This window comes from Trichosurus vulpecula, chromosome 1 (genome assembly GCF_011100635.1).
Source record: "Trichosurus vulpecula isolate mTriVul1 chromosome 1, mTriVul1.pri, whole genome shotgun sequence".
Taxonomy (NCBI): domain Eukaryota; kingdom Metazoa; phylum Chordata; class Mammalia; order Diprotodontia; family Phalangeridae; genus Trichosurus; species Trichosurus vulpecula.
The window spans coordinates 216,321,791-216,898,506 of NC_050573.1; the positions used below are offsets into that span (position 1 = coordinate 216,321,791).

Below are 576,716 nucleotides of genomic sequence, written 5' to 3' on the forward strand. Positions count from 1 at the left end.
TATGAGGGGAAAGTACACTGGTTTTTTGAGCTTTAATAAACAAGGCATAGATGGATGATATGGAATTTTAAAGGCAGAAAATATACTAGTGACACATTTTGGGAACTGGGACTTGGAGAATCAAGGAATATTGGTGGGAGTGGGGGGGGGAATGTGAATTCCATAGTATAATTTAGACTTAGGGAAACTGGAACAATACTTAAAGGAGATTTATAATTAAAAGTAAAAGTTTAATTTTTGAAAATTTGCTATCACAAAGGCTTTTAGAGAACATGAAATTATTCTTCTGATAAAAGATGATTTTTAAAAGAAATCTTTTTAGTTTGTTGATGTGCACAAACCGTTTGAGGCATTATATAGACTAAAGGTAAATTTTAGCTGGAATAGCAATGCATACCAGATATTTCCCAACCTGCTTTCACTTTTACTGTGTAGAGCTGATTTTAAATTATATATCAACCATTTTGTAGTCCTTTATCCAAGAAAATTACTGACACACACTTTCTGAAGATATCAAATGAACACAGAAAGGAGAAATGCCACAGAAACAATGAAGATAAATGGTTCAATTTATTGCCAGCAACTACAAAGGAGTAAACTATACTAAAATAACAAACTGCAACCCATGGCTGCAAGGATATCAGGCATAGCATATAGGCATAGCAACTCTGCTATGTTATTACTTATTGGTAGTGTCACTTTTCGAACTGCTGACAAAGTGATCACTGATATACTGTTAACACTTCTTATATGTAACATTTTCACATATACGTAACAAACTTTTTTTTCACAGCAATGTGATGCCCATGAGGGGGAAATTTGCATTGGTTGGACGTAATATTCAGGCTTTTTTGGAAAGCCATAGTATGTCCTGGACCTTTTTTTAAGAACATATGGCTAGCAGGCCAATTGTTAATGACACTTCTGAATTGGGATAAGGTCTCTCACTTAACTCATCATTCTCCCCAAATTACCACAGGTTTTTATGCCATTTATTGTTAAAGTGTGGAGGCTCTGGTTACTACTTCAAGAATCTATCTTATGAACAAAGAAAAAAATGTAAAAGTATTCTTTTTGAAGGTTTTTTTCTACCTTAAGTTTTGTCTCCTAAATGTAATGGGGCAGACTTGAAGGTCATATTTGAAAAATTTTATTCTACCATATCACTATTTCCATTATTTGTAATGTTCAAAAGGAGATAAGTGTTATAGGAAAAATTACGTACATCAAAAATTTTAGCAGTTCCACCAGCAAAATATACTTCTAACAAATTGATATTTGATGTCTGTGCTGTACAGACCCTTGGATCTTGAGTAATGTGGTATTTGAGATTTAATGGTGATTTCATATTACAATGATTTAAAGGCATTTTATCTAATATGAAATAACCTTAATGGGACCTCCACAAAAACAACCCGGAGTTGATAGCCCTAGAGTCAGGAGTTCAAATCTAACCTCAGATACTTATTAGCTATATGAATCTGGCCAAGCCATTAAACTGTTTGCCTCCGTTTCCTGATCTGTAAAATGAGCTAGAAAAGGAAATGGCAAACCAATCTAGTACTTTTGTCAAGAAAACCCCAAACAGGGTAATGAAGAGCTAGATGCAAATGGAAAAAAAAAATAAGCTGAACAACAACAAATTCAATGTAATTGTACAGCCAGAGATAGCACTGGTGCAATGGCAAGTGTTCTTGATTTGAGTTTTGAGATATAAATTTAAATGTTGGCTCTCTAAATTACTATCTGCAAGACTTCAGAAAAGTAATTGTATGTTTCTAGGCCTAACTTTCATCGCCTATAACATGAAGAAGGAGTGGACTTTGTGACTCCTGAGGTTCCCTTTAGCTCAACCTAGGATTTTATGTAATATTAAAGATCTAGTTATCTCTTTCTGCTCATATTTGTAGCACCAGTGCTTAGTTTAGTGCCTGGCAAATATTAAGTACTTAAGTGCTCATTTACTTGAATCACCTTTTTAGTAATGCCCAATATATAACTTTTTAGTAATAAGGCTGGGATTCATTTAAGAGATGAATAAAACAAGGTAATTTATCTACTCTTAAGCATACTACTATACTACTACTACTAGTACTGACAATAATAATCACTAGCATATAAATAATGCTTTATCATGTATTTTTTTCATTTAATCCTCACAGCTCCCCTGAGATGTAAGTGTTATTATTATCTCCAATTTACAAGTGGAAAACTGAGGCTGAGAGAGGTTAGTTCACCTACCCAGTATCACACAGCTAGCATGTATCTGAAATATCTTGAAGGATACAAACTCAGATCTTCCTGACTATAATTCTTTTGCTCAATTCACTATGCCACCTAGCCAAACGATAAGGAAACAAACTGATTGTGGTCTTTCCCTTTGAAGATAAGCAAATCATGAGAATAAAAAATAAATAGTTCTTGTCCCTAATGGGCTTACACTCTGGAAGATATCACATTCTACTGCTAATTTCTTTCTCTTTTATGAAAATCTTTTTTTTCAATTAAAATATTACCTTCAGACAAGAGATAACTCCAAAAGAGTCCAAACTTCTCAACTAGATTATGTAATCAATTGGCCTCTCATATTTCAGTTGCTAATATGTTCATTATGGAAGCATTGTACAAATCATAGAAATTAAAATTTGAAAGGGAAAATATAATTTATATGTGAATGCTAAATATTCTTGGATGCCTCTGGGAATGAGTAGCAATTTACCTTAAAAGAAAACCTATTCTGAATTCTCTCCCCACATAAGATGGTCTTAGTTTATCTCTATTCTCTTAAGCATCAAAACCTATGAGGTTAGATATCAATTGTAAAGGGTTGAAACATATAATCCAAATTGAATTCGATTTTTTTGGAAATGGGATATTTATCAGGATAATGTTGAAACTTGCCTCACCTTTTTAAGACATGGATCTTCAAGAAGTTCTTTGAAAATGGCAGCCTGGGTTAGAATAAGGCATTTCATAATACGGAGACTGAGAGAATTTTGACTAAATTAGAGAGAAGGCATTGTGTTTGAGCAAACAAGATTTTGTATTTGACATCTGAGAGAATGGCTGTGTCTATCAAGACCAATATACTTTTGTGATGTGAAAAGAACAAGCAAAGCACAAAGTATAAAAAAAAGAAAGATATATATGGGCTAATCCTGGGAGCCAAGATGGTGGACTAAAAAGTAAATTGCTGTAGCTCTCCCATATTTACTTCCATAAAACCGCAAAATAGCACCACTCAACAAACCTTTAAACAATAAAGCCAGTGCAAAGATGGGGTAGAAAAATTTATTAGCCTGGAGACTTAGAGGATCAACAAGAAAGGTCCACCTCACTTGTGCAACAGGGCAGTTCATTCCAGGACAAGAAGGGGCCTGGTAAGCCAGCACAAGCCCCACCTCAGAAAACCAGTTGGAGATCCTGAGCCCTAGTGTAGTGGAGCAAGCAAACACCAATACGAGAACACTCCACTTGCATTATCATATCCAAGGGAATTGGTAGACTCCAGCTTAAAAAACCAGCAGTTCCTTCAGCACACCCCCAGGTGGATAGTCATCCTCCAACAGCCAGACCTCAACATGCTTCACTGTAGCCCTGGGTAAACATAGAAAAACCCCATCTGGCCTCAGCACATACCAGACAGCACCACTAGGACCCCCATCAGCACCAGGTAAGCAGCAAAAATCCTACAAGTTCCAGCTGTCAGCATCTGAGGGCCAGTATACAAGGCCAGTGCCAAGGCCCTTGGCCTGCAGCATGAGAAGCTTGGGACAGGGCCCATGCACTCCAACATTAAAAGCCCTAAAATAGTAAAAAAGAAAAAAAAGAAAAAAAAAGAAAAAGAGCAAGAAGCAAAAATGAATACTCACCATAGAAAGTTACCATGGTAACAGGAAGGATCAAAACACAAACTAAGAAGAAGACAACATTGTCAATATACCAACACAAAAACCTCAAAGAGAAATAAGAGTTTGTCTCAAGCCCAAAAAGCCATCTTGGAAGAGTTCAATAAAGATTTTAAAAGTCAAAGAAGAGAGGTAGAAGAAAAAATGAGAAAAGAAATGAGAGGTATGCAAGTAAGAGTCAAAGCTTTGGAAAAGGAAGGACAAAAAAATTGAGAAAAGAAAACAATTCATTAAAGATACAATTTGCCAAATGAAAAAAAATCCACTGAAGAAAACAACACCTTAAAAAGTAGGATTGACGAAACTGAAAAGGAGGAACAAAAGCTAATGAATAAAATAATTCCTTAAAAATTAGAATTCAGCAACTGGAATCAAATAACTCTATGAGACATCAAGAATCAGTCAAACCAAATCAAAATAATGAAAAAAATGGAAGAAAATGTCAAACGTCTCATTGGAAAAACAATCGACATGGAAAATAGATCCAGGAGAGAAAATTTAAGGATTTTTGGACTACCTGACAGCCATGATCAACAGAAAAAGAGCCTGGACAAGATCTTTCAAGAAATTATCAAGAAAAAAGTGCACCAATATCCAAGAACTGGATGGTAAAATAGTAATTGAAAGAATCCATCAATCACGTCTCGAAAAAGATCCCAAAATGAAAACTCAAAAATATATCACAGCCAAATTCCATAATTATCAGGTCAAGGAGAAAAAACTGCAAGCATCCAGAAGGAAACAACTAAAATATCAAGAAGCTACAGTTAGGACCACACAGAATTTAGCAGCTTCTAAATTAAAGGACTGGAGGGCTGTGAATATGATTTTCTAGAAGGCAAAGGAGCATGATTGCAACCAAGAATCAACTACACAGCAAAATTCTGCATAACCATTCAGGGGAGCAGATGGACAATCAATGAAATAAGGGACTTTCAATCATTCCTCATGAAAAAAAAAGCTGAACAGAAAAGTCAATATTCAGATGCAAGATTCAAAAGAAGCATAAAAAGGTAAACAGGAATGAAAAAAAATATACGTTATTCAATGAAGTTACTTTTTAAAACCTTATATTGGAAAATGATACCTATAACTGTTGAGAAGGGTATCTTTATTAAGAAATTTAGAAGGGGTATACATTGACAAAGAATGTGAGGATGGGTTCACTTTGATGTGGTGATAGAAATAATTAAGGGGTGAAAAAAACTTTTGTACTAGGAGGAGAGGTAAAGGGAAGACAAAATCAAGTATATTACGTCACATGAAGAGATGCAAAGATCTATTACCACAGAGGGAAAAAAGGGAGGGGGTGAGCATTGTTTGAACCTTACTTTTCAATGGATTTGGGTTAAAGAGGAAATAACGTACCTATTCAGTTGGTTATAGAAATCTGTCTTATGCTCTACAGAAGTAGGAGGAGAAAAGGGAAAGAAAACCGATGGGGCCTGATAGAAGGGAGGGCAGATTGAGGGAAGTGGTGGTCAGAAGCAAAACACTGGTGAGGAGAGAAAAGATGAAAAGAGAGAGAAAAGTATAAAAATGGAAGGAAATGTTATGGAGAGAAAGAAAAATTAGTAATCATGACTTTGAATGTGAATGGGATGAACTATCCCATAAAACAGAAGCAGATAGCAGAGTGGAATAAAAAAAAACACAATCTACAACGTGTTGTTTAAACAAATATGTTTTAAGCAGAGAGACAAGGCCAGAACAGACTGGTGGAGCAGGCCTCAGGGCACTGAATCACCAAGCTGTGAATGTTTTCACACTTCTCAACCCACAAATGCCAAAGACAACCTAGTAAGTCAATGGGAAAACTCTGTTGGACCTTGATGAAAGAAGGGCATAGTCCAGCCCCAGCCTCAGGGTGGTGAAGGTAGCTGTAGCAGAAGAGGTGGCAGCAGCAACAGTAGCTGCTGCTTCCAGAGCTCCAGGCCCACAGATGGTTGGGGCAATCAAGTGGCTGATCAGAGCAGGAGTGCAGGGAGCTATTTGCTGTCACTGAGGTAAGATTCTCTTGCTTTGCCCAGCTTGGATCTGGGTCACAGTCCAGGCTGTCAATCCTGGGGTAAGGAGGAGTACTGGTGTGGCAGAGCTTGTGGTGGGTGTGGACAGGGAGTCCTCCTAGCTTTTCCAAAAAAGAAAAAAGTGCTTGAGGTCACTCACAGACCAGAGCACAGGCCAGTAGAGTAAATACCTCTCCTTGGATCATACCACCTCAGAAGGGAGAGAGAGAATTGTGTAAATTATCTCACATAAAAGACACAAGAAAAAGCTGTTATAATGGAAGGGAAGAGTGGAGAGGTGAAAGGGAAAGGGAAAGAACCTTACTCTCATCAGATTGGGCTTAAGGAAGGCATAACATACACACTCAATTGGGTATCTTACCCTACAGGAAAAGTATGATGGAAGGGGAAAAGTGAGGGGGGGATGATAGAAGGGAGGACAGATTGGGGGAGGGGGTAGTTAGAAGTAAACTCTTTTGAGAAGAGACAGGGTCAAAGGAGAAAACTGAATAAATGAGAGACAGGATAGGATGGAGGGAAATATAGTTAGTCTTTCACAACATGACTATTATGGAAGTGTTTAGTATAATTACACATGTATAACCTATATGGAATTGCTTGCCTTCTGGTGGTGGGAGGAGGGAAGAAGGGAGAGCATTCGAAATTCAAAATTCGAAAAACAAATCTTAAACAGTGTTTTTACATGTAACTGGGAAATAAGGTATACAGGCAATGGGATATAGAAATCTACCTTGCCCTACAAGACAGTAAGGGGAAAGGGCATAAGGAGGGAAGAGTGGGGTGATAAAAGGGAGGGCAGAATGGGGAAAGAGGCAATCAGAATACATGCTGTCTTGGGATGGGGGGGGGGAGGGGAGAGATGGGGACAAATTTGTAACTCAAAATCTTGTGTAAATGAATGTTGAAAGTTAAACATAAATAAATTAATCTTTTTAAAAAAAGAAAATAACTGTGGACAATATAAACTATTTGGGAGTCTACCTACTGTGACAAACCCAGGAATTATGTGAACACAATTGCAAAATGCTTTTCATACAAATAAAGTCATATCTAAATAATTGAAAAAAAAATAAGTTGCTAATGGGTAGGCCAACTCAATATAATAAAAGTGATGATTCTACATAAATCAATTTACATATTCAATGCCATGCTAATCAAACTACCAAAGATTATAATATAAAGCTAGAAAAAGAATAATAAAATTCATCTGGAAAAACAAATGGTCTAGAATATAAAAAGAATAATTGAAAAGAAATACAAGGGAAGGTAACCTAGTTGTACCAGAACTTAAATTGTATTATAAAGTAGCAGTCATCAAAACTACTTGGTACTGGCCAAAATAGAGTGATGAATCAATGAAATAGGTTAGATACACAAGACACACTAGTTAATAACTATGGTAATCTATAATCAATAATATATAATCTATAATGTAATCTGTATAGTAAAGCCAAAGGCTCCAGCTCTGGGATAAGAACTCAGTATTAAAAAAACACTGCTAGTAAAACTGGAAAACAGTATGGCAGAAACTAGGTATAGAATAACATCTTATACCTTATAGCAACATAAGTCAAAATGGTTACACAATAAAGGCCAATATTATAAGAAGCAAGGAGAGCAAAGAGTAGTTTACCTGTCAGATTTATGGAGAAGAGTATTTATGACCAAACAAGACATAAAGACATTATGAAATGTAAAATAAATTATTTTGATTACATCAAATTGGAAAGATTTTTTTTCCTACAAATAAAACCAATGTAACTAAGACAAGAAGGGAGGCAGAAAGCTAGGAAACAATTTTTATAACCAGTGTCTCTGATAATGGCCTTGCTTCTAAAATATATAGAGAATTGAGTGAAATGTATAAGAAAATAAATCATTCCCCCATTGATAAATGGTCAAAGGATATGAACAGGCAGTTTTCAGAGGAAAGAAATAAAGCTATCTATCATCATATGAAAAAATACTTTAAATCACTATCAATTAGAGAAATGCAAATCAAAACAAATCTGAGGTACCACCTCCCTCCACCTCACCCCATAAAATTGGCTAACATGACAAAACAGGAAAATGATGCCTGTTGTAGAAAATGTGGGAAAATTGGACCACTATTGCATTGTTGGTGGAGTTGTGAACAGATTACACCATTCTGGAGGGCAAGTTGGAACTATGCCCAAGGAGTTATATAAATGTCCATACCCTTTGAATCAACAATACCACTTCTAGGTTTATTTCCAAAAGATAATCATAAAAATAAAAAAGGACCCATAGGTAAAAAAATTATAGCAGCACTTTTTTTTGGAAAAGAATTGGAAATTGAGGGGGATGCCCACCAACTGGGGAATAGGAGAACAAGTTGTGGTATATAAATGTATTGGAGTACTATTGTACTATAAGAAATGATGAAAAACCTGGAAAGACTTCATGAACTGATGCTGACCGAAGTGAGCAGAATCAGGAGAACATTGTACAACATAACAGCAACAGGGTGAGAGGACTAACTTTGATAGACTTATCTCTTCTCAGCAATGCAAGGAATTCAGGCAATTCCAAAAGACTCTTGATGGAAAATGCTATCCACATTCAAAAAAAGCATTATGGGGTCTGAATGCAGACCAAAGCATACTATTTGCTGTCTTGTTCCTCCCACTAGTTCTAATTCTTCTTTACAACATGAGTAATATGAAAATATGTCTAATATGAATGTATATTTTAAGGCTATATGAGATTGTATGCCATCTTGGATAGGGAGGGGATGGGGAGAAAATGGAGAACTGGAAATCTTATGGAAGTGAATGCCGAAAACTAAAAATTAATTAATTAATCAAAAAAGGAAAACAGTTACATCAAAACCCTGAAGCTTGGAATATTCATCCCTCCACCAGGAAGCATAGCCCCACCTTAACAAAGAGTTAAAAGTCAAGTAATTCATTGGAAAAAAATGAGCAAATAATAGGAAGTTACGATGGTGAAAAAGAAGATCAAAACACAAATTCAGAAGACAGTAAAGTCAAAACTCCTGCATCCAAACTCTCAAAGAAAAATATGTATTGGTCTCAATCTATGGAAGTTCTTAAAAAGGATTTTAAAAATCAAGTAATAGAGGTAAAGGGGAAATTGGGAATAGAAATGAGAGTGATTCAAGAAAATCATGAAAAAGAAAGTCAACAGCTTGGTAAGGGAGGCTCAAACAATTCTGAAGAAAATAATACCTTAAGAAGCAGAATATATCAAATGTTAAAAGAAGTACAAAAATCCAATAAGAAGAAAGGATAAAGATGCCTTGAAAAGAAGAATTTTCAAAATGGAAAAATATATACACAAATCCACTGAAGTGAAACACTACTTAAAAAGAAGGATTGGTCAAACAGAAAAAGAAGCACAAAAATCCACTGAAGAAAATAATTCCTTAAAAATTATAATTGAGCAAATAGAAGGTAATTACACTATGAGACATAAAGCAATAGTAAAACAAAACCAGAAGAATTAAAATATAGAAGGCAAAGTGAAATAACTCATTAGAAAAACAGATCCAGGAGAGATGATTTTAAAATTATTGGACTTTTTGAAAGCCATGATCAAAAAGAGCCTAGATATAATCTTTCAACACATTATCAATGATAAGTGCCCTGATATTCTAGAAACAGAAAGTAAAATAGAAATTGAAAGAATTCACTGATCACCTCCTAAACAAGATCCCAAAATGAAAACTGCCAGGAATATTCTAGCCAAATTCCATGCTTTCCAAGACAAGGAGAAAATATTGCAAGCAGCCAGGGGGAAAAATTAAATTGTGTTAGAGCAACATATGATTTAGCAACTTCCACATTAAAGGATCAGAGGGCTTTTTATATGATACTTCATTGGGCAAAGGAGTTAGGATTACAATCAAGAACCACCTATGCAGTAAAACTGAATATAATTCTTCAGGGGAAAAAAGATGGATAGTCAATGAAATAGAGGACTTTCAACCATTCTTCATGAAAGGATGAGAGCTGAATAAGAAATTTGACTTTCAAATGGAAGACTCAATAGAAGCATATAGAGGTAATTAGGAAAGAGAAATCACATGAGACTTAATAAGGTTGAACCAATTACATTCATGTATAGGAAGATGATAACTGTAACTCAGAAGTCCTCTCTCATTGTTAAGAGAGTTAGAAGGAGGATTTAGAGACAGAAAGCACAGGTGTGAGTTGAATAGAATGGGGTGATATCTTAAAATAAAATTAAATGTTGAGAAAGGGGAATACACTGGGACAAGGGGGAAAGAGAGTGGTAGAATAGGGCAAATTATCTCACATAAAAGAGGCAAAAGAGAGCATTGAGAGTGGAGGGCAAGATGCGGGAGGTAGCAAGGAACACACGAACCTTACTCTCATTGGAATTGGCTCAAAGAGGGAATAACTTGCACACTCTACTGGGTATAGAAATCTATCTTATCTTCCAGGAAAGTAAGAGATGAGGTGGATGAGAGAAGGGGGTGCTCATAGGAGACAAGGTGGATTAGGGTAGGCAGTAGACAGAAGAAAAACACTGTTGAGGGACAGGATGAAAGGAGATAGAAAATAGAATAAACAGGGGAAATAAGATGGAGGGAAATACTGTTAACAATCATTATTGTGAAAAAAAATGATGCAAGTTTCTCTGATAAAGTCCTCATCTTTCCGATATATAAAGAATTTAGTCAAATTAAAAAAAAAAAATAAGAGCCGTTTCTCAATTGAAAAATGATCAAAAAGTATGAACAGTCAGTTTTCAATGAAGTAATCAAAACTATCTATAGCCATATGAAAAAGTGTTCTCAATCACTTTTGACTGGAAAGATGCAAATTAAAATAATTCCGATTTACTACTTCACATCTATTAGATTGACTAACAGGACAGAAGAGGAAGGGAAAATTTTGGAAGGAATGTGGGAAAATTGAGACACTGATGCATGGTTGGTAGAGTTGTGAACTGATTGAACAATTATGTATAATAATTTGGAATTATGCATGAATATTTAAATTAGATTTTCCTGGTGGCAAAGAATTGGAAATTAAGGGGATGACCATCAGTTGGACAATCGCTGAGCAATTTGTGGCATATGATTGTGATTTCCTGCTATTGTGCTATAAGAAATGATGAACTAGATCCTCTCAGAAAAACCTGGAAAGACTTACATGAAGTGATGCAAAGAGCAATTAGTAGAACAAGGAGAATATTGCACATAGTAAATATATCATAAGATGATCAACTGTGAATGGCTTCACTATTCTCAGCAATACAATGATTCAGGACAATTCTGAAGGACTTATGATGAAAAATGCCATCCGTACCCAGAGAAAGAATGGATGGTGTTTGAATACAGATCAAATCATACTATTTAAAACTTTATTTTTCTTGAGTTTTTATTTTGATTTTTTTTCTCTTGCACCATGACTAATATGGAAATATGTTTTGTGTGATTATATATCTATAACCTATTTCAGGTTACTTGTCTTCTCAACAAGGGGCATAGGGAGGGAGGGAGAGAATTTGGAACTCAATTTTAAAAATGAATATTAAAATTCTTTTTACATGTAATGGGGGAAATAAAATACAAATTAAAAAATAAAATAAAATCACACCGCTAAAATATAGAATAAATGAATATACTTTTCAAAAGTTCACATGAGGTAATGTCTCATTAGATACAAGACAGAATAAATAATAAAAATAGAGGATTTCTGCTATATAAAATTTTAAATATTTTCACACAAAAATTCAATGTAGCTGAAATGAGAATAAAAATTGAGGCAAAAACTTCTGCATAAAATATTTTTATAAATATCTGACATTCAAAATTTATAGGAATTGACAACTCCTTAAGATTAAGAATAATTAACTGCAGTTTTATGATCCCTTGATGGCTATTTTTTTGGACCAAAGACCTATAGTATATCTCAACTACCCAGTGCTGAAAGAGGCACATTGATTAATGGTAAAGAAATGATCTTGCAGAGATGAACTTAACACTTCCATAGAATGCTCAACAGAGTTTCATCAATCAATATGGAAAGCATTGACTGTATACCTGAGGTTGAAGTCAGTCCCTCTCTACCTGAATATCCAATTGAAGAAGATGTTTTGAGTGTCATTATGCTCCTTTTGTGAGGCAAAGCACATCATGATGATTCTATTCCAGCTGAAATTTTCAAGACAGTGCTTTCACTGCTCATACAAAAGCTGACTGAAATCTTCTGGGTTATATGGTGAGAAGAGGTTATCCCCCAGTATTTCAAGGATGCCTCCATTGTCCATCTCTATAAAGAAAGAGAAATAAGTTGTCCTGTGACAATCACAGGGGTGTCTCTCTCTTAGCCATTGCTGGCAAGATTATTGCCAGAATCCTTCTTAATAGGCTGATTCTTCACCTGGAAAATGGTCACCAACCTGAAAGACAGTGTACTTCAAAAAGGATTGAGGGATGGTTGATATGGTATTTGCTGCCCAACAACTCTAAAAGAAATGTCAGGAGCAGAACACAGGTCTATACACATTACTCATCTGTCCGACCAAGGCCTTTGATACTGCCAATCATGAGGGCTTTGGAAGATTATGGCAAATTTTGATTGTCTGGAGAAATCAGTAGTCGACAACTGAGTGATGGCATCCTTTTAAAAATGTTTTTAGGTTTGTTTGGTTTGTTTTAAAAAAAATACAGAATAGAGAAAAGAAACAAAAACATATCATAAACTTAAATAGTGGAACTGTATCAGTAAGGCAAGGTTCATGACCCCAAGGATGACCATAAACATGCCTGTATGGTTCAAAAATGCAAAAATTCTCTAAGTAGAAGGCAGAGAAAGTATAACATTTATTTAGACACCAGAGTATCAAATCCCAGGACCAATAACTCCAATTTGATATATCAGTAATTATATTCCAAAACAAGTAAGCCCACCTCAATGTAACAACAAGAAAATTATAAACAGAGTGTTATAGCAAGGAACCAAGCCATCCTGTAACCTTCCCCCCTGCTAGGGCCTTCCATAAACAATCACTCATGAATCCTAACTGTCTGCTTGCCTGCATCCTCTCCTGCAGTTCTGAAAACCCTTGCAGTTCTCAGAGTCCTTGTAGTCTCCTGGATTCTCTGGATTCTCAGTTCCCCAATCTCTAGATGCTGTACATGATTTCTGCAGCTCTCTTGTCTGCACTCTCAGTTCGGCAGTCTCTCTCACTGCTGGCTCTCTCAATGTCTGCTGCCTCAGTGTCTTCTTGATGTCTGCTTCTCAATTATGCTTCTCAACTCTGCTTCTCTTACATTCTGGGCTCTCTTTATGTACAGTCCTAGCCAGCATTTGATTAGCTAGAACTCAGGTCTCTGATTGGCTGAATTCATGCACATCTGATTGGCTAGAACTCAGTGCACACACAATTGGCTCTGGTCTTAGCACCTCTCCTTAAGTCCCTGAGGGCTTCATACCTCTTGTGACCTAATTAGCAAAAGGCTGTGGGCGTGGACCCTCATGCCTGGTTAGTGAATGGGTGTGGGACTGGGGTTTCAGCACCTAGTAAGTAAAGGGTATAGGTAAAGGCCCTATTGAATGGGCAGGGAAGATCTTTAATCACATTAACACCACAGGAACTTCAATACAAAGTAAGAAAGGGAGGGAAGCAGGTCATGTGCATAGCAGAACATAAGAGAGGATTCAAAATATGTAACAGCAAATTTTCACTTCAAGAAATCCTGTATGATAAATACTATATGTCGTGTAGAAAACCATCTTTTTTTTTTGCTTCCTTGTAAGTTTTCTTTTGTTCTCTGCTCTGCAATTTTTTACTTTGTTCTCCTCCAGCAACAAAGGCAACAATTAATTGTGGACATATTTCTCTATACCTACAGATATATACATATACATATATAGACATATACTTTCCCAAATAAATTCTACTCCTGATATGTTTTTATGTTTGTGCATATATCTTGTTTTCTATCCCTCCTGCCTCCTCTAGTTTACTTCTACTTAATACCTTGCCCTCCTATTACTTTCTTATCCCCCTCCAAGGATCCCTCCCATTCCCATCGATCTAAACACCATTCTATACCCCACTTTTACCTATTCCCTCACCCTCCCCTCAAAAGATCCCCTCTTTGTCTTTACTCCCTTCTTATCCCCTTACCATTTAATTTCTTCTCAATTTAGAAGACCTTTATACTCTTCTAAGTATATAAGTATCATTCTCTCTTAAACCCATTCCTGATGAAAGGAGGTTACCAGAACTACCAGCCCTCCTCCCTCATCTAATTCCTCTGTATCAATTCTTCCTCTTATACCTCATTTGTATAAAACAATTACTCTTGGGGGGTGGAGCCAAGATGGCCGAATGAAGGCAGCATCTTACCGGAGCTCTCTCACAAGGTCTGTCAGATTCCTATAAAGAAGTGAATTTGAGCAGATTTGAGAGAGGCAGAAACCACAAGCAATCTGCGTGGGGCGAATTTCCAAGCCGGGAGAGTCTGAAGGGCCGAAGGCACGAATCCGTAGGCTCAGAGAGGGCTCGGCTTTCGGAGCTGCTCCAGACCAAAGCGGAAGCAGCCAGCCAGAAATCCACGTGGGCGACAGGCTGGGAGAAAGCTGGGTACCCAAAACAGGCAGAGATCCCTGGGCCTGCCAATACAGGACAGCAGTCTGTGGAAGCGAGGAGAGGCAGCGCAACGCCACCGGCCAGGAAACACCGAACCCTGCGGCTTGCAGCCTGAAGGAATTGATCGTGGCTTCTTGAGCTTCCGGGAGACATAATGTCCAGGGAACTGAGCCAAATATGTAGGAATACAAGCCATTCCCCAATTGAGAAATGGTCAAAGGATATGAACAGGCAGTTTTCAGAGGAAGAAATTAAAGCTATCTATAGCCATATGAAAAAATGCTCTAAATCACTACTGATTAGAGAAATGCAAATCAAAACAACTCTTAGATACCACATCTCTCCTGTCAGATTGGCTAAAACAACAAAACAGGAAAATGATAAATGCTGGAGAGGATGTGGGAAAATTGGAACATTGTTACATTGCTGGTGGAGTTGTGAGATGATCCAGCCATTTGGGAGAGTAATTTGGAACTATGCCCAAAGGGCCATAGGAATGTTCATACCCTTTGACCCAGCAATACCACTTCTAGGGTTGTATCCCAAATAAATCACACAAGAGGGAAAAGGACCCATATGTACAAGGATATTTATAGTGACTCTTTTTGTGGTAGCCAAGAATTGGAAATTAAAGGGATGCCCATCAATTGGGGAATGGCTGAACAAGCTGTGGTATATGAAGGTAATGGAATACTATTGTGCCATAAGAAATGGGGATGATACGGACTTTGTAACAACCTGGAAAAACCTACACAACATAATGCTGAGTGAGTGGAGCAGAGCCAGGAGAACATTATACACAACCACAGATATATGGATTCTGTGAGGACCAACCCTGACAGACTTCGCTCTTCTCAGCAACTCCAAGGGACTCATGATGGAGAATGCTATCTACATCCAGAGAAAGAACTGTGAAGTTTGAATGCAGATTGAGGCACACTACATGCTCGCGTTTTTTTCTTCTCTTTTGTTTTTTTTTTGTTTTGTTTTGTTTTTTTGGTTCTGTTTCTTCTTTCTCATGATTCATTCCATTGGTCATAATTCTTCTCCACAACTTGAGTAGTGTATAAATTAATTCAATGCGAAGTTATACATGGTAGTTATATGAGATTCCATGCCATCTTGGGGAGGGAGGGGGTAGAGAGGGGAGAAAATCTGGAACTCAAAATTATGTAGAACCGTCTGTTGTAAACTAAAAATAAAAAAATATTAAAAAAAATAAAATAAAATAATTACTCTTTTTAGCTGTTCCTAAATAGTTTTACTGTTTAAATTCATATCATTCTCAGCCTTACCCCAGTCTTTCTTATGAGCTACCCAATTATTAATAAGAATCTTGGACATATATTTTGCCTTTTACATATATAAAAAGTAAACAATCTTTCCTTCTTGAATCCCTTGTAATCAGTCTTTGGTATGGACCTTGTGTTTCTCTTGGATCTTGTATGCCAAATCTTCTATTAAGTTCAGGTTTTTTTTACAAAGTCTTTACGTTCTGACAGTTGATCAAATCTCCTTTTTTCATGCAGGATTATGCTTAACTTTGCTGAGTATATTATTGGCCAGAGCCTTGGTTCTTTGCTTTTTGACATATAGCATTTCAAGACCTACGATCTTTTAATTTCTCCATTGCTAGGTCTTGTGTTATTCTAATTGTGACACCATCATATTTAAATGCTTTTATTCTTGTTGCTTTTAATAGCTTATCCTTGAGCTGGGGGATTCAGACTTTGACTATAATATTCCTTTGAGTTTTCCTCAGAGGATCTCTTCTAAGTAGTGATTTATGGATTTTTTTTTCTATTTCTACTTTCCCACCTTGTTATAATGCATCAAGACAATTTAATTATTTCTTGTATTATTGTATCAAGATTCTTTTCTTGATCATAGCTTTCAGGTAGTCTTATTATTTTTATGTTTTCTCTTCTTGATATATTCTCCAGATCTGTTGCTTTTCTTACAAGATATCTCACTTTCTCTTCCATTTTTTATTATTCATATTTTGTTTAATAATTTCTTGATCTCTTTAGTATTGCTGGCTTCACCTTGCCCAATTCTCATATTCCAGGTGTCATTTTCTTCCTCAAGGTTCTGTATTTCCTTTTCTAGCTGGTTGACTTTCCCTTCATAATCTTCTTGTTTTTCTTGGATTATTTTTTTAGTTTTTCCTCCATCTTTGTCATTTGATTTTTAAAATCTTTTTTAAGATCGACTATGAATTATTTTTGGGCAGGTGAACATTTAATTTTACTCTTTGGAGGAGAAGGGGGATTCTTGACTTCAATATCCTCCTCTGAAGATGAATTCCAGTCTTCTTTGTTCCCATAATAGCTTTCTATAGTTGAATTCTTTCTCCCTTTCCTGTGCATTTTTGTGGTAATAGCTTAATTTTTGTAATCACTTCTTTCCCTGGGGTATGGGGGATGGTAGGTCTTGTCCCAGATAATCAGTTCTCTCCTCTAGCCTGGAACCATAGCCGGCAATTGGTGGATTCTTTCAATTTCTATTTTGCCCTGTGGCTCTAGAATATCAGGGCAGTTCTCCTTGATAATTTCTTGAAAGATGATATCCAGGCTCTTTTTTTGATCATGATTGCCAGGTTGTCCAATATTTTTAAATTATCTCTCCTGGATCAATTTTCCAGATCACTGGTTTTTCCAATGAGATATTTCACATTGTTTTCCACTTTTTCATTCCTTTCATTCTGTTTTATAATATCTTGATTTCTCATCAAGTCACTAGCTTCCACTTGCTCCAATCTGATTTTTAAAGTAGTATTTTCTTCAGTGGTCTTTTGGACCTCATTTTCCATTTGGCTAGTTCTGCTTTTCAAGGCATTCTTCTCCTCATTGGCTTTTTGGAGCTCTTTTGCCCTTTGAGTTAGTGTATTTTTAAGGTGCTGTTTTCTTCAGTATTTTTTTCACTATTTTTCTGGATCTCCTTTAGCAAGTCATTGACTTGTTTTTCATGGTTTTCTCCTATTATTCTCATTTCTCTTCCCAATTTTTCTTCTACTTCTCTAACTCACTTTTCCAAATCCTTTTTGAGCTCTTCCATGGCCTAAGAACAGTTCATGTTTTTCCTGGAGGCTTTTGATGTAGGCTCTTTGACTTTGGTGACTTCTTCTGGCTGTATGTTTTGGTCTCTTTTCTCACCAAAGAAAGATTCCAAAATCTGAGACTCAATCTGAGTCCATTTTCATTGCCTGGCCATGTTCCCAGCCAACTTACTTTACCCTTGAGTTTTTTGTGGGGGTATGATGGCTTGTAGAATAAAGAGTAATTTGGTCCAAGCTTGAGGGAATGTGCTGTTGTTTTCAGAGCTATTTCTATACAGCCAGCTCTGCCACACCAGCACTCCTCCTCCCCCCAAGTACCACCAACCTGGACCTGACCCAGATCTTAAGCAGGCTTTGCACTCCCACTCTGATCTGCCACTTAATTCCTCCCACCAGTTGGTCCTGAGGCTGGAAGCAAATGCAGCTGTAGTTCTGTAGCTGCACTGCCCCCACCACCCCCATGGCGGTGGCCAAACTGCAAACTCCTTTCACTCTGCCCCTGCAGCTTTTCTCACTAACCTTTTTTGTTGTCTTTGGTGTTTGTGGGTTGAGAAGTCTGGTAACTGTCACAGCTCACTGATTCAGGGTGCTAGGGACTGTACTGACTGGCTCCCAGTCTGGTTGGTCCTGCTGCCACCCATGCTGGCCTCCACTCCCCTCTGCTCCCAGCTCCATGCACAATAGACCTCATCCAGTGACCATCCAGACCTTCTATTCTTTGCACTTAAAAAAAATCCTCTCAGTGCCATTACCTCTTTTTTGTCTTTTGTACACATCAGGGTTGTTGTGAGGATCATATGAATTAAAATTTTCAAATGTTTAGCACAATGTTTGGATATAAGTACATGCTTAAAATAAATAATCAATTCTCTCCTCTCCCTTCCTCTCTCCTTTCCTCTCCTCTCCTCTCCTCCCCTCTACTCCCTCTGCTCCCCTCTCCTCCCTTCCCCTCTCTTTCCCTCCCCTTTCCCTCGCTTCCCTCTTTCTTCCAGTATTAGAGGAAAAGAAGGTCACATACCTTAACAAGTCCAATACATTAAATGCTGCCTTTGATCATCATGTTTTTCATATCATCCAGAAGCTTGGCCTATAGATCATTTGGAACTTTCATATCTTTAATCCCTCTCTCTCCATTGCTTCTTTCCAAAGTGCATATAAACTTATAAGTTTTCCTCATCCTAAATGATTTCATGTTGACCCTGATATCTCTCAACCTGTTATCCCGTATCATTAGAGAAGTATCCAATAGTGGATAGAGCACTGGATTTGGAACAAGGAGATGAATGTTTAAACTCAGATTCAAACATCTACTAACTTTGAGTCTATCCTTTTTAGCCCTCAGTTTCTTATATACATACATACACCTTAAATAGAAAATTAGAAAAGAAAAAATTAAACATCAAAATTAAAATGAGAAAAAAAATAAGAAAAAATCATTTGCAGCACACAGCAGAAAGTGATAATTCAAAATATACAACAATAAATTTGCATTTAAAAAGCCTATATAATAAATGCTATGCATTGTGTTGGGAGCGGCCCATCCTTTATTTGCTTCCTTGCAAGAATGCCCAGCATTGTGAACTATCAGAGGAAATGGCAGGAGTGGGAACTATAGTTGTTTTGTTTGAGGAACAGCAAAGAAGGCAGTGTTGTTGTATCACAAAGTACCTGGGCATAAGTAAGGTGTTAGAAGACTGGAGAACAGTAAAATCTTCTCCCTTTACACCTAGTATTCTAACACTGAGATATGTGAATAGATGGAGAGATAGATACATATAGATATACATTCACGCATACAAATATACATATGCATATGTGGCAATACAAATATTTGTACATATGTGTGCATACATGTGTATATGTGCATTGAATATGTAATAACTGTATTGCAATATAATCAGTTTCCTTTTAATCCCATTTGTTCATTAAAAAATGTTCTGAAAATAGGTCGATCAGCTCCATTAGAATATAAAAGGTATCAATGACACAATAAAAGAATAAAATCCTCTGCTCTGTACTCTCTCCTTTCCTGGTTCCCTACATCCCCTTATCTTCAATTATTATTGATAGACACATGGGTTTCAATTCTATATAACAATTAATAAGAATATTTATTAAAAATAAATTTGATTTGAGCAAATTTGAATTAATGGGTAATGGAGAAAAATAATTTCATTAATTAAACTTTTAAAATTATACAGACTAAAACAAAAAGGAATGGAGAAGAGAGAATAAAAATAGAGAGAAATATTATTACCACTTTTCAAAATATATACTTTTAGAATATTTATGTGAAAATTCATTTTTACCTTGCTCTTTGCATGTTGAAATGCTTGTTTTTCTTGATGTTTTTTTGTAAATCCACAATGAATTATTACACATACCTTCATACTTGTATATATGTGTATATGTATATATAGCCATGTTACAGGGTGGATAGAGCACCAGGCCTTGAATCAGAAAAACCTGAGTTCAAATAGCCATCAAACAGTCACTAGCTATGTGACCCTGGGCAAATAACTTAACCCTCATCTGCAAAATGAGTTGGAAAAGGAAATTACAACCCACTCTAGTACCTTTGCCAAGAAAACCCCAAGTGTGGTCGCAAAGGGTGAGATAACTATGAAATGACTGAACATCTACAAGAATCTGACTTCTTCCCCTAACAGTCAGTCTCATGTCTCCAACAGCTTGTTTGGCATTTCAGCCTTCAAGTCCCAGTGTCACGTCAAAGTCAGCAACCCATCTGGCAATGTCTCTCTTCACCAAGGTAGGCTCTTTCTCAAAGAGCAAACATATAGTTATCTATGAGAACTGGCCTGGAACACTTTACACCTTGACAGTACCTGCTAGAACTTTTTATTTTGTCTTATAGCAACAACTTTGATGAAATCAAGTTCAAATCCACAATCTAGCAATACTCTGAAGAGGACTTTTGTGTAGATTATCTACTGAAATACTTGGTAAAATGTATTTAGCACTCATTTTCTTCCTTGGGTGTTAGGTAGTACCAATGTGAAAATGCAGTTAATATCACCAATGCTATAATGGAGAAGGGATACCATTAGACAGAACTTTGACCAAAACCTAGTGCTCTAATGGGTAAATTTTTGACCTAAAAAATAGAACTCAGTTGTTGGCAATAGAAAACAGTATTAATTTCTCAATTAATTGGTCAGTCAATATTTAGAATCACAAAATTATAGGGATTGTCAAGATGGGAAAGGACATCAGAGACAATTTCTTCTAACTTGTACCTGAATGAGAAATCTATCTACATTTTTCCTATTAAGCAGCCACTCAGTTTTCATCTAAAGACATGCAGTAAGGGGGAACTTGTTACCTCATGAGCTTATATATTCTTATCAAAATAGATGTAATTTTTGGGAGGAAATGGAACTTTGTTTGTTGGTATTAATGTACCCAGCCTAAATCTTCATTTCCATAACTTTTACTTTTGCTTTTATTTCTATCTTCTTAGAAAAAGAAAAGAATTGTAATTCCTTATCCACATGTTAGTCTTTTAATTATATAAATGTAATCATTGTGCCTCTAGGCAAGTCTTCCCTTCTTCCTACTAAGCATTCCATTTCTTTCAACTGTTCCTCTTATGATGTGACATCTAGGTTTTTCATTCCTGCTTGCCCTTGTCAGGAAACTAGTTTATCAGTATTCTTCCCAGATGAGGGATGAAGAATTAAATGCTATATTCTGAATAAAGTTATAATCACTTCCCTTTTCCTAGATACTATGCCCAAGAACAGTCTGGCATTGTTAACCATCATGTAATATGGTCAATGTGAGAGTATATAATTGATTAAACTCTCAGATCCTTCTTAGATATTGTTTTTGTTTTGCAAAAAAAGTAGACATATTGATTACATATTATTAGATTCAGGTCAATGTTCTAGTCTACTGAGATGTTTTTGGATCTTGAATCAGTGATCCAACAAGTTAACTATATCTTAATATTTTATATTGTTTTACAATTCAATAATCATATGCTTTAAGTCATGGGTAAGAATGTTAAAAAGGTGTGGGGTGGAAAGAAGAGATTCACTTTCATATGGATCCATTAGCAATTAATTTTTGAGGCCTGCATTATGAGAGTGGAAATGCAAGAGTAGAAAATTGGATGTTGTAACAAAAATGCTGTTTGCCACTACTGTGGCTGTGTAATGCCAACAATACCAGCACACAGGAGGACTACAAGTTCAGGTTCTTTGATCTGCTTTTCTAAGGAAAGCAACTTTAAGGGGTTTACAATCTCACTTTAATTAAACATATATATATATATATATATATATATATATATATATATACACACACACATATGTATGTGTGTGTATGTATGTGTGTGTATATATATATATATATATATATATATATTATCATTCCTTCACTTATTTCAGGGGGAAAAGCCAGAACCCTGAACTTCAGAGAGTAAACAAAGAGAAATTACAAGCATACAGAACAAAAATAAATCAGTAGACAAGCTTCTATCTGTCCATAGCAATACACAGTTACCAGAGAGAGAAGTACCAACATCTTAGTTTCAAAACCTGGGGGGCAAACCTGGGGGGCTCGTACAGCTACTCATCTGGCCAAATCACTAACACTCTTCCAATGAGTGTGTCCCCAAAGACAAAGCACAAACCTCTGAGTGTGTGTGTGTGTGTGTGTGTGTGTGTATACACACACCACACACATATATACACACACACTTCTGGGTCAAAGGGTGTCACAACCATTTGACTCAAACCCATGTTAACTGGGCCTTTCTTGGACATAAGCAGGTCATCAAAGACTCCTGATTCAAAGAAGCACTCCAAAACAAAGACAAGGAAAGTTCTCACTCTACCTGCCCTCTTAAAACAAAGGCAAGACTGATTAAAGGCACTTGACTGCCTTAGCATTCCAAAAGACAACAAAAAGATCACACCCTAAATACCCATAACAAGTGCACACATGAAATATCATGAAAATAAATACAACAGCCTTGGCAAAAGATTAGATATGTGGGTGAGAGAAAGTGAGCCATTAAGGATTATATCTAAGTTGCTAGCCTGGGTTATTGAGAGGATGGTGGTACCTTTGACAATAATACAGAAGTCTGGAAGGTGGGGGGGAGAAAGATAATTATTTAGTTTTGGATAAGTTGAGCTTAAGATGTTTTGAGACTGTCCAATTAGAGATACAAGGCCAGGGGTCATCTGAGAGTGTAGGACTAGATGAGTAGATTTTAGAGTCACCATTATAGATATGATAACTATATCAAATCAGATGAGAATGCAAATTTAAATTGCATAAAGGGAGAAGAAAAGGCAGCTCAGGATAAAGACTTGTGGGACATCCGTGTTTAGTAGAAGTGACCTGATTGAAGATCCAGAAAAGGAAACAGAAAAAAATAATCACATATGAAGAAGAGCCAAAAGGAATATTAACATAAAGATGAGAAATAAGAGATTATAAGGGGAAAGACAGTGATAGATGGTGCAGGGTGGTAAGAATGATGATAAAAGGACATTAGATTTGGCAATTAAGAGATTTTTGGTAAGTTTAGAGAAAGTAATTTCAGTTAAATGAAGAGATCAGAAGCCAGACTATAGAGAGGTTAGAAGGGAATCAGAGGAAAGAAATGGAAACATATATTATAGATGGCCTTCAAAAGGAACTAAGCCAACAAAGTCAGGTGATATAGGACATGGTATACACATACAATGAACCCTTGTCTCCAAGGCATATATGTAGCTAGGGCAACACATATCCAATGCTGAAGGGATGTTAGTGTTCTCTAGAGAGTACATCTGACTGCTCTCTGCTAGTCATTGAATCTCTGTTCTCCTTCTGGGTATTATTACAATGGTCCCATGGCCACTCTGTGTGTTTACACAAGAGTGGGCAGATATTCATATTCTATTTCTACAAGATTACAGGCTTCATTTTTAAGGGAAACATGTTTACCATCTTGACTCCTGTCTGCACATTCTAACTAGAAATCCTCTCCTGGATAAGAGCAGCTGATACCTCTTTAATCAAAGTAGCATCTTTGAACCAACAAACCTAACTAAAGTACAAATGAACAAAAGCCAAACAGAGAGACCTTGGGTGCAGGGAGGAGGGTTTTATTTTTCATTCCCTCTGTCAGAAGCTGAATTGAAACCTCTATTTCACATAACTCACTTGACTATGTTTTAGAAATGCATTGAGGCCACCAAATCTTTTTTGGGGGACTCTGCCAAAGAAGAGTTACAGAAACTATATGTTGGCTTAAGGAGCAAAACCAATATTGATTCCAAGATACTCCCTAGACTAGAATGTAAATTAATTTAGTCCAGGACAAAGGGTAAGTAAATAAAAGTCAAGATCATGTCATCTAGTTTCCATTTTTATATTTCATACTTTTATTACATAACTCTATCAACAGAAACAAGCAAATCTGACTTTGGTGCTATATTCTGACCAGTGTTATAGGGACCATAGACTTAGGGTTGTGTAGGTATTCTTGTAAATCTTCAAATTCATCTGTTACCTTGCCATAACAAATGAGGCCCAGAGATATTTGATAAGGGTCATACAGCTAATAAGTAATGAGGCAGGGATTTGAACATACATCTTCCTCATTCTGAATTCAGAACTTTATCCATTGAACCATGAAAGACTCAAAGTTAAGGTAGCTGGTAGGTGACAACTGAATTTGAAAGAGGGGCTTTTCATTTTTAGTCAAATATTTTACCTCTGAGCTACACCCTGTGGTATTTCCTTAAAAATACTTCCTAGATGTTTTCCAGTGCAATCTATTGTTCTTGAGGAAAACAAAGTTCAGCTAAAGAGGTCACTTTCACAACAGAAGACTCAGATTTCATTCTTTCAGACAAGTCCTATCTCTAACCAAAGGACTTTGCATTGAAAGGAGCCTTCCCTTTGTGTGGGTCAGAGACCACTACTCACATTAAAAATATACAGAGACTGTTCTTGAGAAAAGGCAAAAAGGAGTTTATTACTTTCTCATGAGAAAGGACACACCCCAGAAAGTGTGTGTGTGTGTGTGCGTGCGTGTGTGTGTGTGTGTGTATGTGTGTGTGTGTACGTGTGTGTGTTTGTGTCTGGCATACAGCTCAAAGGAAGTTATATAGACCCTAACACAGAGTTCACCCACCCCTACTGGCTCATCTTCCCATTGACTGGGTTTGGAACTCACATTCTAAACGAAGAATCTTTTCCCAGCAACAGAGGACAAAGAACAAAAAGACAGGCATGAAAACAGGGACTAGCATTCAGCAAAAAGGGAGTAAAAGCTAGATAAACAGAACCTTGCAGGTGTCTGTATACAGATTTAATTTCTTACCTCTACTTTCTCAGCAGAGCAGTTTCTAAAAATATAGAAGGGGTGGAAGGTGGGGGTGGATGGTTGGAGAGGTAAGGTCTTGTCCTACCCTGAGGGGCCTTCACTATTTCAACATTCCACTCACCTACCCTCTGAGGTTCTTTCCTCAGGCTCTTGTGTCTTATCAGTCACACTGTAGACCTAACTGCAGATTCATTAATTCCAGGCAAAGAAAAGCTTCTAGGGCAAGTTATACTCAGCCTTTTCTGAATTTTATGCTATTATACAAATCATAAATAAAAACAAAACAAAAACAATATAATAATATGACTGTTTAGTTCCCAAGCCAGATGAAACTCTTTACGCACTTGAAGAGAGAAACATCCCTCCAGTCTAGTTAACTTCTCAACTAGCCACTGTCACCTCATTTCCCATATACTCTCTCTGTATTAAAATAAAGAAAAAAAAGGATTTATCTCTCTTAATCTGGGGAAAGCCAAATTGAATATACTACTAAAAATGTGAAGATGATTATAAAAAATGGAGTCAATGTTTAAATGTCTATCTCATATTTTCCATGATCTTTCAAATATCAATGATGGTGCTTTAGCAATCACATTTCTTTTCAGTTTCTATAACACCCTTTTGTGTAATTTATTCAGGTCTATTCACTGGAATATATTTAGGGAAGCTTGAAACTATTATTATTTCCTCATTTGTTTGTTGTTTCAACTTTTTATTAATCAATTTTACAATTTCTTTTCCATTACAAATAGCATTCTTGCATACTTGCAAAATTTTACCATTCTATTTTTGAGAATTCAGTTTTCCCCAAAATACCTTTATAAAAGAATTTTTGAGATATGAGGCAAAATAGTGGAGTAGGAAGAAACAAAAGAATCTAGTTTCCTCTCCTACCAACCTCTGCAGATAAATATATGACTATTCTACAAAGACCTAGAAAATATAACAGACCTAAAAGTAATCATCCCAGATCAGCATAGAGAGACAGACAAAAGTCTGCAGACAAAGGGTATAGGGTCAGTTCAAGAGGGTTTTGCAGGCCATCCAGTATAGGGACAATTGTGAATGTGAATGAGTTGAACTCACCCAAAAATAAAAAGCTGAAAAGAGAAAAATGGATTAGAAAGGAGAATCCAACAACATATTATTTACATCAAAAATACTTGAAACATAAAGCTGTAAACAGTTAAAATAAGAGGCTATAAGGAAGATCTATCTTCCCTTAACTAAAATGTAAGGAAGGCTTGGAGAGCAATCATGATCCCAGATAAGAAAACAGAAAAACAAAATAGAAAAATAACATTAGCAAGGAAATCATATTATGCTAAAATGTACATCAGAAAATGAATTAATATGATATTAAACATTTTTCAGGGCATTTAAATATTAAAAGAAAAGTGAAATAAGTTAAGTGGAAAATTAGTCATTAAATGTTAACAGAGGAGGTCCTTAATATATACCCCTTTCAGTCCAAGAAAATTCTAACAAAAAAAAGAAAGAAGACAAATACCCAAGAAATGATAAATCACTGGTAATTATTGAATGATGACAGAAAGAATTGTATATACTTCTTAGATGTACATGGAACCTTTATTAAAAATGACCACAATGTGCTAGGGGAATAAAATCATGAAAAATGGACATAATTAGACATTTTAAAGCAACTTTTATGGACAATAATGAAATTAAATAAAATTATTTTTATTCAATGAAGGATAAAACTGAATTTGTTTTTAAAAAATAATTGGAGACTAAGTAACTCAATCCTAATGAATGGGTAAGTCAAAAGTAGATCATAAAAACCAGATAGTTTTACTAAATAGAAAACAAATGAAGATATTAAATATCAATAACTTTTTTAAAAACTCAGTTAAAGAAGTATTTAGGCAAATAAATATTCATATCACAAAAAACAACAGAACCAGCTGAATTTATAAGCAAATTCTAACTAGCATTCAAATAAAATTAGATTCATATGTTATATAAAATATTTTAAAAATCAGAAAAGGAGTTTAACTTGCAAATTCTTTCCATCATGCAAATATGATGTTGATCTGCAAACCAGCAAGAGTCAAAACAGAGGAAGAAAATTGTAAAGGAATATCTCTTATGTTGTTGTACGAGAGATTTGGCAATCAGCTTCACCAGGGTTTACTGAAATATCCTTTCAGAGAAACTTACTGAAAATATTTTTCCAGTTGTTTACCTTTTTTTTAGCTTTAGCAAATTTATTTATGCAAAAAATAAATTTTATTTGATAAAAAAAAATATTTACTTAATCTACTATGAAGCTATGTAATTGATTGGTAATGATTTTTTCCTCCTATCTATGTAACTGATCAATAACTTTTTTCCATCTTCCACTCATTTGTTTATGAGAAAATTTTTACATCTATATCACATTTCATCTGATGCTTCTATTTGTATAAGCTGTGAGATTTTGGTCTAATCTAATTTCTTTTTCACTGTTATTCAAATTTCACAGATTTTTTAGTCAAATATTGACTCCTTATCCCAGTAGCTTAGTTGTAGGTATCAAGTATTCCAGTACTAGATTTATTTCTTTCATTATGTTGCATACTTAATCTGCTCCACTTATTGATCTCTATTTCTTATACAGTAAAAAACTGTTTTTGTTTTATTTTTAAATAATAATATCTGCTTTGTTTTATAGTTTGAGGTCTGACAATACTGGAATCTATTTCTCCTCATCTATTTGCATTATTTCTCCCAAGACTTTTGACCTATTTTTCCTCCATATGAATTTCATTATTATTTTGTAGCTCTATGAAGCAATCTTTTGGAAGTTTAATTAGTATGATATTGAATAAGTAAATTAATTTGGGTAGTATTATTATATTTGTTATGTTACTTTGTGATATACACAAGAAATTATCATTTTCCCAGGTATTTAGATCCATCATGATTTCTATAAACGTCTCATATTCAAGATATATAAGGAATTAATACAAATGGATAAGAAAAAGAGCCTTTTTCCAACTGATGAATAATTGTGTTAAAATAGTACCTTGTACTGATTCCCCTTGATCACCTCCCATCCTGCATGGACCCTAAATTTTCTGTGTCTAATTGAAGTGTGATTGCCACCCCATTTCCTGCTTCCATTCATGATCTTTTACAATGAGTTTCTAAAGATCTGGATATGCCTGTCTCTATATCCTAATTTTATAAATTATCAGTTCAATAGTTTAAGGATATGAACAACAGCTGTCAAGGGAAGAATATACATATCCAGGATAGCTATATCCACATGAAAAAATGCCCCCCAAATCCTTACTAGAGTATTTCAAATTTCATCAATTCGGAGATTCTACTTCATATCATCTGAATGGCAAAGATAATTGAAAAAATATAAAATATTTTAGAAGGGCTGTAGGAAAATAAGCCAATTGATGTACTTTTGGTAAACTTATGATTACGTACAATCATTCTGGAAAGCAATTTGTAATCATACACTAAAAATTTAGCAGTTAATAACTTTAAACCCAACAATATCACCAGTTGGCCTATGCCATAAAGAGATAAAAATATTTATAGAATTTTTTTGTTATAGTAGAAAGAAAGAAACTAATGAGATACACACAATAGAAGAATGATAGTATAAGTTCTGTATATGAATGAGATGGAGAAGTATTATGCTGTAAGAAATGTATAAATAAATTATTTCAAAAAGACACAGATTTATATGAACCAATGCAAGATGAGTAAGTAGCAATTTATTGTAATCAATATTATAAAATGAACAATTATGAGTAATTTTGTATCAGAAGAAGAATGAAAGGGGCATAAAAAGAGAAAAAATTGTATAATAAAAACTCAGTGAAAACAAAAAACTATAAAAAATCTAAACAATGATAAATACAAGGACACATCATGATCCCAGAGGACTGAGGATGAAACATTACAGAAAAATAAGAGATTTATAGTAAGGAATGAAATATATATGTAAATGCATATCACATAAACATGGCCAAGAAATAATAAAACAAAATACAAACAATGAAAAAAAATAGAAGAGAATGTGAAAAAATAGAAGAGAAAAATAACTCATCTAGAGGACAGATCAAGAAGAAAAAAAAACATAAGAGTAGTTGGACTACCTGAAAGCTATGATCAAGAAAAGAATGTTGATACAATAATACAAGAAATAATTAAAGAAAATTGTCCTGCAGTATTAGAACAAGAAGGGAAAGTAAATATAGGAAAAAATATCCACCAATCACCACCTGAAAGAGATCCTACAGGGATATCATAATCAAAATCTGAAATGCCCAGGTCAAGTTGAAAATATTACAAGCAACAAGAAAAAAAAAAACAATTCAAATGTGGTGGAATAATAATTAGAATCACACAAAACCCAGCAGTGGCAACACTAAAAGATCACAGCTCTTGGAGCACTATATATTGAAGAGCAAAAGAACTAAAGTTGTAGCTGAAAATATCATACCCATCAAAGTTAAGCATAATCCTGAAGGAATTTTTTAAAATGACATTCAATGAATTGCCAGACTTTCAAGATTTTGTAGCAAAAAAAAAAACTCTGAACTTAATAGAAAATTTGACATACAAGAACCAAGAGAAATATAAGGTACACATCAATGACTAATGATAAGGAACCCAACAAGGACAAACTGTTTACTTTTTATATGAGGAAATGTAAAATATATATCTAAGATTATAATTAGGAATTGGGTAGTTTGAAAGAAATATTGAGGTAAACTTTAATATGATGTGATTCTAAAAAATAAAACTGTTTAGGAAAAAGGAAAAAAGAGTAATTATCTTATGCAAATGAGGTGCAAAAGGAAGAAGAGACACAGAAGAAATAGGTGGAGAAGAGGGCTGGTAGTTTGGGAAACCTACTCCCTTGGGGAACGCATTAAAGAGGGAATAATACATACATACATACACATACGTACATACATCCATGCATATGTATATATGTCTTCTAAATTATAAAGAAATAATAGGGCTAGGGAATAAGATAACAGGAGGAATGGAAGGGTGTCTAGATTAACAGGAATGAGATAAAGAGGGAATAAAATATGCATTTGAAAGGTTGTAAAAGTCTTCTAAATTAAGAAAGAAACAATAGGGTAAAGGAAAGGGAGGGGAGGAGGATGAAGGAGGGATCTTTGGAGGGAAGTGGATTAAGTCATAGGAGGGAAAGGTAGCAGGTAGATGTAAAGTAGAGAAGTCAGGAGGGATAAGAATAAGAGATACACACAAACATAAAATAAATATCAGAACTAGAATTTATTATAAAAAAGCTGGGGTAATAATCATGATCTCAGACAAAGTTAAAGCTAAAATAGATTTAATCAGAAGAGAAAATAGGTAAACAACACTATATGTCAGCCATATTAATATTGTTTCAGGATATTTAAAATAACTAGACAGTATAAGGTCAGAATATTGGTGTGGTATAGGAAATGATGAGTTGGCAGATTTAGAAAAATATGGAAAGAATTAGACTTATGAAGGATAATGTCATTCACCCTCAGAGAGACAGAGAACAAACAAGTATAACACAGTCTTACATAGAAGCATATGAATGTATATGCCTATTTACAAATATTATTATATATATCTAAGCATATGTATGTATATGTAAGTATTTGTATGCATGTATGCATATATGCTTATGTGTATATGTGGGTATATACATATATGTGTGTATATTTATGTTTGTCTGAGTGTGTGTATGTATTTATATCCAGCCTTAATTGTAAAAAGCACACAGCAGAGAACAAAAGAAAACTTACAAGAAAGCAAAGATAGCTCTGAACACAATATGAAATATTTATTATATAGTCTTTCTTGAAATGGAAATTTATTACTGTATAATTTAAATCCTTTCTTACGTTTTGCTATCCACATGGCAATACTTTTTTTCTTATTTTATATTTAATTTTATAATGTTTCATTTTCTTCATTTATTTTATATTTAAGTTTTAGTTTTTCAGTTTAAAATAAATTGAAATAAAACAACAGAATGATTAATTTATTCCAATTCTATTTACCCTTCTTACATCCAGTGCAGCATTTTTGCCTTTTAAGTATTTTGAAATCCTGATAAAAGGTTAATTTTTGTTTTTCTTTCTTTGATTGATGAGGAGATAATCCCTCCACTAACGTCTTATTCTAATATACAATTGGCTATGGTGGTGACTCTAGTTTCATTAAAATTGTGTAGGAGCTCTGTGAATATCTAAGCAATTCTTTGATTATGATTGAGGAGACATACTCTGTCACTCTCCTCTGAGTCTGGTATAATTAAGTTTAAGCACTAGAGAAGCCATGTACAATATGATCATCTATCTATCTATCTGTCTATCTATCTATCTAAATAAGATGCACAGGATGGGCCCATGGACCTCTCCCTGGCCAGGAGGGATGGGGGAATCTCCACTGGGATGACAGTCATGGCTGTGCAGTTTGATGGGTGTGTGATCCTTGGAGTTGACTCCAGGACAACCACTGGTCATACATTGCCAACCAATTTACAAACAAGTTGACCCCTCTCCATGACCAGATCTTCTGCTGCCATTCTGGTTCAGCAACTGACACCCAGGCTATGGCCAATGCAGCTATCAACTAAGCTTCCACAGCATTGAACTGAATGAACCTCCCCTGGTCCACAGAGCTGCTACCTCTTCAAGGAGATGTATTATCATTACTGAGAGGATCTCATGGCTGGGATCATTGTCACTGGGTGGAATTCCTATGATGGGGCGGGGGGGCAGGCATATTCAGTAGCCATGGGAGGTATGATGGTTCAGCAGCCTTTTTCCATCTGGGGTTCAGGTAGCTCCTACATTTATGGCTATGTTGATGCCTCCTATTAAGAGGGTATGAATGAAAAGCAGTGCCTTCAGTTCACTGCCAATGTATTTGATTTGGCCATGGAGCGAGATGGCTCAAGTGGTTGCATAATCTGGTTGGCAGCAATTACAGAGAAAGGAGTGGAATGGCAAGTGACTATGGGGGACCAGCTTCCCTGTTTCCCTGTTACTACCTATCCTTCAGCTTGAGCTCTACTACCTCCTCAGTGTTCTTTCTGTACTAACCCCTTCCCCTAGCCATAAGCCAACCTCAAATATAACAAAGATTCAATCAACTATGGGTCAGGGAGGAAAAAGAAATAAGATGCAAACCTACATCATATGTACATGGACTCTTAAATCTTTTACTAAGGCATTGAGAGATACAACAGTCTATGTCAGCTGGTAAGTACCAACAACAATGAAGTCACCTAGCTTTTGAGATATTAAGGAAATAGAAAAACTGAAGACATTATTGTTAAAGTAACCTAATGTTAAAATTCTTGGAATCTGCCTTGCAGATTTACTTCTCAAACTCTAGGTGTTGCTGGTATTATGACATTTCAGAGAAGCTATATATCAATCAGTAATTCAATTTCTCAGACTCTAAATCTCATTCAACTTGAAAAATTCTACAAGCAAAAGATTTGTTTTTTGTAAATGGTAGCAAGATGTCTTACAGATTTGCCAATCACCTAGAAATACATTGTCCTTATGCTATTTACTCCAAAGACAAAGGGATGTGAGCAGTATTATACAGAAACTCATTGAAAGCAAATTGTTCATTCAAAGAAAGGCAAATAAATACTCCCTGATGTTTATTCAATGAATATACAGAATCACTCTTACTGCTTTCTTCTTGATGAGACAATTGAAGAAAAGGAGGCATGAATTGACATATTTCATATTATATTTTATATACCTATTAATTACATCCTACTATATATGACTTGCATTATACTGTAAAGTTTTAACCAATAGTTCTTAGATATTATCCATAATAATATCCTAGGAAGTATGAAAATCAAACTTGTTTCTACTGCTTCTAATCTTTAAAAACCTGCAAATGACTCACTTGTTAATAAATTTCATTAAATTCTTGGGGGTGAATGTATTCATTTTGTATTCTTAGTCCTTCTTGGAAAACTATTCAAGGTGTTACAATCTTATATCTCTCCCATTCATTTTTCTTTTTATTTTCAAAATATCCTCGCTGCTTCACTACTAGACTTATTTCAAAAAGAATATTGAAAAAGACTTATAAACACTAACATCTTCATAAGAGAAGTACCTGTGAAAATACAAAGCTGGAAATAAAGAATACAACTGGAGAATGGTTGAACAAATGATATTATATACATGTAATGGGATATTCTTATACCACAAGGGATGACAAAATATAAAAAAAGAAAGTCTTTGAAAATTATATTTAGTGATTCAGAGGAAGAAAGTGAAGGGAAGCCAATAAACCAGGTACTGTGCTGAGCACTTTTATAGCTATTATCTCATTTAATATACACAATTACTGTAAAAATGTAAATACAGTCAACGTAAAAACATGGTAGTACTCAGCTTGAATAAATCAATGTTAAAAACACATTGCCAAAGTTAAAGGACACATCTTCCTTATTACTAAACAGTTGACAACTCTCTCTCTCTCTCTCTCTCTCTCTCTCTCTCTCTCTCTCTCTCTCTCTCTCCCCTTCTCTGTCTCTCTCTCTTCTTTCTGTATCTGCCTCTCTTTTCTTTATCTGCCTTTCTGTCTCTTTCCTCTCTCTCTGTCTCTCTCTGTGTCTTCCTCTTTCTCTTTTTCAGGCTTTTAATGGTGAGTTGGAGGAGAGGAAAACCCATTTCCATCTTAGCACTTAATAGCTAAAAACATTTTTAAAAATATATGGAAATAAGTTTAATATTCTGGCTCATCTTAAACTTTAGAGAGCTGTCCAATTTAATTTTTTTTATAAAAATCCTGTCAATTCATTCACACCTTTATAAAGTACATTTATTGATGAAACTGGAGAATCAGCATGATGTTTTTCACCAAACCTTGTGTAGGTGATTATTTAAAGTGTGATTTGCCATAAAATAATTCTATAAAGACATACATTAAAATTTGAAGGAAAGTGAAAGAAAATGACTTAAACAATAAATGTTGGAAGGGATATGGAATAATTGGTGCACTAATTCATTGTTAATGGAGTTGTGAACTGATCTAACCATTTTGGAGTGCAATCTGGGATTGCGCCTGAAAGAGTTATTACCTTTTAATCAATCAATACAACTACTAGTTCTATTTCCAAAGATGATTAAGGAAAAAGGGAAAAAACTATATGTTCTAAAGTATTTTATAGCAGCTCTTGTTGTGTTGGAAAAGAACAAGAAAATGTGGGGGTGCCCATCAATTGTGGAATAGCTGAACAAGTTGTGGTATGCCATCATGATGAAATGCTACTGTGCTATAAAATGATGACCTCATTAATTCTAGAAAAATTTCAAAATTTTAGAGAAAAACCTTGAATACACTTGCACAAAATAATGAAGAGTAAAATGAGCAGAACCAAGAGAACATTGCATATAGGAATAGTAACAATGTTGTAAGAACAACTTTAAATGACTAGATCATTTTGACTATTATAAATACCCAAATTAACTACAAAAGTCCTATGAAGGAGGATGCTGTATCCATCCAGAGAAAGAACTGATAAATAGAAGTATATATAGGATTACTTTATATAATGTGTGTGCACATTTTTTCTAGGTGTACACACACACACACACACACACACACACACACACAAATTTATACCCACATACATATTTGTGTCTAATGGTAGCCATCGGGGGGGGGGGATAAAAGAAATTTACATGATAGCTCTCCAATATATTTAAAAGGAATATCAACTTGCACATAATAGATTTGCAGCTCCATGTGCAATCATCTTTAAAAAAAATTCTGCAGAAGACAGTGAAGTAAAAGCAGGCACTCACTTGAGCTCTCCCCCAACCCCCCCGAACACCTGTAAAAAATGACTAAATAAATTCTGGAGCTACACAACCCACAAAATGACAGAGTGAAACAAGTCTCCAGCACAAGACAGCCTGGATGGTCACTGGGAAAGGTCTATCACAGCAGGCTGGGATTGTGCTAGTGCAGACCAGCCTGGAGCAGACCTGGCAGAGCAGGCCTCAGGGTACTGAATCACTGAGTTGTGGTAGTTTCCAGATTTCTCAACCCACAAACTCCAAAGACAATTTAGCAGGTCAGTGGGAAAACTCTGTTGGAACTAAGTGAGGGAAGAAGCAGGCCAGCCCTAGATGCAGGGTGGTAGATGTGGCTGCATCTGAGGTGGTGGCAGTGGCAGCAGCTGCTGCAGCTGCTGCAGCTTCCAGAACTCCAGGCCCACAGACATTTTAGGGAATCAGGCAGGTAATCAGAGTGGGAGTACAGGGATCTCTTTGCTGGCACTGAGGCAGGATTCTCTTGCTTTGCCCTGCTTGGATCTGGGTCACAGTCCTAGTTGGCAATACTGGGGTGAAGAGGAGCACTGTGGTGGCTGTGGAGAGAGAGTCCTCATAGCAGTTCCAAGGCAGAAAAGAGTGCTTGAGGTCACTCACAAACCAGAGCATAGGCCAGTAGAGAAGTAAACACCTCTCCTGGGATCATACCATTTCAGAAGAATGGAAAATATAAACATGCCTTTAAGTAGTTCATAAACAGCAGCAAAAAACCTCTGAAGCTTGGGATAGAGCACTATCCACTCTGGAAGCAGAGTCATACCTTGACAAAGAGCTCAAAAGTCAAGTAATTGGCTGGGAACATGAGCAAGCAGCAAAAAAAAAAAAAAAAAAAAAAAAAAAAAAAAAAAAAAAAAAAAAACCTTTCACTATAGAATCTTACTTTGGTGACAAAGAAGATCAAAACATACAGCCAAAAGAAGACAACAAAGTTGTAGATCCTACATCAAAAGCCTCCAAGAAAAATATGAATTGTTTTCAAGCCATGAAAGAGCTCAAAAAGGATTTAGAAAACCAAGTAAGAGAAGTAGAGGAAAACTTATGAAAAGCAATGAGAGAGATGCAAGAAAACCATGAAAAATGAGTCAACTGCTTGCTAAAGGAGACCCCAAAAATACAGAAGAAAATAACATTTTAAAAATAGAATAACCCAAATGGCAAAAGGGCTCCACAAAGCCAATGAGAAGAAGAATGCCTTTAAAAGCAGAATTGGCCAAATGGAAAAGGAGGTCCAAAAACTTACTGAAGAAAATATTTCCTTAAAAATTAGAATGGAGCAAAGTGGAAGCTAATGACTTTATGAGAAATCAAGAAATTATAAAACAGAACCAAAGGAATGAAAAAAAAATGGAAGACAATGTGAAATGTCTCATTGGAAAAACCACTGACCTAGAAAATAGATCCAGGAGAGATAATTTAAAAGTTATTGGACTGCCTGAAAACTATGATCAAAAAAAAGCCTAGACATCATCTTTCAAGAAATTACCACAGTAAACTGCCCTGATATTCTAGAACCAGAGTGTAAAAGAGAAATTGAAAAAATCCACCAATCACCTCTTGAAAAAGATCCAAAAAGGAAAACTCCTAGGAATATTGTAGCCAAATCCCAGTGTTCCCAGGTCAAAGAGAAAATATTGAAAGCAGCTAGAAAGAAACAATGTGAGTATCATAGAAAAAATCAGAATGACACAAGATCTAACAGCTTCTAGATTAGGGGATCAAAGGGCTTGGGATATGATATTCTGGAGGTCAAAGGAGCTAGGATTAAAATCAAGAATAATTTACTCTGTAAAATTGAACATAAAACCCAAGGGAAAATGTGGATTTTCAATAAAATACAGGACTTTCAAGCATTCTTGAAAAGACCATACCTGAATAGAAAATTTGACTTTAAAATATAAGAATCAAGAGAAGCATGAAAAAGGTAAAAAGGAAAGAGAAATCATAAGTGCCTTACTAAAGTTGAACTGTTTTGTTTATATTCCTACATGGAAAGATGATATGTATAACTCATGAGACCTTTCTCAGTATTTGGGTAATTGAAGGGAATATACATATATATAGATGGAGGGCACAGGGTGATTGAATATGAAGTGATGATATCTAAAACATAAAAATATGGGGGGAGAGAGGAATATACTGGGAGAAGGAGAAAGAGAGAGATAGAATGAAGTAAATTATCTCACATAAAAGAGGCAAGAAAAAGCTGTCATAATGGAAGGGCAGAAGGAGGAGGTGAAAGGGAGTAAGTGAACTTTACTCTTATCAGATTTGGCTTAAGGGGGGAATAACATACACAGCCAAATGGGTATCTTACCCTACAGGAAAGTAGGAGGGAAAGGGATGGGGGGGCAGGGATCATAGAAAGGAGGATAGATTGGGGGAGGGGGTAGTCAGAAACAAACATGTTTGAAAAGGCACAGTATCAAAGGAGAAAATTGAATAAATGGGGGACAGGAATGGATGGAGGGAAATATAGTTAGTCTTTCACAACATGACTATCATGGAAATATTTTAAATAATGGTATATGTATTATTTATATTGACTTTCTTGCCTTCTCAAGGAGGAGGGGTGGGGAGAGAAGAATGGAGAGAATTTGGAATTCAAAGTTATAAAAACAAATGTTAAAAACCATTTTTACATGCAACTAGAAAATAAGATATATAGGCAATGAGGTATAGAAATCCATCTTGCCCTATAAGAAAGTAAGGGGAAAGGGAATGGGGGAGGGGAGTGGGGTGATAGGAGGGAAGACAGACTGGGGAAAGGGGCAATAAGAATACATGCTATCTTGGGATGGGGGGGAGGAGAGAGATGGGGAGAAAATTTGTAACTCAAAATCTTGTGGAAATGAATGTTGAAAACTAAAAATAAATAAATTAATCTTTTAAAAAATCTGCTGTTATGGAAATGCTTGTTTTATTTCATACATTAAAAATAAAATAAGCATTTTTTAAAAAAGAGTGCAATTACTATTCAATAAAAACATATGGAAAGGAGGTAAAAATAAGCAAACACTTACTGAATCTGGCTGTCTTTTTTCACTGGTTTATAAAAAATTTGGAGGTTGAGAGTGGGTAATATGATCATTTTAACATATTTTTTCACACTGACCATCACATGCATTGAATCATGCTCTACTTCTTGATAGTAGGCAGGAATTAGAGAAAATAAGCTGTTTTTTCAATTTTCAAACATATTTTGAAGACTCATTTTTATTGAGTAACATATAGGGACTGTTTCCCAGAATAGCGGCTTATGGAATACTACAAAAGGAGAGTTCATAGACAACTTATGATGTTCCGCAGAGGAAGGAGTACTCATATCAGTGAGATTATCAATCCACTGAAGTATGGAAGAGAAATTAAATTCCAGACAACATAGCATTTCTATGGAATAAAATTCCACAAAGAATGATTGTGGACAATGGCTTTTCATTTCAGATACCCCTGGAAACTCCTCAAACATTACATTAGTACATTAGTTTTCAGGGGTAGTTTAGGCATGGGGTAACAACAAAACAAAACTGGCAGAGGCAAATTCGGTATTTTGCATAAAGAAGGTAAAGAATAGGCAGACAGGAATAGCATGCTCTGGAGGAAAAAAAAAACAAAGCAAAAGCAACAAAAACAAAAATAAGTAGGAAGCAAAGAATTGTTTGAGCATGTATGCTGTAGCTTCTCTCTAATAACCAAGAAGGCTATATTGACCCCAACAGTTTCAGAGCAGTGCCCTAAGGGATCTGAAGGTCTTTTTTAAACTGTCATCAACTTTAGTCCCCAGCCCTCAAACAGCTTTGTTTGAGTAGTTTGGCTTTGGAGTAGAAACTGGTTACATTTAACCACTTAATAAATACTGATTCTTTTTTTTCTGAAAACTGCCTGCTCATATCATTTGATTATATATCAATTGGGGAATGGCTCTTATTTATACAAATTTAGGTAAGTCACATATATATACATACATATATGTATATATATATATATATGTGTGTGCGTGTATATATATAAAATATACATATATATATATATATGAAGTGAGAACTTTATCAGAGAAACTTGCTATATTTCCCCAGTTTCTGCTTTTCTTCTAACTTTACATTTGTTTTTTGCTCACGAAAAGAAAATAATTTAATGTAATGAAAATTTCATTTCCAATGATGCCTTCTATCTCTTGTTTGGTCATGAACTCTTCCCTTATCCATCTTTTGACAGGTAATTTTTTTCCATGTTCCTCTGATTCGCTTGTGATATCACTACTTATTTCTAAACTACACATCCATTTTCATCTTACTGTGGTAGGTGGTATAAGATGTTTTTCTGTGCTTGGTTTCTGTCAGACTACTTTCCAATTTTCCCAGGTTTTTTTTAATCAAATGGTGAGTTCTTGTCCCAATAACTAGGATCTTTGGATTTCTTAAGCATCTTTGGATTTCTTAAACTAGGATTTTTTGGATTTCTTAGGTTACTGTTCCCATTTGTGCCTGTATATTGTGTACCTAATCTATTCCTTTTCCAATGTCAAGTTGTTTTGATGATTACCACTTTGTTGTATAATTTAAGATCTGGTACTGCTAGGCTCCCTTCACATTTTTTTTCATAGTTCCCATATTTTTGACCTTTTGTTCCTCCAGATTAATTTTGTGATTATTTCTTTTAGGTCTATAAAATATTTTTTTTAGCATCTAGCTTGGCAAATCACTGAATAATTAAATTAGTATTGTCATTTTTATATTTTTGGGCCTATCCATGACACAATTAATATTTCTCTAACTGTTTAGACCTCTCTTTATTTGTGTGAAGTGTTATGTAATTAGGTTCATATAGTTCCTTTGGTTGTCTAGGAGGATAGATTTCCAAGTATTGTTTTTTACTGTCTGCTGATATTTTAAATGAAATTTCTCTTTCTATCAGAGAATGTTATATTTGATCCTTGAGTTAATGGGAACCCACAGAGTTTATTGTCTGACATGGTGAGCCTTTTTCTTTGTTTTTTTTTTTTGTTTGTTTTTGGCAGGGCAATTGGGGTTAAGTGACTTGTCCAAAGTCACACAGCTAGTACATGTGTCTAGTGTCTGCGACCAGATTTGAACTGAAGTCGTCCTGACTCCAGAGCTGGTGCTCTATTCAGGGTGCCACCTAGCTGCCCCCCTTATTCTTTATATACATCAATTTGATAGCTAAATGAATGGGGAATAGACTGGACTTGGAAGAAACTTTAAACAGGATAATCAACCAGAAGCCTATTGCAATAGTCTAAGCATAAAGTAACAAGGGCCTACACCAAGGTAGTGATAATGTCAAAGAAAATAAGGTCTATGCAAATGAAATTAGGAAAATGAAATTGTTATCTACTTGACAACATAGGTGACTTTGGGATTACCTCTTTAGATCTCAGTTTCTTTGTCTCTAAAATTAGAAACATTGTACTGATGATATCATCCCAGCTATCATAATAGAGCTATCATATTAGAAAAGGTGAAACCATTATTTTTGAAGAAATTGCAATCTTGCTCTTTTGCCTGAGCTTTTACCCATAACCTGAATTACCTTGTGTCCCATCAGAGAATCAGAGAATCAATAAATTTGAAAGTTGAAATGGACACCATGAAGCCCAAAGCACATACAAGAGGATTCACTCAGTATAACATACTATTTAAATTATTATACTACCTCTGCTTGAAGAACTCTTAATATCAAGTTTGTATTCGATTTTTTTTTAATTTTTGCCCATTGCTCATGGTTCAGCTCACTGAAGTCAGATAAAATAATTTGAACACATCCATCACATGATAGCTTTGAAATGCCTTAAGATAGCTACCATGATCCCCTAAATCTGCAGTTCTTTTAAGCAATTCTTATACCATGGACACTAGGTTCTTCACTATCCTGTTGCCTCCCCCTTGACACTTTCCAGTTCACCAACATTTTAATGATGGAGTCTAAAACTATACACCATACTAAAAATGAGGTCTGAAAAGCACAGAGTAAGATGAAACTATCTCCTCTCTATTTTTGGAAGCATACCATTTTAATTAAATTCAAGGTCATACTTAATTTTTCTTTTCCTGTTACATCACACTGAGTTATATTGAGCTTTCAGGCCACTAAAATGACCAGCTGTTTTTCCCCAGAAAAACAGCTATCTAAATGTACTTCTCTTACCTTATGTAAGTCAAGTTCATATGTGTATGTGTGTGTGTGTGTGTGTGTGTGTGTGTGTGTGTGTGTGTGTATTCAAGGTCAAGAATTTGTATTTATCATTATTGAATAGAAATAGAATAGAGTGCTGGCCCTGGAGTCAGGAAGATTCATCATTCTCAGTTCAAATCTGGTCTCAGACACTTACTAGCTGTGTGACCCTATCTGCCTTAGTTCCTCATCTGTAAAATGAGCTGGAAAAGGAAATGGTAAACCACTGCAATATCTTTGCCAAGAAAATTCCAAATGGGGTCATGAACAACAACAAGTACTACTATTGAATTTTATCTCATTAAATTCAGCCCTGTGCTCTAGCTTGTTGAGATCCTATGGGGTCTTCCATTATCCATTTTATTAGCTAAGCTTCCAAGCTCTGTGTCACCAGAAATTCTGATGAACATACCATCTATGCCTTAAATCATGTAATTAATAGAGATGTTAAATAGAATGCAACAAAATACAGATGCTTAGAGTACAGCAATGGAGACTTCCTTCCCTATTGACATCAAATCAATGTTAACTACTCAGCTCAGCCATCCAACCAGGTCTGAATCAATCCAATATGTTATCAACTTACTTATACCTCCCCATCTTCTCCAAAAGACTAGCATGATATAATTTATTTTTTAAAAATTGCCAAAAAAAAGGTAAAATATATCCATAGCATTATTCTGCTGAGTGCAGAAAGAAATCAAATTCATATATAGAGGGAGAAAAGATATCTTAAATCAAGATAAAGAGGGTCAAGAGCCTGAAACACTTCCCATGTATCTGAATACATGAGTATCAACAGAGAAAACCTACATAAAGGTTTTATGTATTCAAAAGGAAAAAAGTGGGGAGTAGGGTGCAGAGTCGTATGAGGAGTAAAGTCTGGTCATTAGTTTCCAGCTGTTTCTGGTGATCTAATTAAAAAAACTCACTTCATTCTGGTTGTTTTCTGCTTCATGATCCAAGGTGCTCCAAACCTTAATGAGAGGGGAAGGGCAGTTGAGTCACTTTCAGTAGCTGAGATTAGTTCAAGTTTGTTCTGGTTTATAGAGTAAACAGAACTCAAATTCCCAGTTTGGATTCCAGCACAACCTAATGGAGTGCAAATTGCCTTAAGAGCAGAAATGCAATGACATCCCTAGGACTATCTAGGTCTTCTCTGTAAGCTACTGTCTGGATGGTCTTTCGACAGAATATTACAATTGTTAGAAATTTTCATTTTATTTGATGGAATATTACATTTGATATGAATAATACTAAAATTAATTTTCTTGTTACTTCTCATCTACTAGCATTGTGATCTTGTCTGAAAAAAATGACAGTAATTTGATTTGCCTTATTCTTGACGAAACTATGTTGGCACTATTATAATCACCATTTTCCTTTCTAAAGGGTCACTATTTCTTGAATGTTCATTTTCTGAAATTTTCCCTGGCTTTTACACACACATACTCTCTCCCTCTCTCTCTGTCTCTCTCTCTGTCTCTGTCTCTGTCTCTCTCTCTCTCTCTCTCTCTCTCTCTCTCTCTCTCTCTCTCCCTCTCTCTCTCCCTCTCTCCCTCTCTTTCTCTACTGGGATAATATTTGCCCATCTGTAATCTTTGATACCATTTTTCTGTTCCATGTTATTTCTAATATCACAAACAATGGCTTAGACATCTTTTTCCAGTTACTTTTGGATACTTGTTCTCTTCTCTCCTCTTTCTACCATCCTGCTTCACATATGGCTAGGCACCCCATTACAAATATGCTGCTGCTGTTGTCCTCTGAGAATCAAGGTCAAGGCTGCCTCTGCTAGTCCTGTGTCCCTGTGACACAAAGCAGCATCACCAGCTGCTACTTTTCTAAGAGTGGCATAAAGGTGGGGTTAGGCCATCACCTCTGTTGCTCTTTATAAGAACAATTTAATATTCCATATAGTTAGAAAGTAGGAAATTTGGCTGGTGAACAGCTTTCAGAGGAATCTTTTCAACCCATCTACTAGCATGCTGGTTAGAAATTGTCATGTAGGATTAGGAGAGCACTTTCACAATTCTCTATCCTGTGAATTGTAGACGGCAATTCTCCTTATTTCTGCATTGCAAGTTTGGTACAATATGAAATAAAAATTCAAAAATAAAGTATGTCTTCTTACTTTTGTTAAGTAAGGTATGAAATAACTAAAGATATTCAGAAAATTAGGGGAGAATTATCCAGATCATTTTCCCCTTAATTGTTAAAATAAGGAAAGCTGTTTGAGAGACTGGAAAATTTGCAATCTGTAAGGGGCAAGTAATAGACAAAGAAATGTTCATCCTATTCAGACTGCATTTGTGCTTTGCAAAGATGAGTCCCTTTTAGATTTTAAGTGAATCATTTCATACCTTGAAAAGGGTCTTAAATTTGTAGTGGGTGTATTTGCATATGAAAAGGGCAGGAAATCAATTGGAAATAAGAAGAGACAATGAACACGCCTCAGGGCAAAATGAGTCTAACTTTTGCAATTTTTGCACTTACTAATAGGAGAGATTTTGGTGCAATTTTGTGGAAAGCAGGTAACCTAAATCCCAGAGATTTTTGGTGATTTTGATGCCAATAACCTGTGGTGGGACACCAGTTTTCGGGCATGGCTTCCCTTTCTCCATCCTCCCTGTTTTCTTGGGTTCCCTTTTCCCTATTAGCTTCTTTTCACTCATGAAACCTGACTGGTCTTGGCTTCTCTGAAGTAGCTTCCTGGCCTAGGGCCAATAAAAAACCCAAGCCATGTGGGCTCCATGCCTCTCAAACTTGGTGGGTACCCAATAAAATGTGAGCTGTTTTATTCTCTGATGACTTACTGACCATATGCCTTTTCAGATGGAGACACACAGATGGAGGGAGACCACAACCAGAGAAGCCAAACACTGCAGTTAATTTGCTGTACCACTTTGTTGTATATCTTTGCAATGTTAGGGCAAAGTTTACATTTGAAATAATAAATGGGCTAGGAAGGAAAGACCTGGGAAAGGCTTCCTATCTAAGATGACAATTTTCCAGGGACTTGAAGGAGATCAAAGAAGTCAGGAGATAGAGATGAAGAGGGGAAGTGTTCTAGACATCCAGTACAGCCAATAAAAATACAGAAGTGGGAGATGTCTTTTTTTTGAGGAACCCAAGAAGGCCAATGTTACCAGATGTTGTAGAGTAGAATTTGGTGTGGGGTGAAAGAAGTTATGAAGGGCTTTGATTGATGGAGGATTTTATATTTAATTCTCAACGTGGTAGAGTGTCATTAAATTTATTGCATAGTAAGTGAATGTTATAGTCAGATCTATGTTTGGTTCTTCTCATTTCACATTACATCAGTTCATATAAGTCTGAAGTCAGGAGGTCTTAGAAAAACGTAGAGGATATTTTCTTCTACATTTTTTGTGGGCTTCCTGAAATTCTTTGGCATACCACAAGCATCCTGGGCAGGCCCTGCTTGTGGTGCGATTATAGGCCACTTACAATCCACAGGTCACAGGTGGTGCTCTTATTTGTGTTTATTTGCTTTGGTCCCCAATATATTTGAGAAATGAGACTCTTATCAGAGAAATTATGTACCTCCCGCATTTGCTGTTTTCCTCCTATTTTTGACTGCTCTGGTTTTGTTTATGCAAAAAACTAGTTTCATGTAATCAAAATATCTTTTTTTTACCTCTTGTGATAGTCTCTCTTGTTTGGTCATGAATTCTTCCCCTATAGATAGTCTGACAAGCAATGCTCCTTTAGTTTACTTATGATTTATGTTTAAATTATGTTTAAATAATGTGCAAATTCAGGGCTTATAATGGCATGTGGTACAAAATGTTGATCTATACCTTATTTCTGTAAGACTACTTTCCAGCTTTCACAGAAGGTTGTTTTTTTTCTTGGTTTTGTTTTTGTTTCTGTTTTTTGTTTTGTTGTCAAATAGTGAGTTCTTGCCCCAGTAGCTAGGATCCTTGGATTTATCAGATATGATCTCACTGTGTTCATTTGATTCTGTATATTGTGTACCTAAACTATCATATCTAATATCAAGTTATTTTGATGATTACCACTTTTTAATATAGTTTAAGATCTATTTACTACTAGATACTCTTCCATCACATTTTTTCTACTGTATTATTAAATAATAATGATGATAGTGGACATCCTTGCTTCAACCCTTATCTTAGTGGAAATACTTTTTTTTTATTTGGATTTTTTTTTTATTTTTAGTGTACAACACTAAGTTCCACATGATTCTGAGTTCCAGATTTTCTTCCCTCCTTCTCCCCCTCCCTCCCCAAGACAATATGGAATTTGATATATCTTCTACATATTACTTATATACACAATAGTCAAGTTGCAAAGAAGAATTATCAGCAATGGAATAAATAATGAGAAAGAAAAAACAAAAACAAAAGAGAAAAAAAGAAAAGAATAAAAAATGAGAGCAAAGAGTTTGCTTCAATCTGCATTCAGTCTCCATAGTTCTTTCTCTGAATGTAGACAGCTCAGTCCATCATGAGTCCTTTGGGGTTGTCTTTGAACTTTGTATTACTGAGAAGAGAGAAGGCTATCAAGCTTAGTCATCACAGAATCCATGTATCTGTGGTTGTGTATAATGTTCTCCTAGGTCTGCTCTGCTCACTCAGCGTTACATCATGTAGGTTTTTCCAGGTTATCATGTAGTTCATATCTTCCTCATTTCTCATAGCACAATAGTATTTCATTACATTCATATACCACAACTCGCTCAGCCATTCCCCAATTGATGTGCATCCCCTTGATTTCTAATTCTTTGCTACTACAAAAAGAGCCACTATAAATATTTTTGTACATATGGGTCCTTTTCCCACTTGTCTGATCTCTTTGGGATACAACCCTAGAAGTGGTATTGCTGGGTCAAAGGGTATGAACATTTTTATAGCCCTTTGGGCATAGTTCCAAATAGCTCTCCAGAATGGCTGCATCAGTTCACAACTCCACCAGCAATGTAACAGTGTTCCAATTTTCCCACATCCTCTCCAGCATTTATCATTTTCCTGTTTTGTCATTTTAGCCAATCCAATAGGAGAGATGTGGTACCTAAGAGTTGTTCTGATTTGCATTTCTCTAATCAGTAGTGATTTAGAGCACTTTTTAATATGCCTATAGATATCTTTATTTTCTTCCTCTGAAAACTGCTTGTTCATATCCTTTGACCATTTCTCAGTTGGGGAAAGGCTTGGATTCCTCCAAATTTGGTTCAGTTCCCTGTATATTTTAGAGATGAGGCCTTTATCAGAGACACTAGTTGTAAAGATTTTCTATCAATTTTCTGCTTCCTTCCTAATCTTTGTTGCATTAGCTTTGTTTATACAAAACTTTTCCATTTAATGTAATCAAAATTATCCACTTGCATTTTGTAATCTCTCTATCTCTTGTGTTATGAATTCTTTTTTTTTCCATAAACCTGATAGGTAAACTATTCCTTGATCTCCCAAATTGCTTGTAGTATCAGCCTTTATTCCTAAATCATGAACACATTTTGACTTTATTTTGGTATATGGTGCAAGATATTGGTCTATGCCCAGTTTCTGCCCTACCATTTCCCAATTTTCAAGGCAGTTTTTGTGAAATAGTGAATTCTTAGCCCAGAAGCTGGATTTTTTGGGTTTACCAAAGAGTAGATTGCTATAGTCATTGTCTACTGTGTTTTGTGCACCTAACCTATTCCACTGATCCATGACTTTGTTTCTTAGACAGTACCAGGTAGTTTTGATGACTGCTGCTTTATAGTACAGTTTAATATCTGGTATGGCTAGTCCACCTTCCCTAGCATTTCTTTTCATTAGTTCACTACATATTCTAGACCTCTTGTTCTTCCAGATGAATTTTGTTATTATTTTATCCAGCTCTGTTAAATATTTTTTTTAGTTTGATGGCCATGGCACTGAATAAATAAATTCATTTAGGGAAAATTATCATTTTTATTATATTAGCTCAGCCTAACCATGAGTAACCGATATTTTTCAATTTATTTAGATCTGACTTTGTTTGTGTGAAGTGTTTCCTAATTATGTTCATATAGGCCCTGGGTTTGTCTTGACAGATAGACTCCCAAATATTTTATAGTGTCTACAGTAACTTTAAATGGAATTTCTATCTCTTGGCTGCTGGATTGTGTTAGTAATGTATAGGAATCCTGACGATTTATGTGGGTTTATTTTATCTCCTGCAACTTTGCTAAAGTTGTTTATTATTTCAAGTAGTTTTTTACTTGATTCTTTAGGATTCTGTAAGTAAATCATCATATCATCTGCAAAAATTGATAATTTAGTTTCTTCTTTTCCTAGTCTAATACCTTCAATTCCTTTTTCTCCTCTTATTGCTACAGCTAATATTTCTAGTACCAAATTGAATAATAGGGGTGATAGTGGGCATCCTTGTTTCACCCCTGATCTTATTGGGTAAGCATCTAACTTATCCCCATTACAAATAATACTTCTTGATGGTTTTAGGTAGATGCTATTTATAGTTTTAAGGAAAGCTCCATTTATTGCTATGTTTTTTAGTGTTTTTTAATAGGAATGGGTGTTGTATTGTGTCAAAGTCTTTTTCTGCATCTATTGAGATGATCACATGGCTTCTGCTAGTTTTGTTGTTGATATGATATATTATGCTGATACTTTTCCTAATATTGAACCAGCCTTGCATTCCTGGAATTAATCCTACTTGGTCCTAGTGTATTATTCACATAAGCTCCTGAAATCTTTTCGCTAATATATTGTTTAAAATTTTTGCATCAATATTCATGATGGAAATTGCTCTATAATTTTCTTTCTCTGTTTTGACTTTCCTGGTTTGGGTATTAGTACCATATTTGTGTCAGAAAAAGAATTTGGTAGGACTCCTTGTTTACCTATTTTCCCAAATAGTCTATACAGTATAAGAATTAATTATTCTTTGAATATTTCATAGAATTCACATGTAAAACCATCTGGCTCTGGAGACTGTTTTCTAGGGAGTTCTTTGATGGATTGCTCAATTTCTTTTTTTTTGAGATGGGGTTATTTAGGTATTTTACTTCCTCTTCTGTTAACCTGAGCAATTTATACTTTTGTAGATATTCATCCATATCCCTAAGGTTGTCAAATATATGAGCATACAATTGGGCAAAATAATTCTTAATTATTGTTTTAATTTCTTCTTCATTCGAGGTGAATTCACCCTTTCCATTTTTGATACTGCAAATTTGATTCTCTTCTTTTCTTTAAACAAATTGACAAAAGATTTATCAATTTCATTGGGTTTTTTCACAAAACCAGCTCTTGGTTGCATTTACAAATTTAATAGCTTTATTGATTTCAATGTTATTAATCTCTCCTTGATTTTCAGTATTTCTAATTTGGTATTTAATTGGGGATTTTCAATTTGTTATTTTTCTAGCTTTTTCAGTTGCATGCCCAATTTATTGATCTCCTTTTTCTCTATTTTATTCATGTAAGCATTTAGAGATATAAAACTTCCCCTAAGAACTGCTTTTACTGCATCCCATAAGTTTTGGTATGTTGTCTCGTTATTATCTTTCTCTTGAATGAAGTTATTAATTGTTGGTATGGTTTGTTCTTTGGCCCACTCATTCTATAGAATTAGATTATTTAGTTTCCAATTAATTTTTAGCTTATTTTTCCATTACAAATAAGTTTTATTGCATCATGATCTGCTGTGACTACTTCTGCCTTTCTGCACTGGATTGTGGGGTTTTTATGCCCTAGTACATGGTCAATTTTTGAGTATGTGCCATGTACTGCTGGAAAAAACAAACATATATTTCTTTTTATCCCCATTCAGTTTTCTCCAGAGGTCTATCATATCTGCCTTTTTAAAAATTCTATTCATCTCCTTAACTTCTTTCTTCTTTATTTTGAAGTTAGATTTATCAAGTTCAGAGAGGGGGAATTTGAGGTCCATCATTAGTATGGTTTTGCTGTCTATTTCTTCCTGTAACTCCTTTAACACCTCCTCTAAGAAGATGCCTGCTATACCACTTGGTGCATATATGTTAAATAATGATATTGCTTCATTGTTTATTGTGTCTTTTAGCAGGATATAGTGTCCTTCTTTATCTCTTTTAATTAGATCTATTTTTGCTTTTCCTTTGTCTGAGATTAGCATTGCTACCTGTGCTTTTTTTTTTTTGCTTTATCTGAAGCACAATATATTCTGCCCCAGCCTTTGACCTTTACTCTGTGTGTATTCCCCTGTTTCAAATGAGTTTCTTGTAAACAGCATATTGTAGGATTATGATTTTTAATCCTTCTGCTATCTCCTTCCGTTTTATGGGAGAGTTTATCCCACTCACATCTACAGTTATGATTACTCTCTGTGTCTTTTTCTCCATCCTATTTCCCCCCGTTTATGCTTTTATTTCTCCCTTGCCCCTTCCACTCCTCAACAGAGTTTTCCTTTGGATTGCTGCCTCCCTCAGTTTACCCTCCCTCTTAATTCCCCTTCCTTATCTTACCATTTTCCCGCTGCTACTTCTTCCCTCTCTTCTGACCATACCCCTCCCTTTTCTTTCCCACTTTCTCCTCCTACTGCCTGTAGCACAAGTTAGATTTCTGTACTTATCAGGGTATATTATTCCCTTCTTGAACCAAATCAGATGAGAGTGAGGCTCAAATACTGCTCTTCTCCCTCCCTTATTTCCCTCTACTACAACATGTCTTTGTTCATCTTCAGGTAATGTAATTTACCCTTTTCAACTACCTCCTTACCTCTTCTCCCAGCACCATCCTTTTATATTTCTTAACTATATTTTTTATCATTATATCGCTTATTTTATACTGATACCTACAATCTATGAATATGCCTTTCAATTGTCATAATAAGTATACTACTCTTAAGATCGACATATATACATATATATATATATATAAACATATATAAAACAAAATAATCCTATATAAGGATGTAACTAATTACCTTTACTGATTAACTAGGAGTTCCCTGCTCCCTCCACTTACCTTTTTATATCTCTCTTGTGTATTGTATTTAGAGATCAAATTTTCCTTTGCGCTCTAGCCTTTTGATCAGGAAGGTCTGGAGTTCCTTTATTTCATTGAATGTCCATCAACTTGCCTGGAAAACTATGCTCAATTTTGCTGGGTAGTTGATTCTTGGTTGTAGTCCAAGTTCCTTTGCCTTTTGGAATATCATATCATATTCCCATCTCTCCTGTCATTTAATGTTGAAGCTGAAAGATTCTGCGTGTTCCAGACTGTAGTTCCGTGATATTTGAATTGTTTCTTTCTACCTGCTTGCGGTATTTTCTCCTTGACCTGGTAGTTCTGGAATTTGGCTATAACACTTCTTGGAGTTTTGAATTTAGGATCTTTTTCAAGGGGTGATCAATGGATTCTTTCAACGACAATTTTACGCTCTGGTTATAGGACCTCTGGGCAATTTTCCTTGAGGATTTCATGGAAGTTACTGTTCAGGCTCTTTTTTCATCATAGCTTTTAGGTAGACCAATAATTCTTAGATTGTCTCTCCTGGATCTATTTTCCAGGTCAGTTGTTTTTCCAAACAGATAGTTCACATCTTCTTCTATTTTTTTTTTCATTCTTTAGATTTTTTTTGACTGATTCTTGATGTCTCATAGAGTCATTAGGTTCTACTTGCCCAATTCTAATTTTCAATACTTTGTTTTCTTCCTTTATCTTCTCTATCTCCTTTTCCATTTTGTTGATTTTACTTTTCAATGAGACATTTTCTCCATTTATATTCTGACTTTCCTTAATAATTTCACTGATTTGACCTTTTAAAGATTTTTTTCATTGATTTTTTTGCATTTTTTTCTTTTTTTTTAATTTATTTAGTATATCTAGTTTTCAGCATTGATTTTCACAAGAGTTTGAATTACAAATTTTCTCCCCACTTATACCCTCCCACCCACTCCAAGATGGCATATATTCTAGTTGCCCTGTTCCCCAGTCAGCACATATACACACATACACACACACACACACACATTACCTCCCTAATTTGGTTTTTAAAGTCCTCCTTGAGTTCTCCCAGGAATGCTTTTTGGTCTGGAGACCAGTTCACTTTCCCTTTTGAGGTTTTAGATGTGGGTGTAGTGTCCACACTGTCCTCTTCTGAATTGGTATTTTGATGTTCCCTGTCTCCATAATACGAATCAATTATCTTTGACATTTTAGGGTGTTTTTTTCATGGTGTGTGTGTGTTTTTTTTTTTTTCCCTCCTGGCTTCTAAAGTGGATCTCTGCTTCTGAGGCTCAGTGGGTTCTGTCCCAAGTTTCTTGTGTTGGAATCTGTGTGCCTTGCTCAGTTGCTTTATGTTCTATGGCCTCTGTTTTGTGAGGTGTGGCAGAGGGGTGATCTGGCTGCTGGGGGTCTCCTCTTCCCCAGAACTGCTCTACAGTATGGGTGGTCTCTTGTCTATGCTGGTGTCTGCCACTTCCCCTCACTGTGCAAAGCCATGTCTGTGGTCCTGGCATTGACATTAGTTAGCTTCACCCCCTGGGGCTCAGTTATTCTCGTTCTGCTGAGGTGAAGGCTGCTGGGACGCCTCTCTCCCTGCACTAGTCTCCCCCACTTCTCTCACTACTGAAGCCCCCCTTCTGGCTCTTCTGTTTCTCCTGAGGTATTGTTCTCTTGGTTAATTCAAGGGAGGGAAGAGAGCAGTTTTACCTGCACATCATGGCTCCCAGAAGTTCAAGAAGGAGAGTTTCAAACCTTTAGACTATTGATTGGAGGCCTCTGGACTAGCTGCTCCTGCAGCTGCAGGCTCTGTGCTCTGACAGACTCTGGCCCTGTGCTAAGAGCCCTGCGGCCAGTACTTCTGCCCTGGGCCTGTTCCTTCTCTGGCATTTCTCTCACCCAGTGCTCTCCCAGATCCCCACACTGGTTGGATTCCTCTGCTGTTCCCAGTTGGTTTGGTCTGGTGCTGTTCCGCATGCCTGGTGCTCCTACCCCTCTCAGCCTACTAGTGGCTTCTCTCTCATATCTGCTCAGATTCACTTTTTTAGATGTATCTGACAGAATTTGTGAGAGAGTTCTGGTAGTTCCTTTCTTTCACAGAACCATTCTTGGCTCCACCCCTGGAAATACATTTTTATCCCCATTACAGATAATGCTAACATGTGGTTTTAGATAAATACTTCTCTTTTTTAAAATGTTCCATTTGTTCCTTTGCTTTCTGCTGATTTTAAGGGCAATGGATGTATTTCATCAAAGGCTTTTTCTGTATCTGTTTATATGACCCTATGATTTTTATTGTTTTTGTGATCGATATGATTTTCCTAATATTGAATCAGCCCTGCATTCCAATACAAATCTAGCCTGGGCATAGTACATGATTTTTGTGTTAAATTGCTATAGAATCCTTATTTTATTTAAAATCTTTGAATGTTGATATATTCATTAGGGAAACTGGCAGACATACATACATATGAACATACATATAGATATAATCTTTTCTGTTCTCCCTGATTTAGGCATCAAAATCAAATATGAGTCATGGAAGAAATTTGGTAAGATTCTACCTATTTTTCAAACAAATTATGCAGTTTTTGAATTAGTTGTGATTTAAATGTTAGGTAGAATTTGTTTGCAAATCTATCTGGTCCTGGGTTTTTTCTTCCCTTAGGGAGCTCATTTACAGTCTGTCAAATTTATTTTTTCTTTTTTTTCGTGCCACAAGGACATTTATTCCCGACTTTGTCTGTACAAACTGCGTCCTCCCCACTCCCCCACCCCACACCCTCCCCACACATCCAAACAGGAATCAGTCCCCTTACCCCATGTCTCTCCCAACCCACTTCCCCCTCCCCTTTCCAGCCAGATTCCAAGATGGTGGTGGTGGTAGTGGTGATCAGGGTGGGTGGGAATGAGCCTCATTTCCTACAGGTTCAGGCGTGGATGGGGGGTGGGATGGGGGGATTACAAAGGGGCAGATGGAGAGGGAGTCTGGTGTTAGGGGGGTCCTAGAGTTCCCAGGATGTGGGGGAGGCAGGGGAGAGAGAAGTGAAGGATAAAGTCCATCCCTCATGATGGGAGTGGCCAGATCCCTATGGAGTGAAGCCTCCCTACCAGGCTTTGGGAAAAGAGTGGGGGGGTTGGCAGATGGAGAGCCCCCCTCCAAGCTCTTGGTGAAGCCTGGGAGCAGGAGGAAGCACGGTGCTGACCGCCTCTAGCCTATCCCCATCAGGACTCCTTGGCCCCAGCAGTGGCAGCCTCCAGCCTCTAGGCCTTGTGGATCAAGCGGTGCTTCTTAAGGCCGTATGTGTTGGAGAAACCCTCCCCACAGGCCGAGCAGCTGAAGGGCCGGCCACCCTGGTGAGCAGCCAGGTGCTTGCGGAAGTAGCCTGTGTCTTTAAAGACCTTGAGGCAGGCTGGGCAGCGCAGCTCGGGCCATGTGGGCCCATGGACCCGCTGGTGTCGCAGCACTGAGCTCAGGTAGAAGAAGGCTTTGCCGCAGTGCTCACAGCGGTAGGCACGCTCACCCAGGTGCAGACGTTGGTGCTACAGCAAGTTGGAGCGGAAGGTCTTGCCGCATGTGCCCCAGCGCTGGGGCCTGGCCACAGCATGCAAGCGGCGGTGTTCGGCCAGACTAGAGGACTGGGCAAAACGCTTGGCGCACACGGCACACTTGAAGGCGCGCTCACTCGTGTGCACCACACAGTGCTGCCGCAGGTACCAGGAGCGCAAGAACCCATGCCCACAGCCGCTGCAACTGTAGGGCCGCTGCTCCGTGTGGCAGCGCTGGTGGTGCATCAGCGGTGCTGCCTTCCAGAAGCATTTGCCACACACAGGGCAACTGAAGCCGCGTTTCTGGCGATGGCTGCGGCGGTGGAGGAGCAGGTCGTAGGCCCCAGCGAAGCTCTGCCCGCACAGGCCGCAGCCCGGCATCTGTCGCAACAGGTGCACGTATTTGTGGGTCACCAGCCCCAGGAAGTGCTTGAACCTCTGTCCACAGGTGGCACAGCTAAAGCGCTCAGGACCCCCAGGGCCAGGCCCTGCTCCTGCCCCAGCTCCCGCACCTGCCTCTTCCAGGGCAGCCCCAGCCGCAAGGGCTGCTACAGCTGCCCCCACCTCCCCAGCCAGCCCATTGTCCAGGCCAGCGCCTGGGGTGTCTGGGCCTGGCCCTCAGGGGCCGGAGGAGGCAGGAGGCGCTCAGGGGCTGCCTGGTGGACCAGCTTGTGCCACATGAGAGTCTCAATGAAGCCAAAAGCCTTGCCACAGGCTTCACAGTCAGAAGGCTTCTCGTCCACGTGCGCCTCCCTGTGGCTCATGACGTGGAAGAGGTCGGGGAAGTGCTCACCACAGTCAGAGCAAGCACAGCTGAGGCCCTCAGGAGGGGTAGCCCCGGTGGCAGCCGAGGCCTGGTTGGCCCCGGGGCCAGAGGCTGGGGCACGGCCAGCAGGGGCAGCCAGGGCACAAGGCAGCTGCAGCCTGTGTACTTGGCAATGGCGCATGAGGCTCTGCGGGTAGCCAAAGACCTTGCCACAGAGCTCACACTTGTAGGGCTGCTCTCGTGTGTGCACCACATGGTGCTTGCTCAGGTGGAAGGACTCTCGGAAGCGCTTCCCACACACGCGGCACTGGTGGGGCTTCTCTCCCGTGTGGATCCGCTCCTGGCGCTTCAGTGTCTCACATCGCCCAAAGCCCCGCCCGCAGATTCCACAGCAGGTCTTTCCTGGGGCTGGCCCCACAGCCCCACTGCCCCAGCCTCCTGTAGGGCCTCCCGCACCCCCAAGGAGCAGCGGGTGGGCCCCCAGCAGTAGAACTGAGACAGCCCCGTAGATCACAGGTGTCACCGCCGCAGCAACCTTATCTCCACCATCACCTGGAGGTTTTGGGGGCAGGAGGTAGGGCCCCGTAGGAAAGATGGGCGGTGGGGCTGGGGTCGCTCCATCCTTGGGGATTTCAGGGGCTGCAGTGGCAGGGCCGTGGGCTGCCTTGTGGCACAGCGGGCTTTGCGGGGCGGAGTAGGACTTGCCACACAAGTTGCATGGGTACCCGGGGAGGGGCCCCGGTAGCAGCATGGGCTGCCTGGTGCTTGAGGAGGTAAGCCTCATCCCGGAAGGCCTTCCCACACACGCCACAGGGGAGCGGCAGCAGGTCGGCGGGCCGAGTGGGTCTTCACGTGGCGTTTGAGTCTCTCCCGGTGGTTAAAGCTCTTGTTGCACACGGTGCAGGAGAAAGGCTTCTCCCCAGTGTGGATGATCTGGTGCTGGTGGAGGTGACTGGGCTTCTTGAACACTTTCCAGCAGAGGGGGCAGGTGAAGGGGCCCTCTCCCCCAGGGCCTGGGGCCACCGGGGCCATCCCGGGAGGAGGGGGCCCACTGTCCACCCCGGCAGAGGCAGCAGGGGCCAGAGGGGGCAGCGGCGGTGGCGGTGGGGCCTACAGAGCTCCAGGCAGGTGAGATGCATCCTTGTGGCATCATCAGTGGCGGATGAGGCTGGAGACGTGGTTGTAGGTGCGCCCACAGACGCCACACTCGTAGGGCCGCTCCTCAGAGTGCACTAGCATGTGCCGGACCAGGTGGGAGGATTGCTTGAAGGACTTCTGGCAGACCCCGCAGGGGAAGCGCCGCTCCATTAGGTACTTCAGCGGCGGAAGTAGCCCTTGTCATCCTTGGCAGCAGCGCCCAGGTCAGGAGCCACAGGAGTCCCTGGGGGCCCAGGGCTTGGGCAGGGCAAAGGCCCTGGCATGGCCGGGCCGGCCCCGGCCCACCTGCCGTCCCAGGCCTCTTGAGGTTCTCAAAAAGGTGCTGGTGCCCGGAGAGGTCCACAATCCCCCACTGCGGAGCAGGGAAGGCAGCATCAAAAAGGGGCGGAGGAGGGGGTGGAGGCGCCCCAAAGCCTGGGGGCAGAGCAGGCTCTGGCTTCTTCGCCTAGGATGTGGAGGAGGAGGAAGATGATGAAGAGGAAGAGGAAGAAGAGGAAGAGGAGGACAATGACGACGAAAAGGGTGTCTCAGCTTTGGGCTTGAAGGCCGGCAGTGGTGGCAGGTAGTCATACTGGGGAGGTGGGGGCTGTGACGGGGCCTGGGGAGGGGGCCCAGGGGGGCAGGGCAGAGCGGCCACGGACTTGGCATGCTCCCCATACAGCTCCATGGGCTCAAAGCGCTGATGGTTGAGGAACTCGAGGAAGTCAAAGGGATAACTCTGGAAATGGACGCCGTCCTCGCCCCCCCACGCCACTCTCACCCCTGCCGCAGCTGCCAGGGTTGGCCACCATCGCGGGCAGCGGGGAGAGCAGCCCTCTCCCAAGTCTGCTCCATGCCCCGCTCAGGCCCGCCCCGGGTGTCTGGTCAGATTCTCCCCTTATCTCCCAGTGCTGGGTGGCAGTGAGGGGGTTCTCCCTGGGTCGGGGCCGGGGATGGGGGGGGGAGTGGGCGGGAGAAGGAGGTGCCGCAGTTCCGGGGAGATCCGAAGACCCGACCGGAAGTTCCACCCCGCGGCCCCCGCCCCCTCCCGCGTGGATCGCCGGGTCGGCCACCCCAAATTTACTTTTTCTAAGATAGAGATGTAAGAATACTTAAATATTTAAGTATTTTTTTTCCTCTTCTCTTAATCTGGGTAATTTATATTTTTGTAAGTACTCATCCATTCCTATAAGATTGTCAGTTATATTGATACATAGTTGGACAAAATAATCTAATTGTTTTAATTTCATCTTTATTAGTTGTGTATCCACCTTTTTCTTTTTTGATATGACAATTTGATATGATATGATTTTTTAAAGTCAAAATAATCACTGATTTGGTCAATTTTATTGTTTTGTAAAAAAGAAAGCCCCTAGTCAATAAAAATTCATTAGTTCAATTAAAAAGAAAACTTTTGATTGTGTTAATCTTTCCTTTGATTTTTTAAATTTCAATTTTGGTGTTTAGGTTCTTTGATTATCCCTTCTAATTAGTTCATTTTTTTGTTTTTGTGTTGTCTGAGATTATTATTATTACCCATTTGTTTGTTTTTTTACTTCAGCTGAACTATAATAGATATCTTCCTTATTTTAAATGTGTGTGGATCTTTCAGTTTCAAATGTGCCTCTTATAAACAACATATTGTCAGATTCTGATTTCAAATCCATTCTGCTATCTTCTTCCCTTTTATGGGTGAGTATGTCCCATTCAAATTTACAGTCATGATTACTGTTTATTTCCATTCATTGATTTATTTTTCCATTTATCATCCCTTTTTTAAAAACTTTATACTCTCCTCAAATGTCTGCTTTAGATGTGAAGTAGCAGCAGTGGCAGAGGCAGTGGAGAAGCCTTGGGAGGAGGGAGTGTGCACCATGACAGAGGGGTAGCGTCACTCACTAAGGCAGGTCACTCGCATGACAGCACTACTGCTTCTGCCACCCCAGGGCCACATGGATGAGCATGACCACATATACCACAATAAAGAAGAAAGTGTTTTATGGAATAATACTGTTGGATCATACTATAGTCTACAGGAGACACATAAATACTTCTAACTTGGTTTCTGTGTGCAATTGAAGCATGCCATGAAACACTGGGAGAAGCACTTCAAGGAGAGGAGTTGGAGTTTAGTGGCCTTAATAAAAAAAAAATTAAAGAAGACAACATATGGACCAACTACTATGAAACTGACTTAGACAAAGCAAAGAGAGGTACTTTTGTAAATGTTATCAAGAATCACTACTGGAACCAGATATACATTAATGATTTACCAATATGGAGTGTTGTTGTTGAAGCAGATCAAAATGGGGAAGATTACTATCTTTGGACCTACAAAAGGCTGGAAATAGCTTTCAACGGAAATTAAATTGTGGATGTCAACTTACCTAGTGAAGGAAAGGTGAAACTGACAAAAAATATCAAAATCTCAATGACACATTCAATGAAATGGGAAGAAAAAGATACAATATTTGAAAATCAAAAGATTATAGAAGATGGCAGAAGCCAGGAAGTTGCCTGAGCTCTACTAAGTTTCCCATGGAAACAATGTTAAATCAAATCTCTTAATGGATTCTGGAGTGCCAGAACCCACAAAAATATGGAGTGAAACCATTTTCCAGCGTAAGATATCTTAGCAGGACTTCATCAATGGTCTGCCTCACTTGGGTAAAAGTGGAGCACAGCCCAGCGCAGACTGCATCTGGGCAAGCCAGTGGGAGGTTCTTGCCCATAATATAGTTCAGCAACTAAGGCTTCACCATCCTGGCTCAACTGGGTTATGGCACAGCAGGCCAGCTATGAGGCCTCCAGACCAAGCACTGGAGGCAAATTGCCTCTCCCAGAATCCTGGCAAAACAGGAGTAACCAGGCTAGGCTACCACAGCTCAGTAGGCAAGTCACAAGCACCTGAAGCCCTGGCAGAGAAAGCCAGAGACTTTGGCTCCAGCACAAAAAGATTAGAATAGTGCCTCTTATGCTCCATGAGCAGAGCTCAACTTTAAATATATATATATATAATATATATATATATATATATATATATATACTATATATATATATATATATATATATATATATATATTTGTTTTTAGTTTTCAACGTTCACTTTTATAAGATTTTGACTTCTGAATTTCTCCCCCCCTTTTTCTGCTCCCTCCTCTCCAAGACAGTGTGCATTCTGATACAGGCTATACATGTACAATCATGTTAAATATATGTACAATTAATCATGTTATGAAGAAGAATTCTAACCAAAGGGAAAGATGATGAGAAAGAAGAAACCGAGAGAGAGAGAAAGAACGAGAGAGGAGAAAGAGACAGACAGAGAGAGAGAGAGAGAGAGAGAGAGAGAACAAACGAGAGAGAGATTGAGAGAAAGAGAGAATAGTATGCTTCAATCTGCATTCAGACTCCATAGTTGATGGACCATTATAGAGTCTGTATGCAGATTGAGTCATACAATTTTCACTTTTTATCTTTCTATTTTTTCACTTTTATGCTGATTCTTCTCTAACAACATGATTAATGTGGAAATATGTTTAACATGATTGTACATGTATAACGTATATCAGATTTCATGCTGTCTTAGGGAGGGAGGGAGAGGAGAAAAATTTGAAACTCAAAATCCTACAAAACTGAATGTTGAAAAATTTATTTACATGTAATTGGAAAAAAAAATACTATTGAGTGCAAAAAAAGTACTGGACTACCTGAAAGTCATGATGACAAAAAAGAGAGATTAGGCATAATTTTTCAAGAAATTATCAAGGGAAACTGACCTGATATCCTAGAACCAGAAGGCAAAATAGAATTTGAAAGGATCCATCAATCACGTCCTAAAAAGAATCCCAAAATAAAAACTCCCAAGCATATTTAAGCCAAATTCCAGAGCTCCAAGGTCAAGGAGAAAATACTGAAAGAAGCAAGAATGAAACAACTCAAATATCATGGAAGCACAGTCAGGATAGTACAAGATTTCACTAAATGTACATTAAAAGATCAGAGGGTTTAGAATAGGAAGGGAAGGAGCTGGATTACAACAAAGAATTGCCTACTAAGGAAACTGAGTATTTTCTTTCAAAAAACTGTTTTTTAAAAGAATAGTGGAAGGGCAGCTAGGTGGCGCAGTGAGTAGAGCACCGGCCCTGGAGTCAGGAGGACCTGAGTTCAAATCCAGCCTCAGACATTTGACACACTTACTAGCTGTGTGACCTTGGGCAAGTCACTTAACCCCAATTGCCCTGCCAAGAAAGCAAAAGAAAAAAAAAGTGGATTTTCAAGTATTTCTGAGGAAAAGACCAGAACTGAACAAAAAATATGATTTTCACACACAAGACTCAAGAAAAGCATAAAAAGGTAGAAAGAGAAAACTTAATGGACTCAATAAGGTTAAAATATTTGCATTCCTACTTGGGAAAACGATACTTCTAAGTCTTAAGAACTTCATCTGTATTAGGGAAGTTTTTAGAAGTATTTATTGACAGTGATTTTGGATTTTGATGGGATGATAGAAAAAGTGGAGAGAGAACGACATATATATATATGTATATATACAGAGAGAGAGGGAGAGAGAGAGAGAGAGAGAGAAAAGGGGGATAGCATGCAGGGAAATACATGATAATCATAATGGAATATGAATGAAAATGAAAAAAAATGGAAGCAGATAGCAGAGTGAATTAAAAAACAGAATCCTAAAATATGTTGTTTGCAAAAAACATATTTGCTTCAGAGATACATACACTGAATAAAAGAAAGGGGCTGGATCAGTCTATGATGCTTTAGCTCAATTAAAAAATAGCAGTAAAGATCATGATCTCAGACAAAGTAAAAGTAAATATATAATTAAAAGAGATAAGCAGGGAAACTACATTTTGCTGAAAGCTATCATACACACATATGCACCAAGTGGCAAAGCATCTAAATTTTTAAAGAAAAAGTTATATTAGTTACAGTAGGAAATAGTAAAACTATGCTAGTAAGGGGCCTCAACTTTCTCCTCTGAGGAATAGATAAGTCTAACAGCTCCCTCCCCCCCAAAAAAGAAATAGAAAAGAAAGAATTTAAGTAGGTCAATAGAACTATAGAAACATTAGATATGATAGGTATATTGGAAAAAAATAAATGAGAATGCAAATGAATTTATCTTTCACTCAGTAGTCTATCTCTTGTACAATAAAATTGATTGTGTATTAGGGCATAAAACCCTCACAACCAAATGTGGAGAGGAAGAAATATTAAATATATCCTTTTCAGATCATAATGCAATAAAATTAATTCTTATGAAGGACAATGGAAACATATGTTAATAATTAATGAGAGACTAAATAATCTGGTCATAAAGAATGAATGGGTCAAAGAATGAGTTATCATTACATTGAAACAATTTCATTAAAGAGAATGACAATAATAAGAAAACATACTGAAATTAATGGGATCCAGCCAAAGCAGTTCTTAGGGAAAATTTCATATCTTTCAATGCTTAGTTCAATAAAACAGAGAAAAAGAAGATTAATGAATTGGGCATACAACTAAACATATCAAGTAAGTAGATGAATTAAATATCCCTAAATAAATTTCAAACTGGAAATCCTGAAAATCAAAGGAGAAATTAACAATACTGAAAGTAAGAAAATGATTGAACTAATAAATGAAAGTACATAGTGGTTTTATGGAGAAAAACAAATTAGATAAACCATTGTTAATTTGATTTAAAAAAAGAAATAAGAAAAGCAAATTACAATATCAAAAATGAAAAGGGAGAATTTGGCAAAAGTGAAGAAGAAATTAAAGTAATTACAAGGAGATGTCTTGCCCAATTATATGTCAATAAATCGAATAATCTAGGTAAAATGAATAAAGACTTACAAAAATATAAATTGCCCAGCTTAATAGAAGGGGAAATAAAGCGCTTATTCCTATCTTAGAAAAATAAATTCAACAAGTCATCCATGAACTTCCTAACAAAAAGATCCCAAGGCCAAATGAATTCAAAGAAGTAGCAAAGAGATTACAGAAATATTTCATACACTCTGACTATTTGGGATTTTTTTTTTGCCAGGAACTAGGACTGAAATTATCTCTCCTGGATCTATTCTCCAGGCCAGTGGTTTTTCCAATGAGATATTTGAAAAAGGTACCAAAAAGAATACTCCTAGGAATATTGCCACCAAATTCCAGAGTTCCCAGGTCAAGGAGAAAATACTACAAGCAGCCAGAAAGAAAAAAAATTGGGTATTGTGGAAACACAATCAGGATAATACTAGTTCTAGCAGCTTCTACTTTAAGGGATCAAATGGCTTGGAATATCATATTCCAGAGGTCAAAGGAGCTAGAATCACCTACCCAGCAAAACTGAGTATAATGTTCCAAGGCAAAATATGGATTTTCAACAAAATAGAGGACTTTCGAGCTTTCTCAATGAAAAGGCCAGAGCTGAATAGAAAATTTGACTTTCAAACACAAGAATCAAGAGAAAGATGAAAAGGTAAACAAGAAGGAGAAATCATAAGGGACTTACTAAAGTTGAACTGTTTTGCTTACATTCCTACATGGAAAGATGATGTGTATAATTCATGAGACCTCAGTATTAGGGTAGCTGAATGGAATATATATTATCTATATCTATATCTATCTATCTATCTATCTATATGTATATATATTATCTATATCTGTGTGTATATATGTATATGTATATATAAACATATATATATATATATATATATATATATATATATAGAGAGAGAGAGAGAGAGAGAGAGAGAGAGAGAGAGAGAGAGCGCAGGGTGAGTTGAATATGAAGGGATGGTATCTAAAAAAAATAAAATAAAGGGGTGAGAAATATATTGAGAGAGGGAGAAAGGGAAAGATAGAATGGGGTAAATTATCTCACATAAAAGAGGCAATATAAAGCAGTTCTGTTGGAAGGGAAGAGGGGGCATGTGAGGGGGAATGAGAGAATCTTGCTCTCTTTGCCTTTGATTTGATGAGGGAATAACATACACACTCAATTGGGTATCTTATCCCACAGAAAAGTAAGGGGAAGGGGATAAAAAAGTGAGGGTGACAGGAGGGAGGCTAAATAGGGGGAGGAGGTAATCAAAAGCAAACACTTTTGAAAAAGGACAGGGTCAAGGGAGAGAATTGAATAAAGGGGAACAAGATAGGATGGAGGGAACTATAATTAGTCTTTCACAACATGATTATTGTGGAAGTGTTTTACATAATGATACATGTGCTTGCCTTCTTAGGGAGGGTGGGTGGGAAGGGAAGAGGGGAGAGAATTTGGAACTCAAAGCTTTAAAAGTGGATGCTCAAAAAATTGTTTTTTCATGCAACTGGAAAATAAGATATACAGGCAATGGGGCATAGAAATCTATCCTGCTCTATAAGAAAGTAAGGGGAAAGGGGTAGGGGGAGTTGGTGGTGACAGAAGGGAGGGCTGACTGGGGAATGGGGCAATGAGAATATATGCCAACATGGAGTGGGGGGAGGGTAGAAATGGGGAGAAAATTTGTAACTCAAAATCTTGTGAAAATCAATGTTGAAAACTAAAAATATTAAATAATAAACTATGAAACTTAAAAAAAGAAGGCAAAAAGATAATTGTCCATATCTATAAGAAAACAAATAGAAATCATATGATTATCTTAATAGATGCAGAAAATTTTTTTGACAAAATAAAACATCCTTTTCTCTTAAACAAAGAAAACACTAGAGAGCATTAGAGATCCAGAAGAAATATGAACAAATCATTAATGACTAATTATAAGGCACAGATAATGGTTAACCTTTCTACTTATGATTTATAAAATGCTATCTTACTATAATAAACATTTATATCATATTCTTAAAATGTATTACTAATGTAGTTTGAAAGAAACTACATTAGTAGTTTGCTTAGTGTGGCTGAGTTGTATATGATGGAATGACTATAAAAAAGTTGTCAAGGAAATGTAAAAAGGAACAATTATCTCATAAAATGAAAGTAAGAATTAATACAGAGGAAACAGGTCAAGGTAGAGGGCTAGTAATGTTGGAACCTTACTCTCATCTAGGTTGAAGACAAAACAAAGTGTACTTCTGAAGTTTAGAAGTCTGAACTTCTAGAGAGGTGAAAAACTGGTGGATTAGGTGGGTGATGGAGTTTTATGAGGGCCTATAGAATAAGATTGGGAGGTGAAAGGGAGAAGATAAGGGAGAGAGTTTTAGAGGTAAAATAAGGAATAACAGAGTAAGTGGAAAAGATAAGTTAATGGGGATAGGGTATAAAGAGAGGCTGAGAAGGAAAATAATGAGTAAAAATAAGATAGAGTGAAATTCAGAAATAGAAATTAGAACTTTGTTAAGTCATAAAATGAGTGATTCCTTAATTGATAAATGGTCAAAGGATATGAACAGGAAGTTTTCTGATGAAGGAATCTAATCAATTTATGATAATATAAAATGCTCCAAGTCATTATTGATTAGAGAAATGAAGATAAAAACAACATTGAGATATCATTATACACCTAGCCGACTGGCTAAAATGATAGTAGGGGAAAGTGACAAATGTTAGAGATAATGTGGGAAAATTGGGACACTAATTCATTGTTGGTGGAATTTTAAAATGATCCATCTGTTTTGGAGAGCAATCTCGAATTAGGCCCAAATAGTTATTAAGCTACCTTGTAACAACAATGCTGCTTGCAGCTGCTGTGGAGGTATAAGGCCAATAACACCAGCATGCAGGAGGGCTGCTAGCACAAATTCTTTGATCTGCTTTTTCTAAGGAAAGCAACTTTAAGGGGTTAACAATCTTACTTTAATTAAACATACATATATAATTCCCTTCCTTCAGGGGAAAAAGTCATCACCCTGAACTTCAGAGCAAATACAAACAGAAATTACAAACAGAAAAAATAACACAAATCAACAGACAAGCTTCTGTCTGACCAAAGCAATACCTACATTGTTACCAGAGAGAGAAGCACAAACATCTGGGTTTTCAAAGCCGGGGGACACCTTAATGGCTACTTTGAGTCTCGTCTGGCCAAATTACATAAACAGTCTTCCAATGAGTGAGCCCCCAAAGTACAACGCTAACCTCACTTCAGGGTCAGAGGGTGTCACAACCATGTGACTCAAACTCATGTGACTTACACTTTTTTGTGACTTAAGAAGGACATCAAAGACGCTTGATTCAATCAAAGACTCTTGATTGAAACAAAGGCAAGACTCAATCAAAAGCACTTCATTGCCTTAGTGCTGAGAAACATTCCAAAAGAAAAAAAAAAACAGGAAAAAGTCCCACTTTGCTTGCCATACGTACCTACACCCTTTGACCCAGCAATACCTCTACTTGGTCTATTTCCAAGGATGATTTGGGAAAAAGGAAAAGAACCTATATGTTCCAAAATATTTATAGCAACTCTTTTTATGGTGCAAAGAACTGGGAAATTGTGTGGATGCCCATCAATTGGAGAATGGCTGTAGAAGTCATGTTATATGATTGTGATAGAATACTACTGTGCTATAAGAAATGATTAACTAAATGATTTTCAAAAAAAAATATATAAAGACTTGCATTAAATAATGAAGAGTGAAATAAGCAGAACCAAGAGAACATTACATGCAGTAGCAACAATATTATTTTAAGAATGACTTTGAGGGAATAAGTTATTTTGTCTATTACAAGAACTGAAATTAACTACAAAGGACATATGAAGAAAGACACTATCTTCATCCAGAAAAAAAAAAAACTGATGAGTAGAAGTATGTATAAAATAATTTTATGCATACACACACACATGCATGCTTGCACATACGTACACACACACATACACAAACATACATACCCTTATCTGTGTCTAATGGTAGTGATCTATAGGGCAGGAGAGGTATCATGTAAAAAATTACATGATAATTTTGCTGTATATTTGAAAAATAGCAAGTTGTACATAGTAGATTTGCAGTTTCAAGTGCAATCATTATTTACAATGTTATGGAAAGGTTGGTTTTATTCCATAAAAACACAGACACAGAAACACACACACATGCACAACACTGGAGAGCATAGGAATAAATGTGACTTTCCTTAAAATGATCAGTAGTATCTATGTAAATGCAACATCAAACATTATTTGTAATGGACATAAGTTAGAAGCCTTCCCAATAACATCAGAGGTGAAGCAAGAATATGCATTACCACCAGTATTATTCAAAATTGTTATAGAATAGCTATAGCAACAAAAATAGGTACAGCAACAAAAGAAGGAAAAAAATTGAAATAATTCAAATAGGCAGTAGGAACAAAACTATCATTCTTTATGGATGATATCATGGTATGCTTCAAAAATGTTAGAGAATCAGCCAAAATAGTTGAAATGAGTAATAACTTTGTCTGAATTACAGTATATAAAGTAAACTCTCATAAATCATTATGAATTCTATAGTTTACCAATAAAGCCCAAAAGCAAGATTTAGAAAGGAGAATTCCATTTCAAATAACTGTGGATGATATAAAACATTTGGGAGTCTACCTGCCAAGACAAACTGAGGAACTATATGAAAAGAGTTACAAAATAGTTTTCACACAAATAAAGCCAGATCTAAGCAAATAGAAAAACATTAAATGCTCAAGGTTAGGCTAAGTCAATATTATAAAAATGGTGATACACTTTAATTCAGTGACACACCAATCAAATTACCAAAAAATTTTAATAGATTTTAAAATTAAAAAAATTCATATGAAAGAACAAAAGGAATTAATGGGGAAAAAAGTGAAGGAAGATAACCTAGCACACCAGATCTCAAATTGTATTATCAAGTGCTAATCATCAAAGCAGTGTGGTACAAGGTAAGGAACAGAGTAGTGCATCAGTGGAAAAGATTAGGTACACAACACTATGTAGTAAATGACCATAGTCATCTAGTGTTTGATAATCCCAAAGACACCAACTTCTGGGAGAACTTACTATTTAATGAAAATTTCTGGGAAAACCTGAAAAGAGTTTGGCAGAAATTAGGCAGGGACCAACCATGAACAGTGTATGCCAAGATAAAGTCAAAATGGGTACATGATTTAGACATAAAATGTGACACCATAAGCAAATTAGGAAAGCATGAAATAGTTTACTTGTCAGATCTATGGAGAAGGGAGAATTTATGACCAAACAAGAGATTGAGAACATTACTAGATAATAAAAAGGATAATTTTGATTATATTAAATTTTGTTTTTCAAGAAACAAAACCAATACCATCAAAATTAGAAGTAAAGTAGAAGGTTGAGGGGAAAGTTATACAGTAAATTTCTCTGATAAAGGCCACATTTCTCAAATATCTAGAGAACTGAGTTAAATTTATAAGAATAGATGTTATTCCCCAATTGATTAATGGTCAAAGGTTATGTAAATTGGTTTTCAGACCAAAAAATCAAAGATATCTACAGTCATATGAAGAAGTGCTGACTTTTGATTAAGGAAATCCAAATTTTTTTGAGGTACCACCCTTCCAGTTGGCTAATATGACAGAAAAGGAAAATGATAGATTTTGAAGGGATGTGGAAAAATTGGGACAATAATGCACTGTTGGTAGAATTGTGAACTGATCCAACCATTGTGGAAAGTAATTTGGAGCTATGGCCAGAGGTCTACAAAAACATGTGTATGACGCTGTCATACCACTACAAGATCTATATCCCAAAGAGATAGAAAAGAGGGGTAGGGACCGATCAAGTGGCATATGATTGCAAGGGAATAGTATTGTACTATGAGAAATAAGAAGCAGGACAATTTCAGAAGAAACAAACCTGGAAAGACTTCCATCATCTGATGCAAAGTGAAATGAGCAGAATCAGGAAAACATTCTATACAGTAAAAGCAATATTGTATGATTTGAATGACTTAACTATCCTCAGAAATATAAAGATTCAGACAATTCCAAAGGATTCATGATGAAAAATGTTATCTACCTCCAGAGAAAGAACTGTAATCTAAGTGAAAATGAAAGCGTAATATTTCTCGCTTTATTTTGTGTTATTTTGGGGGTCTGTGTTTTCTTTCACATGATTGATATGGAAATATATTTTGTATGACTGCATATCTATAACAACATAAAATATTTTCTCATGGAGAGGAGGTAGAGAATTTTAAACTCAAAATTTAAAAAAAATGTTAAAATTGCTTTTGCATGAAATTAGGAAAAATAAAACATTACTTAAATAATTAAAATGCTTATTTCCTTCCTTTTTCTTCATTTCTTTAACAAAGATTTGTTGAGTGCCTCCTGTATATAACATTCCATGTTCTTACAAAGTGTATTCAGAATGCAGGTGACATAAGTAATTTTAATACTAACCAAATCTGAAAACTTGTACATTTGAAACTGAATGTATATATTTTTATGGAAATCCTGAAATGATAGTATTAAATTAAGTTGTAATTATTTTTAATTCTCTCTATGTGAATTCATCAATCTTGTCATAAGAATTGTGCTACAAAAACACATTGTTGGAATGTAGCACTTAAGAAGGAGAAATAATCTGACACAAACACTGATGAATTTGTTGGCTGTTCTATTTTACATCCACTGAAGGGAGTATACATAATAGAAGAGGACTGCTGTGATTGTTTTTTCACTGTCTACTCATGTGGCTTACTATATTTGTCTCCACGATGTATGCAACCCACTCATTTCAGGAAAATGAGAGATAGCATTTCTAAGGTAGGGAAATTAATAATGTCACATTTCATTTGTCCTCTTATTATTATGTGGTTTAAGAAAACTCTGCTTTTCTAATAGCAATATATTGTATTAGAATGTTCTACTGAAGATTCTAATTTGGAGATAGGAAAAAGTAATAGGCAGAAAAGTAACATATTTACAAATAGCTGTTCTTTGGTGGTAGTGCAGAGGAGAATACATCATTTTAAGAGCTTCATTTTATTGAGAATTTGGCCTTATGTTCATTACATGCAATATACTCCCAGGAAGTCCTGGCTGAGAAAAGATTATTATACAGTGAATGGGGTCCCTAAGGAACAAAGAGGAAAGCACAGTCAGCAACCAACTATCTGACTGCAGATAAACAATGAGACTTAAAGTTTCTAGCCAAGACATTTCCTTGTCCACTGATTGATGCTACCAACAGACATTTTTCACTAACATCTCAACATCTCCTTTCATCTCCCAATAGGACTGGGTTGACAAAGTAGTGATGTGAAAAATATCCCAAGGGATATAGGGTAGAGAAAATGGACTTGATGAATAATGAAATAGAAAAAAAATGTTTTGGATGGGCTTCAGGGGAAGACATTAAATAATGGCAGTTGTCATGACAAGGTATTATTTTTAGTAAGTTTTAGTTTAATTTTGAGGTTCAAATTCTCTACCTCCTTCCAGGAGAAGGCAAACAATTTTATGTTGGTTATACATATGGAATCATGCAAAATATATTTCTGTATTAATTATATGAAAGAAAACACAGACCTCCCAAAACAACATAACAAGAAAGGAGGCAGGATTAGATCCGTCACATTTCTGTGATAAATGTATGCGTTCTCTTGTTGTTGTTGCTGTGGTTGTTGAGTGTATGTTTGCTTAAGAATGTGCCCCTTCCATTCATATGGATAATTAGAAGTAAATTGCAACTAATAAACTCCATTTCCCCTTTGGGTGTGAGCCAAATGGATACTTGTAAGACACAAGAAGGGAACCTCATATGATGACAAGAAAAAGAAATGCAGTCTCTGGGACAGTGCAGCACAATGAAAAAATACACTGGTTCTTGAGACAAAGGATCTAGGTTTGAATCTTGACTTCTTTTGACTGAATGACCTAAGCCTAGCCATTTATCCTTCCTGGACTTTAGTTTCCTAATCTATTAAATGGTTTTTGATTAAATGGCTTCTGACATCCAACCAAGCTCAAATATGTGATCATAGGAATCATGCCTGCAGTTCTATCCATTACTTAGGAATGGCTTCATTATGCAGTGCTAATGGTAGAGCTCAGAAAGAACCAGTAAGGTCTTTGTTGACCACAAGTCCTTGCTTTTGGATCTCTCTGTCAGACAACTGCTAGATTTCACCTGGAGTAAATCTGTAATTCTCCTTGTATTAAGCAAAAACAAAACCCCAAACTAAATATATATTGTATATGTATTTCCTATCAACTTCTCCCTAGGGAAACTAAAAACAAAGGATAGGCTTCTACAAGTGGAACAGGACTCAAAAGAGCTCAGAATCAGGGCACATGGGTTCTTTTTATGCCATTAAAGGCTTAAACTTAACCTCTCCTTAACAACTTTATTGGTAAAATAAAGATGTCAATCTACATGAACCCTCAAGTTCCTTCAAGCTCTAAAGAGTATTAGATTTCTTGTGTTGTGATGTTTTAGCTTTTCAAAAAAACAAACAAACAAACCCTTTTTCAGAGGTAAAAACCTACAATGTCTTTGACCAGTCTTCATATGACACCAACTTGAGGCAGTCAAGTCTTCTCGTTGCTATTTTCCAGGAAATTTTCAAATTTGTGCACTTCCTAAAAATGTGCCACTGATTTGAACATAATACTACTGACCAAGCTATACCTTGCATATTTACTTCCTTATTTCTTGGCACTGTGACTCTGAATGCAGCTTAAAATCTCATTAGTTTTGTTGTTGTTATTGTTTGGGCAACCACATCAGTGTACTGAAATCCCTGTATCTCTTTCCAGAAAAAAATGAAGCCATAACATCCACATTTCATACTTGTGAAGCTGACTTTTTTTAACCCAAGCTCAAGACAGTTTTATCTCTTGTTACTTTGGTCTTCTAACATTCCCATCCAGAAATTTCTCAATTAAGGTATATGATGTAGCCGGAGTAAGAATGTCACCTATCACTCCATAGAAAACATAAAATATTTTGAGTAAATGTAAACTAAAAGATGCTCCAACTATCCCATAAGAAAAATTGCATGTAGCCTTTGGCCATCCTTGACAGAAAGCCTTCTCTTTTTTTCTATATAATATCTCACCTGGCATAGGGTTGGTGTGAGGATCTACCATTCTGTCCTCTTGCCACCAAAGACTGGCTGTCATGAGTAAATTCCCCCAATTAATCTAACAACTCCTAATACATCTCCACTTATACAACCATCTGCATGTGCCCCTCTTTCTTAACTATAGCAGTACTGTCTCTGAGGTTCTGTGTTCCTATAATTGACATATCAGGGCAGAACAAATCAACTTTCTTACAATTAGTATAACTGGAAGGACAGTCTGTCCCCAACAAATCTCATGTCTTTACCAAAGAAAAGAGCTTGAGAAGAGAGCCTTCGTCCTGGGACAAACTTGGGGTTGGTCACCCACATCCCTAGAGGAAGGTTTGCCCTGCATACTAGATGCCTGCCTTGGGCACATGAAATTGACTTCGGTGGGAGGGGAAAAATCCCTATGTAGGTCTCACAGGTGGAGGTGTGTCTGATTACCAGTCTGGGAACACCCAGACAAATACTAATTGCCTGATATTTAAAAAAATGTATTTATTTTTGTTACATTTAAAGTTTTGAATCGACTCCTTCCATTCCTTCCCGCCCCACACTAGAGAAGGCCACCATTTAACACGGATTTATAAATATATGTAAAACCATACCATACATACCGCTATTCATCAGGTCTTTCTCTGGAAATGGATAGCATCTTTTCTCATAAGTCTTTTGTAACTGATTTGAATATTTATAATATTTAGAATAATCTAGTTGTTCACAACTATTCTTCAAACAATATTGTTGTTACCGTATACGATGTTCTCTTGGTTCTGCTCATTTTACTTTTCATTATTTCATGCAAGTCTTTCCATGTTTTTTCTAAAATCAACCAGTTTATTTCTTATGCTGGGGTAGTATTCCTTCACAATCATATACCACAATTTAGCGAATTTATAGGTGTGAGATGTTATCTCAAAGTTGTTTTAATTTGCATTTTCTAATCAATAATGACTTGGACAATTTTTCATATGACTATATACTGATTTCTTCATCAAAAAACTCCTTGTTCTTATTTTTTGACCATTTGTCAGTTGAAGAATGACTCATTATCTTATAAATTTTACAAAGTTCTATATATATTTGAGATGAGACCATTATCTGAGAAACTGTTTTTATAAATTTTCCCCAACTTTACTTCCTATTCAAATTCAATATCTAACTTATATCCTAGTTAATTAATAATTTTTAAGTGCTTACTATTGCTAGGCATTGTGCTAAACTCTGGAAAAAAAAGATAAAATTATGATCCTTCACCTCAAGGAGCTTATATTCTTTTGTATATATTTATTTTGTATATAATTATATAAATATATGTGTACATCTTGTGTCTCACAGCAGAATGTAAACTCCTTGAAGGCAGAAAGTTTCATTTATGTCTTTATATCCTCAGAACCAGGCACATAGTAAGTGCTTATTATATGATGGTTGATTGATTAGCATAACAAATCTCTAGGCTTCAGGGCCTAGACTGTCATTTATATCTCTGTTGTGATTCAGGAAAAAGAAGTCCAGACTTAGAGTTAAGCTTCAAACAGTTCCACAATGCAGACCAAAGCAGTTTAAAAAGTAATTGGGAAAAAGTTAACAAAATGAATAAAAATACCATAGAATATAGCTAATATTAATATGTGGTTTTGTAAGTCATTATGTGGCCAGCAGGAATAGTTTTGCTGTTCAGTTATGTCTGAATCTTTGTAACCCATTTGAGATTTTCTTGGCAGTGATATTATAATGGTTTGCCTTTTCCTTTTCCAGATCCTTTTATAGATGAGGAAAATGAAGCAAACAGGGTTAAGTGACTTGCCCAGGGTCACTCAGCTGGTAAGTATCTGAGGCCAGGTTGCAACTCACAAAGAATAGTCTTCCTGATTCCAGGTCTAGCCCTCTATCCAATGTGCCACGTAGTTGCCAATTATGAACAGTTAGTAATACCAATTTCTATTGAGTTTGATGTCATTGGAATATGACTGACTTATGATCTTCTTTTCTTTAGGCCAATGATTTTGAAAATATGACCCTTCTGAAACATGATATGGTGGGAAAGCACTAGATTTGGCATAAAGAATCTTGTGTAAAGTCCTAGCTCTGCCATTCACCAATCACATGACCTTGGACAAATCACTTAAACTCAATAAAACTGATTTTTTTCATCTATTACATAGGAATAACAGTTCTTGTACTGTCAATATCATGGGATTATCATTGAAAGAGTGGTTCTTTAATTGTAAAGTTTTATACAAATGTGTGATTGTTATTTTTGAAATTTGACAAAGATTTATTAAGCACCTACTATTGCAAAAGTCTGTATAAAATCATGTAAGACAGGCTCCCAAGACTAAGGAATACCCCACCATACCTGGATGCTGAGTTGGGTCTGATAGAGAAAGTGGTCTTAGAATAACTAATCCAGTTCTCTATTTGCCATGATTGAGAAGTCATCTAGGAGGCTGAGTTCATTCATTATATAGCTCTCATCGGTCATTATTTGTTGTAACTACAAACATCCACCATAACAAAAGTTACTATAATACCAGCATAAAGATATTTTTCCTGTCAAACCACTTTATTACACCTTAAATAACATTACATTTTAATATAGAATCTATCTTGCATCCAGCTTCCTTGCAGTACATTGATTTCAAAATTAAAGACAATAGGTGGAAAGCGGCACAGGGTGTGGAGAGCTCTCTTAGGGATATCATGGAGAGAGAACAGGGGCTGGGGGCAGGGGACAAAGAAAGATTTCTTTTTTTTTCTTTTTGCCAAGTCCAGGCCTAACCCATGATTACAGCACATTTTTGTAAAGAATGATGCAGAAAAAACAGAATGGAGAGAAGCCATTATAGCTGCTAAGGAGGAACAGTTCTGGATACATGAGAAGGGAAGAGACTTAACAGAACAATCTACTGTCCAGATGCTGCTTCATAATATTTTATTTGAAAAGAAAACCAGGAAAGCCTGGTCATTATGAAAAGGACCATTCACTGACAAGGAATCATTCTACCAGAGAGCAGGGCTGTGAAGGACTAACTGATAGAGGACTGTCCTCAGGAACCTCTGCCAGCAACTGTCTGGATGGATTGAAAAATGAGGGTGGGAGTGGGCTAGCTGGAGGGATTAATGACTATTCCACAGAGCCATCCCCTAGGGGCTTATGCATAGAGGAGCAACAAGAGGTAAGCAGAGCTTACAAATTTAAACAGGTTATTTATGAAAAATAAAAACAAACAAACCTATGGCCTTAGTCCTGTATGCATTTTTTTGTTTGTTTTTAGCATTTCTACAGAATGCAATTTTAAGAGAAAACCCACCCAAAATGGCAATCAAAAATTTGTTTTAACTTAGAATGTTAAAGATCATTATTTTTAAAACATTGATTTGTACATCATTTCAAACACAAAGAATTGACTGACTAAGCACAGAACAAGCATCTCTCTTGAAAATCGAGGTCCTTGATAGTTGGGGGTGCTGGGAAATGTTCTTGAAACAAGCATTCAATACTATTAACAGTATGTGAGTGCTTGGTTATCTTACTTCTCTATATGCCATATTTTGTGCAGCAATAATTATCTGAGACACCAGACAAAAAATAATAAAAAAAAATAGGGACTAAATTTACATCATTGACAATTCCAGAGAGGCTGGGCAGGATAACCGTAATCTATTTTAAAAAGGAAAAAGAATGTTTTCAAAACCCTGCTGCAAATATGACTTTAAATTTTGAAATTGTTATGAGATAAAACAAAGTCCTCAACATGGTGTGTTCACAAAACAGGACCACTCGTCTAAAATGTAAATAAAAGACAGGGAAAATCAGCTGTGGGCCTGTTTCATAATTACTCAGGCTTACTTTCTGGTGAACATTTTTATTATAGTGTTTCCTTTTTATATTCGTGCAAGACAAAAAAAAAAAAAAAAGAAGAATGACAATGGTCCCAAAGGAATGCATAATTTGTTTATTTACAACAACAGAGATTTTTCTTGTAGAAGGAATCTTCGTTTCAGCAACAGGTAAGGGGAAAAAGATTTTGCCCTTTTGAAGTTCAGAGGGAGACATGGGCATGTCCAAGTTAGTAAGGCTGGGCTGGATATGTCATCATGGTGACTCCTCCAAGGTCGGAATGGTCTTCCAGTCATGGTGGAGTCTATCTATTATCTAGCTGCTAGTTGCATATCTTGAGGAAACTATCCCAGGATCCCGTGGCTACTGCCATGCCATCATCAGTCACCCCAGGAGGAGACGAAATTACCACACCCAGCCAAAACATCTGCTCTGTCCACTTTGAGTGCGGGAGAGACCTGGCTGGGCAAGCGTAGCGAGGCCGCCGCTGCTGCTCCCCAAACCTGAATCGAGCCACTGCCCCGCCCTTGTCCCTCCTGCTCCCACTCATGCTCTCCCTCTTGCTCTCCGCTCCTTCTCTGGTGTCCACCTTCACCACCCTGGACTGGCTCCCCGGGCCTGGCTCCCACCGCCTCCGTCCTCCCCTCATGTCCCTCCAGCCATCGGCGATATATAAAAATTTATTTAAAAAAATATATTTACATTGGATTTGAGGTCTTGTCAATGTGGGCACTATCTGCAATGGTACAGCGGATAACCTATTCATCACTTCTTATGCTCTGAGATGCTTGCCGATGTCCGATGTCCTCCCAGCAATCTTCTATAAAGAATCTTCCCAGTGACCTAGGGGCTTTTTCTCTAAGTTTTTCTTTTTAAGCAGATGGTACCATCTGGACTCAGGAAGCTCATATTCAAATGCAAAGAAGAACATGAAAATAATAGCATATATATAAGATGCAAACAATGCCATAATGTCAGAGTGAAGACTAGCAAAGGGTGTCATACCCTCCCATCCTTGTGATTCTTGACTTCCAAATGTGTTTATTTAAGTCCTATTTAAAATACCCCACTACCTGCTCCATTATTCCCACACCCCACAGCCTAGAGCGCAACTGAGGGTAGTCCTCCAAGAAGCCTCTATAATTAGATTTCTTTTCCACTTTTATTTCACTGCTTCTACTGGCACATTTTCCCCCCAGTTGAAAATTAATTAATTCTGATCTCTTCCCTCCACTATTTTCTTTTCCTTGTAACAACAATGTTGCTACAGCTGCTGCTAAGGTACAAGACCCAACAAGAGCAGCAACAAGAACTGCCAGCACAGATTTTTTGATCTGCTTTTCTAAGGAAAGCAACTGTAAGGGGTTAACAATCTCACTTTAATCAAACATACATTTATCATTTACTTAGCTCAGGGTGAAAAGCCAGCACCCTGAACTTCAGAGCAAATAACAAATAGAAATTACAAACAGGAACAATAGCAACAGAGCAAACAACACAAACCGGTATATCCATAGCAATACATAGATACCAGGGAAGGATCAACATCTGGGTTTCTTCAAAGCCAGGGAGGCTCTTAACAATGACTACCCAGAGTCTCCACACCAACACTGTTCCATTGAGTGAGAGCCCCAAAGGCAAAACCCCAACCTCTGATTTTATATAACCTATTCGGGGTCAAAGGGCATTACAACATGGGACTCGAACCCACATGAACTAAAAGCTTCTGGTGTCACAAACATAGGACTCAAACCCATGTAAACTAGACTTTCCCTTGAGGTAAGCAGGTCATCAAACACTCCTGATTTAATCAAAGAAACAAAGGTGGGATTCATCAAGGGTACTTGATTAAATAAGTGCTCCAAAACAGAAAACAGCAAAAAGTCCCACCTTGATTACTGATACAGTCCTCCAAGCTCCACAGAACTCTGTAGTCACTCCTTACTGTTCTAGTCAAGATGCAGGCATATATTAATTACAGGCATTAAAATACCCCTGAGAGTGGAGTTCTCCTTGGATCACTGACACAAGCTTAATTCTCAAAATCTAATATTAAAAGCTTAGGCTCTCAGGGAGGTCATTGAACTGCTTCTTATTAGCTGTCGGGTTATGGTCTTTTGGTGGAGGAGTAGCTGCATGAGAACCTGGATTGGCTCTTCTACCACCAGCCCTAGGAATGAGAAATTTCTGGATAAACTGCCACAGAACTAAGGAAAAAAAAACAAGCACTTAACTTTGCAACAGCCATGAAGGTTGGCAAAAAACAAGCTATGGGATTTGGGGGAGCAAGTCTGGGAGCAATAAGGTGACACAAAATTTTGGATGGTCTAGTGAATTAATTAATTGTTGTTTCTTTACTTTTGCTGGGTGGGCAGGACTACATTACCTATGACTTACTTTCTCTCTTGTATGTTTGTTGACTCTGACTCCATGAACCTAGCTAAATTTCCTACTTATCATGCCATTTTATTTGATGTAGTTGACAGTCACCATAGAGAGGCTCAGAGGCTTAATGGCTTAAGACTCTGCAGGTGGAAAACAGCTGACTAGATTTATATGAACAGAGACCTTTATCAACTTAGTGAAAGAAGGTAGATTTTCCTCCCTAACACTTGCCTTCTTAAGGAGAATGGCGAGATAGAAAACATATTCATCAGAACATAACATACTCTTTTTTTGATGCCGCAGTATTCTTACAATGGATATTTTGTTATTGTCCATCATTCTTGAAGAGGACAAAAATGGCATCATTCTGCTAGAATCAAGTTTCAATGATTCTGACTGTGGCCCATCAGACATATATAAACTCGGAATGCTCTACCACAGGTCGGGCATAAATAGTCCACATGAACATTTGGGGTGGATTCTCTAAATTTGTGCATCCAGAATTTCCTTTGAGCTGTTTCAATTCTACTTTGCTCATACAGCACACCTTCTCTGATGTGGATATGCAAAGCTGAGTAGTCGTGTGCCAGTGGCTCCCATGTCACACAATCCATTCCAAACTTCTTGAGAGACCTTGTGAGTGTTTTTGTATTGCTACTTCTCACCATCATGTGAATGCTTGCCCTGTGTGAGGTCTCCATAAAATATTCTTTTTAGCAAGCATATGTTTTGTAGTCAAACAATGCGGTCAGCCAATCAGAGTTGCACCTTCTGAAGCAGAGTTTGAATACTTGGCAGTTTAGCTCCAGTAAGGACCTCCGTGTCTGGTACCTTATCCTGCCATGTGATCTTCAGAATCTTCCTAAGACAGTTTAAATGGAAGCCATTCAGTTTCCTAGCATGGCGCTGGTATACTGTCCAGGTTTCACAGACATAAAACAATGAGGTCAGCACAATGGCTCTGTAGATCTTCAGTTTGGTAGTCAGTTTAATAACTCTTCTCTCCCATATATTCCTTTGGAGCATCCCAAACACTGAACTAGCTCTGGCAATGTGTTTGTCAACCTCATTATCACTGTGTACATCCCTGGAAAGTACACTACCAAGGAAAGTGAACTTATCCACAGCATTCAAAACTGCACCATTTGCTGTAACCAATAGACTGTTCCATGCATGGATGATATCATGTTGGCTAATGGAACACCTGTGTTTTCTTGGTGATAATTGTTAAAATTAGAACAAGCAGCAGCGAATTTATCCATACTTCATTGCATCTCAGCTGAAGAAGCTGCATTGAGCACACAATCATCTGCAAACAAAAATTCATGCATCAATTCTCCCTCCACTTTGGTCTTGGTGTGTAGCCTTTTCAAGTTGAAAAATTTACCATCAGTATAGTGGTTGACCTTGATGCTGTATACATTCTCATTGGAAGCATTTGACAACATGGCTGAAAACATCATACTAAAAAGCATGGGAACAAGCACATAGCCCTGCTTCACTACATTTGTGACTAGGAAAGCATGAGAGCACCTGGTCAAATATGCTGTCATGAAATGGCCGTACAATGCTGATGAACGTCTCTGGGCAACCAAATTTTGACATAATTTTCCATAAGCCCTCATGGCCGACAGTATCAAAGCCCATGGTCAGATTTTAAGATGTTATGTACAGGCCTCTGTTCTGCACCTGGCATTTCTCCTTGAGTTGTTGGGCAGCAAACACCATATCGATCATTCCCCTGCCCTTTCTGAAGCCACACTGACTCTCAGGTAGAGACACTTCCAGGTGAAGGATCAGCCTATTAAAGAGGACTCTGCAGTGGATATGGATGATGTGGAAAGACAGAGAAGAGAAGCGAAGCGAGGAAAGGAGAGGACAAGAGAGGAGAGGAGAGGAGAGGAGGGGAGGGGAGGAGAGGGGAGAGAGAGAGAGAGTGGCGGGGGGGGGGGGTGTTCTACTTCCACTGTAGGGAGAAATATGAATGTGATTCTACTTTGGATAAAACAAAAACAAAATCTGATACACTCCTCTTTTGAAATTCACCTATGGTTTTATAGCATGTTCAAGTGTTATAGGCTTTATGGAAGTGAAACATATGCCAGTTTTTACCACCTGATAAAAAGTTTCTAAGACTGTGATTCCGGGACCACATGGAAAAAAAAGTTTAGAATGGTGCTAGAGTGGGGAGAATGCATAGAAAAATTTATAATGCAGATGAAAGCATGCTGGACATTGGAAGAATTGGTCTGGTTGAACTGCTGCTTCACAATCTTGTGACTGCCACAAGCCTTGGACAACCATTATGTAACCTAGATGACTACAATCCAAAGTTACCTGGGAGCTAGAAGATCCATCTGGTCTTTCATGTATCACATTTGAAACCAGTCTTCTTTGCCAAGTTCCAGAGATGACAGTGTGAGATTTTGGCCCCAGGCCAAGGCAGGTGGATAGCAGAAATTCAGTTATGATTGCTGAAATTGTGTTCATTTCAACTGCTACCTCTACTTAAAAGAGTTAACCTGAAGCTATATTTATCAGTACTGGGAACCTCTCTGAATTTTGTAATATAATATGCTACATTTGTTGGCTTGTTTAGAGAGATTTTTGAAGAATAAGAACTCTGTGAGATTCTATAACTACGATGTTCCTATAGAAGCTTATTTTCCAGGAATTTTTTCCTACTGTTGTTGCTATACAGGCCTGTAGAACATGCAGCCTATGGACCACTTGCAGCCTGCCAAATTATTTTGAGTGGCCTGTGGAAACTGCAGAGGCTATAAAAGAAAGTAACCAGTGTTTTATCTGTGCCCTGCCTTACCCACCTTCCACAAGTCACTAGTGTGCCTGTCATGTAACTTGGCCAGTGGGCTGCCACTCACACTCCTTGTCACATGACCCGTGGTAACCAATCATCATCTGTCTGTCTCTAGTCTGAGAGGAGTCAGAGTTATATCTTTTCACTGTGTTGTTGGTCATTACTGGTGTTGAACAGGGACAAAATGAGTGCAGCCACACTCCAATGAAGCTGATGCCCACTATACAATGGGTAGCATTAACAGAAGGGCTTCTTCCCCCTCTCTCTATGCGGCCACCTTCCAAGTTGAATGAGTGTCAAACACTCAGTTCAGTATTTCTTTGTATGTGAGCAGTTGCTGTGAAAATTTTTTGGTTCTAACATGAAAGTTTTTAGGGTAATTTTGTAAAATGGGTGATTACAAGAAATGGACTACTGAATCAAAATGTAGTGTTTAATCCAGCATGGACAAAAAGATACTTGTTTACTTATTCGAGAGACGTAATATTGTGCCTTGTTTGCCAATAAGTGATAGCATTCTGAAGGAATACAATCTTCATCACCATTTAGAATAAAAATATCCTAACTTAAGCAAATTGAACACCAATGAAAAACAAATTAAAGCATCCAGATTGCTGAAAAATCTCAGTGGGGAACACTGGTTTTTCAAGAAAGTAAACTCAGAAAATGAGATGACTACTAAAGTTAGTTTTCAGATTTCTAAAGAAATTGCTGCTGCTTGGAAGTCTTTTATTGAAGGTGACTTCATAAAAAGTGTTTGCTGATTGCAAGTTCTGGATTATCACTCCCTTAGCAAGGTAATTTTTTTTTAACATTATGTGATTTCATGATGAATAAAAGTCTTAATAAGTATAATTAATTGATATTAATTGAAATTTCCTTTTTTAAACATTTCTAATTGTTTTATTATTTCCAACTTTTTTTTGTTTTCAGCATTGATTTCCACAAGATTTTAAGTTACAAATTTTCTCCCCATTTCCACCCTTCCCCCTACCCCAAGATGGCATATATTCTGATTTCCCCTTTCCCCAGTCTACCCTCCCTTCTGCCACCCCACTCCACCCATTCTCTATCTCCTTACTTTCTTGTCGGGCAAGATAGATTTCTATACCCCATTGCTTTTAGATTTTATTTCCCAGTTGCATGTAAAAAAAAAAAACAAACAAACTTCTTTTTGAGCATTTGTTTTTAGAACTTTGAGTTCCAAATTCTCCCCCTTCTTCCCTCCCCACCCACCCTCCTTGAGAAAGGAAGCAATTCAACATAGGCTGCACATATATCATTATGCAAAACACTTCCATAACAGTCATGTTGTGAAAGACTAACTGTCCTCCATCCTATCCTGTCCGCTTTTATTCAGTTTTCTCCATTGACCCTGTCTCTTTCCAAAAGTTTTTGCTTTTGATTATCTCCTCCTCCCAATCTGCCCTCCCTTCTATTATCCCCCCTCCCTTATCCCCTTCCCCCCTACTTTTCTGTAGGGTAAGCTACATATTTTACCTTCTGGTTCTAGAATATCAGGGCAGTTCTCCTTGATAATTTCTTGAAAGATGATATCTTTGCTCTTTTTTTGATCATGGCTTTTGGGTAGTCCAATAATTTTTAAATTATCTCTCCTGGATCTATGTCTAGGTCAGTGGTTTTCCAATGAGGTATTTCACATTGTCTTCCATTTTTTCATTCCTTTGGTTCTGTTTTATAATTTCTTGATTTCTCATTCCAGCAGGGCAAAGCAAAAGAACCCTGCCTCTGCAACAGCAAAGTGCTCCCTCCACTCCTGTTCTGATCCACTGCTTGATTCCTCCCATTCTGGGGGCCTGGGCCCAGAAGCAGCCACACCTGGAGCTCTGGAAGCACCCTCCAGAGTTTCCTGCTGCTGCTGCACCACCCGGAGCAAAATTTCCTTTTTTATTATGATTTATTTGCAAAGTAGTTTAGTCATTAACTACCTCTCTACTTGGAAAGTGAACCACTAAAAACCTAGCTGTGGCTCAAAGAAATTTAGCCTATTTTAATTTTGACTCTTATCTACTGCCAAGTTGTGCAGATCTGTTGCTATGGCTATGCCATGTAAAGAGAAGAAGTAAAGGTAATGCAAATGTCCAGGTACAAGAGACAGTAGGCTTATGTGCCAGGTATTCTTAATTTATTTTTTTTAACATCATGAAACTCAGTGGCATATTAGAGAAGCCTCTAAGGACCTCTTCTCTGGATACTGTTTTTATTTATTTTTATTTTTTGGAGGGAGGAAGGAGGGTAATTGGAGTCAAGTGACTTGCCCAAGGTCACACAGCAAGTAAGTGTGTCAAGTGTCTGAGGCCAGATTTGAACTGAGGTCCTCCTGACTCTAGGGCCAGTGCTCTACTCACTAGGCCACCTACCTGCTCCTTTAGGATACTGTTTTGAAATTAATAAAATAGAATTTATATGGTTACAGAAGAAACAAAAGATATTGATAAACATTTTAAAAGTTCTTACATCAAAGGTAAAGATCCACAGATTTTAGAATCTTGCCCTTTTGTATATGAAAGCTACTTATTTATATATAGAGTTCAATCCCTACAGAATAAAGAGAATAGAGAATAGAGAAAAATCTCAAAAGGAAGTCACTGCAATTAAGGAGGACTGATAAAGTCTTCAGGCAGGATATGGCAGTTTATTGAGGTCTTGAAGAAAACCAGTAAAGCCAGGAGAAAAGCAGTAAGAACCAGTGAAAATTTCTGGACTGAGAGATGAGTGTTATGTGTAAAGAAGACCAATGAGGCCAGTGTTGTTGGAGTGGAGTAAGGTTTGAGAAAACTGGAAAGGTAAGAAAGGACCAGGTAATTAAAGACTTTAAAAGCCAAATTATAGAATTTATTTGATCCTTGAGATAAATAGGAAGCCTCTGAAGCTTATTGAATATAGGAGTGACATGGTCAGACCTGTGCTTTAGGAAGATCAATTTGACAGCTTATTGCAGGATAGACTGAGAGGAGACAGGCAGGAAGAATAACCTGAAAGTATTGCAATAGTCCCGACATGAGGAGATAGAGGCTCTATTAGAGTGGTTGAAGTGTCAAAGGAAAGAAGGAGACATACGAGTGATATTACAAAGTTAGAAACCACACAATTTGATTTCTCAACAAATTTGTTATGAAGGTGAAAGTGAAGAGTAAAGAAAAAACACTTGGTTTGCAAGCCAGGGTGACTCAGAGAATAATTATTTCCTCAAGAATACTAGGGGTGGTAGAAAGAAAACCGGGTTTAGGAGGAAAGCTAATGAATCTAATTTTGAAAATGTTAAGTTCAAGGTGTATATAGGACATGCAGTTTGAAATATCTAATAGACAGCTGGAGATGTATGACTGGAGGTCAGGAAGGAGGTTAGGGTTAGAGAATCCTGAGACTCATCTACATAAGGATGAAAATTAAATGAATAAGGGATGACAAGTTCACCAGTTGAAATAGTTTAGAAGAAGACCAATGGGCCCAGGACAAAGCTCTGATTGACACCAATCATTATTGGGAACAACCTGAATGAAGATACATCAAAGGAGTCTGAGAAGGAGTGGTCAGACAAGTAGTTGGAGAACAAACAGACAAGGATGCCATTAAAACCCAGAAAGAAGAGTGTATGGAGGAGAAAAAGTGTTAGCTAGTGTTGAAGGCTGCAGAGAGATCAAGATAAATGAAGGGTGGGAAATGGAAATTAGATGTGACAATTAAGAGATCATTGATAACTTTAAAGGGCTTAGGTCCATTTGACTGAAGATGTTAGAAACTAGCCCCAGAGTTTGGAAGGATGAGAAGATAAGAATTGAAGGCACCAATTGTAGATAGCCTTCTGAAAGAGCTTATCAAAAAACCAAACAAAACAAAAGGCAGGAGGGACTTAGGGCCAGTACCTCTAAAAGTTGAGTCCTTGTTTCATATCCATGTGTAATGTTCCCTCCCCACCTCCTCTGCCAAACATACATACCTGACTCTGCCCACCATAGGCACTATTATTAAAAGAAAAAAAAATGAAATATTCCAAAGAAAAAATATGAATGACTTCCACAACCAAGTTAGTGTTACTATGTTGTGTGAGATATATTGTATAGTATGAAGAAACTTTGAAATATACCTAAATTAAACCAGTCAGTTATCCTGGATTATATGCTGTGGAGGTGGTACAAAGGAGGAAATGTCTGTGCCTGAGGCAAGCTCAGCTCCACAGTAGAAAACAAATCAAACAAAAAAAAATTTGCCCAATGATCCACAAAAAATAAGGATAGTACAGGACTAAAGGTAATGAGGCGTGTGTTTTTTAAAAATTGGGAAGTCTTGAGTGTATTTATAGGCAGTGGGGTAAGAGTCATTAGAAAGGAGAGATTGAAGATTAGTAAGAGAATAGGGATAAAAATTAGTGCAATCTGCTGAAGAGAAGAGATGAAATAGGATCTCTTGTGCAAGGAGAGCTATTTGCCTTGGCAAGAAAAAAGATTTACTTCTTCATGTGAAACAGGAGTGAAGAGGGAGATAGTAGTAGAAAGAATCTAAGGAATGTGAGATGAGGAGGGGGTGAGCTCATGGCTAATTGCCTCAGTTTCTCAGTGAAATATGAAGCAGTTTTCAGCTGAGAGTGTGATGAAAGGGGATGCCTTTAAACATTCAAGAAGGGATTAAATGATTTGGAAATGCAACATTATCAGCAACAGTATATTTAAAGGAGCCACTGTGCTGTCCTCCTATATTTTCCCTACAACATAGGGTCCTGTTGTTCTTCCAGAACTCTTCAGTCTCCTGAGCTGAAAGACTCCTGGCAAGGCCTGGATTTGGGCCTTTAGTCACAGCCCGTGTGTTGATCATAAATACATATCCTATTACTTACCCTGTGTCTGTTTTAATTTGTCATTATATGTAAATTTAAAAAAAAAAAGAAAGAAAAAGTTTTGTTATGGTTTTCAGAGAATTTGATCACCTTTAAATTCTTACCTTGAATATTTTTCCAAGGCATTGCATCATAAGATATCTTATATTTGCATTATATCTTTCTTTTTCCAATTTTGAGTCTTTTAAAATTTTATTCTGATATTTCTCTCTGTCTCGTGGAATCATTGATTTCTGATTTCTCAGTTTTGATTTTAAGGGATTCCATTTCTTGGACAAGGCTTGACACTTTCTGTTCAAAACTACTTATTCTTCTGATTCTTTTTATGATATTTTTAATTTCATTTCTAAAAATCTCTTGCTTCATTTAATTTCTATGTGGTTCTCATGGGAAAAAAACCTTTTTTTTTTCCTTTGAATCTATGCCAGTTATTGTTATGGAATCAGCAATTAGATTCGAATTAGTTTTTGAAATTGGATGGGCTTTGATTTACTTATCTCTCCTTCTTTAGTTCCTGAACTGAGTCTTTGTGTGAAGGTCAAGCTACTTGACAACACTTTGTTTTGAACTTTGGTGGGGTGGTTAGTCCTGCTTTTTCATGACCTCAGGCATTTGGGTTAGATTTCCATGCATTTTGTGGTTCAAAATGCTAAATCTTTAAAGATCTCTTTGGCAATTTAGGACAGAATGGTAGGGCATGGTATTTCGTGCCAGCCTGGAATAGATGTAGTCCCTCAATAGTTTCTAATTGGATTTATTAATCAATACTTGGTCTTCTGAAAACTCCAGGTTATTGCTAGAGTAGCTCTTTTTCTGGAGTATGGCAATGACTCTCTCCCCACTCCCTGAGTCTACTATCAAGAGGAGAAATTGAAACCCAAGGAAGACTATAGTACCACTTCAAAATAAGATTAAATTCTAGCAATAGAGATCAAACAAGCAAAGCAAGAATTTCTTGAAAGAAGTGATGATTGAGTATATGAACTGTCAAAGTTGCCTCATAAATTACCAACCCAAAGAAGGTTTATTGGCAGTCTAGGATTCAGGTGTCCTAAGCATAAGTGACTTAACCTCTTAGTACCTTTTGCAATACTATTTAAGGCTACATTGGGGAGAAGATGCCAACCTACTCTTGAAAGAATATCATTTTCTGGATTTCTCTATAATACTAAAATCATAGATCCAAATTCTATTCTTAGGAAACTATTTTTAGACATTTTACACACACAATTCCTTTGGAGACCATTCTATTCTGTGATTTTGTGATTAAACTTTTTAAAGATTGATCCCAATGGGAAAAAATGTGAAGGTCTATCTATGACATCAAATATTAACTTTTCTCTGCCAATGCTTTTATAGAATTAATAGATAAACCATAGTTCAAGTTTCTCCTTTAGTTTCTCCTAAGCCTATCATGTAACCAGGTGAAATTTGTTCTTTCATTTCCAAATGTCCCACCTTTTTTTACTGTTTACAATAGCTTTTCTTGTAGATTATTCTTGGATAAACCAACCCTAAATTATAGCTGAAAAAAGGACATTTTTATCAGACATTATTACAATGGCTTTTCCTTCTTTATAACCTAAGAAATCAGATAAAAATCCCTGAAGTATGACTAAAAATAATTTGCAAACATATGTGGAAGATTAAAAATCTTTGGTCACTTTTAATCTTTAACTCTAGGAGGTTACTCAGGAGATAATTGCTACTTTTACGTCAGACAAGAATGAAGCATCTTATTTTCTCGGCTGGATGTTAATGATCGTTTTTGAAGGTAGATTTGGTTGATGAACACACACTGCCACCAAGTCACTAAATTTTTTATTTTCTGAATCACAGATCATTTTAATCATACAATAATATTTTTAAAATTCTATTCAATAACCCTTAGAAACTGAATAGGGAGCTGATGGTAATGTCTGAGATTCAGTTTATTTTCATCTACTACAAGAATCCTCAAAAACTTTAAAAAATAATTGAAAAAAACATGATCAGACAATGGCCAATGCATATACATACATACATATACAAATCAAAACAACTCTGAGGTACCATCTCACACCTAACCTATTGACTAACAGTACAAAACAGGAAAATGATAAATATTGGAGAAGATGTGGGAAAATTGGAACACACGTGACCTTCCATGCCCTTGGATGAAGCCTTTTGATGAAGTCTAAGTTTTACAGAATACATTTTTTCATTAAGGGGATTTGTTCTGTGAAGTTTGTATTCAATTAAAGGGCTACCCTTGAGGACCCTAGAGGGGCACTTGTGGCTTTGAGGCCACAGGTTCCCCATCCATGCAAGATTAGTCTTTCTAGACTGGAAGTTCTTTGAACAAATGTTCTAGACTAGAACAAATATATGTTGTTCACCCCAGAAAGCTTGACTACCACAAGATGACAAAAGGGAAAGTATCTTATACAGCGTAAAAGCCCTAGGAAAAAAGAAAGTTATTATTACCTATTATCTGTATAGTATAATGATCATATCCAGGAATGACTAGTTCATAGGTTAGATGAAAATCTTGCCAAGAAAATCGAGACATCATTCTCAATTATACTTAAAAGATGGTGTCGAGAAGAAAAGATCAAAGTTCAGTCTTCAGCTACATTAAAAAATGTATCACAAATAAGGGAGATGTTTATGAAAAGTGATGATGAAGGTAGTTTTTGAGTGTAAAAAGGAATTGAAAGATTAGTGGTTTGTTTTTAATATGAAATCACATTGGAGAAAGTACTATTAGCTTCTTCAACAAGTAGTTTACGCATGATTGTGAAATGCTAGATAACCTTGGGGCAAAATGGAATATTAGAAAAAACAAGTTAGAGAAAACGAAATGACACTATTATTTTGGGGGAAAAAAGGTGATGCATGAATAAAAACTATTTTCAAGAGAAAGATTTCAGAAATATGGTACTTTTCCCTCAAGTATAATCTTCTGATACATGAAGATTTCCACATATTAATTCTTACATTTCAGAGAGAAAAAAGCTTTTCAATGAAGATCAGATTCACATATATTTTTGCAACTTTCATATTATAGAATTTAAATCTTTACCTTTATCCTCTTTAGTGGCAGAAAGGGGGAAAAGAATAGTCAAAATTCAAATCAATTGGATATTAAAAGTCTCTGGGAAATATTGTTTTTAAATTATACATGTGTCTTTGAAAATAAGGTTAAATATACCCATTTTATTCTTCTTCCACACACATACATACACACACAGACACACAAAAAGACACACACACATACACACACACATATATATACATATATATATACATATATATATATATATATATATATATATATATATATATATATATATATATACACATGTATATATGTATACTCATTACTCCAGGATAAATATTTACATCCTGACATAAAAATGGAACAAATCATGCCTCTGTTCATAAAAACAAGCAAACAAGCAAACAAACAAACAAAAACAACCTCAACCTTGAGGAGTTCAAATTATTTTGGTTAAATTTGCTTATTGTATACCTGGGTATTTTGGATCACACTGTATAAACACATTCCCCTTTCTTCATTAGGGTGTCTCATTTCTTGATAATTAATTGACTGAATTAGGCAAAGTTAATAGAGCAAGTTATTGTTCACCACTTTCAGCTGCTTTATTAATCACTACTTTTCAAGTTTGACTGAAAGCTAACTTTCTGGTTTGTTGAGCTTGAGTCTCCTTGTCGGGTAGGGGTTATTTTAGACTACATAGTCTCAGTGTTAAAGATGGAATGACAAGTTTTCTACTATCCTATATTATTACCTCAAGGTCTTATACAGGTGGCATATGGCTTGACTATTTGTATCAGACAGAAGGAGAAATAAACAGATATCTATGAATAGTTCTAGGGGAAAAAATAACCACAAACTATCACAGAAAGAAGCCACTCATGACTATTTAAGCAATCTTGAATGTTAACAAAAAAAAAATACCAGAATTGTGTTTTGTTGATTTTCCTGAACATTCCTTTCTAGATAGAATCCCAGATATTACCATATAAATGAAAGTAACTCCATCAATATTTTGGATTAGAGGAAGAGTTTTCCCTAACTAGGTAATGTGGGACTATACAGCAATTGTTGACTTTCTCATGTGAAGGAAACTAGAGCCTGGATTGGTCCATGGCTTCATACTGGTGGAAATTCATGATTATATAAATAGTTTTCATCCTGTTCTCAAATCCCATGTCCCTTTTCATCTCTTAAGAGAAATATAAGATATTGTGAATGGAAGTACCTTAGAAGTCATTTATTTCAGGGATTCATCATTTGTATTGGCAAATCCAGTGAAGCCCATGGATCCCTTCTCAGAATAATAGTTTATTGCTTACATTTATAATTGAATCAAATACTAAATTTCAGTTAGAGGTAAGTGAAATAAGATACATATGTTTTTTGGAGGGGGAAGGCAGGGCAATTAGGGTTAAGTAACTTGCCCAAGGTCACACAGCCAGTATGTCAAGTGTCTGAGGCTGGATTTGAAGTAAGGTCCTCCTGACTGCAGGGCCAGTTCTGTACTCACTGCACCACCTAGCTGCCCCAAGACACATATATGTAATATATGAATATATGTAATGTATGTATATGTGTGTGTCCTCCTGTCAAAGTTAAAGACTACCTAAAAAGTATCAGTAATGGTTTACCTCAGCCCTTTTATTTTAAAAATTAGTAAACTGAGACCCTTAGATGAATATTAGAAGCAATTGGACCCCTCCAAAAAGACTCTAAAGAAATTTGGTTTTAAATATTTTCTCTTTTTTACTGATGACATATTGTCTTTTTTCTTATCTTACCTTGGCAAAGTTACATTTAAAAATATCCCTATTGGAAAATAACAATACAATATTTTCATTTTCCTACTTGTAAATTGAAGGGATAAATTTTCTTAGTATTATAGTAGTCAAAATAACCAAAAAAGATGATATAATAGTCTAAAAAGTCCTGGGCAGGTTGGTCATTATTTCCATTTGACAGCAAAAGAAAATGTAAGAAAAATTAGGCAAATGGCTTTCTCAAAATCTTCCATTGTCTTTACATGATGAAACAAATAACTGAAGCAATTGTTTGTATGTTTACTTGTTCTGAATTATCCTTTTACATTCTTTGCCTCAATCTTCCATTTTACATGATTCTTTAAAGAACACAACCTGAGAGAATCAGAAGGAAAATTAGAATTTCTTCTATGCAAACATATTTGCTACACAGAAAAATTGTACCATTTTAATTGAGATAATTTTTTAATCTCTAGGTAATTTTATTAAAGCTAAAAATGAAATAAATTATAAATTTATTATACTCATATCACAATTGTAAATACACATGCACATATTCTTACATACATATATACACATGTCCTTACTTTAACAGGTTATAGAATCTGGAGAACTGACATTCTCAAAAAACTATAAACAATGATGCATTCAGAAAAAGTGAAAAGATAGAAAGAAGATAAAGAAAATTTGTTTTCTGAGAGAACTGTTTTGATTCTTCTATTGTCTTGAAGAAGCATTTTTAAGAGACTTTCCTGAGGAGTCTGAGAGAGCTGGAGAGTTCTAACTGTCATTTTGGAACATTATCTTTTAAGACCAGAGAAGGACAATATAGGGACTGACAACTGGTGCTTTGCTTAATGAAAAAAGCAGTTGCAACTTTTGCAATTAATAAGGAAATATCCAAGCATAACCTTGGATTACCTTGCAGAACAATATGATGAGGGAATATGGTAACAATTCAAGTAGCAGTTTGAGTAGAGATGGCACCATCTAAGCTTTCACATTAGACTGGGACACCTCACCCCTCGCAATTAGGGATGCAATTATGCATAAAACTACAGTTTCACAAGGTAATTGTAAACAATTTTCATTTTTATGGACAGACAAAATCCTGTAGCCTATCTAGAATCAGTTTTTTTCATCAGTAAAATGAGAACTAGTCTTTAAATTTCATTTCAGCACTAAAGGTATGAAGCATAGACACATACACAATGCATCAATACACATGAAGACACATATATATTCAGCATTGTCTACCCAAAGAATACAAACTATTAAAAATGTAGAGAACTGAGTTGAATTTATAAGAATACAAGTCATTCCCCAATTGCTAAATGGTCAAAGGATATGAACAGTCAGGGAGAAATTAAAGTTATCTACAGCCATATGAAAAAATTCCCTAAATCACTGTTGATTAGAGAAATGAAAATCCAAAAGACTCTGAGATACCACATTACACCTATCTGCTAGGCTAACGTGACAAAATAGGAAAATGATAAATATTGGAGAAGATGTGGGAAAATTGGAACACTAATACATTGTTGGTGGAGTTGTGAACTGTTCCAACCATTCTGGAGAGCAATCTGAAACTATGCCCAAAGGGCTATAAAATTGTGAATAGCCTTTGACACAGCAATACCACTTCTAGGGCTGTATCCCAAAGAGGTCATAAAAATGGGTAAAGGACCCACATGTACACAAAGATTTATAGCAGCTCTTTTTGTGGTGGCAAAGAATTGGAAATCAAGGGGATGCCCATCAATTGGGAAATGGCTGAACAAGTTGTGGTACATGAATGTAATGGAATACTATTGTGCTATAAGAAATGATGAGCAGGAAGACTTCAGAAAACCCTGGAAAGACTTGTATGAACTGATGCTAAGTGAAATTAGCAGAACCAGGAGTACATTGTGCACAGTAACAGCCACATTGTGTAGTGACTGACCTTGATAGATTTACCTCTTCTTAGCAATGTAAGGATCTAAGAAAACTCCAAAAGACTAATGATGGAAAATGCTATCCACATACAGAGAAAGAACTTGGGAGTCTGAATGCAGATGGAAGCATACTATGTGCTCTCTTTTTCTTTTGTTGTTTTGTTTCTTTTTTCTTTGGTTCATCCTACTGGTTCTAATTCTTCTTTACATCATGACAATTGTGAAAATATGTTTAATATAATGTATAAGTAAAGCCTATATCAGATTGCATGCCATCTTGGGGAGTGGGGAGGACAGGATGGGAGAGAAAATTCAAAACTCAAAATCTTATGGAAGTGAATATCGAAAACTAAAAATAAATAATTATATATATTTTTAAAAGGAATGTAAACTTTTCATGGAAAATCATTTTACTTTTTTAGATGTTCGACATAGGGCCTAGTTCCCAGAGGTTTTCAATGAATGTAAATGAGAATAGTTTTTTATTTAATTAACATTTCCCCCTTATAATGTATAAATCCTGTATATTTTATCTGGACATGATATTTCTTGATAATTATTTTGATCATAGCTGAATGGAAGTCGCATTTCACTAGAAAAAAAATCTGTTGCCATCCCCATCCTCTCCAGTAACTGAAACAGCATATGTTAAAGCAATGAGGCATGGAGCACCCTCTGGGCTTTCATATGCCAGTAGAAGGAGAATGAATTTTAATGCCAAAAAGAAGCCTAGTAAAAATGCAGATGTTCTGGGAGAATATCCTTCACTACTTCATGGTTCCAGGTTGTCATCTGATGTTTATTGGACAACTCAAAAGTGAATAATGAGTATGATTTGCCTTGGGATTTTGTAAAGTAGACATCTTTGGCAAAGAACAGGAAGATCTACAAGCCTGACTTTGTTAGAAGGATGTTCGTGTATGATTCAGAGACAGGGCATCATTATGTAAAATAGAGAAGTGTGTGTGTTGAGTTAGATATTTTTATAATGTTTTCATATGCATTAGTCATTTCTATTTGATTTTTCTTTCATTGTGTTGATCCTACTATATGTTTATGCTGAACACACTAATTCTAATGATACTCTGCAGAGACAAAAATTACTGGAATGGATAATTTAGTTTTACCCTATCTATCAAAGAAGATACAGCACTAGGATATTTGTAGAAAATGAAGAGTTACTTTGGTAATGAATAGATATGAATAATTTATATATATATATATATGTACATATATACCCACATATATAAACATACATACATATATATGTACATATGTATGTACATTTATATATCACATAGAAAGAAATAGATTTTGAGTTTACTATCTATATAAGTGATACCTTGGCTAATTATGAAGTAAAATGATTAGATATTACAATATGTTAACTCTGCATGTGCTGGCCTGCTTGTTTGTCACAGGTGGGTAAAGGAAACAGCATAAGGACTACATGGCATGAGTTTTAAAAATAAAGTAAACTTCACTAGAACATAAAAATGCAGTCAGTAGAGGATATGCAATTAATTCTTGGGATATTTTCTTTGTTTAAAAAATTGAAAAATACAAGAAAATATGCTTATGATAGAGATCAAATGTGTGTAATCACCATCAAGTCTTAATTAACGGATGATCCCCCACAGCTACTCCTCTCATCCACAGATCATTATCAAAGCACCCTGTCAAAATGTAACTCAGAATGATGACTTTTGAACCAGATTCTATTGTAAGGATTTAGATATGACCCTCATTGTCATTTACGTGGGGGGAACCTGCACCTCCTTATTCCCCTCCTGCTTGCACTCATTTTAGACCACTATTACTTCTCTGACAGCACTATTTTGGATTTCTTTGACATCTACATCAAACATTCCCCAAGGTGGGTACCTTCTTTCTTCCCTCTCTTTTCCTCTCCACTGTCACATTCCTCTTTACCCTGGCTTTTCAGCTTTATTTTATGTGTCACTTTCCCCCATCAGACTACAAACTTTTTGAGGGCAAAGACTTTCTTTTTTATATTTTTATTCCTAGCAAATAGAACCATGGTTGAAACACAGTAGGTACTTAATGAATGTTTATTAACAATTTTCACAAAAAGGCTGTGATCTTCCATTTCATGGAAAACACTGTTCTATCCTTTCTGCCCTAGGAAAAGGGGAGAAATGGACCCATCAATTAGGAATAAAGAGTTACACAGCACCCCATATGAATCACATGCATATATGAATATATGTGGAAACATATATTCCTATCTGTATGTATGTAAAATGGAAAAGTACTACTTTCATTAATTTCCTCTCTTGATTTCTATGTCAACTTAGAAAATGTATAATAAAGCCTGTTGTTAACTCTCTCTCTCTCTCTCTCTCTCTCTCTCTCTCTCTATATATATATATATATATATATATATATATATATATGTATATATATATATATATATATGTATACATATGTATATATATACACACACACACACACACACATACATATATATATGATATAAATATAGGTTATCAAAAGGAAACTGTTGTCTAATGAAATCAATAATCTTTGGATCAGCTGATTTCTCCACATTTTTGGTTTCATGCAGGGATTTAATTTGAAGATTTAAGTGTTAGTCTGTTGTCCCATTCATATTTGAGTGATGGTGATTTTCCTAGTTTATTATTTCAAGTAACTTTTTACTTGATTCTCTAGGATTCTCTAAGTAAATCATCATATCATCTGCAAAGAGTGATAACTTAGCTTCTTCTTTGCCTTTTCTAATTCTTTCAATTTCTTTTTAATCTCTTATTGCTAAAGCTAATATTTCTGGTAACAGATTGAATGATAGGGGTGATAATGGAAACCCTTGTTTCACCCCCGACCTTATTGAAAATATGTCTAGCATATACCCATTACATGTAATGCTTGCTGATGGTTTCAGGTGGATGCTACTTATCATATTAAGGAAAACTCCATTTATGCCTTTGCTTTCTCATGTTTTAATAGGAATAGATGTTGTATTTCGTCATAAGCTTTACCTGCATCTACTGAGATAATCATATGGTTTCTTCTAGTTTTGTGGTTGATATGATCAATTATGCTGATAGTTTTCCTAATATTGAACCAGTCTTACATTCTTTGAATAAAACCTACCTAGCTGTAGTGTATTATTCTCCTGAGGAGTTGCTGCAACCTTTTTGCTAATATTTTATTTAAAATTTTTGCATCAATATTCATTAGGGAAATTGGTCTATAATTTTCTTTCTCTGTTTTGACTCTTCCTGGTTTAGGTATTAGTACCACATTTGTGTCATAAAAAGAATTTGGCAGGACTCCTTTGCCTATTTCTTAAATAGTCTCTAAAGTATTGGAATTAATTGTTCTTTAAATATATGATAGAATTCGTTTGTAAATCCATCTGGCCCTGGGGATTTTTTCCTAGTGAGTTCATTGATGGATTGCTCACCTTCTTTTTCTGAAACTGGGGTTACTAAAATATTTTACTTCTTCTTCTCTTAATCTGGGCAATTTATATTTTTTGTAAATATTCATCCATTTCCCTAAGATTATCAAATTTGTAGGCATGCAATTGGACAAAATAATTCCTAATTATTGTTTTAATTTTCTCTTCTTTGGAAGTGAATTTACTCATTTCATTTTTGATACTGGTAATTTGGTTTTCCTTTTTTTAACCAAATTGACCAAAGGCTTATCAATGTTATTGTATTTTTTCATAAAACCAGCTCTTAGTTTCATTTGTTAGTTCAATAGTTTTTTTGGATTTCAATATTAATAATCTCTCCTTTGGTTTTCAGCATTTCTAACTTGGTATTTAATTGGGGATTTTCAATTTGTTCTTTTTCTAATTTTTTCATTGTATGCCCAATTCATTGAGTTCCTTTTTCTCTATTTTATTCAGGTAAGTATTGAGAGATATAAAACTTCCCCTAAGAACTGCTTTCACTGCATCTCAAAGTTTTGGTATGTTGTCTCATTATTGTCATTCTCTTGAATGAAGTTATTATTGTTTCTATGATTTGTTGTTTGACATATTCATTCTTTAGGATTAGATTATTTAGTTTCCAATTAATCCTCAGTCTATTTTTTGACGGTCCTTCATTACAAATAATTTTTATTGCATCATGTCTGAAAAGGATGCATTGACTATTTCTGCCTTTATGCCCTGGATTTCAAGGTTTTTGTGCCCTGGTACAGGGTCAATTTTTACATATGTGCCACATACCACTGAGAAAAAAGCATATTCCTTTCTATACCCATTCTGTTTCCTCCAGAGATCTATCATATCCACCTTTTCTAAAATTCTATTCACCTCCTTAACTTCTTTCTTGCTTATTTTGAGGTTAGATTGATCAAGTTCTGAGAGGGGGAAATTGAGGTTCCCCACTAGTATGATTTTTCTGTGTATTTCTTCCTGTAACTCCATTAACTTCTCCTCTAAGAATTTTGATACCACACTACTTGGTGAATATATGCTAAGTAATGATATTGCTTCATTGTCTATGGTGCCTTTTAGTAGGATATAGTTTCCTTTCTTATCTCCTTTAATTATTTCTATCTTTGCTTTTGCTTTGTGTGAGATTAGGAGTATTGCCCTTGCTTGTTTTACTTCAGCTGAAGCATAATATATTTTACTCCAGCCTTTTACCTTTACCCTGTGTGTATACCCCCGTTTCAAATGTGTTTCTTGTAAACAATGTATTGTAAGATTATGATTTTTAATCCATTCTGCTATCTGCCCCCATTTTACAGGAGAGTTCATCCCATTCACACTGCCAGTTATGATTACTATCTGTGTCTTTTTCTCCACCCTATCCCCCCCCATTATGCTTTTATTTTTCCTTTCTCCCTTCCCCTCCTCAAAAGAGTTTTCCTTTGAACAACCACCTCCATCATTTTTCTATGCCTATCAGCCTACCTCCCTTATCTTGCCCTTTCCCTTACTATTTCTTCCCTCTCTTCCAACCACCTCCTCCTCTTCTTCCCCCTTTCCCCTCCTACTGCCTGTAGGACAAGTTAGATTTCTAAACTCATCAGGGTATGTTATTCCCCTCTTGAACCATATCCAATGACAGTAAAGTTCAAATACTGCTCTTCTCACGCCCTTCTTTCCCTCTACTATAATATGTTTTGTGCCTCTTCATGTGATATAGTTTACCCTTTTCTGCCTCCCCCTTACCTCTTCTCCCATTACAATCTCTTTGCACCCCTTAATTATAATTTTTATCATCACATCAGTTAATTTATATCCACATGCTCTATATATATCCCTTTTAAATGTTGTAGCAACTAAACCATTCTCAAGATTAACAAATATCATCCTCCCATATAAGGATTTAAAGAATTTGCCTTCATTGAATAACAAGTTGTATTTTTTCCTGTTTATCTTTTTATGCCTCTCTTGAGTCTTGTATTTGAAGATCAGATTTTCCATTGAGTTCTAGCTTTTTCATCAGGAAGATCTGGAATTCCCTTATTTTATGAAATGTCCATTGCCTTGCCTGAAAGATTATTCTCAGTTTTACTGGGTAGTTGATCCTTGGTTGTAGTCCAAGTTCCTTTGCCTTTCAGAATATCATATTCCAGTTCTTCCTTTCTATTAATGTAGAAGTTTCAAGTTCCTGTGTGATCCTGACTGTAGTTCCATGATATTTGAGTTGTTTCTTTCTGGCTTCTTGCAGCATTTTCTCCTTGACCTGATAATTCTGGAATTTGGCTACAATATTCCTTGGAGTTTTCAATTTGAGGTCTCTTTCAGGGGGCAATCAGTGGATTCTTTCAGTGACTATTTTACCCTCAGGTTCTAGGATGTCAGAGAAATTTTCCTTGCTGATTTCTTGGAAGATATTGTCCAGGCTTTCTTTTTCATCACGGTTTTCTGGTAGACCAATAATTCTTAGCTTATCTCTCCTGGATCTATTCTCCAGGTCATTTGTTTTTTTTTTTTTCCAATGAGATATTTTAAATTTTCTTCTATTTTTTCATTCTTTGGGTTTTGTTTGACTGATTGTTGATGCCTCATAGAGTCATTAGTTTCTACTTGCCTAATTCTAATTTTTAACAAATTATTTTCTTCAGTTAGCTTCTGTACCTCTCTTTCCATTTGGCTAATTTTACTTTTCAAGGAGTTATTTTCTCCTGTTAGGTCCTGTGCCTCCTGTCACATTTTACTTTTTAAAGATTTGTACTCATAAGTGATTTTTTTTTTCATTTGGACCATTGTATTTTTTTTAAAAGAAATGATCAATTTTGCTTTAACCTCCCTAATTTGGCATCTAAAATCCTCCTTGAGCTCTTCCAGGAATACCTTTGGGGCTTGAGACCAGTTCATATTCCCTTTTGAGCTTTCAGATGAGGGTATAGTATCAGTGCTGTCCTCTTCTGAATTCATATGTTGATCTTCACTGTCTCTATATTAAGATTCTATACTCTTTGCTGTTCTAGTTTCCTTCTTCATACTGGTTCCTTTTTTCCTGGCTGTTAAAGTGGATCTCTGCTTCTGGGGCACAAGGGGCTCTGTCCCAACATTCTTTTGCTGGGTACTGGGGGCCTGGTTATTGGTTTTGTGTGCTGTAGCCTCTGGTTTTATCAGCTAGAATTTATATAATGCTGCAGCTCACCTGGTGCTGAGCTCAAGCTGGCTGGTATGTGGCAAGGATCAAGTCCAGGTGAAGTCTTTCTGAGTTTCCCTGGGGTTACACTGAAGCTCACAGCATGAGGTGTGGGGGAGGCATGGTCTGACTGTTGGAAGTTTCTTCTTTCTCTAGGGCTGTGCTATAGCATGGGGGCGGGGCTCAGCTGTCATCTGTGCTGGTGTCTGCCAATTCCTCTATCTGCATGAAGGCATGCTTGGGGTCCTAGTACTGACACTCACTGGCTGCACCCCGCCACCAGGGCTCAGGAATTCCCACTGGTATGCTGAGTTGGGGGTTGCTGGGATGCCTTCTGCCCTTCACTGGTCCCCTTCAACCACAGTGAGAGGGATCCTTCTCCATAGCTTCAAGAACTAAAACACTGCTGTACCCCTATTTCTGGCTTCTCTATTCCAGAGTTTTTCCTAGGGCAGTATTCCCTGGGATATTCAAGTTCAACAAGAGAGGGATGAGAGTACTTATAGTTTACTCCATCATCATGGTTCCAGGAAGTTCAAGAAAGGACTTTTGAACATTTAGTCTGTGGGCTGATTGCCCCAGGAGCAGCTGCTGCAGCTGCCTGCAGGCTTTGAGCTTCTAATGGGGTCTGCTCCTGCTCTGCTATGGTAGGGTATAGGCCTGTGCACAACTCTGTGCTCTCCCAGCCTGGTGCAACAGATCCTTCCCATTGATCTTCTGCTCTCTCCTGGACTGGCAATCTGCCACACTCTGTCTTCTAGTGGATTCTACCTCTCACAAATTTGTTCAGATTCACTTTTTTAGAGTTATCTGTAAGAATTTATGAGACAGCTCTGGTACTTCCCTGCTTTCACTCTGCCATCTTTGTTCCACCCCCCACCCCCATCATGCATCTTTTGGATTTGTTTGAGATCCTTTCATTGCTGAAAAGAGCTAAGTCTATCAGTTAGTCTTCTTACCATTTTGCTGTTATGGTGTATAATGTTCTCCTGGTTTCTCTCACTTCACTAAGCAACAATTCTTGAAAGACTTTCCAGGTTTATCTGAAATCTGTCTGCTCATCATTTCTTATGGAACAATAGTATTCCATTACATTTATATACCATAACTTATTCAGCCACTCCCCAGTTGATGGACATTCCTTCAATTTCCAATTCTTTGCTAGCACACAAAGAGTTGTTATAATTTTTTTTTTACTTGTTGGTCCTTTTCCCCTTTTCATAATCTCTTTGGGATACAGACCTAGTAGTGATATTGCTGTATCAAAGTGTATGTACAGTTTGGTTGCCCTGTGGGTATTATTCCAAATTGTTCTCCAGAATTGTTGGATCAATTCACCACTCCAATTTTCCCACATCTTCTCAAACATTAATAGTTTTCCTTTTCTGTCATATTAGCCAATTAGATAAATGTGAGGTGGTACCTCAGAGTTATTTTAATTTGCATTTCTCTAATCAATACTGATTTAGAGGATTTTTTCATATGACTATAGATAGTTTTAATTTCTTCATCTGAAAACTGCCTGTTCATATCCTTTGACCATTTATCCATTGGAGAATGACTTGTATTCTTGTAAATTTCACTCAATTCTTGATGTATTTTAGAAATGAGTCCTTTATCAGACAGTGTAAAGATTATTTCCAAGTTTCTATTTTCCTTCTAATCTTGGTTGCATTGGTTTTGATTGTACAAAAACTTTTTAATTAATGTAATCAAAATTATCCATTTTGCATTTCATAATGTTATCTATCTTTTGTTTGGTCATAAATGCTTCCCTTCTCCATAGATCTGACAGGTAAAGTATTCCTCATTATCCTAATTTGCTCATGGTATTATGCTTATATGTCTAAGTCATGTATTCATTTTCACTTAATCTTCATATATGATGTGAGATTTTGCTCAATGCCTAGTTTTTACCTTACTATTTTCCAGTTTTCCCAGCAGTTTTTGTCAGTTAGTGAGTTCTTGTCACAGAAACTGGAGTATTTAGGTTTATCCATTGTTGATCAATACAGTCATTTTCTAATATGTCCATATAAATTAACTATTCCACTGATCCACCACTCTATTTCTTAGCCAATACCAAACAGTTTTCATGGTTGCCACTTTATAATATAGTTTTAGATCTGGTATGGCTAGGCCACATTTCTTTGATTTTTTCATTAATTCCCTTGATATTTTTGTCCTTTTCTTCAAGATAAATTTTATTATTTTTTCTAACTTTATAACTTTTAGTAGATTCGTTGGTATGGCACTGAATATGAAAATTCAGTTAGATTGCATTGTCATGTTTTATTATATTAGCTTAACCTACCCATGACCAATTGGTATTTTTTCCATTTGTTCAGATCTGGCTTTATTTGTGTGAAAAATGTGCTGTGATTGTCTTCATATAGTTCCTGTGTTTCATACAGCAAGTAGAATTACAAATACTTTATATTGTTGCAATGGCAAGCAAAGAGGGACTTTTTGTTGTCTTTTTTTTTTTTTGGAGTGCTTCTCAGCACTAAGACAATCAAGTGCCTTTGATTGAGTCTTTCCTTTGCTTGTAGGAAGGCCCACACCCTTTTGCTGGTTAGGTCACCAGAGGTGTGAAAACCTCAAACGGTGTGAAACCCCGGAGAGGTGTGAAGTGTCCTGACCCTGAAGAAGTGTATATATACTCTGAGGTTAGCATTTTGTTTGGGGCTCACTTATTGGAAGAGTGTTGGTGTGGAGACTGTGGGTAGCTGTTAAAGAACCCCCTGGCTTTGAAAACACAGATGTTGGTGCTTCTCTCTCTGGCAGCTATGTATATAATGTCTTGGTCAGACAGCTAGAAGCCCTGTCTGTTGATTTGTGTTATTTGTTCTATTTATATAATTGCTGCTTGTAATTTCTGTTTGTACTTGCTCTGAAGTTCAGGGTGCTGACTTTTTCTCCCTGAACTAAGTGAATAGTATATGTATATTTAATTAAAGTGAGATTGTAAACCCCTTAAAGTTGTTTTCTTTAGCAAAGCAGATCAAAGAACCTGTGCTAGCAGCTCTTCTGTGAGCTCTTGTCATTGGTTTTTCACCTCCACAGCAGCTGCTAGCAACATTATTGTGACAATTGTCTATAGTTATTTTAAATGGGATTAATTCCATTTAAAATTACTGGGGATAATATAAAATACTTGCAAGTCTACCTGCTAAGACAAACTTAGCAACTTTATGAACACCATTACAAAAGAGTTTTCACATAGATAATGTGAAATCTAGAAAATGGAAAAAAATATTCAGGGGTAGCTTGAGCTAATATATTAAAAATGACAATTATAACAAAATTTATTTATAGCCATATCATACTACCAAATTATTTTATAGAGCAAGAAAAACAATCAGGAAGAACAAAAGTTCAAGAATATTAAGGAAATTAGTGAAAAAAAATTATAAAAAGATGCTTTAGCAGTACCAGTTATCAAACTACAGAGTAAATTGTTGATCATCCACACAATCTGGAAGTGGTTAAGAAATATAATGTTGTATCACTAGAATACATCAGGTACACAGTCTATAGTACCAAATTACCAAAGTAATCTACTGTTTGATAACTGCAAAGATCCAATTTTTGGGCACAAGAACCCACAGTTTGCTGGGAAAATTGTAAAACAGTTTTGTGGAAAAGTAGATATAGACCAAACTCTCACATTGCACACTAAGAAAATGTCAAAATGGGTACATGATTTTGACACAAAGTATGATACCATAAGCAAATCAGGACAACATGGAATAGTTTACCTGTCCAATCTGTTGGTAATGGAAGATTTATGAACAAAGAAGAGATAGCATTATGAGATGTAAAATGAATGATTTTAATTATATTAAATAAAAAAATATTTTGCACAAAATGAACCAATGCAACCATAATTAGAAGAAAAGCAGAAGACAGAAAAAAATTGTAGTATGTCTCTCATAAAGTCCTCGTTACTCAAATGTCTACAGAAATTAGTCAAATTTCTAAAAAAAATTAAGTAATTGCCCCATTGATAAATATTCAAAAATATGAATAGCTAGTTTTCATGTAAAGAAAAAATGTCTATGTATATTCTTATGAAAAATGCCCCAAATCACTATTGATTTGAGAAATACAAATTAAAATGACTCTGAGGTATCACCTTATACTCATCAGAGTGATTAATTTTACAGAAAAGGAAAATGATAAATGCTAAAGGTGATATGAGTTGTGAACTGATCTGATCATTCTGGAGAGTAATTTGGAACTATGAGCAAAGGCTATAAATAGTGCATACCCTTTGACAAATAAATATCACAAATAGGTCTGTAGTCCAAATAGATTTTTAAAAGGAAAAAAAATGTACAAAAATATTTAGAGCAGCTCTTTCACAGTGGTAAGTAATTGAAAATTGAGAAGATGTCAATCAATTTGTGAATGGTTAAACAAGTTGTGGTATGATTTTAATTTTTAAATATAATTTTATTTTATCCAATTACATGTGGAGATAATTTTCAACATTCATTTTAACAAGATTTTAAGTTCCAAGATAACAAAAAATTTGATATACATTTTACATGTGTAATCACTATAAACATATTTCCAAATTAGTTATGTTGGGAAAAAAGAAACAGAATAAAAGAGAAAAACCAGGAAGAAAAAAAAAAAAGAGAAAACTGTTTTCTTCTGTCTGCATTCAGACTTCATAGTTCTTTTGCTGGATGTGGATATTATTTTCAATCATAAATCTTTTGGTATGATTTCATATGATTGTAGTGCTGAGAAGAGCTAAGGTTGTAGTTGATCATTACACAACGTTGCTGTTTCTTTGTACAGTGTTCCCCTGGTTCTGCTCACTTCACTCAGCATCAATTCACGTAAATCTTTTCAGGATTTCTGAAGTCTAGCCCCTCATCATTTCTTATTGAACAGTAGGATTCTATCAAATTCATATACCATAACTTGTTCAGCCATTCCCCAATTGATGGTCATTGGACAGTTTCCAATTCCTTGCCATGGCAAAAAGAGCCACTAAAAATAATTTTGTACTTGTGGGTTCTTTTCCATTTCTTATGATCTCTTTGGGAGTAGTGGTATTGCTGGATCAAAGTGTATACAGTTTTGTAGCCCTTTTGGCATGGTTTCAAATTGGTGTCCAGACTGGTTACATCAGTTCACAAATGTTCCAGCAATGATTCAGAGTGCAAATTTTCCCACATCTTCTACAATAATCATTTTCCTTTTCTTTCATATTAGCCAATCAGACAGGTGTGAGGTGGTACCTCAAAGGTATCTTATTTTGCATTTCCCTAATCAATAGTTATTTAAAACATATTTTATATGACTATAGATATAATTTCTTCATCTGAAAATTGTCTGTTCATATTCTTTGATCCTTATCAATTGGGGAATGACTAGTATTCTTGTAAATTTGACTAAATCCTCCATATACTTGAGAAATGAGGCCTTTATCAGAGATACTCTCTATAAAAAATTGTTTCCCCGATTTCTGCTTTCCTTCTAATCTTGGTTGCAGTGTTTTTTGTGTGTGTGTGTGAAAAAAAAAACTTTTTAATTCAATGCAATCAAAATTATCTGCCACCTGCAGAAGTGGCATTGTCCCTCTAAGGGTGCCAGAGAGAGTGAAAGAAAAACACAGGCCAGGCGGAAGAGTATTGGACAACTGTTTATTGAGCAGAAGTGGTGACCTTCTACATTCTATAAAATCAGATAAGTGGACCAAGCATTGCACTGCTTTGTTACCTTACTGGGACTGCTTTGATACTTTACTGGGACATCCTGCCATGTGTCTCACATAGCCCATGTAGCTTAGATACACCATGCTTACTATATTGAAACATTCCTTATCATTCCCATGCAGATACCCATTTCTGTTCTTACCCATGTGGATCACAGCTATGAGGGCAGTTTCTTACCACGTCCTCTTATCTTGGTACAGTCTCACCTTGCACAGGCCTAGGAGGCTTAAACAAGATATAGCTGAATCTCCACATGCCATTTTGCACATTCCCAAGGATAGCTAGAACAGGCTCAGGCTTAAAGGAAAACCTTTCTCACCACAGACTATCTCAGAGCTGGCCCTCTACATATCCTTTTTGATTTTGTAATTTTAAGTGGCTTATCCTAAGGACACAAAGTAGACAAAAATGATTATGACCAAACATAGTATATAAAGTAGTATATGGAAAATAGTCAAGAATACATTATTAAATGGGTATTTTTTTTGAAAATATCAATAACTGTTTTTGCCACCTCCTCTGGATCAATACGAAGAAGGGTGTTTCACTACTTCAGTATTCCAATCAATCCTCCCCTTTTCTCTTGCAGACACCTCACCATTATAGATACATGTGAATTCTTCCCTTTAACCATCATCCATGTAAGTAAATATGGGAAGGATTGATTGACGCATTGACAAATCAAAGGGGGCAGTCCCCTGTATGAATATAGATACGGAGACTCAAAAAGAAATAAAAATGCAATTGTCTTTTTAAGATTCAAAAAGTCTTTTTGCATGCAGCTGTCTGGCAGAGGACATCATCAATGAAATCTTCTGGTCCTTGGTATCTGTTCCAGTCATCTCCAGCACAGCATCTTCTCCTTCTTGTCTTCTTCTAGGAATCAGCTTTCTGTCCATTCTCCTACAAGAGTAATCTTAGCACAATTTTAATTTACCATTTCTAATCTGTAGAACCCTGATCATTTTTACAAACTCAAAATTTGAACCATGGCCAATTGCAATATTTGAGGAATTCACATCAGAAACCATTGTCTACACTTTATATTCATCCATTATTAATTTCCTCATCAGGAGAATGAGAAGTCACTTAAAAATTAGTAACAGGCTTCAGTACATACATAAATACATTAAATGGTCAATTTTTAAAACAATGGATATAAAATATTAACCTTTTAGCCATGCCATGTTTCTTTGATGACATGTACAAAATAAACCACAAAACATTCTTCCTTTTAGCATCATTAATTGTACCAAAACTTTACACAAGCGTGATATTAATCAAATAACAAAATGACATTCTCACTTTGCTTAAGGAACTTTACAAAGAGAGCCCTAAGTGTCTTGTATGAATTTCTACCCTTATTCATAAAGCTTCACTAAGTTGATGCAAAAGTCCATAAGTAACACTAATTCAAAAGCATCATAACAAACAAAGTTTCTAGTTATTGCAGAATTCATAGATATCACAAAGTTTCATAGTCAAAAAGGTGTTGTAATGGAATTTCACATTGGTAGCAGTAAGAGAGTGATCATAGGAAAATACTACTGCTCTTAGAATCCTTTTTAAACAAGGGAATATCTTAAAGTGACTCTTAAGCAGGTTGTATAAATTTCTGCACATGTTCTAGCTCTAGATAAAAATATTGCTAGATCTGATCACAAAAAATTTGCTATAAAAGGAAAAAGCAGGGACAGATGTGACATAACCAATATGACAGGATAAAACATCCTTGCTTTGTTTAAATTCAGATATAATTACAGTTCTTCAATATCTGTTCCACCTCATTGCTAAACTCAGAAATAGTTAGGTGGGAAACTTTCCTTTCCAAAGGAACACAGGGGGAAACTGAAGTAGGAGGATCCCATCCTATATTGAGACTAAGATTGTCCCCTCAGCTTTTTCCCAAATGCAGACCTCTACCTGTTAACAGTACAGGATCACATTCCCTCTGAATAGCTTGTGACATTTCTCTCAGATGCTGATTTAGTGCAGACAACTATACCCAAACTCAAACATAAAACAAAATCAGTTGTGGTCCCAAATGCCTTTTGCCCTAAACAGCAAGTCTCACCAATCATAGCTTAGAGTCAAATACAGTTGCTTTCATGTAGCTACAATAGGCAATAAAGATTTACCAGGACTCACATACATAAGAGATTCCATTAAACATATTTTCTTCTTAAATTTTAACTTATCCTGGTATAAGAGCCAAATATTAGAATTTTTTCTATCTACTGTACATAAACTTGCAATTTCTCAGCAAGCCAAGTTCATTGTTTACAATTCACATAACTCAAACAAACTCTTTTTCCCAGCACTGGTGACCTTGCCCATGCAGATAGTTTCCAGGGGTCTTGGCAATTTTACAAAATAGGGAGAAATAACATGGATCCTAGGAAGGGTTTAACACTGGTGCCCTTTGCCTGCTGCCCTCCATGCATAGAGGAGGACTCTTCTGAATGGGCAGAACCAAAGACTTTACACAATTCCTTCTACATATGGTAATCAATTAACAGTTTTTGGTTTTAGCATTAAAACAGTAACCTCAAATAATTTAGTTAACAACTTTGCAAGTTTCATAAGTGATAGCCAAATTGTTTTTAGCTGTAACTTTCTCTTTAACTACAGGTAAAGCTAGAAATACCTGGATTTCTAAATCACACTTATAAAACATTATAACACAGGGTTAGCAAGATAAAGTAACATAACTGGCTTTACACAATTTTTTCCATCTTTTATTTTCTACTAAAATCATTTCTGATTCACAATGGTCACTCAAGTTTTTGCTTTTGCTTTTTCTGACACCAGCATTGCTGGCCCTGCTTTTTCTTTTTTACTTCAGCTGAAGCATAATATATTCTACTACTACCTTTTCCTTTTACTCTGTGTTTCTTTCTCTCCTTCAAATGTGTTCCTTGTAAACAGCATATTCTAGGGTTACTTTTTTTAATCTCTCTGCTATCCACTTCCAATTCATAGGGTATTATCTCATTCATACTCACAGTTATGATTACAAACTATGTATTTCCTTCCATCCTATTTTCCACCTCTTTTTATTTTTTTCTCTTTCTCCCCTCCCCCTTCCCTCCTCACCAGTGTTTTGCTTCTGATAACTGCTTCCCTCAATCTGTGCTTCGTTTGATCAGCCTCCCATGCCCACTTTTCTTTTCATTTTCCCTTCCAACTTCTGTATAAGGTAAGATGGATTTCTTAACCCAACTGAGTATGTATATTTCTTCTTTGAGCCAATTCTGGTGAGAGTAAGGTTCAAATAATCCTTACCCACTCCCTTTTTCCCTCAACTATAATAGTTTTTACATGCCCCTTTATATGGTACAATTAACCCCATTCTGCCTCCCTCTTTCCTCTTTTCTAAGTACCATACTTTTATTTCAACCCTCAAATTTATATATCATCACATCAAGGTCTACTTATGTCCACCCCCTACATCTATGTGTACTCCTTCTAACTATCCTAATATAGAGTTCTTAAGAATTTTAAGTATCATCTTCCAGTGTAGGGATCTAAACAGCTTAACCTTATTGAATACCACTTTTTCCCCATTCATCTTGTTATGCTTCTCTTGAGTCTTGTATTTAAAGATCAAATTATCTGTTCAGGTATTGTCTTTTTATCAGGAAAGTTTGAAAGTCTCCTATTTCATTTAATGTCTATCTTTTGGCCTGCATGTGTTCATAATTGTGTGTGTGTTATTATCAAAGTCCAGCAGCAAGAGATGAAAAGAGAAATTCTATTTAAAATAACTGTAGATACTGTTAAAAAATTGGGAGTCTACCTGGCAAGACAAACCCAGAAACCATATGAACACAATTATAAAATACTTTTTAAGCAAATAAATCTAAACTGAAAAAATATTAATTGATCACAGATATTCTCAGTCAATAAAATAAAAATTACAGTTCTACTGAAATTAATTTAGTTATTTGGTGCCATGTTAATAAAACTACCCAAAATCATTTTATAGAGCTAGAAAAAATAATAATAAAATTCTTCTGGAAGAATAAAAAGCCAAGATTGTCAAGGGAAACAATGAAAAAATGTGAAGGAGTTTATCAAATCTCAAATTGTATTATAAAGTGGTAATCATCCAAACTAGATAAAAAAATAGAATGGTGGATCAATGGAATAGGTAAGGATGTTACCTACATTATACACAGTATTAAATGACCATAGTAATCTAGTGTTTGACAAACCTAAGTTCCAAACTTTTGTGACAAGGATTTACTATTTGACAAAACTGCTAGAAAAACTGGAAAATAGGCAGAAACTAAGTATAGACCAACCTCTCACATCATATACCAAGATAAGGTCAAAATGGGAACATGTCCTGGTTTTTTTCATTTTACTTTGCATCAGTTCATGTAAATCTTTACAGTTATTTTTTTCAGAAATCACACTGCTATCATATCTTCTAGCACAACAGAATTCCATGAAAATCATATATAACAATTTGTTAAGCCATTTCTGAGGTAATGGATATTCCTAAATTTGCAACACTTTACTGCCACAAAAAGAGCTGCTATTAATATGTTTGTACATATAGATTGTCTTCCTTTTAAAAAAGGTTTCTTTGGGATATAGACCTTGTAGTGCTATTGATGGGTCAAAGGGTAAGTTTAGTTTTACAGTCTTTTAAGAATAGTTCCAAATTGCTCTCCAGAATGGTTGAATCAGTTGAAAACTCCACTGAAAGTTTCTTAATGTCTCAATTTTCCCACATCCCTTTAACATTTGTCATTTTCCTTTTCTATCATGTCTGCCAATTTGGTAGTCATGAGATAGTAGCTCTGAGTTGTTTTAATACTTGTTCCTCAAAGTGATGTTTTATATGAATATCGACAGCTCTGATTTCTTTATCTAAAATCTCTCTCTTCATATCCTTTGACCATTCATCTATTGGGAAATGACTTGTATTCTTACAAATTTGACACAGTTTTCTATATATTCAAGAAATGAAGCCATTATCCAAGAAAGTCACTGTAAATATGTCCCTGCTACACACAATTTTCTGTTTCCTTCTAATTTTGACTGCATTGGTTTGTTTGTGGAAAACTCTTTAAATTTAATCTAATCAGAATTACTATTTTACATCCTGTAGTGCTCTATTTTTCTTATTGGGTTAGAAATCCTTCCTTTATCTATAGATCTTACAGATAAACTATTCTGTGCTCTCCTAATATGGCTATGGCATCACTTTTTTGTCTAAATAATGCACTCATTTTGACCTTTATTTTGATATGCAGTGTAAGAAGTGAATTTCTCCTAGCAGATCTGCTTGTCTGGTTCCAAGTCATTTGTAGAAATTCTCTAGATAATTTTTGCTAAGACCTGTGAGTAATAAGACTCAATTAAATTTAGTACAAACTCCTAAATTAGATTTTCCAGCATCTAGTTAATATGGTGAAAACCAGATCAAATGTTACGTATCTAGTCCTATTAATGACATATAAGAAGAGCATAAAATTAGGAATTTATAATTCACTTGAAAGTTCATAGAATTTCAGTTTATATGTAGCACTTGCTCTTTCTTTCTTCACTTGACATCAACAGAGTGAAGAATTGTTGAAAAAAAAGATCCATGAGGTTCTGACTTTAAAATGAACCCTTCTGTCTCTTAATATTATCAGGCAGAGACTTCAAGATAGGAAGAAAAAGATTATTTAAAATTAAATTTAGGGGCAGCTAGGTGGTGCAGTGAGTAGAGCACTGACCCTGGAGTCAGGAGGACCTGAGTTCCAATCCAGTCTCAGACACTTGACACACTTACTAGCTGTGTGACCTTGAGCAAGTCACTTAATCCCAATTGCCCTGCCTTCCCCCCGCAAAAAAAGAACAAAAGAACAAAGAAATTATATTTAAAGCTATTAATGCAATTATATATTGTTGTTATTATTGTTGTTGATTCATTTTTCAGTTGTGTCTGACCCCATTTTGGGTTTTCTTGGAAGAGATCCTTGAGTGGTTTGCCATTACCTTCTCTAGCTCATTTTATAGATAAAGAAACTCATGCAAACAAGTTTAAGTGATTTTCGTAGTGACACAGCTAGTACACATCTTAGGCCAGATTTGAATTCAGAAAGATGAGTCTTCCTGACTCCAGGCCTGTACTCTGTCCACTGTACCGCTTAGCTGCCTTACAAATTTGTATGTATAAAGCTTATTTTAATTTTGACAACTTTGTACTGAAACATACTTAAAGCTTTTATTTCCTATTAGAAACATCTGGAAGCCAATCAAACATAGATAAGTGGATAGTGAGATAGAGAGATAGATAGATGGATAGATAGATAGACATCAGGCATACACAGCATGTGGCCCACGCATTTTCTATGGTAACTTTCAGCAGGACATAGTTTCCTCCATTATCCCTTTTAATCAGTTCTATTTACCTTTTGCTTTGTCTGAGATCAGGACAGCTGTCCCTGTTTTATTTCCCCTCTTAGGCTGAAGCATAATGTATTCTACTCCATCCATTTAACTTTACTCTGTCTTATCTCTTTGCTTCAAATGTGTTTCTTGTAAGCAACATATTATAGGATTGTGGTTTTTAATGCACTCTACTATCCAATTCCATTTATGTGTGAGTTCATTCCACTCACATTCACAGTTATGATAACTTACCGCTTGTTTTCCTCTCTGTCCTATTTCTCCCTGACTATGCATTTCTCTCTCCTTTCTGCCTTTCTCATGTCAACAGTGCTTTGCTTCTGACCACTGCCTCCCTCAATCTGCCCTCACTTCTATCAGCCCCTTCCCTTTTATCCCCTTTCCCCTCCTACTTCCCATAGGGTCAAATAGATTTCTATACCCAACTGAATGTGTATGTTATTCCCTCTTTGAGCCAAAGTCCATAAGAGTAAGGTTCAAATAATGCTCCCCTCCCTCCCTTCTTTCCCTCTAATGTAGTAGATCTTTGCAGCTCTTCATGTAATGTAATTTGGCCTTTTTGCTTCCTCCTTTCCTATTCTCCTGGTACAATGCCCTTTTTAAACTCCCTAATTATTTTTTTATTGTCACATCAAAGTTAATGTATACTCACACTCTCTGTCTGTTTATACCCTTCTAAATGTCATAATAAACATACAGGTCTCAAGAGTTACAAGTATCATCTTCCCATTTAGGGATGTAAACAATTTGATCTTACTGAATCACATGGCTTCTTTTGTCTTTCCTGTTTACCTTTTTGTGCCTCTCTTGAGTCTTGTATTTGAAGATCACATTTTCTATTCAGTTCTGTATTTTTCATCAGGAAATAGTAGCATGTGAATGTCTATCTCCTCCCTTGAAAGGTTATGTTCAGTTTTACTGGGAAGATGATTTTTGGTTTTAATTCAAGCTCCTTTGCCTTCTGGAATGTCATATTCCAAGACCTCAAATCCTTTAAGTAGAAATTGCTATGTCTCGTATAATCCTAACTGTGGTTTCTTGATATGTATATTGTTTCTTTCTGACTGCTTGCAGTTTTCTCTCCTTGACTTGAAAATTCTGGAATTTAGCTACAGTATTCCTTGAGGTTTTCATTTTGGTATCTCTTTCCATAGGTGATCTTTGAATTCTTTCAATGACCATTTTATCCTCTACCTCTAGGATATCAGAACAGTTTTCCTTGATGATTTCTTGAAAGATGCTGTCCAGGCTTTTTTTTTGATCAATGCCTAAAGGTAGATCAATGATTCTTAAATTATTTCTCCTGGATCTAATTTCCAGGTGATTAGTTTTTCCAATGAGGTACTTTATATTTTCTTCTCTTTTATTATTCTTTTGGTTTCGTTTGACTAATTTTTGATGTCTCATAGAGTCATTAACTTACCCTTCCCAAATTCCAATTTTTAAGAAATGGTGTTCTTCAGTTAGCGTTTGTATCTGCTTTTCCATTCAGCCAATTCTATGTTTTAAGGAGTTCTTCTTTTCAGTGAATTTTTGTATCTTCTTTGCAATTTTGCCAATTCTACTTTGTAAGGACTGGTTTAGGATTTTTCCCCATTCAGCTAATTGTATTTTTTAAGGAATTCTTCAGTCAATTTTTGTCCTTCCTTTTCCGAGCTGTTGACTCTCTCTTCCATACCTCTCATTTATTTTCCCAGTTTTTCTTCTACCACCTTTATTTGACTTTTAAAATCCTTCTTGAGTTCTATAGCAGTAAGCCAAGATTAAGTACCTGGAAGATGACCATGAACATGCCTGAATGGTTCAGAATCATAAAATATACGAAATTCTCTAGATAGAAGGCAGAGGAAGTATAACATTGTTTAGACTCCAGAGGAAAAAAATCCCAGCACCAATAATTCAAATTCTGTATAGTAGTAATTATATTCCAAAACCAGTAGGCCCACCTCAATGTAGCAATAAGGAAATTATAACAAAGTATTATAGCAAGGAGCCAAGCCATACTGTAACCTACCTCCTGCTGGGCCTTCTTGTAAATAATCACTTATAAGGGCAGCTAAGTAGAAGAGTGAGTAGAGCACCTCCTTGGGAGTCAGAAGGACCTGAGTTCAAATCCGGCCTCAGACACTTGACACACTTACTCGCTGTGTTACCTTGGGCAAGTCACTTAACCCCAATTGCCCTGCCTTCCCCCCTCCAAAACAAATAAACAAACAACAAAAAAATCACTCACGAATCCTAACTCTCTGCTCAGCACTCTCTCCTGCAGCTCTGCTGACTCCTAGTTCCTTGATCTTCACAACTCTCTCATGTTCTGTAGTTTGCTCGAAGTTATGCTTCTCCCAGTTCTGGGCTCTCTTTTTATACCATCCTAGCCAGCATCTGATTGGCTAGAACTCAGTATACCTACCATTAGCTCTGGTCTTAGCAACTGGCCTTAGGGCCCTGAAGGCTTCACACCCACATAGGTTTAGCACCTAGTAAGTAGGAACTTTAGGCCTACTTACAAATATAGACAAAATCAGGCTTTCCCACCTAGGCCCACCCGAGCCCTGTTGCATGGGTGGGGAAGATCTTTGATCACATTAATACTACAACCTCTTCCAAGAATGATTTTTGGGCTTGAGACAAATTCATATTGTCTTTTGAGGTTTCAGATGTAGGTATATTGATGAAGTTGTCCTCTTCTGAGTTTGCGTTTTGATCTTCCCTGTCAGCAAAGTAATTCTCTATTGTCAATTCTTGTTCTTGCTTTTTACTCATCTTAGTTGCCTATCTACTTGCTTGTGTCTTAATTAGATCTAGTGTTGCTTTTGCTTTGTGTGAGATGAGGATTGCTATTCCTGCTTTCTTAGAAAAGTTAAGTGAGTGACAGGAAGAAATAAACAGCACAACTATATCACTGAGGGACCTTAAACTCCCCATCTCAAAACTAGATAAATCTAATCATAAAATAAACAAGTAGGTAAGAAGGTGAAAAGAAGTTTAGAGGGGGGCTGAGCCAAGATGGCAGCTGGAAAGCAGGGACTTGCTTAAAGCTATCCCCCAGGATCCTCCAAACACCTATAAAAAATGGCTCTGAACAAATTCTAGAACTGCACACCCATGAAATAACAGAGGGAAACAGGGCTCCAGCCCAGGACAGCCTGGATGGTCGCTGTGTAAGGCCTATCACAAGGAGCTGGGAATGGAGCAGAGCAGAGCCCAGCATGGGCTACGCCAGGACAAACCAGACCAGGCATTGGGTGGAACAGGCCTTAGCGCCCTGAATCAGTGAGCTAGGGCAGTTACTAGACTTCTCAACCCACAAATGTGAAAGACAACAGAGAAGGTTAGTGGGAAAAAATGCAGGGGACAGAGGGAAAGGAGCTCAGTCTTTGGCCAGCACCCAGGGGCAGCAGAGGTGGTGCAGCTACAGAACTACAGCTGCAGCTGCTTCTGGCCCAGGCCAGAATTAAGGAATCAAGTGGCAGATCAGAGCAGGAGTGCAGAGCCTGCTCAGATGTGAGTCGCAGTTCGGGCTGGCTGTTCTTGGCACAGGAGGAGCACTGGTGTGGCAGAGCTTGCTGTATAGAAATAGCTCTGAAAACAACAACGCATCCCCTCAAGCTTGGAAGAAAGTACTCTCTACTCTACAAAAAGTCATACCCTGGTGAAAAAGTCAAGTGTCAAGTAGTTAGCTGGGAACATGGCCAGGCAGCAAAAATGGACTCAGATCCAGACTCAGACTTTTGAATCTTTCTTTGGTGACAAAGAAGACCAAAACATACAGCCAGAAGAAGTCAACAAAGTCACAAAGAGCCTATATCAAAAGCCTCCAAGAAAAACATAAACTGGTCTCAGGCCATGGAAGAGCTCAAAAAGGATTTGGAAAAGCAAGTTAGAGAAGTAGAGGAAAAATTGTGAAGAGAAATGAGGGTGATGCAAGAAAACCATGAAAAAACAAGTCAATGACTTGCTGAAGGAGACCCAAAAAAATGCTGGAGAAAGCAACACCTTAAAAATAGACTAGCCCAAATGGCAAAAGAGCTCCAAAAAGCCAACGAGGAGAAGAATGCCTTGAAAGGCAGAATTAGCCAAATGGAAAAGGAGGTCCAAAAGGCCACTGAAGAAAATACTACTTTAAAAATTAGATTGGAGCAAGTGGAAGCTAGGGACTTGATGAGAAATCAAGATATTACAAAACAGAACCAAAGGAATGAAACAATGGAAAACAATATGAAATATCTCATTGGAAAAATCACTGACTTGGAAAATAGATCCAGGAGGGAGAATTTAAAAATTATTGGACTACCTGAAAGCCATGATCAAAAAAAGAGCCTAGATATCATCTTTCAAGAAATTATCAAGGAGAACTGCCCTGATATTCTAGAGCCACAGGGCAAAATAGAAATTGAAAGAATCCACCATTCACCTCCTGAAAAAGATCCCCAAAAGAAAACTCCTAGGAATATTGTCACCAAATTCCAGATCTCCCAGAAAGAAACAATTTGAGCATTGTGGAAACACAGTCAGAATAACACAAGATCTAGCAGCTTCTACGTTAAAGGATCAAAGGGCTAGGAATACAATATTCCAGAGGTCAATGGAGCTAGGATTAAAACCAAGAATCACCTACCCAGCAAAACTGAGTATCATGCTCCAAGGCAAACTATGGATTTTCAATAAAATAGAGGACTTTCAAGCTTTCTCAGTGAAAAGACCAGAGCTGAATAGAAAATTTGACTTTCAAACACAAGAATCAAGAGAAGAAAGAAAAGGAAAACAAGAAAGAGAAATAACAAGGGACTTTCTAAATTTGAACTGGGTGAATTAAGTATGAAGGAGTGGCATCTAAAAAAATCAAATTAAGGGATGATAGAGGACTATATTGATAGAGGGGAAAAGGGAGAGATAGAATGGGGTAAATTATCTCACATTAAAAGTGGCAAGAAAAAGCAGTTCTGTAGGAAGGGAAGAGGGAACAGATGAGGGGGTATGAGTGAATCTTTCTCTCATTGGATTTGACCTGAGAAGGGAATAACATACACACTCAATCGGTTATCTTACACCACAGGAAAAAAGAAGAAGGAGATAAAAAACGGGAGATGATAGAAGGGAGGGCAGATAGAGGTGGGAGGCAATAAAAAGCAAAAACCTTCAAAAAGGGACATGGTCAGTGGAGAAAACTGAATAAAGGGGGATAGGATGGGAAGGAGCAAAATATAGTTAGTCTTTCACAACATGAGTATTGTGGAAGGGTTTACATAATGATACACGTGTGGCCTATGTTGAATTGCTTGCTTTCTTAGGGAGGGTGGGTGCAGAGGGAAGAGGGGAGAGAATTTGGAACTCAAAGTTTTAAAAGCATATGTTCAAAAAAAAAGTTTTTGCATGCAACTAGGAAATAAGATATACAGGCAATGGGGCATAGAAATCTATCTTGCCCTACAAGAAAGTAAGGGAAAAGGAGATGGCGGGGGAGTGGGGTTACAAAAGGGAGGACTGATGAAGGAACAGGGCAATCAGAATATATGCCATCTTGGAGTGTGGGGAGGGTAGAAATGAAGAAAAACTTTGTAATTCTAACTCTTGCGGAAATCAATGCTGAAAACTAAAAATATTAAATAAATTTAAAAAAGAAAAAAAAAGAATTTTAGAAAAGTTACACAATAGACCTGGAGAGAAAACAGAATGGGGATAGAAAGGAATGTACCTTTTTCTCAGCAGTACATAGCATGTACACAAAAGCTGACCCTTTACTAGGGCAGAAAAGCCTCACAATCAAATGAAGAAAGGCACAAATATTAGTGAATTCTTTTAAGATGGCAATGCAATAAAATTAGGTATAATATAGGGCCATGGAAAGATAGACTAGAAATTAATTGGAAACTAAACAATGTAATGTTAAGGAATGAGTGAGTAAAACAACAAATTACAGAAACAACAAATAATTTCTTTTTGTTTGTTTGTTTTATAATTAAAACTTTTTTTTATCTTTAGTTTACAACACTCAGTTCCACATAATTTTTAGTGCCAGATTTTCTTCCCCTCTTCCCCCTCTACCTCCCCAAGATGGCATGGAACCTGATATATCTTCTAAATATAACTTCACAGTGACCTTATTTACACAATAGTCAAGTTGTAAAGAAGAATTACGACCAATGGAATGAATCATGAGAAAGAAGAAACAAAACAAAACAAAAAACAAAAGAGAAAAAAAAACAAAGGAAAGAAAAAAGGAGAGCATACAGTGTGCCTCCATCTGCATTCAGACTCCATAGTTCTTTCTCTGGATGTAGATAGGTCTCTCAATCATGAGTCTCTTGGTGTTGTCTTTGCACCTTGTATTGCTGAGAAGAGTGAAGTCTATCAGGGTGAGTCATCACAGAAAACATATATCTATGGTTGTACATAATGTTCTCCTGGTTCTGCTCCGCTCACTCAGAATTATCTCATGTTGGTTTTTCCAGGTTATCATAAGGCTTTATCTTCCCCATTTCTCAAATTCCATTACCTTCAAATACCACTACCTGTTCAGCCATTCCCCAATTGAGGGACATCCCCTTGATTTCCAATTCTTTGCTACAACAAAAAGAACTGCTATAAATGTTTTTGTACATATGGGTCCTTTTCCCACTTGTCTGATCTCTTTGGGATACAACCCTAGAAGTTGTATTGCTGGGTCAAAGGGTATGAATGTTTTTATAGCCCTTTGGGCATACTTCCAAATAGCTCTCCAGAATGGCTCGATCAGTTCACAACTCCACCAGCAATGTAACGGTGTTCCAATTTTCCCACATCCCCTCCAGTATTTATCGTTTTCCTGTTTTGTCATTTTAGCCAATCTGATGGGAGAGATATGGTACCTGAGTTGTTTTGATTTACATTTCTCTAATCAATACTGATTTAGAGCATATTTTATATGCCTATAGATATCTTTAATTTCTTCCTCTGAAAACTGCCTGTTCATATCCTTTGACCATTTCTCAATTAGGGAATGATTGTATTCCTATAAATTTGGCTCAATTCCTTGTATTTTTTAGAGATGAAGTCTTTATCAGAAGGAATAGTTGTAAAGATATTCTCCCAATTTTCTGCTTCCCTCCTAATCTTTGTTGCATTGGCTTTTTTATACAAAGACATTTCAACTTAACATAATCAAAATTATCCATTTTGCATTTTGTAGTGCCCTCTATCTCTTGTTGTGTCATGAATTCTTTTCTTTTTCATAAATCTGATAGGTAAACTATTCCTTGCTCTCCCAAATTGCTTATAGTATCAGGCTTTACTCCTAAATCATGAATCCATTTTGACTTTATTTTGGTATGTGGTATAAGATATTGGTCTATGCCCAGTTTCTGTCCTACCATTTTCCAATTTTCCGAGCAGTTTTTTTGAAATACTGAATTCTTAGATCAGAAGCTGGATTTTTTGGGTTTATCAAAGAGTAGATTGCTATAGTCATTGATTACTGCATCTTGTGTACCTAACCTATTCCACTGATCCACCCTTTGTTTCTTAGGCAGTACCAGATAGTTTTGATGACTGCTGCTTTATAGTACAGTTTAATATCTTGTATGGCAAGGCCACCTTCCCTACCATTTCTTTTTATTAATTCCCTAGATATTCTAGACCTCTTGTTCTTCCAGATGAATTTTGTTATTATTTTATCCAGCTCTGTTAAATAATTTTTTGGTAGTTCAATTGGTATGATACTGAATAGATAAATTAACATAGGTAAAATTGTCATTTTTATAATTAGATCTGCTTAACCATGGGCAACCGATATTTTTTCCATTTATTTAGATCTGATTTTATTAGCGTGAAAAGTGTTTCATAATTATGTTCATATAGGCCCTGGGTTTGTCTTGGCGGATAGACTTGCAAATATTGTATACTGTCTACAGTAACATTGAATGGAATTTTTCTTTCTATCTCTTGCTGTTGGGCTTTGTTAGTAATGTACAGGAATGCTGAGGATTTATGTGGGTTTATTTTATATCCTGCAACTATGACAAAGTTGTTTATTATTTCAAGTAGTTATTACTTGATTCTCTAGGATTCTCTAAGTAAGCCATCATATCATCTGCAAAAAGTGATAATTTAGTTTATTCTTTGCCTATTGTAATTCCTTCAATTTCTTTTTTCTTCTCTTATTGCAACAGCTAACATTTCTAGTACCAAATTGAATAGTAGGGGTGATAATGGACATCCTTATTTCACCCCTGATCTTATTAGGGATGCATCTAGCTTATCCCCATTACAAATAATACTTCTTAATGGTTTTAGGTAGATGCTATTTTTAATTTTAAGGAAAGCTAAATTTATTCCTATGCTGTCTAGCATTTTTAATAGGAATGGGAATTGTATTTTGTCAAAGGCTTTTTCTGAATCTATTGAAAGTATCATATGGTTTCTGCTAGGTTTGTTCTTGATATGTTCAATTATGCTGGGCATTTTCCTAATATTGAACCAGCCTTGCATTCCTGGAATAAATCCCGCCTGGTCATCATGTATTATTCTCTTCATAAGTTGCTGCAATCATTTTGCTAATATTTTATTTGAAATGTTTGCATCAATATTCATTAGGAAATTGGTCTATTACTTTCTTTCTCTGTTTTGACTCTACCTGGTTTGGGTATTAGTACCATATTTGTGTCATAAAAAGAATTTGGTAGGACTCCTTCACCTATTTTCCCAAATAATCTAAAAAGTGTACGAATTAATTGTTCTTTAAATGTTTATAAAATTCGCATGTAAAACCATCTGGCCTGGAGATTTTTTCCTATGGAGTTCTTTGATGGCTTCATCAATTTTTTTTTTTTTCTGAGATGGGGTTACTTAGAAATTTTACTTCTTCTTCTGTCTACCTGGGCAATTTATATTTTTGTAGATATTCATCCATATCCTTAAGCTTGTCAAATTTATGGGCATACAATTGGGCAAAATAATTCCTAGTTATTGTTTTAATTTCCTCTTCATTTGAGGTCAATTCACCCTTTTATTTTTGATACTGGTAACTTGATTTTCTTTTTTCTTTTAATCATATCGACCAAAGATTTATCAATTTTATTGGTTTTTTCATAAAATCAGCTTTTTGTTTTATTTATCAAATCAATAGTTTTCTTGATTTCAGTTTTATTAATCTCTCCTTTGATTTTCAGTATTTCTAATTTGTTATTTATTTGGGGATTTTCAATGTGTTTCTTTTCTAGCTTTTTTGCCCAATTCATTGATCTCCTTTTTCTCTATTTTGTTCATGTACGCATTTAGAGATATAAAACCTTGCCTCAGAACTGCTTTTGCTGCATCCCATACATTTCAGTATGTTGTCTCATTATTGTCATTCTCCTGAATTAAGTTATTAATTGTTTCTATGATTTATACTTAGGCCCACTCATTCTTTAGAATTAGATTATTTAGTTTCCCATTAATTTTTAGCTTATTTATCCATAGTTCTTTATTACAAATAATTTTAATTGCATTGTGATCTGAAAAGGATGTTTTGACTACCTCTGCCTTTCTGCACTGTACTGTGAGGTTTTTATGTCCTAGTACATGGTCAGTTTTTGAGTATGTGCCATATACTGCTGAGAAAAAAGTATATTCCATTTTATCCTCATTCAGTTTTCCCAGAGGTCTATTATATCTGCCTTTTCCAAAATTCTCTTCAGGTCCTTAACTCCTTTCTTGTTTCTTTGAGATTAGATTTATCAAGTTCAGAGAGGGGGAGGTTGAGGTCTCCCATTATTATAGTTTTGCTGTCTATTTCTTCCTGTAACTCCCTTAGCCTTTCCTCTAAGAAACTGCATGCCATACCTCTTGGTGCATATATGTTAAACAATCATATTGCTTCATTGCTTAGGGTGCCTTTTAGCATGATATACTGTCCTTACTTATCTCTTTTAATTAAATCTATCTTTACTTTTGCTTTGTCTGAGATTAGGATTGCTACACCTGCTTTTTTTTACTTTAGCTGAAGCACAATATATTCTACTCCAGCCTTTTTCCTTTGCCCTGTGTGTATCCCCCTGTTTCAAATGTCTTTCTTGGAAACAGCATATTATAGGATTGTGGATTTTAATCCATTCTGCTATCCACTTCTGTTTTATGGGAGAGTTCATCCCATTCGCATTCCCATTTATGATTACTATCTGTGTCTTTTTCTCCATCCTATTTCCCCCCTGTTTATGCTTTTATTTCTCCCTTTCCCCTTCCACTCCTCAACAAAGTTTTCCTTTTGACCACCACCTCTCTCAGTTGACCCTCCCTCTTGATTCCCCTACCTTATCTTCCACTTCTTACTTCTTCCCTCCCTTTTGACTGATCCCTCCATTGTTTTCCCTTTCCCCTCCTGCTGCCTGTAGAGCAAGTTAGATTTCTATTCTTATCAAGGTATATTATTCCCTTCTTGAACCAAATCTGATGAAAGTAAAGCTCAAATACTGCTCTTCTCCCTCCCTTCTTTCCCTCTCCTACAATATGTTTTTGTGCCTCTTCATGTCATGTAATTTACCCATTTCTAATAGCTACTTACCTCTTCTCCCAGAACCATCTCTTTATATCTCATAATTATATTTTTACCATTATATCAGTCATTTTTTACTGATCTCTACAGTCTCTGAATAACCCTTTCAATTGTCATAATGAATGTACTATTCTCAAGATTGACATATATACATACATACATATGCATCTATATATATATAACATATAGACACATAAAACATATATAAAACAAAATAACCCTATATAAGGATATAATTAATTAGCCTTATTGATTAACCAGGGGTTCCCCCCCCCCATTTACCTTTTAATGTCTCTCTTGAGTTTTGTATTTGGAGATCAAATTTTCCATTGAGCTCTGGCCTTTTCATCAGGAAGGTCTGGAATTCCCTTATTTCATTGAATGTTCATCTCCTTGCCTGGAAAATTAAGCTCAGTTTTGCTGGGTAGTTGATCTTTGGTTGTAGTCCAAGCTAACTTTGCCTTTTATAATATCATATTCCAATTTCTTCTTTCATTTAAGGTAGAAGCTGAAAGATCCTGTGTGATCCTGACTGTAGTTCCATGATATATGAATATTTTCTTTCTAGCTGCTTGCAGGATTTCCTCCTTGACCTGGTAGTTCTAGAATTTGGCTGTAATATTTCTTGGAGTTTTCTATTTGGGATCATTTTCGGAGGGTGATCGATAGATTCAGTTGGTGACAATTTTACCATCTGGTTCTAGGACCTCTGGGCAATTTTCCTTAAAGATTTCAAGGAAGATATTGTCCAGGCTCCTTTTTTCATCATAGCTTTCATGTAGACCAATAATTCTTAGATTGTCTCTCCTGGAACTATTTTCCAGGTTGGTTGTTTTTTCCAATCAGATAGCTCACATTTTCTTCTATTTCTTCATTTTTCAGATTTTGTTTGATTGATTCTTGATGCCTCTTAGAGTCATTAGCTTCTACTTGCCCAATTCTAATTTTTATTGTTTTGTTTTCTTCCTTTATCTTCTCTATCTCCTTTTCCACTTGGTTGATTTTACTTTTCAGTGAGACATTTTTTCCAATTATATTCTGACTTTCCTTAACCAACTCACTGATTTTACCTTTTAAAGATTCATTTTCCTCATTGAAGTTTTTTCCATTTTTTCTTTTACCTACCTAATTTGGTTTTTAAAGTCCTCCTTGAGTTCTTCCAGCAATGCTTTTTGGCCCGGAGACCAGTTCACTTTCCCTTTTGAGGTTTCAGATGTGGGTGTAGTGTCCATGCTGTCCTTTTCTGAATTGATATGTTGATCTTCCCTGTCTCCATAATATGAATCAATCATCTTTGAAGGCTTCTTGCTATTCTTTTTCATGGTGATTTTATTCCCAGTTTCTGAAGTGGATCTCTGCTTCTGGGGCTTAGGAGGCTCTGTCCCAAGTTTCTTGTGTTGTGATCTAGCTTTATGTGCTACGGCCTCTGGTTTCGTGAGGTGTGGCGAAGGGGTGGTCTGGCTGCTGGGAGTCTCTTCTTCCCCAGCACTGTTCTACAGCATGTGTGGTCTCATCCTGTGTCTGTGTTGGTGTCTGCCACTTCCCCTGGCTGTGCAAAGCTAAGTCTGGGGTCCTGGAGTTGATGTTAGTTAACTCCACCCCCTGGGGCTCAGTTACTGTCATTGTTTTGCTGAGGTGAGGGCAGCTGGGACACCACTCTTGCTCCTATAGACTCCCATCCTGGGCTGAGAGGCCTGGGGCTTGATCACTGCTGGAGTGGATACTTCTGCCTGGGCCTGTTGCTGCTCTGGCATTTTGCTCACCTACCACTCTCCCAGACCCACAGGCTGGCTGGATTCTTCTGCTGTTCTTGTTTGATTTGGTCTGGTGCCAATCCTTGTGCCCAGCGCTCCTACCCCTCTCAGTCTACTAGTGGCTTCTAACTCTCTCAAATTTTCTCAGATTCACTTTTTTAGATGTATCTGACAGAATTTGTGAGAGAGCTCCAATGATTCCTTCCTTTCACAGTGCCATCTTGGCTCTGCCCTGGGTTTCCAACAATAAATAATTTCATCAGAAGAATGACAAAAATGAGAAAATATACCAACCTTATGGGATGTAGCCAAAGCAGTTCTCAGGGGAAGTTTTATGTCTCTAAATCTTTACATGAATAAAATAGAGAATGAGGAGATCAATGAATTATACATTCAACTAGAAAGGTAGAAAAAAGAACAAATTAAAAATCCCCAAATAAATACCAAATGAGAAATTCTGAAAATCAAAGGAGAGATTAATAAAATTGAAAAAAAAATGAACTAATAAATAAAACTAAGAGCTGGTTTAATGGGGAAAAAACCCAGTAAATTAGATAAACCTTTGATTAATTTGATTTTAAAGAAAGAAGGAAACCAAATTACTGGTCTCAAAAATGAAAAGGATGAATTCACCACAAATGAAGAGAAAAATTAAAACAATAATTAGGAACTATTTTGCCCAACTATGTGCCAATAAATTTGACGATCTATGTGAAATGGATGAATATTAACAAAAACATATAAATTGCCAATAGTAAAAGAAGAGGATATAAAATAAGCAACCTCATTTCAGGAAAAGAAATTAAACCATCAATGAACTCCCTAAGAAAAAATCCCCAGGACCAGATGAATTTTTATGTGAATGCCACCAAACATTTAAAGAACAACTAATTCCAGCACTATACAAAAAATTTGGAAAAAATAGATGCAGTCCTACCATTTTTTATGATATAAATATGGTGGTGATACCTAAACCAAGAAGAGCAAAAACAGAGAAAGGAAGTTTTAAAATGATTTCATTAATGAATATTGATGTAAAATTTTAAGTAGAATATTAGCAAAGCGATTGAAGCAATTTATCATTGGGATAATACACTAGGATGAGGTGGGATTTATAATAAGAATGCTAGCCTGGTTCAATATTAGGAAAACTATCAGTATAATGGAACATATTAATACTAAAACTAACAGAAAACATGACTATCTCAATGAATGCAAAAAAAGTTTTTGACAAAAACACAGCTCCAATTTCTTTTTAAAAAACAAAGGATGAATATAGGAATAGATGGATTTTTCATTAAAATGTTAAGTGGCATCTATCTAAAACCATCAGCAAGAATTATATTTAATGGGGATAAGTGAGAAGTTTTTCCAGTTAGATTAGGTGTAAAACAATGATGTCCTTTATCACCACTGTTATTAAATGTTATTCTAGAAATATTAGCTTTTTCAATAATAGAAGAAAAAGAAATGAAGTAATTAGAAAGGCAATTAGGAAACAAAGTTATCACTCTTTGCAGATGATATGAAGGTTTACTTAAAGAATCCTAGAGAATCAACTAAAAAACTACTTGAAATAATTAACAACTTCAGCAAAGTTGCAGGATATAAAAGAAACACTCATAAATCATTGGCATATACATATATGTATGTATTTATGCATATGTAAATACACACATATATGCATGTACATATATACATACATGCACAATATATGTGTGTATATGTACATGGGCATATATCTATCTCTATATATGTGTGTGTGTGTGCATATATATGTATACACATGCACACACATATATATGTATGCACACACACATAAACACAGCCCAGCAACAAGTAATAGAAAGAGAAATTCCTTTTAAAATAACTATAGACAATATAAAATATTTGGAAGACTACCTGTCGGGCTAGCGGCCTTCCGGTCCCTGTTCGGGCACCAGCTGTCGGGGGTGACCCCGACCACCGCCTCTACTTACCCTGCCCTCGGGTCTTCAGATGTCTCAGGCTCCTCTCGGGGGAAACGAGAGGAGAAACACCAGGCAGAACACCGGAGGAGTAGACAAACAGCTTTATTGCATGGCTTGATAGAAGTTCCCCCCCACCTCCTCTGGGGCGCGCCTTATATACCCTATCGGGGTGTTCCGGGTTGGCTCCTTCCCAGTTCCTCCCCGAGGGTGGAGCTCCTCCAGTAAGAGCCCCCCCAGTGCTGAGGTGGCGAAAGCCACACAGGCATTGCCATGTCAGCAGGTCCAGACTCCCTGGCGTCTCACTACCCTCTTGGGGGGCCTGGGTCCAGAGCGCCCCTAACAACTACCTGTCAAAACAAACCCAGGAAATATATAAACACAATTACAAAACACTTTTCACACAAATAAAATTAGATCTAAATAACTGGAAAAAATATCAATTGCTTATGAGTAGGCTGAGCTAATATAATAAAAGCAACAATTCTACCTAAATTAATTTACTTATTCAGTGCCATACCAATTAAAGTATCAGACAATTATTTTATGGAGCTAGAAAAAATAACAAAATTCATCTAGAAGAACAAAATGTCAATAATATTAAGGTAATTATCAAAAAATGCAATGAAGGTGGCCTATTTGTCCCACATTTAAAACTATTATAAAGTAGCAATCATCAAAATTGTGTGATAATGTCTAAGAAACAGAGTAGTGGATCAGTGAAATAGGTTAATTTATATTATAGTAATATAATGTTTGATAAATCCAAAGACTCAAGCTCCCAGGATAATAACTCACTGTTTGACAAAATTGCTCAGAAAACTAGAATATAATGTGACAGAAACTAGACATAGACCAAAATCTTACACCATATACCAAGATAAAGTGAAAGAAGGTAAATGATTTAAACATATAAGGTGATACCATAAGGGAAATTATGTCAAGGTATAGTTTACCTGTCATATATATGGAGAAGGGAAGATTTTTTTGACCAAACAAGAGAGAGCATTATGAGATACAAAATTGATAATTTTTCTATATTACATTAAAAAAAGGTTTTGCACACAGCCAACACAAGCAAGATTAAGAGGAAATCAGAAAAGTGGGAAATAATTTTACCACCAGTTTTTCTGATAAAGAATTCATTTGTAAAATATATAGACAACTGAGTCAAATTTATAAGAACAAAAGTCATTCTCCAATTGATAAATGGTCAAAGAATGTGAAAAGGCAGTTTTCAGATGAAGAAATTAAAGCTATCTGTAGTCATATGAGGAAAAATGCTCTAAATCACTATTGATTAGAGAAATTCAAATTAAAACAACTCTGAGGTACCACCTCTTACCAATCAGATTCACTAATATGGCAAAAAAAAAATAGGAAAATGATAAATGTTGGAGAAGATCGGGGAAATGGGAACACTAATTTATTGTTGGTAGAGTTGTGAACTAACCATTCTGGAGATCACTTTGGAACTGTGCTCAAAGGGCTATAAAACTGTGCATACTCTTTGATCCAGATATACCACTACTAGGTCTATATCCCAAAGAGATCAGAAAAGAGGGAAAAGCACCTGTATGTACAAACATATTTATAGCAGCTATTTTTGTGGTGAGTTGGGAGAGTGCGTGCACCTCACTTTCATTGGAACTACCTCATGAAGAGGATAACATACACATTCAGTGTGATGTAGAAATCTATCTTACAATATTGGAAATTAAGAGGGGGAGGGGATAAAAAGTCAGAAGCAAAATACTTTTGAACATGGATAGGGAGAAAGGATAGAGAAATTAGGATAAATGAGGAAATTAAGATGGAGGGAAATACAGTCATCATCATTGTGAAAAAAATTACAGCAAGTTTCTTTCATAAAGACCTCATTCCTCAAATATGTGGAAAACTATATCAAATTTATAAAAAATAAGATTCATGCCTCAATTGATAAATGGTGAAAGGATATGAATAAGCAATTTTCAGATGATGTAATCAAAACTATCTATGGTTATATTAAAAAAAACTACTCTAAATAAGAATTGATTAGAGAAATGCAAACTAAAACCACTTTCAGCTACCACCCCACAACTCTCAGATTGGCTAATATGACAGAAAAAGAAAATGACCAATGTTGTAGGTTATGTAGAAAAATTAAGACACTAATGCACTGTTGGTGGAGTTGTGCATTTATTCAATCATCCTATAGAACAATTAGGTAGTATGCCCAAAGGTCTATAAAACCATGCATACCTTTTGACCCAGCAATACCTCTCCTATGTTTGTATCACAGAGAGATCATACAAATGGGGAAAAGGACCCACATGACAAAAATATTTACAGCAGTTCTTTTTGTGTCGGCAAAGAATTGGAAATGGAGGGGACATCCATCAATTAAGGAATGGCTGAACAAGTTGTGCTATATAAATGTCAAATTTCTTGCTTGTCATATTCACTCTCTGGCCCCTACCTGCCTCCTAGCCATATTTTCCATTACTACACAGAAAACACATCATTATAGCTAAGCTGACCTACTCAGTTTTGCTTTTTTAATACTATTTAAAATTTCCCATATCCTTGCTTGTGCTCATGCTTTCTGCCTCCAGTATTCATTCTACCTATTGCAACCTATCAAAATCCTACAGTCCTTCAGCTCTCAGCTCCAGTATCAGCTTTTCTGCTGAGCCTTTCCTGATCACTAGCCCCGCTAAAGGTGATCTCATTGCCCATAGTCTCCTGTAAGACTTATTGCCTGTACCACTCATGTGACTTTCCACATTGATTTCCTTGTGTTATAGCTTCTTATGTATGTGTCTTATCTCTTCTACCAGACTGCAAGTTCCTGGAAAAGAAGACTGTGTTCTTTTGTATCCTTCACTGTACCTTAACAAGTCTCATAACTTTTACATGCTTCACAAATTTTTTCCAACTTGGTTTTATTTTTCTTGCATCTGAAGATTAAAATTCAGCAAACTTTGAAGGTTATTGATTTAAACAACTTTGTGTTACGTCAGTTGGCATACAAGTACACACACATATACACTCAGGGATTCCCTAGAGGAGGAAAAGTGATTTTTTTTTCTTCACCTTTTCTACTAAACATGATCCTGTTAAGTATCCCTTGAGATTAGAACCAGTTCTTACAGAAAGTGTTGGCCTCAGAGGCCAGGGTCTACAAACAGACAGATCATCACAACTTAGTATTTCAGCTGATTACATTGCTTTAACTCCTAACTTCCTCTGGATTTGAGTTAGAAAAAATTCAAAGCAGGAATAGGACAGGTTTATATTATTTTAACATGCTGTCACATTTTGTCAAAAATTGTATCACAATACTCCCAGTTCTTAAAAAGAAAAAAAAAAGATTTCATTTCTCAGAGTTAGTAGCAACATATTTTCTTTTCCTTTTCTATTATCTGGTTTTGGTAAGCTACTATTTGTTTCAGCATATGTGTTCAGGCAAATTTTAAATTAAATACCTCTCATGTGACTTTTCACATTGACAGAACTGTTCTGCCCATGAAATAGAACAAGTGCCAGTCCTATTCAAGACAAGATGTTTAAGGTATATATCGAACAAGCAAACATGCTCTGCTAATTATTCCAGCAAATAGCTAGACAATCAATAAATGTTCATCAAGGAATAATAAGAGCTACCAAAGGTTGCAAAGCACTTTACAAATATTATCACATTTAATCTCCTTGTTACTGTTACCCTCATTTTACAGATGAAGAAACTGAGGTAACAGAGAAACTAAATGCCTTGTCCAGGGTCATAAAGCTGGTTCATTTCTGAAGCAGGATTTGAATTCAAATACTTCTGACTCCTAGTCCAATGTTCTGTCCACTGCAGCACCCAGTTTCTCCTGTACTCTATTAGTGTCAAACACTGTGCTTAGAGATATTAAAAAATAGGGAAAAACAGTTTCTGCCCTCAAGGAATGTCCATTTTAAAGGAGGAAAAAATAATGAATTAATGTAATCAAAAATATAATGTGAAAATGAATACCTGGTTTTGCTTGCACCCCCAATTATCCAGGTAACCAGAAGATCTATGTGAAGACTGACTACATTGGCTTAACATACCAACAATCTTTTGTGGTGATCAAGTAAACAAACCTGGAGTTGCAGGAAATCAGGAACTCTGAAGCCAGTTAAACTCATGCCAGTTTTGAAGAAGATCCTGAGTCATTTGAGAGTAGAGTCATCCTTATTTGCAGAGACTCCCTGCTTTACCCCCTCCCATCTTATTGTTTGTACATCAGCCTTGAGCATCAGTCTAATTTGTATCTGATATCTGGAATTCCCCTTCCTTGGCAATGAGGACTATTTCCCACCTTTCTCCCCAAATTCCCTGCCTTCCTTTTTTGAAAAGCATAAATATCTCAGTCTTTCCAACTGGGCCTTGAATGTGTCAGAACAGACAATGTTCCAGCTTGCATCTATGTAAACTGTGATAGGGCTCTGGTTCATTTCAGGTTCCCCTTTTTGAGCCTGTTTTGTTTTCCTTTTAATAGTTCACAGGAGTTTTTCTTTAACATTACTCATGGTATGATTAGTATACCTATACCACAATTTTTCGGGTAATTATATATAGCCTCATACCATCATTTTAAAGTCATGTTGTATTTAACTTTCAGGTTAATATAACTAGTCTCTCCATATAGAATATAAGCTCCTTGTCATAAACATTTCTGTGCCTCCTTAGCAAGTCAGATAATCATGGTGTAAGAAGGGATATTATGGCATCTTGTTTTGCTCCCACAGAAGTTATTTGTAGATAATAGCTGTGAGGAAGATCACTTACTAAGACAATAGCCATCCTGGCTAGACTGGGATAAACCAGTTGGACCAGAAAGACTAGGCTGGGACAACCAGTTCAAGCCTGAGAGGTCATGCTCTGGTCAATTACCCTCACTACCATGCCTATGTAATCTGCATAATCTGCATAAATTAAGAAGGGAATGTAGGGAAATGAAGAATGTAAATTGATCTTAGCTCTGGCAAGGAGGGTAGAACTGGTAAACCTCACTCCTATTTCTGTATCCTCATTACCATGCATATGTAAACTACATAAGTTAAGAAAGGAATGTAGGGAAACGAAGAATGTAAATTAACCATAACTCAGATCAGGAAGGTAAAATTGGTTAACCTCACTCCTGCCTCTTTATTGGTGTGGGTGTTCTTAGTGAGCACCATGCTGCTCTCTCATGAGAAATGTAATAAATGCCTTTCTCTACCCAGTCTGTTTCTGAATTCTTTGGGTGAGAATGTGCTATCACATAGTTCTTCCTAAGGTTACGCAACCAGGAGAGCAATGAGTAGAGGAAGCATGTCTTAGGCTTACTTCCTGACCTTGCCTAGGGAGTCCTGTGATCCCCACAAATTAAGGGGTTATCACTTGGGTCTTCCTCAGGGTCTGATCTTGGGTAGGGAGTCCTGTGATCCCCACATCTGTGCTTCTCACAATGGAAACCCCAGGTTGAAAGCATGCCCAAGGTAATTTAGTCTCACTGTATTTGAATCAAAACAATTTGATTAGTAGAATAAATTTGAATGACTCATGAATTCATTATGTCTGCTTAGTGCTATTATTCTGTCTTTGAATTCCATTTGAATATGGGAAATATTCATTGAGAAATTCAGAAGTAAGTTTTATTACATTTGCCATCACCTGTTTCTTGAAGAGTAGGGAAACACCAAAAACAAACAAACAAAAACTCTCCCACTTACTATCTGTATGATCACAGTTTAGTTATTAATGTTTCTGGGTTAGTTTCCTTATCTGTAAAATGAAGGAGTTGATTTCTCTGACCTCCAAGTTGCCTTTCAGCTTTAAATCTAGTTACCTATGATCCTAAGATTGAAGTACAGTACAATATATGTACACACAATCTAATTAATATTTAGGTGAATAGGAAATTATATATATATATATATATATATATATATATATGTATATATATATATAATGTATACACACATGCACATTGAATTCATAAAATTGTTGCTACATGGGTGGAAGAAACTGGTGGTAATGGCTAGTCAGAGGCAGAGAAGGCTCAAGAAAAACAATAGGTTTCTTAAAATTTTTGAGTTGATGCCATTTGGAAGAAGGATTAGAATTTTTCTCTGTTGCCTCAGGAAAATGAAGCAGGACCAATGAGTAAAAGTTGCAGAGTGTTACATATAGGCTCATTTTCAGAGAAAACAATTAAATTTCACAATACTTAGAGGGGTACAAATTTGGATCAGGCCATATTGGAAGGTGTTGCATTCCTACTTCCCTTAAAGTTACAAACACCGAAGACAAGTGACCAAGTGCTGGGTATATTATAATGATAATTCTTTTTCAGGTTTGGGCTACTTGATATTTTGACTGAGTGCCTTCAAATTCTAAAAGCATTTGATACTGGTGGCTATGATAGTATCGTGTGTGTGTGTGTGTGTGTGTGTGTGTGTGTGTGTGTGTGTGTTTTAAAGAGGCTTTGTGGGTTTTGTGCTCTTTAAAGGAAAGGTTTTTAAAGTATTCAAAAATGCAATTTATGAAGATTTTAGTATGTAGTTTAGACAGATTTTAACAACATGCTTGAAAAAAGCATCTCATTTTTGGACAAAAGATGCAGAGACATGGGCTAAACAATAGTATTATCATATTGGTCAATGGATTCTCAAGTAGCCAAATAGCTGGACCCAAAATGAAGGTTGGTGGTTCAATATTGAATTGAAGGTCTTTAGTGAGGTGCCTGAGGGATTTGTGATAACCCCTGTTCTATTTTAGATTGTTTTCCTGTAACTCACCTTAAGGCAAACAAACTATTCATTGCAAATATCAAATGACAAGTTTACACCTAGCTAAGAGAGAAACCTAATAGAAGTAATGATAGTTGGAATTTATTATTTTCTTTTAAAAAGGCTGGCTGACTGAAAACAAATATAATTAGGTTTTTGTTAAAGGGATTCTCTGATCAATCCATTCTCAAACTGAATAGGTACAAACTTCATATACATAGGCTAAATTAGGAATAATCTCAGGGGGAAGGCACTAACATTGAGAAGGCGTCTTCCCTCTGAGATTATCCCTAATTTAGCCTACATATATGAAGTTTGTGCCTATCCAATTAGAGTTTAATCATTTGATACTTGTAATGAAGGGATATATAAATATTCCAAGTGTGAGATGGTGGTGGTCTGTACCATGGTATTGACAGTGTCTGAGAAGAAAAGGGGACATAAACAAGAGATGTTACAAGATGGAAAAAAATAGGGATTTGACAATTAATTGGATTTGCAGGATAAAAGAGCATGAAATGTGAAGAATGACACCTGGATGATGAACTTTGGTGACTGTGAAGATAGTGGCACCCTCAACAGTACTGAACAATTTGGGAGGGTTTGAAGACAAAGATAACAACTCCAGTTTTCTATAGATTGAGACCAAAATATCTATGGGATGCTTGAGATATCTGATAGAGAGTATTATATGTGAGACTCAAGATCAGAAGGGAGATTAGGGATGGACAAATAGATCTAAGTATCATCTGTAAAGAGAAGATAATACAGTTGGTGAGATCACCAAACAAAATGATATAGAGAGAAAATAGAAGACTGTCCAGAATAGTATTAAGTAAAATTTGGATGAAGAACCAGCAAAAAGATACTGAGAAAATATGACCAGATGTAGGAAGAAAAGCACAAGAGAATAGTGTCACAAAAACCTAAAAAGTAGAGAGTATCAAATAGAAGAGGGTGACTGACAGTCAAAGTTTGCAGAAAAATTAAGAAGGATGAAGAATGAGAAGAAGCTATTTGATTGGGCAATTAACAGATCACTTGTCAGTTTACATAACCATTTCAGTTGAATGATAAGATCACCAAGTGGAATACTATAGATGACCAAAAGAAATTGGCCCAGAAAACATTTTAGAGGACACACAGGCTAAAGTGCTTGACCTGAATGATGATGATCCATCATAACATTTATAAGGCAGGCAGATGTTCTTTCTTTAAACTTAATGGATATAGACTATGGGAGATATGACTAGCCATTGTCTAGTTGAAAGAGAATGAATGAATCCTTCATGAATGAATCAAAAGCATTTGCTCTTTGCCCACTATGTGCCAGATACTCTGCTAAGTACAAGGATTATTAATACAAAATGGCACTCTTATTGAGCTTACAGTCTTTTAAAGGAATACAATACATAAAATAAAGGAATATGTATGTTTTAGAAGTCACAGAAATGCCAAACAGAACCATAAGGAAATTGATTGATAAATCCTTTCCAGGAAAGGTAGTGCTAATTAGATTGCTAAGTCCAAAGCTATAGGTAAGAAGAAGAGAGGGAGAATAATGACTCAGGAGCTTTGGAAGTGGGGTTTGAGAGTTGAAAGGCCAAGGTAGAGGCAAGAAGCATGGCAAGAAGATAGCTTGAAAGCTATTTTGGTAGTCTTCTACAAAACAAGACACACTTTAGGACAAAGCTTTTCACTCCATGATTCATCAATGCAAAAGGTTTCTGGAAAGATTTCAGGGAATCAAGGAAGCTAACCTTTAAGTGAAATTGAGTATTCTAATAAATTATCTAAAAAATATTCTGAGAAGGGCTATTAATTATTTATCAGACTGCCAAAAGAGATCCATGACACAAAAAAGTTCAGAACTTCCATAGCCTGGCAAGCCAATCAAGGCAGGAGACTGAAGAGAATGAGTAGCTGTTAAAGCAATCAGTACATGAGAAACTCTTTCCGCCCATTTGAATAGGCTTAAGGTGGGGCCCCAGGTGGGGTCAACTAAGGGGGGGGGGGGCATCTAAGAAGGTCTGATAAGATCTTTTGCTCCTAAGTTTGCCCCACACCCATAATTACTAGGGTGCTAAGCCGATGTGGGTGTGAAGCTCCCAGGGTCCTAAGGGGAGGTGCTAAGACCAGAACCAATCACAGGACCTTAAGTTCTGGTCACTCAGACAACACTTGATGATGTCTAAAACTGTATAAAAGGAGAGAACACAGCTTGGAAATTGAGACATGTTGGAGCTAGCAACAGAGGACAGCCAGAGCTAGTAATCTTACCGGAGGGAGGAAGCACGAATATGATTTGATTGAATGTCATCATGTTTTTTTGTAACCTCCTGCTTACTCTTGTGAGGTGGACTTATTGGGCCTGGAAGCTTTTGGCCAGGAAATTGAATTGGGGACACTGGTTTGTGGGTCTGCTACTTTGCAGCTTGAATACATGCTTTAATTCTTCTGCCTTCTACTTAGAGAATTCCTTATATCCTGCAGTTCTGAACCATTCAGGCATATATATGATTTTCTTTGAAATCATGAATTCTGCCTTCATAATATACTAGCCCAGGAGAGATGCTGTTGCCAGGGAAAAGAGTAAATGATCACCATGAGATAGAAAAGAAAAACAAACAAACAGACAGACAGATTGACATTGTTACCTTACAAACAGAAAATGCAAATTGCCTGGACTGTGTGATTTCCCTACATTTGTACTAGTCTATTAGTAAACCTGATATGTAGGACACATGAGTTATAGGTTTTAGTAGTGTGGAGCCACAGAGTACCTTCATGTCAATAAAATATGTCAATATTGCCATAGGGATACCCCTAAGGGATGACTACTTCTGTTATTTCAGGGATCCAATTTCCTTTTTCTTCTCAAGGAGCTGCCCTCCCTGGATGCAATAGCATCTCTTCTGGGCATATGGCCCAATAGATTTTTTTGGACCTTTTCTATGTGCAGTTCAACTCTAGACAGTTAGGAATGATTTTCTCTTGCCTTATAAAGCTCTTCTTATCTGATGCTTTGCCTAATATTTTGGAGTAGGGTTTCCATGAAGTTAAATTGGGAAAATATATATCTATCTATCTCTATCTATATATCTGTTTCTGTCTCTATTTATATCTATATAATCTATATCTATATAGATATCTACATAAATATCTATGTATCTATCTCCCATCTCTTTATTTTTACTAACATTTAATTGATATTTAGCATTTCTTTAAATTATTTAAAAACAACATTTTGAGAAGGTGTTCATAGGCTTCACCAGACTGCCAAAGTGGTCCATAATACACACAAACAAGAAAGGTTAAGAACCCCTCATCTATGGAGTATCTTCCTTTTAAAGGGTTTTCAGGACCATGATTTATCATTTTGCCTCCCAATGGCTGGCTGCCTTCTAATTCCATCAAATTTAATTGAAGAACTTCTTCATACTTTGTAAAGGAGCAACAAAGTATCATTTTATTTATTTATGTTTATTTTTCCTTCATTTAGGGCCTTAAATCATCATAACCTCTTTTGCCTGACACTTGCTTTCTGTAATTTTTTGGTTGGCCAGGGTTTGAGGGGAATAGGGAGAATTTGTTGATCAGCTTTCCCAGACTAAAGAATTCTATTACAATACAATAACCAAAAGGGTTTCTATCTGGGTTAAAAGACTAACATCACAATTACAAATTGGATAACAGGAGTTTAGGTAGCTATTTGTTATTTTAAAAAAGTATGAAAATTTTAGCAGACTGTATTGTAATCAATATTAAAGAAAGAACCAAACAATTAAGACAACCTTAGGCCATATTAAGAGAAGAATGGTGTATAGAACTAGGGAAGTGGTATTTCCGTTGAATTCTGATGTGGACAGCCCATGTATGGAATGTTGTGTTATATTCTACATGTGACACTTTAGCAAGGACGTTGATAAACTGGAAACTATAAAGAGGAAGGTAATGAGCATAATAAAAAGCCTTGAGACCATGACCTATAAGGAATGATTAAATAAATTACACAGTGTTTAGATAAGAAGAAAAAATTCAGACATGAGGGAAAACAATAGCTGTCTTCAAATATTTGATAGTGTATTAGTAAGGCAAGATTCATGACCTAAAGGATGACCATGAACATGCCTGTGTGGTTCAGAATCACAAAGAATGAAAAACTATCTAGGTAGAAGGCAGAGGAAGTAATACATTTATTTAGATACCAGAGGATCCAATTCCAAGACCAGTAATTGCAATTCGATATAGCAGTAATTATATTCCAAAACCAGTAAACCCACCTCAATCGAGCAACAAGGAAATTATAACATGGTATTATAGCAAGGAACCAAATCATCCTGTAACCTCACCCCGCCCCCCCCAGGGCCTTTCCTTAAACAATCACTCACGAATATTAACTGTCTGCTTGCCTGCATTCTCTCCCCCCTTAGTTTTCTGGTCTCCTAAGCTCCCTTGTTTCCTCTTTCTGCTCAGCACTCTCTTTTGCAGCTCCTTGGGCTGAATTTGGAATTCTGACTTCTCTTCTCACTTCTGAATTCTCAGTTCTCAATGGCTACCTTTTGGATATACATACTCTTTTTAGGGCCCCAGGGCTTCCCACTCAATCAGCAAAGGGTGTGGGCCTGAGGCTTAGTGCCTAGTAAGTAAAGGCCTGCCAACAAACAAACTTCAATCAAGCTTCCCTTAATTGGCCCCGCCTAAGGTCTATTGAGTGGGTGAGAAAGGTCTCCAACACTGATTGTATCTCAAAGGTGTGGGTCAGCCTCTAATCAAGATTCCCGACCCAAGGCCTATTGAATGGGCAGGAAAGATCTTTAATCACTGATTGGAATTGCAGACAGTCAATCACTGAGATTAAAGGTTAGACTTATGCTTACTGGCCAGAAAAAGCAAAACTAAGACCAATGGGTAGATGTTGCAAAGAGGCCAAAAAAAGTTTGATAGAAGGGGAACAAATGATCTTATCAGGACCATATTTTACATTATTTTTTTCTGATCCCCCTTGATTCTAATCCCTTCCCTCCATTGATTATTTCCAATTTAGTTCATATATAGCTTTTATATACATAATTGTTTTTATATTGTCTCCCCTATTTTACTGTAAGCTTCTTAAAATAAGCCTTTCTTTTTATCTGCAGTACTTAGAACAGAGCCTGACCTGTAGTAGGTACTTAATAAATGTTTATTGGCTGTCTAAAAGTGGAATGGAATGCCTTGGGAGATAGTAGTTTCCTCCTCAGAGAGAATCTTCAGACAAAAACTGGATGGGTTACTTGTTAGGCAAGTATGTTACAGAGGTAATGTTTATTAGTGGATGGGAATCCACTTATTAGAATCAAGAAGACTTGGATTTACATCCTTCCTCAGGTGTTTTAACCATGAGACACTAGGCAAATCAATTTAATCTTCCTTAGCCACAGTGGTATTTAAAATATACATAGCCTTTCACATGACTATCATTAGACTCAAATGATGTCTTCAAAGAAATTTGTAGTACATAATTGTCAAGTTGTTTTCTGGCAGGGGTCAGATACTTTTTTTCCCCTGCAGTTATTAATTATTCAGATATGGGTGGAACTAGTTGGCACCTGAAGTTCCTATCAACTTAGAGATTTTGAGATTCGATGATTCCATGATATAGTGTATAATGTCAGCAAAATGTCCTTTCAAACTTCAATTTATTTAGGTATGCCCTCCACCTAACAATTATATTTTTATAGATGTTTCTCCTCAAAGGAGCAAATCCCGAAGTACTTTAATATGTTAATAGCAGGGAATGGAAGACCTTTATTGGAGGTTTGGATTGGGAGAAGAGGATTGGGAAGGGGGGATGTTTCCTAAAAGAGCCAGCAGGTACGTTTGCAGGTGCAGGTGTGACTGCGAGTAGTTCCACTGAATCATTCACACCATGATATTAAATATGGTTCAGGCCCCCAAGCTTTCTCTAAGCTCAGAAACATGCACACTATGATTCTGCCTGGCCAACAAGCACTGTCTGCTTTCCTTTAAGCCTAAAATAGATTCTTCCCAGCCTAGCAGAACTCAGTGTTTTTGGCTTCTCCCTTTACATATTTTCACTGCTTCACTAACCCTGCAGCTATTGAGAATTGTGGGCAAGCTGCCAATTATCAGATGCCTTGCTGCTAACATCCTACTCAAAATAGCACATATGAGGGATTTGGGTACTTAAAATATACTCAAAATAATATGCTTAAATAACATTAAAGCAATGATACAAGCTGACAAAACAAGGAGTTTCAGAACCATTGCTAACATTTTTATTCATGCCAATATTAATTTATTAGCTCAAGAGGTTTGGAAGTTAGACCAAATGATATTCTGTGCCTAGAATGATAGTTTTCTGCTTATTTTGCACCTTGGACAGGACTTTCTGGAGAAATAGAGTTCAATTGAAAGTCTTCCAAGAACAAAATCTTTTTATGTTTTTCGTTAGCATCATCACTACGCTACTACATAAATCTTGCCTTGACAGTACAGTTTTCAAATAGAGAAATCCCCATATTAATTCACCCGAAATAGGTTTTGTTCAAGAGAAGATATCTCATTTTATTGATTCCTTTTGTAGTAACCACTTAAATGACGTGGTGCCCCCCGCCCAAGTCTTTGATTATTAAAAAGCATTTTAATACATGATTCAAACATGTAAATACTCTAAATGAGGCCTTACATTTCAATCCTTGGATTGCTTGTCCTATGAAGTCTTTCCTTGTCTGACCTTCAAACACTTAACTACAATTGTATAAAAGTCTAACTCATTCACTGAATCCTCAAAATGTCTTTAGGGGATTCATTTGGGGAAGAGAATATCATGGAAAGGATTTTTCTTTCTTTCTAAATCCTTGAAGCCTTTTCTCCTTCTTTCAATTGTAGGCCCTCCATATCTTTTGCTTCCCATAACCTCCCTTAAAAAAAGAAGGAAAAGGAAAACTTAAAATATCTTGATTTCTAGTCCCTTATTCTTTCCCTAACTCCCCTTCCTGAAATTCTAGCTATTATTTATTTCTATGATGTTGAGCTTAGTAACTATTGTAATGGTTTCAGCATCCCTAATAATAATAGTAATGACTAACACATAGTGCTTAATAGAGGCCAAGAACTGTGCTAAATATTTAACAATTACTATCTCATTTATTTCTCATAAAAATTGAGTAAGGAAGTGCTATTATTATCCCTATTTGCCAGTTGGAGAAAGTGAGACAAACAGAGGTTGTGACTTTCCCAAGGTCACACAACTAGTAAGTGTCTGAGACTTTATTTGAACTCAGGTCTTCCTGACTTCAAGCCCTACACTAAATCTACTTCATCACTTAGTTGTACATAGGCATTTTTTGGCTAGTATAAGTACGATCAATTACATGTCACCTCTATCAAACATGGGCATGAGAGTAAAGGTTGTGCAACCTAGTAACATCCATGGAAGAGCATCCAACCTAAACATCATGCTCTATGAAGTACGTGAAACCAGCCAAATTGTTTGATTAGCCTGGTATTTTTTGAAGAAAAAAAAATATGCCTTAATAAAAAGAATTGATTTCATTCTTGTTACAGACAAATGCTTGTGGATTTTTTTTAGCCTTTTCAGAAGAAATATCATTGTGGGTAAATAAGCCAGAAACAAAGAGGAATCTTTCTGTTTTTGTTGATTTCTTAAACACATATTTTTTTTCTCTTTCTCTATCCAGAAAAGAAAGGTATTTCTTACATCTTCTTTTTTGTCAATCATATGCAAAACTTTGTCTGGTATTCAAGTATCCTTCATAAGAATTTTTTTAAGTTTTTATTTGCATAGTTAGAACTTATTGAGGTCACACCTTGAAATATTTTGGGATCACTTGCTTAATGAATGGTCTGAATTCATATGCAACTGTGATTTAAAATGACAGGTGAGGAGACATGCTATATTATTTACTTAGCAGAATTTTAGGACAGATGTGCAGAAGGACTTGAAAATTGGCCATTAATAATGAACCATGAAGAATGGAAAAAGATTATTATTCCTCATGACAGAGATACAAGGAAAGGAAAAGTCAGGGAAGGTCAAAATGACATTGATGGATTTTATGAATTAAATTTCTATGAAAATAATGTAACAGGATTTTTTTTTAATGAACTATCATGGAAAATTTAAAATACTTGGCAGTATTTTAAATCTGCAGGGCCCATAAGATGTGTCACATCTTCTATTAAGTAAGGTTATTAAAAAGGATTTTGTAAAGAACCTAAGTTAAGTTGGATGATAAAATTAAATACTGTAAATAGGTGACTTACTTCAATATTTCAGCATGGAAATATACCTATATTTTATAATCATTATGGAATGTGTAAGCACATAAGTACAAGTAGCTCTAAATATTGCTCTTGCAAGTGTGTATCTTTCTTTCTATGCCTTGCCTAGGAGGGGAATGCCCTTAAAAAAAAGAATTGATCACCCTTATTCATTCCGAGCTATGTTACTTAAATTATCAGTCTGGTAAATATGAAGAAATACTAAAAGTCTTTACAGACTTGTTTGTAACAACTTTTACAAGTCTCTTTGTAAGACCCTCACCTGATGCCCTCTGAACTTCTCCATCATGCCCTTAGAAAGTTCTTGATCCTGGCAGATCAGTTCAGTCCTGAATCTTCTCACATCTTGACAGGTTCCTCTGTTTAGAGGGTAGGGCTTCTTCTAGAACCTCCATTTAAAGAGGGAACCCAGATCAGTCATCTCACTTTCCACATTTCTGCACTCCTATGTACTCCTGTGGAATTCTCTATCACATCCTACTCTTTAATTAAGATTGTTTGCATATATACATGCAAACTATAGATTTATAAATATATATAAATATATATAGATTTATAAATATATATATTATACATAATATTTATATGTGCTATATTTATTACATAAATATATACATGTACATATGTATAAATTACATATATATATGGATAGTGTATGTGTGTGTAGAAACAATGACAGAAACAGTGACAAAGAGAGGGAGAGAGGGAGAGAGGGTAGGGGAGAGAGAGAGAGAGAGAGAGAGAGAGAGAGAGAGAGAGAGAGAGAGAGAGCATAGTGTCCTTGTAATAAGTCAATACAGGAAACTGACATTTCAAAGTTATTAATTCTATGATACTGGATGACTCTCACTCTGAGCTTCAGTTTCCTCATCCGTAAAATGCAGATAACTATATGTAGTACTTACCTCACAAGGATTTCTGAAGATCCAAAAGAATAATAACTAAATGCTTTGTAAACATTAAAATTCTGGTGCTGGAACCAAAGGATTTGAACCAGGAGAGAGTAGCTCTGGCCAGGCTTTAGAGAGGGAGTTTTATGAAGGGGATGAGAGAATCTTGGCTCCATCCTGGGCTAGAGGAGAATCTTGTAGACTTTGGAGGATCAGAGTAATTAGGCTTTTTCATCTGCTTTTAGCAGCATTCAAAAAATGAATGAACATTGTATAGCTAGATCTTCAAGGAGAGTCAGGAACATCCTGGACAGACACAGTGAAGAAAAGCAGATTCAAAGTTCCCTTAGGAGCCTTGCAGAATAGTTACAATATACTTTAGCAGAACTTCTCTAGTATTCCATGAAGGGAATGATTTTAAGATCTGTGAAGTATCCCTTTACCATACATTGGGTCTCTATGCTTCAGTCTAATTTCCCCTAGATCTCTGTACATAGTTATGTGAGTAAATAAATGGAATTATCTTTCTCTATATAGAAAATTTCATTTATATATCATTTATATATGTATATACACACGCATACATGTTTCCAATACATTTATATATATATGCACATTTATGTATATATATGTGTATATATATAACATAAATATATAGATATATGCATATCTATACATGCATAGAAATAATAAAGCATTTTGCAAACCTCAAAGTGTTATACAAATGCTAAATATATTATTAGCATTATTATTATTACTTTTGGGAGATCATTCATACTAACTATATGCTGCACTAAAACACTCCATTCTAAAAATTAATTGTCTAGTTAGCTAATTGATATCAATTGACAATCATGGGTGGGAGCACAGTGGAGGTGATTAATGAGGTACTCGATTAGAAAGACAACCCCAAACCTCTTTTTCAGTAATACCACTAAGGCCTTGAGGAGATGTACTAGCAATATTCTAAGGACCCAAATTCTCCACACCATTGGGGGATTATAATGTTTGCTACACCCAGCAGCTTCTTAATCATAGACTAGATAATAAAGGCATTACAAAGGCATTGATAGTATAATGGCAGCCTACATAAACCCAGGGAATTTAAGATAAAAAAAACCTTGCTATGCCCTTGAGCTAATGACCTTGGGAAGCTTATTTAACTTGCCCTTTTCCGTTCTCTTAAATGCTAAACTAACGTATTTTTGAGAAAAAGTGTAAGGTATATATGTCAACACAATAAAATTTATTATTATCTTATTAATATCACTTCAGAATATTATGAACATTTCATTTGAAGATTTAAAAACACTATAACAACATATTACCTTCTCATAACCCCCCCTAAAATATTTTTATTTAGTTTTAAGCCATTGAACTGTTTTTTTCTTTAAAAGTTAAACCATACATTCTTTCTCATACATAGTAAACATTAAAAAATACCAACTTAATGATAAAAACATTTTTTTCAGCACAGCTTGTACATTCCTTTATACCTAGCCACAAAATTTTATAAGTTGTTAGTATTTTCAGTTGCAAAAAATCAACTCTACAGTGATTGCAAATGAATCAAAGGGAATCTATTATACCACTCGGCACAAGATAAAGAATGGCCAATTCTTAATTGCAACTTTTTTTGTTTTAATTTTTTTTAAATTTTTAGTTTACAATACTCAGTTCCACAAATTTTTGAGTTCCAAAATTTCTCTCCCTCCCTCTACCCCCTTCCCCCCCAAATAGCATGTAATCAAATGGAGGTTCTACATATACTTCTACATAAGCTTATTTACATGATACTCAAGTTGTAGAGAACAATTATAGCCAGTGGAATGAACCATGAGAAAGAAGAAACAAAACCAAAAAAGAAGACAAAAATAGAACAAATAGTTTGCCACAATCAGTATTGAGACTCAGTAATTCTTTCTCTGGATGGGGACAGCTTTCTCCATCATGAGTCTTTTGGAGCTGTCTTAGAACCTTGTATTGCTAAGAAGAACCAAGTCTATTAAAGTTAGTCATCACAGATACCCTGTGTCTCTAAACATGTATGATGTTCTCCTGGTTCTGCTACCCTCACTCAGCATCAGATCACATAAGTATTTTCAGATTATTATGAAGTCCGTCTGCTCCTCATTTCTTATAGGAAAATAGTATTCCATTATATTCATATGCTACAACTTCTTTAGTCATTCCCCAAATTATGGGCATCCCCTTGATTTCCAATTTTTTGCGACCACAAAAAGAGTTGCTATAAATATTTTTGTACATTTGGGTCCATTTCCCACTTGCGTGATCTCTTTGGGATACAGTGTTATTATTGAATAAAAGGGCATGCACATTTTTATAGCTCTTTGGGCATACTTCCAAATTGCTCTCCAGAATGGCTGGATCAGTTCACAATTCCACTAACAATGTAACAGTGTTCCTATTTTCCCACATTTTCTCCAGCATTTATTGTTTTCCTGTTTTGTCCTGTTAGCCAATCTGACAGAAGTTGAGGTACCTAAGAGGTGTTTTGAATTGCATTTCTCTAATCAATAGTTACTTATAGCATTTTTATATGACTATATATAGCTTTAATTTTTTCCTCTAAAAACTGCCTGTTTATATCCTTTAACCATTTATCAATTGGGAAATTACTTGTATTCCTATAAATTTGACTCAGTTCCCTGTATATTTTAGAGATGAGGCCTTTATCAGAGACACTGGTTGTCAAAATTCCCAATTTTCTGCTTCCCTCCTAATCTTGGTTGCATTGGCTTTGTTTGTACGAAAACTTTTCAATTAAACATAATCAAAATTATGCCCTTGACACTCTGTAGCTCTTGTTTGGTCACAAATTCTTCCCTTCTCCATAAATCTGACAGGTAAACTACTCCTTGCTCTCCCAAATTGTTTATAGTATCAAACTTTATATCTAAATTGTGAACCAATTTTGACTTTATTTTGGTATACGGTGTAAGGTATTGATCTATGCCCAGTTTCTGCCTTGTTGTTTTCCAGTAGTTTTTGTGAAATAGTAAATTCTTAACCCAGAAGCTGGACTCTGGTTTTATCAAAGAGTAGATTGCTACAATCATTGACTACGGCGTCATGTGCACCTAACCTATTCTACTGATCCACCAGTCTATTTCTAAGTCAGTACCAAGCAGTTTTGATGACTGCTGCTTTATAGTACAGTCTAATATCTGGTATGGCTAGGAAACCTTCCCTAGAATTTCTTTTCATTAATTCCCTTGATATTCTAGACCTTTTGTTCTTCCAGATCAATTTGGTTATTATTTTATCCAGCTCTATAAAATTATTATTGGTAGTTTGGTATGGCACAGCACAAGTAAATTAATTTAGGTAAAATTATCCTTTTTTATTATATTAGCTTGGCCAAACCATGAGCAACTAATATTTTTCCATTTATTTAGATCTGATTTTATTTCTGTGAAAAGTGTTTTGTAATTGTGTTCATATAGGTCCTAGGTTTGTTTGGGCAGGTAGACTCCTAAACATTTTATAGTGTCTACGTAATTTTAAATGGAGTTTCTCTTTCTGTCTCTTCCTGTTGGGCTTTATTAGTAGTATATAGAAATGCTAAAGATTTATGCAGATTTATTTTCTATCCTGCAACTTTGCTAAAGTTATTTATTATTTCAAGTAGTTTTTTAAATTGATTCTCTAAGTAAATCACCATATCATCTGCAAAGAGTGATAACTTAGTTTCTTCTTTGCCTGTTCTAATTCCTTCTTTCTTTTTCTTCTCTTAATGCTAAAGCTAACATGTCAAGTACCAAATTGAATAATAGGGGTGATAATGGACATCCTTGTTTCAACCCATATCTTACTGGAAATGCATCTGTCTTGTGCTCATTGCATATAATGCTTGCTAATGGAATGCTAATTATGGTTTTAAGGAATACTCTATTCCCGTGTTTTCCAGTGTTTTCAATAGGAATGGGTTTGTATTTTGTCAAAAGCTTTTTCTGCATGTATTGAGATAATCATATCGTTTCTGTTGGTTTTGTTGTTGGGACCATCAATTATGCTGATAGTTTTACATTATTGAACCAGCCTTGCATTCCCAGAATAAATCCTACCTGGTCATAGTGTATTATTCTTGTGATAAGTTGCTGTAATGATTTTGCTAATATTTTATTTAAAATTTTTGCATCTATATTCATTAGGGAAATTGGTCTATAATTTTCTTTCTCTCTTTTGACTCTTCCTGGTTTTTATGCGAGAGCTCATTCCATTCACATTCATAGTGATGATTACTACCTGTGTCTTTTTCTCCATTCTATTTCTCTGCCTGTTTATGCTTTTATTTCTCCTTTCTCCTTCCCCTCCTCAAAAGAGTTTTGCTTCTGACTACCATCTTCCTCAATATTCCCTCCCTGTCAGCCCTTCCCTCCTTATCTTACCCTTTTCTCCTACTACTTCTTCCCTCCCTTCTAACCACCCCTCTTTTCTTTCCCCCTTTCCCCTCCTACTGCCTGTAGAGCAAGTTTGATTTATATACTTAACAGAATATGCTATTCTCTTCTTGAATCAAATCTGATGAGAGTAAAGCTCAAACACTGCTCTTCTCCCTTGTTTCCCTCTACTATAGTATGTTTTTTTTGCCTCTTCCTCTGATATAGTTTATCCTTTTCTGCCTCCTCCTTACCTCTTCTCTCATTACAATCCCTTTACATCCCTTAACTAAGTTTGTTTTTTATCATCACATCAATTAATTTATACCCACACCATCTGTCTATATATCTATATATACCCCCTTTAGATGCCATAATAACTATACCATTCTCAAAATTAGTAAATTTCATCCTCCCATATAAGGATGTAAACAATTTGCCCATATTAAATAACAAGTTTTTTCTTCTCTGTTTCCCCTCTGTTTACCTTTTTATGCCTCTCTTGAGTCTTCTATTTGAAAATTGCAATTTCCATTGACCTCTGGCCTTTTCATCAGGAAGGTCTGTAATTCCCTTATTTCATTGAATATCCATCTCTTTGCCTGAAAGATTATGCTCAGTTTTGCTGGATAGTTGATCCTTGGTTGTAGTCCAAGCTCCTTTGCCTTTTCTAAATATCATATTCGAATCTCTCTGATCCTTTAAAGCAGAAGCTGCAATGCCCTGTGTAATCCTGACTGAAGTTCCATGATATTTGAATTGTTTCTTTCTGGGTGCTTGCAATATTTTCTCCTTGAACTGATAATTCTGGAATTTGTTTATAATATTCCTTGGAGTTTTCAATTTGGTATCTCTTTAAGGGGGTTATCAGTGGATTCTTTCAATGACTATTTTACCCTCTGGTTCTAGGACCTCAGGTACAGATTTTCTTGATTATTTCTTGGAAGATACTGTCCAGGCTCTCTTTTTCATCATGTCTTTCTGATAAACCAATAATTCTTAGATTATTTCTTTTGGAACTGTTTTCCAGGTCAGTTGTTCTTTGAATGAGATATTTTATGTTTTATTCTGTTTTTTCATTCTTTAGATTTTCTTTGACTGATTCTTGATGCCTCATAAAATCATTAGCTTCTACTTGCCCAATTCTACTTTTTAACAAATTATATTCTTCAAATAGCTTCTGCATCTCTCTTTCCCTTTGTCCAATTTTACTTTTCAAGGATTGATTTTTCTCCTGTTAGGTTCAGTAATTTTCCTTTTACCTCTCTAATTTGGCTTTTAAAATCCTCCTTGATCTCTTTCAGGAATGCTTTTTGGCTTGAGACCAGATCATATTTCCTTTTGAGGCATCAGATGTGGGTAGTGTCAATGCTGCCCTCTTCTGAGTTTTCAGTTTGATCTTCTCTGTCCCCATAACATGATGCAATGGTCCGTTTTTACTTTACTAGTTTGCTTCTTCATGATGATTGCCTTTCTCCTGGTTTTTTAAGTGGATCTCTAGTTCTGGGGCCCAGGGGGATTTGTCTCAAGTTTCTTGTGTTGGGAGCTAGGGTCTTGGTTACTGGCTTTGTGTGCTGTGGCATTTCGTTTTATCAGCTAGAAACTATATACTGCTGCAGCCCACCTGGTCCTGATCTGGAGCTGGCTAGTGTGTGCCAAAGGTAGAGGTCCAGTGAAGTCGTTCTGAGTTTCCCTAGGGTTACACTGAAGCTTATATGGTGAAGTCTTGGGGTGGGGTGGTCTGGCTGCTAGAAGTTTCCTCTTCCCCTAGGGCTGTGCTATATAGCACAGGTGGCCTCACCTACTGGTCTGCACTAGTGTCTGCCAATTCCCCTGGCTATATGAAGGCACATCTGGGGTCCTGGTGTTAGTGCTTGCTGGGTCCAACCCCCTGGGGCTCAGGAACTCCTACTGGTCTGTTAAGGAAGGACTTGCTAGGATGTCTCCCTTCCTGCAATGGTCTCCTTCTGTCCCCACAAGAGGGGTGGATTTAAAAGACTTCTCAACCCTACTCTGACTCCTTTTTTCCAGAGTTCTCCTAGGGCAGTATTTTCTGGGTTATTCAAGGCCAGCAAGGAGAGATGAGAGCTCTTAGAGGTTACTCAGTCATCATGGCTCCCAGAAGTTCAATAAGGTGAGTTTCAAACCTTTATACTGTGGACTGATCACCCTAGGAGTAACTGCTGATGCTGCCACCGCAGGCTTTGCTCTTATGTCTCACCTAGGTCTGACAGACTCCCACCCTGCACAGAGAGGCCTGGGGATTGCCACCACAGCCGATAGCCTGGGACTGCTCCCATTCTGGTATGGTGCTCCAGTATGGGGTGTAGTTCTGTGCATACAGTGCTTTCCCAGCTTGGTGAAACAGATCCCTCTAGTCCATTTTCCAGACTCTCCTAGGTTGGAAATCTGCTGTACTCTATCTCCTAGTGGATTCTACCTCTTTCAAATCTGTTATGACTCACTTCTTAAGTGGTATCTGAAATAATTTGTGAGAGAACTTGGGTATGTCCCTGCTTGTACTCTGCCATCTTGGCTCTGCCCTCCTTAACTGCAACATTGATGTGTGTCGTATAGTATAGTTACTGTAAGCAGTTCTGAATATGGTAAAACATGTGAAAAAGATAATCATACAGTCTTCAAAATATGTTTAGAGAGACAGAGATTGCAAGGGCTCCGGACTCTTTTTCCACTACATAGAGGATGCTGGACATGTTCTCTATTGGTCATAGAGAAGAAAATGGAAAAGATACAGAGTGCTATATTGTCCAACAATACACTATCTGCAGCTCAATAATTACTAAAAAATGTATACAAATTGTGCAACCCCTACTTTAAAAATAATGTAAAGGACAGGAGACTCAATGGCCTTGTCAGTTTTTACATATTAAATATGGCCGCAAGCCACTTTTTATCTCAGTGTGTTTTCACTTTTAAAAAAAAGACTTTAAAACGGATAAATCATGTGGTGTACTTTACTTACATAAGGCCATTTAAGAACACAAAAAATATCTATTCCTCATGCTAAGAGAGCCATACATTATTATAAATGTTAAATACAAACTATTTTATTTCATGTGAACATTCTGTGTAAGTGTTCAATGTGCTATCCACTCATAAAAAACTATTTTCCTGTCCTTTGAAGATTCCCTGAGGCATACAGAAGAGAAATTGAGATACAAAGTCAAGTTTAGATGAAACCTTCAGTTCTATTGAATGATATTTTAAATCTACTAGAAAAAAACCCACTAGAGATTAGTAATATATTAAAATTTTCAAAAGCAGAAGAAAAATGCTAATTTTTTATGTTAGTATCATCCCAGAGCTATGAAAAATTTCTTAGGTTTCCTTAAAGTAATACAGTATCCTCTGCAGGAAACTAATCTAAACCAAGCACAACACTTAAAAGGAAATGTGGCTGCCCCCATCATTACAAACTAAAGAATCATAAAGGTCAGCTTGTTTATGCGCCTATCCTAGCAGTAAGCAATAATAAGCATAGATATGTACCCTAATATATTCTAATCATGAATCTAAGGCACAAAGTTGAGGAAAAACAGGGCAACAAAGACACTGTAAAAATAAAATAATTTGCAATTTTCATTGTCAATGTGGTATAGTCTTAGAGAGAAAAGATTGTCATAAGCTAGAACTAGAAATAGACCCATCACTTTTTTTCTGTAGTGCAACAAAATTGGTTACGTGCAGGATGGCTAGAGGATGTGCCTCTTCCCTCTTCCTTTGCAAACTTAAAATTATATGTGTGTGTGTGTGTGTATATATATATATATATATACATATATATACATATATATATATGTATATATTATTTATTGTAGTATAAGAAGAGTTCTCAGGGATCATAGGTTATTTTATCTAGGAACCAGAGGTGGGGGCTCACAATGCCACCCTTTCTAGGAATAGTAAATGTCAAATTGACTGTAAAAATGACCACATACCTCTTAATTTAAGATACAGAAGAAATAAAGACAGGACTGAAAGTACAGAACACATGGATACTTAATACAATGAATTTCAGATAATTTCTCTTTTCTATTCTCACTATGTTTGGTTTTCATGAGATAATTTTCATGAGAAAATCCTGAGTCCAGTGGTGTGAGAATTATCTAGGACAAAGTAAATAATTACTGCTTTGACTTTGATAAATATTTACATATTTAAAATATCTTAAAATAGAATGCCCATCTGTTGATCAGTTTTCCCCCATAATTTGATATTGAGTTTGCCAGATTTTGAAATAAATTCCTTAATTCTTCATCATGAAAGTAAACAGCACATGGAATATCTTGCATACCTTAGACAAAAAGCCCATTTTTTTCTTGAGTCTAGCTTTGATTATATTCCATAAGTTTTCAATGCGGTTTAAGTAAATTGGATACTGAGGTTTTTTGAAAGCTATTTATCTATATGTCTTGGATAATTTTAATAAGCTTTCAAAAGATATGGAATCATAGGTATAAAGCTGGCTCCTACTTTCTATCCTTTTTGAGGATTACTATGATTCTAAAACAATTATTTTTTTTCCCAATAAAATAATATATTTGCAAGTATTAACCTTCACTTCAATGGTGACACAAGTTTACAGGGTCATTGAAAAATTTGTGAAAATCAGTAAAATAAGTTTGCATGGATTTTTTAGACTTACGGAGATGCCAAGATTTTATCAATTCATCTGGATTTCTCTGACCTTGGTTTTGATATTGTTTTGAATGACAAAGTGTATCAATTAAAAAAAACATTTTCTAATCTTCGATACTAGTGTCAAAACTCCTAAATCATATAGCAGAGGAATCTAAAACAACCTTCTAACTGCTAGACCCCTCTGTCAATCTTTGATTGTTATCTGAGGCTGAATTATACTGTTTTGAAACAATAATTTTTTATATCTTCTTGATTAGTTTTCTTATTATTGTTTCTGGTTTTGACTATATTTTCCCTTGGAAATCAGTGTGACAGATGCTGTTTCATTCATTATAAGCATACGTGATCTTTGAAACTCATGACTTAATCACATCAATAGATGTAATAGTAACTCTAAAAGCAATGAAGTGTGTTCTTAAGAGCTACAACTTTTGTACATTTACTTGGAGTAATATACATTCTTAAAAAGCACAGAATTTTTAAAAAACTGAAAGAAAACAAAATAAAACGTGTTTATGCTAAAAGAAAACTAAAAGTTGGCAAACCAGGTCAACCTAGTTTCTTGTGGTTAAGATATATATTCTTCAGTTGGAGCCAAGATAGTGGAGAAAAGGCAGGGTTTCACATGGTTTATAATAATTTGAACTGAAAAATTGCAGAACTTCAGAGTTCTCTCCGACAACAGCTGCCCAAAATACCTGAAGTTTGGAACAGTGTCCCCTTTCACCCCAGAAGCAGAGCCGCATTGTAGCACAGAGTCAAATGTTAAGAAATAATTTGGAAAAAAAAATGAGCAAATATCAAAATAAGGTGCTGACTATAGAAAGTTAGTAGGCTGACAAGGAAGATCAGAACACAAAAAAGAAAATAACATAATCAAAACTGCTACATCTAAAGCTTCAAAGAAAAATATGAATTGGTCTTGACCATGGAAGAGAACAAAAAAGATTTTTAAAATCAAGTCAGAAAGGTGGAAGAAACATTGCTAAGATAAATGAGGATGATGCAAAAAACAAAAAAAAAAAACAAAAAAAAACAAAAACAAAAACATGATCCAAGACAATCCTGAAGAACATATGATGAAAACTGCTATCCGTCTCCAGAGAAAGAACTGATGGAATGCAGATTGCAGCATATGATTTCCTTAGTTTCTTTATTTTCTTGGTTTCTTTTTGATCTGTTTTACTTCACAATATGACTAACATGGAAATATTTTTTTGCATGATTGCACACGTATAATCTATTTCAAATTGCTTGGTTTCTCAATAAGGCAGGAAGGGGAGGAGGGAGGAAAAGAGTTTGGGAGTCAAAATTTTAAAACAAATGTTAAAATTGGGTTTAATTGTTTAAAATGTAATTGGGGAAAATAAAATATTTAATATAAAATATTAAAAAGAAAGATGAATGTCCTGAGTTAGCCTAGTGCCATTAGAGGCAACATACACATGATCATTGATGCCACAAAATGAAACTATATCAAAATTACTATTTGTCCTTAGAAGTCCAAATAGGACTGTGCATATTTTCTCTGATTAGTTATTTGAGATAAGAGCAAATAATAATATGAAATGGAGAAAGTAGAAACAAAATGCTTGCAACCTCAGAAACAAATGAGAAGAAAAAAAACATTGTATCATTTAGTTCAAACCTTCATTTTTAGAAGTATATCTTCATGAATACCTGATGAAATGTAAATATAATTTTAATAGAAAATCCTAAAATATAGCAAATATTAAAACATCTAGATCATTCCCTCTTCTAGGAAGCCCAAATATATGCTCAGAAAACATGATGTAGCCCAATCTTCCCTTGAGCTGTTTCTCATCCAATCACTTACTGGAAAGTGGTGCTATTTTAATTGCTGTCTTAGCTGCCCTTGTGGGCAGGCCTTGGTCTCTGAGTATTCATAGCTTCTGCCCATGTGTCACCTCTCATCAAAGATGTTGGTCTCCCATACTGTTTACATTCATTATTGTAAGAGCCTATGACCAGTTGTTCATTCCTTGGAAAACGTACACAGAGGGAAGTTTAGAAGAGCTTTTCCTCCTTCGTCCTATACCTTAAATGCTGAGATGACCAGGGGAGGTCTGGTCAGGATGTGTCAAGCCTGCTTAACAGTTTCTCCTCATTATGAGATCATAAGATTATGTCTTTAGAACTGGGAGGAAGTTCAAATGCCATGAAGTTATTATATCAAGCTCCTTCCTTCTTCAGCCTTCTGATGTTATTTGGCAGGTTATAAGACTCACACTTGATTTATTCCAAGGAATACGGTGAGTAATTTTAAGATTCTAGGAATTTCACCTTCCAGGAATACATAGAGGCCTTTCTGTGGATTTTCAGGACTATTCTTCATTGCCTGATAGTCCAGAAAACCTTCTGCAAAACATCTCAATTTTCTAGCCAACAGAAATATGCATAAAGTAGGCATCATTGTAATCAATTTAGCAAGCTTTATTAAGTACCTGTTCTGTGTCAGGTACTGCCCTAGATAATAATTATGTTATGTTTGAACCAGTGAAACTTCTCAATCAGAGAGGCATTTCTAGTCCTAATTGATTTGTTCATATGAGAAAGCCATGACTTCAAGGATTTGACATTGTCTGCTGTGAGTGAATTGTGATAGATGATATTGATATTTCCATAAGTGGCAAGGCATTACAAACCACCTATGTGACTTTAGCAGGCTCAGGCTTTGTAAAAATTTATTTATTTTCAGTTTTCAACATTTAAGTACATGAGATTTTAAATTCTAAATTTTCTCCCCATCTCTCCCCTCACCCTGCCCCAGGACATCATGCATTCTGATTACCCCTTCCTCCAATCTGCCCATCCCTCTATCACACCCCCTCCACCCAGGTCTCTTATCCCCTTCCCTTCTATTTTCCTGTAGGGCACGATAGATTTCTATACCCCCTTGCCTGTATATATTATTTCCCAGTTGCATGTAAAAACAATTTTTAACATTCATTTCTAAAGCTTTGAATTCCACATTCTCTCTGATCCTGACTGTAGTTCCATGATATTTTAATTGTTTCTTTCTAGCTGCTTGCAGTATTTTCTCCTTGACTTGGTAGTTATGGAATTTGGGTATAATATTTCCTGGAGTTTTTTAATTTGGGATCTTTTTCAGGGGGTGATGGATGGATTCTTTTGATAATAATTTCACCCTCTGGTTCTAGGACCTCTGGGCAATTGTCCTTAAGGATTTCATGCAAGGTACTGTCCAGGCTCTTTTTTTCATCATAGCTTTCAGGTAGATCAATAATTCTTAGATTGTCTCTCCTGGATCTATTTTCCAGGTCAGTTGTTTTTCCAATCAGATATTTCACGTTTTCTTCTATTTTTTCATTCTTTAGATTTTGTTTGACTGATTCTTGATGTCTCATAGAGTCATTAGCTTCTATTTGCCCAATTCTAATTTTTAATGTTTTGTTTTCTTCCTTTATCTTCTCTATCTCCTTTTCCATTTGGTTGATTTCACTTTTCAGTGACACATTTTCTCTAATTATATTCTGATTTTCCTTAACCAATTCCCTAATTTTACCTTTTAAAGATCTGTTTTCCTCCTAGAATTTTTTTTCCATTTTTCTTTTACCTCCCTAATTTGGTTTTTAAAATCCTCCTTGAGTTCTTCCAGGAATGCTTTTAGGTCTGGAGACCAGTTCACTTTCCCTTTTGAGGTTTCAGATGTGGGTGTAGTGTCCATCTGAATTGGTATTTTGGTCTTTCCTGTTTCCATAATATGAATCAATCTTCTTTGGTTTCTTAGCATGTTTTTTCATGATGGGTTTTTTTTTCCCTCCTGGCTTCTAAAGTGGATCTCTGTTTCTGAGGCTCAGGGAGCTCTGTCCCAAGTTTCTTGTGTTGGAATCTGTGGGTCTACTCACTGGACTTTTGTTCTATGGCCCAGGTTTTGTGAGGTGTGAGAAAAGGGTGATCTAGCTGCTGGCGGGGGGGAATCTCCTCTTCTCCTGGACTGTTCTACAGAATAGGTGGTCTCAGCTCTTGTCTGTGGTGGTGTCTGCCACTTCCCCTGGCTGTGCAAAGCCCAGTCTGCATTCCTGGCATTGATGTTTGTTAGCTCCACCCCCTGGGGCTCAGTTACTCTCATTATTCTGCTTAGGTGAGGGCTGCTGGGACACCTCTCTTCTTGCACTAGTCTCCTTCCACCACCACAGGAAGGGCCATCTCCCCTACTTCTCTTGGTATTAAAGCCCCTCTTCTGGCTCCTCTGTTTCTCCTAAGGCAATATTCTCTCAGTTTATTCAAAGGAGGGGTAAAAACTGTTCTACCTGCACATCGTGACTCCTGGAAGTTCAAGAAGGATAGTTTCAAACCCTTAGACTGAGGCCTCCTGGCTAGCTGCTCCCATGGCCACAGGTGCTGTCTCCAGTCCTGGGCTGAGAGGTCTGGGGCTCAATTTTAGCTGTAGCTGGTACTTCTGCCCTGGACCTGTTTCTGCTCTGGTGTTTCACTCTCCCAGTGACCTCCCAGATTAGCATGCTGGCTGGATTTCTCTGCTGTTCACGGCTGGTTTGGTCTGGTGCCCTTGTGTTTGCCTGGGGTTGGAGGCCTCTAGGCTAGCTGCTCCTGCGGCTACAGACTCTGGGCTCTGACAGACTCCTGTCCTGGGCTAAGAGGCCTGGGCCTTGATCAGGGCAGTAGCCAGTACTTCCACCCTGGGCCTGTTCCTGCTCTGGCATTTCACTTACCCAGAGATCTCCCGGACCGACCTGCTGGCTGGATTCCTCTGCTGTTCCCAGTTGGTTTGGTGCTGTTCCACGTGCCTGGCACTCCTACCCCTCTCTGTCTACTAGTGGCTTCTAACTCTCTCAAATCTGCTCAGATTCACTTTTTTAGACATATCTGACAGAATTTGTGAGAAAGCTCAAGTAATTCCTTCCTTTCACAGTGCCATCTTGGCTCCACCTCCTAGGCTTTTTCTTAATGTACGCCCACTACTATGTCCAGAAATGAGGGCATATCTTATCCAATTTTAAACTTTTCTTTAAATAAAGGTTTATATTTTTTAAAATCACAAGTCATTGATAATGATTCGAATGTTATAGAGAAATGGTATGTACATGTCTGAAAAGCTCAGAAAGTTATTTGCAAGGTGAAGCTCAGGAAAGCTTGTAATGATTTCCCCTTACTTCGGTGTAAATCCAAATTTTACTCTCTTCATAAAGTCTCCCCTGATAATTCTTACTAGAATCGTTTCCTTGCTTCTCTGACTTCATAGCATTTATTGTGTTTATGACATACTTTCACAGTAAATGATTTGCAATTTATTTTTTTAAAACATTCATTTATGTAAGTCAAATCTCTCTAGTGTAATTTTAGGATTTTTTTTTGTTAGAAACTATGATATTCTGTACATTAGTTTTATAGCTTGGATAACATATAGCACATTGCGTGCCAGGAAGTTGATGATTTTCTTATTAAAAGATCATTGGAATAAGAATAAAGAAACTTGGGGAAAAGGAGTCCTGGCATAGTCACTAACTAGTTCTGGGATTTTAAGCAAGTCATTTAAATTGCCTCCATTCACTTACCTCTGAGAGAAGAAGCTTATATTGAACTCTAAGGCCCTTTGATTTTTTTTCAAAAAATGATAGGAAAGGAGTATTCTCAATTTGGATTACTTGGATAATTTCAGTATCTAAATTATTCTTTTAGTGGGATTTGGGGAGATGCTACAAAAGGATCTGTGGTGATTAATATTACTTACTGAAGATTTTTACATTTTCTCCTCCATAATGTATACCAAAGAATAAAATGGCGTATGAGGATGATATGAGAGTCCTAAATTCTATCATCCATCTTTTTCAAAATATTCTTTTTCTTTTCTTATAAACTTGGCAAACTTCAATAAACATTAGCAGTTCCATATGCAAAGTTAATTAAAAAGAGAGTTTAATGCTAAACCATGAATCTATTATATATTGGTTAAAAAAATCTTAGTGATTTAAAAAAATTCAGTTTTAACCTTTAGTGACAATATTGCCCTGTTTTCAAGTATTTCAGAAATCCATTTTGGTTTCTTTGGTACATTAAAAAAAATTCACTAATACTCTTTGTTTTATTCCTATAGATATACTTTCATTTTTTCCCTCAATTTTCCTCCCCTAAAATAAAAACCCTCCTTTTTAAACAAATAAGGGTATTAAAGGAAGACACATTCACATGGTGGTCATGTCTGAAAATATTTGTTTTTTTTTTTCTGAAAGTAAAGTCCATTATCTCTCTTTAAATTGTGAGTGTCATTGTATTGATCAGAATTTAAATCTTTTAAAGTTATTTTCCTTTGCAATATTATATTCAGTGTATAAGTTGTTGTGGTTCTGCCCACTCTAATCTTCATCAATTCATATAAATCTTCACAGGTTTCTCTGGGCTCATTGCTTTTATCACTGCTTAAGTCCTCTCCTAGCTTAAACATGTAATTCCATCAATGATTACAGTTCAAAAATATTTCATTACAGAATATCATTATTCCTTCTATCTTTACCAAATAATGGTCACATACTTTGTTTCTCATTCTTCCCTTCAAAAAAAAGAGAGATACTATAATTAATTTTGCATATTTAGTGTCTTTGAATCTGCCTTTCATAGATTTGTGGCATATGCCTACTAGTAATATCACTAGGTAATTAGATATGCAAAGGATAGTGATTTTATTAGTGTAGTAACAAATTGCTTTCCAGATATACTTTCAAATTTCTTTTCATTTATCACAATCATGTATACAAGTATTTTACTCTGAAGGCCATCAACACAACATAATTTTAGGTTATTCCTGATAATAACATCTGATTCAATGCAGTTGTCTCATTCCTGTTCAAAAACCTCTGTATCTTCCTATTACTTCTAGAAGAAAATACAGACTTTTTAGCCTAGTATTTAAAACCCTTAGCAATCTGATTCCAAACTACTTTATCTTATTTCACATTACACCACATCTCACATTTTATGTTCAGCAGTTCCTTTTATGTTTCTATATATTTCCATACATCATCCACTATGCCTCCCACTTACCTCATTTCTGCTTTGTAAACTTCCCAAATCCTTTCATCTGAAAGTGTTCAAACTCCCTAAACACTGTCTTACTGTGTTCTTTGCCCCTCTCCATTCCCCTTCCATCTCTAACTTGCCTTATACCAATATATACACATTGTCATACTACTTCTAATAAAATGAGAGCTCCTGGAATATGCAGACTGATTTGTTTTTGTCTTATTGTGTTTAGTGCTTAACACTGTGTCTGGTACCATGGAGGCAGTTTATAGGGATAGGGATTGTACTTTAAGTCCTAACAAAAATCCTGCCTTCTACAACTAGATCATCCCCAAATGCTCTTAATTCCTTTAACTTCTTATATTTTAATTATTACCTAGTCATACTGAATATAATTTGATATTTATGTATTTGTTTCCATGTTGTTTCCCCTCATTTAATTGTAAACCTTTTGAGAGCAGAGTCTATCTTTTGCCTATTTTTGTATCTTCATCACACAGCTTAGTACCTGGCAATTAATAGGCAATTAATAAATGTTTATTGATTAATTGATTGATTGACCCATTATTTCTTTGAGATATAGAACTCTTGAATGAAAAAAAAACTGTCTTTAATCATAAAGAGCAACACTTTCTCTTCAACAAATTGACTTGGAGAGTATGTCTCAAAGGTAGAACTTGAACTCAGATCTTCCAGGATCTGAGGTCAGTTGCTAATCTACTATACCCTGCTAACTAAGCACTTAATATAACTTTACTAACTTAAATTGAATTGAGTTGGCATAGCATGAAAATAATCTCACTGGCCTGCAGAAAGTTAATTTTTAAGCCAAAAAAGTCTTTGGCAAAATTTTTAATTGAAGGTTTCATTAATAGAAAGTTTCATCCCATCTATCCTTTTCCCTAGGCTCTCTTCCATTCCCAATGTGCATTGGCCTCTTTCTTGTCCTAATACACTACCTCATGCCCCCTGGGTATACCCCACTCTTTTACTTTTCTAAGCCTTCCTCTTCTCAACCTCCTACCCATAAATGTATTTATTCTGTGTCCTGTTCCAGTGAGGTGAATATTTCCTTCATCAATGTTTGTTTCATTCTATACATAACAATTCAATTCAATTATCTCCTGCTAGTGCTAAACTGATACACTGATTCTAATGAAGGTATTAACTGGTGATAATGATTTAATTCCCTCATCTTCCCAGATAAGGGAAGCCTCCAGTACTTGGAAGCAAAAGAATGAATTATGTAGGAATTTTTTTTGGAGGGGGCAGAGGATTATTAGGATAATGAAATAAAATTACCTCTAAGGAGAAACTTTGAATCCAGCACCTTTAATATCACACCACCCTGTAAATGCCTTCCTATCCATGTGTAAGGATGACTCCACCATTAAGGGTTTCAATCTTTTCTGGGACGGTTGGTGTGCAGGAAAAAAACAGTGTTTACTTTTAGCCAACTGGAAAACCTAACAGAGAACAAAATCAATTCCAGAATTCTGGAGAAGAGATACATATGAACAAAACCAGAGAAAAAGGTCAAAGCCTGTCTATAGTTGACAGGCATACATTGCAGCATTGCCTAAGGAGGGTTAAAAATGCCACAAGTTCATTAAATTAATATATGGCAAAAAGAGCAACTATTGATCCCGGGGGGGGGTATATGACATGAATTTGGGGTATTTAAAGTAAAAATAGTCTCACACCCTTGATTAATAAGTAGGACAAATCAGGATCTTTATATTTTATTATATCAAAGTGAAGCGTTTTCTAAAACTTCTCCCTAGGGAAACTAAGCAAGGAAGATATGAACTATTTTATAAGGATCCACAGGGAAGAATGTATTAAATATAAGAGATATCAGCTATGCAAGGTATTTGCATTGTTTGAAAGAAAATACTTTAAGTTATCATGATGATTATGTTGTACTATGACTTGATGGAACCTAAAACTTCTACCTAAGTAAGTAATTTACCTTGCTCTCTAAATGCTCCTATTGGTGGGGCTTAATTGATTAACTGTCTGAATAACTTGATTAAGGGACATATTCTTCTATACTTATAATCTTAAATCCATAGTAATCATAACACTCTGATTTATATTACAATTAATTTTATTATTATTACAATGAATTGCAATGTGTTATATCATCTGACATGGTATAGATAATAGTAGAAACAAAATTGTACTGAGTCAAGAGAACTAGTTTTGAGTCCTTGCCATGTCATTGACTAGTTATGTGCCCTTAGACTAATCATTTCACATCTTCCACTCTCAATTTCCTCATATAAAAAATGAGTGGCTTGGCCTAGATGAGCTCCTAAGTACTTTTCTGCTCTAACATTCTAGTCTTCGTGATTCTAGGCAGCAGAGGAAGAAAGATGATTCCTAATTTTCACATGATGAGACTAAGGTTCTAATTAAATATTTCCTGTGTGAAGTGCATTGTGCCAAGTGATGAAAAATATATATGACAGCTCATATTTTCATGGATCTAGCAGATCAACAGAAAGAGCCATAACTTGAAATACAGACTTTTTAGCCTAGTATTTAAAACTCTATACAATTTGATTCAATTTTATTTTATTTCACATTACACCACCTCTCACATTTTATCTTTCTTAACTCTGATGTCTAGCTTCCAGTCTCATCATTCAGACAAACCTTTTTTTTTATTATTTTTTCCCTCCAAAGTAGCTAGCAATATCTAAATTTTCAAATCTAATGGCCTGTTCTCTACCTATAAGGCTCTATCTTAGGAATTCTGAGAGCCCTCCATTACCTTTACTTGCTCACAATCCCTGTTCCTTTTAACAGCTAAGTGAATCAAACCAGGTACTGCACTCCACTGTGAGACAAACAACTTGGAAACTGTTCCCAAAAGATTCAGGACCACCTGCATTTTCCACATATCAGGTTACTGTGGAAACAGTTATTGCAGACCTAAAAATGATCATGTCATGGTCCAGCCCATTTATGTATACAAGCACTGCCTGTACCCCAATATGCAAACCTCCTTCTTCTCAAGAGGAAGCATTTTCCTCACTCTGGAACTAATTAAACCTCTACTTGATTCCTGACACACTGATCTCTGGCCTGTTTTGTTTCTGCTCCACCCATTCTCAAGTTAGAGAATGACCCAGTCTAGAATATATATAAAATTCTGTTGATAGAAGAGAGCAAAAGAATAGGGTACAGAGGTATTTATTTTAGATGGTCTTTTCAAAGAGCTTAAGAACAAAAGGCAAGAGTTCTATAGGATCATAGCTAGTATGGATATGTGAATCATGTGAGGTTTTATTTTGTTGAGGAAGGGGAAGACAGAGGAATATTTGTAATTAATAGGAATGTAGTCAGTAGACAAAGAATGACTGAAGATAAGAGAACAGTTCTGATAGAGAGATCACTGTAATTGCTTTGGGGTGCCATGAATTGTACCCATATACATTTATAATCTATGTTAAATTTCCTCCCTACTCAGAGGGGAGAAGGCAGGGAAAACAGAGTTTGGAACTCAAAATTTTTTTTAAAAAATGTTATTTTTACATGTAATTGAGAAAAAATAAAATAAAAAATACAAATATATACATACATACATACATATATCCATATATACAAATACATATATAGTGTGTGTATGTGTGGACATATAGATATCTCTATATAGCCATATCTATCTATATATACATATATATGGAAAAATTAGGGAGAAGAGAAAAACTATAAACTGGGCCTATCATTGAGAAAGGAAGGAAACCATCCTAGGCATCAGTAGACAAGAACTACCAACTTCTTGATGAATATGAATTGAATGAACCACCAACAAAGAGTGAGCTTGATAGAGGGAAAGTCTGAAAGTGGCAGTGTGGAACAAAGCATAATCAAATTTCCCCACCATGACCAGTGAGGTTGTGGGGTGGAGGTTGAGTGAAAGTGGAATCAACACTGGAAATAAAAGCCAAGGAAGCTACGTCATAAGAAGAGAGCCACATCTCAGTAAGATGATGGAAGGAGCAAGAAATATATCACAATACCTATCGAGAACAAACATTGGAGTGATTTGTTGCAATAGTGTTTCACAATTTTTAAAATTCCTCAGCCTTTTAGTGAATTACAAAAGAAAAGCCATAGCCTTATAATGTGATCTATTAATAAATAGCTGGCATACAAAGAGCCACTCTACATTTTTGTAACAATGTAATAATCAAAATACAACATATTTTATAGTACATTACATTGTAAAAAAACTTTATGTAATTATCTTCTAATATCAATTTCAAAAAATTCCCATCATATGCTAAATTTATTTATTGTGGTTTATTTTCTAAAATAAACTAATCCATATAACTAGTCTACAGCAATTAATTTTTGTATCTTTTGATAAATAATACAAAACTGATGAAAAACTAATTAAAATTTAAGTAAAATTTCAATGCTAGTTGGCATTTAAAATCAATGGTTTTGAAATATGGAACACTTTACCCATTAGGTTCAATGTTTGGTTAACATTCATGAAATGGTAGTGAAGTTACTTTGGTCAACAGAATCCACATGTAATTTTTTTCTGAGAAGCAATTACAAATTTTAAAAAAGTAAAATAAATCAAGTATAGAGGTTTTAACATTAACATAATTTACTCCATTAGAAAGAACATTGGATTGGAATCCATTTAGTTTTATTTCTACTTTTAAGACTTTGGGCTAGTTATGACCTGCTCCTCCTAATTTTCCTCATCTGTAAATGAAAGAGGTTGAATCTCTGAAGTCTCTCCCTATTCAAATATTCTAAAATTCTATTACACTGCAGATGAAAATATAATATTTTCAGTAATAGTAAAATCAATTTTATTTACATATAGAAATATTATTTTTGACACAGAAAAAGAAGTTTTGGGTCTGTGTAAGAGATAGAAGTATTATATATAGGGACATTATGAATTAATATCTTAAAAACTGGGATGTTGTCCATATGGATGCTCCCTCCATTGATGTGGTTTGCAAACCCGTCTACATCTTCCTATAACTTGGTAATAATTTTTGAGAGTTTCTGTGTCCATTTAATGTGCTTCTTGTGACCTATGAATTGGTCCAATCATGGTGGAAAACAATTTGTCATTAGACTAAGGAAACAAACAAAAAAACAAAAAAAACTTGTAACCTTTGATCTAGAGATTGCACTGCTAGGAACATATACTTAAGGAGGTCAAAGTTAGATTTAAATGTATTCAATATAAATTAAAATAGTCAGAATGTCATTTTAGTTTGTAGTATTAAGGAAATGAAAATAAATATTTCAATAGTTTGGACAAATACTAAACAAATTGTGGGAAATGAATGTAATGGAATATGCCATACTTCAAAACATGATGAACATGAACACATGAAGTGTTCAAGGAAACAGGAGAAAACATATGAACAGACGCAATTAAGTACAGTCATTACTACAATGTACATGAAACACAGAAAGTGAAAATGAATGCTCTTTAATTATGCAGATCAAATTTGGCCCCAATAAAGAGTTAAGAAAATGTATTTCCATTTCTTCTTTAAAAAAGTAATGGGCTACAATGTGGAATATTGCATATAATGTCAAACACAATCAATGTGTTCGTAGATTTTGCCTGTTTTTCCCCTCTTTCATTATGAATTTTTGTCAAAAGGAATTGCCCACTGGGCAGAGGAAAGAAAGGAAACAACATGCTATAAATACACATAAATTCAGAAATAAATTCTATGTAGAAAAGAATATATATCAATAACATATAAAATGAGTTGCAACTCAAAAGTGAATTAATATGTTCAGTTAATGAAATCTTTGAGGTCCTTATCTGGACAGTAAATTGGCTCTAAGGATAATCTATTCCCTGAGTCCTCAGGGAGCTAATGAACCATATTAGTACCCTTAATTTCCTGGTTGAAAATATATAACTGAACTGAACTTGTTATTTGAGTGTTTTAAGGGGCTCCTTGAAGAAGAAATTTCCTTTACTAATTTAGGTAAGCATCTTCTCTGCAATTGAAATTTTTAGAAAATTGCTTCTGGATGTTAAGGGCCTTGCCCAGGTCACACACACCGATACTAATATTAATATTAACACTAATACTGATGATGATGATGATGATGATGATGATGATGATGATGATGATGATGGTTGTGGTGGTGGTGGTGGTGATACCTAGTAGTTATTTAGCTCATTAAGATTTGTGAATTGCTTCATGAATATTATCTCAATACACACAACCAATATCCAGAAGAAACATCACTGAAGATAAAAATACAGTAAAACAAGATGATCCTTACTCTCAAGGACTTCACATTCTAAAAGTGGAATACAAAATATAAAATGTATTTAGAAAGTAAGATTAGGGTGAAGGGGGAGAACAGAAAGTGAAGGGGATATAGAACAGTAGAGATAATGAATTGAACTGGGGGAATTTGAATTATGAAACTTGAATTCAGAATTTTTTAAAACCTCCTGGGAAGTTCATTATCTACAACATCATAATTTCCTCAACAGAAAGAAGCATTTATTACATAGCACATTGAAAGTATTAATATCTCGAGTGGGATGTTTTACAAGAATATGATCTATCTCCTTAGTGTTATATAAAACATTAACCTTTACATGATGCAAAAAAGGAGAATACTGTAGCAAAAAGAAATCATGATTTTGAATCTAAAGACTTGTTTTTGAGTCTTGTACCTACCACTTGTGGCTTTGTTATCTCAGGAAAGTCAATTCACCTTGGCAAATCTAAATATTTTCCACTGTAAAAAGGGGATAACAGCAGTTTTATAATCTCTTAACAGCCAGACAGCAGGATTGCTGTGAAGATAAAATGAAATTACATATGTAAAGCATTTTGTAATCATACATTATTATGTACATACCTGCTATGTTATGCTGCCTAGCTTACTATGTATGTATTGCTAGTCATTATATGGTTATGTGGCTCTTTGGGAGCCAAGATGTAAGAGCTAACTGAGCCCCTCTCTGCATTATTGACCTCTGAAAGCCAGAAAATTTCAACCCCAAGGAAAAACACCTGGAACAGCAGAGCTAATGGAAAGACAAGATGTAGCAGCATGAGAGGCAGGGGGATTAAAAGGAAAGGTCCCTCTCACTCTGGTGAAAAGGGAGCAATACAGGATAGGAGGCATCCTGGCAAGCCAGTGGCAAAACCCACCTCAGCAAACCTGTGGGAGATTCTGAAACCCAGAGTAATGGAGTAGGCAAATGCCAACACCAGGAATCCACCCCCTATCCACCTCCTTCATTAAATACATTGGCACAGCCAGCGGAACCAGCAGATTCCAGCCCAGAGAACCACCACATGCAACAGCAGCTGAAGCTCCCTGTGCTTCAGTGAAAATCCAGATGGGCAGGTGTCCTCCAACAGCCAAACCTTCCCATGTTTCAGCACAGCCCAAGTGAACAAGCATCCTCCAGGTGGCAGATCTCTTACTCCAAACTTGAGAGTTTCAGTGTAGCCCTGAGAAAACAGAGAAAAACCACACATGGCCTCAGCACACACCAGCTACTACCACTAGGACTCCAGTTCAGCACCAACTAAGCTGCCAGAACCCTACTGCCTCCAGCTGCCAGCACCCAAGGCCCCAGCAGGAGAAGCCTGGAACTATGGCCCCTATGCTCCAGATGGAGAGTTCAACTTAAAAAGCCAGGGAATAGGCAAACATTTTTTAAAAAAAAGCAGAAAAAAACACTCATCGTAAATTCTTTCTATGGGGAGAGGGAAGATCAAAACACAATATCTGATGAGGACAACTTTGTAAATATACCCATATCCAAAACTTCAAAAGGGATATGAACTGGTATCAAGCCCAAAAAGCCTTCCTGGAAGAGCTCAAAAAGGAATGAAACATCAAATAAGAGAGGTAGAAGAAAAATTGGGAAAAGAAATGAGATGTATGCAAGAGAGATTCAACAGCTTGGGAAAGGAAGGACAAAAATTGAATGAAGAAAACAATTCCATAAAAAATACACTTGGCCAAATGGGGAAAAGCCACTGAAGAAAAAAAAACTCCTTAAAAACTATAATTGACCAAATTGATGAGGAAGTACAAAAATCACTGAAGAGAACAATTGGTTAAAATTTAGAAATCAGCAAGTGGAAGGTAGTGACTCTATGAGACATCACAAATCAGTCAAACAAAATAAGAAGAATGAAAAAACATAGAAGAAAACATGAAATACCTCATTGTAAAAACAACAGACCTTGAAAATAGATCCAGGAGAGATAATTTAAGAATTTTTGGTCTACCCCGAAAGCCATGATAAAAAAAGAGCCTAGACAGCATCTTCGAAGAAGACATCAAGGAAAATTGCACTGAGGTCACTGAAACAAAGAGTGCAGTAGTCATCAAAAGAATCCACAAATCTCCTCCTTAAAGAGATCCCAAAATGAAAACCCTAATTATAGCCAAATTCCATAATCATCAGTTCAAAGAGAAAATACTGCAAGCGGGCAGAAAGAAACAATTTAAATATCACGAAACCACAGTCAGGACTATGCAGGACCTTCTAGCTGCTACATTAAAAGATTGGAGACTTTGGAATATGATATTCTGGAATGCAAAGGAGTCTGGATTACAACCAAGGATAAATTATCCTGCAAAATTGAGCATAAACTATCAGGGGGAGGAGAGGGACATTCAAAGAAATAAGGGGTTTCCAAACGTTCCTGATGAAGACACCAGAGCTCAACAGAAAATTTGATCTTCATATATAAGTCTCAAAAGAGGCATAAAAAGGTAAACAGAAAAAAAAATCATGTTATTCAATAAAAGCAAATTGTTTATATCCCCACATGGGAAGATGATACTTGTAGCTATTGAGAACTGTATCTTTCTTATGGCACTTAGAAGGTATACATAGAAAGAAATATGGGTATAAGGTGACTTTGATGTGATGATAAAAAATCTAATTAAGTGGGTGAAAAGGCATTGTACTGGAAAAAGAGGAGGCAGAAAAGGGTAAATTGCATCACATGAAGAGGTGCAAAGATCTATTGTAGTGGAGGGAAAGAAGGGAGGGAGATGAGCATTGTTTTAAACTTACTGTCATCTGATATGTCCCAAAGAAGAAATAACATACTTTGTTAGGTATGGAAACCTAACTTACAATATAGGAAGTAGGACAGGAATAAACACATTTATAAAACACTTTTCACACAGATAATTTCAGATAGAAATAATTGGAAAAATGTCAGTTGCTCATGGGTAGGCTGAGCTAATATAATAAAAATGACAATTCTACCTAAATTAATTTACTTATTCAGTTCCATACCAATCAAACTACCAAAAAGTATTTTATAGAACTAGACAAAAATAATAACAAAATTCATCATAAAGAACAAAAGGTTGAGAATATCAAGGCAATTAATGAAAAGAAATACTAGGAAAGGTGGCCTAGCCATACAAGATCTTAAATTGTGTTAAAAAGTAGTAATCATCAAAGCTACTTGGTACCGATTAAGAAATAGAGGGGTGGATCAGTGGATTAGGTTAAGTACACAAGACACAGTAGTCAATGACTATAGTAATCTACTTTTTGATAAACCCAAAGACCCCAGCTGCTGAGGTAAGAACTTATAATTTTGGGGGGGGGGGGCAGAGCCAAGATGGCAGCTGGAAAGCAGGGACTTGCTTAAGCTCTCCCTCACATCCCTCCAAACACCTGTAAAAATGTCTCTAAACAAATTCTAGAACTGTGGTACCCACGAAATAGCAGAGGGAAGCAGGTCTCCAGGGCAGGAGAGTCCGGATAGTCACTGGGAAGGATGCATCATATTGAGCTGGTAGTGGAGCACAGCCCAGCGCAGGCCACATCAGGCCAGACCAGACTAGTAGTGGGCCAGAGTAGGCCTTAGGGCCATGAATCATTGAGCTGTGGCAGTTATCAGAATTCTCAACCCACAAACTCCAAGGACCACAGAGCAGGTTAGTGGGAAAACTGCAAGATTGGTTAGAAAGCAGTCCAGCCCCAGTCCTGGGGGTACTGGAGGTGGCACAGCAGTGGCAGCAACAACAGCAGCAGTAGCGAGAAGCTCCTGTAGCTACTTCCCGAGCTCCAGCTTCAACTGTTTCCAGAGCCCCTGGCTCACATAGTTGGAGGAATCAAGTGGAGGATCAGAGTGGGAGTGCAAGGAGCACTTTGCTGGCACAGAGGCAGCTTTACCCTGCCTGGATCTGGGTTGCAATCGTGGTTGGTGGTTCTGGGGGGAGAAGGACCCCTGCTGTGGCAGAGCTAGTAGTGACAGTGGAGTAGAAGTAGCTCTGAAAACAGCAGCATAGATCCTAAAGATTGGGACTCAGCACACTCTACTCTACAACCAGTCATACACTGACAAAAAGCTCAAAGGTCAAGTAGTTGGTTGGGAACATGGCCAGGCAGAGAAAAAGGATTCAGACTCAGACTCAGACTATAAAATCTTTTTCAGTGACAAAGAAGATCAAAGCATATAGCCAGAAGAAGTCAACAAAGTCAGAGAGTCTACATCAAAAACTTCCAATAAAATATGAATTGGCATCAGGCCATGGAAGAGCTCAAAAAGGATTTGGAAAAGCAAGTTAGAGAAGTAGAGGAACAATTGGGAAGAGAAATGAGAGTGATGCAAGAAAACCTTGAAAAACAAGTCAATGACTTGCTAAAGGAGACCCAAAAAATACTGAAGAAAATAACACCTTAAAGAATAGACTAGCCCAAATGGCAAAAGAGCTCCAAAAAGCCAGTGAGGCTAGGAATGACTTGAAAGGCAGAATTAGACAAATAGAAAAGGAGGTCATTGGATCAATGAAGACAATACTACCTTAAAAATTAGATTGGAGAAAGTGGAAGCTAGTGACTTTATGAGAAATCAAGATATTATAAAACAGAACCAAAGGAATGAAAAATGGAAGACAATGTGAAATATCTCATTGGAAAAACCACTGACCTGGAGAATAGATCCAGGAGAGATAATTTAAAAGTTATTGGACTACCTGAAAGCCATGATCAAAAAAACGCCTAGACATCATCTTTCAAGAAATTATTAAGGAAATCTGCCCTGATATTCTAGAGCCTGAAGGTAAAATAGAACTTGAAAGAATCCACTGATCGCCTCTTGAAAAAGATCCCAAAAGGAAAACTCCTAGGAATATTGTAGCCAAATTTCAGAGTTCCCAGGTCAAGGAGAAAATACTGCAAGCAGCCAGAAAGAAACAATTTGAGTATGGTGGAAACACAATCAGGATAACAGAAGCTCTAGCAGCTTCTACATTAAGGAATCGACGGGCTTGGAATATGATATTCCAGAGTTCAATGGAGCTAGGATTAAAACCAAGAATCACCTACCCAGCAAAACTGAGTATCAGTTGTTTTGATTTGCATTTCTCTAATCAGTAGTGATTTAGAGCATTTTATATGATTATAGATAGCTTTAATTTCTTCATCTGAAAACTACCCGGAGAACAGAAGAATTTTGGGCCAAACAAAAGAAAGAGAACATTATGAAATGAAAAATGGTAATTTTGATTACATTAATTTGAAAAGCTTTTGCACAAACAAAGCCAATGCAACCATGATTAGAACAGAAGCAGAAACATGGGAAACAACTTTTACAACCAGTGTCTCTGATTAAAAAAACACCACGTTTCTAAAATATATAGAGAACTGAATCAAATCTATAAGAATATAAGCCATTCCCAACTGATAAATGGTCAAAGTATACGAACAGGCATTTCTTCAGAGGAAAAAATTAGAGGTATCTATAGTCATCTAAAAATGATCTAAATCACTATGCAAATCAAAACAAATTTGAGGTACCATCTCACACCTATCTGATTGGCTGACATGACAAAACAGGAAAATGATAAATGTTGGAGAAGATGTGAGAAAATTGGAACACTGATGCATTGTTGGTGGAGTTGTGAACTGATCCAACCATTGTGGAGAGCAATTTGGAACTATGCCCAAAAGACTATAAAATGGTGCTTACCTTTTGATTCAGCAATACCACCTCTAGGTCTGTATCCCAAAGAGATCATAAAAAAGGGAAAGGATCCACATGTACAAAAATATTTATACCAGCTTTTTTGTGGTGACAAAAATTGAAAATGGACCTGCCCATCAATTGGGGAATGGTTGAACAACTTGTTATATATGAATATTGTGGGATACTATTATTTCATAAGAAATGATTAGCAGGAAGACTTCAGAAAAACCTGGAAAGGCTTATATGAACTCATGCTGAGTGAAGTGAACAGAACAAGGAGAACATTGTACACAGTAACAGCAGCACTTTGCCATGACTAACTTTGATGGACTTATCTCTTCTTAGCAATGCAAGGATCTAAGACAACTCCAAAAAATTCATGGTGGAAAATGCTATCCACATCCAAAACAACAACAGCAACAACAGCAAGCAAACAGACAAATAAACAAATTATGAAGTCTGAATGCAAATTGAAGCATACTATTTGCTATCTTTTTTTGTTTGTTTCTTCTTTCTCATGGTTCCCCCATTGGTTCTCATTCTTCTTTATAATATGACTAATGTGAAAATATATTAAATACGAATGTATAGACAGCTCCTGTGTCAAAATTCATGATATCTTGGGGTGGGGGAGGTAACAGAGGAGGAGAAAATTTGGAACTCAATATCTTATGAAAGCAAATGTTGAAATTTAAAAATAAACCAATTTTTTAAAAGGAAGGTAGCTCTTTGAGTTGAAGCAAGAAATAACATGCTTCTTTCCATTCTCAAATTAGTAAAATTATTATTTATTTAAGTATAAGGAGCTCAACTCTAAAAAGTAAATTGCCTGTGCAGTTACGCTATAATTGATGGCCTTTTATTTTCCATTTTCTTTTTATCAATTTTCAATAATAAACCAAACATAGAAATGAAAGATTTATTTCCCTCTGCCTTCTTTCTGTAAACTCTTCAGTTGAAATCTACTGGTCCAGTGATTAAAATTGTTACATGCTAGCACACAGAACATGTGTAGGTGAAGTCAAGCTCTTAATTTTTTGTTTACTTATGAATATATACTTGAAATGGTGTTCTGAGTCTAAGTGGAAAACAGTGGTTTACTTTTGGTGCTCATATAATGAAGGAATAGTGATATTCTCTATTCATACTTAAAATTCTGCCCACCTTGAAGTCCAGGTAGAAAGTTCTTACCCAGTATCCTTTTCAATGTTATCTGGTGTTTGTGAGGGATAGTTCACCAAGGGTGCTGCCAATTGACTCTATTTTCCACATTACCTAGCACAGTATTAAAGCTGCTTCTGTGTAGATTTTGCCCCATCCTGAATTAATATCAAGACAATGAACTGGCTTTGTTTTGTTTTCTTGTTCTGATTCCATATATTTTCCCTTAACCTTTCAATTCTTATCAACTTTCCATTCATGTTCTTATTTGGCATTTATTTTTCAAGTCAGCTGCCTCAAATTTTCTCGCTTCATGTATTCTTCAAACAAGTTTCCTCATCCACCATATGGTATCTGATTCATTCTAAAGAGATTTTCTAAACAAAGCACTTGCCTAGATTAATTAAATTTTCTCCTTGTGAACTCCATTGTGACACAATTTGAAATAATTAACTTTAGTCAGAAGGACACCTTAATGCCCCATTCAGGGCATTTAATTATTTGGCGGAAAATCAGGTAAAATTAATAGATTGTACCTCAGTTTAGCATAAGGCATTTTTGACTTTCAATATGTTTTCAGGGTTAGAATATTATTAGGGTTTGGGGTCAGAACTTCAGAAATCTATATCCAACTCAAACTAACCCTTATGTGTATGACCTTTCTGGAGGAGAACAAATATAAGTAGGACTTCTACTGTTGATGCTATATATTTTTCAGCTATCAAGAACCATCTCCTAGGCTCAATCTCATGATAAAATTTCCAAATCAATCTTAATTTGTAGGAGATAATACTGATGGTTTTCTAAGAAGTGAATGTTATCCCACACTTAAGTAAACAATGTTACAGTAAAAGATACATTCCATGTAACCTCTATTGCAAACATCTTCACAGGATTCAAGCCAGCATCTATGTCCCAATATTAAATTTCTGGGTATTTTGAGACTTTGACATTAGGCATGCATAGAAGGTATAAGCAAGGGCAACAGATTGTAAATATAAAACTACTATAATACTGAAAGAATAGCAGCAAAAAATAGTATAAATCTTGGAATCAGTTTAAAGAAAGATAAGAACAACTGCTTTGGTTTTTTTTGATACAGGTAGTTACAGTGAAGACAAGATCAAAGAAGGAGTAATCTCCCTGCTCAGGGTGGATGGGACTATATTAACAAACAATTCTAGGTGGAAAAGTTATGAAAGTTATATATTGCTTCGATTTTCTCCTTCCAAAAGGATAATTTTTGAATTGGAAAGGACAGAAGAAAATTTCTAAGAAATTTTAACTCATTATTATAAGGAAGCTCTTATTCATAAATGGATAAGTAAGAAAAAAAATTTAAATATTTCTCATATACCAGGCACTTTAATAAGAGCTAGGGATACAAAAATGACAAAAAAAAATCTTCCTGTGTTCAAAAGAACTTACATTCTAATGGGGAAGTTAATATATAATGAGAAAGATAATACAAGACATATATGGTATATATATCTTTTGTGCCTCATCCAAAGAGATATTAATTCCTGAAGAAGATAATGAGGATAGAAACATTCCCCCATGGTAGTAACTTCATTGTGATGCAAATTATGTGATCAAATTCTACCATCTGCACTTCCCATGATTATTTTCTTGATCTGTCATTTAATCTCCTCTTGGGATTCATGCCCCTCCCTACTTTTGAATTCCAGTTAACTCCAGAAGCTCTGACTTACCTTCTTCTGAAATAAGATAGTATCCATGGAACTATAATATTCACTTTGAAGAAGTGTTCATGTTGTGCACCAAATGCCTCCAGATTAGGCTCATTGAGAAGATGTCCATCCTACATAGAAAGATGATATTTATTACTCATGAGACCTTTCTCAGTATTGGGATAGTTGAAGGGAATATGCATATATTTATAGACAAAGGGCACAGGGTGAGTTGGATATGAAGGGACCATATTTAAAAGGATAAAATTAAGGCGAGAGAGGAATATATTGAGAGAGGGAAATAGGGAGAGATAGAATGAGGTACATTCTCTCACGTAAAAATGTCAGGAAAAATGGAAGGGAAGAGGGGGTAGGTGAGAAGAAATGAGTGAATATTGCTGTCATTGGATTTGACTTAGGGAGGGAATAACATACACACTGAACTGGGTACCTTCCCCTATGGGACAGTAGGGGGGAAGGTGGATAAGAGGGGGGGGATGGTAGAAGGGAGGGAGGATTGGGGGATGAGGTAGTCAAAAGTAAGCAGTTCTGAAAAGGGACAGGGTCAATGGAGAAAATGGAATAAAGGGAGACAGGATAGGATGGAGGGAAATATAATTAGTCTTTCACAACATGACTATTATGGAAGTGTTTTGCATAATGATAGATGTATAACTTGTATTGAATTGCTTGCCTTCTCAAGGAGGGTGAGTGGGGAGGGAAGAAGGGAGAGAATTTGGAACTCAAAATTCTAAAAACAAATGTTAAAGAAAATTGTTTTTACATGCAACTGGGAAACAAGGCATACAGGCAATGGGATATAGAAATCTATCTTGCCCTACAAGAAGGTAAGGGGAAAAGGGATGGGGAGGTGGTGTGGGGTGATAGAAGGGAGGGCAGACTGGGGAAAGGAGCAATCAGAATACATGCCATCTTGGGGTGGTGGGAGGGTAGAGATGGGGCAAAAATTTATAACTCAAAATCATGTGGAAATGAATGTTGGAAACTAAAAATAAATTTTAAAAAATAAAAAAAAATGTCTGACAATAATTGAAAAAATAAAATACTACTCAAAAAGAAAAAAAAAATAAAATGGGTAGAAAAAAAGACTTCTCAAATAAAATCTTACTGAATAAAAAGATACTAGTGTAATATAAATCAAGATATAAATTAAATAAATAAATAATGATAAATAAATAGTAAATAACTATAGATATGTTAGTACATACAAATATAGACAAAGTAGTTATAATTTGTTGCTTTCATTCTATCATCAAAGTAGCATTAAAGATTTTTTTTTTTTACTTTGTAGTACCATAATTTCTATTTAAGAGAACCTGAAAAATTAAAAGTGTGGTCTGTAGAAATATCAATTTATATGTGTATATACATGCTAGTGGGTCATGAACATGTATTTATCCAGTAATGAATTGTGTTATTCTGATGCATAAATTATTAAAACGGTGAATTCTATTGTTCTTATTTTGTCTAAGATAACTTGAATTTAAAATAAGTTATTTTGTTTTACTAACAACATGAGGGAGGATGGCAGAGAAAGGCAGTGACTTCTCTGAACTCTCTACAAAACCTTGAAATATTGCCATAAAACAATTCCTGGAGCAGCAGAATCCACAAAAGGATAGGGTGGAATAATTTAACAGCCAAAGACAATAATTTAGAAAATAAGCAGAAAAAGTCTGTTTCATCTAAGTGAGAGTGGAGCACAATGCAGCACAAGCTGCACCATCACCAACCCAGACCCAGGCACAGCAAACCAGGAGCAGTCCTTGGGAGCCATGGACTCAGCAACAGCAGAAGCAGAGCTCTCAGCCCTGAGATATTAAAGGGGTGCAACAACTGGTCAGAAGGACATTAGAGGGACCTGTTTGCTAGCACTGAGACAAGGATCTATTGCTTTGCCCATACTCTGATCCAAGTCTCAGTCCTAGGTGGAGTAGGGACCCTGGTCTCAGTTACAGGGCAGAAACTATTACTTGTAATCACTCACAGACAAGAGCATAGGCCAGGAGAGTAGTAAACACTTCTCCTTAGATCATACCAACTTAGAAGAACTGAAAACTTACAGATCCCTAGAAGTATCTCTGAAAACAGCTGCACAAAACCTCTGAAATTTGTGACAGTGCACCCTTCATCCTGGAAGCAGAGCTCTACTTTAATAAAGACTCAAAAGTCAAGTAATAGGCTAGGAATATGAGCAAACAATGGAAAAAAACTGACTATTGAAAATTATTATGGTTACAAGGAAGATCAAAACTTTCACTCAGAAGATTACAAAGTCAAAATTCATACATCCAAAGGCTCAAAATAATTATGATTTGGTCTTAGGGCATGGAAGAACTCAAGTAAGAGAGTGTATCATTTTTTTTTTTGGAGGGGGGAAGGCATGCCAATTAGTATTAAGTGACTTGCCCAAGGTCACACAGCTAGTAAGTGTTTCCAGTGTCTGAGGCTGGATTTGAACTCAGGTCCTCCTGACTCCAAGGCCTGTGTTCTACTCACTGAATCACCAAGCTGCCCCAAGAGAGTGTGTCATTAAGGCAATAAAGGCAACATCTATGATGTTTGTGATTATGCCTATATAGTTCTGTATCACAGGGTATAACAGATTCTCCATACAGATGGCAGAAGTAAAATATTTATTCAAACATCAGAGGATCAAGTCCCAAAACCAACGACTCCAATTTGACATAGCAATTATATCCCCAAACCAGTAAGCACACTTCATCATAACAGCAAAGAACTTAAAGCACAATATCACAGCAGGGACCCAAGTCATGCTGTAAACTTCTCCGCCTGTTGGGATATCCCCATAAACGCTCAAGAATCTTGACTGTCTGCTTGCTTCTGTTCTCTCCCCCCCTCCACTCTCTGGTCTCTGAAACTCCCTGCTTTCATCTCTTCCCTCTGCACTTTCTCTGCAGCTCTGTTAATGCAGAGTTCTTACTTCTTCTCCTTGGGCTGAATTCTGAATTCTGGCTTTTCTTCTGACTCCTGAATTCTCACTCCTCAATGACTATTTTCTGGGTGTTTACACATACACACACACACACACACATATACACATACACACTCTTTTTAGGGTCTGAGGGTTTCACACTTCAAATGACCTAATTAGCAAAAGGGTATGGGTGTGAGAGCCTGGGGCTTCATGCTTAATTAGTGAAAGGGTGTGGTCCTGGGCCTTCACACCTAGTAAGTAAAGGGTGTAGACCTTCCTACAATCAAGCTTCTCCTAACTGAGATTCCCTTAACTGGCTCCATCTGATAAGCTTCCCTTAACTAGCTCTGCCTGAGGCTTATTGAATGGGCAGGGAAGATCTTTAATCATATTAACACCACAGAGAGGTAGGTGAAAAATTGGGAAGAGAAATGAGAGTGAAGTTAGAAATCATGAAAAAAGTCAACAGCTTGGTAAAGGAGGTGCAAAACAATACTGAAAAATGCAACACCTTGTAAAACAGACTTGGTCAAATGGTAAATGAGGGGAAAAAAAGCCAATGAGGAGAAGAATGCCTTAAAAAGAAGATTTGGACAAATGGAAAATGAGGTACACAGAAAAATCACTGAATAAAAAAAAACCCTTAAAAAGTAGAATTGCCCAAATGGGAAAAGTAGGTACAAAAGTATACTGAAAAAATAATTCCCTAAAAATTAGAATTGAGTAAATGAAGGCTAATGACTTTATGAGAAATCAAGAAAAAATAAAACAAAAAGAATGAAAAAATACAAGACAATGTGAAATATCTCATTGGAAAAATAAAACAACTGATCTGGAAAATAGATCCAGGAGAGATCATGAAAAAAAATTATTGGAGTACTGGAAAGTCATGATTAAAAATGAAAAAAAAAAATCCTAGACATCATCTTTCAAGAAATTATTAAAGAAAATTGCCTTGATATCCTAGAAACTGAGGGGAAAACAGAAATTGAAAGAATGCACTGATCACCTCCTCAAAGATCTCAAATGAAAACTCCCAAGACTATTATAACTAAATTCCAGAACTCCTAGGTCAAGGAGAAAATATTGCAAGGAGCCTGAAAGAACCAATTCAAGTATTTTGGAGCCAAAGCCAGGATAACACAAGATTTAGCAGCTTCTGCATTAAAAGATCAGAGGGCTGGCAATATGATATTTCAGAAGGCAAAGGAGCTAGAATTACAAACAAGAATCACCTACCTAACAAAACTGAGTATAATCCTTTAGGAGAAAAAGTGGATATTAAATGAAATAGAGGACTTTTAAGCATCCTTGATGAAAAGACCAGAGCTAAATAGAAAATTTAACTTTCAAATTGAAGACTCAAGGGAAGCATAAAAAGATAAACAAGAAAGGTCAATCATAAGGGACTTAACAAGGTTAAACTGTTGACATTCCTACAGAAAAAGATGATGCTTGTAACTCCTAAGAACTTTCTCATTATTAAGGCAGTTAGAAATAGTACATACAGGCAGAAGACACAGGTGTGAGTACAATAGGAAGCGATGATATCTAAAAAATTAAAATTGAATTATGAGATAAGAATATATTGGGAGAAAGGGAAAGAGAGAGGTAGAATGGGGCAAATTATTTCACATAAAAGAGGCAAGGATTTTTGAAGAGGGACAGAATGAAAGGAAAGAGATAATAGAACAATTAAGAGGTAGAAATAGGATGGAGCAATAGTAACTGTGAAAAACAATTGAAGGAAGTTTCTCTAATAAAGACCTCATTTCTCCAACATATGGAGAACTGAGTCAAATTTATAAGAGGCATTCCCCAATTGATAAATGATCATAAGATATGAACAGTTTTCAGATGAATTAATCACAACTTTCTATAACTATATGAAAAAAAAGTTCTAACTCACTATTGATGGGAGAAATGCTACTACCTGATGTCTATTAGAGTGGCTAATAGGAGAGAAAAAGGAAAATCACAAATGTTGAAGTGTTTGTGGGAAAAAAAGGAGACATTAATGCACTTTTGCTGAAGTTGTGAAGCTATTCAACATTCTGTAGAGCAATTTGGAACTATGCCAAAAGGGCTGTAAACTAGGTATACCCTTTGACATAGCAATACCACTACTAGGTCTATATCACAAAAGAGACTTTTTTAAAGGACCTGTATGTACAAAAATATTTTTAGCTGCTCTTTTCTGGTGTTAAAGAATTAGAAATTGAGGTGGTGTACATCAGTTAGGGAATGGCTGAACAAATATGTGATTATGATGGAATTCCATTGTGGTATAAGAAATGATGAGCTGGGTGCTCTCAGAAAACCTGGACTTACATGAGCTGCACTTACATGATGCAAAGTGAAATGTATTGTGTACCAAGTAACAGTAATAGTGTGTGATGATCCTCTGTGAATGACTTAGCTATTTTCAGCAATACAATGACCCAAGACAACTCTGAAGGACTTATGATGAAAAATTTTATCCATCCTCAGAGAGAGAACTGATGGTGTCTGAATAAAGATTGAAGCATACTTTTATTACTTTATTTTTCGTTATTTTTTTCTATGTTTTCTTTCACAACATCACTAATATGGAAATGTTTTGCATGACAATACATGTGTAGCCTATGTCAAATTTGTAGTCTTCTCAATTACGGGTTGCAGGGAGTGAGGAAGGGAGAGAATTTGGAACTTAAATTTTTCGGAATGAATGATAAAAATTGTTTTTAAATGTGACTTGGGAAAATAAAATACTAAAACTATTCAACCAACCAAACAAAAAAGAAATGTTTAAATCAGTAACAGAACCAGTTCTATTAAGTAGATGAACCTAAAAAACAAGTACCTGAAGATTAAAACTTTATGCAAATACAAAGATAAATATAAAATAAAATTCCATTGTAAAAAGTAAATAGTTAATCCTTTGAGTACTTAGCATACATATAAGTAGACATGTTCACCCCACATTAATTTAGATAGCAACATAAGCAATTCTAGCAACTGAAAGGTAGAATTAAAATTTTTGAAAGTTTCAAAACAAAAGTGTACACCAAGAAAATAGATTAGATAGACTGTATAAAAATTTTTGGAACCTCTCCATAAAACTCCTTGTAATTACCTATCCACCACATCCATCCATCTACTTTATTTATCATAGAATCTTGGAATATATGCATATATATATATATATATATATATATATATATATATATATTTAACAGATGTATGTGTGTGTATATTATAAAGATGCATTGCTCATATAATACTATGTCTCTCTCCATTCCTCTCCTCTTTTCTCTCCTCACTTCTCTTTTCATACCTCATCTCCTTTCTTCTTTTCTTCTCTCCTGTTTTCTCCATTCCTCCCCTTTCTTCTTCTCCCTTCTCTTCTCCTTTCAATACATGCTAGATATTTATTAAATAAGACATATACAAAAAAACCCGAACAACTATGAAATAAATATATATTGATGCATATTGCTGAAATTGATTGGGGTTCCTAACTTGTGTTTTGTTTTCCTTTTCTCAAATGATATCATGCAGAAAGGACATAATTGTTATTGGTGCTGGGCAGTTTTGAGAGTCACATACAAGAGGAGGCTAGCCTGAATGCTGTATTGATACTCATGGTTTGGTCTAAGACCTGGTGTCATTTCTCTTATCATATGGTACAGGAGTGATATACAAACATATATATATATATATATATATATATATATATAGAGAGAGAGAGAGAGAGAGAGAGAGAGAGAGAGAGAGACAGACAGACAGATAGATATAGATAGTTGGATGGATGTAGATATATAGGAGTATAGGCATATGTATATACATATGTTTTTCATAGATGGGAAAAAATCCTATAGGATGAAGATAGGATTTGTAATATTAGATAAAGTGCAGCTATAATGAGATCACAGATCTGTTGAAACACTGTTTTTGTTTTTTATTAAATTCATAAATTTCTGTCATAAATATATAATTTAATCTGCATATTTTCTTAGGTTAATAGTAATATTTATATAAAATAGCTTTATAAATGTGACTATCTTCAATATTTCCTGCCCTATGTTCTAGTATAATCTTTTGCAGAGTTTGCTATGGTATTATAATATTTTCAACATCAAAGAAAACACTTAAAGTGTATTCCAAAGTATACTGAAATTTTCACTGTTTTATTTTCTAATCTAAAATATTTGCTGTTAAAACTATATTAAAAATGTTCTAGGCTAAATGCATCCATTTTTTAATATTCCCATTTCCAAAATCATTTTGTTTAACTAAAATAAAAGCATATTCTTTCTTGGATTTTTTTGAAAATTGGAAATATCACATTTATTATATTTTCAGGTAGGTAAAGTAAAAGCACAGTTTGATGATTTGTCATTTCCATTCAATGGCCAGTTATCTGTGATTCTGCTGCACATTGGATGGCAGAACTCACCTGTGTGGTTCTCCAGTTTTAAAAGTTTATTTTATCATAATTATTTCTACATTATAATCTATTATAGTTTTAACTAAATACTTTCATAATAGTTTCTCAAGGAGAATCAATGAGGAATTTGCTGGCATACATAAATGATAATTAAAAAAATTACCTGCTCATTCAAAATGAACATGTCACATACTCTTTAGAAAACTGGCATTTTATTCTTTTTTTTTTAGGGAAGAATAACTGATTTGATTTTATTGTATAAGACATAGAAGCTCAGTAGTAAAACTTAATTAGTTTTGAAAGGATTGTTTTTTAGTTTAATCCATGGTATCAATTTAGTTCCACATGCAAAAAGTTTCATAAAATTACATTTTATACTTTCATTTGAGTACCTCACTTAAATTTCCTGATTCAAGAAAAGGAAACCACAGGTGGGTATGAACACAGCCAAAACAGAAAACAGAATATCTACTTTACTATGATCTCCTAAAACAGTTAATAGTTTTCTCAACTCTACTGATTAAGAAAATAAATGGCATCTATACATTACAGTTAAAAGTAAATTATCTCTACCATATTTGCATGAAGTAGGTCCTGGTGAATATATGTCTTAAAATAGCTTAGTGCCATCAAGAACTATTAATTAGTCAAGTAATGTGCTAAACAATAAGGAAGCAGGAGGAAACAAAATATTTCATATTTCTAAGTTTCTCTGGATGATCATAATTACCAGAAATCAATCGCTCTGTATGAAAGTGTGAGTATGTCTAAGTTAAGTTGTCTAAAGGAAAAGGACACTTTTTATGATGGGATTTAAAAATAGAAGTGTCAATCTTGTATACCTCAACTGTAAAAATTTCATTTTAAAAACTATGATGACCATTTTATAATTTGTTTAAAACCTGTTCTGATTTGAAGAGTTCCAAAAGTTTGTACATCATTATCGCTGGAAAATTTGAAGACAGTTATAAACAGCAATGGTAATGAGTCAGAATCATTTACCCTTCATCTACTAATATGTAGTAAACTAATAATACATTGGGTTTTTTAGTAGTTGATCATGCCTCCAAAATTAGCAATGTTTATGTAGCATAGACAACATATTTCATTTAACCTGCATCATCAGAAAACATACTATTCTTTCTAAATGAAAGTATTTTAATATTTTCCAATAAAAAAGCTTTTTTTAAAAACTGTATGAGATACTTTTCCCACTGGCTTAAACAAAATGAGGTAGGTTCACAAAATAGTCTTATTACTTTATAGTCACATCTCCAATATTGCAGGAGACCTGACCTCCTTTTCGGTAACATCACAAAAATCAATTACTACTTGTGCTCATAGAATGATGCTACAATCTTAGAGAATTCAGGCAAGAAGGTAAGTGGATGACCTTTGGTACACAGCTGACAAGACTTGGACCTAGGTCTTCCTGACTCCAATGCTGTCCTATCAATTATGTCACACTGCTTCTCAATGTCATAATTAGAATCACTAAACAAATTATAATCACATAGTAAATAGCTATCCCCTCGAAATTTTTGAGGATTTGTTAAGGGTTGCTAGTCATTTAGCAATAAAAATTTTCCTCCTGAAATTAATCAAACGAACATTGAGTGTAAATTTTACGGCATCTTGACTAAACAGAGAGAACTAGATATTGATTATTCAGAAAAAGAAAATTTACTTCTAAAAATAAGTGGCTCTAAGTCAACTACAAAAGGACATTATAAAAAGAAGGTGGTATTAAACTCACAGGCTAATAATTTTCTGCCTTTATATGTGCCACCAACAGGCAGTTTATTGATTAATGTTAAAACAATTTTAATTTACTCTCATTCCTGAGTAGAATTAAATAAAGCAAAACAAGATTTTTCAGGCTATAAAAAGGTAGTTAACCAATGAATCAGTACAATTAGAGGAATGTTTTTACTAGATATAAGATAAATTGCAGGGATCCCACCAGGAGCCTGGAGATTTCTCTACCTGAAACCTAGTCCCTGAGGTCCACCGAAAAGGAAACAAAACATGTTAGCCACACTTGCAGTAGTTAAAAGTAAATGTACACAGTAGCTAGAATTTTCTTTCTTCTTACAGTTAAATGGTACAGTTCAGCATTTTAGGAGGTCTGAAAGATAGCTATGGAATTCAGTTTCCATTTATTCTACCCAGTCATTGAGTGTGAAAATCAGTTGTAAAATGTTTTGGGTAAGTTTTCCAAAGTCCCTCTCAAATATAATACTAGAAACTGGTTTTGTTTTTGTTTTTGTTTTTTTTTTTCAGATGGCCTAGACACAGCTATGTGCTGGGGAATGTGGTCATGTCCTGTGGCTCACTGCTTGGCACACACTATCATCTGCCTCATGATTGGCCTTATAATGTTTCCACTATATACCAGCAACCTTTCCACCTACTCTGTTGATAGGGCCTTAATGTAAATAACAGCATCTTTCCCGAAACTGTGGAAGGAATACAGTTTCAGGTCTCCTTTAAAGGACGGTGCACAAAGCCAAGATCAGGGCAATCAGTATCAAACACCATGTGATAGAGGTGTGATGGTACATAAACCACTTGCATGGGCTGTCCTGGTCATTTTGCATTTAATTCTTCAAGTTCTAGTTCTGGAGAATTAATATAATACAAGTCACAAAGATACTGCATTTTCATAGCCATCTTTAATAACTTCAACATTATAATTTGGATTAACACTTCTAATGTGTTTTCAGAGTTGAACTTCCTTTTCCTTTTCCGCCAAACAGTAAGGAGTGCTGATTGAGTAGATTTCTGACTGAAATGCGACTCATGTAAGAATGATTCAAAAAATACTGCACATTCTGGCCGGACACTGGATCTACACCAAAGGTTTCCTTGTACTCAGTCACACCCTGAGCCATGGTAGCAATGATATCATTATGTCGATTCCGGATTCTTATCACAGTGTCTGTAAAGTCAAAAACAGCTTTAGCATCTTCAGCACTTTTATGCTTAAAATCAAGGAGCTCCTGTGGACTCTGAATGTACCAGCTCTGTACCAGTTAACTGAAGGCGTTCTTAGAAGATTATCTGGAAGGAGCCTTTTTTTTTTTCATTATGTTTGCCAATCTCACTGGCAACTCCTGCCGCAAAAACATAAATGAGGTCTTATCATATGCATTCACAAATTCGAAATCCAGAAACTGCTTTATGGAGATGAGGGACGGGGAGAAGCGCGAATAGAAATCCGCCTAGCCCGGGACGCTGCGCTCGAGGCCGGCACCTGAATCCAGGTTTGGGTTGGGGCCCGGGGCTGGACCCGGGTGGGCCGAGGCTGCCCGTCGCAGGTACATCATTAACCTCATAGTGAAATGCATTCCGGAAGATGTGAAAAACTGGGGACCCGAAACCAGGAGCCACCATCGTGTGCATAGCTCCCGGCATCTTGGTATTTTGTTCTTATCAATAGCTGCCGTTATTTTTAATGAATCTTATCAGCTACTTGGTGTCTGTTTTTTCTTTACCTGCATATGTAAGTTTCCTCTGTAAATTTCTTCCTCTGCTTCTCCAACCTAAAAAGTATACCTGAAAAGGGAAAAATACAAGCCTCCCTCTGATGATCGTAACTTTGTTTTGGGTAGTTCAAGAATAGATTTAAATGTTTGACTCTGCTTAGAAGAAACATTCTTAGATCAAAATTTCATTCATATGAAGACTTCTGGCACTTTTAATGATCATTACTGAAAATATCAAAATCCAGGCAAAAATCAATCTGGATTGCCATGCTGCTGCTAAGGTAAGCAATGTAGAAGCTTTGCTTTGAAGAAAAAAAAAGGACCCAAATGAAAAGAAATCCTGAGTGGCAAATCATTTGCCACACCATTACAATTCTGAACTCCTCTCCTCTAACAATTTCTTGTTTTCCTTCAAATTCTATCACCTAAGAACAGACAGTTTGATGATTTTGAAATGAGATGACTATATAATACTTACTCTTTGACATACAGTACTGTTGTTGTTATTTAAAATAACTATGGAACTTCATCAAAACTATACCAACTGAGGAACAGTTTGTTGTCCTTAGAAAGAAACCTCTACCTAAAGAATATTTATAGTACTTTGCTTTTGTCATAGATCTGAAGCTATTACAGTGCTGTCAAGAAATCAGAATCACATTTCCTTAGTGAAGGGCTCATAATTATTTAATTGGCCAGTGATTCCAGAGCCGATTATCTTATTTCACCTAAGGCATGGATTTACTTGCAAGCTGCAGACACTGCAAAGTCAAGTGTCCCTTTCCCTTAACTCAAAGTTAAGTAATGGTTTCTAGGGCTGCCTCAAAGAGTGGGCCTTTGTAGCCTTCATGCTCAGAGACCATCTGGTTCTTTCTCCTTTTCTGAAAGAAAATACTGTGCAAAGTCTTCCTTTAAGAATTATAAGTATAATTTAATAGCAGTGATAAATGCTAGTTAGCATCCAAAGCCTTCTGTTCACAAACTATTTCAAAATTATGTTTGTGTTATAATTTTAGAGCCTAATGATGTTACAATCACTATACACTACACTTTTTAATTATTATAAGTATCCAACCCTGTAGAAATAATTGAGAAAAATAAAACAAATACTTTTCAATCAGTCATGTAGAAGATTGTGATTACATTCTGAGTAAAAGCCCGTATACTAGAATGTTTAGAATTTAGAGCTGGAAGGGATAGTGAGTACAGTGGATTTGCTGTTTGAAACTCATCTCTTCCATTCACTATCTTTGTGTATTGGGGTAAGTGTGTTAACCTCTGTTGACCTCACTTTCCTTATGTGTAAAATGAATTCATGGATTTAATAATTCTAAGAGCACTTCTAGCTCTAATCAATGATGATCCTTAGGTCATCTTTTCTAATCACTTTACAGGTAAGCAAACAGGCCGAGAGATCATCTTTCCCAAGTTCCCAAATGTAGAAAGTAAAAGTCAGTATTTTCATGTTCTCCATGTTTTAGAAACCATGGAGTTCCATAATTATATTTTACAATTTTTACAGATTTTTTTTCTTTACAGATTGGAAAGACACTCTGTGTGTGTGTGTGTGTGTGTGTGTGTGTGTGTGTGTGAGTGTGTGTGTGTGTGTGTGTGTGACTTGTACTGAACTTTGTAACCTCTTACAGCTGCAAAAATGAATCCAGTTTAATTGCTATCAAACTAAGTGGAAAAGGTTATAAAAGTGTGTACTCATGAATTTCTTTGTGTAGTCATCAACATAGGTGAAATAGATTATTAAACTTAGTACTGGCTGCTTCTCCCTGATTGATACCCAGTGTCAGATTTTAAGTTCCTTCTAAGCCAGGCTTGTAATATATGCATTTCCCAGCTAGCATTTTGTGGGGTTTTAGATATGTAATATTGTTCTGACTTCATTTCATCATATTTCAGAGGTTACTTACTCTCCTCTCTCTCTCTCTCTCTCTCTTTCCCTCCTCCCTCCAACAGGTTAAAGTTTGAGTGTGAGTTGAATATTGATTCATGGCTTTCTTTTGTTTTCTTTTGAAGCCTTTACCAGAGGTTTTCGTTGAATAGACGAAATTGTAAAATACATTCCTTAAATAAAATTAGGCCTTTGGGATGGCCTGTCATTCTACTGGAAAGAGATATGCTATCACTTATTTTCTTATCACATTTACAAAATTCCTATTGACTTTCCCAAGGACAAGAGGAGGAATGCAGTATGTAAAAGATTCCTAAATATAAGCCTAATTAAAGACATATGTGCTTTTTTGAGTACCCAACAAAGCTGGATATTGGAGAAGAATGTTTCATAAGAGACAATTCTCAGCCTGGATAAAAGGATCAAGAAGATCACATATAGTGAAGCAGTCTCATTCAGTTACAGACTGAATAGTCCTCTTCCTCCACTTCTGGCTGTGTTTTGCTTGATATAATTGACATACATTTCATTATTTTATGTACTTCTTGAGCTATTTTAACTTAATCTTAGTAAAAGTTCCCTGTAGTACACTCCGATTTCTTTCTTTTTTTAATAAGAAAATTCATCAAATGAAAATGAAATCGAAATGAAAGACAAGAGGAGGTTAGCAAATAAGAAAATGCAACTGCTCATAGAAATCAGTAAATTTAGTGAACATTTTAGTTTCTCATAAAAGAGAGAGGAAAAAAGTTTAAATGTCAGCTATGGAATGAACTGTGAGGAGATCAAAAGCTTAGTGCATTGTCATAGGGAAAAGTCAGAGATGTGAAACCAGGCAATTTTTTGAATCACAAACTGTATTAAACAGAGTATTCTTGCACTTAAACATTTATGCACTGAAGTGAAAGATTTCTGAGTTTATTTCAATTCATTAGCTAAATCACATGAATTTGACACAACTGACCAACTACCAAGGGCACAATTTTACCCTTACATTTTCAAGAAGAAGGTGATGAGATTTTTTAAGAAGTATTAACAAGGAAGCTGAAAACCAATCACTGTGTCCATTTCAATTCTGACAGTTTCTGGAGAATTGCAGGTTTTCATAAGATGGAGTTTCTTAAAGTCCTTGAATTGGAATGTACAAATCAAATTTTAGAGCGGTCATGACCTTTAGAAAGCTTGAGTTTCTGATCCTAGGTGGCAGTAGGAAAAAAAAAGCATATGGGAAAAATTCTTACCACTACTCTTAATAAAGTCCTTCAGAACAACACAACAACAACAAAATTCTTGTTACTTTCCAATCACTTCCACATGGTTCTATAAATCAAATCCAAGACATTTTCCCTTTTTCTTCTTCCTCCTTATCCTCACTTAAAGATTGTTTAAATATAATAGGCCTAGTTTTATTCAATCTATGTTATAAAAGTATGTTTCAGGTCATAAAAGGAGACTCAGAAGCTAATATTAAAATATATTTCTGTAAAGCTAAAGAAAAAAATGGCCTCATAGAACACTGATGTCCAAAGTTCTATAAATAGTCTCTCAGCAGCTACTGAGTGATTGAAACTGAATATATATATATATATGTTCAAGAACACATAATAAAGATATGAAAACTTCTGTGCTTTTAAATACTAAACTTATAGACTAATGTGGAAAAATGTTTAACATAATTGTACATGTTTAGTCTATAGTAGATTGCTTGCCATCTTGGGGAGGAGCAGGAGGGAGGGAGAAAAATTTGGAACTCAAAATCTTATAAAAGTGAATGTTGAAAACTATCTTTACATTTAATTAGAAAAAAATAAAACTATTAAGTGGAAACATATTAAACTTGCAGAAAATCATTGTCTGTTTTGTAATTGTGTTCATATAGTTCTCAGGTTTGTCTTGGAAGGTAGACACCGAAATATTTTATATTTTCTACAGTTATTATAAATGGAATTTCCCTTTCTATCTCATGTTGCTGGGCTTTGTTAGTAATATATAGAAATGCTGATGATTTATGGGGGTTTATTTTATATTCTGCAACTTTGCTAAAGTTGTTTATTATTTTAAGTAGTTTTTTAGTTGTTGCTCTAGTATTCTCTAAGTATACCATGATATCATCTGCAAAGAGTGATACCTTTGTTTCTTCATTTCCTATTCTAATTCCTTCAATTTCATTTTCTTTTCTTATTGCTAAAGCTATCCTTTGTAGTACAATGTTGAATAGCAGTGGTGATAATGGACACTTTGGGAATGCTTCTAGCTTATCTCCATTACATATGATGCTTGCTGATGATCTTTGATAGATGCTACTTATCACTTTAAGGAAAATCCCATTGATTTCTATGCTCTAATGTTTTTAATAGAAATAGGGGTTGTAATTTGTTAAAAAGCTTTTTTTGAACCTATTGAGATAATCATAGGATTTCTGTTAATTTTGTTATTGATATGGTCAATTATATTGATAGTTTTCCTAATATTGATCCAACACTGCATTCCTGGTATATATCTTACCAGGTCATAGTGTATTAATTTTGGGATAAGTTTCTGTAATCTCTCTGCTAATATTCTATTTAAAATTTTTGCATCCCTACTCTTTAGGGAAACTGGTCTATAATTTTCTCTTTTTTGGCTCTTCCCAGTTTAGGTATCAGCACCATATTTTTATCATATAAAGGAATTTTTTGGGACTCCTTTTTGCCTATTTTTTTCCAAAGAGCTTATATAGGACTGGAATTAAATATTTTTAAATGTTTGGTAGAATTCACTCTTTAATACATCTCTCCCTGGAAATTTTTTCTTAGAATGTTCATTGATGACTTGTTTGATTTCTTTTTCTGCAAGGGAATTATTTAAATACTTTATTTCCTCTTCATTAAATGTGGGAAATTGATATTTTTATAAACATTGATCCATTTTACTTAGATTGTCAGATTTATTGGCAAACAGGAAAGATAGCTCCTAATTATTGTTTTAATTTCTGCTTCACTGGTGGTGAATGCCTCTTTTCATTTTGACACTGGTAATTTGTTTTTCTTCTTTCTTTTTCTTAAATCAAATTAACCAGAGGTTCATCTTTTTTATTGCTTTTTTTCATAAAACCAGTTCCTAGTTTTATGCATTTAAAATTTCAATTTAATTATACTCTTCTTTAATTTTCAGAGTTTCTAATTTGGTATTTAATTGGAGATTTTTAATTTGTTCATTTTCTAGCTTTTTTAGTTGCATGCCCAACTCATTAATCTCTTTTTTCTCTATTTCATTCATGTAAGCCTTTAGAGATATAAAATTTCCCCTAAGAACTGCTTTGGCTGCATCCCATAAGTTTTGGTGTGTTGTCTCATTATGGTCATTTTCTTGGATGAAGTTATTGATTGTTTCTGTGATTTGCTGTTTGACCCACTCATTCTTTAGGATTGGATTGTTTATTTTCCAATTAATTTTCAATCTATCTTTCCATGGCCCTTTATTACATGTAATTTTTATTGTATCATGATCTGAAAATGATGCATTTAATATTTCTGCCTTTCTGCATTGCACTGTGTTTTTTTAATGCCCTAGTACATTGTCAATTTTTCTGTAAGTGCCATGTACTGCTGAGAGAAAGGTATATTCTTTTGTATCCCCAATTTTCTCCAGATGTCTACCATATCTAATTCCTAAAATTCTGTTCACTTCCTTAACTTCTTCTTCATTTATTTTGAGGTTAAATTTATGTAGTTCTGAGAGGAGGAGGTTGAGGTCCTCCACTAATATAGTTTTGCTGTCTATTTCTTCCTGTAACTCCCTTAAGTTCTTCTCTAGGAACTTGGATGCTATATCACTTGGGGCACATATGTTTGGTATTGAAATTACTTCATTGTCTATGGTACCTTTCAGCAGAATGCATTTTCCTTCCTTACCTCTTTTCATTAGATCCATTTTTGTTTTATTTGTCTGAGATCAGGATTGCTAGTCCCTTTTTTGTTTTGCTTTTTGTTTTACTTCAGCTGAAGCATAATATATTCTTCTCTAGTCTTTTACCTTTACTCTGTGTGTCTCTGCTTCAAATGTGTTTCTTGTAAACAACATATTATAGGATTATGGTTTTCAACCCACTGTACTTTTCACCTCCATTTTATGGGATAGTTCATTCCACTCATATTCACACTTAATGATTACTAATTTTGTCTTTCTCTCCATCCCATTCCCCATTCCCCTCCTGTTCCTGCTTTTATTTCTCCTCTCTTACTTTCCTTTCTCATTAATGTTTTACTTATGACCACATATTGTCTCAATCAGCCCTTCCTTCCATCAGTGCCTCCCCCTTTTCTTTCTCCTTTTCCCTCTTACTTCCTATGGGGTAAGATAGATTCCTATACCTGACTGAATGTATGTTATTCCTTCTTAGGCAAATCTGATGAGAACAAGGTTCAAACAATGTTTGCCTCCCTCTCTTCTTTCCCTCTACAGTAATAGCCCTTTGCACCTCTTCCTATGATGTAATTTATCCTTTTCAACCTCCTCCTTTCCTCTTCTCCCAGTGTATTGGCAACCAAAAATGGGCTCCTTAGCACTTAGTCAACAAGTGCCCTTGACTAGTTTGGCTTTTTCCCCTGAACTGAATGCTCTTTGTATGTTGGACTGGAGTAAGCTTGTCAGCCCCTTCACCTTGCTTCCCTTGCTTAAGCAGATTGAAACAACCTGTGCTTTCCCCGGCGTACCTTACACCCCCGCAGAAGCTGGATGGTTAAAAGCAGCTCCCGTTGGAGCCAGAGGCTGCTATAGCCACAGCCACAGCCACAGCCACAGCCACAGCTGAAGCAGGAGCTGCCAGTAGCAGAGCTGACCTACGGGAGGAAGCTGAACAAAGACTTCAGGCCAGTGGGTAATCTTTTTACCATAGAGGGGGAAGCATGATTTTGCTTTATGCAATCATGCTTCTCTGTAGCCTCCTGGTTACTCTTTCAAGGCGTACTTATTGGGCCTGGAAACTTTTGATCAATATATCAAAATGGGGTTGCTGGTTCATGGGTTGGTTACTGTGGAGCCTAAATATATGTTTTGATTCTTCTGCCTTCTACTTTGAGAGTTTCTTATATCCGGCGGTTCCGAACCTTTCAGACATGTTTATGATCCTATTTGAGATTATAAACTCTGCCCTCCTAATACACCCAGTACAATCCTTTTTCTCACCTCTTAATCAATTACATTTTTATCATCACACCAAAGTCAACTTATACCTACACCTTCTATCTATATATACTGCTTCTAAATGCCATACTCAAGATGCAGTTCTCAATAGTTACAAGTATCATTTTCCCATGTAGGGATGTAAAGAATTTAAACCTATTGATTAACATGTTTTTTTTCTTCCTGTTTACCTTTTTATACTTCTCTTGAGTCTTGAATTTGAAGATAAAATTTTCTGTTCATTTCTTTTCTTTTCTTCCCCAATCAGGAAAGTTTTGAAGTTCCCTATTTCATTGAATGTCCATTTCCTTTTCTGAAAGATTGTGCTCAATTTTGCTGGGTAATTGATTCTTGATTGTAATCCATTCCCTTTTGCCTTCCATAATATCATGTTTCAACTTTTGAGGTGCTTCATTGTAGAAGTTGCTAGTTCCTGCATAATCCTGGCTGTAGTTCCATGATATTTATAATGTTTCTTTCTGGCTGCTTGCAGTATTTTCTCCTTTACCTGATAATTCTTAAATTTGACTACAATATTCTTTGGAGTTTTCATTTTGGGATCTCATTCAGGAGGCAATTTGTGGATTCTTTCAGTGACTATTTTATCCCCTGGTTATAAGAGGATATCAGGGCAGATTTCCTTGATGATTTCTTGAAAGATACTGTCCAGGATCTTTTTTTGACTGTGGCTTTCAGATAGACCAGTAATTAAATTATCTTTCCCGGATCTATTTTCCATTTCAGTTGTTTTTCCAACCAGGTATTTTGTGTTTTCTTCTATTTTTTTCATTCTTTTGATTTTGTTTGACTGATTCTCAGTTTCCCAAAGAGTCTCTGTCTTCTTCTTGCCCAATTATAATTTTGAAGGAATTGTTTTCTTTGGTTATCTTTTGTACCTCCTTTTGCTCTTGGCCAATTCTCCTTTGCAAGGAGTTGTTTTCTTCAACGAATTTTTTTTTCAATTTGGCCAATTGTATTTTTTAAGGAATCGTTTTCTTCAGTCAGTTTTTGGTCCTTCTTTTTCCAAGTTGTTGACTCTCTCTTGCATACCTCTCATTTCTTTTCCCAATTTTTCTTCTACCTCTCTTACTTGATATTTAAAATCCTTCTTGAACTCTTCCCAGAAGGCTTTTGGGCTTGAGATCAATTCATATTCTCCTTTGGGGTTTTAGATATAGGTATGTTGATAATGTTGTCCTCCTCTGAGCTTGTGTTTTGATTGTCCCTGTCCCTATAGATCAGTGTTTGTTTTTGTTTTTTGCTCTTGTTGTTTGCTTATTGCTTGACTTTTTAAGTTGAGCTCTGGTTCTGGAGCACAGGGGGCCCTATCTCAAGGTTCTTGTGTTGGGGACCATTGGCCTGATTACTAGCTTTGTGCACTGGGGCCTCAGGTGCTCCCAGGTGGAGGCTGTAGGTGCTGGAAGGTTATCTGATGCTGAGATGGGGTACTAGTGATGGTTTCTGGCATGTGCTGAGGCCAGGTGGGGATTTTCTCAAATTTCCCAAGGCTACATGGAAGCCCTTGGAAGTCTGGCTGCTGGAGGATTCCTGCCCACCCAGGGATGTGCCAGAGTACATGGTGATTTTCTGAGATGGAATCTGCCTTTTCCTCAGGCTATGCTAAGTAACATGGGTGATCCTGTTTCTGACATTTGTCAGGCATCCTGGGCCTCAGGATCTTGTTTGTATGTGGTGGGATTTGTTGATGGCTTGCTATAACACTTCTGTCCTAGGATGGGTCCTCTTCTAACAGAGTGAAACAAACTTTTCTTATTGATCCTCCAAGTTTCCCAGGTTAAAATATAGTTCCATCTTTTAATTGGCTCTGCTATTCCAGAATTTTTCCTGGGGTGTTATTTTCTGGGTTTTTTTCCCCCAGAGATTAATATGAAAAAGTGACCATGATTTACTGTGTACACTGCCAAGTGTACTGTGTAAACTTGGCTCCCAGAAGTCAACAGTATTTTTTATGAACAACTTTAAGTGACGAAGTCATTCTATTATAAATACCCAAATTAACTTCAGAGATTCTATGAAGGAAGATGCTGTTTGCCTCTAGAAAAAGAATACACACACATATTTGTGTCTAATGGTAGCCATTTTGAAGTTTAGGGAGGAAGGAAAAAAAGAAAGTTATGTGATAACTTTCTTATATATTTGAAAGGAATAGTAAGTTGTATATAATGGATCTGCAATGTCACCTGCAATTCTCTAGTGTTTTTTCCACTTTGTTATGGAAATGTTTGTCTTATTTTTTAAGTTCAGGATAAAATAAATATTTTTGGAAGAGTGTGAATTTTTATTTTCTGTACTTGTATTCCCAGTGTCTAGCATTGTATAGGCTTATTGTTTAAAAAAAAAGACTTAGCTCTTGCCTCCTTTAACCTTCCCAGTAGCAGTGCTTCCCCTAAAAGTTAACTTGTTTTTGTTAAACACACACACACACACACACACACACACACACACACACACAAATGTGCATGTATATGTATGTATATATGTTGTTAGGCTAAGCAGGGTGGGACTTTTTTACTGTTTTCTCTTTTGGAGCACTTATGCAATCTAGTACTTTTGATGAGTCTGGCCCTTGTTTCTTTGATTAAATCGGGAGTCTTTGATGACCTGCTTACCTCAGTGGAAAGCCTAGTTTACATGGGTTTGATTTGCTTGTTTGTGACACCTTTTGACCCTGAACAGGGTATATAAACTCAGAGGTTAGAGTTTTGTTTGGGGCTCTCATTCACTGGAATGTTGTTGGTGTGGAGACTCTGAGTAGCTGCTGGAGCCCCTTGGCTTTGAAGAAAACCCAGATGATGCTACTTCTCTTTTTGGTAACTATGTATGTGATGTCTTGATCAGACAAAGCCTATCTATTTAAAGTGTGTTATTTTATCTGTTGATATTTTTTGTTTGTAGTTTCTATTTGTATTTGCTCTGAAGTTCAGGCTGCTGGTTTTTCCCCCTGAACTAAGTAAATGATATATGTATGTTCAATTAAAATGAGATTATAAACCCCTTAAAGTTGCTTTCCTTAGAAAAGCATATTAAAGAACCTGTGCTAGAAGCTCTTGTTGCTGGTTTTGTTGGGTCATCATTGGTGACTTCCTTACTTGCAATCATGACAATTTTTCACCTGGCCTTCACTACCAGTATGCATCCACATATAGCTCTTACTGTGAACTAAAATTGATATGTTTCTCATAACTTGAACATTAAAATTTTCTTCTTTGATCATAGTTACCTGTCATTCTGTTTCTCCCTGCACCATCCATAGAAGTCTTCAAGAGTAGTTTGGACCCCTTGTTAAGAATGGTTTAGAGAGAATTGCTACCCAGTCTGGAATTGGTCTATTGTATTAATGTTACTTGGTACTACTGTGGCTGTGTAAGACCAATAACACCAGCACACAGGAGGGCTGCTAGCACAGATTCTTTGATATGCTTTTCTAAGGAAAGTAACTTTAAGGGGTTTACAATCTCACTTTAATCAAACACACACACACACACACACACACACATATATATATATATATATACACATATAAATGTATATATATATATGTATATATGTACATACATCAATCATTGGCTTAGTTCAGGGGAAAAAGGCAGCACCCTGAACTTCAGAGCAAATACAAACAGAAATTACAAGCAGGACTTATAAACAGAATAAAATAACACACATCAACAGACAGGCTTCTGTCTGTCTGACCTTAGCAATAGATATACAGTTACCAGAGAGAGAAGCACCAACATCTGGGTTTTCAAAACCAAGAAGTGCAGCTCCAAAGGCTACTCAGCCTTTCCACACCAACACTCTTCCAATTGGCCAGCTCCCAAAGCAAAACATCTCCTCCAGCAGTTCTGAGAGTTCTCTTCTGAGTTCAATGGCTATCTTCCCAGTATATATACCCTTCTTAGGGCCTGAGGGTTTCACATCTCTGGTGACCTAATTAGTAAAAGGCTATAGGCCTTCCTACAAACAAAGGCAAGACTCAGTCAAAGGCACTTGATTGCCTTAGTGTTGAGAAGCACTCCAAAAGAAAAAAAAACAGTAAAAAGTCCCACTTTGCTTGCTCTTACATATATATGACTTCTCTAAATCTCTTTTTACTCTATTGTTGGGTCACATCAACACGTTGTTGTAATCTGACAGTAACTAAAATTTCCTTTCCCCAATAAATCCCCTGCTGTTCTTTATTTTACAGGTGAGGAAACTGAGGTAAATAGGGTAAATGACTTGCCTTGGGTCACCCAGATAGTAAGTGTCTGAGGCCAGATTTGAATGTGACTCCATGCTGTGGTCTTCCTGATTCTAAGCCCAGTGCTCTATCCATTGCAACACCTAGCTTCCTCAAAACGAAGACCTGTCAGGAGTGGGATAATAAATATTTGTAGACTGATTAGAAATATTACTCCAAATAATACTCTATGAGTTGAAGCTATATAGCATAAGAACTTCATTCTATATTTGATTCTAAAGTTATTGGAGTATAAAAGCTTATATTTTCAATTTCTCCATCATTAAAAATATCATACTGATTAACATATTTCTGTTATTATTGCTACAGAATATTTCATCTTTCCAATCTACATATGATGTAGAGAACTTGGGCAAAACTCTGGGCCCCACGTACACATTTATATAACCTTTTTTATATTCAAGACAAAAATTTTAATTTATTATTTTCCTTAAAATCATATCTTATCCTAGTTTCCTCTTTTTACATCTTAGAAGGATGGACGGGTGATAAATTTGGGTCCGAATTTCATCTAATTCTTATCTTTTCTTCCCATTTGCCCATGACTGAACTTTGCCTATTCTGATATTTCTGTTATTTTCACCAATGCAGACACAATGTCAAACTCAACTTCTGATGAAACTTCAAAAGATTTCAGTAAGGTTACCTAAAATACTATTTGATGATGAGTAGGATGGAGGAAACTATATTTAGGGTAGACAGAAAAAATATACAGATAAAGGACAAGACAAGTTTCACTGGTACAGGCTAGCTGACCCCTTAGAGGGTCACAATGGATCTATGAGTTAGCATAAAACTGGTGGAAACAAGATGGTTAATTTTGAGAGAGAAGGTCAGGCAGTCTCTGAGTTAAGGAACGATCCCAATTCCAACTTAGACTCTGCAAACAGCAGATGTAAATACAAATCAAAGAATGATCTTTTTATACACACAGGTGGTTAATACTTGTCTAACCATAAGAATGCAGTGGTCATTAGTAGTATTATCTGTCACCTAACAAATTACCAGAACCGACTTAACTACATATCATAGAAAAATTGTAACATTTATCATTCAATTTATAATATATATATGTATACATACAGGGTAGTGCTTGGGTAGTTCTTCTTATTTCTGATCTTCTGATGCACATTTCCCCTTGCTTTGATCTTTATTTATAGTTTTAAAGCATAAATGGATCCTAAGTCAGAGAAGCCTTTGGGGCATATAGAAGAACATGACATACGCAGGCCCGATTATCTTATAATAAATGGCTTTGAATAAAAGAATATGAAATGTAAATGGCTCTGTCACTTCGATGGAACAAGAACCATTAAGCCACCCACTATCTGAAAGACTAATTAGATCCTTTCTTTTAAATCATTTGAGATGTTGTGATTTTTAAAGTCTGCGTATTATGAGGCATCAAGTGGGGAAATGACTTTCTAAGTTCACATAGTTATTACATATGAACTTTAAGTAAAATACAGTCTTCTGAGGATTCACAAAGTCACCTTACCTATCCTACCGGGCAAGTGCAGAAGCCAATAACAGTTTTTTTTTTCCAAGCTACATTCTCTGAAGCCTTAGGGTTGATTATATAGACAATTACCAAGACATGACAGTCCTAGGAGCCCATTCAGCCACCATCCGTCTCTTTCCCTTTTGTAGACTAGATTGCATTCAGTTCAAGGATATACCATGAGGGACATTAATTGCTTAGCCACTAATGACAACATAAGATAGTTTTGCACTTCTTTTTGCTTCCTCCTGGAATATCAGGGGAAAATATTCTTTAAACTATTTTCCACCCTTTGTCATAGCAAAAGCCACTTTCGTTTAGTTCAGAGGGACATTCCTTTTTTGAGAAATATTAAACCTGAATTTGGTCTGAAGTAGCCCGATGAAACATTCACTTTCATAGGAACAAATGTAGAAATTCTGAATCAACAATCTTATGGCCACACAAAGAATCTGAGCTTGAAAGAATGGAGAGCAAACATATGTTGCGGGAGGAGACAAAGTATAGATCTGTACATCTGAAGAGTGTGACATACAGAGGGATACAATTTCTAAAGAGGTTTCTTTATCTTTTGCTGACAATCACTGCAAGTGTCACATTCATTGAACTTTTCCCAAGCTGCAAAAGGAAATAAATGTGTGGCTCTAACAAGGCCTAAAGTAAATAGTGAGTACCTTCAGTAGGAGCCTTTTTATCCCCCTCTACTTACTTTTTGATCTGTATAATATTTGTGAGATGCCCTAAACTATTAAAAATTAAACAAAAGTCCTGAATAATATTAACCTATTTACTACACCTATGTACTATGTTTTACAATTTGGAGAATGACATCGGATAATTAAAAATTTAAACATATTTAGATCAAGGACTCATTTAATAAAATTCTTGTTTTGTTAGGCACGTTAATTGTCCCCCTCTTTTCACAGATGGGAAAAATGAGGTGAGGTTCTGACTTTTCCAAGGTCACAAAGTTTAGAGTAAATTCAGGTTTCAAAGCCAGTTCTAGATCCCAAAATCTTATGTTCTCCAAATTTTATATACTTTTAACTATGACAAAATAGGTAGGTATGAATACTCGAACAGATTTTACTAGGGGAAAAAAAAATGAGATCATAAAATTCTGACTGGACTTGGAATGAGAAATCCTGAGTTTAAATTCTGACTTTTCTATTTTTTACTTGTATGACTTTGGAAAAATGATTTAATATCTCTGAGACTAAATTTCTTTATCAATAAAATGAGAGAGTTGGGCTGGGCTCTAAGATCCTTTCTATCTATAAATTAATATATTATATTAAGCTGGTTGTTGTCCTTTGAAATCAAAGAGGATCAAAATGACATCACTATTTTGAGGTCAATATACAGTGTGTCTGATTATATTTGATCAGACGAATGAAAGCTTAGAAGGCACCACCACTAGTTAAGCACAGTTAGTGACCACATTTGGAATGGAGATGTCTCCAAATTTGTAAGTATCATTTTTCTTTTTAGCGACTGAAATTATGCTTTGAACATAGGGCACAGTGTTTTCTTTGATGCAAACATGTCATGATGGGCATTTCTGTGTCAGTATCTCCCATATCTCATAAGCAATTCCAAAGTTCTTCAGAGAGACATTGAGAGTATACTTGTATTGCTTCTTCTGACCTCTGTGTGAGCACTTGCCTTCTGTGAATTCTCCATAAAACAGTCTTTTAGGCAAATGTGTGTTTGTCATTTGAACATTGTGGCTAGCCGTTAGAGTTGTGTGTTTTGTAGTAGAGTTTGAATCCTTAGCAGTGTTTTCAGCCATACTGTAGAAACTCTTACCTGCTTCAGTTGGCTGACCAGGTTTAGGTTAGGTTAAGATAATTTTTAGGTAACTTTTTCTAGTCCCTTCCTCAAGCCACAAAGTTAGGAGACTGGTCTTTAAAGGCTGCTAGGATACACAGTGGACTGTCAAATCCTATTGCAGGGGTGGGGGACCTGTGGCCTCAAGGCCACATGTGGCCTCTAAGTCCTTGGGTGCAGCCTTTTGACTGAGTTCAAATTTTACAGAACAAATCCTTTTATTAAGGGATTTGTTCTATGAAATTTGGATTCAGTCAAAGGGGCATACTTGAGGACCTAGGGGGCCACATGTGGCCAGCAGGTGTATCCACACCTGACGTTTCATCATTTGTCTGTTGCCGTAAGAATTCAAGGCAGATAAAAAGGGTAAAATGGTATTGGTGGTTTCTTTTAATTCATGAATAAATTAAATTTAAGAAAGGCAGAGTCATGGAAAGTTATCAGCCTGACTCTCTTTTCCAGAGTCATCAGAGTCCAGTGGCAAGACAAAAGTTAAGATAACTGGTGATGACTTGGAATGCAGTGAATTACCTTGGTGACTTTGGTATCTAACTAAGGGCTAAGAACCTCAAAGCACCTGCTTCAGCCACCTTCATAGATGTTAGAACAAAATGCTCTCATCCAACCATTCTGCCCAGGTGGATTCTTCACAAGCTTGGGCTAGACATCCCCCTAACTCACCAATGGGTTTGAGGCTTGTTGGTTAACCTATAAGGTAAATCTATAAGAGAAAGATCTTTCCTGCCCATTGAATAGGCCTAAGATGGGACCAACAAAGGGAAGCCTGATTAGAGGCAGACCCATACCATTTGACTAACTAGGTCTGAGGCCCCAAGCCCCACACCTTTTTGCTAAGTAGGCTCTGAGCCCTCAGGGCCCTGGACAGGTTATAAAAGCTCTGAGGTTGGTGTTTTGCCTTTGGGGGCATACTCATTGAAAGAGTGTTGGTGATGAGACTCTGGGTAAACCATTGAAGCAGCCCTTCCCCTTTGAAAAACCCTGATGTTGGTGCTTCTCTGGTAACTGTGTATTGAGATGTTGGACAGACAGCTATAAGTTTGTCTGCTGGTTTGTGTTATTTGTTTTGTTTATATAATTTGTATTTGTATTCTCTCTGAAGTTTAGGATGCTGCTTTTTCCCCTGAGCTAAGTGAATGATATATATATATATATATATATATATATATATATATATATATATATATATATATATATTATGTTTAATTAAACTAAGATTGCTAACCCCTTAAAGTTGCTTTCCTTAGAAAAGCAGATCAAAGAACCTTGCTAGCAACCCTTCTGTGTGCTGTTGTTATTGGCCTTACACAGCCACAGTAGTGGCAAGCAGCATTGTTGTTACATAACCTCAACCCAATTCAGCTGCCAAATGCTTTTTACTATGGTGTGGTCACTGTATGCTACAGGTTCTTGGAGCCACAGGTGAGAGTTGGTTGGCAGGTGGACACCAAAGGTCGAAAGTAGCCCTGAAAAGTGCTTGGCAGCCCTCACAACAGAGGTACTAGTTAACACACTGTACAGTGATAGACTGTACCTATGACTCAAAGGTCAGTAGAGCTTAAGCATGGGCAAGTAAGATAAATTTTATAAGTCTTCAATCAACCTTTACGTGAATAATTACAGAGAAGCAAAATCATTAGGTTTTGAGTTCTTTGGAAATGGGAAAGAAACAAGAGCAATGCAATCAGGTCTCATATGCATGTGATCTCTTTCTGTTTCTCCAGTGACAGTGAATGAATAGCAGAAAGAAAAGAGAGAAAAAACGTCAGTGAAGGGGCAGAGCTAAGATGATGGAATAAAGGCAGGGACTGGCCAGAGCTCTGCTCCAAAACCCTCCAAATACTTTTAGAAAATGACTTAAAACAAATTCTAGAGCAGCAGAACCCATAAAAAGGAGTGAAACAAATTTCCAGCTCAAGAAAACTTACAAGGTCAGCAAGAAAGTCTGTTGCACTAAGCTGAAAGAGTAGTACAATCCAGCTAAGGTTGTGTCAATGCAGACTGTGACCCAGTGAACCTGGAGCAGGCCTTGGGGTTACTGAATTGCTGGCAACAGTAATGGTTTCTGAACTTCTCAGCACACAGACATTTGCGACAGCTAAGGAAATCAGCAGGAAGGGTCTGTAGGGCAAGGTTGGGAATGGAGAATGGTCCAGTACAAGCTGTGCTACTACACTCAGGCCCCAGGAGGACAGGAGAAGGCCTTGTGAGTGACTAAATCAGTAGCAGCAGCAGCTCAGTAGCAGCAGCATCTGTTTCCAGGGCTCCCAGCCCACACACTGTAAGGGGATCAAACAACTGGTCAGAAGGAGATTACAGGAGTCTCTTTGCTTTCATTGGGGCAGGACTCTGTTGCTTTGACCACATTTGGATCAGGTCCCAATTCTGGCTGGCAGTTCCAGGGCAAAGAAGAGCACTAGCATAGTAGAGCTTGTAGCAGCAGTGCAAAGGGGACCCTTCTCACAGTTCCAGGGCAGAAAAGAGTGCTTGTGGTCACTCACAGACTAGAGCACAGGATAGGAGAGTAGAAAACACCCCTTTTTAGATCATATCACCTTGGAAGAACTGAAAACTTAGAGGTCCCTAGAAATATATCTGAAAATAACTGCACAAAGCCTCTAAAATTTGGGACAGCTCACTGTTCACTCAGAAGCAGAGCCCTACTTTAACAAAGACTTAAAAGTCAAGTAATAGAAGCAGAACCCTACTTTAACAAAGACTTAAAATTCAAGTAATAGTCTTGAAAATGAGAAGACAACAGAGAAAAAAATCTGATGATAGAAAGTTATAATGATTACAAGGAAGATCAAAACACACTCAGAAGAGGATAGCCAAGTTAAAGTTTCTACATCCAAACTCTCCAAGAAAAATATGACTTGGTCTCATGCCATGGAAGAGATCAAAAAGGATTTTGGAAAACTTGGGAAGAGAAATGAGTGATGTAACAAAATCATGAGAAAAAAAGTCAACAGTTTGGTAAAGGAGACACACGCAAAAAAAATACTGCAGAATATAGCACCTTAAAAACAGACTAGGACAACAGGCAAAAGAGGTCCAAAAAGCCAATGAGAAGAATGCCTTAAAAACAGAATTGACCAAATGGAAATGGAGGTCCAAAAGCTTACTGAAAAAATAATTGCTTGAAAATTAGAATGGAGCAAATTGAAGCTAATGACTTTATGAGAAATCAAGAAATTATAAAACAGAACAAAAGGAATGAAAAAATAGAAGACAACATGAAATATCTCATTGGAAAAACAACTGATCTGGAAAAAAGATCCAGGAGAAATAATTTGAAAAGTATTGGACTACCTGAATGCCATAATCAACAAATGATAGGGCTATACATCATCTTTCAAGTAGGTATCAGAGAAAACTGTCCTGATATTCTAGAACCAGAGGGTAAAATGAAAATTGAAAGAATCCACTGATCACCCCCAGAATGAGATCCTGAATGAAAACTGCCATGAATATTAAAGCCAAATTCCAGAGTTCCCAGCTCAAGGAGGAAATATTGCAAGCAGCCAGAAAAAATAAAAAAAAAATATTTCAAGTATGATAGAGCCACAGTCAGGATAAGTAAGACAAGATTTTGCAGCTTCTCCACTGAAGGATCGGAGGGCTTGGAATATGATATTCTGGAGGGCAAAGGAGCTAGGCAATCACCTACCCAGTAAAACTGAGTTTAATCCTTCAGGGGAAAAAATGGATATTCAATGAGATAGAGGGTTTTCAAGCATTCTGGGTGAAAAGACCAGAGCTGAATAGAAAGTGTGACTTTCAAATACAAGACTCAGGAGAAGCATAAAATGGTAAACAGAACCGGGAAATCACAAGGGACTTAATAAGATTAAACTGTTTATATTCCTACATGGGAAGATTATATTTGTACCTAATAAGACCTTTCTCATTATTAGGGTAGTTAGAAAGAGTAGACAGAGTGCACAGGTGTGAGTTAAGTATGAAGGGATGATATCTAAAAATAATATTAAGGGCTGAGAGAGGAATGTACTGGGAGAAAAAGAAAGGGAGAGGTAGAGTGGGGGTAAATTATCTCACATAAAAGAGGCAACAAAAAGCTTTTATAATGGAGGGGAGGGTTGAGGGGGAATGAATGAACCTTACTCTCATCAGAATTGGTTCAAAGAGGGAATAAGATACACAGCAAATGGGATATAGAAATCTATGTTGTCCTACGGTAAAGTAGAAGGTGAAGGTGATGGGGGGATGATAGAAGGGAGGACAGATTGGGGGCAAGGGTAGTCTAAAGCAAAACACTTTTAAGGAGGGACAAGGTAAAAAGAGAGAGAATAGAATAGATGGGAGTAGGGAGAATAGAATGGAGAGAAACACAGTTAGTAACAGTAACTGAAAAAATTGAAGAAGGCTTCTCGGATAAAGGCTTCATTTCTCAGATATATAGAGAACTATGTCAAATTTATAAAAACAAGAGCTCTTCCCCAATTGATAAATTATCAAAAGATATAATCAGTTTTCAGATGAAGTAATTAAATAATTCTTTCAATTTCTATTTTACCCTGTGGTTATAGAATATCAGGGCAGTTTTCCCTGACAATTTCTTGAAGGATGATATCCAGGATCTTCTGTGTATTATGGCTATCAGGAAGTCAAACAATTTTTAAATTCTCTTTCTTGGATCTATTTTCCAGGTCAGTTGTTTTTCCAATGAGATATTTCACTTTGTCTTGCTTCCTGATTTGTCGTAAAGTCATTAGCTTCCATTTGCTCCATTCTAATTTCTAAGGAATTATTTTCTTCAGTGAGCTTTTGGACTTCCATTTCCATTTGGCCAATTCTGCTTTTTAAGGCATTCTTCTTCTAAATGGCTTTTTGGGCCTCTTTTGCCATTTGTCCTAGTCTGTTTTTAAGGTGTTATTTTCTTCAGTACTTTTTTGCAAGTGTCTCCTTTACCAAGCTGTTGACTAGTTTTTCATAATTTTCTTGTATCACTCTCATTTCTCTTCCCAACTTTTTCTCTACCTCTCTTACTTGATTTTCAAAATCCTATTTGAGTTCTTTCATGGCCTGAGACCAAGTCATATTTTTTCTTTGAGGCTTTGGATGTAGGAGTTTTGACATTTTCTTCTTCTGAGTGTGTGTCTTGATCTTCCTTGTAACCACAGTAACTTTCTGTAGTCAGAGTTGTTTTATTTTCCCCATTGTTTGCTCATTTTCCTATCCTATTACTTAACTTTTAACTTTTTGCTGAAGTAGAACTCTGCTTCTAGGGTGGGAGGGTGCACTGTCCCAAACTTCAATGGTTTTATGTAGCTATTTATAGAGATTCTTCTAGGGACCTCTAAGTTTTCAGTTCTTTCAAGGTGATATGATCTAAGGAAAGGTAATTTCTTCTCTCCTGGCTTGTGCTCTGGTTTGTGAGTGACCACGAGCACTCTTTTGTGGCTGCAAGCTCTGGGGTACTAGTACTCCTCCTTGCCCTGGGACTGCCACCCAGGGCTGAATCCCAGATCGAAGTACAGGCAAAGAAACAGAATCCTGTCTCAGTGCTAGCAAAAAAATAAAACCCTGCAATATTCTTCTGATCAGTTGTTAGCCCACCTTACCATCTGTAGGTGTAATACCAATAAAGTTGGGACTTTTTTTTAATGTTTTAGAATGATAAATTAATTAAGTGTCTTTGATTGAGCCCTACTAGGTACAAAACCCCAGGTCCAAACCCCTATCTACTAGGTGCTAAGCCTATGTGGGCATGAAGCCCTCAGGGTCCTAAGAGGGGTTGCTAAGACCAGAGCCAATAGTATGTGCCTAAGTTCTGGTGGCTCAGGTGATGGGTGATGACTATATAAAAAGAGGGAACAGAGCTATTTGCTTGGGGGTCTCACTCCCTGGAAGAGTGGTGTGTGACTAGAAGAGACTCTGGACAGCTGTTAAGAGCCCCCCAGCTTGTAAACCTGGATTTTGGGACTTTGTTATAACCCTGGTAACTAAGAATTGTGATTTGAATGAGACAAGGTCTGTCTTTTGATGTTTATGATTCATTTGAATTTGCTCTGAAGTTCAGGGTGCTGGCTTTTCCCCCTGAACTAAGGGAATGACATTTATATGTTTGATTGAATAAGACATTACTTTCCTTAGTAAAGCAGATCAAAAGAACCTGTGCTGGCAGTGTTCTTGTTGTTGGGCTTGTGTTGGCCTTTCACCCCCACAACAGCTCCTAGGCAAATTGTTGCAACAGTAGGCCAAGAATTCCAAAAGCAGCCACTTCTGCTGCCACTGCTGATTCAGTTACTCACAAGGCCTTTTCCAAGTTTGCCTGGGCCTGGGTGTGCTCACACAGCCTGCACTGGATTGTGTTCCACTCTCCCTCAGGTGCAACAGGCCTTTCCTGCCAACCTTCTAAGCTGTCTTTGGGGTCTGTGGGCTGAGAGGTCTAGAAAACACCATTGCTTCCAATGATTCAGTTTTTATGAGGCCTGCTCCCATTTTCCCTGACTGTAAATTTTTAGTCCTAGATATCTCTCTTTGAGGGCAAACCAAGTTTGCATTATTCTTTTTTATCTGTTTATCTGCCACATCCTAGTTCTGATTCATGTTGAGCAGCACATTTAAACTCCTAGGAGTTTTGCAAATAAACTTTTCTCTATTGAGAGAAGTTACTCCTCCATTTTATTTGTGATAGTATTTTTATTTTCATCCAAATACGAGACTATAAGTACTGGCAGAACCCGAACAAAGCCCAAAAGAAACATCACTTCATGGGGAATGGTTATCTTTCCATGAAATTCTTTGTCAAATTCCTTACTTTTCTAGTAACTTTGCTTTTTAAGAAAAAAGGATATTAAGTTTGTCTGGAATGGCCTCTTGTTGCTGAAAGTTTTCTGTGTCTTTGGTTATCACTGCTCCCTTTTTTGATGCTCATGAAACAGTCACTTCAATAATATGTTTTAGAGTTGTCCCAGAAACCACAGTGAAATTCACCAGACCTTCTGTTTGTGACATCCTTGTCTGATGATCCCTGAACTGGGACACTACTTGAGCAACAAATATATAGCAACAGTGGTTTCCCACTACAAACAAAACCAAAATAAAATTAAAATGCAATTAAATGAAGTGTCTACTAATAGGTTCTCCTCAGAAGATCAATTAAAGTGTTGGCAGAGTTTGATTCCTCATGTAAACAAAAACAGAAGGAAACAGCATTGGTTGGGAGACTTGATTATCTTGTTGTGCAGTTTAAAAAACATATATTTTTATTAAAAATACAGTAGGTCACACTTTTTATAGTTGCATGTTTAGCTGAAAGATAAACCTAAGAGATTATATGGTGTTCATTATTTATAATTTTTAAAGTATTTGACTCAGAGACTTGAAGGTTCTTCTCCAATAAGAAGCCTCTCGTGCATATATTAAAATCATAAAAAAAATATTCCTTGAGAAATTCTACCATAGAGACAATTTTGTTCCACAACCCTCCAGTTATTAACAAACTTCTGTGATTAACATTTAAAGCCCTTCACAATCTGATTTCAGCCCACCACTCCAGACTTATTATAAATTATTTCTCTTATCAGGAATTCTACCGCATAGATCAACTAGCCTACTTGCTGTTTGCTACTTGTACAGGACATTGCATCTCCTATCTCTGGACCTGTTCACAGGCTCTTCTCTTTGCCTAGAAGGTACTCTTTCCTTGCGTATGTTCCCAAATACCTAGACTTTAAAGTTCAAATCAAGTGATAATTACTACATGAGGCCTTTTTTGGTTACCTGCTTCCTGAACTCTTCCTTCCAACTACTAGCCTTTAATATTGGCTTTATCTTGCATATGTTGTGTACCTATTATATGTTGTTTCCCTTGATAAAATGCAAGCTCATTGAAGGCAGGGATGATTCCTTTCTTGTGTTTGTATTCTGAATTACTACCAAAGAGCCTGACCACATAATGATATAAGAAGGCAAAATATATTAGACAAGGATAAATAAATAGCAGAATCACTGAATTTCAGAATGAAAGAAATCTTTGGGATCGTATTGTGCAACCTCCTCTGAAACCCCAGAGTCAATACATTCCTGCTTGACTTCATAGTCTCCTCCTCCTCCTCACCAGCATTTTTATAGTACTTTAAGATTTGTAAAGAGCTTTACAATCATTATCTCATTGTTTTTGTCCTCACAGAAATTCTTTGAAATGTGTTAACTCCATTGTTTTACAGATAAGGTAACTGAAGTTCTTTACAAATATCTCTTTTTGTCCTCATTTTAACTCTGAAAGAGGTAGATGCTATTCTTATCCATCTTTTCCAAATGAAAGCTGAGGTACTTTGCAAATATATCTCATTTGATCTTCAGTAACTCTGGGATTCAGGTTTTAGTATTACCCTCATTTTACAGTTGAGGATACTGAAACAGAGTTTAAGTGATTTGACCAGGATCACCCAGCGAATAAGTATATGTGACTGGATTTGTACTTAGCCTGACTTAAGTCCCAGAACTCTACCTACTGTGTGACCTTCTAGGTCGGCATGTAATATCTTTTCTTTTATTCTTATTTTCTTCTTCCATTATTTTTCTCAGCCCCTTCAACCAGTAAGTTCAAAACTGAGATTTTTTTTTTGCCATAAACTCATGGTGGTTTAGTGAGATTGAATGTATTGCTCCCTTCCTCAATTCCAAAGAGTCTAAGAGAGCGAAGACTGAAGGATCAGGAGTCTGGGTTATTCCAAAAATTCTATTTAATAATTCTGAAACAGCCAAAGGGGCATAGTGACTAGTTAGTTATTAAAGTGGAAGACTATGAGAACAAGATTGTGTTCGAAAGCAACTGAAGACAGAACAGGGGAGATGAACAGAGCAGGAGAGAATGTGGAGGTATCAAAAGAGCAGAGGTCTTAATTGAGGCAAAGGAAGTTTAAGGTAATTTAAATAATGGGAGAAGTGTGTCATTCCATGTATGTATGTATGTATCATGTACATACATGCATGCACATACACATATGTATGTATATGTATATATGCATACATTTATGTTTAAATGTGCATATATGTATATACATGTAGGCATGTATGTATATGTATATATATAAAACACATATAGATAGATTTAGATATAGAGATATCTATATATTGATAGACATAGGTAGATCTAGATGTATTTATTTATATTTATATACATTTATCTTTATGAGAGCAATATAATTTTCCACATATGGCACAAATCATAGTGCCTTGCAGTTAGTGGCAAGTTGTGGAAATGATTACTGAATTGAACTGATCTGAAATAAATTGAATTAGATGACTGTAGGAGCAAGGTCCTGGAGGACCCAGAAGGACATAGGGTTAAAGACAACAGCAGTGGGACTGCATAGCAAAGATATGGATTACTTCTTCCTCTGAGACAAGAGGGGAAGAGGAGAGATTGGGCAAAGATGCAGATATGATGCTTCTTATGACAGTCTCCTGTAAGGGCAAGCAAAGTGGGACTTTTTGCTATTTTTTTCTTTTGGAGTTCTAGTTCTTCCCAGAGCTAAGGCAATCAAGTGCCTTTGATGGCTCTTGCCTTTGATTGAATCAAGTGTCTCTGATGACCTGCTTAAGTCACAAGAAAGCCTAAATCATATGAGTTTGAGTCACATGAGCCTGGGTCACGAGGGTTGCAATGCCCTCTGACTCTGAAGAAGTGTATGTATACTCTGATGTTAGCATTTTGCTTTGGGGCTCACTCATTGGAAAAGCATTTGTGTGCTATAGCCAAATGAGACTCTGGGTAGCCTTTGAAGAGCCCCCAGCTTTGAAAACCCAGATGTGGGCACTTCTCTCTGGTAAATATGTATGTATGTAATGGTCAGAAAGTTAGAATCTCTGTCTGTTAATTTGTGTTATTTTCTCTGATTGTAATTTCTGTTTGTATTTTCTCTGAAGTTCAAGGTGCTGACTTTTTCCCCTGAACTAAACAAAGGATCTATATGTTTAGTTAAAGTACGATTGTTTACTCCTTTAAAGTTGCTTTCCTTTAGAAAAGCGGATGAAAGAATTTGTGCTAGCCGCCCTCTTGTGTGCTGGTGTTATTGGTCTTACACCCCCACAGCAGCTGCTAGTAACGTTGTTGTTACACCTCCTTCAGTATAGACAGTACTTCTTTCTTTTGTACTAATCATATCTTGAAAACACCAAATAAATTGGTGATATGAGCATGATTATTTTCAGGAGAGTGATGCAAATATTGCATCAAATGTGTGATATTTGAATAATATCACACTATGAGGTAGAAATTTGAAAAAAGTCCTCTGCTTTATAGTATGAAGTATTAAGAAAATAGATTATGATATATCATGGAAAAGGTGGGAGAAAGGTCAAATCAACTTTTAGAATTCTCCAGCTGGTATAGCCATCATCCATTATTATTTGCATAGATTTAAAATGACTAATGGGATTAGACTAAACTATTATTTTTTCCTTTAACCACAGCATCTCTTTTTTCAATTTTAGGAAGTTAAGACCATTTGAGATATATCCTAGTCAGGGGATATGATAAGTGTTAAAAATTAAAATTAACTTCTAGCCATAAATGAAGTGAGACTTGAACTGAAGTGCCCTAGGGATAGATGCTTATTAAATATCTACTATGTCTCAAGCATTGTGCTAGTGCTGGGAATACAAAAGAGGCAAAAGATATTCCCTGCCCTCAAGGAATTCATAATCTAAGAATTAAAAAAAATGTAGTTTATAGAATTCTAAGCAGAGTTAGAGGAATGGGCCTGATTTCAGTCTATGCTTCTCTACTATCCAGAGTAGTCTGGCTTTGGGATAAATCTTATTGTTTACTGGCTTGAGAAAACTGATTTAAAAAAAAAACTGCTGTGAACTTTACAGCTATTGGCTTGAGAAGTCTGCTATAGTGAATGCTTCATAGATACCCATAGAGAATGCTGATTGAGAGCATCTCTATGTAGTCTTCCCTATAAGGGAAAAGCTTCCTAATAAAAACACCTCCAGTAAATGAAAGCCTGCGTACCAGATGATTCCAAAGATAGGACCTCAGCTGAAGTCTATATCTAGAGAGGCAAAGAAGGCAGGTGAAAGCACAGGTTGAAAGAGCAGATTAAAAAGCCATAACCTCTCTATTACAGGGGGAAAGCCTATTAATCACAGGACCCCAACCCCCTCTTTCAATAACTTAGTGGAAAGGTTAAAAGAGCTGGTGTAAGAGCTATAACCATAGCATCCATAGTAGAAGCTATACAGGGTATTTTGCAACCATGAGGAAGAACAATTTGATCGCTATTTAGAGCAGAAGGCTGTAAATAATAATAATAATAATAGAACATGGAGGAAAGTAGCAGAGGAAAATGCCTGACAGAGAACAGCTGAGATAACCACTGTCATGGGGCAGGATTCCCCAGAGTAGTGTGGGGATGTTATTCACTTTAGCTGCATTAGAGAATGTGCCTCATTGCATAAATATTCTTCACATGGTCTTTGTAGGTGGTTTGAGACTGTTATTCTTGGGTCTTTATTTTTTACCAGGGGATTTTTTCATCCAGATGCCCCATGTGTACATGCTAGGAAAAATTCTTATAAAGGTTCTCTCTTACCACTGAATGTATATTTGGGGAGAAATAAGTTGAGGTATATTGGATGTTAAGAAGAAATGGTCTGTGGCAGGTGTTCTTAACCTTTGAGGTATATCATGAATCTTTTGCTATTGAAACCTACAGGCCTCTTCTTAGAATAATGCTTTTAACTAAATAAAATACATAGTAAAAAGAAAATGACTTTGTTGAAATAGTTTAAAAATGCAAAAAAAATTCAACAGACTGAAGAACCCCCTTTCTATGGCTTCTTTATTTATATTGATATTTATCTAAATAACTTTATTGTAAACTAAGTTCATAATATCTAGCCAACTGATAAAAAGTTAAAAACTCATTGTAGGAGAGGTAACACTGGAACTTCTGGGCTCTGGACTCTTGAAGGTTCACTCTTTATCTGAGCAACCAGAAGGACAGCATTGGAGATATAATTTTGAATTAATTAATTACTTTATTCTTCTCAATGGGGTTGCTTATAATGGGAGTTCCAACTGCTACCATATCCCCTAAGTCTTGATGGGGGCCAATTGAGACAAGCACACACATTCACAAATTGAGACAAGCATACACATTCACAACTCCTACAGTATCCCCTAAACCTTGATGGGGGCCAGTTAAGGCACACGCAGCTTTACATTTCCATTTTCTGTGTGTATTCCCCTTCCCCATTTACTGACCAGGGCTCATTCGATTAATAGAGAAGCACACAAAGATGGCACTTTGCCAGGAGTTTACATTAGCTTTAGCAATATCAAAATGATTTAGCATAGCACAGGCTCAGTAGGTGTTTATAACTTTAAGCACAAATGTTTACATTATCTCATCACTATATCTCACGGCACAGTGATATTTGTTAATGTATTGTTAATACAATGGGAAAATTTTTTCCCATCCATTAATAGGCCTACATGATCTTCCTGAGTTACATGAATATGAGTCACATGGAAGTCTGAGTCACATGAGCTTTGTGGGAGGAGCTTGCCAAATGGTTGGAGCAGGAAGTGGTGCAGCAGGAAGTTGGAGTGGGTCAGAGCTGGGAGAGAAACAGTGGGAGTTGCAGCTTGGAGAGAGCAGGGGGCAGCAGCTAGCATCCGTGAGAGAGGGAGTGATTTTGTTTGAGGGAGTCTGCTTGTGGGAAAGCTGATGGAGGGAAGGCTTGGGGATGGCAGTGCCCCCTGCATTGATAATGTGTATAGATTTCTTTGTTGCTATGAGGGATTTGACTTTCTGGTGTTGGAATAAATGTTTTGATTCTGTCTTCCATGAAGGGAGTCTGTTACATTTTGCAATTCAGAACTATGCTGGCATATTCATAGCAGGCACAGCCATTGTGGGATATCACATTGGCACTATAACAGTCAAAGTAGAAATTATTTATAATGTGAAACCTGGAACTAGTAGATGGTTTATGGCCATGGATCCTGGGAACTATTATCTAAAAAAGAATAACAAAATCCACCTTACACCCATCAGTGGATGTTACTCATGATTTGAAGAAGAATATGAATAATAAACTACCTAACACCCAGAGTCCTTAAAATAAGTTAGAGATTCCAGACATCAGAAGACACCTTTATTTGCCCACTTGCTAACTGAGACTTCTGGAAGAAGAGGCGGTCCTGGGAATAAGACCCTGAGATAGCACCTGAACTCTGAAGTTCTATTGACCAGCCTGTTAAAATACCATACTGTACATTTCACCTGCTGATCATCCAAGCTAAAATATATATATATATATATATATATATATATATATATATATATATATATATATATATACACACATATATATTAGTCAGGGGAATGATCACTGCTATTTAGGGACCTTGAGTGAATAGCATAGTTCTGAGAAAGTAGCTTTTTGCCTTCTACCATCTCTATTAACTCTGAGACCAATCCCATCTCATTATAAAGGCCTTTTAGATTTACAAGTTTCCATTATGACAGCACTGTCATAGAAGAACATTCATCTCAAGCACAAGATGAGAAAATTTAGACTAACACAAGTATCCATTACTTATTTGACTATTCATGTTCAGGAGAGTTTTGTTGTATATATTTGACTTCTTGAATTTAGCAAATATATTCTAATTTATATGGAATGATGAATTCTTTCAGTTCATGAAGTTGGTAAGTAAGTTAAATTCCTGGAATGTGGTGAAGAATATTATCAATTTTGATAAGATTATATTATACTCTCATATGATACCAAAGTAAGAAGATATGGAAAGGGAAAAGACTGGTCATTTCCAAATTTGTGCAAAAGGACTGAAATGAATTTATGATCTAAAGGTGTGATATCCCATTTGGAGTTTCATAGTTACTAAGTAAGGGCTTTGAAAGTTATCTGGTAATTATTACCTAATCTTCATGTCAATGTAATGCAAGTGCTTCTGGGAGTAGAACACATATTGTATACACAAAGAAGTATTAAATATTAGAGGAGATTTGAGGGAACTACTGTCAAATTTCCTCTAGCTTCTTAGGCCAAGTAATTTGCTATCAATGTGTTTGTGTGAAGTGAGGATGGTAGACTCTTTAGAAGACTGTAATTCTTAGTTCTTCATTTTTGCCCAGTGATTTTTTACACTTTTCATTTATACCTATTCTGATTTGTCTATTCTATTTTTAGTACTAGTATTTTATGTGATCCCCAGTAAAATCTTCAAAGACTTGACAATAAGGAGGAAATGGAATAACAGCCCTCTCCTTCATTGCAGTTGAGGCTTTTTTTTGTCCTCAAATTTTATCAACATTATCAGTTACTTTTTTCCTCCCCCCAGAAAATTTTAGAAAAAAACATTTTTATTTCAAATGAAGATATATTACCTCTCTATTCTACCAATTATCTCTTTATTCTACCATATAATAGATTGCATGGAATGTCTTTTCTCTAAATAACTATATCGTTTCTTAAATTAGCTGTTCATTTGATACTTCTTCGGTGGTATGACTTCAGTGAATTGGGTATACCATCCACTATAACAACTTTTTACTCCTCGGGCCAAAAAAAACAAAGCAAGACATGAATCTGCAGCCGAAATGATATTGGCTCTCTACAAATGTAAAATGGCTGGTTCTTGTACCATAGACATATAGTAAGTCATAAGTTGAAATTCAAACCTTTCTAGGTTGCTAAATACCATCTAAATACTAGTTTATACTCTGCAACATAGACTTTGAGAATATAGTGTTACCTCAATGTCCGCATAGGGCATCAGAATAGAAGTTTAATGGAGAGCTCATTTAATACATATGAAAACAAACTCACACCCCTGACCAAATCCAGTTAATTTGAAAGCACACAGCAAACCGAAAAAGAGGAGATAATAAATATAATTAAAAACAAAGAGATAAGATTGCCTTATGTCAGTAGGTTAGTGAGAAATACAGAGTAAAACCATTAAAACAAAATTCTACTCTGACAACTGAGTCCAATAAGAATTATAAAATAAAATGGACGAAACTGTCCTTTATGTTTGGAAGAGCTATGAACTGCAACACAAGGGAAATGAGTATTTTTTTGACCAAAAGTAGTGTGAGACCTTGGAAAATTTTGAAATTCATATGTGCCCTTGTTTCTGCTTTTCTATAATATGATACTAGTCTCTTCTAACCTTGTCTTGCCACACTGTTATGAAGATCAAATGAGATAATACAATCTACAAAAGCCTAAGAACTATATAAATATAAAACAAAAGACAATGATAATTGAAACTGAGGGAAAATACTTGGTTAAAAATGACAGTGTTAAACTGTATGGGATAACAAAATACATTTCAATTCCCTGGAAACCAATTAATTAATAAATTGACAAAGATTTATTGAGCACTTTTTGTTTTTTTTTAATTAAGATTTTTTTATTTTTAGTTTATAACACTCAGTGCTGCATGATTTTGAGTTCTAGATTTTCTTCCCCCACCCCTCTACAAGATGGCATGGAATCCAATATATCTTCTACATATAACTTCACATTGCACTTATTTACACAATAGTCAAGCTGTAAAGAAGAAATGTGACCAATGGAATGAATCATGAGAAAGAAGAAACAAAACCAAAAAAACAAACAAAAAAAAATCAAAACCAAAAGAGAAAACAAAACAGAAAAAAAAAGGAGAGAAAACAGTTTCCCTCAATCTACAGTCTCCATAGTTCTTTCTCTGGATATAGACAGCTGTCTCCCTCAGGAGTCCTTTGGAGTTGTCTTTGAACCTTGTATTGCTGAGAAGAGCCAAGTCTATCAAGGTTAGTCATCACAGAATCCATATATATGTGATTGTCTATAATGTTCTAGTTCTGCTCCGCTCACTCAGCATTATATTGTGTAGGTGTTTCCAGGTTATTATGAAGTCCATATCTTCCCCATTTCTTATTGCACAATAGTATTCTATTACATTCATATACCACAACTTGTTCAGCCATTCCCCAATTGATAGGCATCCCCTTGATTTCCAATTCTTTGCTACTACAAAAAGAGCCACTATTAATACTTTTGTACATACAGGTCCTTTTCCCACTTGTGTGATCTCTTTGGGATACAACCCTAGAAGTGGTATTACTGGGTCAAAGGGTATGAACATTTTTATAGCCCTTTGGGCATAGTTCCAAATTGCTCTCCAGAATGGCTTGATCAGTTCACAACTCTACCAGCAATGTAACAATGTTCCAAATTTCCCACATCCTCTCCAGCATTTATCATTTTCCTGTTTTGTCATTTTAGTCAATCTGACAGGAGAGATGTGGTACCTAATAGTTGTTTTGATTTGCATTTCTCTAATCAGTAGTGATTTAGAGCATTTTTTCATATGCCTATAGATATCTTTAATTTCTTCCTCTGAAAACTGCGTGTTCATATCCTTTGACCATTTCTCAATTGGGGAATGACTTGTATTCCTATAAATTTGACTCAGTTTTCTGTATATTTTAGAGATGAGGCCTTTATCTGAGACACTAGTTGTAAAGATTTTCTCCCAATTTTCTGCTTCCCTCCTAATGTTTGCTGCATTTGGCTTTGTTTATACAAAAATTTTTCAATTTAACATAATCAAAATTATTCATTTTGCATTTTTTAATGCTCTCTATCACTTGCTGTGTCATGAATTCTTTTCTTTTCCATAAATCTGATAGGTAAACTGTTCCTTGCTCTGCCAAATTGCTTATAGTATCAGCCCTCATTCCTAAATGATGAACCCATTTTTACTTTATTTTGGTATATGGTGTAAGATATTGGTCTATGCCCAGTTTCTGCCCTCCAATTTTCCAATTTTCCTAGCAGTTAACAGTGAATTCTTAGCCCAGAAGCTGAATTCTTTGAGTTTATCAAAGAGTAGGTTGCTATAGTCGTTGACTGCTACATCTTGTGTACCTATCCTATTCCACTGATCCACGACTCTGTTTCTTAACCAGTACCAGGTAGTTTTGATGACTGCTGCTTTATAGTATAGTTTAATATCTGATATGGCTAGGCTACCTTCCCTAGCATTTCTTTTCATTAATTCCTAGATATTCTAGGCCTCTCATTCTTCCAGATGAATTGTTATTATTTTTTCCAGCTCTGTTAAATAATTTTTGGTAGTTCAATTGGTATAGCACTGAATAAATAAATTAATTTAGGTAAAATTGTCATTTTTATTATATTAGCTTGGCCTAACCATGAGCAGCTGATATTTTTCCATTTATTTAGATCTGACTTTATTTGTGTGAAAAGTGTTTCATAATTATGATCATATAGTCCCTGGGTTTGTCTTGGCAGATAGACTTCCAAATATTTTATAGTGTCTACAGTAACTTTAAATGGAATTTCTCTTTCTATCTCTTGCTGTTGGACTTTGTTAGTAAAGTATAGGAGTGCTGAGGATTTATGTGGGTTTATTTTGTATCCTGCCATTTTGCTAAAGTTGCTTATTATTTCAAGTAGTTTTTTACTTGATTCTCTAGGATCCTCTAAGTAAATCATCATATCATCTGCAAAAATGATAATTTAGTTTCTTCTTTGCCTCTTCTAATTCCTTGGATTTCTTTTTCTCCTCTTATTGCGACAGCTAACATTTCTAGTACCAAATTGAATAATAGGGGTGATCATGGACATCCGTGTTTCACCCCAGTCTTATTGGGGATGCATTTAGCTTATCCCTATTACAAATAATGCTTGTTGAAGGTTTTAGGTAGATGCTATTTATAATTTTAAGGAAGGCTCCACTTATTCCTATGTTTTCTAGTGTTTTTAATAGGAATGGGTGTTGTATTTTGTCAAAGGCTTTTACTACATCTATTCAAAGGATCTTATGGTTTCTGCTAGTTTTGTTGTTGATATGATCAATTATGCTGATAGTTTTCCCAATATTGAACCAGCCTTGCATTCCTGGAATAAATCCTACCTGGGTCATAGTGTATTATTCTTATGATAAGTTGCTGCAATCTTTTTGCTAATATTTTATTTAAAATTTCGCAACAATATTCATTAGGGAAATTGGTCTATAATTTTCTTTGTCTGTTTTGACTCTACCTGGTTTGGGTATTAGTACCATATTTGTGTCATAAAAAGAATTTGGTAGGACTCCTTCTTCACCTATTTTCCCAAATAGTCTATAAAGTATAGTAATTAATTTTTCTTTAAATGTTTGATAAAATTCACATATAAAACCATCTGACTCTGGAGATTTTTTCCTCGGGAGTTTATTGATGGTTTGCTCAATTTCTTTTTCTGAGATGTAGTTATTAAGGAATTTTACTTCCTCTTCTGTTAACCTGGGCAATTTATACTTTTGGAGATATTCATCTATATCCCTAAGCTTGTCAAATTTATGGGTATACAGTTGGGCAAAATAATTCCTAATTATTGTTTTAATTTCTTCTTCCTTGGAGGTGAATTTGCCCTTTTCATTTTTGATACTGGTAACTTGATTTTCTTCTTTCTTTTTTTAATCAAATTAACAAAAGGCATATCAATTTTGTTGGCTTTTTCATAAAACCATCTCTTGGTTTTATTTATTAATTTAATAGTTGTCTTAATTTCAATTTTAGTAATCTCTCTTTTGATTTTCATTGTTTCTAAATTGGTATTTAATTGGGGATTTTCAATTTGTTCTTTTTCTAGCTTTTTCAGTTGCATGCCCAATTCATTGATCTCCTTTTTCTCTATTTTATTCATGTAAGCATTTAGAGATATAAAACTTCCCCTCAGAACTGCTTTTGCTGCATCCTGTAAGTTTCGGTATGTTGTCTCACTATTGTCATTCTCTTGAATGAAGTTATTAATTGTTTCTATGACTTGTTATTTGGTGCATTCATTTTTTAGAATTAGAACATTTAGTTTCCAATTAATTTTTAGCTTATTTTCCATGGTTCTTAATTACAAATAATTTTTATTGCATCATGATCTGAAAAGGATGCTTTGACTACTTCTACCTTTCTGCACAGGATTGTGAGGTTTTTATGCCCTGTACGTCAGTTTTTGAGTATGTGCCATGTACCACTGAGAAAAAAAAGTATATTCCTTTTTATCCCTATTCAGTTTTCTCCAGTGGTCTATCATATCTGCCTTTTCTAAAATTCTATTCACCTCCTTAACTTCTTTCTTGTTTATTTTGAGGTTAGATTTATCAAGTTCAGAGAGGGGGAGTTTGAGGTCCCCCACTAGTATAATTTTGCTGTCTGTTTCTTCCTCTAATTCCCTTACCTTGTCCTCTAAGAAGTTGCCTGCTATACCACTTGGTGCGCATATGTTAAATAATGATATTGCTTCATTGTTTATGGTGCCTTTTAGCAAGATTACTGTTCTTCCTTATCTCTTTTAATTAGATCTAGCTTTGCTTTTGCTTTGGCTGAGATTAGGATTGCTATCTCTGCTTTTTTTACTTTAGCTGAAGCACAATATATTCTACTCCATCCTTTTACCTTTACCCTGTGTTTATCCCCCTGTTTCAAATGTGTTTCTTGTAAAGGGCATGTTGTAGCATTATGGTTTTTAATCCATTCTGCTATCTGCTTCCGTTTCATGTGAGAGTTCATCCCATTCACATTCACAGTTATGATTACTATCTGTGTCTTTTTCTCCATCCTATTCCCCGCCCCCATTTATGCTTTTATTTCTCCCTTTCCCCTTCCACTCTTCAACAGAGTTTTGCTTCCTCAGTTGAAGCTCCCTCTTGATTCCCCTCCCTTATCTTACTGTTTTCCCCTTGCTACTTCTTCCCTCCCTTCTGACCACCGCCTCCTTTTTCTTTCCCCTTTCCTCTCCTACTGCCTGTAGGACAAGTTAGATTTCTATACTTATCAGGGTATGTTATTCCTTTCTTGAACCAAATCTGATGAGAGTAAAGCTCAAATACTGCTCTTCTCCCTCCTTCTTTCCCTCTAGTACAATGTTTTTGTGCCTCTTTATGTAATCTGACTTACCCATTTCTACTACCTCCTTACCTCTTCTCCCAGAACCATCTTTTAATATCTCTTAATTATATTTTTATCATTATATGGTTTATTTTATACTGATACCCACAGTCTATGAATATCCCTTTTGATTGTCATAATAAAGTATACTATTCTCAAGACTGACATACACATAAAAACAAAACATTCCTATATAAGGACGTAACTAATTAGCTTTATTGATTAACTAGTTGTTTTTTCCTTTTTAGGTCTGTCTTGAGTTTTGTATTTGGAGATCAAATTTTCCATTGAGCTACGGCCTTTTCATCAGAAAGATCTTGAATTCTGTTATTTCATTGAATGTCCATCTCCTTGCCTGGAAAATTATTCTCACTTTTGCTGGGTAGTTGATCCTTGGTTGTAGTCCAAGCTCCTTTGCCTTTCAGAATGTCATATTCCAATTTCTCCTGTCATTTAAGGTAGAAGCTAAAAGACCCTATGTGATCCTGACTCCATGATATTTGAATTGTTTCTTTCTAGCTGCTTGCAATATTTTCTCCTTGACCTGGTAGTTCTGGAATTTGGCTATAATATTTCTTGGAGTTTTCAATTTGGGATCTTTTTCAGGGGGTGATTGATGGATTCTTTTGATAATAATTTTACCCTCTGGTTCTAGGACATCTGGGCAATTTTCCTTAAGGATTTCATGGAAGATATGGTCCAGGCTCTTTTTTTTACCATAGATTTCAGGTAGACCAATAATTCTTAGATTATCTCCCCTGGATCTATTTTCCAGGTCATCTTGGCTCGTCCCTAATGGTTTGCTTCATCAGACTTATTTTGTTCATTGTCAAATTAGGAATATTTGCATAGTGAACATGCATTTTGTTTCAAATGCAAACCTCTTTTCAAACATGATCCATTATACCTGATTGCTATATGACCAGTGTAACATTCTAGGCTGCTGAAAAAAGAAGTCTACATTTTGGGATTAGGCAGATCAAATTGCAGTCAAATGTGAGCAGAATGTTTGCTAGTCCTACAATCATTCAGCTTGCTTGCTAGCATTTGAAACTCATTTTCAGTCACCATCCTAAGTTTTACTATTACATTTCTCCTTTCACTGGTTTTATCAAAATATTTTATTTTATTTTCATGGTTATGCAACTCCTTTAAAAACACCAAAGCTATAACTTAGATTTTTTTTCCTTTTTGTGTCTATCATGTTTATCCTGTTTATTATAGGCAAAGCAGCTCATTTTTGACTAGAACATTTCTCTTTGTTAGGGAAAAATAAGAAAATATTAGTTGAAAATGAAGTAGATGCATCAAAGACATTCTAGCTGTTTACTGAGAGTTTGCTCTACTTTATGTTGTTTAAAAAGGTTCAAGAGATGTAATTTCTGGTAATTTAATCATTTCATTAATAAGGCCAATATTTTAATAAAAGAAGGATCATGAGACTACCAGGAGCCAAGATGGTGGAGTAAGAACTAAGTTACTCTCACTCTCCCTTATTGACCTCTGAGAGCTCATAAAATATCACCCCAGGAAAAAGCCTGGAACAATTGAGCCACTGGAAAACAGGGTGCAGCAGTCTTGTAGCCCCAGAACCTTGGGGGATTAACAGGAAAGGCCCTTTTTGCTCTGGGGGAGGGGGGCGCAGTACAGGATGGGTGGCATCCCAGCAAGACAACACCTCAACAAACAGGGGTAAGTCCTGACCCCCAGGGTGGTAAAGTAGGCAAGCATCAACACCAGGACCCACAAGTGACTTGGCACAGTCAGGGGAAGCAGTGGACACCAGCTTGGAAAATCATCTCATGTCATGGTGGGCAGCTATGCTCCAACAGCCAAATCTCCTGGTACTTCAGTGCAGTTCCAAGAAGCACAACTCCAGGAGTCATATCTCCAGGTGGGCAGGTAGATGTTCTCCAACAGTCAAATCTTCTGGTGCTTTAAAGAAGCCCAGGAGAGCAGGTATCCCTTGGGGGCCACACTCTGCACCCCCACCCTGAGAGCTCCAGTGTTGCTCAGCTCAGCACAAGGTAAGCTGCCAGACCCCTGTGGCCTCCAGTTGCCACCACCTGAATTCCAACTACCCAAAGCCAGAACAAGAAGCTTTGATCAGTGCCCCCTCTGCTCCAGCAGGAGAGCTAAACTTTAAAAGCCAGGAGAAAGGCAAACACTATGAGCAAAAAGCAGAAATGATCAATGACCAGAGATTCATATTATGGGGACAGGCAAGATCAAGGCACAAATTAAGAAGAGGACTACATCATCAATATACCCACATCCAAAACCTCAAAGTAGACTATAAACTGGTCTCAAGCCCAAAAAGCCTTCTTGGAAGAAGTTAAGGATTTTAAAAGTCAAATAAGAGAGGCAAAAGAAATATTTAGAAAATGAATGAGAGGTATGGAAGAGAGAGTCAATAGCTTGGAAAAGAAAGGATAAAAATTGACTGTAGAAAGCAAGTCCTTAAAATATACAATTGTTCAAATGAAAAAAAAGTACATGGAAGAAAACAACTGCCTAAAAAGTCAAATGGAAAAGGAGGCACAAAAACTCACCAAAGAGAACTCCTTAAAAAGTAAAATAGGCCAAATGGAAAAGGAGGTACAAAATCTATGATTGGGCAAGTGTAAGCTGATGACTCTGTGAGACATAAAGAATCAGTCAAACAAAAATAGAAGAATGAAAAAATAGAAGAAAACATAAAATACCTCATTGGTAAGACAACTGACCTCGAAAACAGATCCAGGAAAGACAATTTAAAAATTATTGGTCTACCAGAAAGCCATGTTATGAAAAAAGAGCCTGTACAGCATCTTTCAAGAAATCATCATGGAAAATATCCCTGAGGTCCTAGAACCAGAGGGTGAAATAGTCATCAAAAGAATCCACCAATCACCTCCTGAAAGGATCCCAAATTGAAAATGCCAAGGAATATTGTAACCAAATTCCAAATAGCAAATACTGTAAGCAGCCAGAAAGAAACAATTTAGATATCGTGGAACCACAGTCAAGATTATGCAGGACCTTCCAGCTTCTACATTAAAAGATCAGAGGGCTTAAAATATATATTCTGGAAGGCAAAGAAGCCAGGATTACAACCAAGGGTCAATTATCTTGTGAAACTGAGCATAATATTTCGGCGGAAGAGATGAACATTCAATGAAATACGGGACTTCCAAACCTTCCAGATGAAGAAACCGGAGCTCAATAGAAAATTTGGTCTTCAAATACAAGACTCAAGAGAGGCATAAAAAGGTAAACAGGAAACAACAAAACAACATGTTATTAAAAGGGAAAACTGTTTACATCCCTATAAGGGAGGATGGCATTTTTAACTCTTAAGAACTGTATCATCATTATGACATTTAAAGGGGATGTTGAGGGCATGGGTATGAGTTGACTTTGATGTGATGATAAAATATCTAATTAAGGGGTAAAAAGGAATTATACTGGGGAAAGAAGAAAGTTGGAGGCAGACAACAGTAAATTACATAATGTGAAAAGGCACAAAGATCTATAACAGTAGAGCAAAAGAAGGGAGGTAGATGAGTATTGTTTAAACTTTACTCTCATCAAATTTGGCTCAAAGAGCGAATAACATAATAAGTTTGTTACAGAAATCTAATTTGTCCAATAGGAATTAGGAGGGGAAAGGCAAAAGAAAAGGGAGGGAGTGGATAGAAGGAAGGGAAGATTGAGGGAAGTGGGGGGTCAAAAAACTTTAGTAAGGAGGAAAAGGGAGAAACTTGAGAGAAAAGCATAAACATGGTGAAAGGATGGAGAGAAAGACACAGATAGTAATCACAACTGTGAATGTGAATGGGATTAACTCTCCCATAAAACAGAAGCAGATAGCAGAATGGATTAAAAGACATAATCCTATAATATGTTGTTTACAAGAAATGTATTTTAAGCAGAGAGATACACACAGAGTAAAGGTAAAAGGTTGGACCAGAATATATTTAGCTTCAGCTAAAGTAAACAACAACAACAACAATGACAAAACAACCAAAAACAGGAAAAGCAATCCTGATCTCAGACAAAGGAGAAGCAAAAAATAGATTTAACTAAAAAAGATAAGGAAAGAAATTACATCCTGCTAAAAGGTAGCTTAGACAATGAAGTAATATCATTACTAAACATAGACGCACCAAAATGCTAAAGCATCCACATTCTTAGAGGAAAAGTTAAGGGAGTTACAGGAAGAAATAGACAACAAAATTATATTAGTGGGGAACCTCAATCTCCCCCTTTTAGAACTAGATATATCTAACCACAAAAATAAATAAGAAAGGAGTTAAGGAGGTGAATAGAATTTTAGAAAAAAGTTATATATGATTGACCTCTGGAGAAAATTGAATGGTGATAGAAAGGAATACATCTTTTTCTCAGCAGTATAAGGTACCCACACAAAATTGACTATATATTAGGGCATAAAAACCTCACAATCCAATGCAGAAAGGCAGAAATACTAAATGCAAGCTTTTTCAAATCATGATGCAATAAAAATTACATGTAATAGAAAGTCATGGAAAGAGAGATTAAAAATTAATTGGAAACTAAATAATCTAATCCTAAGCAATGAGTGGGTCAAACAATAAGTCATAGAAAAAATCAATGACTTCATCCAAGAGAATGACAATGATAAGACAATATGCCAAAACTTATGTGATACAGCCAAACAGTTCTAAGGGGAAATTTTATATCTCTGAATGCTTATATGAATAAAATAGAGAAAAAGGAGATCAATGAATTAGGCATGAAACTAAGAAAACAAGAAAAAGAACAAATTTTTGATCCCCAATTAAATACCAAATTGGAAATTATGAAAATCAGACAGATTAGTAAAATTGAAATTAGAAAATTATTGCACTAATAAATAAAACTAAGTGCTGGTTTTATGAAAAAAAGATAAAATTTGATTAATTTGTTTAAAAAAAGAAAGAGGAAAACCAAGATGCCAGGGAAAAAATTACAAAGATGAATTCATCACCAATAAAGAGAAAATTAAAATAATAATTAAGAGTTTTTTACCCAACTGTATGCCAATAAATCTTATAATCTAAGGGAAATTTATAAATTTTCACAAAACTATAAATTGGCCAGTTTCACAGAAGAGGAAATTAAATACTTAAATAACCCCATTTTAGAAGAAGAATTTGATAAAGCCATCAATGAACTTCTAAGAAAAAATTTCCGGGGCCAGATGGATTTACAAGTCAATTACCAAGCATTTAAAAAGGAGTTAGATTCAAAACTATATAAACTGTTTGGAAAAATACACAAAGAAGGAGTCTTACCAAATTTTATTATGATTATGGTGCTGATACCTAAACCAGGAAGAGCCAAAACAGAGAAAGAAAATTATAGGCCAATTTTCCTAATGAATAAAGATGCAAAAAATTTAAAATAAAATATTAGCAAAGAGATTACAGCAACTTATCATCAGGATAATACTCTACATCCAGGTGGGATTTATACCAGCAATGAAAGGCTGGTTCAATATTAGGAAAACTATCAGCATAATTGACCACGGCAATAACAAAATTAACAGAAAGTATATGATTATCTCAATAGATGAAGAAATGACTTTTGCCAAAATGCAACCCCCATTCTTAATAAAAATACTAGAGAGCATAGGAATCAATGGAGTTTTCCCTAAAATGATAAGTAGCTTCTATCTAAAACTATCAGCAAGCTATATATGAAGAGGGATTAGCTAGAAGCATTTCCAGTAACATTAGGGGTGAAATGAAGATGTCCATTATCACCATTGTTATTAAATATTGTACTAGAAAAGTCAGTTTTAACAATAAGAGAAGAAAAACAAATTGAAGGAGTTAGAATAGGCAATAAAAAACAAAACTATCACTCTTTGCACATGATATGACGATATACTTAGAGAATCCTTGAAATAATTAACAATTTTAGCAAAGTAGCAGGATATAAAACAAACCCATATAAATCATTGGCATATCTCTACGTTACTAACAAAGCCCAGCTGCAAGAGAAAGAAGGGAAATTCAATTTAAAGTAACTGTAGACAATATAAAATGTTTTTCAGTCTTCCTGCCAAGATATACCCAGGAACCATACAAATGCAACTACAAAACACTTTTCACACAAATAAAGTCAGATCTAAGCAATTGGAAGAAATGTCAGTTGCTCATGAGTAGGCTGAGCTAATCTAGTAAAAATTACAATTCCACTTAAATTAATTCATGTATTCAGTGCCATATCAATCAAACTACGAAAATTATTTTATAAAGCTAGAAAGAATAATAACAAAATTCATCAAGAGGAACAAAAAGTTCTAGAATATCAAGGGAATTAATGAAAAGAAATGCAAGGGAGGTGGCCCAGCTGTACCAGATTATAACCGTATTATAAAGCAGCAATCATCAAAACTGCTTGGTACTGGCTAAGAAATAGAGTGGTACATCAGTGGAGTAGATTAGGTACACAAGACACAGTAGTCAATGACTATAATAATCTATTGTTTGATAAACCCAAACCATAAGAACTCACTGTTTTACAAAAAGTTAGGAAAGTTTTGACATGAAGCTAGGAAAGTTCAAAAACATTATGGCAGAAACTAGCCATAGACCAGCATCTTACACTGTACACCAAGATAAGATTAAAATGCTTACAAAATTTAGATCTAAAGGGGAAACTATAAGCAAATTAGGGGTGCAAAGAATAGTTTACCCATCAGATCTATGGAAAAGGGAAGAATTTATGACCAAACAAGAGATAGAGAGCATTATGAAATGAAGAATGGATAATTCTGATTACATTAAATTAAAGTTTTACACAAACAAAGCCAATGCAACCAAGATTAGAAGGGAAGCAGAAGTATGGGAAATATTTTTTAATATCCACTGTCTCTTTTTAAGGCTTCCTTTCTAAAATATATAGAGAAATGAGTCCAATTTGTAAGAGTACAAATCATTCTCCAATGGAAAAATGGTCAAAGGATTTGTGCAGGCAGTTTTCAGATGAAGCTATCTATAATCATATGAAAATTGCTGTAAATTACTTTTCATTAGAGAAATGCAAATTAAAAAACCCTTAGGTACCAACTTACACCTATCAGATTGGCTAATGTGACAAAATAGAAAAAATGATAGAAGTTTGAGAAGATGTGGGAAAATTAGAACACTAATGGATTGTTGGTGGAGTTGTGAACTGATCCAACCATTCTGGAGAGGAATTTGCAATTATTCCCAAAGGGCTATAAAACTCTGCATACCTTTCAATCCAGCAATACCACTACTAGGTCTGTATCCCAAAGAGATCATAAAAAAGGGGAAAGGACCCAGGCTTTCAAAAATATTTTTAGCAGCTCTTTTTGTGGTAGCAAAGAATTGGAAATTGAAGGGATGCCACCAATTGGAAAACTGCTGACCAAGTTGTGGTATATGAATGTAAGAAATGTTGAGCAGACTGATTTCAGAAAAACCTGGAAAGACCTGCATGAACTAATGCCGAGTGAAGTGAGCAGAACCAGTACATTGTATATTGAAACAGCAATATTGTATGATAATCCACTTTGTTAGACTTAGATCTTCTCAGCAATGCAATGGTCTAAGACAATTCCAAAAGTCTCTGGATGGAAAATGTCATCCATAGCCAAAGAAAGAACTATGGAGTCTGAATGAAGATCAAACCATGCTATTTTCTCTTTTGCTGTTGTGGTTTTTTTCTTTCTTGTGGTTTTTCCCTTTTGCTCAGATTCTTCCTTCACAACATGACTAATGTGCAAATATATTTAAAAGGATTGAATGTTTATAACCTAAATCAGTTTGCATGCCAGCTTGTGGGGGAGGAGTGAAGGGAGCCAGGAAATTTTAAAATTCAAAATCTCATAAAACTGAATGTCAAAAAATAAATATATACACATATGTATACACATATACATACATATATACCTATACCTATATTTATATATTTAAAGAGGAAGGTATGAACGTTTTTGGAGGTTAAGCTTTTACAAGACTCAACACACCCTGTCATGAAGGGAGTTTCTTCCTCTCCCCCATGAAATTGTCAACATCTCAAGGGCAGGTATTGTTTTTTGTTTGGTTGTTTTTTCTTTTTTTTTTAAATCATCCGTACTTAGCACAGTGCTTGGCACCTAGCAGATGTTTAAAAATGTTTATTGATTGACTTAATTGAGATGGATAGAGTGTGCTCTTAGTTCAAGAGGTAGATGTTATTGGGGTCCACGCCTCCCTTCCTCCACGTGATTTCTGGGCCCGAGTGGCCGGAAGGGTGGGTGGAGGGAGAGGAGGGTATCCTCTTAACCCTTCCCTCCCAGGCCAGGAGGTAGAGGACATGATTCCCTCTCGCTGCGCTGCTGGTTTCCTAGCCCTCGTGGTCTTCTCCAAGCTCTAAGGGAAGCCGCTGCTGCAAAGACACAGGCTGGTGAACTCATGCCTGGCGGAAGAGCTGCAGCACATCCAGGCGTTAGAGCAGAAGACTCTGACCCCTCCCTGAGCAGTGGGACAAGGAGTGCAGATGAGGCGCCAAGCAGGGCGGGAGGCCTGGTCTGTGGCGTGGCTCCTGCTCTGTTTCCTGTATATGTGTGTATATGTGTCCCTGTCAATCTGTCCACCAGGCTTCTTGTGGGTGGAGTCAGGACCCTGACGTTCTTGTCCTGGTTTAGCCTTTTTACCCACTTGGGCGGCCCCCTTCCTTTTTGAGCCTTGGTTTTCTCATCTGTAAAATGAGAGTGTTGGACTACATAGGGACGCCCCTAGGCTCCTTAGGTTGAGTCTTTGGCCGAGGTGCCAAGATTAGCCCACCCATAGGGGGTCCTGTCTGTGGGCCAGGGGGCTGTGGTGCTTTCCAATTTGCTATTGACAAGTCACCCATGTTTCCCCCTCCAGATCATTGGGTAGGGAATTACCTCCAGCCCCAGCTCCTTATTGGTTTATTTCTTCAAGCTTAAGTTACTAAGTCGTGTATGGAGAAATAACCCCCTAGTAGGGATTTCCCAACTGTCTAGAAGGCTGAAGACTCTCAAGGGAAGTTCCTTGTACTCCTGAAATCATGTGCTTGGTTTCTTAATGTTGTAACAGCAGCTCTGGGAACTATGAGGTAGCCTGGAAATTTTCCTTTTGAGCCTGGAGAAGTGGAGGACCAGGCTTTTCTCATGTAATGTCCTTGAATTATGCATAACATGTTAAAACTGAAGGCCCCTGTGGAAACTATCTATCTACACTAAGCTGTTATTTAAAGAGGAAACAGACCCAGAGAGATGAAACATATTTTGGGGGGTACCATGAAGCAGGTTAATGAGCCACGACTAGGGCTCAGGTCTCTTGACTCAACACAGACTTGTTCCTTCCCCTCACACTGCAATCTGGAAAAGGAGAGTTTCTGCTGACTTCTACTTATCCAAGCTTCCTCCTACTGTCCCATGGGCCACCTTCTCAGGTACTAAACCACTCCCCAGTTCTACAAGTAAAATTAGTATATGATTGGGAAAAGTGTTCCAAAAAATTAACCTGATTATTGTTTAGTTAATAACAACCCGGCTTGCCCCTCCAGAAGAATTGAGAAAACAGACCTCCTTGCTATGTTGGTTAGTTTTGCTGAACTGCTCCCCCCTGCTTTTTTAATCTTTGGAAATGAAGGTAATGTAAAAATAAAAGATAGCAATTAAAATAATATTGAAAAGAAAAAAAAGGTTGCACATGTAAATTGTCTTAAAAAAGGGTTTAGTGTCATCAGATTTTAGAGGTGAATAGGGCCTGAAATAGTTTCATCCAATCCTCTCATTTTACAGACCAAAAAACTAAAACCCAGTGATTTGTAAATTCCTCAGAGTAACACATATAGTAAATAATGTAGCTGTTGAGATTTAGTCTCTGTCTACCAAGGGCCAAAAACTGTTGGAGTTTCATGATGTGTTGTGGTGGAACTGTCTCCAAGAATTCAGAGTCAGACCACCTCTAATCCAAGTTTAGGCATTTATTGAGATTGACACCTCTCATGAAGCGAGCTTAGTATGAAGAGGAACCAACAACTTCAGAGAAAGCAAGATAGATTTTTATACGGTAAAGATGCTGATTACACAATCAAAATTTACGTAGAATATAGGAATATAATTAATATTAAAAAGGCAGGAGGAGTTTGTTAAGGGATTAGGTAATGGAGGAGGGATCCTAGCCTCAGTGGAACTGAATCTTAAGGTGGGCCCCTTCGACCATTTGGTGGTCAAGCATTCTGGTAATGCTGCCCTCCAATTGGCTAGCTATTGTGGTCTTGTCTGGGCTAAAGAGATGTGGTTGTGATGGCATACCTGTTTAATGGAAAAGGTCCTATGGGTCACATGGACATGACTGCTGTTTCTGTGGGAACTACTTGTTCTAGTGAGCAGTGAGGCACAAGTTAGCATATTGGTGAGGGGTGGGGTGAGTGGCTTAAGTCAGTACAGTGGACCTATGAGGAAGTTAGAATATTGGGGTTGGGGGCAGCTCTATTAGGACTCCATCAGTAGCAAGGATTTGAACTAGGCTCTCTGATTCCAAAACCAGTTCTATTTTCTGTAAGCATAAAGTATCATGAAACAACAATTCCTCCTGTTACCCACTTTATTCCTTTTCCATCTAAATCAGAATCCTTTTATCCTGCAACAAATGCTGATAAAATTCCTAGAAGCTTACAAAATATATGGGTGCCAATTTGGGCAAAATTTAATCATTTATCCAATTAACACATATTTATTAAGCATATGTTAGGTACCAAGAACTCTTCTGAGTAATGGTAATAAAAAATAAACAAAAAATAGTATCTGCCCTCAATGTACCTCAGTTTATTTAGGAAAATAATAAATTCATATAAACATAAATGCAAAAGTATACTGCAAAAGAAGCTAGGTAGTTCAGTGGATAGAAGGCAAGAACTAGTCATGAAGATCTGAGTTTATATCTGGCCTCTCACATTTACTAGCTGTGTGCCCCGGTGCAAGCCACTTAACCCTTTTTGCCTCAGTTTCCACACCTGCAAAATGAGCTGGAGTAGGAAATGGCAAGCCACTCTGATATCTTTGCCAAGAAAACCCCAAATGGGGTCCCAAAGAATCAGACACAACTGAAAAACGACACAACAGCAACAAGAAATTTTAAGGGTTAGATCTAGTTAAGGAAGAAGGGCATTCAAGGCACAGGGGACAATCTACCACAAAAACAGAGAAATAGGAAGTAGCATACAACAAAAATACATAGGCAAGTTTAGCTGGAACAAAGTGTTAATGAGAATAATATTCAATAAGCTTGAGAAGAGTGTCAAGGCGTTTTTATTTTATCTAAGAAGCAATGGAGAGATAAAGGAGCTTACTGAGGAAAAAAAAAAAAACATGGCATGGACAAACCTGTCCTTATGGATCTCTCTTTGCCTTGAGTAGATAGTGACTTGAAGGTGGAGAAAATAGAGGCAGAATGAAAGATATTGCAAAAGTCCAGGTGAGAGGTGATGAGGCCCTGAACTAGTGTGATAAGCAAGTGACAAGAAGGGGACAGATGTGAGGATCATTTAGGTAAAATCAATAAGAATTATTATAACTGATCAAATATCATGAAATAACAAGGTTTACCCTGAAATTGTGAACGTAGATGAGTGAATGCTAGATGAGCGAATAGTGTTATTTAATGTAAAAATGGAGAATTTTGAAAGGGGGGATACATTTGTAGGGAAAGAAAACAGACAACAAGTTCTGTTATTGATATGTTAAAATTGAAATACCAATGGAACATTTAGTGGAAAATACCCTCTAGGTGCTTAGCACATGGTAAGTGCTTAAAAAACCCATGAGTGACTGATGCAAGGACTAGTACACAGGAAAGAGAATAGGCTACATATATAGAACTGAAAGGAATCTGCATGAGGATGTTAATTCAATCCATGAGAGTTGATTTGCAGATACATGGTACAAATTTGAAATGATAGAAATACATATGTAGTAAGAATGCATGCCTGAAAATATGATATAATTATCAAAATTACATGAAAATATGCTTTGGAGAAAGTTTACTTTTATAAGAAATATGACTTCCCTTAATTTTGTATGAGGAACATTGAACAAACTGGAATTGAATATCATTTTTTCTACAATGCATACTGAATGATTTTCCAGAATGATAAAATTATTTCATGACCTAGCTATGAATAATTTTAAATCATCTATAGATCAGAATTGGACCTTGTGGTAACATTAAATCAAAAGGAATCAAAAATATCAAATATAGGCAAAACAAAAAGTTAAATTCACTATTAAGAAAAAAAATATCTATTAAAATTGGTTTGGATGTCAATGAATTGCACTTCAAGACTTCAAATAATTCACAGATCTACTCTCTACCATGAAACAGATCACATATCTTATAGTCTTTAGCAGATGGTTCATTAAGCTGTTAAGACTAAAGCAATTCATTGCCAGATGATCAGTCTGCTGGTGTGGAACCAATCACTATCTGATCCTCTCTCCACTGATCATTACATGACAATAGATGCTGCTCTATGCACCTTACAAACTTTGCAAATTTGAAGTACCTACTGGAGCTGGTAATTGGTAATCTACTAACAGAGCTTTGCCTCTATAAAAATCAATCAATAAATTAATAAGCATTAATTAATTTATTTTTCTGTTCCAAGCACTAAGTTAAGGTCAAATATAAAGAAAAAGCTCTGATGCATGCCTATTAAAAAAATTTCCATGTTTCAGTGAGACTAATATTCTAGTTGGAGTGGGGGAGGGTTAAGAGTTAATACTCTCTCTATATCTAGGTTTATACTAAATGCATACAGAGCAAATGGAAGGTAACCTTCGAGGGGCTTTAGCATGAAGAGGAGGGCAGGGCTAGACATGGCAGGAAAGGCCTCTTGCAAAAGGTAAAATTTCATTTTTATCTTGGAGGAAGCAAGGATTCTAAAATCAGAGTAAGATTAGTGGGGAATTTGGCTAACCACACACTTCACAAAATCGTAGGTTTATGATAACAAATTTTCATGTCCTTTTCAAAGTACTGATAACTCTTAATTTTTCAAGACCTCACAGTCTAGTCCATGCAGCCTTCTTTTTTTTCTATTTAGTCTTACAAAACAGTACCTCCATCAAAGACAATAAAAAGAAAGAAATAAAATTTCACATCACTAAACATCCAATTGTGATTCCATGTTTAACACTTCTATTAAAAATCCAAAGACATCTAGAGAGAGGGACAAAATGGAGAAGTAGAAGAAGCTCTACAGCTGAGCTCTCTCAATACTCTCTTCCAAATAACTTTAAAATAATACCTCAAATCTAATTATGGATTAGCAAAGCCAAAAAAAGCCAGAATGAGACATTTTTTCCACCCACGATAATATGAGATTTTCGAATGAGAAGTCTATGACACTAGGATAATATCTGCTCTGGATCCCATGTGTTGGCAACCCCAAGTGTGGGCCTTGAGGGTAGCAACAATAGCAATAGCAGCTTCTGGACCCCTCAAGCCAGATACAGGAATATGAGATCAGAAGGAAAGATTTGTGAAGCTGGGTTGGGGGCCGGCTAGAAGCATAGGACAGTACTATATATGGCCCATGGAGTAGTATGTATGGTAGGAGTAGCAGCAGCAGTTTTGGGGTTTGAACAACTTGTCAGAAAGAGATTGCATGGGACCCCTGTACTAGCACTGGATAAAGGACAAGACTCTGTTTGGCATTTTCATTGCCTATCTATACCCTCTTCTGGGATATAGTTTCAGGGCAGAGAGGAACACTTTCAGTCTAAAGGGAGCAAGGGCCCTGAGGAGCAATATCTCTTGTGGATACAAGGGATCAGAGGACTTTCCTTGGCAAGGACCAAGGAGCAGACTGGGAAAACAGTGATCACAGATCTCCATAGGTCACACTACCTTGGAAACACCAAAAACATACAAACCCCCAGAACTAGCTCCAAAAACAGCAGTGTGAAAAAGTCTAAAACTTGGGACAGTAGTATCTCCCACCCTCACCCCAGGAACAGATGCTGATTTTAACATACAGCTCAAAGTAAAGAAATAGCCAAGAAAAATCATTTAAAAAGAATGATAAAAAAAGAGCCTGGCCATAAAAAGCTACTTTGGTGACAGGAAAGATCAAGACATAAATTCAGAATAGGACAACAATATCAAAATAGTTACATGCAAAACCTTGAGGAAAAAAAAAAAAAACAAAACCATGATTTAGAAACATCCCCAAAAAGGTCGGGAAGAACTAAAAAACAAACAAACAAACAAAAAAACAACAACAAAAAAACAAATAAGAGCGGTAGAGAAAAAATTGAGAACAAAAATAAAAGCAATTCAAGAAAAGTGTGAAAATACAATTTACAACACATTAAAAGAAACAAAACCTAATCATAAAAGAAGTACAAACCTTCACTGATGAAAATGACTCTTTAAAAAACAGAAATAACCAAGTGAAGGAAAAAAAGAGGTACAAAAGCTCACTAAGGAAAATAATTCCTAAGGAGTTAAAAGAATAGGGCAGGGATAGAAGGGAGGGCAGAGTAGGGAAGGGAATAATTAGAAGCAAACACCCTTGAGGAGGGATGGGCTAAAAGGAAACAGCATGACTATTAAGGAAGTGTTTTGCATGACTATACAAGTATGAGGTCTATGAAATTGCTTGCCTTTTCAATGTGGGTGGGTAGGGAGGGAGAGTGAGAATTTGGAGCTCAGTTATTAAAAAAAAAAAAAAGTTAAAGATTATTTTTACCTGTACCTGGGAAATAAGATTCACAGGCAATGGAGTGTAGAGATCTATCTTACCTTACATGAAAATAGAAGGGGAAAGGGATAAGAGAAGGTGGGGTAGTGATAGAAGAGAGGACAGAATGGGGGAAGGGGTAGTCAGAAGCAAAACACTTTTGAGGAGGGATAGGGTGAAAGAAGAGACAATAGAGTAAACAGAGGCGGGGGAATAGGGTGGAGGGAAATACAGTTACCAACAGTAACTGTGAAAAACAAAAAATTGAAGCAAGCTTCTCTGATAAAGTCCTCATTTCTCTAATATATAGAGAATTGTGTCAAATTTATAAAAAATAATAGCCATTTCCCCGATTGATAAATGATTAAAAGATATAATCAGTTTTCCAATAAAGTCATTAAAGTTATCTGTAGCCATATGAAAAAAAATATTCTAACTCATTATTGATTGGAGAAATGCAAATTAAAACAATTCTGAGGTACTACCTCACACATTTTTGGTTGGCTAATAGGACAGAAAAAGTGAATGACAAATGTTGGATGGGATGTGGGAAAAATGAGATGTTAATGTGCTGTTGACAGAGTTACAAATTGATTAAACCTTCCATAGAACAATTTGGAGCTATGCTCAGAGCGCTATAAAACCATGCATGTCCTTTGACATAGCAATACCACTACTAGGTCTGTATCTCAGATTAAAAAAAAAGAAAAAGGATCTATATGTACAAAAATATTTATAGCAGCTCCTTTCTGGGGGTAAAGAAATGGAAACTGAAGGGATAGAGATCAATTGAGTAATGGCCGAATAAGTTGTGGTATGTAATTGTGATGGAACACTGTTGTACTATAGTAAGTGATGAGCAGATTGCTCTCAAAAAAATCTAGAAAGACTTACACGGGTCGATGCAAATTGAAATGTATTGGGTACAAAGTAACAGCAATATTGTAAGATTATCAGCTGTGAATGACTTAGCTATTCTCAGCAATATGACAATCTATGACAAATCTCTGAAGGACTTAGGATGAAAAGTGCTAGCCATTGCCAGAGGAAGAATTGATGGTGTCTGAATACAGAATGAAGCAACTTTTGTGTTTTTTTTTTCACTTTATTTTTCTTGAGTATTTTTTTAATCTTTGTTTTCTTTCACAATGTGACTATAATGGTAATGTTTTGCATGACTACACATATATAACCTGAAAAATAATTCCTTAGAAATTAGAATTGAGCAATTGGAAGCTAATGTCTCCATGAGACATTAAGAAACAATAAAAAAATTAAAAGAATGAAAATATAAGACAATATAAAATAATCTCGTTGCAAAAGCAACTGACCTGGAAAATATATCAAGGAAAATTAATTTAACAATTATTAGATTACCTGAAAGCCATAATATAGACATGTTTCAAGAAATTATCAAGGCAAACATCTCCAATATCCTAGAACCACACGGTAAAATAGAAATGGAAAGAATTCACCAATGATTTCCAAAAGGAGATAAATAAAAGCAGTTTATGTTTAAAATATTCTATGAGACAATTTAGATACAATTATTCCTGAGGAGAATCAGTTCAATGGATGAATACCTAATATCATAAATAAATGTAGTAATGTCTATATGACTCTCAGGATAAGGAAATGGAAAGAGGAGGAGTGAAAAGTGGAAAGACTGAATAACTATAGAAATGTGTGCAATGCTGCTGAAAGAAAAGTGGCCTTGACCTTAGAAAACCTGTTTGGAGTTCTAATACTTAACCTGCTGATGCCTTGGGCAAATTACTTAACTTTTGTGAACCTCAGAGAACAATATGTATGCATCCTATCTCGCTGTGCTCTTGTGAGGCTCAAATGAAATAACGTACATTTGTAAACCTTACAACATCATATACATGCAATTTATTTTTATAATTTCATATGTTTGCACAGTTACTACCTATTAGGGCTTGAAAAAGTTTGAAATTCAATCAATCATCATTCTGAATATCTCATATAAAATACATTTTAGTTCTCTTTCCCCTCCTAAAGTGTGTAAATTAGCTAGTTCTTTTTATATTAGCTAGATATAGCCTAAATGTGGTACAGGTTACACAAATATAAAACTGGGTGGCTATTCATTTAGTTCATGTTTATTTGATGGAAAGGTATGGAAATAACAAAAGGGTATTCATAATTCTTGTAGCTTTCTTCCTTTACATTTCCTCAGCAATACAAAAGCATATGTCAGATCTAAACTGTTGCGGTGCTTTCAGAAATGCTGTACATAGGTAAAAAGATCTGAATAGGCTCTCTGTGAACTTGAGTAGAAATCTGAACAATGTGTTTCCCTCTTCTGCATAATAATTATGCACAGTAGCAGCTGTCTGCTTCTGAGGCAGAAAGCAGATAGAACTTGGCCAGTGGTCATAGGCTATACCTTGACCTCTGTCAACAGTCATCTTCAAATGAGTGCTGCCAAGTCGCCAGTTCATTGCCCAAAGTGACCCTGATGTGAGCCATCTCTGTTGCAAACAATACAATGGATTGGAAAGTCACAAGGGGTACAGAAATAAACATCATCAGCTACCATATCTTCAAATTTAAACTAAAACATTCATATCATCATCAATGCTTGGAAAAAAATCATTCAGGAAGATACAGCCTATGTTGCTGTTTTTTTTTTAATTCCTTTCTGCTAAGGTTTTATTGGGAATTAATAATATTAGAATAAATTGGTTGATGATTTAATTTAAAATACATTCTCTGTTAACAATGTACATTATCACCTGTCGATATTAATTGTATATTTTAAGAAATTAACTATTTATGAAAAAAAGATAAAAAATCCATTAGACTGTGAGCTTTTTAACATTATAGTCTTTTCTTCTTTTTTACCTTCCTTTGCTACAAGTATTTGGTACTTAATAAATGCTTATTGATTTGGCTTGATTAGGAGATTTTATATTTTTTTTTATCTCTATTATTGTAAGATTTCAGAGTGCTAAGAGAAGGCATCAACCAAATTCTGGTTACACATTTATCAGGTTGAAACAAATTTAAGCCATCTTATATAATTTACTTATTCCATTTTAGCATCTCTTTGAATTAATTAATTATCTGGAGAATGGTTCTGGTCAAATATATGATCTACTTTTGTTTTTAAATAACTGCGTGTGTGTGTGCACACATACATGTTTCTAGACAAGATAAGGTCCTTTTCGTTTTCTGTGTTAACTGGTATCTGCTCTTAGGAATATTGTTGTTATTGTTCATCCTGACTCTTTATGACCTCATTTGGGGATTGCTTGGCCAAGATACTAGTTTGGTTTGCCATTTTCTTCTCCAGCTCATTTTACAGCTGAGGAACTGAGGCAAACAATTGTAAGTGACTTGCCCAGGATCACACAGCTATCAAGTGTCTAAGGTGGGATTTGAATTCATAAAGATGAGTCTTCCTGACTCCAGGCCCCCTACTTTCTCTACTGTACCACTTAGCTATAAGAATTACATATTGATTTAGCAATTGAATGAAACATTGTCTTTTATTGCCTGACTTTATCAAACCTCAGGCTGACTTGGAAAGTGACTCTACTGTTTCCTCTATACAATGGTTCCATTTGGGGAAAAAAATAGTTTCTTATTATGTCTTCTGAATATCTGCTTTAAGAGCATTTCCTCTGTCTTCCTATTCTGATGCAAGAAGATGCAACGATATAATAGAACTTTGCGTGTGTGTGGGTGTGTGTGTGTGTGTGGGTGTGGGTGTGTGTGTGTGTGTGTGTTGTAGTGGTAGTCATTGTTGTCATAGTTGCAGTTGTAGTGGTAGTCCTAGAACCTACATTATGACTGATTCTAGTTAGGCTTACTAAATATAGTTGAAAATGACCCTTGAAATTGCTCTTGATTATAAAATATTGTGAAGATAGATTCAATACAAGTCAGAAAAAATTTGGTATTGCCTATTATCTTGGGAAAATACTTCAAATGAAAAAATTACAATTAAATTTGGCTAATCTTTTAAAAAATAACTCCTGTATAGTAGGCATACTCAAATAGCAAAGGGATGAATACTTGGGGAACTATTAAGTAAAATATGATACCCTCATATTGCCTACATGGAACTGCCCTTTAGGAGGATATAATAATTTAAACTTTAATTAAATTAAAATGTAATATAACAATCATCATTATATATATATATTTACACACACATACATATATACGCACATTGCAATATCAATTCAGTTGGGATTTTCTTACTGTTTTAAAATGATTAATTAAGTGTCTTTGATTGAGCCTTACTAGGTGCAAAGCCCCAGGACCAAACCCCTATCCACTAGGTGCTAAACATATGTGGGCATGAAGCCCTCAAGGTCTTAAGGGGAGTTGCTAAGACCAGAGCCAATAGTAGGAGCCTGAGTTCTGGTTGCTCAGATGATGTTTGATGATGGCTAAAGAGTGTATGAAAAGAGAGAACAGAGATATTTGCTTGGGGCTCTCGCTCTTGGAGGTGTGCTGATGTGGAGACTCTGGGCAGCTGTAGTTAAGAGCCCTCCAGCTTGCAAACCTGGATGTTGGGACTTTATTAAACACTGGTAACTATGCATTGAGATTAGAATGAGACAAGGTCTGTCTGTTGATGTTTGTAATTTGTATTTGCTCTGAAGTTCAGGGTGCTGGCTTTCCCCCCTGAACTAAGTGAATGATACTTGTATGTTGGATTGAAATGAGATGGTTAATTCCTTAGTAAAGCAGATCAAAAGAACTTCTGCTGGCAGCATTCTTGTTGTTGAACTTGTATTCGTTTTTCACCCCGAAGCAGCTGCTAGCCGAATTGTTGCAACACACATATATAACGAACACACACACACATATACATATATATATGCATACATTTTATATATATATACACATACATATACATATATATATATATAATGTATATAAAGAAGTACAAAGTACCCCTATGATACATGGAAGAAAAAGATCTTTGACTGTGGTTGTATACTAAAATGACTTGGCTTTTGTTATAGCTCTGACTGAAAGCAGACAGAGAATAAGAGGTGTTAAAACTTGTGGTCATTCCATGAAGATTATTGTTAAAAAAATAAAAATAACATGAGTATACCGATCTTTATTGGCATTTGTACATATTATGACGTGCTGGAAGAGAAGGACTGATCAGCAATAGAAGTGGCATATAGAGTAGAACAGATAAATTTCTAGGATGCCTGGATTCCAAATTGGCTTGCTAATTTATAAAATACTAGCACTGTGTGACATGGTGTAACTTGTTTCAATGCCTTTGACTAATCAATTGGTTCAAGACAAATTTTTAGGTCTTGTTCATACCTAATCCATATTTCTGATTGGTCAATTAAACTGAGAAGTCATGTAGTTGTCTGAGTTTTCATCACTCCTCTTAAACACAAGATAAGTAGAAGATCCGGAGGGACAAAGACTGAGAAATGAGGAAGATTTGACTCAATCAACAAGCATTTATTTCATTTTGATAACAAATAACATGAATGGGATATGTAAGATATATAAGAAATAAATGAAAGATAGCCTTAAAATGGAAGACAATAGTAGCTGGGAGCCTGAGGGGAACTAGCAGTTCTGTATAGATGGCCTTTGAATTACATCTTTAAGGAAGAAGGGAGTAACAATAAGATGGTAGGAGAAATAGAAAACTAAATGAGCTCATTGCAAGCATGGAGTTTCCTTATTTAAAACAAGATCTAAAACTAGGAAAGACAACCAGATATTTACCCCAGAGTATCAAAAGTGACAAAGAGTTTATATTTTCATCAGAGAAGTCACATCTCAGGTGGGCTTCTTCCCAAGATGCTCCCTGTTTAGATTTCTAGATCAGTAAGGTAAGATTCATAATGTCGAGGATGACCATGAACATGCCTGAATGGTTCAGGAATTGCAAAGTATGAAAAACTCTCTATGTAGAAGGCAGAGGAAATATAACATTTATTTAGACTCCAGAGGATCAAATCCAAGAACCAATATCTCCAATTCAATATAGTAGCAGTTATATTCCAAAACCATTAAGCCCACCTCCATGTAGTAACAAGAAAATTATAATACAGTATTGTAGCAAGGAACCAAGTCATCCTGTGACCTCTCCCCCTGCTAGGGCCTTTCTGTAAAGAATCACTTATGAATCCTAACTTTCTGCTCAGTGCTCTCTCTGCAGTTCTGTCAACTCTGAGTTCCTGCTCTTTTTCCTTAGGCTGAATTTCAATCCCTACAGCTCCCTGCAAATTCTGCTCTTTGATCTCTGCAACTCTCTTGTTCTGCACTCTCCACTCTGCAGTCTCTCTCAGTGCTGGCTGTCCCTCAGTGTCTGCTGCCTCAATGTCTTCTTGGTATCTTCTTCTGAATTCTGCTGCTCTCAGTTCTACTGTTCTCAGTTTGGGGCTCTCTTTATATACAGTCCTAGCCAGCATCTGATTGGCTAGAACTCAGGTCTCTGTCTGAATTAATGATTGACTAGAACTCAATGCACATACCATTGGCTCTGGTCTTAGCAACTCCCCTTAGGGTCCTAAGGGCTTCACACCCACATTGGCTTAGCACCTAGTAAGTAGGGGCTTTAGGCCTTCTTATGAACAAAGATATAATCAAGCTTCCCACCTAGGCTCACCTGAGGCCTGGTGGGTGAAGATCTTAGATCATATTAATACTACAATCCCTTAGCAATAACCTCCATATAAACCTGTAGCAGCTGGTATCTAGGGTGCCCATATCTATACCACAGGTCAGCACCCTGGGATCTCTACCATCGTAACTTGTGTCCTGAAGTTGGAGTCTTCTCCCTACCTATTTTTTAAACAGAAATGCTAGATATACTTCTGATTAGGCTTTATGTATGTACAGCATATACTTTTTAGGTTCAATTGTGTTTATCCAAGATGAATCAATATTTAGGGTTTTTTTTTAAATCATCTCATATAAAGGCAGCTGCATTTTGAAAACTAAAAATGGCCATAAAGCAATGGCAAAAATAGCCCTGCTGTTGCCTGAAATAAAAATCTTCCCATTAGCTGGCATATGGCACATCTAAAACACACATACATCGTGGTGATGAATATCATGTTTGAATAAACAAAATGTCATTGAGGTATTTCCAAGATATTCAACCAATACTAATGAACTTCCTGATAACTGAACCTTTCTCTACTACATCTAAAGAGGAATCGGTGTCCCTGGAATTCTTTAAGTAAAAAGATGCTCTCTGGTCAGCATATTGAATGGAAATTATTAAAGCAAAGACTAGAATTCTTTCAAAATTATCTCCCAGCTCAAATCCTGCTCAAATCATGTTGTTGTTTTAAGGTAACTATGAATACATGAAGATAACATTATTTTATTCCTTTTTAAGAGAGATTCATCTTTCCTCTTGGGTTTAAAACTGTGAGAGATCTGTTCTTTTCAGTTCTCAACTGAACATCTCATCTCCCCGACCTCATAAAAGATCCCTTTAATATCTTCTGTAGCATAGAGCACTTTGGTCCCATTTTTATTCCCTACATATTGGCCTTTATTATTGTATCCCTTTGCCTAAAATTGTCCTGTCGATTCCATTTCAAGGGAAAGACATTTTTCTTTTTTTTAAATTTTTTTTTATTTTACCAGAACACAAATACAGAATAGAGAAAAGAAACAAAAACATATCATAAACTTAAATATTGAAACTTAAATACCAAGTAATTTTCATTTACTAACCTGAACTTATGATGAGTGAAATTTCCTGCATCAGGAAGATGCATGGTACATTGGAAAATGTTCTGAATTTGAATTAGAGTACCTGGGATTGACTTCAGGCTCTGTGTTTACTGCCTCTGGGATTTAGAGCCAATCTTTTCACTTCTCAACACCTGAGGTTCCTCAACTATAAGATAAAAGAATTTGAGTACTTAATCGCTAAAGTACCTTCAAGTTATAAATCTATAATCTGACTACTAAAAGTTTTGTTACATCCTAAATTTTATGTGTATATACATGTACACATATGTAACAGAATGTGCACATATCTTTGCATAAATATATTGTATTTGCATTTATGCACAGTGCAATATATAAAGTACATAGAGCCCTTGTATGTATGTATATATATATATATATACACACACACATATACACACATACATATACAAATCTATACACACAGATATGTAAATGTAAATATATGTATGTATATAGCTAAAGAGATAGAAATGTATCTATAGATAGTTGTTGATGGCTTTAGATCTCTTTCTCTCTCACTTTCCCTCTCTCTCTCTCCCTCTCTCTCCCCACACATGTGCGTACAGTTCTTTCCAGTTTTATCTTATTTTACTCTCCTTCACATGCTCTGTGATCCAACCAAAAAGGATTTCTGCCCACCACTTCAAATTCATCTTGCCTTTTCTGCCTCCTGTGTTCCTGTGTCTGGGATGTCCTCTTCCTTACCTGTATTGGAATAATCAAACTTTTGAACAGAAATGAATCTTAGAGATCTTTACATCCTTGGATCTTATTTAAAGATAAGGAAAGTATGATAAAGTGGCTTGCTTAAAAGGTCATTCAACTTGTTAAGGCAGGACAAGAACTGAAACACCAGTTTTCTGAACATCTGTACCATTTTCTTTGCACTTTATTTCTTCTTTTGGCAACATAAAACCTACCCTTTGAAACTCATTTTAGATAATATCAATACCACCTCTTCTACAAAACTTCTCTGATCCCACCCACCTGGACTTTTCTCCTCACCTGATTTCATGGTACTTTGTGCTCTTCCTATATATTTATCCCTTTGTAATTTTATACTACATTTTTCTCCATGTATATCTTGTTACTGCTACTAGACTAGGAACTCCTTAAAGATAAGAACAGATTTTATTTTTTTGTTAACTTTTCTTAAGTGTCTATAATTTTAATTGTATTTTTTTTACTTGTGTTATCATTCATGTAAGGGTCTCCCAGTAAGGAAACCCTTTCTTCCAGTGAATATTTGTATAGACACTAGAACCCATGGTCTTAGAGAATTTCTTAAGGAAAAGAGAGGGCAAGGATGTTTTCCCCCATCACACAGCAAGTATATGTAAGACCCTGAGGTTGAACCTAGGTCTTCCTGGCTCTAAGTCCAGTTCCGTGGTCCACGTTATTCTATCTTGGTAGATACTTAATAATTCTATTGAATCAATAAATGATAAATTTCTGACATTGTTGACAACTGTCCGAATTAGTGGTACAATACTAGTTGAGTCTTAGAGGCTAATTTGCTCATGTATTTTTAATTCTGTAGCATTTAAGATTGAAGTAAATCTTATTTTTTATTGGGCTATCTCAGCAGCTAAACCTGGATTCATCTTATAGGATTGTTCTCTATTTAAAAATAACAATATCAATCTATTAAGCATCCATTATGTATGAGATGATGGTGGAGATAATAATATTAAATCACCACAATACCTGGCACATAGCCATTATACAAATTTAGTTTATTATTATCACTATTATTTATCTTCAGGTAATATGTAAATGGTGACATACTTATCAAACACCTCCATCACTGTAACGTGAGAAATTCAAAGTAGTGTTTAAGTGGATTAGTTATTTCTTGGGAACGATGTGGTCCCTCAGATTCAAGTTTATGGACAGCATTGTTTTGATTGCATCAAGCCTAAGGAAATTTTGCCTGTCCATCAATACAGGCAAAAATAAGTGAATGAAAAATGTGTCTTACCCATTCACAATACATTTGGATGGCTATCCTATGGAACTTATTAGTGAGTATATGTTGCATAGGAAGTACAAATGAACCATGAGATTGTCCTGTAGATGAAAAGGAAAGTGGACTGGATTGTTTTGGGGAAATTAAAAGGTTCTCTTTTTGACCCCAAATTTCCCATGAAGGCAAAGAACAATCTTTTCAATGACAATATTTTAAGAGTTAATATATAGCAGTGAGATGTGGAAAATTTCTGCATTCAAAGAACTGAATGGCGACCTGAGACTAAGTCACAAATGAGTTAATGTATTAGGCTTCTCATCTATCACCAACTCACTGATTCCACTACTTTGATACCTTCCCTTGTTCATTAAGGTGCAAGCATTTACCAAGAAACTGTGCATTTTAATAAAATATCCCATGCCATAAAGGCAGTAATAATTGTAAAACAGACTGTAGCAATATAGAGACTATACAATTTTAGAGGAACAACTAAAAAGAGAAGCACAGCCTTGGAAAATGGACCAAAATTGAGTACATGTTAAATAGAGTTGTAGAATGGCAGGAGCAGGGTGGTGAATGCAGAAGAACTATTAACTTCCTGAAGTATTCAGTGACATGGCAAAGCAGGCTGAATAAGGTGTAGCATTTAGGATGACTGAAGCAGAAAACATTCAGGGTTTATCAAAAGAGTGTTTTTCATCAAAAAATACAATGGCTTTTTGAACCAATTTTAGTCACTGAGACTAAATAAAAGCATTATTTATGTCATCAAAGTGTCACTTGGTGAATCATTTGAGCTCTTCTGTCCTTGAAGATTTTATTGGAATAAGGATTTTGGCTATTATGGCTGATTAATATTCTCATAATCTCTATTGCCCAAAGTATATACCTAATTTAAAAATCCTGTGTGTTATGACAAAATTTTTATTTCTTTTTCCATTTCTAAATGGATTTTATTAATTTCTTACAAAAAGTTTCTTTTAAATTATTTATTTTCAGTTTTCAGCACTATCTTTTATAAGATTTTGAGTTCCAAATTTTTCCCCTCCTTTCCCTTCCTCTCCCCAAGATGCAATCTGATATAGGTTATACATGTACGACCATATTAAACATATTTCCACATTACCCATGTTGTGGAAGAAGAATTAGAACAAAAGGGAAAAAGCACAAGAAAGAAAAAGCAAGTAGGAGAGAGAAAAAATAGTATGTTTCAATCTTCATTCAGACTCCATAGTTCTTTCACTGGATGTGGATACCATTTTCCAGCATGAGTCTTTTGGAATTGTCTTAGATCATCGTATTGCTGAGAAGAGCCCTCTCAGGGCAGGGGAGGAATAAAATTTGGAACTCAAAATTTTAAATAAAAATGCTAAAAAATAAAGAGAAAAAAAATGTTGGGCTATGCCTAGTTTCTGCTACTATTTTCCAGTTTTCCCAGCAGTTTTTGTCAAATGAGTTTTTATCCCAGGACATGTAGTATTTCAGTTTATCAAACAGAAGATTACTATCATTGACTCCTGAGTCTTGTGTAGCTAACCTATGCCAATGATCCAACCACTATTTCTTAGCCAGTAACAAGTGGTTTTGATGATTGCTATTTATAATATAGCTTTAGATCTGGTATGACTAGGCCACATTCCCTTATACTTCTTTTCATTAGTTCTCTTGATATTCTTGACCTTTTGTTTTTTTCAGGTGAATTTTATTATTATTTTTTCTAGTTTTATAAAATATGACAAGATTTTCAAACTGCTATTTAACTCAGCAAGATGAAGCTCCACTGATCATGGAAAATAAAATCCTCATCACATTTCACATATGAAAAGCTGATGTTGCCATGTATTTTTCTCAACTTTTAAAATATTGTTGCTAATCAGACTGTTGGGGGTGAGGAAATGTTTATTACTTAAGGAAAAATATGACTTAAGGGTACAAAAACACAATTTATTTTCTACATTCAGAGAGGTAATTAGCAAAATGAACTGTCATAATTAAAAGAGTTAACACTTTTAAAATTGAGAAATGTATTTCCTCACAAATATTATAATTATTGTTGCCATCTTTTGTATTACTAAAAGTAATAATCATATAATACCAAGTAAACTAGTGACAAGTAAAAGATAGCATATATTTTCTTTGCCCTTGGTGAGTTTTCCACCTTAACAGGCACAGATAAAATACATTATATGAATATGATTAAGGCAAAGAAAAGGAGGAAGAAAACATAACGTGAGTAGAATTAGATCTAGGTCCTTTTCCCTGGCACAGGGAAGTTCAGTTGAAAATGTGCTCATCTACACAAGTAAAGCAGGGACACCTCTTTCTCTTGAGGGTAGAAATGTCACATAGTAAACTATAAGGATTAACTTCTTTATTTTAGTTGGTCACAATAGTGTGTTACTGAATTTAAATAAAACAAGGTTCTTGGAGGTCAGCATTTAGCTGTCAAGAATGTTAAACCTGTCAAAATTACTCCTTTTAATTTGAAATGCTAGTCAAAATTTTCCATCTGGCATTATAACTCTAATACCATACATCTTTCAAAGTGTCCTTTAGAACTTCCAAGATCTCTCCAAGGTGCGAACATTGTTTATTAATAGTTGCAGTCAAATGCAAAAAAAAAATCTTAGCAAAAACAGGTAGTTTGATTGAAATTAACTGCTAATTTTGTATTTGGCTTTTCAGTTTTTCAGCTAACGAGGGAAAGACCCAGATAACAGACCTGGACCTGGAAGCAATTTTAAAGGTGATCAAACTCATTCCAAATAGGAGCCTAGAGAGATTAAGTGACTTATCCAAAGTCACACATATAATATGTCCCAGAGGAAGACATTTAAATTCAGATCCCTTGACTTAAAACCTATAATTATTTCCTTTACACCATATCTGTTTTTCTGTTAAATATTGTTTTGTCCATTGGTAATTTCTAATCCTCTTAAAAACTTTATTTTTGAGTTTGTTATATTTGTGTTTGTGAATCTATTAATAAAATATGATATACCTCAATATTTCTGCATTTTTGAGGGATTATATTTTTATTTTTAAAATGTAAGAGTAAAGAAAACAAAATAAAAGAGCATCTTTTTTCCCAATTAAATGATCTCTTTTTACTAGTTGACTAAGTTAACCCAAACCTATTTGGAGTTTCTTTTGGCTATAGACATCATCGAGTTGGAGCTTATTTCTATTAACATAAAATAAGTGGATTTGTACTGATACTAGTTCATAAACCTGAGTGCAGAATGAGCATTTTAGTGATATTTTCATTAGCATACATTTGAAGAATTATTTTTGTTAAACTAAAAATATTAGTCATAATCTCTTCTGGCTCAAACAAATTGTTTGAAGAATGTAAGTATAGTCATTTGGGAATGGGTAGCTCATGTTATGGGCTTGCCTTATTTGCACAAATACAGTCTGTAAAGCCCTGAATTAATCCCTAAGGCATGTTAATGTATTTCTTTGACAACTCTTATTAATGATAACAAGGCATTTAAATTGCAGATACCCTGCTGAGTGAATATTTAAAAGGCACTTGACAGCCAAACACCAACATACCAGATGCTCCTTCCAGGAGAAAGTGCATTCTCTTATTTTAGGACTTGGAAAAGGTGGATTTCGTGTCAAAGTGCCCTGGCATCAGAGTTTAATGGAGTGTGACGTCTCTGAGAAATAAAATCAAAAGAACAAAAAGGGCAATAAAGTTCCCCTCATGACTTGGGAGAGAAGAAATAGGATCAAACCTTAGTAAAAGCAATGAAGTAGAGACAAAATGGATAATCTAAAAATCATAAGTTTGGTTAAAGAAGTCCCTGGAGGTAAATAATTGTCTGAGATTTAAGTTTGGATATGCCTGGAGGCAAGTGGATTAACAGAATAATATAAACTGAGTTCCTCCTGGTGCTAAGGTTTTTGATTTTGTGAATACCTACAAATACCTTTATTTCATGGATTTAAAAAGATTAGAGGAGACAGCTTAGGGTAGAAAATGTGCTGGACATGGAAGTCAGAAAATCTAGCAGCTTAGATGGCTCAGTGGATAGAGCACCAGGCCTGGAGTCAGGAACACATGAGTTCAAATCCAGCCTAATAGACATTTACTAGCTGTGTGATGCGGGGCAAGTCACTTTAACATCTATTTGCCTTAATTAATCCACTGAAGAAGGAATGGCAAACCACTCCAATATCCTTGCCAAAAAACAAAAAACAAAAAAACAAAAAAAAAAAACCAAACCCATACTGAGACATGCAGAGTCACACATGACTGAACAGTTGAGTGCTGTTGAACCACCAGGCCTGGCCTCATGTGTTCTAGAGCAGTAGTGTCAAATTCAAATGAAAATGTGGGGCACTAATCTAGATGTAAGGATCCCTGTGCTGCATATCTATGTTGGGGCAGCTAGGTGGTGCAGTGAATAGAGCATCTGCCCTGGAGTCAGGAGGACTTGAGTTCAAATGTGGCCTCAGACACTTGACACTTACTAGCTGTGTGACCTTGGGCAGGTCACTTAACCCCAACTGCCTTGCCTTTCCCTCTCCAAAAAAAAATCTGGAATAAAACACTATCTCTAACACTTACTATTAGAACTGCAAATAGAACATTTTGCTGCCCTAGGGCAGAAAGAAGAAAACTCACTCATGCAGGTAGCACCAAAGTACCACAAAGCAACTTTGAAATTAATAATGTAAAATAATGCAAAAAAAGTAATTAAGACAAAAACCAGTCCAGAAAGAGGAGAAATTAAGAAACTTCATTAAAAAAAAACTGTTCTTGCTAATTGAGTGCTAAACATAGTTATTTCTATGCTCTTAGACTATATCTTTTAAATTTTTGCACCCTTTACATTCTCTAGCACTGGATCAAAGTTGGTCAGCTCATCCTGTATTAGCTCGGTGCCTACTGTGGGAAAATCATTTCATCTCAATAAACTTTAATTGACCTAGTCTATGAAATAGGAGTGACTACCTATGCATGTATCATCTATCTTAAAGGAATGCAAATCATAATGTGATTTATAAATGAGGTATTATTATTAGCAAAATCATAGCACTTGTCTATTTTTCTCAGTTTCTTAAAATACAAAATGAGGGAGGTGGATTGAATTCCCTATTTCTAAATCTGAAAGTCTATTATTTAGAGTTAAAAACCATAGATTCTATAAAGGCAGTATCATGTAGAGTATAGCAGAATAGACCTGCGTTTGAGTAGTGACCTCAGATATGTACTTTCTGTGTGATTATGGGTAGGCCATTTATCCTCTTGCAGTTTCAGATTTCTTATTCATAAATAGAGATGATATTGAGAAAATAATTTATTTAAGGATATTGTGGAAAACACTTTGCAAAGCTCAGTGAACTATATAAATATGAAGTGTAATCAAACACGTATAAGTTGATGAGATCAAAAGGGAGAGATTATATAAAGTAAAGGACATTTAAGAAAGAGCCTTGCTTGAACTTCATGCTTGGGATGTCATTGATGGATAAAGAATCAGCAAAGAGATATTGTCCATGATTCTCTAATGACGTGAGCATTTATATCTAGGCTACATACTCACTTCAAGCTTATTGTTGTATAGTGTTTCCACAATTCAGCTAGCAGCTGCTGCGGGGGTGAAAAACCAATACAAGCCCAACAACAAGAATGCCGCCAGTCCAGGTTCTTTTGATCTGCTTTACTAAGGAAAGCAAATTTAAGGGGTTAACAATCTTACTATAATCCAACATAACATATCATTCACTCAGCTCAGGGGGAAAAGCCAGCACCATGAGCTTCAGGGCAAATACAAACAGAGCAAATGCACATGAATCAACAGACAGATTTCCGTCTGACAAAATCACAATATACAGTTACCTGAGAAGCATCAACATCAGAGTTTTCTCCAAAGCTGGGGAGCTCATAACAACAGCTGGCCCAGACTCACTCTCCACTCCTGCTGTGACTCAGAGCTCCAAAAGAGAAAGCCAACCTCTGGGTTTATATATCTTGTTCAGGGTCACAGGTGAGTCACACATGCAACTCACCCACGTGACCTAAAAGTGTCACAAAAATATGACCTAAACCCACATGGTCTAAAAGCCTCTGATGTCACAAACATGTCACTCAAACCCATGTAAACTAGGCTTTCCCTTGAGGCAAGGAGGTCATCAAGGACTCCTAATTTAATCAAAGAAATAAAAGCCAAACTCTTCAAGGGCACTTGGTTGAATAAGTGCGAAGAGGCCATCTTGATTGCCAATACATATAGGTGGGAAAACAGAGAGAACAATGTCACAGAAGACAAAGGAATATCTGTGGAGATCATTTGATTGACTACATAAAATTTATGGAGAAGTCAAAGAAAAATGGAGACTTGGAATTTCCCATTAAATTTAGTTGACCAGAGTTCAGTTTTTTTGAAAGATAAGTTTTAGTGCAGCTGTCCAGTCAGAAGCTTGATAAGTGGCACGGGAAGGAGTGGGAGAAAGTGGAAGCATCCAGAGAAAGAGAAACAACTCTTTTTTGGAGCCTAACACTGAAAGTTAGGAAAAGTATAGGTTAATACTGTCAGCTTGAGGGAATGGAAAAGAGAAGTGAAGCCTTTTGTTGGTGGTGGTGGTTGATGTTGTTTTAGAGCTCATAAAAACATATTTAAAGCGAATATAAAAATGTTTTAAAGAGAGACTTAAGAAGATTTCTCTATAATTTACTTTCTAATTGTTGCTTGGATGAAATCCTGCAATTCATTCTTCTCTCAAAAAACCCATAAAATTATCATTAAGGTAAGCTTTGTTTTAGTACAATGTTATTAGTTAGCTTCTAAGATCTTATGACCCTGTCTTGACATGCATTATAATATTATCTCTGTCATAGATGATGCTGATGAAACACTCAAAGGAGATAGATTATGTAAATGTACAGAGGCTGACAAGTATAAGATTGTATCTGCTAATATTAAAGCATTCTAATTTAGAGGGTATATATGATAATAGTATGAAATAAGGCTGGACAGGTTATTTGGAGACAGCAGGAAGGGTCTTGTGGCTAAGAATTTCTATTTTATACTCCAGGCAAAAGAAAAATATTGAAGGCTTTTTGTTTTTCTGTAGTTGTTTCTGTTGTCTAATGACTTAAACAATAATATTAACATTAATACAACTAATCACACACACATACACATATATACATACATGCATACGTATATATGCATATATATTAAATGTAATCACAGTTATTATTTTTTATTTTTTTCTAATTGCATATATAGTTTTCAACATATAGTTTTGTAAAATTTTGAGTTCCAAATTTTTCTCCCTCCCTCCCTCCACTGACCCCTTTATAAGAGAGTAAGAAATCTGATATAGGTTATACATGCACAATCATGCTAAATATGTTTCCACATTAGTCTCCTTGTGAAAGAAGAATCAGAACAAAAGGGAAAGACCAAGAGAAAGAAAAACAAAAGTGAAAGCAGTAAACTTCTATCTGCTTTCAGACTCCATAGTTCTTTCTCTGGATGTGGTTAGCATTTTCCATCATAACTATTTTGAAATTGTCTTGGATCATCGTAACTCTGACAAGAGCTAAGTCACTCTTAGTTAATCATCCCATGATGTTCTTGTTGCTGTGAACCATGTTCTCCTGCTTCTGCTCACTTCACATGAGCTCTAAGTCTTCCCAGGTTTTTGTGAAAACTGCCTGCTCATCACTTTTTATAGCAAAATATTATTACATTACATTCATATACCACAACATCTTCAGCCATTCCCCAATAAATGGACATCCCCTCAATTTCCAATTATTTACCACCATGAAAAGAGCTGCTATAAATATTTTTGTACATGTGGGTCCATACCCCCCTGCCTTTTTAATGATCTCTGGGATACAGAGCTAGTAGTGGTATTGCTGGATTAAAGGATATGCAGAGTTTTGTAGCCTTTGGGAATAGTTCCAAATTACTCTCCAGAATGGTTGAGTCAGTTTACTACTCCACCAACAACACATTAATGTTCCAATTTCCCCACATTTTCTCCAACATCATTTACTTTTTCAATCATATTAGCCAATCTGAGAGGTGTAAGGTGCTACCTCAGCATTGTTTTGATTGGCGTTTCACTAATCAGTAGCGATTTATAATTTTTCTTCATGTGACTATAGCTTTAATTTCTTCATCTGAAAATTGCCTGTTCATATTCATTGACCATTTATGAATTGGGGAGTAACTTCTATTCTTATGACTGTGACTCAGTTCTCTATATATTTTAGAAATAAGACTCTTATCAGAAATAAAAATTATTTCCACACTTTCTGCTTTCCTTCTAATCTTGGTTGCACTGGTTTTATTTGTGCCAAAATTTTTAATTCAATGTAATCAAATTTATCCATTTTGCATTTCATAATGTTCTCAATGTCTTATTTGGTCATAAATTTTTCCCTTTTCCATATATGGAAGGTAAACTATTCCTTGCTCTCCTAATTTGCTTATGGTATCATTCCTTATGTCTAAATCATGTACCCCTTTTTAACTTATCCTGGTATACAGTCTGAGATGTTGGTCTATGCCTAGTTTCTGCAATATCATTTTGTAGTTTTCCCAGTAGTTCTGTCAAATAATGAGTTCTTATCCATGAAACTGGGGTTTTGGGCTTTATCAAACAGTAAATTACTATAGTCATTAACTACACACTGTCTTGTGTACCTAATCTATTCCACTGAATCACCATGCTGTTTCTTAGCCAGTACCAAATAATTTTTATGATTGCCATTTTATAATATACTTTTAGATCTGGTATGGCTAGGCTACCATACTTTACATTTTGTTTTCATTAATTCCCTTAGATTCTTGACCTTTTGTTCTTCCAGATGAATTTTCTAGCTCTATAAAACATTTTTAGTAGGTTGATGTATTATGAAGGCAGAATTTATGATTTCAAAGAGAATCATACATATATCTGAATGGTTCAGAACTGCAGGATATAAGGAATTCTCTAAATAGAAGGCAGAAGAATTAAAGCATTTATTCAAGCTCCAAAGTAGCAGACCCACGAACCAGTGTCCCCATTTTGATATCCTGGTCAAAAGCTTCCAGGCCCGATAAGTCTGCCTCACAAGAGTAACCAGGAGGCTACAGAAAAACATGATGACATTAAACCAAATCATATTCGTACTTCCCCCCTCCAGTAAGAAGATTATCCACTGGCCTCAAGCCCTTACTCAGCACTCCCATGTCCACACGCGATTCAGCCCTGCTACCAGCAGCTCCTGCTTCTTCAGCTCCTTTGGCTTCGGCTTTGTTTTCAGCTTTGGCTGTAGCTGTCATTGCTGTTGCTGGCTCCAACAAGTCTCAGTCTCCAAACTGTGTTCTCTCCTCTTATAGAGTTTTTGACGTCATCAAGCGTCTGTCTGAATGACCAGAACTTAGGTTCTGGTGAATGGGGCTTTTGAGTTAGCCCCTCCCCTTAGTTAGCCTCACCTTAGTTACCAATCCACACCCACATAGGTTTTACACCTAATAGGGGTTTGAGCCTGGGACTTAGCACCTAGTAAGACTCAATGAAATACACTGAATTACTCAAAGGAAACAAAAGCCAAACTGTTCAAGGGTACTTGGTTGAACTAAGTGCTAAGGAGCCCATTTTGCTAACCAACACAGTTGATTGGTATGACACTGGATGAATAAATTAATTTAGTTAGAATTGTCATTTTTATTATATTAATTTGGCCTGCCCATGAGCAATTTATATTTTTCCAGTTGTTTATATCTGGTTTTATTTGTTTGAATAGTATTTTGTAGTTGTGTTCATATTGTTTCTGGATTTGTCTTGGCAGGTGGACTCCCAAATATATTATATTGTCTACAAGTATTTAAATGATATGTCTCTTTCTATCTCTTGCTGCTGAGCATTGTGGATAATATATAGAATTGCTGATGAATTATATGGGTTTATTTTTTTATCCTGCATCATTGCTAAAGTTGTTAATTATTTCAAGTAGTTTTTTTTTTAGTAATTCCCTAAGTAGACCATATCATCTGCAAATAGTGATCGTTTTGTTTACTCAATCCTTATTCTAATTCCTTTGACTTCTTTTTCTTCTCTTGTTGTTAATGCTAACATTTCTAATACAATATTGAATTATAGTAGTCACAATAGGCATCCTTGTTTCATCCCTGATGTTATTTGGAATGCTCCTAGCTCATCCGCATTACAGATAATTCTTACTGATGGTTTTAGATAGAAACTACTTGTCATTTTAAAGAAAATTCCATTGATTCCTGTGCTCTCTAGAGTTTTTAATAAGGTTTGTGCTGTATTTTGTAAAAAGATTTTTCTGCATCTCTTGAAATAAATGAATATTGAAATATTTCTTAGTTTTGTTACTGATATAGTCAATTAAGCTGATAATTTTCTTAATATTGAACCTGCCCAGCATATCTGGTATGAATCCCACCTACTCATAGTGTATTATCCTGGTGATAAATTGCTGTCATCTCTTTGCTAATATTTTGTTTGAATTTTTTTGCATCAATATTCATTAGAGAAATTGGTTTGTAATTTTCTCCGTTTTGGCTCTTCCTAGTTTAGGTATTAGCACCATAGCAGTATCTTAAAAGGAATTTGGTAGGATTCCTTCTTCACCTATTTTTCCAAATAGTTAATGTAGTACTGGAATTAAACATTTGGTAGAATTCTCTTGAAATTCTTTTGGCTCTGGAAATTTTTTCTTAGGGACTTCTGCTATGGCTTGTTCTATTTCTTCTACTAAAACTGGCTCTTTTAAGTATTTTATTTCCTCTGCTGTTAATCTGGGCAATTTACATTTTTGTAAATACTCATCCATTTCACTTAGACTGTCAGACTTATTGGCATATGTGTTGGCAATCAAAATGGGCTCTTAGCACTTAGTTCAACCAAGTGCTGTTGAAGAGTTTGGCCTTTATTTCCTTGATTAAATTAGGAGACCTTGATGACCTCCTTGCCTCAAGAGAAAGCCTAGTTTACATGGGTTTGAGTGACATGTCTGTGACATCAGAGGCTTTTAGACCACATGGGTTTAAGTTGCATCTTTGTGACTATTTTAGGTCATGTGGGTGAGTCACATGTGTGATTCACCCTTGACCTTGAAAAAGATACAAAACCAGGGGTTGGCTTTCTCTTTTTCAGAGCTCTGACCCGAGTGCTGGCACGAGTGACTCTGGGCCAGCCCTTGTTATGATCTCACAGGCTGAACTTAGATGTTGCTAACTATGAATTGTATTTGGTCTGTCTGTCCATGTTTGTAACTTGTTTGTATTTGCTCTGAAGTCCAGGGTGCTGGCTTTTCCCCCTGAACTAAGTGAATGGTATTAGTATGCTGAATTAAAGTAAGCTTGTTAACCCCTTAACGTTGCTTTCCTTAGTAAAGCAGATCAAAAGAACCTGGGCTTTTGCAGCGTTCTGTGAGCTGGTTGTTGTTAATTTTACACCCCCCATAGCAGCTGATAGCCTGATTGTTGAAACAGCATGCAGTTATTTAATATTTATCAATTATAGCTGGAATGAAAGCAAATACTTTGGGGATTTAAAAAAACAATCTCCTGACTTGAAATGAGACGTGGGTCATTGTTTCTTTGACCCTTAGTTTCTTTTTAAAAAAAAATAAATGAGGGGCAGCTAGGTTGTGCAGTGAGTAGAGCACTGGCCCTGGAGTCAGGAGTACCTGAGTTCAAATCCAGCCTCAGACACTTGATACATGTACTAGCTGTGTGACCTTGGGCAAGTCACTTAACCCCAATTGCGCTGTTTTCCCCCTTGCATAAAAAAATTAAATGAAAATATTATTTAAATAATAAGATTTTTGACTTGAAGGGAAAACAATCTAGGATTAACTTCTTTATAGTAATTTATCCTTATTGAGAGACAAAGATCGCCCTATATGGAACAGCCATGTACAAAAAGTTATAAAATCTTCCTTTGTTTTACAATGATGAAAAGAAAAAAAAGCATTGAAATTATCCAATCAAACAAGTTATGCAGGGATCTTTTTGGTGTTTTTTTTAATTTGTTTTGTTTTTGCTAAGCAGTGAGAGCAAAATAACTTACTGGAATATAAAGACAAAACTTGCATGAGTATGACACTACAGGAGAAAATAGGACATTTTCACAGAATTTTTTTTTCTCCTTCCCCATTTGATATTGATCAAAACTTATTGGCCATTTAGTTAAAAATAAATTCACAATATACTTGTGCACGTTCATCACTTACTTTATGTATAATAAAAAAATGGAGGAAGGGAATCAAAGAAGAGAGAAAACTCTACTGTGGTAGTCAGGATGTGGATGAATCAAATCTTGATTTTCTAATTGCGAATGTATCATTTTACTTGGGAGAACAGTTGTGGAATAGAGTTGCAGGTTCTCTTCTTAATAAATGCTTATTGTCTGCTGCTGGGATGTCAATTGTATCTTCAGCCTCCATTTCCAGCTGTGCAGGTTTGTCTGTTTCATTGATTGGCTGCCCATCAAATTGGAATCTGATCTGCCTCATTGACAACTGGTCATTCACAACAAGCTTTCATTGATTTACTAAGCAGTGTGTGCCCCTTAGTGTTAAACTACACCCATCAAGGAATCATCTTTCCTGCCACCTTCAAATTAATGTACTTGTTTTAAGTGTAGACTCCTTCCTTAGGTTTCTCCTTGGCCATGGTGAGTCAGGGGTTTCCTCAGCCACTGTTTCACAAAAGAGACATCAGGATGGTCCACACCAAGGGAATGGAGTGGGGGTGAGGGAACTAACAGTGGTAGCACAAGGAGAAGGAAAATGATGACGATGAGGAGGAGGAAGGTGATAATGATGAGGACAAAGAAGAAACGGAAAAAGGAGGAGGAAGAGGAAAAGGAGGAGAAGAAAGAGAATGAGGAAAAGGAGGAAGAGGAAGAAAAGACCTTGAGCCTTAGTTTCACAGAAAATAAGGGCCCCCAAATGAATTATATCATTTTTACTTTGTTTTTATTTTATCTTTTTGCCTTCAAAATCTTCATTATTAAACTTTAATATTATTATATCCATTATATATATTTCTGAGTATGCAACAACTAAAGTTCTTTTTTTAAAATTTAAATCATCTTAATTCAGGCGTTGAATTAAGTTCAATAAACTTTTATTTGTAATGAAGTAAAGTAAGGGACAGCTAGGTGGCACAGTGAGTAGAGCACTAGCCCTGGATTCAGGAGGACCTGAGTTCAAATGCAGCGTCAGACACTTGACACCCTAGCTGTGTGACCTTGAGCAAGTCACTTAACCCCAATTGCCCTGACTTTCCCCCTCCAAAAAAAGTAAAGTAAAACTGAATTGAAAATGATGCTAACATTAATAACTATTTCAACATTTCATGAAAATCTTTTTTAAGTATTTAATCTTAAAGAAATTATGGAGCTAACCATTTATTTAAGGAAATATTTATTAAATTGACCACACTGTATAATTGATTTCTTTGTTATCTGATAGTTCTATTTCAAGAAGCATGAGTTAGAAATATGTGAGTGTCACAACTACATTTTTTTTTGGAATTTGTGATCTGAGGACTTTCAGTACAAAAATGATCTTAATCCAAATGTGTGGTGCTTTACTTGGTGAACTGTTCTTTCATTCTTTATGTCTAATAAGTGAAGAGATCATACTTGAATTTCTAGAATTTCAGAATTAATTTGGACAATGTAATGAAGGCATTTCTGTATTTTATTTAAGAAAATTATGCTAAACTTTTATTTATTTATCCGCTACAATGAGAAATCTGATGTTTAGACCATCAGACCACACCAAAAATATCACTTTCCCTGGAGTGTTGGCATGATATCTAAGAGGAAATAAAATATGTCTAGAGCCCTCACTTCACAAGGACTGACACAAAAAGTAATGGTAATATCAAACAAGGTTAATCAATCTAATTGCAAACAGAGAGGGAAAAAAGACAATAATAATAATGTTTAATAGTGCTTTGTTGATCTAAAGTGTTTCAATTATATTTTCTCTAAACTTAACAAAAGCCGTTTGAATTAGATTGTTCATGTATTATTTGTCCACTTAGGGTCATAGGATCAGAACTAGGACAAGATGGGATTTCAGAGTGCATCCAAGTGTAGCACAACTTCCTAATTTTTTAGATGAAGAAACTGAGTTCCACCTAGTTTAATTGATTTGTTCAAAGTCACACTGCTAGTGAATGGCGAGGCTGACACTCAAAGTTTGGTCTTCTGACTCCTATTTCTGTGCATTTGGGGTGATGTAGAATAATTGAAAAACAATAGCAGCAGACTGATCAGGTTGGCATGCTGCTAAATCAAGTTGGACAGCTCTTTGCAAAAGGCTAAGAGACAGAGTTCCAGATGCTGAACTCTGACAACCATTGATCTGCCAGAAATAAAAGAATACTATTTATCTATGATTATATTTTTTACATAAAATAATCGTCATGATTGGTCAAGGCAAACATGAGGCCACTGATGATGATCATTCAGAATTCCAAAGCCATTAAAAATACAATGAGATGAACAACAAAATATTCCACATTGTATCATTTAGATTAACACACACACACACACACACACACACACACACGCGCACACACACACACACGCGCGCGCACACACACACACACACACACGCACTTGTTTGCAGTGCCAGCTGCTATTTACAGGGCCTGTCACTGTGTACAGCTCTGCTTTGTGGATCAATAAAAGTCCTAAGCCCTACATGTGCCTTATTTACATTAACACTTTTTTTACAATAGTAATCACAAAACATTGCTTTAGAATACACATTCCTTGAAGTATAGCAGCTGTATCCTTTGCAGACAGATCACTCCCATCTCCTTTTATTCATGTCGACATTGGAGAAAAATTACAGAAGAAATTAGGCAAATATGAGAAACTTTGCATGTGACTGTTAATGACTTTGTGGTTCCTAAGAGCTTAAGGCAAACAGGTAACAATTCCCAGGGAAAACACATTAAAATGAGTCAGTCTTTTCCTGGCTGAATCTAGGAGTGAATCCCCAAGACACATCTTCCTCAAGTTGAAATGAATGAAAATAATTTGGTGGTAGAGAAACTGTATCTCCTAATGAGAAATGAGACATGGGTCAGTCTTTCTTTGACCTTTGTTTGCATAGAAAACGAGAGGACCCTCAAATGCAACATTATATGATTTTTACTTTTTTTTTCATTTCATCTTTGTGCCTTCAACACTTTTATTATTCAACCTTCATGTTATTGCTATCCATTATATAGATTTCCAAGTGTTTATGCAATAACTAAAGTTCTTATTTTTTTTTTGATTTAAATCATCTTAGTTCAGGTTTTGATGCGTGATTCATAAAAGCTTTTCAAAAGCTTACAATATGTCTTCCATAGGAACATATATCATTCTCCATCAAATCTCTTGAGTATTATCCTTGATTTAGGGATGGCTACCTTTGTTTAAAAAAATTAAGCTTAGTGCCTTTCACCTAGAATTATATGAAATCTGAATGAAAGGATAGGGAATTGAGTATTGGGAGGACAGTTCAGGGACATATCATGTTGTCAGCATTTGAATTGGTTTTTCCCTTATTAACCTTTCTTGAAGAACAAATGAGATAAAGGGAACACTTCACTGCATTCAGCCCATAAACCAAAAGTGTGTTCTAACAACCTCATGCCACATTTCAATACTGCTCTGTTTAGTATAAGGGGCATAGGAGTTAAAGTTGTATTTCTGAGATGCTAAATTTTATTGACTGAAAAGCTATCATCTTTCTCCATCTTAGCACATTTTATTATTTTGAACCTACAAGAATAGGGAAAGGCTCATAGGGTTCTCCTTGGTTCCATGTCCACATAGTTCTGATAGTTTGATGGATATGAGAGGACTAAACTTTATTTTATTTGATATTTATTATCTTATCCATTATTATCTTTCAGCAATGGGAAAAGAGGAGAAATGAGGTTGTAAAAGGGCTATTTCATAACACTTTTCCACTCTAAAATTCCTCATGTGAGCTCTACACTTTTGTTCAAATTGGATCGTAAATGAAAATAGATTCCCAGCACAATGAATGGAATTGAAAGAGTTCAAGCACATTAGGTCAGTTTTTAACTCTCTAAACTCTTCTTTGTACAAATGAAACTACCTCTCGCTATGTGACTTTTATATGTAGGGAGGAAAAGATTAGGGAATGGATAAAGACAATCTGTGTGGAAGGGAAAATGCCATGGTAGTTAGGACTCAATGACTCTTCTGATAAGTGCTAGTTGGAAAATTGATTGCCTGCTGAATGAAGCTCATTGAAATACTTTCTCTGCATTTGCATCCTGAATTTTGAAAATGAATCAGTTCCCTGCCTGAAGACCTGTATCCCTTTTAATGTGGATACATGCTTGCTTCATGCAAGTTTCTATCTCCTTACACCTGAAATCAAAACCTATGCTAGCCCCTCCACTCCGATCTTTTAAAATCTTCTTTCATTCCATCCTCTCATTCCCTCTCTCCATCTCTTCCTCTCTCCCATCATCCCTTTCCTCCTTCCCTCCTTCCCTGGCACTCTCCCTCACTCCTCTTCCTTTCTTCTTTCCTTCCTTCCTTCCTTCCTTCCTTCCTTCCTTCCTTCCTTCCTTCCTTCCTTCATTTCTTCCTTTGTTCCTTCCTTGCTTTCTTCCTTGACTTCTTTCCTTCCCATGACTAGAGATAAGTAAAGTTTACTGATTTAAAAAAAAATTCAGAATCACTCTCCCAGAAGATGACCATATATTTATACACACACACACACACACACACACACACACACACACACATTTTTTCTTGATCCTATGTAGCAGTTTAATGTGATTTTTTCAACTTTCTTGGTGTTAACCATCTGCTATATTTGCCAAATATCTGTGTTACTATTCTCTTTTTAAAATTGGAAACTGCTATTAATTTTTTTTTCATCTAACTGACCTCAAATTTTAGAAACAAGAATGGAATTTTGAGCATAGGAAAGGAGAATATGCACTATGATCAATACTGTACTTAAGATGTCAAAAGTCTTCATATGTTAGAGTCTCCATGTCTTTCATTATTTAATTTAATGTTCTATGTAAATTCTGTATCTTGTAAAGTGTCTTCTTAACTGTGTCATTGAGAACTGAATAAAGCATTTTCACTGTTTGACTTGGATAGTAGAGCAGACCTCTCTTCTTCATATCACTACAAGCTATACAGCAATTATCATTTTTATTGTCACTCTGTAGCCTCCCTGAAAATTCATCTACAATAATTTTAGAGTGCATTTCTACTCCCAGCTTTATCTCTTTGTTGCATAGTTTGTAATTGGTCAGCTATCTGCTCTGGGTTTCAAGTTTCACTTCTCTAAAAATAGGGATGATGCAATACAACTTAAAATTATAAACTGTTGAAAGTGGGAGAGAATTTAAAATATCATCTTAATCTGTTAAATTAATGTTATCTATTAATGAATCTAAGGTATCTAAAAGGTATATATGTATAGGCAGAAAAACAAGAGAAGTTAAGTGAGGATGTGTAATGTGACATGAAGAATCATGAGCAGGGATCAGAACACAGATCTGAGAATTCCTAATTGAGTTCTCTTTCAACTGCATGTGGCTGCCTTCCAGTTTTTTAATCTCTAAAACAGGAGATAGAATGATGTGATGGGAAGAATTGTGAGAGTTAGAACTTAGGAAAACTTGGCCTTCTTCCTGGCTGTACAACTAATTATTTAAGTGAGCTTGGGAGAGTCACTTTTACTTCCTTGTTTTCCATTATAACATTATTCTCCAGAATATCAGAAACTCCTTTATGATTAAGCTAAATTTGAGTAGACTATTTAAAAAAAAATTAGCATCCATTTAACATCTATATTTTGTTAGAGATAAACTGTATTCATTCTAATTGTTTATGTAAATGGTTCCTCAATTGTAACAGAAAGGCCAACCAATTTTCATTTTCCATTTTTTTCTTTTTTTCTTTCCTTACCTGCTCAAAAACTGTCAATGAAAGGCAAATACCTACAGGAGATTTTCTTCCCTTAGTTCATAAAACAAACAAATAGAAAAACCCCAAAATCAAAAACAAACACAAATCTTAATAATTTATGTGAAACTTGCATCAAATTAAATACTGACATTAAGCTAGGTGACATTGTAAAGTATGGTTTAAACATGGATTTATGAAGAACTGAGTACGAATCCAACTTCTGATAATAGCTGTGACTGTGGACAGATGTAATGACAGGCAAAGTGAGACTTTTTATCTTGCTCTTTTTCCTTTGGGAGTTCTAGTTCTTCTCTGCACTAAGGTAATCAAGTGCCTTTGATTGAGACTTGCCTTTGTTTGAATCAAGAATCTTTGATTAGTCAAGAGTCTTTGATGACCTGCTTAAGTCACAAGAAAGCCTGGGTCACATGAGTTCATGTCACATGGCTGTGATGCCCTGTATGGGCTGACTCTGAATAACTGCATATATACTCTGAGGTTAGCATTTTTCTTTGCTGGGGACTCAGTTATTGGAAGAGCGTTCCTGTGACGTGGCCAGACAAGACTCTGGGTAGCCATTAAGGAGCCCCGTAAATTTGAAAGTCAGGATGTTAGTGCTTCTCTCTCAGTAACTATGAATGTATTGCTATGAATAGACAGAAGCCCTTTCTGCTGATTTATGTTATTTGCTCTGTTTGTATAATTTTTTTTAAATAATAAATTTATTTTTTTTTTATTTTTCAGTTTAGAACACTCAATTCCACAAGTTTTTGGCTTCAAAATTTTCTCTCCCTCCCTCTCCTTCTCCCTCCTGTCCCCAAGACGGCATGTAATCCATGGTAGCTTCTACATATACCTTCATGTAGAAATTATTTACATAATAGTCCAGTTGTAAAGAAGAATTATAACCAATGGAATGAATCATGAGAAAGGAGAAAAGTAAAAAAAAAGTAAGAAAAAAAGAGAGCAAAAAGTTTGCCTCAATCTGCATTCAGAATCCATAATTCTTTTTCTAGATGTACGTAGCTTTTTCCATCATGAGTCCTGTGGAGCTGTCTTTGAACCTTGCATTGATGAGAAAAGTGAAGTCTATCAAAGTTAGTCCGTACAAATACAGTATGTCTGTAATTGCGTGTAATGATCTCCTGGTTCTGCTCCCTTCACTCACCATTAGTTCATATAAGTCATTCCAAGTTATAATGAAGTGTGTCTACTCCTCATTTCTTATAGTACAATAGTATTCCATTACATGCATATACCACAATTTGCTTAGCCGTTTCTCAATTGATGGGCATGCCCTTAATTTCCAATTCTTTGCCACCACAAAAAGAGCTGCTATAAATATTTTTGTACATGTGGGTCCCTTTCCCACTTGTATGACCTCTTTGAGATATAGTTATAGAAGTGATATTGCTGGGTTAAAGGGTATGCACATTTTTATAGTCCTTTGGGCATAGTTCCAAATTGCTCTCCAGATTGTCTAGATCACTTCACAACTCCACCAACAATGTAACAATGTTCCAATCTTCCCACATCCTCTCAAGCACTTATCATTTTCCTATTTTGTCATATTAAACAATCTGACAGGAGATATGTGGTACCTAAGAGATGTTTTGATTTGCATTTCTCTAATCAATAGTGATTTACAGCATTTTTTTTACATGCCTATAGATATCTTTAATTTCTTCCTCTGAAAACTGCCTGTTCATATCCTTTGACCATTTCTCAATTGGGGAATGATTTGTATTCCTATAAATTTTGTTCAGTTCCCTGTATATTTTAGATATGACGCCTTTATCAGAGACACTGGTTGTAAAGATTTTCTCTCAATTTTCTGCTTCCCTCCTAATCTTTGTTGCATTGGCTTTGTTTATACAAAGCTTTTTAATTTAACATAATCAAAATTATCCATTTTGTAACATGCTCTACCTCTTATTGGGTCATGAATTCTTCCCTTTCCCATAAATCTGACAGGTAAACTATTCCTTGCTCTCCCAAATTGCTTATAGTATCAGCCTTTATTCCTAAATCATGAACCCATTTTGACTTTATTTTGGTATATGGTGTAAAATATTGGTCTATACCCAGTTACTGCCCTATCATTCTCCAATTTTCCCAGCATTTTTTGTGAAATAGTGAATTCGTAACCCAGAAGCTGGATTCTTTGAGTTTATCAAAGAGTAGATGGTTGTAGTCATTGACTACTGCCTCTTGTATATCTAACCTTGTCCACAGATCTACCACTCTGTTTCTTAGCCAGTACCAAGTAGTTTTGATGACTGCTGCTTTATAGTACAGTTTAATATCTGGTATGGCTAGGCCACCTTCCTTAGCATTTCTTTTCATTAATTCCCTTGAAATTCTGGATATTTTATTCTTCCAGATGATTTTTGTTGTTATTTTATCCAGCTCTGTAAAATAATTTTTTGGTAGTTTGATATTGCACTGAATAAGTAAATTAATTTATGTAAAATTGTCATTTTTATTATATTAGCTCAGTCTAACCATGAACAATTGAGGTTTTTCTATTTATTTATATCTGACTTTATTTGTGTGAAAAGCATTTTGTAATTGTGTTCATATAGGCCCTGAGTTTGTCTTGGCAGGTATACTCCCAAATATTTTATAGTGTCTACAGTAACTTTAAATGGAATTTCTATTTCTATCTCTTGCTGTTGGGCTTTGTTAGTAGTATATAGCAATGCTGAGGATTTTTGTGGGTTTATTTTATATCCTGCCACTTTGCTAATGTTATATATTATTTCAAGTAATTTTTTACTTGATTGTCTAGGATTCACTAAGTAAATCATCATATCATCTGCAAAAAGAGATAACTTAGTTCATTCTTTGCCTATTCTAATTCCTTCAATTTCTTTTTCTGCTCTTATTGCTAAAGCTAACATTTCTAGTACCAAATTGAATAATAGGGGTGATAATGGACATCCTTGTTTCACCCTCAATCTTATTGGAAATGCATCTAGGTTATCCTCATTACATAGAATGTTTACTGATGGTTTTAGGTAGATGCTACTTATAATTTTAAGGAAGACTCCATTTATTGCCATGCTTTCTAGTGTTTTTAGAGGAACAGATGTCGTATTTTGTCAAAAGCTTTTGCTGAATCTATTGAGCTAATCATATGGTTTCAGCTAGTTTTGTTGTTGATATGCTCAATTATGCTGGTACTAGCCTTGCATTCCTGGAATAAATTCTACGTGGTTGTACTGTATTATTCTCATGATAAGTTGCTGCAGTCTTTTTTGATAATATTTTATTTAAAATTTTTGCATCAGTATTCATTAGGGAAATTGGTCTATAATTTTCCTTCCCTCATTTGATTCTTCCTAGTTTGGGTATTAGTACCATATTTGCGTCAGAAAAAGAATTTGGTAGTACTCCTTCTTCAACTATTTTCCCAAATAGTCTATAAATATGGGAATTAATTGTTCTTTAAATGTGTGATAGAATTCACATGTAAAACCATCTAGCCCTGGAGATTTTTTCCTAGCGAGTTCATTGATGGCTTGCTCAGTTTCTTTTTTCTGAGATAGAATTAATTAGATATTTCACTTCCTCTTCTGTTAACCTGGGCAATTTATATTTTTGTAAATATTCATCCATTTCCTTAAGGTTGTCAAGTTTATGGGTATACAACTGGGCACAATAATTCCTAATTATTGTTTTAATTTCCTCTTCATTGGAGGTGAATTCACTCTTTTCATTTTTGATACTGGAAATTTAGTTTTCTTCTTTCTTTTTTTAAATGAAATTGAGAAAGATTTGTCAATTTTGTTGGTTTTTTCACAAAACCAGCTCTTAGTTTTATTCATTATTTTAATAGTTTTCTTGATTTCAGTGTTATTAATCTGTCCTTTGGTTTTCAGTATATCTGATTTGGTATTTTTTAAACTTTTATTATTTATTTATTTAATATTTTAATTTTCAGAACTGATTTTCACAAGAGTTTGAATTACAAATTTTCTCCCCAATTCTACCCTCCCCCACACTCAAAGATGACATATATTCTGATTGCCCCATTCCCCAGTCAGCCCTGCCTTCTGTCACCCCACTCCCCCCTGCCCATTCCCTTTTCCCTTACTTTCTTGTAGGGCAAGATAGATTTATGTGCCCCATTGCCTGTGTATCTTATTTCCTAGTTGCAAGCAAACACTTTTCACTTTTTTTTTGAACATCTGCTTTTAAAACTTTGAGTTCCAAATTCTTTCCCCTCTTCCCTTCCCACCCACCCTCCCTCTGAAGGCAAGCAATTCAAGATAGGCCACATGTGTGTCATTATGAAACTCTTCCACAATACTCACATTGTGAAAAACTAACTATATTTTGCTTCTTCCTATTCTATCCCCCTTTATTCAATTTTCTCCCTTGACCCTGTCCATTTTTTGAAAGTGTTTGCTTTTGATTACCTCCTCCCCCTATCTGCCCTCCCTTCTATCACCCTCCTTTTTGATCTCCTTCATCCTTCTTTCCTGTGGGGTAAGATACCCAATTGAGTGTGTATGTTATTCCCTCCTCAAGTCAAATCCGATGAGAGCAAGATTCACTCATTCTCCCTCACCTGCCCCCTCTTCCCTTCCTACAGATGTAGGAATGCAAACAAAACAGTTCAGCTTTAGTAAGTCACTTATGATTTCTTTTTCTTGTTTACCTTTTCATGCTTCTCTTGATTCTTGTGTTTGAAAGTCAAATTTTGTTTTCAGCTCTGGTCTTTTCATTGAGAAAGCTTGAAAGTCCTCTATTTTGTTGAAAATCCATATTTTACCTTGGAGCATGATACTCAGTTTTTCTGGGTAGGTGATTCTTGATTTTAATCCTAGGTCCGTTGACCTCTGGAATATTATGTTCCAAGCCCTTCGATTCCTTAATGTATAAGCTGCTAGATCTTCTGTTGTCCTGGTTGTGCTTCCACAACACTCAAATTGTTTCCTCCTGGCTGCTTGCAATATTTTCTCCTTGATCTGGGAGTTCTGGAATTTGGCCACAATATTCCTAGGAGTTTTATTTTTGGGCTCTTTTTTCAGGAGGCAATAGGTCGATTCTTGTGATTTCTGTTTTACCCTCTGGCTCTAAAATATCAGGGCAATTTTCTTTGATAATTTCTTACAAGATGATATCTAGGCTCTTTTTTTGATCATGGCTTTCAGGTAGTCCAGTAATTTTTAAAATTATCTCTCCTGCATCTATTTTCCAGGTCAGTGATTTTTCCAGTGAGATATTTCACATTTTCTTCAATTTTTTTTATTCCTTTGGCTGTGTTTTATAATATCTTAATGTCTCATAAAGTCACTATCTTCCTCTTGCTCCAATCTAGTTTTTAAGGTGGTATTTTCTTCAGTGGTCTTTTGGACCTCCTTTTCCATTTTGCTAATTCTGCTTTTCATAAGTATTCCTCTCCTAATTGGCTTTTTGGAACTCTTTTGCCATTTGAGTTAGTCTATTTTTTAATGTGTTATTTTCTTCAGTATTTTTTTGGGTCTCCTTTAGCAAGTCATTGACTTGTTTTTCATGGTTTCCTCACATCACTCTCATTTCTCTTTCCAATTTTTCCTCTACTTCTCTAACTTGCTTTTCCAAATCCTTTTTGAGGTCTTCCATGGCCTGAGACCAGTTCATTTTTTTGGAGGCTTTTGTTGTAGGCTCTTTGACTTTGTTGACTTCTTCTGGCTTTATGTTTTGGTCTTCTTTGTCACCAAAGAAATATTCCAAAGTCTGAGTCTGGATCCGAGTCTGTTTTCACTGTCTGGCCATGTTCCCAGCCAACTTACTTGACCCTTGAGTTTTTCGTCGGGCTATGACGGCTTGTGGAGTGGAAAGTACTTTGTGCCAAGCTTGAGGGGCTGCACTGTTGTTTTCAGAGGTATTTCTGCACAGCAAGCTCTGCCACATGAGTGCTCCTCCTCCCCCAAGAACTGCCAACCTGGATTGGACTCAGATCTAAGCAGGCTCTGCACTCCCACTCTGATCTGCCACTTAATTCCTCCCACCAGGGGGGCCTGGGGCTGGAAGCAACTGCAGCTTTAGTTCTGTAGCTGCACCTACTCCTCTGCCCCAGGGGTGGTGGCCAAACTGGGAATTCCTTTCACTCTGTGCCCCGCAGCTTTTCCCACTAACCTTCTCTGTCGTCGTTGGTTTTTGTGGGTTTAGAAATCTTGTCACTGCCACAGCTCACTGATTCAGGGTGTTAGGGCCTATTCCGCCTGGATCCCAGTCTGGTTGGTCTGGGTGCAGCCCATGCTGGGCTTTGCTCTGCTCAGCAGCCAGCTCCGTGGGATAGACCCTACCCAGCAACCATCCAGGCTGTCCTGAGCTGGAGCCCTGCTTTCCTCCGCTATTCTGTGGGTTCTGTAGTTCTAGAATTTGTTCAGAGCCCTTTTTATAGGTATTTGGAGGATCATGGGGGAGAGCTTTAGGCAAGTCCCTGCTTTCCAACCACCGTCTTGGCTCTGTCCTCTCTAATATGTTATTTAATTGTGGATTTTCAATTTGTTCTTCTTCCGCCTTTTTCAATTGCATGCCCAATTCTTTGATCTCCTTTTTCTCTATTTTATTCATATAATCATTTAGAGATATAAAACTTCCCCTAAGAACTGCTTTTGCTGCATCACATGAGTTTTGGCATGTTGTCTCAATATTGTCATTCTCTTGAATGAAGTTATTTATTGTTTCACTGATTTGTTGTTTGACCCACTTATTCTTTAGCATTAGATTATTTAGTTTCCAATTAATTTTAAGTTTATCTTTCCATGGTCCTTTATTACAGATAATTTTTGTTGCATCATGATCTGAAAAGGATGCATTGAGTATTTCTGTACCATTGGGAAAAAAGTATATTCCTTTCTATCCCCATTCAGTTTTCTCCAGAAGTCTACCATATCTGCCTTTTTTAAAAATTCTATTCACCTCCTTAACTTCTTTCTTGTTTATTTTGAAGTTAGATTCATCAGTTTCAGAGAGGGAAAGGTTGTGGTCCCTCAGTAGTATCATTTTGCTATCTGTTTCTTCCTGTAACTCCCTTAAATTCTCCTCTAAGAATTTGCATGCTATACCACTTGGAGCATAGATGTTAAGTAATGGTATTGCTTCATTTTGTATTGTGCCTTTAACAGTATGTATTGGCCTTATCTCTTTTAATTATATCTATCTTTGCTTTTACTTTGAGATTAGGATTGCCACCCCTGTTTTGTTTTTACTTTAGTTGAAGCATAATATATTCTGCTCCAGCTTTTTACCTTTACCATATGTGTATCCCCCAGTTTCAAATGTAAAAAGCATTTTGAGGGATTAATGGTTTTTCATCCATTCTACTATCCACCTCTGTTTTATGGGAGAATTCATCCCATTCACATTCACAGTTATGATTACTATCTATGTCTTTTTCTCCAGGCTATTTCCTATCCTGTTTATGCTTTTATTCCTCCTCCAAAAAAAGTTTTGCTTTTGAAGGCTACCTTCCTCAGTTTTCTCTCCTTATTGACTCCCTTGCCTTATCTTACCCTTTCTCCTTGATATTTTTTCCCTCCCTTCTAACCACCTCCCCATTTTTATACCCCCTTTCCACTCCTACTGTCTATAGGTCAAGTTTGGTTTATATGCTTATCAGAGTATATTATTCCCTCCTTGAACCAAATCCATTGAGAGTAAAGGTCAAATACTGCTCTTCTCGCTCCCTTCTTCCCCTCTAGCATATTATGTTTTTGTGTTTCTTCATGTGATATAATTTAGCCTTTTCTAACACATCTTTCCCTCTTCTCCCAGAACCATCCTTTTACACCCCTTAATTATGTTTTTATCATCATATCAGTTACTTTATATTGACAACCTCGGTCTATGTATATCCCTTTCAATTGTCATAATAACTGTACAGTTCTCGAGAGTGACATATATACAATATTAATAAGACAATATTTTCCTGTATAAGGATGTAAACAATTTGCCTTTATTGAATAACAAATTTTTCCCTTCTGTTTACCTTTGTATGTCTCTCTTGCGTTTTATATTTGAAGATCAAATTTTCCATTGACCTCTGACCTTTTCATTAGGAAGGTCTTGAATTCCCATATTTCATTTAATGTCCATCTCCTTGTCTGAAAAATTATGCTCAATTTTGCTGTGTATTTGATCCTTGGTTGTAGTCCAACCTCCTTTGCTTTTCAGAATATCATATTCCAGTACTTCCTTTCTTTTAATGCAGAAGCTGCAAGATCCTGTGTGATCCTGACTGTACTTCCATGATATTTGAATTGTTTATTTCTGGTTGCTTGCAGTATTTTTTCCTTGACCTGATAATTCTGGAATTTGTCTACAATATTCCTTGGACTTTTAAATTTGGGATCTATTTCAGGGCGTGATTGATGTATTTCTTTGATGACTGTTTTACCCTTTGGTTCTAAGACCTCAGAGCAGTAATCCTTGATGATTTCTTGGAAAATATTGTCCAGGGTTTTTTTTTTTCATCATGGCTTTCTGGTAGATAGATTTTTTTTTCCAGTTTCATTGTTTTTCTGATCAGATATTTCACATCTTCTTCTTTTTTCATTCTTTAGATTTTGTTTGACTGATTCTTGATGCCTCATAGAATCATTAAGTTCTATTTGCCCAGGTCTCATTTTTAACAAATTGTTTCCTTTAATTAGCTTCCGATCCTCCTCTTCCATTTGGTTTATTTTACTTTTCAAGGTATCATTCTCTCCAGTTAGACTGTCAACCTCCTTAAACATTTTACAATTTTACTTTTTAAAAATTTGATCTCATCAGTGATTTTTTTTCTATTTTTTCTTTTATTTCTCTAATTTGGTTTTTTAAAATCCTCCTTGAGCTCTTCCAGGAATGCTTGGGCTTGATACCAGTTCACATTCCCTTTCGAGGTTTCAGATGTGGGTATAGTGTCAATGCTGTCCTCTTCTGAATTGGTATTTTGATCTTCTCTGTCTCCATAAAAAGAATCAATAGTCTTTGGCTTTCTGGATTGCTTCTTCACGTTGTTTGTCTTTTTCTTGGCTTTCAAAGCTCATGTCTGCTTCTAGGGCCCAAGGGGGCACTATCCCAAACTTCTTGTGTTGGGAGTTGGGGCCCTAGTTACTGACTTTCTGTGCTATGGCGTCTGATTTTGTGAGGTATGGGAGAGGCATGGTCTGGCTGCTGTAAATCTCCTTTTCCCCTAGCGATGCACTATAGCATGGGTGGACTCAGTTGTCTGCTACTTCCCCTGGCTATGCAAAGGCACCTCTGGCTTCCTGGTGTTGACCCTGCTGGCTCCACACTCATGGGACTCAGGAACTCCTCCTGTTTGGCTAATGAAGCCCCACTTCTGGCTCCTCTATTTTAGGGTTTCTCCCAAGTGAGTATTATCCAGGTGAGAAAGGGAGAGATGAGAGTCATTTTACCTGGTCATCATAGCTCCCGGAAGTTTGAGAAGATGAGTGTCAAACCTTGAGACTGTGGCCTGCTAGCCTCAGTAGTAGTTGCTGTCATATCTGCAGGTGCTGTGCTGCTGTCTCCTGTAGCTCCAACAGACTCTTGTCCTGGGCTGGGAGGCCTGGGACTTGCCACCAGTTTTATGTGCCCAGTGTTCTCTCAGCCTGGATTACTGGCTGAGTTCTGCAGCTGCTCCTGCTTTGGTATGGTATGGTGCAGTTCCACACCAGGTGCTCTCCCAGTCTACAGTTCCATCCTGTCCACCCTGCAGACTCTCCTGGCTTAGAAATTTGCTCCACTCCCTCTACTCGTGGCTTCTAACTCTCTCATATCTGCTCAGATTCAGTTTTTCAGAGGTCTCTGACAGAATTTGTGAGAGCACTCTGGTAAGTTGCTTCTTTTACAGTACCATTATGGCTCTGCCCCTGTTTGTATAATTTCTGCTTGTAATTTCTGTTTGTGTTTTCTCTGAAGTTCAGGGTGTTGACTTTTTCCCCTGAGCTAAATGAATGATATATGCATGTTTAATTAAAGCAAGACTGTTAACCCCTTAAAGTTGCTCTCCTAAAAAAGAAAATCAAAGAAACTGTGCTAGTAGCCCTCCTGTGTGTTGGTGTTATTGGTCTTACACCTCCACAGCAGCTGCTAGCAACATTGTTGTCACAGCAGGTTGCTTATTCTTTATATTCTTCAATCAACTCTCTAGGACTGATTTACTAAGTCATTCACCCTTGGTGATTTCTGTACATAGAAAGAATTCCCACAAGAAGCCACAGATCTTTGATGTACTAATGTAAATACTGGCATTATTATGTTTATGTTTTCATAGGCAAAGGAAAGTGGAGAGTTGGAACATGCACATATAATTGAATAATTCTTTTGCTGAAACCTTAAAGGTTATCAGTCCTTTCCATCCTCAATTTTATACATAAGGAAACTAAGGAATGTTACGCCAGCTGTTAGCCATCAGAGCCTAATGTACAGCTTCCACTTAAAATATGAAAGATATTTATTTTAAGGGTATATCAGTAAGTACAGGCATCTTGGGTATTCACTCTCCAACATCCTATTTTTGTCTCTGGAGAGAGCAGTTTCAGACTTAAGGAAGTTTCTGTGTAACATTGGTCGCTCTCAGTTCACATCTAAATTTGGCACCATTGCTTAATGAGACATTATTGGGCTGTATGCGTGCTACTCAGGCCATTGATGCTGGGTTGCCTGCAAAACCTTGTGTGGATAATCATGTCTGCAAAACTGTCCTGAATCTACTTACCAGTGAATAATGTAAAATAGGAAGAGCCTAAACTCCTTCTGCTTTAGATTACCTGCCCAACACTCTATTTAAAAACAAAACAAAACCACAAAACAACTTTCTGCTCTAAAATCCACATTTTTTACATGTGCACTACATGGGAAGAAGTAGCTAAGACTCCCATACCTTGCAATCACTGTATGGATTCTGAATAAACTCACCCGAGTACCCCCTATTTTGTGGGTATAATAAATGATATTAATGGAGGAAGGAAGGAAGGACGAAAGGAAGTAAAGAAAGGAAAAAAGAAAGAGAGAAAGGAAAGAAAGAGAAAGTAAGATAAAGAAAGGAAGGAAAAGGAAAGAAAAAGAATAGAAAAGAAAAGAAAAAATACTCCTAGAATCCTCGACCTCTTGATCTCTCTCCTGATCTTTGAGAATTCACAAGCCCGTAGCTCTGGATTAATGTGCTTTTACAACAGGAAAGAACAAATACTAAGGCAATGAACTTAAGATAATATTTATGGGCAACATTGTCATTCTCTGGGGGTGGGGAAGAATAAGACCTCTCGCCTTACAGCATTGTCTGTCTTTGCTCATTGGACTACCATTAATGGTAAGAAATGTAAGAAAATTAGCAAAGATTCTGATAGTTTAATGCCTTTTGAATACACCTCTAGTTATTAAACTTACCGTGTGGTTAGCAGAATAGAACCAGTTACATAATGTCTATGCATGCACCAAAGTTTCTCCAAGCCATGCCCATTACATATCATCATGACTTTCCTAAAAGCAGGCTTCTCAGACTCTCTACAATGTGGGGATACCATTATCAGCATCCTACACATGCTCACAGGGATAGCTAAGTGATGCAGTAGATAAGGTACAGGGCCTGGAGTCAGAAAGACCTGAGTTCAAATCCAACCACAGATATTTACTAGCTGTGTAACACTTGGTAAGTCACTGAACCCTATTTCCCTCAGTTTCCTCATCTGTAAAATGAACTGGAGAAGGAAATGGCAAACTACTACAGTATCTTTGCCAAGAAAACTCTAAAATGGGGTCACAAAGAGTAAGGCATGACTGAATAATAACAAAGAAACAAGTTCATGAGGACTAGTCTCAGTGTCCAGTATCCATTGTAATAGCTAACATTTATATAAGTGCTCTTAAGATTTTTAAAGCACTTTTCATATGTTATCTTATTTACAGCTACTATTTGAGGGAGATAGTACAGCAAAGTTATTGCATTTTATAGATGAGGAAACAAGCTCAGAGAGCCCATATTATTTGTCTAAAGTAATGCAACTAGCAAGTGTCAGAATAAGGGCTCAAATCCCCCTCATTCCAAGCCCAGTGTTCCTTCTGCTACCCTATGATCCTTTTGCCCTAATCAAAGTCCCTGGGTAATAGTACACATCTCTCTCTCTCTCTCTCTCTCTCTCTCTCTCTCTCTCTCTCTCTCTCTCTCTCTCTCTATCTCTCTCTCAGCTATAACCATAGGGTTTATAACATTGCTAAAGTAGAAAGAAAAATTCAACTCTCAGTCAATACTTTTTTATAAAGAAGAATTTATCCCATCAAAGTCTTCTGATATAAAGAAGCAATCTTGTCTTTTGTATTAAAATAGAAGATGGCATATCACTTCAAGCTTTATTTATTACTATGCTACATGACACTAAACAGATATTTTTTCCAAGCAGTCACACAATAAAAGCCAATTTATTTTGATATATTTTGATAAGCAAAGCAATTTAGTGTTACCATAATGAAATTAAATTTCATATTTGCTTAAATGAGTGCTTCATATTCAGGGGCATAGGCACTGATGATATTTCCCCTACCTGGTTTTAGCTGGTTATTTCCTATTTTCTAGAAGTATTTTTGGAAAATCTCAGCCCAAAAGCAACAGAACATGAAGAGGATCTAAAGATGGAAGAAGCAATAAATTTAATACTTTTTTGTTGAGATGAATTCTAATGTTAGAATTTTGCCTTGTGGAGGAGGGCTTTGACTTATTATTTTTGTATCCAGAAGGTAGAACCAAGAGAAATGTGCAGAAATTATAGAAGTAGATTTATCTTGGCATTAAGAAAACAAATTCTAAAATTTAGACCTGTCTAAAAGGAGAATGGTCTATCTTGGCACTAGTAAGTTGTCTCTGAGAATCTGTTTAGCAAAGGCTGGATGATGACTTTGTCCTGTGTTATTGGGAGGCTGTCGTACTCAGGTATAAATTGACTGAAATGGACTCAGGGGTTCCTTAAAACTCTGAGATTCTGTAATTCTGTTTTCAAAGAGGCTACGACCTAGTAGCTTATAACACAAGAGTGCTAAGAAACATATTTATGTAAAATATAGGCTACCGAAGAGCTGACTTCAAACCAAACTGCAGCATTTGTAACTAAAAATATGGTATAATATTATGAAAACAATGAAAGCTGCATAATCTTCCCATACAAATACTTTACAAGACACCATTTGCATAACTTTCTTTACCCCTTTATTACTTTTGCATGCTTAAGTAACTTGTAGCAATTCTATCTTTGGAAATAAACTATCATCCTGTACAGATTTATTGTACTCTAAAAACATACAAGCCAGAAAAGTACCATTGTTTTAAAATCAAGAAGCAGTATGTCATTGTAGAGGAATGGCTTGATCTAGAACCAGAGGTGTTTTGTTCAAATTCTATTTTGGTATGGCCTTGGGAAATTCACTTAATTTTTCTGCCTGGAAATTTTGTCATTTGTCCAATGAAGAGGTTGAACTATCAGAAGTGTCAAACTCAGACTCAACCAGATGAAAATGTAATTGGAGAATATTTGCCAATTTTTTTTTAAAAAGTACAATTCATGTTCAGTCGTGTCTGACTATTCATGAGCCCATGGACCATAGCAGCCAATGCTGTACATGGCGTTTTCTTGGCAAAGATACTGGAATAATTTGCCATTTCCTTCTCCAGTGGATTAAGGCAAAAAAAAAGTTGAATTAATTGGCCAGGGTCACAGATAGTAACTGTCTGAAGCTGTATTTGAATTCAGGTCTTCCTGATTCCAGGCCCAGCACTCTATCCACTGAACTACCCCTATGAGTATGTGCAGGATGCTGCTAATGTTATTTCCTGCATTGTAAACAGTCTGAGTAGCCTGCTGCTAGCCATCCAGCTACCTACACTACAACACAGATAATTGTAATGTGTGGTTTATTATGCAGTCTGCAGGAACCATTTTTTAAAATTTGAATTTGATACAACTGATCTTTAACTTGTATATATTTAATAAGATCTGTGTTAGTGAAAATAATTTTGAATTGTTCTGATCAACGAATTGATTTTATTCAGTTTTACCTAAGAATTACACACTCTTCTAAATCAGGGTCTACATATACACTGAATATGATAAAGCTGAGGTTCTTGCCTTCCTCAAACTTTCTGTGATGCAAAAAGCTACAGTGGATGGACAGCAGGCTACCGATATATCAGTTTCTTATGGACTAATGAGGAGCAAGTGAATTAATATCCACTCATTAACATTTACCTAGTTAGCAGCCTTGAGGTAGCTGTGAAACTTCTAAGAGCAGCAGAGAGAGGCAGATTAAAACCTGTGTTCCAAAAAAACCCCCATAATCTTAGATAATTTGTGTGGAGCTCCCAAATTATAGTAAGAGCCTTTAGAACGTACTATAATGCATGATCATTGATTTCTGCAAATGTATATCTGAAAAAAGCTTTATTTTTCCCATGTTAAAGAATGTTGTATTTTGAAATTAATACATTTTAATTTTTTCTACTCAAATATTTCAATCTTGACAAAAAGGTGTGTGTGAATATGTGTATACATGTTTGCTTATTATGCTTCAGGAGTTCAAGTTCTCTATAATTTTGTGGATGTGAATGCTGTCTCCCTCCAGTGATAATAACAATTCATTCACGCTTTCTCATTCTGCAAGGTCTATGTCCTTCACAAAATCTTCTATGGGTTGTCCACCCACCACTTTAGAGGCTTTCTTTTACATTAGTGTTTCTTAACCCAGATTCTCCCCGTGTGATCCATGGATAGATTTCAAGGGTTTCATGAAATAGATGGGGAAAATAACATCTTTATTTTCACGAACTTCTAATTTGGCATTTCCTTCAATTGTGAATATAGATGACAAATATTATTTGGAAAATGGGTCCACGTGCTTCGTCAAGCCAACCTGAAGAGTTGATACAAAAAAAGAATAATAAGTCATGCACTAGATCCACTGACATTGTGTGGATAACAACAAAATATAAGGGCTACATTCTGATGATTATTTCTTTCTATATGATTGAACCACCTCCTTGTTCAGTCCTCTTTCTTAAGAAAGAAAAGGTACTTTAGACTGTTTCTACTGGGCAGTGCTTTACTGCTGAATCCCATATCCTATTTGCAACCATACAGCATCAGTGAGTTTTATTTCAGATAGAAACTTGGGGGTCATTGTAATGCCATTCAATTTCTTAAATGCAATCCATCTGGCTTTCATACTTCCATTCATTTCTGGACCCAGTTCATTGCCCAGATCTGTTCTCATTTGCCCTGTTTTATTTTGCTTTCCCCTGTTGATGGGCTAAAAACTTAGTTTTGAGTTGTTATGGATATTATTTTTTTAAAAATTTAATTTATTTAATATATTTAGTTTTCACCATTGATTTTCACAAAAGTTTGAATTACAAATTTTTTCCCCATTTCTACCCTCCCCCCCACTCCAAGATGGTGTATATTCTGGTTGCCCTGTTCCCCAGTCAGCCCTCCCTTCTGTCACCCCACTCCCCTCCCATCCCCTTTTCCTTTCCTTTCTTGTAGGGCAAGATAAATTTCTACGCTCCATTGCCTGTATATCTTATTTTCTAGTTTCTTGCAAAAACATTTTGTTTTTGTTTTTGAACATATGTTTTTAAAATTTTGAGTTCCAAATTCTCAACCCTCTTCCCTACCCACCCACCCTCCCTAGGAAGGCAAGCAATTCAACATAGGCCACATGTGTATCATTATGTATAACCCTTCCACAATACTCATGTTGTGAAAGACTAACTATATTTTGCTCCTTCCTAACCTATCCCCCCTTTATCCAATTTTCTCCCTTGACCCCGTCCCTTTTCAAAAGTGTTTGTTTTTGATTACCTCCTCCCCCTGTCTGCCCTCCCTTCTATCGTCCCCCATTTTTTATCTTCTTCCTCCTTCTTTCCTGTGGGGTAAGATAGCGAATTGAGTGTGTATGGTATTCCCGCATCAGGTCAAATCTGATGAGGGCAAGATTCACTCATTCCCCCTCACCTGCCTTCTCTTCTCTTCCTGCAGAACTGCTTTTTCTTGCCACTTTTATGCGAGATAATTTACCCCATTCTATCTCTCCCTTTCTCCCTCCCTCAATATATTCCTTTCTCATCCCTTACTTTTATTTTATTTCTTTTAATATCATCCTTTCATCTTCAACTCACCCTGTGCCTTCATTCTCTCTCTCTCTCTATCTCTGTCTCTCCCTCTCTCCATATATATGTATATATATATATATATATGCATATTCCCTTCAGCTACCCTAATACTAAGGTCTCATGAATCATACACATCATCTTTCCATGTAGGAATGTCAACAAAACAGTTCAACTTTAGTACGTCCCTTGCAATTTCTTTTTCTTGCTGTTTTTCTTTATTACCTTTTCACGCTTCTCTTGATTCTTGTGTTTGAAAGCCAAATTTTCTATTCAGCTATGGTGTTTTCACTGAGAAAGCTTGAAAGTCCTCTATTTTATTGAAAATCCATATTTTGCCTTGGAGCATGATACTCAGTTTTGCTGGGTAGGTGATTCTTGGTTTAATGCTAGCTCCATTGACCTCTGGAATATCATGTTCCAAGTCCTTCGATCTCTTAATGTAGAAACTGCTATATCTCGAGTTATTCTCATTGTGTTTCCACAATACTCAAATTGTTCCTTTCTGGCTGCTTGCAATATTTTCTCCTTGATCTGGGAGCTCTGGAATTTGGCAACAGCATTCCTAAGAGTTTTCTTTTGGGAATCTATTTGAGGAGGTGGTCTGTGGATTCTTTCAATTTCTATTTTGCCCTGTGGCTCTAGAATATCAGGGCAGTTCTCCTTGATAATTTCTTGAAAGATATCTAGGCTCTTTTTTTGATCATGGCTTTTAGGTAGTCCAATAATTTTTAAATTATCTCTCCTGGATCTATTTTCCAGGTCAGTGGTTTTTCTAATGAGATATTTGTCATTGTCTTCCACTTTTTTATTCCTTTGGTTCTGTTTTATAATATCTTGATTTCTCATCAAGTCACTAGCTTCCACTTGCTCCAATCTAATTTTTAAGGTAGTATTTTCTTCGGTGGTCTTTTGGACCTCCTTTTCCATTTGGCTAATTCTGCCTTTCAAGGCATTCTTCTCCTCATTGGCTTTTTGGAACTCTTTTGCCATTTGAGTTAGTCTATTTTTTAAGGTGTTGTTTTCTTCAGTATATTTTCACTATTTTTCTGGGTCTCCTTTAGCAAGTCATTGACTTGTTTTTCATGGTTTTCTCACATCACTCTCATTTCTCTTTCCAATTTTTCCTCTACTTCTCTAACTTGCTTTTCCAAATCCTTTTTGAGGTCTTCCATGGCCTGAGACCAGTTCATGTTTTTCTTGGAGGGTTTTGTTGCAGGCTCTTTGACTTTGTTGACTTTTTCTGGCTGTATGCTTTGGTCTTCTTTGTCACCAAATAAAGATTCCAAAGTCTGAGACTGAATCTGGGTGCATTTTCGCTGCCTGGCCATGTTCCCAGCCAACTTACTTGACCCTTGAGTTTTTCAGCGGGGTATGACTGCTTGTAAAGTGTACTATGTTCCAAGCTTGGTGGGATGCACTGTTGATTTCAGAGTTATTACAGTCAGCTCTGCCACACCAGCACTCCTCCTTCCCCAAGAACCCCCAATCTGGACTGGACTTAGATGTTCAGCGGGCTCTGCACTCCTGCTCTGATCTGCCACTTAATTCCTCCCACCAGGTGGGCCTGGGGCTGGAAGCAACTGTAGCTGCAGTTCTATATCTGCCCCACCTCTGCTGCCCCCGGGGTGGTGGTTGAACAGTGAACTCTATCACCCTGTCCCCAGCAGCTTTTCCCACTAACCTTCTCTGTTGTCTTTGGTGTTTATGGGTTGAGAAGTCTGGTAACTGCTGCAACTCACTGATTCAGGGCACTAGGGCAAGCTCCGCCCGGCTCCTGGTCTGGTTTGTCCACACGGTCCACGCTGGGCTCTGCTCCACTCTGCTCTGCTCCCAGCTCTGTGCAGGATAGACCTTACCCAGAGACCATCCAGGCTGTCCTGGGCTAGAGCCCTGCTTCCCTCCACTATTTTGTGGGTTCTGCAGGTCTTCCTTGTTGTCTTTGGTGTTTGTGGGTTGAGAAGTCTGGCAATTGCCACAGCTCACTGATTCAGGGCGCTAGGGCCCACTCCGCTCGGCTCCTGATATGGTTGGTCTGAGTGGCCCATGCTGGGTTCTGCTCAGCTCTGCTCTGCTCTCAGCTCCGTGCGCTAAAGACCTCACCCAGCAACCATCCAGGCTGTCCTGGGCTGGAGCCCTGCTTCCCTCGGCTATTTTGTGGGTTCTGCAATTCTAGAATTGGTTCAGAGACATTCTTAATAGGTTTTTGGAGGGACTTGGCAGGGAGCTCACAAGTCCCTGCTTTCCAGCTGCCATATTGACTCCACCCCCCTGTTATGGATATTATTTAAGAGGTGCTTGCAATATTCTGATATTGTTGCAATCCACACAATATTATCCAATACCAACAGAATTAATTTTGAGGACCTCATTTTTATAAGCATTCTCTCATTCATTTATCCTCTATAGGGTAGTTCCTCTATGACAGTGAACATGCTTTCCTGCTTTTAAGGTTTCTTGATATCAATAATTAGAGGATCATTGGAAAAACTTAACTCTGCTGTTGCAACTTTTAAGAAACCGTATATGGTTTTAACACACACACACACACACACACACACACACACATACACACACACACACGTGATTTATTTTGTTGGAAAAATGCCTTTAGTGTTTCATTTTGCTCTACCAAATAAACTACTTCTTTTAAAATAATAAAGAAACAAATAAGCATAGTGGTTTGATAATAATATGCTTTTCTTTTTGGGGGGAAGGGGAAAAGGTGAGTCAAGGATTGAAATTTCATTGGTATGTAGAATAACCCTTTACTATTGCAGATTAGCAACTTCTCTCTAATTTATAATCTTAAAGAATTTTGTGGATCACCTGGGCATACTGTCTTACCCTGGGCCTTAAACAGAGTGTGTTTCAGAAATATGAAGGAAAATTTTAGTTGTTTGAAACTTTGTCTACCTGAAGTCATGACTATTTTCCCTACTCCTGAATTTTGAAAAAACATATATTTACCCCACTTTTTAGAATTCATATTGATGTGCGATATGGTAGATTCCACTGAGCTCCTTTAAGGGAATGACACAGACTTATACTACATATGTAAATGAATGAAACAAACCACAGTCCAGACCAATTCTCCTCATCCCTTCAGCAAATGATGATGCTCCAAATAACCAAAGGATAAATCTTGAAATGAGGATGAGAAAATATCAAAAAATGGAGCACCTGAAGTATATCAATGGTGATATGGGTTGGGGGGGTTTTCTTGCCACTGGAGAGATGCCTCAATACAGAGATGTTGGTTCTGAAATTCGGCAGATGCCCTCAGTGTAGTAAACTTCCTAGGCCTGGTTGAAATGTGTTCTTCATGGAAGAGAAGACTAACATATGTCAGGAGATGTAAAGAAGCCACAAAACTACAGTTTTCATTCCTTTGAGCACCTGAGGCAATACCATTTTATAAAACTCATCAGAATATGAATTTTATATAGAATCATACACTTCCTTACTTTTATGTGACAGGAAACTTACCATACACCAAGAAAAATAGTTGTCAATTGATTATTTTCGACCTGAGCCTACTCATCTCTCTGATCCCAAGCTCCTAAGTCTTATTTAATGCAACACTCAAGCCTCTGGAACCCAAAGTTTTGTTCTTAGAATAGCCATAATTCTTTGACCTTATACTTTCCTAAGACTTCTTTCTCCTTTCTTCATGAAGTCTACCCTAATCATAGTAACTTACCTTTACTAAGGGATTAAGTACCAGGCATGGAGTCAGGAAAACTTGAATTCAAATCCAATCTCAGACACTTACTACCCATGGGACCCAAAGCAGATCACTCAGTCTTTCTGCCTTGGTTTCCTTAAATGTGTAATGGGCATAATAATAGCTATCTCCCAGGGTTGTTGTGAGGATCAAATGAGATGTTTGTAAAGCTCTTAGCATAGTGCCTGGCACATAGTAAGTGCTATACAAATGTTAACTGTTATTACATAGCACTTTAATATTGACAAACCACTTTATAGATACTATTTAATTTTATCTTCACCATAAAACTGAGCTAAGTATAATCAGTGACTTAATTTTACAGATGAAGAGACATAAGCTGAGAGAGAATGGTGATAAGAGTATACGATGTGGTCAGAGTCACACAGGTAGTACCTGAAACAGGATTTGATCTCATACCGTTTTCAGTGCATTATTTTCTTTATTCCACAAGACCTTCTGCTACCCTTAACCCAGCCGAACTGCATTCAGTTCTTGTAATGTTACCACATTTCCTACCAAGCAAAGATTAAGGAAGGAATGGGGTGGGGTGGGGGAACATCTTTCACAGCTTATCTTAAATTATCAGATTTTGTATCTTTGAAATAGGTTTGCCCAATCTCACATTTCTTACCCTGGCCCCCTAGCTTCTAAGTAAAGTTACATTAGCTTCAGTGAGGAGATTGTTCCTCATTAATCTGATTATAAATACATTTTAATGAGTATAAACAATAGCCAAGCAAAAGCATCAATTAAATATTCTGGAAGAATGTCTATTCTCTCCTTCAATTATTATCATTCTCCTATCTGATTGCCTGCAATCAAATTATCTATCTATGTCTACAAATAACCACCTGCCAGCGTAATTAAGAGTTTGAAGTGTGGGTGGTTTATAACAAAAAGTTCACACATTTTATCATTTTAGTAAAAATCAATGGAAGGCATTTAGTTTGAAAAATGGGTGTTTTAAATACATAACCCAAGAATACATTCATCATCTTAGGATATTATTTATTGCATTACTGAAACATGGGTGAAAATCAGTTAGAGTATTTTCATCAAGTTATCTTTTTTAGAGTGATTTAATTAAAAGAAATAGTTAGACTAAAATGTTGATGATTTTATTTTGTCTTGAAGTCCAGCATCTTGAAGTATTTGGTGTCATGGTAAACTCAGGTATCAATAAAAGGTTTTAAAGTAAATTGTAATCACGAGAATTTATACAGTACCTTTGAGAATGAAGGACAAACAACAATCTGTAAGTAGTAGTAGCTGCCCCACTGGAGACCAAACTGGCCAATTCCAATTAGATGATATTCCTCATTCTTTCCTTCCTTCCTTCCTTCCTTCCTTCCTTCCTTCCTTCCTTCCTTCCTTCCTTCCTTCCTTCTTTCCTTCCTTCTTTCCATCCTTTTTTACTTTCCTCTCCTTCTGTCCTCATAGGGAAACATATGCTTACATTTGAGTGCTCTGCTCAAAGGAATGTAAATTTTGATCGATGAAACCTCAGAAGATATCTTGGGATTTATGGATTATATTTCTTTTTATTCATTCTATCATTTAAGAAGCTGGGATAATTCACTAGTTTGCCCCATGTAGTTTCATTTGTGATTCTTTGAAATACAGCATTGGAAAATCATGCTTTGATAAAGCCCATTGGGACTCAACTGGAGCTATTTGACTATGCCTTAAACCCAAATCACTCTGGCTCTCATTGATTGGCCAAAAAATAGGTCCCAGAACAAGCTTCACTTGGTCATTGCTTGGATTTTGATTTCTCAGAGTGACTGTAAATAGTGACTGTTTCTGTTTTGTTCAGAAACCATGAGGATCTTACCCTCACAGATTGATTTTTTTTGCCTCATTTCTTATCTAGTCAATCATTGAATGGGTAATGCCTCAGACAAACTGAGACCTGGGAAAGGTCTTAACTTAAAAAAGGCTAAGACTTCCCATTGCACTCAGGGCTGTTTCTACTTGCTCTGATCTATATCTTGCTACTGGACTCAGATGGCTCTGGAGGAGAGTGTAAGGGTGGTGGCTTTGCATGGCCCTGCTTCACTTAAATCAAATTCTCTTGCAAGTCAAGACATAACTTTCCTGGTGTCCTTGGTCCTATTCTAGAACTAACAACAAGAAAATGCTTTAAAATATAGTCTTATTTTCTCTTTGGAAAAAAAAGAAAACCTGGGAATTAGATGCTATTATAACCCTCTTTTTACAGATGGGGGAACTGAGGCAGAAAGAGGCAAAATGACTTGCCCATACTCACACTGTGCCACCTAGCTACTGTACTGCATTTGGGAGAGGCAAAGATGAATCCGTTTTTATATATATGCAATTGCCAGGGTATTTATTGAAAATATCCAGGAAATATAACTTCATGATACAGAAAAATCAAATTATTCCTCTATTTATTGTGGTCAATGTGCTATTAAATGAAGTTGTGAATATAGCCAATAAAGTGAATTTGCCTAATTACTGAGAAGTTGTTACAAATGTACAAAATAATCTATTAACTAATAAAGGATGCCCCTGTATCTTATTGAAGGCCTAATTTTAATGCAGAAGTGTAATAATAATGTTGCTAGCAGCTGCTGTGGGGGCATAAGACCAAGAAGAACAGCACACAGGAGGACTGTTAGCACAGGTTCTTTGATCTGCTTTTCTAAGGAAAGCAATTTTAAGAGGTTTACAGTCTCACTTTAATTAAACATACATTTATCCTTCACTTAGTTCAGTGGAAAAGGTGAGCACCCTGAACTTCAGACCAAATACAAACAGAAATTACAAACAGAAAAAAATATAAATAAATCAACGGACAGGCTTCTGTCTGACCATAGCAATACATACATAGTTACCAGAGAGAGAAGCACCAATATCTGGGTTTTCAAAGCTGGGGAGCTCCATGATGGCTACCCAGAGTCTCATCTGGTCAAATCACAGGACACTCTTCCAGGGAGTGAGAGCCCCAAAACAAAATGTCAACCTCAGATCTTATATACCCTTCTCAGGGTCAGAGGGCATCACAACCATGTGACTAAAATCCATGTGACCTAGGCTTTCTTGTGACTTAAGCAGGTTATCAAAGATTCTTGATTCAATCAAAGAAACAAAGGCAAGACTCCTCAAAGGCACTTGATTACCTAAGTGCTGAGAAGCACTCAGACAAAAAAAAGTCCCACTTTGCTTGCCATTACATATGAAAGACAAGACAGAAAGGTACTTGATTTCCTTAGCATTCCAAAAGAGAAAACAGTAAAAAAGTACCACCCTTCTTACCATTGCAAGAAGAGACCCCACAATTTCAAGCACTATGTTATTAAAGTATAAATTCTAGTGAGCTTTACAATTCCTGCGAGGTCTATATGTAGTATGGTCCTGGTAACAGATTCCATTTACTTTTCAAAGGGTTAGGCTAGTAGAATACAAAGAGACTGATTAGTAGTAGGCTGACCCCAGGTTATTAATTATTATCTCATGGGCAACCTTTGAAATAAAGAAAAATGCCAAATGGCTCTCCATCTTGTATGGCTCCCTTCCACATTTGATGAAATGCAGAAGGTAGGAAAAGGACAGATGGGCGGTAACAATCATGTTCTTCTTACACTGTTTTTTGAAGAGAATCCGACTTAATTGGTTTTTAGACTTGGAAAGGAACTCAGAGACCACCTAACATACACAATACCCTAAACAAGATTCCTCTGTGATATTAGGAGTAAATGGTTACTTTACCTTTTATGAAAAGACACAATAAGCTAGTTCTAACTGTTAGGAATTTTTTTTTGTTTCCCTTACATGATACCAAAATTTTCCTTTTTGCAACTTCTATGTTAATTATGTCCTCTGGAACAAAACAAAATAATTCTAGTGTATCGTCTACAAAATAATTTTTAAGTATTTTAAGTAAATTATTCTATTTTTCTAAGTTTTCTCTGTTGTCTTCAAGTGTCCAATTCTTCAAATATTAATTTAACATTTGGCATTCTGACTGAATACTAATTTTACATAGTTGGCATAGAGCAGGTCTGTGAGCTTGAAGGACTTGGATTCGAGTCCCCTCTCTATCACTTACTGGCTGCATGATTCATGACAAATCACTTAACCTTTCACTGTTCTTAGACAATTCTTTAAGACTATAAATTGTAAAGAAGTTGACAGTCTACACTGGTAAAAGGAGATTCTTCTCTGGAGAGTTTTCCTTGTGCTAATATAATCACAATTTTATTTCTATCCTTTATTTCTTCTTCTTGACCAATCAATCAATCAATATTTATTAAGTGCCTACCCTGTGTCAAGCACTGTGCAAAGTGTTAGGAATACAAAAATAGCAAAATATTGTCCCTGCCCTCAAGGAACTTACAATATAATAAACAAAATACTAAATGGACATATTACTAGCAGAAGCAGATCTGTTACATATTGACATTTTCCATGTAAGTGACACCAAGACACAAGGAATTTTTATCTAAATAAAAGGAAAACTAATAGTTTCTCCATGTAAAGGAGAATAAGTTGGAATTTATTTTAGCGAGCATCCAAAATAACTAAGAAATATAATATTGTAGATCATTTTATAATATGATATTCCAGTTTTAATGAAAATCATTTACAAAATATTACTGTCAAGAAAATTGCAATTTGTTTCATTAAATGTCTATTGTATAAAAAATAAAGAATTTCTATAAGGGACTTGATTACACCAATAACAAATTAAATCAACATATGCTTTCATACCCTGTAACTTGATTATCAAAGTGGGTATAGGGGAAAATAGTGAAGCATATAATGGAATATAAAGCGCAAATATGAAAAATAAGGCCAAATGTGTATAGACTGCAATTTAAGGACATATACCAAATATTAGGAATATTTTCTTCAAGAAAAAGTTTTGGATATATTGGAATAATGAGCACCAAATAATTTTGCTAAAGTAATTATCAAATAGGAAAAGACAACACATAAAAATGGAAGTCATTTACAAATCATCTTTATTTTCACAAACAATCCACTTGTTGCGTCAAAGATAAAAAATAAATATCAAAATCAAATGTCAAAGAAAAGGGTTAAGTGATTTCCCTAAGGTCATAGAGCTACTAAGTGCCTGAGGAAGAATTTGAATGCAATTCTGACTGACTTCATACCTGGAGCAGCATTTTGTCTACTGCACCACCTAGATGCCAAAGAAATCAAACAAAAAGTGACACTACAAAGTCTAACAACTAAAAAAGAAACCAGTCCTCCTCAATCAGTAAATATATCATCTGCTTACTCAAAAGAGAAATTTGAGTGTCAATGATAACCATAATTTTAATTATTAAAATGTTATGTAGGAGAACATTTGGAAATAATGACTAGTATTCCTCCTTTTAAAAATGAATGACAAATTTTAAAATGAGAAAATAGAGGGGAAACAGTTTTGCAGCAATTTTAAGAGACCCGATTACAGCAGATCATCCTAAAATATTTAACAACAGTCAGAAAATGAAAAAAAATCTACTTAGATTTCTATAAGAAGGTATTTTGTCAATAAATGTTGAAATACCATTTTTGAACTTCAATGTCACGTAGATAATATGCAGCATTGAAGACTAAATGTTAAGAATAAATCAATAAAGTGTTAAATGATGAAAACAAATTATTGTATTGAAAAATATGGAAGCTGTCTATGCTGGAGGTGACACCATTTTAAACTTATTATAATATCAAAATTCAAGATATCTGAAAGAATAGAGAAAACCAAGTGTTTAGGGAAAAGCAGATATAATTATTCTCTTTAAAAGTCAATCAGGAAAATTTTGATCCCTACCAATTCATAGTCTAATTTTCCATCCCTACAAAATCTTCATGAGAGTAATATTCACATATATTGAAGTAATTCTTGATGATTATAGAAGGTAAAAGGCAAGCTTTGAATATGACATTCATCCTCAGACTATATTTTATGCTGTCATACAGCTGACTGACATTTAAAGAACATAAGATTCTGTTGCATTTGTTGATTATTGACTATACTAACCAAACATTTAAATTAATAAACAAAATACAACATTAAAATTTCTCCAAGATATTTCAGATTCATATGTTCTTCACACATAATTTCTTGAAAAATATAACTGAAATTTTGTTTAATGACCTTATTATTAATATCCAATGATGCATAAAACAAAGCTATAGTGTATAGTGTAGAATTTCCAATGTAGACTCCAAATATAAATGGATGCCCTGCACATGTTTGGGTCCCCAGCTATACTTTTTTCATGATATTGTCCTGCTTGCATCAATATTCTAACATTATAGACATCCCTAATTGATATTCATAATGACTCAAAAGAATTTGGTCTAGAAACACAAGAAGGAAAAAGAAAAGAAGTAGATTGTATGTGTCTCTTTTCCAGACTACTGTCAGATAGGAGCTCTTTCAGACTTTGGCAGTTTTACTGATCCAAAGAGATAAAGATAAAGACAAATTTGAAACCTTTTTTAGTCCATAGAGAAAATGAACTTATTCCAAAGCAAAGTCTGCCTATATGACTCATTTGCCAATTTTTGATTTATTACTACTTCGAGAATTTTGAAGTATTAGCTGGAAAGCCCTGAACTGCCTATTTTTTTGATTATTGGATAAATTCATATTGCCTAATTATGGCTTAGGTGACTGAGATGGATTTGGATATTCACTACAAGCTAGAGTAAGATTTTTCATTAAGAAGACTCAACCCTGAACTAGGCAAGGGTGGTCTGTGAAGAATCCTTAGAGCTCTGCAAAAGCAAAATAAATGAATAAATGAATGACTGAATATGTATGTGTGTATATATGCATATGTATATGTATGTGTATTGTGTGTATGTATATGTATACACACATGAACATATGCATATATGCATATAAATTTGTGTGTGTTTACTGCTGAGTTGTTTGGTAAAACAGATTCAGTCTCTTTTTGTTTTGGCCCTTCAACGCATAGACAAGAGAATAGAACTGAAGAACCTTCTATGTATCCTAAACTAAGAATCACTGCCTTTTCTGTCATAGTATAGCACTATCTTGGCTTCAGTCTGAACAGTTTTCCATTGTGCATGGAATAATCCAGCATGTGTAGCAAGTCAAGTTAGCATACTCATCAGTGAATTTTATGAGGACATTCCCTGAGAAGGAGAATAATAAGGCCCTCAGTTCCAGAATTATGTTTTGTTCCAGCTACATGAAATCCCTATACATATACATAACTTCTGTGGTACATTGTTTGAACACATTCACCCCCATGGACACCATGTGAAGTGATGGGAGAGCATAGTCCATGTTTCTTGAATGTTGGGTAATTATTATTATTATTATATTATTATATTATATTATATTATATATATATTATATATATATATTATATTATATATTATATTATTATTATTCTATTGAGAACATGCATTTTTTTACGAGTTAATTGTAGCTCTAACCCTCCCCCCCCCAACTTTAAGGGTTATCCTTAGTTTGCTGAGAAGAGGAGGAGTAGCACTATGTCCCTCTAGTAAACTAGAACCTGTGAGTTTGAATAAAAGCTGCAGGAGTGAGCAAGTCTATAGAGAGAGAGCCTATGATAGGGGCAAGGGAAACATCTACTACACTATTATACAGATGTAGAATAATTGTCATAAATATTGTCCTTCCATGCATAGGTCTTGGATTGTTAATATGGACAGATAGTGAGTTGAGTCTGGAATTTAATTTAGAAAAAGAAAATGGGGACTGGATTAGATGTGGAAATTGTTCAATATGCCTTATAAGTGACCCCAAATTTATATGTGGAACATGACACCATCTTTTCAACTCTAATATTCTTGCAGGGATGCGGTTTGGCTATATAATCCTTACAATCCAAGTCTCCAAAAAAATTCAAGTTGTCAGTCACCTATAGGCAATGGGAAAATGCATGAGTGACATAAGGTTGCAACTTATTGCCAAAAGAGAATTGCACAGAAAAATGTGTTTTAAGTTTATAGAAAAGTAAGTAACATCCAGAAAAAAAGAGTAGTTAGTTAATACACATTTAACAAACTACTGCTATGTGCCAGGAATAGTGCTAAGTGCTAAGAATGTAAGGAAAAACAAAATACAGTTCCTATCCTTTAGGAGTTCACAGTCTAATGCAGGTGATCAGTTAAGTCAGGTCATTTAGCAACAGTGAGATATGAATGAATCAGTGAAAAAATCATTTATTAGCACTTATTGTGTAATAAAGCATGGTGCTGTACATGGTGAATACAAATGTAAAAGGAGAGAGTTCCTGACTTCAAGGAGTTTAACAATGCAAGGAAGGATATTTTCAACAGGCTTAATGAGTTTAGCAAAAGGTAAGTCAATTGTCATTCCATTGCAAAAGAAATAGGCCTGTGATTTAAGGAAAATTAATGGAAGATGAAGTGGACACACCCTCTCCAGAAGCAGTGGTTCAGAAGCAATTTGGGTATGAGTTCCAAAGCATCAATAAGACAAAAAAAATAAATAAGAAAAGAGGAGGGTAGGGTGATAGGTTCCTCTCCAGAAGCAGGGGGAGGATTGTTCTGATGTAATTCTCAGAGAAAGAGGTGGCAATGGGGTGCATTGGTCATATACATACAAACATACATAGGCACACTTTCCAGAAGAAATCAGAATTCATTTAGTTGTATAATTCCCATGCAAGAAGTGGGAAAGGGATTGGGGGTGGGGAAGAACTATGCATGGTGATGGAATGGAAGGTAAGAAGATAGACAGGCAGGATGGCTCAAGCAGCACAGTTTTTTTCTGGGGCTGGCTAAATATAATGGCTTTTCTGAATTTCTCTGTACTTGTGAAGAACTTCAAGCAAAATGGATTAAAGTAACTAATAGTTATAATTAGCATTTATATAGCTCTTTAAAGTTTGCAAAGTGGCTAAGAGGTGGAGCCAAGATGGTAGAGAAAAGGTAGAAAGTTGCCTGAACTCTCCCCACTTTCCCTAAGAACAACCTTTTTTTTTTTTTGTTGGGGGGGAGGGCGGTAGGGTGAGGCGGTCTGGGTTGAGACTCATCCAGGACTTTAAATCACACCTCGACATGAATTCTGGAGCAACAGAACCCACAAAAATAAAGAATGGAATAATTTTCTACCCCAAAGTGTTGTCTGGGCAAGCCATGAGGAGGCTCCTAGCTCCACAATAGATCAGCAACTGAGACCCTAACTCAAAAGGCCAGTATCATAGCAGACTATCTGTGAGGCCTCCAGTTCTAATGCAGCAGGCTAGTGATCAAGCCTGGTAGGCCCAAAGACCCCAGCACAGCTAGCTAGACTAGTCCTTAGACACCAGGGCAGTAAGTGAGCTGTCTGCCCCAGAGGCCCCTATGCAAAAAGCCAGCGACCAGCTCCCTGGTCCCCAATGCAAGAAGTCTGGGACAGTTCCACTTTGCACTCCAGGAGCAGATTTTAACTTTAAAACTCAAAACATAGGCTTGAAAAGGAGTAAAAAAAGTCCTGACCATAAAAATCTACTATGGTGACAGGGAAGATTAAAACACAAACTCAGAAGAAGACAACAATGTCAGAACACCTACATGTAAGGCCTCAAAGAGAAATATGAATTGGTCTCAGACCCAGAAACATCTTCATGGAATAGCTCAAAAAGGATTTTAAAAATTAGACAGGTAAAAGAAAAAATGGTAAAAGATATAAGAATTATGCAAGATGATTATGAAACTAAAACAAAAAAGAGTCAACAGCTTGAAAAAAAGAAATCAGCTCCTTAAAAAGCAGAATTGGTCAGATGGAATAGGAGTTTCAAAAGCTCACTGAAGAAAATCGTTCCTTACAAATTAGAATTGGCCTAGAAGAAGCAAATGACTCTATGAGATATCAAAAATCAATCAAACAAAATCAAAAAATGAAAACAAAACCAGAAGAAAATGTAAAATGCCTCATTGGAAAAACAACTAACCAAAAAAATAGATCCAGGAGAGATAATTTGAGAATCATTGGACTGCCTGTAAGCCATGATTTAAAAAAAAAATTCAAGATTAAAAAAAAATCTTTCAAGAAATTATCAAGGAAAACTGCCCTGATATCCTAGAACCAGAGAGTAAAGTGGCAATTGAAATAATCCACTGACCACCTCCTGAGAGAGATCCCAGAATGAACACTCCCATGAATATTAAAGCCAAATTCTACGTCTTTCAAGTCAGGGAAAAAGTACTACAAGCAGCCAGAAAGAAACAATTCAAATATCAAGGAGTCAGAGTTAGGATTACACAGGACTTAGCAGCATCCACTTTAAAGGTCTTAGAATATGATATTCCAGAACGCAAAGGACCTAGGATTACAACAAAAAATCAACTACCCTGCAAAACTGAGCATAATCTTTCCAGAGAAAAATGGATATTCAATGAAATAGCAGGTCTTTTAAACATTCCTGATGAAAAGAAAATAGCTAAACAGAAAATTTGATTTTCAAATACAAAATTCTAGAGAAACATAAAAAGATAAACAAGAAAGAGAAAATATAAGTTGTTCAAAAAGGTTTACCATGTGCTTTACATATATTATCTCATTTGGGATTCACAACAACCCTTTGAAATAGGTGGTGTTTTTAATCCCAATTTTACAGATGAGGAAAAGTTAAATAATTTGCCCAGAGTCACATATCTAATGAATGTCTGAGATAGGATTTGAACTCAGTTCTTCCAAGTGCCAAGCACAACAGTTTACCTACTACACAATTTAGATGGTACAGACATGGAGAGGTCTGGTGTTCTAGAGGTTTCAGAAAATTCAGTGTAGGGCAGATGGTAGAAAGAGAACTGGAAAAGACAGCTGGATAAATTGTGCAAAGAATGGAAGCAGAGAATGGTTGCCCATAACCAAGCCCATGATCTAACCAGTGTCCTCATGAGAGATGGAGGTAGGGACAACAGTTGCCCTTCCATTCATTTCACTCCCATTTCCAGGAAGCCAGGCATAAAGGAGAAGTGAAAATGGTGGGCAGCTAGGTGGCACAGTGAGTACAGCACCGGCCCTGGAGTCAGGAGGACCTGAGTTCAAATCCGGCCTCAGACACTTGACACATGTACTAGCTGTGTGACCTTGGGCAAGTCACTTAACCCCAATTGCCCTGCCAAAAAGCAAAAAGAAAAAGAAGAAGAAGAAGAAAATGGCTCATATCCTTTCTCTGGCAACTTACAACACTTTTGAGGCCCTGTGTATATTATTTCCTTAACAGGCAAATAGACAGCTTGTCAGCAACTGAAAATCCATTCTCTACTAGAGCCTTAAATGATGTCCATTCCATTGGAGTGTAGAAAGATCCTCTGTGCTAACGAATGAGCATTGCTTCTATGTGAAATTTGATATTTGAATTATTGTGTGTAAGCAGGAACACATATAATTATTCTTTACTAGCTCAATACTGATAAGAAACAGTGAAGTTTATCAATTATTTTTAGTACTTAGATATCTAATATAAGCCTAGCTCTTGAGCTGCCCCCTTTACCCATGTCTTCCTAATAAATGAAGAAATTATATTTCATTTGACATTAATAAAAATGCTATTTGAAACAAACCCAGTTAGTGTAATATCTCTTTTTTTGGCACAAATGGCTAATTGCAAAACCACTGGAGAGAGTCTATGTATATTTAACAAATAATAAACATAAGCTTGTCAGGGCAGAAATAGCCTGAACCAATTAGGAGAGGCTAAGTGAATCTCTAGGGTCATAGTGAGTTATTGGAACTCACAGACTATCAATTGATATCCTGTTCCTTTTTCTCCAGAGATATAGTATCTCAGGGAAGTGTGAAGTTACTATGTTATTTACTCATTGACAGCCATAACTTGTGTCCTAACATTTATCTAGTTGCCAGCTGTGTGTGTGTGTGTGTGTGTGTGTGTGTGTGTGTGTGTGTGTGTGTGTGTGTGTGTGAGAGAGAGAGAGAGAGAGAGAGAGAGAGAGAGAGAGAGAAGGAGTCCACAAGTCCTAAGGTATTAGAAACAAGGTGAATTGGATGATTATGATACTCTTCAGTGGCAGAGGGGTTTCCTGCTTCTTTCTGTGGTAAATATTCTTTTGAAGCCTAATATTTTTCAACTAAATTCATTTGAAAGTAAGCATCATCCCTGCTTATTTGTTGAAGCACCTTTCATCCTAGTTACTGTGCATGCAGAAAATTATTATGGGGTATAGGCATGAGATTCTTCTTCTTGTTATTTTTTTTCTTGAAAAGATTAGCTATATTCTAGCTCCTTTGTTTGAAAATATAAAATTGCAAGATGTTTAGAAGATGCCAAAATCCTTCACCTGCTTTCATTTAGAAAACACCTATGTTACCCAGAAAGACACAAATCTATGTGATATTTGAGGAAATATTTATCTTCATAACCTATTCTGGCAACAAACACCTACAAAGACAAGAGAACTAAGGTTATAAAGTCAGTAAGCTAGGCAGGACACCAGTCAAAGCTTAGTCCAGAAACAGAGACAGCCAGATGCGGAAAAGGTAGGAAGAAACTGGGGATGTCACTGTGGCCACAAGAGAGATAGACATGACTTGTGACCCATGTACTGGCTATATCCATTTCAAAGACAGTTCTCCTACAATGACCTGAAATATTTTAGTGAACCTCTCAGAAGAGTCAATTGCTTTAGTTCCTACAAATATTCCCAGTCTATAAGCACTGTCAAATATTTCTGTAAAATTCAAGAATACAGTACACCAGTAGGCATGGAAGTGATACCTTCAGCACAAGCCTTACGGTTTAGACACATGTAAAGAATGGATGACATGAGTTTAGCCAACAGAATACTAAATGAAGTGAAATGAAGTAACCCTCCAAAAGGCTGGGATAAGCAATTATTTATGAACTTAAAGAAACATGATTTCAATTATAATACGGACTTTTAGGGCAGCTAGGCGGCATTGTAGATAGACTACAAGTCCTGGAGTCAGGAAGACCAATGTTCAAATTCAGCCTCAGACACATATTAGCTGTGTGGCCCTGTGCAAATCACTTAGCCCTGTTTGCCTCAGTTTCCCTATCTATAAAATGAGCTGGAAAGGGAAATGTCTTACTACTCTAGTATCTTTGCCAAAAAACCTTCAATGATATCACAAAGTGTCAGAAGAGACTGAAACAACTGAACAGCAAAAAATGGACTTCCAGCAAACAGTGCAAGGGATGACCAACTAGGCATGCTATGTTAAATATTTGGGAAAGACTTTGTTACTTAAGTTATCCTGACTGACATTCCCATGTATATACCCAGACAGGAAGAAAGTAGAGGATTTTTTTGTCCTCATGAGATGAAAATAAACAAGGGCAGTTTACAATACCATTGTCATATTATGGATGTTTTTCTTCAGTGACTTCTGCCATTAGTTCATGGAGTTTTCTTCCTTTCTTAATGACCCCTCTTCTTCTCCAGTATTTTCCCTCTTCCTTTTACCTCTTTCACTGAATTGAATTTAAATATTCAAAATATTTCATTGATATCATTTTCATTTTGATTACAATGTTTGCACCGATGACTTGTTCCAGATATGAAATACGATCATCCTTATAATTTTAAGCCTTTTCTCTTTAGTGAAGGAGGAATTAGAGCTTTTAATCTAACTTAATGAAGTTTAGGTAGTAACAAATAGGTGTAGGCTGTTTTTTATTATTATTCAGGGAAACTGTGTACTCAGTCAAACAATTTTTTAAAAATATTATTTTAGACTCAAACACCAGAACATAAATACAGAATAGAGAAATAAAAAAAATCATAAACTTAAGATTGGAGCTTAAATACAAAGCAAGAAAGAAAAAAAAAGATTTAATGTGCATAGCAGAAGATAAGATTTAAAATATGTAACAATAAATTTTCATGTCAAGAAAGCCTGGATGATAAATACTACACATTGTGTTGACAACTATCTTTCTTTTACTTCCTTGTAAGTTTTCTTTTGTTCACTGCTGTGCACTTTATTACTTTGTTATTTTTTTCCCTCCCCCCCCACTGCCCCTGAAGGCTACAATTAAGTTTGGATATGTTTCTCTATAGCTATAGATATATACATAAACATAAAAAAAATCTTTTAAACACTTGCTATGTACCAGGCAAACTGCTAAGCACTGGGGATACAAAGAAAGAGAAAAGACAGTCCTTGATATCAAGAAATTCACAATATGATGAGATACAATAAGAAAGATATACAAATAAACTATATACAGTATAAATAGGAAATAATTACAAGAAGAAAGATATTAAGATTAGAGGTACTGAAAGTTTCATAATAGAAGATGAAATTTCATTTGGGACTTGATGGAGGCCAGAAAACTAAGAAGGAGAAATAAGGAGAAAGAACATTCTAGGCACAGGAGACAGAGAAAATGGTTGGAGGTGACAAAAAGTTTCTTGCTCATGGAATGATAAAAAACTAGTATCATTGGATCAGAGTATGTGAGGGGATGTAAGGTGTAAGAAGGCTAGAAAGGTTGTTATTGGGTAATAGGTTGTGAAGGGCTTTGGATATCAAATAGAGAATTTTGTACTTAATCTTGGATAGGGAATCAGTTGGGTTTATTGAATATGAGGGTAACCTAGTTGGATTAGCACTTTAGGAAAATAACTTTGGTGAATGGAATATACGCTGGGGTGGGGGCGGGGCGGGGTGGGGCGGGCGGTGATTTGTGGCAGGCCAACCAACCAAAACTCCATTGCAATAGCCCAGGCATTAAGAAATGAGGGCCTGCACCAGGATGGTAGTGGTATTAGAGGAGAGAACGGGACATATTTGAGAGATGTTACAGAAGTGAAATTGACAGGTCTTGGCAACAGATTGGATATAGAGTAGTAAGAGGCAGAGAGGAGTCAAGTATGATTTCTGGGTTGTGAGCCTGAAGGACTGGGAGGATGGCATTGTCATTGACAGTAATTGGAAAGTTTGGACAATAGGAGGGTTTAGGGAGAAAGATAATTCAATTTTCAGTGTATCTTGACATATTGTAGTTTGTATTCTCTGTTAAGTATTTTATTAGGTAACCTCTATCTCTGCATAGCAGAAGATGGAAGGCAAATAGTAAGATGAGAAATTGCCTTGTTCTTCTTTTGTTTATCAGGCAGACAAAGGAGGAGTTCCTATAACAAGATTCCTTCACTTGAGGTCTGGCCTGCCAATCATACTTAAAAGTATCCTTGAAGATAAACCTGAAATTAATAAGTACACACTACTCTATGTCTAGAACATGAGTAGTGCTCATGAGCAACAACATAATCTTAATAAATGAAAGACAAATAGTAGCTATATTTTTTTTATTCTAGCTTATTACAACCTAATTGCCAAATTCTCTTTAAAAATTGAGCAGATATTGTATATCTAGCAACATGTGATATATTGTAAATCTCTTATCTCCAAAGGCCACAGTATGCCATGCATTAAGGGGTGCAAAACATGATATATGGAGTTGTAGGCAGAATATATGCACATGCAAACACACAGCTATGTATAACTACACTGACATATATAGCTATGTGTTTGCATGTGTATATATTCTGCCTATATTCATATATATATGTGTGTGTGTGTGTGTGTGTGTGTGATTGAGGTTTCATGAAGTTGATGAAGTTGATGGCACTTGATAGAAATAGGGAGATGTTGGAAGAGAAAGAAAAGAATAATGAATTCTGGTTTAAACATGATGAGCTGGAGATGTGTATGGGACATCCAATTGAAGATGCAACTGTTCAGAGTGCTCAGACCAAGGAGGAGCCTGAAGTTGTGTGTGTTGCTCTTATCCTTCAGAGACTTTTAACTACATAACAAAGCTAATGTTAACAACAGCTTAGAGGAGTTCCCACAAGGAGCAAGTCTGCAGTTTTGCTTACTAGACCCAAACTAGGGTCTGGAGCTTACAAAGCTCAAAACCGAAAGCCACCAATTAGACTTTATCTTAGATCAGACAATTTTAGTCATGCTCAAAGTTTACTGGCACTCAGGTGAGGGACACTTTAAGACTTTAAAAAGCATATAACTCAATACCCAGAGAAATCATCAACCAGACTCCCGGAAAATACAAACTAGAACCAGTCAAAATCCTGACATTTTTTCCAGGAGGGCCAAGAACCTAGCTGGACTAGAACAGAGTCACAACCTTGGAACTGAGATTAGAAAAACAGATAGTCAAGCAACAACAACAACAACAAATTGAGTCCCACAATAAATATCTACTGCAGGAACAAGGACATTCAAGACACAACCCTAGAAGTTCGATGCCATAAAGGTCAAATTAGAACACTTCTTAGAGAAAAGGTCAACTAGAAATAGTGAAAGAAATGAAGCCGGAGTTGATAAGAGAGTTAAAATTATCATATAAATCAAATGAAGACATGAGAGAGAAAAAAATGTCAAGAAATGAAAACTTTATAAAGGAAAGACTTGAAAGAAGAATTGACAATTTAGTACAAGACATCTAAACCTCATCCAAGTAATAGGATGCTTAAACATTAGCATGAGGCAAAAGAAGTTAATGACTCCATAAAAGGAAAATAATTTTAAATCAATGGGAAAAAGATTCAAAAATAGAAGAAAATTTAAAGTATTGCATATCAAAAGAAATAACCAGGAATGAAAGAATCAAAATCTAGCTTTTCCTAGTCAAAGAGAATATACTGAAAGTAGACAGAAAGAGTTCAGCAACCAAGGAGCTGTATATGGGTTCACACAATAGTTATAAACCATAAAAATAGATAAGTAGGGAGATTAAATTACAATATTCCAAAAGATAATAGGTTTAAGGATGTGTCAATCAGTAAACATTTATTAAGTACCTGTTAAGTGATAGGCACTGTGCTAGCTCTGGGGTTATAATCTGAAAAAAGAAAGATAGCCCATGAAGACCTTTGATCTAATGGTGGAAGACAAAACACAAGAGGGAGCTAAAATGGGGAGTAAAGGAGAGGTTTTTGGCAAGGGGCCAAGATGAAGATGTTCAAAGTAGTGCAGCCACATAGGAAATGAAGAGATTACTTGCTTGGGGGCCCTCCTTAAAAAGATGTTGTGGAATTAGTTCTTCACTTTACCCTCTATTCAACTGGGCTCCAGGGTCAGAGTGTACTGATGAAGCGTGAGCACAAAGGCTGAATACTCAATTAAACACTCAGTGGACTAAGGCTGTAGAAACATTCAGCAACAAGAACCATAAAAGTCATATGATTACATCAGTAGATGAAGAAGAAAAAACATATTGGCTGCTTAAAAACATATACCACAATTTTTTATTAGAAAACAAAGGAATAAATGGACCTTTCCTTAGTGTGACAAGTAGAATCTATTTGAAACAGGGAGCCAGTATTATATGTTATGGAAATAAACTAGAGACTTTCCAGTAAGATAAGGAATATAACAAGGATTTTAATTAGCATCACTGCTATTTAACATAGTGCTACATATGCTAGTTGTAGTAATAAGAAAAAAGATGAAGAGGAAAAGAGGAAACATAATTATTACTCTTTGTAGATTACATGATGGCTTACTTTTAAACAAATTCTAAGGACAACTTAAAATTAGGTTCAATCAAGTTAAAGAATACAAAGTAAGCCCAAATAAATTATCAAAATTTCTGTATTTACCTATCCAACCTAGCAAGAGAGATGGAAAGAGGAATTTCATCTAAAACAACTTCAGAAAGCATAAAGTATTAGTTACCTTACTTTCCAATAACTGTAAGATACCATATGAATACAAATGCAAACCAGTCTTTACAGAAATAAGGACTGACATAAAAATTTGGGGCATATTAGTTATTCAAGAGAAGGCTGAGCCAACATTATAAAAATACAATACTACTTACATTAAATTACTTATTCAGTGCCATGCCAAACAAAATATACATGCATTACTTTATTGAACTAGAAAAATGAAGTTAATCGAGAGAAGCAAATGGTCAGATCTCTCAAAGGAAGGAATAAAAATATGAGGCTAAAAGGGCCAGACAGTACCAAATTTCAAAGTACCAGGCAAGGCAGAAATAATTAAAGAAACTTTGTTAGGAAATAAAGATCAATCAATGAGATAGATTAGCTACACAATATAACAGAGACAAATGAACAATATTATCTTGTATGATGATATCAAATTCAAATAGAAATAGTGGCCAGTAATTGTGGCCAGAGTGACCTTTGTTTTCTTTGAGTGACTCAGTTTATCTCATTGAGCCTTGCTGGGTGCTGGGTCTGCTGCTTCTCTTCCGGGGCAGGAAGCCCAGAGACCCATGCCTGGGAGCAGAGAAATTCCTGTGTGATGATTCATGGGGCTGGCTGAGGAGAGGGGCCAACTCAGGAACCAATCTGCCCTGGTCATTCAGGTGGTGCTTGATGATGTCAAAAACTCTATAAGACGGTAGAAGACAGCTTGAAGATCCCTTTTCCTTTTCCAGTTGGCGTGGCAGCGGTAGGGAGTGTGACTCTGCGCCAGCCTGAGCTCTCGGGCTGAACCTAGATGTTGGTAACTATGAATTGTATTGGGTCTGTCTGTTGATATTTGTAATTTGTTTGTATTTAGTTCTGAAGTTCGGGGTGCTGGATTTTTCCCCCTAACTAAATGAATGTTCTGAACTTCAGGGTGCTGGCTTTTTCCCCTGAAGTAAGTGAATGAATCTATATTTGGTCTGTCTGTTGATGCTTGTCTGTAGGCTCCCCTGAACTAACCGAATGCTGGATTAAAGTAAGCTGGTCAACCCCTTCACCGTGCTTTCCCGGCATGCCAGCAGCCTCCTGGGTGCTGGCTATGGGAGGATCTTACGCCCCCACAGAAGCTGCTAGCCGGATTGTTAAAACAGTAATCCACATATAAGTGTACCATTGGGCCACATATTGATTTTATATTAAAATATGTTAACTATGTGTGATGCCAATCAGTGATTAAAGACCTTTCCCTGCTCAATAGACCTCAGCTGGGGCCAGGGAAGCTTGATTAAAGTTTGTTTGTAGGCCAGACTTTACTTATTAGTTACTAAGCCTGAGGCTCACACCCTTTTGCTGATTGGGAATGCAGCCTCCAGACCCTAAAAAAGATTATATATACCCAGAAGGTAGCCATTGAGAACTCAGAATTCAAAAGTCAGAAGTGAGAATTCAGAATCCAGTCCAAGGAGGAGAAGTAAGAACTCTGAGATGACAGAGCTGCAGAAAGAGTGTGGAGCAGAGCGTAGAGTGGAAACCAGGGAGCTTTGGGGACCAGAGAACTGAGGGGGGAGAGCAAGCAGGTAAGCATACAGTTAGGATTCATGCATTTTTATGGGAGGCCACAGCAGGGAGGAAGGTTAGAGGATGACTTGGTTCCTTGCTATAATACTGTGTTGTAATTTCCCTGTTGCTACATTAAGGTGGGCTTACTGGTTTTGGCATATAATTACTGCTATATCGAATTGGAGTTATTGGTCTTGAAATCTGATCCTCTGGTGTCTAAATAAATGTTATATTTCTTCTGCCTTCTACATAGAGAGTTTTTCATACTTTGCAATTCTGAACCATACAGGCATGTTCATGGTCATCCTAAAAGGTCATGAATCTTGCCTTACTGATACACTCTGTTTGATGTACTTTTTAAATTTATTTTACTTCTACTGTGTCCCTATTACATTTGAATCTGTTTTGACCCACATTTAAGTGCTTGGGGCAGTATGTTTCTTGTAAGTGGTGTGAATGACACCTTTGGCCTAACATCTGATAAATCAAAATGACTGAGCCACTGGGCTAAAACTTCATTATTTGACAAAGAGAGCTGGGAAAATTACACAGCAATTTGACAGAAACTAGTGTAAGAGCAATATTTCCTACCATATATATAGATAAATCCCACAAGGGTATATGACCTATAAATTAAAGGTGACATCAGAACCTAATTAGTAAATTACCCCTCAGATACATGCATAGAGGAACAATTTATGACAAAAAAGGGTTAAAGAGAATTGGAGGATATTAGGTAGACAATTTATATGATATAAAATCTAAAAGTTTTTTTTGGGGGGGAAATAAAAATAAGACAATTAAAATTAGAAGGGGATTAGTTAACTTCAGGGAAAAGGAAAGCAATATTTGTATGAAGTTTATCTGGTAAAGTTCTGATTTTCATATTATATGAAGAACTGATCCAAATTTTAAGAATAAGAATCATTCTTCCCATTGATAGTCAAAAGATAGAAACTGTTTTATAAGAAAGAAATCTAAGGCACCAATAGTTATTAGCAAAAAAGTAATTCCAAATCACTTGTAATTAAAGAAATTCAACTAAAGCGACTCTCAGAAGTCCTTCTCTCATAATACCTATTAGATTTGCAAAGTTGACAAAATATAAAATAAATAAATGAGACAAGCACTGGTACATTTTTTTGCAAGAACTCTTAATTTGCATATCCTTCCTGGGAAGAAATTTGGAATAATAGACAAAATTGTTGTTAAACTATGCCTATCTTTTTACCATTACTAGTATTATACCCCAAATATATAAAAGGAGGAGAAAAAAAGACTTGCATTTATAAATGTGTTAATAGCACTTATATTAATTATGAAAGGGATAATTTCAGGTAAACAACTCAGTTTTTGTCATATAAGTTCTTTCAAGTCTTTTTAAATGATTAAATGTTATCTTGCTTTCACTATCATATTGGAGATGAACTATAAGAAGTACTTGTTACTGCTTGTGGTATTTATGCATATTAATATGCAAAATGGAGAGGGAGGGAGAAATAGTACTGCCAACTTTTTGGAGGCATCTGTACATATTTGCTTGACTAAACATGAATATCTTTCCTTCATCACAAATATTCTTGCCAGTGGTGCCTCATTATTATTGTATTTTGTGTTTGTATCCATACTCTGTATAAAAAGCATTTCTATAAGAGTATGCCCCAGGTTAGTTTGAAATATTTGTAACTACTATTCTTGTTATCTTACTTTAATAAATGCCTTTACTAAGAACTAATTGAGTCCATAGATTGTTGTTAGAGATTATCTCTAGAACCCAAGATAGCAGTTGCCTCTATGGGGACTCCACCCACGAATGCAAGTACAGATAGAAGATGTAGCTTAGAAAGGGTGTTATACTATTAAAACAGTTTAGTTTGTCTTTTTTTTATGGGAAGTGATTACTTAATGGTAGATTTTGGATACAAGCTAGGGTTTTATCTTCACCAATGCTCTTTCTAATTCTGGATATTAGAAGGGTTTGAGTAGATGACAGGTACATAGATAAATACATAATACATATGCATACATAGTAAATATATACATATATACATCGATTCCTATATGCATACACACAATACATACTAGATAAATATATAGATACAAAAGGTGATAGGGTAATAGATAAATAGACTGATAAGATAAATAGATAAGAGTATTAATTAAGCAACCACTATATTCCAGGAACTATACTAAGTTACTAAGTTCTGAGTATAAAAAAAATAAAACAAAGAGACTATAATAATTTCTGAGTATATAAATGAAAGAAAGTAAAATATTTCTACCCTCAGGGAGTTTTATATTTTTAAAATTATTTTATTGTTAATTTATGGAATAAAACAAGCATTTCCATAACATAGTATAATTTTAAAAGAAATGATTGCACATGAAAATGCAACTCTATTATGTACAATTTGCTATTCCTTTTAAATATGTAATAAAGTTTTCATGTAAATTTATTTTCCCTTTCTTCCCTCCCCTCACCCTAGAGATGTTTACCATTAGACATAAATATGTATGTGTATGTATGTATGTATGTATGTGTGTGTGCATACAAAATCATTCTATATGTATTTCTATTTATTGATTCTTTCTCTGCATTTTATATTCTAATGGAGGAAGACAAAATGTAAAGGGAAACTGGAAAAAGTATGCAATGGTAATGTAAATCTGAAGATCTTCCTGTCCATTGGTAGGCCCATGTGACCTGCTTATGTCACAGGAAGTCTAAGTCGCATGTGGTAGGAAGAGCTTTCTGGAAGAGTGGAGCAGGAAAGTCTCAGAACAGTTAGAAATGGTGGTGGGAGAGAACACAGGCAAGGATACAGCTGGGATTTGTTAGTGTTGGTTTATGGGAAGTCACCAGCAAGAGGGAAGTTTATGAAATGGAGTGTCTTCCTGCTGTGATAATATGTGCTAACTTCTTTGCTTCTGCTTTGGATTGGATTTACTGGTTTGGAGATTTAGTTCTCTGGTGTCTGAATAAATGTTTTGCTTCTTCTGTCTTCTATATGGAGATTCTGTTATATTTTGCAATACAGAACCAAGTCAGCATATTCATAGTAATAGCAACTGCTGTGAATATTGCCTTGGCAACACAGGGTAAAGTTGGGTGGGTATGAAGACCTTGCCTGGCCAAGATAAAGAGGACTATCACCTATCAGAGTCAGAAAGCTTAGAAAAGGAGTCTAAAGCTTTGGTGTATATGTGCATGCGATGAGTGGGGAATGTGAGTGCTCATAGTAAGAAGATGGCAAGGAAGTGAGATGGAAGCATATTTCTGGGCAAGAAATAGTGAATGATTCCTGATCAGAATTAAATGTAATCAGATTGGAATTCAAAGTTGTGGTAAGGGAAGGGATGAGGATAATGCCTGGAATGTAGGCACTATGTTGAAGAGATAGCTAGAAAGAGACAAGGAAAGAGATCTTATAGTAATTTCTATCATTATATAAATTATGAATTTATCAAATTGAATGAGATTGTCCTTAGCATGAAAATATAAATTTGAAATTCCTAAATGAGTATGTTACAAAGGGTAATCCAATTAATATATTAATGCTATAGAAAGCAGGAGTAGTGAGGAACTGAAAGATATCATTAGAAAGCTTATTAATAATATTAATGGTATTTCAATGTGGATTGTGATGTTGAGTAAACACTTTGTCCCTTGTGGTGTTCAATTTCCTATCTGTCAAATGGTTGAATAGTACAATTATCAGAGACAGATAAAATAAGCTGAATTATTGTTATTAATAAACAACAATGTCTTCTAGGAAAGGGTCCTAAATTATACTTACTAAATAGAAGAAGAAAAAATAAGACGTATTTTTTAAAGCTATTGATTCCTAAAATAAGTCATCATGATTAAATTCATTTGGATTTGAGTCTGCAAGAAAAGATCATTGGGTTCACTGTTGATATTTCTGTGGAATAAGTGAAGTGCTTTATAGGTTATATAAGCTTTAAAATTGTATAAACAAAGTATTAATTTCTATGTTTGTAAGCAGATGAAACTTAAGTAAGTGTTCATTTTAATAAATACTTTGAAAAACTAATTAGCATGTCAGTTTATTACATATGAGGTTAATTAATAAAAATACCTAGCATTTATATAATGCTTTATGGTGTGCAAAGATCTTTACAAATATTATCTCATTTTATCCTCACCACAATACTGGATATAGGTGCTATTATTATCCTCATTTCACAGATGAGGAAACTGGGGTAGAGGTTAAATGACTTGGTTAATGTTATATAGCTAGTAAGTATGTAAGGCCAGATTTGAACTCATTTCTTTCTTACTCCAGGTCCAAAACTCTTCGCACTGCAGAACTTAGCTGCCTCTAGTATCTAATCATAAAAAGGTTTCCCTCCATTACTCTGAATAATTGAGTTGACTATATAGGAAAGAAAGCAGGAAGGCAGGAAAGAAAGATGAAAGGTAGGAAGGAATGAAGGAAGGCAAGAAGGAAGGAATGGAGGTAGTAAGGAAGGAAGGAAAAATAATGATATTCTCTTATCATAATGTACAACATTGAAAAATAATATTGTCACAAATAGTATACATTTGGATAGTGATATTTTAAAAGTTCAGGCTCACAAAATGTGGAGGAAAGAAGTCCATTCCTTTTCTTACATGCCTTGGAATCTGAGATAGCTCTAGATTTTTATTTACTATTTCCATCTTTATGTAGTAGAAATCCTGCCACCCATGTACTTGTGAAACCAATGCTTCAAGTGATTTAAAGTAACTTTCTCTCCTTCCTGTCTCATTGACAAATGCACAGTCTTAGTAAAGCTCATAGAGCACTGGCACACTTCCAGAACCTTGAGTCATGCTAGCCATTGTCAACAGTTCCTGTCCAAAATGGGAATGCGTGATACTTATACTTTGTTCAAAAAATTTTTTTGCTTATTATCTAGATATGATGTCAAAGGTGAAAAAATTGCCAATAACTATGTCCAGATATAATTAGAAACAGAAAATGTATTTATTTCTTTTTATTAATTAATTAATTTATAAAATTTATTTGTTTTTTTCAACATTAATTTCCACAAGGTTTTGAGTTTCAAATTTTCAATATGTTCTTTTTCTACCTCTTTCAGTTGTATGCCCAATTCACTGATCCCCTTTTTCTGTATTTTATTCATGTAAGCATCCAGAGATATAAAACCTCCCCTAAGAATTGCTTAAGCTGCATCCCGTAAGTTTTGGTATGTTACCTCATTATTGTCATTCACTTGAATGAAGTTATGGATTCTTTCTTTGATTTTTAGTTTGAAACACTCATTCTTTAAGATTAGATTATTTAGTTTCCAGTTCAATTTTAGTCTATCTGCCCATGGTCCTTTATTACAAATAATTTTTATTGCATCATGGTCTGAAAAGGATACATTGAGTATTTCTGCCTTTCTGCACTGGACTATGAGGTTTTTATGCCTTAGTACATGGTCAATTTTTGTGTATGTGCCATTTACTACTGAAAAAAGGGTATATTCCTTTCTATCCTGATTCAATTCTCTCCAGAGGTCTATCATATGTGCCTTTTGTAAAATTCTATTCACCTCCTTAACTTCTTTCTTGTTTATAATGGGGTTATATTTATCAAGTTCAGAGGTGGTGGTGTGGTTTGAGGTCCCCCACTAGTACAGTTTTGCTGCCTATTTCTTCCCGTAACTCCCTTAACCTCTCCTTCAAGAGTTTGGATGCCATATCACTTGGTGCCTATATATTAAGAAATGTTATTACTTCATTGTCTATGGTGCCTTTGTGCAGATATTGTTTCCTTCCTTATGTCTTTTAATTAGATCTATCTTTGCTTTTGCTTTGTCTGAGATTAGGATTCCTACCCCTGCTTTTTTTTTTTTACTTCAGCTGAAGCCTAATATATTCTACTCCAGCCTTTTACCTTTACCCTGTGGGGATTCCTCAGTTTCAAGTGTGTTTCTTGAAAACAACACGTTGTAGGATTATGGTTTTTAATCCATTCTGCTATCTGCCTCCATTTTATAGGAGAGTTCATCCCATTCACATTCACAGTTTTTAAAACTCTGAGTTCCAAATTCTCTCCCTTTATCCCTTCCCATCCTCCCTCATTGAGAAGGTAAGCAATTCATTATAGGTTATATGTGTGTCATTATACAAAACACTTTCCAATAATAATGTTGGGTAAGACTAACTATATTTCACTGCATCCTATCCCGCCCTTCATTTATTCCTTTTTGTCCTTTGACCCTGTCCCTTTTCAAAAGTGTTTGCTTTTGACTAGCCCCTCCCCCAATCTGCCTTCCCTTCTATCATCTCCCCCCCTTTTCATCCCTTTCTCCCCAACTTTCCTGATTGGGTGTGTATGTTATTCTCTTCTTAAGGTGAATTCAAGGGGAAGTTTCTCTTCTCCTCCCAATATATTCTTCTCTGATCCCTTAATTTTATGTTTTAGATATCATCCCTTCATATTCAACTCACCCTCTGTCCTCTGTCTACACACACACACACACACACACACACACACACACACACATTTGTGTAGGTATACATACACGCATACACATATGTATACACATATGTATGTAAATATATACATGTGTGTACGTATACATGTGTACATATGTATGTATATATTCCTTTCAACTACCCTAATATTGAGAAAGGCCTCATGAGTAAGAAATATCATTTTTCCATGTAGCAATATAAACAGTTCAACTTTAATAAGTCCCTTATGATTTCTCTTTCCTATTTACCTTCTCATGCTTCTCTTGAGTCTTGTATTTGAAAGTCAAATGTTCTATTCAGCTCTGGTCTTTTCATCAAGAATGCTTGAAAATCTCTATCTCATTGAATGTCAGTGTTTTCCTCTGAAGTATGAAATGTAGATTTGCTGGCTAGGTCATTCTTGGTTTTAATCCTAGGTCCTTTGACCTCCAGAGTCTCATAGTCCAAGCCTTTTAATCTTTTAATGTAGAAACTGCTAGATCTTGTATTATTTTGATTGTGTTTCCACAATACTCAAATTATTACTTTCCGGCTGCTTGCAATATTTTTTCCTTGACCTGGGAACTCTGGAATTTGGTTACAATATTCCTAGGAGTTTTCCTTTTGGGATCTTTTCAAGTTGTGATTGTTGGATTCTTTCAATTTCTTTTTTTTTTTTACTTTTTATTTTTTATTTATTTTTTTTAAATTTAAATTAATTTCTTTAACATATTTGGTTTTCAGCATTGATTTTCACAACAGTTTGAATTACAAATTTTCTCCCCATTTCTACCCTCCCCCCCCACTCCAAGATGGCTTATATTCTGGTTGCCCTGTTCCCCAGTCAGCCCTCCCCTCTATCACCCCCCTCCCCTCTCATCCCCTTTTCCCTTCCTTTCTTGTAGGGCAAGATAAATTTCTACGCCCCATTGCCTGTGTATCTTATTTTTTAGTTGCGTGCAATAACTTTTTTTTTGAACATCTGATTTTAAAACTTTGAGTTCCAAATTTTCTCCCCTCTTCCCTTCCCACCCACCCTCCCTAAGAAGTCGAGCAATTCAACCTAGGCCACACATGTATCATTATGTATAACCCTTCCACAATACTCATGTTGTGAAAGGCTAACTACATTTTGCTCCTTTTCAACACATCCCGCTTTATTGAATTTTCTCCCTTGACCCTGTCCCCTTTCCAAAGTGTTTGTTTTGATTACCTCCACCCCCATCTGCCCTCCCCTCCATCATCCCCCCCCTTTTATTTTTTTTTAATCTTCCTCCCTCTTCTTTCCTGTGGGGTAAGATACACAACTGAGTATGTATGGTATTCCCTCTCAGGCCAATTCTGATGTGAGCAAGGTTTACTCATTCCCCCCTCACCTGCCCTCTTCCCTCCTCCCACAGAACTGCTTCCTCTTGCCACCTTTATGCGAGATAATCCACTCCATTCTATCTCTCCCTATCTCCCTCTCTCAGTATGTTGCTCTCTCATCCCTTAATTTCATTTTATTTCTTTAGATATCTTCCCTTCATCTTCAACTCACCCTGTGTCTGCTCTCTCTCTTTTACACATATATATATATATATACATATATATATAAACACACACATATATACACATACATACAAATACATACATATACACATAGATATACATACATACACATTCACTTCTATATATACATAAACATATACATATATATATATGTATATATATATATATATATATATATATATATATATATATATATATATGCATATTCCCTTCATCTACCTTAATACTGAGGTCTCATGAATCATGCACATCATCTTTCCATGTAGGAATGTAAACAAAACAGTTCAACTTTAGTAAGTCCCTTGCAATTTCTGTTTCTTCATTACCTTTTCATGCTACTCTTGATTCTTGTGTTTGAAAGTCAAATTTTCTATTCAGTTCTGGTCTTTTCACTGAGAAAGCTTGAAAGTCCTCTATTTTATTGAAACTCCATATTTTGCCTTGGAACATGATACTCAGTTTTGCTGGGTAGGTGATTCTAGGTTTTAATCCTAGCTCCATTGACCTCCGGAATATCGCATTCCAAGCCCTTCGATCTCTTAATGTAGAAGCTGCCAGATCTTGGGTTATTCTGATTGTGTTTCCACAATACTCAAATTGTTTCTTTCTGGCTGCTTGCAGTATTTTCTCCTTGATCTGGGAGCTCTGGAATTTGGCAACAATATTCCTAGGAGATTTCTTTTTGGGATCTATTTGAGGAGGCGATCGATGGATTCTTTCAATTTCTATTTTGCCCTCTGGCTCTAGAATATCAGGGCAGTTCTCCTTGATAATTTCCTGAAAGATGGTATCTAGGCTCTTTTTTTGATCATGGTTTTCAGGTAGTCCAATAATTTTTAAATTATCTCTCCTGGATCTAGTTTTCCAGGTCAGTGGTTTTTTCCAAGGAGATATTTCACGTTGTCTTCCATTTTTTCATTCCTTTGGTTCTGTTCTATAATATCCTGATTTCTCATAAAGTCACTAGCTTCCACTGGCTCCAGTCTAATTTTTAAAGTAGTATTTTCTTCAGTGGTCTTTTGGACCTCCTTTTCCATTTGGCTAATTCTGCCTTTCAAGGCATTCTTCTCCTCATCGGCTTTTTGGAGCTCTTTTGCCATTTGAGTTAGTCTGTTTTTTAAGGTGTTGTTTTCTTCAGTGTATTTTTCCGTATTTTTTGGTCTCCTTTAGCAAGTCATTGACTTGTTTTTCATGGTTTTCTCGCATCCTTCTCATTTCTCTTCCCAATTTTTCCTCTACTTCTCTAACTTGCTTTTCCAAATTCTTTTTGAGTTCTTCTATGGCCTGGGGCCAGTTCATGTTTTTCTTGGAGGCTTTTGTTGTAGGCTCTATGACTTTGTTGTCTTCTTTAGGCTGTATGTTTTGGTCTTCTTTGTCACCAAAGAAAGAATCCAAAGTCTGAGACTGAATCTGGGCGCGTTTTCGCTGCCTGGCCATATTCCCAACCAACTAACTTGACCCTTGAGTTTTTCAGTGTGGTATGACTGCTTGTAGAGTAGAGAGTTCTATGTTCCACATTTGGGGGGGAGGTGCCAGCTCTGTCAGACCCGCACTGCTCCTACCCCAAGAACCCCCAACCCGAACTGGGCTTAGATCTTCAGCAGGCTGTGCACCCCTGCTCTGATCCGCCACTTAATTTCTCCCACCAGGTGGGCCTGGAGCCGGAAGTAACAACAGCTGTAGCTGCCCCACCTCTGCTGCCCCCAGGGCTGGAAGCCGAACTGCGAACTCCTTCCACTCCTGCAGCTTTTCCCACTAACCTTCTCCGCAGTCTTTGGTGTTTGTGGGTCGAGGGGGTCTGGTAACTGCCGCAGCTCACAGATTCAGGGTGCTAGGGCCCCCTCTGCCCGGCTTCTGGTCTGGATGGTCCATGCCGCTCAGGCTGGGCTCTGCTCCACTCCGTTCCCTGCTCTCAGCTCCCAGGTCCCAGCTCCCAGCTCCATGTGGAATAGACCTCACCCAGAGACCATTCAGGCTGTCCTGGGCTGGAGCCCTGCTTCCCTCTGCTGTTCTGTGGGTTCTGCCGTTCTAGAATTGGTTCAGAGCCATTTTTTATAGGTTTTTGGAGGGACTCGGTAACGGAGCTCACTCTAGTCCCTGCTTACCAGCCGCCATGTTGGCTCCGCCCCCCTCAATTTCTTTTTTTGCTTCTGGTTCTAGACTATCAGGGCAGTTTTCCTTGATCATTTCTTGAAAGATGATGTCTAGTCTCTTTTTTTGATCATGGCTTCCAGGTAGTCCAATAATTTTAAAATTATCTCTCCTGGATCTATTTTCTAGGTCAGTGCTTTTTCCAATGAGATATTCCACAGTTTATTTTTTTTCCATTCTTTTGGTTCTGTTTTATAATTTATTTATTTCCCTTAAAGTCATTAGCCTCTATTTGATCCATTCTAATTTTTAAGGAATTAATTTCTTTATTAAGCTTTTGGACCTCCTTTTCCATTTGGCCAATTCTGCTTTTAAAGGCATTTTTCTCCTCATTGGCTTTTTGGGCCTCTTTTGCCATTTGGGTTAGTCTATTTTTTACGGTGTTATTTTCTTCAGTATTTTTGGGGTCTCCTTTAGCAAGCTGTTGACTCATTTTTCATGATTTTCTTGCATCACTCTCATTTCTTTTCCCAGTTTTTTCTATACTTCTCTTACTTGATTTTCCAAATGCTTTTCGAGCTCTTCTATGGCCTGAGACCAATTCATATTTTTCTTGGAGGCTTTTGATGTGGGATCATTGACTTTGTTGTCTTCAGGTTTTATGTTTTGATCTTCTTTGTCACAAAAGTAAGATTCTATAGTCTGAGTTTTTTTTAACACTGTATATTCATTTCCCCTGCCAATTGCTTGACTTTTGAGCTCTTTGTCAAGGTGTGACTCTGCTTCCAGAGTGGATAGTGCTCTGTCCCAAGCTTCAGGGGTTTGTGTACTTGCTTTCAGAGCTACTTCTAGGCACCTGTAAATTTTCAGCTCTTCTGAGGTAGTATGATCCATGGAAAGGTGCTTACTCCTCTACTGGCCTGTGTTCTGGTCTGTGAGTGACCTCAAGTTCCCATCTCTGGCCTGGAAGTGTGAAGAGGATTCCCTCTCCACAGCTGCCACAAGCTCTGCCACACCAATCCCCCCAGGATCACCACCCAGGACTGCAGTCCAGATCCAAGCAGAGCAAAGCAAGAAAATCTTTCCTCAGTGCCAGAAAAGAGATCCCTGCAATCCCCCTCTGATCAGCTGCTTGATCCTGGTAACATTTGTAGGCCTGGAGCTCTGGAAGCAGCCACCACTGCTGCTGCCACCACCTCTGCTGCCCTGGGGCTGGGGCCAGACCACACTATTCTCTCACCCAGGTCTGACAGAGTTTTCCCACTGACCTTTTATGATGTCTTTGACATTTGTGAGTTGAGAAGTCTGCAGACTGCTGCAGCTGCCAGTGATTCAGTCAGCTGAGGCCTGCGCCAGCTCCATCGATGCCAGTTTCGGTCATGCTGGACTGCACTCCACTGCCAGCCTGGCACAATAAACCTTTCTCGTTGACCTTCCAGGATGTCTTGAGCTGGAGATCTGCCTCACTCTCTCATTTTGTGGGTTATGTTGCTCTAGAATTTGTTTAGTGTCATTTTTACAGTTATTTGGAAGGGTTTGGGGGGGCGGAGCTCAAGCAAATCTGTGATTTTATTCTGCCGTCTTTGCTCTGCCCCCACAATGCATTTATTTCAATTGAAAGTATTTGTGATTTTGGAATGCTTAAGAATAAAATATTTGTTTAATTTGGACAAAAAAGTTCAGGGATCCAGTTCAAAAGTTTAAAAACTCTGGTTGTTATTCAGTATAACACAAGAGTTGACAATAAATTTTTGGTCTCATCTGAAGTAATTAAAATAAGAAATGTTAAGGTATTTGACCTTACAGGCATTTTAGATTTTCTGGAATAAATATGATTATGTCCAAATTGAAAGTAAAATTTGAAGCAATATTAAGAGAAATTAATACTTGATATTTTCAGCACATGTAGCACAATTGACTTCATTTAACTTAAAGGCCCTTCATGTTCACATTTTTCATTCAAAATTACTTTGCTTAAGATTTCTTCCTATGTCTGTCACTAACCTTCCAGCCTGGAAATGAAATTACTTTTTTGCTTATCCATTTTTCTTGCATTTTCATGTGTAAAACAATTAATAATATTTTCTTCAAGAAAAAGGAAAGTCTAAGTTAGGATAATCATTGCATTTCTTTCTTTTGACAAGGCAAAAATAAAATAAAATAAACTGCAAGGTGATTTTCTAATCACATATGTTAGTTCTTCACAAGCATATATGAATAAGAAAATAAGTGGGCACATCCATCATCCAATAATTCTGAAAAACCTAATGCTTAAGTGGTATCACCAAAATATTAAAATGCTCCAAAGAAGTCCTTCAATACATTGGATAAATACACATTGGGGAAAATGTGTGTGGATATAGATAAGAATTTCACACATTAAGAAATGGTGTATAGATTGGGATCTCTGATGGTGAAAGGACTACCAATAACACTGAGGATGTTTCAAATATGTTTGAAAGTTCATGCCAGATTTCTTTAGTCTATATTTTGTTTTTACTTCTTTGTATTTTACTTCTACATGATATTTTTTTTGTATTTAATGTCCAATTTGATTTGAACTTCCAAAGTATAAGAGGAAAAACTCTTCCTTTGTTTTAATGTGTTGTGATTTTTTCACATATGATTTTGATATATAACTCCTATGGCAAATACATGCAGGGATCACATAAATGTAATATTCAACTGTCCAGAACTAAAATGAGAAATAAATACTGCAAGCAGAAACAATGGCACAAAGGTCAAACAGCTAGACCATTTGTTCAGCAGTGAAGAGAAATGGAGTGTAACGGTCTTCCTAGAGGCTCAGCTGTGTTTGCTATAACACACACTCCAGTGGGATAGCAGGAAACAAGGTTAAGATGGGGTTCATAAACAGCAGAAGGACCATTGCCACTCCTACTAGGTGACAAAAAGGGATTTTTTGCATGTTTCCATCATGCCAGTTCTTGTGTATTTGTAACTGTGTGAATGAATGTTTTGCCAAAGTACAGGGAAGGAAAAAGGAAACATAAATGCATATATTTGGGACCATTTTCTATCATACTTCAGTGGTTCTGAAAGCAGCAATTTCTCCAGTGTATGAAACTGCCTAGTGTGTTACAGAACAGCCAGTGACAAAAATATCACTACTAATAATGATTTCATTCCACTACAATTCCCAATTTTCCTAAACTGACTCTGAGTCAACTTTAGAACTTTTAAAAGCCATTTTTAAAAATTTCATTTTGGGTACAATTAAACTCAAGATACCCAAATTATGTAGGAAGAGGAGGGGGAAGAAACAGGAAGAGAAGGAAACAGAAAAGGGAAAAAAAGAGGAGGAAGTAATGGCAGCAATAAGTTTAGAAAAACTATTCTATCATTTTGAAAATTTCCCCAAATGTAATAATTAAAAAATATGAAAAAGTTACTATTGTGTATGTAGTGTGTGTAAGTTACAGAAGGCACAATATAGTCCATGGAAATTTTATATTCAGAAAAATCTCTTCACTTACCCAGATAATTCCAAACTTATGACATACTGAACAATATATTTAAATATTTCATGATATTCATTCATTTATATATATATATACACACATATATATTCAACAATTTTTTGAAGAGTAACAGGATAAAGTGCTGTACCTGTAAACAGGAATCCATGGGTTATAATTGTGGTTCTAACATGTAATAACTGAGAACATAGGCAAATCACTTAGTTTCTTTGATTCCCTAGCCACTTTTTTATTTTTTATTGTTTATTTATTTTTTTATTTAAAATTTTTAGTTTTCAGCATTGATTTCCAAAGATTTTGAATTATAAATTTGCATGTAAAAACAGCTTTTTTTGAACATCTTCTTTTAAAACTGTGAGTTCCAAGTTCTCTCCCTCTTCCCTCCCCACCCACCCTTTCTAAGAAGGCAAGCAATTCAACATAGGCCACATGTGTATCATTACACAAAACCCTTCCACAATACACATGTTGTGAAAGACTAACTATATTTTGCTCCTTCCTAACCTATCCCCCTTTATCCAATTTTCTCCCTTGACCCTGTCCCTTTTGAAAGTGTTTCCTTTTGATTACCTCCTCCACCTATCTGCCCTCCCTTCTATCATCCCTCCTTTTTTATCTCCTTCCTTATTCTTTCCTGTGGGATAAGATACCCAATTGAGTGTGTATGTTATTCCCTCCTCAAGTCAAATCCGATGAGAGCAAGATTCACTCACTCCCCCTCAGCTGCCCCCTCTCGCCTTCCAACAGAACTGCTTTTTCTTGCCAATTTTATGTGACATAATTTACCTCATTTTATTTCTCCCTTTCTCCCTCTCTCCATATATTCCTCTCTCACCCCTTAATTGTTTTTTAGATATCATCCCTTCATATTCAATTCCCCCTTTGCCCTCTGTCTGTATATTCCCTTCAACTACCCTAATACTGAGAAGAGTCACATGAATTACACACACCATCTTTCCATGTAGGAATGTAAACAAAACAAGTTCCTTTTGATTTCTCTTTCTTGTTTACTTTTTCATGCTACTCTTGATTCTTATATTGGAAAGTCAAATTTTCTATTCAGCTCTGGTCTTTTCATTGAGAAAGCATGAATGTCCTCCATTTTATTGAAAATTCATATTTTTCCTTGGAACATTACACTCAGTTTTGCTGGATAGGTGATTCTTGGTTTTAATCCTTGCTCCTTTGACTTCCAGAATATCATATTCCAAGCCCTTTGACCCCTTAATGTAGAAGCTGCTAGATTGTGTGTTATCCTCATTGTGTTTCCACAATACTCAAATTGTTTCTTTTTGGCTCCCTGCAGTATGTATTCCTTGACCTGGGAACTCTGGACTTTGGTGACAATATTCCTAGGAGTTTTCTTTTGGGATCTTTTTCAACAGGCAGTAGATTCTTTCAATTTCTAATTTACCCTCTGGTTCTTGAATATCAGGGCAGTTTTCCTTGATAATTTCTTGAAAGATGATTTATAAGCTCTTTTTTTTTGATCATGGCTTTCAGGTAGTCCAATAATTTTTAAATTATCTCTCCTGGATCTATTTTCCATGCCAGTTCTTTTTCCAATGAGATATTTCACATTGTCTTCCATTTTTTCATTCCTTTGGTTCTGTTTCATAATATCTTGATTTCTCATAAAGTCACTAGCTTCCACTTGCTCCAATCTAATTTTTAAGGTGGTATTTTCTTCAGTGGTCTTTTGGATCTCCTTCAGCAAGTCGTTGATGTGTTTTTCATGGTTTTCTTGCATCACTTTCCTTTCTCTTTCCAATTTTTCCTCTATTTCTCTTACTTGCTTTTCTAAATCCTTTTTGAGCTCTTCCATGACATGAGAGCAGTTCGTATTTTTCTTGGAGGCTTTTGATATAGGCTCTTTGACTTTCTTGACTTCTTCTGGCTGTATATTTTGATCTTCTTTGCCACCAAAAAAAGATTCTAAAGTCTGAGTCTGAGTCGGAGTCTGAGTCCTTTTGTGCCACCTGGTCATGTTCCCAGCCAACTACTTGATCTTTGAGCTTTTTGTCAGGGTAAGACTGCTTGTAGAGTATTAAGTACTTTGTCCCAAGCTTTAGGGGCTGTGCTGCTGTTTTCAGAGCTACTTCTCAACTGTTACCACAAGCTCTGCCACAGCAGCGCTTCTCCTCCCCAAAGAACTGGCAACCAGGATTGCAACCCAGATCCAAGCAGGGCAAAGCAAGAGAACCTGCCTCTGCACCAGGAAAGCACTCCTTTCACTCCTGCTGTTATCTGTCGCTTGATTACTCCCACCACGTGAGCCAGGGATTCCAGAAGCAGCTGACACTGGAGCTCTGGGAGCAACCACAGGAGATTTCTGCTCCTGCCACCACTACCACCACCACTGAACCACCTTGACCCCCCTAGGGCTGGGGCCAGATCGCTCTCACCCCAATCCAGCAGTTTTCCCACTAACTTGCTCCATGGTCTTTGAGAAGTCTAGTAACTGCCACAGCTCAATGATTCATGGCCCTCAGGACTGCTCTCCCTGACTCCTGGTCTGGTTGATCCTGGCCCATCCCACGTTGGGCTATGCTTTGCTCCCAGCACTGTTTGATAAACCCTTCCCAGCAATCATCCAGGCTGTCCTGGGATGGAGACCTGCTTCTCTCACTTATTTCATGGATTCCACAGCTCTAGAATTTGTTCAGAGCCATTTTTATAGGTGTTTGGGGTGATTTAGGGGAGACCTTAAGCAAGTCTCTGCTTTCCAGCCTCCATCTTGGTGCTGTCTCTGGTCAGTCCACTTCTAAGAATTTTAGGTATATCTAACTTTCTCCCTTTCATGGCAAGTCTTCATATTGCAAAATAATATAGTTTTAGGTAGTTTGAACTGAATAAACTGAAAAAATGTTCAAGTTTGCTCAAGAGATAATGAGTACACACTTAAAGCAAATTAATTTTTAATGATGAACATCAAATACATAGGTTTTAGTAATATTTGTAAGAGGGTATAGGTAGCAGAGTGAATAAAGCACTAGGCCTGAAGCTAGGATATCTGAGTTTCAATATGGTGTCAGGCACATACTTGCTATGTGACCCTGTGCAAGTCATTTAACTCTGTTTCCCTCAGTTTCTTCAACTATAAAATGAGCTAGAGAAGGAAATGGCAAACCATTTCAGTGTCTTTGCCAGGATGTTGGAGAAGATATGGGGAAATTGGAACACTAATGCATCGTTGGTGGAGTTGTGAACTGATCAACCATTCTGGGTAGCAATTTGGAGCAATGCCTAAAGGGCTATAAAACAGTGCTTACCCTTTGAGCCAGCAATACCACTTTTAGGTCTGTATCCCAAAGAGATCATAAAAAGGGAAAAGGACTCACATGTACAAAAAAAATATTTATAACATCTCTTTTTGTGGTGGCAAATAATTGGAAGTTGAGGGAATATTCATCAATTGGGGAATGGCTGAAAAAGTGGTATATGAATGTAATACTATCGTTCTCTAAGAACTGATGAGCAGATGGACTTCAGAAAAACCAGCAAAGACTCCCATGAACTCATGCTGAGTGAAGTGAGCAGAACCAGGAGAACATTATACACAGTAACAGCAACATTATTCAGTGACTGACTTTGATTGACTTAGCTCTTCTCACCGATGCAATCATGTAAGACAACTATAGGGGACACGTGATGAAAAATGCTATCCAAATCCAGAGAAAGAACTGTGGAATCTGAATGCAGATCAAAGCATACTCTTCTGTCTTTTTTGTGTGTTTTTGTTTTTTTTTTCTTTCTCATGATGTTTCCCTTTGGTTCTGATTCTTCTTTACAAAGTATCAAATGTAGAAATATGTTTAAATTGATTGTATGTGTATAGCCTATATCAGATTGCATGCCATCTTGGGGAAGGGGGACGGAAGGGAAGGGGAGAAAATTTAGAACTTAAAATCTTATTAATGTGAATGCTGAAAACTAAAATAAATAAATAAATGAAGAAATGGATGAGGGAATAAATAAATAAATAAATAGAAAAAAAAATTTCTTTGTATAAAATTATTTGTACCCATTTGTGATGTCAAAGAATTGGAAAGTGAGAGGATACCTATCAATTGGGGTATGACTGAACAAGTTATGGTATATTATTATGATGAAATACTATTGTGCTATAAAAACTGACAAGCAGAAAAAATTTTAAAAAACACATGAAAAGACTTATATGAACTCATGCAATGTGGAAAAAACAGAAACACTAAAGCATAGTTGGTGAAACCCTGAACTGGTCCAACCATTATGCAAAACAGTTTGGATCTATACCCACAAAGCTATTAAACTTTGCATACTTTTTGACACACTGCTTGTTCATCCCCGAGAAATTAAAAAAGAGAGAGAGAGAAAGGGCACACGTATAAAAGTATTCATAACATCCCTTTTGTATTTGTAAAAGGATTGGAAACTGATATCCCTTTACGGGGATGTGGTTGAACAAGTTATGTTATATGAATGTGATAGAATATTGTTTTGCTCTAAGAAATGATGAAGGCTGTGATTTCAAAATCTGGGAAGACATATAAACAAATTCCAGTCAATTTAGTAAGACCATGAGAATAATTTATCTAGCAAGAACAATATTGTAAATACAATCAACTGTGAAATACTTAGTAACTCTAATCAATAAAATTCCAAAAGACCCATGATGAAGAATGTTGTCTACTTCCAAATAGAGAACTGATGGCTACAAAATGTAGATTAAAGCATTTTTCTCTTTCTGTATTTTCTTTTTCTTTTCCTTCCTTCCTTCCTTCCTTCCTTCCTTCTTTCCTTCCTTTCTTTCTTCCTTCCTTCCTCCTTTTCTTCTTTCCTCCCTTGCTCTTTCTTTTCCCATTTAGAGTATGGTTAATGTGGAAATTTATTTTTCATGATTTTCTATTGGTAATTGGTTTCATATTTCTTGCCTCCTCAGTGTGGGACAGGGGAAGTAAAAAACAAAACTGACAGTAAAATAAAATTGAATAAAAAAAGAATTTGTGATGAATACAAAAAAATGGAAAAAATCCAAGAAAACAATATACACAGTAACAACAACAATGTAAATGAAAAGAATAACTACACACCAAAAAATCAATAGTAAATATATAAAGATCAATTAGAACTTATGAATAGACATGAGAATACATCCACAAATTATCCTTTCCAGGAAACTGGAGTTGCAAAGTATAATGTGCATTCGATTTTTTTCATTGTATCAATCAGTTTGTTGTGTTGTTTTTCTTTTTCCCAAAACATACTATTTGTTATATGAGATGGCATTCTGGAAGTCTAAAGAAGAGAGAGAGTTGGGATAACTCTGGTAATTGATGTGATTCCAAACAGAATATCAATAATTTTTTAATGATCAATTTGAGTTATGAAGCCTCTAATCCTATGTTTCTATAATATGATAGCTGGACTATTTTCTCCTTTTCTTGTCATGATACATAGTGACTCTTCCATTTTAAAGATTTTACTTGGACATTAATACTACAATCAAAAGATAGGTGTTTTTCTCTTGCTCTTTCCACTAGGAAAATAAACTTCTCTCCTCATTAAGCTTAATAATTTCTCTTCCTTTTAGACATCATAAAAGTTCAATCATCATGATAAAATGCCCAAGTCCAAGTTAACATCCTAAATGAGTTTTTTATTTTGTTTTGTAAACAATATATAAAATAGGTGCCTCAATGCCAAAATGATAGTTGTATTGCTGAAAAGTTAAAATTTAGGGAGCATCATATAACCTGAATCTTATGTGATTAGATTTGGTTAGTTATCAGATTGCTACATGTATAACTAAGTGAGGAGCAAGGAAAAGTCATGGAACTGAAGTCTTTGATCAATAAGTATACAGACATTAAAAATTCAGTATAATCTTGAATGTAAAAAGAAATTATCATTTTATGAAATAAGTTTGTTGTTAATCTCCTTTGACTATTATAAGATGTGTTCCAAGACAGATATAAAATCTGACAGTAATATGAAATATATTCAATGAAGCATACCATGGATATTTAAGTGAAAGTCACACCATCTTTATTGATGTTGATGGCAATATTTGCCTGATGTTTTGTTATTAATTTCCAATAAAGCTCACATTCTAAAGAAAAGAATATAGAAGACTGTTATGAGCATCTGTGATAATATTCTTAGTACTGTACTATCTCCATTTTTTGGAGATACAATCATTATCTACCCTCTGCTCTTCCTTTTCAAAACTGATTAAATTTATATGTTTGTTCAGCAGTGAATTTATTTCTTTTTGTGAAATGAAATCTAAATTGTCTAGTTCCAAAAAAAGTAATAAGAGAGGACAACACTCTAATAACTGCTGGCGTCTGTTTATTCCATACTGCATTCTCCATGTACTAGTGTGGATTTCATATATTTACCCATGCACCCATTGATATAGGTGTCCTTTTTATTCACTACTATTTTTCATGACTGCTAAGACTCACTTCAAAATTCAATATACCACTGTTATATGAATTTCTTCCTTTAGAAAAAAGGCTAAATGATGGATCAAACTTTCATGGGGTTAGTTCAATATATGGATTTTTGTACACTAAATTGTCAGGGAGACTCCTATCTTGGATTTTGCTGTACATGAAAACCTTCTTTCTAAAAATAATTGCTCATGTTAAGTTTCATGTGAAGTTTTTTTTTATTTATAATACTGTACCTGTTTATCACATGTTACATGGCTAAGTAAAGGTTCAACATTTTTCCCTGTTAGGTTTTTGTGAACTGCTCAACATTGACATAGAAATAACTTTTTGTTATAGTCATCCTCAAGATAAACATTAGAACAGTAACTGGACAGGCTGTCTTGCCTGAAATAACATTCACCTACCAAGGTTACAGCATATATTATCCTTAGGATAATTAGTAGAAATTGCCCAGTCCAGACCTCTAATCTAGAATAATAGCCACATGTTTCTAAGGCCACTGAAGAAGTTGGCTATATGCTAAAAGCAAGATTGCTAAGAAATCAATAGTGATTTTGGAAAGACTGACATCCAAGCTTGTGCCTTAATCAAGCAACGCTTCTAAAGCCTTCAGGACTAAGTCAAAGGCAGTAATTTGCTGGAGAATTGTCAATAGAAGAAAAGCTTTTCAAGTATAAAAGCAAGAATAGCTCAGTCTAAAACCACATTCTGCTAAAGATTCATGTTCAAAAAAGATCACTGATGCTGAGTATTCACTGCTGCTTGTCTTCCCCAGATGGCAAAGGTAAAGAAATATGAAGTTGAACCATGGACCAGGAGAAATGTTGCAGCCACTTGTGATCTAGCAAACATCTTCACCTTTTGGCAACACAGTTGGCTGTGTGTGATGTTGAACAATAATCTCCATCACAGTACATACAATAAGTTATCTGGGAGGTTCTGCTTTTACTTTTATAATGTTGGAGTGTTAACCCTTGATATGTAAGAACCAGTTAGAGAGAAATTGCTTTAAATATTTGGTAATGATCTGGAGAGATAGATCAAATATCCTGTCTCAGAAATTGTCCAGAACATACACAAAAACATATATGCAATTAGCAATTAAATTTACCTTATTCTGATTATAAATATATTTTGAATTATTGAAAACAGCCAATGTATCCTCTGGGTATTTTTTATCTAGGCTAAACATTCCAAGCTCCTTCAAATGCTCCTCGTAAGAAATGGACTCAAGGCCATTCCCTGTCTTACCCTCTTTTAAACAATCTCCGACTTACCAATGTCCTTAATCTGTGGTGCCCAGAAGTAAACACTGTACTCCAGTTGAGGTCTCAGGGGGGCAGAATACAGTGAAGTTGTTTCAGCACCCTATTCCTGTAAACCATGCAGGTATCTATTGGGTATTACACTAGAAACATCCTATTGTTTTATTGTTGCACCATTGAAAACTATTCTTTGAATCCAGTCAAATGAGATACTTTTAAAGCACTTAACAATGCAATGCATGTAATAGGAGCTTGATGAATGCTTATTTCCTTCCCTCCCAAGCTATCAAAAATGTCTAAATCCATTTGATAGTAATGTATATATATACACACATGTATATATATTATATATAATTTATATGGATGTATAACTGTATATGCAAATACATAAACATATATGTGTGTACCTACATATTGTTTTTCAGAGTCACAGCCAACTGGGGGAGAAATCAACTAAATTCTCCCAGCATTCCCCTTTAAAAAGCTATAAAACAACTTATAAAATATAATTCTGGAGTAGCATATTAAACAAAAGGTCAAGGTGAGGGAATTTTCCAGCCAAAGAAGACTTAGGAGAGAAGGAGAGATTTGTAAGACTGGGGTAGAAGTTGGATGGGAATGCAGCACAAGACCCCTGTGGACTTTGGAGACAAGTATACCAGCAGCAGCAACACCTTTAGGGATTGGACAACTGATAAGAAAAGATTGCAGTGGATCCTTTTGCTAGCACTGAATGCAGAACGGGGCACTGCTTGACAACTCCATTGTCCATTACCCATTTCTGGATCCCTGTCATTCACTTGTTTATTTCCTAGAAGTCTTTTTCTTTAATTAATTAGTCAATTCTTAGTTTTCAACATTCACTTCCATAAGATTTTGAGTTCTAATTTTTTCCCTCTCCTTCCCCTTTCCCCTCCCCAAGATGGCATGCAGTCTAATATAGGCTATATATGTACAATCATATCAAACATATTTCCACATTAGTCAGGTTGTGAAAGAAGAATAAGAACAAAGAGGAAAAATATGAAAACAAAAAAAAACCAAAAATAGCATGCTTCAATCTGAATTTGGACTCCATAGTTCTTTCTCTGGATGTGATTTTTCATCATGAGTGTTTTGGAATTGTCTTACATCATTGCACTGCTGAGAAATGCTAAGTCTAACAAAGTCAGTCATCTCACAATGTTGCTGTTACTGTGTACATTGTTCTCCTGGTTCTGCTTACTTCACTCAGCATAAGTTCAAACAAGCTTTTCCAGGTTTTTCTGAAATCCACCTGCTCAGCATTTCTTATGGAACAATATTATTTCATTACATTCATATACCACAAATTGTTCAGCCATTCTCCAAATGATGGGCATCTTCTTAATATCCAACTCTTTGACATAAGAAAAAACAGCTGCCACAAATATTTTTTGTACTTTTGGTTCCTTTTCTCTTTTTTATGATCTCTTAAGGATACAGACCTAGTATTGGTTTTGCTGGATCAAAGGATTTGCACAGTTTTATCAACCTTTGGACATATTTCCTAATTGTTCTCTAGAATGGTTTCATCAGTTCTGTACTATATCAACAATGTATTAATATTCCAATTTTCCCACATCTTCTACAACATTTAGCATTTTCCTGTTTTGTCATGTTAGCCAATTGATAAGTGGGGTATGGTACCTCAGAGTGGTTTTAATTTGCATTTATCTAATTAACAGTAATTTAGAGCATTTTTTCTCATGACTACAGAGAGCTTTAATTGCTTCATCAGAATACTGCTTGTTCATATCCTTAGGACACTTATCAATTGGGGAATGACTTGTATTCTTATAAATTCAACTCAGTTTTCTCTATATTTTAGAAATGAGGACTTTATTAGAGATTCTGGCTATTAAAAATTGTTTCCACCTTTCTCCTTCCCTTCTAATTTTAGTTGCATTGGCTTTCTTTGTACAAAGGCTTTGTAACTTAATATAATCTATATTATCCATTTGCTTTTCATAATGTTCTTTGTGTCTTGTTTCATCATAAATTCTTCCCTTCTCCATATATTTCAGACAGGTAAACTATTCCTAGCTCTCCTGATCTACTTATAGTTTCACCCTGTGTCTAAACTGTGTATCCATTTTGATTTTATCTTGGTATAGGGTGTAAGATGTTGATTTCTGCCTAGTTTCTGCCATACTATTTTTCAGTTTTCCTAGTAGTTTTTGTTAAATAGTGAATTCTTATCCCAGAAGCTGGGGTCTTTGGGTTTTTCACACAGTAGATTACTATAGTCATTGACTACTGTGTCTTGAATAGCTAACCTATTCCACTGATCTACCACTCTATTTCTTAGCCAGTACCAAATAGTTTTGATGATTGCTGCTTTATAATACAGTTTTAGATCTGATACAACTAGGTCACCCACCTTTACATTTCTTTTCAATAATTCCCTTGATATTCTGGAGCTTTTGTTCTACCAGATGAATTTTATTATTATTTTTACTAGCTCTATGAAATAATTTTTGGTAGTTTTATTGGCATGGCACTGAATAAGTAATTTAATTTAGGTAGAATTATCATTTTTATGATATTAGTTCAGTTTACCCATGAGCAACTGATTTTCTTCCCAATTATGACTTTATTTGTGTGAAAAGTGTTTTTTGTAATTGTGTTCATATAGATCCTGGGTTTGTTTTGGCAGGTAGACTTCCAAATATTTTATGATATCTACAGTAACTTAAATCTAAGTTCTCATTCTATCTCTTGCTGCTGGACTTTGTCTGTAATACATAGAAATCCTGATGATTTATGTGGGTTCATTTCATAACCTGCAACTTTGCTAAAGTTGTTAATTATTTCAAGTAGTTTTTTTTTTACTTCATTCTCTAAGTATACCATCAAATCATCTGCAAAGAGTGATAGCTTTGTTTTTTCATTATCTATTCCAATTCCTTCAATTTTTTCTCTCCTTCTTGCCAAAGCTAGTATAATACTGAGTAACAGTGGTGGTATTGAATATCCTTGTTTCACCCTTGATCTTATTCAAAGTGCTTCTAACTTATCCCCATTAGTTGTAATGTTGCTGATGGTTTTAGGTTTATCATTTTAAGGAAAACTCCATTTATTCCTGTGTTCTCTAGAGTTTTTAATAGGAGTTGGTGTTGTATTTTGTCAAAAGCTTATTCTGCATCTATTGAGATGATGTTATTTCTGTTAGTTTTGTTGTTGATATACCTAATCATGCCAATAGTTTTCCTGATATTGAACCAGCCCTGAATTCCTGCTATAAATTCCATCTGGTCAGAGTGTATTAAATTTCAGATAAGATTCTGTAATCCCTCCGCTAATATTTTATTTAAAATTTTACATCTATATTTATTAGGGAAATTGGTCTATATATATTTTTCTTTTTTCTGTTTTGGTTCTTCCTTGTTTAGTTATCAACACCATTTTTGTATAATAAAAAATAGTAGGATTCCTACTTCACCTATTTTTCCAAATAGTTTATATTGTATTGGAATTAATTGTTCTTTAAAGGTTTGATATAATACACTTGTAAATCTTTCTGGTCCTAGAGACTTTTTCATATGGAGTTCATTGATGGCTTCTTCAATTTCTTTTTTTGTGAAGTGGGATTATTTAAGTATTTTATTTGATCTTCAGTTAATTTGGGTAATTTCTATTTTTGTAAATATTCATCTATTTCATGAAGATTGTCAAATTTATTGGCACATAGTTGGAAAAAATAGCTCCTAATTATTCTTTAAATGATCTCTTCATTGGTGGTGAATTCACCCTTTTCATTTTTGATACCAATAATTTGGTTTTCTTTTTTTAATCAAATAAACAAAGGTTTATCTTTTTTATTGGTTTTTACATAAAACCAGCTCTTAGTTTTATTTCTTAGTTCAAATACTAAGAATTTTTCTATATTTTTACATACAAAATAAATTATTTTATTATATAAATATACTTCCCTAGCTTACCAACTATAGCAGATTATAGGATAGATTTGACTTGAGTCATAATATGCCAACGATTTCCCTGCATATTTATTACTTACAAAGTCTGTATTCTCTTTCCTACCAAAAATTCTTGAAACAGTAATGTTCTTGCTTGAAGTGATAATGAAGAATCTCTCCTCAACAAGGCACTGGTACCTACTCTACCACTCATGCAGTCATACTAGGTCCTGTAAGAATTCTATCAATGCTAACATATTCTATAGGCAGCAGGCTGAATAGGTCTGCCTTGCTAGCCCAAAATCATTGCTATCTGCTTAAAATTCTCTTTATAGGAATGTTACCTCATGAGAATATATCCAATCCCACATAAATAAGTATTGATATCTATCTTCTGTCTTTTATTTTTCCTCTCTTTCAGTTCTTATTCAAGAATGATGAGAGCCAGATATACTGAGAAATTAAGATTAATTTCCTGAAACAGAGCAAACTGTCCTCAATGTCATTGGTTGGCCCATTATGACCTATGCATGATTATTGTTTTTCTTTCATGTTTTTCTCTTTAAGCTGTTTGTACCTATGGGAGATGGTTTACTGGTAGACTTCTCTGCTAAATCAACCAACCCATGTTTCTCCCTTCATTGTCTTGTACATATGGAAAAAATAAAGTTTTTAATTGACTTGTATGCTAGGTTGAAAATATTTTTTTTTCTGTGACAATCCTTATCTGATTATTCAATATGAATATGTTATTCCCTCCACTTAAAAGAACCTCTTACCTCCACTTTTCTTTTTTTAATTTCTATCCTTCCTTAAATCCCAGATCAAGTTACCAAATCCATTATGAAACTTTCCATGATTATAGCAGTTCATATTTTAAATAGCTTATATTATCTGTACTAGAGGTATCAAACACAGACCTCATGGCCCCTGACACAATGAAGCTCATAAAACTCTTGAGTTTCCTGGAAGCAGTAATTGAGAAATGTAAAAGAAAATTAATAAAAATAAAATAGAACATAGATAATTTAATATATGGTTCTCTAAGTCAATATATGTCATACAAGGATTCTTATGTATGGTATAGTGGCCTTCTTTTCTATTAGTGTTTGACAGTACTCATCTAGACCACCAATTTATTTCCTTACATATTAGTGTACCACGGTTCAACAGACACATAAGATTCTATAACTATATATTCTATCTTATGTGGGCCATTTCTCCTGATATCCCTCACTTCAGTGAAAATGTCATTATTTGTACTTTAAAATATAATGTTCTGTTATGTTATAATTCTCAATCAAGTAATGTTTTTCTATACTTCTGAATAATGTCAGCACTGGGTAATTTTATAGTGCCATAGGGCTTAGATTTTATAATAGAAAGTAACATGGACACTTTTGGATTTCCACTGTAATATATTTCCTTTAAGAAACATTTTTATTTTGTAAATAAGAATACAATTATGTATAAACTCTAAGTACTATTTAAACATATTAATGAATGGATCAATAACACATTAAGTGGTTGAGTAATAAACTTACTAAGAAGAAACATAGCAGAGACTTTTAAAATTACAAGATGTAATCAGATATTAAAATAAGTGCATGAACTTTATTCTTATTTTGTTTACGATATCCATTTCTTCCCCTCCAAAAAATTGCTTGTTGGTCATTCTTCATTACTACATCACACTGTTTCACTGTCCATTTTACTGACAGTAGTAGAGAGAAGTCTACTTATTCCTTTGATTTTTAACTTAGGTTTTTCCTTAACCTATTTAATATCCCTTCATATAATTAATTTAAGTATATTCTTCAGATTGTGATCATGGAACAGAAGAGAGTTAAGTAGTCCATAAGAGTTCCAAAAAAATGGCTTCCTTTCTTATCTACTTGACTCGGAGGAGAAACGAAATTTAGAATTGGTAAAGACTGTAGGATCCATTTGTACTTGAAAAAAAAACCCATCTACTCCAGGAGGAGGGGGAGAAAGAGGGGGAGGAAAAGATGAAAGGAAGAAAGGGGAGAGAAACAGAAGGAAGAGAAGGAAAGAAAGAAAGACACAGAGAGACAGACAAAAAGAAAGAGGAGGAAAAAGAAAGGATAGAAAGAAGAAAAAGAGAAGACAGAGAGCAAGAAGGATAAAGACAAAAAAAAAGCAAAGTAAAGAAAGGGAAAGAAACAAAGAGAAGGTAACCTCCAAAAAGAAATCATACACAGTCTCAAAACTTAAATAAAGGTAACACAATACCAGGACCAAAAAAAGGCCATTGACTTGGGAAATTGAGGACTGATGATTATGAAAGGGGAATCTCATTGAATGGAAGGGAGTAGCCTAGATTTAGAAATTTCTAGGAGAATATGAATATTAGAGAAATGGAGACATTGGGTACATAAATATGTGAAAAATTAAGTGCTGGCTAGGATAGGAAAGGAACTCTTGGGGCTGCCTTCCTAGTATCTATGCAATCCAGAGATTCTTTTGAGAAATGAAAAGATTCTTCATCCTTGTGCTAAAACATTAGAAAAAATTCATTACAGAAACTGGGGATTTAGAACAATGTAATTTATTTGTTGAAAAATATGTAATATTTGTTACATTAAAAGAAAATTTAATTCTATTGAAGCAGATAATTGGACCCTTGTCCCTCATAGAGTTAATGCTTGGCTGGCTGCAAAACCTGTTCTATATTCTCAGATTTCATATGCTCATGGCTCAAGATTCCTGACCATATCAGAAATTCCACAATGAATAAAAAGGCCACATGACTTTAGGGGTCAGAAGTAGGAGAACAAAGCCCAAAGTCCTACCTTACTGCATGGTCAGTGAAGGATTCACATTTTTTAGCCAGGAAATATACCAAAACTTTCAGATGTTTTGAGTCATGTCACTTTAAAGGACTACTGCTCTGGCTTTGTAGTCAATGGAAAAAGCTTGTTGTAGACTATCTGGTAGTCTAGTATATGTTCAGGTCTTTCACTGTATAGAAAGGAGTCCTCTAGCACCTTCCACATGCGTGATGCTACCATAGTAATCTAGGCATAGACAGAATCCCTATTACATGTAACATTTTTCTAAACAAATAGTACAATTCTACCACAGATGAAAGCATTGGGGGAAAAATCAATAATCGTTTATTAGTGAGGTCACTGTGTGTATCAATAGAGAGAGGAGGTAGATCTGGAATCAAGAAGACTTGAGTTCAAATTTTGCCCAGAACACTTAGTTTCATGAATTCATCACTTAAGTTTTTTCAACTTCAGTTTCCCCATCTTTAACACTGGGAAAATAACAGCACCCACACAGGATTGTTGTTAGGATTAAATGAGGTAATATATGTAAAGTGCTTTAAAAACTTTAATATATGATAGAAAAGTTATAAGTATTAGCATTTTTGCTGTTATGCTACTATATATTTTGAACTATACTAAGCACTGAAACTACAACAGTAAATAAGAATCCCCTGCCACAAGGATTGTACATGCAATTGTGGAAAAGAATACATACATGTGTATATGTGAGTTTATGGAATTTAATGCATATAGATACATACATATGCACTTAAGTAATTGTAAAATATATGTAAAATACATATGAACCACCAGAGATTTAGAATTAGAACAGATCTGATAGATCATCTAGTCTAATGCACCCATTTAAACACATAAACACATGATGTTCAGGAATTTAAACAACTTCCCCAAAAGTCACATAAACTAAAAGTAGCAGAGCCATGATTTGAACTCAAGTACTCTCTACAAGGTGTTCATGACTTTCAGTTGCTCTAAGAGAGCCCTTATCAGTTGTTTAAGGATATCACTTATGTCTCCACTTGTGCATAGGAATCCCTGGTACTGGGTTGGGATTTGGATGCAGTAGTCAAAAGATTGGCAAGGCTCTGAGGAACTCAATATGAGTGGCAGGATTTGACACAATAGGCAGAAGATACTTACAGAGTCTCCAATGCTCGTGACTGTTCCCCTCAATTGGGAAATGACTTGGGTAGCTGGACAGTTTATTTTCCAAACCAGGGCCAAGCAAGGGCTTTTGCATGTAGTGATGTTCCTCTAAGCAATTACTGAGCTCATGCCCCAGGATCCAAACCCTCAGCTTTAAGGCAGTCAGGTTCTCTAGGATCCATCACTCTCAGACCCCAATGGGAACCCAGTTTCTTTCCCAAGGACATGGGTACAGCAAATTCTAAAATGAGCCTTCTTGTTACCCTTTTCTCAGGGGTGGAAGGCCTTTGAATGTCTGTGGTGGGGTGAGCACGCTTTGTTGTTTGCTGGGGTTCAGTGTTAGCAATTGGTGGGTTTCTAAGTGTTTTATTGTGGTTGGGGGAAAGTGAAAGGGGTGGATGACAGAGTGTACACTTCATAATTGAGTCAGCAACTGTCAGTTCTTGGGGATCTTGTTAGTGACTACTGAGGAAGGGTTCTATATTATGTTTCCATGAGGATAGGTGGGGTTTTAAACTACCTTGACAGGCCACAGATGGGTCTAAATCCAGTGAGAGGAGGTACAATGGAGGCTACCAGGTCTCAGGTCTGCCTTAATAAGTGAGCAGGCCTCTCAGGTTTGTGTGGGTATCCCAAAGTTGGTGGCAGCAGGTAGATAGGGATGTAATGTGCTCTAAGGAGCAGCCATATTGTATCAGCCTGATACAGTAATCAGTGTTTTATGTGTTAAGTACTTTAAGGATATTCTTGGGAGATGGAGGTCATGAGATCTTTTGCATTGCCTGGAGCAGGTCAACATTAGATTATGTAAAGATCCAGGTATAGCAGGCAAAAAGTAATGCAGTCTCCAAGTAGCTCATGCAGTGGATAGAATCTGAAAAGTGGGCGAAAAGTGCTCATAGAGGCTGAATCTCCTCTCCATTTTCATAAATTTAAGCTGGGAGGGAAGGTGGTTGGGTGGTACAGCTAGAAAGCACTCTCTCTTTCTTGGAGCTTCACTGACAAAGGTGGGAGGAGGCTAGGCAGAACATGGAAGCAGTTAATAAGGTTCAAACATTCTCCAGGTTCTGAGAATAGCAACAGGGCAAAGTGTTGCCCAGTATTTCACTTGCTTCTTGGTTAACAGGGGAATGTCAAACTATTTACTTGGCCTCAACCAAAGCCAGGTCCAAGGTACCCAATGGATGACTAAAAAAGGAGGAACCTACATAACCTGGTTTATATGATACTTTGGGCTTAAACCAGTCTCAGTAGCTACCTCTAGGGTCTCCCATTCTCTTCTACTACCTTTGCTGGACCCTGGAGAATGAAATAATGGGGAGGGGTGTCAGGGTAGAAACTCTCTATCTATGCTGACCTCTCACCCTTCCAAGTAATGCCAGAAGTAGGAAATAATTCCTCTCTACCCTGGTATAAATTAGGATTTAGATCTCTCTGTACTTAACTGGTGATTTCCACAGTCCCAGGTACATCAACCACACAGCTTGTGCATATGTATATAGGATAACCTGCCAATTTTCTTTCCAGTTTTCCAATAGTATTTTTTTAATTATTACACAGGAAATTCTTTCCTGGAGTATGCATATTTTCCAATTTCTTGAACAATAAGTAATTTAGTTTCACTGTTCCTGGATCAACCTTTTGCAGTCTATTGCATTGATTCCTCTCTCTCTCTCTCTCTCTCTCTCTCTCTCTCTGTATGTGTGTGTGTGTGTGTCTCTTTCTCTCTCTCACCAAATGGTTTAGATGATGGCCATTTTATAAAATAACGCAAGGTCTAAATATGCTACTAAATCTTAGTTTTTTTTAACCTTCTTTACATTATTCATTTTATATTATTGGTCTTTTAAAATAGCTAATTGATTTGTTTTATTGTTTTATGGGCTCTAATAAAGTTCCACTTTGATAATCTGATAAGCATGTAATGAAAAGTTAAATTAATTTTGGTAAAATTGTCACTTTTTATGTTGGTATGGCTTAGCAAGGAGCATAGAATATTCTTTGGGCTTTTAAAGTAGTTTTTTATTTCTTTAAGGAGTACATTGTAACAGAATGAACTGATCTGATCATTGCATCTGTTTGTCATTATACCTCTTCCACTGCCACATAACTCCAAACTCTTTTCTTTATTCTCAGACCTCAGATCTTTCTCAGGCCATCACTCCTCTACCAGCTACACACTATTTCCTTACGTATGCTGATTCCTTGGAGAATCAGTTCAACTCTACTCTGTCTTCTCTCCAATCCAAGTTCCTTGCCTGCTTATCCCTGGTTCTACTCTGACAAGCATCAGGCTTTGATAATCCTACCATAATAGATTTCAGTTACATAACCAAAATGGGACCCTCACTACAGCATGGAAATTCTTTAATTTTTTCAAAATATTGTATTCAATGTAATTTATTTCCTTTATAAAACTTTTATTTTATATTTAAGAATGTGTATGTGCATGCACACTTTTTGACTCAGTGCTAACTTATTTTTTTCCAATAACATGTAAAGATATATTTTCACATTCACTTTTATAAGTTTTTGAGTTGCAAATTTTTCTCCTTCCCGTTCCCCTCCCATTCCCCTCTCCAAGACAACAAGCAATCTCATATAGGATACACATGTACAATGATGTTAAACATATTTCTATATTAGTCATGTTGTGAAAAGAAGAATAAGAATAACAGAGAAATACCATCAGGAAGAAAAAAAAAGTGAAAATAGTATGTTCAATCCTCATTCAGACTCCATAGTTCTTGCTCTGGACATGGATGCATTTTTTATCTTGAATCTTTTGGAACTATCTTGAATAATTGTATTACTGAGAAGAGCAAAGTCTGATCATCATACAGTTTTACTGTTACTGTGTACAACATTCTCCTAGTTTTGCTCATTTCCCTCTGCATCAGTTCATAGATGCCTTTCCACTTTTTTTCCTGAAATCTGTCTAATCATGATTTCTTATGGAATAATGGAATTTCATTACATTCATATACCACAACTTGTTCAGCCATTCCCCAAATGATGGGCATCCCCTCAATTTCCAATTCTTTGCCATCACAAGAAAACCTGCTATAAATATTTTTGTACATATGGGTCCCTTTTCCTTTTTTATGATATCTTTGGGATACAGATCTAGTAGTGGAATTGCTTGATCAATGGGCATGCATAGTTTTAAAACCCTTTAGGCATAATTCCAATGCTATCCCAAATGTTTGGATCAGTTCACAACTCCACCAACAATGCATTTCCTACATCTTCTCCAACATTGATCATTTTCCTTTATCTGTCACATTAGCCAATCTGATAGGTGTTACATTGTACCTCAGAGCTGCTTTAATTTCCATTTCTCTAATCAATGTGATTTTGATAATTTTTAAATGATTATAGATAGCTTTAATTTCTTCATCTGAAAATGGTCTATTCATATCCTTTCACTCTATATCAAATGGGGAGGAACTTGTATTCTTATAAATTTGACTCAATTCTCTATATATTTTAGAAATGAGGCCTTTATCAGAAACACTGGCTGAAAAATATTTTTCCCAGTTTTCTGCTTTCCTTCTAATTTTGGTTGAATTGGTTTTGTTTGTGCAAAACCTTTTTAATTTAATCTAATCAAAATGATCAGTTTTGCTGTTTGTAATATTCTCTTTCTCTTACTTGGTCATAAATCCTTCCCCTTTCCATAGATCTGACAGGTAAATGGTTCCTTGCTCTCCTGATTGGCTTATGGTATCACTCTTTATGTCCAAATCATGCACCCGTTTTGACCCTATCTTGATATATAGTGTGAGAGTTGGTCTATGTTTAGTTTCTTCTCTACTATTTTCCAGTTTTCCCAGCAGTTTTTGTCAAATCATGAGTTCCTATGCCAGAAACTGGAGTCTTTGGGTTTATCAAACAATAGATTGCTATACTCATTGACTACTGTGTCTTGTGTACTTAACCTATTCCACTGATCTACTATTCTGTTTCTTAGACAGTACCAGATAGCTTTGATGATCACCACTTTATAATATAGTTTAGACTTATTATAGCTAGACAACAATCCTTTTATACCTTCCCAATTAGCTCACAGTTCTGATCACCACAGCAGCTCTTCTAAACCCATGAATTCTTTCTCAATCCTTCCATGTCTCCCCATTTGCCATAGTCACAGACAAAAATTTTGCCTCATATTTCCTTCAAAAATAATTGAGGCCCCATCATCTTCTCCTTTACTCTTAATCTTATAGTGTACTCATTTTTTTTTCCTTCTGTCATTATCGCTTCCTTCTCTCTCACCTCACATGAAGAGGTTGCCTTTCCTGTCAGGGCATATGTACTTTATGTGTCACATTTTCTCAAATATTCAAAATTGTCTTTATTCTGCATTTAAATATCAAACCCTCCACAAGTTAAGAGTGCCACAGTGCTGAACTTCCATAACAGTCAATGGTAAAGTCAAACAAACACCATTATATATATATATATGTGTGTGTGTGTGTGTGTGTGTGTGTGTGTGTGTGTGTGTGTATACATATATATATATATATATATATACACATATACATATACAACATCAATTTTAGATGAACTATATAATAAAAATTTAGTCATCAAATCCAATAGCAGAAAATAACAATTATGAGATAGAGGATCCCTGAATCTTTTCAAGCCTAATGAGCCTTCAACTGAACTTGAGTCATTTTAAAATGACCCATGGCATTGTGATGGAATATTATTGTGTTATAGGAAATGAAAAGCAGAATAATTTAAAAAAAACCTTGGAAGGCTTGCATGAACTGATGCAAGGGGAAGTGAGCAGAACCAGGAAACCATTATACATAGTAACAACAACACTGTATGATGAACTGTGAATGACAACTATTCTCAGCAATACAATCATCCCAGGGAATCCCAAAATACTCAGGTTGAAACATCTATCCACTTCCAGTCAAAGAAATATTATCTAAGTACAGATTGAAGCATAATATTTTTCACTTTCTTTCTTCGTTCTTTTTTTTTTGATTCTTCTAATAGAAAATGACTACTTGGAAATATTTTACATGGCTGCACATATACAACCTATGTCAGATTGCTTACCATCTGGGTCAGGGATGGAAGAAGAGATAAAACTGGGAACTCAAAACTTTTTTTTTTAATGCAATTTATTTATTTAACATATTTGGTTTTCAGCATTGATTTTCACAACATTTTGAATTACAAATTTTCTCCCCATTTCTACCCTCCCCCCCACTCCAAGATGGCTTGTATTCTGGTTGCCCTGTTCCCCAGTCAGCCCTCCCCTTTATCACCCCCCTCCCCTCTCATCCCCTTTTCCCTTCCTTTCTTGTAGGGCAAGATAAATTTCTACGCCCCATTGCCTGTGTATCTTATTTTTTAGTTGCATACAAAAACTTTTTTTGTTTTTGAACATCTGATTTTAAAACTTTGAGTTCCAAATTCTCTTCCCTCTTCCCTTCCCACCCACCCTCCGTAAGAAGTTGAGCAATTCAACCTAGGCCACACATGTATTATTATGTATAACCCTTCCACAATACTCATGTTGTGAAAGGCTAACTACATTTTGCTCCTTCCCAACCCATCCCACTTTATTGAATTTTCTCCCTTGACCATGTCCCCTTTCCAAAGTGTTTGTTTTGATTACCTCCACCCCCATCTGCCCTCCCCTCCATCATCCCCCCACCTTTTATTTTTTTTTTATCTTCCTCCCTCTTCTTTCCTGTGGGGTAAGATACCCAACTGAGTATGTATGGTATTCCCCCTCAGGCCAAATCTAATGAGAGCAAGGTTCACTCATTCCCCCCTCACCTGCCCTCTCCCCTCCTCCCATAGAACTGCTTCCTCTTACCACCTTTATGCGAGATAATCCACCCCATTCTATCTCTCCCTATCTCCCTCTCTCAGTATGTTACTCTCTCATTCCTTAATTTCATTTTATTTCTTTTAGATATCTTCCCTTCATCTTCAACTCACCCTGTGTCTGCTCTCTCTCTTTTACATATATATATATATAAACACATATATATATATATATACACACATACATACACATACATACATATACACATAGATATATACATACATACATATTCACTTATATATATACATAAACATATATATATATATACATATATACACATGTATATGCATATTCCCTTCAACTACCCTAATACTGAGGTCTCATGAATCATACTCATCATCTTTCCATGTAGGAATGTAAACAAAACAGTTCAACTTTAGTAAGTCCCTTGCAATTTCTGTTTCTTGATTACCTTTTCATGCTTCTCTTGATTCTTGTGTTTGAAAGTCAAATTTTCTATTCAGTTCTGGTCTTTTCACTGAGAAAGCTTGAAAGTCCTCTATTTTATTGAAAATCCATATTTTGCCTTGGAACATGATACTCGGTTTTGCTGGGTAGGTGATTCTAGGTTTTAATCCTAGCTCCATTGACCTCCGGAATATCGCATTCCAAGCCCTTCGATCTCTTAATGTAGAAGCTGCCAGATCTTGGGTTATTCTGATTGGGTTTCCACAATACTCAAATTGTTTCTTTCTGGCTGCTTGCAGTATTTTCTCCTTGATCTGGGAGCTCTGGAATTTGGCAACAATATTCCTAGGAGATTTCTTTTTGGGATCTATTTGAGGAGGCGATCGATGGATTCTTTCAATTTCTATTTTGCCCTGTAGCTCTAGAATATCAGGGCAGTTCTCCTTGATAATTTCTTGAAAGATGGTATCTAGGCTCTTTTTTTGAACATGGCTTTCAGGTAGTCCAATAATTTTTAAATTATCTCTCCTGGATCTATTTTCCAGGTCAGTGGTTTTTCCAAGGAGATATTTCACATTGTCTTCCATTTTTTCATTCCTCTGGTTCTGTTTTATAATATCCTGATTTCTCATAAAGTCACTAGCTTCCACTTGCTCCAATCTAATTTTTAAAGTAGTATTCTCTTCAGTGGTCTTTTGGACCTCCTTTTCCATTTGGCTAATTCTGCCTTTCAAGGCATTCTTCTCCTCATTGGCTTTTTGGAGCTCTTTTGCCATTTGAGTTAAATGAGTTAACATTAAAAAATGTTAAAAATTGTTGTAACTGGTAATTGGCAAAAAATAAGGTATTAAAAAAATAAAATAATCCATTCACAACACATTCCTATTAACTCAGTTCCTGAGAAGTTAATTAATGGCCATTGTCAGCTAGCTGCTTTTGACAATTTTTGTTCTCAAAACTCACATTGATTGAACTGTGAAGCAATCCATCCCACTGTTAAAACAGCCCCCTTACCCTTGCTTCTTTCATTTTAAACCTACAGCTTAACAAAGCACAGTTAATATTGACATCACATGTTCAGACCACTGTGTTTCTACAAACAAAGCAAATCTGGATGAGGTTTTTGTGTGCAGAGGCATCCACGAATAGAGTACAAAAGGAATGGTCCAATCTCAACCTTTGCTGAAGAGAAAGAATAGAGAACCACACTGTGAACACAGGTGGTTTCAGAGGATTTGCTTGAATTAAAAGGGAAAAGACAAAGAGAGCCCAGGTCTCTTCTAACATAAGAGGTAGGGAGAGGTACAGGGAGAGAGAGAAAAGCCTCACTTGATTTTGGTCCTCCACCATTGATTCAATAGAGATTTGTGAGGAAAGTGGAAGAAGAGAAAAAAGATATGAAAGAAAAAAGGTAGATGTGAATGCATTTCTTTTGTAACAAGTAATAGAAAGCCAAAAAAATGAGATTTAAGACCAATCAGAATGAATTGGCTGCTTTAATTCCTCAGAATGTCAATGTTCCCTCCAAACAAAATTGGATGGCTTATTACTCAAAGGAAAGACTAGTGTGGTGTAGTAGGTGATTAATGGGAATTTGGTTAAAAAGAAAAGAAAGAAGAAAACCAAATCATTGGTATCCAAAATGAAAAGACTTAATGAACCACCAATGAAGATGTAGTTAAAGCAATTATTAGAAATTATTTTGCCCAATTATTTGTCAAATAAGACAATATTAGTGAAAAGAATGAATATTTATAATTTGTTCCAATAGACTGTGAAGGCAAAGGAAACAGGCAGTTTGGAATGCTTAGGAGCTTGGTTAGACATCAAAGACACCAAGGTCATCCACTGAGTCCAAAGCCATTGCCAGTCATCTTGACTTTTGTCTTCACACTGCACTCCAGTGACTCTGGAAGAGAGAGTAGGGCCAAGAAATAACAACTTTGGCAAATTTGCAGGATACAAAATATACCCATATAAATCATCACCATTTCTCTATATTAGTAATAAAACCCAGCAGGAAGAGAAAGATAAATTTAAAACAACTGTACAACATGTTTTGCATGATTTCATATGTATATTTGATATATTAGTGCTTGCATTTTCTGCAAATGGTGGAGGGAGTAGAAAGGAGGGAGAGAATTTGGAATTCAAAACTTAAAAGAGAATGTGGAAAATAAATAAATTTTAAAATAAATAAAATAACTGGAGAAAATATAAAATAATCAGGAATCTACCTGCCAAGATACATCTAAGAAATATATGAACAAAATTTCAAAACGCTTTTCATACAAATAAAAATGAACTTAAAATAATTGGAGAAATTTTGTTTGCTGTTACATAGGTTGATTCAATCTAGTAAAAGGGTCAATTCTACCTAAATTAATTTACTTATTCAGTGTCAAGCCAATGAAATTATCAAAAGTTATTTCATAGAGATAGAAAAATAATTTTAAAAATCATCTGGAAGAAGAAAAAGGTGAAGAATATTAAAGGAATCAATGTAAAAAATTGTGAAGGAAGATGGCCTAGCAATACCAGATCTCAAACTGTATGATAAAGTAGGAATCATCCAAATAATTGGGTATTAGCTAAGAAATCTAGTAGTACATCAGTGGAATAGATTAAGTACAGACTACACAGTAGTAAATTAACATCATAGTCTAGTGTTTAATGGGGAAAAGAACTCACTATTTTACAACAATTTCTGAGAAAATGGGAAAACAGTTTGGCAGAAATGAAGTATAGACCAACCTCTGAACCATACACCAAAACAAGATCAAAATGCGTACCTAATTTAGACACAAAGGGTGATCGTAAGTAAATTAGGGCAGAGTAGAATTTTTTTCCTGTCAGATTTATGGATAAGGGAAGAATGTATTATCAAAGAAGAGATATAGATTATCACAGGAAGCTAAATAGATAATTTTCATTATATAAAATTTAAAAGTTATTTTTTTCCAAAAACAAAAGCAATGTAGACAATATCAAAAAGAAAGAAGAAAACTGGGGAAAATTTTCAGGAAGTTTCTCTGATAAACACTTCATTTCTCAAATATATAAAGAACTGATTCAAATTTATAAGAACATCAGTCATACCCCAAATGATAAATGGTCAAAAAATTTCAATATGCAGTTTTCAGAAGAAATTAAAGCTACCTCTAGTCATATAAACATACTCTAAATGACTATTGATTAAAGAAATGCAAATTAAAATTACTCTGCAATACCAGCTCACCTCACACCTATTCTAATAGAAAAATAAAATGAAAATAAAATGACAAATGTTGGAGGGAATATGGAAAAAAATTGGGACACTAATGTACTGTTGTTGAAGTTGTGAGCTTTTCTATCCATTCTGGTGAGCAATTTTGAACTGTGCCCAAAGGGTTATGAAACTGTTCATATCATTTGACCCAGCATTACCACTATCAGGCCTTTATCCCTAAGAGACCCAAGGAAAAGGAAAAAAGATCAATGTAAAAAAATAATTATAGCAGCTTCTTGTGGTGGCAAAGAATTGGAAATTGAGAACAAGCTCATCAATTTAGGAATGTCTGAGTAAGTTGCGGTATATGAGTATGATGGAATACTATTGTCCTGCAAGAAATTATGAACTGGATGATTTCAGAAAAATCTGAGAAGACTTATGTCAACTAATGTAAAGTGAAGTAAGCAGAGCCAAGAGAACAATTTATATAGTAATAGCAATATTGTGCAATGATCATCTTTGAATGACTTATCTATTCTGAGCAATAAAATGATCCCAGATAATTCTGAAGAACATATAATGAGCAATGCTATCCTTCTCCATAGAAAGACTGATGGAGTCTGAGTGCAAGCAATTCATTTTCTTAAGTTTCCTGCTTTTTTTTTTACAACATGAATAATATGGAAATGCATTTTGCGTGATTTCACATGTGTAACTGATAACACATTTCTTGCCTTCTCAGTGAATGGGGTAGTTTTGGGAAGGATGGAGAGAATTCAGAACTCATTTTTGAAATTACTGTTAAAATAAATGTATAATAAATTCATGATACAAAGAAAAGGAAATGGAAGATATCATGAAGCACTGTGATCTGGAACTGAAGATATGGGTTTCATTACTATCTTTCCTATCACAGCTTGTGATAAGTCTCTCCTTTGCAGTTTTTCTTCATCTATAAAATGAAAGTCTTGAATTAGCTAATTGTTAGTCAATTCTGGTTCTTATATTCTCTGTTTCTATGGTACTCTTCTAAGAACAACATTGTATAACTAAGTCTTTGCTTGCAGCTGGCTAAAATTTTCATTTTTTAAACTACTAGACTCAGTATATTTATATGATCTATCTGTGTTTCCATTTTATAACACATAATTCCTTAATTGAAAATTTATTCAATAAAAATATGAAGAATAATATTTGGCAATAATAACATCAAAAGTTCCAATATGACTAATCAATTTTCTTTATGTTATTAGTCATGACCATCTTCTTTGGAATGATTACCTTCCATCCGTTATTTCTTTAAGTATTAAAACCTTTGCCCTCTAAGTAGCAAGTCATCTTTCTTTGGTGGCTTCATGGAAAATACATTTCAAATTTATTAATGATATATGTGAGACCCATTGTCATTTTTAATTCTAGATCAAAATTGGATGCATATGTGGAAAATACTCTGCAATCAAGGTATAAAGATCATAAGCTATGTGTTTGGACTCCAATGCATTCACAAAGTCATTCACAAAATATAGGTCACTTTATTATCTCAGGATGTCTGTCACAAATTTGGCCACTTAGTAGTGTGTATTTAATACCATGACAAAACAGCAGGTGACTATTTCACAAGGTAATAAAATAACACTATTTTCCCATTTCATTTTAACTGTTTTGTGTTATGGATACAATTTAATAATTATCTATTAGAGCTGAAAGCTATTTGGTCCAAATCCCTCATTTTATAGCCAAGAAAATTCAGACTCAAGGGGGCTCTAGTTAACACAGATTGCAAACAGCAGAGGCAGTATTTGAACACAGGTGGCCCTTCCTTTGTAACCCATTGTCTTTATAGTGAGTTTGTGTCAGCATGTGATTTAGATTCACACCATTAATATGGTGGCTTTTAAAAAAATTTCCCTGTACAGATTTTGAGATTCAGTTTTTTTTATAACATAACTCCCTACATCCCAGACACACTGGCTTATTTGTTGTTCCCTGCCCACAAATGGTGTCTTTCTCACCTTTGCCCAAGCTGTCTCCTATAATAGCCATGCACTTCCTACTTGCCTCCATCTCTTGGAGTCCCTAACTTCTTTAAGTTTCTCACTCATGTGATGCCTGCATTACAAGGCTTTTTCTGATACAACTAATCCTTAGTACTCTTCCTTCCCAGAAATTCATTGTATGTATGTATATATATGTATATATATATATATATATATATGTATGTATAACATAAGTAAATATTCTGATCTATGTTCAAGTTATTTTCCCCAGTGGGATGTAAGATCTTTGAAACTAAGAAATATTTTTACTTTTTTTTTATTTGTTGTATCTAGAACATAAATTCAATTCAGTGCAATGTAATAAAAATGTATTCAAAACTCACTATATGCAACAGAATGAGTCAGGCTCTAATGACACAAAGCAAATAAACAAGCAAGCAAGCAAACAAACAAACAAACAACCTGACATTACCCTCACCATCAAGGTGCACACATTCTTCTGGAAGAAGGTCTTTTATATGTTTTTGGTAAAATATTTTCTTGAATTTTACAGCTAATTAAAGCTTGATGGTAAACAGTTGGTCAGACAATAAATATTTAATAAGTACCTACTATGTGCCAGGTACTGTGCCAAAAACCAAGAATACAAATAAAAAAAAAATGAAAGACTGTCCCTGTCGTCAAGGAGCTTACAATATAACTGGAGAAAATACAGCAAAAGATGAAGCTCAGTGGGGATGGTTTGAGTTGGAGAAAGAATGTACTGCCATCGGGTTATGTTGAAGAAGTCCAAAGATGTTCAAAAGAGTGCAGCCAAGAGGGAAAAAGAAAAGAACTGACCTGGCTCCCCTCCTTAAACAGAAATTTTTAGTTCATAGGTCTACCATGCGAATCAGAGTGACAGAGGGTCATTATTGCATGTGAGCACCAAAACTTATTGGATTTTGAAGGATGAGGTTCCTGGGGTATGATGGCACGATGGAGATGTCCAAAGAAGTCCAGTATAGTGGATGAAGTGGATCAAATATGAGAATTGAATTTAGAAAGACCTGAGTCTCAAGTCTTCTTTAGAAATTTTTCTAGTTGTGTGACCATGTTTCTTCATCTATCATGGTAATAGTACACACTCGACAGGGTAGCTGTGAGGATGCAATGAGAAAACATATGCAATTATTTTAGTAAATTTCAAAACAATATATATATATATATATATATATATATATATATATATATATATATATATATATATATATATATACTAGAAGAGTTTTTATTGGTCCTTGCTTGTTGGCTGATTTTTTTCAAATGACATACGAGTAGCTAAATAATAGAAAATTCTCGATTAAGGTAACTTGATGACATACAAATGTTGTGCACAGTTTAGAAACTTTCATCTACAATATCACAAAGAGATTTATAAAATTGACTTGAGAGTAAAGACAGAGGAAATATTGCAAGTGGTATCAAAGAAATAGAAATAAGTCAGTTGCTGAACAACAGGGAATATATTTCTTAAAAAAAGAAAAGGGACATCTGAGAACTGTGGCTAACCTCTAACAAAATGAAAAAGGGGAGATAGAAGAGGATTTTTTAGAAGAGAACAGAATATATAAATGAGAGAGATGGAGAGAGAGAGAAAGTCACAGGGAAGTTTGAAACCAGGGAGCCATTTTGATTTATACTCAACTAAGGAGGTGGAAAAAGATTTCCCTTTTTCAAGTGAAAGTAATTAGTTCACAGTTTTTGAACCTCTTATATTGAGGGGTTTTGAAGCCATGCAGTTGTGAAAGTGAAGATGGAAAGGAATTAATCATAATAAAAAATATAGACTAGGCATCAGGGTCTAAGTAGAATAAACCAAAGAATTTGTCTAATTGTTACCAAGTTTGAACAGAAACTGAATAGATGTTGGGGAGAGGCATAGAGTAGAGACAACTACTTGATTCATGAGCAACATTCCTAAGCTTTTTGATTTAGAAAAGAAAATGGAATATGTGGCTTTACAACTAACAAAGTAAATATAAATAGTTGCTAAAAAATCAGAAATTCCAATCTAAATGATCAGTTTGACAGATTGAACTATAAGTAGGTAGATGAAATGAATGAAGGATTCAAGAGTTGTAATCTCCAAGAAGTAACATAAAAATATTTTCAGCATACAAAAGAAGAATGCCACCTATTAATTAAAAGGAAAAGGTACGGTAAACAAATTTAAAGTGATCACTGTTTATTTCATAAAGATACAGATTGCTTGACAAATGGTCTTTAAATCTAATTTGTGAAAGCCATGAAGGAAACCCCTATGGTTTCTACAATATTAGTATTAAACCTGTTTAAGAATCCTTTGGTTGATTGGCAAAAAAAGAAGGTTGAGAGTGTCATTCTCTGGTAAATCAGTATGCTTGTGTGACGGCTTTTAAACCTATCTCCAAGCATCATAGCAATATGATGATATTCCTGCCACCATCATAAAGAACAGAGATAGTGCCTTTGGCACAAGTGTAGTGACCCCTGAAAACCTCATTAATGATTGCAGTTGTCCCTGCAATATATGCAATCTTTTTTTCTTTCTTTTTTAAATTAATTTTTTTTTATTTTTAGTTTACAACACTCAGTTCCCCATGTTTTTGAATTCCAAATTTTCTCCCCCTTCCACTCTTCTCCCGTGTCCCCCAAGATGGCCTGCAATCCAATATAGGTTCTACATATACCTTCACAATAAATTTATTTACACAACAGTCAAGTTGTAAAGAATATCTATAACCAATGGAATGAACCATGAGAAAGAAGAAACAAAACCCAAAAAGAAGAAAAAGAAGAAAAACGAGAGAGCAAATAGTTTGCTTCAATCTGCATTCAGACTCCATTATTCTTTCTCTGCATGTAGTTAACTTTTTACATCATGAGCCTTTGAGATGTCTTAGAACCTTGTATTGCTGAGAAGAGTCAGGTCTATCAAAGTTAGTCATCACAGATACGTCTATAATCATATATAATCTTCTCCTGGTTCTGCTCCCCTCACTCAGCATCAGATCATGTAAGTCTTTTCAGGTTATTATGAAGTCTGTCTGCTCCTCATTTCTTATAGCACAATAGTATTCCATTACATTCATGTACCACAACTTGTTTAGCCATTCAAATGTATGCATTCTTGATATCATTCCATATCAGAAACTGCACAACATTATGGTTACTACAAGTTACCCTGAAGTGGACCAATACTCACCAGACTAAGGAATCTCATTTTCTCTAGAAGCATTAATTTAATTTGATTTTTAAAGCATCAATCCTTCATTGTTCTTCCTTGGCAAAGAAATTTCACAGCGTTAGGCTCTTGGAAAAACTAACTCTTAGTTTAAGCGCTTCATCACCAGACACAAGTATTAAGCACATTAATTTTATAGGAAAAAGTCAATTCCAGAAAATTAAAACTATTTTAGTTAGGCAAGTATCTATTAAGGTCATTTCCAAATATTTTCTACTTCATAAAAGAAAATCTTGTGTAGTCATTACTCTAATGGAGAAGAGTCAGAAACTTGGACATCATACTAAGTAAAAGATTTCTAGGAAACTTTGCTGTTATCTGAAATGCTTAAAATATAGAAAAAAAGAAGTTTGTCAGAAGTAGACCATGGGGGGAAAAGAAGAATGAATAAATAGTAAAAAAAAACAAAAGTTGGAATTAGTTAATAGAGCACCAGCTTTATTTTCATGATCTCATCTCTCTTTCCTTTTTTTTTCTTTTAGATCATCCAGTAATTAAAAGTTTACTTTGTAGGTTAAGGTACTTAGCGTTAGTTATTGATTTTATGTCCTGACATTTGCCTACTAACAAGTCCTTTATTAAATATACATAAGGCACATTGTGAAGTAGAAGGCTTGGAGGAACCTTTGATACCCCATACCACACAATTCTTCCCAACTCCCTCACCATCCAATAAAAACCCTCCCAAGCAAAACAAACTCAAGTTTTGTCTTTTTTCTTTTTTCTTACTAAAACTTAAATACATGAGAAAACAAAAAGAAATATATTACAATATTAATATATTATTGCCTATGCAGTCATGACATGGACAAATGAGAAATATTGTTAGGAGTGATAAAACTCAGAATAAACTGAAGGTGGTGAATATCAGGAAGGATAATTATAGAAATTTTCCATCCAGAGAAAATTTAAACAAAGTATTGTTTTATACATCAGAATGAATCACTTGATTAAAAGTAGATGAAAACATAAAGAAAAAGCTGATTAACTCATATCCTATGTTTTTCTTTAGAATGATCATGATCGAAAGTTACCTACATCTTAAAGATCAAATATTCTCCACTTAAAGATGAAGAAAGTGGGTGAAATGAAGACACTTCCCCAAGGTGATATGGGGAATAAGTAGCAGAACTGGATTTCAAACACATCTTTTTATTTCAAGGCTAACATTGTTTTTCTCCACTATGTACTATATTGCTACACTTGGAAAAGTAAAGGAGAAACAGATTAACCAGGTGTTTGAAAGACAAGTGAGAAGTTATTGTTCTAAATAATGTTTTTGCATTGTATTCAATTTCCTCCAGTGGGCTAAGCCACTGGACACAAACACCTCATCCCAACATTGTGAAGGAACTGGTATATGTGTTTCTTCAGTAACTGTTAGGGAAAATGGAGAAAAGCAAAGGTTAAGGACTAGAAATGGCTAAATTAGCATCTTGAAAAGGAAAATGGGTCTTTAAACTATAGGCTAGTGAGTGAGCTTCAATGTGATCCAATTTTCCAGCTTTTCAGCTGAGACATGAAGTCTCTACTGTATTCTAGTCTGCTGGACATAAAGTCTTCTAACTTTTTGCTTGGTTGAAATCCTTAGTAACCCAAGGAAGATCATTCCCTAAGCTTAAAGACCACAGACCTTTGGAGAATTCATAATAAAGAACAGCCATCTTCCAGCTAACAAATGCCCTTAGGCAGTATTTTCTTTAGACTTTTCTCTCTGATTGGAGAGCTTGGGTCTTGGAGCTTGAAAGACCACTTCCTAGATTATAGTAAACATTCCTTACACTTCAAAATTTTAATCTTTGAAAGCTACTCTATAAATTTAGTAATGGTTAGTTGCCAAAAAGTCCTGGCATCTCAGTTACCCAGTTTCTAAATCCTATAATCAAGCATATGAACTAGTAAAAGGAGAAAAGATAGCAAGTCAAGCCCAAAGAAAATAAAAGGTCATTATCTTCCCCACCTACTCAGCTGCATTTCTGTCCTTTCCATATCCACATGGAAAGCAAAGGCTTACCTGGGGCTTGGAAAAATGTGCTTACATAGGCGAGGTAATAGATTTCCATTCATGGTATCACTATTTTGATGGCCTTCTATCAGTGATATTGTAGAGACAATTTATGTTCCAGTACAAAAGTTTTGACTTGATGACTTCTATGGTATATTTCAACTCTGCAACTCTCTGACTAGAATAACTAAATTTTGAAATTTCTTACCTCCAATAACCTTTCTCTCTATATACATTCATATTTTATAAGAATTGTTTCATTCAAATCATATGTAATATTAGGCATGGCAAATGTTGATAATGAGATTATTCCCTTGTATTAGTACCATAAACCAGTTAATATACTTTCTAAGAAATGTATTAGAAATTTACTAAGAAGCATTCTTAGGAGTAACCACTAACAGTTGCTTGGAGATTTTCTTCTGTGGTGCTATTCCCTCTATCTTCAACATGAGGTATAATAATGTGTGTGTGTGTGTGTGTGTGTGCGTGCACGCGCGTGCACGCGCGCACACACGTGAGTGCGCGAAATGTTTCCCAAAATAGAGAAATGAGAAGTAAATTAGCTAACATTTTTTGTGATATTCTGTAGAAAAATAAAATGAAGTAATAAAAATATTTTCTCTTATCATTATTTCATTTCAGCCTTGGTTAAGATTTCTCCTCTGGACACTACCAGCTTAGTTCAGACTGAAAGCTTCCATTTCTGGAGTGTTGCCTTTACCCAGCACCCTTGATAATTTATTTGAGTATTCACATACAATAATCTAAAGAAATAGAAATTGTTTGAATTAGAGTTTTTTCCCCATCTTCCTAAACTTCTTTTGGTGCACTTTCTGCAGTAAGATTTTACAATTTTCTCTATTCTTTGCTCCTCTCCAAAAAGCTTCTATGTGTACAAATGTTTGTATGTATGTATATGTATATGCATGTGTGTATATATGTATGTATGCAGATAGATGTATGTATAAATAAGTGTACATATGTATACATATACATAGATAGTAGCAAGACAAATCTCTTTGAAGTATCTTACACAAGCAGGAAAATTTAATTGTAGGAAAATAATATTTGTATATATGTAATTTATATTTAAAAATATTAACCACACACAATAGGTCCATACAACGTTATTTGTTATTTCTTCTACATCACCTTAAATTATTTCTCTCATCTTCCACCACTTTGGGGGGTGAGACAATTGGGGATAAGTGACTTGCCCAGGGTCACAAGCTAGTAAGTGTCAGGTATCTGAAGCCAGATTTGAACTCAGTTCCCCTTGACTCCAGGGCTGGTAGTCTATCCATTGCACCACCTAGCTGCTCCCCCCTCCTTTTTTTTTACTTTTTTTTAAATGATAAAAGCTTAGATACAGAAGAAAAAAAGAAACATTATAAACTTAAATATTGAAACTTTAATATAAAACAAGAAAAGGCCAAAAGTATGTCATATGTACAGCAGAACTAAAGAGAGGATTCATAATATATAGCAAATTTCCATTTCAAAAAAGCCTATATAATAAGTACTATGCATCGTGATGAGAGCTCTACATCTTTTCTTTGCTTCCTTGTGAGTTTTCTTCTCTGCTTTCCTCATTTTACTTTGTTCTCCACCCCCCTCCTCTCCCCACCAAAAAGCTGCAACTAAGCACAGATACATGTATATATACATATAGATATATGTAGATACACACACACACACACACACACACACACACACATATATATATATATATATACATACATACATATACACACATATACCCCCCCAGAAGGCTACAATTTAGTGTGGATAAGTTTATATGTAAATATATACATACACATACATACATGCATACATAATATATACTTATCTATATAGACATATGTGTTCCATAACAAATTCTACTCCTGATCTTTGTCTTTATGTTTGTGCATATCTCTTATTTCCTATGCTTCTTAACTCTACTTCATTTCTACCCACTACCTTGCCCTGCTATTGTTTGAACAACCCCCACCCCTCCAAGGATCCCTCTTTAACCTCCCATTCCCGTAAATCTAAAGCTCCTTCTATACCCCTCTTTGAATTTCCCTTTACCCTCCTTTCTAAAGATCCCTCCCTTATCCCCCATCTCTATTAATCTGAACACCTTTTAATAGCACCCCTTTAACTTATTCCCTCCCCCTCCCTCTAGGGATCCTTCCGTTATCCTCTCCCATCTCCCTATCCCCTTAGCTTTTTTTCTTTCTGAATTTGGAAGACTTTTATACTCATATAATATATATATATATATATATATATATATATATATATATATATATATATATATATATATACATATATGCTGTATACATATATTTATTGTTCCCACTTGAACCCATTCCCAATGAAAGTAGGTTTGTGAACCAACAGCCCTCCTCTCCCATCTAATTCTTCTCTGTTGGTTCTTCCTTGACTACCTTATTTGTATTTTAGCTGCTCCTAAATGATTTTACTTTATAAAATCATATCATACTGCAAGTCATGTCCTCATTTTCCTGATGTCATGGTCCTCTTCTAGAACTAAGGACAAACAAAACCTGTGAGTAGCCTCTTCCTCTCCCTCTCTCCCTCCCTCTCCTTTCCTCTCTCCCTTCTGCTCTCCCTCCCCCCCTTCTCCTTTTATATATGTCAAATGTAAAATTTATGTCTAAGATTGTTATTAACAGTTGGGTAGTTCATAATAAAGATTGGGGTAGACCTCAGTATGTTTTGTTGTTGTGTTTGCCCTTTGTTCCCAAAAAGGACCATGACAAGGCTAAGGCCTTTTAATGTACTCACTTAAGAGCGAAGTAATGCTCATTCAGTGAATAGACCTCTTTAAGAAGTGTCAAGCGATGTCCCCTTTAATCAGAAAAAAAAAATCAAGCTGGGAGGGGAAGACCCTCAAAGTTGCTGTTCCAAAGAAAAACAGTTACCATTGACATTACTTCTGGCCATCAAAATTTACCTTCCTTTGGAGAGGAGAAGGAGAGGAGGAGGACAAGCTGAGTTATCCAACTAGCTTTCAGGCAATTTGGTCTAACAGAGTGAATGTAAATAGTAACTGTTTCTATTTGGGCCAAGAACCCTGAGGGTCTTCCCCTCCAAGTTATTTTTTTTGAGTTTTGATTAAAGAGGCCATCCTTTGATGAACTTCTAAAAGAGGGCTATTCACTGAATGGGCATTACCTCACTTAAAGTGAGAACCTGAAAAGACTTAAGCCTGAAAGGGCCAGAGTATGCCAATGCATCCAGGGCCATCTCCAGTCCTCCTGATGAACATCAAGCCACAGGACCCAGCTAGCTCTGGAGGAGAAAGTGAGTCTGGTGACCTTGCACAGCCCTCCCTCACTCAAATCAAATTCAGCTGCAGATTGTGTCATCATTTCCCTGATGTCATGGTCCTCTTTGAGAGCAAAGGGCAAACAGAAAAACAAAACATACTCAGGTCTACCCCAATCTTTATTATGAACTACCCAACTGCTAATAGCAATCTTAGACATAAATTTTACATTTGACATACCTAAAGGGTAAACAGTCTGTCCTTATTGTGTCCTTTGTAATTACTCTTTGAGATATATACGTGTGTATGCATCCAGGTATATGTACTCACATCTGTGTGTATACACACATATAATGCATATGAACATGTACACATGTATTCATGCATTGTGTATGTTTATGTCTATGTATGCATACATATATACATATACACAAATAAATGTATATTTACATATGGTGCTGTGGATAGAACACCAGCCCTGGAATCAGGAAGACCTCAGTTCAAATCTGGCTTCAGACCCAGGACACTTACTAGCTTGTGATGTGGGCAAGTCACTTAACCCAGATTGTCTTGCCCCCCCCCAAAAATGGAGAAAGTTATAAACAAATGAGAGAAATAATATAAGGATATTATGTATGTATGTATGTTTGTGTATATATGTGTGTATAACATATATGCACACATAATTATGTATATATGTATACACACATACATATATGTATATGTATTCATGTTTGTATATTTATTTCTCTTGTCTCTTGTATGACAAATCTTCTGTTAAGGCCAGTTTTTTTAAAGCCTTAAAAGTCTGCCCATTGGAGCCAAGATAGCAGCAGGAAACCAGAGACTAGCATGAGCTCCCTCCCGAGTCCCTCCAAAAACCCATAAAAATGGCTCTGAACCAATTCTAGAACTGCAGAACCCACAAAAACAGCAGAGGGAAGCAGGGCTCCAGCCCAGGACAGCCTGGATGGTCTCTGGGTGAGGTCTATCCCACATGGAGCTGAGAACTGGGAGCTGGGAGCTGGGAGCTGGGAACGGAGTGGAGCAGAGCACAGCATGCGCTGCGCGGACCGACCAGACCAGGAGCCGGGTGGAGCATGCCCTAGTGCCCTGAATCAGTGAGCTGCAGCAGTTACCAGACCTCTCAACCCACAAATACCAAAGAGGGCGGAGAAGGTTAGTGGGAAAAGCTGCAGGAGTGGAAGGAGTTCACAGTTTGACTTCCAGCCCCGGGGGCAGCGGAGGTGGGGCAGCTGCAGCTACAGTTGCTTCCAGCCCCAGACGCACCTGGTGGGAGGAATTAAGTGGCGGTTCTGAGCAGGAGTGGACAGTCTACTGAAGATTTAAGCCCAGTCTGGGCTGGGGGTAGTTGGGGAGGGAGTAGTGCTGGTGTGGCAGAGCTGGCACCTCCCCCCCAAAACATGGAACATAGAACTCTCTAGTCTACAAGCAGTTATACCCTGCTGAAAAACTCAAGGGTCAAGTTAGTTGGATGGGAATATGGCCAGGCAGTGACAACGCACCCAGATTCAGTCTCAGACTTTGGATTCTTTCTTTGGTGACAAAGAAGACCAAAACATACAGACAGAAGAAGTTAACAAAGTCAAAGAGCCTACAACAGAAGCCTCCAAGAAAAACATGAACTGGTCTCAGGCCATGGAAGACCTCAAAAAGGATTTGGAAAAGCAAATTAGAGAAGTAGAGGAAAAATTGGGAAGAGAAATGAGAAGGATGCAAGAAAACCATGAAAAACAAGTCAATGACTTGCTAAAGGAGAACCAAAAAAATACTGAAAAATACACTGAAAAAAAACAACACCTTAAAAAATAGACTAACTCAAATGGCGAACGAGCTCCAAAAAGCCAATGAGGTGAAGAATGCCTTGAAAGGCAGAATTAGCCAAATGGAAAAGGAGGTCCAACGGACCACTGAAGAAAATAGTACTTTAAAAATTAGATTGGAGCAAGTGGAAGCTAGTGACTTTATGAGAAATGAAGATACTATAAAACAGAACCAAAGGAATGAAAAAATGGAGGACAATGTGAAATATCCCATTGGAAAAACCACTGACCTGGAAAATAGATCCAGGAGAGAGAATTTGAAAATTATTGGACTACCTGAAAGCCATGATCAAAAAAAGAGCCTAGATATCATCTTTCGAGAAATAATCAAGGAGAACTGCCCTGATATTCTAGAGCCACAGGGCAAAATAGAATTTGAAAGAATCCATTGATCGCCTCCTCAAATAGATCCCAAAAAGAAATCTCCTAGGAATATTGTCGTCAAATTCCAGAGCTCTCAGATGAAGGAGAAAATACTGCAAGCAGCCAGAAAGAAACAATTTGAGTATTGTGGAAACACACTCAGAATAATCCAAGATCTGGCAGCTTTTACATTAAGAGATCGAAGAGTTTGGAATACAATATTCTGGAGGTCAATGGAGCTAGGATTAAAACCTAGAATTACCTACCCAGCAAAACTGAGTATCATGCTCCAAGGCAAAATATGGATTTTCAATAAAATAGAGGACTTTCAAGCTTTCTCAGTGAAAAGACCAGAGCTGAATAGAAAATTTGACTTTGAAACACAAGAATCAAGAGAAGCTTGAAAAGGTAATCAAGAAAAAGAACAAGAAAACGAAATTGCAAGGGACTTACTAAAGTTGAACTGTTTTGTTTACATTCCTATGTGGAAAGATGATGTGTATGATTCATGAAACCTCAGTATTAGGGTAGCTGAAGGGAATATGTATATATATATATATATATATATACATATATATATACACATATCTATCTATCTATCTATATGTGTGTGTGTGTATATATATATATATATGTTTGTATATATATAAGTGAATGTGTATGTATGTATATACGCATGGGTATATATACAGAGAGAGAGAGAGAGAGAGAGAGAGAGAGGGGGAGAGAGAGAGCAGATACAGGGTGAGTTGAAGATGAAGGGAAGATGCCTAAAAGAAATAAAATCAAATTAAGGGATGAGAGAGGAATATATTGAGAGAGGGAGATAGGAAGAGATAGAATGGGGTGGATTATCTTGCATAAAGGTGGCAAGAGGAAGCAGTTATGGGGGAAACGGGGAGAGGGCAGGTGAGGGGGGAATGAGTGAATCTTGTCTCATCAGATTTGGCCTGAGGAGGGAATACCATACATACTCAATTAGGTATCTTACCACACAGGAAAGAAGAGGGAAGAAGATAAAAAAGTGTGGGGGGGGTGATGGAAGGGAGGGCAGATGGGGATGGAGGTAATCAAAAACAAACACTTTTGAAAGGGCACAGGATCAAGGGAGAAAATTCAATAAAGGGGGATTGGTTGGGAAGGAGCAAAATACAGTGAGTCTTTCAGAACATGAGTATTGTGGAAGGGTTATACACAATGATAGACATGTGGCCTGTGTTGAATTACTTGACTTCTTAGGGAGGGTGGGTGGGAAGGGAGGATGGGGGAAGAATCTGGAACTCAAAGTTTTAAAAACAGATGTTCAAAAACAACAAAAAAAATCTTTTTGCATGCAACTAGAAAATAAGATACACAGGCAATGGGGCGTAGAAATTTATCTTGCCCTACAAGAATGGAATGGAAAAGGGGATGGGAAGGGAGTGGGGTGACGGCAGGAAGGGCTGACTGGGGAACAGGGCAACCAGAATATGCGCCATCTTCGAGTGGGGGGGAATGTAGAAATGGGGAGAAAATTTGTAATTCAAACTCTTGTGAAAACCAATGCTGAAAACTAAATATGTTAAATAAATTAATTAAAAGAAAAACAAAACAAAACAAAATTAAAAAGTCTGCCCATTCATGAAATATCCATTTATTTATTTGTTTTATTCAGGATTATGCTTCCCTTCACTGGGTACAATATTTTTGGCCAGAGACTGTATTATCAATTAAGTTGGGTGTCTTTGATTGAGTCTTATTAGGTGATAAACCCTAGGCCCAAACCCCTATGTATTAGGTGCTAAGCTTGTGTCGGCCTGAGGCCCTCAGGGTCCTAAGGGGAGTTGCTAAGACCAGAGCCAATAATAACAGCCCGAGTTCTGGTCCCTCAGATGATGTTTGATGAAGGCTAAAGAGTGCATAAAAAGAGAGAACAGAGCTATTTGCTTAGGGCTCTGACTCTTGGCCTAGTGCTGACGTGGAGACTCTGGGCAGCTGTAGTTAAGAACCCTTCAGCTTGTAAACCCAGATGTTCAGGCCTTTGTTAAACTCTGGTAACTATGCACTAAGATTTGGATCAGGCAAGGTCTGTTGATGTTTGTAATTTGTTTGTATTTGCTCTGAAGCTCAGGGTGCTGGCTTTTTCCCTTGAGCTGAGTGAATGATATTGGTATGTTGTATTACAGTAAGATTGTTAACCCCTTAACATTGCTTTCCTTAGTAAAGCATAGCAAAAGAACCTGGGCTTGTAGCATTCCTGTTGTTGGGCTTCTGTTTGTTCTTCACCCCCACAGCAGCTGCTAGCTGAATTGCTGAAACAGAGGCCTACTTCTTTTGCTCATCCATATATAGTGTTCTAGGACTTACAGTTTTCCATGTAGCTTCTGCTAGGTTTTGTGTGATTCTAATCGTGACACTGCCATGTTTAAATTGTAATTTTTTTCTTGTTGTTCATCATATTTTATCCTGTGCTTGGTGTTTCAGAAACTGATTATAATATTTCTGTAGGTTTTCCTCATAGGATCTCTTTCAGGTCATGAACAGTGTATTTTTCCTATTTCTATTTTCCCCTCTTATTCTAATGCTTCAAAACAATTTTCTTCGACTATTTCATGTATTATTGTACCAAGAATCTTTTTTTAATCTAGCTTTCAGGTAGCCTGATTATTATGTTTTCTCTTCTTCCTGTTTTCCAGGTCAGTTGTTTTTCTTATGAGATGTTTAACATTCTGTTCTATTTTTTTCATTCTTCATATTTTCTTTTTTTTTAAATTTCTTCATCTCTTATAACTTCACTGACTTCTTTTCTAATTCTTATTTTCAAGGTCTCATTTTCTTCCTTAAGATCTTGCATCTCCCCTTCTAATTGGTTGACTTTCTTTTCATAATCTTCTTGTTTTTCTTAGATTTTTCTTGATTTTTTTAGTTTTTTTTTTCCCTCAATCTCTCTCATTTTATTTTTAAAGTCTTTTTTAAAGTTCTTCTATAAACCATATGTTGAGGTCAGGGAGTCATATGATTTAGGGATGCTACTGGGTCCTGCTGGAATGAATTCTACTCAAGTCTTCTCACAGCAAAAGAGAATAACAGCTTATTACAGATTCTCCATATTAGGTTGTCTTAAGAAATCTCACCATTTGTGATGCTCATTTTTACAAATAGGCTAGATTCCAGCACCTTCCTGGAGGCAAGATGAACTTATATACACAAAGATTGTGGGAGGGATTTAGGGTGGTCCTGGGGTGATGGGAGGAGAAGCTTAGGGAGGGTCTTGAGGAGGAGTCTAAGGAGGAGCTTGATGAGACTAAGATGAGGTCAGACTCCAGGAACTGAGAATGGAATTAAGTCTGGGAAGTAGCTGAAGGCTACCTGGAGATAACAGACAATGTAGGGCTAGTTTAGTTTAAGGGTAACATATTTAGGCATAAAAACTTTGATAGGATCAAGGGTGGAAACTAGCCAGACAATGGAGGGCTAAAATAGGTTAAGAGTAACCTAGCTTAGAGATTTGGGCCTAGTAATTAATGAAAAGTTTATGGCCTCAGGTAAACACCTCATCTAGAGGGAAGATTCAAGGGGAATTCAAGGGGGATCCAGCAGTCTAAACCCCATCACTTGGGTCTGGGGAATGGTGCTTCTGGCTTCAGATTCTCCTTCAGTTCTCCCCTCTGACCTGGAATCTATATCAAGACCTCTTCAGCCTCAAGTAAGTACCTGCAGCCAGTGTCATCTGCCCCTCTTCTTACGCACTTACCCTCTGCATGTGCTGGTTCCTTCTCACCTCTGGCCCTATCTCCACAGCACAGCTGGATGTGGCATTCCCTGACTCAGAGGTCCAACTCTCTTCCCTGTCCCTGGGGTAAAAGTTCCTGTACCTGGGGCTAAGGCACCTTTCCAACCCAGCTATCCCCAGGGCTTGCTGCTTGTTGTTTAAGTGGACCCTACCATGGAGATGTTTACTGATCACAGGGACCAAACCTCATCCTGGGATTTTTATTTAGATCTTCTCAGATTGTCCCAGAAAGATCCTTATTTTGCCCCTACTCTTATTTATTTTGATTGCCCTATGTGTGCCTTGAGGTGCTATTTTATCTCTTTTGTGGGAGAAAATTTTGGGACCTTGGAATTTTCTGACCTATTCTGTCATCTTCCCAGGATCCTCGCCTCCCTTTTCCTTTTCTTTTTACAGAGAATTTTGGGTATAGAAGGGTGCTCATAGGAAGATCATCCTCCAAAATATTTCTGAAAAATTGTCATATAGGCTCTATTTGAAGATCTCCAAAGAGAGGGTCCTTACTGTATCCAGGTAGAAACCTTTCCAGTATTAAAAAGCTTCTGGTATTATAAGGTTATCACCCAGACATTATCTTCATAAATTTCTACAAAGTTCCTGCCTGACCATATCTCTTTCAAGTGCTAACCTTTCTCTTTCCTCTGAGCTCTATGGCTCAGTTATAGCTTAGTCCAAGGTGATACTCTGAGTTCCTACCCAGTTTCATGACCTTACTCCATCCCAAACTGTGAAGGTAGAATTGTGCTTAGTCATTGCCTAAGCCCTCCTTACTTTTATGATGATTCTATTCTTTAAAGATGAATAGATGGTAAGAAAGAGAAAGAATTTGAATTGTATCACTATTAATTATGTTTGTATGCATGTGTGTATATACAGGTGTATATACATATGCACATATATAGACACATGTGAGTACAGATGTATATACATGTATGTATATATGGCACACCTTTTAACACTGTTGAATAAACTTCCTCCACAAATGCAGATCTGTTCTTCAACTTAAAACCTTAGAGAGTTGCTTGGGCAATGAAAGGTTTAGAGACTTGTTCAAGGTCACGATGCCAGTTTGTATCAGTGGCAGAACCTGACCCTAGGTTTTCCTGGCAAGCGCTGTATCAGATATCTCATGGTTCCTTTCTAGAAACAGTAGCATCAACAGCAGCAAGGACAATAGTAACAGAATCACCAATTGAGATTTTATCTTGTTTTAAATACCGTTTAGTCATTCCATTCCCGTAATGTAAGCGGGATCACAGTTTGGATTTACCTTGCATAGATGAGTAAAATTGAGGCAGGAGGCACAGATGATTCATGTCATCTGCCCATAATTAGATGACTAATAAATGGAAAAGCTGTAACACAACCCTAGATCCTGAAATGGAAAATCTAATGTTCCTTCCACTGTACTCCTGCTACTGTAGTCATGGTATATACATTTTAACTTGAATGATATCTCTATAATATTGTAATACTACTGCTTTCCAAGCCTGGATAGGACTTTTTTTCCTGTGGTACAGACTGTGAAGCTGAATGAAGGAGACCCGATTCCTAATTGACTTAGTGAAGGTCGTAATATTGTGCCTGTGTGAGTAAAGAAGACAATTCTTTAGAGATGTTTAGAGGATTTCAGCAAAGAGAGGTAGAAGGAGGTGAGGTACAGATATTTGAATGCCTTTTGGGAGCTCTAAAATCTACATATTGAAGGACTAGACCCTTGCCATGTCTCTTGATTTCAAGTAATTTCAGTCCTAAAGAGTGCTGAGAGTGGAGTTCCTCTTAAGAACATTCTTTTCTCTGGTTTGCATTAAGATCTTATATGAATCCCGGCAGAAGAGCCCATTTAATCTATTACTGTGCTTTTGGATTTTTCTAACCTGTATAATTTTACAGACTTCTATTTAGCAATTGTTTGAATAAATATATTAACTAACTTCATAATGGTCATTTGACTGTCTATCATTTGGTGAAAAGAAGCTAAATTAGCAAAACTAAGCTAAATGCTATCTTTGTCTTGAGAAAGATAAAGAAAAAGATACTGATTCCATTGCCATCTCCAAAGTATTTTGACCTTAGACTACCAGTATTTGTGATGTGGTATATATATGATCTGTGCTGTGGTTACTAGCCTTCCAGTGACTTGCTCAGACATCGTCTGAGCTGGGCTGCACTCCCTTTTTACCCAGGTGAGACAGACATTTCCAGAAGTCCTTTTAAGTTATCTTAAGCTGCAAAATTGTTTCACTCCATCTTTTTGTGCACAGGCCAGGAGAGGAGTAAACCCACTTATCTTTAGATCATATCACCTTGGAAGAACTGAAAACTTACAGGTTCCTAGAAATATTTCTGATAACAGGTGCACAAAACCCTCAAGATCATGTGTCCTTCAACCGGGAAGCAAAGCCCTACTTTAAAAAAGAGTTAAAAATAAAGTAATAGGCTAGGAAAATTAGCAAACAACAGAAAAAAAGTCTGACCATGGAAAGAAAATAGCATTTCAAAACACAGACTAGGCCAAGTGTTATAAGAAGGACAAAAAGCCATTGAGGAGAAGAATGCTTTTAAAGCAGACTTAGCCAAATGGAAAGAGAGGCACAAAAATGACTAAAGAAAAAAATCCTTAAAAAGTAGAATTGGCAAAATGGAAAAAGGGTAAAAACTCACTAAAGAAAATAATTCCTTACTTAAAATTAGAATTGAGCACATGGAACTAATGACTTCATGAGAAATAAAGAAAAAATAAAACAAAACCAAAGAATGAAAAAAAAAATAAAAGGAAATGTGAAATAGTTCTTTGGAAAAAAAAGAACTAACCTGGAAAATAGATCCAGGAAAGATAATTTAAAAATTGTTGGACTAATTGAAAGTGATGATCACAAAAAGAGCCTAGACATCATCTTTTAAGAAATTGTCAAGGAAAACTGCCCTGATGTTACAGAAACAGAGGGCAAAATAAAAATTGAAGCAATCTGCCTTCTGAAAGAGATCCCCAAATGAAATCTGCCCGGAATATTATAGCCAAATTTCAGAGTTCCCAGGTAAAGGAGAAAATATTTCAAGCAGCTAGAAAGAAACAATTCAAGTGTCATAGTGCAACAGTCAAGAAAAACACAAAATTTAGCAGCTTCTACACTAAAGGATTGGAGGGCTTGGAATATGCTGTTCTGGAGGGCAACAGAGCAAGGATTACAACCAAGAATGATCTAACCAGTGAAATTTAGTATAATTCATCAGAGGAAAAACTAAACATTCGATGAAATAGATGCCTTTTAAGCATTCCTGATGAAAAGACTGTAGCTAAATAGAAAATTTGACTTCTAAATATAAGACTTAAGAAAAGCATCAAAAGGTAAACAAGGAAAGTAAATCCAAAGGGGCTAAATAAGGTTAAACTGTTTACATTCCTATATAGAAAATTACATTTGTGACTCATAAAATCTTCCTCATTATTAGGGTAGTTAAAAGGAGTAAATATAGGCAGAGGGCAAAGGTGTGAATTGAACGTGAAGGGATGATATCTAAAAAAATAAATAATATTAAGGGGTGAGAGAGGAATGCACTGAAACAAATGTATAGGTAGAAGTAGAATGGGGTAAATTGTTTCCAAAATGGCAAGAAAAAGCTTTTACAGTTGAGGGGAAGAAGGAGAAGGGGAGTGAGTGAACCTTACTCCCATCAGAACTGGCTCAAAGAGAGAATAACATACCCACTCAACTGAGTATAGAAATCTATACTACCATACAGTAAAGGAGGAGAGGTAGGGAAGAAAAGAAGATGGTGGGGTTATAGAAGTGAGAGAAGATCAGGAGAGGGAGTTGTCAGAAACAGAAAACTTTTGAGGTGGGACAGAGTAAAAGGAGAAAGAGTAGAATAAATAAGGGGATAAGATGGAAGGAAATAGACTTAGCAATAGTAACTGGGAAGAAAATTTTAAATCAGTGTTCCTTAATAAAGACCCCATTTCTCAAACATAGAGAACTTAGTCAAATTTATAAAAATCAGAGCCATTCCCCAATTAATAAATGGTCAAAAAATAAGAACAGTTTTTGGATGAAATAATCAAACTATCTCTAGCGACATGAAAAAAATGTTCTAGCTCACTATTGATTAGTGAAATACAAATTAAAACAATTCTGAGTTACTATGTATCCCCAATAGATTGACTAATAGGACAGAAAGTGAAAATGATAAGTATTGGAGGGAACATGGGAAAAATGAGACATTGATACACTGTTGGTAGAGTTGTGAACTGATTCAAGTATTCTGTAGAGCAATTTGGAACTATGCCTAAAGGGCTATAAAACCATTGGACCCCCTTTGACCTAGCAATACCATTACTAGATTTTATCCCACCAGAGACAAAAAAAGTAAAAGGAATGACATCTACAAAAATATTTATAGAAGCTCTTTTCTGGGGGCAAGTTGGAAATTGAAGGTATTCCCATCAATTGGAGAATGGATGAACGAATCATGGTATGTGATTGTGATTGAATACTATTTTGCTGTAAGAAATGAGCAGAATTCTCTCAGAAAATCTGGAAAAATTTGCATGGATTGATCCACAGTGAAATGTACTGTGTACAAAGTAATAGCAATATTGGAAGATGATCAGCTGTGAATGACTTAGCCATTCTCAGCAATGCAGTGATCCAATATAATTCTGAAAGACCTATTATGGAAATGCTATCCATCCCCAGAGAAAGAACCGATGGTGTCTGCATTCAAATTGAAGCGTGCTTTTTAAATTTTTAAACTTTTTTCTTGAGTTTTTTTTAATCTATGTTTTCTTTCACAATATGACTAATATGGGAATATAGCGACCTGTATGGAATTTCCTTCTTTCTCAATGGAAGTTGGGGGAAGGGGGCGAATGGGAGGGAATTTAGAACACACAGTTTTAAAAACAAATGTTAAAATTATTTTACATGTAATGGGAGAAAATGGAATACTATTTTTTTACATTAAAGGAAAAAAGAGAAAACCAAATTACGGGTTTTAAAAATGAAAAAAAAATGAATTCACCACCAATGAAGAAGAAATTAAAGTAATAATTAAGAGTTATTTTGCCCAACTCTATGCCAATAAATCTGACAATGTAAGGGAAATGGATAAATATTTATGAAAATACATATTGCCCAAATTAATAGGAGAGAAAAAAACACAACCACAATTTCTTAAAAGAATTTGAATAACCAGTCATTGAACCCTATGAGATAAGAATCTCGAAGGTCAGATGGATTTACAAGGGAATTCTACCAAACATTTAAAGAATAATTAATTCCCATACTATAAAATCATTCGCAGATATAGGTGAAGAGGAGAGGATTCTAGGAAAATGGCAGAGTGGGTCAGAAAATTCCAAGCTCTCCAGATTTCCCTCACAAAGAAGACAAAACAGCCCCTCAGAGTGAACATAGAGTGCTAAAAATAAACAAGAGTTGGGGCAGAACAGTGGTGCTCCTGGGACAATCACAGAAGATCCAAAGAATAACACCAAGACCCAGATTTGGTCCCTACAAAAGTAAGCACCTTTAGGCTAGCTCCCTTAAACAAACAAGTGTCAAGACCTGGGGCTAGCTAGGTTGGGAGACGGCCTCAGCCCCAGCCACAGGAACTTTCACTTTTTGGACAGTGTGGGAAGCCAGACATTTGAGCCAGGGAAGATTGAGGGAACCTCTACTGATAAGGAATGCCAACCCCAGGTGTGCTGCTCAGACGTGGTCCTGGGCAAGAAGGAATCAGTACAACCCCTGTGAGTGCAGAAGCACTGGGGTGGGAACATACTGGTTCTGGGCACTTAGATGTGGGCAGAATTCTTGGCTTTGGTAGCAAATTTGAGGGGAGAGGTGAAGGAGAATCCCAGACCAGAGGCAACATCCCTCATACCCAAGGAGAATGGTTGATTACAAAAACTAAGCTGCTAAATTAAAAAAAATAAGCAGGCAAAGGAGAAAGAATCCAACCATAGAAAATTACTATCAGAATTGGTCAAGAGGAATCCAGCAAAGTTATGAGATAAAAAATAATAAATCAATATATAAAGAATGAAAAAAAATAGAAGAAATGGAAAACATCCTATAAGGAAAACAACTGATCTGGAGAATGAATCAAGAAGAGAAAACATAAGAATAATCAGACTACCTGAAAGCTACGATCAAAAAAAGAATGTTGATACAATAATACAAGAAATAATAAAATAAATTTTTCCTGCAGCATTAGAACAAGAGGTGAAAGTAGAAATAGGAAAAAATTAGCAATCACCACCTTAAGGAGATTTTATGAGGAAAACCTCCAAGAATATAATAGTCAAATTCCAAAACCCCCAGATCAAGGATAAGATAATATGCACAACAAGAAAAAATAATTTAATATGGTGGTCCACAATTAGAATCACACAAGACCTGGCAGTGGCTACACTAAAAGACCGCAGGTCTTGAAATACTATACATTGGAGTGCCAAAGAACTGGGGTTGAAGCTGAAAATATCATACCCAGCAAAGTTAAGCATCATGCTGAATGGAAAAAAAATATTTAATGAATTGTCAGTATTTTGCCTGAAAAAGAAAAACCTTGAACTTAATAGAATATTTGACATATACAATTCAAGAGAAATATAAAGTACATATCAAAGACTAACTAGAAGGGCTCAATAAGGAGAGACTGTTTACTTTTTTTTTTGCAGGAGGGAAGGCAGGGAAATTGGGGTTAAGTGACTTGCCCAAGGTCACACAGCTAGAAAGTGTGTCATGTCTGAGGCTGAATTTGAACTCAGGTCCTCCTGACTCCAGGGTTGGTGCTCTACTCACTGTGCCACCTAGCTTCCCCAAGACTGTAGAATTTTTATAAAAGGAAATGTAAAATGTATGCCTATTACTTATTAGCAATTGTGTAGTAAATTACTTATTAATAAATAATTATTTATTAGTAATTTTGTAGTTCATAAGAAAAATTGGGGTATACTTGAGTATGTTATGATTAAAAAAATAAAATCATTCAGTAACAGGTTACAAAAAAGGAATTAATTTATACAAATGATTTCTGAGAAGAACTGACACAGAGGAATTATATTGGGGAGAAGGGTTAGTAATTCTGGAACCCCACTTTCATAGGGAATGGGTTTAAAAGGATAAGGAGGCATAAAAGTCTTCCAAATTCAGAAAGAAATAGGCTAAGAGCATTGGGAGGGAGAAGAGGATAAGGGAGGGATTTCTAGAGGAGAGGGCAAGGGACAAAGATAAGATGGGTAATAGAAAGGTTTTTAGATTAACATGAGTGGGAGAATAAGGAAAAGATGGGGGGGTCAGTAAGTTAAGTAATAAGAGGGCAAGGCAGCAGGTAGAAGTAAAGTAGAGGAGTTAGGAGGGATAGGAAATGAGAGATACACAGAAATGTAAAATTATGATCAGGAGGAGAATTTATTGAAAAAAAGCAGAGATAGTAATCATGATCTCAGACAAAGTTAAAGCTAAAATAGATTTAATCATGAGAGAAAAATAAGGAAACTATAATATATGTCAGCCATATTAATCAACATTGTTTTAGACTGTTTAAAATAACTAGACAGTACAAGGATGGGATATAGCTGTGGTATAGGAAATGATGAGTTGGTGGACTTAGAAAAACATGGAAAAATTCAGACTTATGAAGGAAGAGGTTATTCACTCTCAGAGAAAAAGAAGACAAATAATTATAGTATGTCCTTTCATTGATGCATATGAATGTATGTGTCTACATATGAGTACAATTATAGCTATCTAAATGTATGTATGTGTATGTAAGTGTACAAAAGTATGTACATATGCATGTATATTTTATATGCATGTATATATAAATGTTTATGTGTATATATGTATGTGTCAATGTATAGATAGATACATGTATGAATACACATGTATGTATATTATTAATATATCTATCTATCTATATCTGTGCTTAATTTTACCTTCTTGGGGGAGGGGGCAGGTGGTGGTGGGGGGAAGAACAAAGTAAAAAGTGCACAGAAGAGAATTGAAAATAAAACTTAAAAAGGAGCAAAGAAAAGATGGGGAGCTCTGAATACAACGTGTACTATTTATTATATAGACTTTCTTGAACTGGAAATTTATTGCTGTATATTTTGTTTTCAGCATTGAATTCCACATTATTTTGAGTTATGAATTTTCTCCCAATTTCTACCCTCCCCCCACTCTAAGGTGGTATATATTCTGATTGACCCATTCCCCAGTCAGCCCTCCCTTCTGTTTCCCCAATCCCCCTCCTCCCCACCCCTTTCCCCCTTACTTTCTTGCGGGCAAGATAGAATTCTATGCCCCATTGCCTGTATATCTTATTTCCCAGGTGCATGCAAAAACAACTTTTTTTTGAGCATCTACTTTTAAAACTTTGAGTTCCAAATTCTCTCCTGTCTTCCCTTTCCACCCACTCTCTCGTAGAAGGCGAGCAATTCAATATAGGCCACACATGTATCAGTACACAAAACATTCGCATAAATAGTCATATTGTGAAATGCTAATTATATTTCCCTCCCTCCTCTCCTGTACCCCTTTATTCAATATTCTGCTATGACCCTGTCCCTTTTCAAAAGAGTTTGCTTTTGATTACTTCCTCCCCCATCTACCCTCCCTTCTATCATCCCACATTTTTTATCCCCTTCCTCCTACTTTCATGTGGGATAAGATATCCAATTGAGTGTGTATGTTATTCCCTCCTCAGGTCAAATCCGATGAGAGCAAGATTCACTCATTCCCCCTCACCTGCCCCCTCTTCCCTTCCAATGAACTGCTTTTTCTTGCCACTTTTATGTGAGATAATTTACTCCATTCTATCTCTCCCTTTCTCCCTCTCTCAATATATTCCCCTCTCATCCCTTAATTTTATTTTATTTTTTTAGTTATCATCCCTTCATATTCAACTCACCCTGTGCCCTCTGTCCATATATATATATATATATATATATATATATATATATATATACACACATATATATATATACATATATATATATGTATATATATGCATATATATGTATGTATTCCCTTCAACTGCCTAATACTGAGAAAGGTCTCATGAATTACACACATCATCTTTCCATGTTAAAAAAAAAACAGTACAACTTTAGTAAGTCTGTTATGAATGCACTTTCTTGTTTACCTTTTCATGTGTCTCTTGAGTCCTGTATTTGAGAGTCAAATTTTCTATTCAGCTCTGGTCTTTTCATTGACAAAGCTTGAAAGTCCTCTATTTTATTGAAAATTCATATATTGCCTTGGAGCATGATACTCAGTTTTGCTGAGTACGTGATTCTTGGTTATAATCCTAACTCCTTTGACCTCCAGAATATTGTATTCCAAACCTTCTGATACCTTAATGTGGAAGTTGCTTGATCTTGTGTTTTCCTAATTGTTTTTCCACAATACTCAAATTGTTTCTTTCTGACTACTTGCAGTATTTTCTCTTTGTTCTGGGAGCTTTGGAATTTGGCGACAATATTCCTAAGAGTTTACTTTTTGGGTTCTTTTTCAAGAGACAATCGGTGGATTCTTTCAATTTCTATTTTACCCTCTGGCTCTAGAATATTAGGGCAGTTCTCCTTGATAATTTCTTGAAAGATGATATCTAGGATTTTTTTTGATCATGGCTTTCAGGTAGTCCAATAATTTTTAAATTATCATTCCTGGATCTATTCTCTAGGTCAGTGGTTTTTTCAATGAGATATTTCACATTGTCTTCCATTTTTTGATTCCTTTGCTTCTGTTTTATAAATCTTGATTTCTCATCAAGTCACTAGCTTTTACTTGTTCCAATCTAATTTTTAAGGTAGTATTTTCTTCAGTGGTCTTTTGGACCTCCTTTTGCATTTCGCTAATTCTGCCTTTCAAGGCATTCTTCTCCTCATTGGCTTTTTGGAGCTATTTTGCCATTTGAGTCAGTCTATTTCTTAAGGTGTTATTTTCTTCAGTATTTTTTGGGTCTCCTTTAGCAAGTCATTGACTTGTTTTTCATAGTTTTCTCACATCACTCTCGTTTCTCTTCCCAATTTTTCCTCTACTTCTTTTGCTTGCTTTTCGAAATCTTTTTTGAGCTCTTCCATGGCCTGAGACCAGTTCATGTTTTTCTTGGAGGCTTTTGATGTAGGCTCTTCGAGTTTGTTGACTTCTGGCTGTATGTTTTGGTCTTCTTTGTCATCAAAAAAAAGATTCCAAAGTCTGAGTCTGAAGCTGAGTCCATTTTTGCTTCCTGTTCATGTTCCCAGCCAATGACATGATCCTTGAGCATTTTGTTAGTGTATGACTGCTTGTAGAGAGTATTTTGTCCCAAGCTTTAGGGGCTGCACTGCTCTTTTCAAAGCTACTTCTCCACAGCAAGCTCTGCCACACCAGCACTCTTCCTCCACCAAGAACTACCAACCCAGGCAGTGACCCAGATCCAAGCATGCTCAGCACTCCCACTCTGATCTGCAGCTTAATTTCTCCAACCAGCTGGGCCTGGGGCTGAAGCAATGACAGCTGGAGCTCTGGGAGCATCCCCAAAGCTACAACACTATGCCCTCCATGGGCTTGGGCTGATCACGCACTCCTTTCACTCCAATCCAGCAGATCCAGCAGTTTTTCCCCCTAACCTTCTCTGTTGTCTTTGGTGTTTGTGGGTTGAGAAGTTTGGTAACTGCCACAGCTCAGTGATTCAGGGCGCTAGAGCCTGTTCAGCTCAGCTCCCAAGTTTGAGGGGCTGCACTGTTGTTTTCAGAGCTATTTCTGCACAGCAAGCTCTGCCACACCAGCGTTACTCCTCCCCCAAGAACCGCCAACCCAAGCACTGACCCAGATCTAAGCTGGCTCTGCACTCCAGTTCAGATCTGCCACTTAATTCCTCCCACCAGGTGGTCCTGGGGCCAGAAGTAACTGCAGCTGTAGCTCTGTAAGCAGCCTCAGAGCTGCATCACCTCTGCTGCCTCCAGGGCTGTGTCCATGAACTCCTTTCACTCTGTCCCCTGCAGCTTTTCCCACTAACCTTCTCTGTTGTCTTTGGTGTTTGTGGGTTGAGAAGTCTGGTAATTGCCACAGCTCAGTGATTCAGTGAGCTAGGGCCTGTTCTGCCCAGCTCCTGGTCCGGTTGGTCCGGCCACGGCTCATGCTGGGCTCTGCTCTGCTCCTCTCCCACTTCCGTGGGATCGACCTTACCCCATGACCATCCAGGCTGTCCTGGGCTGGAGCTCTGCTTCCCTCTGCTATTTCATGGGTTCTGCTGTTCTAGAATTCATTCAGAGCCTTTTTTTTAATAGGTGTTTGGAGGGACCTGGCAGGAAGCTCATACAAGTCCCTGCTTTCCAGTCACCATCTTGGCTCCATCCCCCCAAATTCTTTTTATGACACAAACTGTGCACTGACACCTAAACCAGGAAGATCCAAAACAGAGGAAGACCAATTTCTCTAAAGAATATTGATGAAATATTTAAATAAAATATTAGCAAAGAGATTATGACAAGTTATCACCAGTATAATATACTATGACCATACTATGACTATACTATGACTACACTATACTAGAAATGCAAGGCTGGCTCAATAATACAAAAACTTCCAACATAATTGACAATATAAATAACACAACTAATAGAAATCATGTTTATCTTGGTAGATTCAGAAAAAAAGCTTTTGACAAAGTATGGCACCGTTACTATTAAAAATAGCAGAGAGCATAGAAATGGAGTTTTCCTCAACATGTTAAGTAGGATTTATCTAACACCATAAATAGCATTGTCTGTAATAGGGATAAGCTAGAAGCCTTTTCAAGAAGATCAAGGGGGAAAAAAGGATGCCCATTATCACTACTATTATTCAATATTGTACCAGAAATGTTAGCTTTATAATAAGAATAGAAAAAAAATTGATTAGACTAGGCAATGAGCAATCAAAACCATCACTCTTTGTAAATGATTTGATGGTATACTTGGAGAATCCTAGAGAATCAACTAAAAAACAACTTTAAAAAATTGACAACTTTAACACAGTTGCAGGATATAAAATAAAACTCCATAAATCATCAGAATTTCTATATATTACCAATTAATCCCAACAGCAAAAGATAAAAAGTGAAATTACATTAAAAAAACTGTAGATGATATAAAATATATGGGAGTCTACCTGCCAAGACAAACCTAGGAACAATATAAACACAATTCCAAAACTATTTTCACACAAATAAATTCAGATCTAACAACTGGAAAAAATATCAGTTGCTCATGGGTAGGCCCAGTTAATATAAGAAAAATGACAATTCTGCCTAAATTGATTTGCTTATTCCAAACAAACTACCAAAAAATATTGTATAAAGCTGGAAAATATAAAAATAAATTTCAGTCTGGCAAAAACAAACATTAAGGATATGAGGGTAATTAATGAAAAAAATCAAAGGAAGGTTACCAAGCTGTAACAGATCTTAAATTATATTACAAAGCAGCAATCATCAAAATTATTTGGTACTGACTAAGAAATAGGGTGATAAGTCAGCGGAAGAGGTTTGGTCCACAAGACATAGTAATAAATAACTATCTTAATCTACTGATTGATAAACCCAAAGACTCCAGCTGCAGGGATAGGAGCTCACTATTTGACAAAAATTTCTGGGAAGACTGGAAAATAGTATGACAGAAACTAGGCATAGACCAACATCTTCTGCTGTATACAAAGATAAGGTCAAAGTGAATATATGATTTAGACATAAAGGATGATAACATAAGCAAATTAGAAAAGGAAGAAACAGTTTACCTGTCAGATATATGGCAAAGTTAAGAATTTATAAACAAACAAGAAAGAGGTCACTATGAAATGCAAAATAGATAATTTTTATTACATTAAATTAAAAAGGTTTTTCACAAACAAAGTCAATGCAATCTAGATTAGAAAAGAAACTGAAAGCATGGAAACAATTTTATAGCCAGTGTTTTTGATAAAGGCCTAATTTCTAAAATATATAGAGAACTGAATTGAATTTATAGGAATACAAGTCATTCCCCAATTGATGAATCATCAAAGGATATGAATAGTCAGTTTTCAGAGGAAGAAATTAAAGCTGTCTATAGTTATACAAAAATGCTCTAAATCACTACTGATTAGATAAATACAAATTAAAACAACTCTGAGATACCACACTACACGTATCAGATTGGTTATTATGACAGAAAAGGAAAATTTTAAATGTTGGAGAAGATGTAGGAAAATTGGAATACTAATGCATTGTTGGTTGAGTTGTGAATTGATCCAACTATTCTGGAGAATGATTTGAACTATGCCAAAAGGGCAACCAAACTGTGCAATACCCTATGATGCAGAAATATCACTCTTAGGTCTGTGTTCCAAGAGCTCATGAAAAAGGGAAAGGGACTCACATGTACAAAACTACTTATAGCACATTTTCTGTGTGTGTGCACATCTGTGTATGGTGGCAACGAATTGGAAATTGAGGGGATGCCCATGAAGTAAGGAATGGCTGAACAAGTTGTGGTATATAAATGTAATGAAACACTATTGTGTTATAAGAAATGATGAGCAGGTAGATTTCAGAAAAGAATCTGGAAAGACACACATGAACTGATGCTGAGTGAAATGAGCACAACCAGGAGAACATTTCAGTAAAAGCAACATTGTATGATGATTAACTGTATTAGATTTAACTCTTCACAGCAATACAGATCTAAGACAATTCCAAAAGACTTGTGATGTAAAAAGTTATGCACATATCTAGAGAAAGAACTGTGAATCATCAATGCAGATTGAAACATACCATTTTCACTTTTTGTTGTCTTCTTTTTTCTTTCTTGTGTTTTTCCCTTTTGTTCTGATTCTTCTTTCACAACATGACTAACATAGAAATATGTTCAAAATGATTGTACATATATAACCTATGTCAGATTGCTTGCTGTCTTGTGGAAGGAGGAAGCCTGAGAGTGGGGGAGAAAAATTGAAACTCAAAATCTTACAAAAATGAATATTTAAAAACTAGCTATGTAACCGGAAAAAATAAAATACTATTAAGTGCAAAAAATAGCACCTATTTTTTTTCAAATTACTCTCTTAAAATGTCACCTGATGCAAATGGATATTTAGTGAATTGTACCAGGTCATGCAGACAATATATTTCAGTTGATCAACTGACAAATATTTAGTAAGCGCCTACTTTGTTCCAGACACTGTTCTAGGTGCTAGAGATTCCCTCCATAAAAACAAGAATAACAGAACAACTTGAAACTGCTTCTTTTCACAATTAGGTTAAAGTCTAATGGCTAAGACTGGAATCCAGATATTTCCAAACCAAAGATTACTTTTTCTATCCACAACTTCATACTACTCTTCATGGGTCTTGTCTTTTGTGGATATTCAATAAATATTTGTTCACAATATAAAGAAAGGGAGGGAGGGAGGGAAGAAGAGAGGGAGGAAGAAAGGAAGGAAAGAAGGAAGGAAGAAAGGAAGGAAGGAAGGAAGGAAGGAAGGAAGGAAGGAAGGAAGGAAGGAAGGAAGGAAGCAGTTATTTGCTGAATGGAGGAAATTGTCGGATGGGTTGAGAGTTTTTGGAGTTTGGAAAGAAATTTTAATAGTTACAGTGCAGAATGACATAAGGAGTAACAGATGACACATAAAAAATCTATTAGGAGCAGTAGGAACCTATTTGGCATTAGAGAACATGAATTTGCTGTGTACCTAATCAGCAACATTTCATGATTTTCTCTAGTAACACTTGGTGCTGAATGTTTACATATAATATTTAACTAATGTGTTTATCAATGATTCGCCATTAAAATTTGTTGTTGAGCCAACTCAAATGGAATGATACTGGTGGAACTAATTTAGGGGAAAGACAGATTGTGCATAATCATGGGAACAAATAAGAGCTCAGTCTCTTAACTCGCCACTCCTATTCTGCCTGGTTTCAACCAGATTCCTTTCCAAGGGAAAGCTTATCACTTCTAAACCACCACCATGCTGCTAACTGAAAATTTGATTGACTCTACCTCCCTCAGTCTCCTATCCTCTCTGATTGGAGGGCTAGAGGGTGAAGCACTAAAATTGTCCCAATGTCTTCCTCCATACAGGGCAGAAACTGAATTCTCTGCTCATTTTACTTAGCACCTGCTGCCCTGCCTAGTTCCAACCCCGTGGAACAAGATGTCTCTATGCCAGGTACTGAGTGGTGTCTCTCGCTGTCTCCTCTTTCCTGTTGCCGTTTGTGCATGCCCCTCCCACACCAATATATTTTTAACTCTGATCACAGGGAGTGTCCTTTTTTTGTTTATTATATCCCAGCACTTAACACAGTGCCTTCCATGTGGTAGATGCTTAACAAATGTTTTGGGTTTTTTTTTCTTAGATTCGATTAGTTGCTTCATTAAATATGATATGCCTCCAAGTAACTTCCCAGAAGAAGTTTACCCTCACAACATCCCTGAGAACTGAAGATGACCAGAAATGTGAAAGATGATGTAATCCTATCTATATCATTTCCTATGATATAAAAGTAAAATGTTTCTGTTTGTGAGTCTCATTCAATAACTTTAATGTTATATTTGTGTGTATATAATTTGTGTGTGTGTGTAAGGCCAATCAAAGTGGGACTTTTTACTGCTTTATTTTCTTTTGGAGTGCTTCTCAGCACTAAGGAAATCAAGTGCCTTTGAATGAGTCTTGTCTTTGTAGGAAGGCCCACACCCTTTTGCTAATTAGGTCATTAGAGGTATGAAGTCCTGGAGAGGTGAGAAGCTCTGGAGAGATGTGAAGCCCTCAGGCCCTGAAAAAGGGTATATATACTCTGAGGTTAGCATTTTGCTTGGGGCTCACTCACTGGAAGAGTGTCCTGTGATTTGTGTGATTTGAGCAGCTGAGAGTCTGGGTTGATGTTGGAGACCCCCGGCTTTTAAAAACCCAGATGTTGTTGCTTCTCTCTGTGGTAACTATGTACATAATGTCTTGGACAAACAGCTAGAAGCCTGTATGCTGATTTTTGTTATTCTGCTCTGTTTATATAATTTCTGCTTATAATTTCTTTTTGTGTTCTCTCTGAAGTTTGGGGTGCTTTTTCCCTGAACTAAGTGAATGATATATGTATGTTTAATTAAAGTTAGATTGTAAACCCCTTAAAGTTGCTTTCCTTAGAAAAGCAGATCAAAGAACTTGTGCTAGTAGCCTTCCTGTGTGCTGGTGCTATTGGCCTTACGCAGCCAGAGTAGCAACAAGTAGCATTGTTGTTACAAACATGCTATTTGTTTAATATTTATTAAATATTATTTGTTATAGTTTGACATTAAATATAATATCTAATAAATATACAGGATACATCGTGGAGTCTTAAATAGAATGTTAGGTTTGTATTTAGGGTGGTTTGGTTTAAAGTCCCTCCTCTGATACTTACTAGTAGTATGGTTCTAGGAAGACACTTCACTATCTTGCCTTCTATGCAGCCTCCTAGACTTATTCACTAAATCAGGGCTGTCCAACCTTAGGCTTTTATTGAAACAATAGACAATATATTTTGATTTGCCATTTTAGTGAGAGCTCTGCAGTAGCTCAACTTCATTTAGTAAAGCATTTATGTAAATTTCTGTGCTTATAGGTGGGCCACATAAATCGTAGTGTGGGTTGCATTTTGGACAGCACTGCACTAAATAATAGACAATTTACATTTTTTGTGTATGTGGTAAGCTCCCTATGATGGTAAAACCACATGTGCTGCTTGTATTCATAGAATATCTTTATCAAATATTATTTGTTTTACTTTATTGATATCTTTTAAAAATAATTTAATTTGTTCTATTGCTCATGCAAAATGACCTTGAAACTTTCAAATGTGATCTTTTGCTATGTGGCTGAGAATACTGCAACTCTTTTCATTCCTCAGGGCTTTGAATTGTACATTAATGAAGGTCTAAAATAGCATCAATCATCTTGTTTCAGTGTTGCTATCTCGCTAGAGATACTATCTTCCTCTTCTAGGACTCAGTAAGTGGTTTCCCCAGCTCTGACTCCAAGGGAAAATCAAGGAGATGTGACAAGAAATAAAACACTATATTTTAAATATTTCAAACAATGTAATAATAATGATATTGTGGCTGTAAACCATTGATGTTGGGCAAGTAAACATCTAAAAAAAAGGTAAGAGGCATTGTTATCGTGAAACTATTTTTAGCATCATTGGCACAACTATTAAAGAAGCAAAAATTGAGAAGAAAATAAATTGTGAAGAATTCATCTGAAGAAAGCATATTTTTTCTCTTCAAAATTTGCTCAAGAGGAATTATTAGCTTCTTTTTGCAGGTATGTGAAAACAAGCTTCATTTATTGTTTGGATTCTCCTCCTCCTCAAATCTCATAGATCTTTGACTATGAGGTAGTAAAGGAGAGATCATTTACCCTTCACCATAGATGCAGTGCATTTTCACAACTATTGCTGCATCAAACAAAATCAAGCAAGAACTAGTTAAATTATTTCAGGACTCAATATATGTAGGTTAGCACTACATATGGATCAAATTTATGTGGTAATTTTTCAACTATCCTTTTTTGTTTCCTATTACATATAGTCAAGATATGTAGTAATCAAACCAATGAATATGTGGTTAAAAAGTATTAATCTTCTGAATCTATAGGTCTACCCATAAAAGCCCTTCTAAAAAACAAACAAAAGTCATCCAAACAAGAAAAAAAGCAATAAAAATATTTTCATTAGCATCCTGTTCTCTGAAAGATAGTATAAAAGGTCCTTATACTAGTTCTAACCTATGTTTTTATTTTTATTTCACCTTACTCACCTTCATGCTTTCTATGACACAAACTACGTAGTAGGTATTACTGATCTCGAAGCAAGTTATCAAGTTTGCTTGTTTCTAGTGTGTGTGCTTGGGAGGGACTTTGCAACTGTGCGGATTAACAAAGGTGTCACTTCAGAGATTTGAAGGAAGGTGAACATACTAAGGAGTGGAGATGAGGAAAGAGTGTCATTTAGTTATGTGGGACAGCCTAGAAAGTTGTGCAAGAGGAATATGAAGGAGATCAATTTGCTTGGATATTAGAGTAGATAAAGTTAGTAATGAATATTAAGTCTGGAGAGGTAGATTGTGACAAGGTTATGGGGCAATTTATATTTCCAACAAAAGACTTTTTATTTGATATTAGAGTAAATAAGAAATTGCTCAAACTTTTTGAGCAGTGAAGTGGCATTGTCAGATACAAGCTTTAGAAATAACACTTTCATAGTTGTGTGTATATTACATTGGAGAAGGGAGACACCAATTTGGAGGCAATCACAGTAGTTCAGGTAAGAAGTAAAGATAATTTGAGTTGGTGTTGTAGCCCTATGAGTGGAGAGAAAGGAACAAATCATTAGAGGTGTTGTAAAAGTATATTCAACAAGACTGGAAACATTATATCTAAGAGGCTATGTAAATATTGGGGACTGGAATGATAATGGTGGCTTCAACATAAACAGAAGGATGTGTTTTTGGGGAAAATAATAGGTTTCCATTTTGGATTTGTCCATTTGAAATGTCCATTGGAATTTTGAAACACTGATCTTTTATAGCTTCTATAGACTGGAAGTCAAATGAGTTATTACTAACCTGACTTTTTAGGGAAAGAGTCCTGGAACTGAAACTGATGAATTATTTTTTGTTTTGATTTCTGCAAGGTTTTTGAAAAAAATATAAAGTACTGAAGGCTATATAAAACTTTCCTAATTATATTGGTGCCTACAGTCATTTTCCTCACCTTTGGGTTAATTACTATTTTACATTTTTCATTTCGTTCTATTTAATTATCATCATTACATTGGCTAGAATAAATATTCAACTTTCTTTTTCTTGTAGGCTTATATTTTCCAAAATAGATTTTTTTTGTAAATAAAGGAATATGATTGATGGCAGTTATGATAGTCCTATAAGTATGCACAAGCATTTTAATGCAATTAATCATGAAATTTTGTGGGTACCATTGCTATTAAGAGGCCAAAATTATATATGTACATATACACATATATATGTATATAATATGTATATATGTAGATATATGTGTATATATTCACATACACATATATATTTATATATTGTGCATATACGTACACATGTACATGCATGCATAATGTTCCAAATTTTGACATTCAACAGCTCAGATTCTTTGCCAAGAAGTGGAGAGAGGAAGAAGTACTTTTCTATTAGCTGTTAAATCTGCATATAGTTAACTTCTCTACTTTGTGAATCATAGATATCAGTCATGCATGTTCATCAGTGTCTCATACATATTCATCAGGACAAAGTTAGGTGTGATTAAAGCTGTTATAAACTGTCAATGCTATATAATTTTATTTTTTCTTAAATATAGAGATTGAAATTTCTTCATTCAATACCACACTAAAACCTGTAGCCCCCTTACTAGCAGATACATTTAGTTCTAACCTTTCCTCCCCTTTACTCTCTACACCTAAAATTAAATTTTTTCTTTCACCATTCCCTCAGAATACACTAGCCTTCATGGCTTCCCATTAAAATACAGATTTTTCTATTTTTGTTCATAGTCACAATATCACTAGAACATTGTTCTCTCTCAGGAACTTTCATGTTATAAGTCTTTCCTCTCCTTCCCTCTCTTCCACCACCTAGGATCCATATAAAAATTATACCCACAGACTGTAAAACTACATGGAAGAAAAATAATAATCATTTATTACGTGCCTACTGTTTGCCACTCTGCTAAGTACCTTATAATTATTTTATAATTTAGTCTTCACAACAATCTTGAGAGGTTGATTCTGTTATTATCCCCATTTTACAATTGGTAAACTGAGGCAATGAGAGGTTAAGTGACTTGCCCTTAGATAGCAAGTACATGATTCAGGCCAGATTTGAACTTAGGCAGTTCTTCCTGCCTACAGACACAGTGAGTTAACCTCTATACTATCTAGCTACCTCACTGGAAATAGAAGAGTGCAAACAAAAGAAAAGGGAGAGGGTTGCACATGTATATGCATCAATGTGTGTGTGTGTGTGTGTGTGTGTGTGTGTTTGCATAGTAGGGAAAGAGTTGAAAGGCTTCACAGAGAAGGCAGAAAAAGAGTTATGCCTTGAATGAGGTATCTTTCATAAAGTTTGGAGAATAACTAGTGGTTTAGTAGGGTCAGAGAATATTTTGTAAAGAATATGTGTAATTTTTAATCTTCATATTGATGTAGAGTAGAAGCTTCTAAAGAAAGAATTTTGCCAAATAATTTTCTTCTATCCTTTGCAATGAGAAACATTATTTTGGGGCTATCAATGCCCACTTGATACATTTTTATTTGAATTATCTGCCTTCTTAAAGGATAAAATGTATAGTTCCTTCAAGGGTATTTTAAATGACCTATTAACTTTTCAAACATTCAGCAATGTTTTTAATTTCAATAAACAGTTATTCAAAGAAGCATTGAAAGTAATACAACAAATGCAGACTCTAGCTCTTCTAAGATGGTATCAGGAATACTCTAAAACCAATATATTTAACATTAATGGATCATCTTCCTCCAATATCAGTTTCTTCTTGCCTATTTTTCTAAATGGTACTGCGTTTTAACTAGGTTCTATACTAGCTTAAAATATCAGATATCTTAACCTCTGCTCTCTTTCTTTCTAATCATATTCAATCAGTCACCAAGTCCTATTTCATTTTCATTCATCATGTCTTATTCCATACTTTTTTTTTTGGTGACATTTCCAATGCAACCAAACTATTTAAGATCAATGTCATTTATATCATATCTAGCTCAGTCCACACAAGCATAACTAAGAGAGGAAAGCATTGTGTAGAGAGTGCTGGCCTTTTTCATTACCACCATCACCAACTATTGACAGATTGCCATCAGTGGTCATATGGGCACTCAAGCCCTGGGTTCTGTGGTGCATCCCTGCCCCAGATCATATTAGGTACTTTGTAAGAGAAGGAGGAAGTAGCATATGACAGGCAAGTCAAATCACCACCACCACCACTACCACCTTGATCATGATTTTCCCTTTTATCCTGATGATGGCCGACCCAGACTTTGAACCCAGTTGCTTTAGGAATAGTAATACTTCCAACCCAGTGACCTCAAAATCATCCTTGAAAGTTATTCCTATGGAACTGCAGACTGTCAATTGTTACTATTGGTTCTGCAATCATACCCAGCAAAAGAAAATTCTGCTACCCAAGTCTGTGGCACTGTCAAATGGTTTAATTCTAGAAACCTTCCTTATAAATTCTCTCCCTCATTAAAATGTGGGCTCTTTGTCTTATTTTTCTGTTTGTATCCCTAGCACTTACCCCAGTGCTTTGCATATAGAAATCAATAAATGCTTCTTTCATTTATTTCATATCTATTCTATTGCAAAAGGGTTTTACCTATGATTATCATACCTTAGTCTTTATTCCTACCTAATCCACTGTTATATTAAACTTCCTGAACATAGATTTGATTATTATTAGCCCCATGATAAAAAAGAAAAAAAAATCAAATGAGTCTTTACTGCCTAGAAGAGAAAATACAAATTCATTTGTCTCACATTCAAAGTTCTCATAATCTGCCCATGCTTATCTAACCATTTTAACTTTTACCTGTCTTTTAGTGGAATCTTCTTTTCTAACCAAACTGGCATACTTCTACCTCTATGCCTATTCTTGTATGTCATTTGCCTGGAACTTCTTACCCAACTATCTCTGGCCATCAAAATATTACCCCACTTTCAAGGATCAGTCCAAACACTCTTTTCTTTATGCAGCTTTCTATGCCCACAAAAACTTTAATGCTATCTATTTCTCTGATTCCTTACCCATTTGATATTTATCATATATTATTTTATATGTTATTTTCTTTCTTTACATTTATCCCAGCTAAATTGTAAGCTCTTTGAAGGCAGGACTCTTACAATATTTCTTTTTTCCCCTTCAAACATGAGTCTCTTGAATATAAAATCAAAGCATCACTCTTGTGACATATGATACCATTTAACATCCAGTTGTCTAATGTAGATGCTAGTCTCTCCACAAATTACATCAACATTCACTGACCCAATGTGGGATTAGTCTCCCTTGGGGTTAGTTGTTATGCCTTGGGGTCAATACAAGAAGGAAGCACTAATTTAGTGGAAAATGATAGTGGACATTGAGTCAGAGAAAGTCTTTGCATTTCAAAATAATCTCTTAGTAGCTATGTCATCTTGAAGTTGACTTTGTTAAGCCTTAGAGTGCTCATCTAGAAAATAGATATAATAAAACTTACAGTACAATATAATATTTAATGCAAAGTATTTTGGAACTATAAGATCTGTTTCCCCAGAATGTCATAGCTCCTGGGACACAGTAGGTACCTAATAAATGGTTGATAACTGATTGAGATAAAGATAAACTGTGGTATTGGTGCAATGTATTAACAATCATACTTATAGTATTTTTCATTCCAGGTATGAAACCGATGGACTTTGTATGTCTCTCTATATTGTTTCAGTGGAGAAACTTCTGAAATATATTTATTAGTTCCATCTTTTCTCCAACTTTAAATGTTGTTCACATGTCATTAAGTCTTTAAGATTATTTAACATGGGCTGTATTTAAGCGATCCCAAATAACAGGCAAAAACCAAGACACAGCTTATGTGGTCAAATTCTATATCCACTGCAGTTACACTAAGAAATCCAAAGCAGGGCAATGACTCACCAGAATATAATATGTAAGGTTGCTATGAAGGATGCAGAACATAATACCAACACATCCTAGAAATGAAAGATTATGCACATTGCTCTAATAAAACAAAGTTAAAAACACTTAAAACAAGATTCTTTATTAGGAATAGAAATGAGGTCATTATGTGGGATGTTTTCAGATGTGTGGGCTTACTGCATAACAGATGAACTAATGAGTTAGCCAAATTGAGTCAGCAAATTCTAATTTTAGAATTTCTACATGGGTACCTTGTTTAGAACCAGAAGGCAGTGATGAATTGCTATTGGTGGGTATCTGTTAGGAAAATTCTGGGATCAAAAACCCTGGTATCATAGAACTCAGTAAACAAATTTCTGTTGCATCCATCTTTGTGGTTTGTCTTCTATCCGTGTATACTACCATCATGAGGCAGAAGAGCTGTCATGTATCCATTTTTCTTTTTCACGCATTTATGTGCATTTCATTTATTGAAGACTTCCTTGTCCTTAAGAGTTGAATTATGACATGGATAGGAAGAAACATCATCAAGTATACTTCCCCTTATAACGTTGTTATTTTTCTTAGCTTCAGACTTAATATGGGTTAGCAAGCAATTCTCTCTTCTGAGTTTGAACCCATAATGAGATTGCATATTTTGGTATATTTTAATTATTTGCTGAAGCTCCATCAAAATCTTACTGCAGTGCTTCCATGATGTGGAGTTGCTCTTGATTTTGGGAGCTCTCACAATGAAATAAAAACTCTATTGAGTTTACCACTCTTGCAAAACTGTCAGCAGAAGCCCAGGAAAAGTTATTCAAACTACGTTCAGAAAAACTCCTCAAAAGAAGCCACACATCATTTAAGGTTTTTGAACTTAAAAATTTCATTAATGTCATCAGTGGAGGATATATCCACAACAATGAAATAATGTATCATTTAAGTAAATGAATTGAGTAGAATATGGTGGAAATGAGCTGTACTCTTCATTTTCTCCAAAACAAACTTCCTCCCCAACCAAATAAATGTTTAGCAAAAAAAAATGCAAAAAGAAAGGAATTAACTGTTGAGTTACTAATTCTTTTGCTGGTAATCAACTATCCGTTATATAGGCAATATCAAAAAGCCTGACTACAGCTAAAGGACAATCCACAGGAGGTAAGGCAAAATAATCGGCTACCTTAAAATGGCAAATGTAAGAAGAAACAATGTGTTTCATTTTATTGGACTGAATAACAGAGGAAAAGAAATAAGCACTATACCAAATCGTGATTGGCACAAAAGATTCAATCATAAGTACAAAAAAAAATTCCAATGTGGTCACTATAATGCCTTGCTCAATGCTCATCAGAAAAAAAATGATTAATCAGGACTGGTGATTTAATGAGTTTGAGTTGATAGCAATTACTTTCTGTCCTGGATTTGACAGTTGAGCCATTGATTAAAGTTCATTTTAATATTGCTTGTAAGAAAGTGCATTTGAATATTCCATTATATTACCAGTGCATAAATGGCATATAATAAAGATGTCCTCAGAGATGATTCGTTTCATCAAATATTCTGCCTTCTCGAAGATGCAGCATATATTTTAATTTGCAGGCCTTGACTTGTATTCACTACAGTAAGTGCTATCTTGATGGCACAAATACTTTGTTGTGTACCTAATATAATTCCCCCAAACCCAAAAACATACATGGGTACATGAACATACACATATACAACACACTTATAGATCTCTTTCTCTCCTGAATCCCTATTACAGTCTTTTCATTTCTCTCTTAAAGAGTATATTCTACCTTTTAGTAGAATATTAATCTACATTTTATTTTTTTTTTAAATGCAATTTATTTATTTAACATATTTGGTTTTCAGCATTGATTTTCACAACAGTTTGAATTACAAATTTTCTCCCCATTTCTACCCTCCCCCCCTACTCCAAGATGGCTTATATTCTGGTTGCCCTGTTCCCCAGTCAGCCCTCCCCTCTATCACCCCCTTCCCCTCTCATCCCCTTTTCCCTTCCTTTCTTGTAGGGCAAGATAAATTTCTACGCCCCATTGCCTGTGTATCTTATTTTTTTAGTTGCATACAAAAACTTTTTGTTTTTGAACATCTGATTTTAAAACTTTGAGTTCCAAATTCCCTTCCCTCTTCCCTTCCCACCCACCCTCCCTAAGAAGTTGAGCAATTCAACCTAGGCCACACATGTATTATTATGTATAACCCTTCCACAATACTCATGTTGTGAAAGGCTAACTACATTTTGCTCCTTCCCAACCCATCCCGCTTTATTGAATTTTCTCCCTTGACCCTGTCCCCTTTCCAAAGTGTTTGTTTTGATTACCTCCACCCCCATCTGCCCTCCACTCCATCATCCCCCCCCCGCCGCCTTTTATTTTTTTTTATCTTCCTCCCTCTTCTTTCCTGTGGGGTAAGATACCCAACTGAGTATGTATGGTATTCCCCTTCAGGCCAAGTCTGATGAGAGCAAGGTTCACTCATTCCCCCCTCACCTGCCCTCTCCCCTCCTGCCATAGAACTGCTTCCTCTTGCCACCTTTATGCGAGATAATCCACCCCATTCTATCTCTCCCTATCTCCCTCTCTCAGTATGTTACTCTCTCATCCCTTAATTTCATTTTATTTCTTTTAGCTATCTTCCCTTCATCCTCAACTCACCCTGTGTCTGCTCTCTCTCTTTTACATATATATATATAATATATAAACACATATATATATACACATACATACACATACATACATATACACATAGATATATACATACATACACATTCACTTATATATATACATAAACATATATATATATCTATACATATATATATATATATATATATATATATATATATATATATATATATATATGCATATTCCCTTCAACTACCCTAATACTGAGGTCTCATGAATCATACTCATCATCTTTCCATGTAGGAATGTAAACAAAACAGTTCAACTTTAGTAAGTCCCTTGCAATTTCCGTTTCTTGATTACCTTTTCATGCTTCTCTTGATTCTTGTGTTTGAAAGTCAAATTTTCTATTCAGTTCTGGTCTTTTCACTGAGAAAGCTTGAAAGTCCTCTATTTTATTGAAACTCCATATTTTGCCTTGGAACATGATACTCAGTTTTGCTGGGTAGGTGATTCTAGGTTTTAATCCTAGCTCCATTGACCTCCGGAATATCGCATTCCAAGCCGTTCAATCTCTTAATGTAGAAGCTGCCAGATCTTGGGTTATTCTGATTGGGTTTCCACAATACTCAAATTGTTTCTTTCTGGCTGCTTGCAGTATTTTCTCCTTGATCTGGGAGCTCTGGAATCTGGCAACAATATTCCTAGGAGATTTCTTTTTGGGATCTATTTGAGGAGGCGATCGATGGATTCTTTCAATTTCTATTTTGCCCTGTGGCTTTAGAATATCAGGGCAGTTCTCCTTGATAATTTCCTGAAAGATGGTATCTAGGCTCTTTTTTTGATCATGGCTTTCAGGTAGTCCAATAATTTTTAAATTATCTCTCCTGGATCTGTTTTCCAGGTCAGTGGTTTTTCCCATGAGATATTTCACATTGTCTTCCATTTTTTCATTCCTCTGGTTCTGTTTTATAATATCCTGATTTCTCATAAAGTCACTAGCTTCCACTTGCTCCAATCTAATTTTTAAAGTAGTATTTTCTTCAGTGGTCTTTTGGACCTCCTTTTCCATTTGGCTAATTCTGCCTTTCAAAGCATTCTTCTCCTCATTGGCTTTTTGGAGCTCTTTTGCCATTTGAGTTAGTCTATTTTTTAAGGTGTTGTTTTCTTCAGTGTATTTTTCAGTATTTTTTTGGGTCTCCTTTAGCAAGTCATTCACTTGTTTTTCATGGTTTTCTCGCATCCTTCTCATTTCTCTTCCCAATTTTTCCTCTACTTCTCTAACTTGCTTTTCCAAATCCTTTTTGAGTTCTTCTATGGCCTGGGGCCAGTTCATGTTTTTCTTGGAGGCTTTGGTTGTAGGCTCTATGACTTTGTTGTCTTCTTTAGGCTGTATGTTTTGGTCTTCTTTGTCACCAAAGAAAGAATCCAAAGTCTGAGACTGAATCTGGGTGCGTTTTCGCTGCCTGGCCATATTCCCAACCAACTAACTTGACCCTTGAGTTTTTCAGTGGGGTATGACTGTTTGTAGACTAACGAGTTCTATGTTCTACGTTTGGGGGGGAGGTGCCAGTTCTGTCAGAGCCGCACTCCTCCTTCCCCAAGGACCCCCAGTCCAGACTGGGCTTAGATCTTCAGCAGGCTGTTGCACTCCTGCTGTGATCCGCCACTTAATTCCTCCCACCAGGTGGGCCTGGAGCCGGAAGTAACAACAGCTGTAGCTGCCCCACCTCCGCTGCCCCCGGGGCTGGAAGCCGAACCGCGAACTCCTTCCACTCCCGCAGCTTTTCCCACTAACCTTCTCCGCAGTCTTTGGTGTTTGTGGGTCGAGGGGTCTGGTAACTGCCGCAGCTCACTGAATCAGGGCGCTAGGGCCCCCTCCGCCCGGCTTCTGGTCTGGATGGTCCACGCCGCTCAGGCTGGGCTCTGCTCCACTCCGCTCCCAGCTCCCAGCTCCCAGCTCCCAGCTCCGTGTGGAATAGACCTCACCCAGAGACCATCCAGGCTGTCCTGGGCTGGAGCCCTGCTTCCCTCTGCTGTTCTGTGGGTTCTGCCGTTCTAGAATTGGTTCAGAGCCATTTTTATAGGTTTTTGGAGGGACTCGGGTACGGAGCTCACTCTAGTCCGTGCTTACCAGCCGCCATCTTGGCTCCGCCCCCTAATCTACATTTTATTTGTATGTTGGCTCTGTCTCTTTCTTATTTAATTAGAAATTCCTTGAAGTCAAGAGTTACATCTTTATTTTTCTTCACACAGCCCTTAGCATAGCATCATGCAGAGTAGGTGCTGATAACATATTTACCGAGTGTATGAAAATGGGAATACTTTCATAAAAGAATTCAGGATTTCATATGGGGATAGAAGAATTGTAGGTATTGTTGGTATTCCAGCAATTGCTATGTAATCCAGAAAAAATGAGTATATACATACATATATACATTTATACATACGACTATATATACACACACAGTACTAGACATTCTTCTACAGATTTTCTACCTTAATCTGACTCATTTCTTCTGACAGTCATAATTTATATTTTCTGTTTTCTTCAAGGTGGCATACTGCTATCTCATGCAACTTCATTCATTGGTACAAATAAATATCACTTGAGCAAGACCATTCCCCACTCTATACAATGCTGTTCTTTTGCTTTTTTTAATAGAAGAAACATTCTGGCTATAGGGAGAATTCATTTTTTAAATTGGTTAATTAATTTTTGGTTTTCAGAATTCACTTCCACAATGTTTTGAGTTCCAAATTTTCTCCCTATCTCTCCCCTCCCCCCACCCCATGACAGCATACATTCTGATTATCACTTCCCCCAATCTGCCCCCCATTCTATCACACACATACCCTTGTCTTATCCCCTTCCCCTGCTATTTTCCTGTAGAGCAAGATAGATTTCTATACCCCATTGCCTGTATATCATATTTTCCAATTGTATGTAAAAACAATTTTTAACATTTGATTTTCAAACTTTGAGTTCCATATTTCCTCCCCTCCTCCTTTCCTACCCACCCTCATTGAGGAAGTGAACAACTAGATATAGGCCACACATGCACAGTCATGCAAAACATTTCTGTAACAGTCATATTGTGAAAGACTATATTTCCCTCCATCATATTCTGTCCCCCATTTATTCTATTCTCTCCTTTGAGCCTGTCCCTCCTCAAAAGTATTTACTTCTGATTACCCCCTCCCCCAACCTGCCCTGCCTTCTATCATGCCCCCCCTCTCATACCCTTCTCCCATACTTTCCTGTAGTGTAAGATATATTTCCATACTGAATTGAGTGTGTATGTTATTCCCTCCTTAAGCCAAATATGATGAAAGTAAGGTTCAGTCCTTCCCTCTCCCCTCCCCCCTCTTCTCCTCCACTGAAAGAATTTTTTCTTGCCTCTTTTATGTGAAATAATTTACTCCATCCTACCTCTCCCTTTCTCTTTCTCCCAGTACATTCCTCTCTTACCCATTAATTTTATTGTTTCGATAACATCCCACCATATTCAACTCACCCTGTGCCCTCTATCTATCTATCTATCAATATATATATTCCCTCCAACTACCCTAATACTGAGAAAGGTTTCATGAGTTACAAATATCATCTTTCCATGTAGGCATATAAACAGTTCAACTTTAATAAGTCCCTTATGTTTTCTCTTTCCTGTTTACCTTTTCATGCTTCTCTTGATTCTTATATTTGAAAGTCAAATTTTCTATTCAGCTCTGGTCTTTTCATCAAGAATGCTTGAAAGTCCTCTAATTCATTGAATATCCATTTTTCCCCTGAAGGATTATACTCAGTTTTGTTGGGTAGGTGATTCTTGGTTTTAATCCTACCTCCTTTGATCTCCAGAATATCATATTTCAAGCCCTCTAATCCCTGAATATAGAAGCTGCTAAATCTTTTGTTATCCTGATTGTGTTTCCACACTACTCAAATTATTACTTTCTGACAGCTTGCAATATTTTCTCCTTGACCTGGGAACTCTAGAATTTGGCAATAATTTCCCTAGGAGTTTTCCTTTTTGGAACTCTTTCAAGAGGTGATCAGTGGACTCCCTCAATTTCTATTTTATAAATATCTTATCAGCACCTACTCTGCATGATGCTATGCTAAGTGCTGTGTGAAGAAATTTCTAGAATATCAGGGCAGTTTTCCTTGATAGTTTCTTGAAAGATGATGTCTAGGCTCTTTTTTTATTTTTTGATCATGAATGCTCATTCTTCATAAACAACCCAGAATTGTGCACCTACATAGAAAGAAGATGACAGTGGAAAGGAGGTGAGAGAAGTGATAAGTGCTTGGTGTGATATTCACTAAATTGTGAGAGCAGCCTCTTCCAGTATTTTTGTGGACTCTCTTTTCCTGTATTGGACTTCTCATAACCACAATTCCAGTAGTTCTTTGGCAAAATTATAAATTTGTATTCATTTTCTGCCAAAATTTATCCTGCTCTGTAGATATCATCTATTGCTTTAGTTTGGGACAAAGATAATAGCCAACTGTTTGGCCAACTGTGGTCTAATAAAAAAAAAAGATGCCAAATTTAAAATCTGGAGACCAGGGCTGTATCAGGAGGGCAGAGTTTATAATCTCAAAGAGGATCATAAACATGTCTGAAAGGTTCGGAATCGCCGGATAGAAGAAACTCTCAAAGTAGAAGGCAGAAGAATCAAAACATTTATTTAGGCTCCACAGTAACCAACCCATGAACCAGAAGCCCCATTTTGATATGTTGATCATAATCTTCCAGGCCCAATAAGTACGCCTTGAAAGAGTAACCAGGAGGCTACAGAGAAACATGATTGCGTAAAGCAAAATCATGTTTCCCCCTTTTATGGTAATAAGATTACCCACTGGACTGAAGTCTTTGTTCAGCTTCCTCCCGTAGATCAGCTCTGCTACTGGCAGCTCCTGCCTCAGCTGTGTCTGTGTCTGTAACTGAAGCTGCAACTGTAACTGACGATGTAACGGTCGCTGTAACTGACGTAACTGTCGTAACTGTCGCTGGCTCCAACCGGAAAAGGAAAGAGAAAATCTTCAAGCTGTCCTCTCCCCTCTTATAGGGTTTTTGACATCATCAAGCTCCGCCCTAATGACCAGGGCCGATTGGTTCCTGAGTTGGCTCCTCCCCCTAGCATAGACATTAACACCTCCCCTCAGCCAGCCCCATGACTCATCACACAGGAAGTTGTCTGGTCCTGGCATGCTCCCCGGGCCTCCTGCCCCGGAAGAGCAAGCCACAGTGTCCAGAGGCTCAATGAGGTAAGCTGAGTCATTCAAAGAAAACAAAGGCCATTCTGGTTACAAGGGCTCAAGTCCTAATTCACTACTTTGCAAAGGTGTGCCTTTTTGTAAGCTACTTTATTTTCTTTGAGTCTTATTTTGGCATTCTGAAAAATACAGAATATTATCTCTAATCCCTTCAAAGTCACATGTATGATACTATGGTTTTCTGTGAATGAAGGCTAATTGCAAGTTGCTTAAGTCAGGAGAAAGCTCTAAGGGAAAAGAATTGTTTGGAGTTTATTCTTTGGACAGATTACTCTTTACTGATTAATTTCTATTTTTCTATCATCAATCAAACTGCAAGTATACCAAGGGAGTTAGTTGGAAGTATTGTCATCTTTGATGTATTTTTATGCCTTGAATCAGTGCTTAAGTCTTTTGTTATTTTTGTTGAGCTAAGGAGATAGTGGAAGTAAAGTTAATTATTGTGGTCAAATGATATGATGCATTTCTTAGTCCCATGTGATCTATTTTAAATTTGAAGAGCTATTTCTACTAAACCATTTAGCTTCTATCCCATAATCCCAATAATCAACATTACTGTTTAATCAGAATGAAGTCACTTTTAGACTGATCGCACCAAAACTTCCAGTCTAAGCTAGATAAAATTGGAAATTTAGATTTGTTCCATCTTCAGTTTGACGAAAAGTCATGTCACACCAAAATAGGACATATGCACATGCATGCACACAAGCATGAACAGTCACCCCCCCCACACACACACCACAACCTACCTTGATTCAATCATGATGTTTTTGTTCACTTATTTGCTCAAAAATGTTAGTGTTAGTTGGAAACTTTTTCTCCTCTGCAATCCATCCTCCACCCATTTGCCAAATTACTCTTCCCAAAGCACAAATCTGAGCGTATTAATGTTGGTTTAAAAAAAAACAGCTCCAATAGCTTCCTATTGGGTTATTTTTGTGCTTTAAGTACTTTTTTAATAATTCCCCACAATTACACATGAAGAAAAATTTTAGCATTCATTTTTTCAAAGATTTTGAGTTGCAAATATTTTCCCTCCTCCCATCCCCTCCCCTCTTTTTGAAAATGATCAGCAGGAATAGGGGCAGAGTCAAGATGGTGGAGTAAAGGCAGGGACTCACCTGAACTCTCCCCCAAACACCTTCAAATGCTTTGCGTACATTAGTCCTCTGCACTTATGCTTCAATATAGGCACTGTTTTAAATTGTGCAAATTGCAAACCATCCCTCTCTTGAGTGGTCATGGATCTCATTTAGGAAAAAAATATTAAACTTGAAATTCAGTCAGCATAAAATGACATCAAGAAAACTTTAACTTCTATTTTAAAATCCTTCTTCCACTTGGACTTTGTCCTGGACATTCTCCGTGTCAAAGATGATGACCTTTTGTGTTTATCCCTCTCCTTGTTTTATGTTTCACTTGTATAAAATCATCCAACTAACTCCCTTGGTATACTTGCAGTTTGATTGATGATAGAAAAATAGAAATTAATCAGTAAAGAGTAATCTGTCCAAAGAATAAACTCCAAACAATTCTTTTCCCTTAGAGCTTTCTCCTGACTTAAGCAACTTGCAATTAGCCTTCATTCATCTGAGGGGCTGCATCTAGAAATTGTGCGTAATCATTTCTGTTTGTGTTTGTGTGTGTGTGTGTGTGTGCGTGTGCGTGTGTCTGTGTGTGTGTGTGTGTGTGTGTGTGTGTGTGTGTTAGATACCTTATTGGCAGAAAAATTTTTTTTTTGTTTTTTTTTGGGGGCAGGGCAATTGGGGTTAAGTGACTTGCCCAAGGTCACACAGCTAGTACATGTGTCAAGTGTCTGAGGCTGGATTTGAACTCAGGTCCTCCTGACTCCAGGGCTGGTGCTCTACTGACAGTGCCACCTAGCTGCCCCTAAAACTTTTTATTTTTTAAGGTTTTATTTTGCTCTGCCAAGTCAATGATACTTTTGCTATTTCAAATACTCACAAAACTATAAACACAAAAGTTTCTTATTTTCTCTAAAAATTGCACTCAGTTGTGCAAGTACAACAAATATTTGCTCTGTGTTGTAGAAGGAAAATCTTAAAGCCCAACTCTCAGAGTTTGGAATGTAGAAGAAAAGACATTGCCTCCGATTCCTAGGGGAAGGAGGTAAGCAAATCTGTGTTCTGACTAAAAGGGAACTAATGTATTGAGTGTGGAGATAGTCTTCATAGGAAACTAGTCTCTGCTCACTTACCTTGTTCCATGTACGATAAGGAGCACCCTTGCCATCTCCTTCTGATAGATAGATAGACAGAGAGATAGAGAGATAGAGACAGACATATAAACATATAGTTATAGATAAATATAGATATTATATAGATATATAGATATGTAGATATGTGTGTGTGTGTGTGTGTGTGTGTGTGTGTGTGTGTGTGTATACCAGGGGTAAGTATGGCTCTTTAGCCTTCCAGTAGTGGGATGACTACTCCTTTGTATTGTCTTCCATTCTTGATGCCCTTGTGTCTTTGCCCTACTATTATTTGTACTCTGTCTCACCTCAACCCTGTATTATCCACCTTTGCTACTTCTACTTTACAGCTCCTGAACCCTGCTGGAAGAAATTTGTCACCCAATTATGACAAGTGACTCCACAACAAATTCATGTTTAATTGAAGCTGTCATTACTATTATACACCAGAACTTTTACAGTTCCTTGATTAATTCTCCATTATGTTCTCTGTTGCAGCTGTTCCAACCTTCTCTTTCTTTATATTCCTGTTTCTACTCTACCCTCTCTCTCACAGCAGATGATATTGACTTCTACTTCTTATTAAAAATTGAGCTTCTCTGTCATGAATAAACTCATCTCTTCTCAACAACATTTTAAACTTTCTGCACATCTTTAACTACTATGTGATTAATTTCTCCAATCTCTGAAAAATAGGTGACTTTTCTCATTTCTAAGGCTAACTCAATTTACTTTTCTCCTTCATCACATTTCTTCCCAACTCTTGAGAACTTGGTCCATGGATCATTGCCTCTTTCTTCTTTATCTTATACATCTATGCATCTACTGACATCTTCCCTGTTGCATACAAAAGGAGATCTTGCCTGTCCTCAAAAAGAAGTTGTCTCTTGTTTTCATTTCCCCATCAAGATATTGCAATATTTTCCTCTTTCCTAACACTGAAAAGGTCCTACAAATACTATTCTATGAATGCCACTTATATTCCTTCACTATCTATCTATTCACTTAACTTGCAATATGGCTTTCAGTTTCATGAGTTTATGAAGTTATGCTTATACACTTTACCAATCACCTGTTATGACAAAATCTGGTGACCTATCCTTGTTCCTTAATTTCTTGACCTCTTTGTATTTTATCAAGTAACTGAAAACCTTTTCTTCTAATCCACTGTCTCCTCTCTTGACTGCTATGATTGTCCTCTCCCGTAGTTCATTTCTTACTTCTTTTACAATACCTCTTCAACATCCTTCATTACATCATCATTTATTACTCAATCCCCACACAGACTGCTTGCGGTTTCTGACTCTCTCAAATCTGCTCAAATTCACTTTTTTATAGGAATCTGACAGACCTTATGAGAGAGCTCCAGTAAGACGCTGCCTTCATGCGGCCATCTTGGCTCTGCCCCCGTTTTCCAAAATATTTGAACCAATTCAAAACTTTGCCTTATTCTGCCCTATTTTAATAAGTACAACATTCATCACTTTCCATTGTTTAGTGACTTTGCTTATACTCTGCAACTTCTCCAAAACAGAAAGATTAAAAAAGAAAAGTTAGTTCTTCCACAATTATGAAATTGTTACATAATTTTGTAAATCATACCCAGACCACTTTCTTTCCTTTGTTTAATTTTCAGTCTAGTTCATAATCTGTCTGCATTGTTTGCATGAGATAGAAATAGATATACTAAATGAGAGTTACCAATTTGATAATTTCATTGTAAATCATAGTTTTTTTAAAAAAAATTATTGTTGATAGGTGATTTGAAAAGGATAAATCAAGCTCTTATTTGTAGCATTTTCACATTTCAGAGATGTAAATAATCACACTGAAAATTTAACAATTAGCTTGTCAGTTGGAGCTGACTTCAGTACATACCCAGCTTTAACCCTACTATGGTATAGAACCCCTGAAATCAAGTGGTCCACTAGCTTATTCATATGATTTTTGCTGTTTGAATTTTTGTCTGGAAATATTTGGGGCATAGATTTCACTGATGAAAGTAGGGGGCATAATCTACAAATAATAACAACTAGAAAATCTCAGTTTAGAGCAAATCAATGATTAATTCAGATTCTACACAGGACATTTCCATTAAACTCATTAAATCATTTGTCTAGTGCATTTCTCCACCAGGGGGTGCTGTCCAGGAGGATTGGGGTTCCAGGGAAACTGAAAGTAAGAATTCGTTGCTCTAGCATCCTCCCCCTTATTTTATTTTATTTTATTTTTTGGATAGTCAAGACATAATAGTTCTCATTTTCTCCATTCAGCCAGCTCCAAAGTATGCCCTCCCTTCTTCAGCACTTTTCCCTTTGGAGGCCAGAAGCCTCACTGCAAGCCTCACTGAAGCTGTTTTCTGCCTCACGAATCTTGGTTGATCATAACTCGGTATGAATGGTTTCAAGTTACATGGTTAATATCTGACTTTTAGAGCTTTTATGAGTTATAAATAAAGCAATAATCATTTACGTTTTCTCTTATTCGATCAGACTACAGATAAGGGGAAAAGCCCTCATTCCTAGTGATAATAGGAACAATGACATCATTCAAAAACTCTTTCAATCATACACCAATTTCCCTAATGAATATTAATGTAAATTTTAAAATAAAATATTAACAAAGAGATTACAGAATCTTATCTGAAGCTTAATACACTTTTAACAAACAGAATTTATACCAGGAATCCAGGGCTGGTTCAATATTAGGAAAACGATCAGAATAATTGACCATATCAATAACAAAACAAACAGCATATGATTATCTCAATAGATGCTGAAAAAGCTTTTGACAAAATGCAGCACCCATTACTATTAAAAACAATAAGGATGATAGGAATCAATGGAGTTTTCCTTAAAAGGAGAAATAGTATATATTTAAAACCACCAATAAGCACTATCTGCAATGGGGATAAGCTAGAAGCTTTCCCAATAAGATAAGGAGTGAAACAACAATGCCCATAATCTCCACTGTTATTCACTATTATACTAGAAATATTGTCTTTAGCAATAAGAGGACAAAAAGAAATTGAAGAATTAGAATAGGCAATGAAGAAACAAAAGTACCTCTCTTTGCAGGTGATGTGATAGTATACTTAGGCAATACTGTTTAATTAACAAAAAAGCTACTTGAAACAATTAACAACTAGCAAAGTTGCAGGACATAAAATAAGTCTACATATATCATCAGCAATTCTCAATATTACTTACAAAGTATAGCAGCAAGAGGCAGAAAAAGAAATTCCATTTAAAATAACTGTAGACAATATAAAATGTTTGAAAGTCTACCTGCCAAGACCAACCCAGAAACTACATGAACAAAATTGCAAAATATTTTTCAAACAAATACAGTCAAATCTAAACAATTAGAAAAACACTAATTGCTCATGGGTCGACCAGACAATATAAAAAAAAATGACAGTTCTATTTAAAGCAATTTACTTATTCAGTGTCATACCAATCAAACTACCAAAAATGTTTTATAGAACTAGAAAAAATAATAACAAAATTCATCTGAAAGAACAAAAGGTCAGGAAAATCAAGGGGATTAATGAAAAAAAATGCAAAGGAAAGTGGCCTAGCTGTACGAGATCTAAAACTATTTTGTAAAATGGCAATCATCAAAACTATTTTTTTTTACTGGCTAAGAAATAGAGTGGTGGATCCACAGAATACGTAAGGTACACAACATGCAGTAGCCAATGATTCTAATAATCTACTATTTGATATACCCCAAGACTCCAGCTTCTGGGATAAGAACTCATTATTTGACAAAAACCTCTGGGAAAGCTAGAAAAATAGTATAGCAGAAACTCGGCACAGAACAAAATCTCATACCACATACCAAGATAAGGTCAAAATAGGTACATTGTTTAGACAGATAGGGTGATACCATTAGCGAATTAGGAGAACAAGAAATAGTTTACCTGTCAGATCTGTGGGGAAGGGAAGAATTTATGACCAAACAAGAGACAGTACATTATGAAATGCAAAATGGATAATTTTGATTATGTTAAATGTAAAAGGTTTTGCAAAACAAAACCAATGCAAACAAGATTAGAAGGAAAGCAAAAAGCTGGGAAACAATTTTTATAGCTAGTGATTCTGATAAAGACCTCCTTTCTCAAATATATAGAGAACTGAATCAAATTTATAAGAATACAATTCATTCTCCATTTGATAAATGGTCAAAGGATATGGTCAGGCAATTTTCAGAGGAAGAAATTAAAGCTATCTATAGTCATATGAAAAAATACTCTAAATTACTTCTGACTAGAGAAATGTTAATGAACACAGCTCTGAGATGCCACCTCACACTTATCAGATTGGCTACTATGACAGAAAAAAAATGATAAATATTGGAGAAGATGTGGGAAAATTGGAACACTAATACATTGTTGGTAGAGTTGTGAACTGAACCAACCAATTTAGAGAGCAAACTGGAACTATACCTAAAGGGCTATAAAACTGTCTGTGCCCTTTGATCCAGCAATATCACTACTAGGTCTGCATCTAAAAGAGATCATCAAAAGGAAAAAAGGATCCATATGCAAATATATATATATATGTATATATATATATATATATATGTGTGTGTGTGTATACATATATGCATATCTATCTACATCTATCTATCTATCTATCTATCTATCTGTCTGTCTGTCTGTCTAAATATATCTGCTCTTTTTGTTCTGGCAAATGATTAGAAATTGAGAAGATGCCCATCAAGTAGGGAATAACTGAAGAAGTCATGGTATATGAATGTAATATTGCAACACTGTGCAATGATCAACTTTGATAGACTTAGCTCTTCTTTGCAATATAATGACCTAAGACGATTCCAAAAGACTCATTATGGAAAGTGCTATCCACATCCAGAGAAAAAAACTATGGAGCCTGAATGCAGATCAAAGCATACCATATTAACATTTGTGTATGTCTCTGTGTGTGTTTCTTTCTAATTTTTTCTCTTTTCTTCTGATTCTTCTTTCACAACATGACTAATGTGGAAATATGATTAATGTGATTGTACATATATTACCTATATCAGATTGCTTGGTGTCTTGGAGAGGAGGAAGGGGGAAGGGCAAAATTGGAACACTAAAATCTTATAAAAGTGAATGGAAAGAAAGGAGAAAGAAAGAGAGAGAGAGAGAGAGAGAGAGAGAGAGAGAGAGAGAGAGAGAGAGAGAGAGAGAGAGAGAGAGATAAGGAAAGAAGGAAGGAAGGGAAGGAGGGAGGGAGAAGGAAAGAAAGAAGAATGATACACAAGCAGCAAATAATGGTTTTCCCAAAGGGAAATAAAAAGACGCATGATGATTTATCATCATCATCAAGCATGATTTCTATGCAAAGAGTGGCATAAAGGAAATCTTCAATAAATTTCATTAAATATTTTGGTGCAGGATTATAATAAAACTACTGATATCATCATAACACAAACCAAAGCTGAAACACTACATAACAGACAAGATACAAATAATTCTGATGAGACTTGAATATTCTCCTCAATTTAATATGATAATATTAATCAAAATAAATGAACAACCTTTACATTTGGGTTCAAAAAGTCATCCTAAACAATATTACATAGGTAAGGCTTATCTAGACAACTCTTTGTCTGAAAATGATCTAGAGGTTACAGTAGAATGCAAATTAATTATGTGTCAATAGTGTGATATGAGAGCCAGGTTACTGCAGTTTTCAGCTCATTAAATGAAGTATAACATCCAATAATAAGAAATTATTGGTTGTACTATGCTCAACTGTGGTTAGAATACATCAGAAAATATTTATTCTCTTCTGACTGTTACATTTTAATAAGATATTAATAAACTGTAATATCCAAATAATAATAATCCGGCAAGTGTAGGATCCTGAGTCCATACCATACAAAAACAAGCTGAAGAAATGAGGAATGTTTACCTTTGAGTGAAGTCGACTCAGGAAAAATAACAGATTTGACTTTAAGTGTTTTCATGGATAGAAAATGCTAACCACTTCCAGAAAACTATGGAGTCTAAATGTAGATTGAAGCATACTATTTTCACTTTGTTTTTGTTTTGTTTTTTTTTTTCCTTTCTCATGGTTTTCCCCTTCTGTTCTTATTCTTCTTTCACAACGTGACTAATGTAGAAATTTGTTTAATATGATTGTACATGTATAACCTATATCAGATTGCTTGTTGTCTTGGGTGGGGATGGAGGAGGGAAGAGAGGGAAAGGAAAATCTGGAACTCAAAATCTTACAAAAATGAATGTTGAAAACTGTCTTTACTTGTAATTAATTGAAAAAAAGTAAAATATTATTAAATAAAAAAAGATCATGGACTCTTGAAATGAGATTCTATTTGAAAAGCACTTATCACAGTGCCTAACACATAGTAGTGTTCTCTCTGTCTGTCTTTGTCTCTGTCTATGTCTCTCTGTCTCTCTATCTCTCTTTCTGGCTGTCTGTTTCTCTTTCTCATCTTGAAATAAGGACAGACCGATCAAAAAGATATATGCCAAAGTATAATGAGATGCATTGGGACAAAAATGTCTTCCAAATCATTGGCAGTATTTGAACTGAGGCTTTTCGATATTTTACTAGTTATTTCAAGATATATTATATTTTTAGGTATGAAGCTGCAAAAATTTTTCTACTCCACAAGGATTTTAGAAAAATACTATTTCATAGTCAATTCATCGGGAATTCCAAGACCCAGGAGAGTTTGATCTTTGTTTCCATAGGAAATACTATTCATTTAACATAATAGGTACTTAAGTATATACTTATTTGCTGTAATTGAAGTATTTGTTCTTAGTTGACACTTTCAGAAAGTTATAGAACTGAGTTTCCAAGTTCTTTGGCTCCAAATAAATGACTGTTAGAATGTGTTCCTAGATCTCTGGAATCCTTGATATTCAGATAGTAACTAATAAACTGTGGCTGTGTCCTCAGTTCTTCTCATACATGGCAATTCATTTGGCATGTGGATGGTGATAGGTATCATCAACCTGCCAGGGAAAGGGTAGTATTACAGTGTGTCTCCAGCTCCACTCTCCCTTTAAATATCATAGTCAATAGGATATATCTTCTGGTTTTCTGAGAGAAAATGATAGCAGATAAACATGTTTCTCAATTCCCTAGCTATTGCAAGTGGAAATGATTCTCAAATGTGTCAGAGATCAATAAGGGGGGAAGAAAGGCAACTTTTTACCATAGATACAGGTCAAGACACTGTGGACCATGAAAAGGAAAATGAATTTCTCTTTACTTCATGAGGGTAGAGTGAGTCTTCATAGATAGATAGATAAATAGATTGATAGATAGATATAGATAGATCAATAAAATTTATATAGAACTTTGCAATGTGCTTAACAGATTATCCTATTTTGTCATAGCAACAATGCTGGGAATTAGGTGTTATTATTATCCATGTTTTACAGATGAAGAAATTGAGGGACACAAATGTTAAGTGATTGGCACAGTGTCATACAGCTGGTAAGTGTCTGAGGCTGGATTTGAATTCAGGACTTTTCTACTCCAAGTCAATTCTCTACCAATGTGCCATAGTTTTAAATTATTATCATGAAAGCATATCAAATGTAGATAAATGTTCCCTCATTCTCATTGATGGAGTAAAAAAATCAATCAATCAATTAATAGTTGTTACCTACTATATGTCAGATATTGTGTTAGTCCCTAGGAATCCAAAGGCAGAGGGACAAACTGTAAAGAGATGTATTAGGGTAAAAGGTCTTCCCTATATTATTGATAGTATGAGTAGAGAATTTTGGATCCCTTAGTAAATATTTTGAAGAAGGGTGATATTTAAATATGTGTTGGACTACATAGCTTCTGAGGGCATATGGAACAGGTTTCGCTCCTCAAACATTTTTAAAAGAATATTTTTAGTCAAGAAATGAAACAGTTCCTGTCTTCATGGAGTTTACACTCATGTCACATATATGAATAACTATACAAAAATATACAAACTAATTTGGAGGTGATTTTGGAGGAGGCATATCAGGATCTCAGTGAGATATCTCAACTTAGGTAAACAGGCAAGGCTTTTTGTAGAAGGTAAGAACTGAATAGAATTTTGAAGGAAACAAAGGATTCTGGGAAACAAAGTATTCTAAGAGTTGTAAGATGAATTGCCTTTTAGTTGTGGAGGATACGTAGAAGATAGGAGATTTAGTGTTATGGATGAGGAACAACTTGGTTAGATTGCAATGCTTGAGTATTAAGTACTGTATACTAAGGTTGGAAAGATAGGTTGGAGTGATGCTTTGTAGGACTTTGAAATTCAGAGTAGTTTATATTGCATTGAAGAGAGAATAGAAAGCCACTGGATCTTAACGAGTAGGGAAGTAATATAGTCAGACAATCTCTTTAAGAAAATCACTCTAGCAACTAGATAGGACAGATTAAAAAGGGGAAAGACTTCAGACAGTGAGAGCAATTAGGAGGCAATTATAATATTCATCATTTCACTATAACCTTGAGTACTTTGAGTAATTTAGTTAATTACTGTGAATACATTTTTATCTATAAAGCCAAGATTCATAATTTAACAGGTAATACACTCTAAACTAAGGTTAATTAAAACCCATTTGGAAAACAAGTTTTCTCTGGATTGAAAAATGAGAAAAATATCAAACATACTTATACTGCACATATCTCTCAACAATTATAAACAAGTAGTACATAATTAATGTTTTGATTAAAATATTTATTGATCTCTTACTACGTGTTAAGAACTATTTTGGACCTTGGGGATAAAAAGAAAAAAAAATGAAACAATTCCAGTCTTCAATAAACTTAATATTTTCTTGTGGGAGGGTAGATAACATGTACAAAGGAAATTGAATTCAAAATAATGTTAAATATAACATCGATCAGTGTTTCTGTGAAGGATGAATTTCTCTCTTCTGTAAGAGACAGAGAAAAACCTTTCCAGGCCTTGCCTTTTTTCTCTCTCGCTAGAGATATAGAATGTGGCCTCACTGATCCCTAGCCTTGCAACATGTTCTCTAACTTTCTTATATTGCAGCGAGAGATTTAACCATCCGTACTCTGGCACAGAAATTATAAGTTTTAACCCAGGAGTGATATGATGTCCTTTGGGCTTACCCAATAACTTTCTGTTATTTTATATAATTTCTATAAAATAAAAAGTTACTGACACAACTACATTAGCTCAGAGTCTCCAGTTAGAGAAATTGCTAACATTTTGCTAATTTAAATTTTGTTTATATTTAGCTAATTTTTGGATTTTTCTTTTTCCCTTTCCTTACCATGAACCTGGAATGTTGTATATGCCTGTATAGACACACACAATACATCCTCATAATGAATTCAAAGTTTCATATTTGAAAGAAATCAAGATATAGAAACTAGATTAAGAAATCTGAGAAAATTGAGAAAAGTATGTCACAATGCCTGAAAACATATGAGGAGGAAAAGAGGTGGTAAGAGTGGATATTTTGAACTTTCCTTAGTCCTTCAAGGTTATAGCCAGCAACTAAATTCTTTGCTCTGAGATATCTGTAGAAACCTAGAAACCCAGTTCTATTTTTTTTCCTTTATTTTCTACAGTTGAGCTCTCCTGTCTTCATCTGTTGTTTCTGTGCTTCATTTTTTTTTTCCTATTCAGCTTGTTAAATCCCAGATAGGCCTGAAGACATTGTCTCCAAAACTGTTAACATTGTTCAGCTCAGGCAGTCTCCATATTGTCCTTTCAATCTCCACCCCAAAAACTCAGACAATGTGTACCTTTTTCAAAACTTCAAATGGTGAGTTCAGTCTATTTTCTGGCTTAACAATCATGATCATTCAAATCTCTTTTGGTGATAACACAGAATAACTGTCACTCTGAAAAAAATACCAAAATTAATTTTCTAATCTCCCATTGTTACAAAAATAATGTCCAGAGGAAGTCATATATTAAATATGAAGGATACTTTGCTAACAACATGAAAATCCATATTTTGCCTTGGAGCATGATACTAAGTTTTGCTGGGTAGGTGATTCTTGGTTTTAATCCTAGCTCCATCGACCTCCGGAATATCATATTCCAAGTCCTTCAATCTCTTAATGTAGAAGCTGCTAGATCTCTGGTTATTCTGATTGTGTTTCCACAATACTCAAATTGTTTCTTTCTGGTTTCTTGCAATATTTTCTCCTTGATCTGGGAGCTCTGAAATTTGGCGACAATGTTCCTAGGAGATTTCTTTTTGGGATCTATTTGAGGAGGCGATTGATGGATTCTTTCAATTTCTATTTTGCCCTGTGGCTCTTGAATATCAGGGCAGTTCTCCTTGATAATTTCCTGAAAGATGATATCTAGGCTCTTTTTATGATCATGGCTTTCAGGTAGTCCAATAATTTTTAAATTATCTCTCCTGGATCTATTTTCCAGGTCAGTGGTTTTTCCAATGAGATATTTCACATTGTCTTCCATTATTTCATTCCTTTGGTTCTGTTTTATAATATCTTGATTTCTCATAAAGTCTCTAGCTTCCACTTGCTCCAATCTAATTTTTAAGGTAGTATTTTCTTCAGTGGTCTTTTGGACCTCCTTTTCCATTTGGCTAATTCTGCCTTTCAAGGCATTCTTCTCCTCATTGGCTTTTTGGAGCTCTTTTGCCATTTGAGTTAGTCTATTGTTTAAGGTCTTGTTTTCTTCAGCATATTTTTCAGTATTTGTTTGGGTCTCCTTTAGCAAGTCATTGACTTGTTTTTCATGGTTTTCTCGCATCCTTCTCATTTCTCTTCCCAATTTTTCCTCTACTTCTCTAACTTGCTTTTCCAAATCCTTTTTGAGCTCTTCTATGGCCTGGGACCAGTTCATGTTTTTCTTGGAGGCTTTTGTTGTAGGCTCTTTGACTTTGTTGACTTCTTCTGTCTGTATGTTTTGGTCTTCTTTGTCACCAAAGAAAGAATCCAAAATCTGGGACTGAATCTGGGTGCGTTTTCGTTGCCTGGCCATATTCCTAGGCAGCTAACTTGATCCTTGAGTTTTTCAGTGGGGTATGACTGCTTTTAGAGTTTAGAGAACTATGTTCCAAGCTTGGGCGGATATGCTGCCACACCAGCACTCCTCCTTGCCCAAGAACCCCTAACCCAGACTGGACTTAGATCTTCAGCAGGCTCTTCACTCCTTCTCTGATCTGCCACTTAATTCCTCCCACCAGGTAGGCCTGAGGCCAGAAGCAACTGCAGCAGTTCTTCTGTAGCTGCCCCACCTCCACTGCCCCCGGGGCAGTAGCTGAACTGTGAACTCCTTCCACTCCCTTAACCTTCTCTGTTGTCCTTGGTGTTTGTGGGTTGAGAAGTCTGGTAATTGCTGCAGCTCACTGATTCAGGGTGCTAGGGCATGCTCCGCCCTGCTCCTGGTCTGGTTGGTCTGCGCCGCTCACACTGGGCTCTGTTCTGCTCAGCTCTGCTCTGCTCCCAGCTCCATGCAGGATAGACCTCACCCAAAGACCATCCAGGCTGTCCTGGGCTGGAGCCCTGCTTCCCTCGGCTGTTTTGTGGGTTCTGCCATTCTAGAATCGGTTCAGAGCGATTTTTTTATAGGTTTTTGGAGGGACTTGGAGGGGAGCTCATGCAAGTCCCTGCTTTCCAGCCAACATCTTGTCTCTGCCCCCTCCCTTTGCTAACAATATGGTACAATGGAAAGGCAGGATGCAGAGATTCATGGACACATATGATATGGGGCCTACAAAGATGAGAATGGGGAAACATTTGGCATGGATGGGAATTTGGGAATTAGCAACCTATGACTCAGAATTTTAGCAATCTTCATGGAGCTATAGGATAGTAGGTTGTCATACTTTTCACATTAGCAAAGGTAGTATTGATTTGATTATTAACCCCTGAGGAGAAGGTAGAAAAAAGTGGATGGAGATTAGACCAAGTTGTAGGAAAGAGCAAATTGCTAGACCCTGCTAATGTTGATGAAGGCCTAGGTCTTGATTGTTTATAGTCATTAAAGTATTTTTGAGGTATTCCCCCTCTACCTACTAGCCAGGTCAGCTTTGCTGCAAGGCTCTGTATGAATCATTTAAGGTCTTCCAAGCTTTGAATTTTCTTTCCTAATTGAAACATAAAGGAATCTAAGTCCCTATGGTGAATATGATTCACTCACTAAAAAAAAATATATAAATACCTATTTTAACTAATGGAACATAGTTCAGAATATACTTCTGTATACCTATTGATGAAAGAAGAAAATGGTGCTAGAGAAACATCCCTATTTTGGGAATGAGCCCAGGACAGCCATGCATCTGGCTCTGCTTCAGAATCTTTAGACCTTTCCAGGCCTCCTCTCCTACCCCAAGTCCACTTTTTAGCCTGTCTTTGCATCTCTGCATTTTAGCATAGTGTCTGGCATGCAGAAGGTGCTTAATAATTATTTGTTTCTTGTCATGTGTATCTCCTTTAAATTTCTTCAGTAATGAAAACAAAGTGGTAAAAAAAATTGGTGCAAAGGGTGTGATGAATCAAGAGCAAACAACAACTGCCAGTACCCCATACTCTATCCATCTTTCTCCTCTTCCAACATTGCACTATTTTTTATCTTAAAAATAAACTTTATTAATATTTTGGTTTTTTGTCACCCACATTTACTAGTATTTCCTTCCTTCCCTCTCCCACAGAAAACCACCCCTTAGAATGAACAATATAAAAAGAGGGCAAAAAAGTATGAAACTAGTACATCAGAAAGTGATTCTCATATATATATATATATATATATATATATACACACACCCTTTGGCTGAGGGATTCAACTACTCAAATACTGGGCATGGGCATTTTTACTAAGGATGTTAATGATAAAAAGAGGGACACCCCTTCAATATGCCATAAAAACAGCAAAATTTAAATAGCAATTAATCAGAAACAAAGTTGATAACCTATCATTTGGGGAACATCTAAATCTTTCATGGGTTTCAAAAGTCCTTCTAAATGTATAACTGAGGAGCTTAGTTTATGCTAAGACAACCCGTAATAGACCCAGGTGTGAATATGTTATCGGTATCCTATTTGGTCAGGTTTGATGTTGAGACAAGTGAAGTATTCATAGGTCATTGAACAGTTAATAAAAGTAAGTTGACTTAGCCCTAAGACATAAACAATATGTAGTATCAAGACATTAGATTGTGAGCTCCTTGAAGGCAAGGACTATCTTTTGCCTTTCTTTGCATCTTTGTACCACTTCTAGGTCTCTATCCCAAAGACATCCTAAACATGGGAGAAAAATATTTATAGCAGCTCTTTTTGTGATGTTAAAAATTGGAAATTGAGGGAATGTCCATCAGTTGGGGAATGGATGAACAAAATGTGATATGTGAACGTAATGGAACATTATTGTGCTATAAGAATTTCTGAAATCCAATTGCACTATGGCAATATCCTCCCAACAAAAGTAGCATCCATCACTTTTACAATGCAACAGAGATAGGTAGCAAAATGATAAAACTGGAAATAGGTTTGTGATCAGAGATCTTTGGTCACAATGCTTTTCAGTGTAAAGGAGAAGTAAAAAATCCATCATGGTCTTTTAAGAATCTACTCACAACATCACTACAAACTATGCCCAATTTGATGAGTATGGGATCCAGGACAGATAAAGAAGTTGGAATGTTTTATGAGGAGAGGTAGAATTCCATTTAAATATAGTCTACTGCTTTCCTACTATTCATGAAAACAAACACCTTACCCTGAAATAGTCGTAGAAATTATTTTGTCGTTTGGTATTAAGTGCCACATAGAAAAGTTGGCCCTGTCTCTCAGGTTCTGGAAAATTACATTATATAGAATTTTGACAAAGACATCCTTTTTCAGGTGGATTTCAGAAAATCCTGGAAAGACTTACAAGGACTGATGCTGAGTGAAATGAACAGAACCAAGAGAACATTGTACACAGTAATAGCCACATTGTGCGATGACTGAGCTTGATGACTTAGCTCTTCTCAGCAATGCAAGGATCTCAGACAACTCCAAAAAGGCTCATGATGGAAAATGCAATCTACATCCAGAGAAAAATCTTTGGAGTCTGAATGCAGTTGGAAACATACTACTTGCTCTCCTTTTATTTTATTGTTTTGTTTTGTTTCTTCTTTCTTATGGTTCCTCCCATTAGTTCTGATTCTTCTTTATATCATGACTAATGTGAAAATATGTTTAACATGAAGCTATAGTAAAGCCTATATCAGATTTCACACCATCTTGGGGAGTGGGGGAGAAAATTTAAAATTCAAAATCTTACGGAAGTGAATGTTGAAAATTAAAAATAAATAAATAAATTATATTTAAAAAAATAGAATGAGGCCCAAGCCATGGTATGATAAAACTTTCCTTGGTTCCCCATGTGGTAACACTTCACTTCAGTAGCCTGGTCTCCTTTCATGTAACTTTTTCATTGAAAACACTGGGCAACCAGATCATAAGAATCTCTCTTCATTTTGGGGACAATGGCCAATGCAGTTCACTTATATATGTTCTTTGAAATTACAATGGCAGATTTGAAATGGACATGGAATTAATTGGACATTATTATTAAATCCAATAAGAGGTAAATAAGACTAAAAAAATATTTCAAGACGCTCAACCAATCAGAAGTTTTTATTCTCGAATATTACCAACCATGGCTCATCATATCCAGAAAATGTTTCACCTAAACTCCACATGGCCTACTTGCATACAGAGAATATTTATATCTGCTTCCAAAACTGGGGTGTTATTAGATTGTCCTTCCTTTATATATGTTTAATATCTTTAAAAAGTTATTGCTGCCACAGAAAAAAATTTCAACTTTTGTTTTATGTTTTGTTTTGGCAGGACAATAGGGGTTAAGTGATTTGCCCAAGGTCACACTGCTAGTACACATGTCAAGAGTCTGAGGCCAGATTTGAACTCAGGTCCTCCGGATTCCAGGGTCCATGCTCTACTCACTGTGCCACCTAGATGCCCCCAAAATTTCAACTTTCAAACTCTGTACAAGGTAGGTCTTATTTATATATCCAAATCTTATAGGAATTCCTAGATTATAAAAAGAAGGATCCTTGTGTGTGATGATTCTTGATTATAGATACTAATAAATAAATGGGGATGTACTGCTCACCAAACATGTTTTTCACAGGCATAGATGAGGCTAGAATAAAGTACCAATCAAAAGGTTCCCTAGATATAGTGACATCTTCCATATGCTTTTATTTAGGATAACACCGTGTTGATCACAAGCCCTGAAACATTGCAGAGACTTCTAAATGAAACACAAAAATAGTTTGACCCAACTGTCCACCTAAGAAAAAAAATAAGTAGAGGGATAACACATTGTCTATGTTGTGAAATGAAGTTGGATCACTTTTAACATATAAATTGCTGTAATTTTAAGCCTACTCACCCCCCCCCCCAACAGGCTGATTATATCCTATGCAGAACCCCTCCTTATGTCTCCTAACTCTTTCCTCCTGTTCTGCTCCTTTCCAACACACCACCTTAGCTATGTTCTTCTATTCCTGGAACTTTCTATGCTAGAAATTTCATGCATTCAAACTCATTTTAACCACCCCACAGGATAATTTTTGACAGTATAGGTGGTGTGAAGAGATTGCATTATTATATTCAGAAATTTTATCACAATGTTTAAATCAAACTTTAGGTGATTAAAGATTACTTGTATGCACTTGATTCTGGAATCTCTCGTGACCCCTGTAAATTTGAAGGAATTGTGGGTTCCCCCACATCCTGAATCTACACAAAATATTTTTGTTTTGGGCCCAACTAAGTTTGTGTTTGGAGTTACCTTTGTGTTTTGGCTTTGCCCACCTTATTTTTACCTTTCATATACATTTCAATCTATCTTGCTTTCAAATTGCCCTCTCAGCAAAATTGGTTGACTGAACTACATCTGACTCATGTGTGACTTGTGTGTGAATACCTTTGTCAAATGATTCTTGTATAACTCTTGGGGGGACGTCTTTGTCAAAATGCTATATAATGTAATTTTCCAGAACCTGAGAGACAGAGCCAATTTTTCTTGTTTTTTTTTTAAGATTTTATATTTTTAGTTTACAACACGCAGTTCTGCATGATTGTGAGTTCCAGATTTCCCTCCCCCACCGAAGATGGCATGGAATCCTATTATCTTCTACAAATAACTTTGCATTGAACTTACTCATGCAATAGTCAAGTTGTAAAGAAGAATTATGACCAATGGAATGAATCATGAGAAAGAAGAAACAAAACCAAAAAAAAAGAGAAAAAAAAAGGAGAGCAAATAGTTTGCCTCAATCTGCATTCAGTCTCCATAGTTCTTTCTCCAGATGTAGATAGCTCTCTCCCTCATGAGTCCTTTGGAGGTGTCTTCGAACTGTTATTGCTGAGAAGAGTGAATTCTATCAAGGTTAGTCATCACAGAATACATATATCTGTGGTTGTGTATAATGTTCTCCTAGTTCTGCTCTGCTCACTCAGCATTATATCGTATAGGTTTTTCCAGGTTATCATGAAGTACATATCTTCCCCACTTCTTACAGCACAATGGTATTCCATTACATCCATATACCACAACTAGTTCAGCCATTCCCCAATTAATTGTCATCCCCTTGATTTCCAATTCTTTGCTACTACAAAAAAGGCACTATAAATATTTTTGTACAAGTGGAACCTTTTATGACTAGTGTGATCTCTTTGGGATACAACACTAGAAGTGGTATTGCTGGGTCAAAGGGTATGAACATTTTTATAGCCCTTTGGGCATAGTTCCAAATTGCTCTCCAGAATGGCTGGATCAGGTCACAACTCTACCAGCAACGTAAGTGTTCCACTTTTCCCACACCCTCTCCAGCATTTATGATTTTCCTGTTTTGTCATGTTAGCCAATCTGATGGGAGTGATGCAGTACCAAAGAGTTGTTTTGATTTGCATTTCTCTAATCAATATTGATTTAGAGTATTTTTTCATATGACTATACATATCTTTTATTTATTCCTCTGAAAACTGCCTGTTCATATCCTTTGACCATTTCTCAATTGGGGAATGGCTTGTATTCCTATAAATTTGACTCAGTTACCTGTATATTTTAGAGATGAGGCCTTCATCAGAGATGCTAGTTGTAAACATTTTCTCTAAATTTTCTGCTTTCCTCCTAATCTTTGTTGCATTGGCTTTTTTATACAAAAACATTTCAATTTAACATAATCAAAATTATCCATTTTGCATTTTGTAATCCTCTCTATCTCTTGTTGTGTCATGAATTCTTTTCTTTTCCATAAAGGCAAGGTATTCCTTGCTCTCCCAAATTGCTTATAGTATCAGCCCTCATTCCTAAATCATGAACCCATTTTGACTTTATTTTGGTATATGGTGTAAGATATTGGTCTGGACCCAGTCTCTGCCCTACCATTTTCCAATTTTCCCAGCAGTTTTGTGAAACAGTGAATTCTTAGATCAGAAGCTGGCTTCTTTGGGTTTATCAAAGAGTAGATTGCTAAAGTCGTTGACTACTGCGTCTTTTGTACCTAAGCTATTCCATGAATACACTACTCTGTTTCTTAGCCAGTAGCAGGTAGTTTTGATGACTGCTGTTTTATAATACAGTTTAATATCTGGTACAGCTAGGCATTTCTTTTTTAATAACATTTTTTAATTTAATATTTTAGCTTTCAACATTGACTTCCCCAAGATTTTGAGTTACAAATTCTTCCCCATTTCTACCCTCCCCACCATTCCTAGATGGCATATATTCTGATTGCCTCGTTCCCCAGTCAGTCCTCCCTTCTGTCACCCCACTACCCCACCTCTGATTTCCCCTCACTTTCTTGTAGGGCAGGATAGTTTTCTATTCCCCATTCCCTATATATCTTGTTTCCCAGCTGCACACAAAAAAACCCCTCTCTTTTGAGCATCTACTTTTAAAACTTTTGAGTTCCAAATTCTCTCCCCTCTTCCCTTCCCACCCACCCTCCCTAGGAAGGCAAGCAATTCATCATAGATCACACGTGTATCATTATGTAAAGCACTTCGACAATGCTCATGTTGTGAAAGGCTAATTATATTTCCCTCCCCCCTATCCTGTTCCCCTTTTATTCAATATTCTCCCTTGACCCTGTTCCTTTTGAAAAGAGTTTGCTTTTGATTACCTCCTCCCCCATCTGCCCTCCCTTCCATCATCCCCCCTTTTTTATCCCATTCCCCTTACTTTCCCACGGAGTAAGATACCCAATTGTGTGTGTATGTTATTCCCTCCTCAAGTCAAATCCTATGAGAATAAGATTCACTCATTCCTCCTCACCTGCCCCCTCTTCCCTACCCACAAAACTGCTTTTTCTTGCTACTTTTATGTGAGATAATTTACCACATTCTATCTCGCCCTTTCTCCCTCTCTCAACATATCCCTCTCTCACCCTCTAATTTTATTTCATTTGTTTAGATATCATCCCTTCATATTCAACTCCCCCCCCACCCGTGCCCTCTGTCTATATATAAGTATATTCCCTTCAACTGCCTAATACTGAGAAAGATTTCATGAATTGCACACATCATCTTTCCATGTAGGAATATAAACAAAACAGTTCAAATTTAGTAAGTCCCTTATGAATTCTCTTTCTTGTTTACCTTTTCATGCTTTTCTTGATTATTGTATTTGAAAGTCAAATTTTCCATTCAGTTCTGGTCTTTTCATTGACAAAGCTTGAAAGCCCTCTATTTTGTTGAAAATCCATATTTTGCCTTGGAGAATTATACTCAGTTTGGCTGGGTAGGTGATTCTTGGTTTTAATCCTAGCTCCTTTGACCTCCAGGAGTATTATATTCCAAGCCCTTCGATCTCTTAATGTAGAAATGTTAGATCTTGTATTATCCTGATTGTATTTCCACAATATTCAGATTGTTTCTTTCTGGCTGCTTGCAGTATTTTCTTCTTAACCTGGAAACTCTGGAATTTGGCAACACCATTCCTAGGAGTTTTCTTTTTGGGATCTTTTTCAAGAGTCAATGGGTGGATTATTTCAATTTCTATTTTACCCTCTGGCTCTAGAATATCAGGGGAGTTTTTCTTGATAATTTCTTGAAAGATGATGTCTACGCTCTTTTTTTGATCATGGCTTTCAGGTAGCCCAATAATTTTAAATTATTTCTCCTGGATCTATTCTTGAGGTCAACTTTTTCCAATGAGATATTTCACATTGTCTTCCATTTTTTCATTCCTTTGGTTCTGTTTTATAATATCTTGATTTCTCCTAAAGTCACTAGCTTCCACTTGCTCCAATCTAATTTTTAAGGTGGTATTTTCTTCGGTGGTCTTTTGGACCTCCTTTTCCATTTGGCTAATTCTGCTTTTCAAGGCATTCTTCTCCTCATTGGCTTTTTGGAGCTCTTTTGACATTTGGGTTAGTCTATTCTTTAAGGTGTCATTTTCTTCAGTATTTTTGGGGTCTTCTTTAGCAAGTCATTGACTTGTTTTTCATGGTTTTCTCACATCACTCTCATTTCTCTTCCCAGTTTTTCCTCTACTTCTCTTACTTGCTTTTCCAAATACTTTTTGAGCTCTTCCATGGATTGAGACCAATTCATATTTTTCTTGGAGTCTTTTAATGTAGGCTCTTTGACTTTGTTGACTTCTTCTGGCTATATGTTTTGATCTTCTTTGTCACCAAAAAAGGAATCTAGAGTTTGAATCTGAGTCTGATTTTGAGTCTGAGTCTGTTTTCGCTGCCTGCTTATGTTGCCAGCCAAGTACTTGACTCTTGAGCTTTTTGCCGGGGTATGACTGCTTGTAGAGTAGAGAGTACTTTGTCCCAAGCTTTAGGGGACTTTTGCTGCTGTTTTCAGAGCTACGTATACTTCAATGTCACCCCAGGCACTGTCACAGCAGCGCTCGTCTCCCCCAAGAACTGCCAACCAGGACCGCAACTTAGATCAAAGCAGGGCATAGCAGGAGAACCTGCCCTTGTGCCCACAAAGTGCTACTTGCACTCCTGCTCTTTTCTGCTAGATTCCTCCCACCATATGAGCCAGGGACTCGGGAAACAGCTGATGCTGGAGCTCTGGAAGCAGCCTCATGAGCTTCTTGCTGCTGCCACTGCCAACACCGCTGCACCACCTCTGCAACCCCTAGGGCTGGTGGCTGCCCACTCTGAACTGAATACCAACTTTTCCCACTAGCCTGCTCTTTGGAGTTTGTGCATTGAGAAGTCTGGTAACTGCCACAGTTCAATGATTCATGTCTCTAGGGCCAGTTCCAGCTGACTGACTCTCAGTCTGGTCTGTCCTGGTGCAGCCCAAAATGGGCTCTGCTTTGTTCCCAGCACCATGTGATAGATGCTTCCCAGTGACCATTCAGGCTCTCTGCAGCTGGAGACCTGTTTCCCTCTATTATTTTGTGCATTCCGCAGCTCTAGAATTTCTTCAGAGCCATTTCTTACAGGTTTTTGGAGGTACTTGGGGAAGAGCTTGAGCAAGTCCCTGCTTTCCACCCACCATCTTGACTCTGACCCCTAGCATTTCTTTTCATTAATTCCCTAGATATTCTAGACCTCTTGTTCTTCCAGATGAATTTTGTTATTACTTTATCTACCTCTGTAAAATAATTTTGGCAGTTCAGTTCCTATGGCACTGAACATATAAATTAATTTAGTTAAAATTGTCATTTTATTATATTAGCTCCACCTAACCATGGGCAACTGATATTTTTCCATTTATTCAGACGTGACTTTATTTGTGTGAAAAGTGCTTCATAATTATGTTCATAGGAATATGTTCATAGTATATTCTACTCCAGCCTTTTACCTTTAACTTCTGTGTATCCCCCTATTTCAATTGTGTTTCTTTTAAACAGCATATTGTTTTTAATCTATTCTGCTATCCACTTCTGTTATATGGGAGAGTTCATCCCGCTCACATTCACAGGTCCTCTTCTCCCATTACAATCCTTTTGCACCCCTTAATTAGATTTTTTTATTATCACATCAGTTAATTTATACTCACAGCCTCTGTGAGTAACTATACCATTATCAAGATTAACTAGTATCATCCTCTCACAGGCAGGTAAACAGTTTGCCCTTATTGAATAAAAAGGTTTTTTTTTTTCTTTATTTTCCCTGTTTATCTTTTTATGCCCTTCTTGAGTCTCATATTTGAAGATCAAATTTTCCATTGAGTTCTGGCCTTTTTATCAGGAAGGTGTGGAAGTCCCTTATTTCATTGAATGTTCATCTCATTGACTGAAAGATTATGCTCAGTTTCACTGGGTTATTGATCCTTGGCTGTAGTCCAAGCTCCTTTGCCTTACTGAATATCATATTCCAATCCCTCTGCTCTCTTAATATAGAAGCTGCAAGTTCCTGTGTGATCCTGACTGTGGTTCCACGATATTTTAATTGTTTCTTTCTGCCTGCTTGCAGTATTTTCTCCTTGACCTGGTAATTCTGGAATTTGGTTATAATATTCCTTTGAGTTTTCAATTTGGGATCCCTTTCAGGAGATGATCAGTGGATTCTTTTGATGACTATTTAAACCTCCAGTTCTAGGGCTGCCAGACAATTATCCTTAATGATTTCCTGGAAGATACTCTCCAAGTTTTATTTTTTTTTAATCATGGCTTTCCAGTAGAGCAATAAGTCTTAGACTATCTCTCCTGGATCTATTTTGTCAGTGAGTTGTTTTTCCAATGAGATATTTTATGTTTTCTTCTACTTCTTTTTCCTTCTTTAGATTTTGTTTGACTGATTTTTGATGCCTCATGGAGTCATTAACTTCTACTTGCCGAATTCTAATTTTTAATGAATTGTGTTCTTCAGTTAGCTTTTGTACCTCCTTTTCCATTTGGTCAATTTTACTTTTTAAGGAGTTATTTTCTTCATTGAATTTTTTTCCAATTTTGTCTGTTCTATTTTGAAAAGAATTAATCAATTTTCCAGTGTCTCTAAATTGCCTTTTAAAATCCTTCTTGAGCTCTTCCAAGAGTGTTTTTTGGACTTGAGACCAGTGTATATTCCCTTTTGAGGTTTCAGATGTGGGTATAGTGTCAAAGCTGTCCTCTTCTGAATTTGTATTTGGATCTTCCCTGATCTCATAGTAAGAATCTATGATCTTTGCTTTTCTGACTTTCTTATTGTTCATTATGATTGCCTTTTTCATGGCTTTTAAAATGGATCTCTGCTTCTGGGGCACAGGGGGCTATTTTTCACATTTCTTGTGCTGGGAGCTATGTGTCTCGTTACCACTTTGTGTGCTGTGGCCTCTCATTCTGTCAGTTAGAAGCTATATAATGTTGCAGCTTACCTGGTGCTGAGCTGGAGCTGGCTGGTGTGTGCCAAGGCTGAGACCAGGTGAAGTCTTTCTGAGTTTTTCTGGTGTTACACTAAAGTCTGTGGCATGATATGTGGGGGAGGGGTGGTCCAGCCTCTGGAGGTCTCCTCCTCCACTAGGGCTTTGATAGAGCACAGGTAGGCCCAGATGCTGTGGCATTTGCACCACCATCAGCCGTGGTGTTTGCAAATTGCCCTGGCTGTGCCACCACTGGGGTCCTGGTGTTGGTGCTTGCTGGATTCACCTCCCTGTGGCTCAAGATGTACTGCCAGTCTGTTGAGGTTGGGCCTGCCAGGACACCTCCCATCTGGCACTGGTCCCTTTCAACCACAGCAAGAGGGACCCTTACTGGCAATCTTCTTAGTCTCCTGAGCTAAAAGATTGCTGTACCCCTTCTGCTGGTTCCACTATTCCAGGATTTTTCTTAGGGCAATATTCTTTGGGTTTTTCAAGGTCAACAAGGAGGAGATGAGAGCACTTGCAGTTTATTCCACCATCTTGGCTCCCAGAAGTTCAAGTAGGTGACTTGCAAACATTTAGTCTGTGGGCTGGTAGCCCCAGGAAGAGCTGATGCCCCTGCCACAGACCCTGTGCTTCTCTCTTACCCAGCTCCAACAGCTAAAAAGATATTTAGCAAATGGTTAGCTATTGTTTCCTTTGTCTTCATAAATGTGTAATAATTAATAATTTCTTCAAACTCTTGGAAAGGGTCAAGTCCTCATTCATTCACTTCATATCCCCTTGCAACTTGTTTCTAGAGTCCATTCTTAAAAACTCTACTTGTGCAAATCATTATTTGAATCCAAGTATAGAACTCTACGATTCTCTTTATTAAGTCCTATATTACTAGATTCAGCTTATTTTAGACCTTGGCTCTCATAACATGTATTTCTCTTGCAGATTCTTGTTTTCTCAAATTTAATAACTATCCACTGAATGCCTTCATTTAAATCATTGATAAAGGTATTGAACAGCACAAAATCAAGAATAAATTGCTGGATTATCACATTAGAGATCTCTCCAAGTTGACATCAATCATACTACTTCTCTTTGATAACATGCATGCACTTCTTGTACATCCACCTAATGTTTCTGTCACCTACCCTACATCTCACCATCTTGTTCATAAGAATAACGTGAAAAAGCAGGAACTCACTGAATGCTTTCTGATTAATAGGAGTGTTTGGCTGAAATCCACTGATATGTATTTAGGATTATCCTAAACTATGTGTTGCAATAGCCCTATGTAAGGGAGAAACAACAATCTGTCATGAACTGTCTTGACAAATTCATGTTGATTCATTTTGATCACTGCTTTTCTTTCTAAATATCCAAGAACTGTTCCCATTACATGTCCTACATTTTTACTAGACATCATAGACAAGCTTACTGGTTTAGAATTTGGTGATTTCCACTCTTTCATATTGGGAAATTGTTTCACCTCCATCACTACTATTCTCCCTATTTTTAAAACATCAGTTAAGAGTGAAAAGAGTTAGAAAACTTGTTCTTCAGAATTCAGAATTAGAAGACTTGTTCTCAATTCCTAGTTCTACAACTTAAACTTGTATAAACGTTGGAAATTCACTTGTTCTCTCTGGTCTGTTAACTCAATAATAATAAGAGATTAGATTAGACAATGCATAACGTTTTAATAGCTCTAATTCCATGTTCCAATATAGCTAGATATGCTTATTCTTTCAGTAACCTAGCATGGAGGTTATCCAAAAGTATTATTTCGAATTCATTGCAAACAGGTAGATGATCCTCCATCTTCTCTTATTTTGGTTTTATATTTATTCAGTTAACAATTGTTGCTCTTGTTCCATTCATCTCTGTCCAAGTATCACTACGGTATAGAAAATATTAGCAAAATTAGAATGAGTAGTTATACCTTTTTTCCATTGTTCTTACTCCTTTTTAGGGTATATGGATCTCTTTTTGGTTTCTTTATTTCACCCAGCATTGAAAAATAGCATCAGGTGTTTTCCATAGCATTCATTGTTAATCCCAACTAATTGTGAGGTTTAATGTTTTCAACACTATTTTTACAAGCGCATGGCAATCATGTAAGTTTCCTAGATAACCAGATTATTTTCTTAAGATAACTTCCTCTTTTCTGTCTCATAACAATCACTTGGTTTTACATTTTTTTTTTTATTCTTGCAAATCATCCATCATTCCTGGGCCATCTCCTTTCTGTGAAAATTTAAGCCATGGAATCTTACCTATTCTATATCTATTCTGAGTTCCAACAATTTCAGTGCCAATTTTTAAAATCTACCCAAAGTTTTCATTATTTCAGCTTCAGCAATAAATGTACTTTTGTTGGTAAGAATCAGGTACAGGACAGATGTTCAATTAGTCATTTATTAAATGATAAAATTGTCATTCTGGAAAATAAATGTATCAACTACTGTACTTCTGTAGAGAGAGTGATACTGCACTGATGTTAAACTTAAAGAATCTGTGCTGCTATTTATTGACTTAAAAATCACAAATTAACATTATGTGATAATGAATTTTTAAATTTATTTTGCTAAATGTTTCCCAATTCCTTTTTTATCTAGTTCCTGTAGTACTTTTTTTTTACATGCTTTAGGACACTGGGCTACAAGTATGATACCTTTTCATAGCAAATAGATATCTGAATAGAAAAAAAGATATGTTCTGTTTCCATGCTAGTCTTATAATAATTTCCAATAGCCAATATTCTTTGACTATTTCCTTCTAGTGAGATCTTATGTGGTATGTTCCTTTTGCTTTTTCTTGCTTCTATTGATCACCCAAATGGTCTTCACCATTTTCCATATTTCTACTTTTTACATTCCTTCAGATGAGTATGCATTCTCAATAGGCCATAGAAGTCTGTCCTCCCCTTTATCTTTTTTTTTTTTAGTATTTTAAACTTTCAGTAAACTGTTTGTATTCATTAGTCCCATCTCAATAAGTCTCAATGATACCCATGAGGATCACATTACCTCTATGCACTGTGAATCTCTATTTTATTATTTTTAATACCCATACTTTGTATATTTGTATATAGTCATGTGAGGTTTGGGGGATTTCTTTTTTGTTTGCTCTTTTTGTGGACTTTCTTTTCTATGAGTTCCTGAACCTTTTGGCAGCCATTTTTTTTAAATATTATACCAGCTATGTTTGTGGTATATTTATTAGGAATTTCATTTTTTCTCTTCCCACCATACTCATTCAATTAAACTCCTTCCTCATAAGATTCAGAAGACTTAGTGCAAAAACTTTGAATTTTTTTTTTATTTTTCACATAGGTATATTTTTCCCAGTATCCCTTCCCTTTTAATTACAGAGAGCCATCCTACATAACTATGAAAAGGAAAAGAGGAAAATCAGTGTAACGGACAAATACATCAAAAAGTCTGAAAATGTGCTTAATGTATAACACTTTTAGACCTTCCACCTCTTCAAAGGATGGGGGGGGGCGGTTACAGTGGGACTTTCTTTTAATATTATCCCTTAAACATTATTTGTTCTTTTAACTTTGCAATATTTGTAACTGATTGTATGTGTGGTTCTTTATAGCTACTTTCTGTTTTTTTCTTGTTGATACATTCTTCACTCTACCTAAGTTCAAGGGGAAATTTCTATGCTTCTCTGCATTCGTTCCATTCATTATTTAATACAGCTCAGAGATATTCCGTTGTATTAATTTGCAACAATTCACTTAGTTATTCCCCAATCAATGGGCATCTACTTTACTTCCAATTCTTTTCTTTCATGAAAAGTGTTGCTATAACTATTTTTGGTGTATATAGGGATTTTCTTATTATAAATCGAATCTCTGAAGTTAAAATATTAGTCACTCCATTTGCATAATTGCAACTTGCTTTCCAAAAACTGTTATACTAGTTCACAATTCCACCAACAATGCACCACTATATCTGTGTTTCCCACAACTTCTCCAACATTGATTATTTCCATCTTTTGTCATCTTTGTCAATGTGTAATACATGAGGTAAAACCTTGGGGTTGCTTTGATTTACTTTTCTCTTAGTTATTTGAAGAATTTTTATTTCATACTGTTGTTAATAGTGTGTAATTCTTCCTTTGAGACCTCTTTGTTCATTTCCTTTGTTATGTGTTGTTTATCTTTCTATTTATCTAAATTATTTATAGATCTTAAATATAGAACCCTTATCAGAGAAACTTGATACATAGAATTCATTGAACTGTTTATTTGTGTAAGCATAAGGAGTGCTAATTTTGTTTGTAAAAGAGCTTTTCAGTTTCAAGTAATAAAAAATATTTCAATTTTATCTCATGTTAGGCTAAAACTAGAGACGCTCTACAAATATTTTTAAAAAAATATGTTGTTTTTAGGATGTTAAAGAATTCTATTAAGATCTTAATAGATAAATACATCTATATATCACTCACAGTCACTTAAGAGTGAAGTGAAAACCATACTAGGATGGCATTTCAGGTTCTACTGTCTCTAAGAAGATCCTATTTTTTCCTCAGGGCCATGGAATTATAGTAATAAGGTCAGGGTTTTCCAAGGACCTCCACCCAATCATAGAGCTTGCTGTCGTGTGAAATTCATATAAGTGTTTCTCCCCAATGGGGTGGAGAGATTAGCTATAAAATTCATCTTATTAGTATGCAGTCAATTAGTTCAAATACTATAAAATTATCTTTTTTTTCATACTGTACTCAAAAAAGTTCTCTTTATATAGTTAATGTTTTGTCACAAAATAGAACACTTCAGTAACATCATGATAGATTATAAGTGGTTTGGAAGTAGACATTATTAATATATCCACTAATAGCTATGAACAATATCAAATAATAATGCATATGAAATGTGCACTATATAGGCAGTTCTCTGTTACCTTGTTAATTAGTTCAAAGCATGATGATAAATTAAATCTCCAAGCAAAGCCACAAACCTCAGTTTAGAAATTAGCTTCAATCTCACCACATCTTTAGAAGACGTGATTAAAAATTAACCTTTGCATATTTTTGTGTTGTATCTAATTGTTGAGAGCTCTTTGGTCATTTTGGCAAAGTTTAGTGAAAATAGTAATGGAGGTAGAGAGCTATCCAAGAAGAGCCCTGGTATTCAATATATTACTCTGGCAATTACTAGAGATATGGCTATGCTCATGTCACTTTATGACCTTAGTTTTCAGTATCTTCATTTTTAAAATGAAGGGGAGAGAAGAACATGGTTCCTATTTCCCATGTATTACTAAAATTGAACTAGGAAAAATGATAATACAATTTCCAACCAATTACATAAATATGTGTGCATATGTATGAATATAAGTGCATATGCATATACATATGTACATATACATATTTCATATTAAAATACCTAATTTTGAAGTTTCTAAACTGCTTTCCTCATAACAACCCTGTGAGGTAGATAAGGAAGGGGACCTTAAAGTATTTGGCATAACAATCTTATTAAATATTGTCCTGTACATAACTTTTCCTTTAAAAATTCTGGGGGGAGAGAGAGCTAATTGGAAAACATCTTTTGGAAAACATACAGCTCGGCTTTCTACATTGTTCTAATTTATCAGATCATTTTCCAACTTCTTTTTTTACTGTTCTCATTTAGGAATAGCCTTTTAAAAATCTGTATCATATTTATTTGTGATGTTTCTTATTACAACTAAATTAAAAGAGAAGGTAAAAATAAAAACACCAAAATTCGCAGACTTTATTAGTGCAACTTGATCTATGAAAATCATATTTTTCTTTAGTTCAAAGCAAAGGCATTTATCAAGATGATGTAGTAAGAATAGTACATATGATCAAAATACATACAGAATTTAGAATACAATAGTAGTGAGACACATACACTATTGTTTTTTCTTCCTCCCTCCCACCCCCCAAAAGGCAACAATTAAGCATAGATATAATACACATGCATATCTGCGCTCGCATATACACGTACATATATACATATACATATATATACATACATATGTACCCACATATATACACACATACATACACATACAGACATAGAAATATAAATATATACACACAAAGCTATACACATGCTTACGCATAAATACTCTTAGAAATTTATAATCATACTCATACATAGACATACACATTCATATTCATCTATGTAAGACCATAGTATACTTATTTGTCCTCTGTTTCTCTGAGGGCAGATAACATTTTCCTTCATAAGTCTGAATCTTTCCATATTTTTCTAAGTCTTTTAAATCATCATTCCCCACACCACGGCAATATTTCAACCTTATACTATCTAATAATTTTAAATAGTCTAAAACAATATTGATTAATATGGCTGACATAGTGTAGTTTCCCTACTTTTTTTCTCTTTTGTTTAAATCTCTTTTAGGTTTGACTTTGAGATCATGATTACTACCCCTGTCTTTTTTCCCTGAAAAATTCTACTCCTGACTTTTATTTTTGGTTTTTCTTATTTCCTATCCTTTCTGACTCCTCTACTTTACTTCTACCTGCTACTGTGCCCTCCTCTTACTTAATCTACCCCTATCCAAGGATCCCTCCCTTATCCTCCCATTCCCATTCTAAACACTCTTCTATATCCCTTACCCTAATCTATCACCCTCCCCTCTTAAAATCCCTCCTATATCATCACCTCCCTCCATATCCCCTTAGCCTTTTATTTCCTTCTGAATTTAGAAGACTTTTATAACTATATGTATATAGTTCCTCAAGCCCATTCCTGATGAAAGTAGGGTTCTAGAACTACCAGTCCTCTTCCTCCATCTAATTCCTCCATGTCAGCTATTCCTCTCACATGTTTTATAAGAAAAATACTGTTTTTACCTTTTCCCAAATGGTTTTCCTTTTTAGAATTGTATCATACTCAGGTCTATATCAGTCTTTCTTTAGAACTACCCAATTGCTAATAACAACCTTAGACATATTTTTACATTTCCTCATACAAAAAGTAATGTCTGTCCTTCTTGAGTCCTTTGCAATTAGCCTTTGATATGTACTACATATTTCCCCCAGATTTTATATGTCAAATCTTGTTAAGTTCAGGTTTTTATTTTTAAACAAAATCCTTAAAGTCTGGCAGTTCCTTAAAGGTCCATTTTTTAAAAATTCAGGATTATGCTTAATTTTAATAAGCATAATTTTTTCCAGCCACAAGCCCAATTCTTTTTCTATTCAGTATATAGTGTCCTAAGATTTGTGGTCTTTTAGTGTTGCTGGTGCTTGGTCTTGTGTGATTATAATTGTGGTACTGCCATATTTAATTTTTTTTCTTGTTGCTCATAATAATTTCTCCTTGATCTGGGACTTGCAGAATTTAAATATGTTATTCCTATATGTTTTGCTTGTAAGATGTCTTTAAGGTGGTGATCAGGGATTTTTTCTATTTCTACTTTCCCCTCTCATTCTAATGCTTCAGAACAATTTTCGCTAATTTTTTCTTATATTATTAAATCAAGATTATTTTTTTTTAATCATACCTTTCAGGTAGTCTGATTATTCTTATGTTTGCTCCTCTTGACCTGTTCTCCAGGTCAGTTGTTTTTTCTTATGAAATATTTCATATTTTCTTCTATTGTTCATTCCTTATATTTTGCATTATTATTTCTCGGCCAATTATAACTTTGCTGGCTTCCCCTTGTCCAATTCTAATTTTCTAGAAGTCAGTTTCTCCCTTAAGATTCTGAATGTCATTTTCTAATTTGTTGACTTTGTTTTGATACGTTTCTTGTTTTTCTGGGATTGTTCCTATAATTTTTTTAGAAATTTTTTTCCTTGATCTCTCTTATTTGATTTCAAGGTCTTTTTAAAATTCTTCTTTGAATTATTTTTCATCAGGTGACCATTGGATATTACTCTGTGGATAAGTGAGTTGTTTTTTTGTTTGTTTGTTTGTATGTTTGTTTGTTTTTGTTTTTTGCTTCAGTATCCTCCTCTGAAGGTGAACCCTGGTCTTCTCTATTCCCATAGTGACTTTCTGTGATTGGGTTCTTTCTCCTTTTCCTGCTCTGTTTTTGTATTTATAACAACTTCTTTCTGTGATTACCTTTATTCTTGGGGAATAGGGAATAGTGCCTCTGGCCTTGGATTCTCCCCTCTGGCCTGAAAATGAAACACAGAACTTCTCCCACCTGTCCCCACTGCACTGCTTCTACAAGGGCTGGATCTATGCTGGTTCCTTCTCACCCAGAGCTGCATCTTGGCAGCACAGCTGGGCCCCTTGTTCCTCATCAGCAGAGATTCCTTAAGTCTCCCCCCATCAGAGATCCAACTCCCTACACTGTCTGGGAAATGAAAGTTCCTGCGGCTGGGGCATCCCAACCCAGTTAGCTCCAGGTTTTGCCACTTGCTATTTCAGTGGAATGAACCTGGAGGTATTTACTCTTCAATGGGACCAAACTTTGGTCCAAGGATTTTTCTTTGTGCCTTCTTTGATTGTCCCCATAAGGCCACTGTTCTGCCACAATTCTTTATTTTTACTACTGTACGTTTGGCTTAAGGCTCTCTTTTTTTCTTGTTTGTGGAGGAAATTTGGAGAGCTTGGAATATTCTGACCTACTCAGGCAGCTTCCAAGAGTCTTTTCCTGAAAATCATAATCCTTGTAGCCTTTATATACGCATTCAATCCTAAACTTTCATGGGTAACATTCCAAGGAAATGGCAGGAAAGTCAAAAACACAAATGTTAAAACATTGAATCTATGGGAAATTGGGGGTTAGGTACCAGGGACTACTAAAAACTATAATCTTTTTCTAGTGATTGATGAAAATACATTTTTCTGCATGTAATTTTATAACAAAATATTAATTCTATTAATATGCATTTTCCTAACACATTGGTCATGAAATAATTCATATAATGCAGTACAAATAAATTTGGTAACATGCAAAACATTTTTTCTTGGAGTAATTCCCTAGAATTCTGTGGCCTTTTGTGTTAACCTCACATTTAAGGAAAAAAAAAAGATGGTATTGGAGCCATGATAGCAAAGAGAAGCCAGGAAGTTGCTTGAATTCTCCTGTTTCCCTCTGAAACAACATTGAATCAAGCCTCTAAAAGGATTCTAGAATGTAAAAAAAGCCCACAAAAAGATGGAGTGAAAGAATTTTCCAGCTTAAGATAACTTAGGACTTTGGGAAATTTCTATCTTATTTGGGGAGAAGGGGAGCACATCCCAGCACAGTTGGTATCTGGGCAAGCCAGTCAAAGGCTCTTAGTCACCTCACAAATTGGTAACTGAGGTCTTTCAATCCTAGCTCAGTAGGCTAGAAGTGAGGCCTCCAGCCCTAGCATAGCAGACAAACTGCCAGCACTGGAATCTTGGTACAACAGGAAAGACTAAGCTTGGACACCCCACAGTGTAGTGGGCAAGCCACAAGCACCGGAGGCCCCGGTGTGGAAAGGCAGTGACCAGGATCCTGGCTCCCAACATAAGAAGTTTGGGGCAGTGCTCTATGTGCCCTAGGAGCAGACTTCAATTTCAAAAGTCATGAAATAGGCTGAAACATGAGTAAGAAACAGAAAAAAGCCATGGTCATAGAAAGCTACCATGGGGACAGAGAAGATCAAAATACTAACTCAGAAGAGGACAACAATGTCAAAATGCTTACGTGTGAAGCCTCAAAGGGAATATGAATCGGTATGAAATGGAAAAATTCCTCTTGAAAGAACTCAAAAAGAATGTTTAAAATCAAGCAGAAGAGGTAGAAAAAAATTCAGGAAAGAAATGAGTTAGGCAGGAGAATTACGAAAAAAGAGTCAACAGCTTGTAAAAAGAAGTGCAAAAATTGACTGAAAAAACAAAACAACACCTTAAAAATAGAATTGGCCAAATTGAAAAAAATCCACAGAAGAAAACACCTCCTTCAAAAGTAGAATTGGCCAAAAATAAAAGGAGGCACAAAAGCTCACTGAAGAAAAGAATTCCTTAAAAATTAGAATTGGGCAAGTGGAAGCTAACGACTCCATGGGACATCAAGAATCAACCAAACAAAACCAAAAGAATGAAAAAATAGAAGACAATGTAAAATACCTTATTGGTAAAGCAACTGACCTGGAAAATAGACCCAAGAGAGACAATTCAAGAATTGTTCAATTACCTGAAATCCATTATCAAAAGATCATTTTGATCATATTAAATTTAAAAGTTTTTTACAAACAAAACCAATGTAACCAAGATTAGAAGGCAAACAGAAAGCTACAAAACAATCTTTTTAATAAGTGACTGATAAAAGGCCTTATTTCTCAAATATATACAGAACTGAGTCAAATTTATGAGAATACAAGCCATTCCCCAATTGATAAATAGTGAAAGATGAATAAGCAGTTTTCAGATCAATATATCAATGATATCTATTTGCATATGAAGAAGTGCTCAAAATCAGGGCTTCTTAAACTTTTCCTACTCGTGACACCTTTTTGCTGGAGAAATTTTTACATGACCCCAGGTATAAAGGTATATAAAATAGGTATACAAATCATTTACTAATAATAAATCATAAAGAAATTTATTTTAAAACAATTCTTTAAATATACAATTTTACTATTTATTAAAGACAAAAGCAACTTTACATACTAATGAGATGGATGTGCTTTTTATTTTTACATAAAGAATTAAATATTAGTGGAATATTTAATACTGGAGGACATAAGTAACTTTCACATTTTTGATACTTTGATTTTATAATCATCAATGCTGAGAATGCTACCTCATATAAATATGTAGGACAAAATGAGAAAAGTAAGTTTAGGGCCATTTCAGAAATTGTTGGAAATTCTGTCCTAATCCCAAGCCAAAATTCACTTAATGATTTTTTAGCAAACTCAAATTATATACCTGTGTTGCTTGATAACTCAGCAAATTCTTCTTGAACTTTTAGTGGTAATAGAGTATGGTTTATGAACCCAACTTAGTTTTTTAGAATCAAAATTCAAAGGGAAATATTTCTGAAACTGTTTCTCCAGGCACTTCAGATGATCAAATATAACTCTTTCAATTAAACCTTTGGGAAGGTTATTTTCAATTATAAAATCATATGTAGCTGTTAATATTTCTAAAGAACCATTTTCCACCCTATTCTTCAATATGTTAGCTTTTTAGTAAAACTTTCAATTTTATCTTTTAACATAAATATGTCACATTTTTTCCTTGAAATCCATTGTTGTCCTAAAATATAAATGATTTTGCCCTGTTAAAAATATCAGTTGTTTCATCTAACTGAATTGCAAAGATTGGGCTCCCCTTAGGCTGGTAAATAAAAAAACTCCTGAAACTGGTCATTACTATTTTCAGAAATTATTTTGGAAACAATAGCATTCAATAAAGGAATTTTTTTGAATTTCATCCCCATATGTTTTTTCCCATGAGCTATTTTAAGAGCGGCAGGTTACATGAGATCTTCCGCTATAGTGTAGGGCAAAGTTTTGCAATGAAAGAAGTTTCATAAGATGCAAATAAATATTTTTCATTGACAGTAACAAATTTCTGAAAACACTGTTTTTCTTTATTTGAAGATTTTAAGAGTTGTTCAAAATATTTCTTTGGTTTACTGCAGTACACTGTATGTTTGGTATTAAGATACCATCTTACTTTTGCTGGTTTCATGCTCTCTGCAGCCAAAACTTTATTACAAATTAAGCAAAGAGGTTTTTTTTTTCACACCATCATCATTATTAGAATTAAATCCATATTGTAAAAATGATTCAACGTATCTTTTTTCTTTCTTATCAATTTAGGTGTATTACAGTGAAGTAATACACCTAAATGTGTATTACAGTGAAGACTCTGCCACATTGTCAGCAGTATTTTTACTTCTTCTGTCTAAATTTAGCCACTTATCCAAAACCAAAAAATATTTTTGCCCTAAAATATGAATATCGCTAATAATTTCTCAAATAAGCATTAACTCTTATTTATAAAATTACACTTGTTTGTGCTTAATTTAAAAATGTTCATACTTACATACACATACCACAATGATGGTGGAGAAATATTATTAAAGGGCTTTTATCCTTATTTGTTGTAAATAAACCTTAAGTTTTTGCAAAAGAAGGAGATAATAGCAATTTTAAAAATCAAACATTCTAACACAATATAATCCAAAGATTTACTAATTTAATACTTATATGCTAAAGAATGATGGTAGGAAAATATTAAAAATCTTTATTTTATATAATTAAATTATTATGATTTTGTAAGAGCAGAGAACTTTGTATATGCAGTAAATACAATGCAATTCATAACCTACAATACTCTAGAATCTGAGCCAAGGTGCTCCTGTCAGGGTCTGTTGGTGCTGCATGGCATGATGGCATATGCAAAGTGTGCATGTTGTGTTTAGAACCTAGGCCACAGTGAAATTGTGCCATGCAACATGTGTAAGCACTGCCAGAAATACCTCAAATTAATTATGCATTCTATTTTGATTATTAATTTTTGGTTGTTGCACATTCAGAAACTTTTTACTGTTGCCAAATTTTTCATGACCTCCACATTCATAATGTTACCCCATATGGCATTGTGATACCCCAATTTAAGAAGTGCTGCTCTAAATCACTTCTATTTAGAGAAATGCTAATTAAAACAACGCTGAAATACCACTTTACACCAAATAGATTGGCTAATGTGACCAAAAAAAGGAAAATGATAAATGTTGGAGAGGTTGTGGGAAAATGGGGACACTAATGCACTGTTGGTGGAGTTGTGAGCTGGTCCAATCATTCTGGAGAGCAATTTGGAGCTTTGCCCAAAAGGCAACAGAACTGTGAATACCCTTTGATCTAGCTATTAGCACTACTAGGTCTGTATCCCAAAAAGATTATAAAAAAGGGAAGATGACCTAAATGTGCAAAAATATTTATAGCAGCCATATTTGTGGTGGTAAAATATTGGAAACTGAGGGGATAGCCATCAACTGGGGAATGACTAAACAAACCATGTTATATAAATGTAATTGAATACTAATGTGCTATTGTACTAAGACATGATGAACAGGCAGATTTCAGGAAAACCTGAAAAGACTTGTACAAATTAATGCAAGGTGAAATGAGCAAAAGTGGGAAGACATTATACACAGTGTCAGCAACATTTGGGATGATCAGGTATGAATGACTCAGCTCTTCTCTGCAACACAATGATATAAGATGAGTACAAATATCTCTAGAAGGAAAATGCTATCCATATCCAGATAAGAACCAATGGACTCTGAATGCAGAGTGTAGCATATCTTTTCATTTACTTTATTCTTTCTTGTGTTTGCTTTTCTTTTTTTTTTTTTTAAATGCAATTTATTTCTTTAACATATTTGGTTTTCAGCATTGATTTTCACAACAGTTTGAATTACAAATTTTCTCCCCATTTCTGCCCTCCCCCCCCACTCCAAGATGGCGTATATTCTGGTTGCCCTGTTCCCCAGTTAGCCCTCCCCTCTATCACCCCCCTCCCCTCTCATCCCCTTTTCCCTTCCTTTCTTGTAGGGCAAGATAAATTTCTACGCCCCATTGCCTGTGTATCTTATTTTTTAGTTGCATACAAAAAGTTTTTTTGTTTTTGAACATCTGATTTTAAAACTTTGAGTTCCAAATTCCCTTCCCTCTTCCCTTCCCACCCACCCTCCCTAAGAAGTTGAGCAATTCAACCTAGGCCACACATGTATTATTATGTATAACCCTTCCACAATACTCATGTTGTGAAAGGCTAACTACATTTTGCTCCTTCCCAACCCATCCCGCTTTATTGAATTTTCTCCCTTGACCCTGTCCCCTTTCCAAAGTGTTTGTTTTGATTACCTCCACCCCCATCTGTCCTCCACTCCATCATCCCCCCACCTTTTATTTTTTTTTTATCTTCCTCCCTCTTCTATCCTGTGGGGTAAGATACCCAACTGAGTATGTATGGTATTCCCCCTCAGGCCAAATCTGATGAGAGCAAGGTTCACTCATTCCCCCCTCACCTGCCCTCTTCCCTCCTCCCAAAGAACTGCTTCCTCTTTCCACCTTTATGCGAGATAATCCACCCCATTCTATCTCTCCCTATCTCCCTCTCTCAGTATGTTACTCTCTCATCCCTTAATTTCATTTTATTTCTTTTAGATATCTTCCCTTCATCCTCAACTCACCCTGTGTCTGCTCTCTCTCTTTTACATATCTATATATACACATACATACACATACATACATATACACATAGATACATACATACATACACATTCACTTATATATATACTTAAACATATATATATATATATGCATATATATATATATATATGCATATTCCCTTCAACTACCCTAATACTGAGGTCTCATGAATCATACTCATCATCTTTCCATGTAGGAATGTAAACAAAACAGTTCAACTTTAGTAAGTCCCTTGCAGTTTCCGTTTCTTGATTACCTTTTCATGCTTCTCTTGATTCTTGTGTTTGAAAGTCAAATTTTCTATTCAGTTCTGGTCTTTTCACTGAGAAAGCTTGAAAGTCCTCTATTTTATTGAAAATCCATATTTTGCCTTGGAACATGATACTCAGTTTTGCTGGGTAGGTGATTCTAGGTTTTAATCCTAGCTCCATTGACCTCCGAAATATCGCATTCCAAGCCCTTTGATCTCTTAATGTAGAAGCTGCCAGATCTTGGGTTATTCTGATTAGGTTTCCACAATACTCAAATTGTTTCTTTCTGGCTGCTTGCAGTATTTTCTCCTTGATCTGGGAGCTCTGGAATTTGGCAACAATATTCCTAGGAGATTTCTTTTTGGGATCTATTTGCAGAGGCGATCGATGGATTCTTTCAATTTCTATTTTGCCCTGTGGCTCTAGAATATCAGGGCAGTTCTCCTTGATAATTTCCTGAAAGATGGTATGTAGGCTCTTTTTTTGATCATGGCTTTCAGGTAGTCAAATAATTTTTAAATTATCTCTCCTGGATCTATTTTCCAGGTCAGTGGTTTTTCCAAGGAGATATTTCACATTGTCTTCCATTTTTTCATTCCTCTGGTTCTGTTTTATAATATCCTGATTTCTCGTAAATTCACTAGCTTCCACTTGCTCCAATCTAATTTTTAAAGTAGTATTTTCTTCAGTGGTCTTTTGGACCTCCTTTTCCATTTGGCTAATTCTGCCTTTCAAGGAATTCTTCTCCTTATTGGCTTTTTGGAGCTCTTTTGCCATTTGAGTTAGTCTATTTTTTAAGGTGTTGTTTTCTTCAGTGTATTTTTCAGTATTTTTTTGGGTCTCCTTTAGCAAGTCATTGACTTGTTTTTCATGGTTTTCTCGCATCCTTCTTATTTCTCTTCCCAATTTTTCCTCTACTTCTCTAACTTGCTTTTCCAAATCCTTTTTGAGTTCTTCTATGGTCTGGGGCCAGTTCATGTTTTTCTTGGAGGCTTTGGTTGTAGGCTCTATGACTTTGTTGTCTTCTTTAGGCTGTATGTTTTGGTCTTCTTTGTCACCAAAGAAAGAATCCAAAGTCTGAGACTGAATCTGGGCGCGTTTTCGCGTCCTGGCCATATTCCCAACTAACTAACTTGACCCTTGAGTTTTTCAGTGGGGTATGACTGCTTGTAGATTACAGAGTTCTATGTTCTACGTTTGGGGGGGAGGTGCCAGCTCTGTCAGAGCCGCACTCCTCCTTCCCCAAGGACCCCCAGTCCAGACTGGGCTCAGATCTTCGGCAGGCTGTGCACCCCTGCTGCGATCCGCCACTTAATTCCTCCCACCAGGTGGGCCTGGAGCCGGAAGTAACAACAGCTGTAGCTGCCCCACCTCCGCTGCCCCGGGGGCTGGAAGCCGAACCGCGAACTCCTTCCACTCCCGCAGCTTTTCCCACTAACCTTCTCCGCAGTCTTTGGTGTTTGTGGGTCGAGGGGTCTGGTAACTGCCGCAGCTCACATATTCAGGGCGCTAGGGCCCCCTCCGCCCGGCTTCCGGTCTGGATCGTCCACGCCGCTCAGGCTGGGCTCTGCTCCACTCCGTTCCCAGCTCCCAGCTCCCAGCTCCCAGCTCCTGTGGAATAGAGCTCACCCAGAGACCATCCGGGCTGTCCTGGGCTGGAGCCCTGCTTCCCTCTGCTGTTCTGTGGGTTCTGCCGTTCTAGAATTGGTTCAGAGCCATTTTTATAGGTTTTTGGAGGGATTTGGGTACAGAGCTCACTCTAGTCCGTGCTTACCAGCCGCCATCTTCTTGCTTTTCTTTTGATGTTTCTTCTTTCTCAACTACGATGAATATGGAAATATGTTTTCCGTGATAGCATCTGAATGAAGCATAGGAAGCTGTCTACTATTTTCAGAAGAGGGGAGCGGAAGGTGTTAAGAAGGGAGAAAAATTTGGAACCCAAAATCTTGTAAAAATGAAAGCTCAAAATTTTCTTGACATGTAATTTGGGAAAAAATAAGATACAAGTTAAATAAAATATGACAAAAATACAGCAAAATAAAATAAGCCACTTGGTACAGAAAATGAAAGAAAAAAAATAAAAAATCTCCATGGAAAGATTTACAAATAAATTCTACCAAACATTCAAAGAAAAATTAATTCCAACACTGTGTAAACTATTTGGAAATACAGGCACAGAACAAGCCCTACAAATTTCCTTTTATGACACATATATGGTGCTCATATCTAAACTATGAAGAGCCAAAACAGAAAGAAAATTGTGGACCAATTTCCCTAATGAATATTGATGCAATATTTAGAGAATATAGTAATTTATCACCAGGATAATACACTATAACCAGGTAGTATTTATACAAGGAATGCAGGGCTGGTTCAGTATTAGGAAAACTATCAGCATAAGTAGACCATATCAATAACAAAACTAATAGAAATATATGACTATCTCAATAGATGCATAAAAAGCTTTTTACTAAACGCAGCACCCATTCCTATTAAAAACAATAGAGACCATAGGAATTAATCAAGTTTTCCTTAAGATGATAAGCAATATTGATCAAAACCCATCAGCAAGCATTATATATAATGGGAATAACCTAGAAGCATTCCCAATAAGATCAAGGTTGAAACAAGGATGCCCATTATCACCACTCTCATTCAATATAGTACAAGAAATGTTAGCTTTAGCAATAAAAGAAGAAAAAGAAAATGAAAGAATTAGGATAGGCAATAAGGAAACAAATTTAGCATGCTTTGCAGATGATATTATGGTATACTTAGAGAATACCAGAGAATAAACTAAAAAAAATACTTGAAACAATTAACACCTTCAGCAAAGCTGCAGGACATAAAATAAGCCCATATAAATGATCAGCGATTCTGTATGTTACCAAGGAGCAAGAGATAGAGAAATTCCATTTAAAATAGCTGTAAACAATATAAAATATTTGAAAGTCTACCTGCAAAAATGCAAAGGAAGGTGGCCTAGCTATACAAGATCAAGCATTATTATATGGTGGTAATCAGAGGCAGCTAGGTGGCACAGTGAGTAGAGCACCGGCCCTGGAGTCAGGAGGACCTGAGTTCAAATGCAGCCTCAGACACTTGACACATTTACTGACTGTGTAACCTTGGCAGTCAATTAACCCCAATTGCCGTGCCTTCCTTCTTTAAAAAATAAAGCAGTAATCATCAAAAGTATTTGGTACTGGCTAAGAAATAGAGTGGCGGATCACTGGAATAGATTTGGATCACAAGACAGAAGTAAATGATTATCGTAATCTGCTGTTTTATAAAACCGACTACTCCAGCTTCTATGATAAGAACTCACTATTTGACAAAAAACTGTTGGGAAAACTGGAAAACAATGTAGCAGAAACTATATATAGACCAACATCTCACACCCTATACCAATATAAGGTTGAAATGGGTAAATGATTTAGACATAAAGGGAGAAACTATAAACAAATTAGGAGAGCAAGGAATGTATTACCTGTGAGATCTATGGAGAAGGGAAGAATTTATGACTTAACAAGAGATAGATAACATCTTGAAAGGCAAAATGGATAATTTTGATTACATTAAATTAAAAAGATTTGGCACAAACAAAGCCAATAAAACCAAGATTAGAAGGAAAGCAGAAAGATGGGAAATATTTTTTTTACTGCCTGTGTTTCTGATGTAGGCCTCCCCTCTCAAATATATAGAGATCTGAATCAAATTTATAAAATCGCAAGTCATTCTCCAGTTGATAAATGGTCAAAGGATATAAATAGATAGTTTGCAGAAGAAGAAATTAATGTTATCTATAACCATATGAAAAAATGCTTTAAATCACTATTGATTAGAAAAATGCTATTTAAAACAACTCTGTAGTACCACTTCACACATATCAGATTGGCTAATATTTCAGAAAAGGAAAATGATAATTTTTGGAGAAGATGTGGGAAAATTGGAACCCTAGTGTATCATTGGTGGAGTTGTGAACTGATCCAACTATTCTGGAAAACAATTTGGAACCACGTGCAAATGTCTATAAACCTGGGCATACCCTCTGACCCAGCAATACTACTACTAAGTCTGTATCCCAAAGAGATTGTAAAAAAGGGAAAAGGACACACATATACAAAAAATATTTATAGCAGCCCTTTTTGTGGTAGCAAGCGATTGTAAATTGAAGGGATGCCTATCAAGTAGGGAATGACTGAACAAGTTGTGGTTTATTAATGTAATGGAATATTGTAGTGCTATAAGAAATGATGAGCAGGTGGATTTCAGAAAAATCTGGAAAGACTTACGTGAGCTGATGATAAGCCAAGTGAACAGAACTAGGAGAACATTATACACAGTAACAGCAAAATTGTGTGATGATCATCTGTGATTGCCTCAGCTCTTCTCAGCAATGCAATGATCCTAGGCAATTCTCAAAGATTCATGATGGAAAATGCTAACAACAACCAGAGAAAGAACTATGGAGTCTGAATACAGATCAAAGCATACTATTTTCCCTTTTTTGTATGTTTGGTTTTTTCTCATTTTTTTCCTTTTTGTTCTGATTCTTCTTTCACAATATGATGAATGTGGAAATATTTTTAACATGATTGTACATGTATAACCTGTATCAGATCTCTTGCTGTCTTGGTGAGAGAAAGGAGTGAGGGAGAAAAATTTGGAACTCAAAATCTTACAAAATTGAATTTGCAAAACTATCTTTACATGAAATTGGAAAAAATAAAATACTATTAAATCTTTTTTTAAAAAAATTAAAAAGTGGATCGTCTTGGAAACCTCCCCCCAAAATGATGTCATAAAATGTTTAGTTTTCATAACACATGAAATCTTCAGTACCTTAAATACTGTACAAGAAATAAAATACTTAAAACTAATTCTTTTTAACCTGAATCTTACCTTCCACTATGTCAGATCATGGTGTGAGGGCCTTGTATGGTACATTATATTGCTATAAACTTCTCTACCTTGGCCACCCTCTGAAACCCAAGGCAGAGGCTACTGGAACTTTAGTCACTGCTTTTGGAAGATGACAAGACTGGTGAGGTCTTGACTTCACCTCTAACAATTAGTTCTTCATGGAAAGTGTATGGCCCTAGAAATCATGGAGGACACACCAGATTGAAATAATCTGTCAGTGACATCTGCTTTCTACATAGTTTGAGATCCTTAAGTTTCTTGGGAGTATGGGAGCATAGCAGTGGCAAGTTGACTTTTATCCTTGAGGCTGCATAGATAATGGGATTGACACTCTCAATGTCTCTAGCCAGATGCTCCCTTATGCAAAGCCACCCATCAAGCCTGGAAACTGTGGATGGAATAATCTTTAAAGGTTGTTCACCCTTGTCTTTGCTGTCTTTAATATACCAGCCAAATACCAGTCACTTCATGAATAAGCATTACATTTTTTTATTTTTTTCTATACTTCACATAGATGCAAATGTGTAGTTGCCAATGCAAAAGTAAAAATGAGGTTACTAATAAAGTAATGAAAGTTAAACAGGTGAATATTATTGAGGAATGACTATATCTATTTATACACACATTATATGTATATTTATGTGTGTATGTAACATGAGTGTGTACATGCATATTTATGTATTTATGTATCAGCAATTGTTTTCCCTCTAATTTTTTCTTTTCCTTATATTTATTTATATTTATATTATATTTCCCTATATTTATTTAATGCTAGAATGAATGCTCATCACCATGAAATTCTAAGTTTGAAACATCATTTTTTATATCCCTCACCCTTGCCTTTCTGAGAAAAAGAATGAAAAGCAATTTTAATCTAGTGACCTATAGCCAAAGTATAAAGCAAAAGGTTTACTTCTCTGCTGGATCAATTATAGGGGAAAAGTGATACAGCAAAAACTCATTATGAACGCCTTGCTTATTCTCCACTTCTGGCTATATCGTAGGTTAAAGTAAAGAATCTGTGTTTATTGAGTCACAGTGAATTTATTTTCCTCTAATTTGGAAAACCAATAATATGTTTGTTATCTATATTTCTTGGCACTAGTATTATGGAGGGGATCCACTGGAACAAAATAAGACATAGGTGATGGTGGATGTCTTTACTCTTTATATCAGCTTTCTACATTTGGGTACATTAAGAGTCTTTTCTTGGGATTGTGAAAGATGTATGTGGTCAGGATCATTTCAAAACTGTAGTCTTGAAAAGTGTAAATAGTTCCCACATTCAGATTAAACGTTGTGTAGACCAGGTACAAATTTTAAAAGAGAAGAAATGAACTATTTTTCCCTTTGAACAAAAGCCATTGTTTCAGTGTTTGTGGGCATTTTGAAATAGTGAAAGCATTAGGATCTTATTGGAGTAAAATAAATTTGCTCTACAAGGCACAAAATTACCCTACATAGAGAACCAATTGGCAAACAAAGCTCTTATATGAGAAGTATATACTTGCATTATAAAACTAATTCAGTCATTTTGACTTATTGAGGAGTTATGAAATTAACTCATGTTGAAATTAATATTTGAATTTGAATAAAATGGCCAAATCAACTATTTCAGCCAAACAACTCCTTAGCAATTGGTGATAATGAAAATAGTCCACCTGGGAGGGAAGGAGAAAAAGAAGGAAGGAAAGAAGGAAGGGAGAGAGGGAGGGAGGGAGGAAGGGAGGGAGAAATGAAAAACAAACAAACAAAAGCTACAAATCTGGGCCTCCATTACTTTTCTCAACTTCCGCAGGGACCATTTAAGACAGTAAGCTAAGCCAGACTGTACCTGGCCAGTAGGACAGGTCACCTACGGCTGTCACTCTCCTAGGTTACCAAAAGAGAAGAGGAATTCAGGAGAGCCCAGAGGCAACTGCATTTATCATAAATATGATGAAAAAGAGAGATTGAAAAAAAAGACAAAATAAGACCTCTGCTCTTCTGTTCAACTCCAGGGAAGAGAGTGAAGGTAAAGGAAAATCACAATATTTCTATATTCTTTGTTCACCTAAAGCAAAGGGAAAGGAAAGAGCAGTGCCAAGAAACTTCTTTTCCATTCCCAACATGAAGGAAACGAATGAACCAAGGTCAAATGTAAAATTCCAAAAGCCTTGCCAACTGCTACTCTATAAATGGTATTTCCAGTCAAGAGTCCTTTTGATAGGACCCAATACTTGTACCTCAGTTTCAAATCCAAGAATGATACAGATCCCTATTGAAAACTCTGCTATGAGAACATAACCTTTTGGAATAAGGAGAGTCTGTTCATCATTATAAGAAAAGAAAGTTAACTCAACCAATCTATTTCAAATGGCACCTTGGGCACCAATTAAAATTCCCTTACTCATTTAAATGAGATAGTATTATCCCCTTACCTCATGAAACATTTGGGGAATTTCTTTTTAGCACAATTTTGAACTGTTAAGCTCAATTGGAAGAGTTGAGAAGGAGGCAGTTTCTTCTTCCACTTCAATCCATTTAAACAGGAAGACTTCTGATAGTAATACCCCTGACTCATCAGTATTTGCCCTGCCACTTTTGGAGATTGCTCTTTTCTTGAATTAGCATAATCCATCTTGTCCAGATAAGACCTCCTCCCAAGACATTAATTATGTATGTAATATAATTAATCTCTACCCTGCCGGAAGTATGACAGAAACTTTAACATGACTGTGTTATAATTTTACAACTTGGCTGGATTTTTGGTGTCATAATTGTGGCTTCAATGTTTTCTGTTATTACATACTCTTAAAATAACTCCTTCCAAAGTTCCAAATAATATCTTAATCTATGAAACAAATGGTCTTTTCTTAGCTCTCATATTTCTTGACCTCTCAGCTACATTTGACACCTCTGACAACCATATCTTCCCAGAGACTCTCTCTAATCTGATTTTTTTGTGACACTACTCTCTCTGGTTTCTCATCTAAGCCATGTGATAGCTCCTCCTCAGTATCTTTGGCTGATCTATCATCCATATGATACCAACTAACTGTGAATGCATCTCAAAGCTCTATCCTGGGCACTCTTCTCCTTGTTTTTCCCTATATATTCTCAGTGGCCTCATTAACTCCCCTTGATTTAATGATCATCTCTACCCAAATGGCTCACAGACTTATATATCTGGTCCTATTCTCTTTCCTGTGCTTTATTTGTGCACAAACAGTTGCTTGTTGGACATTTTAAAATCTATGTTTTGGAGACATTTCAAACTCAGCATGTCCAAAACAGAACTTCTTACATATTCACCAACCATTTACCTCAGATAAATTTCCCTTTTTCACTTGAAAACAAGAGGTTTTTTTTTTTCAGTCTCCTAAACTGGTAATCTCAACTTCATTCTCAAGTTCTCACTTTCACTTACCATACAAATCCAACAAGCTGCCAAATCTTGTGTGATTTCTTACACTATAGCATTTGTCATATCTTACTGCTTCTCTCTACTTACACAGCCACTACTTTAGCTTAGGTCCTTATCACTTCTTTCTTGGATTACTACAATGGCCTCATATTTTGTTTCCCTGTCTCAAATTTCTCCCTACTCTAAGTCATCCTCCACTCATATGCTGATGGATTGTTCCTTTAACAATATCTGTTGTTGTTGTTTTTTTCCTTATTCGATAATCTCCAGTGAAATTCTCTTATCTCTAGGGGGAAAAATAAACTTCTAAGATTGTCTTTAAAATTCCTCCTTACCTGGGTTCAGATAAACCCAATTTCCTATCTCCTAAATAATATCTAAGGGAGTTTGAGAATTTGGGGCCATAAGACATTGTGGGTAAAATGTACATGTTCTGTTGAGAATACTTACAAATAGGTATTCTTTATTATCAAAGTGGTGAGAATTAATATTTTCCCTGAGTGAAGCCCTCCATTTATTGAACTTACATAGCTGGCACAAGTATCATTTCTCTGACTTAGTCGAACTAGCATATGCTTGTTACTTACGATTGAATATAAGATTAAATATTTACAAGTAATACCACTATAATTAGGCAAGTCAAGACAGGTATTAAGAATTAAAGGAATGATTAGGAGCAACAAGTCTTCTTCTTGTGAGAGTGGCCTTAGCAAAGCGTTCTATCTTTTGACTTGGAAGTAGACTATGGACATATTGGCTTTTCCTTCATTTGCTATTACCTGTTCTGTATAAGAAAATAAGGACTAGAAAATGTGAATTTGTTGCCAGGGAAAATAGAAGTCCATACATGATTGCAGGTCCTGGTTATAAAAGTGACAGAGCCCTGGGCCTTTCATAGGATTCTTCATGTTTCAAATAGGTTTTTCAAAAGCCTAACTGATAGTTTATGCTGCTTACATAATTTTCTCTCTTCCTTAGTTTGAACTTGTTCTTCAAGACTTGTAATAAGAAGGTCTCTAGGTAAAAAACATTTTTCCTATTGAAGTCAGAAAGAACTAGATAGAACTGTTAAAAACTGAGGTATAGTTGTTCTCCATTGCCTGATATTTTATGCATACTCCTATTACTTCAACGCGGTTATGATCACAGTAAAATGTCTAAAATAAGAAATAAAATGGAGAGTAAGGAATGAAAGAGTTCCAATATAGGGTAGAGGGCTTCAAAAATTGATAAATAATAGACAGTGGAACTAATTACATAGATATGAGAAATCTACGGGAGAAAGTTGCACCTTTGATTCTAATTGCATCTCTGAAAGCTACTTCTCTTTGATTAGCATGTATTCAATTCAACAATTGTTAATTAAATTTCTACAGTTTATCAAATAACTGTACTGAGCTCTGAGAATACAATTCATACATATATTCATATGTATATATATATATATATGTACAATAAATTGACTCTAAAGAATCTTAAAAGTAAATGGGGGAATACCCAAATTAACAACAAAGGGCATATGAAGAAAGACACTATCTGCATTTAGAGAAGGAACTAATAAATAGAAATATGTATGGAAAACTTTCATATATATGTATATATATATATATATATATATATATATATATATGTATATATATATAGACATATTTGTGTCTCACGGTAACCATCTTTGAGGTGGGGGGGAGGGAAGAAAAAAAGGGAAAAAAGAAAGTTACATGATAACTTTATTATATATTCAAAAGGAATTGCAAAAGTACATAATAAATTTGCAGGTTCACATACAATCATCCTTTTTCCCTATTCTACTGTGTTATAGAAATATTTGTTTTATTTCTTAAGTTCAGAATAAAATAAATATTTTTTTAAAAAGGAAATGGGGGAATGACAAGTACACAAACACCTATGGGGGAGTCGAGAATGAGATAAATATAAAGGAAAGGTCTAAGTTATTTGCTGGAGCAAATTTTTGGAGATAAAAGGTAATTTATTTGAGTAGAAGAAGTGATAATATAATCATGGCAGGGCATTAGAAAAACTAGATTGGATGAGGAAGACCTTTTAGGAGGATTTTATAATGGCCTACGAGAATAGATCATAGAAAGATTTTGCTGTCACACAATATGAAATCTCTCCTATACAGTGAAGCAGAAAGTGGAAAATTCATCAGATCTGAACAAGAAGAATGCCATTCAAATCTTACATGTTGCTTGTTAGCTCTGTGACCACAGAAAGCCATGTACTTTCTCTGAACCTCAGTCGTCTCAAATCTAATATGAGTGTTAGACAATATGATTCTTTCTAGCCTTAAATTTTATTGACATAATAAAAAGGTTTAGAAGAGACCGAAAGGCCATATAATGAATAAAAAGCTGTCCTCAGAGTCTGGAAGACCTGGGTTCAACTCATGCTTCTGACACACAGTAGATGCATGACACTGGGCAAAATTACTTAATCTCTTAGTGCCCCATTCATCTTTCTAAGTCTATAAATTGCATAGCAGTTGCTGATCTGCATTGTTGAGAAAATTTCCTCATCAAGAATTTCCTATGCCAATAAGATAATGGATTCGTTGTTATCCCTCCCCATGTTGAAATGGTGCTTTTAGGAGTAGGGTTATGAAATAATAGAATTGAAAAAGAACTCCTCTTATACCTTGCAAACATATAAATTAATGAGCTCACAACCCAAATAGTGGGGGTCAAATGGAAAGAACTGATAGCAAAGATTATTTGGAAAGCAGAAACCCCTATACTATACTACACAGATAAGCATAGTTAATTCTGTTTCAGCTATGACATCTTATAAAACAAGTGTCCATTTTTCTTATTTTTCATTAGAGATTGTAAAAAAAAAGTAATGTAAAAAGTTTTTGTTGCTTTGTATCATGTTGATGTAGATTTGTATGATTGTTCTAGGATATATGTTTGAACTCTGACCATCCTCAACAAGACCTGTAATTGAAAGTGGGGAATGTTAAGCACTAGCCCTTTGAACTCTCACTATTAAATTCCATTTAGATATGGTTGGCCCTTTGTTTTTGGCTTAGGCAAAAGGAAGTAGAGAGCAAAGAGAACTATCACATAAATCTGAAAAAAAGTGTGTACTCTTGAATAATAAAATGTGTTTGGGCTTCTTCCTACCAAATCATCCATATTAGAACATATAACCTAGAAGCACCTAATAGAAATCACTCTTCTTCATAATGAAGGGATAAGAAAGTTTTCATTTTTTTTCTTTTTAGCTGAAACATATCCATTATGGAAATATCTCCCGCATCTTCACCATCTGCCATCAACCCAGTAGGCTTCCTAAGGTTCTAGGAAGTCTCAAGCTTGGCCCTAGGGCTATAGATAGAAATAGAGAAGTCTACAAAATCTCTTACAACTTTCTAATCGATAAGGTTGCTCACTCTCTAAAGCTAAGCACAGTGAGGGCTATAGTAAATTAATGGGGTCATCCTCCAGTGGTCCATGCTCTAGCCTTTTATTCTTATATGTTCAGAATCATGAAGATCACCATGGCAAAAGGTGGCCAGGCCCTAATCATACCAGTACAGGTTATCCAAACTCATGTAAAACTCATTTTGAAAACAAAATGCTATGATATGCATGTATAGTGGGTGTTTTACCTCTCATCAAGGTTAGGACACTGCTGTTCATTTACTAATGAGACCCTTTTTCCAATATCAAAATTCCTAACAGGCACAGAAAGCCAAATCCATCATAACAACAAAGAAATCTATACACATTATCAATGCGAGGAGTACTGCAATCCCCAAGCCTTCCCTTAGTCAGGTCTTTCACAAACCCACTGTCTCTCTCCCAGCTCTGATTACTCTGTCTCACTTCCTGCTCAACCCCTTCCTGCTTCACCCATTTGGCAAGCTCCTCCCACCACAGGTTCATGTGACTCAGACTCATGTGTCTCAGGCAGATCACATGGGCCTATTAATGGAAGGGAAAGATCTTCCCATTTTGATTAATAGAATGTTCAGCTCCAAGATCTTTCTCATCCATTACAAAGGTAAATGGGAGTTTAAGAGTGTCTACAGAACTTTATAACAATATAACAGGGATAACACAACATAAACACATAAAACAATATCTTAGGGTGGGGCTTGAGCACAAGCACCCTACCATTCCTCCCTCAAATGAATGGGGCCCAAAATCCCTTGGGGTAAGGGGTGAAGGTCTCTTCTTCTATAGCTACTTCCTGCTGAAATTGGACTTAGAGCTATCCCTGCCTCAAGTGGTCCCATTCCTTAGCTGGCATCCAGAGCTTGGTCAATGCCAGTTCCAGGGGTGACACAGCACAGTCTTGAACAGGGGGTGACATCCAGCTCAAACAGTCAGGCTTCTATAGGTAGAGGGCACCAAATCTGCAGGAAAAAATTCAGGCAAATAAGTTGAAAAGCCAAAAAGAATAAGGAGACAACAACCAGAAGCAGGGTAAATATAGTGTCAGCCATGCTTCTGGAATCCATGAACCAACTAAAACTGTATCCATACCTATCCTCCTTACTGCTGTGGATTTCTTTAATCCAAGCTGGGGCTTGGCCAATTTCCTATTCTTCCTGAAGTTGTGACAAACGTGGATGCGATGATTCAGGAGGATGTGTAGGGGCAGTTCTCACTTCCTCATTCTGTCTAATATGAAGTCCCTTTTCTAGGTACATTTTATATAGTTCATTAGTTGGAATATCATCTATTCTTCCAAAATCTATCCCTGCTCTTAATAAAGCAGTAAACAATTCTTTTCTTGTTAATCTATTCTCACTTTGAGTCTGCTGGCTATTTACTCTTCTCTCTTGAGTAAATTTATCTTTTCCCCATTGCCCTAAGTCACTTAACTGTGAAATCTTATCTAGCACCTCCAAAAGAGGGTGCCCTATTTCCCCAAGTAGTAGAGTCAAAATTAGGTGCTTATGAGCAGGAGGAGGCATCTTCACTATTATATTTCTATGAGGAACTATTAAGCATCAGCATCTCAGACCATTATTGCAGTTTTCATTACTTCTTTCTTTAACTTTCTCATATAGTCTCTAAGTGAATACCAGGGTCTGTCTCCACTAGGCCACATAGAGTCAGTAGAATACTATCTACTACATCGTTTTGCAGCTAAAGCTAACGGATTAGTTCCATTGTTACATACTTGCATATGGTAATCCCTAAAAGCTTGCTGTACAAAAGGATTCTGACTGATACCTATGAATTTCATTCTGTTATCTATCCCTACTCACTGGTTCTCACCATCCAAGATACTAATAATTCTCCCATTTTTGGGGGGGTGAATAGACTCAAAATATCTGTGACCTCCTGCTGAGTAAAATCCTCAATTATTTCCCTAAACACTGCATGGCACGGCTGGTTCTCCTGCTTCCTTCTTACTATTGGGGCAAACTTCTGCATCTGTAGAATCCTCATCTAACTTTGTTTCATCCTCCTCCCACACATCTTCCTGGCAGGTGTTTGGGCCCCCATCAAGCCCAGCCTGTGCAAGGGCTGCATGCACCTTCCTTTTGTTAATTTTGTCTTCGTTTTATGACCTAAACTAACAGTCACTTTCTCTTCTGCCATCTGAAGTTTTGTAGCTTGCTCTTTGAAAGGAAAGTTCAAATGCTATAGCATAGAAAGCCTCTCTTGCAAAACAGCTAATTCCTTTTTCATCTGAACCTTTTCCTCCAGCAATTTGTCTCTGACTTTACATATAATACAATAACTTGTTAACAAGGCCCATCCTCTTCTATACACTCTTGCCATTTCTTTCCCTGTTTGTGTTTGTATTCCTTGCAAACATCTCTCTAAATCACTGGGCACTTCCTTCTGTAGCCTTGGTTCCTAGTTTTCACAGAGTGCTGTGCTTTTAGCCCATTCTCTTGCTAGGAAGGGATAAGGTAAATCCTCCAATCCTGGGATATCCATTTCCTTCTCTAAAGCCTTCCTGCCTGCAAGTAGAGGTTTTATATTTCACAATCCCATCCTTGTCACCAAATGAAGCCCTGATGCTATACCCACAGCAGCTATAGCTGCTATGAACATGCTGGCATAGTTCTGAATAGCAAAATATAACAGACTCTTTTCATGGAAGATAGAGCCAATACATTTATTCCAACACCAGAAAGCCAAATCCACCACAGCAACAAAGAAATCTATACACATTATCAATGTGAGGAGTACTGCCATCTCCAAACCTTCCCTTAGTCAGGGTTTTCACAAACCAAGCTCCCTTAAACAAAATCACTCACTCACTCACGCTAGTTCCTCTGTCTGTTCCCTCTCTCTCTCCAAGGAGTAAGTCCCACTGTCTCCCAGCTCTGATTGCTCTGTCTTACTTCCTGCTCCACCCCTTCCTGCTCCACCCACTTAGCAAGCTCCTCCAACTGCAGGTTCATGTGACTCAGACTCATGTGACTCAGGTAGGTCACAGGGGCCTATCAATGGATGGGAAAGATCTTTGTATTTTCATTAACATAACAGGGAGTCTGGTTGAACTGCTTAGGAGTAAAAGGGGGAATTCTAATCAAAGTTTTGGGGAGAGATGTAAACTTTATTGATTCTGAGTAAAAAAAAAAATAATCTACAGCAGAAAGTGAGAGTGGTTCTGGCCTAATTATGCCAGTATCAATTTAGGATGACTGTTCTTGTAAAAGAAAGCAAATTATGTCATATTAACTATAGTGACTAATTAAATGTTAGTATAGCTAACATTAAAGGAGGTTTTATGATTGGAGTCACTGAAAGAGAAAGTAGTTAAAATAGTATTAGACTAAGAATGACTTGGGGTTGAAGGGTAATTTTAACAAGAAAAGTATATCTCTAACCTTGTTAAACAAATAGAGTGGCCAGGTTAAAAGAAACCAGTATTCAGGGATATACCTGACATTCTGGAAGCTATCAGAATCCTGTCAGGAGTTGACAAAGATAGTGGTGTTAGGGATTTGGGGCAAGAACACTGACTGACAGAGCTATGGTAATATATTTATGTAGTGATAACTGGATTAACAAATGTTCTAGAAGGCTTTGGACAAAGTAGTTCTAAGTATGGAGATTTGGGGGACAAAATTTCAATCTTTTGATCTAATTGAACCCCAGTAGACTTCTCCATCATGCTGCCAGCAACTTCTTGATATTGCAAACTCACATCAGCCTTGCTACTCAAACCTCATCAATACTCTCTGTCTCTGATTAGAGGGAGGAATGGAGAGTTTCTTCCCAAACCTCAATTTATAGAGGGTCATCTATCTCATCATTTCACACAAGGTTGTACTCCTTTGTACATTTCTGCCATGCCCCTGTGCCAATTATCTTTCCTTCTACCTTCTCCTGTCCTCTCTCCCCATGTCTTTCAGCTTCCCTGTGTTATATTACCACTTGATGATTTCCTTTATTAAATTATAACCTCCCTGAGAGCAGGGATCCTTTTTCTTTTCTACATTTGTATCCTCAGCACTTAACACAGTACATATTACGTATTCAATAAAATTTTATTTCCAATCTTCTTGAAGCTCCTCTTGGTAGACCAATACATTATCCAGGGGAGAGGAAAGGAAGAACTCCAAAGTCCATGTGGTCAACTTACCTTGAATTGAAGAAGTTCTCTCTGATATGTGGCCTTTTGAAGTCTCCTCATTTCTAGGCATGAAAATAGAATTGTGAAAGGTTAAAACATTTCCTAAATAAAATATATCTCCTAAATAGGAGATATGGAAAAGTTGAATCCCTCTTTTAGATGAGAAGAAATGGCAATTCAGCATTTGTAGAAAAGAGTGAAAGAATAAATGTGAGTTCAATCAAGCAGCATTTATTAAGATCTGTTGGGACGGAGCAAAGATGTTGGAGAGAAAGCAGGAACTCGCCTGAGATCTCCCCCAGAACCCTTCAAATACCTCTGGAAAGTAAATCTGAGCAAATTATAGAGTGGTGAAATCCACAAAGAGACAGAGTGTGGCAGATTTCCAGCCCAAGACAACCTGGAGGGTCTATGGGAAAGATTTCTTGCACCCGGCTGAGATAAAAGCACAGTCTAAAATGCAGGCTACACGAACACAGACCCTACCATAGCAAAGCCAGAACACAGGTCAGGTGTCTGAATCACTTGCAGCAATGGTGATTCCCAGACCTCTCAGTGTAGAAGTGGGGGTGGTCTGTCAGAACTGGGTGAGAGAGAAGCACAGTCCTGCACAGGGGCTGCAGTGGCAGCAATAGCTGCTCCTAGGGCTATCAGCTCACAGACTGAATGTTTAAACTTCCGGGAGCCAAGATGGCAGAATAAGCAGTAAGTTGTTCTCACCCTCCCTTATAGACTTTGAAAAACCCAGAGAATATTGCCGCAGGAAAAAAAAAATCCTGGAATAGTGAAGGCAGCAGAAAGACTGGGTGTAGCAATCTTTTAGCTAAGGAGGCTAGGGGGGGTTAATGGGAAAGCTCCCTCTTGCTATGGCTGAAGGGGACCAGTACAGGACCAGAGGCATCCCAGCAAGGCAGCAGTAAGCCCCACCTCAGGAAACCAGGTGGACATCCTGAGGCCCAGAGTGGTGAAGCAGGAGAGCACCAATACCATGCACATTACCAGCCACCACCACTAGCCCCAACTCAGCAACAAGTAAACTACCAGACCACTACAAGATCCGGCTGCCAGCACTTGACACCCCAGCACAGGAAACCAGTAACTAGCCCCCTAGTCCCAAGCACAAGAAATCTAGGACAGTGGCCTCTGAGCCCCAGAAGCAGAGAACAAATTTAAAAGCCAGAAAAGGGAAAACAACATGAGCAAGAAGAATCAAAGAAAAATAGTGACCCATAGAGAAATATCTTGGTGACAGGGAAGATCAAACACAAATCCAGGAAAGGACAGCAATATACCTACAACCAAAACCACTAAAGGGGATATGAACTGGTCTCAAGGCCAAAAAGCCTCCTTGGAAGAGCCCAGCAAAGATTTTAAAGTCAAATAAGAGAGGTAGAAGAAAAATTTAAAAATACAATGGACAAAGTGAGAAAAAGTACACTAAAGGAAACAGCTTTTTAAAAAGTATAATTGGACAAATGGAAAAGGAGGTACAAAAACCAGAAGGTGAAATAGAAGTTGAAAGAATTCACTGATTCCCTCCAGAAAGAGATTCCAAAATAAACAGTCAAGAATATTTGTAATGGCAAGTAAAGTGAGACTTTTTGTTGCCTTTTGTTTTGGAGTTCCTTTCATCACTACATCAATCAAGTGCTTTTGAGTCTTACCTTTGTTTGGATCAATCAAGTAAAGTGGGACTTTTTTTGTCTTTTGTTTTGGAGTGCTTCTCAGCACTAAGGCAATCAAGTGCCTTTGAGTCTTACCTTTGTTTCAATCAAGAGTCTTTGATTGTATCCAGAGTCTTTGATGACCTGCTTAATTCACTAGAAATCCTAGGTCACATGGGTTTGAGTTGCATGGTTGTGATGCCCTCTGACACTGTCCTTAGTGTATATATACTCTGAGATTAGCATTTTGCTTGAGGCTCACTCATTGGAAGAGCATTCCTGTGATTTCACCAGATGAGAGTCTGGGTAGCCCTTAAGGAGCCCCTTAGCTTTGAAAAATCCAGATGTTAGTGTTTCACTCTCTGGTAACTATGTATGTAATGTCTTGAACAGACAGCCAGAAGCCAGTCTGCTGATTTTTGTTATTTTTCTCTGTTTGTATAATTTCTGCTTGTAATTTATATTTGTGTTTTCTCTGAAGTTCAGGGTGCTGACTTTTCCCCTGAACAAAGTGAATTATATATGTATATTTAAGTAAAGTGAGATTGTAAACCCTTTAAAGTTTCTTTCCTTAGAAAAGCAGATCAAAGAACCTGTGCCAGCAGCCCTCCTGGGTGCTGGAGTTATTGGCCTTACACCTCCACAGCAGCAGCAAGCAGAATTATTGTTACAAAACTATGGCCAAATTCCAGAGCTCTTAGGTCAAGCAAGAAATATTGCAAGCAGCCGGAAGGAAAAAATTCAAGTATTGTGGAGCCACAGTCAGGCAAACACAAGATTTAGCAGCATTAAAGGATCAGAGGACTTGGAATATGATATTCTTGAGGGCAACGGAGCTAGGATTACAACCAAGAATCAGCTACTGAACAAAACTGACTATAATGCTTCAGGGGGAAAAGCATTCAATGACATAGAAGACTTACAAGCATTCTTGTAGGAAAAAAAAACAGAGATGAATAGAAAATTAGACTTTCAAAAAACAAGACTCAAGAGAAGAATAAAAAGGTAAACAGGAAAGGGAAATCATTAGGGACTTAAGTTTAAATTATTTACATTTCTACATGGGAAGGTGATACTTGTAAATCATAAGAACGTTCTCATTATTATGGCAATTAGAAAGAGTACATATAGACAAAGGGCACAGGTATAAGTTGAATATGAAGGGATGACATCTAAAAAATAAAATTTAGGGGTGGGAGAGGAATTTACTGGGAGAAAAAGAAAGGAGAGGTAGAATGGCATAAATTATCTCATGTGAAGGAGGCAAGGACAAGTTTTTACAGTGGAGAAGAAGAGGGAGGGAGATGAGGGCAAGTGAGTGAACCTTCCTCTCATAAGAACTGGGTAAAAATGGAGGGGCAGCTAGGTGGCACAGTGAGTAGAGCACTGGCCCAGGAGTCAGGAAGACCTGAGTTCAAATCTGGCCTCAGACACTTGACACATGTAGTAGCTGTGTGAGCTTGTGCAAGTCACTTAACCCCAATTGTCCTGTCAAAAACAAACCAAAAAAAAGAATTGGGCAAAATTGGGAATAGCATACACACAATAGGGTATTACCCTACAAGAAAGTAAAAGGCAAAGGGACCAAGAGAAGAGCAGCATGTGAGGGCAGATTTGGGGAGGGGGTAGTCAGAAGAAAACCACTTTGGAGGAAGGGTGAGTTGAAAGGAGAGAGGGAGAAAATAGAATAAATGGGGAAGGAGGAATAGACTGAAGGGAAATTCAGTTAACAATAGTAACTGTGAAAAAAAATGTGAAGCAAGTTTCTCTGATAAAGGGCTCATTTCTCAAACATTCAGAATAGAGTCAAATTTATCTTGAAAATAGCCATTCTAAATGATCAAAAGATATGAACAGCTTTCAGATGAAGTAGTCAAAGATATCTTAAGGCATATGAAAAAAAAAAGTTCTAACTCGTTATTGATTGGAGAAATGCCCATTAAAGCAACTCTGAGGTAGTACCTCATATCTATTAGATTGGCTAATAGGGCAGAAAAGGAAAATGACAAATGTTAGACGTAATGTGTGAAAAATGAGATATTAATCCATTGTTGCTGGAGTTCTGAACTGATTCAACTGTTCTGTAGAGCAATTTGGAACTGTGCCCAAAGAGCTATAAATGTATTTATACCCTTTGACTTAGAAATGTCACTACAAAACATTTATGGCAGCTCTTTGCTTTAAGCAAAGATTTAGAAGTTGAGGGGATCAGAAGGGATAGGATGGGATGGAAAATTGAGAGAGGGAAGAAGGGATAGAATTTGGAAGTCAAAATTTTCAAATAAATGTTAAAAATTATTTTTATGTAATTGGAGAAAACAAAACAATAATAAATTATAACAACCAGAATCAATTGTCATAACTAGTGAGAAAATTAGGACCCAGTTTCTCTATATGTTTATATATACATGTATGTATGCATGCGGTCACACATAGTGTCCATTCAACTGGAAATCTTCAAACTCTTAAAGGTCTCAAACACAGTAAAATTTGTACTTAACACAAATTCAGCACTGGTGACTCTCCACTGAAACTAATGAGCTCATTTTTTCCTCCTCAAAACTAGCAAATATTGTGAGTCCTAGTTTCATTATAGGTTATGACTGGTTGGTACAAGTAATGGTCCTGATAGAAGCCACTAGAAGACAGAGTGTGGCAGATTTCCAAGCCAGGAGAGTCCACAGGTTTGACAGGAGGGATCTGGGTGCTGGGAGAGTGCCGGTGCATGGAACTGGCCTGACCACACCAGAACAGGAGCAGCACAGAACCCAGACAGTGGATCAGGCTGGCAGAGCACTGGGCACCCAGAGCTAAACCATACAAGAGTGGGAGCAGAAGCAGGCCCAGGGCTGAATTGCCAGCTACAATAGTGATCCCCAGGCCTATCAGGGACAGGAGTCTCTTGGAGCCAGGTGAGATAGCAGCACAGTGCCTGTGGCCATGGCAACAGCTACTCCTGAGGCTTTCAGCCCACAGTCTAAAGATTTGAAACTTGCTTTCTTGAACTTCCAGGAGACATGATGACCAGGCAAATGGCTCTCATCCTTCCCTTCCTCACCCAGAGAATACTACCCTGGGACAAACCTTGGAATAGAAGAGCCAGAAGTGGGGCTTCAGTTGCCTTTTAGCTCAAGAGGCTGAAGACAGGCCCCTGTTGTGGTGTTGGAAGGAGACTAGTGCAGGAAGAGAAGTGTCTCAGCAGGCCCCACCTCAGCAGACCAAGAGGAGTTCCTGAGCCCTCAAGGAGGGTGGAACCCACAAGTGCTAACACGAGATCCCTGACATGTCTTCTCAAAGCCAGGAGAAGTGGCAAACACCAACACACACAATGGCTGAGACCAGCCATGTTGTAGTGGGAAGAAGAAATTACCAGCAGCCAGACCACCCCTCCCCCACATCTCACACCAGGAGCTCCAGTGTAACCCTGGGGAGCTCAGAAAGACATCCACCTCGTCTCAACCTTCACACACCAGGCAGTTCCAGTTCAGCATCAGGTGAGCTGCAGTGTCTCTAGCTGACAAAACCAGAGGCCACAGCACACAAAGCCAGTAAGCAGGCACCCAGTTCCAAGCACAAGAAGTTTGAGACAGAGCCCTCTGGGCAGCAGAAGCAGAGATCCACTTTAAAAGCCAGGAAAAAGACAACCACCATGAAGAAGCAATCCAGAAAAACAGATTGTTGATTCTTATTGTGGAAACATGGAAGATCAAAGTACCAATTCAGAAGAGGATAACATTGACATAGTACCCACATCTGAAACCTCAAAAGGGAACATGAACTGGTCTCAAGCCCAAAAATCTTTCCTGGAAGAGCTCAAGGAGGATTTTTAAAACCAAATTAGAGAGGTAAAAGGAAAAAAAATGGAAAAAAAATTCACTAATGAGATCAAATCTTTAAAAAGTAAAATTGGCAAAATGGTATGGAGGTACAGAATCTAACTGGAGAAAATAACTTCTTGAAATGTAACATTAAATGAATCAAAAAGGAGGTACAGAAGCTAAATAAAGAAAATAATTCATTTAAAATTAGAACTGGGAAGGGCAGAGCCAAGATGGTGGCTGGAAAGTAGGGACTTGCATGAGCTGTCACCCAGATCCCTCCAAACACCTATAAAAAATGACTCTGAACAAATTCAAGAGCAGCACAATCCATGAAATAGCAGAGAGAAGCAGGGCTTCAGGCCAGGAAAGCTTGGATGGTCACGGGCAATGTTCTATCACATGGAGCTGGCAGTGGAACAGAGTAGAGTCCAGCATGAGCTGTACCAGGACCAACCAGACCGGGAGCTGGTCAGAATAGACCACATGACCCTGAATCGTTGAGCTGTGGCAGTTACCAGACTTCTCAACCCACAAACAGACAACAGAGAAGGTTAGTGGGTAGAACTCCTAGAACAGAGTGAAAACAGTGTGTGTTTGGCCCAGCCCCAGGGCTGCAGAAGTGGTGCAGCTCTGGGGCTGCTTCCAGCTGCAGTTGCTTCTGGCCCCAGGCCCACCAGGTGTGAGGAATTAAGCTGTGGATCAGAGAGGGAGTGCAGAACCTGCTTGGATCTGAGTCGAGGTCCAGGTTGGTGGCTCTTGGGGGAGGAGGAATGCTGGTGCAGCAGAGTTTACTGGGTAGAAGTAGCTCTGAAAACAGCAGCACAAGGCCCCTAAAGCATGAGACAAAGTGCTCTCTACTCTACAAGCAGTCATACATTTACAAAAAGGTCAGGACTCAAGTAGTTGGTTGGGAACATGAACAAGCAGCAAAAATGGACCCAGATTCAGAATGAGACTTTGGAATATTTTTTTTGGTGACAAAAAAGACCAAAACATACAACCAGAAGAAGTCAACAAACTCAAAGAGCCTACATCAAAATCCTCCAAGGAAAACATGAACTGGCCTCAGGCCATGGAAGAGCTCAAAAAGGATTTGGAAAAGCAAGTAAGAGGAGAGGAAAACTTGGGAAGAGAAATGAGAGTGGTGCAAGAAAACCATGAAAAACAAGTCAATGACTTCCTAAAACAGACCCAAAAAATACTGAAGAAAATAACACCTTAAAAAATAGACTAACTCAAATAAAAAAGAGCTCCAAAAAGCCAATGAGGAGAAGAATGCTTTGAAAGGCAGAATTAGCCAAATGGAAAAGGAGGTCCAAAAGGCCACAGAAGAAAATACTACCTTCAAAATTAGATTGGAGCAAGTGTAAGCTAGTGACTTTTTGAGAAATCAAGACATTACAGAACAGAAACAAAGGAATGAAAAAATGGAAGATGATGTGAAATATCTCATTGGAAAAACCACTGACTTGGAAAATAGATCCAGGAGAGATAATTTAAAAATTATTGGACTATCTGAAAGCCATGATCAAAAAAAGAGCCTAGATATTATCTTTCAAGAAATTATCATGGAAAACTGCCTTGACATTCTAGAGCCAGAGGGTAAAATAGAAATTGAAAGAATCCACTGATGACCTCCTGAGAAAACCCCAAAAAGAAAACTCCTAGGAATATTGTCACCAAATTCCAGAGCTCCCAGATCAAGGAGAAAATACTGCAAGCAGCCAGAAAGGAACAATTTGAGTACTGTGGAAACATAATCAGAATAATCCAAGATCTGGCAGCTTCTACATTAAGAGATTGAAGGGCTTGGAATACGATATTCTGGAGGTCAAAGGAGCTAGGATTAAAACCAAGAATCACCTACCCAGCAAAACTTAGTATCATGCTCCGAGGCAAAATATGGATTTTCTATAAACTAGAGAACTTTTAAGCTTTCTCAATGAAAAGACCAGAGCTGAATAGAAAATGTGACTTTCAAACACAACAATCAAGAGAAGCATGAAAAGGGAAACAACAAAGAGAAATCATAAGGGACTTATAAAGTTGAACTGTTTTGTTTGCATTCCTACATGGAAAGATGATGTGTGTAATTCATGAGACCTCAGTATTAGGGTAGCTGAAGGGAATATACATACATACAGACATACAGACATACATATATGTGTGTATATATATATATACACGTATGTATATATATACATATATATGTGTGTGTATATATATACGTATATATATGTGTGTGTGTATGTGTGTATATATATATATATACATACATATATATATATATATATACACGTGTATATATACACATGTATATAGATAGAGGGCACAGGGTGAGTTGAATATGAAGGGATGATATCTAAAAAATAGAATCAAATTAAGGGATGAGAGAGGAATATATTGAGAGAGGGAGAAAGGGAGAGACAGAATGGGTTAAATTATCTCACATAAAAGTGGCAAGAAAAAGCAGTGCATTGGAAGGGAAGAGGGGGCAGGTGAGGGGGAATGAGTGAATCTTGCTCTCATCAGATTTGACCCAAAGAATCCTGCTTCTGGGTTAAGAGTTCTCTATTTCACAAAAAAGTGCTGGGAAAACTGGAAAATAGTGTGGCAGAAACTGGGCATAGACCAATATCTTACATCATACACAAAAATAAAGTCAAAATGGATTCATGATTTAGGAATAAGGGCTGATACCATAAGCAATTTTTGAGAGCAAGGAATAGTTTACCTGTCAGATTTATGAGGAAGGGAAGAATTCATGACCAAATCAGAGATAGAGAGCATTACAAAATGCAAAATGGAAAATTTTGATTATGTTAAATTGAAAAGTTTTTGTATAGAAAAGCCAATGCAGCAAAGATTAGGTGGGAAGGAGAAAATTGAGAAAGAATCTTTACAACCAGTGTCTCTGATAAAGACCCCATATTTAAAATATACAGGGAACTGAGTCAAATTTATAGGAATACAAGTCATTTCCCAATTGAGAAATGGTCAAAGGATATGAACAGTTTTCAGAGGAAGAAATTAAAGATATTTATAGTCATATGAAAAATACTCTAAATCAATATTGATTAGAGAAATGTAAATCAAAACAACTCTTTGGTACTGCATCTCTCCCGTCAGATTGGCTAACATGATGAAACAGGAAAATCATAAATGCTGGAGAGGATGTGGGAAAACTGGAACATTACGTACGTTGTTGGTGGAGTTGTGAACTGATTCAGCCATTCTGGAGAGCAATTTGGAACTATCCCCAAAGGGCTATAACAATGTGCATACCCTTTGACCCAGCAATAACAGCTCTAGGGCTGTATCTCAAAGAAATCACACAAGCGGGAAAAGGACCTGTATGTACAAAAAATATTTATAGCAGCTCTTTTTGTGGTGACAGAGAATTTAAAATCAAGGGGATGCCCATCAATTGGGGAATGGCTAAACAAATTGTGGTATATAAATGGAATGGAATATTATTGTGCTATGAGAAATGAGGAGCAGATGGACTTCACTATAACCTGGAAAGACTTATACGAACTGATGCTGAGTGAGGGGAGCAGTACCAGGAGAACATTATACACGATTACAGACACAATATCTATAAGGACTAACTTTTGTAGACTTGGCTTTTCTCATCAATGCAAGGTTCAAAGACAGCTCCAAGAGGCTCATGATGGAAAAAGCTATGCACATCAAGAGAAAGAATTACAGAGTCCTAATGCAGATTGAGACAAATTATTTGCTCTCTCTCTTTTTTTCCATTCTTTTTTGATTTCCTTTCTTCTTTCTCATGATGCCTTCCATTGCTTATAAGTCTTCTTTACAACTTGATTCTCATGTAAACAAGTTTAATGCAAAGGTATATGTAGAACCTACATCGGATTACCTGCTGTCTTGTGGGGGAGGGGAGAGGAGAGGGAGGGAGAGAAAATTTAAAATCAAAAACTTGTGGAACTGAGTGTTGTAAACTAAAAATAAAAAATAAATTAAAAAAAAAAAAACAAGTAATGGTCCTTTATTTCTGAGTGTATATGAATTATATTTAAAATTAAAAAATATTTTAGTAAAGCAAAGATGTAACATCTATGATTTCTTCAGTTGTTTTTATATCCTTCATAGTACATTAGCATGGTGTTAGCAGAGAATTATTATTTTACATTTTTTTCCTTCAATCAATCAGATGTGTTGATAGTATAACCTAATTCCATTTACCCTATAGTCTATTCTTTTTCCTATTCTTGTGAAATTATAATTTTGAACTTATGACATCAATTTTTATTAACTTCCCAAGGTCTGTGTTAGCACAAACAGGAATATACCATGATGGCTACATTACAGATGTATTCAGAAATGCTTGGATGATTCATATAAAGCCATATCTTATTTACATGCAAATATATGAAATTTCTAGATAAATACTTAAAATGCTTGGGCCAAACAAATCAAAGCAATAAAATTAGCTCATGTTTTACAAATTTTTTAAAAGAATTAGGCACGCTGCAATATTATGGGCTCAAAGCATATCCTAATTGCTTTAAACATTTTAATTTCACATATCTGTTACAGACTATTTAAACATTTCGCAAACTATTTTTCTTAGGGAATTAAACACATTGTGAGATATACAAATCAATTATGAAAGAAAGTTAGGCATATTTTTGCCCTGAATTTCCCATGTTTACAGCCTCTGAAATGGTCATGGTACCGGGCAGGAAAGAAGTATAACAACAGTATGTTAGCTGTGTATTCAAATCCTCCTGATAATGGGTAACTTGACTGATCGTAAAATGTGGGATTCACAGTCATTCATTTATGCTGTAAAACCTATCTGCCTCAGACACTCAGACATCCTGGCTTATTCTAGTTTGTTTCATTTTGACTCTTCCCCCTCCCCAACCAGAGCTCCCGTAGACTCTAGCTCTCACTAACAAAAATATCACACCACAAACTATTTATCTCCTTAACTGTACTGGCTACCATCTTCTGTCCTTATCTTACAAATGTCTCTCTCCTGAAGAAGGAAACCAATAATATTTAAATCAGTATGATAGCTTTTACATTCTTACATCTATCAAAGTCTATACACAAGAAGAACATTCCTTCATTTTTAAATGTTTATTATTACAACCTGCAAAGAAACAATAATGTTACTAAACTCCATTTACTCAATTTCATAATAAATATAAGCTATGCTTTTTTTAAAAGCAAAATCTGGAAGTGACCTACTATATTCTGATATTTTCTGAAATTTGTCTTTCAGAACTTATTGGATGATTTTTTGGTAATAAATTTAATTTACCTCCTAATATACTTGCATCATCCTGCGTACTATATTCAATTAGTTTTGTGCACTCCTAGGGTATTTATTTAGCCACAAGCTCTATATCTGCAATCTTGATAGAGAGTAAGGAGTTTCTCACGCATCTGCTAGGGAGGCTGAAATATATCATCAGTAGCTAGAACTGATGAACCAGTCGTAAGTCAGAACCTATTTCAGAAAGCCAGAGTATAATTAGCTTAGTGTGAGAAAAGCGAGGAAATCCTCCCTCATTACAAGGATTTCATGGTTCTTCAGTGTCACCTTGACCTCGATAGCATTCTGCAACAAATAAAATATTAGATTATGTATTTCAAAGAATTACTAATAGCCTTGCCCACCAACTCTGCTGTAGTACAGAAACAAACCCATCTCAGATGAGAATATATCTGTGAGTCTCCTTTACCTATAAAAAGACAAAAAAGCTTCTGCTTTAATTGTGTCATAATGAATTCCGTAATGGAGATTACATTGGTTGTATAAGGCTTTTGTAGTCACTGATCCTTCATGACCCTGCTCACATTAACACAAGAAATTTGGGAACATTTTCCAGGAAAGCATTTGTGAGTCTGGGAGGATTGCTGCACACTCTCCTCTGTCAACCCTGACCTACTATTTCTACGACATAGTATCTACACTTGCAGGTCCAGGATTCCCTTTTTGTAATGGTTGATCTCTTGATAAAAACTGTTTCACTTTTATCTGGACCTTTCACTGTTGTTAAAATGACTTCATTACTCCTAAAAAAGAAAATTACTTGTTTACTACCTTCCCTCCCAACTTCTTTCAGATCAAAAACTCCAGTTTATATCACATTTCTCTTCAAGTACATTCACTGCACTTGAAGTAAAAATTCTCTTTTTATTGCCCATCACATTCCATTTGCAATACAAATGATCATGCTAATTTTAGGCTACAGCAGTACTTTCCTTGATATCCTTGATATTACTCAAATGATTGTTTGATACTTTGTTCCATCACAGAACTCTAGCATTAAAATTCTTAACACTCTTCCAACAACAATTATTTTCCAGTTACATATCCCATTCCAATTTGTTCCCAGCCATCCCAATCCAGACATAAATCTTGGCATGGGATAATTATTTATGGAGACCAGTAAATATGGTAGAGTAGATAAAAGCAGTGTATCCTTGCTCTCTCCTGCAATTACTCCAAAAAAAGATTTAAGAAGGGCACTAGATTGAAAAATAATTGGTAAATCCAAGAAGAAAGTATGCTGGGTCTCTCTCTCTCTCTCTCTCTCTCCCCTTCTCTCTCTCTCTCTCCCTCCTTCTCTCCCTCCTCCCCTCTCTCTCTCCTCTCCCCCCCGCTTCAGGCAATAGAGAACCCAAAGCATCATACAGTGGGGTTGAGCCAGAAAGGACTGTTTTGATGCTTTCACCATGTAGACTGGGAAAGGGACTTTGGCTGTGTACCAGGTTAAGCATCAATCATGAATGTTGCATAGATTCAACATGAGCTGAGCTTTACATCAGACATGGAAAAGAGGAGGCAGTGAACTAAAAGCTGTATCACTGAACTTTCAGTGAAATTGTACTTTCAGCATAAATTCTGAATGGGAGTCTGTGATTGTGTACTGGCCATGGATCCAGTGTGGCCAGGAACAGAAGGGGCATAACAGACATCAAAGAATACTGAAATCCCAAAATACCAGATTCAACCTACACACCCAAGCTAAGTATTTTGCATTTTAAATGAGTAACCAGGCAAGGGGCTCAGACCAAAAGTGAATCTACAATTCTACTAGTTCTCTCTCTCTCTCTCTCTCTCTCTCTCTCTCTCTCTCTCTCTCCACACACACACAGGTATTTTCTATTTCTAGTTTTCCCTTTGCTTCTAAGAGATATGGGCAGTTCTGTTTGTTTGGTTTGGTTTTAAGATTTCTTGAAATATGATGTCTAACCTCTAACAGCAATGCTACTTGCCATTTCTGTGGCTGTGTAAGACCAATAACACTAGCACACAGGAGGGCTGCTAACATAGGTTCTTTGTTCTGCTTTTCTAAGAAAAGCAACTTTAAGGGGTTTACAAACTCACTTTAATTAAACATGCATATATCATTCACTTGGTTAAGGGGAAAAAGTCAGCACCCCGAACTTCAGAGAAAACTCAAACAGAAATTATATCAACAGAGCAAAATAACACAAATCAGCAGACAGTCTTCTAGCTGTCTGTCCCAGACATCACATACACAGTTAACAGGATGAGAAACACCAGCATCTGGGGTTTTCAAAGCTGGGGGGATGCTCCTTAGCGGATACCGAGAGTCTTGTCTGGTCAAATCAAATGGCACTCTTCCAGTGGGTGAACCCCAAACAAAATAGAGCATATATACTCCTTTTCAGGGCCCCTGGGCTTCACACCTCTTGTAACCTAATTAGCAAAAGTGTATGAGCCTTCCTACAAACAAAAGTAAGACTCAATCAAAGTCACTTGATTGCTTTAGTGCTGAGAAGCACTCCAAAAGAAAAAAAAAACATAAAAGTCCCACTTTGCTTCCCCTTACATAATTCTAGGCTCCCCCATGCTTCACTCCTGCTGGCTTTAATGTAGTCCACTGATTTTTAATTTTTTTCCCTGCCATCCACTTTCAAAGTCAGTTATTTTTCCTATGCATATAGCAAATATCTTAGATTTTCTTCTATATTTTAGTCTTTTGACTTTTTACAATGTATCTTTTCTCTGTCCACATAAGATATGTAAATTTTGACCTCTGAAACTTTTTATCTTTTCTTAAGGACCATGGCTTAAACACAAATTGCTTTGGTTTTCATTGATTGGCCAATAATATGTCCCAGGCCAAGCCCCACTTGGTCATTTTTTGGGTCTTAATTGGCTCACAGTGGATATAAATAGTAACTATTTCTGTTTTGGCCAGAAACCCTGAGGATCTTTCCCTCCCAGACTGATTTTTATTGAATAGGTAAACAGGCCATTCTCTGCTTCATTTCTTAACTAGCCTTAATCACTGAATGGCCACTGCCTCAGACAAACCTGTTAAAGATATTAGCTTAAAAAGACCAAGGTCTCCCACTGCACTGAGGGTCATCTCCAGTTGTCTATATCTATATCTTTCCACTGGACCCAGATGGCTCTGCAGGAGAAAGTGAGGCTAGTGACTTTGCACAGCCCTCCCTTACTTAAATCCAATTCACTTGTGTGTCATGGCATCATCCAGGAACAAAAGACAAACAAAAATAACTGGTTCTCTAAATAATGGCAAGCCTACAGTTATGTCACTGAGATCCAAATCATAGCCAGAAGGAATACAGAGCCAAGGTGGCAGAGCAAAGGCAGGGACTCACCAGAATTCTTCCCCAAATCCCTCCCAGTACCTTTAAATAATAACTCTAAATCAATTCTAGTGTGGCAGAAACCACAAAAAGATGGAGCAAAAAAAATTTTCTATCCCAGACAACTTAGAAGGCCAGCAAGAAAAGTCCATTGCACTAGGATGAGAGACGAGCACAGTCCAGCACAGGCACTGCTAATGCAGTCTGCACCCCAGCAAATCAGGAGAAGGACATAGGAGTGACTGAATTAGTGGCATCAGCGGTAATTTACAGACATCTCTCTGCAAACAGATGGTAAGGGATCTGACAATGGGTCTGAAGGAGATTTACAGTGATCTCTGTGCTGGCACTAGGGAAAAGACTCTGTTGAATTCACCATACTTAGATCTCGGTAACAGCTCTGGGTCTTAGTCCCAGTGTGAGAAGGAGCACTAGCACAGCAGAGCTTGCAGCCAAAGGGATGTAGGAAGCCTGGTCACAGTTCGAGGGTGGAAAAGAGTGCTCATGGCTGCTCATAAATCAGTGCACAATACAGAAGAATAGTAAACAGAACTCTCCTTAGATCATATCACCTTGGAAGAGCCAAAAGCTTACAGGTACCCAGAATTAGGTCTGAAAAAAACTGCATAAAACCCCTGAAGCTTGGGACAGTGTCCCATCCACTTCAGAAGGAGAGCCCCACTTTAGCATAGAATTAAAAGTCAAGAAATAGGTTGAAAAAGAGCAAGAAACAGAAAGAAATTGACCATAGAAATTTACTATGGTGACAAGAAAGATCAAACCTGCATTCAGAAGAAGACAACAAAGTCAAAATTCCTGCATCCAAAACCTCCAAGAAAAATATGAATGGGTCTCAGGCCACAGGAAAGCTCAAAGAGGGTCTTAAAAATCAAGTAAGAGATGTAGAGGAAAAATGGAAAGAGAAATGAGAGTGAGGCAAGAAAATCAGATAAAGAAGGAGCAGCTTGGTAAAGGTGGCACAAAAAACTGAAGTAAATAACACCTTAAAAAACAAAATAGGCCAAATGATAAAAGAGACAAAAAGTGCAATTAAGATAAAAATGCCTTGAAAAGCAAAATTGTCCAAATCAAAAAAAGAAATACAAAAATTAACAGAAGAGAAGAGCTCCTTACAAAGTAGAATTGGCCAAATGGAAAAGAAGGTACAAAAGCTCACTAAAGAAAATAATTCCTTAAATGTCCATTATCACCATTGTTATTCAACATTGTACTAGCAATGTTAGTTGGTCATTCCCAAAGAGGACCAAAATGATATCACTGTGCTTGAGTCAAGATTCAATGTGTCTGACTGTGGTGAGCTCAGGATGCCCTACTACAGGTCGGGCACAAATAGTCAATGTAGACATTTGGGGTGGATACTCCAAACTTGCACATCCTGTGTTTCCTTTGAGGTGTTTCAATTTTGCTTTGCTCGTGGAGCACAGCACTTTCTCTGATGTGGGATGATCATGCTGAATGGCCCTGTTCCAATGTCTTCCATGTCACACAAGCAATCTCAAAGTTCTTGAGAGAGACCTTGAGAGTGTCCTTGTATTGCTTCTTCTGACCACCTTTTGAATGCTTGCCTTGTATGAGTTCTCCATAACATCATCTTTTTGGCAAGTGTAAGTTTTGCATTCGAACAACATGGCTAGCTCATCATAGTTGCACTTTCTGAAGCAGAGTTTGAATGCTTGGCAGCTTAGTTCGAGTAAAGACCTCAGTGTCTGGTACCTTATCCTGATCTTCAGGTGATCTTCAGACTCTTCCTAAGACAATTCAAATGGAAGCAATTCAGTTTCCTGGCATGGTGCTGGTAGACTGCCCACGTTTCACAGGCATACAACAATGATGTCAGTACCACAGCTCTGTAGACCTTCAGCTTGGTAATCAGTCTAATACCTCTTCTTTCCCATACTTTCCTTTGGAGCCTCCCAAACACTGATCTAGCTCTGTCAATGAGTGCAACAACCTCATTATCAACGTGTACATACCTGGAAAGTACACTACCAAGGTAAGTGAACTTATCCACAGCATTCAGAACTTCTCCCTTTGCTGTAACAGGTCTATGTAGGGATGGTGTGGTGGTGGCTGATGGAGCACCTGTGTTTTCTTGGTGTTAATTGTTAAGCCAAAATTAGCACAAATAGCAGAGAGTTGATCCATACTTCATTGCATCTCAGCTTCAGAGGCTGCACTGAGTGCACAATCATCTGCAAACAGAAAATCATAAACCAACACCCCTTCCACTTTGGTCTTGGCTTGTAGCCTTTTCAAGCTGAAGAATTTACCATCAGTACGGTAGCTGACCTTGATGCCATTTTCATCCTTATTGAAAGCACTTGACAACATGGCTGAAAACATCATGCCAAAAGCATAGGAGCAAGCACACAGCATTGTTTCACTCCACTGGTGACTGGAAGGCATGAGAGCATTGTCCATTATCTAGAATCCAGGCCACCATGCCATCATGAAATTGATGTACAATACTTATGAACTTCTCCAGGCAACCAAATTTCAACATAATTTTCCATAAGCCCTCATGACTAACAGTATCAAAGGCTTCGGTCAAATCTACAAATATTGTATACAGACCTTTGTTCTGCCCCTGGCATTTCTCCTGGAGTTGTTGGGCGGCAAACACCATATCAACTGTTCCATGGCCCTTTCTGAAGCCACACTGGCTCTCAAGTAGATGACCATCTTCCAGGTAAAGAATCAGCCTATTAAGGAGGACTCAACAAGAATCTTACCAGCGGTGATGGACAGAGAGAACCCCCTGTGATTGTCATAGGACAATCCATTTCCTTTACCTTTATAGACACGGACAACGGAGGCATCCTTGAACTTTTGGGGGATAACCTCCTATTGCCATATAACCTGAAAAATTTCAGTCAGCCTTTGCATGAGCAATGGACCCCTACCTTGTAAATCTTAGCTGGAATAGAATCAGCACCAGGTGCTTTGCCACATGAAAGGAGCCTAACATCATTCAAAACCTCTTCTTCAGTTGAAGCTTCAGCTAGGGAGGAATTGACTTCAACCTGAGGTAAATGGTCAATGGCTTCAGCATTGGTTGGTGATGGTCTGTTGAGAACACTATGGAAGTGTTCAGCCAACCTCTCCAGGATCTCGTCCTCATTAGTAATCAATGTGGCTCCATCAGCACTGAGTAGTTGAGATGCACCATAGATCTTTGGCCCATACATAGCCTTCAGGGCACCATAAAAGTGCTTTGTATTATTACTATCAGCATAAAACTGAGTTGTTACAAACTAGCATAAAACTAGAAGTGTTAGCTGTAGCTATGAGAATAAAAAGAAAATGAAGGAACTAGAATAGTCAATGAAGAAACAAAACTATCAGTCTTTCCAAATGATATGATGGAATGCTTAAAGAATCAACTAAAATCTACTTGAAATAATTAAGAACTTTAGCAAAGTTACAGGATGTGAAATAAATTCACATAAACCATTGGCATTTCTATATATTACCAACAAAGGCCAACAGCAAGAAATAGAAAGAGAAATTCCATCTAAAGTAATGGTAGACAACATAAAATATCTGGGAGTTTTCCTTCCAAGACAAACACAGAAAGAATATGAACACAAACACAAAACACTTTCCACACAAATAAAGTCAGATCTAAATAATTGGAAAAAAAAATTGTTGCTTGTGGGTAGGCTGACATAATATTATAAAAATGACAATTCCATTTCAATTAATTTACATAGTGCTGTGGAATCAAAATAATAAAAATATTTTAAAGAGCTGGGAAAAAAAACACAAACAATATTAATCTGGAAGAACAAAAGGTCCAGAATACCAAGGGGATTAATGAAAAGAAATGAAAGGGAAGGTAGCCTAGCTGTAACAGATCTAAAGATGTATTATAAAGCAGCAATCATCTAAACTACTGTAACAACAATGTTACTTGCAGTTACTGTGTAGGAGGGCTGCTAGCACAAGTTCTTTGACCTGCTCTTCTAAGGAAAGCAACTATAAGGAGTTTGCAGTCTCACTTTTATTAAGCATACACATATCATTCATGTAGTTCAGGGGGAAAAGTCAGCACCCGGAATTTCAGAGAAAACACAAATAGAAATTAAAAGCATAAATTATATAAACAGAGAAAATAACACAAATCAACAGACAGGGCTTCTGTCTATCCATAGCACTACATACATAGTTATAGAAACACCAACATCTGGGTTCTCAAAGCCAGGGGGCTCCTTAACAGATACCTAGAGCCTTGCCTGGACAAATCACATGAACACTCTTCCAGTTAGTGAGCCCCAAAGCAAAAGGCTAACCTCTGAATATATATACACCTTTTTAGGTTCAGAAGGTGTCATAACCATGTGACTCAAACTCATGTGACTTAGGCTTTCTTGTGACTTAAGCAGGTCATCAAAGACTCTTGATTCAATCAAAGGCAAGGCTCAATCAAAGGCACTTGATTGCCTTAGTGCTGAGAAACACTCCAAAAGATAAAAAAATAGGAAAAAGTCCCACTTACCTTGTCATTACATCTACTTGGCATAGGCCAAGAAATTGAGTGATGGATTAGTGGAATAGATTAGGTACAAAAGAGACAATAGTCAATGACTATACTAATCAACTGTTTGATAAATCCAAAGACTCCAGCTTCTGGGATAAGAATTCACTATTTGACAAAAACTGTAGGGAAAACCGGAAAATAGAATGGCAGAAACTAGGCATAGACCAACATATTTCACAGTATACCAAGATAAGGCCAAAATGAGTACATTATTTAGACATAAAGGGAAAGAACTCTAAGTACATTAGGAAAGCAAGGACCATATTACCTGTCAGATCTGTGGAGAAGGGAAGAATTTATGACCAAACAAGAGATAGAAAATATTATGAAATGAATAATATAATTACATTAAATTAAAAAAGGTTTTACATAAACAAAGACAGTGAAACAAAAATGAGATTGGAAGCAGAAAGCTGGGAAACAATTTTACAGCCAATGTCTCTGATAATGGCTTCATTTCTAAAATATATAGAGAACTGAGTCAAATTTGTAAGATTACAAGTCATTTCTCAATTGATAAATGGTCAAAGGATATGAAAAAGCAGTTTTCAGTGGAAGAAATTAAAGCTATCTATAATCATATAAAAATGCTCTAGATTACTATTGTTAGAGAAATACAAATTTAAAAAAGACCTGAGGCATCACATCACACTTATCATATTGGCTAACATAACAGAACAGGAAAATGATAAATGTTGGAGAAAATGTGGGAAAATTGGAACTCTAATGCATTGTTGGTGGAGTTGTGAACTAATCTAACCATTCTGGAAAAAATTTGGAACTATGCACGAAAGGATATAAAACTGTGCATACCTTTTGACCCAGCAATATCCCTACTAGTTCTGTATCCCAAAGAGATCATAAAAAAGGGAACAAGACCCACATGTACAAAAATATTTATAGCAGTTCTTTTTGTGGTGGAAAAGAATTATAAATTGAGTGTTGCCCATCAATTGCGGAATATCTGAAAAAGTTGTAGTATGTGAATGTAATGGAATACTATTGTTCCATAAGAAATGGTTAACAGGAGGACTTAAGAAAAACCTGGAAAAACTTGCATGAATTGATATTGAGTGAAGTGAGAAGAACCAGGAGAACATTGTACGCAGTAACAAGCAACACTGTGCAGTGATCCATTTTGGTAGACTTAACTCTTTTGAGCAATGAAATGATTAAGACAATTCCAAAAGACTCATGATGGAAAAGGTTATCCACATCCAGAAAAAGAGCTAGAGTGTCTGAATAAAGATCAAAATATACTACTTTTTTCCTTTTTTTTTTTTTTTGCAGTTGCTGTCTCATGGTTTTTTTTTTCCTTTTGGTTTAGATTCTTCTTTACAACATGACCTATGTGGAAATATGTTTAATGTGATTATACATATATAGCCGATATCAGATTACATGTTGTCTTGGTGTGGTGGGAGTGGAGGGAGATGGAAAAAATTGGAAATCTAAATCTTATAAAAGAAAATGTTGCAAACTAAAAATAAATAAATAAATGAATAGATAAATAAATAGATAGATAGATACACAAATAGATAGATAAATAAATAAATAGGAAAAATCCTTAAAAATTACAATTGGACAAGTAGAAGTGAATGACTTTATGAGACATCAAGAGAAGATTAAAAAAAATCAAAACAATGAAAAAGTAGAAAAAAGTGAAAAGCCCTCTCGAGAAAAGTGAGTGACCTAGAAAACAGATTAAGGAGAAATAATTTAAGAATTATTAGGCTACCTGAAAGTCATGATTTAAAAAAAAGTCTAGATACCATCTTTTAAGAAATTATTATGGAAAACTACCCTGATATTCTAGAAGCAGAGGACAAAATAATCAATGAAAGAATCCACTGATCACCTCTTCAAAGAGATCCTAAAATGAAACTCCAAGGAATATTGTAGCCAAATTCCAAAGTTAGCAGGTCAAGGAGAAAATACTTCAAGGAGCCAAAAAAGTCAAATATCAAGAAGCCTCAGTCACGATAACACAAGACTTATCAGCTTCTGCATTAAAGGATCAGAGGACTAGGCATATGATATCCCAGAGGACAGAAGAGCTCAAATTACCACCAAGAATCACCTCTCCAACAAAACCGAGTATAGTCCTTCAGGGGAAAAAAATCAACATGAATCAAATAGCAGACTTTCAAGGATTCCATATGAAAAGATCAGAAATTAACAGAAAATTTGATTTGCAAATACAAAATGCAAAAGAAGCATAAAATAACTAAACAGGAAAGATAAATTATAAAGGATTTGTTAATGTTAAATTGTTCATATTCCTATATGGGAAAATTATATTTGTAACTCCTAAACACTTTCTCATTATTCAGGCAGGTAGAATGAGTATTCATAGATAGATAACAGAGTTGTGAGTTGAATGTGATGGTATGGTTATCTAAAAAAATAAGTTTAGGGATGGGAAAGAAAAATGCACAGGGAAAAGGGGGAAGGGAGAGGTAGAATGGGATAAATTATCTGACATAAAAAAGGCCTGAAAGAGATTTTACAGTGGAGATAGAAATGGGGGAAGTGAAGATGTGAGCCCATGAACCTTACTTTCATCAGAAATGGCTCAAAGAGGGAATAATATTCCCTCTCCATTGGGGTAGAAATCTATCTAACCATGCAGGAAAGTAGTCAGGGAGATCATAGAAGGCAGGGCAGTTTGAGGGAGATTAAAGTTAGAAGCAAAATGCTTGAGAATGGAGAGGGTAAAAGGAAAGAGAGAGTAGGATATACAGGGGGGAAATAGGATGAAGGTTAATGCATAGTTGGTAATAATTACTTTGAAAAAATACAACAAGTTCCTTGCATAAAGATTTGATTTCTCAAACATATAGAAAAAGAGTCAAATTTATAGAAATAAAAGCTGTTCCTCAATTGATAAATGCTCAAAGGTTATGAACGGGCAGCTTTCAGACAAAATAATCAAAGCTATCTATAGTCATATGAAAAAATGCTCTAAATCACTACTGATGATAGAAATGCAAACTAAAACAACTCTGAGCTACTACGTCACACCTTTAAGATTGGCTGCTTTTACAGAAAAGGAAAATGAAAAATGTAGGAAGGGATATGGGAAAATTAAAACACTAATGCATTATTGGTGAAGTTATATACTTACTCAACCATTGTGAAGAGCAATTTGGAACTTTGCCCAAGGAGCTATAAAAGCACATGTATTCTTTGACCAAGCGATATTAGGTCTGTGTCACAAAGGCATAAAATTAAAAAAAGAAAAGGACCTATTTGTACAAAAATATTTATATCAGCTCTTTTAATGATGGCCAAAAATTATACACTGAGGGGATATATATCAGTTGGGGAATGCCTGAACAAGTTGTTGTATATGATTGTGATGGAATACTATTGTGCTTTAAAAAATGATGGGCAAAGATGCTCTCAGAAAAAACAAAAACAAACTTGGAAAGACTTGCATGAACTGATGCAAAGAGAAATGAGCAGAACCATAAGAACATTGTATACAGTAATGACAATATTTATGATGACCTACTATGAATAACTTAGCTATTCTCAGAAATACTATGAGCCAAGAAAATTCTATGTAACTTATGATGAAAGGTACTGTCCATCTCCAGAGAAAGAACTGGTAGAGCCTGAATGCAAATCAATGATATTTTTTCTTTATTTTCTTTATTTTATTGGTCTTCTGTCTCTGCTTTCTTTTATAGAATGACTTACATGGAAATATGTTTTTCATGACTACACATTTATAACCAATGTCAAATTGCTTGCCTTCTCAAGGAGGCGTGGAGGGCATGGAAGGAGAAAACTTGGAACTCAAAACTTGAAAAAATGTTAAAATTATTTTTACATGTAATTGGGAAAAATTAATATTAAATGAGAAATAGATAGATAGATAGATAGATAGAAAGGAACCTACAAAAGAAGATTGAAGCTAATTTTAAAAAAATATTTGATTGCAAATGGCAGAGAAAAATTAGGATGCTGCCTGAGCTCTCTCCAGTTTCTCTCAAAAACAATGTTAAATCAAGCCTCTAAAAGATATCTGCAGTAACAGAATCGACAAAAAGGCAAGAGGGAAAGTTTCTCAGCTTAAATAACTTAGAAGGACTACAGAGAAGGTCTGTCTCACTTAGGTAAAAGGAGAGAGCAGCCCAACACAGGAGGTACCTGTCAAGCCAGAGGGAGGCTCTTAGACACAGTACAGGTTTACAACTGAAGCCACCCAATTCTGGCTCAGCAGACCAATGGCAGACCAGGCCAACTGTGAGACCTCTAGCCCCAGCAAAGCAGGCAAACTGCCAGCTCCAGAACACAGGGCACAACAGGCATGACTAGGTTGGGCCATCTAGTGCAGTGAGCAAACCACCAGCCTCAGAGACCCCAGTGCACAAAGTCAATCTTCAGGCCCCTGGCCCCCAGTGCAAAAAGCTTGGGACAGGAGCAGAGCCCAACTTCAAAAATGAGAAAAAAACCAGAAAAGAGCCCTTACCATAGAAAGCTATGATGACAGGAAACATGAAAACACAAACTCAGAATAGGACAACAATATCAAAATGCCTACATGCGAAACTTCAAATGGGAATATGAATTGGTCTTCAGCCCAGAAAGTCCTCTTGGAAGAGCTTGAAAAAGATTTTAAAAATCAAGTAAGAGAGGTAGAAGAAAATTGAGAAAAGAAATGAGAGTTATGCAAGAGAATTAATGAAAAAAAGGTGACACATTGGAAAAGGAAGCACAAAAATTGATTGAAGAAAATAACTCCTTAAAAATAGAATTGTCCAGATGGAAAAGCTAACTGAAGAAAATAATTCCTAAAAAATTAGAATTAAGCAAGTGGAAGCTAATGGCTCTATGAGATTGTATCAGTAATTAAGGTGGACCTTAATTACTGATGCAGAGACATCAAGAATCAATCAAACAAAATCAAATGAATGAAAAAAAACAGAAGAAAATGTAAAATACCTCATTGTAAAGACAAGTGACCTGGAAAATAGATCCAGGAGAGATAGTTTAAGAATTATTGAACTACCTGAAAACCACAATCAAAAAAGAGCCTAGATATCATCTTTTAAGAAATCATCAAGGAAAACTGCCCTGATATCCTAGAAACAGAATAGTCATTGAAAGAATCCACCAATCACATCCCGAAAGAGATCCAAAAATGATAACTCCAAATAATATTTTAGCCAAATTCCAGAATTATCAGGTCAGGGAGAAAACACTGCAAGTAGCCAGAAAGAAATGAGTAAAATAGCAATGAACCTCATTCAGAATTACACTGCACTTAGTGGCTTCTATATTAAAGGATTGGTGGGCTTGGAATATGATATAAGGAAGGCAAAAGAATTTGGATTACAATGAAGAATCAACTACCCAGCAAAACTGAGCATAATCTCTCAGGTGAAAAGATGGATATTCAATTAAATAAACATCTTCCAAACTTTTCTAATGAAAAGACCAGAGCTGAACAGAAAATCTGATCTTCAAATACAAGAGTCAAGAGAAGAATAAAAAGATAAATGGAAAAGAAAAAAACCATGGTATCTGAATAAAGTTAGACTTTACATCCCTACATGGGAAAATGATACTTATAACTCTTAAGAATTGTACTTTATTAGAACAATTAGAAGTATAATTAGTAATGGTGATGATAAGCATTTAATTTCTATGTTCCACATTAAAGTTTATAGAGCCCTTTCCTCAGAAACTCTGAAACTTCAAAAACACATATTTCCTCTGTTTTTGGAGATTCAGAAATATAGACTCAGGAAGATCATGAAGCATGTTAGAAGTATACACAGCATGTTAGAACCAGGATTTGTGCTAAGGCCAAGCTCAGGACTCTTTCCATTACAATCAATCAATACTTTTTTTTTTAAAGGAACCTTCTTTGTTTCAGCCACTTCCCTTCCCTTTCCTTGGAGTTAGGGAGGGCAAACTTGTACACATAGCAGCATATGCAAAAGAAATACAACGTAAGTTTTGAGGAAAAATGTACTAGTACCTGGGGGGTGACTATAAGAGTGAAAGGGGATGGATACAAGAGAAATAGTGGTAAAAGAATTGACAGAATTTAGTAACTAGTTGAATGTATGTGGTAAAAGAGCCAGGAGTCTAGGATAATACCAAGGTTGTAAATCTGAATGAATGGCAAATTGGTGGTTTCTCAACAGTAAGAAAGAATTTCAGGAGCAGAATGGTTTTATTTGTGGGGGCGGGGGCATAATTAAAGCTGTTCAGAACATGTTGAGATTCAGATGTCTTAAGGAACGTTTAGTTCAAATACCTATTGGGTAGTAATAATAATAATAACAGAAACAATAGCATTAATATAGCACTTTAAGTTTGCAAAGGGCTTTATAAATATTATCTTATTTGATTTTTACACTGTTAGATATTATTTTTATTCCTGTTTTGGATATGAGGAGACAGAGGCAAAAAAGAGATTGGGTGACTTGCCCAGGGTCACATATCTTTTTGGTGTCTGGACCAGGATTTGAATTGGGGTCTTCTTCACTTTCCAGTCCAGTGCTTTATCTGCCATGCCATCTAGTTGCCTAAGTAGTTGATGATGTAGGATTCAAACCCTGGAGAGAGAGAGACAAGAGCATAACATACAGATCTGGGAGCCATCTACATACATAAAACAATTGAATCATAGGAGATGATGAAGTCATCAAGTGATAAAGAATGGAGGGTAAAGAGAAGAGGGCTTAAGACAGAGCCTTTGGGTACCCCCACATTTAGGGTCATGATAATTTTATGTATCTTGTTTGTACATAATTGTTTTGAAGTTTAGACTATGTTTTCAAGTTTAGACCTCCTTTAGACTATGACTTCTTGAGAGTGGGGATTGGGGGCCTTTTGCCTTTCATTCTGTCCCCAGTGCTTGGCATAGTACTTGGCATATAGCTAATGCTTAACAAATGCTTGTTAAAGGGCTAATGATAAAAAAATCTACTTTGAGAAATAGTACTGATATTGTTTGTAGACAGAGCGAGGCATGTTATTTTTCATTTTCTTTCATTCTTTATCTTTTATTTCACCTTGTTGTACAAAATGACTAGTATGGAAATGTTTAACATGACTGTAGATATATAACCTATATCTGATTGCTTACCATCTCTGAGAGGCTTGAGGTGGAAAGAAAGAGGCTGGGATAGAATTTGGAACTTAAAAAGTAAAAAAAGAAGTTAAAAAAGTTTCAACATGTAATTGGGGGGAAATAAAATATATTTAAAAACATATACTAATTTGAAAAAAATAATTTGATGACATGAAATTCATGACAAAGAGTGGTGGATATATTACCAAAAATCATTTTAAAAAACTACCTGTGTCTATTAGAAAAGGGCAAAGGAAAACTAAAAAAAAAACATTATTATTTGCTATGTAGTACTATGAAAGATTATCTGGCAAAACTTGAAACAACACATGCAAATTTGTAGGACACTTTCAAAATCACAAAAAATACTGGCCCTTTGCTCTGTTTAATTATAATCACTGGATAAATGAAACTTAAATTATACTTAAAAATTTGATAGGAAAAAATAATGGGAGAGACCATTCTATACATCAAAGGAAACAAGAATGCACGATCATATGGAGACAAAAAAGGACATAAAACATTTGGGGAACAATATGAATAGAAATAAACCTGCATTCTAGAAGAGAAAAGTCATTGTATCATGGAGAGCAATGATAAATAATTTTATCAGAGCAAGGTGAATGGGTGGGTTGTAACAGAAAGAGCACAAGACATGGAATCAGAAGATACATTTTCAAATCCTGGCTCTACCATTTTCTATCTGTGGTACACTGGGCAAGTCACTTTATCTCTGTGTGCCTCAGTTTTTTCATCTGGAAATAAGGGGATTATACTAGATGATATCCACTGTTCCTTCAACCTCTAACTATTTGAGCAATGTTTCTTTAGCTATATTGTTAAGTGATAAGTTAAGGTTTGGGAATTCTTCTTTACCATAACCTTTAGAAAGTATGTCAATATTTTTCATTAGATTTTTGGAAGTGTCATATAGGGTAGGCCAGAGTGAATAGTAGTATTTAGGAAGCTCTTGAAGGATCCATGGATGAACTGAACTTTAAATAAAAAGGAGGTTAGAACATCAATTACGTTTAGAGTTTGAGTGAAGAAAGTGTCAGATTGAGTCAAAATTATAGAAATGGATCCTCACATGATGCAGTATTTGTATAACTAAGAGAGAAAAGATTTTCATAGAATTGAAGAGTTGGTCAAAAGTGACCAAAAGTGACATATGGAACATGTTAAGCTATTATTAATAAAATTAAAAACAAAATTATGAGAAGAGGAATAACCTTTAGCAGTAGTGTGGGGTCTGGCCAATATATAGTGCTATGGATTTTCTGAAATACTAGATAGTTCTACAGTCTCCACATTTTTTTAAACAGAAACATGTAGGCAGCAGACTTTTGACATCAGGACGTCATATGGCACTCTTCTTACATTGCTAAATAGACAGTTTAGTGAAGTATGGACTTATTTTTAGGCAAATGTATGTATTCATTTATGCCTTGAGACTGAATTATTCTGACTTTGAGGTAATGGAAACTTCTATTTCCCTGTCAGCATATTATTATTTCACCATGTATAAGCTAGATAATTAGCTACCTAAGGAGTTACAAAATATAATGGTTATACTAAAACAAATTCATAATGTTATTAGTAAGCTTTTCATTGGCAGAGTATGAACCTGTAACTGAAAGCATAAATGAATCAACTTGGTACAGTGACCAAGGGAGAAATATTTATGGAAGCCCAAATGATAACTAGGTATGTCCTGAAGAGAAGACAACATTCTAATTTAAGGCCAGGAAGGAAGAAGACACAATTATGCTTTACTTCCAGTCAATGAGTAATTATCACGGCAAAAATAGGCTTGGGGGAATTTCCTATGAAACAGCAGAGAAAAATTAGTGTCTTTGCTATGTATTGCCAGAACACTCTACTAAAAGATTCTAAATTCTCTATTTTTCTGAGTGTAGTATTGCTCCTGTTGGTTGGTTGGTTGTTCTCCTTCTTTCTCTAAGAGCATCAAAATGAGGCCACTATGTTGGAGTCAGGGTAGAGAGTGGCTGAATGTGACTGATCTGACCAATATGAACTCTGAAAGCTTTACCATAAGATGGGCACAAATAGTCCATATGGATATTTGGAGTGGAGATGTCTCTAAATTTGTGAATCTCGCATTTCTTTTGAGGTACTGCAATTCTGTTCCTTTCAATAATGTCTAATAAATATTTATTTTAAAAAATATAATACCTTGTTTTACTGTTACCATCTGCTGAAAATTAATGTCTTCTGCCTTCCAAGAGTAACCTAATTGGTGCACTCAATTCATATTCAAATGTTGTAAAATAACATTTCCAATGAGGCAAATAGTAAAAGCTAAAACATCCCCTAACTTAACATTAAGTCTATTCTTTGGACTTTTTTTGGCATCAATTTAAGGTCTTTGGTCCCAGATAACTATATGACATGGAATTAGAAAATTCCTTGTTAAACTTATATTGCATATTACAATAAGAAATGGTAGCAGGTGCCCAAGAAGGTGAATAATTAGAGTTTCTCAGAGGCACCGTGGATAGAGTACCAGGCCTTGAATCAGTAAGATCTGCATTCAAATCTGGTCTAAGACACTTACTACTTTTGTGAACATGGGAAAGTCACTTAGCCTTATTTGGCCTCAGTTTCCCCATCCGTAAAATGAACTGCTAAACCACTCCAATATCTTTGCTAAGAAAACCTCAGACGGGGTCATGAAGAGTCATGCATAACTAAACAACAATTAGAGTTTAGGTGTAGTAAATCATTTAATTTGAGGGCAGAATTTGGACCAGAGGCAAGGATGACCTAGAAAGCTTGGGCTTGAGTAGGAACTGAGCAAGCATGGAGATTTAGTAATGTATGCAAGGTAAAAGAACCCTGAATCTGAAAAAAAATTTCCAATGTAAAATTGGATGTAGGCTTTCTTAGGTCCTAAAGCCCAAGTTGCTATTCTGATATACGTTAAATTCAGGCCTTAAGTGACTTTTTTTTCCTTTTTGTTCATCCCATGTAAAAGTTCCTTTTATTTCTATAAAAGGTGACCCAGAGGTTCTACACTAGGCTACTTTAAGCTCTTTATTCATCACTTCTTCTTAGTCATGAAGTCACTTTGTCCACTCCTTGGCTAACACCAAAACTATACTGTAGCCCCTGTATTTGTCCTCTTCCCTAAAGGAAGAGCCTGCTCTAGCACATTGTCAGAACTCTTGCTTAGTAACAAAATAGGTCATTCCTTGGTTTGAAGTCTCAGCTAGGGCCCTAATCCTCATTTAGGATTTTATAGCTATATAGGCAACAATGGGATCCTTAGATTTGTAAATGTTAGTGAATATATTATTCATGGACTTCAGCTCCTCTTGTAGTATCATACAGAAGATCTATAGGATTTATCCAATCCAATCCAAAAAATATTTGGGTGCCTACTACATGCCAGCGATTGTAGTAAGCACTGGGGATGAGCTTAATAAAAAGAAAGACATTCCCTGCTCTCAAGAAGCTCACAGTCTAATAGGAGGAGATAATACACACACACCCACACCCACTCCCACACCCACACACAGAAAGTTAGGTGGAGGAGGAAGAGAACAGAGAGTATCTTCTTGTTCCAAGTAGAGCAGCAGGTCTCAGAGCAGAATGGGCCAAAGTTAAATTTCTGCCCTGTATAAAGGAAGGCATTTAGAGGAGTTTGTATGGTATACCACCTTCCAGATCTCCTCAATCAGAGGGGAGAGGAAGCTGAAGGAGGTGATAACATTCAAGGCTTGAGTTAGTATGGTGATGAGATTAGAGGTGATGAGTTTACCTGGTTAGGGCAACCAAGTCAGTAGCATACAGTGAAGCTTTCTAGAAGTTACATCAAAAATAACTTTTTTCACTGCCAAGTAAATTGGTTGGTCTTTCTGCTATTGCTAGCTAACTCCTCTTCTGAAACAGAGCTGTACTGGGCTACCATGGGATGCACAGGCATCTGCTAGCCTTGGGTAGTGGCAACTCTGAGCCTAGAACCATCATGTCATCAGCTGGAACCATAAACCCAGTAACCTCCATAGCCCCAAAGCAGACAAAGTGTGGGTCAGAAAATCTGAGTCATTGTGGATAAAATTCAACTTGAAACTACTTGGCCTTCTGCTTGACCTGAAGCTAGTTCTTCCTATCTTATTCTCACCTTCAGATTACTATTATACTTCAGCAATACTCCATTTTGGTAAAGAATAGATAAATTAATTAGATTGATCTTGTATTTATATACATTTTAGCACAGGATAGAATAGAAGTTTCAGTCGTTGCTAAGCATTTGAAAGGTAATATTAAATTTATTATGTAATGATTATTTTAAAAATTGAAATAACCACAAATGGAATGTTTTTCTGAAATAGGTGATGAGATTGGAAGATATTTTTGAAGTACAAAGACATCAAGTAGACTTCACAATGTATTGGTTATGATCCTGACAGAATATTTAATATCTTACTGTCATTTCATAAGAATAATATTCACAGATGAAAAATCCATTACACAGTTTATATCATTTATTCAAAAAGGAAAATTGTAGTTTTTCATGTTGAATCTTCTCAGTTAATACCCTAAACAATAAAAATATTTATGGAATGTGATATTATCCATTAGAATCAGATTTAATATGCTTTTTTCTGTTAGAAAAAAAACTTCTACAAAAAATATGTACTTAGTTTTGTACACCTATAATTCTGTTTTAAGGTCTTTCTAAAAACTATATTAAATGAATGGTGCCAACTAAATAATAGGAAGCTTTTTTGTTTCTGAAACTCATTTTCACATAGTTTTTTTTTAATCTAATAATCTTATCATAAATGCTGGTTGCAATAATGAACACACAAGCAGTATTACTTGAATAACCTTTCTCTCTTTGTTGTTTCTTTTCTGTCCTGTCCTCTTTCTCCTCTTCCTTCCTGCTTTTCCTCAGCCATTCAATGAAAAAAATAAGAACTCAATATTATCAGGTCCTGTGCTAAATGTTTATTAGATCCTAGGAATTTATTTAACCTGAAACTCTGATTTCCTGGCATAGGGAGGTCCCAGTCAGGAACTTCCTCTTTCAATGCATGTCAAAAGCTTCTCTTCAGTCTATAGTTATACCAAGTTGCCTGGAACACTAAGAAGTTAAGAGGTTTTCCCAAGGTCCAGTAAGTGACAAAGGAAGGACTTGAGGGCAGGACTTCCTAATTCCAATGCCAGCTTTCATCTATTACACAATGCTTCCTATCATGAAATCAGAACAGAAAGATATGATGTACCTATAATGGTATCTACTGTATATATCTTATTCTATATGTATCTGTAACTATTATATCTATAGCTCCATATCTATCTATGTGTATATACAAATATATATGCACATGGATATAGGCGTGCACATACATATATACATATACACGCAAATATATATATATGTATATGTATATATGTATGTATATATGTATATGTATATGTGTGTGTGTGTGTGTGTGTGTGTGTGTGTGTGTGTGTGTATCCATCCTGGTCTTCATAGAACTTCCGTTCTGTTGGGGAGTGGGAGTTGAAACAACATATTTGCAGATAAATTCAAAAACTATAAGTAGTAAATAAAAAGTGATTTCGCAAAGCAAATCACTTTGGCAAGTAATTTTTGGCAATTAAAGCACTAAAATTTATGAGATAAAGGAAATCCTAGTGAAGAAGATAAGCTAAACATTTAAGGGGGCTAAGATTATGAGATCTAGAGGTGAGGAGGCAGGACTTCCTGAATATTAGGAACATCCTTTGCAGAAGCTTTGAGATGGGAGATGGAATATCATTTATATGTTATAGTGAGTTGGCCAGTTTGACTGAAACATATAATTTGGTCAAATGTGAAACGAAACTGAACATATAAGTTGCAACCAAAAAGGATAAAGCTTTTAATGACAGAGAAAAAAAGGTGCTGGTTTTTTTTTTCTTTAGAAGCAGCTGCCAGCTGTAGGTAGTACAATGAAATGTTATAGATATGCAATCAGTGAACCTTGGTTCAAATCCCAGTTCTGCCACTTACCACTAGTGAAACCTTAGGTTAAACACTTTAAAGCCTCAGTTTCCTCATATTTCAATGATATGAGGAGGTTGGGTTTTAGGCCTTTTTCATATACTCACTGATTATGAGGACAGAGGCAATTCACCACTTTTCATTGTTATAAGTAACAACTCTCTCTAACCACAAGTTGCAGATCTCCTATTTGCACCGATAAAGTGAATCTCTTCATTCAAAATTCCTTTTACCAATGAGCTCAGAGATCCTTGCTTTCCCTTTTCCTCCTTGCTTCAAAACTACATTGAATCTATGGTCCATTGAGTTATTACAGTAATACACGAGTCAGTAGACGCTATGGGTGAACAATGAACTAGGTCAAGGATTGGTCAATAGGTCAAGATCATGCTTTATTGCATTGGAGGAAGTACACAAAAAAATTTTAATTATGCCCAGCTGCTGCATTATGTAAAACTCTTACTTTTAACAACCAATATCTTCCAACTGATTCTATATGACTATGAATGGTCTCCATGGCCTCATGAAATATGTGGTGATTCAAAGGGCAGTGAGAATATGAATTTTGGGAATAAATAGGTAAAAAAGAGAGTTGAGATATTTTTGGTATGTTGAAACAGACTCAAGCTGGTCAGCTATTTGCATCCTGCCAGTTTTGCTCAGCAAAGGAATTTGCCATTCATTCATTTGCTCCCCTCTTGCTGCCAACACTAAAACCCTTGCTGTGTACTGTTTTTATCTTAAATCTACAAGGAGATCAACCTGCCAAAATCCACACCATTGTGAGCAAGTTTACAAATAAATACAGCCCACAGAGGTGAGAAAAATATATTTTCCCAATAGGAAGAATTCCAAGGAGGTCCAAAAATCCTGTTACTACTCATTTCTTCCTTTGCAAAAATTGTCAAAGTAAAACAGATAATACCAAAGCCAAAACTGTTAAAGGGGTCTAGGGACATAAATAACATGATCATTCCTGGAAAAAAGGTGATTTTTTTCAATATTCTCACAAACGTACAAGTATACCCCTGAGAATAAAATCAACAAATAAATGGCTCCGTAGTAAACTCCTTGTTAGCCAAACTCGCATGTCGCTTGCATTTCTGTCTGTAATGTTATCTTTAGTGAGCTTCCCATTTGACCCTTTGGCTGAGTGTCTTCCTGCCATACTGCACTTGCTTCCAGTGTGATACCCAATCTCCTTTGGGAAAAGGTGTGGTACCTTCTACTGGGTAGTGAACCTATTCATACCCTTCACCTCTCAGTGATTCTATATTCATGTAGATCATTATCAAAGGCCCATCAACCATTCTAACTCTAATTCCTTATTTCCTTTCGCCTCAACTCTTCCACCCCAAAGTTTCAAGTAAACACTACCCAGACCTTCTACTCTGCCCTGTGAAAGATCTGTTCCATAGATAATGAACTTACCTTCGCTCTAAATCTGTTCCTCTTCCTTTCTTATCTACTATTACTGAAACCTGGCTCCCCTCAGAAGAAACATCAACTATGTTTCTCTTTTTCTAGTACAAGCTGCATCTTCATTCATTCTCTCCAACTCCATGTTTGAGGCAGGGGGAGTTGGAACACTTCTTGCTCCTCATTACCAATTCCAGGTTTTCCCCTACTTTCATCATTCAGTAAACTATCTACCTTCAAGGTTCATGCTATTCATATCTACCACCCAATGAAAATCTTGGTAGCTGTTGTCTGCAGACCCCCAAGTCATTTCCCTTCTTTACTTATTGAGTTGATATGGCTCATAAATTTTCTCTCCTTCTTAACTCTTATGACATACATATTTACTCTCCCTCAAACACCCTAACAACTCAGCACCTCAAACTCCATTCTTTCCATTAGCCACTGTTCCACTCCTCCCCACTTAGCCACACACACATAGATGGTCATCTATTGCTTCCAAGATCATTTGATCTATTTAGAAAGTCCACTTTTTGGTAATCAAAGTCCTTTATAACTTATCCTCCTCCTGTTTTTTTCAGCCTTACTATACATTATTCCTTATCATATAGTCTCTAATGCAGGGACACAAGACACCTATCTATTCCATAAAAAAACACTCTATCTCTCTGCTCTGGAAAATTTCTATGGCTTTCTCCAATGTCTAGAATGTTATACCTCTGCAATTACACATGCTGAATTCCCTGGATTCCTTTAAGTGCCAATTAAAATCGTACCTTTTGAAGAAAGGCTTTCCCAAACCCTTTTATAGTACTTTCCTTCTGTTATTTTTTTTTCCTTTTTTATCCTCTATATAGCTTGCTTTGTATATATTTGTTTCCATGTTATCTCCCACATTAGATTGTGTGCTCCTTGAGAGCAGGGACTAACTTTTGCTTCTTTCATATCTCCAGCACTTAACATGTCCCTGGCATAAAGTAGACACTAAATATTTATTGTTTAGTTAATTCATATATTCCAGCTAAGTTCCCCACCACACCTCACAAATATAAATTTTCATTTGAGGATGTCCTTTATTATTATTTTAATATGATTTCATCTATAGGAAAATATGGAGCACAGGAGGAGTCAACGCAGAGTGCACCTCTCTGGGACATGAGATATATAAAAGTAGTGTATATATATATATATATATATATATATATATATATATATGTGTGTGTGTGTGTGTATGTGTGTGTGTGTGTATGTGTGTGTGTGTGTATGTATATATATATGTATATGTATATGTATATATGTATATATATAGTAAATTATATGTCCTAAAGAGGATTATAATTTAATTGATAACATAGACCATGCATTTCTAAATAAGTGAATAACAAGTGTCAAGACATTAGGAGACACCCTATTTTTCCAAAGCTAAGGCCCAGCAAGCAAGCTGTGCCCTGAGCTTGGCATAACAACAGTCCTTTGCACTCATCCTCTGGAAAAATCATATAATTGTTCTATTGCTTTGAAAAACACCAGATGTTCTCTGAGCTTGGACAAGCACCTGCTGTATCCATGTTCTGGTCATGAAACCAACTAGGAATGAAGCACTATTGCTGTTACCCCTCATTGTTAGGTCTATAGCTCACTGTGTAACCATTGGCACAACTATTAAGATTTCCCCATACTGCCTCAAGTCCCCATCCCTCCATTAGGGATGAGGCTCCGACTCATGTGTCATTGCTTGCAAGCCATTTCCCTCACTTAGAAATTAAACTTCTGTATGATTCCTGACTCTCCCATCTCTAGCCTCCTCTATTTGGCTCCAACCACCTAAAGGTTAGAAGCCAGCTCCATCCAGTTAAGACAAGTTAAAACATTTTATATTTAAATGTAGAGGACATACATGCTAGGAGTTCCAAAACTCTTATTTTAAATTTAAGGGAAAATTACTTTTTTATTGACTCTCGAAAGTAGTAAGAAAAATAAGTAGTTTCTATATTCTTTGATCACCTATGACACAATTTTGGAAAACTGTACCCTGTGACATTGAATAATTTGGCATATTTGTTTTAGACAAACTGTCCTTTTTCTGCTTTTAAACTGAAATTGAGGGAGAAATATGTTTCATAGAAAAAAATAATTAATACTTGGGATTAAGTAGCTGTCTTAAAATAAAAAGGATGATAGTGTAGTAAATCGAGAGATGTCCTTGGAATAAGGGGTACCTTAGCTCCAGCCTTGCCTGTGATAATTACTAACTGTATCACCTCAGACAAATCTGCATTGGGCAGAAAACGTAACAAAAACAAATAGTTCCAATACTAGAATCATTAAATAAACTCTCTCAACTGTCCCAAATTCCCCAAGGGTCAAATAGTTAAAAGTTCAACCCATCTCTGAGCCAAAGATTGCCCTATGGAAGCTGTAAATAGTGATATAACAACTTAAAATATACGCTATGTTGATTTCTAGGTTGCCAGTCATTGTGTGACTCATGGATTCTTCAGAGATTAGTGACTATCTACCACAGAGTGACTGAGAATGAGGGCAAGGTAAGCTCTGAAAGCCCTGACATTGGCTTAAGGATCAAGCCAGATGTAGGGAGAAAACTAATCTGAATAGTAGTGCCTACCTCTATTATCAAGACTTCTTTGAAAGAGGAAAAAATAAACACTTATTGTTTTTCTTTGTTTGTTTTCCAAATGAGATTCATCATAACAATATTGAAAAAATTTTCAGCATTCAGAAGGTATCTTAACCATTTTACTTTTTTCACTTATGCTTCTCTTCCTGACATTGGCCAGTCTCCTTTATCTTCTACATCCGGTCTCAAAGATGAGGGTACCACAGTAATGCCAGATACTCAAATACCAATATCTAGAAAAGAAACCTTTCCCACTAAGGATTTTTATTCTCTCTTACTGACATTTATAACTATATACAAAATGATTAAGTATAAATACTTTGGGACAAATGGGCACCAGAACTGGAGGTGACACGGCGAATCAGGATAAGCTTTATGTAGTAGATAGTATGTGAAGTGATTATTGAAGGAAATAGACTAAAGACATAGAGGTGAGAATTAAGGGCATTGCATGAATAGGAGACAGTCAATGTAAAGGCCCAGAAAAAAGAAATGGATTACTCCATGTAAAAAACATGAAAAAAACACCAGTTTTGCTTAGCCATAGACAGTAAGAAGCATAATAATGCATAGTGAAGCAACAATTTAGGCTGGAGAAATGTTGTAAAGAGATTTGTTTTGTTTTGTTTTGGTTTCTATTTATTTAAGTTTTCAACATTTGCTTTTATGAGATTTTGAATTTCATTTTTTCTCCTCCCTCCTTCCTCTCCTCCCTTCAAAAAATGGCAAGTAATATGATATAGACTACACATGTACATCATATTAAACATATTTCCATATTAGTCATGTTGTGAAAAAAAAAGAATCAGAACCAAAGAGAAATAGCATGAGAAAGAACAAAAGAGAAAACAGCATACTTCAATCTGCATTCAGACTCCACAGTTCTTTCTTGGATGTGGATAGCATTTTACACCATGTGTCTTTTGGAATTGTCTTGGATCATTTTATTCCTGAGAATAGTTAAGTTTACCATAATTAATCATCACACAACGTTGCTGTAACTGTGTACAATGTTCTTCTAGTTCTGCTCACTTCAGTCAGCATCAGTTCATGTAAGTCTTTCCAGGTTTTTCTGAAATCTGCAGCTCATCATTTCTTACAGTAAAATAGTATTCCCTTACATTCATATACTACAAATAGTTAAGCCATTCCTCTATTGGTGGGCATCCCCTCACTTTTGCATTCTTCGCTAACAACAAAAGAGCCGCTATAAATATGGGCACATGTGGGTCCTTTTCCACATTTTATGATGACTTTGGGATACAGACCTACAATTGACATCTCTGGATCAAAGTATATGCACAGTTTTATACCCTTTTAGGCATAGTTCCATAAAGCTCTCCAGAAAGGTTGGATCAGTTCACAACTCCACAACAGTATACTATTGTTCCAATTTTTTCTACATCTTCTCCAACTTTTGTCATTTTCCTGTATTTGTCATATTAACCAATAGGATAAGTGTGAGGTGGTACCTCAGAGTTGTTTTGGTTTGCATGTCTCTAATCAGCAGTGATTTAGAGCATTTTTTCATATGACCATAGCTTTAATTTCTTCATATGAAAATTATCTGTTCATATCATTTGACCATTTATCAATTAGGGAATGACTTATATTCTTATAAATTTGACCCAGTTTCTCTCTCTCTCTCTCTCTCTCTCTCTCTCTATATATATATATATATATATATATATATATATATATATATATAGTTATTTTAAATGGAATTTCTCTTTCAGGCTCTTGCTTTTTGGCTTTGTTACTAATATATATATATATATATATATATATATATATATATATATATAAATGCCAATTTCATTTAATATAATGAAAATTATCCATTTTGTATTTCATATGTTCTCTATCTTGTTTGGTAATAAGTTCATCCCTTCTCCATATATCTGACAGGTGAACTAATCCTTGTTCTCCTAATTTGCTTATGGTATCACCCTTTATGTCTAAATCATGTACCCATTTTGACCTTATCTTGATATTTGGTGTGAGATGTTGTTCTATTCCTGGTTTCTGCCATACTGTTTTCCAGTTTTCCCAGTAGTTTTTGTTAAATAGTGAGTTTTTATCCCAGAATGTAAAGTCTTTAGATTTATGAAATAGTAGATTACTGTAGTTATTGATTACTGTCTCTTGTGTATTACACTGATACACCACTCTATTTCTTATCCAGTACAATTGCTGCTTTATAATATAGTTTTGGATCTAGTATGGTTAGGCCACTATATTAATAAGGCAATAATTACAATATAGACGATAATTGTCAGTATGCCTATGTAGTTTTGTATTGCAAAATATAAGACCCTCTCCACAAAGAATGTAGAAGAAGAAAACCATGGCCCCCCTGCTGGGGCCTTGCCACCAACAAACTCACAGCCACCATGTCTGCTCATTCTCTCAGTTCTAATTGCTCTCTCTCTGAGCAAAATTTGCTGTGACAAACTTTCCTTTTTCGCTCAGCAAGCTCCTCCCACCGCATGTGACTTGGGCTTCCTGTGACATAAGCAGGTCACATGGCCTATTAATGAGTGGAAACATCTTCAAATCTAAATTGTCATTATGGTCACCTTCCTTTGCATTTTTTTTCATTAATTCCCTTGATATTCTTGACCTTTTGTTCTTCCAAATGAATACTGTTATTATTTTTTTCTATAATTTTGGTAGTTTGATTGTTGTGGCACTGAATAAGTAAATTAATTTAGATAGAATTGTCATTTTTATTATATGAGCTTGGTCAATCCATGAGCAACTAGTATTTTTCCAGTTATTTAGATCTGACTTTATTTGTTGAGAAATGTTTTGTAATTGTATGCATATATTTCCTGGGTTCATCTTTGCAAGTAGTATTTCAGATATTTTATATTGTATAGTTATATAGTTATTTTAAATGGCATTTCTCTTGCCGTCTCTTGCCTTTTGGCTTATACATATATATATGTATATTCCAATGATTTACATGGGTTTATTTTACATCCTGAAAATTTGCTAAAGTTATTTCAAGTAATTTTTTAGTTAAATCTCTAGAATTTTCTAAGTATGCCATCATATGATATGTAAAGAATGTTAGCTTTGTTTTCTCATTGACTATTCTATTTTTTTTTTCATTTTTCTCCTATTGCTGAAGCCAACATTTCCAGCACAATATTGAATAACAGTGGTGATAATGAACATCTTTGTTTCATACCTGATCTTACTGGGGAATCTTCTACCTTATCACCATTACATATAAAGTTTGCTGGTGGATTTAGATAGATGATATTTAACATTTTGAGGAAAATTCCATTGATTCCTGCGCTCTCTAGTGTTTTTAATAGGAAGAGATGCTTTAATGTGTGAAAAAAAATTTCTGTGTCCATTGAGGTAATCATATGGTTTCTGTTAGTTTTGTTATTGATATGGTCAATTATGATTATAATTTTCCTAGTATTGGACCAGTCTTGCATTCTTGGTATAAATCTGTAAGGGCGAGCACAGTGGGACTTTTTACTATTTTTTCTTTTGGAGCACTTCTCAGCACTAAGGAAATCAAATGCCTTTGATTGAGTCTTGCCTATGTTTGTAGAAAGGCTTACACCCTTTTGCTAATTAGATCAGGAAAGCTATGAAGCCCTTGAGAGGTGTGAAGACCTTGGGACCGGAAAAAGGTTATAGACACCCAGAAGATAGCTATTGAACTCAGAATCAAGATTTGAGAATCAAGAACTCTCAAAACTGTTGGAGGAGAGGTTTTGCTTTGAGGGCTCACTCACTGGAAAAGTGTCATGTGATTTGACCAGATGAGGCTCCTAGTAGTTGTTAAGGAGCCCACCCTGGCTTTGAAAACCAAGATGTTGATGCTTCTCTCTCTGGTAACTGTGTATGTAGTGCTATGGTCAGACAGAGGTTTGTCTGTTGATTTGTGTTTATCTGCTCTCTTTATATAATTTCTGATTGTAATTTCTGTTTGTGTGTTCTCCAAAGTTCACGGTGCTGACTTTTCCCCTTGAACTAAGTGAATTATATATGGATGTTTAATTAAAGTAAGATTGTTAACCCCTTAAAGTTGCTTTCCTTAGGAAAGCAGGTCAAAGAATCTGTACTAGCCACCCTCCTGTGTGCTCGTGTTATTGGCCTTACACATCCACAGCAGCTGCAGGTAACATTGTTGTTACAAAATCCCACCTGGTCATAGTGTATTATCCTTGTGATAAGTTCCCGTAATCTCTTTGTGATTTTTCTTTAATTTTTTATCTGTATTCACTAGGACAATTGGTCTATAATTTATTTTCTGTTTTGGCTCTTCCTGGTTTAGGTGTCAGCACCATATTAGTATCATAAAAACAATTTGGTAAAACTCCTTCTTCACCTATTTTCCCAAATAGTTTATGTAGTATTGTAATTAATTGTTCTTTAAATGTTTTGTAGAATTCACTTGCAATTCCAACTTATCTTGAAGAATTTTTCTTTGGGAATTTGTTGATGACTTGTTCAATTTTTTAAGTGGATTTATTTAAGTATTTTATTTCCTCTTCTGTTAATTTTACAATGTGTATTTTGGTAAATCTTCATCCATTTTACTTAAATTGCCAGTTTTATTGGCATATTGTTGGACAAATTAGTGCCTAATTATTGTTTTGCTTTCCTCTTCATTAGAGGTGAAATTATCCTTTTAATTTTTGATACTAGAAATTTGGGTTTCTTCTTTTTTTTAAATCAAATTAACCACATGCTTATCCATTTTATTGGGTTTTATTCCCCCATAAAACCAGCTCTTAGTTTAATTTATTAGTTCGATGGTGCCCTTATTTTCAAATTTATTAATCTTTTCATTGATTTTCAGAATTTCTAATTTGGTATTTAATTGGGGATTTTAAATTTGTTCTTTTTCTAGATTTTTTAATTACATGCCCAAGTGATTGATCTCTTATTCTTTTTTATTCATGTAGGCATTTAGAGATATAAATTTTTCCCCAAGAACTTCTTTAGCTGAGTCCCATGTTTAAGTATATTTTCTCATTATTGTTGTTCTATTTAATGAAGCTATTGATTATTTCTATGATTTGTTGGTTGAACCACTCATTCTTTAGGATTAGATTATTTATTTTAAAATTAATTTTTGTCTATCTTTTAACGGCCATTTATTACATTTTTATTGCATCATCATCTGAAAAGCATACATATAATATTTCTGCCTTTCTGCATTGGTTTCTGAGGTTTTATGTCCTAAAACATGGTCAATTTTTGGGAAGGTGCCATATACCACTAAGAAAAATCTACATTTCTTTCTATCCCCACTCAATTTTCTCCACTCGTCCATCATATCTAACTTTTCTAAAATTCTATCCCCCTCCTGAACTTCCTTCTTGTTTATTTTATGGTTAGATTTACCATTTCTAAGAGGGGTAAGTTGACATCTTACATTAGCATAATTTTGCTCTCTATTTCTTCCTGTAACTCACTTAACTTCTCCTCTAAGAATCTGGATGTTTTACCATTTGGTCCACATATGTTTAGTATTGATATTACTTCATTGTCTATTGTACCTTTTAGCAAGAGTTTCCTTCCTAATGTCTTTTAAATAGATTTTTTTTTTACTTTTCCTGTGTCTGTTATCAATATTGCTATTCCTGCTTTTTTTTTTAACTTCAGCTGAAGCAGAATATATTCAGCTCCAGCCTTTCACCTTTACTAGGTGTGTATCTCAGTCTCAGGTATGTTTCTTGTAAACAACATAACGTAAGATTCTGGCTTTTAATCTAGTCTGATATTTACTTCTACTTTATGGGAGAGTTCACCCTATTTACTTCGTAGTTATGATTAGTAACTGTGTCTTTCTTTCAATCCTATCCTGCCTTATACTTTCATTTTTCCTTTCCCTCCTCACCAGTGTTTTGCTTATGGCAACCACCTGCCTCAATCTGCCCTCCCTTCAATCAACCCCCCTACCTTTCCTTTCCTCCTTCCCCTACTATCTCTGCTCTCCCTTTTGTCTACTGCCCTCCCTTTCCTTTTCACTTTCTCCTTTTATTTCCGTAAAGGGTAAGATTGATTTCTGTACCCAACTGAATAATGCATGTTATTCCCTCTTTGAGCCGAATCTTATGAGAGTAAAGTTCAAACAATTCTCATCCCCTCCCTTCTTTCCCTCTACTGTGTTAGGTCTTTTGTGACTTTTCATGTGATAAAATTTACCATATTCTGCCTCCCCCTTTCCTCTTCTCCCAATATAATCATTTTTACTCCTTAATTATATATTTTTACATCATCACATCAAAGTCAACTTATACCACAGCCTCTATCTATATATATTTCTTCCAACTGCTCTAATTAAGGTACAATTCTAACCTTCTTGAATAACATCTAATTGTTTTTCTTTCCTGTTTACTTTTTTATGCTTCTCTAGAGCCTTGTATTGGAAGATCAAATTTTCTGTTCTGCTCTGGTCTTTTTACCCAGAATGATTAAAAGTCCCCTATTTCATCGAATATCTTTCTTTTCCCCTGAACAATTATGCTCAGTTTCACGTGGTAGTTGATCCTGGGGTGTAACCTAAGCTCCTTTGACTTTTGCAATATCATATTTTAAGTCCTCTGATCTTTCAATGCAGAAGCTTCAAGGTCCTACATAATCCTGACTGTGGCTTCTTGATATTTGAATTGGATCTTTCTTGTTGTTTGCAGTATTTTCTTCTTGATGTGATAGTTCTGGAATTTGGCTACAATATTCCGTGGAGTTTTCATTTTGGGATCTCTTTCACTACGCAGCTGGTGGATTTTTTTTCAATGAATATTTTACCTTCTGGTTCTAGTACCTCAGGGAAGTTTTCCTTCAAAATTTCTTAAAAGATGCCATCCAGGCTCTTTTTTTATCATGGCTTTCAGGTAGTCTAGTAATTCTTAAATTATCTCTCCTGGATCTATTTTCGAGGTTAGTTGTTTTATTTTTTCAGGTAATTTCATTTTCTTCTATTTTTTCATCCTTTTGATTTTGTTTGACTAATTCTAGATATCTGCTATAGTAATTATCTTCCACTTGCTCAATTCTAATTTTTAAGAAATTATTCTCTTCAGTTAGCTTTTGCATCTCCTTTTCCATTTGGGCAATTGTACTTTTTAAGGCATTGTTTTTTTCAGTCAATTTTTTCCCTTTCTTTTCCAAGCTGTTGACTCTCTCTTACATATCTCTCATTTCTTTTTCCCAATTTTTCTTCTACCTCTCTTATTGGACTTTTAAAATTCTTTTTGAGCTCTTCCAAGAAGACATTTTGGGCTTTAGGCTGATTCATATTCCATTTTGAGGTGTCCGATATAGGTATATTGACAGTGTTGTGCTTTTCTGGCTTTCTGTTTTGATCTTCCTTGTCATCATAGTAATTTTCTATGGTCGAGGTTCTTTTCTGCTTCTTGCTCATTTTTTGCTTATGTTTTGACTTTTAAAGTTGAACTCTCCTCCTGGGGAACTTGGGGTACTGTCCTAATCTTCTTGTGCTGGGGGCCAGGGCCTGGTCTTGGCATTGTGCACTGGTGCCTCAGGTGCTGGCAGCTTGCTCACTGCACTGGGATGGCCTACCCTTGTAAAGCCTGTTCTTGCCTGGTTTCCAGGGCTGGCAACTTGCTTTCTTCACTAGGACTGGCAGCCTCACTGCTGGCCTGCTGTGCTACTGGCCTGTTGAGCCAGTCAGTCGCTGATCTGTGTCGTGGCTAAGAGACTTCCACTGGATTACCCTGACACTGTCTGTGCTAACCTATGCTTCTCTTTAACCCAAGTGAGATAGACCTTTCCTGAAGTCTTTCTAAGTCATCTTAACCTGGAAAATTGTTTCACTCCATCTTTTTGTAAGTTCTATTGCTCCAGAGTCTGTTTAGAGGCTTGATTTAATGTTGTTTCTGAGGGAAACTAGGGAAAGCTCAGGCAACTTTTTGACATCTCTCCTCCATCTTGGCTCCACCTACTCGGGGTTCTAAAGAGTTTTAAAGCCAAATGGACAATTTTGGTTTAGACCCAAGAGACAGTAGGACACCAACTGAGTATATCGAGTAAAGGAGTGATACTATCAGAGTTATACCTAAAGAAAATCCCTTGGGGCAGCTAGGTGGCACCAACCATGTGCCATAGAGTACCAACCATGGAATCAGGAGGACCTGAGTTCAAATATGACCTCAGACACTTACTAGTTGTGTAACCCTGGGTAATTCACTTAACTGCCTGCAAAAAAAAAATCACTTTGGTGGGTAGAAAGACCCTTCTAATTGTGGCTCTGCCATATTTGAATTGTCTTTTTTCCTTGTTGCTCATAATTTTTTCTCCTTGAGCTGGGAGTTTCAAAATCTAGTTATAATATCCCTGTAGGTTTTCCTCATAGGATGTCTTTCAGTGGTGATCAGAAGATTTTTTGTATTTCTACTTCCCCCTCTTCTTCTAACATTTCAGGATAACTTTCTTTAATTATTTCCCACATTATTGTATCAAGATTTATTTTTTGATTGCAGCTCTCAGGTAGTCCAATTATTCGTATGTTTTATCTTCTTGATCTGTTCTCCACACCAATTGTTATGAGATGTTTCACTTTCTCTTCAATTTGTTTCATTCTTTATACTTTGTTTCATTATTTCTTGGTCTCTTACAAATTTGCTTGATTCCCTTTCCCCAATTCTTATTTTTAAGGAGTCATTTTCTTCCTTAAGATTCTGTATTTCCTTATCTAATTGGGTGACTTTCTTTTCAGGATCTTATTTTTCTTGGATTTTTCCTATTTTGCTTTTTTCTCTCTCAATCTTTCTCATTTTATTTTTAAAGTATATTAAAAGCTCTTCTAGGAATTATTTTTGGGCAGGTGACCTTTTGACATTACTCTTTGGGGTAGGGGAGGATTTTTTTTTTGCTTCAATATGATCCTGAAAGATGAACCCTGGTCTTCCATATTTCTACAGTAACTTTTTATGGTTGGGTTTTTTCTCTTTTGACAGCTCCTTTTTGTTTGTAGCAGCTTATTTTTTGTAATCAACTCTAGTCCTGGGGGACGGGGGCTCTAGCCTCAGATCCTTCTTCAGCTTCCCCTTCTGGTGTGTAATGGAACCCAAGGACTCCCTTCTTCCACCTACTTTAATGTTTTTGTGACTCTTCATGTAATGTAATGTACCTTTTCCTCCTCCTTCTTTCGTCTTCTCCCATTACAATCCCTTTTCACCCCTTAATTAGGTTTTATTTATCATCACATCCTTTAATTTATACCCACACCTTGTCTATGTATATCCCTTTTAAACATCATAGTATAAAGATACAGTTCTCAAGATTTACAAGTATCATCTTCCCATGTAAGGATGTAAATAGTTTGCCCTTAGTGAATAACATGTTTTTTTTTTCCTTTTTCTTTCCTATTTACCTTTTTATGCCTCTCTCATGTTTATATTTGAGGATCAAATTTTCCATCATCTGAAAGGTCTGGAAGTCCACTATTTCATTGAATATCCATCTCCTTGCCTGAAAGATTATGCTCACTTTTGCTTGGTAGTTCATCTTTGGTTGTAATACAAGTTCCTTTGCTTTAGGGAATATCATATTCTAAGCAATCTGATCTTTTAATGTAGACATTGCAAAGTCCTGCATAATCTTGACTGTGGTTCCATGATATTTTAATTATTTCTTCATAACTGCTTGTAGTATTTTCTCCTTGACCTGCTAATTCTGGAATTTGGCTACAATATTCTGTGGTGTTATCAATTTGGGATCTCTTTCAGAAAGTGATAGATGGATTCCTTTGATTACTATGTTACCCTCTGGTTTTAGGTCTTTGGGGCTGTTTTCCTTGATTTCTTTAAAGATGCTATCCAGGATCTCTTTTAATCATATCTTTCAGGTCAACAAATAATTCTTAAATTATCTCTTCTGTATCTATTTTCCAAGTCAGTTGTTTTGCATGTTCTTGTATTTTTTCATTCTTTTGATTTTGTTTGACTGATTCTTGATGCCTCATAGAGTCATTAGCTTCCACTTGCCCAATTCTAATTTTTAACAAATTGTTTTCTTCAGTTAGCTTTTGGATCACCTTTTCCATTTTGCCAGTTCTCTTTTCTAAGGAATTGTTTTCTTCAGTGTACTTTTTTCTATTTTGTCAATCATATTTTAGAAGGAATTGTTCAATTTTTCTTCTACCTCTCTAATTTGACTTTTAAAATCTTTCTTGAGCTCTTCCAAGAAGGCTTTTTGGGCTTGAGAACAATTCATATTCTTCTTTGAGGTTTCATATGTGGATATATTCACAATACTGTCCTCTTCTGAATTTGTGTTTCAATCTTCCCTGTCCCAATAGTAAGAGTCTGTTTTTCTATGTTGCTTTTTGCTCATGATGTTTGCCTTTTTCTTGGCTTTTAAAGTTGATCTGTGCTTCTGGGGACCAGGGGGTACTGTCCTATGTTTCCTATACTGGGGATTAGGGGCCTGGTAACTGGCTTTGTGTGCTGCAGCCTCAGGCTATAGAGGCTGTAGCTTATCTGGTGCTGAGCTGGAGTTGGTGGTGGTGGCTGGTGTGTCCATAGACCAGGCCATTTCCCCTGGGTTACACTGAAGCTTGTAGGGTGGGATTTTGGTAGGGGTGGTCCGACCACAGGAGGTTCCCTTCTAATCCAGGACTGTGCTAGATTTCAGCTGTTGTTGGACACCAGTTATCAAGCACAAGTGTTGGTTCTCTGTGCTGGCATCTGCAGGTTCCCCTGGATGTGCACTGCAAGTAGGGGGTCTTGGTGTTGGCACTTGGCACTTGCCCACTCCACCACCTTGGGGCTTAGGATCTCCTGCTGGTCCACTGAGGTGGGGGTTGCTTCTGGCAGAATGCCTCCCATCCTGCACTGGTCCTTTTCAGGCACAGAAAGAGGGATCTTTCCTGTTCATCACCCTAGCCTCACAAGTCAAAAAGTTGCTGCACTCCATCTTTCTGCTGGCTCCACTGTTCCAAGATTTTTCCTGAGGCAGTATTTTCTGGGTTTTTCAAGGTCAATAAGGGAGGGTGAAAGCAACTTCCTGCTTATTCCACCATCTGGGGTCCCAGAAGTTTCAGTGCATCAAAATTTTTAAAGGCAGAAACAAACTAATTCAGTCAAAATAAAAAAGAAAGCAAGAAACTGAAGAAAAAAAATGATACAAGACATTTCTCTGATAAAGACCTCATTTTCTCAAGTAGGGAGCTGCAATAAATTTATTATAATTTTTTTTAAAAAAATACCATTCTCTGATAAATGGACAGAGGATATGAACTGGTAGTTATGCATCAGAAAAATCAAAATTAAAAGATCTAAATGCTGAATGTTAGGAGGGGATATGGAAAAATAGTTACACTAATACAGTATTAGTTGAGTTGTTAATTAGTCCAACCATTTGAGACAACAACTTGGACTATGCCAAAAGAGATACAAAACTGTGTATATCTTTTGACCCAGCAATATCACTACTAGGTCTGTATCCCAAAAAGAGAAAATAAAAGGGTAAAAGACATATAAAAAGAAAATATTTATAATAGTTCTTTCTGTGGTGGAAAATAATTGTAAATTGAGGGGATGCACATTAATTGGAAAATGGCTGATATGATGTGTTTCTGATGGAATATTTTTTTGCTATGATGAACAGGATGATTTCTGAAAAAAACTAGAAAGATTTATACGAATGGATTCAGAATGAAGTGAGTAGAAGCAGGAGATCTTTGTACATACAACAATATTGTAAAACTGATCAACTGTGAAAGACGTAGCTACGTGAATCAATATAATACTTCCAGACAATTCTAAATGACTCATAATGAAAACTACTAGCCAACTCCAGAGGGAAAACTGATGAAATCTGGGTGCAAATTGAAGTGTATTTTTTAATTTTTTCTCTTGCATTATCTTTTGGCAACATGGCTAATATGCGAATGTTTCACATTATTTTCACTTGCATAGTTGATATTATGTTGCTTGTCTTCTTATTGGGTGTGAGAAAATCTATAAGGAATTAGATAATTTGTAAGTCAATTAAAAATAATGTTAAAATAAATAATAAATTGGGTTTTTAAAAATCCTGAGAAAGTAAAACACTCTTTTTCATCACAAATCCAGCTGTAACAAAATCCTTTTACCTGTTAATAATTATAGATACCTAGTAGTCAATGGATTTTATTTTTCTTAACGATGAATATAGAAAGGTGAAATTAACCAGAAAATGGGCAGAAGTGAAAGGCCAAGTGGGAAAATAATTTTGAGAACACTGCTGATATTTTTTTTAAAATCTTCTAAAGGGTTAGAAGATATTTGTGAAGTGTTTTCTTTTTTTTACAGTAAGAATGGGATGAAGAAAAAAATGAAAACTGTTAGGATTCAAAAGGGGATTATTAAATTTGTTTCCAATGACAGCTAGTACAGTAGTACTTTGAAATGAGGAAATCCATCTTAAGATGTGTCTCCTGGGTTCTGTCAGGGGGAAAAAAGAAGTGGGTTAGGAAATAGAGCAAAATGCCTAGGGAAGTCAGTTTATTTTGCTCAGGTATTTAAAGAAATTTGTCAAATATCAACATTTTCTCATTCAAAACCACTCCACAATCTAATTCATATAGAGTGTCATTATGACAATGTTATTTGTACATGCTTTGAGTAAGTGTGATAAATTAATAGTAATTTTGTTCTTCACTTAAATGAAAATTATGGTGACCCTTTCTTTCCTGTTTCATGCCATTCATTAAAAGTTTTCATCTGCATAATATCAAAGGGGAAAATACAAGACTTGGTTATTAAATGTAGTTGGTCAGGTCACAATTTTTGTATGGTTGAATATTATCTAATGTGGGAAATATATTTAATAACAATAGAATTAATTAAAGCTAGAAAATTTTAATTAGATTAAATAAGTTGTTTAATCTTGAGGATTTATTAATGAAAATGATCTTCATAAAGATAAAGATATTTTTGATACAATTATATCAAACAATTTTAATAATTATAGTTATATAGGGCTCCTCTTGATTTTCATAACAATGGATTCCATGACATTCTTTCATTATTCCAATTTTGAACCAAAAGGAAAGGAAACATAGTCTGTGAAACTAAAAAGAAAACTAAATAGGAACAAAACATTAAATAGTAGAAGCATACTTGAATCAGATGGTACCTAAAGTCTTTAAGTCTTCAATCAAGTTTTAATGCTAGTATAGGGGTGGGGGTGGGGTGTAAATTTATGTTGCTATTAAAAGTTTCACAACTATTTTACAAAATCATTTTTAAAAATATTCATTTCTTCCATCCCTACCCCATCCTGATAAATTAGATAAAGTACAAAGAAAACAAGCAAGAATAAATACTAAATGAGAACATTATATATACATTTCTACCAAAGTACTTAATGTATAACTATTATAATAAGATTTCCAGGCTCCAGAAAGAACTCATATCCATCATTATTTCTAGATGCTGAGGTCATTCCTTTGTTCTCCGTATTTAGTGAAAATAGATTCTGACCAAAGTCCCTGAGGTATATTTTCATTTTGTAATTACTTCCTGACTATGCCATAGTAAAAACGTACATGGGTATGCCTTTCAAATTGCAGTCAGTTCATGATTTACAAAATGTTGGACTAGTATTAGGAAGACCTGGGTTCAAATTCTACCTCTGACAGTAGCTTTCTGATTTAGTTTAGTTCTTTGTATTATTTATTTTTAAACTGTCTGTGACTTTATTGCCCATATAAACTAGCACCTACTCTGAGTTTTATGGTCTTAGAGAGTTGCCTTGGACATTGAAAAGTAAAGTAATTCTAGGGCCACACAGCTAGGGCCTCACTGACTCTGAGGCTTTCTATCCAACCTGCAACCTAGGAAATTCTTATAAAACTTATAAAAAATATTTCACAGAGTTTGTATGGAGATAAAATGAAATAATACATGTAAAACATTTACAAATCTCAAAATATTCTATTATAACTTAAAATTATTAACACAATATAACAATCACTTATTAATTTTATTATAAGCTGGGGCATACGTGTGTTCAGGGAAGGCAAGTACCTCTGGTTTGAGGGCTGGTAAGACTTTTTTGAGGTTTTTTCTGCCTTTGGTGTTCAACCAGTCACCCAAATCTCACCTGCAGCTCCAAGAGTTAGTAGAATAAGCAGCAACTACACCCCAATAAACCATTTCAACAGATGTGCAAAACTTGGTTGAGCAAAACTGACAGGCCTCAAACCCTTCAGTGAGATAAGGGGGTATCTACCCAAAGCATGTGAACACTTCCCCTGATGGAATGTGCAGATGAGAACAATTTCTCTTAATGGTCATGAAGGCAGCTGAAGCAGGTGCTCTGAAGTTCTGTGATCTTGGTCAGACATCAAAGATGCCAAGGTCATCCACTACATCCTAGGTTATCACTGGTTATGTTGACTTTTGTCTTGCCACTGAACTCAGTGACTCTGGAAAAGCAAGGAAGGAGGACAACTTTATACAACTCTGCCTCACTTAAATCCAATTTGGCACAAATCAAAAGAAAATCATCCATATCATTTTACCATTTTTGCCTACCACAAGGTCTTGTGGTAAGAGGCCACTAATGAAGCAGCAGGAATGGATAGACTGGGAGCTATAGTCACAACTCTGCAAATGAACAGCCCCGGCCATAGGGTTATCTTCTTACTGTATGGAAGCAGCAGTAGACTTCAGCAGTCCCCTGGGTATCTGAGAAATCTTTTCAAAGGACCTCACTGCTCACCTCCTAGCATAAGGAAAGAATGAAAAAAGGTACCCTAAAAATTATCTGCTCCACTTCACCTAACCCTGGCCTGCCTCTCATGATAGGTTGGGGTGCTACCCTGAGGTTTAAACACAAAGTTGTACAAAAACTCTTGTGAAGGTGATTCCACTCACCACTGATACATAGAATGTGGTCATGCTTATGGTGAATAAGAAATCCAGTTGACCTGAAAGTTGAACAGCTCTTTTTGTGAGAGAACTCAGCAGGTCTCACATCCAAATTTCAACCCTGAGTGAAACAAGACTGGCCAATGAAGACCACATTACCAAAGTTAAAGCTGGATAAATATTTTTCTAGAGTGGTCACAGTGATGGATAGCACTGTGAAACTGGAATAGGTTTCACAATCGAAATTAATTGGGTCAACAAGCACTTATGCCTCTCAAAAGCAGTGAATGACAGGCTCATGGCAATGTGATTGCCACTTGCAAGAAAACACCATGCCACTTATCAGTGCATATGCTCTCACCAGGATGAACCCTGATGAAGTCAAAAAAATTATGGGGGTGGAGCAAAGAGGAAAACCAGAGACTTGCTTGAGCTCTCCCCCAAATCCTTCCAAATAGCTATAAAAATTATTCTACACAAATTCTAGAGCTACAGAACTCACAGAATGACAAGGGGAAACAAGTCTCCAGTCCAGGACAGCCTGGATGGTCTCTGGGAAGGGTTTATCTCATGGTGCTGGGAGCAGAGCATGGCCCAGTCTTACCAGGCTAGGACCAACCAGACCAGGAGTTAGGTGGAGCAGGCCTGAGGGCCATGAATCATTGAGCTTTGGCAGTTACCAGACTTCTCAACCCACAAACACCAAAAACCATGGAGCAGGTTAGTGAGAAAACTTCAGGATCTGGTGAGAGAGTGGTCAGGCCCCAGCCCTGGGAGTGCCTGAGGTGTCACAGCTGTGGCAGTGGCAGCAGCAGGAGGCTCCCATAGCTGCTTCCAGAGCTCCAGCATCAGCTGATTCCAGAGTCCCTAGCTCACATGGTGGGAGGAATCAAGTGGTGGATCAGAGCAGTAGTGCAAAGAGTGCTTTACTGGTGTAGAGGCAGGTTCTCTTGCTTTGCCCTGCTTGGATCTGGGTCCCGTTTCTGGTTGGCAGTTCTTAGGGAAGGAGGAGTGCTACTGTGGCAAAGCTTTCAGTGACTGTGGAGGAGAAGTAGCTCTGAAAATAGCAGTGCAGGCCTTAAAACTTGGGACAAAGTACTCTCTACTCTACAAGCTGTCATACCCTGACAAAAAGCTCAAAGGTCAAGTAGTTGGCTGGGAACATAAACAGCCAGTGAAAAGGGACTCAGACACAGACTCAGGGTCAGACTTTAGAATCTTTTTTTGGGAGACAAAGAAGATCAAAACATACAGCCAGAAGAAGTCAACAAAGTCAAAGAGCCTACATCAAAAGTCTTCAAGAAAAATATGAATTGGGCTCAAGCCATGGAAGAGCTCAAAAAGGATTTGGAAAAGCAAGTAAGAGAAGTAGAGGAAAAATTGGGGAGAGCAATGAGAATGATGCAAGGAAACCATGAAAAACAAGTCAACAGCTTGCTAAAGGAGACCCAAAAATACAGAAGAAAATAACACCTTAAAAATAGACTAACCCAAATGTCAAAAGAACTCCAAGAAGCCAATGAGAAGAAGAATGCCTTGAAAGGCAGAATTAGCCAAATGGAAAAGCAGGTCCAGAAGACCACTGAAGAAAACACCACATTAAAAATTAGATTGGAGCAAGTAGAAGCTGGTAACCTTATGAGAAATTGAGATATTATAAAACAGAACCAAAAGAATGAAAAAAAAAATGGAAGACAATGTGAAATATCTCATTGGAAAAACCACTGACCCAGGAGAGATACTTTAAGAATTATTGGAATACCTGAAACCATGATCAAAAAAAGAGCCTAGGCATCATCTTTCAAGAAATTATCAAGGAAAACTGCCCTGATAGTTGAGAACCAGAGGGCAAAATAGAAACTGAAAGAATCCACCAATCACCTCTTGAGAAAGATCCCAAAACGAGAACTAGGAATATGGTAGACAAATTCCAGAGTTCCCAGGTCAAGGAGGAAATACTGCAAGTAGCCAGAAAGAAACAATTTGAGTATTGTGGAAACACAATCAGGATAACACATGATCTAGCAGCTTCTACATTAAGGGATCAAAGGGCTTAGAATATGATATTCCAGAGGTCAAAGGAGCTAGGATTAAAACCAAGAATCACCTACCCAGCAAAACTGAGTATAATGCCCCGAGGCAAAATATGGATTTTCAGTAAAATAGAGGACTTTCAAGCTTTCTCAATAAAAAAAAACCAGACCTGAATAGAAAATTTGACTTTCAAATACAAGAATCAAGAGAAGCATGAAAACGTAAACAAGAAAGAGAATTCTTAAGGGACTTGCTAAAGTTGAACTGTTTTGTTTACATTCCTACATGGAAAGATGATGTGTGTAATTCATGAGACCTTTCTCAGTATTAGGGTAGTTGAAGGGAATATACATGTATATAGACAGAGGGCACAGGGTGAGTTGAATATGAAGGGGTGATATCTAAAAAATAAAATTAAGGGGGGAGAGATGAATATATTGAGAAAGGGAGGAAGGGAGAGATAAAAATGAGGAAAATTATGTCACATAACAATGGCAAGAAAAAGCAGTTCTGTTGGAAGGGAAGAGGGAGCTGGGTGGGGGGGGGAATGAGTGAATCTTTCTCTCATCGGATTTGACCTGAGGAGAGAATAACATACACACTCAACTGGGTATCTTACCCCACAGGAAAGTAGGGGGAAGGGGATAAATAGGGGGGATGATAGAAGGGAGGGCAGATATGGGGAGGAGGTAATCAAACCCAAGCACTTTAGAAAAGGGACAGGGTCAAAGGAGAAAATGGAATAAAGTGGGACAGGATAGGATGGAGCGAAAAATAGTCTTTCACAACATGATTATTGTGGAAGTGTTTTGCTTACTGATACATATGTGGCCTATGTTGAATTGCTTGCCTTCTTAGGGAGGGTGGGTCTGAAGGGAAGAGGGGAGAGAATTTAGAACTCAAAGTTTTAAAAGCAGATGCTCAAAAAAAGTTGTTTTTGCATGCAACTGGGAAATAAGATATGTAGGGAATGGGGTATAGAAATCTATCCTGCCCTACAAGAAAGTAAGGGGAAAAGGGATGGGTGGAGGGGGGTGACAGAAGGGATGGCTGACTGAGGAACAAAGCAATCAGAATGTATGCCATCTTGGAGTGGGGAGAAGGTAGAGATGGGGAGAAAATTTGTAACTCAAAATCTTGTGGAAATCAATGTTGAAAGCTAAAATATTAAATAATAGAATATGAAACAAAAAAGAAGACATAGGATGTGAGAACGATGAAGGCGATGTGTGGTACAGAGTGTTGGACCAATCTTAGACTTATCCTCTCCAGGCTGAACATTGTCATTAAAGAAAAAAACAGGTCACCTGAAGGCAGGACAGCTACCAGAAGACTTAATATCAACAGATTAGAGTTGCTACCTCAGAGGGACAGCTGAACCAACACAAGGTTGACAACAGTGGAGCAGAAAAGGAGTGGGAAGCTTTCAGAGATTTTTTGTATAGCACAAGAACAGTTGCAAACTTTATGATTTGTTTGACAAAAATGATGAGAGAATTCAGAAGCTGTTAAGCTAAAAATGACAAATCCAAGTGTTTATCAGTAGGATAGTTCATCTCTCTCTAAGAAGGCAGCATTTAACTCTACCAGAAGGAAAGTGCAAGTGAAGGTTAAAAAGATGCAGGATTCTTGACTCATTAAGAAGGCAAATGAAATTCAGTTTTACTCTGATAATAACAATCCAAAGTGCCTTTTTGATGTCCTGAGAGTTGTTTTGGGGCCAAAGAACTACGATGCATCTAAATTACTCAACTCTAATCGAGCCACGTTGATTAGTGACAAAGACATGATTCTGGAGAGATGGGCTGAACACTTCCATAGTGTACTAACTAGACCATCAGCAACCAAAGCTGGGACAGGCACTATAAACACTGGCAACTGTGGAATTGGATTGTTTCCAGATGTTTTGACCCTTGTACTCATAGGAATCTCTGTCTTCAAACAATAATAGTAGCTATAATGAAATAATAAATAATAATGGTCAATATTAATAACAAATAACAATTATATAGTGCTTATTATGTGGTAGACACTTTACGATTATGGTCTTGTTTGATATTCATAACAACTCTATGAGGTATGTTGTATTATTATCCTCCTTTTACAGAAGATGAAGTTGAGGCAAAGAGGGCTTAAGGGATTTATCCAAAGTCACATGGCTGGTAAGTATCTGAGGCTAGATTTGAATTCAAGTCCTTCCAAATCCTGGCCCAACACTCTATGCACTCTTTTAACTAGCTGCCCCATGCAGCTCTGTTGAAATGTGAAAAAGCTTCTGCCTTGTGCTTATGTTTAATAAGTATTTGCTCAGACTGTCCTAGACTTCCAGTTTTAATTAGATGTTAACACCAAATGTCTTCTAATCTTATCTTTTTCCCATTCTTTTAAATACAAGGAATTTGTGGTTTGCAGGAGAGAACTGCCTTTGTCCACTTAATGTCTATTCACAGTCCTTGCCTCCTGAACTTTTCCCCTATCTGACTGCCTGATGAGGCTTAACTAACAGGACAGTAGTTCTGTCCATCCTTTCCAGTGATGATTCTCTTATACCTGCTCAGCATTTATAATATATTAGGCCTGTACTGGGCCTGTTAGCTCTCAGTTCTGATCTAGATTGAATAATCTGCATTTACAATCTGCCTCAACCCTGCCTCTGATGGGGTTGTTGCTAGAATTTTGTCTTAAGTAACTAAGCCCATGTCTTTTTCAAAAATCACATTCAAGCATTTATTAACAATGTTTTTCTCTTATCTCTTTACTGCTACTAGCTGAACATCAGTTTTTTGATTTTAGTCTGTGATAGGACAAGGGGCACCATGGTCTAGACTTGAAGTCAGGAAAACCTTGGTTAAATTTTCATTCTGATTCATCCTGACTGGGAGACCCTGGACAAATCAATTAACCTCTCAGTGACAGCAGCTGTCTAAGACTATAAATTGCAGTGAAGGTTCTGACCTTTCCCAGTAAAATCATATTTTCCTTCTCCTCTCCATGAATGCTCTCTGTTTACCTATCTATAAAGTGGTGATAATTTTTTTTACTAAGTCTGTGATTTTATTGCCACATTTTATTGCCAATTTTATTTATTGAGGTGAAAATAAAGACAAAAAAGATTATATAGCATTAAATTGTTTGATGCTATCCATTGTGTTTCCCATCTCCTAGGCTTTAGTTAATGATTGAAAAGAACTCATAATAATTCTGAGTCAGGAAAGTAATTATCTGATAACATGATTTATAATAATAATAATAGGAATAAAAACAATAGAAGCAGGAACAACAGCAATAGAGTGATATAGTATTTAAAGAGTTTTCCTTAGAGGCAAGAAGGCCTGGATTCCATCTCAGACAAAGGAAGAATGGCAAATCCCGCCTCTGACACTGGCTGTGTGACTGTGAATAAGTCATTCAACTTCTAATGCAAGCAGTCACTTCACAGCTGGGTCATACATTGGATAGAAATGTCAGGCCTTGAGTCAGGAAGGCTCATCTTTGTGAGTCCAAATTTGGCTTCAAACACTTACTAGCTACGTGACTCTCTGCAAGTCACTTAACCCTGTTTGCCTGAGTTTTCTAATCTGTAAAATGAGCTAGAGAAGGAAAACGTAAGCCACTTCAGTATATTTGTCAAGAAAACCCCAAAATTGGGTCCCAAAGAGTTGGACACAACTGAAATATCTGAGCAACAACACTGGCAGAGAATTTACCATTGAACTACAGATCAAAACCTTATACTTTTTACATAAGACTTCACCATTCACAAAAGAGCTTCCTCTGAACTACCTATGAAGTGCATAGCATCAAGTACTTATTCTCATTTGCTGAGGAGAGAACGGAGTCACAGAAAACTTAAGTGATTTTCCTAGTGACACAGCTAGTGAGTAGAACAACTGTTCTTCCTATAATAAAATAAAATACTATTTTCCATAATGATACTTTTCATTTGAACTATTCTTCATACTTTTAAAGAAGTGTTTTAACAATAATTATGGTATTATCATTTTAATTCCTTTTTTAAAAAAGTTAATAGTAACACTGTATAAGGCCCTGTGGTAGACCTTAAATGTACTTGTTATCTTTCAAGTCTCCTTATCAGTGTAATCTGGTAATAGTGTGTGTGTGTGCACACACATGCACGTGTGCATGCATGCATGTGTGCATGTGTGTGTGTGAGTGTGTATGAGACAGGCTTGAGGAGCAAATGGATCCTGGTAGTTTTTGAGCAAATTCTGTCAGTCATTTCCATGCTCCAAGGAGTGTATTCTAACCTTAATGATTTTTTTGGTGTCTCCTAGTCTCTTGCTTAGGTTGCTGATTGATAGTTCAGATCTGATCATTTCTTTAGTATGTCACCTTCAGACTTGACCTTCCCTATACTGATTGATTCCTGCCAGAAAAGGTCAGTTTGGATTTGGTGAACACTGCTGCTCTACTCTGCTCTGCATCTTCCTTAGTGCTCTTTATCTGTGTCCCTTTTCCCATATTAGATGCACTTCCTAGTGATTCTCCAAATCACTCTCCAGTCATGACACTTAGAGAGAAAATTTAATAAATAAATAAAATGTGTCTGACACAGAATGGATAGATCTGATGCTATACAAATTTGGCTCATTCTCTCTCAGCCTTTTCTTCCCATGGAGCTTGACAGGTATAAGAATAGTGACCAGTGCAGCAGTCCATTAATCCCTGAAGTGAATTTTTAAAGAAATAGCTAAAACATTGAAGTGCCTTATATTTTGTCCTCTGGGTACCTGAGTTCAACTCCTAAAGTATAGTAGGTCAGAAGCAAGAATCAGTTTTCTCAACTCATCATAGATTCATAGCTTTTAGAGCTTGAAGGGATAACCCAGGACAAGGATAGTGGAAAGTCATGTGTCCTTAGATGTTTCATCTTATTTTCTCTTTCTCACATCTAGGGATGATGGCTTCGTGGCTTCCTCGGGGAAAAAATTACTTCATTGCTTTCTAGATATAGTCATTAAAACATTTTTTCTTAATACCTAATTAAATTTTCTGGCCATTTTTCCTTCTTGTTAGTTTCTCTTTTTAAAAATACCTGAAATAATTCAACTACTGCTTTTTATGATGGTCCCACAGATATTTATAGTTAACTGTCTTCCTTTATGCCTTATCTCTATGTAGATATATGTGTATTTGTGTATTACTTCCCTTTACACTATGTGAAACAAGCCTTCAAATTCTGTATTATTGACTTAAAATTCTCCCTAGTTAAGAAATTTTAAATATTAGTTAAAATAAGGACAAATTATTATATTCTGCTTGAGATATCATTAAACAGACAGATTTAGCCCTCATTAGTATATTCCAAAGAAGTGTGATTTAAATTTTGTAACATGATAAGATATCAAATCAAATATAATTTCCTCTAGTCTTTTAAAAGACTGATCTTAGATAGCAATATTTAATATAACTATTATTTTCATTTCACTGCTTGCTTTTGTGTTTACCTACTTTTTGCTATTAAACAACTTCATTGTTTCTCTATCATTGAAGAAATGCCTATATTTCTTTGGAAAGTATAGTTCTCATATGTCATTCTTTGTATTATGCAAATATGGTATTGTCATTCATCTAAAAGATAGATTACAGAATCATAGATTTAGTGCTGGGGAGTTCCTTAGCATCTAGCCCAACTCCCTCTATTTCTTTTATACAACCTAGGCAAGAGGTTCAAATAAATTAAATTACTTGCCTAAGGTCACAAAGATAGGGAGGATTTGAAGTTAGGTCCTAGGACTCCAGAATCAGTGCTCCACTGTACTATTCTGACTCCTGTGGTAAAGCATTATATGCTAGTAGTCTAATTAACCCTAGCTCAATAACACATTTAAATGAACAATCTGAGACATAAGTAAAGTAAAACAAAAAGGACTTTGCCATAAAGCACCAAACTCAGAGGGCAGCACATTTGTGGGGCATTTACTGACAGAACTGACAGTCTTTCTGCAGAACAGAAACAACGAGCTTAATTGATAAGAATAATTAGTTCAAATAGAAGGCTACCAGACAAAAGGCTTGCATGAGCTCATCCCTCACAATACCTTTAGAAAAAGTTCCCCATAGTCTTTATTTCTCTCATTAGTGTGGCATTCACACCCACCTGCAAATGAAGGTATGCTTTGTGACACTTGCCCCTGGTACAAAATGTTCATTTATGCCTCTGCTAGCAATAGCTGCCCAACATGGAATCTAAAATATTCTGCCTTACAAACATATTTTTTCCTTGTGCTCATCACTTGAACACCTCGGCATCAGAGATGCATGCAAATGAATTTGAATCACACAATTCCGTGATTTTTGACTGGTTGAAAATGATTTGAAATTATGCAACTATTAGGCTATCTCCCTAACAAAGAATCTGAATCACCTTGACTGTCAGTCTCCTCAGCAGTGCTTGAGGGTGTATAATATGCTGATCTCGTAAAAGGGAAAAAGCTCTTTAGATCATTGAAAAAGAGCACATCTATGACTAGTTTTATTTTAATCTTAACCCTGCTCCTGATGAATGCTGAGAATTATCATTCAGTAAAGCAGGGTAAAAACGTGAATTTTTTTTCCTCTGCCCCCCCCAACAATATGGTAAAATTAAATCTGTGTTTCAGGAAAATATAATAATTTAGTTAAGTCTGAGCCTGTATAATTTAAAAAGAATTTTGTACCCTTCCATGAATTTTATTTTATTTTATTTTATTCTTAGATCTGGAAGACAATTTAGAGACTATATCATCCAAATCCTTTATTTTACAAATGAAGAAACTAAGACCTAGAGATGTTAAGTGAATTACCAAATGTCACATACTTAAGTAGTCCTTGCAATATAATGCAAGCATATTGTGCACGTTGAATAAGAAATTATGAGTCTACCCACATTTTTGTTCATATATCAACATACTCACATTTTTGTTATTCCTTGTACCAAATTTATATTTATGTAGGACTTGGTCCAGGTGGTCATACTCAAGCTGTTTTCCAGAGTTCCTTTAATTGTGACCCTACCAAAGTCATTAGGAGAATTATTTTCTGCTTATTTATTTTGATTCTGAAGTCACCATGGCCAGATTTGATCACACAGTTATGCCTCAGGGTCAGAATGGTAGAAACCTTAGTAGGGCAGAACTAGTCTTCTATAAAAGCAATGGAGAAAGAAATTTCATTGGAACCCCAACAGTGTTGGTATGGAGAAGAAAACTAGTCACATCTGTGAATAAATTCCATGAGTGAGTTAGTAAGATATGCTTAGGAAATCAACAATGGTGTCCTTGGAGCAGACGTGTCTTATTAAAGAAGTTAGGATCCTGTCTCCTGTGTCCATGCCTTTTCACTCTTTATCAATCACGCCTGGGATGAATTCTCTGCTCCCTTCTGAAAATACCTAGGTGACACAGTGGTTTAAGAGCACTGGATTTAGAGTTAATGAATTTTTAGTTTAAAACCCACCTTAGACACTTACTAGATATGTGACCTTGGGCAAGTCATTTAACCTCCCTCAGTTTCCTCATTTGTAAAATGGGAAAAAAATAATGGTAACTCTTTTACAGCATTGTTGCAAGGATAAAATGAAATAATGTACAGTGCTTACCATCCTTAAAGGACTATATAAATACCACTTAAAAAACAAAAAAAAAATTCCCTGGCTCCACAAAGCTCAGTTCAAGTGCCATCTCTAATGAAGACTTTCCTTGTTCCCCCAGATCTATTTTGGATATACATATAAGCATAAATACCTACATATGAACATTTATACACACACATATGTATATATGGATGTGTGTGTGTATAAATACACTGTGTGCATAGATAGATGTATGTACACATATATCTTTATCTAGTTCTCTAGCTTTTTATCTATCTATCTCGAGTTCTCAATTATTATGTGTCACAAACATCTTCTTAAATATCTGGTGAAACTCATGGACTCTCCTATGGAAAAAAAATAAATCCATTCCAGGAGGGGAACTCTTTGACTCACACTCTATTTGTCATAAAACAAAATGAAATTTGAAGGACAAAAATGTAATTGTTATCATGGAATAAGAGAATTTCAGAGACTAAAGGGACCTCAGCAGCCATCAAGTGCAACCCATACTTGAAGAATTCCCTCATTTAGGAAAATTGTCAAGTAGGTTCAACCATTGATTTCTGAGGCCTAGATTCTGGCTTTCTTCTAAAAATATGTTGCTTTTGTTGTTGTTATTCATAATTGAAAGGAATTCTAAATTTCATTTAGAGATTAGTAAAAATAATTGTGTAATTTCTCTATCCAAATTCCTTTGCTCCCCTGAAATTAATGCCTGTACCACATTTAATATATTCACAATGTACTTAAGATAATTCATCATCTTCCCCCCACCAAAAAGAAAAATGCTTCCATCTTCAAAAGTTCCTCATTACTATCAAGGGCAACACCATTCTCTTAGTCACCTAGACTCAAAACCTCACCGTTATCCTTAACTCCTCAATTGCACTCATTCCAAAACTATTGGAACTCAGCATCTGGACCCAACTAATCCATTTCCAAAAACATGTTTCTGCCTTCATGAAGTCTCTTTGCATGCAGCTCCTTCACTCCGTTCACAATCACTATTCTAACTCAAGACCTCCTTACCTCTCAATTGTACTATTGCTAAAACCATTTAACTTATCTCTCTTTGTCAAGTTTCAACCAATTTTAATCCATCCTCCAATTATCTACCAATAGGATTTTTTTAAAGTATAGGTCTAACTATGTCACTTACCTCATTCTTAGTGAGTGCCAATGGTTCCACAACTTCTGGATAAATAAAAATACTTCTGTTTGGCATTTAAAACCCTCCATAACTTACCCCTTTCTACCTTTATAAGTATTTGTATACTTCATTATTTTTTCAACCAAAAAGCATTTATTTTCTCTCCCCTTCCCCAATGGAAAAGAAGAAATATGAAACTCTTCTTACTCTTTGCTCCCTCCATTCACTCTATAATCTGTTTACACTAGTCAACTTGCACATTCTCAAATTTGACTCTCCATTTGCTAACTCTATTCCTGTTCACTGTTTGTCTTCCATGCCTAGAATGCTCTCCCAATTTTCTCCTTCTCCTGGAATTCTTCAAAACTCAGCTCAAATTTCAATTTCTTCAGGAGGTTTTTCTCTGTCCCCCAGCTTTTAATGCTTTACCATCTGAGATAAGCTTCTGTTTACCCTTTATATATCTTGTATGTATCTAGTTATTCACATTTTGTCTCCCCTAGTGGCACACCCAGATAATATGGCACCTAGAATACATCATTTTAATAACTTTCTCCTTTACATAACAAAGTTATTTTAGTAATAACAATGGAATGGAATTAATAATAATAGAAAAGAAATGCAGATAATGACAATTTTTCTATTGAATTTGTCTATATACACATACACTTATAGTCATGCTAGTAATGAAAAAATAAATAATAGATTATTGTAAAAGAGAAAATATATTACTACTTTTAAATTACATTAGTATATTTTCTGAAAAAGGGAGGAACATCTCTACATTTTGATATGCTGAAGTAATCAATTAATGCTTCTGTTTTGAACCCTTAACTTCTCCAATTTGGTCAATTACTTTGTCAAATTCATGTTCAATAAACAGTGAGATTTGTCAATTTCTCTTTGTTTAGAGTTGAGCAAAGAAGACTTTTTTCATTAACTTGGATTTCAAAATGTTTCTTTCATTGCAAGCAATATACAAATTGGAAAAGTCTTAAACATTAACAAGTTTTTCAGTTTCATAAAAATCACATTTCACAAATGAATTTGATTAAAATTGAAATGTCTGCAAAAGGAACAATTTCAACAATTACTAAATCATGCCATTGATTTAATGTTTTATTTAAAAAAACATACTCAAATTTTAAAATATTATTCAAATTTAGTAAAATATTTCATGTATGAACTCATATATGCACTTAAAAATCTTATACTTTACAATTTTCACTGTTTTTAAATTTTAAACACCAATAAAAATTCCAAAAGGCAGCATTTGTTGTTGTTGAGTCATGACCAACTCTCTGGGACCCTGTTTGGACTTTCTTGGCAAAGAGAGTGGAATGGTTTGCTATTTCTTTCTCCAGTTGATTTTACAGATGAGGAAACTGAGGCAAACAGGTTAACATGGCATGCTCAAGACCACATAGCTATTAAGTGTCTGAGGCTAGACTTGAACTCAAGTCTTCCTGACTGCAGGCCCACACTTTATTCATTGGGCAAACCTGCTGCCCTTACATCCTTACATAGAATGATCTTACTGTAGTGACTAAAGATCTATTTCTTTATCTTTGGAATAGTTGGCTATCATTACTTATTTTGAATCTCTTCTTACAATTATTGAATATGTAGAATCACAGTGATGGGAGACAAAAATAGTTCTAGAAGACAGTCCATACAGTTTGAGCTGCTAGAATTTACTCTTAAAACAAATGACTATAGCTGAGTACCTATTGTGGGGCATATTGCAATTGTTTGGTCAATAGTCAACAAACATTTATTAAGCATCTATTGTGTACAAGACTCTTTGCTAAATGCTGGGGATACAAATAAAGGTATAAAACAGTTCCTGCTTTCAAGGAGCTCACCTTCTAATGGGAGAATGCAACACATAACGAACGAAGATTTTCAAAAAATAAGAAAAGAATGTTTTATCATTGACCTAGTTTAAACATTGCCATCACATGATAATAATCAAAAGCAAATTTCTCTAAGACAACCCCTTATTGCCAGTACCTTTGGTACAGCACAAGCATCCCCTATTAGAATGTAAACATCCTGAAGGCGGTAAAATTTTTTTTCTTTTACCTTTCTTTGCATTTTCAGTGCTTATAAGAATGCTTACCATACTAGAAATCTCTAATAAATGCTTATGGATGGGTATAGCTTATGGATAGCTTTTTGCCACCATAAATTTATCACCAAGTATCATTTCAGTGTTGAATAGGGTCTCCTGATACCCTTATGGATGATATGTTGGCAGCTACTTTATCGTATAGGTGTATTGTGTACTCAGGGCTGAAGGGCATTAATTTTATTTCTTTTGTGGTAGAATATTGGCCAGAAAGGGAAATCATATATAATATTGGCAGATATAAAAAGAAAATAGATTTGGGGGTGGTGTTGGAACAAGCTCTAACCCGTTCCAAAAACTCGCTGTAAAATTTGCACTGTGAGCTTTTACACCTTGGAAATTAGCATGCAATTCAGTGCTTGATTTATTATTTTTCTCACTTTCCAGAGGTGAGAAAGTTATAGAGAAAATATTAATAATGCAGATTAAATTTCAAGTGTCCCATATATGCATTTTCCCCCAGGGACTGGTTGTTAAACATTAATCAGCACATGCCTGTAAAATTCTATAAAACTCAGTCAGCATTCCACCTTCTACAGGAATTCTACAAGAATCTTCCTAGTTTTTGGTGTTCTCCCCATCCCCTTCAAATTGTCATTCATTGAATTAGTTCTTCTCAGCAAAACAATGACCCAAAACAATTCCAAAGGATTTATGGGAAAATACTATCCACATCCAGAGAAGAAACTGATGGACTCTGAATGCAGATCAAAGAATAATATTTTTACACTCATTATTTTTGTGTGTTTTTCCTTGTGGTCTCTTTCTTTCCTCAAAATATGATTAATATGGAAATATGTTTTATATGATCACACATATATAACCCATATCAAATTGCTTACTGTTCTAAGGAGGGGAGAGGGAAGGGAGGGAGGAAATGTGGAACTCAAATTTTGAATGTAAAACTTATCTTTACATATATTTCAGAAAAATAAAAAGCTATTGATTAAAAAAATATCATTCATATGCTCATTTGTTTGTAGTCTACATCAGTACTAACCCCCAGGTAGACTCTGTGAGGTCACAGACAGTTTTCCATTTTGTCTTAGAATCTCCTGGTACCTAACTTAGAACTTTGTTGGTGGTAGGTATTTAATAAAAGTTTTTTGGATTGGATTAGAAGAGGAAATTTGAAATAGTGATTAGAATGCTGGTCTTAGAATCTGGAAAACCAGATCTTAGATCCTGCCTCAAATACTTACTAGCTGTGTGGCCTTGAACAAATTATTTGAACTACTCTGTGCTTCTTCCTTTATATGTAAAAAAGAAATGAAGACAATAATAGTTTTTTTTTGAAATTATTTATTTATTAAATATTTTTAGCATTCAGCATTGATTTCCAGAAGGGTTTGAATTACAGATTTTCTGCCCATTTCTACTCTCCTCCCCACTCCAAGATGGCACTATTCCCCAGTCAGCCCTCCCTTCTGTCACCCAAGTATACTCCATACCCTTTTCCCTTACATACTTGTAAGTCAAGATAGATTTCTATGCCCCATTGCTTGTATACCTTATTCCCTAGTTGCATGCAAAAACTTTTTTTTGAACATCTGCTTTTAAAACTTTGAGTTTCGAATTCTCACCCCTCTTCCCTTTCCCACCCACCCTCCCTAAGAAGGCAAGAAATTCAACATAGGCCACATGTGCATCATTATGCAAAACCCTTCCACAATACTCATGTTGTAAAAGACTATGTTTTGCTCCTTCCTATCCTATCCCCCTTTATTTGATTTTCTCCCTTGAACCTGTCAAAAGTGTTTGCTTTTGATTACCTCCTCTCCATATCTGCCCTCCCTTCTATTGTCCACCCTTTTTATTCCTTCCTCCTTCTTTCCTGTGGGATAAGATGCCCAACTGAGTGTGTATGTTATTCTATCCTCAGGTCAAATCCGATGAGAACAAGATTCACTCATTCCCCTCAACTGCCACCTCTTCCCTTCCAGCAAACTCCTTTTTCTTGCCACTTTTATGTGAGATATTTTACACCATTCTATCTCTCCCTTTCTCCCTCTCTCATACATTGATTTGATATTATTGTTTTAGATATCATCCCTTCATATTCAACTCACCCTGTGCCTTACATATATATATATATATATATGTATGTATGTATGTATGTATGTATGTATGTATGTATGTATTTATATGCCCTTCAGCTACCATACAACTGAGGTCTCTTGAATTACACACATCATCTTTCCATGTAGGAATGTAAACAAAATAGTTCAACTTTAGTAAGTCCCTTATGATTTCTCTTTCTTGTTTACCTTTTCATGCTTCCCTTGATTCTTGTATTTGAAAGTCAAATTTTCTATTCAGCTCTGGTCTTTTCACTGAGAAAGCTTGAAAGTCCTCTTTTTTATTGAAAATCCATATTTTGCCTTGGAGCGTGATACTCAGTTTTGCTGGGTAGATGATTTTTGGTTTTAATCCTAGCTCCATTCACTTCTGGAATATCATATTCCAAGCCCTTCGATCCCTTAATGTAGAAGCTGCTAGATCTTCTGTTACCTGATTGTGTTTCTACAGTACTCCAATTGTTTCTTTCTGGCTGCTTGTGGTATTTTCCCTTTGATCTGGGAGCTCTGGAATTTGGTGACAATGTTCCTAGGAGTTTTGTTTTGGGGATCTTTTTCTGGGGGCAATGGGTGGATTCTTTCAATCTCTATTTTACCCTTTGGCTCTAGAATATCAGGGAAGTTTTCCTTGATAATTTCTTGAAAGATGATATCTGCACTCTTTTTGATCATGACTTTCAGGTAGTCCAATAATTTTTAAATTTCCTCTCCTGGATCTATTCTCCAGGTCAGTGGTTTTTCTGATGAGGTATTTCACATTGTCTTCCATTTTTTCATTCCTTTGATTCTGTTTTATAATATCTTGATTTCTCCTAAAGTCACTAGCTTCCTCTTGCTCCAATCTAATTTTTAGCGTAGCATTTTCTTCAGTGGTCTTTTGGACCTCCTTTCCCATTTGGCTAATTCTGCCTTTCAAGGCATTCTTCTCCTCATTGGCTTTTTGGAGCTCTTTCGACATTTGAGTTAGTCTAATGTTTAAGGTGTTGTTTTTTTTCAATATTTTTTGGGCCTCCTTTAGCAAGTCATTGACTTGTTTTTCATGGTTTTCTCCCATCAGTCTCATTTCTCTTCCCAATTTTTCCTCTACTTCTCTAACTTTCTTTTCCAAATCCTTTTTGAGCTCTTCCATGGCCTGAGACCAGTTCATGTTTTTTCCTGGAGGCTTTTGATGTAGGCTCTTTGACTTTGTTGGAAGATTATTTTACCCCACCTTTTTGCTGATACTGCTATTCCAGGATTTGTTTTGTGTCACTATATTATGGTAGTTTGAAGGTGAATATGGGAGAGTTATGGTGATTTACTGCTTGCTCCATCATCTTGGCTCCTGAAAGTCACAACTCTTTTTTTCCCCTTCATTTCTGGAAACAATCCCTCCTCCACTCTGACTACTCACCTTCATGAATAACTTTACATTCCACCTAAAATCATAGCTTTTACAAGAATCCTTCAACCAATACCTCTTGATTCCAGTGCCTTCTTTCTGTTAATTATCTATTATATGCTATTTGTCCCTTCTTTTCTATGTACTTGTTTATATGTTGTCTCCCCCATTAGATTTTCACTTCCTCCAGGGCAGGGGTTATCTTTGGCTTTTTTTTTGTATCCCCAGTGGTTAGCTTAGTGCCTTGCAAAAAACAGATGCTTAATGAATGTGTATTGGTTGATTCATTTATTCATTTAATCTAATGGAGCTCTGGTGGGGAAGTAAAGCTTTTGCCTGAAATGAGCATGTTAATATTTACAGTAATATTTCTATTCAGGTGAATCTCTTGTCAATGCAGTGAAATCAAAGAAAATTCTTTTTTAGAGACTTTCCTAGAAAGAATAAGAAGATGTTGTATGTTTTTTAGTTTTGTTTTATTATTAATTTTTTTATCAGTTACAATTCCAAATGTCACCTATTTTGCCTTACTTAATTTTGAGCTTTACCTAGAATTAATTCTTAATGAACAATTCCTGATGTCAACTATGAACATCATCAAAGAGCATGGGCTATTTTACTTGCTTTTTCTAAGTTAGATGATTGGTTGAATGGACAGATTTTTTATGAACTCATTTGGCCAACTCAGTTTAAAAAATGGAGTAGATTTCTTAAAGGGCAGCTAATTGATGCAGTGGATAGATTACCTGACCTGGAATCAAGAAGACCTGAGTTACATTTAGCCTTAGATACTTACTAGCTTTGAGACCCTGATTAAATCATTTAACAATGTTTGCCTCAATTTCTTCGACTGTAAAATAAATTAGAGAAGGAAATGGCCCCCAGTATTTTTGCCAGGAAAACTCCAAATGGGGTCACAAAAGTTGGACATGAATAAAAAATGACTGAACCACAATAATAAAAACATCTTTCTTAAGTAAATAGAACCTCTGTTGTCAGAGGTAGATATGAGGAAATAGCAACATTCATAGTTCTTTAAAATTATATTAAAAATAAAGTGAAAAATGGTTACTGAAAAGGGGCGATCAAATTAGGGGAAAGGAGAATAGGGGAAAGAGAATAGCAGAGTACAGGAGAAAAGAAGACGGGACAGGACAGGACATACTAGTAGCATACTAGTATGAAATATACCCTTTAGCTTTGGCTATATTTTTAACAAATCTTTTCCACACAAGATCATTTTTATGCCCTTGAATTCTGTCAAGAATATACAAAGCTTGTGATATTTATATCACAGTTAAAAAATAAAAATGACCTACTAATTTTTTCCTTTGAAATTTCTCTTATTCAGAGTCTTCACACCTTTTTTGTTACTCTTCACTTTGCATTGAGCATGACACCAATTAATGCACATCAAGGCCATTTTCTTTTTACAGGTTTTTGAAGTATCCCCCCCCAAAAAAATCTAGCTTGCAAGTGCTTTTACTAGCAATCGGTGATTAGCCTACTTGTGCAAAAGCTAATCGTGTCAACCCTTCTAGTCTTTAGCTAGAAATCAGTAGCATAAAAGCATATTACTAGTTTAAGAAATGTAACTTTATAATTATAGAAATCACTTAGCTTCTAGTTACAACTCTATCATTAATCAGTCATACAGCAATAGAAAGATCATTCCAGCCAACCTCTTCATTATTTAGATATCAAAACCAAGGTCCAGAGAGGTGAAATAATTTACTTGATGTCAGGTTACATAGTCAATTACTGGTAATGCCTAAAATGAAATAATAATTACATTGCACTTTGAAAGTTAAAAACACAATACATATGTAAATACTTTTAAAGGAAACTTTTTAATCATTCTTTAAGATTTTATGAGCTTTGATAGTCTACCCCTTCACTATATTATGCCTCTCTGATTGGAGGATGTTGTGATGAGTTGCAAAGCTTTACTGGAGAACAAAGTTCAGCCTTGATATCTCTTCACTTTTCACATAGCTGTACTACTTTGGGACTTCTTTGACCGAGTTAAACTTTTGCCAAAGAAGATAAAGGATTTTATGGAAATCAAAACAAACATCATTTTGTCAGCACTTAGTGTATTCTTTTTCACAATTTGATATCTTGATGAACTCCTTGGAGTTTCCATGTATGCCTATCAAAAGTTGGTTTTATCCTATCCTGTCTTATGGGACTGACTTCCTGATGGAATATCTTATATATTTCATAAATATCTACTTAGTTGATCAAGGCAAATGTGTTACTTCAGGAATTAAAGGAACATTGGATAACTTCTTCAATTAAAATGTGCCAACCACTGGAATTTTTGTATTCTGACAGGGGCAAAGTTCTATGGTATAACATACCAACTCCTTAAAAATTAACATTAAGAATTAACATGGAATGCCCCTGCCCTAATTCATCAGATTTTTATAACTTTGTCCAGTCTTATTTCTGATAAATTTAGTCTGGAAAATGTAGCTTTGGGCCCTGCAAAATAAAGAATCCATGTAAAACTCATTTCTTCTTTTTCCCATTTTTGTTTGGGTTCTACTTTAGCCATTTCACAGTCTATAAATTGTATAGACTTTAGACCAAAAAAGTCACATTGCAATCCCCAAAGTATCAATAGCCTGGCTTGGTTGAGATATATATCCCTTTGGTCAAGACCGCTGTTCAATACTAACCCTCATCATCCTCCATAACATAAGAACTATCTGGACATGGTTTAGGAAGATAAGTTACTCATTTATACTTAATGGGATTATGTGATTCATTTAATACTGTGTACCTCTCTCTCTCTCTCTCTCTCTCTCTCTCTCTCTCTCTCTCTCTATATATATATATATATATATATATATATATATTTGGAGGGGGGAAGGCAGAGCAATTGGGGACTAAGTGACTTGCCCAAGGTCATACAGCTAGTAAGTGTGTCAGGTGTCTGAGGCCAAATTTGAACTCATCCTTCTGACTCCAGGACCAGTGCTCTACTCACTGTGCCACCTAACTTACCCTAACGTTAATTTATATTGAACTTATTGACTAATTAGAGATAATAATTCTGCAAAAGAACCAGCAGAATGGACTCATCCCCAACAAGAATCCTGATAATATTTGTTAAGAAATTATATTGTATTAAGGTAGAACCAGGTGGCAGAGTAAGAACAGGGACCTGCTTAAGCTCTCCCCCAAACCTCTCAAAATACCGGTAAAAATGACTCTAAACAAATTCTGGAGCAGCAGAAGCCACAAAATGACAGACTGAAGCAAATTTCCAGCCCAAGACAATCAGGGAGGTCATCAGGAAGGGTCTGTCACACCAGGCTAGGAACAAAGCGAAATCCAACATGCCATGCTGGCACAGATGAGGCTAGAGCAGGCCTTAGGGGACTGAGTCACTGACAGCTACAATGGTTTCCAGACTTCTCAATCCACAAACACCAAAGACAGCTTTGAAAGTCAGTGGGAAAGGTCTCTCAGCTGGGTAGGAGAGGAACTTGGTCTAGCCCCAGCCTAAGCCCCAGCCCCAGGGTGGTGGGAGACACTGGCCCTGCTATAGCTGCTTCTGGAGCTCTTGGCCTACAGATGGTGGGGGAATCAAGCTGGTGATCTGGATAATAGTCCTGGGTGGCAGTCCTTGGGTGAAGAGTGCTAGCATGGTGGAGCTCATGGTGACAAGGGAGAGGGAATCCTCCTCACAGTTCCAGGACAGAGAAGAGTGCCTGTGGTTGCTCACAGATCACAGCACAGGACAGGAGAGGAGCAAACACATCTCCTTTGATCATGCTACTTTGGAAAACTGAGAGTTTACAGATCCCTAGAAATATATCTGAAAACAACTACATAAAACCCCCTGAAGCTTAGGGCAGTACACTCTCCACCTAACAAAGAGCTCAAAAAATCAAGTAATTGGCTGGGAAAATGAGCAAATGGGAAAAATCAGATTACAGAATCTTACTTTCTTGTTGAAAAGGTATTTACTTACATCCTTGGTGACAAGGAAGATCAAAACATACAACCAGAAGAAGACAACAAAATCAAAGCTCCTGCATCCAAAGCCTCCTAGAAAAAAAATATGAATTGGTTTCAGGTCATGGAAGAGCTCAAAAATTATTTTGAAAATCAACTAAGAGAAGTAAAGGCAAAAATGGGAAGAGAAACGAGAGTGATGCAAGAAAAGCATGAAAAACGATTCAACAGCTTGCTAGAGGAGACCCCCCAAAAAGCTGAAGAAAATAACACGTTTAAAATTAGACTAACCCAAATGGCAAAAGAATTCCAAAAAGCCAATTAAGATAAGAATGCCATAAAAATCAAAATTGACCAAATGGAAAAGGAGGTCCAAAAGCTCACTGAAGAAAACAATTCCTTAAAAATTGGAATGGAGCAAACGGAAGCTAAGGACTTTATGAGAAATCAAAAAATTATAAAACAAAACCAAAAGAATGAAAATATAGAGCACAATGTGAAATATCTCATTGGAAAAACAACTGACCTGGAAAATAGATCAAGGAGAGATAATTTAAAACTTATTGGACTACCTGAAAGCCATGACCAAAAAATGATCCTACACATCATCTTTCAAGAAATTATCATGGAGAATAGCCCTGATATTTTGGAAGCAAAGGGTAAAAAAGAAATTAAAAGAATCCATTGATCACCTCCTGAAAGATATCCCAAAAGGAAAACTCTTAGGAATATTATAGCCAAATTCCAGAGTTCCCAGATCAAGCAGAAACTATTACAAGCAACTAGAAAGAAACAATTCAAGTATTGGGGAAACACAATCAAGATAACACAAGATTTAGCAGCTTCTACACTAAGGGATCAAAGGGCTTGGAATATGATATTCCAGAGGTCAATGGAGCTAGGATTAAAACTAAGAATCAGTTACCCAGTAAAGCATAGTATAACGCTTTAGGGGAAAAATGGATTTTCAACGAAATAGAGGAGTTCCAAGCATTCTTCTCAAAAAGATCCAAGCTGAATAGAAAATTTGACTTTCAAATACAAAAATCAAGAGAAGCATGAAACGGTAAACAGGAAAGAGAAACCATAAGGGACCTATTAAAGTTTAAATGTTTACATTCTTACATGGAAATACGATATTTGAAACTCATGAGACCTTTCTATTATTAGGGTAGATGATAGATAGATAGATAGATAGATAGATAGATAGATAGATAGACATAGATTTTATATATAGATATAGATAGATAGTTATGGTTATATTGACAGAGGACACAGGGTGAGCTGAATATGAAGGGATGATACCTAAAAAATTAAATTAAGTGTTGAGAGGAATGTATTGGGAGAAAGAGAAAGGGAGAAGCATAATGTAGTAGATCATCTCACATAAAAGAAGCAAGAAATAGCTTTTATGATGGAGGGGAAGAAAGGGAAGGTGAGAGGGAAAAATTGAGCCTTACTCTCAAAGGATTTGGCTTAAGGAGGAATAACATACACACCTAATTGGGCATAGAAATCTATCTTACCCTACAAGAAATTGGGGAGGCGGGGTGTAGGGGATAAGAAAGGGGGGATAATAGAAGGGACAGAAGATTGGGGGAAGGGGTAATCAGAAGTAAACACTTGGACGGACAAGTCAAAGGAGAGAATAGAATAAATGGAAGGTGGGACAGGATAGAGGGAAATATAGTTAGTCTTTCACATCATGACTGTTATGGAAGTGTTTTGCATGACTACACATACATAAGCTATACTAAATTGCTTGCCATCTCAATGATAGTGGGTGGGGAGGGAGGAAAGGAAGACAATATGGAACTCAAAGCTTTAAAAATGAATGTTAAAGAATGTTTTTAAATGCAACTGGGAAATAACATATAGAGTCAATGGGATATAGAAATCTATCTTACCCTACAGGAAAATAGAAAGGAAGCAGCTAAGAGAAGATGGGGGGAGTGATAGAAAGGAGAGCAGATTGGAGGAAGGGGTAATCAGAATGCAAGCTATCCTGGGGTGAGGGGAGGGGAGAGATGGGGAGAAAATTTTGAATTCAAATTCTTGTTGAAGTGAGTGTTGAAAACTGAAAATAAATAAATTTAATTTAAAAAGAAGTATATTGGATCTTGTCTGTACCAAGACAATTTTGCCATAAATGACTTCGCAGGTTTTGTAGTCCCTAACATTAATATTTAACAATGAGTCATAATGTTTTTGTCCAAATTTTATGTGGTTACAGCCTACAATAAGATCCAAATGAAGACAAATATTGAATGAAGTAAGGTCTTCAAGACCTAGCGCAGTTTATTAAAAAAAAAATGAGGTTCATAAATTTAGTATTTCAAAACCTGCATATTCTTTCTAGCATCCTTATTTTCTCCAGAGGCCTTGTCCAATAATCCCAATTAGTTTAGGTCCTTTTGTAAGCTTGTTTCACTAGCCTATTTATAAAGTTGGAATAGCTTTTCATATGAAATTTTCTGGGCTAAGAAAGAGTTCATACAGGTCCATGAAAGGTGGAAGTCATACTTTAATGGAGCTCTCTTCTATCAGTAAAGATTTGCATTGGGTACTCGGTTTTCTTAGAAATTATCAAAACTTCATATGCCTATAGATAGCTTTAATTTCTTCCTCTGAAAACTGCCTGTTCATATCCTTTGACCATTTCTCAATTGGGGAAAAAATGCTCTAAATCACTACTGATTAGAGAAATGCAAATCAAAACAACTCTCAGATACCACATCTCTCCTGTCAGATTGGCTAAAATAACAAAACAGGAAAATGATAAATATTGGAGAGGATGTGGGAAAATTGGAACATTGTTACATTGCTGGTGGAATTGTGAGATGATCCAGCCATTTTGGAGAGTAACTTGGAACTACGCCCAAAGGGCCACAGGAATTTTCATACCCTTTGACCCAGCAATACCACTTCTAGGGTTGTATCCCAAATAAATCACACAAGCGGGAAAAGGACCCATGTGTACAAAAATATTTATAGCGGCTCTTTTTGTGGTAGCCAAGAATTGGAAATCAAAGGGATGCCCATCAATTGGGGAATGGCTGAACAAGCTGTGGTATATGAAGGTAATGGAATACTATTGTGCCATAAGAAATGGGGATGATACGAACTTCATAACAACCTGGAAAAACCTACATGACAATGCTGAGTGAATGGAGCAGAGCCAGGAGAACATTGTACACAACCACAGATATATGGATTCTGTGAGGACCAACCCTGACAGACTTCGCTCTTCTCAGCAACACAAGGTGCAAGGACAGCTCCAAAGGACTCACGATGGAGAATGCTATCTACATCCAGAGAAAGAACTATGAAGTTTGAATGCAGATTGAGGAACACTTCATGCTTGCCTTTTTTTCTTTTCTTTTGTTTTTGTTTCTGGGTTTTTTTTTTTTTGGTTCTGTTTCTTCTTTATCATGATTCATTCCATTGGTCATAATTGTTCTCCCCAACTGGACTAGTGTATAAATTAATTCAATGCAAAGTTATACATGGTAGTTATATGAGATTCCATGCTGTCTTGGGGAGGGAGGGTGGAGGGAGGTGAGAAAATCTGGAACTCAAAATTATGTAGAACCATGTGTTGTAAACAAATAAAAAAAAAGAAATGATCAAAACTTCACCCATACTTTTTATAGTTTGATGACACATATCACCTATATGATGATCATCAAGATGACTAGATTTCCCTGACACTCACTATGGACTTCTATTAAGGTAACATAGTTCACTCAAATTTGGGGGCAGTGGGAAACTAGATTATTATTATATGAAGTATGCTTTCCATCCTTTGTTTTAAGTGTATTAACTCCATTGTGAGTACAATCCGTACCAAGATTTGTTAGTAGCCAAAATTAAAGAAAAAAAGAATGATGATCATCACACTGTGTTAAGGCGTAGAGAATTAAGTATATTTAGCCTGTCACAATATTCATAATGATGTACCTGGCCATAAACTGTTAAATAGAAAGATAGGTCTCTTTATCATTACTCAGATTATGACATATCAATTTTAATCTTCCTAATCCCATCTTCTACTAGTAGCACAATAATTCTGCCAGTCTATATTTTGAATATAGTACCAAATCAGACCTTAATCTAATTCTTTTGAGAAATGATATTATGAGCAGTCTAAACATTGCAGTGTTTAAGAAGCAGAAAATTTTAGAATTTGAAAAACTATTAATACTTGCCTAATGTAATCATCATTTTACAGAAGAATAAGTTGAACTTCAGAGTAATTAAATAATTTGTCCAATTCCCCAGTTATTTGAATATCCCACTTACTGTACTTTTTAAAACTCCATTCTGCTATCTTTTTCTATTTCAAATAAAGTATTAAATGATGCCTTGAAATGTTTTTGTAATAATATTAAAAAACTAAATCTTTTTAATATTTTTAATTATAATATCAAAAAACCTGAACCAGGCTAATAAAAACTTGTATTTATTTTACACTGCACTTTCCTTACAACATTTAGTGGTACATACAAGTTCAATACTATGCCCATTTTGCAGATGCAGAACCTAACTTATGAAATGAGATAATATATGCAAAGTGATTTGGAAAGAATAAAGCATTCAAAAAGTGTTGGCCATATTATTCTACATCTAGAAGTTTCTTTTTTATTGATTTGCATTCTTTCCCTGCATAAATGCTACTTTCTTAAAAAAGAGAGAAAGAGAGGATGGGTAAGGAAATTGTATTCACTCTGATTAATTCTTTACCTTTGTAAAATGCATCACTATCAAGCTCTGATCTGCTTTTTAACAATGTCCTTCACATTTTGCCTATCATGAAGACTTAGCTGAGTAATTCTGAATCATGGGCTTTACCTATGTGATCATATTTTCCTTTCTTATCAGTCCTGTCACATGAATGCAATTCTCTCACATAATCTCTCTCTCTTTTTTTTCAGCTGATTGAAACTTACACTTTATATTTGAGCACCAGCAGCTTTCCTGTCAGAGCGTCCTTTACTTCAGCAACTGTATTATTTATCATCTATCAAATTTTGAATTTTCTTTTTTTTTCTTTGTTACTAGATGATTACATCGATCAAGATTTCTTATTAAAGGTACTGTCTTGGTTACTACCAATTTAATGAATGTTGACAATAATGAGTTATTTATGTTATAAAAATTATGCTGTATTTCATGACCAGGGAAGAGATTTAGGATCTTGGATGTAATATGCTGAATAATAGAGCAGATTCTGTTTTTCTCATACATGATGTTAAGGAGTATAAATTTATAATAATCAGAACTACAGCTTAGAGGAAAAAAAAATGAATGTTTCTTATTTAAATGTAAATGGATTTAAATTGTTTTGTAGCCAAGGAATTATAAGGTGTCATCTATTTACTTTATTGGATTGTTTGTTTTTCTTAAATATAATAGTGACTTTATTTTTCTTCTATAATTCAGTTTTTAGAAATTTTGTATACAAACAAGACTTCTATCTTTTCTACCTATTTTTTACCTTGACATATCTTGCCAAGGACGTGAAGAAAGCAAGGGGGCAGATGAGAGAAAAGAAAAATACTCATTCTTACTGGAGGCTTTCAGCTGCTTTCGTTCCCTGCTCCTTGGATTATAAGAAAGAAGGCATCTGTGCTTCCCTCAGAATCACAAGGTTGCTAAAACAATTTCAAAGAAAAAATTACTATAAAAATTAGTCAATTCTCAGTGTAGAACTTAACTTTGTTCACAATCTAGCCCTTTACTACTTTTCCAATCTTCTCACATTTACTCCCCCTCTGCATTTTTTACAACCCAACTATCCTGGCCTCCAATATGTTTCACTTGCTCCTCTGGTATGAAACTCCATTTTCTGATATTGTGAAATAGCAGCAATTATGTCCAATGCCTGGGATGTTCTTTGTCTCCTCATCTCTGACTAGTAGCTTTCTTGGCTTCATTCAAGAGTCATTTCAAAATCTACCTTCTATCAGAGACCTTCCCTGTTCCTGTTAGTCAATCTGAGATTGCCTCTCTCTCTCTCTCTTTCTCTCTCTCTCTCTCTCTCTCTCTCTCTCTCTCTCTCTCTCTCCTCTCTCTCATTTCTCTCTGTATATATATATATATATATATATATATATATATATATATATATATATATATATATATATATAAATAAAGGTTCCTTGAAAGCAAAGATTGTGTATAGGTGTTCCTATATATTCTGAGTGTGGATTGTAATGTTTGGTACATAGTAAACCCTTAATAAACATTCATTAACTTAATGATTAACTGATTAGACCAGCAAGTTATCAAAGACATTGTGACGTAGTTCAGAGGATAGAGAAGTGGGTCTGAAGTGAGGAAGATTGGGATTAAAATCCAGTCTCAGAAATGTTTTAGCTGCAGGAGCCAAGACAGCAGAGTAAGCAGTAAATTGCTTTCTTTTTCCCATTCTTATCCACAAATACCCATAAAACAGCACCCAGAACAGATCTTAAAAAAGCAAATGCAGCAGAAACATGGGGTTGATCAGTCTTTTGATCCAGAAGACTCAGTGGATTGGCAAATAAGGCCCCTGTCACTCATAAAAGGGGCATGCAGTCAATGACAGGAAGTGTCCCAACTAGCTGGTGGCAGACTCCACCTCAACAAGCCAGGAGGAGATCCTGAGCCCTAACGCAGGTGAGCAGGCAAACACCAACAATAGGACCTAACCCACATGCTATAGCACAACCAGAAAAACTGGCAGACTCCAGCTTGGAGGACTACCACATGCACAGCCCCCAGTGGGCAGGAATTTTCCAGCAGCAGAACTTCCTGTGTTTCAGCTGAGTCTTTGGGAAATGCCGAAAAACTCCACTCGGCCTCTGAACAGACAAGACACCACCACTAGGACCCCAGCTTAGCACCAGATAAACCACCAGACACCTACAGCCTCCAGCACCAACTAGTGACCAGGCACCTGAATCCCAGAAAAAGAAGTTTGGGGTAGTGCACCCTGTACCCCAGCAGGAGAGCTCAACTTTAAAAGCCATGAAAAAGACCCCCCCAAATGAGAAAAATGCAAAAAAGAACACTGACCATAGAGAATTATTAAGGTAACAGGGAAGATTAAAACACCAAATTGCAAGAGTTCCAAAACTTCAAAGGGGAATATAAACTTGTCTCAAGCCCAAAATGCCTCTCAGAAGAGCTCAAGAAGGATTTTAAAAGCCAGATAAGAGAAGTAGAAGAAAAATAGGGAAAAGAAATAGGTATACAAGATAGAGTCAACAGCTTGGAAAAGAAAGGACAAAAATTGAACGTAGGAAACAAATCCTTAAAAAATACAATTGGTAAAATGGAAAAAAAATCCACTGAAGAAAACAACTTCTTAAAAAGTAGATTTGACCAAATGGACAAAGGAGATACAAAAACTAGCTGAAGAGAAGAACTCCTTAAGAGGTAGAATTTTCCAAATGGAAAAGGAAGTACAAAAGGTAACTGAACAAAACAATTCATTAAAAACTAGAATTGGGTAAGTGGAAGCTAATGATGCTATGACAAATCATGAATCAAACAAAATCAAAAGAATGAAAAAATTAGAAGAAATTGAAAAATACCTCTATAAAAATGAATAAACAAAAATGACCTGGAAAATAGATCCAGGAGAGATTCAGTTGAGCTGATGCTTGTCCCCTCCCTTTTTTCCAATCCACAAGGAAGTAGGAGGGGAGAAGAAAAAAGAAAAGGGGCATGGGGGCTGATAGAAGTGAAGCAAATTCAGGGAGGCAATGGTCAAGCAAGGAGGAAAAGGGAGAAATGAGAGAGAAAAACATAAACAGAGGGGGAAATAGGATGGTGAGAAAGACAGTTAGTAATTGTAACTGTGAATGTAAATGGGATGAACTCTCCAATAAAATGGAAGTGGATGTCAGAGTGGATTAAAACCATAATTCTACAATATGTTGCTTACAAGAAATACATTTGAAGCAGTGATATACACACAGAATAAAAGTAAAAGGCTGGAGCAGAATATATTATGCATCAGCTGAAGTAAAAAAAAGCAGGGATAGCAATCTGATCTCAGACAAAATGAAGTAAAAAATAGATCTAATTAAAAGAGATAAAGAAGGAAATCACACCTTGCTAAAAGGTCCCATAGGCAATGAAACAATATCAATACTAGATGCACCAAGTAGTAGAACATCCAAATTCTTAAAGAAGTTAACTGAACTACAGGAAAAAAATAGAAAGCAAAACTGTACTACTGGGAGACCTCAACCCCTCCTCTCAGAACTAGAAAAAAAATAACCAAAAATAAACAAAAAAGTAGTTAAGGAAGTAAATAGACTTTTAGAAAATTTAGATATGGTAGATCTGTGGAGAAAATTGAACAGGGATAGAAAGAAATATACCTTCTTTTCAGTGGCACCCGGCACCTACAGAAAAATTGTCCATGTATAAGGGCATATAAACCTCCCAACCCAAAGAGGAAAGGCAGAAATATAAAATGCATCCTTTTCAGATCATGATGTGATAACAATGACATGTAATAAAGGGCAATGGAAAGATAAAGATTAATTGAAAACTCATGGGATGGCTGAGCTAATATAATAAAAATGACAATTCTACCTAAATTGTTTTACTTATTCTGTTCCACACCAGTCAAACTACCAAAAATTATTTTATGGAGCTAGAAAAAACAATAACAAAATTCACCTAGAAGAAAAAGAGATCCAGAATATCAATTGAATTAATTAAAAGAAATGCAATGGAAGGTGACCTAGCTGTGCAATACCTAAAAGCTGTATTATAAAGCCTAAATCATCAAAGCTACATGGTACTGGCTAAGAGATAGAATGGTGCATCAGTGGAATAGGTCAGGTACACAAGACATACTAGTCAACAACTATAGTATTGTGTTTGACAAATCCAAAGACTCCAGCTTCTGGAATAATAGCTCACTATTTGACAAAAAAAGTTGGAAAAACTGGAAAATAGTCTGGCAGAAACTAGGTATAGACCAACATCTTACACTGTATACCAAGGTAAGATTAAAATGGGTACTTGATTTAGACATAAAGGGAGAAACTATCAGCAAATCATGAGATCAAGGAATAGTTTACCTGTTAGATCTATGGAGAAGAGAAGAATTTATAAACAAAGAAGAGATATAGAATATTATGAAATTCAAAATGGATTTTTATTACATTAAATTAAAAATGATTTGCACCAACAAAGCCAATGCAACCAATATAGAAAGGGAAGCAGAAAGGTGGGAAACAGTTTTCACAGCCAGTGTCTCTGGTGATGGCCTCATTTCTGAAATATATAGAGAGAACTGAGTCAAGTCTATAAGAATACAAGTCATGGAAAATGCTATCCACATCTAGAAAAAGAACTATGGAGTCTGAATGCAGACTGAAGCACAAAGAAAAAAAAAGGAACTGTACTAGCTGTGTGACCATGGGCAAGTCAATTAATCTTGATTTGCCTCAGTTTCTTCATCTGTAAAATGGGAATACAATAGCACCAATCTCACAGGGCTGTTGTGAGGATCAAAAGAGTTAATATTTGTAAAGTGCTTAGACTTGTGTTTGGCAAATAGAAGGCACTGAACAAAACTTATTCCTTTCCACCCCTCCTTCAAATACTGCCAGTCACATATTTCTTATGAGGGACTATCTGAAAAAAATGATTAAAGATTAATGACTATGATTCAATCCAACAAACATTTATTATATTATACAGAGGAAAAAATAAAATAGTTTTGCCCTCAGGAACTTTATTAAGAAGATTCAACATGATCAGAAGTAAGCAAATAGAAGTTGTTTGAAGGAGAACATTAACACTTATGGGAATTTAGGAAAAGTTTATAAATGAGGTGTCACTTGAACTGAATCTTTAAAAATATTCAAAAAAGTAGAGATGAGGAGAAAGCATATTCTAGTCACACGGGGGCTGAGCATGAATTGTTAGGGTGAAGGAAGTTGAATGAATATTGTATTTACAGATAGACCCACTGGGTTGAAATTGGGCAAAACATTTAATCTCTCTGGGCCTCAGTTTCCTCAATGTAAAGTGAAGTAACTTGGATTTGATGTCCTAAAAATCCATTCAGCTCTAAGTCAATCATCTAATAACCTTGCTAGTTTAATTTGTATGGAACAAAGTATGTGTAGAGGTCAATTAAGTGAAACAGAACTGGAAAGGAAAACTAAAGACAGGTTGTGATGGTCCTTAAACGTCAAGTCAATAAGTTAGATGCTGATAATATTTAATGATAATAATCATTTATATAGCATTTTAATATTGCTAGATAACTTAAATATTGTTATCTCATTTGTACCTCATGGTAACCCTGTGTGATAATAACTTCGAGTATTAATAGCCTCATTTTATGAATAGAGACATAGAGCAGGTATTAAGATGCTTATGCAACTCATGTTCCTATGGGAAGAGAGACAGAGACAGAGTGACAGAGAGAGAGACAGAGAATAGATAGACAGACAAAAATGTGAGAAGAGACAGACTTCTGAAGCTACAGACATGTAGGGAAAACTTCCTCTTGTCTATGTCCTCAGTTTACATCTTGCCTCCCTAGAAAGTTCACTGATTTTCTTCTTGGGTAAGATCTGTTGAACTCAAGGGAGAAATTGTGAATGAGAAGAAATTATTTGGGGGGAGTCAAGGAATGAGTGAATAAACTGAAGCTCAGATTTTTTAAAAGACTTGTCTATGGGCACACAACTAGTAATTGTCAAAAGTGGTATTTTTAAAAAAGATACACCAAATCTGATGTCCAATACTGCAAAATCTCTGTGCATCTCCAAATATCTTAAAGGTTCTTCATAGTTCTAATATTCTATGATTACCACATTATGAAATGATAATATTTCTAAAATTCTAGGAACATAGGATTCAGATTTGGAAAGTTCTTTAAAGGTCGTGCACCATTTAATGTTACAGAAAAGGAAACAAAAATGCTGTGAAATTAAATGATTCATCCAGTGTTTCACAGAAATTGTCAACGTCAGGTCAAAAGGAGGTCTTGAAATTTAAATCTAATGGTTTTTCCACTGTATTACACTATTTGCCAAATATTAGTCTTGATAGGACCTTCAAGGACCTATAGTTGTGGGAATTGAGTGAACCACACTGACTCCCATCTTTTCACTCAGTTATGGATCTAGCTCAATTCCCTTTCTATTCGATTATAGGTCTAGCCCAATTTCTATCTTGTGAGAAATGTTTATTCAATTTTGGGAATTTTGAGAAATCTTTATTACATTATTTGAATGTAGTCCTGTGTGAATAGGAGATTGTTGCTTTGACACCCTTAACTAAGGACATAGGTTATGGTTACCATAAACCCAGTTAGATTTAAAGATAGATGCAAGGGGTTTTCTTACAATTATACCTCTCAAGCAACCCATATGCCTTATCTGAAAACTGGCCCCATATTAATCAGTTATTGCTTCTATGTCATTTTGATGGATTAGTCATTTGTGGAAGGTGGGATACCTCTTTTTTCTGATTTTAGGGAATTGCAGCTGTTCACTCTGCCCCTCTGTATTGGCAAGGCAATAATCACAATAGAAATGATAATTGACAAAATGCCTGTGTAGGTCCGTATCACAAAATATAAGAGACTCTCCATATGGAAGGTAGAAGAAGTAAACCATTTATTCAGACACTGAAGAACCAGGTCCCAAAACCAGTAAACCTAATTCATTACAGCTGCAAAGAATTCCATCACAGCAGAGAACCACTCCATTCCACAACTTTCTGCCCCCCTGCTGGGGCCTTGACACCAACAATCACACTCACAGCACAGCCATCACTTCTGTTCTCTCCCTCAGTTCTAACTGCTCTTTCTCTACATTTCTGGTGACACATTTTCCTTTTCCTCTCAGCAAGCTCCTCCTACCACATGTGACTTAGGCTTCCTGTGACATAAGCAGGTCACATGTCCTATTAATGGGTGGGAAAGATCTTCAAACCTAAATTGTTATTATACCTTCCCAACTTGGAAAGTCCTTAATCTTTCTGCCAATTAGAAAGCAGATTTCCTATTTTTTTTATCTTGGCTAATTGTTTTATATTAATTAAATCATCTTAAGGGATTAATTGTTTTAGATATGTAAACATCTGTCTCACTTTTATTAAGGTCTTTGAACTTATTGGGAATCCATTAATCCATTCATTATGCCTGTTTGCTAATAAATACCTATAATTGATATCTCAGTCATTATTAATTACCCACCACATAGTCATAGGAATCCCTTCTGAAATATTCCCAAACTGATGTTCAAACGTTCTTTGTTTTCTTTTCCTTTTTTTTAAATTAATGGACTAAAGCAAGCATTTCCACAACATAGTACAATGAAAAAGATGATTGCACATGAAACTGTAAATCTATAATGTACAACTGGCTATTCCTTTCAAATAGACAACAAAATTACCATGTAAACTTCTTTTGTTTCCCTCCTGCCCAACCTAGAGATGGCTACCATTAGACACAAATAGTTGTGTGTGCGTATACATACACACACATACAAATATTTGTAAAATTATTCTATATACACTTCTATTTATCAGTTCTTTCTCTGTACACTGATAGCAGCTTCTTCATGTATCCTTTCTACTTAATTTGAGTATTTATAATAATCAAAATAACTTCTTCACCCAAAGTCCTTCTTAATACAATATTGCTGTTACTGTATACAATATTGCCCCATCTCCATTCATTTCACTCTTCACTATTTCATGCAAATTTTTCCATGTTTTTCTAAACTCATTGAGCTCAACCCACATGAATGAAAAGATTTATAGCAGCTCTTTTGTAGTCGCCAAGAATTGGTAATTGAGGGGATTCCCATCAACTGAGGAACGGCTGAACAAGCTGTGGTATATAAATGTAATGGAATACTATTATGCTATAAGAAATGATGGGTAGACAGACTTCAGAAAAACCTGGAAAGACTTGTATGAACTGATGCTGAGTGAAGGGAACAGAACCAGAGAACATGGTACACAGTTACAGTCACATTGTGCGATGGCTAACTTTGAAAGACTTGGCTCTTCTCAGCAATACAAGGTTCTAAGACAACTCTAAAAGACTCATGCTGGAAAATGTTATCCATGTCCAGAGAAAGAATTATGGATCCTGAATGCAGATTGAAGCATACCATTTTCTCTCTCTTTCTCTTTTGTTTCTTCTTTCTCATAGTTCATTCCATTTGTTCTAATTCTTCTTTGCAGCATGACTAATGTGAAAATATGTTTAATGTAATTGTATGTGTTGAGCCTATATCAGATTGCATGCCATTTTGAGGAGGGAGGAAGGGGAGAAGGGGAAGGAGGGGGAGAAAATTCAGAACTCAAAAGCTTATGGAACTGAATGTTGTAAAACTAAAAATAAATTAATTAATTAAAATGCTAAAAAAAAAACTCCAAGAGAAAACATACACAGAAGAAAAGAGAAAGAAATTAGGAAGGGGATGCAGTCAAGCCAGGCAATGTCAGTACATTCAATTTGATGGATTTTTAAAATAAGCTGAATAAAGTATAGCCACAGTGTTATATACAATCTTCTTTTTCCTGGCCTTCTTTGTATAAGGAAATGTTCATCACAATTGATGATTTTCAAATTCATAATAAAACATTTTTTGAAGAAAAAAATCATTGAGCTCATCATTTCTTATAGTATAGTAGTATTCCATCACAATCGTATACCACAACCTATTCAGACAGTCCCCAATTGATGGCTATCCTTACACCTTTTAGTTCTTCTCCATCACAAATAGAGCCATTATTAACATTTTAGAGCATACGGTTCTTTTCCCTTTCCCCTAATTATCTTCAGAAATACACCAAGTAGTTGTATAGCTTGGTCAAAGGATATATACATGGTATAATAACTCTGGGAATAATTACAGATTGCTCTCCAAAATGGTTGGATGAGTTAACAATTCTATGCACAACGCATTAATACCTCAATTTTTCCACAACCCCTCCTATATTTGTCATTTTTCCCTTTTAATATTTTAGCCAATCTGGTAGGCATAAAATGATATTTCAAGGTTCTTTTAATTTGCATTTCTCTAATCAATTATGATTTAGAGTATTTATTCATATGACTACAAATTTTTTTGACATTTTTCTTCAGAATATTGCCTCATCACATCCTTTGACGATTTATCGATTACGGAATGACTAATATTCTTATGGATTTGACAAAGGTCTTTATGTATTTTAGATATGAGACTTTTATCTGAAAAACTATCTATAAAAATTTCCCCCTTATTTTCTACTTTCTACTTTCTGCATATAACACTTTAGCTTTTGTACAGCACTTTAAGGTTTGTAAAGTGCCTTACAAATATTATCTCAAGTTATACTCAACCACAACTTTACGAGTTAGGTATTAAGCCCGTGTTACAGATGATGAAACTAAGGCTTATGGAAGTTAAGCAACTTTCCCAGGAACTTGCAGCTAGTGTCTCCAGCCATATTTGAAATCAGGTCTTCTTGGTCCTGGTTCCTGTTCTGTGTACACTGTGCCAAGATGTCAACTTTTCACATGTTAGAGGCTAGTCATCATTGCCACCCTGCCTTATCTTCTCCAAGCTAAAAATTACCAATTTCCACATATGTTCTTTTTTAAAAAATAATGATAATAGAGCTATCACCATTCCGGTAACTCTATTTTTGGTGACCTCTTAAAATCTGGCTTAGAGAAATGGAAGCAATGCACTACAGGCATAGTGAACAATGTAACCATAAGGTTACATGAAATTTGTTAGCAACAGTGTCACACTATCAGCTCATTTTGAGCTTGTAAGATGCTAAGATCCCCATGCTTTCACCCCCATACTATCAAGCAAGATCACCCCATACTATAATTGATAAATTAAATTTAATACCATTCATTTGGTACATGTTATATGTACAACATATTTTGTTTCAAATTTTTATTTTGGGCCCATTATCACATCTATTAATAGTTTTTTTTTTAATTTATTGTTTCAATGTTATCATTAAACACATTAATTCTAATTCCATTTTGCCCACAAATTTGAATATTCACATATATAATATATGATTATGCATACACACAGATGTGTGTGTGTGTGTGTGTGTGTGTGTATGTGTGTATGATTTCTGCTGTTGCTACTTCTAATGTTAAACAGAATTCCAGGACCAAATCCTGTGGCACATGACTCAAGATCTCTCAGTTTGTCATCAGCCCATTAATTAAATGAAATTCTTTAGAGACTATCGTTTTTTAGGTTGATTTCACCAAGCTATGTTATCATCTTGCCCTCATTTATTATCTTTAACCAAAAGAGAGGACCTGAGGCTTGCTCACATACCTAACTAAAATTAGAGTACCCTGATTTAATCCTTGCTTATAACTATATTGCAAATGCAATAATAATTAATCTTCCTCTTCCTCTTGTATTCAATGCAGTGGGGAGGGGCATTTTAAAAGTATGTTTTCTTCTAAATACATTCAAAAATACAGATCTAAATTTCCCGTTCATGCACTGCTAAATGCCCAAATGGGTACAATTCCTAGGAAATTCCAAAGTAGAACTCAAAGTTTCTAGCCACAGAAAGCCTCCATAAAGCTTGGCTCCAACATGTCACAGAAAAAGAAAAATACTAGGTTATGATTGAGAGGGGGGTGTTTTTGTTTTTCTTTTATACCGTAAGTCATCTGAATTGTGAAAATTTGGCAGGAGGAGTGGGAAGCTGATGCAATTGAAAGCAGACATGCCCTCTAGTGAGTATAGCAGAATATGAAGAAGTTACTTGTTCATGTCTAATTTAGGTTTGAAGAGCAATATTTCATGATAAGAGCCTCAAGTTGATGTTTTTGTATACTCAGGGTTTACCTGACATATGGTAAGTAAGTAAAAAAAATGCAACATGATAGATTGAAGTTCTTTCAGAATGCAATGTGAATCAGACATAAGTGGTTCGGGTTATAGGCTGCTATGCCAAGGGCAGTCATTGTTGTCACCATCATTGACACATATTTTTGAGTGCTTGCTATAGAAAAATCTGTTGCAGGATTTAGAAAGACATTAGATATTCTATATATTCACCAATTGGTAGTCTAATTGGTAGAGATAGCATGTACTTGGGGGAAAATAGTAATGAAAATATAAATATTTCAATTGAGGTGTAGAATGGAGACAAAAGATTTATAAGAGCTCAGAGGAGGAAGAAATTTCCTATTGATAGGATCAGAGAAGATTCAATAGAGGATATATGGTTAGAATTTAGGCAACCAAAAAAAAGGAATGAGGTCATTCTAAAAGAGTTAGGAAAGATATGAAATATTCTCAGCAGAACATGAGTAGTTGTGTTTTTTTTTTCATTTTGTTTTGTTTTCTTTGTTTTTAGAATGAGAATTTAACATGCAGAAAATTTAGAGATGAAGGTGGAAGTGTTATTTGGGATCCACATAGTGAAAGGTCAATGAATATATGTATTAATGGAAAAATGGAAAAAAGATAGAGATAACAGTTATAAAAATCAAGACGGTAGAACAGGTATCTTGAGGTCATACAAAATTAATTGCCAAATAAATTGTTTGAAATATAATTTCTCTAGGAATTCAATGGAGGGAGTGGTGACTTATGTATGATATGACCAAAGAAGTAAAATTCCATCAGTAATATTAGATCAGAGTCTTGAAGACTGTAGGATTTGGTTAGGATGAGGGAGGGTGGGATGATATCAGTAAAAATGAGCAGGTACAAATAATATCAACAATAAGAGTTGACATCTGTATAATGTTGACATCTGTATAATGCTTTAAGGTTTATAAAGTTCTTTGTATTTATATTACATTTGTTCCCCATAATAACTTTGTGATGTAGGTAGTTTATACAGGTATTTTCATTCTCATTTCATGAATGGGGTAACAAAATGACAGGAAGTTAAGCACTTTGCCCATGGTGACATAAGTAGTAACTGGGGACTGAAATTTGTATCTAGGTTTCTCCTGATTCCATACCTGGTTCCTGACTCTATATTCTCCACTCCATCACACCACTCTGCTCCTTTTATTCAAAATGATATTTAAAAATGTTTGAAGCACTGTGAGCAAGTGTGTGTGCATGTGTGTGTGTGTGTGTGTGTGTGTGTGCAAGAGAGAGAGACAGAGACAGACAGAGAGACAGAGACAGAGAGAGACAGAGAGAGATAGAGACAGAGAGAGACAGAGAGAGAAACACAGAGACAGAGGTAGAGACAGATACAGAGGGAATGTTTGTATATAACAATAATGGCAAATTTGACTGGAAGGTTGGATAGGGGTCAGATTATGGATACCTTTTAATGCTTGTCTAAGCTTTGGACTGTACCTGGGACTCAGTGTAGTATAATAGAAAAAAATACTTCCAAGCAATTGACTTGAGCTTATTTCCAAGCCAAAATTCTAGTACTGGAGAAAAGGCAAGGAATAACATTGAGAACTAAAGAAGAAGATTAAAATAAACCCAATGGACCATATAAATGATAAAGAAGTCCAGGTGGTAGTCAAATGAATGTTTACCTAAGCAGGCTGTATATGTAGAAGATACATGAGTTCTCAGCACTTCAGACGGTCAGAAGGAATCATCAAAAGGATACTTATGGTCACAGTTAACACAATTAATATTAGCACAAATTATGGCAACAAACACAATAGCTGACATGAATATCTATTGGTAATTAGCAAAGGAAGTTGTGGTCTCTAATGTGACCTATTGGAAATCAGAGGTCAAACATTATAGGAGTTTCAATGAGTCCTATTTTTTCTGTCCCCTTTGACAGCTGCCATCTGAACTTCATTTATACTGAAATAACCCTAGTTCTAGAACTTAATGACTTTCTTTCGCCTATATTATTGAAATAGTCTCCTTTCCAGAGGCTCCTTGGTCATCTATCACTTTAGTTACTTGGAAAGTAGGATAGTCTATATGTATAATATTATTAGCATAATGGGATCATAGCTTTAGAATTGAAATAGATCTTAGAGTTCATCTCTTCTAAATCCATCATAGAAACCATAGCTCAATGTTATATGATTTGCTCAACATCCCACAGGTAATAAATGGAAGACTTAGCATTAGGAAATATATGTTCTTTCTCATATTTGACACAATTTCCTCTCTACCTTATTGTGGTGTTTGAATAACAGGTTTTATTTCAGGGAGCAGTTCAGAATTGCCAAAATCACTGCAACATTTTACAAATTTAATACTACTCACTCTTCCTATTCATCAATTCTGTTACCAGATCAATGTCCATGTGCATTTCCTTTCCAAGATGTGTATACTGATAAACTTATTCATTTGGCTAGCTATTAGTATTAATACTATTAGTTCTTAGCTATTGGCTAGTTATTAGTTATTAGCTAGTCATTAGTATTAATACTAATAACTGACATGATATATACCTTTAAGGTATTCAAAGCACTATAAATACACTATTTCACTTTATATTTGCAATACCCATATGAGATTCATATTACAGATATGATTATTCAGTTTTACAGAGGAGGATACTAAAACTCAGGGAAGTAAATTGAATAAGGTATTCTCATATATCATAGAACCTCAGAAGTAGTCAGTATTTGTTTAAATATCTTGCTTTTCTATCTATATCTAGGGTCTTTTTGACAACCTCTCCAACTCCATGTTCATGATACTATAGCCTATGATATGAGCGATACCCTAACATCTTCAAATTATGAAAGTTAGGCTATTTTCTCCTTACGAGGTTCTGAGACTATCCTTGAGGCTTGGTTGGATCAGGAGACAAAAGGTTCAGGCTTATGATAGAAAAAAATAACATGAGGAGCTCCAGGGACAATCTGATGTCTGGTTGGTGGAGGATGATGGGCAGCTACCACAAGGGAACTTGTTTGAATTGAATAAACTCAAGGTATATTGAGTACCTATCCAAGTTATGTATCCTTCTCCTGTTGTGTTTAAATGTAAGGGTCTTTATTTTGTGAATTATTGTACAAAGTATGTGTGCCTCATTTTCTTCCAATTTTGACTCAAAATAACAAGGACATTACCCCAAAACAAGCATAACCCAGAGGATAAACCAAAGGAGAATTGACCTTAGAATCTCACAAGTCAGGTGTCCTCATACTCTCAGCATGTGCTTCTACTGGATAACTAGAAGTGATTAATAACCATTTCTAAGATAGACAGTAGTATTCTTCTACTGGTGAGAGGGTTACTGAAATAAGATTTCACTCTATAACATTCATTGATGGTGGACAAAGCAGCTGGAATATCTGAAGATAGCACATAAGTTGAAGACTATAGCTGAAGATTTGATTTCTTCTTCCTTCCTTCTTTCCTTCCTTCCTTTCATTCTTTCTTTCCTTCTCTCTTTCTTCCTCCTCCTCCTCCTCCTCCTCCTCCTCCTTCCTCCTTGGTAGCAAAGTACAAGAAACAAAATGGGTGCCTGTCTCTATGGAATGACTGAACAAAGTGAATTATATGGATATGATAAAATATTATAACATAAAAATAGGAAATTTGAAAAATAGAAAACTTGAGAATACTTCATGAAATAATAGAGTGAAACTTCAGAACCAAGAAAATACCATGTGTGATGGCCATAATGATGTAAAGGAAAATAACTTTGAAAGACTTCGGTACTCTGATCAAAGTAGTGACCATTCATGAATTCATAAGACTAAAGAATCACATTATCACCCTCTTGGCAAAAAGGTGATAAACTACAGGTACATAGTGAAATACACAGTTTCAAATACTACTAATGCTATTTGTTGTGTTTATACTTATTTCTAATGAAGGATTGCTTCTATTTGTGGTATGGAGAAATTAATGTATAGTAATAGAGAGAAAATGTAGGAAGGAGGTAAGGAATGAAGGAAGAAATGAAGGAAGGAAGAAGGAAGGGAGAAGGAAAGAAAGAAACATTTATTTAGAGCTTACTCTGTGCCAGGAACTGTGCTAACACTTCACAAATATTATTTCACTTTATCCTCATAATAATACTGAGTTAGATGCTGTTTTGATCTACATTTATACTTGAGGAAACTGAGGTATACAGAGGTTAAGTGATTTGCTCAGAGTCATAAAGTTAGTACATACCTGAGGGAGGATTTGAACTTTGTTTTTCCTCTCCACGACTAGTTCTCTATCAACTCTGCCACCTAGCTAACTTTTACTGGGTGATTACACAGATAATAAATCAGCCAAGTCTTTATTAAGCATCCACTAAATTCCAGTCACTGTGTTAGGTATTAGTTAGACAGGCTTATGTCTAAGGAAGTTGAATTGTAAAGGATGTATCTCTTTATACATCATTTATTTATAATTATATACTAATCAGTACAACATATAATAATCATAAATCCTTGTGGATCTTTAACATTACTTCACATCCAGCATGGTTTTCTTCTATATTCATTTGAAAAACAGTGTACTAGGGCAGATAGAATGTTGGACTTGGAATTAGTATATTGGGATTGACAAATATGCATCACTTCTCCAGCCAAACTTTAGTTACCTCTCCTTGGTGCCACCTGATACTCTGTCTATTATGCCCATGGGATGCTGTGGGTATTATGCTTTTTGATAGGAAAGGCCTAAAGTGTATTTCTTTCAACTCTTTAGATAGATTGAGAGTGAGATAGATGGACGGATAGAGAGATAGATAGACAGACAGACAGGCAGATAGGTAGATAGGTAGGTAGGTAGGTAGATTATAGATAAATAGAATGATTTAAGCTTCTTTCAAGTAGGGAATATTTATCTTTGTATTGTAAGCCCAGTGCTAAAAAATGACTGACAATAGAAGTCTAATAAATGCTTGTTGATTGGTTGGTTGATTTGTAAAGTTCTTTATATTACTTGAGCTTTACAACACCCCTATGATGTATGCTGAGAAAAGTTATGTGTCTTTCTGAGAGTCACATAGCTAGTTAGTGTCTGAGGTAGGAATTTGCCCCAGGTGTTCTTGAACAGATCATTACTCTATGTATGATATTCACTTGTTCCCCAGTTGAGGTGACAGTTTTGCAACAATAAAACAGGGAATACTATTTATGTCTTATTCTCATATACTGCTCATCTGTACGCCTGATATCTGATCCTTCTTCCTAAATGTATATATTTCCATTGATGGACTGTGTCTTTATGGAAGAATTCTGGTTTTCCAAGGAAGAGATATTTAGGGTGGTGGTGGAGATAGTCTGTTGGTATTTTAATTAATATACTATTTCAATAAATGCCTTTTATCCAATTGTAATTCTCAGCTCATTGCTAAAAGTGCTTTTAATTTATTTTTGACAGAGGATTCTGGCTATTACAGTATATAGAACCTTGGTTGCTTCCTGGGGGCCCAAAGCCAAGGAGGAACTTGCCATTACCTTGTCTTGCCTCCAAGGAGAAAGCTATAAATAGTGTTCCAATGCTCACTACAATCTTTATAAAGTCATCCATTTTCTTTTTAAAAAATATTTAGTATTTTATTGTCCACAAGTTATACATAAAAACAATTTTAACATTCCTTTTTAAAATTTTGAGTTCCATATTCTCTCCCTTCTTCTCTCATCACCCCCACCTCAATTGAGAAGGCAAGCAATTCTATATAGATTACGCATGTGTATTCTTGCAAAACATTTCCATAATAGTCACGTTGTGAAAGAAAACATAGACCAAAATTAAAAAAGCAAACCTCAAGAACAATAAAGTAAAAAAAATATGCTTCAAATTTGTATTCAGACACCATCAGTTCTTCTCTGGGGATGGATGGCTTTTTTCATCATAAGTCCTTCAGAGTTGTCTTGGATCATTGTATTGCTGAGAATATCTAAGTCATTCACAGCTGATCATCTTACAATATTGGTGTCACTTTGTACATAATACTTTTCACTTTGCACCAGCTCATGTAAGTCTTTCCAGGTTTCGTATGAGAGGATACTGCTCATCATTTCTTATTGTACTACAGTAGTCCATCATAATCACACACTACAATGTGCCCAACCATTCTTCAGTTGATGGGCATCCCCTCAATTTCCAATTCTTTGTCCCCAGAAAAGAGTTGTTATAAATGTTGTTGTACATATATGTCCTTTTACTTTTTTGTCTCTTCTGAGATACAGACCTATTAGTGGTATTGCTAGGTCAAAGGATATGTAAGGTTTCATAGCCCTTTGGGCACAGTCCCAAATTGCTCTTCAGAATGGCTGAATCAATTCACAACTACACCAACAGTGTGTTGTCTAATTTTCCCCACATGCCCTCCAACATTTGTCATTTTCCTTTCCTATCCAATTAGCCAATCTAATAGGTATGAGGTAGTACCTCAGAATTGTTTTAATTTGTATTTCTCCAATCAATAGTGAGAGCATTTTTATGTGGCTGTAGTTTGATTGCTTCATCTGAAAACTGCTCATACCTTTTGATCATTTATCCGTTGGGGAATGACTGTTATTTTTTATAAAATTGACCCAGTTCCCTTTTTATTTGAGAAGTGAGGTCATTATCATTGAAACCTGCTTCATTTTTTTCAGTTACTATTGCTAACTGTATTTCCCTCCATCCTATCCTCCCACCATTTCTTCCATTCTCTCCTTTTACTTTGTCCTTCTTCCAAAGTATTTTGCTTCTGACTACCCCCTCTCCCAATCTGCCCTCCCTTCTATCACCCCCTTTCTCTTATTCCTTTTCCCTCCTACTTTCCCATCAGGTAAGATAGATTTCCATACAGAATTGAGTGTATATATTGTTCCTTTTGGAGCCAATTCCAATAAGAGAAAGGTTCATTCACTCTCTTGCACCTTCCCCCTTCACTTCTACTGTAAAAGCTTTTTCTTGCCTCTTTTACGTGAGATCATTTACACTATTCTATGTCTCTCTTTCCCTTCCTCATAGTGAATTCCTTTCTCACCCATTAATTTTAATTATATTTTAGGTGTCATCCCTTCATATTCAACTCATACCTGTGCCTTCTTTCTAGATACACTATTTCTAACTGCCCTAATAATGAGAAAGTTCTTATGAGTTTTAAGTATCATCTTCCCATATCGGGATGTAAATAGTTTAGCCTTATTAACTTCCTTATGAATTCTCTTTTCTGTTTACCTTTTTATGCTTTTCTCGAGACTTGTATTCAAAAGTCAAATTCTCTATTCTTCTCTGGTCTTTTCTTCCAGAATGCTTGAAAATCCTCTATTTCATTGAATATCCATTTTTCCTCTGGAGCATTATACTAAGTTTTGCTGGATAGGTGTTTCTTGGTTATAATCATAGCTCCTTCATCCTCTGGAATATCATATTCTAAGTCCTTTGATCCTTTAATGCAGAAGCTCCTAAATCTTCTGTTTGTGTCTCCACGATGCTTGAATTGTTTCTTTCTGGCTACTTGCAATATTTTCTCTTGGACCTGTAAACTCTGGAATTTGGCAATAATATTCCTGGGAGTTTTCATTTTCATATCTCTTTCAAGAGGTGATTGGTGGATCCTTTCAATTTCTATTTTACCCTCTAGTGCTAGAGTCTCAGGGAAGTTTTTCTTGATAACTTGTTGAAAGATGATGTCTATCATCATTTTTTATCTTTGATCATGGCTTTCATGTATTCTCGTAAGTTTCAAATTATCTCTCCTGGGTCCATTTTCTGGGTCAATTATTTTTCCAATGAGATATTTCACATTGTTTTCTTTTTCCCCATTCTTTTGGCTTTGTTTTATTGTTTCTTGATTTTGCTTAAAGTCATTTGATTCTATTTACTCAATTCTAACTTTTAAGCATTTTTTTCAGTGAGCTTTTGTACCTACTTTTCAATTTGGCCAATTCTGCTTTGTAATGAGTTTTTTCTTCAGTGAATTTTTGGACCTTTTTTTTTTTCTCTATTTGGCCTATTCTGTTTTTAAGGCATTCTTCTTCTCATTGAATTTTTGTACCTCTTTTACCATTTGGCCTGGCATATTTGTAGTTATTATTTCTTCAGTAATTTTGCATATGTCTCCTTTACCAAACTGTTTACTCATTTTTCATAATTTTCTTGCATCACTCTCATTTCTCTTCCCAGTTTTTCCTCTACTTGTCTTATTTGATTTTCAAAGTCCTTTTTGAGCTCTTCCATGACTGTAGACCAATTCATATTTTTCTTGGAGGCTTTGGATGTAGTGTCTTTGACATTGTTATCTTCTTCTGAGTGTTTGTTTTGATCTTCTTTGTCAGCATTGTAACTTTCTATGGTTAGAATCTTTGCTGTTGTCTGCTCACTTTCCCACCCTATTACTTGATTTTTAAACTCTTCGTTAAAGTAGGGCTCTACTTCCAGGGTGAAGGGTGCACTGCCTCAAGCTTCAGGTGTTTTGTGTAGTTGATTTCAGAGATACTTCTAGGGACCTGTAAGTTTTTAGTTCTTCCAAAGTGGTATGATATAAGAAGAGACAGTTTAAGGAGAACCAGTTTTACTGCTCTTTTGGCTGACCTATGCCATGAGCTATGAATGACCACAAGCACTCTTTTCAACCCTGGAACTATGTGGGGTGTCCCCTATCCACTGTGGCTGCAAGCTCTGCTGTGCTAGAGTTCCTCCTCTCCCTGGCACCGGCACCGAGGACTGCAATCCAGATCTGAGTATGAGCAAAGCAACAGAGTCCTGCATCAGTGCTAGCTAAGAGAACTCTATAATCTTCTGCCCAGTTGTTTGACCTCCTTACCTGTGGGCTGAGAGCTCTGGAAGCGGCCACTGCCATTGTTGATTCAATGGCTCCCAAGACCTGCTCCTTGTTTGCTTGGGGTGGGGCTATTTTGACATGGCCCTGTGCTGGACTGCACTCCACTCTCATCAAGGTTTTGTCAGACCTGTCCTTCTGACCTTCCAAATTGTCTGTGGTATCTATGGGCTGCTAGGACTGGAAACTGCCAGTGCTGCCACTGATTTGGTGGCCTGAGGGCTGCTCCTCATTTAGTAGGGACTGGTCTACATCATTCTGTACTGGACTACACTGTACTGTGCTCCTCTCTTACCCTGGTGCAACACTCCATTCCTGACAACATTCTAAGTTTTCTTGGGCTGGAAAATTGCTTACTCCATCTTTCTATGGGTTCTGCCACTCTAGAATTTTAGAGTTATTATTTAAAGGTATTTAGATGGGTTTGGGGGAGAGCTCACACAACTCTCTACTTTTACTCTGCCATGTTGACTCCACCTTCCATCTCTCATCCATTTTCATTTGAAGCATCTGATAGCCTTTATCATCAACTGAAAATAATTTTCTCATTTAAACTCTGGGGAAAACATCCTTCATGACAGCAGTGAATACCATTGTTGAGCATATGTCTCCTAGTTGTATACCTTCATAGATGTTAATAATCAGATGATCACTAAAGATACTTATATCATTGCGTTTATTAAGGAATATTGTATGATCTTAAGACGTTCATTGGCAGATACTGTTGAAGAAAAGCTTTTTAAGGCTACATATTTCTTTAATAAATTGAATTATTATTATTATTCATTGTCATCATAAACATCAGCAGTAGCATCATCATCATCATCATTTGAACCAGATTTTTTTTACTTAGGGTATTTTCAGGGGTGAAAGTCACTTTACCAATGAAGATCAGCCCAGATGTGCATAAATATCACAAATGGAACTTGACCTCAGTTCCTTCTGACTCATAAGCCATCCAAATATCTAGAACACCATTATTGCATTTCTCTAATAGTTTTTTGATTAGAAACAACAAAATCTTGCATTCTACATGTTTTTCAATTAATTGTATGACCAGGTAGATATGGTCTACAATAGAAAATGCATGCAAAAGTGCTCATACATTTCCCATATTTTCATTAAGGATATTTCTGTTCTGTATGTAGGTAATTTTCATAAATATTGTATGGAAATGAAAAAGTAAACACTCATTTTGGTAGCTGCTGATAGTCTCTCTATCAGCACCCGCCTGCCCTTTTTGTAGCTGTCCATTGTCCTTGTAATTGTCTATTGCTGTGGCCCCTGCCTTTACTAACATTGTGTAGTCCAATCTTCTCATTTTGTAGATTATGAAAGTGAGATGCAGAACTGAAACATCTTGGCCAAAATCACCTAACTTGTGAATTTCTTGGCTTTCTTTTCACTCATTTTTGGTGTCCCTTTGATGGTGTAACACACCTGTTATTTTCCTTAATTTGTTCTGGGAAACATCCTTTCAAGACCAAGAACTCTACTAGAGCTCTGGGCTGGAAGTCAAGGAATACAGCTTTCATTTACAAATCTATCCTAATATTAGTACATTATTGTAGATTAACTTGTATATATCTCCATTACTTTATCTCTTAAATGGGTATAATAATATTTATTTCAGATCCTAGGAATTGATGAGATGTGAGGTCCTTTAAAGAGAAGTATTATGGGAAGGTAACTTGTAAATGCCATTCACAGTGACATGCAAATTAGCCAGTGAATTGTTCTTATGTTATAAAGGCCTTTGGCACAAACAGGAAGAAGCAATATATTCTCTGTTCACAAAGAATCTATCTTTTTTTGAGATTCCATTTTAAGTCTCTTAAGAAAACTTGTCCATAGAGCCAGTGGTCAAATATCACACCACAAGGACCAGATGAGTAGCAATCAAAAATAACAAGGAAAAGTAGCATCTCTCTAGACCATCCACAGACTTTTCTCATCCTGCCAGCCTGCCCTTCCCCACTCCTGTGGGTTCCCTGACTCATTCCATACTGTGCTGGGTCAGCAGTGACCTTTTTATGAAGGTTGAAATGGGACTTGTTTCCCTGATTGTTATCATATCTTTACCTGACTTTCAGATACCACCAATGCATTTTATCCCTTTTTAAAAATTGGTTCAGGTTATATTTATGTCAACAAAATGAATGTTACTTGGTTGTTGTGGCTTAGCCCCAATTATTTTCAAGATCCCTCTTCATGGCTCCCTGTTGGGTTATATCTCATTTTATGTTTATGCTTCTATTTGATAATGCTGTTAGGTTATATTGGTAATATTTGCCACCCAAATTCCCAGAGTCACCAGTGCAAAGTGAATGTGCTTTTCTTTATCCCCAAGGTAGCCTTCAAATCAAGTGCAACAGTGATAATCTTAAAAAGGTCAGTATGATGGACTTAAATGGCCCTTTCCTACTACTTTTATAAGGCATGTTTTCTCCCCCAGGTGCTGTGTTTCTTTAATAGACGTTTCAATTTGCTTTATGTTGCTGTCTTTGTGATATCCAGAAACACACAAAATGAAATAAACAAGAACAGTTTCTTATTAGAGCAGTACTTCTAGGAGGTCTCATTGTTATTGAATTCTAGTAGCGTTTTCATTTCCTATTCTTTATTGTTCCTCAAAGCATCTGTAGCTTAATTTGTGGTGGTGGAGGGGAGAGAGCTTTAGAGAAAAAATATGAGAGAGACAAAAGAGAGAGAGAGGGAGAAGGAGAAAGAGAGGGGGAGGGAGGGAAGGGGAGAGAGAGAGAGAGAGAGAGAGAGAGAGAGAGAGAGAGAGAGAGAGAGAGAGAGAGAGACAAAGAGAGAGTCATATGAATCATTCAGACTAAAAAGAAAATCTTGTAAACCTATGGTTCAAAGGTAGGTTGTTTTGGGTTTTTTTTCTATTTTGCTTTTCTCCTGCTGGCCTACTAAGAATGTTTGGTGTTTCTGTGATTTCTAACAAAATAAAAAAAATTGAGGAAAAAATTACTTTATTGCAGTGACAATGGCAAAACAAATCTTTTGTCACTTGGATGAGGGACTGTATTGGTTTTTGAATGTGTGTGGGATGAGTGAAGACCTCTCATAAAAGGGAACAAATTAGATAAATAGAAATAAGTAGGATAGTGAGTCCCATTTCTCTACTTAGATATTTTCCTTTCTGTAAAGCCATTTCTCTACTTAGATGTTTTCCCCTCCACAAGCTTAGCTAGTGACCATAAGGCCCCCGAGGTTAAGAACAGGACACAGGATGCTCGCATCCTGTGTATTTACCTAATGGCGACAGGCCTGAAAGAAAGAAGGGTTGAGGTGAATAAGTCAGCAACCATAAAATCCTCTGAAAGTAAGGATAGGACACAGGATGCTCACCCCCTGTGCATTGACCCCAGGATAAGGGACCCTCAGCTCAGCAGAAAAATGGATGTAAAGCCGGAAAGCCATGTGCAATGTAGACGTGCAAGACCAGTTAGGTATGAATGATGGGAGACAAGGTGTAAGGGTGCTGGGGATATCCGTCACAGATGTAAGGGTGATGGGAAAGGCTAGCTTGCCACAGATGTGAAGATGAGGTAACCAACAACTGGCTTCTGCCTGTCACAGATAACCAAATTATTTGTTCATTGTTATTGTCATTAAGATAGATTTATCACTTCAGATTAATTGGAAAATGGGATAAGAATAGTGGGAAGGTTATGTCCGTCACCTGCTTGTCAAAAATAACCATACTGTTTGTTCCTTGCCATTGTCCCTGGGATAGATTTATCGCGCCCAGATTGTACCCTCAAAGCTTACGTCTGCAAGCTGAGAGGAAGGAGGTTGGGAGGGGGAATTGCAGTTAGGGACCTATATAAACACCCCAATTTTCTGTGTCCAGTGCGCTCTGACACTGAGAGGACCCCCAGTCCTTTCGGTATCCGGGTGGCCCTTTCCCGTGGGATTGTAATAAATTTTCCTTTCTACTTTCACCTTGAGATGCCTCTGTTTTTAATTCTTGGATTCATAAAATCCATCCCGCACAAATGGACTATAAAACTAATTTTTTTTTCTTAAAGACTAAAACTAAGTTTCTTGAGGACAGGTATGATGTCTTACCTGTCTTTGTATACTCCGAGACTAGAATTATGCCTTGAACATCTCAGGTGCTCAGAGGTTGTTAAATGACTAATTACAAAGTCGGTTTAAACTAAAAAATTCTTAAAATAGCTGGACTTAGCAGAAGGAAAATTAATAGAGTTGCAATGCGCTGTACTTCTCTGAAAATTCAATTGATCTGTGCTTTCATTCATGTGTGTATTCTCTCCAATGATAGTGATCATAATCCAGACACTGCTTTTAATTCAGTACAACTCTAGCCTTCCCCAAACTCACAGGATACTCACTTATCCAATTTACACAATGGCACAGGTAGGATTTTAATCCAGGACCTCTATAGTGGAAAGAGCAAAATTTCTGGAACAGAGGTCCTGGTTAAAATCTTATATATGCCACTGTATAAGTTAGTTGAGTCACTTGATCTCTCTGGGTTTCAGTTTCCTTATTTATAAAATGAAGGGGTTGGATAAGATCACTTATTTCATCACTCTGATCTCTAATTGTTGCCTTGGTCAGCCCCATGAAGTATTCTTCACCACAATCCCTGGCATGACCACAAGACAACATAATAAAACATCTCTAAAAATCATTTATGTCTTTTTGGTATAATTTTGTATTAACCATGAAATCTTGTGATTTGGACCTCATTTCCCAAGTAGCTTTTTGTATCAGGGAGAGAATATGCTGACAGATGATGCATGGATTCCACTCAGTTTGTCAGTTATATTTTTTTTCACTATAAATTAATAAATTGGCTTCAGTTGTACTCATCAGTTTCATGTTAGTTTGCATCTCATGCATTTATGAAAGTTAGTTTTCTCAAAACCTGCCCATCATATTTCTAATCCTACAGAGCTAAGCAACTAGAACAAAAAAAAATTTTGCACCTCCATGGAGTTGTAGAAACTCTTGAGTCCCTATATAAACAATCTGTTCATCTTGAAATATATTAAAACCAATCACAGTTAAGATTACATTACTATTTGTTTGTAGGATATGCTTTTACTTCCAAAGTGTCTCTCATATTCTTATTTATTTATTTTTTTTCTCAGAAGACTTACATAAGATTGTAGACCTAAGAACTTCAGGGAGGCCTATCTGATAAACTATTAGGGGTTGAGAAAACAGGAAGAACCAGTATCCAGGAGAGTGCACCAGTATTTCTGCCTATGTTGGCAGTAGGTAGAGTTGAACAGGGAGTTTACACCCTCTAAAGATTCTGATTGATATAACAGAATGTCAGTCAAGAAACATTGATTAAGTTTCCATTATGTCCCAGGTACTGTGCTAAGCACTGAGGCTAAAATATTAAAAAGAAACACAGTCCCTGCTCTCACAAATTTATAATCTCAGGAGGGAAAACAATGCACAAAAGAAAGCTGGAGATTATTTCAGGAGGTGGAGGTGGAAAGGAGATATTCAGCCTGGAGGCAACAAGAAGAAGTCCAAAAGAATGCTGGAGTTCAGGACACCAAAAAAAAAAAAAAAGTTTTCAGAAGTCCTATTTTAGATCATTTCCAAATTTATACTAGCTTTAAATCCATGATTTTGAGAAAGAGCTATGTTCTTGATATATACTCTCCAACATTGATACAGCCTTCAAGGAATTGCCAGGAAGGGCACATTTCAATTTAAGTGGTTACAAAGCTCTTTACAATGTATTGAGGGGTCAATTGAGTCAGTCAAGGCATCTAATGCTACCTATAATTAGGATTGTACTATAGAATCTTTCTCACATTTAGTCAATCTGTTATCTCCTGGATGGGTCATTAGCATCCCTAACAGCTGCCTCAAGGGGCTGTTTAAAACCTAGGTACTTGGTCCTAAGGAAACCCATGGGTTATCTCTTTGCTATAATACAGCTGCTCCAAACTATCCATGTGCTCCCACTCTAAGCTGACCCAAATATCAGTAAATTACTTTATAAACTTATAATATTAAATGTTAGAATGAAAACTAAAGACCAAGGACCACTTTCCCCATGCTGAAGAAATTTCCCAGCATTTCCTATTTAGGAACACTTGAATTCTTTAGGTGATCATTTGTTTATAATGCACAGTAGAATATAGCCTGGTTAGAATTTCTGAGCAAAATGTATAGGTACAGATTCCCCCCCACCCAAAAAAAGAAGTATCATTATGAGAATATTAGCAAAAAAAAAAGACTGATCTATTATGTTTCAAGTGGACTCTGATTTTTTTCCCCATCACAGGATAGAATCTTAATGTTAATGAAAGCTTTATTGATAATGTAGTTCTTTGGAACTTAGTAAAGAAATAATGATTTCTAACTAAGGCATGGTTCTACTCATTTTGCTAGTAATTTTCCTGTATTCAAATTAATTGGGTGCTTGAATAAGAAGGAAATTTAGATCATTTAGTCCACACCCCTCATTTTTAGCCAAGAAATCTGAAGCCCTTGGGAGGTAAAGCAGCATGTACAAGTCCATACAGCCAAAGAGATAGAGAAGCATGACTTAACACATGCCTTGTAACCCTAAGATTTGGACTTTTCTTCAACTTTAAGAGATCCAATGATACATGGTATTTAGGGAAAAAGCACAAAATCAGAAATAACAAATTCTAAATTCCATATCCTGGATCTCTGTAATGCCTACCATCATATTAAAGCTGTGTGAAATACATATACATATACATACACACACACACACATATATATATGTATGTATGTGTGTGTGTGTGTGTGTGTGTGTGTGTGTGTGTATATATATATATATATGATCTCCTGACAATGCCTCAATAGAGTTCTAGAGTATATAACACAGTTAAGCTCCTCGGACCCTAGAAGGAAGATACTGCTTTCCTATTTGCTCATGAAACTATGCAAATGTGAATCATCAAGGTGAAATCTAAACCCACATACATGAAATTCCTATGTCCCAATCCTATACTAATTTCATTGGTATTGGAGGTAAACAATAAGATGTCTATTTTAGAATTAAGCTCTCTATTCTCTTTTGCTATAACTAGAGGACTTAAAAAAGAAGAAATGTATTTTGGCCCTTGGGAAGGGCTGAATAAAGGAATTGAATAAAATGCACAGTGATATAGGTGATTAATGGTGCTACCTTTTCTTAGGCATTTACTCTTTAATAAAATTGTTTAAATTATTAGTTTAAATAATCATAAAAATGAGAAAAAGAGCAAAGGCAAGTTGTGTTACAATACCTATGAGTATTTATTGATTGATAACCATATATCTTGGGGGCTTTGGATTATACTTTTTTTAATCTAAATGTCTTAATTAAAGATTTGTTCAGTTCTCAGTTGGTCAATATGGACAGCTAGGTGGCAGAGTAGAAGACCTGAGTTCAAATCAGACCTCAGACATTTACTGGCTGTGTGACCCTGGGCAAGTCACTTTACCTCTGTTTCCTTATGAGTAGAATGGAAATAATGATAGCACCTGTCTCACAGTGTTGTGAGGATCAAATTGGATAATTGCAACGAACTTTGCATAATGCCTTGTATATACTAAATGCTGTATAAATGTTAGCTATAATAATAATTATAATTATTTCATAAAATAATTATTATTTACATATATATTTAAAAGTGAAAAAAAGCTTTTATGACAAAATAATTTAACTATACATTTGACTGTTGTTTAGTGGTAAAGATTTATAATTATAGGATTATAGACTCATAAATATAATGGTAAAACAAACTTTAGAGTACATTGAGACTAATTCTTATTTTTACAGAAAAGGAAACTGAAGCCTATAGAATCTAATTAACTTGCTAAGGTTTACGTAGCTAGTATCTGATGTGGGATTCAAACCCAGGCCTTTCTGACTCCAAGTCAAGCTCTATACCCATAACCACCTGAATATTAAACCTTAAATCTCATCACCATTGGTTGCTACCAGTGTGGTACCATGCATGGTAAAAGCATTAGATTTGGAAAGAGCTAACATTTGTTCAAACCCTGATTCTGCCACTTGCTATCCATGTGACATCCATTTGACCTTTCTGAGACTTGGGTTCCTCATTTAAAAAATGAGATTTAGTACACTAAGGTCACTTTCAGCTCTAAATCTATAATCCAATTTCTGCTGTGTCTTTGGAAAAGTCCGTCAAACTCAGCATTACAATTTCTCCATCATTACAATGAAGGTATACATTAAGGAATCAATAAGGATTCATTCAACTCTAAAACCTTTGATGCTGTAATGGCAGTGATTATAAATATTTCTCTCCCACGTAATTGGCTAGTATCGTTACATATTTTGGGAAATAACTGAAATTATTCTAGATGCTTTAGTAAATGACACAGGTTATTATAATGTACAAATATATTTTGGTTTTTTTTAAATACATGTATTTCTTAGTAAATTTTTCTATCCCTTTTCCCAGATGTTCTTCCCTTACAAAAAAGGACTTAAAAGACAGGGGAAAATGTAGTAAAATGAACCAACAAATCAACCAAATCCAACATTATATTCAGTGTTCAGTAGCTGTAGTCCCCCATCTCTGGAATAAAGGAATGAAAGGACAGGTGATGGAGACTCAATTAGCAAAGAGGAAAGTATTCCCCTGGGATGTCAGACACAATAGTAAATAAAATGATACATCATTCAACTGTAGGGGGAGAGATGAAACCTAAACCAACATGAGATTATTTAATTGGGGTGAGAGACCAACCTGTAAAATACAAAAGGGAATGATTTCTCAATTTCTCTGGGAAACATTCTGTTTCATTCTGAAACATTCCACAGAAATCCCCCCAAAATGGACATTCTCCAGTGTGGAAGTGAGTTTGGGGTCTATAAATATACTTGGCTATGACAAAGCTCTTCATTATTTTCTCCCTTAAATCCTGCCAAAGAGCACATCATTTGGTTTAGAAAATGCTGCCCACTTGCTAGACGTTGAGATAAATGGAAGTAAGATGGAGAAGAATAAATGATAGAGAAAGGAGAGGAATAAAGGATAGAGAAAGGAGAGATTATTGGAGACATTAAGTACAGTGTCTTTCTAGAGATAGGTGGTTCGTTATCTATAGGTTTTGATGGTGACATCAAAACTACAGCAAATTTGCCAAGAGTGGTAGTATAGCCCATAGCATAAGTGTAGTTACCAGCCATCATTAATTGCTTCTTAAGCATAGAAACTGGGAAGATGCCAGTAACTGTGGGACAGGGATCACATGCACCAAGACCAATTCATGATACTCACTGATTTTACAGGCACTGTGTAGGTTTTGCCCATCTTATTTCCCTAGTAGCCAGGGCCAGTGGAATGGTGGACAGCTTGGCCATCTTTGACTAGTAAATGATTTCAGAGAGTCTTAAAAACAAGGCAAAGAAGTTTAAACTTTATTCAATAGAAAAAGGGAAATATTGGAGAATCTTTGTCTAGGATGATAGTACTGTGGATAGTACTTGCTTCCTTGGAGCATTTGACTCCAAAAATAACTGCTCATGGGAAAAAGAAAAGAAAACACCTTGTACCTGGTACTTACTAGCGCTAATCTGTTTCTGAAAAAACATGATATTGAGAACCTCATCCTTGAGTGAGTGCCCTATCAACTCTTTGATTGGAAAAAAGAAAATGTAGAACTCTTCCCACGACTTTGGGGTCTTTGACTAGATAGTTCAGTGTAGTGACAAGAATCTACTTTTTTTCTTCAGCATTTTGTCTAGTCCCAAGGTCCTGAAGCAAAATTGCTTTATGCTGTAGCCTGAGTAAAAGTTACTTCAGACTCCAGAACTAGGGTACTAAAGAACCCCTGCTTATTTTATGGCATCAGTCAGCCTTTTGGTGTTGACTAGAAGTTATAATGGGTATTATTAAATGCATTTTCAAGTTGAAAAAACTGAGGTTCAGTTTTCATTCAAGTGACTTGTCAATTAAAGATTTCATCAGGTAGAAATGTAAGGGAAGTCCTTTTCATCCTTGAAGAACAACATGCGTAAATTGAGGATGAGGTCAGGGATCAGTAAATAATGAATACAGAGAATAAGAGGGAAGGATACATTCTAGTGGTTCAAGCTTGTTTCTTCTCAAAAGCTTGGGAATGTGGACATTTAATCTTCTGAATACAAATATTCTTTTACTTTGAGATATTTTCTTGTAATACCAAATTACAAAGTACTGAAATGTAGGCTAGTGACAAATTGTTGAGAGTCTTAAGGCAAACAAGTTTAAATGCTATTCTTTAGGCAAGAGAGGACTACTGAAGAATTTGGAGTAGAAGAGTGACATGACCAAATTTATTCATAAGTATGATAGCTTGCAGCAACAACAAGTGTGATTAGAGTGGGGAAAATAAGGCAAGCAGAACATGTTATAAGTTCACAGAATAGTGTTGCCAGCAAATTTTCCACTTACCCATATGACTTATTTCCTGGAATAGGCATGAATGAGAGGATAAACCAAGCAGTTAATGAAGAAGATTACTGATGCTACTAGAAGGACCACTAGCAAGTGCTATACTATAAATTTATCTTCCTTTGAAAGGAAGTTAGAGGGATTCAATCCATCAGTCCATTGCTTTGAGTCTTCTATAAAGAATATTATTTGCATTTATTCTGAATGATCCTATTTAAATTTCTTCCTTTTCTTTTATCCATTTTGTAGAGACCAATAATCTGTTTTTATGGGGTCATTTTTATTTGATAGTAACAGCCAAAAAAGGCAGTCAAACTCTTAAAGTAGAGGCTTTTTATAAAAAATACATTCCTGAAAGTTACATGTTTTGGCCATAAAACAAGACTATAAAAATTGCATTCCTTTTTATATCAGTCAGGTTTCCAAGACTATTTGATAGACTAGGTATGAATGCTAGTGTGTAAAACTTGGCCCTTTTCAAATGTTCATAGGAAGTTGGGAATATGAAAATGTCACTTGGAATCTTCTGAATGGAAATATTTCTTCACTTTGGTATATTCACCAGTACTACCAAACTGCAAAATACTTAATGAAGATAGGTTATGTTCTTCCATACAATACCTACTGCTTAACACAATTTTCCCCCTGTGGTAGAATGAGAGTGCTACTGAAATTTTTTGAAAGTACATTTAAGTTATAATAAATGGGTAAATGAAGGATCATATTTTAGCCATCTATGATTTCTTTTAGGGGGCTACTATAAAATCAATTTTATTTTGATATCTATTAGGAATTAAAAGTTATGTAAGGATGTTTGTGATCCTTATAAGGATAATAGTGATAAACAATCTTAAGTAAAAAATGTGTGGTTCCACATTGGATATAAGGGAAAATATTATAAAAGAGAAAAAAATTTCTAAAATGAGGTAGAAACCCTGCTCTCAATGCATGGACTAAAATCATCAAATTACATTAAACCATCCTAGCAAAAGGTTTTTCAGATAAACTTAGCAAATAACCCTGGGGGAGGGGAGAAAGTACTGATATAAAAATTATTTGCTCTTTAATATATCCCAAATTTATAATGTGGACTAAGAAACAAATCAGAGAACATTATCATTATGTAGGATATAGGGATGTCAATAAAGACTATTCCTTAATTCTCATTTCATTTAAGACAATTAACTCCTGGATTCACTAAAAATAGAAAGAAAATAGAATCGTTCATCAAAAGTCAAGGACAAATGCCCTATCATAGTTCTTGAAAGTTGTTTTATAGTTAGAACATGGTGGTCCATACCTGTAATTCCAGTTAGTCCGAGGATAATGGATCTTTTGAGTCTTAAGAGTCCTGAGCTGCAGTAGACTAAGTTGATTGTCCATGATAAATCCAGCATCAATATAGAAAGCCCCCAAAAGTAAAGGGCAAAAGGTTGACTAAGGAAAGGCAAACTGGTCCAACTCAGAAATGAAGCACATCAAAACTCCCATGGTAATTAGTAATGTCATTGGTAGGAATTGCTGCTAAGTTAGTATCTACTGCACTTCTAGCCTGTGTGAGATAGGAAGAATCAGTCTTTTAAAAGAAAAAAAAAGTTGTCTTACAATACTTGGAAATGTTTTAAAACCATGCATAAAGACTCAGTCTAGAAATATTATTTAGTGTGAAAATTCTGGTTGGAGAACTGCCAGGAAATTTCCTCCATTGCTGATGGTTCTATTTTTTTCCTACTTAAAAAGTAAAAGAAGCTACAAATGTGACATCTTTTATTTTTTCTTCAGGTAATATTTTTGGATTGGAGATGTTAGAGCAAGTTTTGTGTCTACTTCTGAGATTGACTTTCAACAGCTTTCTCTTTTTTTACATCTTTTTTGATAATTTTTTTAGTTTTCAGCACTGATTTCCACAAGATTTTGAGTTACAAATTTTCTCCCCATTTCTACCCCCCCACTCCAAGATGGCATATCTTCTAATTGCCCCATTCTCCAGTCAGCCCTCCCTTCTATCACCCCGCCTTTCCCTGCCCCCATCCCTTTTCCCCTTACTTTCTTGTAGTACAAGATAGATTTCTGTGCCCCATTGCCTGTATAGCTTATTTTCCCGTTGCATGCAAAAACAACCTTTTTTTGAGCATGCTTTTAAAAATTTGAGTTTCAAATTCTCTCCCCTCCTCTCTCCCCACCCTGTCTCCCTAAGAAGGCAACACATGGCCACACATGTGTCATTATGCAAAACACTCCCATAAATAGTGATGTTGTGAAAGACTAATTATATTTCCCTCCATCCTATCCTGTCCCCCTTTATTCAGTTTTCTCCCTTGACCCTGTCCCTTTTCAAAAATGTGTGCTTTTGATTACTTCTTCTCCTTATCTGCCCTCCCTTCTATTGTCCCCTGTTTTTAACCCCTTCCCCCTACTTTCCTGTGGAGTAAGATACCCAATTGAGTGTATATGGTATTCCCTCCTCAAGTCAAATCCAATGAGAGCAAGATTCACTCATTCCCCCTCACCTGCCCCCTCTTCCCTTCCAACAAACTGCTTTTTCTTGTGATTTTTATGTGAGATAATTTACCCCATTCTATTTCTCCTTTTCTCCCTCTCTCAATATATTCTTTTCTCATCCCTTAATTTGATTCTATTTTTTAGATATCATCCCTTCATATTCAACTAATCCTGTGCCCTGTCTCTTTCTTTCTCTCTCTCTCTCTCTCTCTCTCTCTCTCTCTCTCTCTCTCTCTCTCTCCATATACACACACACACACACACACACACACACACATATATATATATATATATATATATATATATATATATATATATATATATATGTATGTATGTATGTGTATATATTCCCTTCAGCTACCCTAATACTGAGGTCTCATGAATTACATGCATCTTTCCTTGTAGGAATGTAAACAAAATAGTTCAACTTTAGTAAGTCCCTTATGATTTCACTTTCTTGTTTACCTTTTCGTGCTTCTCTTGATTCTTGTGTTTGAAAGTCAAATTTCTGTTCAGCTCCGGTCTTTGAGAAAGCTTGAAAGTCCTCCATTTTATTGAAAATCCATATTTTGCCTTGGAGCATGATATTCGGTTTTGCTGGGTAGGTGATTCTTGGTTTTAATCCTAGCTCCATTGACCTCTGGAATATCATATTCCAAGCCCTTCAATCTCTTAATGTTGAAGCTGCTAGATCTTGTGTTATCCTGATTGTGTTTCCACAACATTCAAATTGTTTCTTTCTGGCTGATTGCAGTATTTTCTCCTTGATCTGGGAGCTCTGGAATTTGGCAACAATGTTCCTAAGAGTTTTCTTTTGGGGATCTTTTTCAGGAGGAAATCAGTGGATTTTTTCAATTTCTATTTTACCCTCTGGCACTAGAATATCAGGGCAGTTCTCCTTGATAATTTCTTGAAAGATGATATCTAGGCTCTTTTTTTGATCATGGCTTTCAGGTAGCCCAATAATTTTTAAATTATCTCTCCTGGATCTACTTTCCAGGTCAGTGGTTTTTTTTCTAATGAGATATTTCACATTGTCTTCCATTTTTTCATTTCTTTGGTTCGGTTTTATGATATCTTGATTTCTCATGAAGTCACTGGCTTCCACTTGCTCCAATCTAATTTTTAAGGTATGATTTTCTTCAGTGGTCTTTTGGACCTCCTTTTCCATTTGGCTAATTCTGCCTTTGAAGGCATTCTTCTCCTCGTTGGCTTTTTGGAGCTCTTTTGCCATTTGAGTTAGTCTATTTTTTAAGGTGTTGTTTTCTTCAGTATTTTTAGGTCTCTTTTAGCAAGTCATTGACTTGTTTTTCATGATTTGCTTGCATCACTCTCATTTTTCTTCCCATTTTTTCCTCTACTTCTCTTACTTGCTTTTCCAAATCCTTTTTGAGCTTTTCCATTGCTTGAGACCAGTTCATATTTTTCTTGGAGGCTTTTGATGTAGGCTCTTTGACTTTGTTGACTTCTTCTGGCTATATGTTTTGGTCTTCCTTGTCACCAAAGAAAAATTCCAAAGTCTGATTCTGAATCTGGGTCTGTTTTTGCTGCCTATTCATTTATTCAGCCAACTACTTGACCCTTGAGGTTTTTGTAAAGGTATGACTGCTTGTAGACTAGAGAGTATTTTGTTCCAAGCTTTAGGGGCCTTGTGCTGTGGTTTTCAGAGCTCCTTCTACACAGCAAGCTTTGCCACACCAGCACTCCTCCTCCCCTAAGAACTGCCAACCCAGACTGCGACTCAGATCTAAGCAGGCTCTGCACTCCCACTCTGATCTGCCATTTAATTCCTCCCACCTGGTGAGCTGGAAGCAGCCCCAGAGCTGGAAGCAGCCCCAGAGCTGCACCACCTCCACAGAGCTGGGAGCAACCACGCACTCCTTTCACTCTGTTCTAGGAGTTCTACCCACTAACCTTCTCTGTTGTCTTTTGGCGTTTGTGGGTTGAGAAGTCTGGTAACTGCCATAGCTCAATGATTCAGGGCCCTGTGGCCTTTTCTACCCAGCTCCTGGTCTGGTTGGTCCTGGAGTGGCTCACACTGGGCTCTGCTCTGTTCCGCTCCCAGCTCTGTGTGATAGACCCTTCCCCACGACCATCCAGGCTTTCCAGAGCCCTGCTTCTCTCTGCTGTTTTGTGGGTTCATCAGCTCTAGAATTTGTCCAGAGCCATTTTCATAGGTGATTTGAGGGACCTGGGGGAGAGCTCACCCAAGTCCCTGCTTTCCAGCCATCATCTCTGCTCCACCCCCCCTCAACAGCTTTCTTAATGTAGGCCTGCCTAAAGTCCCTTACAATTTTGAATCTGTAGCAGGCCATATGCATACAGTTTTTTAGTATGAGGCAGATAATCATTTCTGTCTATAAAATAGAGATACTAACAATGAACACAGAAGTACAGAATATAGTTGGAAGGGACCTAAAAATCATCTTACCCAACTTTTCACTTCATAGACAAGGAACCTGAAGCACACCAAGAATAAATAACTTGGCTAAAGTCTTATAATAAAACCACCACCACCACCATCATCATCATCATCGGAACACAAATTCAGGTACTTTGATTTCATGGTCAATTCTCCTTCCCTTGAATTTTAACTAGTAGAGATGTCATGATAAGGTCATTCCATATGAAATCCAAATAGCAGTTGAGTATAGCTAGAATAACAGAGCTAGATCTCCCTTCCAGGGATACGAGATAATATATGGAAAATCATAAATTCTTCAAACTAAAGAGCTCCTCAAACCAAAGGTCTACATTGAGTAACATAACTTTTGGAGTGAATGAAGAGTAATGGCATCTGTAATGCATTTGACTGGCACAACACTGTAGTAAGTAGAGGATGGTTATAAATTAATAAGACATCCTCTCCATTGCTTGACATGCTGTTGCAAACAGTTCTGGACAACATATTTAAGGTTGGACTACCAGCTAGTGGTGGCAATATAACTAGAACATGAGGTTCTGATTTCCAATCCAGGGACTTTCCGCTGCATGTTCCTGCCTCTCCATTGAGTCAATAACCAACCAAAGCTTTTCCTTGCCACATCCCTTGCACTTTTGTCCCAAAATAAATATTATGTTGGAACATACAAAGGAACACATTGTAAGCCAAGGGAGTTGCAAGAAATTGCAGCTGAATGAACCTAAAATCCAAAATAGTTAAGATGTTTAAGTGACACAGGAACTTTTTTAAAACAAATCCCCAAATCAAGTCTTTTAAAAAAATTAATTGCAAATTCATTCAAAATTGATACCATAAGAACATCTTAGAAATGTGTATGGCTTATGTAGACTTTTCAAACTTTCATTCTCTAGGGTCTTTTATTTTCTATCTAGCCTTTATCAAAATTTGCATGCCCCATGTCCCAGGTAAACCAACAATAATACACAAACATTTATTAAGCACATACTATGTTCCTGGCAGTGAGCTAAGTGCTGAGGATAAAACAAAAACAAAAACAGAAAAACAGGCAAAAAACAGTCCTCCAAAAGCTTATAATCTAATGAGGGAGAAAATATGAAAACAAATATATAAAAACAATCTCTATAAAGAATAAATAGGAAATAATATTATAGAAGAGACTAGAATTAATAGGGTTTGAGGAAATCTTTCTGCAAAAAAAAAAAAAAAGAGGTTTCAGTTGACACTGAAAGAAAGACAGGGAAGACAATAGTCAGAGCAGAGGAAGGAGAGTATCACAGTGATGTCAGACAGTTGGAGAAATTTTCTGGAGACAAGTAATGGAATGTCTTGTTCATGGAACAGCCAGAAGGCTAGAGTCACTGAACCAAAAGGCACATGGTAGGGAGTAAGTTGTAAGAAGATCTGAAAGGGGTGTGTGTGTGTGTGTGAGTGTACAAGGTTATGGAGTGCTGTGAATGTCAGAGAATTTTCTATTTAATCTGGAGTTTACTGAGTAGAGACATTACATGGTCAGTCCTGTGCTTTAGGAAAATCACTTTGGTGGCTAAAAGAGAATAGATTTGTTAAGAGAAAGACTTGAAGCAGACAGACCCATTAGCTCTCTATTGCAATATTCCAAGCACAAGGTGATGAGGACCTATACCATGGCAGTGTCAGAAAAGATTTGTTACAAAGATATAATTAGTGGGTCTGGGCAGTCCCTTGGGTCTCTGCTCCTTTCTTCTTTCCATGGTGATACCTGGGTAATATGATAAACAAATCTGTTCTACTATGTTAGTTCCTCCCTTTCCCTAGCTAAAGTATAGTAATTTAAATAGGAGTTTGCCACAGATGTTGAATTTACCAAAAGGAGGGACTTTAATGGTGGTGTCTTCACTAGGAATAACAAGATTGAGGAATTTGGAGGCAGACAGAATGCTCCAGCCTACCTTATCATGCTAAGCACTTGTCTACCAACTCTCACTACACATTTGTTCTTCCCTAAGACTTCCCTAAGATCTCCAAAACTTTAAATTAATTTTTCTTTCTTTCTGTCTTCCATCTTATCCCACAGTGAATATAATAAAAAAAACCTGAAAAAAAAACTTAGAAAATATATTATGTTTTAATTCCTTAAATCTTAGGCATCCCATCTATCATAGAACCTGGAATGAGACAAGGGCAATCCCTTGTCAGATAGTCTGAGAATGGCTTTAACTCTAACACTGATCAGTGTTAGACATACCGAAGAACTCTTTGTGACATCAAATGAAGGTTAGCAAAGGTCTGACCATCTTACCCTTGATGTAGCAATCTATGGAATCAGACTTATCATAGGACCAGCCAAGGACAATTTAGAGGATCCAAAAAGATTTGACATTTACTTGAAAATTCAGTGCACTGGATGACAATGAGAAAAAAAAAAAGGCTCATATGATCATTGGGACATTCTTAATCAGTCATCAAAAGATAAGCAGTGTTTGAGTGACATAGCATTTAATTTGGCAGAAAGGTAAAAAAAAATAGTCTAAAACATCTTATTTTGGTTGGGAGAATAAGGCTTAAGACATATAAAACAGAACCATGAAGTCCGCAAATTCAAGGGAGCAACTCTAAAATTTCTTCCTAGGGGAACACTAAGCACCATTACTGTAATTCCAAGCCATGAAAGCATCATTCTTATTGGCAAGTGTAAATTACTTAATCTCTTCTTAAACACCATACTCTACAGACCACAAAGACTGTACCATAATTTTGCTTGGGAATAGGCTGCTCCATCATTTAAAGCTCCAACAGCCACCACTGTCACCTCCCCAAGAGAATTACCTTTAAATAAAAATTTCCTACAAACCATGAAATTACCAGTAAGTACAAAATGAAGAGTCTTTTAGGCTTTTTGTGTTATGGACCCATTTGTATCCATCTAATGAAGCCTCTGCCCCATGTCTCAGGAAAAAAAGGTTTTAAAAGCATTAAATAAAATAAGGATGCAAAGCAAACTAATTACAAATGTATCAAAAAAAACCCTCTTAAAATAAAATAAAATAACTTAGCAAACCTCCAATTAAGGATCCCTGTCCTCAATGATAATTTATATTCCCTGACCAAATATCAAATTCTTCAGAGAGTTCTACTTCTGTCAAAATGGACTTGCAATACTGATTTTGTGTAACTGCAATAGTAATTAGCATATTGCTACAAGGAGACAATCTGGAATTTAATTCAAACTCTCAGTAAGTTTAACATAAACTGATGAGCCATGGACTATAGAGAATATAAGAGATATTATATTAATTAAATGTGGGGAAAATAATTGCTCAACAAGAGGTGAGGGAAGGGACAAAATATAAAAGGTGTTTTTTTTTTAAGAATCAATAATCTTGTTAATAATAGTGTTACTATAGCCCCTTATTGATGTTGACTTGAAATTCATCAAGCATTGGCATAAGGCTCACATATGTTATGGCCTTGGATGACAGACTCAAAAACACTTCTGTTTAATTTTTTCATCATTAAAATGTTTTATTGATAGATTAATTATCTGACAGAGGAATCTTTGATGTGCTAGATAGAGCTGTGGACTTGAAGCCTATTAAAACTGGAGTTCAAACCTTTCCTCTAATCGTGATTCCTTTCCACTACGTGACAATGGGAGAATCAGTTAACTTTTCTAAACTTCAGACAATTCTCTAAGGTCATATATTTTAAATTTGTAATATTTATTAGTAGAGAGAGCTCTCAGATATAATAAATCCCAGGTTCTTGAAATATCACCATATTTTTTTGTCTGATCCTGGGGTTTGGAGGTTGATAATTTGCTTTGTACAGTGTGTTGTGTGTGTGTGTGTGTGTGTGTGTGTGTGTGTGTGTGTGTGTGTGTGTGGTGTGTGTGTGTGTGTGTGTGTGTGTGTGTGTGTGTGTGAGAGAGAGAGAGAGAGAGAGAGAGAGAGAGAGAGAGAGAGAGAGAGAGTGGGTGTGGGGAGATAGGAGGCATTCCTTGTTTGAGTGCTTTTTAGCAATCCAAGGACATGAGTCATTTGGAATGTGTATACACTGTGCTAAATCCAACCAAATGCAAATATCTTACTATCTTAGCAACATGTTTTCCTTTTGTTTCTTGTCTGGGATTCTTCACATGCAAGGAAATGCATGAATCTATGAGAAATTTAGAGTAAGGTGGAATACTGAGATAAAAAAGCTAGACATAATCATAATCTCAGAGTCCTTAGAATCACAGCCATCTGAATTTCTGTATGATTAAAGGAAGAAAAGAAAAATAGTAATCCAGTTCATCTCATTATAGCAGGAATTTCTGAGGGAGTCTGCTATATTCACCCTCTCCCTCCTCCTTTAACTATTCTCTTGTTCAGGAGGTGGATGAAGGGGCCAGAAGGAAACTGCTAGACTCCACGTTTCCAACCTAGACCTTGGCTATTAAGATTTCTATTCCAGGCACAGTTTACTCAAAGATAAATCAATAAATAATGTACACCCAAATCAAATTGAAATGAGCATTAAACCGGGATGGTGACCTATGATAACTGTGAGGAAATCAATAGGGTTTTGACCCTTATACTAAATGAGTACATATATGTGGTAAAAGTAGATTAATGCTGTAGAAAGGTGAATTATGTTCTCATTTTGTTTCATCAGAGTTTCATTTTAGCAACAACGAAGGAAGGCTTCAATTTCAACTTCTCATGGGGATCCAAATACTTTCTCAGAGAAAGGGCAGCTGTCCCAGGCATGAAATGAATGGTGTACTTAGCAACAAGTCAATGCACTCTAAAGCCCTTGTAGAGGAAACCAACTTTGTCAGGGTTCCTGAGGTGAAGGGTTGTGAACAATACATTAATATGTATTTCCCCCAAATATTTCTGGTTGTCTTTTCTGCTTTTCTGTTGTTATTATTTTTAACAGTCAATGGTCATACTTCTATCTTGTCCTATGTCATTAATTTTGATGAGGTGTTTTCTCCTCTCAGGTCCCGTAAGTGAAAAATCCCAAACACAATGCCCAGATTAGAACAAAAGAGCTAGCACGTACCATCCAATCTTTTAAATTGCACACTCAGTAACAATAACACTAATAAGATGTCAATGTCTTACCTTCCAGTAAAACTCGTTGCTTTCAAAACAACCTCAAAAAGTCCTTGCCAATAGGCATATTAGACCAGGAAGCTAAACAGAAGTCATGTCAGATGCAAATTGAAATTTATATGCTGCTTTATTTGCTCTGATTATGGTATGTTTTGGTTTGTACTTCCGACATATAAAGGCAAAGAAAAATTGAGGGCATTTACACACTTATGTATTGCAATATAATTGTACATATGTATGTGTGTATGTATTTATATGTCTACCATTCTAGCCAAATGGAGTTTAATTATTATTCCATGTGATTTCTCTTTTGTTATTCCCCTGTGTTGCCTGTAGGATGTATCGATGATTTTTGTCCACAGGGGCCCAGGTGCAATGGCTGTAACCAACCAGTACTTTCATACTCCATAGGGATAAAAACATTTTTATTTTCCGCTGGAACAAACATTTATGTCACGGCAGGTTTATTTTTTTTTGTCTGTTTGTTTTTAACACATAAACTTAATATTACGATCTCTTCTCTCTTATAGAATGGCTGGCTAGTAGGGATGGGTTTACTGAAGCCCCTGGCAAAGTCAATTCCATACATGGTTATGCAACTAAACATTTGTATAAAGGAGAGGATGATCAGTAAGGTTAGTTTCCAGTACACCTCAGAGGGAAAAAATCCAGATAACAGAAATTTTACTGTAATCACTTAAATCTTTTAATCTGCAAAAATCTTAAACAGGTTTTATTTTTGGTAGAAAAGGTAACTAGGAGGCACAGTGGGTGAAATATTACACCTGGAATAAGAAAGACTGGGATTCTAATCTGGCCTCAGACACTTGCTATCTGTGTAACCCAGGGCAAGTCAGCTAACTTTTTTCATGAACAGTTTCTTCATCTGTAAGAAGGGGATAGTCATAGCACCTAGTTTTAAATTTTATGAACAATCTACAAGTTTGTTATGAACATAAATGTGATATTTTTAAAGCACTTCATAAATCTTAATGTGCTATAAAAACGTTAGCTATTAAAAATATACTCTGCTAAACAAAAAAATCATATCAGATCCAAACCGAGATTTGTATGCTTCTTTATTTCTTACGATTATGAAATACTTTGGCTTGGGCTTCTGAAGTATAAAGGAAAGAAAAACCTAGGGCATATACATTACAATATGTGTATATGCATGTATATATACATTTATGTATATGTGCGTGCATATGTATATCTACATATAAACACATAAACACATATATTTATATTTTGTACCTGTGTTTGTGTATGTATGAGTGTGAGTGCGTGCGTGTGTGTGTGTGTGTGTGTGCATGTGTGTGACTATTGCCTCATTGCTCTTAGTCTTTGAAGACTAAATAAAAAATGAGGACTGATTGGGAGGAGAGAACACAATCACACAGACTGATGAGTCATCCTCTTTCCTACTCTAATGAGTGAAAAATACCAGTTCACTGACAGGAACTGCTATGCTTTCAGTGCTATAAGAGAATTAGTTCTAGTTGTTTTAAGGTGCACATAACTATGCCAATCTCCCACCCCATAAGGATTGTTAGAATGGCCATGGCATTGATGCTCTGACAGAAACATTGGGGTAGATTGGCATCTTACAGACATGACATAGTATTCAACTCTAATTATGAGATTTTCTGGGCCCCATGCGTTCTAGACTTTTTTGAATACCCTTGTATTATCTCTAGTCTATAGCTATCTTGAGTAATCTGTGGAATCTGCTTACTTTCAGCCTAGAACCCTGAGATATTATAGTATCTCAGAAGCCTAGGGGGAGACTGAGACCACTGCTTAGTTCTTCCTGAGGCATCGGGCACATGCTTGATCTGAGAATAGAGAAATTATAAACTAGAATCAGTATTCTGGATCTCCTTGATCATGAGCAAAACTCTGGTGGAATTCTCAGGATGTGGACTATGACAAATAACTCAAGGAAACAGGTAAATATGTATATGTGTATATATATATATGTATGTATGTATGTATATATACACACACACACAAACACACACACACACACATATATATGCACACACATAGATGTATATGCATGTATGTATATGAGTGTGTGTGTATTCATTCCTCAAAACAGGTGAGTCTTCACTCCTGTACTCAGAATAGAAGATAATATGACTTAGTGACTTCTAAGGAATTAAATCATTTATTTTTTTTTAGCAGGGGATACATCACTCACCAAGACCTCTCCAAAGAGGCTGCTAAAAGTAATACTGCCTTAGTCTCATGCTGACAATTTACCACTGAGGGAATTTATTATTGAGGGTCTTTCATTGTGAATCTTTTTTTCTTAAGCTGTGGGAGTATATAGCTTACCTACATTTAAAGGAAATTCTGTAAAATACATAAAAAGGGATAGGATAATTTTCAAAGCCACCCAGTATAGACTGATATCTTTTCATCACGGAGACATTCAACCATTTTTGCTTCACCTATTTTTTTTAAAGGAGAGAGAGGAGTTCGGGAAATAATAGAAGAGAAAGATTTATAAGACTTCTCTAGGCTTTTAGAATAGTTCTTTCCATATCTGAGATCATTTCTGGAGGTTTTTCCATTCATAAAACCACAAAATATTTTATGCTTTTCCCTCATAAGAATTTTAATCAGAAGGAGACTAAAAGTACAAAAGAAGCTCATAAATAAACTTCTTTGGGATTGCTATTAACCAAACTCTTTGGATTAAGGAGAGGGTCCTTGAAATGAAACTTCTCTTTTTCCCTCTCCTTCCTACTCCTCCCTTATTCTCTCCCCTCTTCTTCTTGTCTCTGTGTGTGAGATGGAGAGAGAGAGAGAGAGAGAGAAAGAGAGAGAGAGAGAGAGAGAGAGAGAGAGAGAGAGAGAATTTGGTTTAAGATTGTCTTTGGAACATCAGAGAATTTACTACATTGTTTTTAATGCTCAGGAGGAAGATAAGCTATGAGTAATGTTGGGATGGGGATAGACCCATGGAGATCTATATATCTGAAAAAAATTCAGATAGATAGATAGATAGATAGATAGATAGATGGGGCAGTTAGGTGGCACAGTGGATAGAGTGCTAGGTCTGGAATCAGGAAAACTCATCTTCCTGAATTCAAATCTGGCCTCAGACACTAGCTGTATGACCTTGGGCAAGTTGCTTAACTATGTTTGCCTCAGTTTTATCATCTATAAAATGAGCTAGAGAAGGAAATGGTGAACTATTTCCGTATCTTTGAAAAGAAAAACACCAAATGAGTCAAACACAATTGAAAAATGACTGAACAACAATGTGTTTGTGTGTGTGTGTGTGTGTGTGTGTGTGTGTGTGTGTGTAAACAATGAATGAACATTCAGGTATATATGGATATGTTTGCATATGTATCTATGCATATATTCACATATACATGTGTATGCATCTGTGTTTATATTTGTGTATGTATATATTATAATATGTAACTATGACATAATGTGGGGAGAGAGAGAGAGAGACAGAGAGAGAGAGAGTATCCCAAAGGAGCAAGTAATCAACATTGAAACACTACCAGGTCAGAGGGATTTATTTAGGAGAGCAAGTAAGAGTAAATTAAGCAAAAGACTCAATTTTATCTAAAAATGCAAACATGGAGAAACCACAATAAATGGGTATAATAATCTTTTCAATACTAAGGAAGAGGAATAATCTATCAGAAACTCATAAGAGGTAAAAAATAATTATATTACATAAATGAGCCCATTGGGAGCAATTTCTCAAGTTAGACAGATATTTGCTGAAACCTCTGTCAGCAGTTGTTTACAGTTATTTGTTTCTTGGTTCCATCTCTCTCAATTCACCGGGCATAGGCCCAGCATTCCCTTGCCTTGCCACTCTACTCAGGCACCATCTGATATAGCTCTGTCTTCCATTGTTGCTCTCTACTCCAAAACTGCTGTCCAGTGCTTCTTTGATGAGCTGCTACTGCCGCCTGCTAAACTGTCATCTGCTGCTGCAGCCCATTCTTCTTCCTTAAAGCAGTGTTTTTGCTCTTTGAGTGTGATTGCTTTGTGCCAATACTTCATGGACTTAATCAGCACATTTTCAACATTTTTGTTAGTCAACCCTAGCCACAAAAGAATCATTCAGTGGGCCATCAAGACCTGGATTACTTGCTCCTTTGACAGACAGATTCACAGATCTTACTCGTAAATGGGTTAGGAAGAATCAAATCCTTCTAATTTTTCCCTGACTATGGTGTCAGGCTATGAGACCTGTGTACCCTCTTCTCTACTAAATCTCTCTGAGTCTGAAAATAAACACATATATCCTTTGTAATTTACAATAGCTGCTAGCAACTAATGTCTGTGTCATTCAAATTGCCTTGGAATTTGATACAACTCCAGGAAGTACTTGGTAACACTCTCAACTTTTTTTAGTTATTTCTGCTGCTGTGGCAGACATTCATTTTCCTCTTGCTATTGTTAGTGGCAGGGGAATAGAGACACAATCTTTGCCTTAGGCTAGTTCAAAGATTATACATAACCATTTGGGGAGGCCTAATAACTAACGTTTATTTAATGAACCATTGTCCAAAATTTGTGGTTGCAACCGTTAGAAAAATGGGCATATTCCTGTTGTACTTTTGCCTTTTTCTGAAGATTTTCAGAACTTGAATCTAGTGCTGACAATGAAGTAGCAATATTTTCATTTTCTGTTGGTCTCCAAAGGGCTACTGAGTTCCAGGAGAGCCTCCTTATTAAATTGTCCTAAACTTCCTTCCTTCATAAATTATTTTATGAAACATTATTCTTGAAATGAAGGGATAGTATCTCTATGAAGCAATAAGTAAATAATCAGTAAATATGTGGTCTTATTGGGGCTTAGGGATGCTGGGACCCTGAAATTCAAAGGCAAGTGACATGGGGGTCCTGCCTTGAATGAATTCTACTCAAGCCTTCTTTCAACCAGAGATAAGGTTTAATAGAACATTGATTGGGTGGGTGAGATTTTAAGAATCCATGCTATCAGCCAGATTTTAAGAATCTGAGCATTGCCCAGACTCTTAAGGAACCTGAGCAATTTAATGGCGGGGGGAGGGGGGGCCGGGGGGGAATAGCAAAGTGGACCTTATATACAGAAAGACTGCGAGAAGGATTTAGGAGTGGCCAAGTAGTCTGGGGTAACATCGAGGTAACAGAGAAGAACCCAGAAGGACTGGGTGGCTGGGTGCCCCAGGTGGAACCTCAGGAACTGGGCTATGTGGAAGGGATCTAGATGGAATCCAGGAGTGGTAGCCCAGTGTCGGCCAGGTGCAAACAATGAAGGCTGGGCTGGGTTAGAGGTAACAGAATTGGAAATTGGGGTAGGGTCAAAGCCACAATACCTGGACAGTTGAAAAACTTATACTGAAATGAACCTCAGGCAAATACTAGGCCACTGAGGGGAGTACTGGGAAAAGTTCAAGGTGAGGTTTCCAGGTCCTGGGACCCAAATTCTTTTGGGGTAAGTGGCAAAAGTCTCAGCTTGGGCCTGGACCTTGTCACTCTTACTGAACCAGGGCCATATATTTAATTATTGTTGTAATTTAAATAGTTCCTTTTTATTAATTTACACATATATTCATGTCACATTTCACCCAAAATATCATGACTAATTTCAGTATTATAAAATATAATATATTGCAAATCAACAATAAACTAATCCCATGCTTGTCATTAGCATCACTGACAGAGACAGAGCCAGCATTGGTCTACTGGCCATTCGAACTCTACTTTTTCCAGATTGTTCCCCAGGGAAAAGGCTGGGGCCAAGATGGGGTTATTTCCTAAAAATGCAGACATCTGGTAGTTCCTTTTTTACAAAAATATAGTTTCTTTTCCTTGTTTTTTTTTTCCTTTTCTTTCTGTCCTTTTATACCATTAGAGAGCTTTAAATAATTTAAATATAAAATTAGTTTTGTAAATACTAGTAAGTGAGAGTGGGAAATTTTCATCAGGGGTCCTTCACTCAACAATTCAATTGGATCATTGAAAGGGAAACAACATTACATGGTGGAAAGAACATGATGGAAAGGACTGAGAGAAGATTTTGATTCAAGTAGCAGTTGTTTATTAATTAAGGCAAATGGTTCAAGCTTTCTGAGCTTCAGTTTTCTTTACAATGAGGGGATTGGACTAAGTGCTATCTAAAGTTTCTTTTAGTTATAAAACTCCAACATACTGTCATTTAATAGCCTAAAGATGAATCTTCAATTTGGGAGAACCTTGGAAAGCATCAAGTCCAATGCAACTCTTTCTTTGTAGATGAGAAAACTGAAGGCCAGAATCATTAAATGACTTGCCTATGGGTAAAGTCATGAACAAAGCTCACATTTGAACCCAGGTCTTTAATTACTGAACCACAGTGAATTTTGGAGGGTATCATCTTTTGAAAAAGTAAAGATAATATTCTTGGACATCATTTTAAAGTTATGAAGTACATATTCACAGCTAATAGAAATTATAATGAACAAACTCTAAGAAAAATTAGAATAGAGAATATCATAACATTGATACTAATAATATTGATGGTGATAATATTACTACTCCTTATAACAGCTACCATTTATACAGTACTTTAAGGGTTGCAAAGCATTTTATACTATATATTATTTTATCTTTACAATAATCCTGTAAAGAAGGTGCTATTACTACCCATACTTTGCAAATGAGGAAAGTGGGACTGAAAATGATTAAGTGACTTGTCTTGGTTCACAAAGCATGCATCTGAGATGATATTTGACTCTATTTCTGGCCCACTTTAAGTTTAGTGCTCTCTCTACTATGCAATTATTATACTGCTTACTAAAATTAAAAAAAAATTAAAAAGCATTGGGCTAGTAATTGGCAATTGTGAGGAATGATAGATAAATAGCCTTTATGCTACATTGTCATCCTTATGGTATCAGGAGAAATTGAGCAAGGTTCCCAGAATGTTGGATGGACCTGGTGTAAATTTATCAGAGAACACGAACCAGTGTTGGACAAGCATGGAAATATCTCACTCTAAATCATTTGAAGGAGCTTTCAAATTGATAAAACTTCTTCCAATACTTTGAGTAATGAACCCCTTTGGTTTAGAGGTATAGCAAACAAAGCCAAGAATGCAGAAATGACCAGTATCATAGAGCAAAGTAAGGATTTCTGATAGTATAACATTCTTTGTACTATTACACAATTCTTCTTGGATTATTACAATTCCTTCTGTTCTGAAGACAGGCCTTTTGTTCAGTTTTCCCAGAGGCAATTTTGATCATATCTATTACAAGAATAGTGTTCCCTGAAAGGAACAGGGACCTCTCCCATGAATAATAATGTTAAGCCAGTAAGGAACAGCTATTGAGAGTGATTTTCTCCTCCAGCGTTCCTCTAGTTCCCACTACATGCCAAGTTGTCCTGGCATTAGGCATTGTCTCCTGCAGGGCAATGGATTGAATTTGATTATGTTGGTTGATTAGATTCCCTACAGCATCCATGGCTGGCATCATGTGGTCCTCAGGCAAGTCTTCCCATATTTTAGGATGCCTGTAAAGTTATCTCCTGAGAAAATGGTAAATTAACTCTCAGTGTTAGTAAGTTTCTGGCGCATGATCATGTCACTTAATTCATTAGTCATAACCAATATCTATTCATCTCAAATAAGTGAAAACTTTATTCTTTGGAAATTTTTCGCTGAAATCAGATTTTCTAGACAAGCCATGCATGCCTTTTACATCTATCATTGAAAAGAAAGTGTGTCATAGGTTTATCCTTGTCACACTAGAGAGCATGATCCTGAGTTACATGGGAGTCCTGAGGAAGTTTTGAGATGAAATTTGGAGAGAAAAGAAAAAAAAATTACATTGTTTAATGTTCAGGTTTTCTTTTCTGTGCTTTTTTTTTTCCCTTCCAGTTTAGTGGATGAAATGGGAATGATGATTAAACATTGTTTTGTTACTATCATGGTGCAAGCTCTTACTTTCCTATTTTTGTAACTCCTCAGAGGCAGAAAAGGTAAGCCAAGTGAATTTCATTATGGTGAGTATTAAATATAATTAATTCTTGACAACATACTTCTTACCCAGCATTCTGGTTTGCAATATTAGGAGCACAACAAAAGTCACTATTACTGACTTGAAAAAGCTTACAATGTATGGGGTTTAGACTGTGGGATCCCTCTTGAACTCTCCTTGAATCTTCCCACTTGATCTGGCCTTCCCCTGGGGCCATAAGCCTTTCATTATGGCTAGGCCCAAATCTCTAGGTTACTCTTAACCCAGTCTAGCCCTCCATTGTCTGGCTACTTCCTACCCTTGATCCTATCAAAATGTCTATGCCCAAATCCATTACCCTTAAATTAGCCTAGCCCTCCATTGTCTGTTACCTCCAGGTAGCTGTCTGTTCTTCTCACCCATAATCCCATTTTCTTGTTTTTTGGAATCTTACCTCACCCCAGTCCCAATAAGATCCTCCTCAGACTCCTCCTCAAGACCCTCCATAAACCCCTCCTTCCATCACCCCAGGACCACCCTAGATCCCTCCCATACCTTTCGGTATATAAATCTCATCCTGCCTCCATGAAGCGCCTCAGATACAATCTAACTCAGTAGATTGAATCTGGCCTGCTTGTGAATTATGACGAATCATTAACGAATTTTTTTTTCTCTTTGGCTGAGAAGGCTTGAGTAGAATTCAGTCGAGCAAGACCCAGCATGTCAGTATTTTGGGGTCTCTAGGACCCCTAAAAACATATGGTTCAAGCCTTCTGATCGAGGCACAGCCCTTGGAAGGTATGAGGCCTGTGGCCTCCAACATTCTGGGACCGGGTCTTCTTGGAGTCTGGTTGCTTGGGAATGCAGCCCAAAGAGGGTGGTAAACTCCATCTAAGGCTAAATATTGGCACAAGACTGATAGTCAACAAGTACTGTAAGGGAAAGTTGAAAAGAACTTTGAAGAGAGAGTTTTAGGGGGCTCCCACAATCTAAACCTCATCAGTTCAAGTCATGTCTCCTTGTCCAGCCTTGGTTAATTATTTCAGCCTTCATTTGTCTCCAGATCCTGAATAGTATAGGGATCATGGTCTGCACTAAAAAAAATTATAAATAAAAACATTCTAAACAGGTTTGCATAGTTTATACTGTCTTTCCATCCAACTGTTTAAGTGTATTATTTTTTTCTAATATTACAGAAACAAAATATAGTTCCCTTCTGATTTGTAGTTTAGTTGGGCATGCGGGTTCTCTCCATAAGGTGTAAGATTTACTGTAAAGATACTTCTAAGCACTGACCACTTTCTACTTAAGAAAACAGTATCTGTTGAAATTAAAGGGAGTAACACAGTATATAGAAGAGAATGCTAAAGGTGGAGGGTATTTCTCCCCACCTCCCATCAGTCATAACACCTAAGAGTAGAGAAGCTGACACTTTATCCAACAGTATGAGAGTTTATCATTTCAAAAAATAATCTGAGAATAACTTGAGAGAGCAAATACAGACTAAAGATATAACAAAAAAATGCAGTCACAATAGGGAGAAAATAACTTTGAAGAATTAGACTCCTGATAGTGGAGAAAAGAGTAGGATAAGGAGAAGAGCAGACTGTGGGAAGATAACTGGATATCCTGCCCAAAAGAGACATTGCATCAGAGGGAAGATGTCAAAGAATACTAAGAAAAGAGAAAGGGCTTACAATATTTTCAGTACAAGAAGTTGTAAATTCATAAGCATCTTATACAAATTCTTAACTGCTATTGTAGTGTAAGTATGAGCCCACTCTTCTTGTCAACTTGGGGTGCATTATGGGAGAGTGAGTTCTCAGTATAAGAGGGTGAGGATGGTGGTAGTTATTGTTTTGTTTCAATTTTACCATCTTATAAATATCTGTGATGAGAGTTAATTGTGTTTGCTGGACAATTATTAATGAGGAACACATTGGTGGAGATTCATTAGTATTAGGATTAGAAGCGCAGACCCACTGGGTTACTCTTAGACTCTAAGGCAGCAGTAACTCTCTGGCAACCCAGACTGCAAGTCAAAGGACCAGCCCAGAGTGTGTGATTAGATAGATAGCTAGATAGATAGATAAGATAGATTTGTGTATACATGTACACATATACATATGCATTAATATATGTGTACATTCACACACACACGTTTATATACACACACATAAGCATGTTTCCCTGTTTAAACTGCAAAATTGGAAAATTCTTTGTATTTCATTGATATTATATGTAGTTCAAAACTATAATTCCAGGAAGGAAGGAAGAAGGAAAAAAGAGAAAAAAAGGAAGGAAGGAAAGAAGGAAGGAAAGAAGGAAGGGAGGAAAGAAGGAAGAGAGGAAGGAAGGAAGAAGGAAAGAAGGGAAGGAAGAAGGAAAGGAAGGAAGGAAGGAGGGCAGGAAGGAAGGAAGGAAGGAAGAAAGAAAGAAAAAAGAAAGAAAGAAAGAAAGAAAGGCAGACAGGAAGGAAGGAAGGAAGGAAGAAACATAAATGTGTATAGTCAAGCCAAACAAAGTCTCACATTTACCTTGTCAAAAAATATATTGTGTATTTTTAAGCCCATCACCACTCTGACAAGTAGTGGGTGAGTCATCTGTTTCATCTTTGGTCTTCTGGAATCATTGATAATTATTTACATTAATCAGATACAAATTAATCTAATATAAATTTTACTTTGAAAACTCCTTGAGCTCACCCTCACAAGTTTTATTATGTTGTCTCATTTCATATGCTTTTTTATGAATAGTTCTTTGATCACAGCCACAACTTTTGCATTATAAAGGAATATTTATTCAAAAAATGTAAGTACAACATTTGCGTCAACAATCCAATTGTGCTAGTGTGGAAATTTGGGTTTCTTATGACTCTGATGAATAAAGGCCCAAAACATAGACTGCCTATAAACACAATCATAGATTTGAAGGGACTATGGCAGGGCATCAAAAGGGGAAAGTGAGGAAGGAAATGGCAAAATATATCAGAGATCCTAGTCTCAGATTACCAGTAATAGTCATTATAGATTTTGCCTACAAATGAAGTTTGGGATTTGTAGGTTTTTAAAAACAACAGTCTTGTATATTATTGTAATTGGGTGGTTTGGCCTTCATTCTCAAAGAGGACAATGACATTAGGACTATGATGACATGACTTGCAAGTGAATTTGATTTGAGTGAGGGAGGACTGTACAAAGTCACTAGCCTCACTTTCTGCTCCAGAGCCATTTGGGTCCAGTGGCCAGATATTGATCAGGCCAAATGGTGGTGGCCCAGGATGCAGGGGGAGACCTTGGCCTTTTTAAGCTAAGGTCTTTTTAAAGTTCTCACTTTTAGTGAGGCAATGCCCATTTAGTGAATAGGCCTCTTTAAGAAGGGAATCAAGGGATGGCAACTTTAATTGAAAAAAAAAAACACTCACACAAACTGGGAGGGTTGCTGGCCAAAAGAGAAACAGTAACTATTTACATTCACTCTAAGTTGGAAGAGCACAAAAAACAAGCATTAAGTGGTGCTTGGCCAGGGCAGGGACCTATTGTTGTCCAATCAATGAGATTCTCAGTGAATTGGTTTGAAGACTTGGTCTTTGAGGAGCAGCTAGGTGGAGCAGTGAGTAGAGTACCAGTCCTGCAGTCAGGAAGAATTGAGTTCAAATGCGACCTCAGACACTTGACATACTTACTAGTTGTGGGATCTTGGGCAAATCACCTAACCCCAATTGCCCTGCTTTCCCCCCTCCAAAAAAAAAAATAAAAACACTTGTCTTCGAAAAAGAAATGTAGCCAGTAAACCTCACGTTAACCCTGAGGGTCTTCCCCTCTTCATTTGATTTTTGATTTTTTCCACACCCAGTTTGCCAGACAGACAGAGAGCACAATTATATATTTCTTCTAAATCTAAAGCCATGAAACAATGTAGTAAGATAACTACTGACACACCATGATTCTCCTTTACAGTAATTTATTATAATTCTCTAAAACATGTTTAACACTTCATGAATTTTAGCCAATTATTCTTTTCACTTCATGCGAATTTCATTTTCACTTTCCACTGGAAATCAGACTCAGACTGACACAAATGATTGAACGAACTTTAATTAGACCTCTCAAAGCAGAAGTGGTGCTATAACCACAGCTTAAGAAAAGTATCCCCTTTCATTCGACAAAGACTTGCTCAGGATTGCTAAAAGGATGATGACGCTTTTGTGTAAGTCTTACCATGAAGGGGGAAGAAATTATTATTATTAATTTTAAAAGCAAAAATATTTTTTTTAAAAAGCAAGCTTTTAGCAGCTTGCTTTGCAAGCTGCATTATCCCAAAGCTAGTACCTTGTTGAAATTCAGTCAAACTAAGTTTGTTAAGAAATAGCACATGAAAATTAAGGCACTCCAGAAACAGAAGGACATGACCTCAGAATTTCTATGAAGTCATTTTCTGTTGTTCAATATTAGTCAAGAAAATCTGAAGAGGGAGGAGAGGCATTTCTCCCATACTAACCAGGCTCCCTTGAGAATCTAAATCTCATAACTGAAATGTAGTCCATAGGTCCCATCTGGCAGACTAGGGGATCATCTGGTTCTTTTGAACTGTGTTCAATATACTGGAAAGTGTATTGTTTTTCAACACGTTTTCCCCCATCTTGTATATTATGTACATTTTTTTCTTGCCAGCACAGCCAAGTGAAATGTACTTTAATATTAGGCTTTGACTGGAAAGGATCAAAAGGCAAAAGAGCAACAAAAACACATCTTTGATGTATTTTTTTTTATATTTCTGAAAGGGGGAAAAATTGGGAAGCTGAAATAGATTACTCACTCTTCAGCCCTAATTTTTGACAAGCTGTCTTCTCCAATAAAAGTCAGGCAGGGCATTAAAACAAAGATGGGGAGACAGAAAGTACTGTGAAGATTTCTACCGTCTTAATCTTCCCCCTTAAATGCCAATAGAAATAATTAACACTCAGAACAAATGCTAGTTGGCAGCATTTGCAAATGGGCTTTTAAACATTGAAAGAAGATACCCAAAGTGCAGATGGTTTTGTTTTCCTTAGCTTTTTTTAGGAAGTAAAAGAAGCATTGTAAATTGTAAGATGGGTAAGAATGACAGTGAGAACACAGATTTTTTTTTATTTTTTTACTAGGTGGCTTTAATTATCTCTGTGCATTCTTATGACTTTAACTACAGAAGCAAAGGTCTGGGGGCAATGATATTTTGCAAAAATAACCTCTTGTTACCACAGTGATGTGGGAGATAGAAAGTGGCTAAAAAAACAAAAATCCCTATCAAAATGTAGCGTCGCCTGCTCTTGGCTTTGTTCAAAAGAAGTGGATATTTCCTGAATGTCTGATCACAGGACTGAGGAAGAATCACAAAAACATCTGAGATTCTCTACTACTTGATAGGATTATATAATTTAAAATTATAAGGGACTTTAACAATTATTTAATGCCGTTGACTCATTTTGTAGTTGAGTATACCCAAGAATTGGAAAGAACTTCATTTAGCAGATATTTATTAAAAGCCTGCAATATAACAGAAAACCAATTAAGCAACATTTATTGAGCACTTAGTATATACCAGACAATCTGCTAGTTGCTAGGAAAATAGACAAAATGATATACTTCAGCCTTCAAGTCTCTTATAGTCTATCTCAGAAAGTAACATGTATGTGTGTATATACATGTGTATATGCACACACATCCACATGTATAGATCTGTATACTTACAGGCACACGTGTAAATATTTACATATATCCACACTTAAAATCACATGTCTTATTTAAATATGTTGTAAATTAATAAATATACAATATATATTATGTTTACATATATTGAAGCTAGACCTAAGATTTCATCAGTGTAGTAAAACTCTCGGTAAGGAACTTTCTCTATAATTTCATGTTGGCATCTTCTCTGTAGTATTCAAAAATTGCCTCTAACTCTATGAAATAAATGTCTTTCCCAGGGCCACATATCCAGTGTGAATCAGAAGCAGAACCTGAACTCTGGTTTCCTGACTGAGGCCAGACCTCTATTCACTATGCCATACTTTATCATTATTTATTTATTATCACTATTTTTAGTTTTTTTGGGTTTTTTTTGCTTTGTCTTTCTGCTTAACAAGTGTCATAAATTTAAAGCTGGAAGATACCACAAAGATTGTATAGTCCCTAATTGTATACAATATATGCAAGAAAATTTTGTGAGGACTTATTAACATCTGGGGGGATCAGAATTCAAGTATCCAGCATTGAACGAAGTGATGAGGACACAAAAACTATGCAACACAGCTACTATAGAATTGTTCAAATATAATCCACAAGATAGCACGTAAACTAATAGAATCTAAATCCCTCCACACTTTAGCTCTTATCTAGCATTATAGATATATTTCCTTCTATAGAGGGATAATAGTTATTTGAATAATTTAATTTAATCAAATAAAATTGTTTTCAAGTAATTTACAGCCTTAGGGCCTCAGCCAAGGGAGATCATTCTCTGTTTTGTGATACCAGGGCTAAAATAAGCTAGACTAGTCTAGAGACGCCTGTTCATAGCAGCCAAACATTGAGTAGGTAATATGAGTTTTGCTATCTACATCAGTTCAAATCTTTTTTCTTTCAAATTAAAATCAGAATCAACATCAAAAATGGAGCATATGATTACATATTTTAAATTGAATTTTCATTTTTATAACATTGGTGTAACTTATTTTCCCCTCCATTTACCTTTTTGAAGTAGAAAGTAAATCTTTCACTTTACTTTCAAAACTGTCCAGGTTGTTTGTGTTTCCTTCTGAGTTTCCTTCTATATTCTTCTTTGCAGCTAAAATGTTTCAATGATGATCATTTGTACATCAATGTTGATAAACACCTAGACTCAGATTGAAAAGGAACCAGAAGAAATAAAGAAAGAAAAAAAAGGAAACTTTGTAATGAGTAAGCATAGTCAAGCAAAATGAACCCACTCAGGGTCCATGTCTAAAAAATATCCCTTGTCATTTCTTTCACTTTGTAATTCATGTAATCTTTGTAGACAATTCAGTTATGGAGAAAATAACAAAATTTTGCTATAAGGATCCAATATAAATTTGTTAAATAATTTGAACTCAGCCTTCAATGATATAAAGTAACCTTTTTTATACTTCCTTAGTTGACTTACTATGCCATTCACCACAGCAACTTTGATAAAGCTTTTCATCTATATTCAAACCTCTCATATCTCCCCATCTCCCTATCTCAGCTGACAATCTTGCCAAATATTTCCCTGGAAAAAAAGAGGTTATTTGTTCACAGCTCCCTGTTTTAATCTTCCTCAGTGCACATGACCAAAATGCCTTCTGTCTCTATCAAAGCCTCTACTCCTGTCTCACATGAAGAAGTAACTCTCCTTTCCAAGTCAAATAGCTCTACATGGAAAAGGGATCTTATTCCATCCTACATTGGATAACAGATTACTCCCTCTATCATCCCTACTCTCTTACTTATCTTCAGTTTCTCCTGGCTATTTCCCCACTGTTTTCAAAAATGCCTATGTCTTCCCCAATCTCAAAAAAAAAATGTCACTTGATGCACCTGTTTCCTTTATTTATCATCCTATTTCTCTCCTCCTTTTTGTGGACAAAGCTCTTTAAGAAGGCTGTCAAAAATAGATTCCCCCACTTTTTCTCCTGGGTAATGAGCTCACCCATAAGAGGAAAGTGAATAGCAAAATGGATTGGAAACTAGAATCCAGTAATATGTTGTTTACAAAACACTTGGTACAGAAAGACATGTACAGAGTTAAAATGGAGGACTAAAACAGAATCTAAAATGCTTCAAGTGAATTAAAAAAAGGCACAGGTTGTAATCATGATCTCAGACAAAGCAAAAGCAAAAATAGGCCTAATTAAAAGAGATAATCGGGGCAGCTAGGTGGCACAGTGAGTAGAGCATGGGCCCTGGAGTCAGGAGGACCTGAGTTCAAATGCAGCCTTAGACACTTGACACATGTACTAACTGTGTGACCTTGGGGAAGTCACTTAACCGCAATTGCCCTGCCCCCCCCCCCAATAAAAAGGAAAAAAAAGAGATAATCAAGGAAACTACATTTTGCTAAAAGATACTATGGACAATAAAATAATATCAAAAATAATACAGCAAGTTTCTCTGCTAAAGTTCTCATTTCTCAAATAGGTACTGAGTATGGAACTGAGACAATTTTATAAAAAAAAAGAGTCATTCCTAAATTGATAAATGATCAAAGAGTATAAACAGTTTTCAGATAAATAAATCAAAGCTATCATAGTCATATGAAAAAATTCTCTAAATCACTATTGCTTAGAGAAAGGCAAATTGAAACAAGTCTGAGGTACTCTGATACCTGTCAGAAATAACAAATACTGGAGAGGAAAAAGGAAAAAAATAGGTGAATTAATGGGCTACTGGCAGAATAGTGAACTACTCCAATTATTCTGGAGAACAACTTGAAATTAGAACCAAAGAACTATTTTGTTGTTGCTGTTCCTCAGTTATTTCAGTTATGTCTGATTCTCTATGACTCCATTTCGGGTTTTTCTGCCAAAGATACTCCAATGGTTTGCCATTGCCTTCTCCAGCTCATTTTACAGATAAGGAAGTGAGGCAAAGAGAGTTAAATACCTTTCCCTGGATCACACAGGTAATAAGTGTCTGAGGCTGGATTCGAATTCGTGAAGATGAGTCTTCCTGATTCTAAGCCCAGTGCTCTTTGCACTGTGCCACCTAGATACCCCCACCCCCGAGCTATAAAATTGTGCATACCCTTTGACCTAACAATCTCACTACTAGGTGTGTATTGCAAAGATGTAAAATAAAAAGTAAAAGGACATATAAGTACAAAAATATTTGCCGAAGTTCTTTTTTGTGGTGGTAAAGAATTAGAACATGAGGCAATGCTCATTAATTGGGGAGTGGCTGAACAAATGATAAAGTACTATTATACGTAGGGAATAGATGATAGGAAGTAGTTTCAGAAAAAGAAAAGAAAAAAACATGGTAAGACCTATATGAAGTGATGCCAAATGAAGTAAAAACAGGGAGATCATTATGCTTAGCATTAGCAATGTTGTGATGATGATCAGCTGTTAAAGATTTGGTTACTCTGATCAACACAAAGATCCAAAGGATTCATGATAAAAATGCAAATCTAGTGACCTTTTCTCAATCTTGGTCTTCTTGACGTGTCTGTTGCATTTGTCATTGTCAACCATCTTCTTCTTGGTATTCTTATCACTATATTTTCATGACACTGCTCTATCCTTCCTATCAATCTAACTGTCTATCTTGACCTCGATGTCCCATAATCATCTTAAAATCAACATATCTCAAACTGAACATATTCCCTACACCACCTCCAACCCTCTTCTCTTCTTAACTTTCCTATTACTGTGGAAGGGGTTACCACTCCCCCAGGCTCACAAGCTAGGTATCGTCTCTGACTCCACTCTCTCACTCACTTTCTACATCAAATCAGTTATAGGTCCTATTGCTTCTACTTTTGTAACGTTTTTCAGATACTTGCCCCTTCTCTTCTCTGACAAAGCTACCGCCCAGGTACAGGCCACCTCTTGCCTACACTATTGCAATAGTTTGTCTATCTGCCACAAAAGTGTCCTTACTCCAGCCCATATAATACTTACAGCTGTCAAAGTGACCTTCCTAAGTAAGGCACATTACCCTAAAGATATCATTATAATCCTCAACTCAGTAAATTCCAGTGGTACCCTAATACCTTCAGGATATATTATAAAATTTTCTATTTATCTTTCAAATGCCTTTAAAACTTTCTTTTCCCTGGATCTTTCTATTCAATTTACATCTTACCCTCCACCACCTCTCTGATCAAACAACATGGCCTTCTTCTCATTCCTGGCACAAGACATTTTATCTCCAGACTCTAGACACTTTCCTTTACTGTGCTGCATATGTAAAGAATTTTCTCCCTCCTCATTTCTGTCTCTTGGCTTCCCTAGCATCCTTTAAGATCTAGCTAATATTCTATCTTCTACAATAAACTTTTCATGATCCCTTCAATGCTAGTTCATTGCTTCTGTTAATTGTTTACATATATATTATATATACATATATGTATACATGTCTCCTTTATATAGTTTCTTTGTACGTAGCTGTTTTAATATTGTTTCCTTCATTAGACAGAGCTCCTTGAGAGAAGACATTTTCTCCCTTTCTTAGTAACCCCAGTGTTCAGCAAAACATCTGTCACAGTGTCACAATGCTTAATAAATGTTTATTGACTTGACTGTTTTTTGAAGTCATTTCTTTTGGGGAATCTCTAAATCTGAAATTTGTTTTTACTACTTGTCAGTGATTTCTTTGCTTTGTTGTTGTTCAGTCATCCAGTCCTGTCTGACTCTATATGACCCTGTGGACTAAAGTATACCATTACATTCCATGGGGTTTTCTTGACAAAGATGCAGGAATGGCTTACTATTGACTTCTAGTGACTTACTATCCACTCCAGTGGATTAAGGCAAAGAGAGGTTAGGTAACTTGCCCAGGTTCACATAGCTAGTAAGTGTCTGAGACTGGATTTTAACTCAGGTCTTCCTGCCTCCAAGCCTACCACTCAATTTACTGAGCCACCTAGGTGCCTGTCTTTGCTTTATTCATTTCTTTTTCTAAGGCCAGGCACTGCCCCATGGTGTGTTTTTTTGGTGGGGAAGTCAGCTTTGCCCCATCTCATCCAGTTCCTATGATAACTTCTACCTCCCAGTTATTCCCCTTTCCCACCCACCCCACTACCGCCACGCCCCACTCCAAGTCTTTGAATTTCAGAATGATGTGTTTTTAGGACCTACTACAGTATGTCAAGAATGAGCTTTAGGGACCTAAGGGCCCCTGGGCATAGATTTTCTCAGTCTGAGCACTTCAGCACTATAGTGGAGATGTGCATTAGCACTCTCATGGGTTTCTAAGGCTCTTACCCTTAGGCTTTTTGACCCCTGTGGACTGTTTTGGGGGAGATATCCACTGTTGCTACCCTTTCACATAGATCCTTTAAGTTAGATGGTGGTTCTGGTAAATATCTGCTAATGCTGAGAGGTTATCTAGTGCTTTACTGGCTTTGCAGGAAGACTCCTTTCCTATTTCCTATATGAACCTGGCTAACATTTTTCTGCAAATCTGGGGTGGAAGAATTCCCTTAAGGTGATTTATAATTGGATTTCTTTGACATTATTCATTTGAGTAAAGACTTCACAATTTTGTTAGAATATGTATGAGGGAACATGACAGTCAACTACCTATTCAGGTAGCCACATTGATGGGACATCCTCTTCAGTCAATTTCTAACTAATCATCTTCTCCCTCCTCTTCAGCAATGCCTTCTCTTGTTAAAAGAAGAGGAAAAGGAAGAAGAAAAAGATGATGAAGAAGAAGAAGACATAACCATTTAATTTAAATTTTTTTTAGTTAAGGATTTTTTTATAATTCTGTCCTCTCCTCTACCTGCCCCCCTGCACTGAGCTATGAAAAATAAAGTCCTCAATATTCATCTACACAGTCCAATAAAACATATTTTCTCATTAACCATGACTGAAAATGTATGTCTCTTTTTACTCAAAGTTACAGGCCTTCCATTTGGAAGAATTGACAGAAAAAGATATTTCCTCCTGTTTCACCCAATAAAGATTCCCTTAACCAGAGGTGAAAGAGAGCTTCTTGAAGCAGAAATAACTCTAGAGTAGGCATCAGAGTATCTGGCTCCTAAGTAAAATAACTTGTGATTTTAAGTATCGTTTGATCTCTCTTTCTCATGCTCCATGTCTATAAAGTGAGGGGGTGTGTTGGTAAGCAAAATGGGCTCTTAGCACTTAGTTCAACCAAGTGCCCTTGAAGAGTTTGGCTTTTGTTTCCTTTGAGTAATCAGTATATTTCATTGAGTCTTACTAGGTGCTAAGCCCTAGGCCCAAACCCCTATTAGGGGTAAAACCTACTAAGGGGGAGCCCAAGGTGGGGCTAACGAAGGGGAGGGCCTAGTTTACACATGAGTTTGAGTGACATGTCTGGGACAACAGAGGCTTTCAGACCATGTGGGTTTAAGTCGCCTCTTTGTGATGATTCTAGGTCACGTGGGTGAGTCGCATGTGTGACTCACCCCAGACCCTGAAAAAGATATAAAACCAGGGGTTGGCTTTGTCTTCCCTGGAGCTCTTACCCACAGCAGTGGTGGAGTGAGTGACTCCAGGCCAGCCCACCGTTATGAGCTCCCAGGCTGAACCTAGATGTTGGTAACTATGAATTTGTATTGGGTCTGTTTGTCAATGTTTGTGCTTTATTTGTATTTTTCTCTGAAGATCAGGGTACTGGTCTTTTCCCCTGAACTAAGTGAATGATATTTGTATGCTGAATTAAAGTAAGCTTGTCAGCCCCTTAACGTTGCTTTCCTTATTAAAGCAGATCAAAAGAACCTGTGCTTTTGCAGCATGCTGGTAGCGTTCTTGTTGTTGGGCTTCTGTTGGGCTTTCACCCCCACAACAGCTGCTAGCCGGATTGTTGAAACAGGAGGGTTTCTTAAGGTCCTTCTAGCCTCATGGCTTTATCATTTTTTGTGGACCTGCTAAACTAAAACAAAACAAAACAAAACCCACCCTGAATTTGAGTGTCCCATAAAGAATAACGTTTCCAAGTTCTTCTACTAAACCAGAGTCTTTTATGTACTCACAAGCTCAGAAACATAAGAAATTTTTAGTGATCATATCCTGTAAACTTTGCATTTTATAGATGATGAACCTAACTTCAGATAGGCAATTTGAATTGCCCGAGGACACAGATGATTAATGACAGGGCAGGGAATCTGGACTTCAAATGAAGAACTCTACTCTCTGCTACCTCATTCATGCCTTTAATAAAACAGAAAGATGGCAGGGGCAAGATTATGCAGTGCCCACCCCATCACTTATTTCAGTTTGTAGTATCATATATTTAATGCCAGAAGGCAACATAGAGTTCATGGAGTCCAATACTCTTATTTTACAAATGAGGAACTTGAGGCATGGAGAAGGTAATTGTTCAGGATCACAGAGGTAGTAGAAATGAGATTTTAACCAGTTTCTTATCCCTCCATAACAAGTGTTCTTTCCTATCAAAAAGCATGCAGGAACATTACTGAATTTATACACTTTAGTAACTGCAAGGAATATTAGAGATCATCCAATTCTATGTCTTTTTGTAACTAAGAATACTATGATTCAGAAAAGTTATATAGCCAACCAAAGGTCACATAGCTAGTTAGTTGCCAAACTGGAATTCAAAAACAGGTTTTATATATTAATAACTCTCCTCTATGATGCTATTTCTTCCATGGCTAGTTAATGTTACCATAAATAAATTGAGTTTGATTTTTTTATTAGAGAAGAAATGAATGTATTAATAAACCATTTCAATTCATAGGAGCTTGATCTGGGAATGCAGACCAAGATACTTGGAAGTTAAATTTAGTTAGTGGTGGGTGTTGCTGCTCCTGCTCTGTGTGTGAGTGTGTGTGTATGTGTGTGTGTGTGTGTGTGTGTGTGTGTGTGTGTGTGTGTGTGAGAGAGAGAGAGAGAGAGAGAGTATGTATCTGTGTCTGTGTCTGTCTGTGTCTGTGTGAGTGCATTTGGTCCAGATTTGGGATCAAGCCATAAAACAATCTATGATGAATAAACTTCTTTATTAATGCAAATCAGCAACTACTTTGCTGTTTAACAGTCTTAAGGAATTTCTTAGTGAGACTCAACAATGTTAGACATTGAGAGACTGAGTTACACATGATCACATGGTCACTGTTTGTCAGAGAAAGGACTTAAATCTAGGTCTACTTAGTAAACATGGTCCACTGTTCATTACAATTCAACGCCTCAGGAATATCCACACCCATATTATAAATGTAACATTTATACCATGTG

At 36.1% G+C, this 576,716-nt stretch overlaps 3 pseudogenes; 1 reads left to right on the forward strand and 2 right to left on the reverse strand.

The window, feature by feature from the left end:
* The first annotated feature begins 31,352 nt into the window (after positions 1 to 31,352).
* Positions 31,353 to 32,015, forward strand: LOC118835956 (annotated as a pseudogene).
* Positions 32,016 to 53,233: 21,218 nt separating this feature from the next.
* LOC118835974 lies at positions 53,234 to 70,449 on the reverse strand (annotated as a pseudogene).
* A 110,384-nt stretch (positions 70,450 to 180,833) lies between these two features.
* LOC118835979 lies at positions 180,834 to 181,693 on the reverse strand (annotated as a pseudogene).
* Positions 181,694 to 576,716: the final 395,023 nt, after the last annotated feature.